Source organism: Lampetra planeri, chromosome 32 (assembly GCF_965212315.1).
Source record: "Lampetra planeri chromosome 32, kcLamPlan1.2.h2, whole genome shotgun sequence".
In the NCBI taxonomy this organism is placed as follows: domain Eukaryota; kingdom Metazoa; phylum Chordata; class Hyperoartia; order Petromyzontiformes; family Petromyzontidae; genus Lampetra; species Lampetra planeri.
Window position 1 is genome coordinate 3,767,849 of NC_136138.1, and position 456,600 is coordinate 4,224,448.

The 456,600-nt window shown below is 53.7% G+C and overlaps 12 protein-coding genes and 1 long non-coding RNA gene across 30 annotated transcripts in view; 5 read left to right on the forward strand and 8 right to left on the reverse strand.

Annotated features, from left to right (window-relative positions):
* CELSR2 (cadherin EGF LAG seven-pass G-type receptor 2) overlaps positions 1-4,004 on the reverse strand; it is a 126,388-nt gene extending 122,384 nt beyond the window's left edge. For both annotated transcript variants that reach the window (XM_078609477.1, XM_078609478.1), the window contains exon 1: positions 1,323-4,004. In XM_078609477.1, coding sequence (XP_078465603.1) covers positions 1,323-3,641 — 2,319 coding nt within the window. In that variant the 5' untranslated portion in view covers positions 3,642-4,004. The remainder of the gene's footprint in view (positions 1-1,322) is intronic.
* A 9,598-nt stretch (positions 4,005-13,602) lies between these two features.
* HDAC10 (histone deacetylase 10) lies at positions 13,603-28,372 on the forward strand. 2 transcript variants are annotated; one of them, XM_078609496.1, is made up of 20 exons: positions 13,603-13,694; positions 15,406-15,466; positions 16,189-16,323; positions 18,531-18,627; positions 19,393-19,490; positions 20,378-20,482; positions 20,899-20,967; positions 21,737-21,863; positions 22,601-22,666; positions 22,996-23,055; positions 23,233-23,322; positions 24,229-24,335; positions 24,903-24,973; positions 25,083-25,368; positions 25,815-25,893; positions 26,017-26,102; positions 26,501-26,554; positions 26,895-26,988; positions 27,095-27,286; positions 27,616-28,372. In XM_078609496.1, the coding sequence occupies exons 1-20, from the start codon at positions 13,658-13,660 to the stop codon at positions 27,829-27,831; spliced, it is 2,130 nt and encodes a 709-aa protein (XP_078465622.1). In that variant the 5' UTR covers positions 13,603-13,657; the 3' UTR covers positions 27,832-28,372. The 2 variants fall into 2 exon arrangements, with proteins under 2 accessions (XP_078465622.1, XP_078465621.1); XM_078609495.1 differs by lacking the exon at positions 27,616-28,372 and having other exon boundaries at positions 27,095-27,604.
* NCKIPSD (NCK interacting protein with SH3 domain) lies at positions 28,326-55,187 on the reverse strand. 2 transcript variants are annotated; one of them, XM_078609493.1, is made up of 15 exons: positions 54,833-55,187; positions 46,681-46,793; positions 44,859-45,069; positions 43,955-44,054; positions 41,857-42,708; positions 39,254-39,462; positions 38,203-38,241; positions 36,831-36,998; positions 36,017-36,103; positions 34,679-34,817; positions 33,653-33,733; positions 32,658-32,786; positions 31,845-31,937; positions 31,085-31,257; positions 28,326-30,428 (listed from the first exon to the last, which is right to left on the reverse strand). In XM_078609493.1, exons 1-15 carry the CDS (start codon positions 54,998-55,000, stop codon positions 30,222-30,224), a joined length of 2,769 nt encoding a protein of 922 aa, XP_078465619.1. In that variant the 5' UTR covers positions 55,001-55,187; the 3' UTR covers positions 28,326-30,221. The 2 variants fall into 2 exon arrangements, with proteins under 2 accessions (XP_078465619.1, XP_078465620.1); XM_078609494.1 differs by lacking the exon at positions 38,203-38,241.
* A 1,498-nt stretch (positions 55,188-56,685) lies between these two features.
* Positions 56,686-72,570, reverse strand: LOC144729323 (peregrin-like). 4 transcript variants are annotated; one of them, XR_013587693.1, is made up of 13 exons: positions 70,415-72,570; positions 67,499-67,655; positions 66,454-66,585; positions 65,683-65,811; positions 64,537-64,849; positions 62,750-63,097; positions 61,611-61,901; positions 61,250-61,325; positions 60,812-60,941; positions 60,394-60,533; positions 59,771-59,889; positions 58,632-58,786; positions 56,686-57,725 (listed from the first exon to the last, which is right to left on the reverse strand). XR_013587693.1 is itself a non-coding variant. In XM_078609497.1 (12 exons), the coding sequence occupies exons 1-12, from the start codon at positions 72,265-72,267 to the stop codon at positions 57,545-57,547; spliced, it is 3,948 nt and encodes a 1,315-aa protein (XP_078465623.1). In that variant the 5' UTR covers positions 72,268-72,562; the 3' UTR covers positions 56,686-57,544. The 4 variants fall into 4 exon arrangements, 1 of the variants encoding a protein (XP_078465623.1); XR_013587692.1 differs by lacking the exon at positions 61,250-61,325 and having other exon boundaries at positions 60,394-60,517; positions 70,415-72,568; XR_013587691.1 differs by lacking the exon at positions 61,250-61,325 and having other exon boundaries at positions 60,394-60,523; positions 70,415-72,568.
* Positions 72,571-91,113: 18,543 nt separating this feature from the next.
* On the forward strand, positions 91,114-203,614 carry LOC144729324 (plexin-B1-like). Of its 2 annotated transcripts, XM_078609500.1 has the most exons (37): positions 91,114-91,535; positions 124,695-124,881; positions 165,131-166,259; positions 169,058-169,237; positions 170,598-170,723; positions 171,379-171,479; positions 171,801-171,927; positions 172,548-172,698; positions 173,297-173,405; positions 174,698-174,806; positions 177,433-177,564; positions 178,074-178,190; positions 178,728-178,821; positions 179,177-179,337; positions 179,490-179,638; positions 180,143-180,251; positions 180,823-180,956; positions 181,181-181,360; positions 181,722-181,971; positions 183,354-183,584; positions 183,739-183,888; positions 184,143-184,291; positions 184,843-184,943; positions 185,374-185,588; positions 186,309-186,487; positions 186,745-186,811; positions 187,139-187,285; positions 188,264-188,423; positions 189,130-189,233; positions 189,717-189,804; positions 189,984-190,150; positions 190,612-190,772; positions 191,203-191,350; positions 192,384-192,448; positions 199,395-199,470; positions 199,853-199,927; positions 200,691-203,614. In XM_078609500.1, the coding sequence occupies exons 3-37, from the start codon at positions 165,141-165,143 to the stop codon at positions 200,793-200,795; spliced, it is 5,736 nt and encodes a 1,911-aa protein (XP_078465626.1). In that variant the 5' UTR covers positions 91,114-91,535; positions 124,695-124,881; positions 165,131-165,140; the 3' UTR covers positions 200,796-203,614. The 2 variants fall into 2 exon arrangements, with proteins under 2 accessions (XP_078465626.1, XP_078465624.1); XM_078609498.1 differs by lacking the exon at positions 124,695-124,881.
* A 7,390-nt stretch (positions 203,615-211,004) lies between these two features.
* Positions 211,005-291,386, forward strand: LOC144729325 (SRSF protein kinase 3-like). 4 transcript variants are annotated; one of them, XM_078609502.1, is made up of 17 exons: positions 211,005-211,332; positions 212,803-212,878; positions 220,884-220,919; positions 261,660-262,012; positions 262,899-263,007; positions 264,543-264,630; positions 266,305-266,392; positions 267,184-267,290; positions 271,699-271,864; positions 273,015-273,040; positions 273,967-274,849; positions 276,976-277,641; positions 280,704-280,804; positions 281,023-281,130; positions 281,735-281,804; positions 283,320-283,412; positions 285,260-291,386. In XM_078609502.1, the coding sequence occupies exons 1-17, from the start codon at positions 211,293-211,295 to the stop codon at positions 285,442-285,444; spliced, it is 3,195 nt and encodes a 1,064-aa protein (XP_078465628.1). In that variant the 5' UTR covers positions 211,005-211,292; the 3' UTR covers positions 285,445-291,386. The 4 variants fall into 4 exon arrangements, with proteins under 4 accessions (XP_078465628.1, XP_078465627.1, XP_078465630.1 ...); XM_078609501.1 differs by lacking the exon at positions 283,320-283,412 and adding an exon at positions 283,860-283,952 and having other exon boundaries at positions 211,007-211,332; XM_078609504.1 differs by lacking the exon at positions 283,320-283,412 and adding an exon at positions 283,860-283,952 and having other exon boundaries at positions 211,007-211,332; positions 273,967-274,120.
* Positions 291,387-295,048: 3,662 nt separating this feature from the next.
* Positions 295,049-299,516, reverse strand: LOC144729496 (LHFPL tetraspan subfamily member 5 protein-like). The gene is made up of 3 exons (XM_078609832.1): positions 298,751-299,516; positions 297,661-297,841; positions 295,049-295,341 (listed from the first exon to the last, which is right to left on the reverse strand). The coding sequence occupies exons 1-3, from the start codon at positions 298,970-298,972 to the stop codon at positions 295,049-295,051; spliced, it is 696 nt and encodes a 231-aa protein (XP_078465958.1). The 5' UTR covers positions 298,973-299,516.
* A 3,910-nt stretch (positions 299,517-303,426) lies between these two features.
* UPF2 (UPF2 regulator of nonsense mediated mRNA decay) lies at positions 303,427-333,835 on the forward strand. 2 transcript variants are annotated; one of them, XM_078609505.1, is made up of 22 exons: positions 303,427-303,959; positions 305,070-305,398; positions 306,635-307,417; positions 308,284-308,444; positions 309,937-310,122; positions 312,117-312,293; positions 312,960-313,063; positions 313,479-313,564; positions 315,910-316,018; positions 316,628-316,741; positions 319,931-320,047; positions 320,282-320,467; positions 321,213-321,416; positions 321,850-322,125; positions 322,423-322,606; positions 323,163-323,326; positions 323,440-323,538; positions 323,675-323,776; positions 324,891-325,076; positions 330,424-330,565; positions 331,130-331,250; positions 331,842-333,835. In XM_078609505.1, exons 2-22 carry the CDS (start codon positions 305,076-305,078, stop codon positions 331,849-331,851), a joined length of 3,834 nt encoding a protein of 1,277 aa, XP_078465631.1. In that variant the 5' UTR covers positions 303,427-303,959; positions 305,070-305,075; the 3' UTR covers positions 331,852-333,835. The 2 variants fall into 2 exon arrangements, with proteins under 2 accessions (XP_078465631.1, XP_078465632.1); XM_078609506.1 differs by having other exon boundaries at positions 323,678-323,776.
* A 4,672-nt stretch (positions 333,836-338,507) lies between these two features.
* Positions 338,508-343,817, reverse strand: PROSER2 (proline and serine rich 2). The gene is made up of 2 exons (XM_078609507.1): positions 343,727-343,817; positions 338,508-342,973 (listed from the first exon to the last, which is right to left on the reverse strand). Exon 2 carries the CDS (start codon positions 340,523-340,525, stop codon positions 339,497-339,499), a length of 1,029 nt encoding a protein of 342 aa, XP_078465633.1. The 5' UTR covers positions 340,526-342,973; positions 343,727-343,817; the 3' UTR covers positions 338,508-339,496.
* A 4,322-nt stretch (positions 343,818-348,139) lies between these two features.
* Positions 348,140-358,089, reverse strand: CDC123 (cell division cycle 123). Its single transcript, XM_078609516.1, has 13 exons — positions 357,954-358,089; positions 355,839-355,910; positions 354,857-354,902; positions 354,056-354,091; positions 353,218-353,313; positions 351,401-351,507; positions 350,919-350,967; positions 350,081-350,156; positions 349,834-349,956; positions 349,581-349,609; positions 349,323-349,436; positions 349,048-349,185; positions 348,140-348,944 (listed from the first exon to the last, which is right to left on the reverse strand). The coding sequence occupies exons 1-13, from the start codon at positions 358,025-358,027 to the stop codon at positions 348,891-348,893; spliced, it is 1,014 nt and encodes a 337-aa protein (XP_078465642.1). The 5' UTR covers positions 358,028-358,089; the 3' UTR covers positions 348,140-348,890.
* A 253-nt stretch (positions 358,090-358,342) lies between these two features.
* LOC144729331 (uncharacterized) lies at positions 358,343-360,870 on the forward strand. Its single transcript, XR_013587694.1, has 2 exons — positions 358,343-358,463; positions 359,136-360,870. It is a non-coding gene; the product is annotated as an uncharacterized LOC144729331 (long non-coding RNA).
* On the reverse strand, positions 359,600-377,973 carry LOC144729329 (nuclear receptor subfamily 2 group C member 2-like). Of its 7 annotated transcripts, none has more exons than XM_078609515.1 (15): positions 377,834-377,973; positions 374,492-374,597; positions 373,485-373,610; positions 372,783-373,037; positions 371,772-371,910; positions 371,017-371,196; positions 370,310-370,457; positions 369,184-369,259; positions 368,326-368,555; positions 367,374-367,563; positions 366,226-366,348; positions 365,400-365,547; positions 364,504-364,641; positions 363,603-363,708; positions 359,600-362,300 (listed from the first exon to the last, which is right to left on the reverse strand). In XM_078609515.1, the coding sequence occupies exons 1-15, from the start codon at positions 377,956-377,958 to the stop codon at positions 362,126-362,128; spliced, it is 2,265 nt and encodes a 754-aa protein (XP_078465641.1). In that variant the 5' UTR covers positions 377,959-377,973; the 3' UTR covers positions 359,600-362,125. The 7 variants fall into 7 exon arrangements, with proteins under 7 accessions (XP_078465641.1, XP_078465636.1, XP_078465637.1 ...); XM_078609510.1 differs by having other exon boundaries at positions 368,320-368,555; XM_078609511.1 differs by having other exon boundaries at positions 368,320-368,555; positions 369,229-369,259; positions 372,783-373,082.
* Positions 377,974-398,293: 20,320 nt separating this feature from the next.
* On the reverse strand, positions 398,294-409,314 carry LOC144729332 (ETS domain-containing protein Elk-3-like). Its single transcript, XM_078609517.1, has 4 exons — positions 409,067-409,314; positions 407,773-408,678; positions 406,592-406,711; positions 398,294-400,305 (listed from the first exon to the last, which is right to left on the reverse strand). Exons 1-4 carry the CDS (start codon positions 409,271-409,273, stop codon positions 400,204-400,206), a joined length of 1,335 nt encoding a protein of 444 aa, XP_078465643.1. The 5' UTR covers positions 409,274-409,314; the 3' UTR covers positions 398,294-400,203.
* Between the last annotated feature and the right edge of the window lie 47,286 nt (positions 409,315-456,600).

Here is a 456,600-nt window from a genome sequence, read left to right on the forward strand (position 1 = left end):
CGTCGTGAAATCATCTCACACTCGACACTACAATACTTACTACACTACAATACTTACTATACTACAATACTTACTATACTACAATACTTACTATACTACAATACTTACTATACTACAATACTTACTACACTACAATACTTACTATACTACAATACTTACTATACTACAATACTTACTATACTACAATACTTACTATACTACAATACTTACTATACTACAATACTTACTACACTACAATACTTACTACACTACAATACTTACTACACTACAATACTTACTATACTACAATACTTACTATACTACAATACTTACTACACTACAATACTTACTATACTACAATACTTACTATACTACAATACTTACTATACTACAATACTTGCTACACTACAATACTTACTATACTACAATACTTACTACACTACAATACTTACTATACTACAATACTTACTATACTACAATACTTACTATACTACAATACTTACTATACTACAATACTTACTATACTACAATACTTACTACACTACAATACTTACTACACTACAATACTTACTACACTACAATACTTACTACACTACAATACTTACTATACTACAATACTTACTATACTACAGTACTTTATTGTCTTGCTTTATTTGTCAGGTACAACTGTTCAACAGCCTCCTGCGAGGTGTGTTTCACCCTGGTCGCTATTTTCTCCTATTGCTAAACTCGGTGCTTATCTTATATTGCTGTTGTGGTTTGGACGACCCGGATGACTCGCAAACGAGACTCATCCCTCGCCGCTTGCCTTCTCACGCTGGTTACATGAATCGCACTCGAAACCTGCTGCATGAACGTGCTACTGCTAGTCGCCTATTGATTTGGGTGTTTTCAGAATTGCTTAATCTCCTGCCATCATAGCTGCTTGCGTTTTGACCTTTATCACCCCCGGTGGGAATGGGCCGTGGCAGGAAAGCGCTGTTGAAGACGAGCAGGTTGTGATGGGTGGGACACGTGTTCAGGGTGGAGGATAGGGTGAAGCAATTTTGAGGTTAGGAATCGGAGGATGAGGTCGTGATGACGGGACACGGTGCGCAAGGTGGAGGAGGGTAGGTGCCAGAGACGGACATTGGAGCGGCATCCAGAGGTCGATGATCCACAGGGGAAAAAAACCCTAAAGGTGGTGGTGGTGGTGATGACGATGAGACTGCAAGAAGAGCGGTCACTGAAAGCCTCGAGCGATGGCGCGCGGTGGCGTTGAACCTCGCGACCTCACGACCCCCAAACGACGAACGAAGCAACCGGCGCGTCCCACTGCTCGCTCGCTCGCTCGCTCCGCTCACCTGCGCCGTGTCGGCGAGCGTGCCGTCCGACGCGGTGATGGTGAGCACGTATCTCCGCTCCTGCTTGTAGTCGAGCGGCAGCGCCACGGTGACGAGGCCGCCTCCGCTCTGGCTCGTCATGGCGAACCGGCTGCGCGTATTGCCGCTCGAGATCTGGTATGAGATGACGCTGTTGCTGTCGCGGTCGGTGGCCGTGACGGTGAGCACGCTGGTGCTCACGGCCGCGTCCTCGTTGAGGCGCACGTGGTATGTCTTGTGCGTGAACTCGGGCTTGTTGTCGTTCACGTCAATTACCGTGATGCTCACGCTGGCCGAGGCGCTGAGGCTGGGCGAGCCGTGGTCGCGCGCCTCCACCGTGAACTCGTAGCGGTCCACGGCCTCGCGGTCCAGCTCCGAGGCGACGGTGATCCAGCCGGTGCCGTTGTTGATGGCGAAGGGGAAGGCGGCGGGCAGGTTCGAGAGGCTGTAGGTGAGGCGCGAGTTCTCGCCCGCGTCGGCGTCCACGGCCTGGATGTGCAGCACCGAGTGGCCGAGAGCCGCGTTCTCGAGCACCGACGTCTGGAATGGCGTGCTCAGGAAGATGGGCGCGTTGTCGTTCACGTCCACCACGTGCACGGTCACGATGCCCGAGTTGTTGGAGAGCGTGGGCCGCCCGCTGTCCTGGGCGCGCACCCACAGCGTGTACTCGCGCTCCACCTCGTAGTCGAGCGTCGAAATGACCTCCACCACGCCGCTGATGGCGTCCATGGAGAAGTGGCCGCGGCTGTTGCCGCTGATGATGCTGAACTGCACCTGCGCGTTGTTGTCCTTGTCCGCGTCCGTCGCCGCCACCGCGAGCACCGAGCTGTGCGGCCTCACGTCCTCGCGCACCTCCGCCGAGTAGCGCTTCTCGCCGAACTGCGGGTAGTTGTCGTTCTCGTCCAGCACGCCGATCACCACGGTGACCGTGGCGCTGCGCGGGCCCGGGTCCTTGCCCTGGTCGTTGGCCTCCACCACGAGCGTGTAGCGCTCCTCGCGCTCGCGGTCCACCACGCCCTTGGTCGTGAGCATGCCCGAGCGCGTGTCCATCTCGAACACGCTCTGGTCGCCGCGCACGATGCGGTAGAGGATGTTTGCGTTGTCCGCCGAGTCGCCGTCCGTGGCGCGCAGCTGCAGCACCGGGTAGCCCTCCTCCACGTTCTCGCGGATCGTGTCGCGGTAGACGCTCTGCTCGAACACGGGCGCGTGGTCGTTCATGTCGGCCACGCGCACCGTGAGCACGCACGTTGCCGTGCGTCGCGGCGAGCCCCAGTCGGCCGCCGTCACGCGGAACTGGTGCTGCGCCATGCTCTCGCGGTCCAGGGCGCGCGTCGTCACCACGGCGCCCGTGGCGTTGTCGATGGAGAAGAGGTCCCCCGACCGGCTGTCCACCAGCGCCGTCATCGAGTACTCCAAGCGGCCCGCGTCGCCCTCGTCCGGGTCCTTGGCCGCCAGCGTCACCACCGCGGTGCCCGGCGGCTGGTTCTCGGCCATCACCACGTCGTACGAACTCCGCGGGAAGCGCGGGTAGCTGTTGGCCGCCCGGGCGCGCCTCCTCCGCCGCCTCCTCCGCCGCGGAGGAGGCGGCGGCGCCGGCCGCTCCGGCTCGGCCTCGCCGTCCCCGCCGGCGCCGGGAGACGGCGCGGCCACGCGCAGGGAGAGCAGCACGGGGAGGCGGCGCAGCGCCCCGCCGCGGGAGCCGGGGCCCGACTCCGGGGAAGCCAGGGACCCCGGGACCGCGGGGGGCCCCGGGCAGAGCGCGTGAAGCAGGATCCGCGCGGTCCCGCGGCACAGGGCGCGGCGCGCGAACACGGCCCCCCTAGCCGCGTCCACGGCGAGGCGCGAGTCCCCGGACACGCGCCTCGCCTCGCAGGGGGGCCCCTCGGACGGCGAGCCAGGGGGGGGCTCCCCCTGCGGCGAGTAGGGGGCGGCCCTCAGGCTCAGCAAGCGGCGGCCCCGCGCCACGCAGGGCGGCGCGGACGCGCGCACGACCAAGGGGACCGTCCCGAGGGAGCCGGGGTGCGCGAGGGGGGTCCTCGCTTGCGCGCAGCCGCGGCCGTGCGGGCGCGCGGTGCGGTTGGCGGCGCCGGGGGGGGCAGTCCTCGGGGGCAGCAGGGCGCGCACGTAAACGAGCAGGGGGGCACCGTCGGGCGGCAGGGCGCAGCGCGGCGCCATCGCCTCCTTCCCGCTGGCCGCGTCGCGCCAGCCCGGCCCCGGGGAGGATGAGGAGGAGGAGGCTAACAAAGAGAGCGGAGCGCAGAGCGAGAGCGCCAGAGTCCAGGCGAGAACCAGAGCATCCATGTCTGCGGGGGCGAGGTGGCCGCTAGCGCCGCACGGATCCCTCCTGCACCTCCACGTCCGCCTCCATCGCTACCGCCCCCCGCTGCTCGCCATGGCAGCGAGCGCAGCAGCAGCAGCGCGGGGGGAGCGCGGTCACCCGGCGGCGTCTCCTCTCGTTCCTCTCTCTCCTCCTCGTTCCCTCCTCGTCCTTCTACTCGCGTCCTTCGTCGTTCTCTCTCGCGCCCTGTCCCTCGTATCGTCTCTCCCTCTCGCCTGCCTCTCTCCTCCCTCTCCCCTCCCCTCCTCTCTCTCTCTCCCTCTCTCTGTTGTCTCGCCGCGGATCTCTCCGCTCCGCTCCTGCCGCTCTTCTCCACGCAAAATGGCAAAGCGCGTGCGAGGCGGGGGGGAGCCCCTCCCCCCTCCTCCTCGCGCCCCTTCCCCCTCCTCCTGCTCGCGCCCCTCCCCCCTCCTTGCGCCCCTCCCCCTACTCGCCCCCCCCGCCCCCCGCAGTATTAGCATAAACAATGCGGAGAGGGTGTGGGGGTGTGAGATGGGGTGGGGGTGTACGGTGGGTGTGGGGGGTGTTGTAGGGTGGGTGGTGGTGTAGGGTGAGTGGTGGTGTAGGGTGAGGGTGGTGGTGTTGGGTTAGTGGTGGTGTAGGGTGAGTGGTGTATGGTGGGTGTGGGTGGATGGTGTAGGGTGGGCTGGGTGGTGGTGTAGGGTGGGTGTGGATGGTGGTGTAGGGTGGGTGTGGGTGGTGGTGTAGGGTGAGGGTGGTGGTGTAGGGTTAGTGGTGGTGTATGGTGGGTGTGGGTGGATGGTGTAGGGTGGGCTGGGTGGTGGTGTAGGGTGGGTGGTGGTGTAGGGTGGGTGTGGGTGGTGGTGTAGGGTGAGGGTGGTGGTGTAGGGTTAGTGGTGGTGTATGGTGGGTGTGGGTGGATGGTGTATGGTGGGCTGGGTGGTGGTGTAGGGTGGGTGTGGGTGGTGGTGTAGGGTGGGTGTGGGTGGTGGTGTAGGGTGGGCTGGGTGGTGGTGTAGGGTGGGTGTGGGTGGTGGTGTAGGGTGGGTGTGGGTGGTGGTGTAGGGTGGTGGGTGGTGGTGTAGGGTGTTGGTGGTGGTGGAGGGTGGGTGTGGGTGGTGTAACGTTGTGGGAGGTTTGGGTTGTGGGTGGTAGAGGTGTTGAGGGTGGGGGTTGTCATGGGTTGTGTGGTGATGGGGTGTGGGGGTGTGTGAGATTGTCCGCTGTGGGGTGGAGCGGTGGCATCGGCTGCGCTGCGAACCCGACGACCCGAATTCGATTCCCGCTCACGGCCCACACCGGCGACAATTGTCTGAACCGGTCCTGGGCCTCCCCTAGGTCGACTCAGCCTCAAACGAGTACCTGGTGCGGTGTGTGGTTAAACATCGCCACTCGGGAGACAAAGGCGGTCGGGCGTGGTGCTTGCCACCCATCCCCTCGTGCTAACAGCACTTGCCCCAAACAGTCTGCTGTGCCTGTCCGGGGGAGCTTTGTCTTTGTGGTGGAGTGGGTTGGGTTGCTATGGGGGTGGATTTGGGTGTCCGTGGGGGTGTTGGTTGCACGAGGGGCGTTTGTGTTGATAGGACAGTGGAAGAATATTTGAGCCGCTCCTGGACCTCCCGTAGGTCGCCTCAGCCTCAACACGGGCACCTGGGGCGTAGTGCACGCGCAGGGCTGTGTCTGGGTGCACGTAAGTGGTGGTGTGTATGGGGGGTGGTTGGCGGTGTGTGATCGTGGAGTCGTGCGGGTCGTCGCGTCTTTGTGTGCGTGTGGGGAGCGGTGGTGCAGTGGGCGGTCGGGCATGGTGTTGTTGGTAAGCTGTACCGTGCCGGCCTTCATAGGTGCTCGCTAACAGCACTTGCCCCAACAGTCGGTTAAGGCTCCACGGGGGAATCTTTGTCTTTGTGCGTGTGCCTGCGTGTAACGCACGTTATGTCGATCTCCTTGGTCGAGACGTCATATTAATGTTCTCTCCGTGCCACCGTTGAAGAAGCACAAGTTGAAGCCTGCTGCTTTATTAGACGCCTGCGAGTGGACGGGACGCGTGCGGGTCCATACGTGAGCGTGTCAATTCGTATGCGCAGATGTGAAGGGGGGAGCGGTGGTGCACCGATTCACGCTCACGGCCGGCATCAGTGGCACAGCGATAATTATCTGAACCGGTCCCGGCCCCTTCCTCTCGGGCGACTCAGCCTGAAATGAAGACCCGGTAAACGTGTGGGGTTGGTGGGGGAGACAAAGGCGGCCGGGCGTCGTTAACTGTCCACTTCACACCACCCCGTGGTGCGCCGTGCCGGCCTTCATCCGGCGCTCGCTTACAGCACTCAGCTGTGTGTGTCGCTGTGTGTGTCGCTGTGTGTGTGGCTGTGTGTGTCGCTGTGTGTGTGGCTGTGTGTGTCGCTGTGTGTCGCTGGGTCTGTGTCTATTGTTGTCATTTGTGGGGAGCGGTGGTGTAGTGGTTAGCGCGCTGCGCTACAAACCCGGTGACACGGGTTAGATTCCTGCTCACGGCCAACACCGGTGACGATTATCTTAACCGGTCCCGGGCCTCCCCCAGGTCAACTCAGCCTCAAATGAGTGCCTGGTGCGGTGTGTAAACATCGTCACTGGGGAGACAAAGGCGGTCGGGCGTGGCGCTGGCCACCCACCCCCTCGTGTGCCGGGCCGGCCTTCATAGGTGCTGCTCGCTAACAGCACTTGCCCCTACAGTCTGTTAAGGCTATACGGAGAGATCGTTGTCTTATCTCTATTGTTGTAATAATAATAATTAATTATTATTATATATACACCTTGCACGCACAGAAATACTTCCCAGCCCAGCTCTGGGACAACACTGACCCCTGCCGTCTGCATCTCGGGGCTCCCTGCGGTGTCTGCGTGAGTGGTCTGTGTGTCTGTGTCTGTGTATCTGTGTGTCTGTGTGTATGCGTGAGTGGTCTGTGTATCTGTGTGTCTGTGTATCTGTGTGTCTGTATATCTGTGTGTCTGTGTGTCCGTGTGTCTGTCTGTGTGTCTGTGTGTATGTGTGTCTGTGTATCTGTGTGTCTGTGTATCTGTGTGTCTGTGTATCTGTGTGTTTGTATATCTGTGTGTTTGTGTGTCTGTGTGTCTGTGTATCTGTGTGTCTGTGTATCTGTGTGTCTGTGTATCTGTGTGTCTGTGTGTCTGTGTGTGGGGGGGAGCGGTGGTGTAGTGGTTAGCGCGCTGCGCTACGCACCCGGCGACCCGAATTAGATTCCCGCTCACGCTCAACACCGGCGACGATTCTGGGACTCCCCTAGGTCGACTCGGCCTCAAACTAATACCCGGCGTGGTGTGTAAACATCGCCACTTGGGAGACAAAGGCGGTCGGGCGCGGTGTTGGCCACCCACCCCCTCGTGCGCCGTGCCGGCCTTCATAGGTGCTACTCGCTAACAGCACTTGCCCCAGCAGTCTGTGAAGCCTACGATGGGGGGATCTCTGTGTGTTAGGGGGGTCTCTGCTACATTGCTGCAGTGCATTTCATTTGCTTTCGTTGGTTGTCTGCTCTGATTTCTATTCGGTTGTTTATTTATTCTGGTCGCTTCGTTGCTGGTCTCTTGCCTCCTGACCTGGTTAGGGGCCGTCCATAAATGACGTCACGCGATTTTGGACGATTTTTGACCCCCCCCCCCCCTTCGTCACACGGCGCCACAAAAAGTCAGACCCCCCCTCAAATATGACGTCACAAAGCTCTACCCCCCTCCAAATAAAACATGCTTCAAATCGCTTTAAACTATTGTCATTGTAGTGCGTATTTAATGTGGCGCTGCACTCTGATGTTGTAGGAGAAAACATTTATTAAAAAGTAAATTTAATTAAGCAGAACGTGTTGTCTATATTTATTAAAAGTTGCGCATTTTGATGTGACGTCACATTTCTCAACCCCCCCCCCCCCCCCCCAAGGTGCGTGACGTCATTTATGGACGGCCCCTTAAACAAGATGCACGTGGAACTCCCACGTTGTCATCACTGAGACCGGGCGCGTTGCTGGCGACCTTGTTGCTGGCGACTTTGTTGCTGGTTGAGGGGCGCCACCTGGTGTGTTCATTAGGAATTGAAAGTCGCTGTCGTCTGATACCACCATAACATTTGAGTCGTCAACAACACATCACCCATTTGTGTCTCTGCTCTAAAAAATGGTCATTTCCCGAAACGTCGAATATTCTTTTAAGGCCACAGTTTTGTCATTTGTGGCCAGGTCGCTTCTGAAAAATAGTTAATACATCACTTAGGGGCCGTCCATAAATGACGTCACTCACCTAGGGGGGGGGGGGTCAGACATTTGTGACGATGTGTGACGAGGGGGGGGGGGGTGAGAAATGTGACGTCACATCAAAATGCGCAACCTTAAATAAATATAGACAACACGTTCCACTTAATTAAATAGACTTTTTAATAAATGTCTCCTCCTACAACATCAGAGTGCAGCGCCACATTAAATACGCACTGCAATGACAATAGTTTAAAGCGATTTGAAGCATGTTTTATTTGGGGGGGGGGGTGCAGAGCCTTGTGACGTCATATTTGAGGGGGGGGGGGGGTCTGACTTTTTGTGACGCCGTGTGACGCGAGGGGGGGGGTAAAAAAATCGTCCAAAATCGCGTGACGTCATTTATGGACGGCCCCTTAGTTTTGCCTGGCAGGACGGGGATGGTTAAGTTGTATTTGTATATTTTTGTGTGATTTGGCTGCCTTTCTTGTACTTTGCACTACAATAATGTATGTGTAATGTTTGTTGTTGTCACGTCCCTACCTGCCCCTACTGGGCATCTGTGAAAAAGAGTTTTATAGCTCATCGGATTCCTCCAGTGTAAGTCAATATTCTGATATTGACAAATGTGCTGAGTCTGGTTGTTGGTTGTCTCTGTGCACCGCACTGCCAACGCAGCAGGAGCAGCAGCATCGGACAATGTGAGTTGATCGTGTGGTACTGGACTGCGACCCCTTCACGTATTCATGAGCGCAATACTCGCTGGCAGCAGGGCGCTGTTGCTCCATCGGAGATGCGTGGATAAGGGGCCGTCCATAAATGACGATTTTGGACGATTTTTGACCCCCCCCCCCCCCCCATCGTTACACGGCGTCACAAAAAGTCAGACCCCCCCCTCAAATATGACGTCACAAAGCTCTGCCTCCCCTCCCCAAAAAATAAAACATGCTTCAAATCGCTTTAAACTATTGTCATTGTAGTGCGTATTTAATGTGGCGCTGCACTCTGATGTTGTAGGATAAAACATTTATTAAAAAGTCAATTCATCTTCTTGGTTCTTTCGGTAAAGTCACGTGACTTTACCGAAAGAACCAAGAAGATGAATCCCTGCAGTCACGAAAGCTTTAAATCGAAAGTCAATTTAATTAAGTAGAATGTGTTGTCTATATTTAAAGTTGCGCATTTTGATGTGACGTCACATTTCTCAACCCCCCCCCCTTCGTCACATATCGTCACAAATCTCTGACCCCCCCCCCCGCCTCTAGGTTGCGTGACGTCATTTATGGACGGCCCCTAAGGAGTTTGGATTCGTGTGGGAAGAATCAGGAACACGGCCACGGGGAAACACTGATAACTCCGCACAGATAGATTCAAAGGTCTGTTGAAGTCCTGTCTACTTTGCAGCCCAAGCCTACACCCGACTGCTATAACCGGATGGATTTCCATAATTAACCACCAGGCTCAAGACCCCCTGAGCTTCCGAGATCCCAAGATATCGAGCCATTGTGGTGCTGAGTGAAGGCGTGGCGCCATCTGGCGCGCCCAAGACGAATTGCCTCGGCCACCGTGGTTGGGCAGTACTTCTACGGTTCCCCGCTTTCACCAGCCCGCACGGGCCCCAGTGATGAAGTATGGGTCCCAGGATAACCCCCTTCCCTCCACCACTCGCACGGCGTCGGGAGGCCCTCATCCAGCAGCGGATTGTGTGTCCTAATTTTCAAGCTTGCGGTACGTACCACGTCGTCGTCCACTCATTGACATGCAAATTTTTTCTCTGCCCCCTCCCTCTCTCCGCCCCCGCCCCCTCTCTATATTTAAGGCCTCGTCACAGAGACGACCTCTCTCTTTGTGCCGATACGTGTTCTCTCTCTGTGTATCTTTGTGATGTCTGTCTGCTTATATGTCTGTCTATAGTTTTCTGGTTAGATTTTTGTTGCTATTTCTTTTATACCTGATGATGATTGCTTGTGTTGCAATCGAAACGTCGTAGTATACTATTATTAAATTTATTATTTTATCTTTATACGTGACTTTACCAAAAGAACCAAATCATAATTGAGACTGAGAGTTGTGCACCCGGGGCTAGGACCCCCGTCTCATCCCCTCCCTGGCCTCGCCCTCAGGTGTACGGGTTCTTGATGGAGGGGGCATCGACAATACCGCATAGGGGCCGTCCATAAATGACGTCACGCACCTAGGGGTGGGGGGGGTTCAGACATTTGTGACGATGTGTGACGAAGAGGGGGGGGGTTGAGAAATACGACGTCACGTAAAAATGCGCAACTTTAAATAAATATAGACAACACGTTCCACTTAATTAAATATAATTTTTAATAAATGTTTTCTCCTACAACATCAGAGTGCAGCGCCGCATTAAATACGCACTGCAATGACAATAGTTTAAATCGATTTGAAGCATGTTTTATTTGTGGGGGGGGCAGAGCTTTGTGACGTCATATTTGAGGGGGGGGTCTGACTTTTTATGACGCCGTGTGACGACGTGGGGGGTGGGGGGGGGGGGTCAAAAATCGTCCAATATCGCGTGACGTCATTTATGGACGGCCCCATAGTACAGGACAATGGGTTTTACTGCACTGCCACATTATTTTTTTGCTATCACGGTTGCTGCACACGGGCCCAAAGACCTCCACAAAACGCCGAGCGGCCAGCAACAATGAGCGCTACTAACGTTTAAAACTGACGCGACACAAGCCGTCCATTCATCCACCTCACGTGCAGTGGCGGACGGGGCCTAAAAATCGACCCAGGTATTTCACAGCGGCCCAAATTGGCGTGCGATCTCATTGGCCCATTTGGACTGGCCCACAAAAACACAAATGGGCCGATGAAGATGTATCTTTGGGGGCTGCCGAATATGGGGCCTACCATAAATGACGTCACGCACCTAAGGGGGGGAGGGGGGTCAAACATTTGTGACGATGTGTAACAACACTAATTTGGATTAATTTTCATTGTTAACTATTTCAATCTACTAAGGTCACTTGTATTTATTCCATGAAGGAGCATTTTGCTTCTCCATGGAAGAATGGAGAAGCATACATTTTGTAAACTTTTTGAATGATTGTTATTAAACATTTTGATTCTAATGATTCTCCCAGGGATTTTCATTCTGTGGAATTAATATATGATTATTCTAATTGTACTTCTTCTTGGTTCTTTCGGTAAAGTCACGTAGAAGGAAAATAATAAAATAATTAAAAATTATATATAATAAAATAATTCTCACGACGTTTCGGCCACAACGCAAGCAGCCGTCTTCAGGTGTAGAACAGGTCTGTCGAGAAGGCAGAGTCTGAATGGCACGCCCCAGGCTTGGAGCGACTATTTATGCTGGGATGGAGGGGCGAAGAGCGTCTTGACAAAATAATTTGCATATCAAGAGGAATTTAGCATATTTATGGGAAATGCAGATATGCGATTAGTACTACTTGTGAAATGCGTAGGAGGTTTGGCGAGGGGTTTAAAGTCATTATGCCCATGCATTTTGCAGGATTAGCAGTATCAAAGGGAGGGAGTAAGGTTAGAATTAATAAAGGGAAGGAATGTTAATAATATGGCGCCGCAGCAACTAATATGCTTATAGACTATACATTGTAATATTACACTATGTATTATTCTACCCAACCAACTGTATACCACACTGCTATATATTCACTATAAAATTACGATACTATATATTACCTTATACATTGTATTAAACATTACACTTTAATACTCTTTATTATTATACAATATGCTACACACTATACCATTGACCGTCGCGTGAAAGGTACTAAGAGGAAGCAACGAAATATGTCAATGGGAGAGTGGTGATAGGAAGCTTGCAGCGGAGCAAAGAATCCATTCCCTGCGGAGTGCATATCAAGAGGAATTTAGCATATTTATGGGAAATGCAGATATGCGATTAGTACTACTTGTGAAATGCGTAGGAGGTTTGGCGAGGGGTTTAAAGTCATTATGCCCATGCATTATGCAGGATTAGCAGTATCAAAGGGAGGGAGTAAGGTTAGAATTAATAAAGGGAAGGAATGTTAATAATATGGCGCCGCAGCAACTAATATGTTTATAGACTATACATTGTAATATTACACTATGTATTATTCTACCTACCCAACTGTATACCACACTGCTGTATATTCACTATACAATTACGATACTATATATTACCTTATACATTGTATTAACCATTACATTTTAATACTATTTATTATTATACAATATGCTACACACTATACCATTGACCGTCGCGTGAAAGGTACTAAGAGGAAGCAACGAAATATGTCAATGGGAGAGTGGTGGTAGGAAGCTTGCAGCGTAAATAGTCGCTCCAAGCCTGGGGCGTGCCATTCAGACTCTGCCTTCTCGACAGACCTGTTCTCCACCTGAAGACGGCTGCTTGCGTTGTGGCCGAAACGTCGTGAGAATTATTTTGTTTTATTTTTATTATTTTATTATTTTCCTTCTACGTGACTTTACCGAAAAAACCAAGAAGATGAATCCCTGCAGTCACGAAAGCTTTAAATCGATAATTGTACTTTCCATTTTTTAAAAGTTATTATTACTTTTAATATTTTATAATTATTATAAGAGATTTCCAATATCATATTCTGAACATCTGCAGTTTTAGTTAGACGTTGAATATTTTCAAGTGCATTTTATGCTAAATTTCAGCTTTCCAACGCCTCCTTTTTAATAAATGTTTTCTCCTACATCAGAGTGCAGCACCACATTAAATACGCACTACAGTGACAATAGTTTAAAGTGATTTGAAGCATTTTAAATTTTCTAAATGGAAATATGGTTTTGGAGAGGGGGGGGCAGAGCTTTGTGACGCCGTGTGACGAGGGGGGGTCAAAAATCGCGGACGTCATTTATGGACGGCCCCTATGGGGACTTAATGTCAACTGACCTGCGTACAAAAGCAAATTAAGCGTACACATTCGAGATTATAAAATATTTTTTGGTGAAAATAGATTTTTTTTTGAAACTCTGATCACATTTGCAATTTCTCCACACAGACCGGTCCACCTCGTAATGGCCTGGCCCACCCGGGCATTCGCCCTCTGGACTGCTTCCCCATGGCCAGTCCGGGGCCTGCCCACGTGGGAATCTCCACCGAGATTGCACACCGCGTTGTAACACGGTGGTGGTTTTTTCTGGAAGATTTGCTGGTTTATCCAGGATGTTTCTGCTGCGCGTCGTCGCTTTAAGGTGTTCTCTGTTCATATTTTGTTTGTTGCCGTTGCACCCGAATCAAGAGCCGAATGGCTCACATGGCGACACCCAATAAATGAAACTTGAACTCAGGTGGCCGACACGTGACGTCACCTTCCAAATAGTCTCCCGCGGAGTGACGTCACAAACCCGGAGGCTCGCGAATGACGCCATCGCTCGACAACACCCGCGAGCCGTGACGTCGCCCACGGGCGATTGACGCGAGGGGGGCGGGGTTCGATTTAAAGCTTTCGTGACTGCAGGGATTCATCTTCTTGGTTCTTTCGGTAAAGTCACGTAGAATGGAAATAATAAAATAAATCAAATAAAACTTACATTTTTTTTATTATTTTAAAAATAAAACAGAATTATTTTATTGTTTTATTTTTATTATTTTATTATTTCCATTCTACGTGACTTTACCGAAAGAACCAAGAAGAAGAAGGGGGGGTGTTTTTGACGGCGGGTTCTGAACGCTGTGACGTGACGTCATTGCGAAACTCCGCGAGTGACGTCACTCGCGGAGTTTCTTACGGCCGGGATCGCGCGCGATGGAGGTCGAGTTGGGGTCCCGGTCCCCGGGGTCAGGTGAGGGGACTGGGCGGGAACCCGCGGCCAGGGGGGAAGGGGACCCTGGCCCCTACTCGGAAGGGGGTGGGGGGCTGTGGAGGTGGGGGGGGCTGACCAACTACAGAGAGAGTGAGGGGGGGTGGCTGTGGCTAGCCCTGAGTTGTTTTACCAAAAGTGTCAAGGTCCGTGAGTTGACTGTCGTGTCGCCGTGTTGTTGTGTTGTGTTCCCGTGTTGTTGTTGTTGTGTTCTCGTGTTGTGTGCGTGGTACTCGCAACAACAACAACAACGCCCGCAGTCTGTCAACAACACTCGATGCGCGTGTGTTGTTGACCTGAAGCAACACAATGATGGGCGGCGTGTCGGGCAATGGCCCCTCGTGTGCGTCGCCTGTACATTGGACCCGGAACGCGTGGCGTTGTTGTTGTTGGTTGTTGTTGGATGTGCATTGCCGCCCGAGCAGCAGCAGCAGCAGCAGCAGCAGGGTTGTTGGAATGAGAGTGATCTTGTTTACACATCTCATCAGCCACGCGTGCCCTCTGACAGTGCATGCTGTCAACACAACAACAACTTTGGACCTCATTTAGACATTCGGGGTTTCCATAACACTGGTCAACAACAAAACATTCTGGCCTGGACTTTTGCAGCTGTTTTAGACTAATTTCAGGGTGCTGATTCCAAATCTGAGCTCAGATTTGCTCTATCACATCTCATTTTTATGCTATCGGCATACCCCATTTTCATTGATTTTACCCGAAATTAACTCTGTCACTTATGATTGCAAGTTGTTGCGAGTCAGTGACTGCTTTAGTGTTAAAATATGGTGCTGTATTTTTAGGATAGTGTTTTATAATATCATTTTATGTAGATATCCACATTTATTTAATATTTTTTTAGCAGTTTTTTCTGCAGTTTTTATTGAAAATGCAATATTCGATATCTCAAAAACCTGATGTGATAGACAAAAACTGATGCCAGATTTGTAATCAGCACCCCAAAATTACCTTAAAACCGTTGGAATACCTTATGCCAGAAAAAGTGTGTTGACCAGTGTAATAGAGGTTTCTTTTTTGGGGTTAGATCGCGTAAATACATAAATGTGTCGTTAAACCCGCCACCACCCGACACGACCAATTAGTAAGGGTTGTGTCACGTAAACGGAATGTGCCACCGGTTGTGTGTAGGATAACAAAGCCACAACATTTACCATCTTGAGTACGACGTTTCGCCAGTCATGGCAATGGGCATCATCATTAGGCGGCCACAAATTTTGCAGCCGCCAGATGCGGTGTGGGGAGCGTGTATAATGATGGCAAGCGTATGCGTGTAATGAAGGATGTTTGACAGAGCACGTGAGTTTGACATTGCCCTGCAGGTACTCACACCTGCGTGTGTCTGTGTCTGTGTGTGCCCAGGTGTGTGGGTCGCGGTGGTGTAGCGGTTAGCGCGCTACGCTACGAACCCAGCCACACGAGTTCGATTCCCGCTCACGGCCAACACCGGTGACGAGTATCTTTACCGGTGCTGGGCCTCCCCATGGTCCACTCAGCCTCAAATTAGTACCTAGCCCGATGTGTAAACATCGCCACGAGGGTGACGAAGGTGACCTGGCCTGTGGCTGGCCACCAACCCCTCGTGTGCCGTTCCAACTTTTATGGGTGCTCGCTAACAGCACTTGCCCCAAGAGACTTACGGATATACTGGGGGATCTTTGTCTTTATTTGTGCCCAGGTGGAGCCACGGCCCTGCTATACGATGCACGGATGATGCAGCATTGTCTGTTGTGGGACAAGTAAGGCTGCACCTTCCACACACCTAAACACACACACACCCTCAATCCACACACACCCTCAATCCACACACACACACTCCACGCACCTCAACATACACACCCCTCACCACGGTGCTTGTGCCAGGCTAGCTGCACTTTGAGGCCACGTGAAGCATCGAAGGCTCGCTGACAGGAGGTCACATGACAGACCCAGGTACCATGGGTTGACTGATGAGGTGACTGGCCTAAACATACACACACCCTCCCTCTCAATCCACACACACGCACACCCATCATTCCATACCTTGCATACAGTCTCACACGCACATTCCATCTGCACGCACTTGCATTTCACAGACTGTTGAGGCAATCGAGCGCATATACGAAGGTCAGGACAGCAGACGAGGGGAGTGGGTGGACAGCCCCACGCCCGGCCGTCTTTATCTCCCTAGTTGCCATGTTTACACATCGCACCAGGAACTCATTTGAAGCTGAGTCGACCACGTGGAGGCCTAGAACCGGCTCAGATAAACGTCGCACGCTCTCACACCTTTCACCGCCAACCCCCTAGACTGACATCCGATGGTAAATGAGATGCTATTGAGCCAATTAGGCTAAGTGGTGAGAACAAAACCGCACAGAGCTAGGACTGTGATAATCTAATCGCGGGGTGGGGTGGGGGGGTGTGAATCATTTGATGTGAACCACCCCCCCCTCCTTACCACCCCCCCCCCCCTCCTCAGCCCGGTGTGCGCCATCGAGGTCCCGGAGCGGCTGAGCGTGGTGGCGGAGCGGCTCGCCGAGCGGGGCCTCACGGAGCGCTGCCTGCTCATGCAGCCTCGCCACGCCACGCCCGAGGACATCCTGCTGGTGCACAGGTGTGAGTCCACACCCACCGGCACCACACCAGCACCACACCAGCACCACACCAGCACAACAGGTGTGAGTCCACCCCCACCAGCACCACACCAGCACCACACCAGCACCACACCAGCACAACAGGTGTATGTTCACCACACCAGCACCACAAGGGTGAGTACACCCCACCGGCACCACACCAGCACCAGTGTCATGACGACTTGACAGACTTCTCTTGAGATGGCACTTTATTGAAGACGCGTTCACTTGACATCAGGCGTAGATCCCACTGCAACAGCCCCGAGTCTCCCACGCATCTACCTTATATATCAACACATGATGAGTGAGTGGTGCAAGCCACCTCACACGAAACAACAGCACACAAAATCAACAACAGCACACAAAATCAACAACAGCACACAAAATCCACTTTGTGGTTTGGAGAGCCACTATCGCAGTCGTAAAGTTCTCGACCGGGTCCTTGATGCCGGTCCATCGCACGTGGCGGGGTCTTGTGGACCTCGGAGACTCAGAGGGTCGCATTCTGTCGGCGGCACAACGCACTTCCGGGGTCGCACAATTAATTTGGACGACTGCCCTGGCACATCGGACACGCCAGACCCCGGCCGCACAGGATATGAGTGGGGATGGACATATGGTTTGAGGCGCAATGGGTGGACAAACGCCCCGCCTGTACACGCACGCACTGCGGCCGTTTCACTTCCACAATCTCGACCGGTCCCTGCCACGGGCGGTGCAACTTAGGTGATGTCCGTAGCGGCACCTGCAGACAATGCAACCACGCTCTGTCACCGACAGCTCAAGGAAGCACACGCTCGCGCCGCCCTGCGTTCTTCTCATTACGCGGCTTGTGCACTGGCAGTATTTTCCCTCGCCGCAGCACGTGCCTCCGACACCCGGCCGAGCGTAACCTGCAGCGGCACGGGTACGTCCTGTATTTGTTTCTTTGAAGCCGTACCCAGTTGAGCCTTTATGGGGGGCTCATGCTCCTGCCCGTACATGAGAAAAAAAGGGTAAAACCCCGTAGAGGCACGTGGAGCCATCCTGTACGCTGCCAGAACCCCTGAGACATGCCAGCCCCAGTCCGTTTGTGCCTCATTCACTCCTTGACAGAGCATAGATGTTATCGTCCTATTCAAGCGTTCTACCATTTTATCCGTTTGAGGGTGGTATGGGGACGTTCTAATCTGTTTAGTACTCAATGCGTCACACACCTCGCGCAGCAGTTTAGATGAACATTTTTTACCCTGGTCAGTGAGAAGCTGCTCTGGGGCACCCTTGTCCAACACGTAGCCATGTAGGAATGCGTCCACAATGGATGCAGCTGTCTGGTCCGGTAACGGCCAATGCATTGGCCACCTGGTAAAATATTCCACCCCCACAAGGAGAAATGTGTTATCCTTTTGTGAACACGGAGAGGGACCCAGAATATCTAGCGCGACCAATTCGTTGATACGGGACACCGTGATGGACTGAATGGGGGTCTGAGATTTTTTAGCAATGGGGGCTTCCGGCGCGTGCACTCCGTGCAACCCGCGACCAGGTGCTGGACATCGATCAACATTCCAGGCCAGTAAAAATCTCACTGCAAGGTCAACTGCATCTTACGACGTCCAAGGTGCAGTAGCTTCGTGTCATGCACCGCACGCGTCAGCTTACCCCGTAGGGAAGTGGGGACCACCAGGTACTAATTTTGGGTGACCCCATCCCACCGTATCAAAAGTCTGTTGTGAATAACGAACCGCGAGATTCCCGCTGAGGCAGGGGTATCCGGCTTTGTTTCCGCGCGACGCCGCAAAGCCAATACCGAACCATCCTCCATCTGCAGCTGTCCCCATTCCGCATGCATCAGCCCCAGTGTGCTGTCTCTATGCGCTACGAACCCGGCAACCCGCAGTCGATTCCCGCTCACGGTCAACACCAGTGACGATTATCTGAACTGGTCGTGGGCTTCCCCGAGGTCGACTCAGCCTCAAATGAGTACCTGGTGCGGTGTGTAAACATCTCCACGAGGGAGACAAAGGCAGCCAGGCCTGGTGCTGACCACCCACACCCTCGTGCGCCATGCTGGCCTTCGTAGGACGTCACTAAGAGCACTGTTAAGGCTATTACGGGGGATCTTTGTTCTAGCGATGTTGATGATGGTGTTGAAGATCGATCTGACAATGACGACGATGATGATGGTGATGCTATTGTGGCCGTACAGTGGCGAGTACCTGGCATTGGTGGAGTCCACGGAGTCGATGTCGCTTGAGGAGCTGAAGGCCCTCTCCGACAAAACCACGGATGCATTCTTCCACCCGGTACGTTCCGCGTGCGTCCCTGGTGTCGCACGCGATCCCCGCGTACCCACCGCACGCGCGTGGAACTGTGCTTCGTTTCGTCTCGCCAAAGCAAGGCCGTAGCCATGGAGTCAACATTGGGGGGGACCAAATCTTCCAGGGGGTGTGGGATCCCCCCCCCCCCCCCAGAAAATAATATAAATTTGAAAACGAATTTCCTGCCTAAATGTTTTAAAAATCACTAACACATGGGATGGACTTTTTTTTTTACAATAATGTCTAATAGTGTATATTGTATTCCATTGCTCTGTTTTTTTTTATTTTTTACCTTTTCTTGTTTCATTGTATGTAATGGCAGAGATTAGGGATTAAGAAAGTACAACCGTAACCACAATCATATAAACAGAAATCTATTTTATAGCAATATATTTTGGGGGGGACATTTTGAGCATATTTGAATATTGTGGGGGGGGGGATGTGCCCCCCCCCCCCAATATTTATTATAATTACGGCCTTGCGCCAAAGTGCTGACAAACCGCTAAATTGTGGAGATTTTTTTTTGTGGAGGATGTTGTTTGTTGCGGTTGCACCCGATTCAAGAGCCGAATGGCTCACAGGGCTATACCTAATAAATTAACTTGAACTTGAGCCAAGTGGTGGTGGTGGTCATTGTGGTGATCATTGTGGTTGTGGATGCGGTGGTGGCATTGGCGGTGGTGGTTTACGGTGGTTGTGGCGGAGTCTGTGTGTGACCTCTGACGCGGGACCCTGCGTTGCTGTCCCCAGGACACGTACGCCTGCGCACGGCTAGCGCTGGGCGCCACCCTGCAGCTTATGGATGCCGTGGTCACAGGCGCGGTGAGGAACGGGGTCGCGCTGGCGAGGTCAGTCCGCACGCACACACACTTACCCATGCAAATGAAGACAACCCGCCCCCCCCTCACCCTTTTTCAACAGCCTTCCAACAGCCTTTTCCAGGCTATTGGAGCAAGTGCTGCTTCCGAGCACTTGTGAAAGCCGCCACGGCGCGCAAAGGAGTGGGTGGTCAACACCACGCCCGGCTGAGTTCGTCTCCAACAGTGCTGATGTTCACACACACACACACTGCACCAGGTACTCATTTCAGGCTGAGCCAACCTCAAAGAGGCCCATGACCGGGTCACACATTCGTGGCAGCCATTGGTCGTAGCAGTTGCCGAGTTTGTAGCGCAGTGCGCTTACCGCTGCGCTATGCACACGCTCCTCAAGCGCACAGACGCACATACGTACACACAGGTGTACACGCATGTGCTCACATGTCGGTACATGCACGTACACGCACGTGTGTAGACGCGCGCTAACGCGCATACGCACACGTGCGCTTACGTGCGCGCACACACGTACACGCATGTGCACGTACAAGCACCCGCCAAATGCAAACGCACGCACAAAAGCACTCATCTTCTATGAACGAGTTTTTGGCGACTTGCACAGTGCTTCTGGATTGAGGTCTTTATCATCATCATCATCTCCCCCTTATACCTGAGTGGTTGTGGGGGAGTCACCGATGCTGCGGCTGTCAACTTTCTCCACTCTTGCCGGTCCTGCTGTCTATGGCCAGCGGATCGCAGCTTGGGTCGTACAGCGTTGGACTGAACTGCTCTGAGCAGCGAAGAGGGCCGGGGACCGTACAATGATGAGGCGTTGAGATTGTCAGACCGCTGATCGCGATGGTTAACCGGTGAATAGAAAACGTTCACGCTCACGCCTCCCTACTCCCCCTGTCACCCAGACCCCCTGGCCACCACAGCCAGAGGAACGAGGCAAACGGATTCTGCATCTTCAACAACGTGGCCATCGCAGCGGAGCGCGCCAAACGCACACACGGGCTGCGACGGTGCGTGGCGAGAGCATGCGTGTGTTCGTGCGTGTGGGTGTGATAGTGTAGCGGTTAGCGCACTGCGCTATAATCCCGGCGACCCGGGTTCGATTCCCGCTCGCGGCCAACATCGGTGACGATTATCTGAACCGGTCCCGGGCCTCCCCTAGGTCGACTCAGCCTCAAATGTGTATCTGGTGCGGTGTGTAAACATCGCCACTAGGGAGACAAAGGCAATCAGGCGTGGTGCTGGCCACCCACCCCCTCGTGTAACGTTCTGGCCTTCATAGGTGCTCGCTAACAGCACTTGCCCCCACAGTCTATTGAGGCTATATGGGAGATCTTTGATCTTTGGGTGTGAGAACGTGCGAGTGAGCGAGTGCGGGCGAGTGTGGGCGAGCACGGCTAAGCCGCTCCCATGGCCGCGTGTGCAGGATCCTCATCGTGGACTGGGACATCCACCACGGCCAAGGAACCCAGTTCATCTTTGAGGACGACCCCAGGTACGCGCGAAGCGGCGCCCGCCGTCTGACTCGCAAATACGTTCGTGGTTAAACGTCGACGCACGCAGCCCCACTACCAAACCACTGCTGGGTGACGCCCTCTCCCCTCGTGGTACGGCCCACACGGATCATACGGCCGTGCTTTGCCATGCTGGTCCGCACGGGTTGGTGAACTTGGGGAGCATAGACGTGGGAGCGTAGCCCAGTACAACGGTGAACTTGTTGTGAGTAAACGTGGCCGTGCCTACCGTTTACTGCCGCGAGCAGCCGTGGCGCTCACGACGTTTCGCAGAGCTGGCGACGTCAGTCGTCCCCCCAGTTACTTGCGCGTCAGTCCGCGAGTCCACGTACGCCGATCTCGGCATCCACGATGAGTGCGTGGGGAGGTGAGAGGAAGGAGGGGGAACACGGACGTGGGAGCGCACAAGCACAGCACAACAGTAGGTTTTTTTTCTGTGCTGCCCTCTGCTGCCTACGATGTAGCCCCGCAGCAGCAGCTGTAGCAGCAGCAGCAGTCTGTATCGCGACCTGTATGGATGTTGAACTTTCGCATCGTACGTAGCCAACCGTGCTAATCAGAGGTGGGTCGTGAGTGGTTGTCGCCCATCCCGGAACTATGCAGACTCAACCCCCGCTTAGCTTCCGAGATCCGGGTGCAATCCCGGTCGATTTGGTCCCAGGGTTAACAGTTGCGCATCGTGGCGTGGGTGCTGGCGCCGTTCCCTAGCTTGGCGCTGTGCTCTCCCCTCTGTGTCGTTTGCGGTGGCAGCGTTCTCTACTTCTCGTGGCACCGCTACGAGCACGCCAAGTTCTGGCCGAACCTGCGCAAGTCCGAATTCGACTGTGTGGGGAATGGCCCCGGCGCCGGTTTCAACCTCAACCTGCCCTGGAACGAGGTGTGCGCGCGTGTGTGGTCCAGCACCGCTGTAATCCGGTTACTTCGTCAATACGCTCGCTCGACCGATGATCGGCTCCACTCATCTCTTCCGAGACGTCCTGCCAGCGCGGTGGAGTAGGCCAAGATACCCTCGTCATCCGAGAGCTCCCTCAGTTGGAGACACTTCCGCCAGCGGTGGCGAAAGCGAGCACTTGTAGGGATGCGCCTTTACATTCACCGATCGTTTTCATCACTCGACTAAATGCTGACAACACAAAAGTATTTTGTCCTTGCTATAAATTTGCACAATGGTAAGCCACTTCGTTGAGTTATCATTAGTGGCCAGGTCGCTTCTGAAATAGAGCTCAGTGGGCCTTGCCTGGTAAAATCAAAAATAGTTCATCATTTATTTGGGTGAAGAAAGTGTCGCCTTTGTTGTTCCCACATGTGCCGCGGGACGGGAGGTGATGGGCAGGGCTTGGCGACATCATCGGCACCGTCGGACGCAGGGCGTGGCTCGCGGGGGGGTTTCCTGCCTTCAGGGTGGCAGAGATGTGGGGGCGCGGCTGCCAACTTCCGAATGGGCCGAGTAAACGACAAATATAATCGGTGGCCACTCATTGACTTTCATCAACTCGTCGAGCCAGCTGGAGAGGTCAATGAGCCCCGAGCGGCTCCTGTTAGGCTCGCTAACGGTGGTGGTCGGGGTGTGTGTGCGCGTGTGTGTCCGTGCGTGTGTGTGCGTTCTGGCCGCAGGTGGGCATGGGCAACGGAGACTACCTCTACGCGTTCCTGCGCACGCTGCTGCCCGTCGCTTACGAGGTGCGCCCCGTCGCTCGCGGCCGATCGCTCCGTTGTCGCTCCGCCGGCCGCTCCGCCCACGGTGTCATTTCTCACCGAGTGTTTTCTGGGCTGTCCGCCGGTCGACTGAAGTGGGTGGCGCGTGACGAGTAGTCGCAGCCGCAGTTGTAGTCGAGAGGTATGGTGGATGCTGTGTGCCGGGTGTGGAAAAATGTTAGGGCTCGCCGACCCAGACAGAGCCGGCTGAATTTAATCCCCGGCTCTTACAGCATCGAGCGTTACTGCTGTTGCTGCCGCTGTATGATGATGCTCGCTGCGTTGTGTGTCCTGCGTGGTGCCGCGTGCCGTAGTTTGACCCCGAGCTGGTGATCGTCTCCGCGGGTTTCGACTCCGCTATCGGCGACCCGGAGGTGAGCGTCTGCACCGCGACACCCGCCACAATGCAGCCGCCACAATGCACCCGCCACAATGCACCCACCACAATGCACCCGCCACAATGCACCCGCGTCGTTGACTTCCGCCCCCAGTGTGTCGGTGCCGATATTTTGAGCCGAAACCTGCACGTGGGGGGGGGGGTGCCATTTCAGGGCAAGATGAGCGCGACCCCCGAGTGCTTCGCCCACCTGACGCAGCTGCTGGGGGGCCTGGCCGGGGGGCGCCTGTGCATCGTCCTCGAGGTGAGGGGGGTTTGGGAGCGTGACCCCCCACCGTCGCCATGGAGACCTCGAGGGGTGGCTAACGAGCGGCGTAGGCAAATTAACACCGGACGCTCTCGCCGCGATCCATCCCACAGTGGGGTAGCGCCATTTTCTACCCACTCAGTAACTCAATTCTATTCTTGCATGTGAGGGCAGCAGCAGCAGTATGGTTCAGGATCTAGAGGTCAAGGTCTGCTGCAGGCCACGACGAGAGGCCTTCAGCAGGGAGAGAGTTTGTGTCGTCGTTTTGCTGCTCTCCCTCCGTTGAAGGAGCGCAGACCACAGTGGTTTACCGTTTGGTCCATCACTCAATTGGGATCACACAGCTCCCATCAGCCACTACTGTGAGCACTGGGCAGGACCCTCCCGAAAGATTAACAAGGGTCGTGATAACAATAATATTAGTAATCTACCCCATCTGTCCCATTCGACAACACTCGTGCCTGTGACGACGACTCGTTGCTGTGCTGTGTGAACACCGCCATGTTGACGCGATCCGTGGCCCCGCGACTTTCACCTTTGTGGAAGATCCACTGTGTGGACGATTTGACCATACCTCACCGCGCCGGTCAGCGTGGGCTGGTGCAGGCGGGTAGCGTGCGAGCGGAGTACAATTTGGTACACTGCTCCCCCGACACCACTGTGTGGCACGCGCACGCGGGTATGACCCGATCGCCCGGACCAGCGCCGGATCTCGCCGGATCTCGGACGCTAAGCGGCAGGGTCGATAGTGGTCAGCACCTGGATGGGCAACCACGGGCTGCTGCAGGGGGCCACGTGACCCCCCCCGCACCCCCCCGCACCCCCCCCCTCACGCGCCCGCGCAGCCTCTCGTGTCGCGCCGATCACTCGCGCCGTGTGTCATCGCGCCGTGTCATCGCGCAGGGCGGCTACAACCTGTGCTCGCTGGCCGAGTCGGTGTGCTTCACAGTACAGACGCTGCTGGGAGACCCGGTGCCCCCACTCTCCGGCCGCATGGCCCCCCATGTCAGGTGATCGCACGGGCCCTGCACACCCACCCCCGCCGCCCTCAGCTGTGAAGTGCAGACGCAGGGAGATTTGGAATTTCGCGCTGCGTAGACGTCGCCCGGCGGTTGGGTGTTCGCCACTCGTTGCGAAGGTTCGCGGTTTCGAATGATGCGGCGGCGACCGCCCTGGTTAATCCTGCGATGTGCATCGACCGCAACGATACCACGCACCGTCTGCTTCACTCACAGCGGACGTCAAAGATCCTGTGACGTCAATCGCAAGAGTAGGAGGCCATTACACGCCGGCGTCAGGGTCCAAATATGAAAATGACATCGCACATAGCAATCATTGCCCCGATACGCACGCTACGCATGCACAGGATTGTCTTCTGTGGAATTGTGTTGAATGGGATTGTTGCATCCGGTCGCGTTCAACGGGATTGAGCTGCACAAGGTTGTGCATGCGGGATCATGCTGCGTAGTATGGTGTTTAATCTAGTTTCGTGCAATCGTGTTGCATGGGATTGTGTTGCGTGAGATTATTGCATATGTTCGCGTTGTCTGCTCTATCACACTATGGGTTGCGAGCAGCGCCATGGAGAGCGTGCACAACCTGGTGACCTCACACGCGCCGCACTGGGGCTGCTTCCGGCTCCACGCAGGTATTGCCTCGCTCGTCTGCATTTGGTCCGCATCTCGCGCAGAGGGCAGCGCTAACCCTGCCGCTGCCTTGACGACCTTCGCACCACCGATCCCTGTGCGCCTTCGTAGATCCGCCGGAGCTGACCGCCGCATTCGGAGCGGACTCTGGGGATCTGCCCTGGCACCACCAGCCCGACCTCGCTGATCCCTCCGTGGGCCTCACCGCTGCCATCGGGACGCCAAACTTCAATAGGCTGATGCGCGATCACGTGGCCGGCCTCCGTGTGGCCGTGACGCCAAACCGGACGGCCGTGTCGGGTTTCCCAGAAGGCAGCGATGGCGCGGCAGAGGTGGCTGGATGTGCGATGGTGCAGCCGAAACGTCTCTCGGCCGAGCAGTTGTCAGCTCTGTTGAGGTACGGGGCCCTTGTGCGTTCGTAGTTTTTGGTAGAGGTTCGCGGTTCGAATCCGGCAGGCCGCCCTGGTTAATCCTGCGTGGTGTATTAACTATATTACGCTACGCCGCACCATCTGGTTCACAGCGGACATTAATGGTCCAGTGGCGTCATTGGAAAGGAGTGGACCAACAACATTTGAAAAATTGCCACCGCAAGTTAGTTAGCGCAAAACACGTAGCAGGACCGAGAGGGGATGTGAGAGCTGGGCGGGGACCGTCACGAGGCAGGGACATTCTTACCCCCACCCCCCACTGCTGGTGCTGTGTGGCGCGGCTCGCAGCGCTTACGACTATTGGGTTTTTGCGCACGAGGTCTCGGGAAAGTTACCAGAGGGGGAGACCTGGGTCGTGGTGGCCACGCGTCGCCGTTTGATTTTGTTTGTTGCGGTGCGGACGCTCGCGCAGGGGAGCCTCCCCGGAGTCGGCGGGCGAGGGGGCGGCCGCACAAGTCTGCGGTCTCCTGGACCAGGTGCTGCGGGGACAGGTAGGGTAATCGCGACCCTCACTCGCGACCTCCCGCACACCGTTGACGGCGGAAGATCGCGACCTCAGTGAGCGCGTCCCATGCCGACGCCGATCCTGTTGCCCCCGCCGCTCGGCCGCGCAGGTCCGAAACGGGGCTGCCCGCGTGCCCACGAGCCAGGGCCTGCTCACCTGCGCCAGCAACTACGCCCGCCAGCTGGGAGCCAAGCGGTGAGCGGTGCCGCCTCACTGTCGAGGTCGCCAGGGAGCACACGATGGAGCCGTCATGGCTCGGCGAGCGGTTTGCTGGTGATGGAGACGGCGCGTGCGTGCCTGCGTGCGTGCCTGCGTGCGTGCCTGCGTGCGTGCCTGCGTGCGTGCCTGTGCGTGCCTGTGCGTGCCTGTGCGTGCCTGTGCGTGCCTGTGAGCGTGCCTGTGTGCGTGCTTGCCTGTGTGCGAGCCTGTGTGCGTGCCTGTGCGTGCCTGTGTGCGTGCCTGTGAGCGTGCCTGCGTGCGTCCCTGTGAGCGTGCCTGTGAGCGTGCCTGTGTGCGTGCCTGTGAGCGTGCCTGTGTGCGTGCCTGTGAGCGTGCCTGTGTGTGTGCCTGTGTGCGTGCCTGTGTGCGTGCAGGACCCTGTTGCTGTCCATTGGAGCGGACGTCCCAGCCAGCGTTTCGGATGACGGGTGAGAATAGGCAGCCGGCCGCTGACTGCAATGTTCAGCTGATATGGGTCTTGTGGTTAGGCATTGTCTATAAGTAGCCAATGTCTACTCGAGGTGGTCACCCATCCGAGCATTGTCCGAGCTCAACCCTGCTTAGCTTTTGAGAAGTGACGAGATAAGGCGCGATGTGGGGGACTTGCTCCGAGGAGCCGTTGGGCTGCTGCTGCTGCTGCTGCGGAGCTACGACGTGGGTAACAGAGGGCAGTGCATCAACGTCCATCGCGGCGCTACATCGTGAGGGGAGGCCTTCATCTAGCGGAGGACAAACCAGGGCGATGGTGACAATGCCGCTGTTGGGCAGGGACGTGCTGGTGCTGGACGTGCAGGGTGCCGCGGCAGAGCCGGGGGAACCGGCACGGAGCGGCGAGCGCCACCTCGTCATCAGCTGGCCCGAGGTGAGAGACGCCGGCTGCCGTCGACGTTAACCGCCAGTAACGGCCACGCGAGCGCGAACGTTCCCGCGTCTGAACAGCGTCCGACTCGCGCCTGTGCTGCCCGTAGCCCGGCGAGGGCGAGCTGCTGTGGACACTGCTGCACCTGGTCCTGCCCATGGCCTACGAGTTCCGCCCGGACCTACTGCTGCTCGTCTTGGGCGATGCCTCTGACCGTTGCCAAGCGACGGCTCGGATGATGGGTCATGTGACCCTCCTGCTGCAGGCCCTGGCTGCAGGGCGCGTGGTCGCGCTGGTGACGGTGAGTGGGTGCTTGGAGTTAAATTTACGGGGGAACCAAAACACGAGTGGTGTCGTGTGTGTGGTACGGCGTGGCTGCGTGTTGGGATTGTGCTGGAACATGGTAGTGTTAGGGTTTGGGGCACAGTGTGTGGCAGTGCGGGGCACTGTGTTGCATGGCGGAATGCGGTGGAGTGTGATGTGGTGTAGTGTGTGTTGGGTACGTTCCAAGGGTGTGGTGTGGCCGTGTGATGTGGTGTAGTTGGTTTGGTGGGGTGCAGCCCGTGGTGGCAGAGGGTAGCACGGTGTGGCGCGACGAGCCGTACTTTGCACCACATCTCCCGCGTGCAGGAGGCCGGTGACCCCTCGTGCGCCACGCTGGGCAGCGTCGTACGATCGCTGCAGGGTCGCCCACCCTCTCCGCCGACACCGGGCGTCCGGCTGTCGCCGCCGCCCACTCCCGCCAACCTGCGGCACCTGCGTGGCGCCGTGCGGGCGCACGGCGAGTGCTGGGCGATGCTGCGTGGCTCGGGCAGTGGCGGCGGCGCCAAAAAGCAGCTTCTCTGAGGTGGTGCCGTCGCCCACGCAGGAAAAAAGGGTTGGCGAGCCATGGGTGGCAGACGACCCTTGAACTCTTAACTGCAAAAAAAATGAAGTTCTCCAAACACAGCGTCCACACGTACACCCTCCAAATTGAAAAATTCACTTGGTGATGCGACTGAGCAGAAGGAATCTCGTAACTGTCGAAGTTGTACGTGTATGCATGCCAGTGCATACATCGGCGCAACCAGTGTGTGCACTGTGCACGCGAGCGCATGTGGTTGCATGTTTGCGAGGATGAGTGTTCAGACTGCACGAGTGCGCGTGGTTGCATGTACGTGTGAGAATGTGTGCGAGGCTGCAGGGGATGTTCTTTGGCCTCCTGCACTCGGCATCTTATTGGCAAAAGTGGGCTGTTGCCGCTGTGTGGGCGCGAATGTGAATGTGGACAATCGCCACACGTGAGCGAGTGCTGTGAACGACCGGTCTCCAATCCAAACATTCTCGCGTTGCGCTGGACATTCCATTAAAGCCAACTGTTTATTTTCATTACAGAACATATACACTCTTGCGATCGTCTTTGTATTTTTCAACAAAGCATCCCGAGAACATTTGGCACAACGGTGCTCGTGTGTAGTGGTACGGTTTTAAATGTTATCGCTCAGTTTTTTGCGCAAAACCGCTGTGCCAAGCAAGCGTTGCTGCGAAGTCGAGGGATGCATTTGGCCTCAATGTCTATCACGCCACGAGGGGGGAGGAGCAACGGACACTGCATGCAGCATGCAACGCGCTCTGTTTGGCACCGAGTCGTGCAGCGCTGGGACTCTATGTACATAAACAGGAAGTGAAAATACCGCATCCTCAGAGGAATCCCATTCCATCCCATTCCCCACGAGGCCCAGCTGGAGTTGTGGCGCTCATCACCGCCGCTCTGAAGCACAGTGCCGCAGCCAAACGGGAACCCTAACCCTCGGCAGCCTTTATTCCCCCATGCATGGCTACCGTCCCACCCAGTCGGCCCGAATACAACGTCCCGTAAACCCCAAACACATTTGGCCTGCGGCAGTGTTTTTCAAGACCGTTTTGGCACGGCCAACGCACTCCGCACGGTGGGCGAGCAGCTCCCTTCGCGTGCAGGTGCCAATCCTTCAGCACCACAAGGCGCACGGCGATGCCGCCCCCCGCGCGGGGTCGACGGCGCCCTCCGCTGCGATCGTTGTCGCCACGCCACGACCGAGGACTGGGCGACACCGCCTCCAACAATCAAATGTTCCCAAATAAAAATCGCTTTGCGCGGGGCGGCCCAGACGACACCTGCACAGGGGACGCGGCTGGGCGCCAGGGGGTCTCCGTGCGGGGGGGGGGGTAACAACAAACAGCGGCCGCCGTCGACACAGCTGCAGCTCAAAGGGTGGTGCGTCGGCCTGGCGGCGTGCCGTGTGGCGCGTTACACGCACGTGCGGGAACATGACGCAGCACGAGGGGGGCGGAGGGTGTAAGGATATATTTTTTTACAGAGGGTTTTGTTACCGGCCAAGGTCAATAGGTCTGAACACTGACCGGCCCGGTACGAAACAAAAGTGCACACAGCTCAAAATACTTTTAGGCGAACGTACCCCAACGGTACCGAGCGCAGGGGGTTGTTGGCACCGTCCGTCTGGCTCGATGCTGCCCGCTCACTCGCCAAGCAGCACGAGGAGCCGCGGCGCTCGCACCGCCTCACCGTCCCCACGAGCCTGGAGTAGATATGTCACTCGTCGGTACCACAGCTTTAGCGGTTCTCCATGCAGCCAATACTGGTGAATAATGCGCGAGCCGTTTGAAAAGAGTGGGAGTTATCAAGTTAATCACGCTATCTGGCCCACGTGAATAAAGCCGTCCGATTAAGGGTTCTGCTACCTTGGCCGGTACCTGGTTTCTGCTGTGGCCCATGGCCTACAACGAACTTTACACTGCCCCACAGCCAGAGGGGAGACCTGGCCCAGTGCCCCCGAGACGACTGCTAGGAATGCACGGTGGGAGGTTGGGGGGGGGGGTGTGGGCGGTCCCTACAGCCGTGAGAATCCCAGGATATGTTTTAATTAGTTTTTCTGCGGTGGAGGCTTCTGCTGAGTGGGAATGCAGTGGGGTGACTACACAGACGCTGCTAGGAAGGGTTTGGTTATTTCAAAGGGAGGTTCCTCGATGAGGAGCGATGGCACTGCCTTGCGATGTGAAGAAGCTGCGATTAGTGTGGATTGGAGCGGAGGGGGAGGTGTGCCAGACCCGGTTGACCTTGCACGAGCGCAATCTGGCAGCAACGCTCGTTGGGCTCGTGACGACGCATCGGCGCGCCTCACCGCACACCAAACCAAACCGCTTCCTCTGCCCTCCGGTTGCCACGCGCGGGGCCGCGTGCGTCACCGCTCCCGCGCGCGTCAGGCGCTCTCGCCGAAGGCGGGGAACTCGGTGCAGATCTGGCACACGATGTCGCGGTCCATGCGGCAGTGCTGGTCGCCCTCCCCGCCCTCCTCGGCGGCGATGCGGCGGAAGCAGGCGCGCAGGTCTCCGCCGCGGTGCGAGTGCTGCACGTAGTCGGTGCTGCGCATGATGGCCAGCATCAGCGACAGGTACTCCATGCGCATCTGCAGCCGGCACGCGCACAAGCAGCCGTTGACGCGCGGGTCAAGTACGGCCGACGCGCTCGAAAAGCACAGCAGTTGCGAAACGGTCGATGGGCGCGGTCGACGGTCATCCAGTAATCAACGAGCACTGCCTATGCACAGTCAACACGCGGTCAAGCCTGCAGTCGACGCAGTGGATGTCGTGGCAACAGCCACCTCATGCTCGGACAACACACTCAGACAAGTACAGCTGACTTGTTCAGCCAACCGCACATGATAAAACACGAACAGCCGACATGCATAGCGTACACACGATGCTCAGCTAACAACACATCCAGAAGGCGTGACTGATAACACACGACCGTCGCACAGCTGAACGTTGCCTTCAGGCATCGCACTGTTGAAACAGCACACGCAACATCGCTACGGTAACCCGAACGACTTCAACTCGCTCAGGCCGGAGTCTGCGGCCCAAGCTTTGCACTCTTGGAGCCGATGCGAATTGCTGCCAGGTAAACTTTGCTAAGTTTTTTCCGTGCTCAGGGCCCTGGGATAGAAATATAAACACCGGGGCGGTTTTGCATGAGCGACCTCTGCACTACGTTGTGCGTTGGCCCCGCGCGATCGCGACGCGGGCCACCACGTGCCACCCGCGATCGCGACGTGCACACGCGGACCTTGTCGCCAGCGGAGAGGTCGGAGAGCTGGCGCACGATGATGTCGATCATGACGAGCATGTCCGTGTGGTAGAAAATGGCGGCCGTCTCGCGCTCGCAGAACATGTCCTGCAGGAACTTGAGCACCGAGTGTGGCGGCCGCGGCGCGTGCTCAAACATGTCCACCGGGTCCTCTGCGTCAGCCGGAGGGGAGGGGGGGGGGGATGAGGGGGGAGGTGAGGAAGTAGAGGGAGGGAGGGTACAGAATTGTTAATTTGATATTAGTCAACTGGACCTGTGGAATTTGTCATCTCTTAGTCAAGTTAACCCTTTCATAGCCAACCCCGGCTATTCTCTGGACCAAGCGACCATGCCCCCCTCCTGTGGTATTATTTATTGCACGTGATTGAACGTGGGTTGTTTGCGGCCACACACACCCACCCTGAGTCGCTGCTGCCATCTAGTGGCAACAACAAATAAAAACACTGCGCGTATAGGAGGACCAGGGTTATGCCCCTCCTGCCCCCCATTCTGAAATTCTTTACCAGAAACCAAACTCGCCAAGTGTTACAGAATTAATTAAAACAACGGCTGCAGAGTGGCGTGCGGTTGGAAAACGGACGGCCGATGAAACGCACAGGCCTCGCGAGAACCTTCCAGGCCGCCGCCGCCGTGTGTGATGCTAAACACTGAAGGCGTAACGCTGACGACGCCGCCACCGCCTGGTGGCGCGTGGCCATGGCGGCCCGGTGGCACAGAGGTGCTGGCGGGCGAGCGTCACCTCCTCTGTTGAGCAGCAAAAGCAGCTTCTCGCTGAAGGTCTTGATGTTCAGCCTTCGCGCCAGGGTCTCCATGATGACGTTGCTGGACGGAACTGGGGAGGGAGTTGGAGGGAGGGGGCGGCAGGAAGGTGAAGCACGCCCAGGTTTTACTACGGCATCGCACTCGGATGCTCTGGTCGCGTGGAGATAAGTGAAAGGCCAGCAGCTGGTTGCATAAAACACCTTGATCGAGTTTTCTCCGATTAGCACGGATGACTACGTACGGTGCGAAAGAAGTTCAACATACATACTGTACATATGCACGCCCGACCACAGCGGACGGCCCGTCCAGATTGTTCACAAGTCACGCCCCCAGCGTCAGTCAGAGCCCAAGCGGCTCTCGGGGCCTCGATGTTTTGTCTTCAGCAAACCAAGCGCTTTACAAACAACGACGCAAGCAGGGTCCCAACGGCCCAACGTTTCGTGGTCAATCCCTTCTCCCAGCCGTCCACGCCGTTGACTCCCTGCACCCGTTCAAGTCCAGACCGGAGACCTTTTTCTCTTTTCAAAGACCGGCCGGCTGCCTTTATAAAACAAAAACACGCCCACCGCGTCTGCACGGCGCCTCGAGCCGCGGCCACGTTTAGAAGCCCCCTGATAAATTGGCATTAGTCCCCCCCCCCCCCCCCCCCCCAGCTAGGTCCTCGTGGACGGAGAACGTGAAAATGTAGCAGTGGCGACAATAACACAGCGATTCTGACGGGTGGGCCAAGGCGTGTCGCTTTAATCTGCACCGGCTTCACGTGGAAACGCGGTGGGCGTGAAGCCGTTACCCTGGAAGTGCAGGTTGAACGCCAGCAGCAGGTTGACCATGAGGTCGGGGAGCTGGTCGCTCGTGTCGGACGGCAGCCCGTTCTCCGTCACGTCCAGCACGAAGCCCATGAAGCTCTCGTTCAGGTGATCTGCATCCACGTGCACACGCACACACAGGCGCACGCACGCACGGATCCATTTTGCGTTTCAGAATGCGGTACATCTGCATGTTACAAGTGTCCTCTCGCATGCATGGGTTTTCTCAGGGTGCTCAGCATGCAAACACGAATTGGCCGATAACACCTTAATGTATAGAGGACGGCAGAGCTTGTGGGGAAATTGATGGCGGCTCACCGCGTGGCTGCCTTTCCCGCTCCTCTGTGGTTCGCCCCCACGCCCCCGAGTCGGTCTCTCTTCACGCCTCTGAGCGAGCGAGTCCCGTGCAGTGGCACGGTCCAAGCTGACGTGATCATTTATGCTAGGTCTGTCCCAGTCGGCGACCCGGAAAATTATTCACGACACCCAGTATACATGTCGCTATGTTTGTGGCTTACTACTCGTCACGTGCCACCTCCTGGGCCTGCACCGGTCAAGACAAGCAGCTGGGAAATTAGGGCCGCACGCATGGAATGGATAACATGCGCGCGTGGGGGGTCACGGTGGGTTCACGATGCCGCTGCCACCACCAGCCCCTCGCTGGGTTCGGGTGCCACACCGGACGAGCGCCATGAACCCGGGGGCCTCGTGTGTCCGGCGTTCCATCTTTCCGCGGTGTGGCGGTAGCGACGATTACAAACGCTCAATGCGTACCGTTGATTACGTGAACGCGTTTCGCTGTCGCTTCACCTTTCGCAATTAACAACTTTCTCTCGGTCTAATTCGCCTCGGGATGAGCGGAGAGGCGCGCTTGCAATGTTTGTTATCGGGATCTAAAGTTAGAAAAGGAAAATAACCATCGCTGGGAGGAGCAAAGAAACGGTGCGAAAATCACAGCTCCCACGCGGCACCCACGCACCGTAGTGATGGTACGGCAGCGGCTCCCCCATGCTGAACACCATGGTGAGCAGCAGCGTGGAGTAGCACAGCTTCTGGTGCTCTGCGGCACAACGGACACAACGCGCACACGACGGTCGCTCACAATTACGCACGCGGCCCCGGCACGCAAGGGGGCGTGCGGGGCGGAGGCTCTTCCGTCTCGCGGGAGCCGCTACCCCGGGGTGCGGCGGCACGTCGCCTTGGCAACGTCGCCATGGCAACCCCCTCGGGGGACGCTTTCGTCGCTAACGTTCGGGGATTGGGAAGGGGGGGGGGTTGTTTAACACGACTGCGTTTGAGTCACGGCGAGCGCCCGTGTCGGTTTGTGGTGGCTTCTTCGGTGAAAATTAGCGCTGCGATGCTGGGAATTGCCGCCCCACGCCACAAGCAGCTCGGGAGGGGAGGGTTATGAGCTAGCGCCGGCTCACGTGTGCGCAGCACGCCCCCGCCCCACCACGGGCCTGCGTCTGCCGCGGAAGAACTACGGCAACATGCATGCCGAGAGCAGCCAAACGGCAGGGCTAACCAGCAGAGCTGGGACTAGCGTCAGAGGCAAGGATAGTGATAGGGTCGGTCGGATGGTGTGGTGATGGGTGGGATAAGGCTCGTGGGTCTAGCGTGATAAGAGGTAAGACTCGGGTCCGGTTGGGTCGTTTGTAGAGGTTCGGAATCCGGCTAGGATCTGATCGGCGAGTGTAATTAATATGGGGGTAGTGTTAGGGTCAGGTTGGCTACGGTGGTAAGGGGTGAGAGTAAGGCTAGTGTCTTGCTGGGTAGTTTGATGAGAATTTAGAGAGAGGCTGGTACATTTTTGGGTTCACGAGTCAGGCTTGGTGGTCTGATTAGCTTGTGGTTGAGGATAGGAGTCGGGCTCGGGCCTGGCTGGTTTTATGTGCTCGGCCCCCCTTCCCAATCATCGTCAAATCTGGGTTTTTCTGCTCTTCGAACGCTTTTCACACGAGCCGTCCCCGGCGCGACGTGGCCACCCACGGCCATGGCCGCTGACCTTTGGTGTCGGTCTGCATGTCGCGCGCCAGCTCCATGGGCAGCACGGAGTTGAGCAGCGCCGAGATGATGTTGGCGTCGAGGCTGCACATGGCGCCAAACACCTTGAGCAGCAGCAGCCGCAGCGACACGCGGTGCTCCTGGTCACGGGGACACGGGGAATGGCTCAGCGGGGTCATGAAATGCACTCATCGCCTTCTGCAGCAGTAGTGGTGGTGGTGACGATAGCGACGGTGGTACGGTGACGCATGGGCACGCACGGCACAATTATGTTTTGACCACATGTACAGAGTATTTTCTGGGTTGCTGGCACACTGGGAGGTATACTGGATGTGGTGTGCCGGGTGAAGAAATATGTTTCAGGTCAACTGACCCTGATGTACAGAGTTGGCCAATGGTACTACCCTCCATGTTGTCGGACGTAACGTTTCCAGAAATTCAAATATAATTGCAGTGATTGTGGCGTTTTGTACCATGTTCAATGTCTGTTATATTGTGTACTGATATATTATAGTAGGGAGCGGTGGGACAGTGGTTCGCACGCTGATCTTCGAATCCGGCGACCCGAGTTTGATTCCCGCTCAAGACCAGTAAGTGGCAATTATTTGAACCATACTGGGCCTTCCCTAGGTCGACTCAGCCTGAAAAAGCACTTTGTTCGGTGTGCAAGCATCAGCACTGGGGAGACAAAGGCGGCTGGGCGGGTTTTAGGCCATGGATCCCCTCGTGTGCTGTCCCGGGCCTTAATAGGTACTCATCAATAGCACTGCTAATTAGTACTGCATGTTTATTTAATCACATCACTGGTCCAAGGTTAACAGGTTGCAGATGAAGACCTGCGTTGTGCATTGTGAATAACACGATGGTGGTGGTGATACTGTTGATGATAGTTATTGTATCACCGACATGCTATCACTAACATTGAAAATGTCACGGTGAGTCTCATTTATCTCTCATGTGGCTGAAATTAATATACACACAAATTGCATCTCTCACAATCGCCGAGGAGCCACGGATGAACAAGAAGGCAGAAGCCAGGCGGTGAACCGGTGCTACCAACAATTACCCAAGCTCTGTGATCCTCAATATATTCAGATGTTTTCAACCAATTAACTGAACATTAATGATGATATGGTTATCAGCATTCAATTAACATTTGTTTTTGTATTGCCGTGTTCGACTTGAGGCTCCCTTGAAAAGGAGACGACTCAACGGGCTCTCACCCAAACATTAAAGTACGTTAATGAATCCGTGACGACGCCAATGACGACGGTGACCAATACTCTGATCAGTGCAGCCCCACGACCACCCTTCCGCACCACCGCTCACCACCACGCACCATCTGGTAGTAGCTGACGAGCGACAGCACCGGCTCGCAGTCGTCCCTCTTGCACATGCGGCGGCTCACGTCTGGGTTGGCGTCCGTCTGCGGGGCGCACGGCAAAAACCGTGTGAGCGTAGCCACAACTTCCAGGGATAACCACGGCGTGGCCTCGACCCGACGCCGACGGCTCGCGACGGTTCACGGTAACTGGCAACGCTCTCTGAAGGGGACACTCTCAGAACCGTGAGGTCCAGAGCTGGGATATCCGCTCGTTCACGCAATCGATTAACTCCACAGTTTATCGGGTGCACTACTGCCCTCCTGTCGGTGCCCTTGGCCAACCCGGCGCTCGCCTGTAATGTGCACAGCGGGCACCAGGGCCGCACGGGTGGAGGGCAGGTAGACGGGCCTGGCATCGGAGTGGCACCCGGAGTTCGGAGGCTAAGACGCAGACCCAAAGCCAGGTGGCGGGGACGCTGTAAGGGTGGACTTTGAAAGCGGGCGCTGAATTTGCGACTACCGGATCTGGCAGAAGAAAAGGAGTGAGGGTTACGTATCGTGCCATCGCTGGCATTGCCCACTGACAAATTGCTTTGTTGCACACGGGGAGCCTTTCATCCGTTAATGAGGTCACATCCCGGGGTCAATTCTTGATTCTGCCAGGGGTTAAACCCAGGAGGCCACAAGGTTGGCAGCTCAGCAGCCCTTCACAGAGGCACCCAGATCCCTGGTCTGTGGGCCTGTGAGAGTGCTCGATCGATCGAGAGCGAGCGAGTAAGCGAGCGAGTGAGCGAGTAAGCGAGCGAGTAAGCGAGCGAGCGTGCGAGACCAGGATGGAGAGCAGCTCCTGCAGGTAGCTCGAGATCACGGCCTCGTCCTCGTGGAGAGCCCAGCTGCGCTGCTGCGCGTCGTCCTTGTGCCGCGCGAGGTCCGTGAAGATCACGTTGAGCCGAGTCACGTCCTGGCACTCCAGCCCCTCCGGCAGCTCCTGCAGGTCCTGGGTGGCCGGTGGGGGGGCGGGTGGGGGGCGGGGGGTGAAGGGAGTGTATCTAGCCGTGCTCACAGATGCCACCGCTGACGTGGATGCGGCCGCTATGCGGGTTTCATGACCGCTCGGGTCGCGTCTATCAACCTGAGCGTCTTGCACGTTGCGTGTAGACGCGCGCGGTACACGCTGTATGTGCCACGACGTGTTGGCTGCAGACGTGACACTTGATACCTTGCGAATGGGATGATACCTTTCGAGGGAGCTTCGACTGTTAATTGCCGAGACTGTGTCTGTGCATCAACCGCATTCCCCACGGCGCAGCCTAATGGGTAATCGCTGCGTATGCCCAGTCACAAATTCGAAGACATCCCACTTGCACAAACAAAACACTTACGGGTCCTTATTCCATTTCCCTGTATCCTAAATCCATTAAAATAAAATAATTATAGATAAATAAATATTTGTTCTGGTCTTCAGTGACATGTTTTTTTGGATTATAGAATCTCCGTATAGATAACTTATTTCCCATACTTATTACACTTGAATACACATCACTGATTGGAGCAAAGCATCAGAGCGGCAAAGTGGCAGCGGAGCGGTTACGAGAGGAGGAATCACGTCAAACGTCCAACCGTCTCAGGGAGCACACGCAGCGACAGGCTGTCATTAGTGGCAGGCAGAGTGTGGCATCTGAGACGCAGGGCGCGTAAGAAACGAGGCGGTGCCTCGACGGGGCGTGAGAAGAGAAGAGAGGCTGAACCTCGCCTCCATGCTAGGGATGCAAACAGCGCAGCCTCGCCAAGGCGCTCGGACAAGGCACGGCGTTAGAACGTGGCTTGGATTAGAATACGGCACTTATTGGGAAACTGCACGCGTTAGAACACTGCACGCGTTAGACCACTGCACGCTTTAGAACACTGCACGCGTTAAAACACTGCACGCGTTAGAACACTGCACGCGTTAAGGCACTACACGCGTGAGCACACTGAACGCGTTAGGGCACGACAGGTGCTGGGATATTGCACACATGAGCGCACCGCAATTGTTGGGACACTACACACGTTAGGACACCACAGGTGTTGGGATATTGCACACATGAGCACGCCGCACGGGTTAGGAGACTGCACGCGTTAGGACACCACAGGCATTGGGACACCGCACACATTAGTTGGGAGAGGGCAGGAACAGCAGAGATAACGGTTGAGGGGCTTACCGCCTCGCTGGGCGCCTTCTCCTCCTCTTCCTCCTCCGCCTACAAAACCAAAGCCGCGGTGTGGCAGCGCAGCGTGAACGACACGACACGACACTCATCCCATCGTCGGCCCTGACCTCACTCATCCCAGTCAGTCAGTTGGGTCAGTTTATTCCGTGGGAGGCCCACTGAGCTGAGGGGCCTGTTGTTCGATAGCGATCGGGCCAAAGTGGCCACCATCATCGTCAAGCCTCGTGCCGGCGTCGTTGGCGTACGCGGCTGTAGAGGGGGTCACCTTGGCTTTTCAATTTGTTATTATTAAACTGACATCACAGCGCGTATTTATAGGACTTCCGAAAATCCGCCGCGCTCGCGGCATTTAATATCTCACGGAAAAAGCTGAGAAATGGTCGCCGGGCATTACATAACGCGTCCTTAGAGATGTGCTCAGCATCCATCTCAAGGTGCGACCGACGATAGAAGCCCTCACCATGTTGCCATTCGGCGAGAATCTGTTTCCTCTACGAAGGGCGTGGGGCTCAGGGACAGATGGCTGCTAACCCCCAGCATCGAATTAATTGGCTTGAAGATGTGCGAGGTGTCAGGGCTCCAACCGGAATAAAAAGCAGGGTTTAAAGTCAGCTTCTGAGCCGCCAGGGCCGGCTATGCGAGCGTAATCTCGGTCAGGTTAAATTCCAACGTCGTCACGAACCCTGCACAACGTGACCCGGCTCAACTGCTGAATTGGCGAATAATCGAGCGTGTGATGGTCACACAGAAGTGGAACTGCACAGCGGTGGGGAAAGGTCTCAGCGTCTTGACATGCGACGTGTCAACGTCCAGATGTCGGGAAAAGGGCTTCCCCCCTACCGTGCTCCACACCCTCCACTCCTCATCCCTCAGCCTTCACTTCCAACTCCCTGACCTTTGACCCTTGGGGCCTCCATCCAATTGCACCTCTGTTCCTGCCACTACCCACTTCCTGTTCCCTCGTCCACCACCCCTCCTTCCTCAGCCCCTCATCTCGTGCCGCTCACCCCCAGCCTCCCGAGCCCCACCCTGACCCCCCCACCTGCTGTGTGAGCAGCGACAGGAGGATGTCCTCCATGATGTCGGCGGTGTCGGGCAGCGTGTCGCGGATGTGCCCGACCACGGTGCCGATGGCGACGCGCGACAGCTCGTAGCTCAGCCCCGTGTTGCGCCGCACCAGCTCCGTCAGCTCCACGCCCATGGTGCGGGGAACCGCGCCGGTGCCGCCTCCTCCTCCGCCGCCGTCCTCCGCTGCCGGCGAGGGGGGCGACACGGAGCTCAGCCGTGCCCGACCGCTATCCGACGGCGCCACGGAGGGCTCCGCCCGCTCCGGCGACCGCCGCCCTACCTGCGCTCGTGCTACCTCGTGCGATGGCGGGGAGGACGGGGGGGGGGATCCCAACGGCGGCTCGCTCGCGCCGTTGACCGACGTGTCACCGCGTACGGGCGGGGAGGCCGCGGGCGTCGTCTGACCGGGGGACTCTACGCTGCGGCGCAGCGGGGATCCGGCGCCGCTGGTGGCCTGTGCCGGGAAGGCGGGGCGCTGGGCCTGAGAGCCTCCGGGGCGGTGAGCGGGGGAACCGTGGCAGCGTGCGGGGGAGTCGGTGAAGCGCACGGGGGAGTCGGCGCAGCGCACGGGGGAGTCGGAGCAGCGCACGGGGGAACCGCACGACCGGACCGGCGAATCCAAGCGGTCAAACAGCGACTCTGAACGCTTGAGCGGCGAGTCGAGGCGCCGGAGCAGCGCGTCTCTCCGTCTCAACGGGGACTCGGCGCCGTTCGCCGCCGCCGCCACCTCCGGCGTTGCGCGCCGAGCGAGCGGCGAACCGGGGCCCAGCCGCTCCTCCGTGGCGTCGCCACCTCTGCCACCGCCCGCAGGGCCCACGGCCGCATCCATGTTTTCCGGCGTGGGCTCGGGAGCGGCGGCACCGGCGGCGCCACCACCGTCGTCGTCGTCGTCGTCGTCGCCACACGAGTTCTCGTCCGACCGGCTGTCGGCCGGCACCTTCTCGTTGCCATCGCGAGACGAGTTCGACCCGGTAGAGTGGCCGGACGCGTCGGAGCTGTCGCTCTCGGCCGCCTTGTAGCTCTGCACGTCCTTGGCGTGCACGCGCGGGAAGTCCCTGCCGGCTATTTCGCTGAACAGCGTGCCGTTGTGGCGCTGCGACGCCCGCTCCGGCTCCCGCCGCGGGGAGGCGGCGACGGTGGCAGCGGCGGCGGCGCCGTCGTCATCGTCGGAGGGGAGAGAGAAGGAGCGGTCACGAGAGCGAGCGCGAGAGGCGGGGGCACCGGCCGTGGAGGCGGCGAAGATCGAGGGGAAGAAGCCGGAGGCATTGCGTGTGGAGGGGGGGGCGATGGACGAACCCGCCAGGGAGTTGCCCTGTGTGTCGTCGCAGGCTGAAGGGCCGGGGGTTTAGTGGGCGGCGAGGAAGGCGAGGAGATTCGTGGGGGGCAGGATGGACAGGAAAGGGAGAGACAAGGGAGGCGGGATTGTCGGAGGGAGAAAAGAAGGGGCAGAGACAGGTCGGGGAGAGACAGGAAAACAGGAGTCAACGGAGGACTACGTCGGAAGTCATGGCAGGAGGGAGGGGGCAATCGGAGAGGATCGTCCATCCCAGGAGGAGCGGAGGAGCCTGGGGGAGGATTCGGGGAACACGCGGAACGTGGAGGCGGTGTTGGTGGGAAGGGTGCGGCCAGGGCAAGCGCTGGGGTCGTGGGCGCCTGCAGCTAGTGAGAGAGGGACTGGGCTGGGTTAGTGGCACTTCCACTGCAGACGCCGCACAGACCTAGCACACCACCAAGCTCACGCACACACATGCACCCCACACACAAAGGTGTACACAAAGACACACACACACATAAGCGGAGAGCCAAGGAGCATGAGGGTTCCAGTGAGGAGGCAGGCGCAGCAGGGATAAGCGGTTGCACAGTTGCACGAGGGAGTGGTGGGGAGTGGTCACACAAGGGAGTGTTTGTTAAGGACCACGTGCCAACAGACACGCCCAGAGGCCCAGCTTCACGTCACTCGGCTTTGGAGACATCTGGTAATGTTTAAAAATGAAGCAGCAAAGAGCCATGCTCACCCGCAACTGAGCTACAATCCAAGTCATTCATTCCATCCAAAGCTGCAATTAAAACGTCGGTCCGACGGAAGTGAGCCGTCTGGCTGTGCCGTGGCCCAGGAAAAGGGGTTTGGCGAGGAGGTGAGAGGGCGGGGTGAGTGGGTGAGTGGGTGAGAGGCGGGGGGGGGAGCTGAAGGTGGGAGTGGAGCCACGCGCATTCCAGGTGGCGACGTTAATTGCTTCCGTGCGGCCGAACCACCCCCATCCCCCCGCCCAGCCAGCGAGCCCCCCCACGACGAACCGCACGCCGAAGGCCGTAATGCGCTCCCTCGTCAGTTCTACATCCCTCGTACCAGCCCCCCACCGCCCCCCCCCACTCCTCTGTCTAATTCAACAACCGAACGATCTCGGTTGTTGGTGCTCGTTGCGATGCACCGCAGCCACGCGGGCTCGTGGTACCCAAACAAGCAAGCGCGGAGAATCGTGGCGCTCCGGCGTCAGCGTCGCGGTTATTGCTGTTACGGGGGAAGGCGCTCGCCCGGAGCAAAGCCTCGCCAGCCGTCAGCGGGAGCAGCGTCGTTACCTGCCCTTTTCCGGCGCTCGGGCGACAGCAGCTTCTGAACTAACTGCGTGAAGTTTGGCGGGTTCCAATGCGGCCGCCTCCCGGTGGAGCCCGAGACTCCCGCGCCGCCGGCGGCGGTCACCCGTGCCGGCAGCGGAGGCGGCGGGGCCTCGCGCATCTCCAGCCCCACCAGCAAACCCGCCGGCCCGCGGCGGGCGCCGTTTCCTGCGCTCGCCACGCCCGGGAAGAGCCGCGAGTTGTCACGCCGCGCCTCCGAAGGTGCCGGCGGCGGTCTGGGCGAGTCCCGCTGCGACGCCAGCGAGGGAGGCAGTCCGGAAGGAGGTACCGCACGGGTGGAGGAGGATGAGGGGGGGGAGGAGGAGGAGGAATCGCCGAAGGCCGAGAGCGTGGGCCAAACGTCCCCCGCCGGTGGCGAGGCCGCCGCGTTCCGCGCCGGGACCGGGCGCGGTTCCGTCGGCGCTTCCGGGATCGCCGGGCCGCCCTGGAGCGACTCGGAGTTTCTGAGCGGTGGCGACGGAAGGCGCCGCTCTACGGCCTCGCCGCCCACCGAGAATGAGACCGAGGCCACGGCGCTCACGCCTGCCGACGGCCGCTCGGGCCCGGTGCCGTCACCGCTGCTCCCCCCCGCGGTCCACCGAGAACCGTCGCTAAACGCGGGCGCCACCCGTTCTCCTCTGCCCCTAGCCACCTCGTCCGCAGCGTCCCTCGAGATGACGTCACTGCTCGAGCAAATGGATGCGGTGGCACAGGGAGATGGGGCGGGCGATGCGGATGAGGTCGCGGATGAGCGGGAGGGGCTGGGGGGAGGGGCGGGCGCGGGATGCGATTTCTGGGATTTTCGTGCCACTCCACCTGCCGGTGGAAAAACAAAACGGGGGGTCAATGGTGGCTGCAGCAGAGCCACAGGACAACAATGGTTATACGACCAACGCGAATCCAGAACCGCGGCTCCTCCACCATTCCATTGAGAACTCCACCTCCCACTTGACTCTCCCCTTCCACTGAGAGCTCCACCTCCTACTTCACTCTCCCCCGTGATTCAAACACCGATGCTGGAGCTGAACACATCCAAATCACGTGCAGAGACGACGTATGGATGGCTCAACTTAGAAGCTTTGCCCCGCCAGTGCACTGGAAGAATTCAATAAAATTCAATAATGAAAAAAACGGTGACAATGGAGGAAGAGAATCCTGAAGCTTGGGCATTCATCTGAGAATCTGTCACGCGGTCTCATCAACCAGCACTGCCTTACAACACACATCGACAAGCAATGTCAGTAATGACTTACCAATTAAATGTCAAAATAAATAATACTGATTTATCTCACACTAACGAGCATCTGGCTTTTATCGTGGTTGTGATGGTGCCTCGTTAAAATTCCTCCACTCGGCATGCGTGCGCGTTTCCACGAACTCTAAACACCCCAATTGTCACACCCCAGCGTGGAGCAGCTCCCTGGTGTGAGCGGGGGGCTGGATGGGGGGGGCGGGGGGAGCAGGGCAGCAGCGAGCACCTAATTCAAATTCAGCACCCTCTGTAGATAATAAGAAAAGCCATCAACACAATCGGACAACGCTGCAGACTGGGAACAAAAACAAAAGAGCTACACACAGAGGCAGCGCTGCTCGCAGGCACCAGGGACGCGGGCGCGACTCCTATCCACGCGCCCCTGAACGCACGCGGCAGGTGCCCCCCCCGACGGGTGAGCGATGCTCTCAGCCTTGGCCAGGCCACCAGTTTCAAAGAGAGAGCCGACAGGTGTGGCCGGACAGTTATTATTCATATTGACAGCACACCAACGCAATCGAGCTGAACACGCGGCCATCCGCTGCAGGAATCAGCGAAACGTAGAGACGACTGCTTCTGTCGTCATGATGGACTCATTAGTCCAGCAGAGGCACCACCACCATAGCGGCTGCTGTTGCCATCACTACCACTACTATCGCCGCTGCTCCTGCTGCATCTGCTGGAGTCGAAGGTAGCCACCCCCCCCCCCACTCCCACTCGGCCGATGGCGCTGCGGCGACAGTCATCGCGAGTTCTCCTTCCCATATGCCTGCCCGCGACGTGGCCGGCACCTGGCGGAGAAGGCCTCACCGTTCTGATTGGTGTCCGTGAGCTTATCGAGCGGGTAGCTGCGCGTCTTCTCGGGCTGGGCCGGGACGACCGGGGCCGCGCGGCGTGGCTGGGGTGGCACCTGCACGTGAGAATTCCGCGGGGAAGAGAGGAGGAAGAGAGAGGTGGCGCGCAGGGGTCAGTGAACGGCAGAGCAGGGGGGTGGTGACGCAGAGAGAGGCAGCAAGAGAGGGACAAGCGTTGATGGAGAGGTTATAATGGGACCATTTGAGCAAGCTTGGACGTGCCCTCGGTGCCCTCGGCGCCAGGGATGATGATTGCCGCGTGCAACGCAGTCGTGGCCACGTACATCGGAAAGGGATCGCAAGCATAACGTTGTGCATTCAACACTCGCCGAGAGTTCACTCCGCCCTAGGAATGTGAAATTTCCACCAATGGGTCAGGCTGCAAACAGGCGGCGATGAGCACTGCCCCATGGCTCATTTGAGAAGGAAGCCACTCAAGACTTGTTTTAACGAAGGTTCTCTACACGAGCCTCTGGAGTCATCTCGGGGCCAGGTTGCCAGCCCGCCACCTCTCCCTCCACCTCTGTCGCCCAAGTGACAGCACCACGCGGCACGACGCTGCGATGCACTGCACGGCTGCTGCCACGCGGCCGCACCGTTGCGTCGGCGGCGCAGATGAGACGGCGACCCGCGAATCCCCAATCAGCAACACGCGTCTACCAGACGGGCGTCCCTTCACTCTCACTCGCGTGACCTCCGCCCTCAGAGTTGCTTGAGCGACGACCAATTAAGGGGAGAGGCGCTCCGAGCCTCGTTCCGTACAGGGTCTTTAATCGCGGATTAAGAGGAGCGTGAACAGAAGCGCGACCCCCGCATGACCTCGTTACGCGGGGACCCCCCCCGCCGGGCCCCCTTCTCACCTGGTAGGGGCTGAGTTCGTCGTCCTCCAGGGACCCAGCGGCGGAGGGGGTCCCTGTGCCTGCCCCGCCGCCCCCACTGTCGGAGCCCCGTGCGCTCCCTCGCTCGGCCAGCTTGTGCTCGCTCGACGCCGGGGTCAGGATGGTCGGCCGCTGGGACGCGCGGGCCTGGCCCTGCTTGGCCAGCGTCTCCTTGCGGTGGTGGATCAGCTTCCTGCGGGGGGTGGGGGGAGGGCGACACGGCGCAGACAGAATCGCCAAGGGGGCTTCGTGTCAGCCACCGCGAGGGCCCTGATAGACAACGCAGTGTCGTGCGGAAGAAGCGTCAAGTCAGTGCAGCGTATCCACACGTACTCGTGCTTCTTCCAGGTCACACTCAATGGGTGAGGACAGCAAACCGCGCACTAGTGTAATCTGTGTCAAGCACACGCACGCAATAAACAATCCTCTCACATTCGGTGAACAAAGCACACCGAGAGGCTTAACTTCAGCCAGGTCGTGTCCAGGTCAGCAAAACAGAAAAATATTTGCGCACCCAGAAAATCACATCCACAAAAACCTCCATCTCTCTCTCTCTACGGCTGTGGCTGTAGTTGCTACTGGTCACGTGCCATCTACGCCAGACCAATTAGCGACTGAGAAAATAATGACCAAGAAAATAATGAGTGAGAAATTAAGCCCCAATTAACCTGCGCATTTTTCTTTAATGGCGTGCGTGTGTGTAGCGTGGTGCGATCACAAGCGCATGGCATGTGGCATGCATTCATGATCGACTGGATGCAAATGTATGCATGTGTGTGTGTTGGGGCGCTGTGTGCATGTGTGTACGAGCAAGCGGGTGTGCGTGTGTGCAGTGTTCGCTGCGTGTGTGCAGTGTTCGCTGAGTGTGTGCAGTGTTCGCTGTGTACGTGAGCGGGCAGCTATGTGTTAATGTGCACGAGCAAGCGTACGATGTGCGTGTGTGAGCGAGTGCATATTGCGTGCATCAGTGCAAGGGTGTGTATTCACGCGCACCAGTGAGCGGTGGGCTTGCTGCATGCGTGCGAGCGAGCAAGTGGCCAATCATGTTTGTGTGTCATTGACGAGTGGGCATGTAGACACACATGCATGAGTGTATGTGTGTGTGTGCGCGTACACACAATGCAGCACCTCTCACAACAACAAGCAGAGCGCTGGTCGGCTAAAATTTAGTAAAGTGGCACAATGAGAATCACAAGTGGTGCATATGTCGGTTATCTCAGTCAGCCAACCCATGGAACCTGGGTCTGTCCGGGGACCTCCTGCCAGCAGTGAGCCTTCCAAGCTTCACATGATGGCCTCAAAAGCGCACCTAGCCTGGCACAAACGCTGTGTTTATGTCACCATCACTTTGTGGAAAATGGTGGCTGTTGTTGTTGCTACATTTAAGTGTGGGTGGGTAAGCGTGTGTTTGAGCAAACGTAGAGGCACACACGCCATTCCGGGTGAGCGTTGGGAGCGATGGCGCACTGGTTAGCTCACTGTGATACGAACCCGGCGAACCGAGTTCCATTCCCGTTCACAGCCAACATGAGTGATATTTCAACTGGTCCTGGGCCTCCCCTAGGTCGACTTGGCCTTTAATGAGTACCTCGTGTGGTCTGTAAACATCCGCATTGGGGAGACAATGGAGGCTGGGCGTGGTGATGGCCACACACCCCGTCTCGGGCGTCATGTCGTCCTTCACAGGTGTTCGCTAACAGCACTTGGCCCAATAGTCCATTAACGGCTATACGGAGCACGTTTGTCCTTGTGTGTGTGTGTGTGCGAGTTGGTGCGTGAGAGCGAGTGAGTGCGCGGTACTCACTGCAGCACCTCCCTCTGCTCGAGCGTGTACTTCCCGCTGTGCTCCATGGCAATGTTGTGGATCGCCTCGATGGCGCGGTCAATGGACAGGATGACCGCATCCTTGTTCTCGGTCTGAAGGGGGAGGGGGCACACGGTGGGGCTGCTCACGTCAATCACGCATGCCGGGCTGGGCACAGTGCAGTATTAAACAGGTCGCCCTCTGGATTCGAACCGTGAACCCCTTGACAACAAGCGTCGAGTGCGTTACCGCTGGGCCGCGTCACCGCCCAGGGTAGAGCGTGGACAGAGCTTGGAAGGGCGACCACCGTGAGTGATAACAGATGTTACAGGCTACGGGGCTTCCCTGTTTGAAAGTGGAAGGCAGTGCAGAAACATTTTCCATCTTCCTGTACTTCTGCACTCCCACCTCTAACGCAACCTTCATCACACCGCACTGACCAGCATGGCGACGTCAAGGTCAGACCCCCCACATCCAGAAATCGATTGACAAAAAACATGACAGTCCGTGCACTCATAAGTTGACAGAAAAGCACCCAACCATAAGAACGTAGAATTTTGCCGCGATCCTCGTGTGAGCAGGGAGAGAATTTCCATCAGACACTCGACTCGGCGAGTGTCCCACTCTACGCACATTTTGACTCCTGTCACGGAAAACACATTTTAAAGGCGCCGTCGTGGCTGAACCGATGTGCGTTCACGACCACGTCGCGGTGTGCCTGGCTGGTCACGGTGGACACGGCGCACCCGTGTGCGGAACACCGCTAAATTAAGATGACCTATTGGAAAATCAAACAGAGCCGTCCTGGTTTTTTGTCGTGCGTCCGCATGGATTTTCATTCGCGTCGCAAAAAAAAAAACGCAAAGAGAATTGGAAAAGACAGAGAGGAACAATACAGCGATGCACTCCGATTGAATTTGGCAAAACAAGAATGCAATGCCTGCTCGAGCAAACGTTCGTACCGAGGGCACGCGTGTGCGCGTTGTGTGTCCATGTGTCTCAAGGTAGGAAAGGTAAGCCGGCGTTGGTGGCTCAGGTAGTGGAGCGAGCGGCTCCCAATCAGAAGGTTGCTCGTCCTAATCCTAGTTGGGGGTTGACTCAGCTCATCATCCCTCCACGGTCAATAAAATGGCGATCGCTTTGTAGGAAAGTCAACATTGTTTGTCCGATGGATAGGCTCGCCCACAACAAAGGAATGTGGAATTTCCACCACTGGCACTGCAGGGCCGTGAACAGGAGATGAGCACCGATGCCTCAACATTCATTTGAGCAGGAATTCACTTTATTTCAATAAGGTTCTCTACATGAAGTCCAAACGTTTTGTGGAGTCTTAATAATAATATCCCCCATTACCAGAGGGCCTTGCTGTACAACACTGTGATTTACTGCTCCGCCGCAGTGCAGCTGCACTTTGAGCAACACTCCACGCTGTACAGGAGATTAACGCAATGAGTCTCTGCAAGGAATCTGAATTTCTGTCTTCGGTTAGATGACCTGAAAAAAAATGAATTATAACTCTTTCCTGCTGAGCTCCCAAAATCAATTTAATGGCCTAAACCAGCACTGATCAAACTCCATTCCTCATGACGAGATCCACTCCATTCCACCTTTTCATTTTTGCAAATCCTTATCCACCATTGAAATGTAAATTAAATCGTCACAAACTGCACACGCATGAAAACTGGTAAACCAGGCCTGGGGTTAGTCTTGAGGAACGGAGTTCCAAAACTCCAGTCCTTCAACAATGTGTACAGCCCTTCGTCATTTCACTGTCGGATGAAGGTCTCCCAACGACCTATCAGCCATGCAGTTTGTTTGACCACTGGTTACTGCAGGTCGGTCAAGGAGAGAACCAGGATCAGTTCAGATATCACTCACCACTGATGTTAGCCGTGGCCAAGATTCGAACACAGGTAGCCGGGTTCAAAGCGCAATATGCTAACCACTGTGTCACTGTGCTCCCCTCTAACACTGTAACCGTCCTCTATATTTTCAGGAACGCCTCACCGAGTCAACTGTTGACAGTTATATATTGTATAGCTGTCACCGAAAATGGATTTTACTGGCCGAGTAATCACAAACAAATAGGTGCCAAGCTCAGCTCTTTGTCCTAATTGCCGAATGGACTGTTCTGTAAGGGAAGCCCCACACATCATTGCATTTCCTCAAGCCAGCTGTGTCATCTGCAGAACAGCCAAGATTTGGCAACCTATTTTCCAGTTAAAAATAGATGCAGCAGAAATCAACCGGTAAGATGATGCACAGGTCCCCGATTTGAGTCAAGGTTAAATCACAGCGATGGGAATTCATCACCGCTCGCTCCCTCGCTCGCACGATTCGCTGCCACGCGGCGGTTATGCGATCACGCAGCAGCGGCGGCAGTGGGTTTTGCGCACGAAGAACACCGCTCGCAATGAGCCAAACGGAGGGCGCAGATTGCAGCAACAATAAGGTGTCGGCTTGTTTTGACACAACCTCCCCCCCCCCTATTCCTGCACCCTCCCGCGGGCAATTCCATTACGCTGATGAAACCCGGGGAAGGGGGGTGGGGGGCTGCACGTGGAGTTATGTCACACGTTCTGCGAAGTTGTTTTTTTGTCCCGGGGTCAGATTACTGTGACAGTCCAAGCCCCCCGCCACCAACCACCACCACCCCGTGGCTCCCCCCACGCTGGCCCTGCAAATCGGCCAATCAATGACCGCCACAACCCTTCCGAACGTCGGCGAGAGCAGTGTTTATCGACGCCGCCAGCACGAACAAGAAAACCTCGCAGGTCGCGCTCACTCACGCGCAGGGACGGAGCGGGAGATTTAGGTTTCCCCGCTCCTATTTAACACCCAGATGTATTGTCCTTGGAAGTGGAATCTGGTGATTTTCCCACTTGTGCCGAAGAGCCCGCCGAGGAGTTGTTGTTTTGTATCTGCCCGGGTTCGAACAGGGAAAAATGTTTCTGCTGCGGCCATTCCTGGTGCTCTCGCACCCCCTGCCCCAACCACTGCAGAGGCGTGCAGCGTGCAGTAATAAAAGAGGCAGAGTCTTGGGCCACACGCAGAGCCAGAGACGCAGGGTGCCTGGGACATTCAGAGAGCCGTAAATCCTCACCGCTCGTTAAAGCGGAGGCCGCAGAGCCGGGGACTGACAGCAAATTCAATAAGAAGAGTCGCAGCACTTTACCAAAAATAACAGAAGAACAGCGCCAAGCCCGGGGCCCGGTGGAGCCGTGGCACGATGGAGGCACAGGAACGCAAAACCCAGGGTGGCCTCTCTGACACCAGATCCCCTCCCTCCATCCCTGCGGCTCTCTGTGGCCGGGTGAGCGTCAAGGCCAATTGAGATTCCACACTCCGTGAAGTCCGCCGTAAATACGCGCGGCACCGCAGCCCCGCTCGCGCGTTTGTTTTTACTCCTTAATATTCAATTCGCTCTGCGGAAAAAAAATATCACAGTGCTCACCATCTCGAGCGGCTTTCGTGCTCAATTAAGAAATTATGCTTTCTTTCAAATGCAAATTTTCCAGGGTTGGTACAGCAATGAATGCATTAGAGCAGCTGTGATGCATAACAGGATAACCTCAAAGCACTGGCTCCCCAGAGGCGCTAGGCCGCTTTGAATGAGCGGCGCCTGTATGTACATGTTTGGCACGAGCGAGCCGTGCAAGACCTGTTTACACGCCGTGCTAGATTGGTACGCTGCCGTATATTTAAAGAGGGTGACAGCCCGACGTGACGGGTGATGTCTTCTGCAATGGAGATCTGGGCGGACAGTGAGGACTCCACACGAACAGCCCTGTCTCCGTCGGATTGTCTGCCTCATTCATACCGTCCGTCCTGTCTGTACCAATCATCTCGCTCGGGCTTTGCGTCTTGTCTTTATGCTGTCCGCATTGCCCCTGGGGTCAATCACCATTATGATTGTTGTGTGGTTCGTAATGAATGTCAATCACAATGTAAATGTAATGGTAATTTCAGCCATCAATGCTTCCGTAATTGTAATTATAACCGACTTCTGGTCTGGCCCACACTCTCAACTGTACTCCCTGTACTGTCCACCTCACCCAGGCTGTCCTGTCCGAGCTCTCTGTCCTGTCTCATCTGTGCCGCGCATCGCACTCCTCCGGGAGCCACCCCTTGTTAAAGAGCGTCGCACGGAATCGTCGTGTCCCACGCACCCTCCCGGCTACCGACGCCGTAAATCTGCACCGACAGCGGCTGCGGCCCCACGAGCGCCGTGCGACGCAGCGGCCCTCGCCGCTCCGTGGACCGTGGCTCACTTCTCTACCCGAGCGCTCTGCCACGTGACGCCCTGCCCCCGATGATGCGCCGAGATTAGTTTATGCAAAACACATTAATTCTGACGTTTTTTAAAATTATTATTGAAGAGTTGTGGGTCTATTACTCAATACCTGGCTACCGTGAAATTGTTTACATGACCGACTGCGGCTAGAAATATTATGAAACGATATTTCTATCAGGCCCCCATGGTGCGATGGTGCCATCTCCAACCATTATTCACTCACGAAGAACGGTCATTGCCCAAGAAGCCACCTATTATATTTGTTTTCTTATGTACAGCAGTGGTATTGACAAAAGTGTGAAATGTACATTATGTGTGCTTGTGCACTACCGCCAACGCAGCATCACAAACGTTTGTTTAATTTCCCTCGAGAAGAGCCCTTCTGTTAGTCCAAACCCTGCCCATGCCCAACAGCATGCCCTTTCCGAGCTCTCGCCCACACCTCCTGTCCGGTTTAAAAAGCCACCATGGCAGGAACCTCCTGCCATGAGAGTCTTGAGACTCAACGAGGCTAGCAGATCCCAACTATAGGGAATTGCTGCCCACGGACACCGTCGGAGCAAGAGCGGCTGAGGTAGCGTGGGGCCTGCCTCTTCATGGCGCAGAGGATTACGTATCACGTCAAGCACCGGCCAAGCATCGATCGCCGGATTATTCACATCAAGCGCCGAACGCTTTTTCCAGTGGATATTTCAGGCGGAGAGTGGTGGCATCACCACCGTCTGTCATCTCAAAGCTTAATACGCTTGCAAGGCACGCAGCTGCGAGGCATTTAAACGCCTGGCATGTAAGCGCGACGGTTATAATTACAATGCACACAGGGCGCAGTTATTACCTTGCCATGGAGACTGTAAGCCGTGCCCTATCCTCTATCCCAGTCGTTAGGTACAGCTGGTGAAACGATAGTGCAGACTTAACAGACTCCCTGGGAGGAGGGGACCTCAGGACCCCTGAGGAATAAGGGTCCCCGCTGAGGACCCCTGTGACTTGTTTGAACGTGACCAGACCCAGTGGGTGGAGGGAGATGCCCCTTCAACCCCCCAATTCACTACTCCTGGACCACTTGCACACCCGGACCCTGGCCACATCCCCCCCCCTATGTGGCCCCCGCTGAGAGACCGGACCACCCCATTAATCCACTCTTGGGAGCTCAGATGCAGATGTGTCAAGGGCGGTTCGACTGCCGCATGTCACATGTCACATTGCATTGCCCGTGGTGGCTTCTTCGGCCCGACAGGAGGCAACAGCAAGAGTTCGGCAAAAGGGAAATGGTCTTGGGCAGGGTCTGGACTCTAGGTCTGGGCAAGGGCAGGGGCAAGGTCTGGGCAAGGGCAGGGGAAATGCATAGGCCGGGCAATGGAGGAAAAGGTGTCTGATGAGGTTGACGAGGTTGACGAGGTGGTGGAGTAGGTGGCCCAAAAGGTCGAGATGGTGAATAGTTGATTGTGGATGAAGTGGACAATGAGGTTGCAGACGAGGTGTACAAGGTGGTGGATGAACGCGGCAGAAGAGGCAGTGGATGATGATGTTGCAGGGGAGGACGTTGTCGAGGTGTCGGATGACGCGGACGAGGTTATCGAGATGGATGTGGTTGTAGAGGAGGTAGGTGACGTTGAACGGGGAGGGGATCAGGTTGTAGATGAGGCGGGCGAGGTTCTATTGGAAGGGGGATGATGTTGTGGAGGCGAATACGGCGGTGGAAGTGAATGTGGGAGAGGCGGCAAATGAGGTGGTAGAGGAGGTTGTAGAGCACCCCATCGCCCCGCTCGTCTCTCGGCCCGAGTGGCTTTGTAAACACGGCTCAGCGGGCATCAACATCACGCGGCCCGCCAGCTTCCTTCCTGCACCACCGCATTGCCCATTCATCCACCGCCTCCGCTCTGCCTCATTCACCGGCTCCTCCACCGGCTACTCATCCTCCTTCGCTATAACGACGCCCACCTCCTCGTCCACCTCATTCACCTCTTACTAATCCACCTCCGAATGCACCTCATCCCCACCAACCTCCGCAAACTCATCCTCTTCCACCTACTTTGCCATCCAAATTACCACATCATAATTATTATTGTTTATTTACAGCGTGTCTCCCATGCAGAACATCTCACCCACCTCGTCCTCCACCTCGTCACCTTGTTATCCCTCACCGAGTCCAGCACACCCCACCCCCACTCATCCACCCGTATCATTCCCTCACTTCACCATCCCTCACCGCGTTAACCGCCTCCGCATCCACCTTTACCCTCCGCATCCACCTTTACCCACCACCACCACCTTTACCCACCACCACCACCTTTACCCACCACCACCACCTTTACCCACAACCACCACCTTTACCCACCACCACCACCTTTACCCACCACCACCACCTTTACCCACCACCACCACCTTTACCCACCACCACCACCTTTACCCACCACCACCACCTTTACCCACCACCACCACCACGACCTTTACCCACCACCACCACCACCTTTACCCACCACCACCACCACCTTTACCCACCACCACCACCACCTTTACCCACCACCACCACCACCTTTACCCACCACCACCACCACCTTTACCCACCACCACCACCTTTACCCACCACCACCACCTTTACCCACCACCACCACCACCTTTACCCACCACCAGCACCTTTACCCACCACCACCACCACCTTTACCCACCACCACCACCACCTTTACCCACCACCACCTTTACCCACCACCACCACCAGCACCTTTACCCACCACCACCACCACCTTTACCCACCACCACCACCACCTTTACCCACCACCACCACCACCTTTACCCACCACCACCACCACCTTTACCCACCACCACCTTTACCCACCACCACCTTTACCCACCACCACCTTTACCCACCACCACCTTTACCCACCACCACCTTTACCCACCACCACCACCACCTTTACCCACCACCACCACCACCTTTACCCACCACCACCTTTACCCACCACCACCACCTTTACCCACCACCACCACCACCTTTACCCACCACCACCTTTACCCACCACCACCACCACCTATACCCACCACCACCACCTTTACCCACCACCACCACCACCACCTTTACCCACCACCACCACCTTTACCCACCACCACCACCTTTACCCACCACCTTTACCCACCACCACCTTTACCCACCACCACCACCACCTTTACCCACCACCACCACAACCTTTACCCACCACCACCACCTTTACCCACCACCACCACCACCACCTTTACCCACCACCACCACCACCACCACCTTTACCCACCACCACCACCACCACCACCTTTACCCACCACCACCACCACCTTTACCCACCACCACCACCTTTACCCACCACCTTTACCCACCACCACCACCACCACCACCTTTACCCACCACCACCACCACCACCTTTACCCACCACCACCACCACCACCTTTACCCACCACCACCACCACCTTTACCCACCACCACCACCACCTTTACCCACCACCACCACCACCTTTACCCACCACCACCTTTACCCACCACCACCTTTACCCACCACCACCACCACCTTTACCCACCACCACCACCATTACCCACCACCACCACCATTACCCACCACCACCACCACCATTACCCACCACCACCACCACCTTTACCCACCACCACCACCTTTACCCACCACCACCACCACCTTTACCCACCACCACCTTTACCCACCACCACCTTTACCCACCACCACCTTTACCCACCACCAACACCACCTTCACCCACCACCAACACCACCTTCGTCCACCACCACCACCACCTTCGTCCACCACCACCACCTTCACCCACCACCACCACCAACCTCGCCCTCGGCGTATCTCCCGTCCCGCTCGTCACCGCCTCACCTCGTCCCTGCGGATGTAGGTGACGGGCACGTATCCCACGTCGCCGCTGCTCTTGCTCGCCAGCCACCAGTACTGGTTGCTGCGCTCCAGGATCACGAACGCCTCGCCCGCCGCGAACGCGAGCGAGTTCGCCTCGGCCGAGCGAAAGTCGTACAGCGCGCGGTACATCCCGCCGCCGCCTCCCTCCTCCTCCTCCTCGTCGGCGGCGGAGTCTCCTCTCAGTCACTCCACCTCGTCTCTCTCTCTCCTCGTCGTCGTCCTCGTCTCTCCCGCGCCGCGTCTCACGGAGCTGCCGCTCAGCTCGATCCGCTCCTCACGCTGCTGCTACTGCTGCTGCCCCCCGCCCCTCAGTGGCCGGAAGCGAAACCTTTGACCCCGCCCAGCCCAACCCCCAGCCCCCACCGCGCGGTAGCGAGGGCGTGGCTCGCGCGGTGACGTCACGCGCGCGCGCGGGAGATTTGAGATTGAGAGCGGTGGCGCGGTGATTAGCGCAGCGCCGTCCGCCGCACATGTTACTCAGACAGACACCCACCCCACACCAACGATGCTTCTCACATTAAGGACTTCCAATAAAATGAAGCACAGCTCTCACACCAACACGACAGAGAGCACTTGTCACGCACGATAAGTCTACCCAGCTAGCCCATGAAACTACCCCCTAGCCATAACTCAACACCAAAATTACTCTTACCGGTAAAACTAACATGAAACTGAACGCAACAATATCCCTGTCAATAACACTCACAACTGCGCTAACACGATCTCTAACACCAACCTAAACCATAATATTAAACATCAATGGTAGGCCTCCCATCTAACCATACCCATATCACGGATTTTACAATACCTACACACCCGTAAACATTAACCACTATACCCTGAGCAATACAACTTATACTAATACCACCCTTAAAAGTAACTATCCACAACACGAATCCTGCAGACACCTCCATCCATAAAACACGACGCTCTAACACGAACCATAACTGTATGAAGAACACTAACCTTAACACTCGCACCTCCACTACCCCGACCTGAAACTGCTAGAGCACTCACAATACCATTGCTAAAACAATTTCTACAACTCATAACAATAACCAGATTCCAAATAACCAAACCCCGACACTTAATCCACGAGTTCGGAGGCTATTTCACTCATCGCTACATGCGGTGGCATAACTTGAGCGGTTCCAATTTCTTAATGTGGTTCAGAAGTTAATTGAGAGAACCCCACTAATTTCGGGTGGGTTATGAAATACATCACTTTTATTGGCCATATGAACACATCGGTATGGGTCAAGTTTTGTGACCGGTGGTGGTATTGGCTTTTGCTACGACCCATCGATTGACATCCCAGCTTAATCCCCATTCTTGTCGTATCCGATTACACTTTAAATATTTTGCCCTAAATTACGACTGCTTTGGATAAGACAACTAGGAGAAAATACCACAACGGGTGTTTTTTTAAATCGGCGAGCTCCTTTTAATGTATGGCACTTTATTATTACATAATCCTTAAAAGTTTAAACATGTTATTCTTAAAACGATACTTGACAACCATGATGATTTTTCTTTGCGTCAGCCTACCATCCTTGGAACACTGGGCAAAACTCTCAGGGCCCTCGGTCCAAAATACTTATTTTTAATATTTATATCTTATATATTTCATCTTCCCACAAAAAATGCAAACTGGAAACATCTCAGCTATGTTATTGCTTAATTTTATCGAACTGTCGTTCACTTATCTACACATAGAAAACTAATAGCACAGTAGTCACTTTATATTCATCTTACTGACAAAAGTGTAGATATCAGGAGACGAGCTGGAGAGCAAACCACACATCTGTACGAAATTAAACGATTTCATCACATTTATTGGTTTGAAACAAAACTGACAGTCTGCACTGTGATGAAATAAAACATGAAACAAATATAGAGATATTTCCATAAACCACTTTCCAACTAGTCAAGCACCTTATAAAAATTACTATCAATCAAAGCACTCGTTTCTACAATAAATATAAAGTACAGACTGCCAGAACAGTACATTTAACATTTCTACTTTAGGTCCCCAGTACTTCACAAAATAAAAGACCAGAACAGAGTACAGCCAGATGGTGACAGTAAAAAATAATGCAGGTATAAAAATACAGTTTACCAGATCATGCACATTTAACAAAAGTCACATCACTTTTCATTAGACAATGTGTCAAAAAACAGAGAGTTCAAGTGAATAGTTCGGATACCACAGATATAACGCGGGCGCCGCCTTCTGTTTAAGAGGGCTGTGAAGAATAATATACACACTCTGTAAAACCAAAGTCCATCCATAAGAAGGCATCTTTACAGCGTCGCCACTTGGAAAACAAAGAGCGCGTAAAAGCGAGAATTTAAAACACCTTTGTACAGCAACAAGTACAAGTGGCGTTGCCGTGACGGCACAACACATCTGCGCTCCCGCGGGCTTCACTGGCTGAAGTCCTTTAAAATCAGGCGAGGCGGGCAGACGGTGGCGGCAGTAGTCGGGAGATGCTGCCGCGTGGGACCCAGGGAGCGGTGTGGGCCCCGGCACAGTCAGGCCACCACACACCGAACAGCCTCCCCTACTACTGGAGCAGAAGTCTGTGGCGCCGCGGCCAGAGCTCACTTTCATCAGTGATTGAGGTAAGGCGGGGAAATACGCAGGGTCGGGGAGCGCAGGAAGGCGCTCGCTCACTCGACGTCGCTCGAGTCACTGTTCTCTCCCTGCACTCGGCTCCGGTGGGTCATGGCACGGTCGTAGGCGATCTGCACGGACTTGCGGATGTTGGACTTGCGGCCCTCCATCATCTTCAGCTTGTCCAGGCTCTCCTCGATGCCCAGCGGCATCAGCTTGGAGCGTGGGAGCCACTGCCTGCCAACGCCGACGCACACACGGGGCTGTTGAGTACGTGCGCTCCACGCGGCTCAACGCCGACACATCGTCGATGCACGTAAACATGCGTGGTCACACGCAATTGGGGCTTGCCACACAGCATTCGAATTCCCTGTCCTCGTAATGGACACATGCATAAATATTCCAGAGCAGGTGAGTCCACCCACGTGTCCGAGACAGACCTCTAGTTATATGACCAAGCAAGAACCCACGACCGGAGGGCGAACCAACATAATCCATTGATGCGTTGTACCTATACCCGTATGTATGTTGAACTTATTTTGCACCGTACATAGCCAACCATCCTAATTGGAGGTGCAGGGGGAAGGACAGCTGAACACAAAAAGCAGTTCTAAATAAATTAGTTTTCAATTTATATTTACAAGTGCATAGCTTCTAGTGTCTTCCTAATATGGAAAGGCAGAGCATTCCAGATAGCCACTCAAGTGCATCTCAAAGCGCACGAGGCCGTGACCGTCTTTGTTTGATGGTTCGTTTGCGCGATGGTTCGTGCTCCAGAAAGGCATTTTGGTTCATTTGTGGCAAGAACTTTGTGTCATGAGCACGACCTTAGAATGTGTTCGTTCAGCAACCGGAAGCCAATGCAGCTCGGTGAGCACTGGACACACATGGTCGGATCTTGCAGTACCCGTTATGACACGTGCCTAAGAATGTTGTATACGCTGCAGCTTGCTAATGTTTTTGTTTCTCATCACCAACCAGCACTAACCAGCGTGACAGAAGTGGTCAATTATATCTCACGACCCACACATTCCTCATCCACCATTCGGCTTACAAAGCGCTGTACATGCACAAGCTCTGAACTATCAGAGAAGTGGGCACATCGGCAATGGGACGAGCGCTCGTGCGATCACGGGAACTCACCAGGTGCGCTTGTTGTCAAAAAACAGCACCAGGAAGAGACTCTCCCCAGCCTCGGCCGCCATCGCCTCGCCCAGCGTCAGCACGTCCATCGGCGGCAGCGGGATCGGCACACTGTTGTGGTAGAAGCCTTCCCGAGGGATCTTTGGGTCAATTATCTACAACGAGCAAGTAAGTCGAGGGGCGGTTAACAAGGAATTTGAAAAGCAATAAATGTACGTATAACTGCTGTGTGTGTGTGTTGGGTGTCGACAAGCCATTCTATTGCGTCTGGTGTCAAGACAGATACTAATTGATCGGCGATGCGTGCGATTGATTACATTTCACGGCAGTCAAAATTAAGACTCGCAGAGAAATGTACGACTCGCAAAGATACCCAGACCTGCATATACAAAACGATGTGATGGGTTGCTCTTCACCGCAGTCATATTTAGGCTGAGACTCCTTCGTTCCCCATTTATGTAAAAGGTAGCTACACCTTCCATGTGTAGTTCTGACAGTTATGATTATGTGTTTACCCAGGAAATGTGAACTACCTCGCCTGGTATACAGGAGGTCGTGAATTCGATCCCGACCCAGAGACCTGTATGTTTAGAGTTTGCATGTATCTTCCCATGGATGTGTGGATTTTTCTCCAGGTCCTCGAGTTATTCCCTCCACATTTAGAAACATGCGTTTAGAGTATTTGGGTGCCGGTATATATTTCCACATGGTGATAAGCTACTTCGTTGAACTATCATTTGTGGCCAGGTCACTTCTGAAAACGAGCTCAGTGGGCCTTATCTGGTAAAATAAAAATAGTTTCTAGTTTCGTTTTAGAGTCAAGATTTTTGTTATGAGGGTTCTGTCAGGTTTTTCACAGCAGTAGGCAACGTTGATATGTACAATCCCAATTGTGTAATTTGCAGGTAACATCTTAGCATTGTGACGTCTGGATATGGCAGGAAACCAGGTGGAAATCTATGACGAACAAAGGGAGAACGTACAAACTCCACACAAAGGCATCCGAGTCGGAGCTCAGGCCTTGCATGCAGTGAGACACAAGTGTTACCACTGCACCACCCTGCTGACACTGCAATGAAGTGTCTTTTGAGATAGCCAGTGCTGGCGGTGTGTTGTATCGCCGTGAAGCTGTCCCTCACCAGTGCGGGGTAGGATGGGTAGCCCCGACACTTTGCCCAAACCAGGTCGAGCGGTTCCATTGGCGTGTCAACGTCTTCGGAGAACCAGATGTTCGGCCGGTTGGGTCCCTTCAGGTTAGCTGTGAGCGAGGGAGGTGCGAAGACGGGTGCAAAGATCAATTTTGAGGATTGTTTACGTTACTACAGAACCAAACAACCTACACCATTAATGCTTAAAGGGTCTACGAATGATGCGTGGCATTTTCACACGACTAAAATCACCAGTGGCAATCTGCAAAATATAATGCAATGTCTCCCAGCTCAAATGAGCAGAGGGTAGAATGTCCTCCTGTAAAATACTCCAAATCGTTTAAACATTCAAACTTTAAAGAGCGATTGATGGTGACCAAACTTGACAATGCATGACCACCTCTCATGATAAAAATGTCAGTTTTTCTATGAACCAATTAAAACAATCATTGTGCAATCTTGTATCCTAATGCAATGGCAATAACATATGGCAAACTATTCAACCAGAAGTGCATTATATTATCAGAGACAACCTATGCAATACTCACACGGAAACTCAAAAGAATCACATCATCCAAAGTTGCTCTGTTGCTCGATGCGCATGGCACACGTACCTGTGGATTTCCCCAGCCCTTTCTTGCCCCGTCCACACTGCGCCTCTGGGTCCGAGAACGCGGGCAGGTCTCCGTTTTCTATCGTGCCATCGTCCGGACCGTGTCCCCGCTTTCCTTGTCCGTTCTTTTTCTCGGAGCCGCTGTGCAGACACGCACACACACTTAGCGATGGCTCGAGTAACAGCGCGCGTGCACCTGCCTGCGCCTTGTGGATGCCACACAACAAGCAGTGCTATCCCGGAGCAACCTACAATGCTCAACCCGATCACCATTAACGCACGCGTCTACACACGTCACTCACAACTACAGAATATTTACATTGGTGCATGTACAATTAAGTTAAATGACTGCAGCCTGGAGAACAATGCACTGTACTGATAGCAGTGAACATGGCGATTGAAACCCTTTAAGCCCTCACCTGCTGTGGTCGCTGCTGTTGAAGCTTGAGCCAGAGTCGGAGTCGGAGCCGCAGGAGAGACGATGCATCTCACTGTGATTAGAGCGCGGCTCCTCGCCATCCGAGCCGTTCTCATAGCCATTGCTCAGCCCTGTGGACGGGACAACCCCAGTTGAGGCAACGTTACCACCTCCTCGGGTCTCCACATGCGGGTGGAGCTCCGTTCCAACAATAGCAACATCCAACCAGTAGGGATAAACAGGATAATACCACCACCACCACCACTACCACCAGGTTCAGCCCAGGTTGTGCAAGTGAGCGAGTGCCTTGATGAAAAGTCCCAGCATGCTTTCTCAATCCTTTCTCTAATGACACAGCTGTAACTAGAAACGGGTGTTGTGGGTATAGTATATATCGTTGCGCGTGAACGCTTGTACTGAAGACGAGTGCGCGATTTACCGTGGTGCACCTGGGCCTGCCTGCGCCTGTGCGAGAGTGTGGCATCATCTGGACGGCCGGCAACACTGCACGGTTCCTTAACCACGGGGTGGCAAGACACGGCACGACTAGTCAGCTCTCCTGCCGTGGCCTTCAAAAAAATAACAGTGGCGGCGGCTCCCCGCCTACAGAGCCATTAACACGCGACCCGCACGCCCAAGCACAACTGCATCCCTAGGCAACTCTGCAAGACTGCCCCCAAAAAAATCAGTAGCTCTGTACAGACGCTGACTTCAGTCTAACGATTGAGTACGCGGACACAGTGTGGTGATGGGTGCGGCGTGTGCTCGTTGGGATGTCGCCGCCACGCCCGGCCGCGTACCATTGTGCATGTGTGTGCTCGTGGCGCCGGCATCCGTGTCCGAGCATGCGCTGGAGCTGCGCGCGCGCTTCCTAGAGTTGGCGGCGGGGGAAACGTCATTGGAGGTGGCGTTGGCGGCAGCATCCCCCGCTCCCTGCCCGCCCTCGGCGCTGTCTGCGCACGTGTCGGGGTCCGCGTGCCGGCTTGCGCGGCCGGGGCCTCGTCGCGTGCCCCCTCGGCACTTGCGAGTGAAGAGCACTGAGGTGCGCCGGCCGACGTCCGACACGGGCGAGGACTGCGAAGTCGCCGAGTCTGCGGGGAAGGCGCGCGCCGCAAGCGAAGACGCACAGGGTCAAGCTTACAGTCGCGTACCCGCAGCTTAGTTTAAGTTTGTTGTCCTTCTCCCGCACCTCAGATTATCATGGTTGGTTACAAAGGGTGCAAAAGAAGTTCAGCATACATACATACACAGCTGCCTACACCAAGGCCAGACTAAACACTTTCAAAACACAAAATCTGTGGCACTCTAATCCACTCCACACGCTCTCCGTTTCATCAACCAAAGCTTTCTACCAAAGCACCGATCGACCTTTGCTCAGTGGGAGTTGGGAAATTCTATAATGCTGCCCCCCAACTCCCTTCCCCCTGCCATCAGTCTTGTTGACTTGTTATCCCTTTTTCAATTCCAAACTCAAGACCTTGTTTTCTCCACCTTTGACTGATTATTAATAGATGTACAATCGATTTCATTGGGCATTCACATTCTCAGCATAACTTACAGCAACCCGCTACTATTCATTAATGTTTACCACGTAGAATGTCCATCTGGATGTGTCGTCTGAGTTGCTATAAAGCACTGCATGCATACATTACAATGAACATATACTCAGGATCCATGCATCGAATGGTGAAAAAAATTTACATTTTTTTAGCGGGTTCATGTGACTCCTGCAATCCAAAGCAGGTTCCACATTCAACACAATACAAACACATCACCAACTCTAGAATTTAACCATGACCCCCAAACCAAAACTTGAATCAGAAGTTTATTTCCTGAGTAAAGCCCATTGAGCTAAGAAGCTCTTTTTCAAGGGCTGAACAGCTTCGCGAGGCAAATCGTTACATGCCCAGTTTCTGGTGCCCAGCACTTGTTGACCCACCTTTGTTGCCGTCAGCGCCAATGGCCGGCGGCGTGGTGGCGACAGCGGTGCTGGCCGCCTCCTCGCCAACGCCGTTTGCGCGTGTCCTCGTCACCGGGCTACACAGCTCCCCGTTGCTCCTTTGCTGGGCCCCACCGCTGCTACCGCTGCTGCCCCGCCTTGTGCCCTCGTGGTGTGTCGACATCTTTCGCCTCACCACGTTTATCTCCTTGCGCAGGAGTTTGGCGCGGCGCGAGCGCGCACCGCCCAGGCGCATGCTCGTCGTCAAGTCCAGCTTTTCGAGCAGCTCCCGCAGCTGCTCCTCCAGCGACATGTGCACCCGGTTCTCCGCCAGCAGCAGGTTGTCCACTGCACACGCGGTCACATGGGCGCACGCAACACGCTGTAGCGCACGCAACACGCTGTAGCACACGCAACACTCTGTGGTGCACGCACGCGTGGTCACACGCAGTAACGTACCCATGCAGTGGCGCCTACGCACGTTGCAACGCACGCGCACGCAGCGATGCTCGTGTATGCGGCCACACACTTTGTAACGCATTCGCACTTCCGTACACCAGTGCACAGTGGCACACAGAGCTGGGTAATCCATTTATGTGATTAATTACTCCACCGACTATCAGTCCCGTTGAATGAATTGGACAGCTTGAACACAGCTGGTAAATAAGCCTCACCTGTTCCGGCGTGTACCGCTGGACGGGAGGTGATGGGCGAGGCTTGGCCAAGTCACCAGCATTATCAGCCGCGTCACGCAGGGAGTGGCTCCTAGGGGGTTTCCCGCCTTAGGGAGGCAGGATATGGGGGCCGCCACCATTTTTAAAAGTAATCGATCACAAAAAAGTAGTCGATTACAACTTTTATTTTGGTGGTGAATTGACTTGACCGACAAATCGAGCCAGCTCTAGCGGCACACGAGTACGAGCGCGCGTCAAAACAAAGGCGCACCTTTGTGTGCCTCCACCCCTAACGGAAGCGACAACATCCACACTCCATTCACACCGCGGTCTTCACAAACCCGCACCAACCAGCGTGGTGAAGTATGGTCAAACAAGCCACTATAAACGGCACTGCATGGGAAGACCCTAATCCAGAAGTGGATTTGGAAAGAACTTAACGTGCACGAACTGTATCTGTGTGTACAGGGGCTACTTAATGGTTGAATAGTTCTGTAGCTTCATCTATAATTGTAATCTGATAAGTCTAAGCAAAATTCTGTCCGAGCCAACTTACACTTCAGGAAATTGATAATTTAAGCATGATTTACATTGATGCAACATTTGGTTCCGATTTATATTTGCATCATTGCCGTAGCTTATTTAATTCGTTTTTCTTATCATTTTGTTGATCCAGTCTAATTGCAAATGAGGATAGCTTCATTGCAAACAACACATCCTTTTCTCTTTTGAGTTCTCACCTGGTTAAAGAAAGGCAACTGTCGTGTGTAACCTGCAAGAGTGATCATATTACTCTCTGATCAAAGGGTGACCAGGTTTTGGGTAACTCTTTGATCAATACGACCATTATAGGGACACAATTTTATACAAAAATGAAATTTATATTGGATCACCTTTACAGGAGTTATCGCGACTCCCCCATATGTTGAACTTCTTTCGCACGGCACTTAACCAACCGTGCTATCGGAGGTGCGCGGGGGAAGGACAAACTAAACGCCAAAAGCTATTGTAAAGAAATGACTCCCCCGCTACAGAGCGACAGAGCTAATGCTTTCAAGGCTGTTAACCTTCATTGGAAAGTGTTCAAAACGACTGCTATGGCCGGAATCGCACCTTCCTCCCACTTGAGCACGGGCGGCTCGATGAACAGCGGTGCCGTGGGCAGGTGCATGCCAGTGGCGTAGTCGAAGCCAATCTTCTCGGCCTGCCGCCGGGCCTGCCGCAGGATGGCACCCCCCTGGTCGCGTAGCCGCACGGCCGCCTTGTAGAAGATGGTGTCCTTGCTGTTGTACTGCATGCAGTTTGCCACGATCAGGTCGAAGTCGTTCTCAAAATCGTCCAGCGTGCAGTAGCCGTGCGCCTCCATGCGCGCCCGCATGCCCGAGAAGTCCATGGGCTTCTTGATGTAGTCCAGGTAATCCGGGACCTCAAATAAAAACACAATGATGATGATAATTATTTGGTTTTTCCTGTGGGTTTTCTCCAGGTACTCCGGTTTCCTTCCACATTCATTAATCGAGTTGGCCAGACATCCCAATATGACACCACAGAGCTTGGAAAATTGTTTGGCGCCATTTCTGGCCGCCGCCCGTGCCTCCTTGTTGTCTCTCTCTGTTTGTGTCTGTGTGTCTCCGTGTCTGTGTTTTGTCTCTCTCTCAAATTTAGTTATACCTGATGACGACTGCTTGTGTTGCAATCGAAATTTCGTATTCTATTGTTTAATTTATTTTCTTTCAACATGACTTTACAGAAAGAACCAAAGAGAAAATTTACTTTCACAACAATATTTTAGCCTGCTGGTGGCGCACGCCTTTAATCCAGCACTACGGAGGCAAAGGTTGGTGGATCACACAAATGTTTGGAAACTTCCTTCCCATGGCCATAGAGGTGCCATACCCTGGCATGTTAGAAGGCAGTTACGCAAATGGACCAATCTCCATCTGTTTCCATCTGCACGGGGTAGTATTGTACCCTCACGTACGTTGGTTTTCTCTGTGTGCTCCGGTTTCCGCAAGTATAAACACTCAGAAAATGGCTGGAAACATCTCAAAATAAAATAAAAACCCAATGCAGGACCCTCCTGAAAGAGTCATTGGACTTCCATGTAGCTTTCCTGGATAAACAAGTAATTATTTTAACCAATCACGGTTAAATCTATTAAATGAAGACACCACTTAGTTCACGAGCTCCATTACGACAGTAATTTTGTACTAAAATGCAAAGCGTGGTGACGAGGCTCATACAAGAACTGAAGCTCACCTCCTCTATGGACACGGGCTCAGCAAAGATGTTGTTGGTGTCCCTCTCCTGCAGCTGTTCAAGTGACCTCCGCAGCAGGACCAGGAAGGGCGTCAGCTGCATCTCCAGCACCGCCTGCTGCACCTTGATCTGTGGCAGCAGCAAAAGCAATGCACCGAGGGCCCAGGTTAACACCTCTGCGTCGTACGAGAAGCATAAAACCGAGTACACTGCATCAATGCATGTGTGTTATGTGCAGCCAGGTCAATGGGCGAGGAGTGTAAACATATGGGCACTATGTCTAATGATGCACACAACATATAAATGCAATAAATAATTAACTCATAATTCGTAAACAAAGCAAGGACAGAGCTTAATTTCAGCCTGGTCCGTGTCCCTGAAAATATTTCCACACCAAGCATACCACATCCATTACACATTTGGCTTTGGCTACAAGTAACATGCCTATTCCAGTGTACAAGTGAGCCAGAAAATATTCAGAGGGAAGATAAGCCCTGGGCACACCATATCCAGTATAACTCTCATCACTATGGCTCTAGCAACAAGTTACTTGTCTACTCCAATGCACCAGTGACATGAACATTTTTTTTCAAGAAATGAATCCCAGAGCATGGCAAACATGCCACTCAGTCAACAAAATTTGAGCTTCCTAAACCCAACCAAGGGGGAGGGGGGGGTTAAAACACACATCCCCATCAGTCAAGCCAGCAGAAACCACTACTCGTGTAACCAAGTGCGTCTGCATGCACACGTCCCCGCTGAGAGCCGCACCTGTTCCCGCTTGAGTTTCTCTCGCTTGCGGATGAGCTCGATGAGCAGACGCGCGCGCTCCAGGTCTTGCCGCAGCCTCTGCCAGTACTTGAGCTGCTCCTTCAGGGCGCTGTTCTTCTCGTCGTTCTCTCGCTGCCAACAAAAAACAAGTTTATCGACATGTAAAGTAAGTCCTCGAAGGCCGCATCTTTCATTATTAACTGACATCTCTTTGCTTACTTTGAGTAATGTAACAATGCATTGATTTATTCTAGATTTGAAGCTTTCGTGACTGCAAGGATTCATACTCTTAGTTTTTTCGGTAAAGTCACGTAGGTAAAAAATTTAATTAATAAAAATAAAGTAATAAACATCACGACGTTTCGGAGGCAACACAAGTCTCCGTCATCAGGTGGGACCGTCACAGCCAGATTCGCTGTATCACTTGATATCACTTGATACAGCAAATCTGGCTGTGACGGTAACACCTGATGACAGAGACTTGTGTTGCCTCCGAAACGTCGTGATTTATTTTATTTTTATTAATTTAAATTTAATTTTTTACCTACGTGACTTTACCGAAAAACTAAGAGTATAATGCATTGATTTGTCAATTAAAATACATTCCCATGCCGAGGATCAATATATTTACTTGTGTAGGTGAAAACTGAATTATATTTGTTTTCAAATTAGAAGCAAACGCTTTGGTAAAACTACAAAGCAGACCAAAAAAATGTTCAAATATAAACTCTGACGCCAAGACAACTATTTGCTGGGCTGGGTAGATAGAATAATTTAATGCACGGTTACTTCAATGTGTATTTAGAAGCAGCTCTGCAAAGAAGCTTCTGGCACGTGCAGCGAAACGTTGGACATCACGCCCGAAAATGCGGTACAACCCGAGAATCACATCTGAGAGCTGCAGAGCACAGCGGCAGCAGCCCACGCAACCACAATTATAAACGTTCGGAACCTGTAATCAAAATTGCACAGCTCGTGCAGCCGACACAAACAAGACGTTCCCAGAGGAGCGCCCGCTGCGGGCAAACACGGCGCGAGCGCTCACCTGCTCGGCGCTCCGCTGGGACTGCAAGTGCGACTGCAGCCTCCTCAGCAGGGGCACGCCGTTCCTCGACTGCCTCTTCAGCGTCCAGTAGCTCTGCAACCTCGTCATGAACTCCTTTTTCCTCTGCATCGTTACCCGGCTCACTATCTTCTTCAGCCTGCGGTCACATGATAGAGGGTTAGGGTATTTGGCACGACCGTGTGTCTGGGCTGCCACCAAATCCGGTTAATGGTCAAGCGCACACGGCCATGCAAAACAACCTTATACGAGCACGCACACAGTCTAACTGCGTGTCAATAGGAGGCATTAAGTACATGAACAGAAGGTAAAGGTGCAGCCCTACAATTTCCGGAACGCACCACTGCTGGCAGAAAGGTGTCCACCAGAGAGAGCTCGAGAGAACCCATCTAGAGGGTCTCATGACCTACTCTTTCACGTGGTCCATACGTCTGTAGGTGAAGGTACAGTACTCACACTTCACCACACCATACACTACCCATTTCTACTGCTGGGTGACAGATGTCATAAACTTTCCCAATGTTTCAACTGTCAAGCTAGGAGATTGAACTGGTGACCAACAGTGCTAACAATTACTACACCACGGCCAACTTCAATCATTAACACATACATAAATACAGCAGTGACGCTCTGGCTGTCAAAGCAAAACAACATGGTCCATTTGAACATGTTCATTTTTTCCAATATTTACCTGGTTCGACAAGGCTGAATTAGTTACATGACGTCATAAAGTAAAGTCATAAAAAACAAATATTACAGGTACGGCTACATTTTGCCAGGCGGCTATCGTGAACATGGATAACGACAACCCATTAACAACCTCGACACCACTGTACAACATCTCAAAGGGCGAGTCCAGAGTAAGTTCGTTTGCGGTGCTGCCTGTGTAAACAGCCACCTTTACACCTGTGATGTTTGCCGTCCACTGGGGGGAACAATTGAATGCTTTCTCAACGAGAACCTGACGTGAAAAACAGCCTCAACAGCCACGCTTAATACTGTTCACCGAGTCTCTCCAAATAATGCTGTTAACGTTTCCTACTGTCGATATATTTTGGTTGCACGTTAGGGTTGGATACGGCCTCATATCGGAAAATGTGGTGCTACAATGCTCACTCCACCATATTTCCCAAACATGTTCTGTGGCAATAACTCTTCCCTCCCCAAGCCTGCCTAATCTCTCTGTGGAAATAGCATCAGCAGCCAACGAGGAATGCAACAACACTGATAATTACGACATCGAGCTAAGTATACAAAATGCAAGCACACCCGTTCCCTATAACTCGTCAACATTGCAACTGTCTAAAACAACAAAATCTTCAATCATTGATTGATTTCTCACTGAATATGTTTTGAGTCACCGCAAGAAAGTGGTACGTAAAGTGACTAGCAGCCAGTCATGGCAGGATGAATACTGGAAACTGGATGTGGTGTGCTGGGTGCGGGAACTATTTTTCTGGGTTGCTGACCCAGGCAGAACTGGCTGAATTTAAGCCATGGATGCAATAATGCCCACAACCAAAGGTGTTACCCTAAAACGCTACTACTATCGTTTGCAAAACAACTGTAATTCTCTGGGTTGCACCCAACTAAAGCCACAAGAGCTCACGTTTCTGTCTCGCATCAGATTCTTCCTATCAGCTCAACACAGCTGGCTTTCCTGTCGAACACTGCCGGATGTTCCAAAATGCTTAACGAAAAACCTCAATGTTGTCCTTACGTCTCTTCCACGGATGATTTATGCCGCAGCTGGGAGGGGAATGCTCCCAGTTGGTAGTGCGAGAGGACACGGGTCCGGGGTCGCCTCTGGGCCCACGGCCAAAGGCGCCACGCGTGCCATGTGCTTACATATTCTCCGCCTAGCTTTTTTAAACACACTGTTGGGCCAAGTGCTGTCTGCGACCACCTATTCAGGCCCACAAGGCACACGACGGGGGGGGTGAGTGAGTGGCCAGCAAGACGCCATGTGAGCGCACACACACACGCACGCCTTTTGGGGTCAATCCCACTGCGCGCCCCGGGGCTTGCTACGCTACTTCCGTGCCGAGGCCAAGGCGTTGTTGTGTGTCGCCACACACGAAACTCGTTCGCGCTCGCTCGCTCGCTGACAAGCCGCCCCTCCGCTAAACAACAGACAATGGCCACCGCCAGGCAGGCAGGCAGCCCCCCCCACACAAAGCCCAAGGAGGCAAACAGAGTTGCCGCTGCCGCCGCCGCCGCCACAACAGCTGCGGGGGGCCTCCTTGCTCGGGGCCACCCAACACCTGGCGTGGTGCGGGGGGTGCTGAGGCGCTCCGATAGCAGCTGCCTCTCTCGTTCGCCCGCGGGATCAGCTTACAACTTTACAGCGACAACAGTTGCGTGTCGCAGCAGCAGCACTTAACACACGAGACTTGCCCGGTAACTTTCCTCTCTCACGAAGTGAGGCACTTTGCAGGCGATATCACACCGACAATGCATTCGAGCGGAGCACGCCCACAGAACCCACTAAAACAGCAGCAGCAATAACCACTTGTGACTTCACTAAACACCCGAAATGCGCCATTGTTAAACGTGGCGGCGATTTCAGGGCGCTGTTGTCTGTCAAGACCGGCTGCACTTTAAAGCACCTCCGAGGTACCCGTTTAAAAAACATTGCACAAAAGTCACACGTGTTGTGTTCACGCACCGACCTCGTGTAGACCACTACACTACGACACATCAAGCGCTGCGGCCCTCCTCATCCTGCCGGGTGAATGAGCCCCCCCCCCACAACACGCGACCCCCGTCGCTCGGCCAAATTCGCTCCCTCGTCCCACCACCCCGACCCCGCAGCTATCCTGCGGAGCGCTCCCACCCACCACCGGCGCCAGGCACCCCACAAACCCCGGGAGAGGGGGGGGGGTTCTGGCCACGCACCTCTGCGGGGGGATGCAGGGCACCGACACCACGGGCACGGCGGCGCGCTTCTCCGCCAGGATCTTGCGCGCCTTCTTCATCTTCTGCCGCGACTTGGCTTTCGCCTTCTTGGCCTTCTCGCTGCTCGCCGCCGAGGCGCCCTTCTTCTCCTCCTCCTCCTCTTCCTCCTCCTCCTCCTCGGGCTCGCTCGACAGCAGCAGCGGCCGGCGCACCGAGCCCGGCGGCGTGTGCACGTCGCAGTAGGCGGTCTTGCGCACGCTGAACGACGCGGCCGCCGACGACGACGACGAACCCGCCACGCCGGAGGCGGCTGCCGCTGCCGCCGCTGCCGCGGCCGCCGCGGCAGCCGACGAGCTCGAACCCCCCGTGGCCCCCGCCGAAGCTGCCGCCGCCGTCGAGGCGGACGAGGAGGAGGATGCGGCGTTGCCCGTCTCGCGCACGGGCTCCATCTTCATGTAGAGTCCCGCCTGCTGGGCGCACGTCACGTGGAAGGCCGTGTAGCAGTTGGCCTTGTGGCACTGGATGCAGGCGCCAGAGCCGCGCTGCTTGCAGATGTAGCACGTGAGCTTCCAGCGCGCCGGCGGGATGTTGTCGATGCTGTCGATGGGCTCCAGGAAGACGGTGTTGGCGAAGCACACCTCGGGGATCCACAGTGCGCACACCACGTGCGCCCAGCGCCCGTCGTCCGTCTGCTTGAAGGCGCCGCCCTTGTTGGGGCACAGCGCGCAGTCCACGGCCCGCGAGGGCGACTGCAGGCAGCGGCGGCACAGCCACTGGCCCTCGGGGATGTAGGGCACCCCGTAGCACTCCTGGTGCACCGCCAGGTTGCACATGTCGCAGAAGAGGATCACGTTGCTGTTCTGGCACTCGCCGTCGTTGCAGATGCAGCAGACGGCGTCCTCGTCGATCAGGGCGTGCGGCCCGCCCTTGTTGCGGCTCTCGAAGTACGACTCCTTCTCGAAGCGGTCCATGAGCAGCTCGAACGCCTCCTGCGACACGGCGCTCGCGCCGCCCGCCTTGCGCTTATCGTTCATCATGTCCAGCCACGCGTAGTCCTCCTCGTCCATGTCGTACTCCACCTCCTCGTCCAGCTCGTCCGCCGACTTCTCGATGTAGCGGTAGTAGGCGGGCGTGCGCGGCGGCGCGTCCGGCGTCTCGTGGTCCAGCAGGCGGAACGACGCCTCGGGCAGCTTGCCCGACGGGCCGCCACCACCACCACCGCCTCCTCCTCCTCCACCCGTGGGACCACCGCCGCCTCCACCGCCTCCACCGCCGCCGTGGCCATGCTGGGCGCCGGCTCCGTCCTTGCGCTGCTTGTCCTTGTGGCGGCTCGGCTTGGCCGGGGTGGGTGGCGGGGCCTGCTGCTGCTGGTGCTGCTCGGTGTTCTCCTTGTTGCTGTTGCACTCGGACAGCTCCTGCGCCGTCAGGTCGTCCTCGGAGATGATCTCGAGCGGGTCGAAGATGTTGATGCGGTGTAGGCGCCCGTCGATGTCCACCTCGACGAGGCGCTGAGCCTGCGCGTAGGTCAGCGTCTCGCGGTTGGGCGAGCGGCTGAACTCGGGCGACGGGGAGCGGCGGCCGCCCACCGTGGAGCGGCTGTAGCGGCCCTTCTTGCGCGGCTTCTTCATGGGCGTGGGCTGTCCCGGGTTCTCGTGGTCGTAGTGGTACAGGTGGTACTCGATACCGCTGTAGCTCTTGTAGATCTTGCCGCAGCTCTCCACGGGGCACTCGTAGGGCGGCTTGGTGGCGCGAAGATTCGTGCAGAATGTCTTCACGTCGAAATCCAGACCCATCGCGCGCGGCGAGGGCAGAGTGAGGTTGGGGGCGCCGCGGCCGCCACCGCCACCGCGCATTCAGGCGCGGGGCCCGGCGCACGGAAAGCTCCCGGTGCCGCGCATCTGTGGCGTGTGTGGGGGGTGGTGGTGGTGGTGTGGTGGTGTGGGGTTGGGGGGGTGCCGAGGGCGAGGGTGCGGCGGGGTAAAGAGGGGTGGAGGGTTAGTGGTGGTGGGGGGGAGCAGTCGTGGGAGGGTTGGTGGTGGAGGGTTGGTGGTGGAGGGTTGGTGGTGGTGGGGGGGGAGCAGTCGTGGAAGGGTTGGTGGTGGAGGGTTGGTGGTGGTGGGGGGGGAGCAGTCGTGGGAGGGTTGGTGGTGGGGGGTTGGTGGTGGTGGGGGGGTTGGTGGTGGTGGGGGAGCAGTGGTGGGAGGGTTGGTGGTGGGGGGTTGGTGGTGGGTGGTTGGTGGTGGGGGGTTGGTGGTGGTGGTGGGGGGTTGGTGGTGGTGGGAGCAGTCGTGGGAGGGTTGGTGGTGGGGGGTTGGTGGTGGGGGGAGCGGTGGTGGGGGGAGCGGTGGTGGGGGGAGCGGTGGTGGGGGGTTGGTGGTGGGGGGTTGGTGGTGGGGGGTTGGTGGTGGGGGGTTGGTGGTGGGGGGTTGGTGGTGGGGGGTTGGTGGTGGGGGGTTGGTGGTGGGGGGTTGGTGGTGGGGAGCAGTCGTGGGAGGGTCCGCGTGCGTGCGCGCTGGGCAGGCTGGCGGCGTGCCGGGCGCGCAGGAGCCGTGGAAGGAGTCGACGGGGGCCGCTCCGCCTCTCCCGACTCTCTAGAGCGAGGCGGCCATGCCGGGCCGCCGCGTCACTCCCCAATCCTCCTCCGCGGCTGCCGCTGCTGCTGCTGTATCCGTGCGCCGCCGACCTACTTCTTCTTCTTCTTCTCCTCTCTCCCACCACTGTTTACGTCTGTGACGTCACTGCACCAAATAATAATTCCCGGGCCACCTCGTCAGAGGCAAAGTTTCGCAATCCAATGACTCCTCGTCACACGAACACCACCCCCACAACCCCAACACAACCTCGTCTTCTCGCGGCGATGGTGGAGAAAGCCGCCGCCCGCTTCTGCTTCTCTGCGAGGAGGACGCGGCCACGGCGGCTCGGCAGGGGGCGAGCGGTCGGTCGGTGTGAGAGACCCGGTCACTGTGCTTCTCCTCCCCTCTCTCTTCCTCCCGAGCCGGGTGGTGGCAGCGCAGAGACGACGACGACGATGAAGAAGAAGAAGACGAAGAAGAGGTGGAGGCGGTAACAGCAGTGGCCGCGGAGTCGCTTAATATGGCGGCTTGGCGCGGGCTCCTCTCCTCACGTTGAGCTCAAACTCCCCTCCCGCCCCGCGCTGAGAAGACGCCAGCGGCCACCAAAAACAACAACGGCGGCAGCAGCAGCAGGCGGCGACAAAAACGACAGCGTCCGATGATGGCGGCGACTGCGACCCTCTCCCTCCCCCCCAGAGCGCCGCGCCTCAGCCGTGAAGGGAGATTACGCGTCGTAGGGTCGCAGCAAAAGAAAAAAACACAATAAAATAACCACGAGTAAAACGAGGCGAGGACGGCGACGACGACGGAGGGTTTTGAGACGGAGAGCGGCGCGGGGACGAAGCGACGGGGCGGCGGGAGATCTTCTTCTCGTCCTCCTCAACGGAGCGAAGCACAGCGCCCGGCGGCCATTGTGGCGAGGCGAGGCGCGAGCCCCTGCGCGCGACCCCGGGAAACCCCGCCCCTTAGCCCAGCCCCTCCCCCCCCCTTAGCCCAGCCCCTCCCCCACCCTTAGCCCAGCCCCTCCCCCCCCCTTAGCCCAGCCCCTCCCCCCCCCTTAGCCCAGCCCCTCCCCCCCCCTTAGCCCAGCCCCTCCCCCCCCCTTAGCCCAACCCCTCCCTTCCTCTAGCCCAGCCCCCCCCCCCTTAGCCCAACCCCTCCCTTCCTCTAGCCCAGGGGTCGGCAACCAAAATAACAAGAAGAGCCATTTCTTTCCAATTCGGTACAAAATTCAGTATTTCAAGAGCCGCAATGCATCTGAGTACATACTGTACATACGTACATATCGTCAAGAAGCAGCCCGTAAAGAGCCGCATGCGGCTCCGGAGCCGTAGGTTGCCGACCCCTGCTCTAGCCCAACCCCTCCCCCCCCCCTTAGCCCAGCCCCTCCCCTCCTCTATCCCAGCCCCCACCCCCCCTTAGCCCAACCCCTCCCCCCCTTTAGCCCAACCCCTCCCTTCCTCTAGCCTAGCCCCTCCCCTCCTCTAGCCCAGCCCCTCTCCCCCTTCTCTAGCCCAGCCCCTCCCCCCCCTTAGCCCAACCCCTCCCCTCTATCCCAGTCCCTCCCCTCCTCTATCCCAGCCCCCACCCCCCACCCCCCCTTAACCCAGCCCCGCCCCTCCTCTAGCCCAGCCCCTTCCCTCTAGCCCAACCCCTCCCCTCCTCTAGCCCAGCCCCCACCCCCCGCATTTCCACCACGAACCCTGCCCCCGCTGTTTGCCCCGTTTCCTCCCCCATACAACCACAGAGTGCCCCCACCCCGACCCCCTCGCTTCACACGGCCCCGCCCCTCACAACCCACTTACACCCTCCCTCCCTCCCCCAGTTCACTGGCAAACGCAGCTATAGACCCCGCCCCTCGCCGCCCTCCTCCACTACCCCTCCCCCCGCCTCTTCAAGCCCACACACCACCACCACCCCCAACCCCCATTCATTCGCATGCTCACAAAATAGCGTCAACCGACATGCTCTATCCACTGCTTCCCCCCACGCCACGTGGTCGTCTCGCGCCTGCAAATGAGCGGAATGTCTCAGCGCTGCATCCCCCATCAGTAGTCGTCCTCTGGGTCGTGCTGCAGCCTTTCGCTGCTATTCCGTCACCAGCCTCGTCCATCATCCCTGCTTCTATCGGTGTGTCCCTCCCAAATCAAATCCATAAAAAAGTAACACATTCATATTCTTGGGTCTTTCGGTAAAGTCATCCACGTGACTTTGAATGTGTTCATATTAATTGCCTGCAGTCACGAAAGCTTTAAGTCAAGATTTAAGTAACACATTTGTCAATAACACTGTGTGGCCTTCAAGGTAAAACCTATATAGTAGGAGACGTTTCACGCATTGACACTTCCTCTGCCAAGACGTTTGGCAAGCGTGGAAGAGTAGACCAAATACCTTCCAGCAAGGCTCCCTAGAGCGCCCTCAAGGGAGAACCTTCTGCAGGCAGTGGCGTCAGGGAGACATTGCAGGGCTGCACATTTACTGTTTTAATTTTATTATCAGAGAAACGGGATTAACTGTTGTTTCAAAGGTTATTTACTAAATGTTTTCACGGAAATGAAATACTTCAGTTGTGGAATGATTCCTGATGGAACAAATTGTTATTTGGTGATGCTGCTGCTGCATTAACAGTGCTGCACAAGCACAATTAGCAACAAAACAACTCAACACATTCGTCAATAACATGTTGTGGCCTCTGAAGAAAACAATAAGCATGTATGTGCTATGAAGAAAGGCCATTGCTCGAAACATCGGCTCTTTAAGGCAAGTGCTGATGTAAACTTAATAAAACATTTACACACCCATGAGCCCCGCCCCTCGGTAATTAAATCCCCCCCCCGTTTACTCCGCCAAGAGCCCCGCCCCTCACAGCCCACAAACTCCCCCCCCCTCCACGACCATACAGTTACAGTACACCCCGCCCCTCACGACTCCAGATCCTCCCACACAGCCCCGCCCCTCCCCCTACAGCCCCGCCCCTCGTACCCAAAGCATCGAGCCGACCTCACCCCTACAGCCCCGCCCCTTGCCCCCACAGCCCCGCCCCTCGCCCCCACAGCCCCGCCCCTCGCACCCACAACCCCGCCCCTCGCCCCCCATAGCCCCGCCCCCCCGTGGCGGTTGAGGCGAGGCTGATGTCGGTTCCTCAACCTTTGTCGCCAAGCTCGCGATGTTGTGTCGCTCTGTGTTGCGTGGGCTCGTGTGGAGTGGACGTGCTTTGTGTTGTTCCGCTTTGTGTACCGCTCCTCTCCGCCGCCGCCGTCTTCTTTTGTTTGTGGCGCCCGTTTAAAAGTCGCGTAGACGCGCGCACTGTACGTACAGTTTACGCCGCGCGCACTGTACGTACAGTTTACGCCGCGCGCACTGTACGTACAGTTTACGCCGCGCGCACTGTACGTACAGTTTACGCCGCGCGCACTGTACGTACAGTTTACGCCGCGCGCACTGTACGTACAGTGCGCGCGAGGAGGGGGGTGGAGTTGAGTGGGAGGCGAGGAAGAAGGGAGGGGAGTGATGGAGGGAAGCGAGGAGAGTGAGACTGTAACAATGGACAGAGGAAATCGGGGAGAATGAAGACGGGGGGGGGGCGGAGAGAGGGAGGAAAGAGTGTAACGAAGAGGCGCTTCGTTACACGGAAACAAGATGCAGTACTGTATGGGAGGGGGGAACGGGGAGAGGCGGTGGAAAATGATGGAAGACGTGAGATGAGATCATTGAGTGGCGAGAGAGAGGAGGGGAGATTGGCAAGGGAGAGAGAATGGAGAAGCGGGGAGAGAGAGAGAGCGAGCGAGAGAGCAAATGAGAGAGATGGGTGCCCAGCAACACGCGCGGGCCACGTGGGGGCCACGTGGGGGTGGTGGTGGTGGAGGCGCCATTGGTGTTTGTCCCCTGTTACCGGGCAGGGCGGCTGTCGTTATGGAACGAGGAGGGTTGGGTGGCTGGCGTGGAGCTCTCGAGTCTTAGAGACCCCTCGCACACACACGACACACACAGTAGTGCATGACTCACGTGTGTTCACAAGCGTGCCCGCCTTGTACGACTTGGCTCACACGCACCCTCGTATCGCACACGGGTACCATGATTGTACAAGCACCTTGTCAAAATACGCAGCTAGTTTACTGTCTTCACTGTCATAAGATAGCCATGGCCTGGACCCTGGAGTCGAAGTCGGGTTTTTGTGGGTACTGTACGTAAATCTAGGCGCTAACTACTGCACCACCACCACGGAATAACATACATACAACTCGCCAGCCACATGAGTGGCAATCACAGGCTGGTTTCATTACAACACCCTCACCACACTTGCCCTACATGAAGTAGCGACATAAGGAGTAAGAAAAGGCCCCCTTCTCCCTCGGCCCTCGCCCTTACACAACAGCACTACCTCACTCATTTACTCTCTCACCCACCCAATCCTCGCTAAAACACCCAGCCGGCCACCCACTCACCCAGCCGGCTATTGACTCACTCATCCACTCACCAACCCTTGTACTCTTTGTAAAACGCTACGGTTTTTTTTCCGTGAGCCTTTGGAGTTTGGGCACTGGACAAATGTCTCGTTTGCCGGTCCCAACCCCCTCCAAAAAAAAATCTGGCCCTGCCGAGAGAATGCAAACGCCCGCGTACACACACACGCACGTGTCCCGGGGTGATGGGAACGGAGGAGGCTCCATCCGCGCCTCCCCCGTCCCTTATACCCCGCCAAGGGGACCTCAAGGCCCATCCTTCCTATCTGGGATCAGCACCAGAAGGCGCCTCCGTTGGCTGGGAGTGCAGCCCGCACTGTACGGACGTTGCTAAACGTGAGATGCCGTGGAATGTGGCGTGGAGGAGAGGGGTCAGAGTGGTCGAAACACACTGGACAGGTCGCCCAGTGTCACCAACCAAATCGTTTTATTACTCCTGGGGCTCTCCTATGTGTTGTTACCCGCGGCAGCAAGAAAAACGAGTTACTCTGGTTGGCCGGTTCAAGCGAGTCTCAGCGGAGACGCAGATATGGTGTAACTTTCAGATACAACAGTAACTTAAATATAGAAGCGGTACAACAACAACAAAACCCCAAGGAAGTGGAGCCAGGCGGGTGCACTCCAGGGGGCGCTCCCGCGGGTTTCTAAAATGCTCAAGTCCGCAGCGACCACGTGGGGCGCATGATCGCCCCACGTGGTCGCGTGTTGTCTCGTGGCTCTCGGCCATGTGAAGGTTTGGGTTTGGTGCTCAAAGGGTTCAGGAAGTTTGGCCAACCCCTGATATGTCGTCGTCGTCATCATCATAAGCCGTGGTGAAACCACCGCTGAATAAAGGCCTCTCCAAAATCTGAACAAACTAAACTGATTTTTGTGTTTACTTCGTCCGTCCCCCGCGCCTCCGATTTAGCACGGCTGACTAGGCACGGTGCGAAAGAAGTTCAACATACGTAAAACCTCCCGCTACGTCTCACGACCCTGTGCCGATGCATTCAACAGACCAGCACCGACACACGAGCTGATTTAATCGCGCCATCTCATATAGGTCCACGTCCTGTCGGATGCGTACCAGTCCTATATGCTGCATTGCAATGTCATTTAGGTTCATTGAGCGGTGGAATGTGTCCACATTTGCAGGCCGACGGGGGGAGTCGGGGTGCGTCGTGGGAGCCAGGGAAAGAGGGCGGGCGGGGATATTTTTAGTCACTTTTCATACTGGAGGAGAGGAGGGGGTAGGTAGTCAGAGTGAATACAGGGGGCGCATTCTAAATTCCTGGGTTACTGCCATCGAAGTACTATAGTCAAGCTATATCTGTTGAATGTTTCATGTGTATGTAGCTTAGCTGTATAACCTGTGCTGTGTTCAAAGTGAAGGGCATTAAATTCCCTGCGCCGCAGGGAATTTAATACGTAGCTTTGATTTAACATTGATTTATGTTCGTGCATTTTTTCGATTCCTCGTGCGGTCGTGTTTTTGTTCTAATTGCTGTCTGCTCCATTGCTTTACGGCTTGGTTTTGCTTTTGTCAATTTGGTGACCCAGGTCAACTTTTGCAAATGAGACTCATCCTGGTCTCGAGAGTTAGTTTCACAATATGAACTTAAAATCAACAGTAATGTTCTGCAGGTTACATTCACAAGAGTTGTCAGTTGAGAGATGCTGTAACCGAGCTGTTTGGGCACTACACACACGAAATATACGGTTCAGTCCATGGTTACTGGTTAGGGTTAAAATAACAATTGACAGCCCGCTGTGAATCCACTGCTAAATAAAGGACTCCCCATGCCGTCTCTGTCATGGAGGTTGTTTGACCACAATTCACTACGCCTATAGGGACGTCCATAAATGACGTCACTCGATTTTGGACGATTTTTGACCCCCTCCCCCCTTCGTCACACGACGTCACAAAAAGTCAGACCCCCCCCAAATATGACGTCACAAAGCTCTGCCCCCTCCCCAAAAAATAAAACATGCTTCAAATCGCTATAAACTATTGTCATTGTAGTGCGTATTTAATGTGGCGCTGCACTCTGATGTTGTAGGAGAAAACATTTATTAAAAAGTCTATTTAATTAAGTAGAACGTGTTGTCAATATTTATTTAAAGTTGCGCATTGTGATGTGACGTCAAATTCCTGACCCCCTCCCCCCTCGTCACACATCGTCACAAAATGTCTGACCCCCCCCAGGTGCGTGACGTAATTTATGGACGGCCCCTATTGAGCAATCAAGTGTCATGCCACGAGAAACATTTTCGGAAATATTGCAGAGCAGTGCAGTCCTCCGTGTTAGAGAACAGGAAGCATATAGCACAGAACTACTTCGGAGATGCCTTCAAGTGACAGTGACTTCTCTTCCACCCAAAGGGTGCAGCACTTTCTCGGCCGCTCGTCACGTGACAGTAACCCGAATATTTTTGGCTGGAATTTAATAGAATTCAGTGCGGAACCAAATTTGTTTTTTAAGGCGGCAACATAACCTGTTGGGTGGCATTCCAGGCTAGGTCCTGAAGCAGGGAGAGTGGCTTTTGGGAAGCCAGGGCGCGATGGGGGGGGGGGGGGGGTAAGGAGGCACGGGGGTGAGGGAAAATGAGATCTGGGGGGGCACGGGAGGGTGGGGGGCACCCAGATCTATCTAGCATCCCTGGGTAAAACTAGGGCCAGAGAGGGGGGGGTCTGGGGGGGCACGGGAGGGAGGAGGGCACACAGAGATATCTCGCATTCCTGGGCCCAACTCGGGCCAGAGAGGGGGGGGGGGGTCTGGGGGGGGGGGGCACGGAAGGAAGGAGGGGGGGCACGGGAGGGAGGAGGGCACACAGAGATATCTCGCATTCCTGGGCCCAACTAAAACCAGAGAGGGGGACGTCCTCCACCCCCTGCAGCCCCAGTGACAGACACCGGCGGCGGCAGCTGACCCAGTTTGGGAACGGCTGTAGGTCGAGACCTGCGCATGACAAGCGGACAACCAAGTTTTTGAAAGGAGCCTCCATTTTGTCTTGGAGAGGGGAGGGGGAAATATGACTCCCCCCCCTTCCTCCTCCCATTGAGCCGCACACAAAACGTGGAACCCGAAGGAGCCCAAAGGTGTCAGTCTGCCTGTCGCACAACCCTGACACGCATAATAAACCCCGCCCGATGAATGACTGCGCAGCTCAATCGTGAGAATACGAAGAATGTCAGTCTGAACATTGCGAGTTGTTTTCATATCACGGTTGCCGAGCAAAGGCACAGAATGCTAAACGTCCAGCAACAGACAGCACTAATAAAAGTGAAATAAAAAATGACGAGTGAATGTTTAGATACTGATTGAGGGTCAACTAAGCCAATAATCATTGTCCCATGGCTGATAAAATAAGTATTAATGTCTTAAATGAAAATAACTTTTATAAGTGTCTCACTGACTCAATTCTTTTTTGGGAGGGTACTGCACTTAGATGTTTGACCGATTACTATTCAACGGCTCGAGTTATACCTATGCATGTGAGAGGGATTAATCTAGCAGTGTATTTAACCATGGCTGCTGACGATGTTGATAGAAGAGAGAAATGCTGTAGAGGAAGTTGTAGAAAAGCCAGGGAACCGGTTTGACATTTGTCACTTCACACGCATGCCATATAGAGGTCGCTACAGCCACAGCAGTTTCCCCTACATTATTGTAAAACCCTTGTCTGGGCATCACTGCAGTCACCCACGCAGAGAAGTTGTTGACTAGAGCACTGCCAAATTCCCAGCCTGGGTGTGTCACCCAGCCCTTTGATTAAACACAGCAATAGTAGAAATAACGTGAAGTGTTTACGGATCTTCACTGTCCAATGCAGGGAAGCCCACCACAATACTCTAAATAAATCTAAATCCACTCAAGCCGCTCGTAAATTGCGTGACTCCTGTGTGCCCCCCCTCCACTCTCAATTCCTCCACTCTCAATTCCTCCCCTCTCTCATCCATATGCTGTAAACATCTCTCTCTCTTACATCAGCCGCACCTTAACAACTCTTAGAACCTCCCAGTTCAACCAGTCTACACAACAAAGACTCATTCCTGGCAGCGGTTTCAGCCTCACCACCTCTACATGACAAAAGGATCAGCCACATTTACACGCACCTTTACATCAGCCTCACCTTAACAACTCTTTTCAACTAGTCTACACAACAAAGGCTCATTCCTAACAGCGTGCTTCAGTCTCACAATAATAATATCCAGGGCCTACCTTGGCTCCTCCCACCCTCAACCAATATATATACAAAGACTGTTTTATTGGAATTTCTCTTACTTGATACAGCTATCGTGCTGTGACGGTTCCACCTGAAGACGGAAGCTTGTGTTGCCTTCGAAACGTCGTGATTTTTATTTTATTTTTATTTTACTTTTATTAATTTTAATTTTTTACCTACGTCACTTTACCGAAAAAAACTAAGAATATCTCTCTCTCTAAATTATCTCAAGACTCCCGCAAGTCACATGACTCTGATCCCCCCTCCCAACTCCCCTCCGTGCAGCAGCGTCGAGGCCGTGATGCAGTCCCTTCCCCCTGCCGTCCTCATCTCTGCTGACCCCATTGTTCCCGTTTCTCCGCTCATATTCCGTCCTCGGATCTCCCATTCCTTCTCTTCCCTCTGCCGTTCCCTTCTCTTTCCCCATCCATCACATCCTTGACTCCACTCCCCACCACGTGGCGGGTCTCCACGGGTGCAACAGTTGACGAGTAACAACACACGAACTAAGCAGACTATGCGCCTCCTTCACATCACCCCCCCCCCCCCCCCCCGTGAAATGAAGTTCATTAAATATTTACACATCCCATCAGCCGCATGGCCTTCTGTGAGCGATTATGTTTCTTTGCAGCAGCGTTGTTTTAATGTGAGTGTCGCCGGTATGGGCTTAATGTAATGAATGACACGTATTATTGTGAATGGAGATAATGATGACCATCATACCTGTCAACCCCTTATCAGTGGCTGCCTTATTACAGACCAATCCAGACTTTATTGATCACCCCGTGCCCTTATAAATCACAACGTTCATACTACAAAGTCACATCACAAGGGAGAAATACGAACAAATAGACAAAATAAAAATTCCCTTATTGAAACGGCTGTACGCCGTATGGACCTCAAAACTAAATTTCCTTGTACAAGAAGACGGGGTAAAGCGTATGGGTTGACAGCTATGGACCATGGATTGGACCCCACAGACTTACGTGACGGCACAGTCGGCCACGCGTCCACCATTGGAGTGATTAAGTCAGGGTAGAGGGCCCCTATTCAGATTTGGGTGGACGCTATCCAGGGATTGAGTAGTTGAGGTGTTCTGTCACGTGGGGGTCGATTGGTGTGCATCTGGTCACGATTGCAGATGCACGAATGCTCCTCAGAAGAACGCTTTGAGGTAAAGAGTTTGCCGTTCCACAACCCTCTGGCGTCGGCGGTGGAGTCACTAGATCATCAAGAGGAGGGCAGAACACAACGCAAGAGTGTCCACTCATCGCCTCCTCCGAACTCGTATATTATTGTTGTCTTTAGGGGCCGTCCATAAATGACATCACGCACCTAGGGGGGGGGGGCAGACATTTGTGACGATGTGTGACAAGGGGGGGGGGGATTGAGAAAGGTGACGTCACATCAAAATGCGCAACTTTAATTTAATATAGACAACACGTTCTACTTAATTAAATATACTTTTTAATAAATGTTTTCTCCTACAACATCAGAGTGCAGCGCCAGATTAAATACGCACTACAATGACAATAGTTTATGTGCCGTGCCAGTCTTCATAGGTGTTCGCTCATAGCATTTGCCCCAACATTCTGTTAAAGCTATACGCGGGATCATTGCCTGAGCTGTGTTAACTCATGCGCACGACTTCATAGCTAATGATTACAACTGAATGGAGGCAACGTAGTAACGAGCCTCTCCGTCATCTTGCTAAAATGTAACAAACCTCATGCATTCCACACAGTGATGTTCCTGCGCATGATGGCAGCAGTAGCAATGTGTTGTTCAAGTGCCAGGCGGCGATGTCGAGGTCTGCTGGCCACAACGAGCGGACTTCAGGAGTTAGTTTGTGTGATTTTGCTATCCATCTTCCGTTGGAGTGCAGACTATACGGTCCGTAGTTTGAATTGCATGGCCACAAGCTCACTGTGGTGGTGTCTACCGCAATGCATCTCTACGAGTCTCTGTGTATCTCTGTGGGTTTACTTAACGGTCCATACTATGAGACCTCCTTTACCAGTAGCAAAATATAGTAATAGGTTTATATCCTTTCATCCGGTACAAAAACTGACACCTTTATACAAGGGGTCATGTTTGCAATAACCACAACACAAGCAGTCAAAATGCAAACAAAAAGAAATAACTCTGATAATGATAATGATATGCGCTGTCCTTGAAGTTACTGGTAAAGGAGGTCTCATAGTGTAAATGCTTACCCCGAGCTCTCAATACTCTGATAGTGCGCTGTTTTTGAGTTGTACGCCTTTTGGCGTCATCTGGTCCAACACCAGTGGAGACTAGGCTCTAAGAAAAGCTGTATCGGGTGTGGACCAATCAACTTCAATAACAGTGCATATCATTATCAGACTTATTCTTAGGTTTTTTCGGTAAAGTCACGTAGGTAAAACATTAAAATTAATGAAAGTAAAATAAAACAAAATAAAAATAAAAATCACGACGTTTCGGAGGCAACACAAGTCTCCGTCATCAGGTGGGACCGTCACAGCCGAATTAGCTGCATCACGTCGTGATTTTTATTTTTATTTTGTTTTATTTTACTTTCATTAATTTTAATGTTTTACCTACGTGACTTTACCGAAAAAACCTAAGAATATGAATCATTGCAGTCACGAAAGCTTCAAATCTAGAATTATCAGACTTGTCTCTTTTTGTTAGCATTTTGACTGCTTGTGTTGTGGTTATTGCAAACATGACCCCTTGTATAAAGGTGTCAGTTTTTGTACCAGATGAAAGGGTAAAACCCTATTGCTAACGGTCCATAGTTGAGGTTGCATGGCCACACACATGTGCAACGACGCGAAAGGATGAGGAGGTGGATTTTTTTCATGTTAACCCGGTAGCAACAGCTGACTGTTGCCACTACTGAGTGGCATTAAACGGAGGGTTGTGCCCCACTGCCGAGATGCCCTGCACACAGGGCAACACGTGTGTGTCCTAGCGAGAGCAGTGGTTCTCAACACTTATTTTTTCTGGCTACTGTTACCCCTTGTTGAATTTTGTTTCAACCGAGTAACCCCCCGTTGCCTGATGCAACATGGTTCTGAGAAATGAATGTTTGAATAATGCGCATCAATATTTGAACAAATTCTCTATTTTGGGAGGTATCCTAACTAGGTGGTAACTGCAAGCGAATAAAAAAATCAACGCACGCTCTGCACGCGTGACGAAATGTGTTCGCGCTCGCTGCTTACTCTTGTAAACCACTTTGTTTACGACCAATGAGTTTAGAAAGGTCTTTTATATCGTCCTCGGTTACCATGTGGACCTAAGTTTTATCGTCGTTATTTTTTCTTGGCAGATTCATGCAAGATTATTCATGTATGCTATAACTTCACACATCTATAAATAACCTCACGTACCCCCTGGGACTTTGCCAACTGACGACTGCAGTTTATTGAGAGTAAGATCGTGTCGGTCGATATTTAGATTTTAATTTCCACGACGATTCCAGATGTCGTGGGCAGGTGGCGCTGTGAGCCCACGCGTGAGCTGAGTACGTCCACGTGTGTATGGCATGCAATTGCAGACGTATATGGTTTACACGTGTTAATTGATATGCTAATTATTTTGTCAAGGCGCTCTTCCCCCTCCAACCAAGCTTAAATATACGCTCCAAGCCTGGGGTGTTTCATTCAGACGCTGTCTTCCCGACAGACCTGTTCTTCACCTGAGGACGGCTGTTTGCGTTGTGGCCGAAACGTCGTGAGAATTATTTTATTGTTTTATTTTTATTATTTTATTATGTCCCTTCTACGTGACTTTTCCGAAAGAACCAAGAAGATGGTACACGTGTGTACATAGGAGCAGGGACTGCGGGTATGTGGCAGACGAAAGTACTGCTGACTCCATCAGATTCACGGTCTTTATTTATAACAACCACCTGTCATCATCATCATCACGATCCACGGGCAGATTGCCCGCGGGTGTCCGCTGCGCATTTCGTCATTTGTTTCCACTTTCCTACGTCTCGTGCCAATATTCTCAAGAAGTGCCGCATCTTTCAGGCACCAATCTCTTGTGATGTCGTCGTCAAGACGATCTCTGGTAGGTCTTCCTCTCTTTACGGTTCCTTCCATTTTTCCGAACAACAACACTTTTAATTTTCCTGTTGTTGTCCATCCTACAAATGTGTCCAATTAGTGCCAGTTCCCTTCTCATCACTGCCTGCATCACCAGGGCGTCTTCTTCTGCGTGCAACCGCCTGTACGGGCAGCAGCAACAACAATAATACTGTACAGCCCCGATATTCGTCGTGAATACAACTCGCCCGTAACTAACTCTGGGGACATGATGCGAAATACACACAGTGTCTCATCAGCTAAGTCAGGCTTGGCTACGTCAATATTTGTCAATAAGTTTCCCCTTCCCAGTGACCGTGTGTGTGTGTCTTTGGTTAATGGAGAGCGGTGCCCGAGATCGATTCCCGCTCAAGACCAGTATTCAGTGACGGATATTTAACTGGACCTGACCCCTCCACTCCCCCCAATAGCTCGACTCAGCCTTAAATGAGTACCTGGTGCGGTGTGTACAACATTAGCACTGGGGAGACAACGGCGACCAGGCGTGGTGCCAGCTACACAGCCATCTCTGGCGTGCTGTCGGCTTTCATAGGAGCTCGTTAACCCACGAGGCGCCGGGTGTGTGTGTGTGCTTCACTCGCCGTGTAAATGTCGTGAACTTATTCCGTGTGAGCCCCGTGCTCACAACAGTGCTGTGCAACCTGTGAGTGGGTGTGTGTTCTGTGTGTTGCGGTGACAAAAACGTTGATCGCGTCCAAGGGGTAAATCGCAGGAACTTTTTTTTGCGTATCTCAGAACGAACGCTCACATACGCAGAGAACGATTCTAGTTACGGCTGATGGCAAATAAAAAAAGCCGACATCATGGGATCTCTTTTGCCAGTACCAAAATATGATAATAGGGTTTGCCACTTTCTGGCAACAAAAACCATACTCTGATAATATTATCAGAGTATGTTTTTGTTTGTATATTATCAGAGTATGTTTGTTTGCATTCTGACCACAAGCAGTGTGGTTAATGCAGACATGATTCCTTGTAAAAGGTTTCAGTTTGGTGTTTTAACATCCTAACACCTGTTTTGTTGCCTAAAAAAAAAGGAGAAAAGCCTATTACCAAAAATACCCGACTTTCGAATTCGTACGTACAATAACATATAATAACAACTTGCTCCAATAGATGGTGCTCTAGTACTTTATGTCGATAGTTGCGGTGGCAAGGTTAAACCACTCCGGGTAAATGGTTGGCCGTGACTTTCTGGTTGGTGGTTGATCAATCGCGCAGGAGCCGCCGGTTTGATCTCCAACGCGATTGGATCATCTCGACGCTCGGTGGCAATCGCCACCGAGCGTTGTAAATGAATGCTGCTGAAAACACATTCCTGCTGCGGAGGGAGCTGGTAGGAACGTTGGGTTGCTCGGTCAATGGCCAGGGTCAACGGCGGCGTGGTGTATTCCGCAAATATGCCCGACTGTGAGGGCGGGCACAAGCCGGCGTGAGTAGGTTAAACGTTGAGTTTTATAAGGGCACCACGGGGTGACCAGCCCCTCCCCATTCAGCCCCACCCCTCCCACCCCCACCCTGCCCACCCAGCCCCCCCCCCACCCAGGCCCACCCCTCCCACCCAGCCCTACCCCTCCCACCCCCCACCCTCCCCACCCAGCCCCTCCCCACCCTCCCCTCTCCATCCAGCCCTACCCCTCCCATTTGTGGATGCACCACGGACGGACGGACACAATAATCTCCTGTGGACTGTTGTAACCAGGAGGTTCCTACCAGTATTATGGAACCCCCTGAAGGAGGTGGTGAGGTTGACGGGATGTGTGAACGGGCATCTGCTTATGTTTTATGTATAGAGACGGATCTGTAAAGGGGACGGTGATGATCTATTTTGTTATTCGTATTCTCCACATACGACGCGAGTGATTATGTTGAGTCGTATACTTATGAACGGGTTATGTTCCTGAGACCGGTTCGTAAGTCGATTTATTCGTATCTCGGAACTCAATATGTAATTGTACTGTACAGTGTCATACAATTTGACATAGTTAAACAAAAAAGGGGTGGGATTGTTAAACTCATAAATACAAAGTATTGTACATTCGCATGTAATACTGTAATACATACTGTATAGTGAATAAAACATAAAATCAAGTAACATGAAAAGAAAAAAAACATTTTATTTTCACTTGAGTCCTCATGCTGGCTTGCTTGTGCATCAAACAAAATAATTCCGCGATTCAGTTCGTAAATATAACCGAACGTTCAGAAGTCGGATGTTTAAAATTAACATTGTGGCGGTTCGTTCGTAAGTGCGGATGTTCGTAAGTCGGGTGTACGTATCTCGGAGACTGCATGGATTTTATGTCGAACTGGAACCCCATTAATTCTAGATTTGAAGCTTTCGTGACTGCAAGGATTCGTACTCATTGTTTTTTTCGGTAAAGTCACGTAGGTAAAAATCGAAAATAAATGAAAACAACTAAATTAAATCACGACGTTTCGGGCGCAACACAAGCGTCCGTCATCAGGTGGGAAAGCATGGCCTGCTGCTGATGCAGTCTGCAAAGAGTATGGAACCCCATTGTAAAAACTCGGCAGTTCACCACCACCGGTTCAAGCGAGCCTGACTGTTTCTGATGAGACAAGTGAATGTCGATATCGGTACAGACCTTTGCTTGTCTTGAATCAATGCCGCTGAAATTAAACATTCTTAGGTCGTGCGGCTGATAGGTTGCGAAATAAATATGGAGAGACAGATATGTGGAGATAGATCGTTTGCAAATGTCGAGTTATTGTGTATTGTGTGTGGTGTATGGTGTGAAAGTCCTATATTACGTAAAGTGTGCGAGAGTGTATATATTATGTATAAGCTGCATGTATAGGGCTAGTGTTTTACGTATCCAGGAGTATGAATGTATATCGCCCTGGGTGCTACGTAAAGTGTTTGTGTATTACGAGTCAACGATTTATTGTGTGAGACCTGGTATTGTGTTTCGTGTGTGAGAGTACATTGTCAGTACTCAATGTATTATGCAAAGCGTGTGTGTGCGTCATCATATGGTGTGAGTGTATATAATGTGTAGTAGTGTAGTGGTTAGCGCGCTGCGCCACGAACCCAGCGACCCTGGTTCGATTATTATCGCTCACGGCCAACACCAGTGACTATTATCTGAACCGGTCCTGGGCCTCCCCTAGGTCAACTCAGCCTCAAATGAGTACCTGGTGCGGTGTGTCAACATCGCCACTGGGGAGACAAATCCGGACGGGTGTGTCGAGGGGGCCTTAATAGGTGCTCGCTAAGAGGACTTTCCCCGACAGTCTGTTTAAGGCAACACATCTTTGTCGTTGTGTATACAATGTAAAGAGAGTATGATTGCATGATGTATAGTGTGAGTGTATATTGTGAGAGTGTTGTGTACGAGGCATAGTGCGTGAGTGTTACTATCACATTCATAGAGAGTGAGTAATTTTGTATGTGTGTGTATCGCGTGTAACAGAGTGAGTGAGGCTGCCACTCACTACGCATATGGGAGTGTGAAGGTTCGGTTTCCTGGGATTACTGGCTCCCATAAATGTGTTACGTTGGGTGTGTTAACGCCAACAGCTTACAATCCCATTCCGCTCCGTTCCTCTTCGCGGGGTACCCTCTTACACGCTGCATGTGTTGCCGACAATGTGCCTCCGTGTTGTTACTGATTGTGGCAGCAGTCAACCTCGACTCACGCTGAGCACCGCGAGACACATCGAGGGGTTGTCTCTGAACTCGCGGTGCCTTTAGTTGGACAGCAAACGAATGCAAGCAGGTTTGGCTTGGAGAAAACAAAACCTGAAATTTAGTGGCACCCACGTGGGTTGTACTATGCAAGGTGTGTGTGTTGTATAGGGAACACCTACTATAACCACTCAGGAATGTTTGTCCTTAGCGCTCGTGACGTCACGCAACATCGACCAGCCCCCCCCCTCATTAATATTGAGCGGGTGACGTCACGCAATATGGAGCACTCCCCCCCCCTCACTAATAATCATGAGCAAGTGACGTCACTCCACATCGAACACAGCCCTCCTCATTAATAATCATGAACATGTTACGTCCTTCACATGGACCCCCCCCCCCATTAATAATCACAAGCAGGTGACGTCACTCCACATCGAACAGCCCCCCTCATTAATAATCATAAGGTGACGTCCTCCAAATGAGTGACGTCACTCCACATGGGGGGCCGAGGTGCCTCCTTCCTCCCTCCTCGGCGTCAACTTAGGGGCCATCCATAAACGACGTCACGCGATTTCTGACGATTTTTGACCCCCCCCCCCCCTAGTCACACGGCGTCACAAAAAGTCAGACCCCCCCTCAAATATGACGTCACAAAGCTCTGCCCCCCCAAATAAAACATGCTTCAAATCGCTTTAAACTATTGACATTGTCATTGTAGTGCGTATTTAATGTGACGCTGCACTCTGATGTTGTAGGAGAAAACATTTATTAAAAAGTCTTTAATTAAGTAGAACGTGTTGTCTATATTTATTTAAAGTTGCGCATTTTGATGCGACGTCTCATTTCTCAAACCCCCCCTCGTCACACATCGTCACAAATGTCTGAGCCCCCCCCCTAAGTGCGTGACGTCATTTATGGACGGCCCCTTACAAACCTTACTACAAAGGCAGAACCCTCACGTCACGCGATCTCCGTAACGCTGTTGAGACATCGAAGTAAAAAGGACGTCGTGATGAACAAGGGATTATAACCTTGAAATGAACTAAGTCTGTGTCACCGCGCCCTTACAAATTGCACACGAATTGATGCAATGGATATCACGTGGCGGTCTGATTAAGATTTACTGCAATACACCCGTCCTTGGACGGGCTAAAGGCTAGTGGGCTATATTATGCAAATTGTATGGGTTTTATGTATAGAGTTAGCGAGTTGTATTATGTAAGGTGTGTATGTTGAACTTCTTTCGCACCGTACGTAGCCAACCATGCTAATCAGAGGTGTACGTGTTGAGTAGAGTGAGTTGTATTAGGGGCCGTCCATAAATGACGTCACGCACCTGGGGGGGGGGTCTGACTTTTTGTGACGCCGTGTGACGAAGGGGGAGGGGGATCAAAAATCGTCAAAAATCGCGTGACGTCATTTATGGACGTGCCCCTAATCGGATGTGTCCGTGTTGAGTAGAGTGAGCGAGTTGTTTCATGAAAGTTGTGTGCTGTGAGTAAGTTGTATTACATTATCCAAGGTGCATGTGAAGTATCGTGGAGAGAGAGAGAGAGACGGGGTGGGGGGGAGGGCCCTTCCCTTGGCCTGGCCAGCCGTCATCACGGCCTCACAAAGCGGGGCACGTCCTCGTCACCACCCCCCCCCACTCTGCTCCTCCCTCTCTCCTCCCTCTCCTCCCCCTCTCTCACTCACGCCTCCTCCTCCACCACCGCCACTCACTCCGGCACGCGCTCGCTCGCTCGCTCGCACGACGCCCGCGCCGCGTGCGACAGCAAGAGCCTCGGGAGTTTGTTGTTTTGTTGTTTAAACCAAGAACCGAAGGAGACTCCCGGAGCTGTCGGTCCCCACTAACCGCGGGGAGGAACAACAGGGACGCGGACCCCCACACCAACCCGCGTCTTCTCGTGGCCAGTGCCCGGCCAGGATCACCGAAGCCTCCCCTGGACCCCCCCCCCTCCACTCCACTCCCCAACTCGTACCCGCCGTGTCGCCCTGAAGTCCCCTTGGGGGTGGCCGAGGGAGAGGTACCGGCGGACGGCTCCGTCTCCCACACCCCCCCAGGGGCTTGAGGCGACTTCGGAGCAGGGAGGGACCCAGAGCGGGGGCCGTGTGCCCGAGCAGGTGAGCGTCGTGCCCCTTACCCCACACCCCCGGCCATGCCCTTGCTGTCACCTGGGCGTTGTTCCTGCCCTCACCTGGGCCACTGCCCTTTCCCTCCTCACCGAGGCCATGTGTAATCCCCCCCCTACCTGTTCTTCCTCGTCGGTCTTGTCCTCACCTGGGCATTCATTGCTCGTGTCCTTACCTGAGTCGTGACCCCCCCCCCGATCACCACCACTTCCTCACCGCACGTGGTTGGGACCTGGCCGCCTTCCGCATCACCTGAACCCGACTCGCACCTCGACTATGATCTGCTTGACCTCACACCTCACACCTGGGCGTTGGCCCTGGCCACAGGTTTACTCAGAACCGGGGGGGCCCCTGCCATTACCGGAGTTGTTAGTGGGTCAGGCCACCACCATCACGCATCTGTGAAAAGGAGCTTCATAGCTCATCAGATTCCTCCAGGAGTAATACATATTGTGATGTGGCTGGGACGGCTGCGGCGCGCCTTGGAGGCTGTGTTGCGTCGTTGAGCCGCGTTCGGTAGTTGAGCTGAATGGGCTGTCGTGGACGGAGTTGGCCGCGTGTTGTTGTTATTTACCCCCATTGTTAACCAACAGAGATGCCTGCCGCGTGTAAGCACCGACCTTGAGAAAGAGCACGTCGACGTGTGCTTATATCCGAAGTGTGCTTTTTTTTAAATCGGACGTCGCCTTTTGTCTACACCGCCCCCCTCCCCCCCAACAAATGAAAAACATAATCTCTGTTGCTTATATATTATAATTGTGCTTTGTGTTCTTATAACCGAACTGTGCTTTGTATGAGAAGACGGCCCATCGCCCATCCTCCACCGTGGTAGAACGTGATGGTGTGGGGTTGCTTATATCGAAAGAAAAAAAACCCCATGCCGCTTACGTGTGCTTATATCCAACTTGTACAGTGCCATTCTCTCCTCACCTAAACCCCACCCACCCCCACCACACCCCGTCCCGTGATGTGTGATGCACCTTTCCGAAGGCAGGTGACGTGACATCATCGTGAACTCTGGCATAGCTGACAACGTGAGATAAAAGCCCCCTGCTGCTGCCGCCGTTAACATTAACACCGTGCACCGCCTTCACTGCTGGTGGTGCGGATGGTGATGGCCTTAATGGAAACGTCGAGCCAACGTTGGGCTCAACGTTGGTCCGCGGGTTCCAACCACGTGCTCACGTTGGGCCCAACGTTATCTTGTTTACGAGTGCGTGTCTTATCACCCCAGTAAACGTGGAACGTCGAGCCAACCCTCGGCCAACGTTGGTTCGCGGCTTCCAACCACGTGCCAATGTTGGTCTAACGTTGCATACCACCCGGGTGTGTGTGTGTATGCCCTGTGCGTGCGGTTATTAGCGTGATGCTTTCTCTGCACCGCTGTAGCTTGTGGTTTGCACGCAGCTCGGCTGTCTGTAGATTTAATAAGGCTCGGCTGCCAGGCTATGAAGTATGACTTTGGAGTCGATAACTCAATAATGTTCTAAAGCCCCGCTGGCTGAACCCTCTTCCCTGGGGAAACCATGAATGTGTTTGATTATATTAAACCTGACGTGGGAGCTTGATGGCGTAAACATTTTATTATTATTAATAGTAATAGTAAAAAATTTAAATTGAAACGCCCGTGAGTCCAGGTCATTTATTTTGCTGCCGTCTTGAAGTTCAGTGAGAAGCAAAGCATTGATTTAATGGACGCGCCATCTCATTACTGCTGTCGCAGCAACGAATGTGGTGGGCAGGTGCAGAATTTGGCACCACCTTGCCTCAGAGTGTCTCCATTGCACTGGTGGTGGCTGCTAAGGCCGAACAGAGGCTGTTGGTGTGGCCTGAAAGATGAGATCGTAATCGCTGGTGCTGTCTGAATGGTGTGGCCTGGTTATGGATGCTCATTGTTAGTGTGGCCCAGTGGTGGCATGGTTGTGGCCTCCAGTGGCTGGTGGTAGCTGACTGGTGTGGTCTAGTAGTGTGGTGGAAGTTGCAAAGGTCTGGCAATGGCCATTGTGGCTTTGTTGTGGGCTGGGTATAGCTGGGGTGGTGAGGTTGTGGTCTGGGAGTGGCCTGTATTGTCGGCTTGTGACCTGGCATGGCCTGCAAGTGACAATGTTACTTAATGTCCTGGGGATGTTGAAAATGGACTTCCTCGTGAATGATAACTGACAAGCACGTAGTTTGGCGGTGAAAGATACCCATCTGAATGGCTTCCTGGGTGGCGGTTATTGGCCGCTAAATGGAAAGAGGCCCGCATGAATAATGCAGAGCGATGGCTGGAGTGGACCAGGCGCCCCTGGGAGCTCGGCCACGATTTAAGGACGTGGCGATCTTGGTGCTGCTACTGTACCCGCGATTGTGATCGGTGCGAGTGTTTACACAGACGGAGCAACGCTATCCGGAGGTCTCTAAATGCCTTTCCTTTGGGCCTGCGTTTCCTTTTAGCTTAATAATAATAAGATATATTTTTATTGCCATTGTTATTGTTTTTACTGCCGAGGATGTGATGGTTGGCGGACTTGTCGCCGATGCGGCTTGCAAGGCTTCCATGATAAGGCCACAGCAGAGCTGTCAACGGTCACGTCACCCAAGTGATAACAGATTAAATAAGAATGATCCCCAGCTAAATTACACAAGGAATGTTGAGATTAATCCTCGTCTTGTGTGTTGTCTGAGCTGGGGTGCCACCGTGCCAAGCTTGGAGGATTCACCCTTGGGCCAAACTTCCTCAAGGCAATGTAACTTGTATTTAGTAAGCGTCTAAATGCCAGGGCATCTCGAGACCACAGACAATGGTATGTCTATTTCTTTTATGGAGAGTAATGCCGTCAGTCATAGTTAGAGAAAAAGAAGGTCTTGAACCGGGGCAAGGAGTCAACAGCACAGACGGATGGGGTAAGGAAGTTCCTAACTATGGAACTCCAGTGAGCAGAGACGGCTGCAAGCGAGCCTACTCACACCGTGCTGCGGGCAGAGCTGACTGCCAGCCGGGTCTGTCCGGCTCGGTGACTCGGAAAACATTTCCACACCTGCCAACACCACATCAACCGTGTCTTCTCGCCATGGCTGTGGCAATATAGGCCAAATGCCACCTTACAGCAGTCGTCAAACTATCGGGAAATGAATCCCTGGCTGCAGCGGGGGACACCTGCAGAAACGGAAGTTGGGCGAGGAGAGCAGGGTGCGTGGTGTGTGCGCGTTTTGCCTGCAACCCAGGCGAGCACGTGTCGCGGTCAGCGATGCCGCTCGTCTCCCGCAATGAAACATGACATTCCTGCTCGCAGCCCGTGGCAGGGAACACACATTCCTCGGTCTCCGGCAAACGGAGCGCGGAATGCTGCTGCAGCAGTAGCAGCAGCAGCAAGGTGCATGAAACAGCACGGACAGGAATGCGTGGTGTGTCCGAGTTGTCCCCTGGCCTTAGAGCGCGGCAGTCGAGTTCACCTTGCAACGTGCAAAACAATTGGAGTATATTTACGATGGGGGCGAGGAGTAAGAAAAGAACAAGAGGCGGGTGTTTACCCTTACGCACTTATATCTGCGTTAGCACAACCACATTAACCCACGTTGTATTGCCATTAAGTCACATTTACAAGTGTCTCGCGGTGTGTCCACGTAGTCAAAAAACCTGTAAATTATGAGAAAATCCCCCGGCATAACAAGGAAGAGTCGCAGGCCGGAAAGACCATAAAACCCGTAACTCGATGTTGTCTTTGACGAGTTGTCGCCACGCGGTTCTCGGCACATCACGTGTCCTGTTGCAGCGTGGTGAGATGGGTATCGGGGAGGACTTGGTTCGCTTCACAAATGCCGAAGGGCAGTCGCTGTGTGGACACTGTACAGTGCGTTGCCGTACGTGCTCGGAGTGCTGGCGGGTTGTTCCGTTCGCATGGAGAGTTGTTTGTCAGCGGGCTTTCTCAACTCCACTGCAAGTCAAAATGTCACGGTGACATCCCCGCTCATGAACCCTTTTACCGGGCTTGTGTTCACTCTCCTCTTTTTAAGGCTCTGGGCCAGTGGTGGAAATTCCACATTCCTATGGCAGGGATGAGCATGTTCATAGGACGACTACCACTGCCTGGAAAATATGGAACGTTCGGCTAACGTTGGGCCCAATGTTCTCCAAAATCGTGTCAACATTGGCCCAAAGTTTGATATGTTTACTGGGCGTTGACCCTGCAAGTCCTGATGGGCTGTTGGCCCGAGTCAACTCCCCAAACAGGACGTGAACCTTGCAACCTTGCAGCCTGTTTAGCTGCTCACGCTACCGCTGCTGAGTCACCTCGCCATATCACGAGTCAATTACTTTACGCGTACCAAACTGTACGCATACCAAGGATTTTCAGCTGGCAGCCTGCACACTAGACTTGGCCCGCAAATTCTGTGCTGTAACCCGCTCGGAGACATTGCTTGCCAAGAGACACATAGGTACAGATGAGTGTGGTTATTTGTATGTGCGCACATTGAACTTCTTTCGCACCGTACGTAGCCAGCCGTGCTTGTCGAAGGTGCGGGGGAAGGACAACAAACTAAATGCCAATAATGAGTTTTAAAGAAATTTGTTTTCAATCTGGATTTAAAGTGCATAGATCCAGTGGATACCTAATACAATCTATTGTGCTTATTTAGCCATGAAGCCTGGCCAAGTCTCGTGACTCCCTTTCAGGAGGGTCCTGCCTAGTTTTCACAGTTGGGGGGGGGGGGTCGATGATTGCTGCTGTGTGTAACCCCTATTGGTAATCTGCGGTGTCATTTAGAAAATGTGAATTTTTACCTGGACGCCGGAACACAGCGGGCTACTCTTGGCGAGTTAAGTCACGGGGTCTTTAACGACCAATGTGAAGCAGATAGGCGCCTAGTATTCTTACCGTTCATACAGCCGCAGCATTATCCAGGGCAGCCGCTGGATTCGAATCCTGAACCTCTTGTCACAAACGACGAACATCCTACTACGTGGCCGCGTCACCACCGAAAGAGGTAAACGTGACGGTAGTAAGAGAGCCGTGTAGGAGAGATACAAAGTGTCGAGTTGGAAGTGACGCCAACAGGAGCGCCGGAGAGAGAGAGAGAGCTTGGAGACGAGATGTGCGGATTCGTGGTGACATGCGCAGACGTTGTGTGAAGTTGCGGCACCCTGTGGCATCGTGACATGGGAAATCACTCGAGCCGCCAGCGCGCGCTAATTCCATCATGTGGTGGCCTGTCCGAAAAACATCCCTTCAAGGGTTTCGTGACTGCAGGGATTCATCTTCTTGGTTCTTTCGATAAAGTCACGTAGAATGGAAATAATAAAATAATAAAAATAAAACATAAAATAATTCTCACGACGGCTGCTTGCGTTGTGACCGAAACGTCGTGAGAATTATTTTATGTTTTGTTTTTATTATTTTATTATTTCCATTCTATGTGACTTTACCGAAAGAACCAAGAAGATGAATCCCTTCAAGGGGCTTGATGTGGACGATTCGAAGAGAATCGATTCTCGCGCTCGCGGTTCGATGACGGGATCGATTTTTATTTGCGCTCTTCGCTCCGCGCCCGCTTCTCGCCCGGAGCAGCGGCGTTGGAGGCTGAATCGTGTGGGGTGGCTCGGCACGGCCAGCCAGTGGTGGAGACGAACGCTGCCCGTCGTCGGTTTGATCGCGGGAGACGCTGCATATGAACACGTGTATTTTTGGCTCGGGCTCACGGTGAATATTGCCGCCACGATGGAGCGCGAGGGGCCGCTTGCCGGAGACGGCCGTGCGGTCAGTTCTCGCGCTCGGGCCCCCGCCGCTCGGCGCACATTTGACGAGAAGCGGTCGCGATCTCAGGAAGGCGCTTGCACTCAACGCGTGGGAACGGCGCGGATCGTCGCTTCTTAGCCCGTGCCAGTGCACTCTTGCCACCCCCCCCAGCACCCCAGGATCCCCCCCCACCCACCCCAGTGCTACTTCACACCGGCACTAGCTCACCAGTGCAGTGGGAACTGGCCCTTCCTGGTCGATGAATTGTGAAGCTTTCACTGCCTGCCCCCTCCCAAGCCTTAAACCATAATCTACAATTATCCCATTCACTGTGGCCAAGACAAAACATTCTGTGCTTGGGCTGCATAGAAGTAATCGTACACTGAGCTCTTCTCCTTCCTCCACCCATGCCACCCCCTTTGAAGGGAGAGGCGATTGTTTCCCACAACTTTTAAATGCTACCGTTAAGTTAAAAAGGTCAGAGACGTCCTGCTCCACCAAATTGCCATTGATGCATCGGTGCTCATCTCCTGTTATTTACAGAACTTTCAGAGCCAGTGACTGGAAATTCTACATTCCCATGGCGGGTATCTCCGGAGGACTACCGCTGTTTGACTTGCCCCGCAAAGTGGTGCTCCTTTTAGCCACCTCAGAGGAACGATGATGGTTCAAGGCAACCGTCCGCCAAACAGGACTTGAACTCACAACATTCCGCTTCCGAGGCGCTCGCTCTGTCGCCCAGCCACCGGGCCCGGTAGTTAAGTAACGTGGTGTCACGTGACTTTGGGACGATTGGTTTTAAGTCATTGTCACATATTTGTCTTGGCCAGAGAACGTTGGGATTGAATGGCTCAGATTTAACCGGTAACTGGGTGGTTGCTACATTGGCCACTTTAGTCATTTAGTTGCTGGCGCTATATTTGACGCACAGTATCCGTTTCAGGATTACCACACAGTGGCCTGCGCTTGTGAACCGTTGTGAATGATGTCACATTTTCATTCACGTCACACTCTGCGATGCAAGGCGGCACGGTTTGGCGATACGTTATTACCGCCAAGAAATTATTCGGGTGGCTGGGCGAATCTAAAAGTGAACTGAATAAATAAATAAGCAGACAATCCTTCCCCTTCACGTACAATACATCTCTCTACGTAATTGAAAACAAATTCTCGTACAACCCATCAGGCCCACGGCCTTCTGGGAGTGCATAGTTTCAGCGGGATTGTTTCAAGACAAGCAAAACTCTGGGCTGGTTTTGACATAGTGTCTCATCAGCAGAGTCTGTTTCTCAAATCAATTTCCGCCGATGAGGACTCTTCTCTCTTCAACCGCCAACTGGCGCTCCGCGGATGGCTCGCATTGTCGCCATGTCATCAAGCGCGATGCCTTTGTTGGGTTGAAAGAGGAGGCGTCGGCGCGTGTCCGGCAGGTACGGCTGGCGTCACGGTGGCAGCCAGAGCCGTGCGGTGCTCTCACCTTGCCCCCCCCACCCCCACTTGCTCCGCATTATCTCCCGGTGCACTTGGCGGCTGGCAGATGTTACCGGAGATTGCGCCGTTTTCGGATTGCAACCCGACACTGTTTTGTGCTGCCGAGCGGTTGCTGTTGCATGGGCGCGATCCGATAAATGCCCTCTCGGACTGCTGCCCATCACGGCAGCCGTGATGAAAACTGCCGCTCCCTTCTCGCGTGGCTCGTTCCGCCGCTAATGCATTTTAGCGGAGCGAGCGGGCGCGCATTACCGGGTGACACCAGAGTGCAGGCAATTAAATTTAAACGTCCGTCGTAAATGGGGAAAACATCGTCACGTCTGTTCGTAACGGGCCTCGTTGGCCGCTTAATGTGGCCTGGTTCTCGAGTGTAATTAGGGGCCCGCCTCTCCGGGGACGTGCTAATCGGTGAGGCTGCCGCTGCGCGCCGGGCACCAGCGCACACCGGGCCAAGCGGCCACCGTGGCCACCGGTGACGCCGTTTCCTCGGCATCCCTCGTTTGGCCAAGGAACGCCGCGTGGGGAAGGACGACGCCGTCCTTGTGTTTGGGGAATTTCTCGCATATTTGCCTTCGCTGCTGCCGATCCGCGCTGTCAGCTGCTCGAGCGATCATCGCTGACCCCCCTCCCTCTCTCCCTCCCTCGCTTCCCTCTCCACGCCCTCCCCTTGTGGGAATTCGGCCCATCGCAGGCATGGCAGCATTCCCTTAATTACAGGAATGACACGTCCTATAGATCACCTCGATTTTTGTTGGCAGCGGAGTTTTAGTGAGCCCGGCACGGAAACAGAGGTTGTCAGCTGTTCCATCAAGCCTCGTGCCTCCTCTTTATTTAATGAGTAACTCTTTCTCTTGTGATTTGTTGTGGGGGGGGGGGGTCGGGGTTCTGATGGGGGCGGGGGGATGGGAATTGATGTTGGGTGGTTTCCCCGGCAGTGGTGGGGGAGGGGCTGAATGCGCGGGGCGCTGGGCCCTGCGTGAGACGGGTGGCCGGGCTGAGCTGGCACCCATGCCGTCACCCGGACAACTAATCGCCAAAAATAGGCTTTGTGGTGATTGCCTCGCCCTGCCACCGCCGCCGACGCCACCGTTCCACTGAGTCACCTTTCATGCAGAAGTGTATTTATTCCGTGGGATGACCTCATGCTTGTGGCTCGCCGGAGAGATGGTGGCGGGTGAGGTAGGTCGTTGTTGATCCCGGTGCTCCACGCGCCAGTCACGACCTTGCTTCTCGCCGCCCACCAATAATTCAATTGAAAAAATTCTATCGCGTTTTCTTGCGGAATTTGCAGAGAAATGTTGACTCCGCTCGGCGCGGCGCGTTGGCGGCGCGAATGAAGCCTGGCCCCGCTCGCTTGCGTGCTCGCCGGGGCGTCCCGCGCTCGTCGCACTCTCGTCCGGTCTCATCGATCGGCGGTTACCCTTGGAGGTCGCGGTGCAGCGGAGCAGCGGAGCAAGGCCGGGGAGGCCACGATCGCTTGTCACATCACTGTTGCGCGCGCGCGATCAGCTCTGTCTCTCCATAGATCGATGCATAAATCTCCCTCATTCTCTCATCCGTGACCCCTGCGCCTTCCTCCTGCTGCTGCTCCTGCAGCGGACGCGATAATGTGGATGTTGCTGACACGCATCCGGGCTGTAACGCGATCCCAGCCGGTGCTCCCGGGACGCTATGATTGGATTTTAATTGGAATCTTTTTTTGTCAATGGAAACCGTCGGGGCGTCTGCGTGCGTTTCTTTTTGCCGCTCAGAATTTTTTTTTGTACTTTGCACTGTAACTTGCCGAGGTGCCCGTCCACCCCCCGTCCCCCCAAGCCACTACACCCCCACCCACCCTCCCAGCACGGGACACAATCAACACTCTCCGCATTCCACAGACATCACCAGCCACCCAGCACCGGCACTCAGCAGCGGAGCGCGGTTGCTGCCGCTCCACGTTCATGACCCATTACCAAATGCGCAGCATCGGCAACAAACACAAAACTGGCAGATGCACAGTTGCATAACGCGACGCGAGTCATAACGGGAATGCCGAAAGCGACACCAACCACCCTGGCGGACTGTCCTGGCGAACATTCTACCACCAGAAATCCGCTGAGACGTACAAATCTGCAAGGGAGTTTGCACGTTCTCCTGCCAACGACAACCCACCCACCTGCCCATCATCAACGAAGACAACGGTGTTCCTCGCTGCCGATTACTCAAGTCCCCGATCCCCCTACTGGGATCGCGTTATCGCCATCCTCGAATCTTACCCAGACCCAGCAGAATGCTGGAGAACAGAGTGGAACCACGCAGACTTCCAGAATAGACACCTCATTTGACATTGATCCTCGACGGCGTGACTATCAACCGCTTCAGAACATCCCCAGGCCGATGCTGCATCACATCACCTTCATAAATGGAAGATTAAAGAGACGGCCAACATGGTGCGATTAAGGCCAATGCAAGCCAGACTGGACCACGTGGTAAACCACACTGTGGGCTGCGCTCCTACAATAGAGGAGGAAGAGGAACGGCAAAACCACACCAACTCTCTCCAGAAAGCCCTCGTCGTGGCGGGCAGCAGACCTCGACATTGGCAACGAGCTCTTGAACATCGAGCTGCCTTGCGAACGAACCGCACCCATCACTCCACACACAGTGCTCCCATCGCTCCACATCCAGCACTCAGCACTCGGATCACCCATCACACCGCACACAGCACCCATTACACTACAGCTGTCACTCCACACCCATCACACCACACACAGCACCCATTACACTACAGCTGTCACTCAGATCACCCATCACACCACACACAGCACCCATTACACTACAGCTGTCACTCCACACCCATCACACCACACACAGCACCCATTACACTACAGCTGTCACTCCACACCCATCACACCGCACACAGCACCCATTACACTACAGCTGTCACTCCACACCCATCACACCACGCACAGCACCCATTACACTACAGCTGTCACTCCACACCCATCACACCACACACAGCACCCATTACACTACAGCTGTCACTCCACACCCATCACACCGCACACAGCACCCATTACACTACAGCTGTCACTCTACACCCATCACACCACGCACAGCACCCATTACACTACAGCTGTCACTCTACACCCATCACACCGCACACAGCACCCATTACACTACAGCTGTCACTCCACACCCATCACACCGCACACAGCACCCATTACACTACAGCTGTCACTCCACACCCATCACACCACACACAGCACCCATTACACTACAGCTGTCACTCCACACCCATCACACCACGCACAGCACCCATTACACTACAGCTGTCACTCCACACCCATCACACCACGCACAGCACCCATTACACTACAGCTGTCACTCCACACCCATCACACCGCACACAGCACCCATTACACTACAGCTGTCACTCCACACCCATCACACCACACACAGCACCCATTACACTACAGCTGTCACTCCACACCCATCACACCACACACAGCACCCATTACACTACAGCTGTCACTCCACACCCATCACACCGCACACAGCACCCATTACACTACAGCTGTCACTCCACACCCATCACACCACACACAGCACCCATTACACTACAGCTGTCACTCCACACCCATCACACCGCACACAGCACCCATTACACTACAGCTGTCACTCCACACCCATCACACCACGCACAGCACCCATTACACTACAGCTGTCACTCCACACTCATCACACCACACACAGCACCCATTACACTACAGCTGTCACTCCACACCCATCACACCACACACAGCACCCATTACACTACAGCTGTCACTCCACACTCATCACACCACACACAGCACCCATTACACTACAGCTGTCACTCCACACTCATCACACCACACACAGCACCCATTACACTACAGCTGTCACTTCACACCCATCACACCGCACACAGCACCCATTACACTACAGCTGTCACTCCACACCCATCACACCACACACAGCACCCATTACACTACAGCTGTCACTCCACACTCATCACACCACACACAGCACCCATTACACTACAGCTGTCACTTCACACCCATCACACCACACACAGCACCCATTACACTACAGCTGTCACTCCACACCCATCACACCACACACAGCACCCATTACACTACAGCTGTCACTCCACACTCATCACACCACACACAGCACCCATTACACTACAGCTGTCACTCCACACTCATCACACCACACACAGCACCCATTACACTACAGCTGTCACTCCACACTCATCACACCGCACACAGCACCCATTACACTACAGCTGTCACTCCACACCCATCACACCGCACACAGCACCCATTACACTACAGCTGTCACTCCACACCCATCACACCACACACAGCACCCATTACACTACAGCTGTCACTCCACACCCATCACACCACGCACAGCACCCATTACACTACAGCTGTCACTCCACACTCATCACACCACACACAGCACCCATTACACTACAGCTGTCACTCCACACCCATCACACCGCACACAGCACCCATTACACTACAGCTGTCACTCCACACCCATCACACCACACACAGCACCCATTACACTACAGCTGTCACTCCACACCCATCACACCACACACAGCACCCATTACACTACAGCTGTCACTCCACATCCATCACACCGCACACAGCACCCATTACACTACAGCTGTCACTCCACACCCATCACACCACACACAGCACCCATTACACTACAGCTGTCACTCCACACCCATCACACCACGCACAGCACCCATTACACTACAGCTGTCACTCCACACCCATCACACCACGCACAGCACCCATTACACTACAGCTGTCACTCCACACCCATCACACCGCACACAGCACCCATTACACTACAGCTGTCACTCCACACCCATCACACCGCACACAGCACCCATTACACTACAGCTGTCACTCCACACCCATCACACCACGCACAGCACCCATTACACTACTGCTGTCACTCCACACCCATCACACCACGCACAGCACCCATTACACTACAGCTGTCACTCCACACCCATCACACCGCACACAGCACCCATTACACTACAGCTGTCACTCCACACCCATCACACCGCACACAGCACCCATTACACTACAGCTGTCACTCCACACCCATCACACCACACACAGCACCCATTACACTACAGCTGTCACTCCACACCCATCACACCACGCACAGCACCCATTACACTACAGCTGTCACTCCACACCCATCACACCACGCACAGCACCCATTACACTACAGCTGTCACTCCACACCCATCACACCACACACAGCACCCATTACACTACAGCTGTCACTCCACACCCATCACACCGCACACAGCACCCATTACACTACAGCTGTCACTCCACACCCATCACACCACACACAGCACCCATTACACTACAGCTGTCACTCCACACCCATCACACCACACACAGCACCCATTACACTACAGCTGTCACTCCACACCCATCACACCACGCACAGCACCCATTACACTACAGCTGTCACTCCACACCCATCACACCACGCACAGCACCCATTACACTACAGCTGTCACTCCACACCCATCACACCACGCACAGCACCCATTACACTACAGCTGTCACTCCACACTCATCACACCACGCACAGCACCCATTACACTACAGCTGTCACTCCACACTCATCACACCACACACAGCACCCATTACACTACAGCTGTCACTTCACACCCATCACACCACACACAGCACCCATTACACTACAGCTGTCACTCCACACTCATCACACCACACACAGCACCCATTACACTACAGCTGTCACTTCACACCCATCACACCACACACAGCACCCATTACACTACAGCTGTCACTTCACACCCATCACACCACACACAGCACCCATTACACTACAGCTGTCACTTCACACCCATCACACCACACACAGCACCCATTACACTACAGCTGTCACTTCACACCCATCACACCACACACAGCACCCATTACACTACAGCTGTCACTTCACACCCATCACACCACGCACAGCACCCATTACACTACAGCTGTCACTCAGATCACCCATCACACCACACACAGCACCCATTACACTACAGCTGTCACTCTACACCCATCACACCACGCACAGCACCCATTACACTACAGCTGTCACTCCACACCCATCACACCACACACAGCACCCATTACACTATCGCCATCCCTCCAACTCCCATCGCTCCACACACATCACTATTCACCAGGCACTCCCATCACGCATCTCGGCTGCACTACTCTGCGGTGGTTGTCTCACCCCTACCCTCCCTCCGATTGTGGCCTGGGTGGACCCCCCCCCCGCATGTGTTGTGTGCGTGGAGCGGCGTTCTTCTTCTTGGCTTGCGAGCGGCTGATGAAATGGACAGTGGCTGCGTGTGTTTGCCAGCTCCGTTATAAATTGTGGGGGCTGTCCATGTCCTGACGAGTGGGGCAGCGGGATGGGGTGGTGGAGGGGCGGTGTGTGTGGGACAGGAAGGAGCGGGCGGGGGGCTGTGTTTGTATTGTCGATGGAACTCGGCTGGCCCCAACGCGCGTGTTGACCGCGCGTGTTGACCGAGTTCACCCATTGTGCTGTGCCCGTGACTTACTGCTGCCGCTGTCGCCACCACTGTGCCAGCTCCCCAATGTTTCTCTCTTGGCGCTCTCTCCGCTCTTCTGTTCGCTCGCCGGCTCGGTCGGCGGCAGAGCGGCGAGCGGCTGGCTCCGTTCTGGACATTTGTGAAAAAGAGCTTCATAGCTCACCGGCTTTCTCCAGGATGAATGAATAATAATGTTTCTGATTCTGAAATCCTGGTTGGGGTCGGTGAACTCTTAGCCCATCATCCCATTCATCCCTCCCGGGTGGATGCACACGAGCATCTACCCCGGGTACAGAGCGGCGGTGGAGGTTTTGCTGTGCAGGACTGTGGTGCTGACATCCGCGACCCACCAGTTTACTCCGTCAATGCCAAGTCGACCTAGAGGAGGCCCAGGCCCGGTTCGGATAATCACCACTGTTGATCGTGAACGGGAATCGAACTCTGATCGCATAGCTCGGCTCCATAACCACGGCACTTCTGCTCCCGGACTAATCTTGCACACACGCACACACGGTGTGTGTGCACACCACCGTACCCGCTCACACGCACACACGCACACACGCGTACGCACCACCGCTGTGCTGTAAATCTCCTGGAGCCGTACCTGCTGCTGCTGCCTGGAATGTTTATTTTATTGCCTGCCGCTTTAATCGCGCGGGAGAGCAGCTTGGCGAGTCGCAGCACGCGCCTCGTGTTGGAGCCGGCGTCCTGCGACGGTTTGTAGAGAGAGAGAGACACCTCCGTCGTGGCTGCTTTCTGTCATCCGTCTCTTCTGCCCCCCCCCCTCCTCCTCCTCCACTGCCGTTGGGGACAAGCAGGGGGGGTGGGTAGGGGGCTCCACCACGGGCGAGGGCTCAAATGTTGACCCCCCCCTGGGGTGGCACAGCTGCAGTAGACGCTTAAGCTGCGGAGGGGGGGGGCGGGGGATACTCGTCTCTGATTGGACGGGAAGGGAGGGAGCCCCACAACCCAAAATTGATCACTTCCCCAGGACCCAGGGGGCCCGGGTGTCCGCACCCTCGACCCCACAGCCCACGGGCGGCTGAGTTGTTGTTTCAGAGCCGTCCGCTCTGTTTGTTTGAGAGCACCGTGTTTATTTTAATTGCCGTTTCTCGACAGGGACGCGAAACAGCCGAGGGGCATTCCCCCCCCCCCACTCGTTTTGACCGCGTGGCGGCGGCGGCGGAAGCGGCGATGGCCCTGACGGTCACCAAGGTGGCATGACGGTGGCATGACGATGGCATGACAGTGGCATGACGGTGGCACGGCTCGCGTGTGATGGAGCACGGCAGCGTGGCCCATGTCGGTCGGCTCCGGCCTTGGGTGTAGGGGTCACAACTCTGCGCCCCACAAACCAAACCCGGATGTATTTCTCAGTCAACCGAGCTGCTTCAGTTAGCCTAGCTAGGGCACCTGGTATGCAGGAGGTCGTGGGTACAATCCTGACCCTGAGGCCTGCTGTGTATTTGGAGTTTGTGTGGATTTTATCCGGATCCTCTGGTTTTTCCCTCCACATTTAGAAACAATCTTTTAGAGTATTTGGCTGCTATAAATTTCCACAGGATAAGCCAATTCGTTGAGCTATCAATTGTGGCCAGGTCGCTTCTGAAAAAGAGTTACATAGTTCAGTGGGCCTTACGTGGTTAAATAAGAAATAGTTTAGTTTTTATAGTATATTGGCTAAAAGAAGTTACCAGTGTAACTGGTCTTGGCCATACATCCCAATGTTAAAACATTTCCTGAAAATGACTAAATTTGGATCGTACACAGGAACATTACCGCCCCCCCCTCCTGCAAAAAACTTGGCAGAACTCTCCTGAAAAAGATCGTTAAGACTCGGTGAGGCTTTCCGAGTCTAATCGGTGCAGTAATATAAAAACTGTGCAATTTCCATTGATACGGTTCAACACAACGCAACGCCACCAGACCTCGGTACGAATTAATTCCTGCCTCCCGAATACAGACGCCAATTTGCTAGCAGGTGGCAACCCCAGCGAGTGATTGGGTGGGTGAGCTACCGATCTGGCAAATGAATGAATGAATGAGTGGGTGAGTGAGTGATTGAGTGGGGATGCCACCCGTTGCACAGAACAAACGCGTACATATTTCCCAGTCGACCTAGGTCAACACTGTACAGTATCCTGGAGTACAGTTCAACACTCGATCTCCAGAGCTAGAGTACAGTTCACTGCAAAGAGCATTCCACCAGACCTTGGTACTAAATTAATTCCTGCTACCAGAACGCAAGTGCCAGTTTCGAACAGGTGTCCAGGAACAACCCTAAACTAAAAACTACTCAAAACGAAAAAACTTAAATGAAACAATCTTTTTTTTTTTCCAGGTAAGGTCCGCTGAGCTATATTGTTATTTTTCAAAAACCATCTGGCCCTGAAGGATAGTTCAACAAAGTGGCTTATCACGTGAAAATGTACAGCAGCCAAAATGCTCTTAAACGCATGTTGATTATAATAAATGTGGAGGAAAAATCCAGAGGACCCGCAGAAAAATTCCACGCGACCACGGGGAGAACACGCAAACTCCAAAAATACAGGCGGTCAGGGTTGGGACCGACCCTGACGCCTGTTTATTTGGTTAACATCTTGCCACCCGGCCGGACGGCAACTGTACTTAGTCGTACGCTTGGACGGAAATCCCTCTGGGCCCGCGTCCCCTTCTCGCCTCCTGCGCTGCTCGCGAGAGCTCCACTCTGTCGCCACTTGACACCTCGCTGACATGGCGCGTCACCCCTCCTCCAGCTCGTGCTTGAGTTCCACTTGGGTTCTCCCTTCTCTCTGGCAGTCGAGAAATGTTTGAGGCGGTTGTCCTGCCTCCCATAAATCTTGCCCAACCCTGTTGGCCCCATTCATGGTTGGGCCTCCCTTCCCGTGTTTGCCCCCTATCTGTGACTCCATGTCCACGTTTCTCATATCTGTGTCTCCCTACCTCTGGCTCCGTGCCCGTGTTTTTCTCTGCCTGTCTCTCTCATGCCTTTATCTCTCTGTCCATGGATCTCTCTTTTTGTCTCCCCTGTGTCTCCCTGCCTGTATCTCCTTACACTTTTCTCTGTACTTGTCCCTCCCACTACCTGTATTTCCCCAACTATATTTGTCTCCCCCCCACCGTCGCGGCCGCCGCTTTCCGTAAGTGCGTGAATCGCGCTTTTTAAGAGAGAGTATTTAAGAGAGAACGTGTGCCTTTTTGCTGGCTTACGATGAGTTCACTGCGTTTCCTCGACCGCATTGAGCGGAGGGCGGTGGGAAGCGGGCGCTGCGGCTCTCGTGAGATGCGAGCCCTGGGTTGACGCGCAGCGGCGTGAGTCCGGTCGGGAGGGGAACATGGAACGCGAATCTCCGTGACGAACTTGATGATGGCAGCTGCGATGATGACGACGGTGGTGGTTGTGTCTTGTGGAGCAATAGCCACATTTGACTGTACGATGTTAAGTTTTGATATCAAGTCGAGAGCATCGGAGACTTTAGCAGATATAGATTCCCATCGAGACCCATAGAGGTGGAGACCTATATATTCACTGAGGACGGTGGTGATGTGGTGTGGAAGAACAGGAAGACTTTAAAGTTAGGGGCCCGGAATTTCCGTCGTGCCGCCACAGTGATGCCTCCGCCGCGGGAATCTTTAGGAGCTGAATTGACCGAGGACCTGAAAGAGGAACACGTCGGTCTCCAGGAATCGGTCGCCATGACTGGAGAGCGGAACGGGAAGGGCTTACTTCAGCCTCCGCCGCTTGCGGCGACCAACGGAAGAGAAGAGAAGGAGGAGGAGGAACAGAGGGAGCGGCAGTTCACGTGTAAATATTTTTCTTGACCGGCTAAGAGCCCAATCTCCGTGACCGTAAAGCATGGGGAGGCCTTCATCCAGCAGTTGATAGTCACGAGGCAGCAGTAAGTTGGGTTTTCACTGCAGGAGGCCCGAAGGGAGCAGGCGGGCACCTGGGTAATTAAATCAACGAACGTTTGACGGATAGTGCCGTGCGGTCTGACGTAGAAGTGATACGGTGGGGGTTCCGAGGGCCCGCGTGTGCTCGCGTGCGGGTGCTAGCGTGCATGCGAGGGCGAACGTGGAGGTGGTTTGTGTGGTTTTCCATGCCGTCGTTGAATGCGTAACTGCACAGCAGTGCGCCACTCGGCCACGCCTCCGCCGTTGTGGACTCTGATCACGGTCCGCTGTAAAACGTGTGCCGTCCTTTGTCCCGGGACGGTGAGGCCCCTGCAGTGGTGGGAGTACAGTTCGTGTCGCTTGAGGCCAACGCGACCGCCAATAACGCCAGGCTGGTGTGAAACTCCGCGTGGCCTGGCGGTTGAGCGAAATGGCTCCTTAGCAGTTAAAGGGTTGCGGGTTACAATACCTCCGGGGTCGATAAAATAAGTACCGCATTATGCGGAAGTTAGAATTGGTCATAGGAATGTAAAATTTTTACCACTGGCTCGACCAGGGCTGTTAAACAGGACACAAGCAGGAAGTCACTCTGACTCTTTTTGAAAAGGGAAAGTAAAATCATAAATATAATGGTCCGACGTTTAGGGCAGTAGGGCCCTTGTTGTACATGGCAGAGAGAGAGATGGTTGGTTTCGGACCGGACCCTCATCACAACTCACCGAGAGACGAGATCCGTGTGTGTGTGTGCGCCGAGTGCCGTCTGTGATGTGCCAGCAAGGCCGGCGATGCAAGAACAAATCGCTGCGCCCTCCGCGCTGGGGACACGGGCCCCGGGGAGCGCAGTGGAGTTTGCCTTGGGGACCCCTTGCATTCACTGTGGCTATTTTCCATTTCTCTTGAAGACAAATAACGTTTCCTCTAATTCGCCACAATCCCTTGTTCCGTTGCATGGGCATCGCAGATAGCATCGCCCCGCTCCGCTCCAAAGGTTTGTTGTTGTAGGTATGGAGGAGCGGAAGCATTGTGGTTAGCGCACTGCGCTACGCATCCCGGCGAACCCGAGTTTGATTTATGCTCCCAACTAATAATGGTAGCAAATATTTGAACCGGTCCTGGGCCCTCCCTTAGATCGACTCGGCCTCAAATGAGTACTTGGCGTGATGTGTAAACATCATCACTGGGGAGACCAAACCCGACACAATTGTTTCCCAAGGTTTGCTCTTGGGATTTAATTTTGGGGTGGGGGGTGGTGAGGTGGAGAGGCAAGGGGTCGCCTATTCCTGGGCTATTGTCTACGGTGGGACGAGGTCACAACCCCTGGGGTCAGGACACAACGTTGCGTTGCAGGCGTTGGAGCCATCGCTGTAACCCTCGATTGTGATGGAATCCCATCGGAATGCGGCCGCTCTCGCCACACCACGGAGCTCGGCAGGGTTGTGCCTGGGTGGTTCTTGTGTGTGTGTGAGCGCCACGTGCCGCAGGTGTTCTAGGCAATGGGGCTGCGTGGTGGGCATCGCGAGTGCTGGGCCAGCAATGCTCAGGTCCAGGGCTTGAATCCAGGCAATCGCCTGCTATTTAACCGGTCAGCAATGACTCGTACAGAAACCCATTAACTCACACGGAGACCCATAGACTCACATAGACTGGGTCGTGAGAAAATCGGGTTTCCATGTATAGTGGGTTGATGGTCTCAGCCCAGTCACGTGACATTATGGTCGTTTCTGTATTTACTTCGGGTATTTTCCAGATCTGTATTACTCTCGTTGGCTGGAGTGGTTTGGAAAGTACTACAGTTCGCTGCGTGGGCCAGAGGTCACGTGAAGGAATTTAAGGGGTAGCTCTGTGGTATCTCCTTCCGGAGGCCATTTTCTTATCGCAGGGGCTCGTACTGCCCAGCGAACAATCCGAATGGCGTCTCTGTCTGGGGACACGGATAGCGCAGCCGGTGGATGTTAAAATCAATGGGGCCGCCTCCCAAACTGAGCTCCCGTGACTGCAGGCTGCCCAGCCGGCCGCACTTTACACTTCATTGCTTAAGGACAATACTTATGAAGAAGAATAACAAAATAAATAATCAGCTACTCTCAATCCACTTTCGGATTAAGAAGGACTCGCCACGACATGTCGGTTGTGCGGTTTGTTTGACAGGACTTCACCCAAGCTGGTCACTTTGGGTCCGTGAAGAGTCGAGCATGGGGGCGGGGAGGACAGGAGATCGCATCGTCACGTCGCACGCTCCAGTGATGTTCGCCGTGGCCGGCAACCGAACTCAGGCCGCCGGGTCCATAGCGCAGTGCTAATGCTAACGCCTCTTACCGCCGCTCCAACTAACACGAACAACAACGAACGATGGTTATTGTATATTTATATAAAACCCACCCACGGACGTGACGGACGGCGAGAGCATGAAATGTTGCGAGATTGCGGTCCGAGCGTTGGTGGCTGCGATGACAGCATGCCGAGCAATGGAATGGCCCCGAGTGGGGACTGTGTGTGTCAGGGACGATGACCCTTGAGACGAACATCTGGCTCACGGGGAGGGGTGGGGGAGGGGGGGGGGCCTTGGCCAGACGCATCGCACGCAGTCTCCGAGGCTCTCGCCGCCCAGAAAAGGATGCTGCTGCTGCTGCCGCCGCCACCACCGCGGAGCGACGTACAGCAGCACCGTGGCTGGACTGGTGATCCAGAGGGTCGCCCCTTCAGACCGATCTTTTGGCGCGCGGCAGTTGAAACGATGGGGCCAGGTTTCTTAAATCTATAAACTTAAAAAAACTAAACAGTTTTTTTTATTTTACCGGTTAATGCCCACGGAGCTATGCAGCTCTTTTTTTTAGAAGCGACCTGGCCACAAATAATAGCCCAATGAAGTGGCTGGTCATGTAGAAATGTATAGGAACCAAATACTCTAAACGCATTTTGATTCTAAATGTGGAGGGAAAAACTGGAGGACCTAGAGGAAAATCCACGTGACCACGGAGAGCGAGAGACACGCAAACTCCAAATATACAGCAGGTGTCAGGGTCGGGATCAAACCCACGACCTCCTGCATACCAGGCGGCAGAGTGGAGACCGAACGGAGAAGCAGGAGGGAGACGGCGGAAGAGACGGCGGCGGTGAAGGGCGTCATCAGAGGGGGTCGGAGGCCACGGGCAAACAGGAGCAGCCAGGCGGCGAAATAGGGAGAGCGTGGGGGGGAGGAAGTTCCCGGACGACGACAGCAGCAGCAGCAACAACAACAACAGCCACTCCCTCCTCCTGGCGCCTTCACACAGTGGGCCCGTTGAGCGATAAACTCGCTCGGTAACAACGCAGAGATGGAGATCGCTTCCGCGAACTCCCAATCGGTTTTGGCGAGTGCTGTTAGCGCCGAGCGCCAATTGAGGCAAGGAGGCGGAAAGTGGGGGGGGGGGGGTCATTCCTGGACCAGGCAGCCACTGACTCGGGACATTTCATTTTTGAGACTGCGGGGGTGGGGCGTGGGGGAGCATTTTTTTGGGTTGAGTGGACCTAGAAGAGTCCTGTGTCAAACGCAGATGCCGCTGCTGCTGCGGCATTGCGAGCGTTGCAGCGTCGCCGTGCGGAGTTAAACCCCCGACGCTTCCCGTTAGCTGCCCCCACCCTAGTCTCCACTCGCAAACCGAGGTCTCCTGTCTCTCTCATCGCTGCCACCGGCCGTTACCGCGACCGCCGGCACCACAGCCAAGCACATCCTCTGTCCCGGTGTTCAGAACGATTGGGGGGGGGGGGCGACACACGAGGGCCGTCCCCTATGTCGGTGGGGTTCATCCCCCCCCCCATCCCGTGGGGAGAAGAGAAGCCACAGGGGTCTGCAGCTGAGCAGATGGGTCCGGCCGTGAACAGGGAGGAGGGGGGGGGGGGCTTTGTGGTGGGGGGGTTTTGAGACGGGCTGCGCTTGACGTTAATTGGCTGCGAATGGCGCGTGGGCCGATTGAGATGTAACGACACTCGGCCCGAAACCGCTGCCTTCACCTGCGCCCGATCACCCGTGGCCCGGCGGTGGTCGTGGTGGTCGTGGTGGTGGTCGTGGTGGTCGTGGTGGTGGTCGTGGTGGTGGTCGTGGTGGTCGTGGTGGTGGTCGTGGTGGTCGTGGTGGTGGTGGTGGTGGTCGTGGTGGTGGTGGTCGTGGTGGTGGTGGTCGTGGTGGTGGTGGTCGTGGTGGTGGTGGTCGTGGTGACCGTGCCCGCGCAGCCGGGGACAGCAACTGTGTCCGTCCCCCAAGCCGCTGTAATTGTCCCCACATGTGACACGGTGATGGGGGGGCGCCCCTTCTGGAGGAGGAGCAGCCCCTTGCCCCCTATTTGTGAGCTGCCCCCTCCCCCTGTCCCCAGGGCAGAGCTGGTGCCCTCGTTGAATAAATATCTAATTAGGCAGCGCGTTGTTCCACGCTGGGCGTCTGTGCCATTGTACACGGTGAGATCTCGCGCTCTGATAATTACAGCACACCTGCTCTTCGCACCGCGTGCTCATGCGTGCGTCGTGTGGCCGGACGTGGCGGTGCTGCTGCCCCCCCCTCCCCCCCTCGTGTGCCGTGGCGTCTTTTAATAGGTGCTCGCTTCCAGCACTTGCCCCAACAGTCTGTTGAAGGCTATACGGGAGCAGGGGGGATCTCTGTCTTTGTGTGCGGGGTGGTTTACGCCCCCCCCCCCCCCACCATTTTTCACCGAGTGGCGGTGACAAGGCCAGGTTGCTTGTGCCAGGCTAGGGACACTTGTGCCAGGCCGTCGCGTGAAGTGTCGGAGGCCTTGCTGACAGGAGGTCACGCGGCAGACCCAAGTGTTACGCGGTTGACCCGACCGGCCAATGCTCAGACACGAGCACTCTAACTCGCGAAAGACAAAGATCGCCCCGTGTAGCCTTCACAGACTGGAGGGGCAAGTGTTGTTATCGAGCACCTATGAAGGCCGGAGTGGAAAACGATGGGGTGGGTGGCCAGTACCACGCCCGACCGCTTTTGTCTCCCCAGTGCTAGCGATGTTTACACACCGCACCACTCATTTGAGGCTGAGTCGACCTAGGGGAGGCCCAGGACCGGTTCAGATAATCGTCACTGGTGTTGACCGTGAGCGGGAATCGAACCCGGGTCGCCGGGTTCGTAGCGCAGCGCGCTAACCGCTACACCACACCTCCCCACACTCTCACTCGCACACACACTCGCAGGCACTCGCATATTACGCACTCGCACTCGCTGACATTTCCCCTTTGCGGTAACATCGTGATATCTGGATAGGAACCGTTCTGAAAACTGCTGGTACACTCGTCTGATGTTCTGAGAAGAGCTGGTGTGCCGTGCCGACGTTATTCCGACACTGCGTGTAACATTTATTTCCCGCTCACCCACTGACTCACTCACCTGGTACATGTGTCAGGTGTTCTCAAGTGCTGGTATGACATTGCTGGGTTCATACCGGCACATTTCCTCCACTGTATAACACTGCTCGCCCACTCACTCACTCACTCACCCACTCACCCACTCACTCACCCACCCACTCACCCACCCACTCGCCCACTCGCCCACTCACTCACCCACTCGCCCACCCACTCGCCCACTCACTCACCTACTTGCCCACTCACCCGCTCACTCACCCACTCACTCACCCACTCACCCGGTTCACGTGTCTGGTGTTCTGAGAAGTGCTGGTGTGACGTACCGGCATTATATCGGCACACTTCCACCATTGCGTATGCACACACGCACATCCACACACACTGGTCGCGCACATAAACGCACTGGCACACAGACGCGTCCCCACAATAAACAAAGACCCCCATATAGCCTTAACAGACTGTTGGGGCAAGTGCTGTTAGCGACCACCTATGAAGGCCGCAATGGCACACGAGGGGGTGGGTGGCCAGCACCACGCCCGACCGCCTTTGTCTTCCCAGTGGCGATGTTTACACACCGCACCCGGTACTTATTTGAGGCTGAGTTGACCTAGGGGAGGCCCAAGACCGGTTCAGATAATCGTCACTGGTGTTGGCCGTGAGCGGGAATCGAACCCGGGTAGCCAGGTTCATAGCGCAGCGCGCTAACTGCTACACTACCGCATCCCCACACACACACACATTCACACACGAAGACACATTTGTGCGCGCGCACACATGCGCTCATCTGCACACACACGTGCATACGCACGCAGGCATTCAGGCGCACAAACTCACGTTGTAGTTTCACCCCCGCAACACCTGACCCCCACTGCCCCCCTCTTATTCTCGAAGAGCAGTTTCGTCTTGTCGCATACGTTGCTTTCATGTTAATAATTAAACAAACTGATTACAACACCCACACAGGCACGCTCGCCTACACGCTCGACCACACGCGCACTCGCGCTCGGCCGCACACGCACAGGCAGAAATACGCTCGGCCACGCACTTGCTCGGCCACGCACGCACGCACACACGCGCTCGGCCACGCACGCACGCACACACTCGCTCGGCCACGCACGCACACACAACGCAGGAAGCACATTGGGCGGGTATTCAGTGCCCTCTTCCCCATCGCCAGCTTCATGAACGCTCGCTCCAGCTGCTGACTCAGAGCGAGCGAGCGCCACCCTCCCGCCTCTCCCCCACATTTCTCCCCCCCCCCTCCAAGATGCGATGCACCCTAAACAGAACCCCCCACGCTCACAGGTTCCTTGGCTCCGTGCTCCCTCTTGCTCCCGCTCCTCATCGTCATCCTCTGTTGGCCTGCCCCGCAGACGCATGGAGTTCATATTTGACTCGGAAAACTGGAAAAAAAAATATCTTCCAACGGGGACTCCCCTTGGTGGTTGTGCCGGCTGGGTTTGTGGGGGGACTGAGAGGGGGGGGGGGCTGAGGGAGGGTGGGGTGCTGAGAGAGGAACGGTCGGAGCTGTGCCGCTACGAACCCCGCGTCGTCGCGTCCATCCGAAGCGTGCCACGAAACCGTCGCGCGGCCGCCCCCCCCCCCGACGTGGATGACTGCGCGTCGCACCTCCATCCCGCCGCCGCTCGCTGGGGGCCCGTGGTGGCGGCGGGTGCACGGCGGACAAGTGCGGTTGCACCCCACAGCAGGAATGTGGAATTTTCCATCGCCGATAGAGGAAGCTACGGCGGCGGCGGGGATGATCGCAGCGCCGTCGTCGTGCATCGTTGTCGAGTCCCCGCCCCCACCGCGCCAGCGACGCGACGTCACGGTTCAGGGTCGCGATCTGTTTCAAGAATGTATTTGTTTGATGTTTGTTTTTACCGTCTCATTTTGTATCGCGCCTCGTTTCCTTCTCTCGCTTGTACAGTTTCGCCTGCGCAATCGGCCCTGAACGACTCGTCGACGCGATGGTTCGCGGTGAGCCTCGGAGTGGCCGCGATAACCTCGCCCCAACGGGTTCCTGGACAGTGCCTCGAGATGCTGTCCCCTGTCGGGAGCTGGGAAAATACAAACGTCGCTCCGGCCGCGCTGCTAACGATATTGACCAGCGTCGCGTCACATTACCAATTCTGAGTTCGAGAGTTCAAAGCCGGGTTGAAAAGCTGATGTTGTGGATGTTATTGCTCGGCCCGCAGTTTGCTGCCAAGGGAGTTGCAAGCCTTGGGCCCAGTGTAGAAGGCGCCGCTCCCAACACTGTGGTCTGTGCACGCGGGGACGCCGTTGTCCGAGCTGTCTGCGGAGCGAAGACCGGCGCCGTGATCGGAGGTCTGCTATGGGATGTGAGGGCTTTGGACAAGTAGACTGGACCTTTGTTTATATAATAGGCTATGTGCGTTTATAGGCAGCAGAGTTGATGCACAATTCGGGGGTGGGTGAATTATTGGCTGAGTGTGCGTGCGTGCGTGGATGGATGGATGGGTGAGTAGTCGTGTGCATGAATAGGCAGCAGAGAGTTGATACACTATCCAAAAGTGCACTGGGAGCCGGGGCAACTCTGGAAGAGCAGAGGTGTGACACGCTCATGGAAGGCGAAAGTAGTCCCAGAGCTCGCCTGGCTGCCAACAACGTCACCTGTTGCAAGAGTGTTTCCCTATAAAGCCACGCACGCGTGGTTAGGCCTCGGAAAGGTAAGGTAAAAGTTAAAAGGTAAAAACAATGAGCCGACCTTTACCCTACCTTTTACCTTACCACAATACAATCACGCTACCCTACCTTTTACCCTTCAGCAGGTAAGGTAAAAGGTAAAAGGTGAAAAGCAACGAGCCTACCTTTTACCCTACCTTTTACCCTTACCCCATACAAATTACCCGATTACAGGGTAATTACTAGGGAACTACACATCAACAAGGTTTATAACGGTAAATATAGAATATTCTCGATTATTCCGATTTTACACGCTTTCTATTAACTCACTGTCTGTTGTTGTCATTGTTGTTGTCTTTGTCATCGTTGTTGTATCCTAAAATCTTGCAACTCAATTATTACCCACTTCCTAATGTGGTATCGACTGCAAACTTCGTATACTTATATCATACTGATGACAATACTATATTCTGTCAATAAACAAATATATATTTCTTAACATTGTTTTTTATATGTTATGTTTCGGCTTGGGTCTAATTGTCCACGCTCAACTGACGTTGGCTGTAAATCACCACGGCCCCTTACGTTGTGGCAAGCTTCGGGGCCACTTCCTGGAGTCGTGGAGTTCTGCCATTACGAGTACATTTAATAAAAGCGTGTTTTTTTTAAGTTTATTTTAAACATTACTTATTAAATGGAGGCCACGGACTGCGCCACGGAGCTTTTAGCGGTAAACAAGGCACCGTATTTACCGGGTAATACTTCACGCTACCTTTACCCTACCGGGTAACTCTTCCGAGCTACCTTTACCCTACCCTTTACCTTACCCCTTGGCATGTCGACACCTTTACCCTTTACCTTTACCCTTTTTCCCGGTAAAAAGGGTAAATTACCTCACCTTGCCGAGGCCTACGCGTGGTGTTACCGAGGAACGCGCGTTCAGTTGTTTTGCTGTGTTTGCGTCGTGGGGTTTTTGGTGGCTGTGACTGGTTGTGTGGTCAGAGGGATCGCACGCGCGCGCACGCACGCACGTACACGCTTGCGTGCTGCGCAGCTGTTGAGGTAGATTAATTCCCAATCGGTATCCAGGAACCACGCAAAGATCAATCAACACTTGTAAAATAAGCAGCAAAGTGATGTTTTGGTTCCAGAAATGGTAAAACCTATTGTTGTTTTTCATCATTTTGGATGCTGTCAAAAAGGTCCCGTAGAAGCGCCAAAATATACATTGTTGATATAATAAACCAATATCGTGCTTCACGATGGGTTTATTTTGGTTTAGGTCGTGTCGGTGTCGTGTAGGTGTCGTGTATATCGTTAATTAGAACTGCCTCCCCACCACTCGACGACAAAGACGAGCGGCATCGAGCTGTCACGAGGGCCGGTGCTACGTTGACGATGCCGGGCGGCGTCTCCCGCGACCCGTCGAACCGAATCGTGGACGGACTTCTGCAGCTCCACCGTTCCTTTGCTGGGCAACAAAGCCGCCGATTGGGCCCAGGTGTCCCACGTGGCGCCCAGTGCGGTTTGTCTGGCTGTGTCGGGTGGAGGGGGGAGGGTACACCGGGCAAGGCACACTCGTCGTCCCTCGCTTAACGCGGTGGTAGTTGTCGTAGGAGATGCCTTCCTGAAAAGCGTCGCGTTGAGCGAAATCTACTTTAAGCGAGGAACTAATGAGTTAACGAATCGCATTTGCATCGCGGTATAAAATCATCCGCCAGCCACCCCATGGCAAGACAAAGAACTGAGATGAGGGTACGCCACGCTCTATCATTCCGCGTACTGTGTTTCACCGTTTCGCCGCGCAGCTCAAGAAAGTAGTATGTCGTCGACCGCTCGGAGACCGCGTGGTCATAATGGCCGCGTTCCTCGTTATAACGGTGCGCGATCCGCGTTGCGAGAAAAGTTTTCCATCGTGTTGCAGTGAAAGCACGTTAAACGAGGACTTGCCATACGCACTGCACAATCCAACCTCAACAGAAACAAATGATGACTTAAAAAAATCAGTGGGGGTCACGATGATTTATTTTTTATTTTCCAGAGTCTGCACCGTGCGGTTGTGCTCAGAGACGTTGCAGTGGTGCACGAGCACAACTAAGCAAAACAAACTCGACGCGTTCCGTGTCAATAGCCGCACGCGCACGCAGCCACTTCAGCAGAGGCGGTCCATGGGCCCGGGCAGCAATTGGTGCCACCTAAGGTATCAAAACCTTCGTCCTACGTATTTATTTACACTGCCAATGCGAGCGGATTGCTCGATCAGCCACTCATTTCAAAGTGGTTATTGCACATTTCACCGTTTACTGCCCACATAAAGGAATTGGAACGCACTAAAGCAATGTCACCCCGGGTGGCACTGACGAGTGACGTTCGAGCGTTTATTATCGCGCCGTCTCGTGAGTCGAGGCCGTCGCGTGCGCGCCGCGCCGATCGCACATCGGAAGCTCTATGAAAAGACGGCACCTTTCTAAGTCTGTTGTGGAAACCGGCTCAGATGTTCGGCCGTCAAAACTAACCAACTCGCCCACGATGTGAGATGATGCGAGAGCCAGCTGTGTGTGTGTGCGCGCGTGTTCACTCGGCCTCAAATGAGCACCTGGTGCGGTGTGTAAACGTCGACACTTGGGAGACAAAGGCGGCCGGGCGTAGTGCTCACCATCCACACCCTCGTGTGCCGCGCTGACCTTTCATAGGTGCTCGGTAACAGCACTTGCCCCAACAGCCCATTTAGGCGTTGCGGGGGATCTTTGCCTTTGTTCACGCTTCAGGGTGCCCACCCCCACACCCTCTTATCGGGTCTGGGCTCGTGGGCTCTCTGGGAGATCACCCTCTGCAACATTGACTCCAGTTTCCGGCAGCGCTGGTATATCGAACACGGGGCTTCCCCCCCCTCCTCCCTCTCACCAGAGGTCGCAATCGGGTACCCGTACCCTACCCGGGTACGGGTACCCATTTGCGACCCTGGTGCGGCCGGGTACGGGTACGGGTAAGCCGTGAGTCACTGGTGAGTAACCGTTTGTCACTGATTTCCCAACGTCTTGTCTCTGCTCACAATTCAAGTTCCTAGAATCAACCCACCCGCGGCTGCAACATTGATTCATCCCAGAGGTCGCAATCGGGTACCCGTACCCTACCCGATACCCGGCCGGGTACGGGTAGCCGGGTATCGGGTAGGGTACGGGTATCAGGTAAGGAATCAAAACCCGTTTGCGACCTCTGCCTCTCACCCAACTGTTTTCGAATGACTCGGGTCTCTTGTTGAGTCGTCGTCGTTTATGAGGTTATTTATCCCCCCCGGGGTTATTTACGATTTGTGTCTCTTGAAAACATTCTTCGTGAAGGCCGTCAAGTTCTGCTTCGTCTTTGCATGGCTGACGCTGATGCGGAACAGCGGCTGTAATTTTACGCCGAGGTGGTTGTTGAGCCAGATGATGGCATCGGGACCAGCGGAGTGCAGCATCTCTGATGACGATGTCGCCTCCTCCTCTGTGTTTGTGACTCTGGCACCGAGCCCACGTCACGCGTCCCGTGGTTCCATTCTGGGTGGTGACCGCAGTCACCGCACACTGCCTGGAGATTTTGTAATCTCTCATTTGTGCATCATCATTATCAAGGATCCGCATCTGCCGTTGCCATGGTTACGGCGCCGATGCGGTTTAGAGTTTGGATCCAAAAGCCAATCAAATGGCTGCCCAGCAACATAGACTTCTACTGTCGTAAATAAAATGAGAGGTATTATCTTTGATGGTTTGACGTCAGATTTTTGGCGCATTCCGTCACGGTCCGAGCGTTGGTGCCAGCAGCGTGCGCCATGATGAACACCGCCGTTGTTCGTGCGCAGCGGCGTCTTGAGATGCCGGAAAGTTCCGTCGCAACGCGTGCACCGCGACTTTGCCCTGCTGTCGCATCATCACCACGCCTGCTAGCGGCGGCCAGTCTAGCGTGGTGAAATGCATCACCGAAACTCTTAAATCTTAAACAACTGCACTGACTCTGACCTCGGCTGTTACAAATGGTAGCCGCTGTTCGCGTCGTTATTATTGGTGCTCGTTAACGCGACGTGTCTTGGCTCGGAGCTGCGAGTGCTGCTGCTGCAGTGGGTTTGGGGAGAATCTCATCGGAATGCAGTTGTCGCCGTGGTGGTGGCGGTGAGGCCTGTAACGCGACACGGTTGTGGAGGCGGCAACGAGGGTTGGTGGATCACCGCGCAGATGTCGCGAAACTTCCCTCCTCCTCTGTGGGTGGGCGTCGAGGAGACGATGTCCGTACCCTGGCTTTCCCAGGAGCGGGGATAGCACGCACGTTGGGGGTGTTCTCCGGGTTGCCCTGGTTTCTTCCCACGTGCACAATAAACACTCAGAAAATTTGGTGAAAACATCTCCATGTAAAAACCCAATGCAGGCAGGACCCCCCCTCCCCCACCCTGTGAGAGAGAGAGAAGTCCTCGGACCCTTTGTGGCTTCCTGGGTAAAAATGGCCATTACCTCCTACGACTATTTACTATGCTGGCGGGAGACGTGAATCGAGTCATGGGTGCGGTCAGGGATGAGATCTGATCGTAGTCCAGCCTCGTCGTCCCCCCTTATTAAGGCTAATGAGGCAATTTAACCGTGTAATAGAATAAGGGATGGGGGAGAATCGTCAAGCCTCGTGGCCATCTGACGGGCCGTGGGTATGTGTGTGTGCGTGTGTTTGTGTGCGCGTGTGTACGTAGCGGTGGCGCAGTGGTTAGCGGGCTGCGTTACGAATCCGGCGATTCCCGCTCACAGCCTACACCGGTGCCGATTATCTGAACCCGTCTAGGGCCTCTCCTAGGTCGACTCAGCCTTAAGTTAGTACTTGGTACGGCCACTGGGGAGACAAAGGTGGCTGGGCGTGGAGCTGGCCACCGACCACCTCGTGTGCCGTTCTGGCCTTCAACGGCGCTCGCTAACAGCGCTTGCCCCAGCAGTCTGTTAAGGCTATACTGGGGGGGAGGGGATCTTTGTCTTTTATCTTTGATGTAAATAAACAAGGAATTTTCTCCACTGAGGTGAAACGTCGGACAATCCCCGTCGTGCCGTCCACCTCCTGGAGAAATGTGTTCCAGTTGCGCTCCCCTCACCGCGGGCTAGCAACGCGCCCGCGCGCCTCTGCTCGCCGTGCTTTGCGGAGGGCTGGGGCTGGTGGAGCACGCGGAGATTTGCGGAACTCCCAAATTGAGCTGCGCTCCGAGGCGGTCACGCTGGCGCAGCGAGGAGGTTCCGTGAATCCATCCGTGCATCCATCCGTGCCGACCTTGTGAGTGTTGTCTCCAGATTGTTACGCATGGTGGGTCCCCCTCCCCCCCCCCCCCCCTGTGTACTCTTTTTTTTTTTCCGCACTCGAGATAAACAAAAGAAGGATTTTGTCAAATATGCCAGCGCAAAGATTTCCTTCGGAAGACCATTGAGACTTTACCGAATGAACCAAAGAGTGGATCCTTGCAGTCACGAAAACTTCAAATCTAGAATGAAAGCAATGAGACTCTTGGAGGTTTTCCTTAGATATACACCACAGGCGAGGTTGTTAACATCTCACCACGGTGGCTAGGAGATGTTGACTACCTCGTCTGGTATACAGGAGGTCGTGGGTTTAATCCAGACCCTGACGCCCGTATATTTGGAGTTTGCACGTTCTCCCCCGTGGTCTTGTAGATTTTTTTTTCTGCGTCCTCCGGTTTTTCCCTGTACATTTAGAATCAACATCATGCGTTTCGAGTATTTGGCTGCTATAAATTTCCACATGACAAGCCCACGCCGTTGAGCTATAATTTGTGATAGCCAGACCGCTTCTGAAAAAGAGCTATACAGCTCAGCGGACCTCACCTGGTAGAAAAAAATGTTTTGTTAAGTTAAGTTTGAATTGTTAACGTCATCATCACAGGCCACGTAGCCCCACCAGAGAGCCCTTGGTGGGCTGCGCCGATGTGCGCGCACGCGGAATTCACATTCCTGTTGCCACTCGCCTCTTGTCACCTCTGGGGTGGGGAGGCACTCTGGTCCCCCCTTGTCTCAACGCTGCACCCGATACACTTCAGAGTGAAGCTGTAGCCAGGGGTGATGGACGATCCAGCACCCACGTCTTCGCTGGTTCACTCTCAGTCACCTCCGTTTCACTGTCTGGACATCTGTGGAGAAGGGCTTCATAGCTCTTCGGATTCCTCCAGACTAAATGAAGATTCTCATTCCATCTCTCCGATCACTACTACTACCACCATGGTTACTCACGCACTCACCCGTTCACTCACTGATCCACTCACCCACTCGCCCGCCCGCCCACTCACCCACCCACCCACCTCACCACAGGTCACGACACTGCTCTTCTGCCTCTTCCCTCTCACTGCTCCAACTTTGGAATTCTCTGCCTTCTTCTCGTATTTTCAGCTTCCTATAACGACTGTAACCTCACTCGGTTCAAGATGCGTCTCGACGCTTATCCGGTATTGCAGCATTCACTTGCTGTTTGTTGCCGGCCGCTCGTGTGCTTTGGCCCTTTGGGAATGTGTTCGGCATGGGGCTTGGAAGCCGCACGGATGGATTTGCGCGCAGGTGTTTTCTAAGCCCCGTGCTTTGAAGGCCTCAAGCTTTCTCATCTCGTTGCTGGCTCGGATATCGGCTGTGTTATTTCTGGGTGTTTGTCTTTATTAATATTGTAACAAAAATGTCGTTGTTGCAGAGGGCCACGTTTGGGCTGGGCGGGTGCGAGGGGCGGGGGTGGGGGTTGTGGGGGATGGGTGGAGGCGTCTATAAGAGGGCGCTCAGCTGGTGCCGCGTCTTTGGAGGAGGGGATGAGCGAGAGCGAGGAATCTGGGGAAGCAGCCCTCACCCCAACCGTAGCACCAGCCCTACACCCCCAACCATAGCACCAGCCCTACACTTTCCCTGTCTCTAATACTACTGGTCGCCATAACACTAAGACTAGCAACTAAAACTAACAATTGCCTTAACACTAACAGTACCCGAACCCTAATGGTAGCCCTAAATCGAGATGAAAAACTTCTTTAGACCTGCTTGTTGTGTTCAATTGATCTTTGCCCGCACCTCCGATGAGCACGGTTGGCTACGTACGGTGCGAAAGAAGTTCAATAAACGGACATACACAACCCTAACACTTAAAATAGGATCCCGAATGCTGTATCTTACGCGGATATTAACACTGAGGCTTAACCGTGTTCCTAACATAGTTGTGACTGTATTCGTAGTAATAATAATGACCGGAGTTCTAACCGTAGCCCTCTCGTTGACGCAGCACCCACTGAGGACATGGCGGGGGGGGGGGGGGTTTGGCGGTGGGATCGAGCGCTCCACACGCACCGCCGCACTCTCCCAGCATAGCCCCGTGAGCCCCGTGAGCCCCACTACAGCCACTGAGCCAACCCCCCACCACCCACCCCCCCTCACTGTCTCTCCCTAGGAGTCAGGGAGCCCGGAGCGACTGTCTGCTCTCTCGGTGGAGAGGGGGGGTGTGAAACGCCGTCCTGGGCACGGAGCTGAGCGCGGTCGCCAAAAACAACCGTGACAAAATTACGACTCGAAATTGGATTAAGAACACAGCTCTAGGCCGGGCCGACTCGCTGATCGACATTCAACATTTCGCGGCGGTGAGCGAATGCACGGCGGCGTTGGCAGTGGCGGCGTCGTGCCCCCTCTTCCCCTCACCCCCCACCCCCATCTCTTTCTACCCTCTGTGCCGCCCGCGCACGCCGGCCCTGCTGTCGACGTCGCCCTCGGCGCTGGGTTTGCGCTTTCTCGCGCGCGGTTCGAGCGCCGCGGGAGAGATGCGTTCGGAGCTTCCCGCAGGAGGAGGAGGAGGGGGAAGTGGAATGCCGTTTGGGCGACACGCCGCCCTGGATGTGGCCACGCAGTGAGGCACCGGGCCCACGATAATCCCTGGCCCCGTTCCACGCGGCGGCTCCAAGCTTTTGGGGTTTGCGTCTCCGCGAGGCTGGAGCCCGCTTATTCCCACTCACCATTTTTTTGGCCACGCTGTACCAACAACCAAAACCATGTCGCGCTGGCCTCACGGGACGTTCGAACGTGGCTTGGGGCCCAGCAGGCCCACGGGCGGTGCTAACGAGGACGCGTTCGTTGCGCGTGACGTCGGTCAGTCCACCGTGAGGACTCGGCGCAACCGTCGCCATCTTCGCGCGACTTCACTCGATGGTTGCCTGTGACGTCGGCGGGCGTGGCTCGGCTCGGCTTCTGCAGTGGAAAAAACGAGGTTCCTTTAATGCTCTGGGAAGACTGCAGATTTGCAGGGACGGAGTCTGATTGGTGTCCCGCTCAAATGCACATCGAGGCGGCGCTCATCTTCCGGATACAGCCCTGACCGAGCCAGTGGTGGAAATTACACATTACTATGACGGAGGCAAGCTTATCCATAGGACAGCCGTGGTTGAATCCTCCCACAAACACAAAACGCGTACTCATTTTGATCAACCCGCGAAGGGATGATTGGCCAAGTAAACTCCCACCCGGGATTTCAATTTGTTTGCGAGCCGCTCACACGCTGAGGAGGGGGGGGAGGAGATGCCCAGTAATTGTTACAAACAGTGCGGTCCCCTTTCTCAAAAACTCACTTTTTTGCCGGTCCAAGGACGGGTGTATATTTCAGTAAATCAGAAATATTCAATAGAAAAATTGTTCAGCTCATGATTTTCAATGAGGGGGGGGAAGATTGCCCCACGTGGAGTGGCGTCACCCGCTAATGGTTATTGGGGAGGGGTGCGACATGTGGAGTGACGTCACCCCCTCATTGTTGTTGTGGAGGGACGTCACCCCCTCATTGTTGTTGTGGAGGGGTGCGGCATGTGGACCGATGTGACCCGCTCATGATTATTAACGAGGGGAGGGGTGCAGCATGTGGAGTAGGCGACCTTCTTGTGCGTTAATGTAAATTTGCACGCGGGCATGAATATTAATGAAGGGGGGGGCTTTTTTGCAGTGACGTCACGCACGGATGTTGCATTGTGATGCGTAGATTAAAAAAATTACCGTCACTTTCTGTAAAGAAACGTCATATTTGAAGCGACTTTGCGTAATAAATTATTTAATTCAGCTCGACCTTCCTCTGCGTTAGTGTAAAAATCCACCCACTCATGAATATTAATGAGGGGGGTGGGCCTCGTGGAGTGACGTCACGCGCGGGACGGACAGACATTTATGGCTGATTATGTCCTATAAACCCAGCGACTGTAATTATTTCACAGACAAAGATCCCCCATATAACCTTAACAGACTGTTGGGGCAAGTGCTGTTAGCGAGCACCTATGAAGGCTGGCACGGTACAATAGGGGCTGGGTGGCCAGCATCATGCCCGACCGCCTTTGTCTCCCTGGTGGCGATGTTTACACACCACACCAGGTACTCGCTTGAGGCTGAGTCGACCGAGGGGAGGCCCAGGACCGGCTCAGATAATCGTCACCGGTGTTGGCTGTGAGCGATAATAACCCGGGTCACCGAGTTTGTAGTGCAGTGCACTCACCAGCCTGTAAAACAAACCCCACCCTCCCTACAGCAGTTCGCGTGAGAGATCCCGTCTGGCCGGTGTTTCACCTGGTCGTGTTTTACCTGGTCGTGTTTTACCTGGTCGTGTTTCAACTGGTCGTGTTTTACCTGGTCGTGTTTCACCTGGTCGTGTTTACCTGGTCGTGTTTTACTTGGTCGTGTTTTACCTGGTCGTGTTTTACCTGGCCGGTGTTTTACCTGGTCGTGTTTCACCTGGCCGGTGTTTTACCTGGTCGTGTTTTACCTGGCCGGTGTTTTACCTGGTCGTGTTTTACCTGGCCGCTGTTTTACCTGGTCGTGTTTCACCTGGCCGGTGTTTTACCTCGTCGTGTTTTACCTGGTCGTGTTTTACCTGGTCGGTGTTTTACCTGGTCGTGTTTTACCTGGCCGGTGTTTTACCTGGTCGTGTTTTACCTGGTCGGTGTTTTACCTGGTCGTGTGTTACCTGGTCGCAGGCTCTGGATTGCCCTGAGCACTTCGTCAGCAGGTGGCAGATCAGCCGGCCCACTCACGGGGAGTGGCAATTTCCTCCGCGATATTTGAGGCATGACGGGCCCCAAAACCTCCGAGCAATGATCAGCGAACTTGTTTCTGGGTATTGGAGATCTTTCCCCTTCAGAATGGTGATTGAGTGTGGTGCTGCAAGTTACTGTTTTGATGTAGTTAGAATGATTTGTGATCGCACGCTACTGAGGCGGTTTCCATCTCCTTTGCAACCCGCGACCAACACTCATCCTTGCAGCGCCCGCACGGCTCTCTAAATCCCCGAGCGGAGGCTGCGGTAAACCTCATTCTCCGACGTGGGCTGTTTGTAGACTGTGGTTCTATGACGGCTTGGTACTGAGTGGGATGAGAGGAGGGGTTTCCTCCTGGAGGGGAGGAGGGCAAGGGTGGGGGGTAGAGAAGTGCCTGAAGGCATCACTCGGCGCTCCACCGATAATGATGAACGCAGCGGATCGTGTGGCGTATACCGAGGCAAGCTCGACACTCAGCCCCGCCCATTAAGGGAGCCTCAAGGTTTTTTTAATTGGGCTACATAAATAAACCACGTGCACGGACACCTGCGAACGCGTGCAACAAACGGCTCTAGGTGACCACGCTTCGGGTCACTGTTGGGGCTCACGTTAGGGCTAGTGTCATTGTTAGAGAGAGTGTTCGTGTTATAGACAAGGGTTAGTGTTTGGGATAGTGTCAGTGTGACGACTCGTGTTAGTGTTAGGGTATATAGTGGCCAGGTCGCTTCTGAAAAAGAAGCTAATAGCTCGGTGGACTTTACCTGCTAAAATAAAAAAAAGTTTACCTTTTTGTGTGTGATTTGCTTACCTTTCCTATACATTTCGCTCCTATCGTGCTTTTGTACTGTTTGTTGTAACTTTCTGACCCGCCCCTACTGGACATCTGTGAAAAAGAGCTTTATAGCTCGTCGGATTCCTCCAGGATAAATAAATATTCTGATTAAGATATTTATTTATAGATTTTAACCTCTGGGCGCTGCCCACCTCCCACCTGCTGCGCCCACCACGTGATGCCCCCCCACGTGATGCCCCCCACGTGATGCCCCCCACGTGATGCCCCCCACGTGATGCCCCCCACCTGATGCCTGCCACGTGATGCCCCCCACGTGATGCCCCCCACGTGATGCCCCCCACGTGATGCCCCCCACGTGATGCCCCCCACCTGATGCCCGCCACCTGATGCCCCCCACGTGATGCCCCCCACGTGATTCCCCCCACGTGATGCCCCCTACGTGATGCCCCCCACCTGATGCCCCCCACGTGATGCCCCCCACCTGATGCCCCCCACTTGATGCCCCCCACGTGATGCCTGCCACCTGATGCCCCCCACGTGATGCCCCCCACGTGATGCTCCCCACGTGATGCCCCCCACCTGATGCCCCCCACGTGATGCCCCCCACGTGATGCCTGCCACCTGATGCCCCCCACCTGATGCCCCCCACGTGATGCCCCCCACCTGATGCCCCCCACGTGATGCCCCCCACCTGATGCCCCCCACTTGATGCCCCCCACGTGATGCCTGCCACCTGATGCCCCCCACGTGATGCCCCCCACGTGATGCTCCCCACGTGATGCCCCCCACCTGATGCCCCCCACGTGATGCCCCCCACGTGATGCCCCCCACGTGATGCCCCCCACGTGATGCCCCCCACGTGATGCCCCCCACGTGATGCCTGCCACCTGATGCCCCCCACGTGATGCCCCCCACGTGATGCCCCCCACGTGATGCCCCCCACGTGATGCCTGCCTCCTGATGCCCCCCACGTGATGCCCCCCACCTGATGCCCCCCACCTGATGCCCCCCACCTGATGCCCGCGTAAGCTTGGGGGCTCCAGCAGCGGGCCTCTCCCGTTGGGCTGGTGTGACATTTCTCTCGTGACGCGTGCTCAAATACATTTGTTTATCATTATTATTAACATCATCATCATCATCATCCTCGTTACGCTTGTTTTACCCAGGAGAGCCTTGCCGAGTCTCGTGACTTCACCAGGTAGGTCTCCTGCTATTTTTTTCGAAGTAGGGGGGCCGTAATCGCCGTATGTAATCCCAAACGATTAAATCTGCGGTGTGATTTTTTTTCGTGGACCGTGATGCCGACACACCATGAGCCATTCTTGCGAACGAGGTCGCGGGGTTTCCTAACGTCCCATGTGAAGCAGTGGAAGATTGCGGCGATCAGCAGGCTTTGCGCGGCCCACACCGCTCATGGAGAAATTGCGACCGACGCCATCAACCCAGTGACCGAACGTCGATCAGCGATATCCCGGAGTCTCCAGTGCAACGACTCGAACCTGTGAATCAGGCGGCGCGTCGTATCTCTACGTTGAGTGGATCCGCGGCAATAACCAGGACGGCCTGCCAGATTCCAACCACGAACCCTCAGTCAACGAGCGAGCGAATGTGCCGCCACTGGCCCGTTGCGTCACGCGCTCCACGCGCCGGTGGCAACGAACGACGCCGTGCCGTTTTGGCACGGTGTGGCCACGTTATCCGTTGACTTTTTTGGTAGCACCGTGACTTTGACCTTTGCCTTAGACTGGTGAGGTTGCGAGACACGTTTGCAAAGTGTACCCAACGGAGTCCATTTACAAAGTCTACCCAACAGACGCGAAAGTTGCGCCGATAAGCTGCACCCCAAAAATATGTACGCTTGCCATGAAGTCCCCATAGGGACAGCCTTTACTCCATCGCTATGTGAAGTGCCTTATCTCGCTCCGTGCACGGGGTAGCCTTGTGCCTGCATTGCCTAATGGCGGGCAGGCGCTGCGCGAACAGAAGCGAGGGGGGATTGGTGGGGGGCTTCTCTCCCATGCGTCTCCACCCATTAACGCTAAAGGCTTTGTTTTTATTCCGCTCCACTTCCTCGTTGCACTCGCTATGGCCTTGCACAACAGGAACGCTAACGGCGGCGGGCGGCGCGTTGTGGGGGGGTCCCCCCTGTAACGCTCCGTGTGAACGCGGCGCCCGTGCCCGCTCTATCGCCATCCGTCGTGTGAGCTCTTATCTCCGCGAACCGAAAGGGGGGGGGGGGGGAGTACGAGGCGTCGTGTTTCATTTGCGTCTTTGGGGCCTGGGTGCGCAGAGCCCGTTGCTGGTGAGCGTCGCTGTGTCCGCCTTGTCTGAACCGGCCTCCCCTAGGTCGACTCATCCTGAAATGGGTAACTGGTGCGACACGTGAACATCGCCACGAAGGAGACAATGGTGACTGGGTGTGGCAGTGCTGGGCACTGAGCCCGCTCGTGTGCCGTGCCCAACCTTTCATAGATGCTCGCAAACAGCACTTGCCCCAACAGTCTGTTGAGGCTATACGGGGTATCTTTGTCTTTGTGCCATTGCACTTGTGTCGTCATCCTCGGCAGCCGTGATCTATCCACTGCTTGGTGAAGGCCTCGATGAACGCATTTGCAGCTCTGCTTGTGCACTCCGGTGCTTACCAAGGCCGCACCTCAAAGCTTGGTGTCCGGTGACGCCATCTTGGTGCCCAGTGACTCCATCTTGATGTCCAGTGACTCCATCTTGGTGTCCGGTGACTCCATCTTGGTGCCCGGTGACTCCATCTTGGTGTCCAGTGACTCCATCTTGGTGCCCTGTGACGCCATCTTGGTGTCCAGTGACGCCATCTTGGTGTCCAGTGACACCATTTTGGTGTCCAGTGACTCCATCTTGGTGTCCAGTGACTCCATCTTGGTGCCCAGTGACGCCATCTTGGTGTCCAGTGACCCCATCTTGGTGCCCGGTGACTCCATCTTGGTGCCCAGTGACGCCATCTTGGTGTCCAGTGACGCCATCTTGGTGTGTCCAGTGACTCCATCTTGGTGTTCGGTGACTCCATCTTGGTGCCCAAGTGACTCCATCTTGGTGTTCGGTGACTCCATCTTGGTGCCCAGTGACTCCATCTTGGTGCCCGGTGACTTCATTTTGGTGCTTAGTGCTGCCTTCCTGGTTTCCACGGCCACCACGCTTGGTTCTTCCCGTCGTGTTGACGAGCGACCGACGGCCGCCATGGCAGCATGCTCCCGCAAACCGTCGCACCGCGGTTCAGGCAGGGGTGGCGCAGGGGCACACGCGGCGGCGCCGTGATAAATCCCAAGCGCGTGGTCTAATTGAAGGACCAAGAACAAGGTCCGTTGTTTGCGTCCGCTGGGTTTTGCCGGAGATTAATGGAGTGGTGCCGACCGCGGCGGGGCGGTGCGGGACGCCGCCGCTCCCGCCACCGTGGCGTGCGCACGACGAGCGAACGTTAATGTTTCCTAAAACAAACATTAACGCTTAATGAGGCCGCCCTCAGCTCGTGTCCCCATCAATTATGGAGCAGCTCACTCTGCCCGCCACTAAATGCCTAAATGATGTACAGTGCGTTCGGTGGAGTCGTTTTAATTAAGAGATTACCATGAGATGTGGTTGTGATGATTCCCGCACCACCCTCCCCACTTCGCCCTTGCGGGGAGACACTGCTCACTGACATGAGAATGTGGAATTTCCATCGCCAAATTAGGGTTGTTGAAGAGGAGCATTCAATCCCACGCCTGTAAATATGGGAAAGTTTGCTGTGATATAAATAATAATACTACAAAATAAAATTCAACCCTTTGTCAAACCACTTGCTGGATAAAGGCCTCCCTATATAATCCGATGCTTGACCATACTTCACCACACTGGTCAGTGCGAGTGTTTGTGAAAGCTGGAGGGGTGGGTATGACCGGTTAGGATGTCACTCGCCACCAATGTTAGCTCTGTCCAGGCATCGAACTCGGGTAACCCGGGTCCTTGGCGTCGTCCGTCAACATACTGTTTCCCAAAGGTACCGTATTGATGGCCGTTATTTTTCCAGGAAGGCCTCGGCGAGTCCCGAAAATTCTTGTTGAGGTTGTCCGTGCATTGGTGGTTGTTTGGCCGATCGCTTTTTAAAGGAGCACTTTGCGTTTTGGAGGAAACCCCAAAGTTTGTTGAAGAAACCCCACGCGCACCGTAATAAGCACGACGATATTTATTAACTTTCCTACGACGTGCCATTGGTCACGCAAATTTTGTCCCTCGCAAATCTCCGAGGAACCACAGACGAGTGGGAAGGCGGCAGAAGCAGCCGAGCGGTGATGAGGAGCCGGTGTTACCAACAATGACCCAACCTCCGCAGTCCTTTTTGCATCAAGATTTTTCATTGAGCTAATTAATGAGCGCGTCTTTATACACGCGTCAGGAAACCGGAGCGTCGGGAGAAAAATCCAGTTGCTGACTAATGAGAGCTCACCAGTCCCGCTTGCTGTACCGCCGTGTCATCTGCTTATCGGCAACATGGCGAGCGAAGGGGCAGGCTGGTGACGAGACATCTTGTGACTTCCGACAAAAGCTGCGACTCGACTTTGGCGTCCGGCATTCTCGGCCGCACCCCGAGTCGCCACCCCGAGTCGCCACCCCGAGACGCCACCCCGAGACGCCACCCCGAGACGCCACCCTCGCGCGCAATGTCTCCCTGAGGCAACGTCTCCAGCGGCAACCACCAGAAATAAACGACGTGGAGGGGGGGGCGGTGGCGAGGGACGCGTTTGACAACGACCAAAAGCGTGGGGGTGGGGGGGAGCTCAAGCACGGTGGGGCCGGGCCCAAGCACGGTGGGGCCGGGTGGTGGGGGGGGCCCAAATCTCCTGCAGCCGTCATTAACGGCGGCCTCTGTGGGCACTGGTTGTAAAGATCGGCCTGTGTGGTGACGCTGTGAGAGGAGAGCGAGCACGGCGGTGGAATGCGTGGTTGTGGTGTTGGCGGCGATTGCCGCCCCACAACAATTGTACGCTTCTATGTTGAACTTCTTTGGTACCGTGCGTAGCCAATCGGAGGTGCGGGTTGAGTGTGGCTCTCGCGATGGAACTCTTTGAGCAACGTCCACACGACGGACGAAGCGCTCGGCGTCACGAGCACCGCCTCGCCAGAGTGTGCGTGCGTGCGTCTGCTGCCTGTGTGGGGAGCGGTAGTGTAGGTCGACTCAGCCTTAAATCAGTACTTGGCACGATATGTAAACATTTCCACTGGGGAGACCAAGGTGGCAGGGCATGGTGCTGGCCACCCACCCCCTCGTGTGCCATCCCGGCCTTCATATATGCACGGTAACAGCACTTGCTCCAAAAGTTTGCTTAGGCTGTACGATGTATGATTGGGTTGGCTTGCTGCTCTACAAACCTGGCCACCCAAGTTGGATTCCCACTCACAGCCAACATATCAATGATGAATATCTGAACCGGTCGTGGTCCTCGCCGAGGTGGACTCTGCCTCAAATGAGTACTTGGTTGCGGTGTGTAAATGTCAGCGTTGGGGAGATAACGGCGGTTGGACACACGCGGTTTCTGGCCACTCTACCCCTTGGTGCGCCACGGCGGCGTTCATAAGTGCTGCTCACTCACAGTGCTCTCGCAGCAGCCTATGTAGGCCACCCTGGGGGGGATGGGAGGGTGTTTTTCTGTGTTTTGTTTTACCTCTCCTTAGTTTTTGCTCTCCACGTTTGTGGTAGGATTTTTAACGAGAGCTGCCGCGAGATTTACGGCGTCTCCACCGCCACGGGCTCCTCACCTGCTCGCGTGCGGCCATGGCGCTAGTGTCGTGCGAGAGTGGTCATCCGCTCGCTCGCCATGTCGGTTTGTCCTGGCCTCTCGTGTCTCTTTACACCGTGGCCTCGTGTGGCCACAGTGGCAAGTTGGTTGCCCCTTGTGGCTCCACGGGTCTCTCTAAAGTGGGCCTGTCTCCCATTACATCTGGGCTCTCCTCTTTGGGTGTTTCTCTAAAGTGTCCGAGTGTCTGTGGTGTTTCTCTCTGCTGGCATTGTGTAAATTGTCGTCCTTGTCTTCTTGGAGTCTGTCTACAATGTGTCTCCTGTTTCTCTTGCGTGTCTCTGGTTAGTACCTTCCGGGGTCTCTGGCGAGTCTGTCTACCACTCGTTGCTCGTGTCGCTCTGGCCCAGGCCGCTGCTGCTGCTGCTGTGCGTCCATGCGGCAGCCTGATCTTCCGGGCACTCGCATTCCTGGCAGCTTGTGGCCACGGTCCTAATCTCGTCCTAAATCCTTTGGGCAGCACCTCGGCTGTGGGTCAGGCGGGCGACGCTGCGCGGAGCTCACTCGAATCTCGCTCGGCGGAGCTTCTCCACCGCAAGCCGGCAGCTCGCAGGCAGGTCGAGCGATCCGGTGAGAGAGACGCCCAGAACGTGCATGGGAAGGCTGCAGCCCTGCTGCTGGCGGAGGGGCTTCCGCTGGAAGGAGCTCTCGAGAGAACCTATTGTGGGGGATGTATTTACACACTTTGTCTGCGAAAGCGACTGGCGTGTACCCACACTTTGCCCCACCACGCACGTGACCTGCCGATCGACCAAACGGGGATTCAGCCCTTCATGTGATTACACGTATAATTATTGTACAGCGTTGTGAGATGCAGTCCGCATGAATGACGTTCTTTAAAACTAAAATTGTTGCTATTAACTGTGGTGAACCCGTGTTTTGTACGGCTGGGGTGAATGAATGAACTTGCACCGTTGTTTACGTCGCGGCACCGGGAGATGACACCAGCGACCCGTGGATTGCGAGCGCGATGCGGTCACCATTCCACAGTGACGGCATCGTCTCGTCAACGCAGCCACATTCCCCGTATCCGCACTCCGCATGCCGATAAGCGCTACCGGCTTATCCACGAATAAGCCGGTCGAGCTTATTCGTGGATGAGAGAAGGAGGAGGAATCTGTGGAAATGGCTGAACGAATCCGGTTATCCGCGCTCCTTTGCGGATAAGCGGAGACACGGGGGAGGGGGGGGGGAGACCTCCGTCAGAGTTGCTGGGTCACGGCCAGAGTGGCTGCAGCGGTCACTTCAACCCAGCAGCGTGAAGTGACCCCCGGCTCGCAATCACTCTCCCCTCCCACTCCCCAGTGAAGTTTCTCGTGGCGAAGCTATCGAGTGTGCAGGCGGTGCCACTGCACCACGATTATTGAAGGGGGTCGGTGGTCTGGTCGGGGGGGGGGGGCCGAGGGAAGATTGAATAGTGGGGTGGTGTTGGAGAGGGTGGATAGGGAGAATTTTAATTCCTTGCGCCAGCGCCGATGCCGACCACGCTGCTAGGTCACTGGCAGCGTCGTTAACGAGAGAGGGGGGAATAACTTAGGAGAGCACGCTGCGCAATTTCGCACGTACACTCCAGACGCTCTGAGGATGTGGAGCCATCGTTAGTCTGATCACGCAGTGGCGCTCCGCTTGGGCACGGCACGTCAACCAATTAGGTCCGCGATTCAGATGCAGAAATAAATTTGTCGGCCTTTCTTGACGTGGGAAAGTCAGGCGCTTTGAAGGAGGGCCGATTTACTAAAACGTCACCCGTTGCGTGTATTTTCCTTTCGGGGCCGCACGAGCACACAAACGGCGTTGTCGTTGACGAATGCGTCCGAGTTGTTTTTCTTTAGCGCGTTTAACGGGAGGAGCGATCGTAAGATTTGCCGAGGTGGCGGACGTACCCCGCGCGCGCGCTCGCGCCTCCCGCCGGCGCCGAGACGATGGTGGCGGCGATGGCGCCGCTCCCTCTGGGTTGGTGCGCCCCGTCAAGCCAGAATCAGGATCAGAATATTTATTTATAACTGGAGGAGGAATCCGAATGAGCTCTGAAGCTATTTTTTATCACAGATATCCGGGTAGGTCAGAACGTTACAACAACAAACAATGCAAAGGCACGATAGGGAGTGCAACGTATAGTGAAATAAATCACAGAAAAAAATTAAACTAAACTATTTTTATCAGGTAAAGGCCACTAACCTATTTGCTTTTTTATTTCAGAAGTGACCTTGCCACAAATGATCGCTCAACAAAGAGGCTTATCATGTGGAAATTTCTAGCAGCAAATTAATCTAAATAATCTGAACACAAGTTTTTCTGAATGTGGAGGGAACAAACCGGAGGACCGAGAGAAAAAAATCCACGCGACCATGGGGAGAGAGACACGCAAACTCCAAATATGCAGCAGGCGTCAGGGTTGGGATTGAACTCCCGACCTCCTGCATACCAGGCGAGGAAGATCACATGACATCACCGTGGCGCCCCTTGAATAACTGAATAATAAATAAAGTTTTATAAGCCACCGACGCACCCCATGGGTAACGCCCGAGATTATTCCCAAACCAGAGGTGATTACCCTCATTACGACTCTTAACGGCGTTATTAGGATGACGTTGAGTTATTTGAGTGAGCTCATATCGTGAGTGGAGCTGCCCTAGAGGTTTGTGATATGGATTTGGCCCTGAAGGTGAGCGAGCGTTTGGGGCGAGCGTTTGGGGTGAGCGTTTGGGGTGAGCGTTCGGGTCGTGCGTTTGTGCTGGAGGATCTCATGACTGTCGTCTCCTCGCATCCTCGTATGCGGCTCTGAGCGAGTTCAAGTGACAACCCACGAGAGACCAGGATGAGTCTCGGTTGCGAGAGTTACACGGGGCATCTGTTCTGCCAGTAGAGGGCGATTGCTGCTGTGTGTAGAATCCCAATTGAGTAGGATTCTGTGTAAAATTTCGAATTTGCACAATTGGACCCTTTGATGCTGGCAGGCAATGGCCTAGTCCTGCAAACGGTGCGGGGAGGGAGGGGGAGGGGATCTGTAATGTCCACAGCGAGGGAAGCGGACGGTGCGTGGCATCGCTCACCGCGGTTATCAAAACACCGCAGCATTAACCGGGGCGGCCGCTCGATTTGAACGCGGCGAACTTTTCTGCGGCGAGCCGCGAACGCGCCACCGCTGGGCTGCGTCCGCCGCTCAAGGGGAGCGCGCGCGTGTGGCTTGCGCAGCAGGCGGCAACGTGCCGCATTTGCATATTGGGGGAGTTTCACTTGTACGCCCCCGCTCGGCTCACACTTACACTGCGGTGGACGCGCTCTGAATCTGCTTGCCGTCGTGGGGGTGCACAGCCGTGGAGATGGGGGTGGTGGGGGGGGCCGTGGTGGTGGGTGGGGAGCGCGTGGGGTGGCATGCGGTAGCGATTTAAGTAAACAAAGCGCTCGTTTCACAGAGCCACATTTTCTGGTTGACGGAGTTTCAAACGAACGCGTCGGAAGTTTTCAGAATTTATTCATTCATTTATTTTTTTTGGCCCGCGATCACCTTTCGTTCGGTTGGGGATGGGGGGGGGGGTTTGGGATTGGGTTAGGGGCGTGCCCCCCTCTTCCCGCTCGCCCCCACCCTGCTCCGCTGACCCCATGGTGGTGGCGGTTGTGGATTAAGGGGGGGGGGGGGTGCCGTGCATGTCTGTACTCACGTGGCGCGGCTGTCCCACGGCGGCCACGCCTCGCCGCCCGGGAACAAAGCGCGCACTCGCGCTAAATGAAGTTGAGAATAAAATGCTTGAAACTAAAAATAGCAGCGGACAGAAGAGAGAGGAGATGGAGGCTTTGAGCCCGGGCCATGCCGCCGCCACCGCCGTTGTACCCGGCGGCGGGCGTGGTTCTTCGGAGGATGTGGTACTCCTCCGCTCGCGGTGCCGTTTGTGCCAAGAGTGCGCGACGCGACTCGCTGACCGCACGCGCGCAAATGCACGCCCAGATGAGCGGCCTGGTGCACCGCCGAAGTCGCTGTCGCGGCCGGTTTCTCCCGACCGTGCCGTCGCGCGCCGGACTCCCCGCCGCTCCGATCGCGTCGTCGATTTGGCGAGGAGTCGCGACGTTTCGTTCGCGTTGCGCCGGGAGCTTCGTTAAGGAGGGAAGAGCGAAACGTCGGACATCGCGCCGAACGACGGCGCGTGGAATGGCATAACCCGAGAACGCGCCTGAGGGCCACGCAGCACAACGGCCGCGACAACCCAAGCAGTCGTACACGTGCGGTGATGCTGCATTGGCAGTGGTGCACAATTAACAAGAATTCAACACGTTCGTCAATAACAACACCGCGGCCTTAAAATAAACAATATGCAGTGGGTGACGTTTCAGGCAATGGCCCTTCTTCAGAGCATATATACAGAGTAGTATCGAATATGCTGAGGTTAACACCTCCCTCCCTTTTCCCCCCTACCATCCATGCTGTCGACTCCCTGCCCATGTTCAATTCCAGCATCATCGCCTCTCTCGTCCCCTGCCTGTGGACCGACTGTCCCCTCCTCTCAAGCACAAACACGGCATGGGGCGCCGCGGTCGTGGGTTCGTTTTCCGGACCCTGACGATGCCTGCTGCTGTATAGTTGCTCTCTCTCTCCCTGTGGTGGCCGTGTGGGTTGTTCTCCGGGTTCCTCCGGTTTTTGCCCTCCCTCCACATTTAGAATCATCACGTGGTTAGATAATTTGGCTGCAACTACGAATTCCTACGTGTGGTGATGATGATGATGATAAAAGCCACTCCGATGATGGGCTAGCATCACGCGTGTCCAGGTCGCTTTTGAACAAGGGGCTCATAGCTCGGTGAGCTTTACCTGGTAAAGCAGTCGTGGCGGTAGTGGCGGTAGTGGTGTAATAGAGACACCCTCCCTCCCCTTTGATGAACACGACCCATTGTGCGGTGCCGCCGTCCCGCGAGTTACGGGAACATCGAGGAGACATGGTGCCCGCGAGGCTCTCCGAGGTGTTGGGGGGGTCTTTGGGGGTTGTTGGGGGGCACGGGGAACCTGTCGCCCCCACCCCACGCGGTGGGACGTGCATTTCGAGCGTCGCTCGTGCAAACGCGCCGCTCCCGATACCACAGGCACGTGGCAGCCCCGCAGGCCCCCCGAGTCGGCCATTGTTGTGCCGCGCCGGGGCAGGTCGGGACGTGCAGCCGCCCCGCGGTTGCCGGGGCGTGGCGCGAGATACAGACGGGGGGGGGGGTGGTGGTGGGGGGGGGGGGTGATGTCGCTTGGCTATTTTGAAGTGGGGGGCCACGGACGTGAACGGACGTTCGACGACGACGTCGCGGCAGCGCCCTGCCCCCCCCCCGTCCTCCTCCCCCTCTTGAACTTGTTCTCGGTTGAGAGCGTGCGTAGATTGGCAGCGTAATCCCCGCAGGAATGCCTGCTTCGTGTAATTGGCTTAGTCTGGGTGCCGTGGTACGGCGCAGCACAGAGCCGCGTCCGTAAGCTCCCTTTGCGCGCGCCCTCGCCGCTTGCCGTGGCGGCGGTGGCACGAGAAGGCAAAGTGAACCGGGGAGTGGGCGGCAAGGTTCACCGGCTCCGCTCGCGCTGCCACCCTAGGCAACGCCGTGCCACCCAGGGCTGTTGTGCCACGTCAGGCCACCTCGTGCCACTCCGTGCCACCCCCAGCCCATTTTGGGCCACCCTGTGACTTCAGGTGCCTCCTTGTACCTCCCTGTGCCACACTGTTTCTCCCCACACGATCTGTTATCAGCCTGTGGTAACCTAGACCATCCTCTGCTTCCCCAGGCCAGGCTAGGCGACCCTAGACCAAACCCGGACCTTCACATGCCACTCTGTGCCACCCCGTAAATGTAGCTACCTGTGGCCACCCTGCGCCTCCTTGTTCGACGCCGCTCCTCCCTGTGCCGCCTAGGTATGTACGTTGAACTTCTTTTGCACGGCACGTAGCCAACCGAGCGAATCGGAGGTGCATCACCGGCTGTGCTGGCGATGTGGGGGGGGGCGGGGTTGTGGGAGGCAGGGAGGGGGGATGGCAGAGATCTTTATTTTCCTGCTGGCGTCTTCCCTCGGTGCGAGGAAGTGGTGAACAATGGCGGGAGGTGGTCTCCCTGCACGACGGTGAGCCTCTCTCGTGAGCGGGAGCCGCTTCCTCCCACAGGCATTGTTGTTATTCCGCTCGGACACCGCAGCGGCGGCGACGCCGAGCCCTGTGCCAACACCCCCCCCCTCGCTCCGAGCGCAGTGGCTGGCCGTGTGTCCTCATCTTGCGCTGGTGGGGTACGGGTCAGGTGCTGTTGCCTCTCATCCGCTATGTTGTACGGTACGTACGTTGAACTTCTGTCGCACCGTACGTGGCCGACCGTGCTAATCGGAGGTGCGGTATAATCCGAGCGAAGGTGGGGGGTGAGATGGTGACCTCCCTCTCCCCGATGGCACAGTCCAGGTGGCCAAAAAACTGGGATGTGTCAAAGCGGAATAAGAAGAATAGCTCACAGAGGGGAGCACTGCCGGCAGGCGCGTCTTCTTCTTGACAGCTGTACGATCGGGCGTTCGTGCATAGTTGATAACAGCCGGGAAGTTGCGTTGCCCTGCGACATCGAAGGGCTATAGATCTCCCCCAGGACGGCTACTCGGAGAAAAAGAGAGGACAATACTGGGAGCAGGTGGCAACCCCCCTACCCAAATCCCCTGCCGGTGTAACCTGTGTGCGGCGGTGGTGGCAGTAGTTGGGGGTCCGCAACAGGCGGCGGCTACTGCCGCTGCACCTGAGTCAGGTGCTCGGGGCTCGCCCGGCGCTCACCCCCGACGATCCGCGCTCCCCCAGGACGGCGTCCGCGCCACGCTCGCTCCTCTCCCAACTGTGCCCCCTTTGTTTTCTGCCGGTGCCTCCTAACACGCCCCCCCCCCTCCACCCCCTGACACCGTCCGCCCTCGCGTGGCCCGGAGAATGAGCGGTAGTTCCCAAGGCGGCGGCGGCGACGTCGTCATCGTAGGCGTCCTCGCCGGTCCCCGCGTTCACAAGGGGACGCTTTGTGGCGGCGGCCGCAGCTCAGTGTGAGCGTGTGTCTGTGTGCGTGTGGGCCTGGATGCGTGTGTGCATGAGTGTCTGTGTGCGTGTGGGCCTGGATGCGTGTGTGCATGAGTGTGTGTGTGCGTGTGGGCCTGGATGCGTGTGTGCATGAGTGTGTGTGTGCGTGTGGGCCTGGATGCGTGTGTGCATGAGTGTGTGTGTGCACATGCATGGGGAGTTGTACTGTTGCAGTTAGTGCACTGCGCTCCGAACCTGGCGGACCCGGGTTCGATTGCCGCTCACGGCCAACACCAGTGACGATTATTTGAACCGTTTCTGGGCCTCTCCTAGGTCCACTCAGCCTCAAACGAGTACCTGGTGAGATGTGTGCCATACCAGGGATCTTTGTCTTTGTGTGCGAGAGTGTTGAGTCTGCAGGTGTCCGGGTGTGCACGTTTGTTTGAGTGATTGTATGTGGGGAGCGGTTTTGCGGTGGTTTGCGCACTGCGCTGCGAAGCCAGGGACCCGAGTTTGATTCTATCGTTGACAGCAGCCAACATTTGAATATCTGAACCGGTCCTGGCTCAGCCTGGCTGCCTTTATCTTCCACACCCGGAAGATAAAGGCGGCCGGTTGTGGTGCTGGCCACCCCCCCACCCCCTTGTGTGTTTTATGTGTGCGTGCATCCATGTGTTTGTATCTGCATCCGTGTGTGCGTGCATCCATGTGTTTGTATCTGCATCCGTGTGTGCGTGCGTCTGTGTGTTTGTGCGCGTGTCCGTGTGTGCGTGCGTCTGTGTGTTTGTGCGCGTGTCCGTGCATGTATCCATGTGTGTGTGTAAATGTTGGAGCAAGACGAGGTAGAAATGATCAATCCGCTGCTGAATGAAGGCCTTTCCCCTGATGGTTCCGTAACGTGACGATCCATCCAGTACCTGCCCACGAGATCGATCTCATCTCGCTCCATCTTTTGGCTGCGGTCCCCTCCCTCCCTTGGCTGCTACCCAGTTGCTATTCTTGCCCGTCGGCCATCATCCCTTCCAATGACGTGTCCCGGCCAAGGTCTCTTGCTTTTTAAATTCACGCTGACATCCGTGCGTACGCGCTTGTTTGTGTGTGCGTGTGTGCTTGCTGAGAAATGTATAACGACAATTTTACTTCATGAGAAGGAACGGAATGTCATAATTGCTTGCACTCGGAAAATCTCTTCACTGGAAGGAAAAACACAACCGACTCTTTGGACCTCGCTCCTCTTCAGGGCCAGCGTTTACTTTTTACGTTGCCCGTTATGCAACACAGGCGCCGCGCGTGCCCTCTCGCCTCCGTGACCGTCGCAAAGTTCCGACTCGGACCCCGAGTCGTGCTCCCCTCGTGGACTCGTCGGGAGTGGCTCGCCCCCCCCTCCCCCCCCCGACCATGCCGGTGGAACGCGGCCGGTGCCCGAGCGCCGACCGCACGGCCTCGCGGTGCCGGCGTCCACGGCCCGCGAGGGCGATCAAAGAAGAGGTGACGGGAGGGGAGAGACACTTGATCCGCTCTCCCGAGGATTTGGGTGGAATTTTTTCGAAAGCATGCTTCACTTCCTGGCAAGCTTTCCCCCTCCGCTAAATCCCCCCCCCCTTCCCACACCATCCGTCACATTGTTGCGGGTAAATCGGGTTTGACGGCTCCCGGAGAGTGCGCCAAGCGGCTGCCCGCACCTCGCTACGCGGAGGCTCGTCCCCGCGGCTTTTACCAACACGGCGGTGCTGGGGGCCCTGTCCGTGGCCGCCAGCGCAACCCCACTCGTGGAGGCGTTCTTTGGATTTACGACGAAGTTCGCCAGGGCCGCGCGGTTCCGTGGTTCCGCGGTTCGCCGGGCAGTTTGTGGCGAGTGCCTGAGGTCTCGTGTTAGGGGGAGAAGGGAGAGATGGGGAGAGACGACGTCTTGGAGAGGGAGGGAGGGAGGGGAGGGGGAGGAGGGCAGGATGGAGATGTGGGTTGGGGGGGGTTTCTCAAAAGGGAGAGCGGTGACAAAAGTGACGAAGGAACCAGGCGATGGGGGTCGATGGCTGCTTGAGTCGGCTGGGGGGAGTGGGGGATAGCCCAGCCTGCCCTCTGGACATCTGTCACAAAGAGCTTCATGGCTCATCAGATTCCTCCAGTATAAAGAAATATTCTGATTCTGTGGGCCGCTTGGTGGGCAATGCAGCTCGGCTTTGCGGGGCTGTGAACTCCACTCCGCTCGATTTTACAAACCGAATGCATCCCCTGGTAAGGGGGTGCTCTCCATCACCGTTACGCAATTAACGGGATTTCCCGTTAATTCTCCCGTTAATTGCATAATGGTGATCGCGGCCGCGCTGCTGCGTCGGCTTTTCGGGGTCGTGCTGCCGCACGGCTCTCCCACGCGCTCTCCCACACGGCTCTCCCACGCGCCTCTCCCACACGCCTCTCCCACGCGTTACGGACTTCGACCGTCGCACGCGTTGCTCGGCACGACTTCGCGTTTGTGAATCGGGCACCGCACACCTTCCGGATGTGTTTTTAAATCTCCCATTTGTGCATCGTCTTCATCATCGCCATCAAGGATCCACATCTACTGTGGCTACTGCTGCTGTTGCCATGGTTACGGTGCCATTGCGATTGAGGGGTCGTGGCCCTTAAGCTTCGTGGAAGATGGAAGCCAGAGAGGTTCTGGGTCGGAGTCTTTCAGGAGGCATTCCTGACTTCTTCTTATAAACTCCATTTTGGCGTTCTAAGCTTCACCATCATCACGTTCGAGAAGGTTGAGCGCGTCGGTCCCAAAGGTTCATTGCGTGCCTTCAGATTTGTAGTGGTGGTGGCGAACGACGTCGCTGAGGGCCCTGGTGGAATGGGGAGGTGCGCGTTATCCACGGTCCGCCGGGACTACCTGCCGAGTGGCAGCCGCAGAAGGGAAGACGCGTGAGAGGACGTCCACGTTGGAGTAAGACGGCTCGTTGAATCCCTGGGAGACTGAGAGAGATGGCGTCCGCTTGGTTTGGGAGGCCTTCATCCAGCAGTGGATTACGCAAAGCTGCCGCTGCTGATGTGACTTTAGTGTGCGCCGTTTGCTTTGACCAGACGAGAACCCAAGATTCCGGGATAGTCTCTCGCTTGCGAGAGTGACCTCGGGTCACCAAAACGATGGACGCAACAACCAAGCAAGCGAGCACAGCGGCGAGGCGAACGGGCGACGGCGACGATGACGGTGCAGCCTGCCACAGGCCTCTGCCGGTGGCCGGAGCGACCGAAGCTTTGGCGGCCGCGTCGCCGTTGGAGATGCGAGGGGGGGATCCAGGCCCCACGCAGCGCGCCGCTAACACAGGCACGCGATTGTGCGACGCTGGCACGGCCTTGAGGACCGCACTCCGAGGTGGCCGAGGAGCGCGGATGCCCAGGGGGCGGGGTGGGGTGGGGTGGGGGGCAGCCGGGAGGACCCAGGAGGGGTGAGGCCGGTTTAGGCCGGCGTGAGAGTGCGAGTGTGTTAATGTGTGAGGGATTGTGTGTGTGTGGGTGAGAGCGAATATGAGGGTGTTTGAGAGTCGGAGGGGGTGGTGTGTTTTGAGTGTTTGTGTGTGGAGGAGGAGGCTCATAAAGGAGGCTACAGGGCAGTTCGAGGCAGTCGCCCTCCAACAACAGCGGAAGGCGGAGGAGTAACGCTCACAACGAGCTGAGCGCCGGGCGAATAATACGCAGTGAGTTGGCACAGTGGGGAGCACAGGCCGGGCATCTGCCGGTCATCTCGGTCTGTCAACCCATGGCACCTGGGTCTGTCCCGTGATCTCCTGTCGGCTATATACTTCACGTGGCCTCAAAGTGCACCTCGCCTGGCACAAGCGCTGTGGCGATGTCACCACCGCTAAAGTGGCTGTTGTGTGAGCGAGTGAAAGAAGTGGGAGAAGTGGGAGCGTGTGCACATGTACAGCCATGATGTCAATCCACTGCTGGATGAGGGCCCCTCCCCACGCCGTCCACGTGGTGGTTGTTATTTAACTGTGGCCTCACCATTGTTACCATCGTCATCACTGTCATCATCATCATCATCATTGCTGTAATCATCGTCATTCGTATGATCATTATGGTGGTCATTCTGATCATAATCATTAACTCATCAACGGTTGATGTACAATCTCATCTCGCCTCCCCCACCGTCCCAGCCACAGTGGCACCCGTGATGTGCGTGGGGGGTAGCAGCAGCAGCAGCGCATGAACTCAGCCCCACAGTCGCCAAACTCGATTTTTCTTTTCCTTTTTTTATTCCGCCCCACGCGCCCGCACGCCCACGCGGTTCTTTTTAAGCAATCTGCGTGTGTTGCTGTTTGCGTGCGTGTGCGTGCGTTGCTGTGTGTGTGCACGCGTGTGCGTTGCTGTGTGTGTCTGCGTGTGTGCGTGCGTTGCTGGCTGCGCCCGTGAGTCCGCGAGCCGTGCGAAGCGCCTCTTGGAAACCATCGCGCGTGTGTGGGAACGTGTGTGCGCGTTCATGTGCGTGCGTCTGTGTGTGTGTATATCTGCGTGTGTGTGTATATCTGCGTGTGCGTGCCACTGGGGTGACAAAGGCGCCCGAGCGTGGTGCTGGCCACCCATCCCCTCGTGTGCTTTGACGGCCTTCATAGGTGCTCGCTAACAACACTTGCCCCCACAGTCTGTTAAGGCTATAAGGGGGTCTTTGTCTTTGGGGCGGGGGGTGCAGTGGTGAGCGCACCGCGCTACGAACCCAGGAACCCGAGGTCGATTCCAGCTCACGGCCAACCCCAGTGACGATTTTAACCGGTCCTGGACTTCCCCGAGGTCGACTCAGCCTAAAATGAGTACCTTGTGCGGTGTGTAGTAAACATCACCACTCGGGAGACAATGGCGGCTGTGGTGCTGGCCACCCACCCCCTCGTGTGCCGGCCTTCATAGGTGCTCGCAGACAGCACTTGCCCCGAGAGTGTGTGAAGGCGATACGGGGGATCTTTGTCTTTGTATACAGGAAGCGGGAGTGTAGTGGTCGGCCTGCTGCTCTACAAACCTGGCCACACGAGTTCCATTCCCACCTCACGGTCAACACCGGTGGACGAATCTCAACCGGGTCCTTGGGCCTCTTCTAGGTCGACTTGGCCTCAAATGAGTAGATGCACCTGGTGCGATGTATAGACATCGTCACGAGGCAGCCGGGATTGGTGCCGGCCACTACACCACCCCCTCGTGTGCTACTCGCTAACAGCTCCTGGCCCAACAACTGCTAACCGGCTGTGTGTCGTCCGAAATGAACCCCGTCCCCCCACCGTACGTACCCAGCCAATGACGCTTCCACCATCGCACCTGATGCTGCTTGGCGTGCATGGGGGGGGGGGGAGCGGCCCCCTTGCCACAACCCCTGCCAGGAACCTCGTGAAGCGAGGCGCAGAGGCATTCTCTCAGAGGAGGCGACGGGCGAGAGAGCCTTAATGGACTCGCGGGGCTGGCTGACCTAAGCGAAGGCCGTCTGTTTGCGTTTGTGTCATTTGTGTGCACGTGTGAGTTTGTCTATGTTTTTCGCCGTGTTTGTACATCTCTGGTTGGTACGTCTGTGTGTGTGCGTCTGTGCGGGGGAGCATTAGCATAGCGGTTAGCGCGCTGCGCAACGAATCGGGTGACCCGAGTTGGATTCCCGCTCGCGGTCAACACCGGTGACGATTATCTGAATTGGTGCTGGGACTCCCATCGGTCGACTCGGTCTCAAACGGGTATCTGGTGTGCGGTGTGTACACATCGCCACTGGGGAGACAAAGGCGACTGGGCGTGGTGCTGGACACCCACCCCCTGGTGTGCCGTGCCGGCCTTCATAGGTGCTTGCTAGCAGCACTTGCCCCAACAGTCTGTTAAGTCTACACGAGGGATATTTGTCTTTATCGTGTATGTCTGTCAGAGCGACTGCGTCTCCGCGTGTCAGCACGTGTGAACGCATGCGCATCGGTGTTAATGCAGGGGGTGGCCCGTGTTTCGGCAGGACGTCGCTATTGATGCAGGCTGCTGGTGTTAATGCAGGGTGCCTGGGCCACCTGGCCGGGGTCGCCATTGGCAGGGGAGTGGCGTGGCGGGCACCAAGTTGCTACGGCTGCGTGCCTCCGTCGCCGCCTTCGGGGTCGCCCGCGCGCAACGCCGCTGCGCCGTCGGTCGTGCCGAGTTTGTGTTTTCGTCCTCGCTCGTGGGGCACCGGAACGGAAGCCGCTCGGAGGTGGTGTGGGGAGGGGCAACCGGACCTCCAGGGCCACTTGACCACATCAGCTGGACCGCCGATAGAGTCACGTGACTGCTGGGGGGGGTGGGGGGGGGTCGCTGTGCCTGCGGGGGGCGGCTCTCGAAGGGCATCTTTGACCGAGTCGCCCGTCACCGAACTCCACGGCACTCAGAAGCTCTGAGCAGGCTTTGAAATGGGACGGTGCCTGCATGGGTGACCCCGCCGTGCGCGCCAGGCCGTCGTCGTAGGCTGCTGCGGGGAGGCTACGTCGTGAACATACGTGGGAGGGCTGCGTGAGGGTGGGGGTGGGCCTTTGTGGCCTTTGGGGGCTTGAGGCCTGTTGAGAGATTCCACTGCTGTTGGGGTGTCCCACTGCTGTTGGGGTGTCCCACGGCTGTTGGGGGGCGGGGGGGGGGCTCTGGCTGTCGGGTGGCTTCACAGCTCTTGGGTCGCCCACGAGAGGTGCGGTGCCGTGGTCACCTGCCCAGCGTTCGTCGGTAGTCGGCTGGTTGTGTGTGACCCCGTGCCACAGCCAGTTGCCGTGTGTTGTTGGGTGCACTTTGAGCACGGGCCTGGCTTTTGGGTGCATGTTGTAAAAGAACACTCCTTACACACCCCCCCAATCCTATGGGTGGGGGGGGGGGGTCAGGGGGCGGCCCCGTGTCCTCAGATCACTGCTGCGGCGTTGGTCGGCCGGACGGCGGCCTCGTATGCGGGAGATGCGGCCGTCGTCCGTCTCGTTGGACCCCAACACGTGAGGGTTGCCACCTGTCCTGCTTTCTTTTTCTCCACTGGATCTCGTCCTCTTTGTTGAGGAGCTAGCAGCTGTCTTGGGACATCAGAAGTCTTCTCCAGGATATTAAGATGCCTATTTTTTTTTTGTCGTGCGCACGATGATAAACAACGATAATGTTCCTCCACTCGACGGTGCCGGGGCGGCTCGGTGGGGGAAATTGACTCGGCCCATCATCCTTCCAGGGGTGGATAAAATTGGTACCACTTTGTGGTGAGATTAACAGTGGATAGTCCCCTCCCCCTCCCATCCCGCCTCCTCCCCCCATCCTTCTTATTCGCGTGAAACTCTCCCCTCTGCCCGTAGTACACAGTACGACTTTTATTGTGAGATCCTCTTCCCACGCTGTGTCGTCCTGCAGGCACGCCGGGGCACGGCTCCGCGCCCTCCGCCGGCTTCCTCTGCTCTTGCGCGGCCGACCGGGCGCTGGATCGAGAACTTGATTTGTGGGTTTTGGCGTCTCTCTGGAAATTTGAGCGGCTGCGGTTCCGGTGACGTCCGGTTTGGGCGGGGGGGGGGGTGTAAAGGGGGGGGTCTAAAGAGGGGGGGGGTGGAGGTGCTTTTGCGCCAGTTGATGGAGGAGGGGCGGGCCGGCGGTACCTGTCCGGCGAGCGGCGCGCACCTGTGTGACGGAGCGAGCGAGCGGGTAGGGGGTGGGCAGCGCCGCGGAATTTTTGCCGGAGGGTGAAAAACTGGCAAGCGACGCGGTGTTCATTTCGCACACCTCTCCGCACCCCCCCCCGTCCGCCCGCCTCCTTTGGGGCTGTGCAGTGAGAAGGTGGCGCGCACGTCGTTGGAAAGCTGCCTTAGCGTTGGAAGCCGGTGGATTTTTGTGAATCGGAAAATGTAAATGAGACTTCAACCCCATTCGTTCATAAAGGAACTCCCTTCGACCTTGATAGCCTACGATAGGTGACGTTTTGGCCAATGGGCCTTCTTCACAGCACAGTGGGAGGCTGCCAGAGAGGTCGGGTTCAACTAATCTAACGCTTGTTTTCCGGTTGCTCGCTCGGCTTCGCGCAGACAAGAGACGGAGGATTTGCGTTTCGTCGCCAGCAGTAAGCAGTGCAATGCCTTGTGTGAGCTGCCTCTCGAGTCCTTAGGCAGGCCCCTCCGTGCACTCTGGGGCACCCTCGGTGTGCTCTGCTAAGAGTTTCTTTTCTACATTAAATGCGGGAATCTCCCGTGGGGAGGGAGAAGACGACCGCTCGCTAATGGATTGCGTGGGGGTGCCCACCACCACCAACTGGGAGAGGCGTCGCTTGCGGTGAGTGAGGCTCCGCGTGCCAGGCTGTGCGCGCTCCGGTCGTGCCGCAGTGTTTTGTTGTTGTTATCCTTGTTGTTCGGCCGTGACGACCGATGATTCTGCTCCACGTGCCGGCAGCCGCTTCCTTTAAGAAACGATTCGGTTACTGAAAAAGCTCCGGACGCGCGGAGCGAAATCGTCGGACGTCGCTGCGGAACGACGGACGACGATGCGTTTCGCCCACGACACAAAAAACAGCGCAGGGTAGAGCTTCGTGCCGTTCGCTGCTCGTTTCACCTGCCGCCTCTGGGCTTTTCCCGTACTGAGCAAGGTACAGGCCACGAAGGACCTCCTGCGTCTGTGGCTGGCGCTGGTGTGCGCGGGCGACTTGCAGGCGCGGGGGTGAGTTTCCCCCCTCGCCGCCGGCCCCCGCCCCCCAGGGCGAAGGGGGGCCAGGAGCCCCGCAGCCTCGTTAAGCCCCGGCTCGGGCGTGCGTGTGATCGTGTTTCAGCCGGGGCGGCACCTGTCACCGTCTCGTCCTGGGCAGCTGCCTCCGGAATGTCTGCCGCTTGTCCACGCGCGCGCGCGCCTCCCCTCCCGCCCGGCCGCCGCGGCTTGGCTGAGAAAATGTTTGCGTGCCTTGTCCGCAACCGTGTGCTTGGTCAACTGCCCGTTGGCACCAGCGCCACCACCACTGGCCACTATCAGCAGCAGCAGGTGGTCGTAATGGGTAGTCATGGGTTTCGTGTGGGTTGGCATATTGCAATCCAGATAGTTTGTGTTATCGTTATTATTCATTGCACACGTTTGCCCAGGAAGGCCTCGCCGAATCTCAAGACTCTCTTTTTTTCCCGGAGGGGCTTGCCAACTTTTTGCAGCAGATAATAAGCGCGGTTTATAAGGCGCGCATATTTCGAGAATGTTCAATCGAGAACTCGGGAGGCGCTGAGCCCGAGTCCTTAGTCCCTTGTATAGCAGCCTGGACGGATGAGAGCCTGCACGGGGTGATGTTGCCACGTGTTCATCACAATTGAGTAAATTTCAGGTAATTAGAGATGGGCTGTCCTCTATATAAGCCGGTTGAGAGGTAATTTATACCACTTGTCTCTTGCAGGGAAAGCGGGGATGGTGAGCGTTCGTTCCTAGAAAGACACGAAACACAGTGCTCAGCATACTTTACGTGTTTGCATACGTACACACAAAGACTAAGATCTCCCGTGTAGCCTTAACAGGCTGTTGGGGCAAGTGCTGTTAGTGGCTAGCACATGTGAAGGCCAGCACGGCACATGAGGGGATGGTGTGGCCAACAACACGCCCAGCCGACATTGTCTCCCCAGTGCTGATGTTTACACGCTACACCAGATACTCATTTAGGGCTCAGTGGACCTAAGGGAGGCCCAGGACCAGCTCACATATTCACCAGTGATGTTGGCCGTGAGCGAGAATCTAACTCGGGTCGCTGGGTTTGTAGCATTCAGATCGCAAGCCACTGTGCCACCACTCCGTGAACGTTTTCGTACACACACAGATGTGCACAGACCCACACACACACAGAGAACATACGCGCACACGTACGCACACACGCACGCACACACGTACGCACACGTGTCCCCCATAGTTGAGTGCTGACGGTGCACACCAGCTGCTGCGGTGCGGTGTGCGAGGCGGAGCCCCCCTGCATCATCTGCCAGCGGGGCCGCCAGGCACCTGTGCGTGTGTGTTGGCGTGTGACGTGTGTGCGTGTGCGTGTATCCCGGTTTGAAACATTTCGACCGGCCTGCCTGTACGATCCATGTAGCCCGCATGCCCAGCCACCACGTGGCCAAACAGCTTCTGTTTGGCTGGATGAAGGGGGCTTAAATGGGCACGGCAAGGGCTAGAGAAGAGATTGGCTGATGTCGTACGGGAGGACGTGGAGCTGAGTGGACTTGCCGATAACTGGTACCAGCGGTGTCAAGATTGGCCTCTGTGGAGGAGGCTCGTGAAGGACGCTGCTGCTACTGGGCAGTTGGAGGCAGTCGCTCTCCAACAACAGCGGAGGGCGGAGGAGCGACGCTCAACAATGGGTGCAGCACCGGGGCAGATAAAACCCAGCAACTTGGCACAGTGGGGGGCACAGGCGGTGCATCTGCAAGTCCTCTCAGTCAATCAACTTATAACACCTGGGTCTGTCCCATGACCTGTCAGCAAGGCTTTGACACTTATGTGGCCTCAACGTGCACCTAGCCTGGCACAAGCGCTGTGGGGACGTCACAGCCACTTAGTGGTGAATGGTGGCTGTTGTTGTAGTGGTTAAGGTACTGCGCTATGAACACTGCGACCCGAGTTCGACTCCTGCTCACGACGAAGAACAGGCCTCCGCAGCAGCCTCGGGCGGCGCGTAAACATCGGCACTGGGGAGACAAAGGCGACCGAGCGTGGTGCTGTCTTCATGGGTGCTACTCGCTAACAGCACTGGCCTCAACAGTCTGTTCACGCTATATGGGGGGGGGGGGTCTTTGTGTGTGTGTGCTTGTGCTGTGCTGCATGTCTGTGTGAGTCCCCTATTAAAAGCAGCAGCATTTATGGTACTTGGTGGCGATGATTGTAATGGCGATAATGGTGATGGGCAGTGGTGATGACAGTAGATGCGATAATGATGGTGGTGGTAATGGCGATGATAGGAATGATACTTGGTGATGGCGGTGGTGACGAAGAAGGGGCTTGGTAAGTGGTGATGATGGGTGGCAGTGCGATGGTGGCAGCCGAAGGCTATGGTTGGCGGGTGGTAGCGGTGGCGATACGGTGGCTTCTGCCGTTGGCGGTGGCGATGCGCCGGTGTTCACGGAGGCCACCGGCCCACAGCGTGACGCACCGACTGGGGGGCGTGGCGGCCGTCTGCCCCCCCCCCCCCCCCCCGGGACGTGCGGATTGCGTCGTGATGACTTCACCGTGGTGACACGCCAGGGCCTGCCCGCGCTGTCCTCGTTTCTGTCATTTGTGATGCTGCCACTCGGATATTTGTCCGTGCACCGGCCTGTCAGATGGCCCCCAGGCCTGCGAGTTCCATAAAGAGGTGGGGGTGGGGTTAAACCTGGCCATCCCATCATTCCTCTGCATTCGCGACAATCGCACCTCCGAGAATTGAGTCTATATACACATTGCACCGGTGTACACACAGAGTGAAGGCCCACAACGGGATCGTGAGATGATGTGGGTGCACGTGTGTGTGTGTGGGGGAGGTCAGTCAATCGATCTGTGGCACCTGGGTCTGCCCGCGTAACCCCCTGCCAGCGGGCGTTCGACACTTCACGTGGCCTCAAGGTGCACATGGCCTGGCACAAGCGTCGTGGTGACTCAACGCCACTTAGTGGCGAATAGCGCTTGTTGTTGTTGCTGTGGGGAGCGTGAGCACAGTGTGTAGCGCGCTGCGCGACAAACCTGCCAACCACAGTTCAATTCCCACTCGCGGTTCCACACCAGTGGCGATCATCTGAACCGTTCCTGTGGTCTCTTCCCCCAGGACGACTCAGCCTCAAATGAGTACCTGGTGCGGTGTGTAAACATCGCCGCTGGGGAGACAATAGGTGGGCGTGTGTGGTCCTGGCCACTCACCCCCATGTGTGCGTCATCCCACTCTTGACAGGTGGTCGTTAACAGCACTTGCCCCAACAATCTGCTAAGGCCACATAGGTGGCGGGGGGGGGGGGGATCTTTGTCTTTGGGACTGACGTGTTAGCCTGTGTGCTCACAGCCCTCTGCGTGTTTTGCCGCCAGCACCTGTAGTTCAACGGGGCGCCGTCGGCACCGCTTTGTGCGCAGCCGAGAGCGTTGCGAGCCAACGCTGTCGTCGCGTTCGAGCGATTTCGCAGATAGAGAGGGACGCCGGCGATAACCTTTCCACGTGAGAGATGAAGAGCCCTTTGAGACCAGGAGAGTGTCTCCGAAGGAGGGCCCCGGGTTTGAATTGCCGCCTCGGCAGCACCGGGGCGCGTGCCAGCGGTCGCGAAGCGTTCGTACTGCGCTCGCAGACTCAAAACCCAAAGTGACGGGGGGTTGAGATCACCGAACGCTTCGTCGTTTGAACGAGTGCAGTAAAAACGGCAGCGGAGTCGCATTTGTACGTGTGGCCATAAAACAAGCGATGGCCGAATATCCCGGGCGCCGCACGTTCGGCGGTCACGGCGACGCCTCTTTTACGGTTCTCCTTTGAAGGCCGCAGTTGTTTGCCGATGTATTTCTGCGTTGGTGCCGCAGTCCGCAGTGCGCGGGGGGGGGGGGTCTTTTAATTCTCAACATTCAGCAATATTCCCGTGTGCGGGCTCTACGGCACGTGCGCAGAGAATGGGGAGGGGGTTTTCCGTTTTGTCATTTCTGCCTTTTGGCCCATGGGCCGGGGCAGACGTCGGTGCCACCCGCATGGTGTGAAAACTCTTCCATCGCGCACCGGTTTACTGGCATGGCCAATGAGAGTCGACGACTCTGACCCCCCCCGACCCCGCTCATTTCAAAGTGGGTGTCCCGTGATCAACCGCTATTGGCCACATTGAGAAGCTGGACTCCCATCCCTCCCGCTGAAGTAATGCCACCTCAGGTGGCACCGACCAAGTATTCGTTAATTTTAGAACTGCTGTTTGTGTTGAGTTTGTCGTCCTTCCACCGTACCTCCGATTAGCATGGTTGGCTACGTACGGTGTGAAAGAAGTTCAACGTACAAGTACAGCATACCTGGCGTGGGCTCACGGCCCATGTGCGCACCCACTATTTCGTCCTTGCGCACGATGGCAGCGGCAATATGTTCAGGAGCTATATTCCATTGTCGAGATGTGCTAGCCACAAGAGAGGGCTTCATGAAAGAGTTTTGTGCAGTTTTGCTGACCCTCCTCCATTTGAAGGAGGAGTGCCATACTACAGTGGTTTGCTATAGGGTCCATCGTTTGGGCTGCATGGCTACAGTCACATTGTTTCCCGTCTTTAATATATCTCGATCGGTCTCTGTGTCTCTGTGGGTTTACTATACGCTTCATAGTTTGGGTTGCATGGCCACAGAATTGCACGACTGTGGCTGTGTCTTGAATGTGCTATTCGTGAAGGAGATGTGGTGCAGCGTCGGCCTGGCAATGATGTTCTGGTGCCGCTGATGGTTGCACCACCGCCCGTGTCAAAGCCAGGAGGTGTGCGATGTTTGGCTCTTGAGTGAGGTGGTGTGTATTCTGGTATGCACCATTGCCAATGCAGTATGAGCCAATCATTTGTTGAACCAAAACCCGGCGTTTTTATTACTTTCTGTCAAACACTTCGTTAATAATTACCGAACATTGACCACAGGGTTCGTGGGTACAGCTACCAACAGTGCGAGTGTACGAGTACATTACGTAACCTCTGCTTATCCAGGTTTCGTTCGCGAGAAGAGATGGGTTCTCACCCAGTTTGATGGTCATAACTACTGGGTAAATTCTATAAATGTGCGCTGAAAGTTATTAAAACAAAAGTCCACTGAGCACAGACAAGCTCCTGGCAGCTGTGTAGCGAGCGAATAGGTAAGTGAGCGAGTGAATGAATGAGTCTGAGTGAGCGAGTGGGTAAATGAAGGAGTGAGTTGGCCCAATGAGCTTGTGAAAGAATGAATGAGAGAGCGAGCAAGAAAGTGACGGTACAAGTGAACGAATGAGTAAACGGCTGAGTGAGTGCGTTAGTGAGCGGCGCGAGTGAACGAGCGAATGTTTGTGCGTGAGCGCGCCCACTGTGCCCCACGCTCGTGGTGCTTCGGTTCTCCGCGTTGGTTGGAAGCACGCGTCCAGGAGGCTGCTTGTGCAGCTCACAGTGAAGTTCCCACCCAGGTGGCATCGCGAGGAGAAGCACTGCTGGGGGGGGGGGGGGCAAATGTTCACGACGGAGCGATGACGACGCATGTACCGCGCACGATCCCTCTTGACTTCGGGTCACCCGTCTGGTCAAACGGCCAGACGGGACACCACCGGCGCTCGCTGGTGGCGTTAACGGCGCGGCGATCTCACCGACGCTCGGCTCCTCCACCGCGAACCGAAGGGGCGCGGGGTATGCCGCGATTAGCCCGTGCCGTGAACCCCCGCGGCTGGCCGGCGAGTCGTTAATTTTCATCAGAACGATAGCGCGTGGCGTGGGGGCTGTCCGGCGGTGGTTATTTTGGGCGGCCGGAGTCAGGCGTTCGACAGGGGGTGGGGGGGGTCTCTGTCCGCTACGACTCCCCTCCTCCAGCTCCTGGGTTCCCACGACCGCCCAAGAGGCCCGGGAGGGAGAGGGGGGGGGAGGGTAAGGTCACCCCCTCCAGCCCCTCCTCTCCCCCCTCCGGATGGCTACCACAACATAGCGGCTCTGTGTGGAGGCGACGATGTACACGAGCGTCGCGCGCCGCCGCCACTCGCTCGCGCGGAAGCACCAGGGGGCCGTCGTTCGCGCTCGCACACGTGGAGGCCGCTTGAACGGACCTCGATGAAAGTGAATGGAGGTCACGTTAATGAGCGGATCTCTGAGAAAGTGAGATGCGGGTGTCTGTGACGACTTTCTCTTCCTGCTGCTGCTGCTGTTGCTGCTGTTGCTGCTGGTGCTGTAACCAACCGCCCGGCTCTTGGCGCCACCCGAGGCAGGGCGCCCACCATGCTCGTATCCACCGGTGCGCCGGCTTGGCCTCGTTCAGCAGAATGCATCGCCGCTGTCGGCCGACACCTCTCGTCGCGGCGTCACGCGGCGCGCGAGGCGCCGTTCTGGTCCCATTAGGGCAATGACTTCTCCGGGGCGGAGCCGCGCGAGGGAACGGGAGACGATTGCCCAGCGCGACGCTCACCTCTCTCCCCCGGCGTGCCGTTCACGTGGGGACACGCTGGCGTGCGTGTGCGAGTGTGCGCGCGTGCACACGGAGGGAGCGGCGGCGCAGTGGGGTTAGCCCCCCCATGGCGACCCGAGTTCGATTCCTGCTCGCGACCAATAACTGTGGCGAATATCTGGACCACTCCTGGTCCTCCCCTAGGTCGCCTCGAATGAGCACCCGGTGCGGTGTGTCAAACATCGGCACTGGGGAGGCGAAGGCGGCCCGGCGTGGTGTTGGCAACCCCACCCCTCGTGTGCCGTGCCGGCCTTTGTAGGCGCTCGCTTGACAGCACTTGCCCCAGCAGTCTGTTCAGGCTGTGTGAGGGATGTTTGTCTTTACGTGCACCTAGCCTGGCGCAAGCGTTGTGGAGACTCCGCCATCGCTTCGCGGAGAGTGGAGGGGGGGCGGTGGCTGCCGTTTGCGAGTGTCGTTCCGACCGTAATCGAATAGAACCCAGGACCCAATGTCTTAAAGAGAGGGTCCTTGCCGATAATATCCGGGAGTTCACAGCATTGGTTTTGAGTGATCGAGTGTGTTAGCTTGGGAGTGTGTGTTTGACTCTGCATATGTATGTGTGTATGATAGTTGCGTGTCCTGTTGTACGTATGCCGTCCGTGGTGGCTGTGCGGCTGTTTGTGCGCTGCACTACTGATCCAGTGATCTGAGTTTAATTCCCGGCCATGGCGGACATCCATTGTGAGTGATGTCTGAACTGGTCATTAGGCCTTCTTCACGTCTACTCAGTCTTAAATTAATACCCGGTGCAGTGTGCAAACTTCAGCGTGGGAGATACAAAGGCACCTGGGCGTGGTCCCGACTACACAATCCCCTCGTGTGCATTTCTGGCAACCCTGTGTAGACCAACAGGGTATTTTTGTCTTTGAGTGGGTGAATGCGTTGGGAGTGAGTGTTATTGTCAGATTGAGTAAGTTTATATGTCTGAGTGTGTGTCTGTGTTGGCCACCCACCCCCTCGTGCGCTGTGCCGGCCTTCATCGGTGCTCGCTAACAGCACTTGCCCCAACATTCTGTTAAAGCTATATGGGGGATCTTTGACTTTGTATGTGTGGGTATTTGACAATAAGTGCACGTGAGTAAATGCTGGCTACACCACCCCCTAGTGCGCTGTGCCAGCCTAAGTAGGAGCTCGCTAACAGACTTTGAGGTTACATGGGAAGAATTTTTGACTTTTGCGGTTGGGCGGTGGTGGAGCAGTGGATCGCACACTGCACTATGGTCCTCCTGGACCTGGCTTTATGTCCTGCCCAGTAACCGTGCCCGACGTTGGCCCAACGTTCGCATGCGCTTTGAACCGTCGGACCAACGTGGCATCAACGTCGAGTGGCGACCTGGGTTCTGATTCCTGGCGACGAGTAACGCCTCTGGCGCGTGACTTGTATGCAATCTGTGGATTCCGTCGTGTGCTGTCGTGACCTCTCACTCGCTTAGGGCAGGGGAGACACTTTGACTTGACTCGGACAGAAAGTGTAAACGATAGGTTTTTTTTCTTTCTTCGTAAAGCCATTGCTGCTTGCGTCAGCTTCCACGTCTTGCAATCTCTCTGTCTCTGTCTCCCGGCCCGCCGCCCCATAGATCCGCGGGCCACAAAGATCCATAACCAGGTTGGTGGCTGCCTCCGTGTCACCTCCAATAACTCCCCGCGTGTCCGTTCATCAGGAAGCCAAGAGATGGCGGTGGCCAGCGCGGTGCAGCCAAATTAGATCTGCGGAAAAGTGGGTTAAGCGTCCCCCACGTCCCTCACATCCCCTCACATCCCCTCTGCCGCCGCTGCGAAATGACAATGAGATGAGGTTGAGGAAGGGGGTTGGGGGGGGTTGGGGGGTCGGGGCGGGGGATGAGCAGCTGTGTCCGGTGGCCGTCATTGCTCTGGGCATGATAATGGCGGTCGCGACCCCATTGTGATCCCCGCTAAGCCACATGCCGCCTGTGCAGGGATCTCATCACTGGGGTAAGCGAGAGGCCCCGTTGGCCCTGCCTGGTTTTTGGTTATTTTTGGCCGTCGTGAACACGAGGCTCGGCGAGGACCAATGACCGGGCAGGGTGGCGGCGGTTGTGTCTCTGCCGCCCGCTGTGTTTGTTTAGAAGCCTCCCAGCTCTGGGCCACAAAAAGCCAGGCTTACTTCCCCATCCCGACCCCCCCTCACGCCCCCCTCACCTCCCCACCCCCTCAATGCCCACTGCCTTCTTAAGGCTGCCAGCTGCTGGGATGGTCAGCGGTGACGAGTGACGCTTCCTCCGCTGCGCGCGTCACCGCTGCGTCTTCCCGTGTGTCCCTCGGCCCTCACGCCCCATTGGAGCTCTCTCTCTCTCTCTACGCTCCCCTCTCCATTCGCTTTCTCCCTGCTCTCCATGGCTAGCTTGGTTTTATCTCCCACCGCCCTCGCTTAGAACGTCGCTGCGACGAGACCCTTCAGCGCTCACTTTGTCAACACGCGCGCGCTCCTGCACGCACATCCATATCATTAGACGCGCTTGTGAGCATGCGAGACTCTGGCTAGGGCGGACAGGGATCGTTAAAAGCAGGGTCCGGTAATTGCGCCGCGTTTATCCGAGTGTCGCGTTTGGGCCACGACGGCCCGTGCACAACGGCGGTGCGGGGGGCGGGGGGGGGGCGGCTTGCGCGCAACGTCGCGATCTCTTGCAATGTTCTTTCCTGACGATCGCAAAAATCCTCGGGGGGGGGGGGGGGGGGGAGGACCGACTTGCAACGACTGCCGCTTCTCCCCGAGCCGCGAAAACGCTGCTGATGACTCCGAGCCGGTCTGATTGAAGTTGCCACGCTGCGCGTCGGCGCCCGCGCCCTTCGCCGGGCCCATTAGCGTCTCGCTCGCTATCGGGATCGCTCGGCCCTTTGGGCCACTGCCACCGCTTATCGATTCCCTGAACGAGCGACGTGCCCCGCAGCCAAAGTAACGACTTTGGTTGTGGTTGGTAATTTTCATAAATACTAAATGGCTTTTTAAATCAATTAGAAATCAAGGTTGTTGGATGCCGGCGCGGTTGCAATATTTGCCCGAAACTGTCTCGACGTGGAGCGGGGATCCTCCGGAAGAGGAACGGCGGCGCCTGCATTGATGGCCGATTTGCGAGGGTGCCCCAATTACGGAAGCTCTCTGACCTCGTCACTTGCACGCCGGGAGTCGGCGCACCTCGTAGGAGGCTCCTTAAAATCCCGTGATGCAGCGCAGCGCGGCTTGGACTCCAGAAGGAGGGCACTCTCGCGCCTGTGACGCCGTCCACGCGCACCTTGCAGTTGGGAGTTGATGGTAGCCATGCGATCACTAAACACAGTCACATTGGGTGATCTGTCACTGTTTGGGGGCCGCAATTAGATTTAAGGATTTTTTTTTTTTACCCTGTCGTTTGTATTACTTGTCAATTTTGTTCACACCATGTGACGTTGAAATATCTGTAAAGATGCGGTGCCACCACCGCCTCGCCACCAAAGCTTCCTTCAACCCCTCACGCCGGATCCCACAGCTGTCATGCAGTAAACACGCAGCCACCTCCTCCATCCCCTGCCCTCCGTCCGCTCTGGGGGTCTTCTCCCCTCAGTCGCCAGAGACCACTGCCATATCATTTGCATCACATTGCAAGTGATCGATTCTCACGTTGCACGCGGTTCAATGCGCGTATCGCGAACGGAGGAATTTGGCTCAAGCGACGAACCGGTACCTCGTCACACGCCGCGTTAGGTGGCCAGCAGACGGCAGTAGAGCGATCGGATCCGTGAACCCGTCTGTGCGGATCTTTGCGTGGTGTTATCCCCCCCACCCACCGCTTCATATGCACGGCACCCCGATATGGCAGCACCCTCCCGGAGAAGAGGTGAGGCTTGCCAGGGCAACACTAGCGACCGCTGTACACCGGGTGGTGCGGGCCGTGCGTTTGACCCCGCGGGGGCACCCCTCGCTGACGATGCACAGCGCCACCCTGTGTGACCGAACGGGCCCCCCTCGCTCGGAGAGACGGAGTGAGGTGACGTGTTGGTGGCGTGGTGCTACAGATCGGCATGATGGTACGGTACGGCGTGGCTCTACAGTGCGGCGTGCCGGCGTGGTACAGTTGGGGCCGGCAGTGGCTTTCGTCGTTGCTCAGGAATGCGTGTCCCACCCCGGCGGCCATTGTGGTGGGGGATGGGGGTGGGGGCTGGGGGGTGGTTAGCGCGTTGCACTACAAACCCGGCGATCCGAGATCGATTCCTGCTCACGGTCAACTCTAGGTGACTATTATCCTAACCAGTCCTGGGCCTCCCCTAGGTCGACTCGGCCTCAAACGAGTCCCTGGTGCGGTGTGTACATATCGTCACGAGGGAGACAAAGGCGGCTGGCCGGGGTGCAGCCCACCCACCCCCTCGTGTGCCCTGCCAGCCTTCATCTGGGCTACCCGCTAACAGCACTTGCTCCAGCAGTCTGTTGAAGGCTACACGGGGGATCTTTGTATTTGGTTGTGGCGGCACCCCCCCCCCCGCCGTCCACTGCCAGGCACAGGTTCCTCCCACGCCCCCACGCCGCCAGGGCTGGGTACGGCGCCGCCCCGACGATGGTGCCAGGTGCGGTGCAGGACCAGTTGGACTCGACGACACCGCCCCCGAAACTCAACAATCCTAAATCCTGGGTCGACCAGTTCCTGTGGTTCATGACGTCTGTTTGGAAAACACCGCAGGATTCACTCGTGAGCATCGTCATCGCGGCTGTCTCATTAGCAAGGTGCAGCCTCAACTTGAATAATATCTTAAACAACTTTTAAGAGTGCTGTTTGTCGCTGGCCGCTTGTCGTTTTGGACCAGCGGGGCCCATGCAGCTGCAATCGTGCAGTCGCGTGCCCCATCGCCTCCCCCCAGGGGTAGACACATTCCCACCTCCCACCGGTAAACCAGCAGGACTCCTCCACCCACCCACCCACGGAGTCCTTCACCAGCCCACACTGACCGCCGTGGTGAAGTACGGTCAAAAACAACCCCCTCCGCGAGCCGCACGGTAACCGGGAGGCCCTCGTGCAAGCGGTGGATTGACGAGGGAGTCGCAACTTCTCCCCACGCCTGCTGTCCCAGTGAGAAAACTACCGCCTAGCCGGGCTGGGCGGGAGAAGGCCGCGCCACTGCCGCCTCCCCCCGCGTGGCTGGGCTCTTCTGGGAAGCTGTCATAAACGCTTTGGCCGCTCTCAAGACTGCGCGCCGAGTAAACGTCCCCGTAATTTGCCGCGCGACCGCAGAGCGGACGAGCGGACTGGCGTCTGTGGGCGCGCGCCCCCATCCCTCCCTCGCTGCCGCCGCCACGAAGGAGTGAAACGGCCGGGTGTGCGGTGCTGCTGGCGCAGAGGAGTGGCGCTCGCTTGTGCCCCGGGGGTGCTGGTGGGAGGCCCGCCCGCCCCCCCGCCGTGCTCTTGCCGCGCCGCATTCCGGTGATGTGCTCTGACGGTCGTTGCCCGTGACCCGAAGAGGAGCATCTGTCTCGGGGCGCTCGCTTCCCGACTGACCGAACGACCAGTGGCAGCCGCGGAGGTGGGGGGGGGGGGCACGGCGGGCAACGGGCGACACTGGGAGCAGCGTCAGAAGCGGGACGTGTGGTGCCGTGAACAGAGAAACTGAAAAACGATGAATGTAGGGGATTTGGTGAACCGTTGAGAATGGTTCGGTTATCGGTAAGGGTACGGTTGATGAGATGGCCGGTGCTCCCTCGCCGGTGCTCGTTGCTGGTTGGTTGGGGTCGGTGCTCTGGATTAGGGGCAGAGTCAGGACTGGTAGCTGGTTTGATGGTTGGGGTTAGGGGTAGAGTCAGGACTGGTAGCTGGTTTGATGGTTGGGGTTAGGGGTAGAGTCAGAACTGGAAGCTGGTTTGATGGTTGGGGTTAGGGGTAGAGTCAGAACTGGAAGCTGGTTTTCTGGTTGGTTCGGGGTCCTGCTCGTGGCTGATTGGCGCGGGGGCGGTGTTGGGGTTGTGGGCGAGGATGGCCGCTGGTTGGCGGCGTGGTAAGGGTTCGCCTCAGGCTGGCCGTTCCGTTGCTTTTGTGTTCTCCGTGGCAAAACGATTGATACCCCCCCCCCCACAACTTCCCTTGACAACGCGCGAGACCCCGTCCCCTCCTCCCCGTTACGACGTGCGGCACAGTAGCGGGGTTTTGTCACTTTCTGTTTCGCGTTCACGACCGAGCGCCCGCGTGCCCACGTTGCCCCCCCATCTCGCGTTTTGCGCGCTGAGCTCGGGGTGTGCCTGCGTGTAGCTCTGCGCGTGGCGGGGAGTGGCGGCACGGTGGTTAGCGCGCTGCGCTACGAACACGGTGACCAGAGTTTGATTCCAGCTCGTTACCAAATAACGGCGACGGCGAATATTGGAACCGGTCCTGGGACCCCTCCCCCTAGTCTGACTCAATTTTAATGTCCCAATTTATTTGTTGGGGCTGCGTGTTGATTTGGTGTGGTCTGAGACTGTTTTTGTTGTCGTGTTGGTGCCTTGCCCAAGCTTGCAATTAATCGTAAAACAAATTGCGACTTGATAACCTCTCTCTTTCGCACTCCTATCGTATTTTTCTATGTTTGTTTGAAACTTGCTAACCCCCACCCCTACTGGACATCTGTGAAAAAGTGCTTCATGGCTCTTCGTGATTCCTCCAGTCTAAGTAAAGATTCTGATTCTGACTGGGCCTTAAATGAGTGCCTGTTGCGGTGTGTGAACCTCAGCACCGGCGTGGTGCTGGCCACACCACCCCCTCGTGTGCCGTGCCGGCCTTCACAGGTGCTCACTAACAGCACTTGCCCCAACAGTCTGATAAGGCTATACGGTGGGGGAGCTTTTGTTGTTGTTTGACTTTGCCGCTCTACGTTTGTATACGAGGTCAGGGTAAAGCCATGAAATGGATTCATGGGGGGTTCAATAGAGATCCCCGGAAGGGATTCCATCGGGAAACGGTTTGGTCACCGTCACCGCCGACTAAAGAGGGAGGGAGGGAGAGAGAGAGAGAGAGGTCATGAACGTGGGGGGAGGGGGTCCGTGTGCTCGCCCACGGTGGGCCGGCAGCGAGTGCTCGACAAGCCCTACTCACGTATGCACAAGGGGTGTGGGGGCACGCAGTGATGGGACGTCGGCGAAGAGGGGCGACCTGCGGGGTTCCGTTGAGGCTGACCAGGCGAGAAGTCCGGAGAGAGAGAGTTGGACCGGTCTCACTTGCAAGAACGACGTGCGTGCGTGCGTCCGTCCGTGTGTGCGAGTGAGCGGTGGCACAGTGGTTAGGGCGCCGAGCTACGAGCCCGGCAACGCGAGTTCGATTCCCGATCACGACCAACAGCAGTGACGAATATCTGAACCGGTATTGGGCCTCTCCTAGATCAACTCAGCTTTCAATGAGTACCTACTGGGGAGACAAAGGTGGCATGGCGGGGTGCTGGCCCACCCACCCCCTATTGTGGCGTGCCAGCTTTTCATAGGTGCTCGCTAACAGCATTTGCCCCAAAAATATGCTAAGGCGAAATGGAGAATCTTTGTCTCTGTCTTGTGTGCGTGTGCGAGTGGATGGACGCGCGCGCGCATGTTTGACCGTGAATGCGCGTGAGCTAATGCTAATTGGTGTGGATGGAAACAGCAGCGTGCGTGCCAGGTCCTGGGCTTTGTCAGTGCCACCGCCGTTGTCGGCGCCGTGATTGCGCTGACGACGCCGCTCGCGCTCCGTGGGGGGAAGCCGACATTTCGTTTGAGGCCAACGGCTGTCCACGTTTGAGCCAAACTGCCTCTGACGTGCGCTCGGCGTCCTAATTAAACGCAAACATTGTCCCCTTGAATAATTCGCCGACGCCGTCCACGAAATTAACTCTGTTACCGTGCATGCATCCGGCGACGGACGGCGCTGGATGCCGGCCACACCCAGCGGCGAGCGGCGGCGTGTGCGCCAAATTGGCCGCGCCAATTAATTATTCACTGTTAATTAAGCAGTGACCGCGTCGCCTGCGACCCGATCACTGCAAACACCGGGAGCGCTCGCAGACACCGCAGAAGAGTTTGCACGCCGCTAATTGGACCTAAATGTTATTGAAACGATGAAGGATGAACGCTCTCCCCACCCCCCGCACGACATCGCGCGGACGCAGCGACAGTAGCTCGCGCGGTGCGATAGTCGGGCATTTCGCGGAGCGCTCGCGCCCCGTCGGTTAATGCGGGTGGCGCACGACGCGTTATCGCGGTACGTTGCGGTGCATCGCAGCCTGGGGGGCGGGCGGCACCTTTCCACCCAACGAAGCGGGACATTCAAATCGTTATCGGGAACCAAAAGCGGCCGAGCCGCGCGCTTAAACGTGTCTGTGCCAGGTTGAAAATATCCGACCCTTTCGGCACCGGGGATGATCACGGCCGGGAAGCTCGCGCGGCGACGGATGAGAACATTGTCTGCCGGGGCGATTGCAAGGGGTGGGCCCTCGTGTGGCCGTGGGCCGCATGAAGCGGCGCCGTGGGCCGGATACAGATTGCGGGCCATCGTGTTCCCCACGGCCAGCCGAGATGGTCTCGTGCCGCCGTAGTTTGTGTCGTGCTCTCGCTGTGTGGATTTGGTTATCTGGTCCCCCCCCCCCCCCCCGCTGAACCCAGACCAGGAATGTCACTTGTCTGGTACCACCTCAGGTGGCCATTACTGTGGTGGTTCAAATCTTTGTTTGTGCGGTCAATAACAGTGAATTACATGGGAACCATTTTGTTATCAAGTGATTCCCTTTCTTTGGCCGTATAATTCAGGGCTAATAAAGTTTTTTCCTACGTCGGGGGTGGTACCGATTTATGCTGCGTTGGGTTGAGGGCGTGAGGATCGATGTGCGTGGATTGGGTTGGATGCGTCCCGTGGGGGTTCGCGTGACACCCACTGACCCCCTGGAAACACGGCTCCGCTCACTGCATGCAGCGTGAGGTATCGCGACCTGGGATCCACGCGCTCGCCGAAGGCGTGGATTTGCCTAAGTGCTAGTGAGGGGGAAAAAAACATTTAAAGTCAAGCGCCATGCTCTAGTGACATGCTTCAGTGGAGCATCATCACAGTGATGTCACTGGTAACTTTGAAGTCACGGTGGGGTTGGGGCCACCTCGTCCGGTAATCCTTGACTTGCGGTAAATCCCGATCATTAATGTTCTCATCGAGACCTCGTAATGGTGTCCTTACCCTAACACGAGGATCGTCTCCTCCCCGTGTCGCAGGCCGGCAGGGATGCGGACGCCACGGTGCTTGCTCACGCCGGCATCGGCTTGGCTGGCGCTGTTGTGCTACTGCGTCCCGGTCTGCCGGGGCGCCGACGCCGCGATCACCGTGAGCACCCCCACCGCCCTCAACCACCTGCTGGTGGACAACGAGACGGGGCGCGTGTACGTGGGCGCCGTCAACTTCGTGTACCAGTTCGACGCGTTCCTGACGAAGCAGAGCGAGCTCGGCACGGGCCCCGTCAACGACAGCAAGGAGTGCCTGCCGCCCCTGGAGCACTGCAAGGACACGCAGCTCACCAGCAACTCCAACATGCTGCTGGTGCTCGACCGCTCGGGCGGCTCGCTGGTGGTGTGCGGCAGCGTCCACCACGGCACGTGCGCCAAGCTGGCGCCGGACGACGTGTCGCAGAAGACCTTCTGGGTGGAGTCGCCCACCTACAGCCAGACGGTGGTGTCGAGCAACGCGAGCGTGCGGGTCGTGGGCTTCGTGGCGCCGGGCGTCGGCGGCGAGGACATGCTGTTCGTGGGCAGCGGCATGGCGCCCTACAAGCTGTGGCCCATGTGCACGCGGCACCTGCACCAGCTGCCGGCGGGCGACGCGTTCACTGTGGCGGACCGGGCGCACATCGTGGGCGAGCACTCGACGTACCACTTCACGTTCGCGGCGGCGTTCGCGCACGCCGGACACGCCTACTTCGTGTTCGCGCGCCACGAGTCGACGCTCTCCACCAGCCCCTTCACCAGCTACGTGGCGCGCGTCTGCCTCGGCGACGACACCTACCAGTCGTACGTGGAGGCGCCGCTGTCGTGCCGCGACGGCGCCTCTGTGTACCCGCTGGCGCAGGACGCGTACCTGGCGGAGGGCGTCGGCTCGGAGCTGGCGCGGAGCCTGGCCGGCGGCGGCGGGGACGGCGACGGGGACGGCACGGGACCGGTGCTGTTCGTGGCGTTCGCGGCCACGCAGGGCCACGGCGGCCTCCCGCTCAACGAGTCGGCGCTCTGCCTCTTCCCGCTCGGCCGGATCGCCGCCGTCATGAAGCGGGCGCGCGTCAGCTGCTACCAGGGCAGCGACAAGGACTCGCACGTGCAGTACATCTCGCTGCCGTGTCGCAAGGAGGGCGAGGATGTGAGAGCCGCCATGCCCACACACTGTTTATTCGCTTCGGCCTCGAATGTGTGTGCGCGTGTACACTGTGTGTCGTGTCGCGCTAGTGTAGCGGTTAGCGCGCTGCACTATGAACCCGTTGACCCGATATCGATTCCTGCTCATGGCCAACATCGGTGACGAGTATCTGAACCGATCCTGTGCCTTTCCTAGGGTCGACTACCTGTTGTGGTGTGTAAATATCACCACTGGGGTGGCCAAAAAGTCAAGACATAGAGGGTTATTGTATCTATATTTACAAATCACATTTAATTATTATCAAAACTTAAAAATTTACTCCCATTAACCTTACCGCATGCACGAATTTTCTTTAGAAATTAATTTAGGACTCATTTATTTTTTATAGATTACATGTTTAATCTTTGAACATACATCGATTGTATTGTGTTATCTCAATTCATCCAGGGATCTTGGTGGAGATTTGTAAACGACACATCTGAGGTAACCCCCTCAAAGGAAGAATATATAAATAGATGTTAATGATGACAATAATAGATGCAAAATTAATTTAAAGAATTAAGTGTTAACATAAAAGAATAACCTCTACGTGTCCTAACTTTTGGGGCCACCCTGTCTATCTATTTACTTTATACATCTCCCGCTTATTCTCTGTAAAACAGCCCCGGCACGTGGGTTAGCAGCAGGCACCGGGACGTCGATCGTTCCACTGCCATCGACGAGTCGAGACCGCGCGCGTGTGACGCCGCAATTCCCGCGGAGAGCCGCCGCCGGCTTACGCCACGCGCGGTGACCGTGCCGTGATCCCCCGCCGCGCCCCAGGCCATGCTCGGCCCCGAGTCGGATCGGGACGTTCTCTCTTCAGGCCGGCCAGCGTGTGTCGTGGTTTGGTTTCTGGCTCGGCAGGGAAAATAGCCGGCAGGTAACCGCCTGTACGGTGCGGGCCTCCGCACTGGCTCGGCTCGGATATAGCAGTGGAAAAAGGGGGGGAGGGAGGCTAACCAGGTTAGACTGGGCTCAATTATCTCTACCGACCCGAGTTACCCTCCCGTAGCTTCATTTTCAGACAGCTCTCCCATTGATGTCGCCGACTTGGAGAATATCACCGCCCCCGGCACACCCCACATTCAGTCAACCTCTCGCCGCCACGGGCTGTGGCTCCCGGGAGTCGCGTTACCACCGGCGGAGAAATTCGTCTCCGGAGCGGAGGTTACGGGAAACAACATCATTAATGGCCGTGTTTATGAGACCGGCTGCACAAGGCCCTGCCCGGGATTCTGTGCCCAGTTCAGTTTTCCCGTGATGGTGGGGGGGGGCCTTGGTGAATGAGGCCGCTATGAATAGAAGCAATCTCGTGGCTCATCTGAACATCTTTTGGTTGATTGTTGCGCTCAGTGAAGGCGGTGTTTATTTGTGCAGCGACGCGCCCTCTCTTGTTGACTTGTTAGGCGAGCACGTGCACACGCGCGCGCACACGTACGCACACTCGTACACAAAAAAAGACAAGGATCCTCCATATAGCCTTAACAGACTGTTGGGGCAAGTGTTGTTTGCAAGCACTTATTAAGTCCGGCACAGTACACGAGGGGTGGGTGGCCAACACCACTCCCGACCACCTTTGTCGTCCCGGTGGCGATGTTTAAACACCGCACCAGGTACTCATTTGAGGCTGAATCGACCTAGGGGAGGCCCAGGACCGGTTCAGATAATCGTCACTGGTGTTGGCCGTGAGCCGGAATCGAACCCGGGTCACCGGGTTTGTAGCGCAGCGCGCTAACCACTACACCACCGCTCCCACCCACACAGACACACGTGCGCACGCACACACCCGTAGGCACGCTCGCTGCGCCGTCGGAGCGCACACGCAGGGGCGGGCGAGTAAATGAACCCAGACGAGCGATAAATTACCGCGGGTTTGCGCTGGAGGAGGAGGCCCGAATCAGGCCTCTACGCAAACATCGGTGAGGCAGCTCTGGCGGAACAAACAGAATGGCCCCCGGAGACCGCACGAGGTGGGGGAGGGGGGGATGAACACAGTTGCTGAGCGTCGTTCAGCAAAACGTCCAGTGTCCAGCAACAAACAGCACTGTTATCCGAGTTGTAATGGTTAAGAGTTTGTCGCACGTTTCCTGCATTGAGCCACGTTGATTGTTGTAAGAGCTTGGGAGGGGCTTGAAGAGACGATGATGGTGATGATGATGGTGAGACGATGATGGTGATGGTGATGATGAGATGGTGATGGTGATGATGATGGTGATGATGATGGTGGTGATGATGATGATGATGATGGTGATGATGATGGTGAGATGGTGATGGTGATGATGATGGTGATGATGGTGATGATGGTGATGGTGATGATGATGGTGAGGCAGTGATGGTGATGATGATGGGAGGAGGGAATTCCAGCGTGGAGCAGTGCGAGGGAACGAGCCGAAAGGGGAAGCACTGTGACCTGCAGTGTGGCGGGTGAGTGGGCGAGCGAGTTGTTGTTAGCTGCGGCGTGCTGGTGCTTGAACGTGGTGTGGATGAGCCAAAACAGTCATTCTGGGAGACCCAATTCCTCAACCACGGGTGGAGGAATTAAGTGAAGTTCCCGGACAGAGTAACCATGATAGTAGCAAGAGAACAGTGATAAGGAGGCAACTGAACAGTGGGGAGCAAGGGACTCGAGTGAATTACTGAGTGCCGAGTCATCATTTGGCAGTGGTGCCGTGTCCGTGATGTGGGCCGTGTGTGGCCCTAACCCTTCCCTCCGTCGTTCCCTCCGTCGTTCCGTCCATCCCCTCCCCATCATGTCCCAGTCGGAAGCGCGTTACCCGTGCGGTTCGGAGCACCTGGCTACCCCCATCACCAGCAAGGTGCCCACCGACGGCACCTTCCTGGGCCGTAACAACGACGCCTGCATCACCGCCGTTGCCGTGACGACCGAGGAGGAGCGCACCTACGCGTTCCTTGGGACCAACAAGGGCCAGCTGAGCCGGGTAAGGTGGGGGGGGGGGGACTGATTCCTCACGGAAGACGCTCGTGCGGGGAGGTCGCACGACCGCCCTGGGCCTCTGCGGGGCTGTGAAGCGTCGATGGCCCCGTTAGAGCAGCGGGGACCTCGCTCTGTTCCGCGTTGTGATTGGCCAGATTGATCCGCTTGTTTGTCGAGGGCGAGCCGTAACCCTCCATCTGTTTCCATATGTACGGGGATAGAGCTTTGTCCCCCTTATTGCATTCACTGAATAAACGCTCATTAATTGGCTGAAAACATCTTAATGTAAAAACGTATGGTGCAGGACCCTCCTGAAAGAGAGTCCTTGGACTGAGTGTGGCTTCCTGGATTTTCGATAATAATTATTATTTTTGTTATTGTTTCAATCGCTCATTCTGAGATGATGTCCACAGTCTGTCTGGTCTGGGAGTGTTCCCATTTGTCCACAGCAATGTGAAAGTGCCCAGTGGTTCCTTCTTGACATTTGATATCACAAACATCTTCCTCCTCGTCGGATCGCTCCGTTTTCTCATGCGATGTGAACTTTAACGGCGGCGCCTTCGCCGCTCCTTGCAGAAGTCCGCAGTTCGATTCCAGCGGCCACTGTAGTTAATACTGCGGTGAACTGTATTAACCTTTACATATGCGTGTTTAATTCACTCACTGTGGGCGTTACAGATCCCCCTGACGTAATTCGTTTGAATCTGTGGGTCTCTGTGCGAGTTTGTGGGTCTCTGTGCCAATCTATGGGTCTCTCCGTGAGTGTATGGGTCTTTGTGCGAGTCTATGGGTCTCTGTGCGAGTCTATGGGTCTCTGTGCGAGTCTGTGGGTCTCTGTGCGAGTCTATGGGTCTCTGTGGGAGTCTATGGGTCTCTGTGCGAGTCTATGGGTCTCTGTGCGAGTCTATGGGTCTCTGTGCGAGTCTGTGGGTCTCTGTGCGAGTCTAAGGGTCTCTGTGGGAGTCTATGGGTCTCTGTGCGAGTCTATGGGTCTCTGTGCGAGTCTATGGGTCTCTGTGCGAGTCTATGGGTCTCTCCGTGAGTGTATGGGTCTCTGTGCGAGTCTATGGGTCTCTCCGTGAGTGTATGGGTTTCTGTGTGAGTCCACTGGTGACTGGGATTAGACCATCAATTCACTGCACTTCTTGAGAACCCGGTTTAGTTGCGGAGGTGGCTGCCTGGATTCGAACCTCGGGTCTCAGCGGTGCCAGCCTCGCTCTCCGACCTCCAAGCCCCCAGGCCTGCTTTCATTCTATTCTAAAACTGCATGCCGGGCGGCGGGCCTAGCATGTTGGGGCCTTTTGCTTATGTGGTCACGGTGTCTGTGCTGCTGCTTCTGCTGGTGCTGCTGCTTCGTGTGTCAGGCGTTCATTGCGGACAAGGACGGCTTCAAGGACAGCATCCCGCTGCTCTCCGTGCCGGGCGCCATCAAGCAGGACATGGAGCTGAGCAACGACAGCAAGTACATCTACGTCATGGCCGAGAACAACGTGAGGCCCTCCTGCATCCTCCCACACCTGCGAATACTCCCAACACCAAACTGCTACAATATTTTGAGTTGGTCCAGGTTTTAGTGAGACGAGTGACCACGTGTGTGAGAGTGTGTTTGGAGTACAGACGAGCTCCCGAGTTTTGGACTAAATCGCAAAACGCCAAAATCCAAGCCTAATTACGGACTTGGTGACAATCTGAATATTTAGTTTTAGGGATTGATCCAAAAAATCGGAAGTGACGATGGTAATATTGTGACATCAATTTCTTGATTTCCCTTCGAAAGTGGCATCGCTTGGTATTGGGTAAGGCTGGCGAAGCCACGGTGGTTATCACGAAGACATTCGCGCAAGATGTACGCAATCATAAAAAGGCCTGAGATAATCCTTGGATATTTGACCTCATCCTGAGCACGGCAGGAGTGCGGAGCAGTGGAAATGCTCGCGCCTCGTAGCATGAAATGCTGGTGGCTCGATTCCCGACTCAGGGGGTCAGGTGGGCTGTGCACAGGCACTCGTGACCGTTCTACCTCGTGGCAGGGTTGTGGTGTTTGCCCGCGCGACGTTGCCCGTGACTTCGTCGTTGAGCCCGGTTATCTCCCCGCGCCCTCCCCCCCCATTCCCCCCGTGCCTCACACGGTGGCGTGCGTCGCAGGTGAGCCGCGTGCCGGTGAGCAGCTGCCGGCAGCACGCAGACTGTGTGTCCTGCGTGGCCGCACGCGACCCCTACTGCGGGTGGTGTGTGCTGGAGGGGAGGTGAGCTGCCGCGCTCGGTAACCACGTTTTTGTACGAGCCTACTTCAGTTACTGGAAATGTATTTGGTTTAATATTGATTCATGCTCGAGTCACAGCGCGATTGTTTTTGCTCCGATTTCTACTTGGTTGTTTTCTGGATTGGCAAGGGCAATAATAGCAGTAATCATCTCGGTGTGAACGCACGAGAGGGTTAGGGTGTGAGCCAGGGTGAGTCGTCAGGGTGAAGACGTGACCCATGGGGTGGGAGGGCGAGCCAGGATGAGTCAGGGTGAGGGGGCGCAAGCGAGGGCGAGCGCCCAGCTCCGTGGTTCCGCCCGCAGGTGCTCCCGGCGTTCCGAGTGCCGCTCCTCCGACGAGCCCAACCGTTGGCGCTGGAGCTATGACAAGGAGTGCCTGAGGGTGGAGGAGGTGGCGCCCGCCAACATCAGCTGGGTTGTCCAACAGGAGGTGCGTGCTGCTTACCGCACAACCCCCCCCCCAACCCCCACACAGAGTGCCCACGTCCCCACGTGACCGCGTACACACACGTAAACACAGGGCCTGCGTCCACACGTGCCCACGTACACACGTGGTGCCATCCTGGCAACCCGAGTTAGATTCCCAGACACAGTGGACGGGTGCCTGTCGAGTGGGAATGCAGTGGAGGAGACAAAGGTGGTGGGGTGTGGTTCTGGCCACACTACCTCCTTTGAGTGTCACCATCGGTCCCTTCCTAGGTGCTTACTAACAGTACTTGCGCCAACAGTGATCGCTCCTTCTCTCCTGTTGCCCCCATAGCCTTGAACTCCCTTTCCCCAACCATCCCTGCCGTCAACTCCCTGACCCTGTGCCAGTCCAGGATCAAGACTTCCTCCTCTCCTCTGCCTATGACAGACCACTTAGACTCGCACGGAGACCCATAGACTCGCACAGAGACCCATAGACTCGCACAAAGACCCATAGACTCGCACAGAGGCCGCAACGTGTTGAAATACGGTCGCATTTACACACCGTGTGAATCCAAGTTGGGTTGTAAATATGGGTCACCTCCCTCATGCCCCCCATGTCTCCCCCTACCCCCCCACCAGATCACGCTGCAGGTGGACGGGCTGCCAGCGTTGGGAGACGGGGAGACCTACACCTGCTCGTTCCTCTATCACAACGTTCCGGCCACGCTGTCCGGCTCCAGCCTCACGTGCCACACGCCGGAGATCGGCGCCCTCACCTGGAACGGCACAGGTGAGCCCCGACACCCCCGCTGACATCCGCCTCGCGTCCGTCGATTCGTCAGGTCGTTGTAACGACCACAACGACGATGCGCAGGTCCTTGCCGACGTCGGTTGGACGTCGGATGACCACCTTGGCCACCGTTGTTCATTGTCTGTCCGTGGCAGGGGGGGTCAAAACTTGTGCTAGTGACCCGACAATCCGCAGAACGTGAGCGTCCAGTGCCGTGTCACTACTCGGGTCTCGCTCTGCAGACCACAGTGGCCAAATCCGATCGCGCGGTTTCCCAGAACTCGGTGGTGAACCCAGCGCTTAAGTGTCTGGTCTTTGTCTACCGAGGAGATGACGTGATCACGTGTGATGTCGTGAGATGCCGTTGCTATGCCGTGCGGCTTCACGTGGTCACGTGGCTCCGGATGTAACGCTCGTCGCTGATTCACTTAGGACGAGACCGTGACCACTGGATCCACGCGTACCTGGTTTTTCCTTCCTCATTTGCCTGGGCTCTTAGGTTTTGTTCGCTCGCGGAGTGCCTCGTTCCGTGTGGGCCGCGGCTGCTTTACCCTGGTTCTGAGTTCTCCATCTCTCCCCCTCCCCCCCTTCCCAACAGACCACATGGTGGTGCCGCTGGTCCTACGGTTCGAGGGAGTCGAGGTCGCCGCCTCCAGCTTCACTTACTTCAACTGCAACGCCGTCGCCCAGACGCGACGCAATGCACCGTACGCTTGCTCACACGCCCGTCCGCTCACTCGCACACTTACACGTTCATGCACTCGCACGCTCACTCGCACGCTCACTCGCATGCTCACTCGCACGCTCACTCGCACGCTCACTCGCACGCTCACTCGCATGCTCACTCGCAGACTAACTTAACTTAACAACAACCGCCCTTCACCTCTAAGTGGTGAGGCTTGTACTTACACACTCGCTCATGAAGACATTCACGCACTCACAACACACATGCTTGCACGCTTATTCACACGCTAACACGTTCGTGCACCATTGTGCATGCACACTCACTCGCATTCTTCCGCAACCACACTCGCTCACACTCTCACACCCTCATTCACTGAGATGAACACTCACTCGCGAACACCGTCACCCACGAACACGCTCATATACCTACGTGCACACTCACGCACATGCTTGCACGCTCACTCACTCGCACGCCCACCACACTAACTCGCGCTACCACACACATTAACACACTGGCGCGCTTAACATATGCGTGCGCAGACCCTTTGCTCGTACGCTCTCTCTTGCTCGCTCGCCGCCCAATGCTCGCACGGCAACACGTCTGGTCGTGCACGCTGGGACCTGCCCGACGTGCACTGCCGGTCATGTGACCTCGCCCAGTGCCGCCCCCCCATCACTAAAACAAGGCCGTGTGCATCGTACATACGGTGTGGTGATGTCACCTGTTATGCGAGGCATGTATGTTGGTATGTGCATGTACGTGGGCGGGTTAAGCTTGGAGTGTTGTGTTTTTATTCCTGGAAAACAGCACGTAAAAAGCCCTGATGCAAGAGAGTATTATTTGTTTCCAGCAGGCAAACGCACTCTTCCGCAACTTGAGTTTCTCATCGGTTGCGTAAAGCATTGTGATTCTTCCACTGTGTGGGCTCCTGTATAACGTGTGTGTCTGGTGTGTGTTGACTGACTTGTGTGGTCGCGTTTTGCATGTGTGCATATGTGTCTGTGTGTGTTGGCATGTTGGCCGACGTGGCCACGTGTGTGCGTGTGGGGAGCGGTAGTGTAGCAGTTAGCGCACCACACTACGAACCCCGGCGACCCGAGTTCAATTCCCGCTCATGGCCAATGCCAGTGAGGATTATCTGAACCCATCTTGAGCCTTTTCTAAGTCAACTCAGCCTCAAATGAGTATCCCCACCCCCTCCCACCACCATGCAACGTGTGCCGCCTTTAGTAGGTGTTCACTAACAGCACTTGCCCCAACAGCCTGCGTGCCGACCTAATAGGGGACCTTTGTTGTGGCTACGCGTGTGTGCAGGTGCGCGGCGTGCGTGGGCAGCCCCTGGAGCTGCCACTGGTGCGTGCACCGTCACGAATGCACCCACGAGCCCAGCTGTGAGGAGGGCCCCATCATCCACAATGCCCAGGTACACTCCCCGTCGCCCCTCTACTCGCGCCGCCGCCGCCGCCGTCACGGTTGTGGTCATCGCCTGTAGCGACTGCGAGCGTCGCGGCCGTTAGTGTCGCGGTGGCTGTGGGACCCGGCGAGAAGGGGCAGCACTGCCCCCCCCCCCCAACTCCCCTGCATCACCGCCAGCTCCCGCTCGACCTCTGGGTCAGGGTCACGGTTCGGGTCTCGGGGTCGGGGTTCGGATCGAGGGTGCGGTCCTCCCTGCTCCCTCGGGCTTTTGTCTTCAAGTTTGCTGAGCGATGATTCCTGCGACTGTCGCCTCCCTCTCCGATCGTCACCCTTGTTCACCCTCCAATGTTTTTTTTATATTTTACATTTCTCACTGCGGTCACCTTGTGGTTGCTGTCTCTCACTTTGGATGTGGCATGTGGATGGTAACTGTGTGCATGTGTTATCTTCCTCCCTCTCTCTGTCTCCTTCACCTCCTCCCTTCCCGGTCCGTTGCTGCGCTGTGGTTGCGGTTCGCGCGTGCGTGTGCGCGTGCGCGTGCTTGTGTGTGTGCGCGTGTGTGCGCCCGCGCGCGTAACCCCGGTAGTTCTCCCAGCCACTTGTACCCCCTTCCTCCCCCCTCCTGCCAGTAGAGCCCCCCACGCCCTCCACTGTAGCCGGTGTCCCTAGCCTGCCCCCTGCCGGCGTCCCCACGGCCCCCCCCCGCGCGCCCCCGGAGGCGCCCCCCACCCCGGTGCGTGCGGCGGTCGTCGCTCTCGCGACACCGCCGCCTGCCGCTGCTCCTCCCGCCGCCGCCCCAACTAACGGGCCCTCTAACCCGACAACCTCTGACCCTGCTCTCCCCGTAGCTTTGCTCACGCTCGGCCCTGCTCGCCCCCCCCCCTCGGCATGCCACCCCCGCGCCCCCCGCTGAAACCCCCCGCCCCGCCCAGCATGCGCCAACGCTCGCTAACCCCAGTGCCGCCCCTTTTCCCGACATTAACCTCTATCCTGACATTAACGCCGACCCTAACGCCGACCCTAACGCCGACCCTCACGCCGCTCCGACCCGCACCGCCGCTCGCTCAGCCGGCGGTGACCTCGGAGAGCCTCTCCTCACCTTTGACACCAGCCCGTTGACCCTTGGTGGGGGTCACGAGTCGGGGTCAGGGGGCGAGGGCGAGAAGTCTTCGCCGCTGCCCGGCTCCTCCGCCGCCGCTTCCGCAAACCCCACCGCTTCGCCCGCACGCTCCTCCTCCTCCTCACTGATGCTGCTCTCTGGTGACGGTGATGGTGACGACGACAACGATGATGGCGGTGACGACGACGACGGTGGTGATGATGATGCTGCTACACCGGGAGCTCCCACTGCCGCTTTAGTTGCTCTGCTGCAGCTGTCTGCCTCTGGCTCTCGCCCGCACTCTCTGCACCCGCGGTCTGCGCTGGCCGGGCACCCCCTCTCCCCACAGCTCCTCCCCCACACGGCGGCGGGGGGGGGGCCACCACACGCACGTGAGTACCGCCCCCCCCCACTCCCCCCCAGCGTCACAAACACCGTTCGTTCTGCCGACTGCAGAACGCGGTGTCTGGGAGGCGCTTGCGTCGCGTCGCTCGAGAAGATGACCGTGCCGCTCCCTCCCCACGGAGAAGCCCTCCCCCCTCCCCTGCTACCCCCTCCCCGCCCTCACCTTGCTCGTTTGCACCATCGCCAATCCCGCCCGGTAGCCGTAGCTCTGGGGCTGTCGGAGGCGAGCGTGCGCTTAGCGTGTGCCGAGTATATGCCGAGTGTGTGCTGAGCACGTGGTGATTGTGTTGGAGGGGAGCGTGCGGTGAGCGTGTGTCGGTGTGCAAACGAACTGCCCATGCTACGGCGAATGCGGAATTACTGTGGAATGGCACAATTGCCCTCCCAGCCTTACCTTCCCAGCCTCACCCCCTCACCCCGCATGTGCCTGCGTGTGTGCGTGCGTGCGTGCTTGCGTGCTCGTGCTTCTGGCTGTTGCCTGGGTGAGGTAAGGAGAAGCTTTGGGGGCCTTCTTCACTCGTGCTGAGGCTTCGATTCCCAAGGCTCCTCGCTCCCTCCCTCCCTCGCGTCTCTTCCTGCGTAGCTGCATGACCAGAGTGGGGAGCTTGCTGGCGTTCACGATGGTGAAGCCCGTGCAAGGCTCTTCTCGTTTTAGTAGCCCCCTGTGCTAAATAATTACTCGCCGAGGGATGTGATAGGATAAGGGCCGGTGTTCGTTGGCCAGGACCGGTATTTAAAGGGCCATGGGTTTGGGGAATTGGGGCACGGCTCTGGTTGAAAGCCATGACCAGAACATGGGAGGGGGGGGGGGGCGGGCACGTCCAGAGTTGGGGTGGCATATCTGCGGGTAACGTTCGTGCAGAATGTCGAGTGGATAGGGGCGTGGGTATAGAGGATGGCGAAGCGTCTCTGGGTCAGAGGGCATGGCTGGGATTCAGAGGACACATCTAACAGGGATAGTGTTGTGTATAGAATCTAGAGAATGGCGGCAGCAGCGTACCTAGAGGATGAGGGCATGGGTGGGAAATGAAGACACGTCTAGAGGATTGGGGTGCATTCAGGATCAATTAGGAATGTCTGTAGTCCTGCCCCTACCCGTGCCCGTGTGACGGTGTACTGTCACTTGCAGCACGAGCTGGCCGTACCCATGAAGGGCCCCGGCAGCTGCCCGTGCCTGGAGAGCTTCTCCAGCGCCAGCCTCGTGCCCGCGCGCTTCTCCACCGCCCTCGCCTTCGTCGCCCGCAACCTCAACCTGCTGGAGGTGACGGAGTGGGGGGGGGGGGGGCACGGCATGGGGGGGCACGGCATGGGTGGGCATGCGGAAACTTGGATTTATTTGGGCGAGGGCTATTTTTATCGTTAATAATTTTTGACGCGTTACGGCCGACGTTGAAAGCGCCGTTGCTCTCGGAAGAAACTGTCCGATTGCAATTCTGCGTAAAGTCGCGTTGCTGATAGGGACTAATCCCAAACAAATAAAACCGGCGAATTGGATGAGCCTATTTGGCCAAGGTGATGATCAAACTCTCATCCAATAAACCAATTGAACAGAGCGCACACTTTACCAATCACTCACTCACTCGAGCAATCGGCCAATCGGACGTTAATCAGAGCCAGCTGAGTGCTCACTGAGACAGACGCTGTCTTACTCAAGGAAGCCCTGGGCAGGTCTCCCACATCCTGACATCTGCCCCTTCACCCCCCCCACCCCCACTCTCCTCACCGCCACACGCACTGCCGTCATACCACCGGTGCTGGCACTAATCTCAGACGCAGGTGCCGGCGTTTGAGTGCCTGGTGACGGTGGACGGGAAGTCGCACGCTGTGGGGGCGCAGGCGAGCGACGTCACCAGCTCCGAAACGGTCATCACCTGCGACGTGGCCCAGGTGAGCGCCGACGTGCAAAGCCGACGGTGCCCATTCCAAGATGAACTACGCAATGTTCGCTTTGAGACCCGGCACGCGGTGAACGGCGGGTCTAAGCACCACCGCCAGGGGCAGCAGCAGCAGCAGCCTGCCGCTTAGATCGCTCGCGTTGGCAAGCGCGCGTCCCTTCCTGGGCGCCCCCCCCCCCCCCCCCCCGTGCCCTCAATACCAATACAACCGTCATTCGCCACTAAGCGACAGTGACGTCACCACGGTATCTGTGCCAGGTCAGGTGCACTTTGAGGCCACGTGAAGTGTAGAAGGCTCGCTGACAGGAGGTCTCGGGACAGACTCAGGTGCCATGGGTTGACGGACTGAGATGACTGGCCGATTTACCACTTGTACCCCCTACTGTACCACACAAGCACGCACACACACACACATGTCCTAGCCCTCCTTGCGGCCCATGTCTGTCTCTCCCTGGGCCCTACTCGGTGTGGCTATCGCGCCAACAGCGTTTCCGCGGTAACGCGGCGATGGTGCCGGTTGTGCTTGCAGTACGACTACGACGAGGCCGCCATGGAGGTCCCTGCAGACGTGACCGTGCGGTGGACGTCGCAGTTCAACATCGACAACCACAACGACCTCCAGGGTGCGCGAAGCGCGACCACACGCTCGTGAACACGCTCATTCCGACGCTCGCTCACGCGCTGTCTCACGAGCTAACAACGAGAGCGTCACCGCTCCTATTGATTAATGTATATTCTTAATTAAAAGCTATTTTTCACAATTGAGCAATGCTGCCATCAAAGTGAGTCGATTATTCTCGGATTGCTCGCACATATGTCTGTTCGGGTAACCCTGCAGCCACGTTCGGCAGTAGCATTAGCAGCAGCAGCAGCAGCAGATGATGATTTGCATCAAAACATTGATTGAGAGACGTATTGCCACTGCGCGCGGCGTACGCCGGTATTGACCGCCGTTCCCTGTTTTTGCCGGCGCCGCAGTGACGCTGTACAAGTGCGGGGAGGGCCGGCGCGACTGCAGCCAGTGCCTGGCCGCCAACGCCAGCTACGGCTGCCAGTGGTGCGGCATCAAGCCGACGTGCGTCTACAACAAGACCTGCGCCGCGCCGCTCGCCACCTGCCCGGCGCCCAACATCGTGCGGGTGAGAGTCGCTGGTCCGCACGAGGCCGTGAGCAGCCGCGTGCGTGCGACGCGGCGGTCGCACGGTGGCCCCCACCGGGTGGGGAGTCCGCGCCCCTCCCTGCCGATCGTGAGCGCGACCCTCCGCGGCGCGGCGCCCTCGTTTGTCCGCAGGTGGAGCCGACGACGGGGGCGCTGCAGGGCGGCACGCGGCTCACCGTGTGGGGTCACGACATGGGCCAGCGGGTGGACGACGTGGAGGCGGTGACGGTGGCCGGCGCGCCGTGTCCCCTCGTCGAGGAGCTCTACGAGATTTCGATACGGTAAGTGGCAAGGAGGGGGGGGGGGACGCGAGGAGGAGGTGGAATAGGTGGAGACGGGTGGAGGAGGGTGTCGCCGGAGATTACGAGGTGGCTCGCCCGCTCGATTCCGATCTGACTCGCTGCTTTGTTCACTTGTGAAACTTGCTGTTTGACTCGCCCGTGGACAAAATGATAAATAATTGGCACGTGGTTAACGTCTTGTGCGCCGCGTGGCAGTTAGGCAACAGGTTGATGCCACCTCGGGTCTTGCACAATCCCCTCCCCTTTAGCTTCACACCTGGCCTCTTGGTCATGTGATCAGGCAGCTGTGTGAGTGCCAGTGTCACGATGGTCACATTCGCTGTGTGTGCGCCCTGGGGAGACAAAAGGCGGCCGGGCTTTCATAGGTGCTCGCCAACAGCACTTGCCCCAACAGTCTGTTAAGGCTATACGGGGAATCTTTTTCTGTGAGTGTGTGCATGCGTGTGAATTTGTTTTTGTTGCCCCCCCCCCCCTCCCCCGCAGCGTGGTGTGCGAGCTGTCGAGCGTGAGCGCCGTCACGCAGGGCCCCGTGGTGCTCAAGCTGCGAGGCTTCGACTCGGCCGCGACGGCGCCGCAGCTCTTCGCCTACCAGGTGGCCGCCCTCGGCAGTGACTCGCATCAGCCCCCTCTCGCTCGGAGAGATTACAACCGGGGACCCCTTTGAGCTCGGGGCCCAAAGGGGGCCAAAAACGTCGAGCGGCCGGCAACAAACGGCTCCGACTGATTTTGGGTTAGGCCACGTGTAGTGATCTGGCCGAATTTGGCAATTTTATTTGTTTGGCCTTGCCCGGGCGGTGGAGGGTTTCGCGGCAAAAAAATCTGGCCGGATCGCTGCGTGGCCGAAGCCGAAAAATAATGCTGGGCTTGCCAGGCAACACGTTGCTTGGATTGAGCAAGGCTCTGTGTTTGGTTAGAACGTTGGGAAAGGAGACGATGGCACTTGTTCAGATTTCATTCATGGAGCAGGCATCGAACCCGGGTCACCGGATTCCGGTTGCCACGTGCCAATCCCCGCACCGCCACCGTACCGCCCGCGGATGAACCCGTATCGCGATCACACCCCCTAAACGCTGGTACGGTGCCACCTCTCTCCTCCCTTCCGAGCGCCGGCCGTTTTGTTATTCATTCGACGGTTGTTGCCGTGTCTCTTTGCCGGACGGCAGGACCCCCATCCTCAGGAGTTCCTCCCAGTGAAGGGGCCCCGCGCGGGTGGCACGATGCTGCGGGTGCTCGGGGACGACCTGTTCTCGGGCAGCGCTGCTGACGTCTCCGTCACGGTCGGCAACGTCATCTGCAGGTGCGTGCGCCTCTCCGCGCGCGTCGTGTGCGACCGTGCTTTCATCCGTGAGGCTGCACGTCTCTCTGCGCATTGGTCCACGTGACCGTGCGTTCTTCTCTGTGGCCGCGTTCGTCCATCGTTCTACGTGACCGTGCGTTGGTCCGTGCGAACATCCGCTTCGTCCGTCCGTGCGAGGGTTCGTTTGTTCGTACGTCCGACCGATCGGCATTTGTTCTCTTAAGCAGGAACGTGGAGGTGACGGAGAGCGAGGTGAGGTGCCGCACGAGCAGCTACCCGGAGCCCGGCGAGGCCGAGGTGGTGCTGCACTATGGGCCGCTGGCGCAGCGCAGGCTCTCGGGCCTCTACACCTACACCCTGGACCCCGAGGTTCACAACGTGGAGCCCAAGGAGAGCTTCATCAGGTGCTGTCACAGCGTAAAGCTTTACGGGAGTTCAGACAATTCAACGTTGTGGGATAACTTAAGGGAGGTCGGGATCACTCACTCACATGTCAGAGTAAAAAAAAAAATCCACCGTTAATTAATTTTTTTTGAGATCCTTTAATATGAAAGGCACTTTATAAAAAAGGCTGAGCCATCTGGCGGGATTCTGGAACTTCACGCGGTGCCGAAGTTGCCCTTAGCCAGACACAAGCGCCGTGGTGCCATCACCGCCGGTTTGTGGTAAACGGCGGCCGTCGTTGCCGTGCGTACACAAGCGCGTGCGTCGGGGCGCCGAACGTGACGGCGTTCTTTGTCGCTGTGCGTGCGTCACACCTCGCAGCGGAGGGCGCACCATCCTGGTCACCGGCACCAACCTGGACTCAGTGGAGCAGCCGCTGGTGCGGGTGGAGGTGGTCGCCGCGGCGTCCTCGTGGTCCGCGCCGGTCTCCTCCGACCCCGGCGACGATGCGGCTCGCCGCAGGAGGAGCCGCGGGTGGGCGCGCAGATCCCGGGCCGTGGCTGCATCCCCGACTCTGTGCCGACCCGGAACCGCGCAGCGTCACCGCAAGCCCCAGGGCACCGCCGTCCTGGTGGGTCCACTGGGGGCACGGCGCGGCCCCACGTTCAGTGTTTGCTCGCCCACTCGCTCGCTCGCCCGCTCGCGTAGACACAGAGCGACTCGGCAGGTGCGAGCAGCAGCGGCCAGGTGACGAGGAGTCGGCGCGACCAACAATTCCTCAAGCCCCAATGAATGAGTGCTTACATATAGGAGTAAACCGGAGCACCGAGAGAAAGTCCGTGTGCTCTATCCCCGAGCAGATGAAGTTCACATTTGCTGTACTGTCTTCCCCTGGCGAACCAGGGTATGATGCCTCCCCTACGGGGGAGGGAGTTGCGCGAAATTTGTGCGTGATCCACCAACCCTCGCTGCTGCCTCCACAGTGCGGGTTTTAGAGGCGTGCGTAGTTTGGACAAGCTGAGAGCTTTTGTCCGTGCACTGTGCTTGGGCCCAGCTGGTTACCGCGAGACCATTTTTCGTGATGTGATCTCCTTTGACTCGTAATTGAATGTTGGGTTCGGCCACTAAATTAATGATTCGGTAAAATTATTGCGGCGAGAGCCCTCCACCATCTGACGCGTATTATTGTTTCGGCTGACTTGCCATGGGTGAGTTAGAGAGTGACTCTCACAACCAGGTTTAGCGGTTAGATGGTTCAGGGGCCGCACCCCAATAGAACTCACGCATTTCAACAATGACTGCAGACACACCGACGTGCTATAAACTTCCTATTTCGGGTTATCCCCGCTGTGCCATACTAATCCGTTCTAGTGCCTCCTCCACCACTCCGGCGACCCATCTTTGGGGCAAGTGCTGTTAGCAAGCACCTATTAAGGCCGACACGGTACGCGAGGGGGTGGATGGCCAGCAACGCGCCCATGCTGATGTTTACACAGTGCATCGGGTACTCATTTACGGCTAAGTCAGCCAAGGGGAAGGCCCAGGATCGGTGCAGATAATAGTCATTGGTGTTGGCCGTGAGTGGGAATCGAACGTGGGTCGTCAGGTTTATGGCTCAGTGCAGCGCTTGCCCCTGCGCCGCATGCTGCGGCACCTTCCCCTCGCTCCCCTCTTGCTTGTGTTAGCTTCACGTTGTTGTTCGTAGCGTGTGCGGAGCGTACCACTTGTTCCGACGCTTGTCGTTGCGGTGGAGTGGCCATGGGTCTCCGGTTCCATCTCCTGGCGCAGTCCAACCCCGTGGTAGTAACGGGTTTGCGGTGGAAAAATTCCGGGCGCTCCCACCGACTCAAACGTCTGGCCAGCCGTTCAGAGGGTAGGCTACAATGCTCCCTAGAGAGGATCTCTAGAGCTCCCTCGAGCATGTGCCCTTCCACCAGCAAGTGGCAGGAGCATGCGATTGCAGGGCTGCACCTTTTCCTCTTGTGAACACGCGTGTGCGCGTGCTTGCGGCAGGCGGAGGACTGCTGCGAGGTGCTGAACGAGACGAGCATGAGCTGCTACTCGCCCAGCATGTCGGACGTCGTTCCGCCCGGTGCCTCCACGCGCCTCCTCTTCATCATGGACGACCTGCAACTGGACTACGGCCAATTCCGCTACGTGAGTGACCCCAAGATGCTGCCGCTCAACCACGAGGACCCGAGCAAGCCCTACAAGTTCAAGCCGGGCAGCCTCATTGTGGCCAAGGTGAGGGCAGGACCCTTTCCTTATTATTATTATTATAATAATGATGGTGTCAATAATAGTTGACATCAAGCGTATGGAGTAGCTTGACCCGCGACGTCGGCCTGTTGGAGCGAGACCGCCCCCACGACCTCTTGACCCCCCCCCGTGCCTCTAGGGTGAGAACCTGAAGCAGGCGATCAGCCAGGTGGAGGTGCGCGCGACACTCGGGGACCAGGAGTGCGAGATCCGCACGCTCACCGACAACGACCTCTACTGCAACCCGTCAGCCAGCGCCCCCGACCCCAAACGGACCGTCAACTTCACGGTGTGGACTCCCACCGCTGCTGCGTGCGGTGTGCTGCGAGGTTGCCCGTGCTGCTGGGCGTGGGGCCACGTAGGATTGCTGCGATGTGCCGTAGTATCGCCGCATCGCTGTGGTGCGTGGAGCGGTTTTGCATGGTGCGGCGTGGTCCACGCCGCGGACGGTTTGGTCCGGTAGCGCCGACGCGCGCTCGTTGCCGCGTGACCCGCGGCGCCGGTGCGCGAAGCGTCTGACGCAATGTCTCCCCCTCCCCACAGGTGCACATGGGTTACCTGGAGTACAACCTGGGCCCCGTGGAGTACGACATGGAGGTGACGAACAACTTCCCGCACGAGGCGCAGATCGGGGTTGGTGTGGCGGCCGCCGTCCTCACCCTGCTGGTGGTCGCCGTCATATTCATCTACAGGTGCGTACGTGTGGAGCAGGCTCGTGAAGGACTCTACCTGCGCAGTGCCAGGCTGGGTGCAAGGTGGAGAAGCGACGCTCGCAACGATGAGTGGGGCGCCGGGGTGGATAAAAACCTGTCGGCGGTGCCACTGCCACAGGACCGTCCTGGCGCGCCTGTTGGCTTTGCCAGATTGGCACGGGGCGTAACACCCTCGCAGCCACAATCCTTCTCTTTCACCCGTACTCCCACTTCCCCAGCGTGCGCACCACGCGCTGGGTTCACACCCACGATGGGAGCCAGCCACAAGCAGTTCCCGAGGGGGAGGGGGGGGCACCCTGGGAGTTCCCAACCGTTCCTGTCTGGGGAAGCGTGGCTAGCAAAGCAGGAGATGGACTTCGGAGGGAACCAATGAATGTGAGATGGACATGACCCCACACCTTCGATTAGCACAGAAAGAAGTTCAACACACACACACACGTACATCATCATAAATAACAACAACATCATCATCACGTTGCCCCGAGTGACCGCGTCGCGCTGAGTGACCGCGTCGTGCGGGACGTTCACAGGAGAAAGAGCAAGAAGGCGCTGCGGGACTACAAGAAGGTGCAGATACAGCTGGAGAGCCTGGAGACCAACGTGCGCGACCAGTGCAAGAAGCAGTTCACAGGTGAGGGGTGCAAGCAGGCGCAGCAGGCGGAGGCGGCTCGTGAAGGACGCTACTGGGCAGTTGAAGGCAGTCGCCCTCCAGCAACAACAGAGAGGAGAGGAGCGACGCTCGTAACAACGAGCGGAGCGCCGGGCAGCTAAAATGCAGCGTGTTGGAACAGTAGGGGGCACAGCTGTTGCATCTCAGTCAGTCAGCCTATGGCACCTGGGTCTGTCCCGTGACCTACTGCCAGCGGCCGTTCAACACTTCACGTGGCCTTAAAGCGCACATAACCTGGCACAAGCGCCGTGGTGACGTCACCGCTATTTAGTGGCGAATTATGTGGTTGTTGTTGGTGATTGGTGGTGGTCGTAGTGGTTGGTAACGGCAGTGAGTGGTGGTGGTGGCGTTGATGGCGTTTGCTGCTCGCTCCCTCTCCGTCCCCTCGTAGACCTGATGACGGAGATGAACGACGTGTCGAGCGACCTCCTCGGCATGGGCATCCCCTTCCGTGACTACAAGCTCTACACGGAGCGCATCTTCTTCCCCGGCAGCAGCTCCCCGCTGTCGCGCTCCCTCGACGTGTCGGAGGCGCGGCGGCAGACTGTGGAGCAGGGCCTCAGCCAGCTGTCGAACCTGCTCAACAGCAAGCCCTTCCTCACCAAGGTGCGCCAACCGGAGCGGCCTCCGTAACGCTTCTGCGTGTGCCCGCGTGTGCGCGCTTGCCCCGCGCGGTCTGTTACGCCTCCACGGGAACCTCTGTGTTTGTGTGCGCATGTGTGCGCGCGGCGACGTGGCGGTCGGCGCGCCGCGCCACGGAACCCGGCGACCCGAGTTCAATTCTCTGCTCGACGACCGATAAAGAAACTGGTCGTGGGCCTGCATCCCCCTTGGTCGACTCGACCTTAAATGATTACCACGAGTGGGGAGACAAATGCTGCCGCGCAGGCACGGTGTTGGCCACAACCCCCCGTATCGTGCGCTGTGCCGTGCTGGCCTTCACAGCTGCTCACTAACTGCACGTGCTCCAGCAGCATATTAAGTCCTCCAGGGCCCTTGTTTGTATGAACTACGCACTCCAGTAATAGCGTTTGATTTCACGTTGTGTCTAATCCGCACGCGGACAACGGAACCGGATAAACGAGCGCGGCGCGCCGACGTGGATTTTGGGCGCCGGCATCGGTACGCAATTGCCACCTCTTGCGAACGATGCCACGGGCTCAACAACGTTCATTCAGTGAAGACTCAGACCAGAAAAAGCAAACGCCTGCCCTTGCCGTTGTCACCACCCTTTGTCTCTCACCGCTGCGTCACTGCCCTTGTGTCGCTCCCCGTGTCGCTCACCCCTGCGTCACCGTTCCTCTCGCGCCGCCCCTTTCTCCGCAGTTCATCCACACGCTGGAGCGACAGCCGACCTTCTCGGCACGCGACCGCGGCTGCGTGGCGTCGCTGCTCACGGTGGCGCTGCACGGCAACCTGGAGTACTATACCGACATCCTCAAGACCCTGCTCAACGACCTCATGGAGCAGTACGTGGCCAAGAACCCCAAGCTCATGCTGCGACGGTAAGAACCGGCATGAGGGTACGCACCGCTGGCGACACGGCGGCGACACGGATCGCTCGGCCCACCCGCGCGCACGACACCCGGCACGCACACGACGCGCGCACTCTCACCGCAAGCCACTATGGCTCATTGTTCGGAGGCACAGGCGGTCACGGCCGCTCCCAGCAATTGCAATAAATCAGAACAAATGTACAATTAAATGCGCCCGTGTTGACAATCGCTGTAACTAAATGCATCTATCGTTTTTATTTGAAAAGGACTGAGACGGTGGTGGAGAAGATGCTCACAAACTGGATGTCCATCTGCCTCTACAAATTCCTGAAGGTGGGCAACTACGAGTTCACGGGGTCAAATGGGGTGGAGGGGGGTGGGTGGGGTGGGGGGTGCCCTGTTCGAAGGAGGAGGTTCCAATGGTGAGGAGGCACTGTTGCGTCTGACACGAATCTCGCCTCGGAGACCCCCTAACTATCGGCAGCTCTTCTAGGGGACCCGCTAACAACAGCTCGCCCCTACGCGGCGCGAGGTGACTCGATGCCAGCCTCGATCGGATGCCGCGTGGCCCGAGCCGACACGTACGACGAGCCCGTCGCCTCTTCCCCCCCCCCCCCGTGTCTCCTCCGTGGACAATGAGCGCTTTGTTTTGACCTGCAGGAGACGGCGGGGGAGTCGCTCTTCACGCTGTTCAAGGCCATCAAGCACCAGGTGGAGAAGGGCCCCGTGGACGTGGTGCTGGGCAAGGCCAAGTACTCGCTCAACGACAACCGTCTGCTCGGGGAGGACGTTGAGTACCAACAACTGGTATGACGACGACATCAGCAACTATTAAACTATTACAAAGTAAACTATGTTTTATTTTACCAGGTAAGGCCCACTGAGCTATATAGCTCTTTTTCAGAAGCGACATGGCCACAAATGATAGCGCAACGAAGTGGCTTATCACGTGGACATTTATAGCAGCCAAATAGTTTAAATTAATGTTTCTAAATGTGAGGGTAAAAACTGGAGGACCTGCAGAAAAAATTACCCGACCATACATACAACTCCAAATATACAGTAGGCATCAGGATCGGGATTGAACCCACGACCTCCTGTATACCAGGCAAGGTAGTAAACATCTCGCCCCTGTGGCACACCATCTCAACACAGGGGTGAGAGACAAGGCAACAACAACAACAATTGTAGTCTCCACCGACCGAGCAGGGGCCGAGCCAGCCTGGCGTGGCTCAGGAGGCTGCCGTGTCTCTCACATCGGCTTTGGCAGCGAGTCAAACGGTGTCTGGACGAGCGGTGGTGCAGTGGTTAGCGCGCCGAGCCACAAACCTGGCCACCAGAGTTTGGTTTCCGGCCACGGCCAACATCAGTGGCGAGTGATCACTGAACCAGCCCGGGGCCTCAAAGAGGTTGGCTCAGCCTTAAATTAACACCTGGTGCGACGTGAAAACATCAGCACTGGGGAGACAAAGGCGGCTGGGTGTGATTCTGGCCACCCACCCCCTCATGTGCTCTGCCGGACTTCATAGGTGCCCCAAAAGTCTGTCAAGGGTACACAGGGGAGCGCTTGTCTTGTGTGTGTACGTGTCTATATATATAATTACATATACTGTACTTGGGTCTATGTGTGTATGCGATGCTTGGCCGGCATAAAACCGGCCACACCGGCACCTCGTGCGCCGTACCAGACTTCCTAGATACTCGCTCGCAGCACTCGCCCCGACGGTGTTGTTAAGGCTACGCGGTGGTGCGCGTGCGTGCGTGCGTGCGTGCGTGCGGGGGCAGATGCTGAACGTGACGGTGCAGGGCAGCATTGAGGAGCAGCCCACGCCCGTGCGCCTGCTGGACTGCGACAGCGTACATCAGGCCAAGGAGAAGATCCTGGAGCAGGTCTACAAGAACTTGCCCTTCTCGCAGCGCCCCGCCATCTGCGACGTCGACCTTGGTGGGTGACCCTCGTCGGGGGCTCGTGATGCGGGGGGAGGAGGGGGGGGGGGGGTTGGTGGAGGGGCAGGGGTGAGGTGGGGTGCGGCCTTGCAACCACTTCCTGTTTGGGCTCGCGTGATATCGCTCTTGGTGGGAGCTACGGCCGTGTTATGTTTGCGTGCTATCTTGATGTTGTAATATTTGCCCCATCGTATCCCCGTTGCCCTGTCGGCATTGGTGTGCCATGACACGGGAGCACCCGCTCAGACAGCGGTGCCACCCTTCGTGTTATCAAGAAGGGCCCGCGGAAGTGGATATTACAGAGCTACCTCCTAGAGACCCTTGCAAGTGACCTCTTGTCCACATCGGAGAAGGAAGCGCATTCACATTTTAGAGTAATGTTCGTCGCGTGACGGTGAAACGGATATTGTTCAATCTCAGGGCTGAACTTCAGTCAAGTGAAGTGCAGAAATCAAATGTTTAAATTCATCGAGGTTTTTTGCGTCATCAGAACCCATACATTCACTACACATCATGAGAACCTAGTTTAATCACAACTTGGTTTATGTGAGTCGATGGGTCGTGTCTCTGTGCGAGTACTTCTTGAGAGCCCTGTTTAGTTCCACAGACGTTTGAAGCCCGGATCTGAACCCAGTACCTGAGCGGTGCCGGCCCGGCATTCTGACCCGTGTTTCCACGCGGCCGCGCGATTTGTGTTTGCGCAGAGTGGCGCAACGGCTATGCGGGGCACCTGGTCCTCTCCGACGAGGACGTCACGTCCGTCTCGCACGGCCGCTGGAAGAGAGTCAACACGCTGCAGCACTACAAGGTGCCAATGGTCCCCTGACCCCCGACCTTCTCAACCTCTCACCCCCAACCCTAACGCCATCCCGGCTTCATCGCTCTGCTCCTACCTAGCGACTTTGTGTTACTGCTGCTCAGTGATAAAGCTCGTAACTGGAAACTTGATGGCGACAAAGCATCACTTGACCGGACAAAACTAAAACGTGGTGATTTGCATTTAGTCAGAAATTAACGTCTGCGGCATGGTGAGGGGGAAGGGGGCAGGGGGGAGGATCGGCTATCTCGTGATCGCAGGTGGCCCTGACACGTCCACCCCGTGTCCTGCTGTTCATCACAAACGTGTCTTTACTTCTGCCGTTTGAGTGTTTTTTCCATGCGTGTTCGACCACAAACCGGCACCTGTCGCCGGTCGCGGTGGCTGTGGTGGCCAGGGTTGTCGCGTTGGCCGTGCGGTGCGGTTTGGCCGCGGCCTGCCTGCAACACAGCGCGGCTCTGTCCGTTGCCACAGGTCCCCGACGGAGCGACGGTGGCACTCGTACAGAGGTTCAAAAGCAGCCACGTTCAGGACCAGCACCGCGACCACTGCGTCGGCGAGCGTGAGTGGCGACGCACGCCAGCAACACAAGCATGCACCCAGCGAACCTGTGACGTCGCCCCAACATAGGCCCGGCGGTTCCCACTACGCGCCAACGTTTTGGGAACTCGTCGTAGTGCTGACGCCACCACCTTGGCGCCCGACGACGATGGCGATGGCTTGACGGCGTGATCTGTGCAGGAACCCCGATGCTGGAGGACGGTGAAGAGGGCGGCTTCCAGCGCTGGCACCTCGTCAAGTCCACGGACGACGTGGAGGTGCACCGCAGCAAGCGCAGCAGCATGCGCGAGCGCGACCGCACCAAGGTCATCCCCGAGATCTACCTCACGCGCCTGCTCTCCATGAAGGTACCGCTTGCTCCTCCGCTTCTTCCTCCTCCGCTTCCTCACCTTCCTCGTCCCCCTCTTCTCACTCTGGTGGAGAACGAGTCCGCTGACCTGCGACAACAGGGGTGACCGCGCGTCACCCGGTCTTTGCCCTACGCTCACACACGCCGAGGTGGCAGCTCCCCCGGCCTCGCAATCGCGCGAGGCCTGGCACAGGCTCCGCAGTTGATTCAACTTCGAATCCGATACCCGGAGTGGAGTTACTCTTTGTCGATTTGGAAAGTCACTCGGGAGCTGCCCGGTAAACATCAAGCAACCTTGGGCCAAAATTGGACCAACATTTGCATGTTGACGTGGTACATGAGGTGCAGCTGCATTCTCTAATCGAGTGTGACGCCTCCGTGGGGGTGTGCGGTCATGGCGTTGCCGCGTGCACGTTGCGTGAGTGTCGCGCCGGTGTGCGCGTGTCCGTCCCTCCGCAGGGCATCCTGCAGAAGTTCGTCGACGACTTCTTCCGGGTGGTGCTGAGCACGAGCCGCCCGGTGCCGCCCGCTGTAAAGTACTTCTTCGACTTTCTGGACGAGGCGGCTGAGCGACACGGCATCGAGGACCCGGAGACGATCCACATCTGGAAGACTAACAGGTGGCGGCGCCCGTGCACACTCGCCGCTCCACCGAAGGCCCCCTCCCCCCACACCTATTTTGTCCACGAGACAACCGAGCGAAGCTGTGCCACCCGACGTCGCATGCGACGCACGAGTTGAGGCGTGTGTAAGATGGCGTGGCGACGCCGCGTCTTTGCGACATACACTGACATAACGTTGCACGCAACAAATGCGTCATTCGCCCCGCCCCCTGGCCCTGCTTGGCCCCGAGCCAGATTCAGACGTCGTCTTGTGACGCAGCATGTCGCGGTTTGGTTCCGGCTTGGCTCGACAAATATCCAGTGGGAAAATCGCTTGTAACGTGCCGGACTGATGCTGGCTCCGCTCAGATGTGCCAGTGGAAATGGGGGTATGACTGACCTCGCTGCTCTGTACCCCCCCCCCGCCCCCTCTCCGCGCGTGTTCCAGCCTGCCGCTCAGGTTCTGGGTAAACATTCTGAAGAACCCGAACTTCGTGTTCGACGTGCAGGTGAGCGACATTGTGGACGCGTCGCTCTCCGTGATCGCGCAGACCTTCATGGACTCGTGCACCACCCAGGAGCAGAAGCTGGGCCGGGTGAGTGTCATTGCGAGCAGCATGAGCATCTAGATACACACGATCATCGAGACACGCATGAGTATCGAGACACACATGAACATCTAAAAACGAAACGGACTATTTTTATTTTACCAGGTAAGGCCCACTGAGCTGTATAGCTCTTTTCAGAAGCGACCTTGATGCAAATGATAGCTCAACGAAGCGGCTTATCACTTGGAAATTTCTAGCAGCCAAATACATCTAGACACACATGAGCACGCGGAGACATAGAACAAGAGCACACCGAGGACCCGACGCGCAAAGTCGAGTGCCTTTGAGATTCCACCTTTTAGAAAAATGTACACACGCACATCTCGGCCTGTTTGCTGTCTCTGCCCAGAAGGTCAAACCTCGGTGTTTGCATTGGTCGGCCGTTCTGAGGACACAACGAAGAGGGGAAGCCCAGCGAAACGAATCGTCGCTGAGCTTTCTCCCCTTGCCTGTTGCCGAGTCACAAATCACAAACCTCCAGTGCTGCCAGTGTCGCACGTGACTGAGTGCACGCCGGCTGCTCCTGCGGTTACATCGGTTCTCCTTTTGCGAGACTCGTTATGTTATTTCGTGGGACGGTACTAGACATTTGGATCGTCGCCACCACCCTGAAGGTGTTTATACATAAAACTGTTACTGGTAGGCAATTAATTTTTAAATGTAATCGCGATTCACTCAACGTTGGTAACTTTCTGCACACATGATGCCGCTGTGATGTGGCCGTGAATATTTTCACCCTGGCTCATGGACCACTCAGTCTTGACGCTGCTTTGTAAATACACACTGATTACTCTCTCCCCGTGCCCTCTCTCCCCATGCCTTTCTCTCCTTGTCTCTCTGTATTCTCTCTCCCTGTCTCTCCCGGTGTTTCTCTCTCCCCGTGTCTCTCTCTCCACGTGTTTCTCTCCTTCTGTGTTGCTCTCTGTCCCCGTGTCTCTCTCTGTCCCCACGTCTTTCTCTCCGTGTCTCTCTCTGTCCCCGTGTCTCTCTCCCGCGTGTCTCTTTCTATCTCTGTACGCAGGACTCCCCCATCAACAAGCTGCTCTACGCAAGGGAAATCTCCGGCTACAAGAAAATGGTGGAAAAGTACGGCCCTCGCCACTCACGGACATCGCCACAGCAGAGCCCATTGCTACGCACGGCAAACAACAACTTCCCTTGTTCATTTGGAAGTTACTCAGAGCCACCCAACAATTACACCAACAGTCTGTTAAAGGCTATATGGGGGTGACCTTGTCTTTTGCCTGTGCACGTTTGCGTTTAGTGATGCGTTTACTTAAATGTTGTATTTTTCAAGAAGGCGATGACAGCACTGTAGTTGTGGAAGGTATTTGTCATTTAAAATAATATTTGATTCGTCCTCGATATGACTTATTTTCTCTGCACAATGGCATATGGATATGATGTATTCGTTATACACAATGACAAATGCCAACCTTGTTCAGATTCTTAGATTTCTCGCACGTAACGGATGGATTTGACACGCTGTTCAACGAGACACACAGATACCGATTGTTTTAATACAAACAAGTATATTATTTCTAAAAGATCCGAGCACCAGTCATTGAATATGCAACTGACACTCAACCAAAGAATACTTGATACGGTTATACAAATGAAAACAAAAATAAACGAATCAATAGCTTCATGTTCAATTTAGTTTAATGCATCGCCCTATGCACAATATGATGTGTATGATTCTGCAAACGCAACAAAGGTGTCACTCAGATTTCGGTCTCTCAAGCTCGGGTTGAGAAGGGGGGCAAGCGTGTAGGAGTCTGTTTGCTGTGTGTGACTGTGAAGTCATCACACACGCGGTCGCTTGGAACAGCGCAGACAGCGGCTTGATCGGTCATGACAGCCGCAGCCAGGTGATTGATGCAGCCGTTAGCTTGCCAGTTGTAGTCGAGTCTTGACGATGTGTAGAATGATGATTCTAGATTTGAAGCTTTCGTGACTGCAAGTATTCATATTCTTAGGTTTTTTCGGTAAAGTCACGTAGGTAAAAAATAAAAATTAATAAAAGTAAATTAGAATAAAAATAAAATAAATAATAAAAGTGAAATAAAATAAAAATCTAATAAAAATCACGACGTTTCGGAGGCAACACAAGCTTCACTTGATACAGCTATCGTGCTGTGACGGTTCCACCTGAAACGTCGTGATTTTTATTTTATTTTTATTTTACTTTTATTAATTTAAATTTTTTACCTACGTGACTTTACCGAAAAAACCTAAGAAATAGAATGATGATGATGATGATGTTCCTGTTAATTCACCGTCCCGACGGTACAGACGAATGTTAACCGTGGTAATTATTCACGAGCTTTTGGTGGTTTACAGTAGTCTCGTGTTGTTCACCTCGTGTCATCCATGGCACGTGACCTTTGTAGCACAGTTGGATACAATGCCAACGTCTCTTTATAGTCACTTGCGATGTCTCGGCTCTATATTATTCAACAACCGAAAATCTAACCATTTTCTTTCATCACCTCCACTGCTTTTTACAACTGAACCTCTGAGAGGTTACTCGGCGTTTCGGCCGTTCTCGTGCAAATACACCGAGAGCAGCCTCACAAGCACGTGGGGTGCGGGGTCGGAGTGCACGCTAGTTGGCCAACGTGAACATCGGGCTTGGCCCTGGCTCTGCCTGTCTGAGCGCTCTCTGGCTCTGGTCCGCTGGGCGCCCTCTCACTCTCTGGGTGTTTGGACGCTCTCTCACTCCCTGGCTGTCTGGACGCTCTCTCACTCTCTGGGTGTTTGGACGCTCTCTCACTCTCTGGCTCTGGTCCGCTGGACGCTCTCTCACTCTCTGGGTGTTTGGACGCTCTCTCACTCTCTGGGTGTTTGGACGCTCTCTCACTCTCTGGCTGTGTGGACGCTCTCTCACTCTCTGGCTGTGTGGACGCTCTCTCACTCTCTGGGTGTTTGGACGCTCTCTCACTCTCTGGCTGTGTAGACGCTCTCTCACTCTCTGGCTGTCTGGACGCTCTCTCACTCTCTGGCTGTGTAGACGCTCTCTCACTCTCTGGCTGTCTGGACGCTCTCTCACTCTCTGGCTGTTTGGACGCTCTCTCACTCTCTGGGTGTTTGGACGCTCTCTCACTCTCTGGCTGTCTGGACGCTCTCTCACTCTCTGGGTGTTTGGACGCTCTCTCACTCTCTGGGTGTTTGGACGCTCTCTCACTCTCTGGCTGTGTAGACGCTCTCTCACTCTCTGGCTGTCTGGACGCTCTCTCACTCTCTGGCTGTCTGGACGCTCTCTCACTCTCTGGGTGTTTGGACGCTCTCTCACTCTCTGGCTGTTTGGACGCTCTCTCACTCTCTGGCTGTTTGGACGCTCTCTCACTCTCTGGCTGTTTGGACGCTCTCTCACACTCTGGCTGTCTGGACGCTCTCTCACTCTCTGGCTGTGTAGACGCTCTCTCACTCTCTGGCTGTGTAGACGCTCTCTCACTCTCTGGCTGTCTGGACGCTCTCTCATTCTCTGGCTGTCTGGACGCTCTCTCACTCTCTGGCTGTCTGGACGCTCTCTCACTCTCTGGCTGTGTGGACGCTCTCTCACTCTCTGGCTGTCTGGACGCTCTCTCACTCTCTGGCTGTGTGGACGCTCTCTCACTCTCTGGCTGTCTGGACGCTCTCTCACTCTCTGGCTGTTTGGACGCTCTCTCATTCTCTGGCTGTCTGGACGCTCTCTCACTCTCTGGCTGTCTGGACGCTCTCTCACTCTCTGGCTGTGTAGACGCTCTCTCACTCTCTGGCTGTCTGGACGCTCTCTCACTCTCTGGCTGTTTGGACGCTCTCTCACTCTCTGGCTGTGTAGACGCTCTCTCACTCTCTGGGTGTTTGGACGCTCTCTCACTCTCTGGCTGTTTGGACGCTCTCTCACTCTCTGGCTGTCTGGACGCTCTCTCACTCTCTGGCTGTCTGGACGCTCTCTCACTCTCTGGGTGTTTGGACGCTCTCTCACTCTCTGGCTGTGTAGACGCTCTCTCACTCTCTGGCTGTCTGGACGCTCTCTCACTCTCTGGCTGTGTGGACGCTCTCTCACTCTCTGGGTGTTTGGACGCTCTCTCACTCTCTGGCTGTGTAGACGCTCTCTCACTCTCTGGCTGTGTGGACGCTCTCTCTCTCTCTGGCTGTGTGGACGCTCTCTCACTCTCTGGGTGTCTGTGCGCTCTCTCACTCTCTGGGTGTCTGTGCGCTCTCTCACTCTCTGGCTGTGTGGACGCTCTCTCACTCTCTGGCTGTCTGGACGCTCTCTCACTCTCTGGCTGTCTGGACGCTCTCTCACTCTCTGGCTGTGTGGACGCTCTCTCACTCTCTGGCTGTCTGGACGCTCTCTCACTCTCTGGCTGTGTGGACGCTCTCTCACTCTCTGGCTGTCTGGACGCTCTCTCACTCTCTGGCTGTTTGGACGCTCTCTCATTCTCTGGCTGTCTGGACGCTCTCTCACTCTCTGGCTGTCTGGACGCTCTCTCACTCTCTGGCTGTGTAGACGCTCTCTCACTCTCTGGCTGTCTGGACGCTCTCTCACTCTCTGGCTGTTTGGACGCTCTCTCACTCTCTGGCTGTGTAGACGCTCTCTCACTCTCTGGGTGTTTGGACGCTCTCTCACTCTCTGGCTGTTTGGACGCTCTCTCACTCTCTGGCTGTCTGGACGCTCTCTCACTCTCTGGCTGTCTGGACGCTCTCTCACTCTCTGGGTGTTTGGACGCTCTCTCACTCTCTGGCTGTGTAGACGCTCTCTCACTCTCTGGCTGTCTGGACGCTCTCTCACTCTCTGGCTGTGTGGACGCTCTCTCACTCTCTGGGTGTTTGGACGCTCTCTCACTCTCTGGCTGTGTAGACGCTCTCTCACTCTCTGGCTGTGTGGACGCTCTCTCTCTCTCTGGCTGTGTGGACGCTCTCTCACTCTCTGGGTGTCTGTGCGCTCTCTCACTCTCTGGGTGTCTGTGCGCTCTCTCACTCTCTGGCTGTGTGGACGCTCTCTCACTCTCTGGGTGTTTGGACGCTCTCTCACTCTCTGGCTGTGTAGACGCTCTCTCACTCTCTGGGTGTCTGTGCGCTCTCTCACTCTCTGGCTGTGTAGACGCTCTCTCACTCTCTGGGTGTCTGTGCGCTCTCTCACTCTCTGGGTGTCTGGACGCTCTCTCTCTCTCTGGCTGTGTGGACGCTCTCTCACTCTCTGGCTGTGTGGACGCTCTCTCTCTCTCTGGGTGTCTGGACGCTCTCTCACTCTCTGGCTGTGTGGACGCTCTCTCATTCTCTGGGTGTCTGGACGCTCTCTCATTCTCTGGCTGTCTGGACGCTCTCTCATTCTCTGGCTGTGTGGACGCTCTCTCACTCTCTGGCTGTCTGGACGCTCTCTCACTCTCTGGCTGTCTGGACGCTCTCTCATTCTCTGGCTGTCTGGACGCTCTCTCACTCTCTGGCTGTCTGGACGCTCTCTCTCTCTCTGGCTGTGTGGACGCTCTCTCATTCTCTGGGTGTCTGGACGCTCTCTCACTCTCTGGGTGTCTGGACGCTCTCTCTCTCTCTGGCTGTGTGGACGCTCTCTCTCTCTCTGGCTGTCTGGACGCTCTCTCTCTCTCTGGCTGTGTGGACGCTCTCTCACTCTCTGGCTGTCTGGACGCTCTCTCTCTCTCTGGCTGTGTGGACGCTCTCTCACTCTCTGGGTGTCTGGACGCTCTCTCACTCTCTGGGTGTCTGGACGCTCTCTCACTCTCTGGCTGTCTGGACGCTCTCTCACTCTCTGGCTGTGTGGACGCTCTCTCATTCTCTGGGTGTCTGGACGCTCTCTCAATCTCTGGCTGTGTGGACGCTCTCTCACTCTCTGGCTGTGTGGACGCTCTCTCATTCTCTGGGTGTCTGGACGCTCTCTCACTCTCTGGGTGTCTGGACGCTCTCTCTCTCTCTGGCTGTGTGGACGCTCTCTCACTCTCTGGCTGTCTGGACGCTCTCTCTCTCTCTGGCTGTGTGGACGCTCTCTCACTCTCTGGGTATCTGGACGCTCTCTCACTCTCTGGGTGTCTGGACGCTCTCTCACTCTCTGGGTGTCTGGACGCTCTCTCACTCTCTGGCTGTCTGGACGCTCTCTTATTCTCTGGGTGTCTGGACGCTCTCTCATTCTCTGGGTGTCTGGACGCTCTCTCAATCTCTGGCTGTGTGGACGCTCTCTCACTCTCTGGCTGTGTGGACGCTCTCTCATTCTCTGGGTGTCTGGACGCTCTCTCACTCTCTGGGTGTCTGGACGCTCTCTCTCTCTCTGGCTGTGTGTGCGCTCTCTCACTCTCTGGCTGTGTGGACGCTCTCTCACTCTCTGGCTGTGTGGACGCTCTCTCACTCTCTGGCTGTGTGGACGCTCTCTCACTCTCTGGCTGTCTGTGCGCTCTCTCACTCTCTGGGTGTCTGGACGCTCTCTCACTCTCTGGCTGTGTGGACGCTCTCTCACTCTCTGGCTGTGTGGACGCTCTCTCACTCTCTGGCTGTCTGTGCGCTCTCTCTGGCTGTGTGGACGCTCTTTCACTCTCTGGCTGTGTGGACGCTCTCTCACTCTCTGGCTGTCTGTGCGCTCTCTCACTCTCTGGCTGTGTGGACGCTCTCTCACTCTCTGGCTGTGTGGACGCTCTCTCAATCTCTGGCTGTCTGGACGCTCTCTCACTCTCTGGCTGTGTGGACGTTCTCTCACTCTCTGGCTGTGTGGACGCTCTCTCATTCTCTGGCTGTCTGGACGCTCTCTCACTCTCTGGCTGTGTGGACGCTCTCTCATTCTCTGGCTGTCTGGACGCTCTCTCATTCTCTGGCTGTGTGGGCGCTCTCTCACTCTCTGGCTGTGTGGACGCTCTCTCATTCTCTGGCTGTCTGAACGCTCTCTCACTCTCTGGCTGTCTGGACGCTCTCTCATTCTCTGGCTGTGTGGACGCTCTCTCAATCTCTGGCTGTCTGGACGCTCTCTCACTCTCTGGCTGTGTGGACGCTCTCTCACTCTCTGGCTGTGTGGACGCTCTCTCACTCTCTGGCTGTGTGGACGCTCTCTCACTCTCTGGCTGTGTGGGCGCTCTCTCATTCTCTGGCTGTCTGGACGCTCTCTCACTCTCTGGCTGTGTGGACGCTCTCTCAATCTCTGGCTGTGTGGACGCTCTCTCATTCTCTGGCTGTCTGGACGCTTTCTCACTCTCTGGCTGTGTGGGCGCTCTCTCATTCTCTGGGTGTCTGGACGCTCTCTCACTCTCTGGCTGTGTGGACGCTCTCTCACTCTCTGGCTGTCTGTGCGCTCTCTCACTCTCTGGCTGTGTGGACGCTCTCTCACTCTCTGGCTGTGTGGACGCTCTCTCACTCTCTGGCTGTCTGTGCGCTCTCTCACTCTCTGGCTGTCTGTGCGCTCTCTCACTCTCTGGCTGTGTGGACGCTCTCTCACTCTCTGGCTGTCTGGACGCTCTCTCACTCTCTGGGTGCTCTCGAGTTTTGGACCTCCGTTGGTCTTCTTCTGGCCATTTCCAGTCGTTCTGGGCATTGATACTTTTAATGCTTCTCGTATCTTTCACATGCGGGAGCTGTTCTCTAAACATTCTTTGAGACGACATTTGTACGCATGTTGAACTTCTTTCACATCTTACGTCGCCAACCGTGCTAGTCGAAGGTGCGGGAGACCTTGCCAAGGGGGGCCTCGCAATTTGAATTAAACTTCCACAGCATGGTCATCAATCTACTTTTTTGATGGTTTGGGTGCATTTGGCCTCGGGTTCCACGCCTGGTGTAGCGCAACTTCACAGTTTAATGTCACGTAGCTCTCAAGTTAATTTAGACTCATGCCTGTAGTGCCAAGTTCCTTAACAAGAGAACATATATACTCAAACAACCTTGAACTATTTATTGATAAATTTTCCTCATCATTGTGTTTAGTTGGAAGAGGCATACTTTGATTGAGACAACCAGAAACGGAATCAGTAATTCACTTTTAAAGATACCCGTGTGTGCACACGCGTGCGTGCGTGCGTGCGTGCCTGTGTGTGTGTGCGTGTGTCTCCAGGTATTACGCAGACATCCGCCAGATGGTACCGGTCCGGGATGAGGACATGAGAACGGAGCTCTCCGAGGAGTCACGGGTGAGTGGAGCGGTAGTGCAGTGCTCACCGCGCTGCACCACAAACCTGGCAACCCGAGATCAATTCCCGCTCGCGCCCAACATCAGTGACGATTATCTGAAGTGGTTCTGGCCCTCCTCTAGGTCTACTCGGCCTCAAATCAGTACCTGGTGCGGTGTGTAAAACATCAGCACTGTTGGCAACCCATCCCCTCGTGTACTGTGCCGGCCTTCATAGCCGCTTGCTAACAGTACTTGCCCCAACAGTCTGTTAAGGCTATACAGGGGACATTTATATTTGTATGGACCACTTGCGTGTGTGTGTGCAGACCGCGTGTGTACGTTTGTGTGTGTGCATACGTACGTACGTGCGTGCGTAACGCGCGTATCTGCTGCATCCCCAGAACAACTCAAACGAGCTCAACTCGATGGTGGCGCTTCACGAGCTCTACACGTACGTCAACAAGTACTACGACCAGGCGAGTTCCCCCCCCCCCCCCACACCACCACACCACCACACTCCCGGGCTGGGATGCCAGCCAGCAGACGATCGTTTGACCCGCTCGATCGCCACGTAGCATCGAGTTGACTCGCTCGCTCCACCTTCTGACCGCCGCGATGGTTAGCCTTGCGCAACGTGGACGCCCGTCTGTCGGGCAGCTCCAACGGTCACGCTTCGTGGGCAGCGGTGGCACTCAAAACCAAAACGGCGACAAACTGACCGTGAACATGACGGCACGTGACATGAGTGAAGTGTGCACCGAATCTGAGGTGCAAGTAACGATCAACTTCTGGCTCCTGCCCCGACTGCAGCCTAGTTATTGTAACGCGCGAACTCCCCGATTAGCACGGTTGGCTATGTACGGTGCGAAAGAAGTTTAACATACATACATACATGGCCTCACGGCCATGTGAGGTCGACCTTCCTCTGCAAAATTGCCCGAAATTGACATTTATCCATCACTGCAAGCTTCTTAGCCACACCAATTGGGTGCTTGATGAGGGAGTGTGTTTAAACTGGCAACAACACTGTTGCTGATTTGAATGCAGACACTTGTAAATTTGAGCACTAATTTGAGTGGCATTATTGGACAGCCTCGACAGGTGTGCGTTAAATAGTTAAATCTGTGGCACTCCACCAAAGGCACTGGTAAGGAGGAGAAAAGAGTCCCCCCCCCCCACCCCACCCGTGCTGCTGGCGCTTGACCGCCAGGACGTGCGTCTGCATGCTCGCGTGCGCAGGTGATCACCGCGCTGGAGGACGACCCGCACACCCAGAAGATGCAGCTGGCGTACCGGCTGCAGCAGGTGGCGGCGGCGGTGGAGAACAAGGTCACCGACCTGTGACGGGGTGACGACCGCGTGTCGTCCGGCCCGTGCCCCTTGGCGCTGCCTGAGCATAGGGGGTAGGGGGGGCCCTACCTCTGCGCGGTGGACACGTTGGTGGAAGGTCCTGCCCGTGGGAGCGCCGGGCAAGATCGCCAAAGCCGCGAAGGCCGCTTGGGTAGCGTGCGCGTGCCGCAACAATTTTCTCGTTTGAAATCGGATGCCCCGAGTGAAATCGTTTTTCGTCAATTCGGCAAGCCGCTCAAGAGATGGATGAGGTGCAGCTGCCCTCTTTCCTCAGCGCCATTCTTTGTCGACCTCCGCCCCCCCACCCGGACCCACCGATGAAGTGCTTTCCACTCGTGCCGCCTCCTCGTCCCCCGTGGCGCGACGCAACATGGCGGTCTCTTCGCGGCGGTGCCCGCGAGATGACTCGGCGCGCTCGCTGACCCTTTTAACCTCCCCACCCAGCTGCACAAGGCCGCCGTGCGAGCGACCAAGTACATTTTAATAAAAAAAAAACCCATCACGAAGAGGTTGCAGGAGCCAGGTCTGCTGCGATTGGCTGGGTGGTTGGTGGCGGCGGCGCACGCCAGGAGCTGCGGCGAGGGACTATGCGCGTACGTGCGTCGCGCTGCCACGACCACGATAGCGATGACCACGACACCTTGCTCGGAGCTTCCGCCATTCTCCCCGCCCCCCCCCCCCCCGGCCTTGATGTTTTAACGGAAGAACGAACGAGTTTTTAAAACGGTTAATTTTTGTAAACTGCTGCAAAGAAAATAGGAAATGTTGTTGTGGTTTTGGGAGATGGTTGGCTCCGGGGGAGATCGCCTTACTTGCAACCTCTGTCGGAAAGTAGTCAACAAGGGCTCCACCTCTCAAAACCGTTTAAAGACGTAGAGACTTTTTTTTGTAAGTGGGGCTTCTCTCGCTCCTCGCCCGCCGGTTTGAGTGTTCTTTAATCACCACTAACTGAAGCCCCGCGTTGCTGAAGAAAAGCGTCGTCTACTGTAGAAGGAAGAGAGAACTTGCAAACCCGAGAGAAGGAGTCTTCAGGTCGATTGTGGCCGCACCAGGGTAAGGCACCGCCACCCCCTAACCTCGTAGTCTGCGCGCGGAAAAAAAATCACTTTAATCAAAACCGGGCGGCTGTATTCACAAACTAAGTGCTTTTCTCGTTTGGCAATAATAATGATAATAATCCATGATTTTAACATTATTTATTTTAAAGCTGTACGTGTTTTAAATCATCTACTGTAGAGAAGGGGGGAGTACCGTTGTGACGCGGCCTAAGTGGATGCGCGCATGTTGTGCTGTATGTATATAATGATCCTTTGTATGCACACTGGGATAAAAAAAGCCTGTTTTGCTGTAAGTTGTAACCCGGTCAAAGCTTAGCCATTCCTCCCCATACGTGTGACCCCTGACGCCGTGGCGTGGATCCGGGTCAGCTGGGCTTGGACTGTGTTGCCGTTGGAGGGGTCAGCGGTGCCAAAGCGCACTCAGCGGCGTGGTCCTGTGGCAATTCACGAGCATCGTTGGTCGTGCTCCAGTTCTCGTTTTGAAATATTCTGGGCTCATGTACGTGAAGCTGAAAATATGACCCCCCTTTACACGGCCGTTAAAAATAAAGTACGCGAAACCCACCTTCCTATTATGTGACAATAATACATCCCACCGCGCCCTCGTTATACGTATTGATTGAGGTCATATTCCACCCCTCCCCCCCCCATTTGCGTTTCTCTGACGGAAACCGGTTGAGCTTGTTCACGCGACTGTGCCTCCCGGAACAGAACGGCACGAAGGCCGCCGGCCCTGGGCCTCGCGGTTCGTATCTTGGCCGTGGTGGCGTTTGTGCTCGCGCCGCGTGATGATCGTATCCGGGGTTGCCCCGCGGCGTTTTGTTCGCGTCTCATTTGTTGCCGTCGAGGACAGAAACCCGTTAACAATCCCTGCTCATCGGGGGCACATTTATGCAGGTCAACGGCCCCGAGGCAGAACCCAAAGGCCTGAGGATATTATGCGGGGTTCGGAGTCAGGTTTCCACTTGTGAAATATAAAAAAAATGGGGCATATCTTGGGTAGAACAATATCTCAAAATGCTACAAGAGCGGGAGAACCCATTGTAAATTAATTGTCTTGCGTGGCATATTACTGCGCAAATGACACCACCGAGACTTTAAATGTCTCCAGGATGACTTACGGTTTTCCCAGGATGACTACCTCAACAGTATGGTCCTGGGAAGACCAGGGCAAGTGGCAACCCGAAGCTTAAGGGAGAATTTGAACGTGTGATGGACTCGAGGATCGGTAGGATTCCGTAGAAATCACTTGTGGGAGTCGATCGATCCCATCCGGAATTTGTCTGCCGAATCCTCAGGAATATCGGGAACGTGGCCAGCCAGGTGGGACACGGAGCTGGCGGCAAACTCTCCGCAGCCGACCGATCGCAAGGCCCTCGTTTGTAACCGTGCACATTTCCAAGCGGTGGCTGTGGGTTTTTTGTTGTTGCAAATTGACACACGACGATGTTATATTTTTGGGAGAAACGTGCGACGCTCACTGCGGCCGTTCCCGCGCCGCCTTGAGAGTGGAACAACGTGATCACGTCCCCTCCCGCGGAACCGGCGTGGCCAAGAGGCCTCGTCTCGGCGTGGGACCGGCACGACCCGTTGACCACGTTGACCTTCGCTTGCTCGTTTTCCCAAAAACCGATTTGTACCTTTTATTTTGTTAATTTTATTTTGTTAATTTTGTTAATTTTAAGTCTACATTTTACAGCGCGCAGGATGGTGGTTGTTGTTGTTTTGAGAGAGAATGAATGCCTTAAAACTAGACACCAGCTGTGATGTCGCTTGGATTATTCTGCCGTTGTGGAGTCGGTGTGTGTGCGAGTGCGCGTGCGGTGACCGTGTGAGTATCACGATTGTGGCTCTGCGTCCCACGTTGTGACCGGCTTATATCAACGTAGCGTACTTGGCCATCATCTGGTTGCACAACCGTGTTGTGTTTGTCCCACTAAAATGTTCTTGCTTTGGTGTCGTTGCACTGATATCAGACCCCCCTAGGCTTTATTATTGCAGCTGGTGAGACCACGTGGAATTAAGCAGCTCTGTTACAAAAACGACCACAGCCCAAGAAACATCGGCACTGGTGGCAGTTATATGATATTACAGTTACGTAAGATTTACATAGAGACCCATGGAGTTACACACAGACCCATAGAGTTACACAAAGACCTATGAAGTTACAGAGACCTATGGAGTTACACAAAGACCCATGGAGTTACAGAGACCCATGGAGTTACATAAAGACCCATGGAGTTACACAGAGACCCAGAGACCCATACTATTACATAGATACCCATATGGTTACACAGAGACCCATAGAGTTACAAAGGGATTCAAATAATTACCTAGAGACCCATCGAGGTACAGAGGCCACAGCCAAAGACCATCGGCAGTGGCGGCGGTTACCAGACGCTGCAGGGTGGAGGGAATGTGCAAACTATCCAGAGCAACAACACGTTATTTACACGACACGCATGATAGCACACCGAGACAAAGATCCCATGTGGCGTGTGCGTTCACACGGCCTCAGCGAGGCATTCAGGAAAGGTGAGAGAGCCCGTTGAGACTCCAGGCAAAATATTGTCGAAGATACACTAACACAATCTGAATACTAGAGCAAACTCAATTTCGGAAACTTTGATTTTGTTCCATTAAACGCTCATATGAGTGAATCTGTTTGTGGCTAAATGCACTGTGCAGCGTGTTTCTCTGCCACAAGCGGTCGAGTTGAGTGGCACGTCACCGCTCAATCCGATGCGAGGAGTGGAGTCGTGGCTGGTTTGCTGAATCCTGAATGCGTTCATTCACATGGTACCAGGGCTGGAGATGGAAAGAAATTACTGGGGAAACTCCTAAATGGTTCCCCCTCACCCGCCACTACATCTGGACCGTACATTATAGATCTCCTAAGTGGGAGGGGGGTGAGGAGTTTCGCTCGGTGTGTGGGTCTTTGTGCGTGTCTGTGGGTTTCTGTGGGTCTTATGGGTGTTGGTGAGTTTCTGAGCGTGTCTGTGGATTTCTGAGCGTGTTTGTGGGTATCTCTGTTGGTCTAGGGGTCTGTGAGTCAAATTTAAAAAACGCATTAATCCTTGATTCTTTTCGTAACGCAGTTGGGTTCAAAATGTCACTCCCACCACGGCATTCCGGGGTAATCCCCTGCCCATTTCCACCACTGTAATACGACGATACACGATGCTAGACGGGACCGCCTGAGCATCCCAAGTGTTACAGGGCTTGGGCCACAATGTGACCACAAGATGGTCGTATCGCCGTGTATTTATACAATCCTAGAACGATATAAAATACATTTCTAAACCTCCGTTGATTTGTTTTATTTACTTGCAGTTACCAGCTTGTTAGGATGCCTCAAAACATGGACAATTGGTTAAAATATTTATGTTCGTTATTCATAAATGTATTTCTCAAAACCGGTTTGGATCAGCCAAGGGGGTACTCTGTTAAAACAAAATTAAACGGAGGGGATAACATAGTCGCCAACAAAATGTTGAAAACCAACTGCTCTATTGTCACGAACGATATCTTTGTATTCTACCAAGTTGTGGGTCGCAACGACCTCTGGTGGCCGGGTTTGGTTAGGACAACCACTCCACTTTTCTCGCGCCCGCCTCTCGCATTTTGTCACCAGGATTTTCTCACACGTCAATCAATCTCTATTGTACGTGCCGAGATGGGTCCTCAAGTTGGCATCCGTGCGCATTACAACGGAACGGTGAGGCTTCTAGGTTACCACGAAGCAACAGGGATGGGAAAATAATATTCGTCACGACCTCAGCGGCTAACGCAAGTGCGTGAACAATAAAAGTGTGACCGTGCGCAACGAATCGGCATACGAAAGGTGATTAGTAAATAAAATAAGTTTTAGATTTTATGGGAAGGCACGTCTGAAAAGATGTCTGGCACAGACCATTGTGTTTGTTTAAAACCCTAGGCTTTCGCGACCAATATCCATAATATAGTTTTTTTGGGGGGTTCGATCGCGCAAAATATGAATGTGTCGTTAAACCCGCCACCACCGGACACAGCCAATTAGTAAGGTTTGTCACTATAACAGCACACCGGTGTATTTGAGAGCCAAGCCACAACATTTACAATCTGAGTACGATGTTTCGCCAGTAATTACAACTAGCTTAATCAGGCGGAGAGCCAGATTTGTGGAGAGATCCTGTTTCGTTGAGATTCTTTTTTTTAAACATTCGGATAGCTACAGGCTTAGTGCTGCTTGGAAGCAAATAATCAAATAATATATGGTTTAAATGCATGCCTCTACACGTTGCCATACGTCAATGGGGATTACCTGTGCGTAGACAATAGCAAGAACAATGTGCATGCATAAAGTACGCCGATTACCATATGAATAACCGAATGGATATCCGTTGTAATTTATGTGCATTAATTAACCCACCCTGCCCCTTCGCTCGTGAAGACCTCACAAGTGATGTCATCACATCTACCCCTCTGTTTAACGAACGAAACAGAAGGATGTCTCCACAAGTCTGGCTGCCGCCTGATGAAGATAGTTGTAGTTACCGGCAAAACGTCGTACTCAGATTGTAAATGCTCTCCAACACGCCGGCTAGTGCTGTACGAGTAACGAATTGGCACGTTCTGTTTACGTGACAAACCTTCACTAATTGGCAGTGTCGGGTGGTGGCGGGTTTACCGACACATTTATATTTACGCGATCTAACCCCCCCCCCCCCCCCAAAAAACCTATAACATTGTGTTAGTAGTTGTAACGTTATGATTCGCCCCCTACTGGACATCTGTTTTAAAAAAGCGCCTCATAGCTCATCGAATTCCTCCGGTATAAACAAATATTTTGATAATTGAGAGACAAGTATAACGGTTCTACCTGAAGTCGGAAGCTTGTGTTGCCTCCGAAGCGTCGTGATTTAATTTAGTTTTAATTTATTCTATTTTTTACCTACGTGACTTTACCGAAAAAAAAGAGTACGAATCCTTGCAGTCACGAAAGCTTCAAATCTAGAATTGAGAGACACGCTGCGCGTTTCGGATGTCCGGTGGCCAGGCCGGGTGGTGTTCCAAATTTTTTTAGGGGGGCTGTGTTCACGAAGACTTTGTCTCCCCAGTCAGATGAACAATCCTGGGCTGGGAAAGCCTTGCCGTGGAACGGAGTGAACAGAATGTGCCTGAGGATTGGAGGGAGTTGTCGTTTGGCAAGTACTGTAGATAGGGGGCCCAAGCCGTTGCAGTACTTTGCAGAGGCGTAGCTAGGGGGGGGGGCAGGGGGGTACATATGTCCCCGGGCGCCAAGGTAAAGGGGCGCCACAATGAGGCTTGCAACGTGACATTATAACTTATTGCGGCGGGCGCGGCAGCCTGAAACTACTGCACAAATCTACACCTCAACCTAAAAGTTTATATATCCCTCCACACACAGCCTACATGTCATGTAATTACATTTTAGTATGTGATTAAACGGGGTGGGGGGGGGGGCGCCAATTTTATAGTTCGTCCCCGGGCGCAAAATATCCTCGCTACGCCACTGGTACTTTGTAGGTGAGGAGAGCAACCTCGAATTGTATGCGGACCGGTATAGCCAATGCATGCTGCAGTGCGTGATGTGTTCACAACGGCGAACCCGCCGAGTCATCCGGGCAGCTGCATTCTGCACTCGCTGAACACGTGTTCAGCTCCTGCGTTCTGAGCATTCTTTCCATTCACACAATTCCCCCAGTAGCCCGAGCTGTCGTATCAAGCCCCTTGCTCAAGCCCCTTGCTCCAAGAACCTGCTCTCATCTTCGGCCTATGGCAGTCAAGAGTTGAATGTCTCACTGAACAGTGTGCGAGTCGCTGGTAGACTTCCTACAGTCGTAGGTGGCACACGACTCATAGCATCCGTAACTTAGAGGTATACGGGATGTGGTGTGCCGAGTGGCATGCATTTCCTGGGTCGCCGACCTTGACAGACCTGATTCCTCCAGTCTAAATAAAGATTCTGACTCTTAAGACCCTCCTGCTTCCTCCTCCCCCATAACAAAGACGCCTCCTCTTTCATTTCCCCCTGGATGCACACGTGCCATTGGTCTGTGCAGGGTCTTGAGATCTGCACCGCTGTGTGTGGCGACATTTAAATCGGAATTGCAGGGCCAGGCAGCGTATGGGTAGCCGTGGCCACGCCGCCACACTCTCACGCCATCCGGTGGCCAGGCTCACGCATGGCTCTCTCCCCACCCCGCCCACGTGTTGTCGGGTCGGACAACTAAGTAACGTGGTGTTGTGTGGTGCCGATGTCCGACGTTTTGCTCCACACACGGGGCGGGGGGGGGCTTCACGCACTGGATACAATAGTCACAGGTAAGTTAAACGCATGAGCCTCATTAGGTTAGGGTCTGATAAGTAGTGTCAGCTGAGTGGTGGGAGGTAGGTGCGTAGTGTCAGCTGAGTGGTGAGTGGTAGGTGAGTGGGTTGTGTTAGCTGAGTGGTGAGTGGTAGGTGAGTGGGTGGTGTCAGCTGAGTGGTGAGGGTCAGGGGAGTAATGTAAGCCGAGTAGTGAGAGGCAGGTGCGTGGGTAGTGTCAGCTGAGTGGTGAGAGGTAGGTGAGTAGTGTCAGCTGAGTGGTGAGAGGTAGGTGAGTGAGTGGTGTCAGCTGAGTGGTGAGAGGTAGGTGAGTGAGTGGTGTCAGCTGAGTGGTGAGTGGTAGGTGAGTGGGTGGTGTCAGCTGAGTGGTGAGGGTCAGGGGAGTAATGTGAGCCGAGTGGTGAGAGGCAGGTGCGTGGGTAGTGTCAGCTGAGTGGTGAGAGGTAGGTGAGTGGGTAGTGTCAGCTGAGCAGTGTTAGGTGAGTCGTGAGAGTCAGGTGAGTAGTGTCAGCTAAATGGTGAATCAGCTGAGTGGTGAGTTCAGAATCGGTATATATACTGGAGGAGAGCGATGAGCTATAAAGCTATTTTTTACGGATGTCCAGTAGGGGCGGGTCAGAAAGTTACAACAGCAAACAATACAAAAACACTACGATATTAGTGTAAAGAATATAAAAGGTAAGCCAATCACTAATGAAAATAAAAAAAGATTTGGGCTATTATTGGCTCATTTTTTCCTGCGTGGTTATCGGGAGAACGGTGGGGGGCCAATCGGGGGAGATGGAGTTCTGGTCGCAGTGGAAGATTCGCACCCTTCATTGGACGGGGAGAGAAGCAGACAAAGATCGAGGACCACCGCACGTGCATTTGTTTGGCAAGAGGATCGCCCACGAAGCCGTCAATCCACAGTAGCTCGGTTGTAACGATGAACAAGAAGCCTCGCCTCCTCTCTCTCTCCCTCTCCCACCACCATCATCTCGAAGTGGTGAAGCTATAAACGCAAGTCCCGGAGTGAACATCGCGCACGAGCTGACCGGTACCAAGCTGGGGTTGAGACGCGAATACCCTGCGAGCGGCATACCACGCGTGGCACTTGCATACTCTGGGGCTGAGTACCGCGTAAGGGACCGTCCATAAATGACGTCACGCGATTTTGGGCGATTTTTGACCCCCCCCCCCCTCTTCACATGGCGTCACAAAAAGTCAGACCCCCCCCCCCTCAAATATGACGTCACAAAGCTCTGCCTCCCCCCCAAAACCATATTTCCATTTTGAAAATAAAACATGCTTCAAATCGCTTTAAACTATTGTCATTGTAGTGCGTATTTAATGTGGCGCAGCACTCTGATGTTGTAGGAGTATTGTTATAACAGTTAGTGTTGTTATAACAATTTAAAGTTGCGAATTTTTATGTGACGTCATATTTCTCAACCCCCCCCCTCGTCACACATCGTCACAAAAATCTGCCCCCCCCCCCCTAGGTGCGTGACGACATTTATAGACGGCCCCATATATTGTCAGAGTACAGTATTTTTTTGTTTGCATTGTGACCACGCATCGTGGTTAATGTAGACATGATTCCTTATAAAATGTTTCAGTTTGATGTTTTAACATCTTAACACCTGTTTTGTTGCCAGAAAAAGGGGGAAAACCCTATTATCACGTAGGAGGAGGCGCCATCATCACCACAGAGATGCTGCACTCCGCTGCTCTTGATGCCATCATCTGGCTCAACAACCACCTCGGTGAAAAATGACACATCTGCTGCTCCACATCAACATTAGCCATTCAAAGAAGAAGACGCATCTATAGATTGACACAAATATCTAAATGGAGGCTACTCCTGGCTGAAACGCCTCAATGTAGAATCCCAGTTCTACGACTCAACATCAACATTAGCCATCGACAGATTACGTAATAGATCCACGCAACTCATTGTAACAAGCAGCACCCACGTGTGTTGAGCGACGTGATGACGCCACCACGCGTCCGGAGCGCGATGATGTCATCGCGTCCGCACAGCTTCACGCACGTGACGCAATCACAACACAAGGTTTATACGCTCGTGACGTCACTCAAACTCGCGCAGTCTCGTCGCGTGACGTCACTCCGCCAGGGTAGTGTGGCGGGGTGGGGGATATTGTGGGGCGGGGTGGGGGAGAATTGTGGGGGGGAGAATTGTGGGGGGGGGGGGAAGAATTGTGTAGGAGGTGGGGGAGAATTGTGGGGGGGGGGGAGTGTGTGGGGGGGAGAATTGTGTGGGGGGTGGGGGAAAATTGTGGGGGGGGAGAAGTGTGTGGGGGAAAATTGTGGGGGGGGGAGAATTGTGGGGGGGGGGGCGGAAAGTGTGTGGGGGGTGGGGGAAAATTGTGGGGGGGCAGAATTGTGTGGGGGGGGGAAGTGTGTGGGGGGGGGGATTGTGAGGGGGTGGGGGAGAATTGTGTGGGGGGGGAGAATTGTGTGGGGGGGGGGATAATTGTGGGGGGGGTGGGGGAGAATTGTGGCGGGGGGGGGAGAAATGTGTGTGGGGGGAAGTGTGTGGGGAGGGGAGAAGTGTGGGGGGGGAGAAGAAATGTGTGTGGGGGGGGAGAAGAAATGTGTGTGGGGGGGGGGAGAATTGTGTGGGGGGGGGAGAATTGTGGGGTGGGGGGGGAGAATTGTGGGGTGGGGGGGGAGAATTGTGGGGTGGGGGGGGTTTCCCGCCAGAAGCGCAGTCGCGCGCGCGCGCGCGTCCTCTCCCGGGCTCGCGCGTGACGTCACCACGTATAACTGGCGGGCCTGACGTCACCGCGTTTAACGCGTCTTCGTGACGTCACGCGGCTTCGCTTGGCAACGGCGGCAACGTTCGGTGGTGGTGGCGGCGGCGGCGACGGAGCCACGCCGAGGTCCCGCGTCTCCCTTGGGTGGTGGTAGCGGTGGTAGCGGTGGGGGGGTTGGGGTTGGTGGGGGAAGCCCGCCACGGCAGACGAGTGCGAGAAGCGAGAGGAAGAAGAAGAAGCAGCAGCAGGGGATGTGAAGCGGAGACGCCGAGGGCCACACGCACGGAGGTTGCCCGAGCCGGTCCGCGAGGCCGCCACCAACACCGCCGACGTCTGCACTGCGCATGCGCCCGGCGCCAACCGCCGAGATGAGTTCCAGAAAAGGTGCGGGGAGAGACGAAGAGGGCCCACGTTGTCATCATCACCACCACCATCATCATCACCATCACCACCACTCACCTCATCGCCACTTACTTCATCGCTACGACTACTACTGGCACGATCGTCACGGCTCTCAGCATCATCACTTCTCACATCGTCGTTATCACTCGTAGCATGCATCATCACCAATATTCGCATCATCACGAACATCACCACTGCTCACATCACGAATTATTATCTACCACTGACGTCTCTAACATCACAGTTATTAACGTTAACTGCATCGGCACTAATAGTACTGTACCAGCATCATCACGGACATCGTAAACGTCACCAACAATAACATCGCTAATTCCATCATTAACTCTCCAACTCATACGTCAACATCAATTACATGACCAACATCGGTAACATCATTAGCAATGTCAACCACATCATCATCAGAGGTAGCGGTGTTGTTGCTGCTGTTGTCACATTAAACTCCGTGGCTTGCTTGACAACACTGTTCCCCCGTCACCTTCATCGCTGGTGATCGTGGATGGTTGTTGTACAATACCGCGCCATAACCGTCGGCGCGTGTGGCGTGCCGCCCAGGGCCCCGTGGGCCACGTGCCAGTGCTCCGCCCAGACGGCGGAGCAGCACCATCAGCAGCAGCAGCACCATCAGCAGTAGCAGCAGCAGCAGCAATACCATCAGCAGTAGCAGCAATACCATCAGCAGGCAGCAGCAGCACCATCAGTAGCAGCAGCAGCAATACCAGCAATACCAGCAGCAGCAGAGCCATCAGCAGTAGCAGCAGCAATACCATCAGCAGTAGCAGCAGCAGAGCCATCAGCAGTAGCAGCAGCAGCGCCATCGGCAGTAGCAGCAGCAATACCCATCAGCAGGCAGCAGCAGAGCCATCAGCAGCAATACCATCAGCAGTAGCAGCAGCACAGCTATCAACAGGCAGCAGCAGCAAAGCAATCAGCAGTGGCAGCAGCACCATCAGCAGTAGCAATACCATCAGCAGTAGCAGCAGCAGAGCCGTCAGAAGTAGCAACAGCAATACCATCAGCAGGCAGCAGCAGAGCCATCAACAGGCAGCATCAGCAAAGCAATCAGCAGTGGCAGCAGCACCATCAGCAGTAGCAGCAGCAATACCATCAGCAGTAGCAATACCATCAGCAGGTAGCATCAGCAGTAGCAGCAGCAGAACTATCAACAGGCAGCAGCAAAGTAATCAGCAGTAGCAGCAGCAATACCATCAGCAGGCATCAGCAGCAGAGCCAACAACAGCAAAACCTTTGAGATGCAGCACAATCATCAGTGGCAGCAAACACCAGCAGCAGCACATTCATCACCAGCAGGACCATCAGCACAATTATCATCTACAGCATCATCATTAGCAGCAGAACACTGCCAACAGCAGCAGCACCATCATCACCGTAAGCCTCTTCATAACCACCGATGACGTTTCTCTCGTTTGGCAGTGTTGTCCATCCAGGCACGCAAGAAGCGCTCCAGGGGCAAGCGTGGAGCCAAGACCCAGCAGCAGCAGAACAAGAAGTACGTACGGGCACGGGTCCCCTCTCTACCCAGGGTCCCCTCTCGCTATGTCAGCTGTCTCCACTTGTCCCCCTCTCTCCTCAAGTCTCCTCTCAATTCAGGTCCCTGTGTTCCTAGGTACATTAAAACCGCATCCCCTAATCTCTCTTGTCTTCCATCTCCCCGGAGCTCCCCCCCCCCATACTCCCAGACTGACGTCTCCCCTGGCCTCCATCCCCGAGGGTCACCCTATAACACGCCTCGATCGGGAACCTCTCACTCCACTCCCCACCATCACCTTCGGCGGCCGGGAGAGCCCGTGGGGCACCGCAATCTCAGGGGGCCGCAGTCGGTCAATGAGTGTGTAAGTGTTTATTTATAACCTTGTGAGAACCCATTGAGGCTATATACAGCCCTTTGTCAATCCATTGCTGGGTGAATGCCTCACCAGCCCATTTTGCGCATGGTGGGTGGGGGGGGGGGGTCTGGGGGTGGGGGGGCTTGATCGTACTTCACCACCCTGGTCGTTACGTGTTGGCGAATGTGGAGCGCCCCAGGGCCGTCAGACGTGGCCTGGAATCGATTGCAGTTCGCCGGTTTGGTTCCGCACTACGTGAACCGTCGTGCCACGGCTGCACCCCCTCTTTGAGGCCTATGTCTCTCTCACAAGGGAGAACTGGTCGGGTGGATTGCTGTAGCTAGCAGAGTGGACACTTGTATCTCACGTGTACCTTGCCAAACCCTGCAGCCTTTGCTGTGCTGTGGCTGCCGCCGCTGCCACTGCCTCATCCCCAACCCCACCCTGCCCCAAACGCCTATGATGTGCCCGGGTATAATTAGCGCCTGTATGTATGTGTGAGAGAGTGTGTGTGTGAGCGTACAGCCAATTTTGTCCCTGGGACGAGCAGTTTAGTTTGAATGGGGTCCATAAGCCATGGTGGACCCCGGCACCCTGAACCCACCGCACACTGCCCTGTCATGGGAATCCTAGGATGAGGCGGTGCGGAGGACTGATCATGGGGATTGCACCAATGTGACACTGATCCAGAGAGACCGGTGTCAACTCTGCTTCCCTAGATGTCATGTATTTATTTTTGGTCTACGCTTTGTGTCCACTCTTTTCTCTGACCACTCTTGTCTCTGTGACCACTCTTGTCTCTGTGACCACTCTTGTCTCTCTGTCCATTCTTGTCTCTGTGTCTCCTCTTATGTCTGTGTGAACTCTGTCTCAGTGTGAACTGCAGTCCCTCTGTGTGTCCAGTCTTTTACTGTGTCAACTCTGATTCTGGTCAACTTTACTTTAGTTTTCCCTCTCTTGGTCCCAGTTTTGTCAGGTTCAGGTTCATCCTTTGACCCCCACCATTGTCAAAGCCTTGGCTGGGGCAACACGGCATTTGTAACTCTTAAGGCAATCGCCACTACCACGTCGGCTGTGCGTTTTATCTGCTCGTGTGAGCACCTAGCAACAAGACGGCAACAGGAACTCGATATTTTGGAGCGTTGCGAAGTCTGCCATTGCTTTGTGTCGCAAACACCTGTGCTGATCCGCCAAGAGTAAACATTTCTCAATGTGATGATTGATCAGTGGTGCGAGTCGCTTAGCTTTTGCTGGATAAGCTATCACTTTTTACTTCAAATGTGGTCTGGTGGCACGGCGGTGGAGCGCTTGTCTTTCAGAAGTTAGATTAAGTCCCGGCGAGTGTCGACTTGCTCATCCCGTTGGGGCTCAGTCAATCGTGCCCTTCAGATTGACTCACTTTCCCAGAGTAATGTGGGATTTCAACCACTGGCTCAGAGCTGTAGACATGACCTGGAATCTCCTGTGGGTGTTTTTAATTTGAAGCTATTGTCTAATTCATCATCAGCCATGATCAGTCCACTGCTTGATGAAGGACTCCCGCAAGCTGCTGGCATCTCTCATGGTACTGCATTGTAAAAATCCACCTACTGCTTGCAAACGAGAGCTGATTTAATTTCTACATTTCCACGGTGGATGTTTCGTTGGACACGGCTGCCATTCCATCATCATATCTCTTTATAGCATCAATCATTGACCGAGAAGAGCCTCACTGAGTCTCAAGACTCATATTTCTGAGAATCTTGCATTAAGATGTTTTACATCTCACAGTGGTTTTTTTTCGAACATCACCTGGGGATGCGATCGTTGAGTCAATCTCACATGGCACAGGAAGCCGTCACCTGGCATTGCTACAATGTAACGACGCTCGACGCTGTACCGCCTTGTCAATACCTGGCCTGTGGGACCGGCCACTGGTTCCAGTGCAGCGGCACTGGGAAGATGCGTTTTGGTGAAGTGCACTCTATATAAGGCACCCGCTGAGGCATGTGCTGAGCTGGGCGTTTGGCTTCTGCTGCAAGATGCCATGGACCTCCGTTAGCAACACATTCCAGTAGTGCCTTGCCTTGTATAAGTACCGACATGTGAATGCTTTTACATTAAAAAATCAAATGTCACACTGATTTTAAAGAGCATGGGTTCACTGATCACCTGCTGTTCACAGCCCAGAGCCTGTGGTATGACAGGTGTGAGTCTAGGTGTAGGACAGCTGCGATAAGTAATGCTCTTTTTATCAAGCTCGCAGTGCTCGGTTGTTCCACTGACTCGAATTAGAAATTACAAACTTCTGATTGTTGGGCCTCGCCGTCTGACCCCCACACCACCCAGCTGGATTATAATACAGTTATGACCATTCTGTACGAGGTGCCCTGTGCATTGTCACTCGACATATGAATAAGGGGAGCCACAGCTAGACACCCAGCATCGTGTGGGCTCTGCTTGAGACCGGTGGCGGTTGCGATGGCACCGCTATTAATGACGCCGGCTGCTTACGTATGTCGCCCGGTAGCTGGTGCGCCACTGCCGTGCAAGTGGCCCCCTTTGTGTTGTGCAGCGCCATCGAGGCGGCCGTACAGTGAGAGCCTGTGTTCGGCACGGCCCGGCGTGGGATGGGGTGGTGAGGGGCTTCGTGCTTTTGCGAACAAGGGGGCACACAGGCAGAAGAATTTCTCTGTCTTTGGCCTGTCCTGCCCCTTGATTCGCATCTCGTCTGGCCACAGTGAATGGCTGAATTGATGGAATCTTTAACGAGCCCTCTTGTGAAGGTTCGCCAGTGTCTTGCTTGCCTGCGATGGAGCTCGGGGAGAGCTGCAGCTATGGGAGAGATTGCCCCATTGCTTATTGCTGCATTTAGGTTGGGGGGTGGCTGTAAAAATACACTCCAAGAGACGAGTAATGTGCGAGCGTAGTGGTTGTATCTCTCTTCAATCCAACGGCCCTGCAACGAGCAGAGACCCCCCAGGGAGCCCCAACTGACACTTAACAGGCAGTAATTCTCACCGGGCTTGTAATAATTAATCTACGCGATTTGATGAATTGTCACGATTTTTGTTTCAAAATGGAATAAATGGATCATTACTGAATTGTATTTCTGTTTGATTCTCTGCTCCTTGCCATTAGTCTCAAGGTAACATTTGCATGTAAAAATGTGATTGGCAGAATTTTCAAATAGTCGATGCTCACGCCACAAAATTCAGCACGTGTGGTCGTGAGAAGAAGAATAAATGAGTATTTAATTATTTCTCGTACGATTTTCACCCGTGATGCCCACATCTGGAGGGAGAGAGATGGTTCCAAGGTCCCCTCACCCTGTGTCTCGTCCTCTACCATAGCCCTGTTTGTTTGTAAAGGCTCCGTTTAGCACATTCTTTTATAACAACCTCGGACACGGAGAGATGATATTCACATTAGATCCATTGACGTGATACGGGGCAGCATGCAGTGTTTACATTCATTAGGCTGTGTTTTTTTGCTCTGCCGAGTGCGTTACTGCAATTTGCCCTAGGTATCTGCGCCGCATAGCGTCTTTTCGGCTCACGTCTGCGTCACAATTGGGCACAGCTGCCCGACGTGCATTTTCCATATAAGGTTTGCCCGCAAAAACACGAAAATTCCCTCCCCCAAACCTTGGACGACGTTATTGACCAGTGCTGTAGAGCTCTCCCCTATGCTGTGCCCCGGTTCCCGGGCTGCCAGCGGTTACGGTTGATATTTCCTGCGGTCCATCATCTGTGTGTGACCGGGTCCGATTCTGCTTCTGTGGGGCGGACCAAACGGTCCACGAGCTGGGTTTTTCTGTGGTGCAGGGTGCCGTCGTTCTCTTGCGTAGAGCTCAAGGCGTTGACACAAACGAGGCAGATGCCTGCCAGTCCACGCCAGATTAAATATCTAAATTGATTTGCTTGAATGAAGCCCGAAGGACACAATAAAAGCGAAAATAAAAAGTCAGTTTTACAATATGGAACAAACAATCCATATTTGGCTTTCGTTGTGAAAATCAAGAAAATAGTCCCCATGTTTGTCATTAGCACCACCTCTGTTAATATCGAATGGCGAGCTTTTTTGTTGATTTGTGCTTGTGCACCACTAAAGATTGGTAGATAGCTACTCAGAGTGGAGTGATGCATCGGTTCAGAAAGAACGTTGATTCTTAAGCTCAGTATACATGTGTAGTGTCTTTTAAAATTACTCACACTGACACGTTGTAACAAGTCACCTGCTTACACTTTATTCACCTATTCTTGCACCAGTTGTAGGCATCTCTATAACTATCTATACGGTCACTTATGTTTAACCTCTCCCCACTCTTATCTACCTTCCACCTCCACTTATCCTGCACTCGGCAGCGCTGCTCTCAGCATCTCCGCACACAGCGTCTCCGCACACAACGTCTCCGCACACAGCCTCTCCGCACACAGCAACTGTACATCTCCACCGATGCCCTCACCTACGCTCCCTCAGACCCGCTCACCCGTCTGTCCCAGGCGGGGGGATCAGCCAACACCCGCCCGGCGACGGAGTGAGGGTTGAGGTCCTGTTGACGGCTGGAGCGGCAGCGGCGCTTCACTCTTCGACCCCGGCAACAACTCCCTCTCCGCGCACGCACACACCCTTATTTCCCTCTGCTAATTATCTGAGACCTCTCTTGCGTCTCTTTAAGCTTTTGCCAGGCCGGCGCCTGTTGGCCCATCAATCAATCCTTATCTCCCATCTCCCTGGCAACACCTCCGGTCTCAACATGCACAACCGGTTGACCCCGTTAGCACCTGCTTTGCCCCCTTAACAACTGGTGGTTGTCCGTGCAACCTCATGTTGCACACGCGCACCTGTTTGCCCTCAGTTGCCCTCGGTTAATTGCGCACCACGTATTTCACTCCTCTACACATGTGTAGTTACTGACTCAGAGACGCTACTGTTTATTAACAGCCTTAACGTTTCACACTTTAGCAACTATGGTACCAAGTCAGGACAGCTGGCAGACTGCCTGACTGGCGACGCCGAGATGGTGAAGATGGCGACGAAGACTCCAGCAGCACGACAGGATCCCACTCCAAACGACAGCCCCGAGGTCCCTTCCCGTGGCCCCTCTCATACTGTCAGTGTGGCCTGGTCCGGCCTGGCCACCCCCATCTTCTGGAACCTCCTAGCAGGTTCTCGATGTGCCCCTTCCATAACCTTTCCCCTACATCCCTCTCTCTGGTTTATCACGTGACCTGCTGTCAGTCAGGGCTGCTATAACTGCAGATCCCCTTCCCTGCCAGCAACAAGCGCTATGCTGCTAAGTGACCGATTCTATGTCACTACACATGCATCCAATTGCATGTGTAAAAAATTAACCCGTAAAAACAAAGTTTTTCACTATAAATCCTTTATATGCGTGGCGGCTAGAGTCCTCTCGTCCTCTGGCTTGAGATGGCTGCCACCTATGGGTCAGATGATTGTCTGCCAGCATTAAGCAATTGGTAATTAAATATTTAAAAAAAAATTCCATAAAGTGTAAAATTTTGGAAAAAAATGTTCACGAAAATTAATTGTCACGCACAACGAGTCTATGGATAATGTCAGCTCGATTGGATCACGGGAAGTGGGTTAAAAAACGACCGAAAGATTTGCACGGTCGTAAGCAAGCAAGCACGCAAGCAAGCAAGCAAGCGAACTTAATATAAAGGATTTAAAAATTAGTTTTATTCAATCATATATAATGGGCTCTCGTGACCCCTCCAGCCACTAGTAATATGAAAACAAGAATTGTGCCGAATTGTGACAGAATCGCGGGGGGATGAGGAGGAGGGGTTGGCCCTGCAATTGCTGGCTCACTGTACTGTTGGCAGACGGGCCTCCTCGAGATCAAACTCTCGCGTAGTATGTTCGCTACTCTTCCACATTGACCAGACATGTTGGAAGAGGTGGGCCTACCCACACTTTACCTCACCACCACACGTGACCCGCTAGTGTATGCATTTACACTGCTTGGGTGGATAAAGCTGGAAGAGAGGGGGAAAGAGTGGGGGTGGCATTTGAGAAACTTTTGCCCCATTGTTTCAATTGCAATACCAGTAAGTGGAATTGAACCGGAGACCTCTAGATTTCAAGCCCAGTGTGCTCATAATTACACCAGGGCAGCTCCTTATAACAATGGGAGCTGTGTGGATGAGCGTTACGCGAACATGAACACTGCCGTAGGTGAGTTGATTGGGCACACCTAATGCAGGGGCACCTGAATACCCAGGCAGACTCGTTTGGTCTCACAATGGACGATTTCACGTTGAACAAAGATTTGGACATCACCAAGCCCATTTCACAGCACAGTTATTTTCGTGACTTTTTAATTATTGTTTTTTCAACGTTTTTTTTTTAATGAGGATGAGATGAAACGCCACGCATTCACTGCGGCTCCCTGGGAAGCGCACAGCACTTGTTAAAGTTGCACGCGAGTGAAACAGCCCATGACAGATGCGTGGGTTCTTAAGTTGAAAGCGGGCACACATTGTCTGCAACCGATTGATCGGGCCTGTAAAAGCGCTCGAGCAGATTAAATCTTGTGAGTTGTAAATGTCAATGAGACTGTAGCTCGCGTCCAAAATTATGCCGCCTGTCGACGTTTTCAACCTTCTGCACAGAAGTCAATCCTTCACATTTGTTTTTGGGTTGTGCTGCATGCTGTTGGTGCCAGAAGAGGCTCCTGGCACGTGGAGCGAAACGTCAGACATCATGCCCAACAACACGCGGTACAACCCGAGAACACATGGGAGAGCCAGCACAAGTTAATGGAAGTTAACAGCTGAAGGAAATGCAGCGGAACGCTCGCTTGGAGAATCTTATTTTTTTCGCTGGGGATAAGGCCTTTATTGCTGGGGTAACGTGAGAGTGCGTGTCTGGCGGTCAGGCGCCATTGTCTGGTGGGGCGAGCAAGCCACTGTGTTCCCAGTCTCTGGGTTGCACCGCATTACAGTTATACAATTCATGCAACACTGGTCCTGGGTGTGCTCCGGCCAATAAAAGCAGCTTCCCAGCGAGGACAGACAACCCTGATCAAATTGGGAAATGGCACCGCGTGCTGGGTCTGAGCAGGGGTGTGGGGGAGCGATTGCGGCTGGTTTTTAAAATTCTTCATTCACGGCCTCTGTAGCCGATGGAAGAGTATCCGGTCAGATCGTTATGCTTGTGCATCGGAAACGTTCCTGCTGGCTTCATCTGGGGTGTCTTAACAACGTCTTAACACCATGCTGCTGATGACAGCCCAGGTGGACGTTGAGCTTGGGGAGTGGCTCTGTCGACTGCAATTGAGATTTCCGAGTTGCTCGATTGAAGAACAGCCTTCAATGTGGGCAGTGGAAACAGTTGTACTGTACGTGTCACCCGAGCACAGGGTCGTATCTTTATCTCTGAATTAGAGCTCGCTGGACCTCAAGGAGATTAAAACTTAATGCCGGCCATGGGGGTATGGTGACTGGTACATGTGTCATGTGGCGACGGCAGCGCTATCGCGAGGCGGCGATGCTATCGCAAGCCAGCGCGTGCACACGCGCGCGGCCCATGCCTGCCGCTGTGTGTACGCCTGTCTCTCTGAAAACTCTTCAGTTTTATTTTGCTGTGGTAAGTGCACGCATGCAGTGAAGGCTGAATGATCCGGCTGTGTGCTCACTGTCTGTTTCTCTTTCCTTTCAGAGTGGCTCCAGTATCGGATGAAGAATGCACTTCAAGGTATTTTCCCCGGTAACAATGAATAACGTTTCAGAGTACAGATCACGGTTACAAGGAGGAGTGTTTTGTTACACTGTGTTTGTTTACTGAACACCGCCACCATGGCGGCTGTGTTTGTGAGATGAGGCGAAGACTCTCTTCGTGGGGATTTAGGTTCTGCTTCTCGGGGGCTGTACGTGCGTGTTGCTCTTCAATGATGATTCGTTATACACATACAAACACGCGCACACATGCTTACACCAACACTCGTGCACATGCAAACGTACGCGACCGCCACTCACTGACACGTGAACACTCGCATGTGCAAACCTTCGCCCACAAAGACTAAGATTCCCCGTTTAGCCTGAACAGACTGTTGGGGCAAGTGCTGTTAGCGAGCACCTATGAAGACTGATACGGCACACGAGGGGGTAGGTGGCCAATATCACACCCGGCTGCTTTTGTCTGCCCAATACTGATGTTTACACACTGCACCAGGTACTTATTTAAGGCCAAGTCAACCTAAGTGAGTCCCAGGACCGATTCAAATATTCTCTGCCACTTATTGGTCGTGAGCGGGAATCAAACTTGGGTCGCTGGTGGAATCGAAGCACAGTACTTTTAAGAACTGCATCACCACGTACACACAACATATACATAATGCCCTCGCATGTACATGCACGCATAAATACACATGCGCGGAAACATATACTCACACATGCCAAAGACATGCTCATATACCCGCATATACAGAGTAGACCATAACATAAAAACATACTTGGTCTGTTATCATAGATCTTTTTGTACCCTTTATTCATTATTCTTAAAGAGCTCCAAAACCCATTTGTCATATAAAGTGTTTTTGTGCAGACCCTAAGTGAGGAAGGTAAACGCTGACGCATTGTGACGATCATCTTTGGCGGTCGTGCACCTGAAGTAAGGTTAAACTGTGACACAGCACAACTAAACTATTCACGACGTTTATCTCTGTAGAGAGCTGTAGTGCAACATTAAATCAATCTGGTAGCCTTAACCCTAATTCCAGCCAAATTTGCCCCTTTTCCCAATTTCATAGTTAACATTGATTGTTCCACTCATGACAGATGCAGCAAAATCAATTATTTTAGTTTTGTAATTGTTGTGTGTAATTGGGTTCACATGAATCCTGTAGCCACGGGAGGCACGACATTCACCACAATGGTTTAAAATAAAATCAATTCTTGAATCGAATGTTGACACTGAATTCCCACACTGATTCGCTGGTAGCATGAATCGATACGTGTCTAACGAACTCACCCATCACCTTGTGGGTCCCATTAACGATTCAGATTGGCTGTACTTGCTGTACTTTTATTTTTATGGGCAGCAGTGTTGTCACTTCAGCTCTAAACGGCACGGGGGGTGATGGGACCTTGGTTCAACACGCGGCCAAGGCCCACGGGCTTGTCATGAACTCCATGATCAATCCTCCCGTGTCTTTGGTCTGTTGCACGATTGAAAGCCTTTATCCGCATGCAGCATTAATACAGTGTCCGGTTAGAATCATCCGAGCTCCTGCAACGTTGTCCCCACTCCGGGGTCGAAGCTCCATTATCAACAAAGGCGGTGTCCATGCGGGTACGTTACGTTCGCCGTTGCCCGCTCACCTTTCACCGATGCGTTCACGTAACCAGCCTATGATAATAACGAGGGTGACTGAAAATTAACTGGGTTGCTCTTGCGTTTCTATTGAACCACCGCTGCACGACATCGGCCTGTGTTCCAGAAACAGTTTTGCAGCGGCTTACGTGGCGATTTCGGAGCGGGGCGGCAGTGCTATGTTGAGTTCGCCACCACTGCCTCTTGCATCGTTGTCACTTTTTTAAGTGATGCCACGTGTTACGCGGTGCAATTGAATAAGAAATTAGACATCTGAAAAGAAGTCGCGTGACTTTCCGCCTCTGCCACCGGTGGCCTGCGGGGTAGGAGGAGGTTCTTGTGTTGGTTTGGAATGGCACGGGACGGCACGGGCCGGAGGGGCCTTGCGGAGGGTCGGCGTGACGCGGCGAGCGACGAGTTGCACGTTGCGCCACGTTTGCCGTGTGGCGGCGGCAGAGCGGTGAGCTCACACATACTTGCTCGGCTCCGTGGTGCAGAAGCTAATTTCCGAGCAAGCAGCGCTTACGTCGGCGTGGCTTGGGCACGTGTCTGCACAGGCCCGGTCGGCGGGGCCCTCGCAGCTCCTGCGATGAAAGAATAGTGTTCCGCACGTTCAGCCCAACTCTTTAATTAAAGATGAGGACCCACACTGTGTGCAGCAGCACGGTTTAAACGAAGATGCGTTCCAAGAGACAGGCGGCTCTTATAGATACATCCCGTACCTCTGCTGTGTGTCTGGGCTTATCATGCACGAGTCTGAGACTTTGTTTTTGAAAAAAGATTTTGCTGTAATAGTTGTTTTTTTTAAATGTATGTCAGTGCCTTCAGTATAGTTCCATAATCACTTGGTTGACTAACTTTAAAGTTTCTTTTTTCTCATTAAGCTTCAAAACTCGTGTGGACAGTCTGAGATTCACAGCCTAGGTGTGTACCTACAACAGAAGAGCTTAAAATGTCGACCACTTGGAAGTATACATGCCAAAATTCTTGTCACTAACCCAACACCACCCGTTAACAGTGTCATGTTTACAAAGCTATTCACATTTTTTTTTATTCTGGCCAATAGAGCTCACCTAAAGACTTTTCATGACCAGATATAACATCAACGTACGACGACGTTTCGAGCAGTGAACTCGGAAATTTAGTGAGGCTGCTTCATCTGACTCTGGGCTTCAAGTACTCGCTGTGGCATTATCAAGCCATGGGTCATTCCCATTAATTTGTAATTTGGGCCATCGGCGAGAAGAGCAGTTTTAGTTTGTTTTTGCGTTGAAGCGTACTTTGTTTATTTCCAAACGTCACACTGTGTGAGTCTGTGAGCACCGAGACTGATCAGGAAACACATGGTCGGTCAGAAAGGGTGCCATGGCTACGTGCCGGAAGTGGGTCGAGGGATAGGATTTGGGCCAGTGGAAAGGGGAGTCCTCGTGGCTGATTGTCTGGCTGTTTAGCGATAGGGTGATGGCTCGCATTTGGCTGGTTCGTTTTATCCGCCTCAACCATTTGTCATGTCTTCCCATAGCAACGTGTGGCTTCCTCAGTTTTTGGTCGCAAATTATTTGTGGCGTTTACACCACCGCCATTCTGAGGGGTGGTGGATGCAGTGGATAATAATCGACGTGGCAAGGGCCGCTATTATCCACTAGATGGCAGCTTTGGCGCAGAAACCGGAGCTGAGTACATCACAGGGCGATGCAACGCCCACACGCCGGTCAATCGCTCCGTCACATGCCGGTTACCCGCCTTGCCTCCAATGTGGATGAATGGAACACCCCACAGCTTTGCGACCCTGGTGCACGGTTGGTGGGGTCCCCGTGGGTATGTGGCGGGCGCATGTTGGCATGGGTCATGTCGAGTTTGTGCACTGTCTGACTTGTCGGTGTCCCCTGTGCCGCAACACCGGAATAGTTGGCGTGCCTCTGTCTGTACCAACTGGCTGACCGGGCACTGCGCCAAGGCTCCAAATTGGCACGGCGGTGATTCAGGTGGAAGTTCGCAGCGCATGACAATTAACGCCCCATATATATATAAAAACCCGATCACACGTTTTCGTATCGATGTATTTTTTTGTATGATTTTCACAGAAGGTAACGTTCTCTGCGTTTGCAAAGTAGTCGTCGACGTCATCATTAAACACATCCATTTACTCCAATCGGATATCACACCCCTTATTTGTTAAATGAATGTAATGTCTAACCATCATATTCATTATTTTATGCCACCTAGCTTGCAACTGAGCATCCCACGTGCACTGGAAAACCACAAAGCAATTACACGAATACTAGGCAGTTGTTTGATACAATAAACACCGAGGCCTGTGTACTGTGAAGTTGTCTAGTACTGTCACCTAGCCGTTAATCTACAAGTCAGTTCATGCCTTGTTGCCTTCTATGTGGATGCTTTGGGTTCTCTCGTGGCTCGCCAAGTTCTTGGTGGCGTCCCAGCGTTTCACAACCTTTTGTCTGTTTAATTACTCTAAGGTCTGCTCAGGGAAAAATGCCGCCCAAAATTGTTGTGGTTAAACAGCAAAGCTTCGCGTGTCCAAGGCTGTCCAACACCAACTTTTTGATAAGAAAAATAATTTAGAGTCGTATCACTCTCATGACTTCACCAGACTGGGTTCACTGTGATTTAGAAGTGTTTTTTTGCTTGTTTCAGAAATGAACTTTCAAACCAGCCTGTATCAATGCATCAATTGAAAATCAAATATCGTCCGTACATGCACGATATACTCTTTGTAAAACTCAAGTCATTTACAGGTTAGTATTATGTACGCAAAACAACACGCCAATCCTAAGTTACTTCTAACATAGGGAACAAAGCTGCACGAACGAGACAAAAAAACCGAGACAATATGAACCAGACTCTTTGGTTCTTTCGGTAAAGTCGCGTAGGTATAAAATAAAATAAATCACGACGTTTCGGGCGCATCACACGCGTCCCAGACCGTAAACATGGGACGACAAACGGGTTTGAATGGAGCAGCCATTGATTCCTGTCAATTCATCAAAATACTGTGAGAGGAGGAGGAGGGGTAGCTAATAACATGTCTTGTGTTTACCAGTTAAGAGCAATTTGTTCTGTGTTGTGTCTACCTTGAAGACCACCTGTGACTCTGCACGACTCCTCGGGGTGTTTACAAGTCTCATGGGCCTGTCTAGATTGAAAACTCGTTTATTTTCAACTGATATTTGTGTTTAGTTTGTTGGCCTTCATATTCTTGGGTCTTTCGGTAAAGTCACGTAGATAGGTTCAAAGAAAATAACAAAAAAAGAACAAAAAACTACGACGTTTCGATCGCAGCACAAGCAATCGTCATCAGGAAAACAAATAGCTATTTTTTTCTCCTGGTGATGATTGCTTGTGTTGCGATCGAAACGTCGTAGTTTTTTGTTCTTTTTTTTTGCTATTTTCTTTGAACCTATCTACGTGACTTTACGGAAAGACCCAAGAATATGAATTCCTGCAGTCACGAAAGCTTTAAGTCAAGATTGTTGGCCTTCCTATGCACCTCCGATTAGCATAGTTGGCTACGTACGGTGCGAGAGAAGTACAACATACGCTATGGATTCTTACGGCTTTTGGGGCAGATTAAGGGGTTTTTGTGTGCATTAAATTTCTCTCTTGGTGTCGTTTTAATGTTTGTGTTTCGATTTAAAGCTTTCGTGACTGCAGGGATTCATCTTCTTGGTTCTTTCGGTAAAGTCACGTAGAAGGGAAGTAATAAAATAATAAAAATAAAACATAATAAAACAATTCTCACGACGTTTCGGCCACAACGCAAGCAGCCGTCCTCAGGCGAAGAATGAGAACATTATCAAGCTAGGAGCTTATATAGGTGTAGCGAGGAGGAGCGCCTTAACAAAAGAATGTGCATATGAAGAGGAATTTAGCATACCAATGGACAATGCGTAGGGGGTGGGCGGAGGGGTTTCAAAGTCCAATTATGCCCATGCATTATGCAGGATCAACAGCACCACGGGGGGGCGCAAGGAACAGCGTTAATAAAGGACAGGAATGTTAGTGATATGTAGCTGCATTTACCAAACAACCACGTAGAAAACCGAAGTGAAAACTACATAAAAAAAAAAACTAAAATATAAACTGATACTTACTATACTCTACAATAAGCTGAGTTACTAACAACAAATAATAAAATTACAATTCTACGTCGTAAGAAGTATATAATATACTTCCATCTAAAATTTTATTCTCTTAGCATATACAGTACTATATACTGCCATAGATAAACCCAACATTAAATTATATACTGTATTGCTGTAAACCACCCTATACTTTATACATTTTAATATAACACTATGTATTATTCAACTCACCCTAATGTGTATCGAAATGGTTTATTACGTCCTTCCAATGATTGCTAAGCCTGAATCCATCTTCTCGGTTAAAATTGTCTCTGTGTTTGTATATATGGATCGCCTCATGAACGAATCTCTCATGATAGCCAGATGGCTTGCAGAGAACCTCCGTCTTGGAGAAGTCAATGTCATGTGAGCCCACTGAGTTGTAACAGTGGTCTGCCACGGCTGAGGTGTTTGTCCTACCGTGTTTTAGATCAGCTTTATGTTCACGAATGCGGTCTGAGACGTGTCGTTTGGTTTCCCCAATGTAACTGCTACCACAGAGGCAACTTAGTTTGTAGACGCCAGGGTACTGTATGTCTGGAATCACATCTTTTACAGATGGTACCAGATCACGGATTTTATGTACTGTGTTGAATCGGACCTGGATCTTGTGTTTAATCAGGATTTTGGAGATCTTTTTTGTGACCCCAGCAATGTAGGGTAAGGTGATGGTCTTGAAAGGCTCCTCAACAGGATCTTTCTTGATGGTTGGAGTGATGGCTTTGCGGATTGTGTAGTCGGAGTAACCATTAGCCTTAAGAGCTTGGCGTACGTGTTTGAGTTCACTGGAAATGTGTTCATGGTCGGAGATGCATTGGGCTCTATGATATAGAGTCTTGATGAGGGAATTCTTCTGGGATGGATGGTGGTGGGAATCCGGTTTTAGATAAGCATCCGTGTGGGTGGCTTTCCTGTAGACAGAGTGGCTCATTGAACCATCAGGTCTCCTTTTGATTAGGACATCCAAAAAGGGTAGCTTGCCATCATTTTCGACTTCCATGGTGAATCTGATGGCTGGGTGTATGGAATTGATGTGGTCGAGAAATTGGTCTAGAGCAGGCCGGCCATGTGGCCAGATGACAAAAGTGTCGTCTACGTACCTCTTCCATAAGGTCGGGCGTAGAGTGGCAGTCTGGATGGCGTCCGTCTCAAATTTTTCCATGAAGATGTTGGCTACAACCGGAGATAGGGGGGAGCCCATTGGGGTGCCCTCAATTTGCTTGTAGAAGGTTCCATTCCAGGTGAAGTATGTATTGGTTAAGCAGTGTCTCACCAGGGGGGGTACCTCAGCATTTAATCCTTGATGAACCAAGTCTTCAATGATTGCGATGGTGTCAGGCACAGGCACCTTGGTGAACAAGGAAACCACATCAAAACTGACAAGCAGGTCCTCTGGGGACAGGGCAATCCCCTTGATTGTCGATACCAGGTCAGTAGAGTTTAGTACTGCAGAGGTGGTTTTTCCAGTGAAAGGCCGTAGGATTTCGGACAAAAAACGAGCCAGTTTGTAAGTGGGGGAGTTGATAGTAGAGACAATGGGACGAAGAGGTGTATCTTCTTTATGTATCTTTGGCAAGCCGTACAATCTTGGTGGCCTGGCTGCAGAAGGTTTCAACGAGAACTGTTTGGTCTGATCAATTAATGCGGTTGAAGCAGAAATGATGTTGTTGGTTTTGGAGACGAGGCTGTTGGTGGGGTCTCTTTTTATTTTTGTGTAGCTGCCATCGTTGAGTAGTTCTTGAATTTTGTTGTTGTATTCTATTTTGTCCATGATGACAGTGGCATTGCCTTTGTCGGCTGAGAGGATGACAATGTCATCCCTCTTTTTTAATTGAGCTAATTCAAAACGCTCATCTTTGCTGATGTTGCTAGCTGGCATCTTAGCGTTTTTGAGGGTTACAGAGATTTCAGATCTTGCTACGTCTGCAGCGATGTGACTCAAGCCCTTGAGAGCTACATCTACTCGAGCAATTATATCATTAACTGGTATGTGTCTAGGTGTGACTGCAAAGTTTAGTCCTTTAGCTAAGACGGATTTCAAACCTTCAGAAATAGGACTGTTACTGCGATTAATTACGACTTTGTTAACATCTAGCTTTTCAATGTGTGGGTCCGGTTTCTTGTTTGAGAGGCGGTTGAATTTGGAAATCAAGTTGTCCTTACATTTAGTCGACATAGCGGCAGCTGAAGAGGCAGTCATTTTTTCCACGTGTTCCCAATCCGATGTGGACATTGTTGCACTCAAAGATAAGTGTGATTTGTAGAGTGTCTTGTCTAACTGATCTAGTTCGGTGCGCGTAAGTCTGATTTTCTCTGAGATAAGAGCTAAGCTAGTTCTAGACAGAATTCGTTTCGCATTAGAAGAAGTTACAGCAGCAGATGTTAGTGTAAATGCGTTTGGTATTACCTTAGAGTCGCGGCATCTCTTCAGAAAGGTGAGAGACTCGATTAGCTGAGCCTTCTTATCCCGGAGCTTGTTGAAGGATCTCAAAGTTATGTGGAAACCCTCCCCGTAGAGGCGGTTAAATTTCGATTTAAAGCTTTCGTGACTGCAGGGATTCATCTTCTTGGTTCTTTCGGTAAAGTCACGTAGAAGGGAAGTAATAAAATAATAAAAATAAAACATAATAAAACAATTCTCACGACGTTTCGGCCACAACGCAAGCAGCCGTCCTCAGGCGAAGAATGAGAACATTATCAAGCTAGGAGCTTATATAGGTGTAGCGAGGAGGAGCGCCTTAACAAAAGAATGTGCATATGAAGAGGAATTTAGCATACCAATGGACAATGCGTAGGGGGTGGGCGGAGGGGTTTCAAAGTCCAATTATGCCCATGCATTATGCAGGATCAACAGCACCACGGGGGGGCGCAAGGAACAGCGTTAATAAAGGACAGGAATGTTAGTGATATGTAGCTGCATTTACCAAACAACCACGTAGAAAACCGAAGTGAAAACTACATAAAAAAAAAAACTAAAATATAAACTGATACTTACTATACTCTACAATAAGCTGAGTTACTAACAACAAATAATAAAATTACAATTCTACGTCGTAAGAAGTATATAATATACTTCCATCTAAAATTTTATTCTCTTAGCATATACAGTACTATATACTGCCATAGATAAACCCAACATTAAATTATATACTGTATTGCTGTAAACCACCCTATACTTTATACATTTTAATATAACACTATGTATTATTCAACTCACCCTAATGTGTATCGAAATGGTTTATTACGTCCTTCCAATGATTGCTAAGCCTGAATCCATCTTCTCGGTTAAAATTGTCTCTGTGTTTGTATATATGGATCGCCTCATGAACGAATCTCTCATGATAGCCAGATGGCTTGCAGAGAACCTCCGTCTTGGAGAAGTCAATGTCATGTGAGCCCACTGAGTTGTAACAGTGGTCTGCCACGGCTGAGGTGTTTGTCCTACCGTGTTTTAGATCAGCTTTATGTTCACGAATGCGGTCTGAGACGTGTCGTTTGGTTTCCCCAATGTAACTGCTACCACAGAGGCAACTTAGTTTGTAGACGCCAGGGTACTGTATGTCTGGAATCACATCTTTTACAGATGGTACCAGATCACGGATTTTATGTACTGTGTTGAATCGGACCTGGATCTTGTGTTTAATCAGGATTTTGGAGATCTTTTTTGTGACCCCAGCAATGTAGGGTAAGGTGATGGTCTTGAAAGGCTCCTCAACAGGATCTTTCTTGATGGTTGGAGTGATGGCTTTGCGGATTGTGTAGTCGGAGTAACCATTAGCCTTAAGAGCTTGGCGTACGTGTTTGAGTTCACTGGAAATGTGTTCATGGTCGGAGATGCATTGGGCTCTATGATATAGAGTCTTGATGAGGGAATTCTTCTGGGATGGATGGTGGTGGGAATCCGGTTTTAGATAAGCATCCGTGTGGGTGGCTTTCCTGTAGACAGAGTGGCTCATTGAACCATCAGGTCTCCTTTTGATTAGGACATCCAAAAAGGGTAGCTTGCCATCATTTTCGACTTCCATGGTGAATCTGATGGCTGGGTGTATGGAATTGATGTGGTCGAGAAATTGGTCTAGAGCAGGCCGGCCATGTGGCCAGATGACAAAAGTGTCGTCTACGTACCTCTTCCATAAGGTCGGGCGTAGAGTGGCAGTCTGGATGGCGTCCGTCTCAAATTTTTCCATGAAGATGTTGGCTACAACCGGAGATAGGGGGGAGCCCATTGGGGTGCCCTCAATTTGCTTGTAGAAGGTTCCATTCCAGGTGAAGTATGTATTGGTTAAGCAGTGTCTCACCAGGGGGGGTACCCCAGCATTTAATCCTTGATGAACCAAGTCTTCAATGATTGCGATGGTGTCAGGCACAGGCACCTTGGTGAACAAGGAAACCACATCAAAACTGACAAGCAGGTCCTCTGGGGACAGGGCAATCCCCTTGATTGTCGATACCAGGTCAGTAGAGTTTAGTACTGCAGAGGTGGTTTTTCCAGTGAAAGGCCGTAGGATTTCGGACAAAAAACGAGCCAGTTTGTAAGTGGGGGAGTTGATAGTAGAGACAATGGGACGAAGAGGTGTATCTTCTTTATGTATCTTTGGCAAGCCGTACAATCTTGGTGGCCTGGCTGCAGAAGGTTTCAACGAGAACTGTTTGGTCTGATCAATTAATGCGGTTGAAGCAGAAATGATGTTGTTGGTTTTGGAGACGAGGCTGTTGGTGGGGTCTCTTTTTATTTTTGTGTAGCTGCCATCGTTGAGTAGTTCTTGAATTTTGTTGTTGTATTCTATTTTGTCCATGATGACAGTGGCATTGCCTTTGTCGGCTGAGAGGATGACAATGTCATCCCTCTTTTTTAATTGAGCTAATTCAAAACGCTCATCTTTGCTGATGTTGCTAGCTGGCATCTTAGCGTTTTTGAGGGTTACAGAGATTTCAGATCTTGCTACGTCTGCAGCGATGTGACTCAAGCCCTTGAGAGCTACATCTACTCGAGCAATTATATCATTAACTGGTATGTGTCTAGGTGTGACTGCAAAGTTTAGTCCTTTAGCTAAGACGGATTTCAAACCTTCAGAAATAGGACTGTTACTGCGATTAATTACGACTTTGTTAACATCTAGCTTTTCAATGTGTGGGTCCGGTTTCTTGTTTGAGAGGCGGTTGAATTTGGAAATCAAGTTGTCCTTACATTTAGTCGACATAGCGGCAGCTGAAGAGGCAGTCATTTTTTCCACGTGTTCCCAATCCGATGTGGACATTGTTGCACTCAAAGATAAGTGTGATTTGTAGAGTGTCTTGTCTAACTGATCTAGTTCGGTGCGCGTAAGTCTGATTTTCTCTGAGATAAGAGCTAAGCTAGTTCTAGACAGAATTCGTTTCGCATTAGAAGAAGTTACAGCAGCAGATGTTAGTGTAAATGCGTTTGGTATTACCTTAGAGTCGCGGCATCTCTTCAGAAAGGTGAGAGACTCGATTAGCTGAGCCTTCTTATCCCGGAGCTTGTTGAAGGATCTCAAAGTTATGTGGAAACCCTCCCCGTAGAGGCGGTTAAATTTCGATTTAAAGCTTTCGTGACTGCAGGGATTCATCTTCTTGGTTCTTTCGGTAAAGTCACGTAGAAGGGAAGTAATAAAATAATAAAAATAAAACATAATAAAACAATTCTCACGACGTTTCGGCCACAACGCAAGCAGCCGTCCTCAGGCGAAGAATGAGAACATTATCAAGCTAGGAGCTTATATAGGTGTAGCGAGGAGGAGCGCCTTAACAAAAGAATGTGCATATGAAGAGATTCGTTCATGAGGCGATCCATATATACAAACACAGAGACAATTTTAACCGAGAAGATGGATTCAGGCTTAGCAATCATTGGAAGGACGTAATAAACCATTTCGATACACATTAGGGTGAGTTGAATAATACATAGTGTTATATTAAAATGTATAAAGTATAGGGTGGTTTACAGCAATACAGTATATAATTTAATGTTGGGTTTATCTATGGCAGTATATAGTACTGTATATGCTAAGAGAATAAAATTTTAGATGGAAGTATATTATATACTTCTTACGACGTAGAATTGTAATTTTATTATTTGTTGTTAGTAACTCAGCTTATTGTAGAGTATAGTAAGTATCAGTTTATATTTTAGTTTTTTTTTATGTAGTTTTCACTTCGGTTTTCTACGTGGTTGTTTGGTAAATGCAGCTACATATCACTAACATTCCTGTCCTTTATTAACGCTGTTCCTTGCGCCCCCCCGTGGTGCTGTTGATCCTGCATAATGCATGGGCATAATTGGACTTTGAAACCCCTCCGCCCACCCCCTACGCATTGTCCATTGGTATGCTAAATTCCTCTTCATATGCACATTCTTTTGTTAAGGCGCTCCTCCTCGCTACACCTATATAAGCTCCTAGCTTGATAATGTTCTCATTCTTCGCCTGAGGACGGCTGCTTGCGTTGTGGCCGAAACGTCGTGAGAATTGTTTTATTATGTTTTATTTTTATTATTTTATTACTTCCCTTCTACGTGACTTTACCGAAAGAACCAAGAAGATGAATCCCTGCAGTCACGAAAGCTTTAAATCGAAATTTAACCGCCTCTACGGGGAGGGTTTCCACATAACTTTGAGATCCTTCAACAAGCTCCGGGATAAGAAGGCTCAGCTAATCGAGTCTCTCACCTTTCTGAAGAGATGCCGCGACTCTAAGGTAATATCAAACGCATTTACACTAACATCTGCTGCTGTAACTTCTTCTAATGCGAAACGAATTCTGTCTAGAACTAGCTTAGCTCTTATCTCAGAGAAAATCAGACTTACGCGCACCGAACTAGATCAGTTAGACAAGACACTCTACAAATCACACTTATCTTTGAGTGCAACAATGTCCACATCGGATTGGGAACACGTGGAAAAAATGACTGCCTCTTCAGCTGCCGCTATGTCGACTAAATGTAAGGACAACTTGATTTCCAAATTCAACCGCCTCTCAAACAAGAAACCGGACCCACACATTGAAAAGCTAGATGTTATCAAAGTCGTAATTAATCGCAGTAACAGTTCTATTTCTGAAGGTTTGAAATCCGTCTTAGCTAAAGGACTAAACTTTGCAGTCACACCTAGACACATACCAGTTAATGATATAATTGCTCGAGTAGATGTAGCTCTCAAGGGCTTGAGTCACATCGCTGCAGACGTAGCAAGATCTGAAATCTCTGTAACCCTCAAAAACGCTAAGATGCCAGCTAGCAACATCAGCAAAGATGAGCGTTTTGAATTAGCTCAATTAAAAAAGAGGGATGACATTGTCATCCTCTCAGCCGACAAAGGCAATGCCACTGTCATCATGGACAAAATAGAATACAACAACAAAATTCAAGAACTACTCAACGATGGCAGCTACACAAAAATAAAAAGAGACCCCACCAACAGCCTCGTCTCCAAAACCAACAACATCATTTCTGCTTCAACCGCATTAATTGATCAGACCAAACAGTTCTCGTTGAAACCTTCTGCAGCCAGGCCACCAAGATTGTACGGCTTGCCAAAGATACATAAAGAAGATACACCTCTTCGTCCCATTGTCTCTACTATCAACTCCCCCACTTACAAACTGGCTCGTTTTTTGTCCGAAATCCTACGGCCTTTCACTGGAAAAACCACCTCTGCAGTACTAAACTCTACTGACCTGGTATCGACAATCAAGGGGATTGCCCTGTCCCCAGAGGACCTGCTTGTCAGTTTTGATGTGGTTTCCTTGTTCACCAAGGTGCCTGTGCCTGACACCATCGCAATCATTGAAGACTTGGTTCATCAAGGATTAAATGCTGGGGTACCCCCCCTGGTGAGACACTGCTTAACCAATACATACTTCACCTGGAATGGAACCTTCTACAAGCAAATTGAGGGCACCCCAATGGGCTCCCCCCTATCTCCGGTTGTAGCCAACATCTTCATGGAAAAATTTGAGACGGACGCCATCCAGACTGCCACTCTACGCCCGACCTTATGGAAGAGGTACGTAGACGACACTTTTGTCATCTTGCCACATGGCCGGCCTGCTCTAGACCAATTTCTCGACCACATCAATTCCATACACCCAGCCATCAGATTCACCATGGAAGTCGAAAATGATGGCAAGCTACCCTTTTTGGATGTCCTAATCAAAAGGAGACCTGATGGTTCAATGAGCCACTCTGTCTACAGGAAAGCCACCCACACGGATGCTTATCTAAAACCGGATTCCCACCACCATCCATCCCAGAAGAATTCCCTCATCAAGACTCTATATCATAGAGCCCAATGCATCTCCGACCATGAACACATTTCCAGTGAACTCAAACACGTACGCCAAGCTCTTAAGGCTAATGGTTACTCCGACTACACAATCCGCAAAGCCATCACTCCAACCATCAAGAAAGATCCTGTTGAGGAGCCTTTCAAGACCATCACCTTACCCTACATTGCTGGGGTCACAAAAAAGATCTCCAAAATCCTGATTAAACACAAGATCCAGGTCCGATTCAACACAGTACATAAAATCCGTGATCTGGTACCTTCTGTAAAAGATGTGATTCCAGACATACAGTACCCTGGCGTCTACAAACTAAGTTGCCTCTGTGGTAGCAGTTACATTGGGGAAACCAAACGACACGTCTCAGACCGCATTCGTGAACATAAAGCTGATCTAAAACACGGTAGGACAAACACCTCAGCCGTGGCAGACCACTGTTACAACTCAGTGGGCTCACATGACATTGACTTCTCCAAGACGGAGGTTCTCTGCAAGCCATCTGGCTATCATGAGAGATTCGTTCATGAGGCGATCCATATATACAAACACAGAGACAATTTTAACCGAGAAGATGGATTCAGGCTTAGCAATCATTGGAAGGACGTAATAAACCATTTCGATACACATTAGGGTGAGTTGAATAATACATAGTGTTATATTAAAATGTATAAAGTATAGGGTGGTTTACAGCAATACAGTATATAATTTAATGTTGGGTTTATCTATGGCAGTATATAGTACTGTATATGCTAAGAGAATAAAATTTTAGATGGAAGTATATTATATACTTCTTACGACGTAGAATTGTAATTTTATTATTTGTTGTTAGTAACTCAGCTTATTGTAGAGTATAGTAAGTATCAGTTTATATTTTAGTTTTTTTTTTATGTAGTTTTCACTTCGGTTTTCTACGTGGTTGTTTGGTAAATGCAGCTACATATCACTAACATTCCTGTCCTTTATTAACGCTGTTCCTTGCGCCCCCCCGTGGTGCTGTTGATCCTGCATAATGCATGGGCATAATTGGACTTTGAAACCCCTCCGCCCACCCCCTACGCATTGTCCATTGGTATGCTAAATTCCTCTTCATATGCACATTCTTTTGTTAAGGCGCTCCTCCTCGCTACACCTATATAAGCTCCTAGCTTGATAATGTTCTCATTCTTCGCCTGAGGACGGCTGCTTGCGTTGTGGCCGAAACGTCGTGAGAATTGTTTTATTATGTTTTATTTTTATTATTTTATTACTTCCCTTCTACGTGACTTTACCGAAAGAACCAAGAAGATGTTTGTGTTTATTTAGGCCTGCTCGGGACTACGATGACTTCACGGGGCATGGGTTAGTTGAAGCGAAACGCCCTTTGCGTCGTGTTTAGAAGCATTTAAGTACTACCCGTTGACGGGAAAAAGATAGCGTCGATGCACAGCTGCGTCGCGCTCGGGAGATGTTGATGCGGTTGTTGCACAGGAGCGGGCTGGAGGATGCGCTTGTGATTGTTGCGGTGAGTTTCAAGTACACCTGAGGTGTGATGGCCTATGCACATGTTCTGTGCACGAGCTTGGGTAGGATTACTGTGGATATCTGCTGGCCAGCGGCTCATAACCATATTTAACCATCGTGCTGCTGACAACCGTCCAGATCTTAAAATAGCCGCCTCGTTGATGAAGAACAGTTTTTACAGTTTAGGCCACGACTATTGATACGTTTCTGTACACTCCCATATTACGCGGCGATGCATTTTTTTTATAAAATGGCTGCACAGCGTTTAGGCTACAGTGGCTCCCACCTTTACACGTGTCCATTCACATGGTTACTACTAGTGTGCATTAACCATAAATTACTACTTTTGTGTATTAACCATGAATTACCACGCATCGCCTGCTTCACAGCGGACGTTAGCGTTTCTGTGTTGACATTTAAAGGGTAGGCCGTTGCGTGCTGGCGTCATGATCGAAATTTGAATGACACCACCAATTACTTAATTTGGAAACATAGACGTCGCCCCTTACTGCGAATACTTAGCAGGACCTTCCTGAAAATAGTCTTGAGGCTCAGTGAACCTTTCCTGGGTAAACAAGCGTAATCTTATTTCCCCATCCGTACACGTTGTTCTATGTGTAAACAACCGGTCACAGCACACACACGCACCCGCGCACGCATGCACACGTACAGGACGGTCGTCACATCACATTGACGGCTGACATGTGCAGCACTTTGGCGCACAGCTGCCAAGATGCATAGGGACGTCGTAACTGGAGTCGGGACGTCGAATGGTGCAAGCAAGGGCCCAGAGGTGGCGTGACACGTGCCGGCCTCGGGCAGGGCCGCGTGGTCCAGTTTTTCGCTGGTCGCTCGCCGCGTGCGCGAGCACTCTTGTTGCGCGTACGCAGGCGCTTATATGCGTGTGAGCGTACGTGCCCCCTCCTCTCGTACAGCTCGTCCCCCGCCCTCCGTCGCCAAACCCAACCCCCGACCCAGCCTCCGGCAGGTGTGATGAGATTGAGACTGACAGCTGGCAGATTGCACGCTGGTGCTGTGGCTTGCCGATTGGACGGCCCGTGCCATAAATAGCATCACCATTACTCTCTCTGCATTGTGCCGCGAGCGTGACCTGTGGCCGAACGCAAATCTGGTGCGATGCTCGCTCGTTTGTGCCAAAGCCGCCCATCGTCTCCAACGCGACTTAAACAGCCTTGTCAGTGCTGCCGTTAGGCAAACGGATTTGGTGCATCGTAGTAATTGTGTAAATAAACACGCGGTGTTTGTGGTCAGCAGTATGGAGCCGTGGGTGCAGCCACCATTTCCGTTAACGACTGGCAATGCTCGTCTGCACTCTGCCAATCGCAGTGGTGTTATTTTTGTCCGCTCCGCTTCGATTTCCCCCCACACGTCGCAGACAATGATCTAAGCATTTGCACATGGCGACCAACGCACGGTGTGCAACCAGTTTCTGGTGCGAGTCGAACTTCGGTGTGCAGGGTGCGATGCAACCATTCCCCCTCGTCAACGTCGTCACTCCGTGTCTTGAGGCCGCCAATGAATCACACAATCGTTTTATTTGACGTGCAGCCCAGGGGCCTCCTCCGGTGCCGGGTGACCTCGCACACAGCCGGTCTGGGAGCCGGTCAGATCGATGGAGGCAGATCAACTGGCATTGATGGCCTACTTTACGTGTCGCGCTAACCTTGCAGGTTGGAACCGCCCACCACACTTTTCGGCAGCCGATGGTGTGCATTGACGGGCAGTGTGCCACTATGATCGACGCCGAGCCAGATGGAATGAGACGGTTCACCCTCGTCGAGCCTCCGCGTGTTAATGAAAGGCAATCGGTGTCTCACTTCTGTGGTGCCAGGCCTTAATTTCTCATCAAATATTTGTACAGGTCACGTAGTCTGGAGGAGCTACCGCCATAGCAAGAGATTCTGGAAGTGGTGCGCCGAGTGGGGAAATATTTGCCAAAGTTACCGACCCTGGGCAAAAGCGGCTGAAATGAATCCCACTGCGTGGTGCTGAGGCAGCTGTCCCCTCAGCCACTTGGTGACAGCCACGGAGACCGCCGTCCAGGAAATCAGGCAGTACCTCTGAAGGAAAGCGTAGCGCTCCGTTCGTTTACTACCTGTGGACAGAAAGTTTATGGCTAGTTTAGGGTTATGGTCAAGGTTACGGGCTGGTGTATTTTGTGTTTGTGGATCGCGTGAAGCACGTCCACACTGGGAGATCGTGGTTTGTAATCGGTTTGCATGCAGTTTACTAAGTGAATGTATTAGTTGCTGAAAACCATAAATCGTGATGGTCCATGGAGGCCTCTATTCAGCAGTGGATTCATCATAGTTGGTGATAAAAATGTTAAGCCGATTTTTGGTGTTTCATCTCTCTCACGGGTAATTAAGTTGCTGTCTTCAAATGCTAAGCAACATGCTATGTTGTGCAATTGTTTGCAACACAATTGCACACTGCTGAGCCATTAAACTCAATCACGGCCCGTGGCTCTGTGATAAAGTGGGGGCCCTGGCCCCGACCCTTCCCTTTCGCCTGGAAGCTTATCCCAGGGAACCCGGCAGGGAATCTAGGCAAGGAAAGGTGCTTGCTTGGCCTATGATTAAAAACGTTCAGAAAATTTTACAGAAGGTAATAAGGTGGAAATAAGAACATGTGAGATAATAATGAATGCAAGTGTGTTATTTACATTAACAAATACAGATGTATTCAGTTTTCTCATACAAATTGTCCAAGCCATCACTTAAATACAAAATTCATCCAGGTTACCACGATGACTATATGACTCCATCCAGCCAAACAACACTTTCTGTTTGTGCAACTATAATGTAGAGAAATTACACCATTTAATTTGAGCTCCACATTTATGTTTAACTCATGTTGAGTTTGTGTTCATGTCTTGTGTGGAAAGGTAAGAGTGTGTGCTTGGTTATGGTAATTATGTGTAGAATTAGGGTCGGTGATTGTGTGCATGGTTATGGTCAGTATGAGTAGGGTTAGTGAGTGCTTGGTTAGAGTCTGAGTGTCAGGTAAAGATGTGCAGTGTTCGGGTCAGAGAGTGCAGGGTCAGGGTCTGTGTGTAGGTTGAGGATCAGTGTAGGTTTATTGTGTTGCAGTGTCTGGGTCAGTGGGTGTAGGGTTCAGGTCGGTGTGTGTATGATTTTCTGTGCAGAGTTAGGGACTGCGGGTGTCGGGTTTTTGTTTGCAGGGTCACTGTTAGTGTGTGTACGATTAGGGTCAGTATGAAGGGGGTTGGTGTGTGAAGAGTTTGGGTCAGCCTGTAGGGTTTTTGTGTGCAGAGTTAGTCTGTGTAGGGTTAGGGTCATTGGATGTATGATTTTCTGTGCAGGGATATGGTCGGTGTATGGAGGATTAGGGTCCGTGTGTGAAGGGTTAGGTTCAGTGTGTGTAGGGTTAGGTGTTAATGCATGTTGATTTGGACTCGTGGCTCGCGTAGAAGGCATGTCACAGGACTCGTGTCACATTTTGCACAGATGCCCCTTCGATTTTTACTCTGAACTCTATTAACACGGCACACACACGATGTTAATTAGACTGGCGGAGGGTTCTACATTTAATTCATTAGTGTAATTTTCATTCATTCCAATGTATTTAAATTCTCAGCTTCTGGAAACTAGTATCTTATGTCTTTTTTTGCGCCTGTTTTCAAATGCTTTACAGTCATAAACCTGCAGGGCCATGTGCATGTGATTGGAAGGACATGGTCTTAATGAAGAGCTCAAATATGGTTAGCGCTGTGAAGTCATTTATACAAATTACCGTTTGTCGGCCCAACATTTTTGCGAGCATTCAAATTAGCACCATAAAGGCTTTACTAATATCATGCATTTATTTATGAAGCCGTGCAAACCTAGCTAATGTGACGCATTGAAGATAAACACAACAATTGGACATGCAAATTACCTCCAACACAGACTCTGGCATTTAGTGGGGCATGAGCAGAGAAGATAGAGTTCCCAGAGGCACCATGTGTTTTCACTTTATGGGGTTTAAAAAAAAAATATCGACCATTATGTGCCATCGACGTGCGCCGCACTGTACGCAGACGTGACATGAGCCTTTGCTGGCTTGTCTCCCTCTTCGCCTGTCCCCTACCCCCTCCTCCCTCCACACCATTCCGCATCACTAGCCTATATTTATCTTTTTATTCATTGACATGTTTTTTTAATTGGGGAATTAAGTGATTTGCCAAAGGCAGATGCTACACCCCGGGCTATTTGCATCGCCAAGTTTTCTCGAAATGTAAACATGTTTTCCCACGTTGGGAAGGTGAGGTGTGTGTGCAGCGAGGTCCACGTGCAATTGTTGAGTTTGCCGAGACTGCCCTTGCCACCCCTGTGACTCAGTTTGTTGTGGGTGCTGGGCACCCAATGGCTTCGTCTCAGGCTGTGGCCCAGTACAGTCTGTTCTCTGATAACGGGTGTTTTCATAACGCAAATTGGTTATAACGCGATTCATGTATTGGGGAACACATTTTTATAACGCGAATGTGAATTGGATATAACGCAATCAAGTTAATGGATCTAAGTTGCGCGAGTAGGAATAAGAGGTTGTATGGCTGCCTCGGCGTAGCATCACACAAGGTGGGATGCTGCTGGATGCTTTTAGATGCTACCCACGCACCTCAGTCTTGGTTCGGCCTGCGTACGCATCTCACGTGTTATCGCGGACAGTGCTTTACCCGATATTATTTATTACAACGCATGATTCTCAGCCTTGACAGCCACCCCACATCTTCATTTTTTTCATCCAAACGTACGTTTCCATTATTGTAAAGCGTCTTGAAGACGCGATTGCGTTTAGACGCCATGATTGCTGTTAACGTGAAATTTACTCAGATTCCTCCACCCATGCTGGAGACTCCACAACCAGGCTGACTTTCGTCTCCTCCACACTGCTCATCCACCACACTGCAGGTCACAACACTTGTCTCCAAGCTTCTTCACTCGCACTGCTCCGCTTTGGAATTTCCTCCCCATCGTCTCTTTTTCCCAAGCCCTTATTATAACCTTGCTCATATTCAAAGAAACGTGTCAACTCTCACCTATCTGAGCTTTGTTAGTGCTATTAGTTTCTGGCCGCTTGGCGTTTAGAGCCTTTGGGCTTGTGCTCAGTAACCGTGATAGAAATATAAACGTATAAAAACTTTTAATGGTTGTTGTTGGTGGTGCGTGAAGAGCCTGAAAACACTGGCGGTTGTGTCTTCGCTGTGCCGGAGTACCACTAATGGCCACTGGCTTCTCTTCCCCGAGCCTTTCCTTTATTTGTAGCAGGCGTGCACTCCCGGGGCAACAGCCGGGGCTTTAATTGGTCCATTGTGGATCACGAGAATCCTATTTTACGCATTTAAATTTAAATTGTTTTGTTATTATTTTGCCACTCCGTCTCTCAACTCAAACAGTGATGCAAGCTGAAATAACAGCACACAATGATGGTAGTGCTCGCAAATAGCAGGAAGGTTTAACTGCCATATATGTGCCTTGCATGCATGGGCACGTGACCACGACATCGCATGTACAATGCTCTCAGCCTTGGCTAGATCACCAACTCGCCAGAGCTGAATGTGTGGCCGTGTTATTGTTGACGGCGACCAACTCAAAAAGGGTTGAAAACGTCGCCATACCATCAGGCAGTGGTGAACCAAAGGACCGCTTTAGACTGTTTATTTCCTCAATAGGTCGCATCAGTTACAAAAAAGAGAACTGTTCACTGATGCCTCGTGCCACCCTGAGTCCACTTATGGAAGGGACTTGTACCTTTACACTATGGGGACCCCCATTATTAGCACTTGCTGAGAGGCAACGGTCATTCAAAGCTAGCACTCTGTGAATGATCATAAGATGCATTGCGGGCTGTTGTGATGGATTGCCTCGTCATTTTTACAGAAAGTGTTGGATTTGATTCATGATTCATAATCAGTTTCTTTTTGAGTTAGATCGTGTAGGTAAATGTACGTTTTTTAAAATATAACCATCTAGCAGGCGACAGCCAATCAAATCAAGTTTGTCACATGGAAAACATGCCAATTTATTTCGTTTTCAGCAAACCTGAATGTTGAAACGCAAGCAAAACTTTGCCAATTGTGTACAACGTTTCGCTTGAGATGACAGCTAACATACTCAGGTGTTAACAAAGCTCAGCTCTCGCATGATTTTATTTGGTTGCGTGAGCTTGGCGCGGCAGGTGCAGTGTGTGCGTCTCCCCTTGCTAAATTCGTTCTCGGTGTCTTCTCGTGGCTCACTGGAGCAGCATGGTACTGAAGGCATCCTGCGATGAATGCGTGGGGCTATTTGGTTTGGGTAGCATGGTTCAGCCCCTCCCCCCATCTGTTGGTTTGGTAAATTGTTACTATCCAAAGTCGCAGTTTGATTGAAGAGTCCTGTGTTTTACTAAACATTGTGATGTTATACCACATTACAACATATAGCATTCACAATGTACAGCCCTTTGTCAAACCATCGATGGATGAAGACCCCTCCGTGGGTCACTCATAGGTGATTGTTTGACCATACTTCACCACGCTGGTCAGAGTGCGAGTTTGGGGGAGGCTGGGACTGGTTAAGTTATCTGTCGCTCCTGATGTAAAGCCATGGCTGGGAATGGAACTCCGGTTAAACAGATTGATGGTGTAATGCATTAACAACTGCAGCCACTCTCTACCACTCTATACATATGCGAGTGGAGAAGCAGTGATTCTTACATGCGTGATTTGACGCATATATCGTGAGCGGTAAGAATCAACTGAGTGTGTCCTGGAAAAGAAATTGGATAGCCCACACAGTCTCATTACCCAGAGAGTGGCTTCTCTTGAGAGTAGGTGAATCAAGTGGATGAAAAAAGTGAATTGTTAATTTCATTGTGACCATATGTGGGCAAGTGATACAATATAAACTGTCAACGGTGGCTTGTGAAGTGTTCCAATGAAGCGATCATCTTTAAAGCACACGTATGTGGTGCCGTGGTGCAGTGGACTAGCAATGTTGTTTGTCGTTTATTGTGAAATTTCGGACACAGTTCCTATGATCACTGTTGCATTGCTTCCGGCTTTATTTGGGTGATTTAAAAAAGTTTTTTGGTTTGGCCATGTTTGTTTGTTATAGCACGGAGGAGTTAGAATGATGGCTTTAATCTAAGTTGTCTTGTGGTTGTTGTTGTTGTTTGACTTGCATCCCACTAGGATTTTTGCACAGCGTTGGTGTACGGTGCTTTTTTCCTGGAAGACTTTGCAGTTTTTTCCTGGATTTTTCTGTTTGCGCATAGTCACTTTAAGATGTTTTTTGTTTGCTGCGGTTGCACCCGATTCAAGAGCTGAATGGCTCACAGGGCTATACCAAATAAATGAAACTGAAAAAAATGAAATGACATGAACCTGAAATTCAGAGGTCTCCATGACAGCGTAAACAATGGGAAAGTTTCGTAAATCCCCCTCACAACCTCGTCCACCCAGCGGTTATTAATGGGTACACCACAAGAAGTTGATTGGCAGGTCGTGTGTGGTGTGGGTCCATCGTGTAGGTTACTCCCACCCCTTTGAAGATGTCTGGCCAGTGTAGAGAAGTAGGCCAAAATACTCTCTACAGTGCCTCTCTGGATCTTACTCTAGTGGTCGGTCTTCCATCCACTAGCAGTGGCGTGAACAAGCAACTGCAGGGCTGCACCTTTACCTTGTATCATGCTTTTTATGGTCACCGCTCAACTGTAAGCAATGCATCGTTCCACCCTAAGTATTCGTGGTTGTGGTTAAAACATCGCTCTGGAGATCTAACCGTATCATTGCTCGTGCACGGGTGTGTGGAATTGTCACGGGTAGGCTTGTAAGACTTGGCCGTTTCGTGAAATGCTTGCGGAACTTGCCCAGGGCCCTGGCTCCGCAAAGTGAGGTCACCGGTGTGGGGCAATCTGGCAGCACCACACCTGTGTGCTGTGTCCATATGCCGTTGATACCCACGTGTGCGATGTGCACAGGGGCTTTATGCAGTGGCCCTCAACATGTGCTCTTTCTCCCACGTTGGGCTTCTTTGTCTCTCCTCGATTCTTTCTTTACGTAATTATTTCCTTGCTTCGTATCTCTCTCTCTGTCTGTCTCCACATTTCGTCGTGTTTCTCATTTTGCCTTTCTCCATGCCTCTTTCTACGTGTCTTTCTCTATGCCTCTGTATCTATATCACTCCACATCTCTTGTTGTTCTCTGTCTCAGGCTCTCCGTGTGTGATATCTCTGTGTCCGTCTCTATGTTGATCTTTATCGATGTGTCTCTATCTCTCTGTGTTTTTCTCCTGTCTCTCTGTGCATGTATTTCTTTGTCTCAGGTTCTATGCGTGTGTCTCTGTATCTCCCCCATCTGCAATGCTCCCCACTTAGCATTAGCACAGTTCTGGCCGTGTCCCTTGCCCAATGGTTGCCCGCAAGCCGAATGAACCTCCTCGTTTGTCTCTCGAGCACGTTAGCCTTCAACTGGGATTTACGTCCTTGTGAATTGTGGGATGCCCCTGCATCTAACACCACAGGGGCATCCCACAGCATTGTGGTCTTTAGTCTCTCTCCTCCCTATAGTCCGGTTTCCATTTTTTTGTTTCATTGTAGTTTGTCCAGAAGGCATGTGGAGCGTTGGGATGCACCGACGATTGCAGAGCAGTCGAATCCGTTCCGGCTTTTATCGGACAATCCTTTTTCGTTATCACCCTAATCCCTATCGTGCCAGCCTTGGTTGTTGGCTTCATGCAGGAATTTGCGTGAAGTCACTCAAAGCAGAAAATCACCACCTGTGGTTTTTGTAAATCTAAAAATGAAAATAACGTGTGTGGCTAAAAGAAAGAGAGCTTTGTGTTTATACACCATGGGGAGTGATGTTGAAACAAAACGAGGGTAAACGGTCATCGTGGTGAATTCAAATGCTCGACCCGAGCTTTATTTAATAAGCAAGTCTCATGAAACCCGTCTGTAAAATATAATCCAATTGCGGTGGTTTTATTTTACACTGCGTCAAAATTCAGGGGTTTCTCTTGATGATGAAAAATGTGCCTAAATGTTTCGGGTGCCATTGGGGCGAGCTAGCGAACGAGTCGTTCGCTGTCCGCCACGAACGAGTTGGTAAGGAGCAGGGTCTGCTGGACCCCCACGCTACTCGCTTCCACCTGTCGAATGCGCCAAACACGTGGCCCATCCGTCAGAGTGCCGGCTCTCCGGCCGCCTCCTCCTTGGCCAATGGGCTCGCCTGGCAAGGCAGGGCTGGACGGGAGGGGACATGGTGGGGTTTGCGTTGCTGTTGGCCCGAGTTCCCCCCCCCTCCCCTGCAGTCCCCAGTGGGTCGGGCCCCCCGCTGGTAGTCACCCTACCCCTCATCTCTCGGGAATGGGGCGGTCCACACTCTAGTGTGGCGCCTATCGTCGTTGGTGCCACGGTCTCGCCCGGTATAGCAGCGGCAGCAGCAGCTGCTGCCACAGCCACCATCCTGTCGTGCAGCTCTAGTCTTCGGTGCGTGTCGCTGTCCGTCGCCACCGAGTGTCGTCCAAGAGTGGCTGTCGTTAATGACTCTGGGCTCTGGACCGATGGTGCTGGTGTTTTATCGGCGGTGAGAGAGGTCTGCGTGCGTGCCCCTTTCGGTAACGCGACAAGCTCGGCGACATGAGTTGTCACCGTGTGTGTTTACCATGTGCCATGCACGGTGGTGCCATCGTCGGCCAGTGTTAGGCCAGGAACGATTCACCAATTAGCATTAGGATTTGCTTGTTCTTAGCGCTTAAATATAGTGTTTCCAGTTCATTAATTAATATTGATTATTAAGCGCACAATGCATTATGCATTGAATTATTTAAGTCTGAGTTGGTATATTTTTATTTCGTGTATACAGTACAGGCAGACTTCGCTTAGCGCTCAACATGCGGAGAAGTGAGCGCTCATCCGCACAGCGCTGAAATGGGTCATTGTACCATTGTATATTTGGGGATGCATTCCTGGCAGCGTTATTTCTTTCGTATGAGCAATATATGAGGGCTTCATTAGAGTATCGGTAATAGTGCTAATAACAGATGGTAAACATTATTTCTCACGAATAAAAATAATTTATTATAATGACAGTACTTATTATAATGACTGTACTTACAAATTAATTTTACCATACTCCTGCAAGGCAGCAGTGGGAGACGAGGTTGTTGGAGCTGCTGCGGAGAAGAGCTCCAGGACCTCTGTGATCTTAGTGATGCCTTCCGTCTAAATTTCTGTGGCGAAGTTGCTCTTAGGTGAGACTCTATCCCAGTCTCGTGAGTTCTCATCTGGCCACGAATCGTGGGGGGGGTGGGTGTCTGGTCGGTTCAGCATACTTCGCTCTCTTAGGCTGAGCGGATGATGTGGGCGGGTACATTTCCTTGGCCAGTTCTGAGCATTATTACTCGTAAGTGTTTGATATTTTTATTTTCTTCACTATGTTTTGTAAAAACTTTCTCCAGGACAAAGAGCGCGATAATGATTCGACGTTCTATGGGGTCGCACTAAGCGACGGTCTGCCTGTATGCAGGTGCATGTACATTTTTCACATAACCTTTTCAACCACTGGAGGAGCTGTCATACACTACAATTTTTTAAATAAAATAATTGCGGTGGCCAGGTGGCTCAGGTCAGAGGGCTGAGCTTACAACATAAAGATCCTGAGTTCGATTCCTGGTTTCAGCTGCCTGTGATTAAACAAGGTTCGCAGGTGTAGTGAGTAGTTGATGGTCTCAGCCAGGTCGTATACTCATTTCTTTTGCAGTTCATTTGGCTAAATGCCAGGTTTGAGAATTTTTTTCAATATAGGTTTGACTTGAAGTTTTCGTGACTGCTAGGATCCATACTCTTGGTTCTTTCGGTAAAGTCAGCTGTGGTTGTCCCACCCGATGACGATTGCTTGTGTTGCAATCGAAACGTCGTGATCTGTTATTTTTCTACCTACGTGACTTTATCGAAAGAACCAAGAGTATGGGTTTGACTGTCATGCAATATTTCTCTCTAAACGTTTCTCACTGTAGCAGGGCAGGTGGCAAAGAACTGCCTGATTGTGTGAATAAAATGTCACTTTCAGGGATCTCGGATGCAGTTCTTTGATATCTCATCCAAGAGCCTTTCTATAACATGAGGGAGGAGGCGGCCAATGCACAGTTCTGTGAGCGTTCTAAATAATGTATTCATCTGGCACAATGCCAATAGCACAATTTGGATAGTTTGACGAATTAGACAACCTTGTAAAAAATTTGTTTTATTGATTCTTAATTCGAAATCTGAACCCTACATCACAATAAATAGGAGGAGGGGCAGTGAGGGGTGGTGAATCATTTAATCTCTAGCCATCACCCTATAAGTAGGCCCTTATTTTCCTCATATCGCATTCAGCATATTTGTGTCGGGGCCTGAGGGAAGCCTACACAAATGTATTTTTGTTCTGTTTTTTTTTAAGGAGGCCAGTTGCTTGGAATGCGATTATGGCCATTCCGCCGAGGTGCGTTTGTTGGCTTAGGGATAATGCATGAAGGAACGAATTGTTTGTCAGGAACGCTCGAACGCCACCAACGGTGACACCGGACAGCGGGGATCTGATTGGAGCAAAGGTGTGGCCCGGAGGGGCCTGTCTTGAGTGAGGGGATGGTGAGGAGGCCCAGACTCGCCTGTTGCTGTGGGGCCAGGGAGGGAAGCGGGCCTCTTGTTGCCGTGCCGTGTATGCGGTGGCGGCTCGCTATTGTGTGACGGCCGGGGCCCTTGGGTATTCTTACCGCGAACGCAGCGGGAGCCACTGGGAACATTCCGTGGGGGTCCCTTACGAACGTCGCCGACAATCACAGCCTCGGCTGCCAACGTTGCTATTATACGGCCGGCACACACCGGCGTGCCTGTAGTAATATTATGAATAATTTCTAATATTTAATTTATTAAATATTCATTGGGTGTGCAGAACGCACGATGCGTGCGCACAGGCAGCCTTTGCACCCCAACACCACTGCCTCTTCCCCACCCGTCTCCCCCCATCCCCCTCCGACGTGAGCGCAATGGTTCGCCCCACCGGTGCAGGCAGGGCTGCTGCGAGGCTCGCTGTGCGGCGCACGGACAGACGTTTCCTGGATCTCCGTAGTAGCGCACTCGGCCTGGCCGATTCATTACGAGCCAGGCATTGAGTGGGGAGGGGGAGGGAGACAAAAAAAACCCCCACAAAACAAACAAAGGCAGAGGAATCAAGACAAAAGCCGAGGTGGGAGGACCGACGCCGCTCCCCGCCGCTTGCTGTTGCCGCGACGGTTTGCCATCGACGCCGAGCGCTACCGGTTTGCTCACCGACATCTCATGTCAGTGCATCCTGCCACCAGCTCTTCTCCACAAAGGTACTGTACACCGTGTGTCGCTGCTCGCCTCGGCGCTACGGCATTGTGGCGGCTGCACCCCCCCCCCCCCCCCGTTGGGGTGACCGTTAGGTTCACGTTTACCCTTTGCACGGGGGAGGCGGTGGGGGGGTAACGTGCTGGCCAGGCGGAAGGTGCGGTGTGACCACAGTGGTGCTGGCAGGTCCCTGGGCCATGGTTGCCGCAACTGTAATCGGTCAAGTGTCAACCGAATAATTGTGGCTTGACAAGAGGCTCTGCCTGTTTGCCCAGAGCAGCCTGCAAGGAGAGCGATTGACTCGCCGATGTTAGACCAGGGTTTGTTAATTCACTGAGGAGTTGGTTACGTGCATTAGGGGGAGTGTAATGATCTGGTGGTGGACACTGCTGGCCTGTGACCCCGTAACCCCATGCCCCCTGGGAGTGGTGAGCATTATCGAGTTTGAGTCACGGATCCGCCCTGCGCCACCTGTATCTCCCGTGCTCTGAATCTCACTCGCGAACGAGCAGAGAGGTGCAGCAATAGACCGTTAATGCATTTATGCAAATCTGACAATCTTGACTAATCTCAAGCTGTCATCGCTTAAGCTGCCACAAGTGCCTTTGCTCATCCATCAGCCTCGTGTCCATTGTGTGATAGAATCGCGCATCAGAGAAAGGTCTCTTTAACCGTTACGTAATACAACCTGCAGAAAAAAACATTCTTGCCGCCTGCCGCTGATGGTGGCCGTGTGAAGAGCCATCATAGCTCATCCCCGCACCGCCCCTCCCACCGCCGCCGCCGATTGTTTTTGCCGAGGCTGGAGTGGCCGTGCCCCGCGGTGCTCGCCCTGCCACTTGGTAACGGGAGGAATGCATCGCCATGGTGGCGATGGCGCCTGTCCTTGCGCCTCGGTCACAGAAGCGGCGAGCTCCCGGGGACGCCTGAGCGAAATGAATAATGGCTGCACCGGTAGTGTCTCACCCCGTCGGAAGGCCATGGTCCGCGTCCATGGCAGAGAGGAAGCTCATTTGAGACATTCCTGGCACAAGGACCAAGCGTGTGTCTCACTTAGACATGCATCACATTCACCTGACAAGTTGACGTGTACGTGTACAGCATAAGAAAGTCAAACCATTCAGTACCAGTCTCCTTTATTGAACCAGCATGTTAAAGCCACTGAGACGCATGGAACAGCATTCCATGAGAGACCTGGGTTTTTTAAAAGGCTAAGTCCTATTGTGATGGCCGCCACCACGCGCCATGTAGTTTAATCTGTTGTCATTAATGGGTTGGGGTCACAATTCAACGAAAGAATTATGTGGCTCTATTTCCTAGCATGTATAATGCAAAACTGAATTTATACAATTTGTGTACATCTACAGCCCTTTGTCAGTCCACTGCTGCATGATGGCCTCCCCCATGCCTCTGTCTCACAACGATGGCCAGAGTAGAGTTGGTGAAGACAGAGAATCGTACATGTGGAAGCATAGAAATACAATCAAGCAATATGTAGTGAGTCCAACTGAGTCGCAGACGTTGTCTTGGGAGCAACACTATTTATTCAAGAACTCAACACAATATAACACAACCTACACTTTGGTGTTGAATGCTGATCTAGCCTCGCTACGGCAGAACTAGACACGGTTCGCTATCCCGGCCCAGACCACAAGCTGGGTCCCGGTCCTCGTGGCTAGAGGCTTCTTTTACCCGACATGGATCATCATCACCAGCAACACGAAGAACCCCGAGCCTCTCACTGGGCACCGTTATATCGGCCTCGCCTGGAGCTGGCTCCGCCCCTCGCCCTGCCCACCTAGATCTCTCGAGCTCTTTCCCAAAGGCTCCCGAGAGTTCTTTTATACCACGTGACCGCCCAGCGGCCCCTGTCCACCGGTGGCCCCCCTCCAATATCATCCGGTCACGTGGCGGCAGGTCAACCAGCGTATCATGCCCCAACGTAACCTTGGCTGGCTGACTCCCTCTCGCTCCCTCACCGGGAGCCCGCACCGCACACTGTACGTGGTGCCTCCGCGCTGACCAGCGCTCACCCAAGCCCCGCTAGGGCTGGTACTCCGCCCAGTAAGCGGGCTGCACATAATGCCAACACACTATCTGCCGTGGCTTCGTAAGCCCGGCAGCACACAGTGACAATCACAGTCATGACAAATAGATTATTTTACATTGCTCATTACTATCCACATTGTAGTCCCGAAAGCCCTGTTTGTGTGTGGTGGTCACCCATCCAATTACTTTCCAGGCTCAAACCAGCTTAACTTCTAAGTTCTATATACTTACAGGTTCATATTTTCACGTTGTGAATTGGTGAGGCCGCCCCATACCTGCCCATGCGCACGGGCTGATGTTCTCGTTAATTTATCCTCACGTTGTTCAAGGCTCGTTAAGCCTTGTTAGTCTGCATGCAATTATTGTCGGCGCTGCCGCCATTGCCGTTCGGTTTGTCCTTGGGAGGTGGGTGCGGAGAACACCATGAGCCGTTAAGGTTTTCACTTGGTGCCGCAGCACCTGAAATCTGTGTGCAGGCAGATGATCGGAAGTGCCGTCACAGTCGTGCTGTGTCCTGCGCCATGATGTCATTAAGCATTCATAAGTAAATACACTTCTCAGCATGTCTCTATGAATAATTGATGGAGCGACCGAGAGTGTGCCGATAATTTCTGGCAAATTGGCGGTAATGGACTGGATTTATTTAGTGATTTTGCGGAGTGGGTGTGGGAGATGAAGAGGGCAACTCAGTATAAATGACAAAACTTTTACTCTCCGTCAAAAGCGCGATGCGGAGGGCAACCGGAGCAGATTTGTTTCCTTGGAAAGGGTGGTCAATAACATCCATAAGCCCGGTCCTCTCATTATGTGACCCTAGGGGTTATTATGGGTGAGTAGGGTTGCAAGGGAGGAGATGTGAGACTTCTGGGAGGTCAGCAACAGCTTGGTGCACAGGTGGTGTCGGTGTCGTGCACCTCGCACATTTAGAGAACATTTCCCGTGATCCGCAGCTTTGGTCGACTGTTAGCCTGCCTCTAATCGAGGCTTTGAGATTACAAACAGCCTCTTTAGCTGCATGGTGTAGCGGCTGCAGCCGGTGGTGTCGTCAGAGGCTGCGAAGAGGAGGACGACGATGTCTCGTGCGAGGCGCGTCAGAAGAATCGGCATTAAAACGCAGAGCGGAGGCCATGCCTCGTCCCCCGGGTGCTGCCCATTTGACACCGGTGGCACATTTGCGTGCGACGGCGGATGTGTCCGTGGGTACACGGAGAACCCAAAGGCGCGATAATGCCAGACAAGCTGATGGAATTTGAATGTTTGAACGTTGGGCACTGTGTTAATAAACGACGCTCGCCTTCTTTGCCCGTTACACGCACAATCGGCTGTAATTCCACGGTCACGTGTGCGTGCGGGAAATTATAATTATTATTTTCATAAACACAATTTGCAGTGCAGGCACGGACCGTGAGTTATGTTTATTGCACATCGAGCGCACTACGCACATTGCACCATGTTTATGTTCTAGTGACGCGCATGCCGTCGGAATGGGTTCTGCTGCTATATATATTGTCTCCGCTGCACGTACCGCGTTAAGGTCATATACGATGGTGCGTGTGATTTGTAATGCTGTGCTTATGCTCACTGTAAGGAGCACACCGGGCAGGCAGGAGGCAGGCATGCTGGCTCTTACCGACAATGACGGTGAAGGGCAGTACTACAGTAGTTAAAAAGCACACTTGCTGCAGTATAACAAAAGAAACGTGTTTGAATGTGTTTTATTATCGACCTGCGAGGCGTCCCGGAGATTGCAGTACAGCAATGTATTTATCCGGGCGGCCGGTGGTGCACGCAGAGGCAAGGGTTGGTGGATCGCACAGATGATGTGAAACTCCCTTCCCGTGGGCGTTTAGGTGCCATACCCTGGCTTGCCAGGAGAAGGCAGGACTGCAACAATTTGGACTCCACTTGTTCTGTATGGGTGAGAGTGTTGCCCCCTCGGACGCATTAGGTTTTCTTCAGGCGCTCCTGTTTCCTTCCACAACTCGTTAATTGGCCGATAACAGCTTCATTTTTAGGGGACCGCAGAGCTTGGAAAATTGTTGGCGCTGGCTCTCTCTCGCCTGCGAGTCGAGAGCGACGACTGTGCGGCGTGTTGCAAGTTTAAATTATTATGATTCTTGAACCTATCTGTGCCGAACGTTGCGTGTTACCCCCCCCCCGCCCCCACCCTTATCGTATGCGTGTGTTTTCTCGAGATAATCTGGTGGTCTCCCATGCGATGCCAACAAACATATTTTAAAGGAATTTGCCAAATTTCACAATGCGACAGGACCCTCCTGAAAAATAATCTCGAGACTCATTGAGGGTTTTCCTGGGTTATTGCAATAAATCCCAGGCTATCCGGACCCCACATTTATCCCGATGAATGCTGGCGAATACGGCGAATAAAAGCATAGTTTAAGTTAAATTAAATACCAAAACATAGTTGCAATTACTGTGCATTAAATGTACTCACCGCAATAGGTTAGTGGTAAGGGCAGGGGTGGTGGAAGATGACAGGGAGGGGTGGTAGGGGTGGAGCGGTACCGACCTACCTCAGACAAGCGGGAAAGACTACTGTGCTGAACACAGTACAATACACCGCACACACACAGGTATTTGTTTTTGCTTTTTTCTGTACAAAAACAAGAACAATAACAACCACCATTCACCACCAAGTGGCTGTGACGTCATCACAGTACCTGTGCCAGGCCAGGTGCCCTTTGAGGCCACGTGAACTGTCGAAGGCTCGCTGACAGGAGGTCACGGGAAAATACCCCGGGTGCCATGGATTGACTGACTCAAAGAACTGGTAGATGCACCAGCTGGTCTGTACACTAACACATGCACCTACACTTAACACGCAGGTCCCCCGTATAACTGTTACCAGACTTTTGGGGCAAGAACGTTTAACGAGCACTTATGAAGTACTGCATGCCACACAAGACAGTGAGTGGGTGGCCAACTTCACGTCCGACCGCCTTTTGCCTCAGTGGCGATTTTTACACCCCACACCAGGTACCCATGAAGGCTATGTCAACCTAGGGGAGGCCCAGTAACGGGTTCAGATACTCGCCATTGTTATTGGTCGTGAGTGGGACACGAACTCGGGTCGCCAGGTTGGTAGCACAGTGCTCAGCACAACACCACTGCTCCCCACAACACGGGCACACATACACCACAACAGGCGCCATGTACCACAGACACGTACATTAACACGCATGTTCTACACACTAATATATGCATCACACCCGTATAATACAAGGGGTTGCAGGTGGCTTTCTTTAACTGTGATTTAACTGAAACTGCCACTAGGCCGCAACCTACCAGCTCTCCCTACCAGGGCTCCCCTTGCTGGGATTTTGCTGTAGACTGCTGTTAGGATAGCTCCCATTCTGTTGCTCACCTCGACATGTAGTAACAATACTATGTATTCCAGGTGTAACTACTAGCTATGTAATGATTCGACCCTCCACAAGTCTGTGATGTAAGGGTTCACGGTCACAATTTAATGAAAGCCTCCAGTTTTTTGTTGCAGCACAGTGCACATGTGGAATGCAAAGCAGTGAGTCTCTAGGACACATGGGCATACACAGACAGCCCCTGTGTCAATCAACTGCTGGATGAGGACCTCCCCACGCCTGCGGGTAACGTGGGGGGTTATTTGACCCATATTTCACCAAGCTGGGCAGTGCGAGCTGATGAAGGCTGTGGAGTGTAAACATCCAGTATAGCAATGGGGATTTTGAGTGTTGCGCCCTCTGCTGCCCATCATGTAGCACCACAGCCTGTAACACCTGTGATTTTCTATCCAAGCATCTTTCCAGGCTGTTTTTCCTACTGGGCTTACACGATTTGACGATTTGGGCGCATTCTGAGTGGTTTGGTCACAGCCACGCTTTCAGCTCTTTAAGCTGGTGGTCTAGATAAGGCTGAGAGCATTGTATATGTGATCACATTACACGCGTGTAAGGCACATGGACGGGAGCCGTGCACCTTCCTGCTGTTTGTTGTGGGTTGTTCTTCCTGTACGTCTTTGAGTGGCGTCACGTTTTCACGTTTGTCGGGCGCTGCCATCTGGGTCGTTGCTTCTGCCACCGATCGGTGGGCGCCGGGCGAGCCACGTGAACAAGCGACGCTTCTGGAAGCAGCACGGCGAGGCTGCTCCCCCTCTCACTCACACACACGTGTGTGCACACACACACGCGCACATAGACACACAAACACGTGTGCGCGCACGTATTCAGACATTCGCACGCACGTGCACCGACCTCCCCCGTGCTACAAATACAGATGCTGAGCCCGCAAAGCTGGTGCTGGCAAAACACGACGTGATCTGTGAGATACATTCAGGCCGCTGTCACGTGCATACTTTCATTCGGCCCAAACGGGGCTGTTACGCTTTTGGTTTATCGTCTTGGCAGCTTGTGCAACATGGAACGTACTTTCCGACAGCAGTCTTGTTCACAAAGAGTGTCCCCGGTTTAAAGGGTGATGCGAGCAGATAATCAGACAGCTTTTGTCTTATTGCTGTGCATCGAAAATGGGTGTACCAGCCTGTACGTCATTAGTTTGACGCTTCACTGGTGAGAAAAAAAAACACGAGTTGTGGTCAAGTGCATCATTGTGGCACTTGTGTGGCATCACTCCCATACATTTCGCGATGCCGGTTGAGTTACGTCACGATTGCCCAGCTATGGTAGAGTACCTGATGGCAATTCTGTTGATACATTTATTGTCGTTTTCCACAATTGTATCGTGATGGTGCTGTAACGTGTGTCATGTTATGAGACGAAGAATCCAATCGGAGCTTACGCACGGCAGTACAACCCCCCCACCGTGTTAGAGAACAACCCACGGAAGTCGATATCAAAGAGTGACCTCCCGAGATCCCATTAAGTGTTGTCTTTTCCACAGAGTAGGAGGCAGCACTTTTCCACTTTCCCTGTTGCAGAGTAATGTTTTCTGCGTAACAGTCAACCAATGTAACTGAATTTCAAACCAAAGCTAATGTGATGGGTTTACGTTTTGTATGGCCATCTGTGACTGGACTGACGTCATCAACTCACCACACTTGAGAACGCAGTTTAGTCACAGGTGGCGGCTGCCAGGTTCTTAGCAGTGTCAGCTTTGCACTAACCTTTGCCACCTGACTACCTCCTCACTTTATGGGCGTTTTCAAGTCTTATTTTGTTATTCATGAAGCTTCAAACCCCTGTTGGGCAGCCCAGGACATGCAGCCCTACAAGGTCAGTGTTTTATTCATGTTTTTCTTGTTGCGTTTGCTTTTAAGCCATGAGCCGTGGCAACATAAACTGATGCTCCAGGGTATTTTCATAAACAAGTTTTTTTTTTAAATGGAGTTCGGACAAGGCTGAGGATGACACGTAGCGCTTGGTCAATCGATACGCGCTGCGAAGACCGCAAGACATGCGCGCATGCAAGCGGCAGACTCGACGACCTGTGCGGTCATCGCGTCCGAATTAATCCTTGTGCAGAACCACAAAGCTGTGGTCACCAACCCCCCCACACCCCTGAGCCCCCTGGCTCAGAGCTAGCAGATGGGCATCAGACGGCAAAGCCGACCCCATCATTGCCCAGGGCTGCCGGCCGGCGTCCGACCTTGAGGTGGGTGGATGCCCTCTCTCCCTACCAACCATCCCCATATCCACCCTCGCCCATCTGCCAGTAGCCTGGGTCTAGTTACTCCCCGTCCCCACTTCCGCACGTGCATGTCTGTGTTTTGCCTACACCGTTAGATCGAATGATCACACAAGATGTTGGCAGTGGAATCCTAAGGCCTGTGCATGAATGGAGTATTTGCATTAGCGCTTTGCCCTGAGCAGCTTTAAACAGTCCGTTATAATAAAAAAATATTTCTTGCTCAAATGAGCATTGAGGTGCTGCTCATCTCCTGTAGTGGAAACTCTACATTCCTTTGGTGAGAGGGCAAGTCCATCGATTGGATAACCACTATTATCTTCCCCATAATTTTATCGACCCCGGGGGGATGCTGGACTGAGTCAACCCAAACCAGGATTTGATCTCCCAACCTTGTGTTTGCATTCCACTCTATCGTTGAGGAACCAAAACCGTTCATGAATTGGAAGCATCCTGGCCTCGTACGGTTGTTGCCTGCAGTGTTTTTCATTTGCCAGCCACCCTCGTATGACGAGGGAGATAGATTTTATTAATATTCAGTGCCTAATACGTATGCGGGAGAGAGGCCAAAATAAGTTCATCCAGGCCCTAGGGAACATTCTTAAGTCTCACAAACCCCAGCCCTAACTCCAATCATAACAACCCCTTCCCACGTTTCTCACTCATGAGTTTAACCAAACCCGGTCAGGAGGGGCCAGGTGTCGTGTCCAACCAAAGTCGCTGTTTGACGAACAGAGAATGCGAACCCAACTTCAGAAGATCACCGAGTTGCAATTGGACGTTTACAAAGCAGGCAGTGCGTTTGTGTTGACGTGAGTACCAGAAATAATGTGGCCGTTTGGTCGAAGGGAACCTGCCGATGGCAAGAGTTCATCCGGTGAGCCGGCACTCAGAACCGCGTGCTGCGCAACACGTGCCCTACTCTGCATGGTGGGGCCATGTGGCAGCGTTCGCATATCCCCTCGGACCGCGAGCCCCAGTCCCGTGATCACTCACTTGATCGGTAGCGACGTGGGCGCGCGGCACTGCGCCGAAATATCGACGGAAAAAACAACCACGACCCTTGGATAAATTATGAAAGCGTGGGTCTAATTATCAGTCACTTCTGCGTTGCACATGCAAAATTATGAAATGCTGAAGCGTGGATGTTACGAGATTGATTTATTGGATGGATGGATGGGGTCAAAGTGTGCGGGTTTTTTTTCTCAATGTGAGCCGGCACCGTGGGGAGTCAGCGTCGGTGCGTTTTTCGAGTCGTCTGGTCTATCCTGTGGTGTCTCAGCTCCCGAAGCGAGCTGGGCGTTCTGACGATATTGGTGCCTGTCACCCTGTGCGGTCGATGGAACAGGTTTTATAATTGATGGGTTTTGTTAATTAAGTCACGCCTCGGCGAAGATGAGAGTGTTCTTGCAGCACCCATTGTGAATGCAGACTGCATTTATTGAATGAAAATTGTGGGATTTTATCAGGTTAAATGCTGGATTAAACTGGGTGCTCATGAGTACCTAAAAACACGTTAAACAAATTCACATTTGTAGGATGTAAAGACGCTGTTTCGAGCGGACGTTTTAGGGGTTAACATAGCCCAGCGGGAGTGCATGCCGCTTGTGGCAGAGGTTCACATTTAGAATCCTGCAACTACCCTGGTGAATACTGCAGGCGTATTAATCACGAGACGTTACGCGCTATCTGCTTCACGGCGGACGTTAAAAGTTCTGTCACATTAAAAATGAGTGACATTGTTGACTGACGTCATGCTCCAAATTTGCCGATTATTTTAATTCACCCGCAAACGACTAAATTGAGAAGATACATAGCAACATTGCCCCCTTCTGAGATAGTATTGCAGGCTGCGAAACATATCTCCTTTGCGATAGCTTTGCACGTTAAGATCAGCGTGAATACCAAATGCACTTAAAATTTTAGATTTTATCTCCTCCAGCTGCCGTGTTCACACCTTGGGGGTGAACAAGGCAGCTGGAGTTGAACCAGGAGTGTGAGTTTTGACGCTGCCAGGATAAACCAACTCCTTGTTAGGCGAGGGGGTGGGGGGGTAATATAATTTTTTTTATTTCCAGGTTCACCCAAGGCCCTGGCCAAATGTGACGATCATTGAAGAGGCAGCAGCACATGAAGCATTGCTGCCTTGCCTCCTTCCCAGGACCATTATTCTGAGTGCTTTTTCCATCTGACTCTCGCTCACAATGGGACGGTGCAAATGTGTCAATTTGTCACGTGTAAATCTGAAAGAGCGGCACAATGATCCTATGAGCGTTTCGGCGCTGACGCCGTGTAATAGTGCCGCTCCTGATGGACAACATCTCGGCGCAGATTTGCGCTCTAGTTGAAAGCGCCACGTTTTTACACGATCCATCCCGCGCGTTGTGCAGAAATCAAAGTCGTTCTGACGGTGTCCGCTTGGCGTGTCACGATGCATCGATGCGTCCAGTATGAAAGTAGATTCTCATGCATCGAATCGAGTATGTGTAGTAGGGTCGAATTAGGTGCACACACACGCAGCTTGGAGGCAACACTATTTATTAAACGGTAAGTAATATAACACTGTACATAAGGTGGTGACCACCTTCCTCAACTCACTAACACTCTGGAACACGACACAGACTGGACCAGGCAGGCAACGGCCTGCCTGGCCCAGGACGACGACTCGGGACTTGACGACCGATGATCTCTTCACTTTGGAGTACAGTACAACAGCCTCGCTCTGCGTTCACACCACGCTTATATCTGGTTTGGCGTGGCCGGCTCCGCCTCGGCGTGGCTGGCTCTGTTCAGGCCACGCCTCCCATCCCAGGACACGCCTCACTTCCCCCACCTCTGGGAAGGTCCGGATCCCTCCAGCACGTGACCCCCCAGGCACCCCCTTGGGGCCCCCAGCCCTCGTACAGGCCGACACAGTAGTGACCTTTCTATGTCACTACATCTGCAACAACCAACGTGTGTCACTTTGTGATGGGTGGATGTGACCCATTCGGCCACTAGAGGTGCTGTACTACCATGACTTCAAGTTTAAACCATATCATGTATTCTGGAATCTAATAATGAGCCTAATTATTTGTAAAAATTCTGAAAGGTGAATCGTCTCATCCCTAGTGTTTATGAATGAATGACTTGAAAGTCAGAGTTAAAGTGACTACCTGCTTAAATTAGCATAAAGGCAGTACTCAACTCCTGTTTACAGCCGACAGCGGTAAATGTTTCCAAAGGACAACCGCTGTTGATTTTCCTACAAAGTGACCCCTTGGTCAACAACCCAACCAAGATTTCTACTCGCAACCTTCCGATTTAGAGCCGATCGCCCTTCCGTTGTGCAACCTGGCCAGGTTAATTACTTACAATTCACGCAAATTATATGTGCAATGATGTACTGCAATAACATTTAGGCTCAAGAAGGAAACAGAAGGAAGAAAATCAGATGGCAATGCCCGTTGTGCGCACAGCATTTCACTTTGCGTTTCGCCTCTCATTTTTCCCGCTGGGTGAACCATGGAAGGGGTGTGGCCGTGGTTTTGCCGTCAAGTCGCCACGCGCTGGCATTCTTAATGAGCGGTGCCAGCGCCTGATGACCATTTTACATTGCGGTTACATTCACTCTTGAGCAGCGATGGCGGCCGCACCCCCTGACACACACACACACACATCATTACCGGTGTGTGTCATTGTCGAGGTGAGACTGCGATCCCGGGGTGCTTGGGAGAGGGATAGGGGGGGGCACCTGTTTGAGGCCCCTCCGTCTTTTAACTCACGTCCCAGCCATAAACGAGCGAGAGCGGTGCGCCAGTCACGCTGGTGCTGGACGATGCTGCCCAGGGGATGGGTGCCATGAGAGGTGAGGTTACGGCAGCTGGGACGAGCAGACGGGGGGAGGGGGGGGAGGTGGGAGGGTGGGCGCTCTGTGTAATCGCAACGTCGAATTGCTGGCGCCCTTGGAACGAGACAAAAACGACGACCACCTGGTGCTGAGCCTGAGGCCGCTGACCACCTCTGCTGGTGCGGCTCAGAGGCGCGTAGGGGTGGTAAGTGTGGAATGGGACGGGAAGTCGGGCGCCGCAATCAGGGAGGCGATTGCGCTCGGCAGATGTTGCCGGGATTAGTCTGGCGGTCTGCTTGAGGAACTGGCGGATGAAGCCGTCGTCACAGCGACTAGGGTGGTCACGTGGGCCCGTCGCCATGGTGCTGCCTGGCGTACGTTTTGCGGCTAGCAAGAGTCGCCATGGTTACCATTACCTCATCGGGGCACGCGGGGGGGGGGGGGTGGAAGGGGGGTGGTGACAGTGTGTTCTCGCCGAGGACGGATGAGAATGTTTTATAAAACGGAGAGTGGAGGCACACGATCGTGACCTTGAAAGGATGGGCAACGTAACAGCGGGGTAAAGGACCGGCGTTCGTTAGCGGCACGTGCGACGGCTCGAGCCGACGGAGCCATGTAAGTATCGGAAGGGGCCTCGCCGGCCGTGGCGCCTCCCAGACCTCGCCTCGTTTAATTTTCCTCCTCGCTCCCAAGTGGCATCGCGTTTGTGTGCTCCTGCACGGAATTCTCGAAACATGATGTTCTTAATTGAGAAGCTATCCACAGAGCCACGCGTTTGGCGGTTCTCCACTTGGCATTCGTAGATTGCAGCAATTTATATACATTTGGTTATATATATATAACTCTCATGCTTGAGTATATATAGAAGCAGCTGGGTACAGGAACTGTGATGAGTCAGACTTGGATGTTATCTCGACATGTGCTGTCTGCTGTGATCTCTGTGTTTGGTGTGTGTCACCGTGTGCGTCCATGTGCGTTTCATCTTGTGTGTTCGTGTGTTGTGAGGAGCAGAACTAGAGTGCTCCATTCACAGCACTAGGCTCTGGGAGACTTGAGTTTGATTCTAGGCTGCTATGCACATCGGTTGCATGTGGTGGTATCTAAACCGGTCTTGGACCTCCCCTCGGTCGAATTAAATACTCAATGCGTGAATATCGGAATTGACTAAACAACGCAGGCAGGCTTGGTACTGGCTCCACCACCCCCTCGTCCACCACATCCAGCCTAATATTCGCTCATGACAACGGCACTTGCTCCTACACGTTTGTGAGGCCGCCTCGGGGTTCTTTGTCTCTGTGTTTGCAGGCCTGAGGCTGGCAATAGGCATGCATCCCCTCCCCTGGAGGTTGCCCCACCGGCCGCCCCCACCTCCCGGCCGACCGACATTCCCCTGCTGCCCGAGGGCCCAGCCCCGGTCCACGTGGCGGCCCCCCTCCTCGAGGAGGCTCCTTCCCGCCCGGTGGCGGTCACGGCGGCAGCAGCTCCGACCCCTCCCCTCGTGGACACCCCCTCGTGTGGAACGGCCCCCGTCCACGGGCCTACCCCGTCACCCCCGGCGGTGACTCCGCCTCTGCCCATGGCCGCGCCACCCTCGCACCAGGAGGAGATCTTGGGCTCGGACGACGAGGAGCAGGAGGACCCCAATGACTACTGCAAAGGTTGGTCTCACCGGCGGCAAACTAGCCAGTCGCACTGCCGTGCACCCCCCTCCTCTTGTGCATGGCGAGCATTGCGGCGTCTCGTTTCTGGACTTTAATCAAAAATGCGTTTGATGCCCTGAGATGAAACCGTGTCGCTCGGGAGCCGGGAGTAGGGACGAGCGCTGCTGTTGCTGCTGCTCCACGGGGGGGTTTTGCGGAGATGTGAACGAGCAGCTCAGTGTCCCTGCTCTCGGCACTGCTGGTTTGATGGATGTCAAGAGGACGGTGTGCCCAGAGCCCTGAATGAAGTGTGTGCGTACATGTTCGTGCCGGCTTTCGTGGGGTGTGTGTGCGTCTGTCTCGTTGTGTGTTTGGAAGTGCATGTATGTATGTATGTTGAACTTATTTTGCATTGCACGTAGCCAACTGCGCTAACCAGAGGTGCGGGGCAAGGACAACATACTAAAGACACAAATCACTTGTAAATTAGTTTTAAACATATATTTTCAATCTAGGTGGGGAGTTTGTGTGTGTAAATGTGCATGTGTGCTTGATTCCCGCTCATGGCTAACATGGGTGACAAATATCTTAACCGGTTCTGGACTTCCCTTGGTCGATTCAGCCTCATGAGTACCTGGTTTGTGATGTAAACATTAGCATAGGGGAGACAAAGGCCACCATGCGTGGTGCTGGCCACCCATCCCCTCCCCGTCGTGTGCCCTGCCAGCGTTCATAGATGCTCACTAAGAGGACTTGCTCCAATAGTCTGTTAAAGGCTCCAAGGGGGATCTTTGCCTTTTTCTCTCTCTTTGTTTACGCATGTGTGTATGCGAATATTCGCACGTGTGTGCGCGAGTGTACGTGTACGCGTGTTTATACGTGTGTGTGTGCACTCATGGCGCAGGGGGCTACCACGCAGTGAAGATCGGAGATCTCTTCAATGGGCGCTACCACGTGGTGCGCAAGCTGGGCTGGGGCCACTTCTCCACGGTGTGGCTGTGCTGGGACATGATGTGAGTGGCTTCCACGCGAGAGTTCACATGGTCCCGTGTGTAAGTGAGCAGTGGTGCATTTCAGCACCAATTATGGCGAGCGGTCTCAAGGCCATGAAGAGCCCTCCGTATTACCGTTCTCCGCGTAGGGTGCTGGGCTGCCGGTGCGACGCCTTCATTTTTGGGATTGTTTGAAGTGGAATCCTAGGTGTTTAGTTTATTAACGGCCGGCATGTCAGCCTGGTCCCCACTTGTCAGCCTGCGCATGGGGCGACACCCTCTCATTAGCATTCAGGCTCGAGCTTTCCCTTAAAGGGCCCTACTGGAGATGATTCATTTCTCGGCACCGTCGGTGACACCGCTGTCGCGCATTACATGAGTTTAACATAATTTAATTTAAGCGGCACAATGACCGAGCGGAGCGAGAATGGAAGCAGAGTGGGAATTATATTTTCGGCAACTGTCACGTTTGTGAAAATGGATGTCTTGGTAATGGGCCATTTCTGAAGAAAGCAGCGGAGAGCTTGGAGACGGGACCATGTGCCCGGATCTTTAGCTGGCGGCAAAATGCGCCGCACGATACGGCGTCCAGACAAAGCAGTGCCTCCCACGCAGAGCGTGTGCACACACACGCTGGTGCATCGGAAGCACTCAGAGCAAGCTGCAGCCAACCGCACCTCCAATTAGCGCGGTTGGCTACGTATGGTGCGAAAGAAGTTCAACTTACAAGGAGATGCTGCTCTCTGTCTAGAGGGAGAGAAACGGGGGGGACAGGTGAAGTGGATAGTGTCCCTCTCCCCACCGGATTTGGGAGGCGATGGAGGGTGGTGACGTCGCCACCTGGGTAGTCCCCGGGGACTGGCTTCTATTTGTGTGCCATAGTAGCGGTTGTGCACTGCAGGCCGCTAATGGGAAGGGTACGCGTGCGACTTGCTAATCCGCGGCAAGACACGCAGCTCCGCGAAAAGTCGGTGTGAAGCCGCAGAGGTGGAATTTTAAAGGGATGATTTCTCTAAATTTAAAACTGGTGATTCTTCTGCTCCTGAGAGGTCCGAGCTGGGTTTGTGTGTATACAGGAGTGGGGGGGCGGGGGATGGGGGGGGGAGTTATATAACGAGAGCCATGGTTAATTTGCGGAGTCGCCGGTGGCGGAGGAGGTGGAACGGCGAGCAGTCAGACATCAACGCGATTGCAAACGGAATATTCCCGCTTGCCCACGCGCAGGGCGGAAGGGTGGGGGTGGTGGTGTGCAGCGCAATATTCCGATGGCGTGGGGGTGTGGCAGTGATCGTGTGAGCGGAGAGCGCCCCGCTAAGCTGTACCACACAGCGAGGCTGCAGGGGTGTGAAGCTGCGCAAGCCAAGCAGGGTCTGTGGTGGCCCCGGGGTGTACAGGAGGGGGGGGGCGGGGGGTGTTATTAGGGTAAAGCTTTAGAGAGAGAAAGATGCACATTTTCGCAGCAGTAATTGGCACAGGCGGGGGTGATTTGCTTATAAGTCGGAGGCCGCTCGACAGCTGGTGCCTCTGTAACGCTTGCTCTGCGCCGGCTTACGCAGGGGCAAGCGGTTCGTGGCCATGAAGGTGGTGAAGAGTGCGCAGCACTACACGGAGACGGCGCTCGACGAAATCAAGCTACTGAAATGCGTGAGTGATGGCAGCACCATCATCGACTCTAGCTCGTGCGCGTCACACTTGTGCGCACACGCCTACGCACGCACGCACAGATGGCAACGAGACACGGGTAGTGCACAGCGTTATCAGACGTGGAGAATATGAAAAGGAGAGCTGCGATCTCTCATTTCTGTTGTGGCATAGAGCAGTGTCACAGTGGTCAGCCCTTTGCACTATGCACCCAATGACCTGAGGTCAATTACTGGCCACGGTTAACATGTACGGCGCAGTATCTCTGAACCACCTCCCTCGCCCTTAACCAACTCATACGAACCAGCTAAATGAGGTATGCAACCTGCCTGACTGACGGTGCATTGACAAAAGGCGGTAAAGTATTTTTTTTTATACATATTATGCTCGTGTGGCTATCACTGTAGCAGTAGTGTGGGAGGCCATGGGACGAGCCGCCTGTCGGTATCCCGTGATCCTGATCGTATGGGTGCCACTTCCCCTGCCGCCGAGCAGGTGGTATACTCTGGCTTGCCAGGAGAAGGCGGTACAGCAAAGTGCAGACTAATTTCGTCTGTCCCTTCTGCATGGGCTCGAGTGTTGCCCCCCTCACATGTGCGGGCTTTGTCCGGGTGCTCCAGTTTGCTGCCAACATCGGTGCACTCATTAATTCGCTGAAGAAAACACCTTTATATATAAAGGACTGCAGAGCTTGGGCAGTTGTTGGTAGCGCCAGTTCACCGCCTGGCTGCTGCCTTCCAGCGTGTCTGTGGTTCCTCGGCGATTGTGAGATGCGATTTTTATGAACGATGACGCGGTATGTCAAACTAGACATTGTTATTATTCGGCTATATTGCTTCCTGCTGCATGCAGGAAGTAGCTTAGGTGCGGGATAACAAAAGCAGCACAATGGAGAAGGCACAGCTGCATGAGGCCATATGGTCGGTTACAACTTAAAAGCACCGCAGGGCGCAGCTCACTAATTGGGAAGCTCATTACTGAAAAGCTGTCCACAAAATGAGTGTGATTCGACAGGAATATGATTGTGTATCCACACTTGAGGCTCGTTTGAAGCCTATTTCTCCAATTTTATCCCGATTGTGCTTTCGGCCTTTTGTTATGAGACGAAGAATCGATGCGGAGCAGTGCAACAACCCTTAGTGTTAGAGAACAGCCCACCGAAGTGGATACTATGGAGTTACCTCTGACAATTCCTTCAAGTAAACTCTGGTCTCCACATATTAGCAGGAAATATTTTTTTTGTTAGCCCCTTCATCATTATCCCTGCTACTGTGAAACCGATATTATTACGTCTTAAAGCTGGAATGTATCCAATTTAAGTGCAGAACCAAATTTTACGTGATGGGTTTTTTTTGTGGAGTCGCTCGTGATCTGGCTACAGTTGAGAACCCGGTTTAACCACAGGCAGCTGCCTGGATGTGAACTCGGGGTCTCAGCAGTTCGGCTCAGCGTTCTGACCTCTTGCGGCCACGCAGTCAACTCAACCAGAAAAAATTTAATTGGAGGTAAAAAAAACGTAGCCTGGTTGCAAGAAGCAGCTTTAGGAGCCAGACAAACAGCAGCATGCGCACAAGGAGGGAAACGTGCTTCCAGAGTTCAATGAAGCCCATCGTTGTGAATCTGCGGGCGTGAGAGAATTGAGGGTCGGTCGCCGTGTGTCGCCGTCTCGCGACACAGGTGCGGGACAGTGACCCGTGCGACTCGAACCGTGACATGGTGGTCAACCTCCTGGACGACTTCAAGATCACGGGCGTCAACGGCACGCGTATCCTTCACACTACCGCCACGCGGGCGTTTCCAGCCAGGGCTTCACTTTTCACTCGGTATTTTCTGGGTCACCAACTCGGGCAGACCCAGGTGACGTTCAGCCCATGTCCCCGCCACCTTGCGGATAGGCATCGCTGAGGTACACGCGCGGGGTGTCATCAGAGAAATGTGCAGACGGCCTTTGCACGACGTCGACCATTTTATATTTTCAAGGAAGAAAAAATGTTAATAAAGAGTTCCCTATTAATTACCTAATGAATGTTGCATTTTTTTAAGTTATAATCTCTTATGTACAGTGTCCTATCTCAAAGACGTTGGTGATCATGGCCTTCGTTACATTTACCTCAGTCCATGATATTACTCAAGAATGTGGAATTTCAAACTCCCAGATGCATCCAATTTTACAAATTGCTTTTGTAACTTAATTCTCTATCTTTCCCGGCTTCTTGTACTTATATTTTTATCACTAAAGATACATTTAATACTTTCATTATTAAACACTTTCTTGTGGATATTCAATCAAATTTGTTTTCCTCATATGAGTGACTTTGAAAAACTACTTGACCCCTCTGAAATGTTAGCTGGCTGCGCCAGTAGCAACCGTATAAAGTAATTCTGTATGCAGCCATTTAGGCATCAGAGTGGTTTCTCTGTGACATTCGCTGGCTGAGGGGGCGGGCAGCCCAAGTGGCATTTTAAATATTGTAATTGGAAGTCGAGGCCCGGTGGTCCGACAGGCAAGCGAAGGTTGAACGCTGGAAGGTGGTGGAGCCTTGACAAGACCCGCAGACGTGTGCATGGTGTTTGAGGTTCTCGGTCACCACCTGCTCAAGTGGATCATCAAGTCGAGCTACCAGGGCCTACCCACGCCGTGCGTGAGGAGCATCATTCACCAGGTAGGGCAGCCCCTGTTCCCGTGTGTCTGCGCGTGCCCGCGCACTTTCACCACAAAGCTACCGCCAGAGTGATGTGATTTGGTCATGGTGTGAATTTGGCCCTAAATGTCCTGTGGTTAATGGAGGCACAGGTTTGCAATGAAGGTTGCATGGCATGCTCTGTGTAAAGTTATGAACGCCTTGGCGAAGAAGCTATCTATGCAGTGGTTGGTGCATCGCTGTCTGAACCCAGTGACCTGTGTTAGATTTTCGACAACGGTGTTTATTGATATCTGAACCGGTCCTGAAATCCTCCGACTTTCACCAACCCACATTGACCAGAGTGGTGACGTTTTTGCCAAACAACGCACACAACAGGGAGGCATTCATCCAGCAGTGGATTGACAAATAACTCTTTAAAACATGTAATATTTGATTGCGTATGCCTTGGAGACATGCCACTAAGGCTGCTGTGCGAAGTGTTAACGCGCGTGCAAATTATTTATCATCTGCATTCAAACTGCACTGTCTTTTCCGACTGTCGCATGCAGTTGATCGGAACGAAATAATTAAAACATTCCCAACTCCTGCAGGAGCGAATCCTCAGGAAGTGCTCATACTGGGTGATGGCATCAAGTGATGAGAGAGAATGCAGCCCATACCCACCCACCCACTTGGCGCTAAATAAAATGTGCCGCAGCAAATTACTTTATGACGGACGCAGAACATTCCTGGTTGTTATGGCAGCATTATCTGCAGGGACCGGCTTGTTAACCGTCACACGTGGACCAATCCGACCGTGTTTAATAGTATCCGTGCAAAATATTGCTCAGCTCACAGGGAGCTCTGTGGGGGGGGAGGGGGGAGATTGTCATCGTGTGATAGACAGGCTAAATGGATTTTTATGGGGGCTGTTGCACGGCGCTGGTCGTTTTTCTCCGTCAATGTCACCGTCCACTAGAGATTCGTTATCCACAACCACAGCAATAGCTGTGAGCGCCGCGGAATGTGGTGCACAAAGAGTTTTGAGATGGGTACTATGTGCCCGCCGCTCTCACTTCACTACCATTGTCCGTTATCCATATGCCTCACTGTTTTTTGTGCACCTGGGACAGGTGGAATTTGTTTTTACTTGGGCTGTTGTGCGGATTTGGCTGTTTCTACCCTGATAATAGCCAGCAATTTAATTTTGCTGGGAAGAATGTGTCGGCCAGGTCTCCTGAGCTTGGGGTCTGCCCGTGACCCGGAGTTGTGTGTGGACACGGAGTAACAGCATGTGATGGGCACAAGGACATAGAAATCCACGGAGCAGCCTTTCTGTTTTATCCTTTTCGGCTTTCCTATTCACAATGGAATAGAATATTTACAATTTTCACAAACAATATCGACAGCCACGTACCATTTAATATGATAACCCTATCCTGGCACCTCTTGTCAAAATAAGGATGCTCTTATTTAGGATAAATGGCTGGTGCTATTAATTAGGGAACACATGTTTTAGGTCAGAATTAGGATGCTTGTTGTGATGCGATGATCAGCACACTGAACTTGCAATCCAGAGATCATCAGTTCCATCTCCCGGCACAGCAGTTGAAACAATGGTGCACGTTTCCGAAATGCCCCCTCCGCTGTCCACTCGACGATACAACTGGGTATGCTGCATTAAAGTCGATCGACAGGTTGCGTGTGGTGGGGTAAAGTGTGAGTCCCCGCACGTCTTCTGCCAGTAATGGTGTGAGCAATTGTAGGGCTGCAACCTTGATCTTTTAGACGAATACAAAATCTTGTTAAACACCACTGTATAAAAGGGCCTTGTCTTTCCCTTACCGATAGATTGAAACGTCAGTGCTATTGTTGTATAAACGGTTGTGAAAACAGGTGGCACTTTGGAAGTATTTTCTAAATCTGCTGTCGTAAACGCTGCTGTTTCATGAGAATGGGCACAGTTAACGGCAGACGCCCGTGGAGGCCAGAAGGGGGCACCAGCGTGTCCTAGAACACTGGTCAACACACTTTTTTCTGCCATAAGGTATTCCAACGGTTTTAAGGTAATTTTGGGGTGCTGATTCCAAGTCTGGCATCAGTTTTTGTCTATCACATCATTTTCAATAAAAACTGCAGAAGAAAAATATTAAATAAATGTGGATATCTACATAAAATTATATTATAAACACACTATCCTAAAAATACAGCACCATATTTTAACACTAAAGCAGTCACTGACTCGCAACAACTTGCAATCATAAGTGACACAGTTAATTTCGGGTAAAATCAATTAAAATGGGGTATGCCGATAGCATAAAAATGAGATGTGATAGAGCAAATCTGAGATCAGATTTGGAATCAGCACCTCGAAATTAGTCTAAAACAACTGCAAAAGTCCAGGCCAGAAAAAAAAATTTTTGTTGTTGACCAGTGGAATCGTTCTGCCAGCGCCGCCCAGCCGCGGGGGACCGTTTCCATTAGCAGACTCGATTGATCGCTCCCTCTTAGCTCCAGTGCATCACTGCTGCACATTGTCGTCATTGTTGTCGTTATAACACCGGACCATTGTCCGTTCTTTCACGCCTCACCTGATTTCTCGCGTGCGTTGTCATTTGTGCTTTTCAGAGTCAAATTGAAGCCCTTGTTTAAATCTCGACTTTGTTAATAGACTGACTGCAGCTTGCCTGCATTGCCACTTTGTCAGCCGGTCCTGCATGGGAATTACAACCAGGGCTCAATCACAGCCGGGTCTGTCTGGGTTATCAACCCAGAAAATATTTCTGTGCACCCAGCACACAACATCCAGTACAGTAAAAACTTGGATTGCGAGCATAATTCGTTCTGGAAACGTGTTTGTAATCCAAAGCACTCGTATATCAAAGCACTCGTATATCAGTTGTGATCACGTGACACTCGGCAGACAAAGCATATACACGTACTACTCATATTGCAAGACCTCGCTGGTTTATCAAATTAATATTTATTTAAAAAATGTGCTCGTCTTGCAAAACACTCGCAGACCAAGTTACTCGCAATCCAAGGTTTTCCTGTATATCTTTCACTACGGTTGTGGCCACTAGTCACGTGCTACCGACTCCAGTCTAACAGCGACTCGGTAAGTATTTACTAGAGAAATTAGGCTCAGCCTGCGAAGTTCACGAAGCGTGGTGAGTTTGGCCCCCCGACAACAAATTGCAATAATGTCATGAAGCAGGGTGGGGCGTTTGGCCTAACATTCGCACAAGCGTGGATGGCTGTGCTACACGTTGGTATTGTGTTTGTCGATGGCGCTTGCAGTTTTATTTCGGGCAATGCTAGTGGGTGGAGGTGGGAGGATGGAGCCTGAACTGTTGGTCTCATGCTGCCCCCCCCCCTGTGGTCTGTGCCGGATTCAAGCATGGCATCGGTGTTTAGCTTTACATTAAAGGGCCCTTGGCTCCCTGCAGGCCAAGGGTGCTCGTCAATCACAATTAATTGTTTGTCTTTGCGCCCGTGCCGTTCTCTTCCGTGGTTCACTGTGCGCACACGTGGGAGGTGCGAGCTGTGTGAGTTTCATGCTGATTGACTTCCTTTATTGGAAATTAAATGAACCGGGTCGCCCACGTAAACTACAGAGGTGGGATCCATGCTGCGAGGTTTTGTTTGCACCTCTTAATTGAGCAGCCCGTGGTGGGGTTGTACTCAATTAAGACGGTAGTTTGTTATTAATCTCACTCGTGACCCTCGTTAACCTCCCGATCGCTCCTACAGTCTCGTCTCTGCTGATGCTATGATGGCATTTATCTCCAAGTGGCCTCGTCAGTGTCTTCTTACAGAATATTGTGTTGTTAGCCAGCTATTCTAGATGCACATGTGGCCACTGTGGCACTGCACCTTCAAATGCCGTTGCTTCGAGATTTTTCCATAATTCCGCTGTGGTATAAGTTTGTCCAGCCTCATCGTCAGCTGCCATGTGAAGATCGATGGTCATTGAACCGTTAGCCCCAAAACTGGCTTATTGGTACCAGCTAGGGTGGCAAATGCATTAGGGTTTGTGTTGTGTTAGAAAATTGTATCACAGATCACAAATACGCTTGACAGCATTGTTACCATGGTATCTTTTTATTAGAAAAATGCCATTAAATGGGTGCCGTAGTATGTTTGATAGAAAAATATGATTTTGGGAGGGGAAGAAAATAAATATATTAATATTTTGACAAGAAACACGCATGGAATAAGATGAATATAATGCCGGTCTACAAAACAGATAGCATAAAAAGTCTAAGCTTGACGCTCGTGGTGAATACTGGTAGCATCTGCCATCCCCGGGGGGGTGTACCGACCAACCCCCTTGACTCATGGTGGGGCTAAACGGAAGAAAAGAGAGACAGATTGCGCTTGTGACCGATACGTGGTCTCCCACACCCCCCCCACACACCCCTTGCACGTGTGACCATGTGCGCAGGTGCTGCAGGGCCTGGACTACTTGCACACCAAGTGCAAGATCATCCACACGGACATCAAACCCGAGAACATCCTGCTGTGCGTGGATGATGCGTACGTGCGGCGCATGGCCGCCGAAGCCACACAGTGGCAGCAGCAGGGGGCACCGCCCCCCTCTGGATCTGCGGGTGAGCAGCACACTCTGCTCGGCATCACTCATGCAGGCGGCGGGGAGGGGGGGGGGGTGCTCTGAAAAAACGTCCCGTGTGGTAGGAACTCAAGGGAAGTGGAGCTGCTTTAAACCGGTGGAAGATTTAGGGTTAGAACTTGAGTTCTGAATGGAATTGGCCACTTGGAGTCTTTTTTTATACTTTTGGCTGTGTTCAGCAACCACAAATAAATTCTAACAGTGGAAATTAAATGGAATGGAAGTAAAAATGGGCATGACCAGTAAATAAATGTGGGTGGGGGAGCGATACAGTCCTTGGGTATTGGTCGGCGCTTGTGGGAACGAGGTCCCTAAACACACCAGTCTTGTCATGGCCTTGTACGCTAATATGTAATCTGAAAAAAATCCAGGGCACCTGTGAAAATGACATGGTTCACCTAATATTGTTTCTCTTAGCTAAATATTATCAGGAAATATGATTCATTATTTGGTTTATTTTGGGTTAGGTCATGTAGGTATAATGTCATTTTTTTACTATAGACTCTCCACCACCAACAGAACCAAGCGGATTAAGTTGATTTGGTTTTTCAGCAAAACCAGTCATAATTTTGACATTTTTGTATAACGTTTCGATAGCGTTTACATCCAGCATCATTGGGTGCTCATATTAAAAAAAACAGTCTTTATTCCCTCTTTCTCTCTTGGATGTGTTCTTATCAGGTCATAGCACCGTGTGTTGTCCGGCACGAAGCCCGACGTTTCGCTCCTGTAGAGCAAAACGCCAAACATCGCGACGTACAACACGTGGCACAACCCAAAAACACATTGGAGAGCTATGCAGCAGCACGACCGCGACATGTACGGTGTTAATTGACGACCCTGGACACCCGTGCGAACGAGATGTTTTATCTCAGGGGATTTTCCAGGTGAAATATCTTAATTAGTGAATAGCACCCACTCTCTCTCTGCTCTGAAGAAATACCATTGTCAGAAACATCAGCCTGTACTGGTATAAGATAGCGTTTTATTATTTTCTCGTTTATATATAGTTTTAAGTTTTAATTATAGGGGGAGCATGTGTGGGATTTGGCTGCGTTGATGCAACCTGTCTGACAGCATTCGTTTCTGTGCTCTTGCTCCCCCGTCCCCCCCACCTCCACCCCCAATAGTGAGCACGGCTCCACAGGAGAAGCAGGTGGGTGCCTCTGTCACTCGTCGTCACGCCGGGATCGTTAATCGCACTTAGAGTTCCTTTTTCCCGGCCGTGTTGCCCGCTTTGCCGGAAGTGTGTGGGTGTGCGTGGGCGTGCGTGCGGCACGATTTGTTCCGCGGCGTTATTTATAGCTTTGTGTTGGCACCATTCATAGACGTGGTGACACGACACTCGGTTTTGAAGTGCCTCGATGGATTTCATGAAAATCCTTCTCGTCGCGGCGTTTGAAATTGAAATTTAATTGTGAGCCGGGCCCCCGGGCGCCGGGCGCGCGCCTGCCAATTGGCCGAGCGATTAATTCCATCTCGAGGCTGAGCAAGCGCGGCATTGTGGGGTTCTCTCCAAAGGGCGAGCGGGGATTGAATCCACGTTTATTACAAGAGTGAAGAAGTAATGGAGGCTGTGATTGGTATCTTCTCATGAGAAATCTTGAAAACGCCAGCCAGAAAAAAAAGAGAAATGAACGGTCGACCTCTGTCACGTACAAGACAATCGGAATTGGCCTGATTGATATTATTGTTCCTGCTCTGTTAATATAAAAGCAATGAAAAGAAAATGGAATAAAAAAACTGCCGCATAATTATATGCGTTAAAAATAGAATCCACTTTTCAAGAACATGAAGCTGATATTGCAGCATATTTGGCAAGGACATCAATTTAGTACTGAATTGATGGTGAGGTAATTAATCGGAAAGAAAACGGGGTTTGAGAATTTTTTTTTAAATCTCCACCTTTGTTTAGAGTCAAAATGAGGAATGTTAATCTGCGGGAAGGGGCCTGTGTAATTAACGTGCTGCTTGTTATTGCAATTGTGTGTGTGTGTGTGTGCATCGACCCGATCTGTGTGTGCACTGACACGCCCCGGCGCGACTCCGGTGGCTTCTGCTTCTCCCCCCCCCCCCTCCTAGATGGGGAAACTCTCGAAGAACAAGAAGAAGAAACTGAAGAAGAAGCAAAAGCGACAGGCGGAGCTTCTGACGCAGCGCATGCAGGAGATCGAGGAGATGGAGCGCGAGGCCGAGCGGCGCCGGCAACTCGACACGGGGCCACAGTCCCTCCAAAGTAAGCACGATCAGGACGGGCCGCCGGACGGCCGCGAGCCTCGCTGCGCTACACCGACGCCTCTACTCGAGCAGCAACAACAGATCGAGCCCCAGTGCAAGCAGGCGGCCTCCCAGGAAGGCCAGGGCCAGGTGGAGGACAGCCAGGCGATGTGCAGAGATGGCCAGGAAACACCTCTGCACGGCGCGTCCCAGAAGCAAGAAGGTCAGACCCCCCCGAACGAGGTTAGGAGCGTGGCGAGCGAGCCGCAGAGCCTCCTGCTGGACGGTCCGAAGCTTTGTGACGCCCAGCCGCCGCAGCAGCACGAGGCTAGGCCTCAGCGATCTCCCCACAATGCTTTGCAAGAAGAAGAGAAGGACTCCCAGAAGACGCAGCGGGAGGAGCAGTCGGGAGGGCGCGAGTCACGCAGCGCTCTCCCCAAAGATGGCACCGATACGCAGCGGAACGCACGCACCGATGACTCTCAGTCGCACGAGCCGCCGAGGCCCCTCGCTACGAGCGCTGTTCAGGACGCGCCGCTAGACTTGCGGGCCGAGGGCCATGGTGCAGCGCAGGGCGACTCGGCCACAACCCATACCGCCACCACCACCACCGTCATGTCCCTTGTTGCAAGGGAGTGCGAGCGGCCGTCGAAGGACGCAGTGCGGTGTGACGTGGACCCTCCCCAGCATGCCACCGTGCCGCAGCAGGAGTCTGTGGATGTTGCTGATGAGGATGATGGCGATGAATGTAAGACGCTTCTTCTAACCCGCATCTAACACGCCCGCTGTCCAGTGCGGTAGAACCTCCCACAGTTGCAGCTCCCTCCTGAAGCAGTAACTCCACACTGCTGCAGCTTTGATCAATAACGACTTCATACGGAATTTCTGATGTAAACTACTTCATGAGTAATGCTCGCCCCCATTACGACCGCATATCATCATTTGCGGTCGTTAAGGTTTAACGATGCCTCAGGGTTTGAACACCAGGTTGGGCAAACTTGGAAATTCTGGAGGTGAGGGTTCACATGATGCAACTCAGTGGCGAGTTTTAAATCTCCTCCAGTAATGTGAAGAACCACTCAGGTGTATCTCCATTTATTGGACCCTAGCAGCCATACATTAATCCCTGAGAAAGCCACCTCTGATGCTGGGATTTTGTTATAATTTGGCTGCTGCACTTACTAAAATTATAAAAAAGTAACGGAGGTTCCACCGCACTCTGTGTACTAATTTACGCCGCTTTAAATTATTTGCGATTGTCACATGGTACTATTAATCCTGGAATGGTTTTGTGGGCAACGCGTAATTAACTTTCCGCGTCGCTCGCAGCGCATTGATATGCCGGGTGCGTCGCGCCACCACTACACAGCCACGATCGTGGCCAAGCTCGTGTAATGGATGTTTGTAACGCTCTGGATGCATCCTTAACCCTCGTTATCCCCTACTGCCATGCCCGGGCGCGGCGCACGCGATAAATGGTGTTGCCGGCAGACTTGCCTGGCTGAGATTCCGGCTTTTGGAAATTACGGAATGGATCACAACAACACTGCTTACACCACTCTCCCTAATCCTGCTCGAACAACCTGCGCCGCCGTGTTCCTGCTGCTCAAATGAGCGTTGAGGCATTGGTGCTCATCTCCTCTCGAGAGCCTTGAGCCAGTGGTACAAATTCCACGTGAATATGGCAGGGGCATGTCTATCCTTGGACAACTTCCCCCGCAAAGTGACATTCATTTTATGGATCGCGGAGCGAGGGATGATTGGCTGCATCCAAACATCCAACATTAAACGTTATCAAACAACCCAATTGAAATGCGCGATCAGAGTCCGCGTTTGACGTGGGCGTGTTAATGAACGCGCGGTGGCGGGGATGTGTGTGAGCACGCCCTGTGCCCGGCAGCGATAATGAGGCTCCACTGCCGCACGTCGGCAAGATATTACTCATCACCACGTTGGCTCTTGGGAATCTCTCACCGCCGAACCCCCTGCCCTACCTGTGCTTGTACCGTGTCTACGCTTCGGGTATGGGTAGGGGAAGGCTATTCATACGCTGAACGGTTCACATATATTAACTGCTTATCTAACGTACCAGTGCATGGTGAGGTCACAACCCCACTCGCGTTCCTTCCACAAATTATTTTTTCTTTTTTCTTTCCGGCGGTAAGGCCACATTTCTCGCTTGCGGGGGAACTCGCCCCCTCCCGTACAGTTCACCGCTGGCGCGAGTGTGTGTGGGGCTCTCCTCCCCACTCGCCCCCCCCCCCCCATTTCGGTCGACGAGTGGCTCCTCGCGCCCTGCCACTGAGAGAAGCGCTCTGCAGCACACGCCCCCTGTGCCACACGCCACACTCGCCACTGTTTACAAAGACCAGCTGTTGTTTGTAATTTCACTTGTGTGTTTGGTCACCTGCGCAACGCTGCTGCCTGTGACTAAATGACCCGGAATACACCGGATAGCATTTCAATGAGCGACTGCTGTGCATAACAGGTGTTATAGGCTGCTGCGAGGGCTGCATGGTGGACCGCTGGTGCTGCAAAATCCTTGGGCTGTCCATGGCTGGTGTTGTACGTTCTGTTAGTCCAGTCCGCCAAAATGCAAATTGAATTACAATTAAAAGGCACTAAGCCATATGTATTGTCAACACTGCCCTATAGCGTTACAAACATCCAAACATTAGCCTCTCGCATTTTTCTGCTTGAAGTTAGTTACAAATGCGGTAAGTTTATTATTATGTATTTACCTGCGCACTGCACTGGCAACGGAGTCTTGTCTCTGTGCCGCGCCGTCGCCAGGCATTCGGCACGAGCGGTCGCGGCAGCGCTGCTGGCTGACGGGCAGCACATGCGGTTTCCTCCCCCGATGTGTACCCGCAGCTGAGTCGAGCGAGACGAACGTGGCCTACGAGTGCGGCCATGTCCCCGTGGACCCTCTGGACCGCAGCGGCAGCTGCTGCATGAATGGCGCCGGCTGCTCGCACGCGCCGGTGGCAACGGCGGCGGCGATAGCGGACGCAACGACAACGGTAATTGCAGCGACGCTCAAGAGGATCGTCATTGCCAACGGGAAGACGCCCGGGCAGCTGGTCCTCGCCGAGGAGAACGGCTGCCTTGGCGACGAGAGTAGCGGCGGTTGCTACGACGACGTGGTCACCAGCGGGAACGGCGGCGGCCTGTGCGACGTAAGGTGTCGCGCGCAGCCGGACGCGGGGCCCCACGCAGGGCCCAACTCCGCGCTCCCCGCCCTGGGCTCCGCCGGAGCCCCAGCGAGACAACAGCGGCGGTTCAGTTTCCCGGAGGGGTGCGTGCAGTGCAACGGACACCTGCCCAACGGCCGGCACAGCAGCCCCAGCTCGCAGCTCTCAGGCGCCAGCTCCCTCCTATCTGGTGGGCGCTCGGCCTCCATCCTGTCGGGCATGTCGAGCAGCTACTCGCTCTACTCGGAGTGCTCCACTGTGGTGGACAGGGACGAGTTTGGGGAGGACGAGCCGGAGCGCAGGAGCCGCACGGTGTCCACCTCCAGCGTCAGCGACTCGGCGCGCAGTGAGTTGACACTCGCACACTGACCGCTCCGTCCGAAACCCTGCCTCTCCATCTCACGCTCTCTCCTGTGCTATATTGTCCACTATAACTCCAACACTCTACTCCCCACATCCCATGCTGGCCCCTCTCCATCCCATACTCTTCCATCTCCCTCCCACGTTCTCCCTTCTCCCACGCTCTGCCTCCCATGCTGCCCCTATTATCTCCCATAATATCCGCTATAACTCCGATAGCTCATTCCCACATATTCCAGCACTCGTCCCTGCCACACTCTTCCCCTCGAACACCCAATACATTCATCCATCAACTTCCAGACTCTCCCTTCACCCTCTCGACAAACCTCACACCACCTGTCTCCAAGCTGTCCTCCTCTGCCTCCCGTGTGCCACCCCACACCCGGTTCGTGATCACAGAGTGAGCCCTCCGTCGTGTGTTGATGCTATGGGTGCCAACACTGGCATCATGACAACAGCCAGCCATTGTTTTGGCCGATGAAGTCTGCTGAACACCCCCCCCCCCCCAAGTCTCTGCCGGCAGAAACGTTGGCCTGACTTTCGCATTATAGCAGCAAACATAGTTCATGAACACGTGTCAGGGAAATTTACATTGGAATTTGACACGTTTTAAAATACCGTGACAACCAATGCCAAATTTATAAATAACAACACGTGATGTTGTTATAATCGTATACAGGGTGCTTCAAAACATGTTTAACACTTCCGAGAATTTGCAACAATACTACAAGAAATGTGCCTCCGGGCTCTGGAGAACACCTGGTGAAGATTCCAGGCAATCTGTTGACGATGATCGTGAACAAGTGGAGACTCTTTGACTTTTTTAAGCTATTAACATGACATTTTAACCTTATGGCGGGACCCCGGGGTCCCATAAGCCCCCGGCTCTCGCATAAACATGTTATAATATTCTTGGTTCTTTCGGTAAAGTCACGTAGAAGGGAAATAATAAAATAATAAAAATAAAACACTTATATTCTCACGACGGTTTCGATTGCAACACAAGCAATCATCATCAGGTGCTGTGGTTTTCACACCTGATGATGATTGCTTGTGTTGCAATTAAAACGTCGTGATAATTTAATTGTTTCATTTTTATTATTGCCCTTCTACGTGACTTTACCGAAAGAACCAAGAATATGAATCCCTGCAGTCCCGAAAGCTTTAAATCGAAAATTATATTATAATGTCAACGAAAACTTTGCTCTTTTTCACCAATGGGTTTGAAGGATGGTGGCAAGTGTTGTCTTGTTAAACTATGCCTTTTAAACAGAAAACTACTTACCTGCAGGACCTCTTTAAATACACTATCGAAAAAATAATTTACACCCCTCTGTCAATCATCGTGTTTTTCAGTGTGGATTTGTGAACACACTTTGTAAACAGTAGATAAAATAGTATGCGTTTTAAATGCGCTGTTCATATTGTAACAAGCGTTTATACCAATGTTACTCTACAAAGCAGTGGGTCGCCGCTCCTCTTATCCGCATTGATACGAGCGGTATGTGGGGACTGGCTTAACCGCAAAAAAAAACCTATCTGCACAGATGCATATGGACAAGAGAAGTATTATCAAACAGGAGGAATTAACGGTGCAACGCATGTCATCTGTTAAATATCTGCAGGTAATAGGATTGTCATCGATTGATCCTGGCTGCAGACATTCGTAGGTCACAAATAATAATGAAGATAAGAGAGCAGTTTCACTGTATTATGCATCCCCTTATGACAAATAAAGGACTTAAATTCTTAGTTTTTTTCGGTAAAGTCACGTAGGTAAAAAATTAAAATAACTTAAATCACAACGTTTCAGGCGCAACACAAGCGTCCTTCTTCAGGTGGGGACAATTTAGCGAAAGCACAAGACGCACCGCTTAAGTGTGTCTCAAAGGTGGCTGTGACGAGTAATTATATAGTCGCGACTATATAATTACTCGTCACACCCACCTCTAAGTTGTCCCCACCTGAAGAAGGACGCTTGTGTTGCGCCCGAAACGTCGTGATTTAATTTATTTTAATTTTTTACCTACGTGACTTTACCGAAAAAACCAAAGAGTATGGATCCTTGCAGTCACGAAAACTTCAAATCTAGAATAAAGGACTTAAGTCGTGTAGGCAGTTTGAGCAGCTTTGGGTAAGACTTATGATCCTGCCCATACCCGAGCATGGAGTGCATTCTCTTGTTCAGCTCTTGTGCGCATTCGTCCTCGCTGCGCTTGGACACGACATGACAACAGAATGATCCACACCAGGTGGGTCGAGGCGTTTATGTGCACGGTGGGACGGAGTCGGCAAAAATAAGTTAATTACGATTTTGACTTCCATTTATTCGGGACCCCCGGGGTCCTGCCATAAGGTTCACTTGTTATCGTGTTGCAGTGTACAATCCGTTCTTTTTCATTAAAAGCGATAGTCCCGTATACGCTTTAACTTTTTTTTAAGCACCCTGTATATTAATCATCATCGTCATCATTTATTATTCATACCCCACCTCCCATGCAATACATCTCCAGCTTGAGGCCTAAATAATGCTGTTGTATGTTGCCTGTGCACTGTGTGCATGTGTGCTGTGTGTGTCGTATAAGTGGGGAGCAATAGGGCAGTCCTTAGTGCGCTGCACTACCAACTTGGCAACCGGAGATCGATTTCCACTCACAGCCAACATCGGTGACGAATATCTGAACTGTTCCTGGGCCTCGCCTAGGTCAACTCATGCTCAATTGAGTACCTGGTGTGGTGTGTTAACATCAGCACTCGGGAGACAAAGGTGGCCGGGCGTGGTGCTGGCCTCCCACCCCCTCGTGTGCCTTACCGCTCTTCGTATATGTTTGCTTCCGGCACAATCTGTTCAGGCTATACGGAGGATCATTGTCTTTGTGTGTATTGTGCTGTGTATTGTGCTGTGCACTGTGTGCTTTCTGTGCTGTGTACACTGTGCCCTGTGTTGTGTATGTGCGCTGCATGCTGTGCGTGTACTCTGTGTGTGCGTGTACTCTGTGCACACTGAGTGTGTCCTATGTACATTTTGTGTGTGCGCGCACCCCGCAGTGCCCCTCTGCGCCGCCGACCTTCTCGTCAACCCCCTGGACCCGCGCAACGCCGACAAGATCAACGTGAAGATTGCCGACCTCGGCAACGCCTGCTGGGTTGTAAGTTTCCACTCTTTAGTCTACGCCGGAGCACGCACGCAATCGCTCGTTCCCTCTGCCAAAGGGAGGCTCAGTAACGTCGGCGCCACCGCAGTGCCGAGCCGTGCCGCCGACGCGAGAGAGGGGAGGCTGTGCCGGGCGTCCGCGGATTGTGCCGGGTGCTCACCGTGCTTCCCCCTTGTCGTCGCGTGTGTGCCCTGCCCGCCTCACCCTCCCAGCACAAGCACTTCACGGAGGACATCCAGACGCGGCAGTACCGCTCGCTTGAGGTGCTCATAGGGGCCGGCTATGGCACGCCCGCCGACATCTGGAGTACGGCGTGCATGGTGAGCGACGGTCCCCAACACGTGTCTTGCTAATTATATCAGATCTCCCACCCAACCAGCATGCAAAGCTCTTTACTCTGCCATAAGTTAGCCACTGCCCTCCCCACCCCCCTTTTTTTCCACCCCTCTTGTGTTAAAGGGACACGAGGGGAGGAGGGGCAACCCTGTACAATCCCAGCACCACGCTCTATAAATAACGACGCGTCAGGCAGTGTTTATTGTTGGTGTACCATGCGTCAGAAACGTGGAATAAAGAACAGCATTGCTCCGTTGCGCAGAGCCACACGCCGTCCTTGTTCTCTCGGCGCCACAGCCGGCGACCGAAACATCACATGACGCAACACCGATACGATCAAGTCTTCGGCAACCGGCGCTGACCAGCGTGGTAAACCGTGGTTCAGTGAAACCCCCATGACCCGCAGGACGATGTGGGGAGGCCTTGGTCCTTCCAGTAGTGGATTGACAAACGGCTGTACACGCGCACAAGTGCGATGCAGAGAAATGGCACCGCATAGCTTCGGGCCCCCTGTGTTGCACTCTTTTGTCTTCAGCTGCACATGGGCCCCTGCTCCCCCCCACCCCCTCCTGCCCCTGCCCTCTGTAGGCGTTCGAGCTAGCGACAGGAGACTACCTGTTTGAGCCTCACTCGGGAGAGGACTACTCGCGCGACGAAGGTGGGAGCACAGGCGGCGACGTCGCACGGGCTTCTGTGGTCGTGCATGGATTTATGCGTTCGCTTAACGTGGTGTTTCTCAGCTCCGATCCATGGGGCCCCTCCCACCCCACTAAGGTGCAGCTTTCATTGATATTATAATTATCAACCATCAGGCACATGCCGTGCAAAGCGGCCTAATTTGCATGGCTATAAAAGGTTGACAATCATAGTGGGAGATCGTGAGTACTGGAGTTGAGAAACACTGCTCTAACCTATCCTCTGTCAAATTAAGTAAACGTAATTAAGAGTTTATATTATTTATTGGCATCTCAGAGCGTTTATAAAATAAACTTGTGTTAAAAACAAGTTAAGCTTTTTAAAAATATTAACTTGCATCGTGTAAATTATGCCCTGTGTTTGCCATGCACTGTAGACAGGACTCTAACCCCAGTTACCCACATGCTTAACCTATCTTGTTAGCTTTCAAAAGCTAAGCAGGCTTTTTAGGCCTGGATCGTGCTTGGGTGTGCAACCTCCGTCCATACCAAGTGTTCTTAGGCAGCTGTGGAGCCGTACTACGTGACGTGGACAGCGAGACAGAGGGCAGTGCTGCAAAATCCATTGTTCCACTGTTCTTCTGTGCTCCCACGTCTACGTTTTCTGCCTTGGACAACCCGCACTGACCAGTATGGGGGAAGTATGTTGAAACAACCCCCCCCCCATGACCCACACAGCTTCGGGATACCCTCATGCAGCAGTGGATTGACAAAAATGGCTGCACGTATGATAGTAATAATGGCCACCCAATGTGGTGTCAGTAAAGGAATCATACAGCTCCTCTCTGAATGTGAGAGCCAAAAAGGGTCACAATGAAGAAAAATCCCACTGCTGGGAAAACCTTTGCTGCTGCCAATTGTTGCTTTTGGTGGCCCGTGGAATGCGGTAATGGCCGCATTAACGGCCGCGACATAAAGTGGTGGTGGAAACAAGGGACTGCAAAGGGTCGGGGTCATGGGGTTCGGGTTGATTAGGGCTCCTGATTGGCCGCTGCCATGTTATTCGGAGCACCTATGGCGAGGGGTTGTAGGCGCGCTCGTTTAACCGTGTGCCGCATGCCTCCGTTAACAATCGGCGCGTGTGCCCGACTGCAAGCTGTTTGCGCTCTCTTGATTTCCTCTCCCTGCCTGTGTGGATGTCGCTCACCTGGCTTGAGACAGGGCTGTGTGAGCTGATCTCACTTCCAACAAGTCTTCCGCTCGGGTTGCTGTGATTCCCACCTGCTGCATGCTGCGATGCGTTCCACTCCTTTCGTCGTTTTTGTGTCAAATGAACGTTTCCGACTGTTGGGGGTCTTGACTGATGGTGCTGCTCCATGTGTCTGTGTGTGTGTGTGGCTGCCTGTCCTGTCTCTGTGTGTGTCTCTCTTCTGTTCTCTCTTCCTGCTGCCTCCTGTTCTTTGTCCTCATCTCCCGTCCTCCCTATCTCTCTGTCTCTGTGCTTCTCTGTCCTTTGTTCCCCCCCTCTCTCCCCTTAGATCACATCGCTCACATCATTGAGCTCCTGGGGAATATCCCCAGGCACTTTGCACTGTCGGGAAAGTATTCGCGGGAATTCTTCAACCGCCGAGGTAGACCCGCCGTGCCGATTGCCTGGCGCCTGCGACCGCCACAAGCCCTTGCTTGGGAGGGCAGCCCCGACCACGAAGCTGCTAGTTCCCAAACACGTTACTTTCAAATGCACTTGTGTTTTTGGCAAGCTGGTAAAATATATAGCGAACATGCGTCACCTCGCTCAATTTATCTGGACGGTCGGAGGCTCTGGTAGCCGTGAGTCGATTAAACCGCTGATGGTCGAGAATGGGCTCGCTGTAATAACTTGGAATCTGACAACGAATAATTAATAATCAAAGCAGCCGGTGGTCGACGCCTCCTCCCAACCGGGCACGCGGTAGTCGCGTCAGAGACGCGTCTCACCTTCTCCACCTCCCCCTCCCACCCCCACCTCCACCCCCCTACCCCCCCGCCTCTCCCCTCACCCACCACCGTGGCCCCATCCACTCGCCCTGCCCACACAGACCACATTGCGCTGGTCACTGAGTTGCTGGGGAAGATCCCGCGGGATATAGCTCTCTCTGGGAAGTATTCGCGTGAGTTTTTCAACCGGAAAGGTAATCCCCTCTCCTGCCGCTCCTCCCTCCTCTTCCCCACCCACTCCCCCATCCCCCCTCCACCACATTTCCGCACCCACCCACTAGTCTATTCGAATCGATATAACTTAATTGTTTTGCATGGTGGTTGATGCTACCGTGGTGTCATGGTTACCTCACTGGACTTGCAATCCAGAGATCGTCGGTTTGACCTCCCAAAGGGAAAGTTTTTTTTAAATTCCCTCCTCACCGCCTCTATCCACCCAGCAGTAAACATGAGTATGCCACAGTCATAAGATGGGCAGGTGGCATGTGGTTGGATAAAGTGTGGGCACTCCCACCGGTTCCAATATATGCTGGCCAGTGTGGCTGGAGTAGCCAAATACCCTCCCGAGTCGTGTTTCTCAACATTTTTTGGCCCGCGAACCAGTCAGCCAATGCAAACATTTCTGCTGATCACCCAGCCCCCCGCCACGCTGACAGAACACATTCACTTCTCTCTCTAATACCAGTAATACTAAATTATTCATATTTCCGGAACATAAAACTATTTTTCTTAAACGCATCTAAAATGCTTTCTTTCAGGGGGTGGGGTGGGCATTTAGATCTTAGGCTTAGGGTAGTTTAATCAGTGTAGTTTACCTAACTGATGCTTTTTTATTATTATTATTAAATATCGTAAGTCAACTTAATTTCCAAAACAAAAGGTATAAAGGTTGTGATTATTTCCGGATCAATCTGCATTTGCATCACAGCCCCGTGGACCACCTGGGGGACGGTCGCGGACCTCTGGTGGTCCGGGGACCATACTCTAGAGGGGCTCTCTTTCTCTATAGCGCCCTCTAGTGGAGGCCCTTCTGCCAGCAGTGGCGTGAGCAAGCAATTTAAGGACTGCACCTTTACCAGCATTTACACGTTATAGCTGTGTATTTACTTAATGATGATGTAATGCATATTTTGTCTCAGTAATGGTGACAAGATTTCAACAACTCAGCAGAGTTTAAGTGTAGAGAATAAAATGCCTCGTCGTTATAAGCCGGATATCCTGTATGCTTGGTGGTCAGTATGTTTGCGATTCACCCCATCACCCTTGATTCGAGTTGTTGACCCTGATAATAGAACAAGCCGACAGAATATATAAAATAGACAATACAAACGAGATTTTAAAACTATCAATTGCTGAACCAATTCTTGACCTTGGCTTATGACAACTTGGTGAATTGCTGGGGACGTGGGGGGGGGTGAATCATTGCACATTTAGCGGCGAGTGCCCGGGAGAAGAGAAGGCAGCACGAGGGGGAAGTGGTGACACACTGTCTGCCCCACAGGCGAGCTGCGGCACATCACCAAGCTGAAACCGTGGGGGCTGTACGACGTCCTGGTGGAGAAGTACGAGTGGTCCCAACAGGATGCCGCCCAGTTCAGCGACTTCCTCATGCCCATGCTGGAGCTGATCCCCGAGAAGCGGGCCACCGCAGCCGAGTGCCTGCGGCACCCGTGGCTCACCATGTAGTCACGCGCGCGGCAGGCGAGCTGGCGCGGCGACCACACCGAAGCTCTTCACACCGCGCGCCCGTTCCCCCGCTACCTCCACTGCCCCACGCCCGGCACGGCGCACTCCTCCGTCTTGGGGATAGATCTTCCGTGGATGGCGGTGGAAGCCAGGATGAAGGACGGTGGACACACCGGCTGCGAGTTGGTTCGCTCTACCGTGCGTACGCCAAAACTGTGGGGGGGTGGGGGATTGCACCGTTTCCCTGGCAGGCTGTCTCCGCCCTCCCTGCGTCTGTCGGCTGACCGGCTGGAGTCGAGAGGTGGAGGACAAGGCACTCGCCAACAATAGGCGACGGCGCCGCCGCTGAACTCTTTTCATGTGTCACGCGCAACTCTATACCTTTCACCCTTCAGTACCGCTCGTCTTTGTTGGTGGATATGAGAATTTGAGTAATCGGTCATTGGTTGAAATGGAAGGCTGTTTCCATGGGCTCCAATTGGAGAGGAAGTAGTCGAGCTCTTGCGCGCGTGCATCTCCTGGTGGAGGCGTCTCTTGAACCGTGGCTTCTGTAGGCGCCGTTCGGGCGAGCGGTCGTCGTTGGTAGAGCGTGAATTTTTCTCTCTTCCCGCGAGCGATTTTAAAATCTTGTCTGCGCGTTCACTTCTTCCGCGAAGCTTCGAGCCCCACGCCGAGCGTCGCACCCCAGCAGCGCGTGTTTCACGTCACCCTGCACTGCCCTGCGCCACCGCCCTCCCCTGTGTGAATAAACGAGGCAGTAAGTGACTGGCACCGACGCGGCGGCATTTTCTCCATGGGGGGGGGGGGTCCCCAACGTGAGCGTCGCACTCGGAGAGTCTCTCTGGCACACGTGACTTGTCGATCGGGGGCCGGAGTGCCAGAGCACAGCACGAGGAGAAGGTGGCGGCGGAGGAAGATGATAATGATAGTAGAGCGGCCTTTCCTTGAGAAGGGGGGGCAATGACGACAGCGTGGCAAGACCAGAGTGTGGAGAGAGGGGACACGGAGGGAGAACAAGCGGCAATGTCTGTAGAGAAATTGTGGGTCCTGACCGTGGCACCAACCAGGACCCAGTCCTGACATTCAATTCAAGCTCTTTCCCCAATACCTAAACCTCACCCGTTATCACAGCTCTTTTAATAAGTTTGACCACAGTTTATCCCTCGCTCTTGCCCGAATATTCTCTTATGCACTGACCTTAGTCCTAAACCCCTTATATTTTGCAAGAATTTCCTTGCAAACAAATGAAGAACATTTGACAGAAGTCACTTTCAGGAGTCATCAAATGACTCCTGATCTCGTTCAAAAACGAGCCAGTGAGATGGTTCCTTGAAGAGTACCCCTTCTAAAATGTTCTCCCACGCCACTGGGGTCAGGATTCAAACTCGGCTGCTTGGTTGTCTACGTCCGTTAGCTGGCGGAGCCCCGTGTGCTGTATTGCGTGAACAGAATCGGTCCGGGCGCCACGGGCAGAGCGTAGCGTCCCTTACGCTCGTATCAGTTTGGCTCTGACCTGTTTGGGTCAGAGCGCCTCGACCTCGCAGGGTGCAGAGATTTATCGCGTTGATGCAGGCCAGCTCAACGACTCGTGCCGCCAGGACAGATTTCATCACGCGAATCCGCAAGGCGAAATCAGCAGAAGCGCCCTTGCCCTGATGAGGGTGGAGAGGAGTGCTTGGGTCGTCTTGTCGCTGTCGTGGATTTCCGCCGCCGTGGAGTGCGGCGTTGGCGAGACACGTGCACGCGTGGGTAAGTTCCGAGGCTTTATTATTATGATAATTTTGTTATTCATATTATTTAAAATAATTTAAGATCATCAACAACCAAATACGTCTCATCTCGCAGGTGTGACGCGCACAATTCCGTGTGTTTCTTTAGTGAGGTCGCGTAGCGGTGTTAATGGAGGCAGTAGCTGTTATATATTACAGTATACACAGTATATGTACAACTAGACGTCATCGTTCCCTGTGAATGCATATTATATACGCGATACAGGAGGGCCACTGTTTACAAACAACAGGAATGCGTGGAGCGCGCCATCCAAAATCTCATCGCCAGGGAAAAACGACTGCCGTGGGCTTCCAACTCAGACTGGTGTGAGACACGGACACGAACTCTCACCTGGACAATCGAATGGGCACACGCGCCTCATTGCGCTCTCACCTGTGCAATTAAATCAAAATAACCACGTCGTTGGGGAGAATATAAGTAGCAAAAATAAATAAGCAGACTGTCCTGCTGCACATATCCGTCTCCACGTAAACGAAAAAATATTTTACATCTCATCAGCCACACGGCCTTCTGGGAATACATCGATTCGCCACAAGCAAAACTGGACTGGTGTCGACAGTGATGAGAGACAGTGATTAGACACGAAGGCGAAACCAGCAACATTATTGCTTGGAAATAATGTTGCTGAAATGATGCACTTCCAGAAGGCCGTGTGGCTTATAGGTTGTGTAAGAAATACTTTTATTATTAATGTGGAGAAGACAAATATGTGAAATGAGACATTTCTTATTTTGTCACATTCAACTATCGTTGGTAAAACTAATGGGCTCTCACTTGCTTAAGTGGGTTCTCACCTCTCCAACCAAATGGGGCCACTACCTGATCTAATAGGTCCTCACCTGGTCAACCGGCATGTCTCCGAAAGCGTGCCACTATTGAGTTGGCAGTCCCACTGGTCGTGTTTGTGGCGAGCGAGTCCTTGTGCTGCAGCGCCCGTAAATCGGCAAGTCCGTCGGATGATCGCCGCCGTCACGAGCCCCTGCAACGTTTGGTCTCGGCGGGGCAACCGGTTTTGGGTAAATCGGTCGTTGAGGTTTCTTCCATTGGGTGAAAGTGGCCGTCAGAGATTTTTAGTATGGGACTTCTGCCTCCACCTTGGCGTTCGTTGTCGATGGGGTCGGTGGGGAGGGAAGGGGGCGTTCTCATCCCAGCTGCTCGCTTCCTCCAGAAGCCGCTTGGTGCCCGTGGGTCACCCAGTTGCCCCCACGAGTACCAGACGTCACCGCGCGATATGTGACGGGGGGGGGGTGTGAGATGCGATGGTCGTGTGCCATCGTTCCGCGGAGGTGGTTGTTGTGCGCGTGGTGAGGCTCTGCACATGACGTGCGAGTTGTGGGTTCGCAGTTTCTCGGTTGGCTTGCCCGCACGTCTGTAGTGGGTGGGTGCTATTATGGTGTTTGTGCCAACACGGTGCCCACACGGTAAATAAATATCTGCTTTTTATAGCAATTTGGTTGGCATCGCGGTTTACCAGTAGTACGTTCCACTGTAAGCAAACCAATAAAATATGCGCGGTGTTCCTGTGAGATCACTGGCATTTCACTGTGGTGGTGGCAGAATACCCACAGTAGTTTCCTGTTTCCAGTTTAAGAAGAATTGGTTCATGTTGCCATTTTGCAGCAATTGATCACTTCATTTGTAGGCCACGTCTGTAAAAAATTATTGAGGACTTCGACTGTCATAAGAATAATAATCAGGCGTCAGGGTGGCGCTCAGCAAGAAATGTCCAGGTTCGATTCCCTGCTCGTGCATCTTTCGCGTGTGGAGTGTGTTCTCCCCCCCTCCTCCTGTTCTGCCATAGTAAAAAACAACCCATGCAATGTAACTGGTCTATAAGAGGTTTTTGGGTTAGATCGCGTAAATATATAAATGTGTCGTTAAAACCCGCCACCACCCGACAAAGCCAACTAGTAAGGGTTGTCACGTAAACAGAACATGCCAATTCGTCACTAGTACAGCACACCGGTGTGTTGGAGAGCCGAACCACAACATTTACAATCTCAGATTGTAAATATAATGGATGATATTGGTCGCGAAAGCCTACGTGTTAAACCAATATAACCAGTATTGGCCAAAACATCTCAATGCTGAAATTGTACCCGCAAATTCCTCAATTGGGTCGACACATCCCGACTGCGAACACTTGGCGGCAGCCTCCTGGAAAACGAGTCTTTGAGACTCGGTGAGGCTTTCCTGAGTAAACAAGCGTGCTTGTGGAGCTCCATATCCGTGGAGCTCCATATCCGTGGAGCTCCATATCCGTGGTGCTCCAAGCCCATGGAATTCCATGCCTGTGGAGCACTGTGCATGGAGCTCAACGCCCATGGAGCTGTGTGCGAGTGGGGCAAGCATCCGTCCACATTCACTTAGTTTGCGGTTGGAAGTTTGAGGGACCGTTCAATTTACGCGGATAACATATATGTACGGTATCCTTCACAATCACCGCATCCCAAATTGATTTAGCTTAAGGATATGCGATTGTATTCGGATGGACGGACGTGGAGCGCTGACGCGACGGTTTTGTGCACCGTACCGTGAACCCGGCGGCCGGAGTTCAATTTCCGGCAGAGGTTCACGTCGACGGCGAGTAATGTCTGAACAGGTCCTGGGTCTCCTTCCTCTCCAATCTGCACTGGCAAGCGTGGTGAATTATAGTCCAACAAGTCTCCTTGAGACCAACACATTATAATTGTAATGATAAAATTGTTACACGTGTAGGTGTTGGCCTCATAAAACACTGGCTATTCCCCTGCACTGTTTTAAGTGATTAAGTCGATTTGAGTGTTTTATGAAACTTGCCACTGGCCTTGACTGGGGTACAATATTTAGAGGGACGTATACAAGATGGTGAACTTCTTGGTCTCCTCTTCCACGCTGGCCAACCACGTCTCGGAAGAGGTGGGATTATACCCAGACTTGACAACCACGCCGCGACTTGCCGATCGACTTGGCTCTGCCGTGCCCGTTTCTACTGCTGGGCAGACGGCACGCATGATAATTTGTTTAGCATCCGTTTAGATCAATAATCCCGAACACTTCCCATTTGAATAAACGGTACCTTTATTCGAGCAGCAAAGGGATCGCGAGACCCAGTGACCGTGGTTGGTGTGCCGCCCGCTCCTCCGGTTGAGGATGAAGTGGCGATGGGCACCAGAGCGGATGTCGCACTGAACGGCCCGCGGAGGGGCACCCGTTTATTTATTGATTGTCGTTTTCTCCTTTTTTTACGTTACCTTTCCCCTTGGTGATGACTTTTTAAGCGGAGATGATTGACGGGAGACGACGCACAGAGGTGGCAGATAACACTGGATGTTGCGCAGCGAGCGAGTTCGGGGTATTGGAGGCACAGGGATGGGATGGGGAAATCGCGTGTTCCCCGTAGCGTTAACTCTGACTGACGTTCACTGGCGGAGGTGACGTGATTGCCACCCGCCATGCGGAGAGCGCGCATGCGACGGGAAAGTGGCCTGTGTGCTTAGATTGCTTTGCAGTGACTTGGCTGGCGGGCGGGCGAGCCAGCCATGGTGTTGTGTGCCGTGTGACAGGGTCCAGCGCGCGTGTGTGTGTGTGTGCGCACGTGTGACATTGCCACACGCACCACACAACACCCTTTGCGTGCGCGCGCGTTCGTGTAAATACATAGCACAGCCATCCGTCCCACGCCGGACAGACAGCCGTGCTATTACTGAATCGCAGTGTCGGTGCTTGCTGTGTTGGGTAGGGGACATTTAAAGAGAGGAAGTAGTGGCCAACGTTCGCTCAACTCACTCACTACTCGTCCACACGGTGAGGCTCCACCACCCCCACGATGAACTCCACCACGTGTCCCGCGTAGCCCCCCGCACCGCCCCACGTACACTAGGTGATTCGAATTTAGATTGGATCGCATCCTGGGATTAATTGGTAGGGAAGGCACAAGTGTTGGGAGGGGGGGGCTCCGTCCTCCATGAGCGCAGGCGGCACCCGAACGAGATGAAGCGAATTCCGATGGCGGCGCGTTATTATAACAACAATAATAACAGTACAGTAATAATAATAACGATGATGTTAATACGTTTCTTCTTGTGACGCGATGCGAGTGAGTCGTCGTGAACCGATATTACAAACATGTCTTTGTGTCTGTTTGATCAAATAAAATATTGTTTTCTCTAGAGCTGCCGTGGGTGGGTTTTAGGCCAAACCACGCACACACAGCAACACACGTCAAAGACAAGGATCCCTTGTATAGCCTTCAACAGACTGTTCCACTAAGTGCTGTTAGCAAGCACCTAGGAAATCCGGGACAGCCGACCAAGCATCGCATAAATACACACAGACCAGCACACACAGACATTCACATGTAGACACACAACAACAGCTGCTGTTCGCCAGTAAGTGATGGTGTCGTCACCACAGCTCTTGTGCCAGGCTAGGTGCACTTTGAGGCTACATGGAGTGTCGAATGCTGGCTGACAAGACGTCAACGGGCCAGACTCGGGTGCTATGGGATGACTGACTTGGTATTACTTACTGGCAGATGCACCACCTGCGCTCCCCTGTGGGCCAATGTGGCACAGTTGGCAACACACAAAGACAAACAGCCCTCTGTGTAGCCTTTTCCAGACTTTTGGGGAAAGTGCTGTTAGCACCTATAAAGGCATACAAGGTGTATTAGAGAGTGGTGTAACCAGCACCACACCCGGCCGCCTTTCTCTCCCCAGTGCTGATGTTTTCACACCGCACCAGGTGCTCATTTAAGGATGAGCTAACCTCGTGAAGGCCCAAGGCTGGTTCAGTGGTCACTCGCCACTGATGTTAGCCGTGGCCAGTAATCAAACTCGGGTCACCGGATGTATAGCGCAGTGCTCTAACACACTGTGCTACCGTTCTCCACAACAACAACAACTGCCATTCGCCACTAAGTGGCGGTGACGTCACCACGACGCTTGTGCCAGGCCATGTGCACCTTGAGGCCATGTGCACCTTGAGGCCACGTGAAGTGTCGAAAGCCCGCTGGCAGGAGGTCACGGGGCAGACCCAGGTGCCACGAGTCGACTGACTGAGATGACCGAGATGACTGATTGATGCACCACCTGTGCCCCCTACTGTGCCAACTTGCTGTGCTTTAGCCACCCGGCGCTCCGCTCGTTGTTGTGAGCGTCGCTCCTCCGCCCTCCGTTGTTGGAGGGCAACTGCCTCCAACTGCCCAGTAGCATCCTTCACGAGCCTCCTCCACAGAGGCCGATCTTGACACCGCTGGTACCAGTCATCGGCAAGTCCACTCAGCTCCACGTCCTCCTGTACCACATCACTCCATCTCTTCTCTAGCCCGTGCCGCGCCCGTTTAGCCCCCTCGATCCGGCCGAACAAAAGCTGACCCCCACACACACAGATAGACAAACATTTATAGTCCACGAATCCCAGACAGGACATGAACAAGGGTTGTGAAGCACCGGGGTAGACTGTTGTGCAACTGGACCTGCTGGTTTATCGTGCGTGGAGTTCACGAGAAACCGCGGGGTGATGCTTGGTCATAGGCACATGCTTCACTTCACACGCGGCCTTCTCTCTCCTGCCCGGGACCCGGGCCACAGCTAGGGAGCCGCTCCCTCTGTTGCACAAGGGGTGGAGGACACGGAGATGTGGCTTTGAGACCCACGAGATCAACCCCGGGGGCACCTCCTCGACATGCATGGGAAGGGAGTTTCACAAAATGTGTGTGATCCACCAACCCTCGCTGCCTCGACAGTGGATGTATGTTTAACTGATTTCGTGCCGTACGTCACCAATTGTGCTAATCGCTGAATACAGGCCACGTGCGTAGCCACAAACACCACCGCCCAAGTCCACACTCTGCAGTGGGAAGGAAGGGCAAGCGGTATGGAAGTACAGCACAGTAGCCAACAAAGGCTAGGCCTATCTGATCGGTCACTAGCACTAGCCCTACCAGTGACTTTAACTAATCAACCAGTCACTAGCCCTACCAGTGACCGTAACTAGCTTATCAGCTTCTCAGCCATTAATACGATTCTTACCAGTGACCCTATCTGACCAATCACTAGCACGAGCCCTACTCGTGACCCTAACTAATCAACCAGCCACTAGCACTAGCCCTCTACCAGTGACTTTAACTAACTATGCAACCACGCACTAGCATTAACCCTTCCATGAACCCCCAACCATAACCAAGTAGCCAACCAGCCAGCCCTGAGTCGTATCACTCACAAATATCCTTATTCTTGGTTCTTTCAGTAAAGTCACGTAGAAGGGAAATTATCAAATAATAAAAATAAAACATAATAAAATAAAATTCTCACGACGTTTCAGCCACAACGCAAGCAGCCGTCCCCAGGTGAAGAACAAAGTTGTCGGAAAGACAGCGTCCATTAGGACGCTGTCCTTCCGACGAATTTAATTTTATTATGTTTTATTTTTATTATCTCCCTTCTACGTGACTTTACCGACAGAACCAAGAATATGAATCCCTGCAGTCACGAAAGCTTTAAATCGAAACCTTATCCTTAGCCCCATCTACCATCATGATCGATTCACGATCATCAATCATCAGTCCATTGCTCCAAGGTAATCACTGGGAGGGTCACTCTTGCCGTCACCTCTGCCCCAAGTCCTCCACTCATCGCCTATCCTTGGTGGCACTGCCTGCAGCCAGCTGGAAAGATCAACTGCTGGTGGAAGAAGGATGGGCGACCCGCCACTCTCCCTGTAAGCCAGCACTGTGGAGGCAGCAGCGAAGGTTGATGGATCTCACGAATGGCGTGATACTCCCTCCCCGATGGCGTCGAGGAGGTTGCCAGAAGAAGGCAATACAGCAAATGTGGACTCCACTTGTTTGCGTCTGTATGGAGTAGAGTGTTTCCCCTTTGCACATGTGGGGTTTCTCCGGGTGCTCTGGATTCCTCCCATCTGTAAAAACGCTCATTAATTGGCTGATGAGACCATCATATGTAGAGGAGTGCAGAGCTTGGGAAGGTGCTTCCTTTCCCGCTCGTCTGTGGTTCCGCCTCGCTCCTGAGTCGTCCTATCTCGAAAATAATAATTCGTGTCGTGGATAATATAAAAAAACAATTCACGTAGAAAGACGGAACTGTGAAGAATACCTTGGACCAATCAATTTCAAGGACAGTGCATACATTATCAGAGTTGTGTTTTTTGTTTGCATTTCGACTGCAGGTATTGTGGTCTATGCAAACATGACTCCTTGTAAAAAGGTGTCAGTTTTGTTGTCGGATAGAAGGGTAAAAAACCAATTATCATATTTTTACTGGCAAATGAGGTTCCCATGGAATAATTATCATATTTTGCTACTGGCAAAGGAGGTTCCAATGGTGAAGAATTTATCTTGTTATTTATATTCTACACATACAACGTGAGTGATTATGTTGAGTCGGATCTCACTCTTATCATTTTATGTGGAACTGGGATCCCATGGCGTAAGATCGGCAGTTCACCATCATTTATTTCAAACGAGCCTGGGCTCTGCTGATGCGACACCTGGGAGTGTTCTCTTAAAACCAATGCTGCTCAAATTAAGCACTCAGAGAGAAAGTCCGTGTGGCTGATGGGATGTATAAAAAGTACACGTATTTATAGATGCGGAGGGACATATATGTGTGGACCAGGCGTATTACTCTCCGCTTATAGATTTTTTGTGACATTGTCTAGCAATGACGCTGTCAATAGGAACGTTGTTGTGAAGTGTTGCTTGTGTTGCATCAACGCTGCTGAAACGACACACTCCCAGAAGGAAGGCCGTGCTAGTGTCGTTGATGGGGGTTGGGTAAGCAATATGTTGGAGACACGGATGTTATCGTCATCATTCCATCGCTCCGCTGGGTCGCCCGCCCGCTCGCCCGCTCGCCCGCTCACCTTTTTCCTCGTCCACCAGGAAGTCGTCCGGCAGGAGGTTGTCCTGGCGGTTGCCCAGCACGAAGGCGAGGAAGGCGAGGACGAAGGCGTCCAGGATGCCCACGATGGCCAGCACGTACGCGTAGCGCACCGTGCACGCGCCCAGCGTGTACTTGCCGGTGTTGTCCCCGCACAGGCGGCGCACCTCGTCGGCGTCCCACCCGTCCGGGTAGATCATGCAGCCCAGCACCAGCAGCGCGGCTGGTGGCACAAAGATGCCACCCCCCCCCCCCCATCATAGCCTTAGCAGACTCAAGAGGTTTTACTGGTTGGAACCTCCTGGTTACACCAGCCCACGGGATTATTGTGTCCGTCCGTCGTGCAGGGAGGGGCTGGGTGGGGAGGGAGGGGCTGGGTGGGGTGGGGAGGGGAGGGGCTGGGTGGAGAGGGTGGGGCTGGGTGTGGGGTGGGAGGGGAGGGGCTGGTCACCCCGTGGTGCCCTTATAAAACTCAACGTTTAACCTACTCACGCCGGCTTGTGCCCGCCCTCACAGTCGGGCATATTTGCGGAATACACCACGCCGCCGTTGACCCTGGCCATTGACCGAGCAACCCAACGTTCCTACCAGCTCCCTCCGCAGGAATGTGTTTTTTGCGTGTTAGATCGCGTAAATATATAATTGTGTCGATAACCTCGCCACCACCCGATACAGCCAACTATTAAGGGTTGTCACGTAAACAAAACATGCTAATTCGTCACTAGTACAGAACACCGGTGTGTTGGAGAGCCAAGCCACAACATTTACAATCTGAGTACGACGTTTCGCAAGTAATTAAACAAGCTTCATCAGGCGACAGCCAGATTTGTGGAGAAGTCCACCTGTTTCGTTCCTTATATAGAGGCGTAGCTGTGGTGACCACACTAATACGCTCTTGCGCAAAGTGTTGGGGCAAGTGCTGTTATTCGAGCACCTCTGAAGGCCGGCAACGGCACACGAGGGAGTGAGTGGCCAGCACCACGGCCGACTGCCTTTGTCTCCCCAGTGGCGATGTTTTTTTAAAACACCGCCCCAGGTACTCGTTTGATGCTGAGTCGACCTAGGGGAGGCCCAGGACCGATTCAGACGTTCGTGCGGGTGACACCGCACAGTAGACCATCTACCACACCCGTCCCCACCAGACCACAACCACTCTGTAAACATGCAACTTTGGGCCAATGTGGTTGGAACTGTTGGACGCTGCTCCAACGTTCCATGTTTACTGGGCAACGCCGGAAGAAACCCATTCATTCGGTCACGTGTCATTCACGAATATATCAACACACCATATTCCCTGGGTCTTTCGGTAAAGCGACGTATATAGAACACATTATTAAAAAAATGGCCACCCCCACAGCCTCGTTTGTCAAGATTTATCTGATCTTACATTGACATGCAAATTTCATCTCTAGCCCCGGCCCACTGACCCTTGAGCTACGCCCATCTCAAACCTTTATTACTCCATGCCTTAGCAGCGCTCCCACCATATATTATCAGCAGCTCACCCTCGATTTTTTTCACCTGATGACGATTGCTTGTGTTGCGATCGAAACGTCGTGATATTGTTATTATTTTTATTATTTGTTCTATCTGCGTGGCTTTACCGAAAGACCCACAGAATATTAATTCCTGCAATCACGAAAGCTTTAAGTCAAGATTTAATACACCATAGTCATAATTACAGTATTGTCAAATCATCATACCGATTCAAACATCCCCCGTATAGCAGAGGTCGCAAACGGGTTTTGATTCCTACCCGTACCCTACCCGAAATGAGTGACAAACGGTGACTCACCAGTGACTCACGGCCTACCCGTACCCGTACCCGGCCGCACCAGGGTCGCAAACGGCTAACCGTACCCGGCTGGGTACGGGTAGCCGGGTATCGGGTAGGGTACGGATATCGGGTACCCGGTTGCGACCTCTGCCGTATAGCCTTTAACAGACAGGTGGGCAAGTGCTATCAGCGAGCACCTATGACGGCCGGCATGCCGCACAAGAAGATGAGTGGCCAGCACCACGCCAGGCTCCTTTTGTCTCCCGAGTGCTGACGTTCACACACCGCACCCGATACTCATTTAAAGGTTGAGTAGATCTAGGGGAGGTCCAAGGACCGATTTATATATCCGTCAATCGTATTGGTGGTGAGCGGGAATCGAGCTCGGGTAACCGGGTTCGTAGCGTAGTGCGCTAACAAGTACGCCACCGTATCTTCACAGCTGACGTCTGCAGCAAGCGGCGAACGCGTTACCGATGGGCCGCATCACCGCTCACGTATCTCTGCGCGTGTACCCATCTATGTGTGGTGTACCCATGTGTGCAAGCTGTCAATCGAAAATATCTGTCCGTTTACCCACGTGCCCGCACTGTTAATTCTATGTGTGTGTACCTATCCATCAGTATATGTGTACCTATGTATCTGTCTGTGTACCCACGTGTCCACGCTGTCAATCCTATCAATGTGTGTGTGTACCTTATCTATCGATGTGTGCGCACCTGTGTGTGTGTGTACCCCCCACGTGTCCACGCTGTCGGTCCTCACCGGACGTGAGCTGCATCCAGGCGCACACCTTGTAGACGGTGGCCGAGGTGCAGAAGAAGAAGAGGCTGAAGCACACGAGGCACGCGATCACCAGCAGCATGGAGATGCCGATGAAGAAGCCCGCCGTCTTGAAGGCGCTCGACGGCACCGCGCTGAAGTCCATGAAGCTGCCACTGCAGACCTGGGGACGACGGGCGGCAGGGGAGAGGGCACCCCCGCGGAGAGGGCCGAGGAAGGTCTGGACCCTCGCTTTGGTCCCATGAACGAATGGGCTGTCAGCTGGGCAAATGAATCTGAGTCTGAATAAATTGGCCTCACTTCAGGAGCGTTTCGTGGCGTTATTTATTAACGGTCGTCTCGTATTCACCACGTGCATTGCGGTTCTTGAAATATTGAGTTTGTTACCGAATTCGAAAAAAAAAACTCTTCCTGTTATTTTGATTTCCGACCCCTGGGTTAAAGGAAGGGCCTCTCATCTGGCTGTGGGTGTGTGGATCAGGGCCGGTGGTGGGCCCAGACAATCCCCCTCTCCTACTCGTGGACGGCGAGTCGCTGTAACCGTGCACACCCCCCCACCCCTACCACACAACCGCTCGACTGCCCCCCACCCCAATCCAAGAGGAGCTGCTCAGTAAATGTGCAACGTTGCGCCAACGTTGACATGCGGTTGGCCCAAAGTTCAATGCCAGCTGAGCTGACATTGTCCACCCTGTGGGTGACGCGCGCGTGTGAATGGGTGAACGCGTGTCTGTTGGGTGCCGTGAGTGCAGTGGTTAGCGCGCTGCGCTACGAACCCGGCCACCCGAGTTCGATTCCCGCTCACGGCCAACACCGATGACGATTATCTGAACCTATTGTGGGCCTCCCGTAGGTCGACTCAGCCTCAAGTGAGTACCTGGTGTGGTGTGTAAACATTAGGACTGGGAAGAGAAAAGGCGGCCGGGCGTGGTGCTGGCCACCCACCCCCTCGTGTGCCGTGCCGGCCTTCGTAGGTGCTCCTCGCTAACAGCACTTGCCCCAACAGCCTGTCAAGGCTATACGGGGGATCTTTGTGTTGTTGTGTCTCTGGGCGCAGCGGAGCCCTCCTCACCATCTCACGCGTGAGGCTGTTGCCGATGCAGTAGCTGAAGAGGCCGAAGTATCCGGCCTGCGGCGTGTCCACGCTGTCTCCGATCCAGAAGGGCTGGATGAAGCTCACCACGTTGAGGATGGCGAAGCAGATGGTGAAGATGGCCCACAGGACGCCCACGGCACGCGCGTTTCTCACGTAGTTGGTGTGGTAGATCTTGGCGGCCTCGTGTGCAGGCAACATGGTGGTGGTGGTGGTGGATGATGCTGATGATGATGTGGTCTATGTGATAAAGGTGGTTGTGAAGATGTGGTGATGACGTTGATTAGGATGAGTGTGATTGTGATGCTGAAGGTGGTTTTGATCGTGATGGTGATGCTGATCTTGATAACGATGAAGATGGTTGCTGATGGTGATGATAGAGGTGGTTAAGTATTATGAGTGTGGTTGTGACGGTGACGACGTGATCATTATTTTGTTGATGACGATGATCATCGTGATTGTCATATTCAGCGTGATGAGTATCACATGACGGTGACGACGTTGATGATGATGATGGCTAAGATGGCCCTCACCTGCCGAACTAAAATGATCACCCGCTCGGCCAAAGAAATGATGTCTCACCTAACAAAATAAATGTACTCTCGACTGATCAAATTATTTGAACTCTCACCTCACCTGACAATACCTGAACATATTTTTTTGGCGTGAATTGTCCGCGGCTGCGGCCACCCCAGATGCCCGTTCGACACAAAATTTCAGCTGCGCACCGACAGAGGAGGAGGAGGAGGACGTTGTACCACGGGCGCAGTGAACTCTTCAACAGGAGGATGATGAGGAAGAGGAGAAGGTGGAGTGTGGTGGGTGGAGGGGGAGTTGAACTCGATAGGGGCTTCTGGAATTTGAGACTCAAATTGGAGCTGTAAAAGGCAGCTGCCTCCATCAACTATTCATGATGGAGCCCAACGGCCTCACGAAAAAGCACAACACTGATGTCCCTCTGCCATCGAGACCACCCTCTTGCTGCCGATATTAGGAAGCCGCTGGAGCTATGCACTGTCATTTCTTTAGAACTGTGTGTTGTGTTTCGTTGTCCTTTCCCCGCGCCTCCGATTAGCGAGGTTGGCTACGTACGGGGCGAAAAAAGAAGTTCAACATACGTACTGTACAGGGTGGTCCAGATGTCTTGTGACCTACAATTAACTGAACTCTAACATGTTTTTTTCTTTGCATGTTAATTTATGTTTGAAATCAACCTTTCTTTTGACATAAATATAAAGTTTTAGAGAGTTACATGACATCTGCACCACCCTGTACATACATCCACACGGAAGTAAACTCAACCCATCATCCCAGCTTCTGAGGCAATAAAATTGGTACAACTTTGTCAGAATTCAGAAGTCAACAGTTGTGGTTTTATGTGTGTGTGTAGTTGCTTGTACACAACACCAAAGGCCTCTCTCTGGTGGCAAAGCGACCAGAAACAGACAGTCCCTCTGATGGTACAGCAGATGAGGCAACGCGTTTGTTGAATTGAGGAAGGTGATAGGAATGTGGGGAAAAACGACGATGGAATTATTGACGAACGTGTTGCGATTGTGGAATAACACAGGCAGTCTCGTTGCATAACAACAACATGGCTAATCACGTAAAGGCTGGACCTGTTGACAACATTCACATCATGTTTTGCTCCGATTTCAACCAAAACGTGTACACTACCAGCTACACGGCGACAGAACGGGGCTGGTGACATTCCACGTGGCCGCCGTGGCACTTGGGCTGATTTATTCAAATGTCACAAATGTGAGGTGACAGTCGTGGAAATATCAAGTGAGGGAGACACAGACGCAGCTCACGGTGGACAACAGCACACCTGATGATGAATGCGGCCTCATCACATCACACACCGTCCTCCACAATGACAGTTGAACTTTATGGCGGTACCCCTGAGATACCATAGTACCCCGGCTCTCGCATAATGACCGTGATGCAGTCATTTGTCGTCTGTTGATGGTCGGCGATGCGGCAATCGACTCATCTCGACGAGCTGTACACGATGCACTATTCAAAGTAGAATTTTTCGATAACGTATTTGTTTTATGCTGATGTTTGACGTTTCGACATCGCGGAGTGTGGCACCGATTTTGGATTGATTGGTTACCCCAGCCGCGGAGTTAAGTACACCCCTGAGAAAAATAGTGTCCCAGAAATAAAATATTTAATTGCCTCGGCCCATTGTGTATTATTTGGTACCCCGGGGTACCGCCATAAAGGTCAGTTGGTCAGGCCGGGCCTGTCCACGCAACACAACCAATTTTCGGTTCCTCCTGGGTTAAGGATGTGCGATACATGGTTCAAAGCGGGGGGACAGGGTGAAGGACACGTCGATCACAGACCCGAGTCACATCTCACACCAGATTCAATATTGTTTCCAAATGGACAAATCTCAACTACTAAACTATTTAGTATTTTCCCAGGTAAGGCTCATTGAGCTGTTTCGCTCTTTTTCAGAAGCGACCTGGCCACAAATGAAAGCTTACCATGTGGAAATGTATCGCAGCCAAATACTGGAAATGCATGTTTCTAAATGTGAAGGGGAAAACCGGAGGACTCGGAGAAAAATGCACGTGACCACGAGAGAGAGACATGCAAACTCCAAATATACAGCAGGCGTCAGGGTCGGGATCAAGCCCACGACCTCCTGTACACCAGGCAAGGTAGTTAACATCTCACCACCGTGGCGTAAACTGTTTATAACTGCTGGGGAAAGGATTGCCTGTATCTGAAATATTCTCGAACCAGAAGATTTGTTTTGGTCATCAGACCGGTACTTGATGCAACAGTGAGGGAAATGTGGCCTCCAAAAACACGTTGAGAGAGGGGAGTTGATCACCATGGCAAATTGAATAAATGGTGTCAGATAAAGTTTAGAAAGTAAGGGATCGATGACAAGCAAGCTTAATATTTTTGTAGAAAGCTCATTAATCTTTAAAAAAATACATTCTGTAAACATGTTTGGTTTTTTACTAGAACTGACAAAAATGTTTTAATCCAAAATCCCATAATTTCTAAATATTGATTTAATACGTTTAAAATTCTCAACCTTTATCAATGGTAAATGTGATTTCGATAAATTAATCTTGCCTGTCGGTTTAGTTTTTGATAACTCGGGTGTTAAATTCTTATAACCGCTTTTAAAGATAAGAGTGTAGAACGATCATCAGATTAAGAAGCTTAGCCTCTAATTCATTGATCACCTGAGTCGGTACGAAAAGAGTACGAAAATGGTACAAAAAAATTCCGTACTTTCGTTCTGTCCTGATGAAAAAATATCGTACCATGATATGGTAGCTTACTTAAAGAACCAAATGTACCACGCGGTGCCGAATCAGTGCATTCTATATACAGGGTGCTTCAAACATGTTTTAACACTTATATGAGACGATCGTTTTGAATGGAAAAAGAACGGATAATACTACACTATAACATGATAACAAATGTAATGTTAAAAGCTTCAAAAAGTCAAAGTCTCCACTTGTTCGCCATCATTGTCAACACGTGCCTGGAATCTTCTCCAGGTGATCTCCAGGGCCAGGAATCACATTTCTTGTGGTATTGTTGCAAATTTTCAGAAGTGCTAACATTTTTTTGAAGCATCCTGTATAATAACTGGTTTTACCCTTTCTGGCAATATTTTGATGCTGGCAAGAAAGGTCCCATGCATCACTGCATTATGTTACGAAGAATTCCGCTGAAAACGATTGGCCGGTTTCTGCTTTTTATGGAAACCGGTAACCGATTGTGAAACCGGTTATAGAACCGATTTACCGGTTGCCGTTGAACAAACCTAGTTTTTTTTGTTTTTCACTGAGGACCGAGAGGGCTCGTCATCTGCAGAGAATCTAGATGTATTGCGGTACACGATGCGTTAAAGTGCACAACTTCGCCAGTGACACACAACAAAGATATCCCCCGTGTAGCCTTAACAGACTGTTGGGGCAAGTGCTGTTAGTGATCACCAGAGATGTGGACTCGAGTCATGTGACTTGGACTCGAGTCAGACTCGAGTCATGAATTTGATGACTTGCGACTCGACTTGGACTTGCATAACAATGACTTTGTCCCACCTCTGGTGATCACCTATGAAGGCCGGCACTGCACACGAGGGAAGGTGGGTGGATGGCCAGCACCACGCCTGACCGCCGTTGTCTCCCCAGTGGCGATGTTTACACACCGCACCAGGTACTTATTTGAGGCTGAGTCGACCTAGGGGAGGCCCAGGACCGGTTCAGATAATCGCCACTTGCGTTGGTCGTGAGCGGGAATCGAACTCGGGTTGCCGGGTTCATAGCGCAGCGCGATAACTGCGACACTACCGCTCCCCACAAAAACACCGCCAGTGACACAACAACAACACACACCACAACACGTGGAGTTTAGTCCACACACGGACACACAGGGGGGCAGGCAGACACACAGGGGGGAGCAGGCAGACACACGGACACACAGTGGGAGCAGGCAGACACACGGACACACACGGGGGAGCAGGCAGACACACAGGGGGGAGCAGGCAGACACACGGGGGGGGGGGGGGGCAGGCAGACACACGGACATACACGGGGGAGCAGGCAGACACACAGGGGGGAGCAGGCAGACACACGGACACACACGGGGGGGGGGGGCAGGCAGACACACGGACACACACGGGGGAGCAGGCAGACACACGGACACACAGGGTGGAGCAGACAGACACACAGACACACAGTGGAGTAGGCAGACACACGGACACACAGGGGGGAGCAGGCAGACACACGGACACACACTGGGGGAGCAGGCAGACACACGGACACACACGGGGTGGAGGCGGGCAGCTCCACGAGGCACGGAGCCGTTGTCGGCACAGGGGGCGCTGCTCACCCGGACTCAGTTTACCTTCAGACCCCGAAGCCCTTGGCGGGAGCGGGTCCAGGCTACGGCGAGACGAGGAGAACGGAGTCCGAGGAGGGGACACGGGGACAAGGACGAGGGGAGGAATAGCGGGGAGCGACGTCTGGGACACAGGCCCTGGTGGCCATCCGCGAGTCCCACCCCCCCCCCCCTGAATCGCGCCAGCCATTGCCCGAGACGCGTGCAGGGAAGGCGACACCGCCGCTAGGCAACGCGGGAGGGCCCGAGGCCGTGTGGCCAACTAGGCCCCAACCGACATGCGTTAAACATCTCACGCAGCCAGGTGAGGGTGGTGAGTGAGTGACTTGTTAATCAGAGGGGCGGTGTGGTTGTGGTTGTTGTTGTTTATTCCGTGTTTACTGCAGGGTTTGGTTGCCGTGGGTGAGGTGAATGGAAGAGAACACCGCCTTCGCTAACGCGGCAATGGGATGTGCGTAGCGGGTTCATGTTTGTTGTGTGTGTGTGTCTTGACTATGATTTATATCTCTGTTAAGTCTCTCTGTGTCTGTCTTAAGCTTTGTGGTTTGTGTGTGTTTATACTGCCTTTGGTATCTATATCTGGTTTATGTGTGCCCATGTGTATCTTGACTGATTTTGTGTCTATTTAGTGCCAATGTTTACACGTTGTGTGTTGTGGGTTTCTTCTGTTGGTATCTCTGTGTTTAGTATGCCATGTGTGTGTTTTATGTCGTGTATCTGCATAAAGACTGGTCTTGCGTCTGTGTGTATCTTGTGTTTTATGTCGGTGTATCTTGTGAATAATGCGTACGTTCCTTGTATCGGTGGAAGTCACAGTTTGCTGTTTCGGTAAAAATAAGTGTTGGGAAATCGATTACGATGATTGAATAGACATATCCCACTAATGATCAGGTCAAATATGTACACTCACTTCATTTGCCCAATCGATTTTCAATTTGGTGAATTAGGAGTCAGAAATATTTGTGTTTTCAAAAATGGAAATGAAGAAATGTGTTATACCTCTTAGAGAAAACAGCGATTGGCGGTTTATCTCCCAGCAAAAAGTAGCAAGGATGAGAGCTGTGACAGGTGGTGCAAGCTGCCTTAGAGTCAGAAGGGGATACGACGTGAGACAGAGATAGCAAGTCTGGAGCAGTGTAGCAAGGACAGGTGATGTAAGGCAGTAGTATATCTCCCAGCCTGACGAGTAAAGGACAGGAGATGAGGCAGACGATACATCCCCTGGGACACAAGCACAGAGTACATCTCCTGGCTTAGAAGGTGCACAGATGGAACATGCATTGTGTTATCTCCAGCCAGGGCTTTTGAGCACGGATACGGTGAGCTGGCGAGAGAGGTGGTTGTCTCGGGGTGTTGTGGGCCCAAGCTGCTGCCTGTGTTGTGGATGTGAGCTCCTTGCCCTGTGCTTTGACAGAGGACGATGCCTGGTGAACAGCAGCAGCAAAGCGCGGGGTCGGACGTGGAGAGCGTGAGGACCCCGGGCCGGCCCAAGGAGAAGGCGAGCGGTGGGGCCGGCACCGACAAGGCACGGGGAGCGCGCCCGCGCCTTACGGACGATGAAAAACGCAAGCGGCTTGACGAGGAGAAGCGGCGCAAGGAGGAGGAAGAGGAGAAGAAGAAGCTGGAAGAGGAGGAGCGGGTGAGGGCTGAGCAAGAGGAACTGCAGAAGGTGGAGGAGGAGCGGAAGATGGCGGAGTTGGAGAGCCAGCGGAAAGAAGAGGAGAAGGCGGCCGCTGCACAGAAGTGAGATGCTTGGACCTCCTGGGCCCAGCCCATTTGCATGAGAGATTATGCATTTGTTGCTTGTGATTAGCGGCTTTTGGCTAATCATCGAACAACGTCGGTCACTGGATTGCGTGCTGTCACTTGCGGTTCTGCGACCGTCTGGAACGCTCTTCCTTCCGATATTAGGAAGCCACTGGGAGATATGCATTTTAAATCTAAATTGAAAACTAATTTTGTAAGAACTGTTTAGTTTGTTGTCCCCCGCACCTCCGATTTGCACAATTGGCTACGTACGGTGAGAAAGAAGTTCAACAAACATAAAAGTCACCCAGAATGCTCTCATTCTTGTCAGAACTTGGGCTGAGCCTTGATAGTGGTTGGATGGGCGACCACGAATAACAGTGCTACATGGATGCAGCACAGTAGAGGACAGTGCATCAAAATCCATTGTTGGATTGAACTTGTATGCTCCTTTGTCTATGCTCCCCACCTTCGTCATCCCACCCCACGGCTAACATCAGTGGAGAGTAAGAAACGAACCAGGCCTGGGCATTCCCCTTCACCAACCCAGATTGTCCACCGTGGTGGAGTGTTGTCAATCAAAGCACATTAATTAAATACGTGGGAAGGCCTTCAGCCAGCAATGGATTGACAGAGCACTATGAATTATAAATTAGTACCACTTAACCCTATTGGCAGATCGTTGAGGTTGTTCAGGGTGATGAAATTAACGAGGACTTGTTCTTTTTTAACTCGACTGATGTTAGCTGTGCCGTGGGATGATAAAGGTGGGGAGCATCGACAAGGGGAGCACTGGTGCAGAGGTTTGCATGCTGCACTCCGAACCTAAACTAAACAAAAATTTGTTTATTTTATTCCGCGAAATTATTTTTATTTACCAGTGTAAGGCCCACTGAACTATACATCTCTTTTTCAGCAGTGACCTGGCCACAAATGATAGCTCAACAAAGTGGCTTATCATTTAAAATGTGTAGCAGCCAAATACTCTTAAACGCAAAGAAAATACAAACTCCAAATATACAGGCGTCAGGGTTGGGATTGAACACAACTTCCTGTATACCAAGCGAGGCAGTTCACATCTCCTGGCCACCTGAGTTTCAATAGCGATTATCCGAACTGGTCTTGTGCTTTCCCGAGCTGAACTCAGCCTCAAATGTTTGCCTGGTGTGATGTGTAAACATGTGCCCCAACAGTCTGTTAAAGGCTATACCGGGGGATCTTTGTCTTTGTCAGGGAAATTGAAGAAGCACGGCAGCTGCAGGCCGAGATGCAGGAGCGCTGCACGTGGAAGCAGGAGCAGCGGGTGCTGAACCAGGCGGCGCACGAGAACCGGCCCGAGGAGGGCTTCTTCGGCCGCCTCGACTCGAGCCTCAAGAAGAACACGGCGTTTGTGAAGAAACTGCGCACGCTCACGGAGCAGCAGCGCGACTCAGTCTCGTCCGACTTCAACTCGCTCAACCTCAGCAAGTACATCGGCGAGGCGGTGTCCGCCCTCGTCGAGGCCCGGCTCAAGACGTCGGACGTCGGCTGCGCTGTGCATGTGTGCTCGCTCTTCCACCGCCGCTACGCCGAGTTCGCGCCGCTGCTGCTGCAGGCGTGGCGCCGGCACCTGGAGGCGCGCAAGGACGACCGCGCGGCGGCGAGCATCGGCAAGCTGCGCACCGACCTGCGCTTCATCGCCGACCTGACGACCATCGCCATCTTCTCAGACCGCGAGGGCCTGTCGCTCCTTTACGAGCAGCTGAAGATGATCGTAGCGGCCGACCGTGAGACGCACGCGCACATCTCCGTGGTGATCAGCTTCTGTCGGCACTGCGGCGAGGACGTGGTGGGCTTGGTGCCTCGCAAGGCCCGGCTGCTGCTGGAGAGACACGGCACCTGCATGCCGCGCAGCGAGATCTTCGGGCCCGAGAAGCAGCAGCCGTTCGTGGTGCTGCTGCGCGACTACTTCAGCTCGCTCTCCCGCCAGCTCAAGAAGGACCACCGCGAGTTGCAGAACCTCGAAAGGCAGAACCGGTACTGTATAATATCGATTTTTATGCAGTTGCGGAGCTGGGACATTCTATTATTTACGTAATCGATTGCCGTTTGTCGGTTCGATTACTTGGTGAACCGGATAAGGCAAAAAATAGTGCTTTGCCCACGTATGCCGCTGTACGGACAGTGATGGGCTGGGCTCAGTGACATCTTCGGAATCGTCGGCCATTTAAATCTGAAAGACGAAGGTGGCTGAGCACGATGTTTGTCATACCACCTCCTTGTATGCGTCCTGGCTTTAATAGGTTCCAACAAACAGCAATAACACCGCCAGTTGATATAGTGAAGGCGATATGGTCTTTATTGTGTGTGTGTATCTTCTCGTGTGTGTGTGTGTACGTGTATCTAAGTATTTGCTCGTTTGTGTGTTTGTGAGAGAAGTTGGGAGCGGTAGTGTAGCAGTTTATGCTGCGCTACAAACCCGGTGACCCGACTTCGATTCCTGCTCACGGTCAACACCAGTGATGATTATCTGAACAGCTCAAGGGCCTCCCTAGGTCGACTCGGCCCCAAATCAGTACTGGGTGTAGTGTGTAAACATCACCACTGGGGAGACAAAGGCGGCCGAGCATGGTGTTGGCCACCCACCCCCTCATGTGCCGTGCCAGTCTTTATAGGTGCTTGTGAACAGCACTTGCTCCAACAGTCTGTTCAGACTATACGGGGAATCTTTGTTTGTGTGAGAGAAAGTTTGCTTATTTGTGTGTTCGGAAGTGCTTGCATTTGCTCGCACGTTTGCTTGTGCGTGTGTCTGCTCATGTGTCTGCTCATACGTCGTTACTTGCGCGTGCCTCGTGCGTGCGCACACCTCGTACGCGCCGCGTGTGCCGGCGTTGCTCTTGCAGGAGGATCCTGCACACCAAGGGGGAACTCAGCGAGGAGCGGCACAAGCAGCACGAGGAGTGCGCCGTCTCCTACCAGAAGCTGCTGGTCAGCACGCAGAGCCTGGCCGAGCTGCTCGACGAGACCATGCCTGACCTTCCCGAGGACAAGTCCGCTCAAGAGGGTGGGTGACCGCAGGCCCCCGCCGCCGCCCTCCACATTCTCGCATCACTTTTTCCACAACCGCTGAGCCAACTGGGCTCATCCCGTCGAGCCAACTGAGTTCGGCCCAACGAGCCGTGGTTCTCGCGGCAGTCCTCCCGGACTGACCCTCGGTGACAGGTGCCTTGTGATTATTAAAGTCGGTCTGACTGCGGAAACATTTACGATGTCACTGGATTAGCACTGAATCGGGAATGGGGGTTCATTACGTTTCTCATTTCAGTGTTATGGCGGTGTTTGTGGAAAAACCACACGGCGGAAAATGTACAGGAACAATGTATATTTAGCGAATTAATTCCTCTTAAGACCTATGGTGCAGTGGTTCAGGCACCGCGCTATTAAACCGGCGAACTAAATTCGATTCCTGGCCATGGCTATCATCAGTGGCGAGTGATATCTGAACTGGTCCTAGCCCCCCCAACACCCTCTTCCACTTCGTGATCCCACGTTGACCGGAGTGATGAAGTATGGTCAAACAACACGGCAGGCGGACGGATGCTTTCATTCAGCAATGAATTTATTTATTTTACATCTAAATGCAACCACAAAGGGGGCTTTCTTAATGTGTGAATTATTTTTTCAAGTAAATGAATCAGAGAGGAAAAGAGAGAGTCCTGAGACTGGACTTGAATCAGGGCAAGAAACCAATAGCACAGTTCCCAAACTAAAGTATTTTTAATTTACAAGGTAAGGCCTACTGGGCTATTTAGCAATTTTTCAGAAGTGATCAGGCCGCAAATGATAGCAGAACGACGTGGATTTTCACATGGGAATTTATAGCAGCTAAATAATCTAAACGCATGTTTATAAATGTGGAGGGAAAAACCGGAGCACCCGGAGAAAAATCCATGCGACCACGGGGAGAACGTGCAAACTCCAAATATACAGCATCAGGGTTGGGATCGAACCCACAACCTCCTGCCTACTAGATGAGGTAGTTAACATCTCGCCACCGTGTAACCCCAGTGGTCTGGAGTAAGGGAGATCCAGACCGCAGGGTCAACAGAGGCAAATGGGCGACCTCCCACTGAGCGAAGGTTGACTGGGGGCTTCGACAGAAAGCCTTGGTTGCTAGAGCAGAATGTTTATGGGGAGGGGGGGCGAGTTGAGTGAAATGGGAGGGGAGAGGTAGGCAGGGGTGAGTCTGTGGAGCATTTTAAAAGACAGTGAATGCGATCTTGAAATATATCCAGGATTGGATTGGGAGCCAGTTTGAGTGATTGGAATATCAAGGTGATGTCACCCGGTAGTGGCATTTTCAATATACCGGAGTTAGTAGGTGAGGGATTTGGTGAGGGATTTGGCAAGGCCATGGAGGAGAGAATTGTAGTAGTCGCGTCCGGATGTGATGAAGGTTTGCATGAGGTTTGGGAGTTTCACAAATCCCGCCAGGGTCCACCAAGCGTTGCCTCTAAAGCGCCAGATCACGGGTGTGCATCGCCTCTGTTCCTCAGACCAGGGCATGGGGATTGACCTCTTCACTCCGGGCCGGGCCGGCGAGCTGGAGCTGGAGGGTGGCCTGTGGGAGGACGAGGACTCGCGCTCCTTCTACGAGAGCCTCATCGACCTGAAGGCGTTCGTGCCGGCCATTCTGTTCAAGGACAGCGAGAAAACGGGCCCGCTGCAGGGCAAGGACGCCGGTGAGGGCGCGGAACGGGGAACCACGCGCCATGACGTTCACGCACACCCCGAGAAACACATAGAACTCAACGCATTCGTTAATAACACTGTGGCCATAAAATAATTGTATATAATTGGGGATGTTTGGGCAATGGCCATTCTTCATATATTTTAAGTAAATTGCTATTTACGTGGAATGAAGAAGGACCATTGCCTGGAAAGCCACCTAATCTATATTTTCTGTTAAGACAACATACAGTACTCTCGACGAATGTGTTGGGTTTTTTTGTTATTTGTGCTTGTATACGACTGTCAACGCAGCAGCATCACCAAATGATTTATCCGAAAACAACATCACTCTTAATCGTGAGTACGCTTGGTGTTCACGCTATTCTTATAGCACGAGGCCATCATGACGAAAGTGCAATGCTTTACAGGCCGGTATCTTCTGCCAGTAGGGGCCGATGTTGCTTTGTGGTTTTGCCCATTTGCAGACATTTTTTTCCGTATGTCAGCAAATTTTTATTGTGATGCCGGGACACACATTGCAGCACACTTTTTCCGACTGATGTCGCGAGCTCTTTCACATCCGCCGTGGAGCGTACCTGTTCTTCCGCTCCGGTGACCGTGTTAAGATTCCGGACACATTGTTTGAGAATAGTTATCGCACTTACGATACGCACGTTGAATTGTACAACACGATACGATTTGGATTTTTATATCGTGTTTGTGACTTCTTCTAGAGGTGCCGTGCAGAATTGGGGCGTGTGATTTTGATGCAAGGTTCATCGGTTGTCAAATTAACGTCGAAGTTACAGTCGGGCATGTCGTTATAATAATTTATAAAAAATTACATTTATATAGCGCTTTTCATAAAATATCTCAAAGCGCTGTACAGGACACAGCAGCAGCAGACACTCAGCATAAAAATAATATTATAAATACGTTTTAAGAATTATTTACTAAAGGAACTAAAAGTTTAATAAGCAGAAATGTATAAATAGGTTTTAAGGCACATTTTTTAAATGTCCACATACTCAAAGATTGCTGATGTCTCGTGGAAGAGCGTTCCATAGACCGAAACCCCGACCTGGGAATGCAGAGATCTGCATCATGCCCAGATTTTCAGGACCTTGGGACATGTGGGTGCAGCATGTCCACGATGTAGGCTGGGGCAGGATGGTTCACTGCTTTGTAAGTTAATATGATTTTAAACTGTGTTCTATCCATTGCAGGGAGGCCAAAACGGGTGTAATATGATGTGAAGAAGGTGTTCCGGTTAACACCCTCGCAGCCGCATTCTGAACATACTACAAATTGATCAGCACCTCCTTAGCCACGCCAGGGAGTAAGACATTACAATAGTCTACGTGAGATGAGATGAAGGCATGGACCAGCTTTTCTGCATCTGAGGCAGAGAGAAGGGATCGGATATGGGAGATATTCCGAAGATGGAAACCTGAAGTCTTTGATCTTTTTAATATGAACCTTGTAGTTTTTTATTGGGCGATGCAGTTCTCTCACTCAGCCACAGTACTAGAAAAATACCCGTTGCTAAAATTCAGTAACACTATTACAGGAGAAATCGAAAACAGTGCACAAACATAATCTTAATAAAGTAAATTTGTAATGTTGGCTTCTACAAATTACTTTTAAAACCATTTAAAGTACAACTATGTAACAGAAACAAACAGATTCAGCACGATTATTGCACGCAGTATGTCGAACTATTTTCGCACTGTACGTAGCTAATCATGCTAATCGGAGGTGCGGGGGAAGGACAACAAACTTAATACAAAAAGCAGTTCCAAAGAGTTTTCAAACAAATGTAAAAGTCCATTGCTCCAGTAGGTTCCTAATATCGGAAGGAAGAGCGTTCCAGACGGCTGCAGGAGGGCACATGAAAGCGCGCAATGCAGTCTTTGTTCGATGGTTAGCTAAAAGCCGCTGCTGCGAGGATGACCGCAGTTCGCGTGATGTAAACAGACGAGGGTGTTTGCCGTGGCGTGAGCAGAGCTGAGCGGGATGAGCGGCGCCGAGGAGCTGGAGCGAGAGCTCGAGACGCTGGAGATCCTGGCCGAGGAGGCCGAGGTGGCGGCAGTGACTACAGACGACGATGCCTCGACGATGGGAGCCGGGCCAGAGGATGAGGTGGAGGACCCCGTCGACAAGCTCCTCAAGGATGATCCCGGTGCGTACGGTACTGCTAAATGTAGATTGTAGTGGTTAGCATAATGGCCAACACCTGTGACGATTATTTGAACTGGTCCTGCTCCTCCCCTAGGTCGACTCGGCATCAAACGAGTAGCTGGTTCGGTGTGTAAACATCGCCGCTCAGGAAACAAAGGCGACCAGGCGTGGTGTTGGCCACCCACCCTCTCGTGTGCCGTGCCGTCCTTCATAGCTGCTCTCTAAGAGCACTTGTTTCTACAGTCTATCAAGGCTATACTGGGGATCTTTGTCTTTGGTGTACATGTGGGGAGCAATAACACAGTGGTTAGCGCACTGCTACGAACTCGGCGGCCCGAATTCGATTCCCACGCACAGCCGATATTGGTGACAAATATCGAAACCGGTCCTGAGCCTCCCCTACCTAGGTCGACTCAACGTTAAATGTGTACCTGGTGCGGTGTTTAAACATCAGTACTGGGGTGACAAAGGCAGCACGCTGTGATGTTGACCACACCTCCCGGCGCTGTATGGCCTTAACAGGTGCTCGCTTACAACACGAGCTCCAACAGTCTGTATATGGCTGTACGGGGATCTTTGTTGAGTTGGTACACGCGTGTGTTTGTTTGCGAGTGTGCGTGCACGTATGTACATGTGCTGAGAGCCCGTGCGTGTGGCAATTCTGCAGAGCCGGAGGACGAGGAGGCGAGTGTGGCGAGCCACCTTCGTATGATCGTGGAGGCCTTCCTCCAGCAGCTTCTCAACTGCGTCAATCGGGACCTCATAGACAAGGTACAACGTACTGCTGCGCATGCTGCGAGAGGACCGTGCGTCCGCGCCCAACGCACGCACGGTCCCCTCGGATCTCCGGGTTCGTGGCTCGATGTGTCAAAGACCCCCCCCCCCCACCACTATGCCTGAGGTCAACAACTTATGAGTGAAACATATTAACGGCAAATGACTTTGTTGAACCCAATGCAATAGATACGGATGGCACTCAAAAAGTGACTGAATATTGGTGTAGTGGTACAACACAACTGCAACACCTCATGGCCCAGGCAGAGAGAGAGGGGAGGGGCTGCCCCAGCGGAGAGAGAGGGGAGGGGCTGCCCCAGTGGAGTGATAGGGGAGGGGCTGCCCCATTACAGTGAGAGGCGAGGGACCGCCCCAGCATGCCGTGCAGCTGACTTGTGTTTGTTGTTTGCAGGCAGCGACCGATTTCTGCATGAACATGAACACCAAGGCAAACCGGCGCAAGCTGGTGCGGGCACTGTTCAGCGTGCCACGGCAGAGGTTAGTCGCACCAGCGCTGGGGTTCACCCGTCCACCCCACCATCCCCCGATCCACTGCTGCGACCATGCAGTCCACACGTAGCCACGCGGGAACATTTACCGAAGGCCACGACCTGTACCCTTAGAACGGGCTTTTGCAACTGGCCGCCCACAAGGCCATATGTGGCCCGTGAAGGACCTTTTGAGTTTCCCCCCAAACTATAGCCTGCTGGGAGCTATCTCTTGCTTAAACATAGATGTAGATTAGTGAGATGAAAGTGAGGTTAAGAGAGCTGGCGGCGAGAGATGCAGATTATCGCTCGCGTATGAACCTTGTGACTTGTTGCCACGTGACGTCGTGATATGTAGTCACATGGCTCGCCAGCAGTTTCTAATTGTATTATGTTGGCTGCTGGAAAATATAGCTGAAGGACCCTGCCCTGATTTTCGTTTTCAGTGGGCATATCATTACGGTGTTGGCTGTGGCGTGGCACAAACCCCCCCCCCTACGCCACGTGGTTACATTCCACGGGGAGTGGCGCTCCCTAGGGGCAGATCTGAACTAAATCTCATGAAACACGGGTGCGCGTGGGGAGGCTTAATTCTACTAGAGGAGGTCGGTGTGACCGGTGGCCACCAGGGGGCACCAGCTGCATTTGCTCAGTCGTTTGCGACGCGCGGTGGTGGCAGAAAAACTTCACAAACGCTGCTCTGACGCCTCCACTGGCTCCACACCCCAGAGCCGCCCTTCCCCGCCCCCCACCTCGTGTGGGGCAGGCGGTGTTCATGCCGGGCATTCGCTCTTCTTGGTGCCACGCGCGGTGTTTTGGAGAAGGCTGCAATGTTTGTTCATTTTGCGTGCAGCGTACCGGGGCGCGGAGCAGGGCGCGGTCATTAAATTGGTGCCAGAACTGCCTTGGCGATTTGCTTTCAAGTGAGGTTTATGAAGATTTCACAAGAGACCTGGCCGTGCGCGGCGGGCGTGGTTGCTTGCGAAAGGCGCGCGCGAATGTTCCTGACAGCACAGAAGAGAGGGAGCCTCTCTCTCTCTCACCGTGGTGGGGAGAGAGAGAGAGAGGAGGCATTGACATTGGACGTCTTCTCACACGTTTGCCCGAGAGTGGCTCGTGAGAGGTGGTGCACAGTTCATCGTTTACGTTTTTCCGTGTACGTTTCTCCGTGTCATCGTTCCAAAACTAACACGGAAGACATGCCGTGGTCATGGCGCCCACATTTGCAATAACAATATTTGCTTATCGCACAAACAGCGACTACGCAGTTTGTTTGAACGCCTCCAATAACGCTGATGTTTGTATTTTCGTGTTTGCATGTGGGTTCATTTTCTCTCTCTGTTTTACTTGTTGCACATTTTCCAGCGTCATGGGGCTCCTGTATTGTTGGACTAAAAATAAAAACCCCGACTCATCAGTGTGGTAATCTCACCCCCTGCTAATCCACCGCTCCTGAGCGACAGTCCACGCCACGTGCGTTAATCCACGAGCGTCCGTGATGTTTCCCAGCCAGCCCCGGGTGGCACGGTGGGTTCGCGAGGTCTTGTCAGGTGCGTTGTCGATGCTGCGTCAATGCCAGGTTCAGTGGCTTAGTCTGATTATCGTACTGTATGTCAAAAAAATTAATCCAGAAAATTTCCAGCTCTCAATTCGGCAAAAATTTTGGTTCGATTGCCTTGTGACAAATAGAGCAAAGTGCACTAGACGGTACGGTCACCAACGGGTGAGGGTATGAGCCATTAAAAAGGGATCTCAGAATGTCATCTGGCGGAGGCTGATTTCTCACGTGCGGGGCTGATGATACTTTGCTCTCAGTGACAGATACCCAAATTGTATTGTTATTCTGTCACGTGACATGCGGCCCATAATTCAATGGGCATTTGGAAATGTTTTGTTATATATGAATAGGCCAGGAGGGTTTTGTCACTGGGAAGTGGTACGCTCACACTCCAGCACCCCCCTCCCCCCCTCTGCCACCTTGTGATCCGACAGCATTGGGGCTTTCTCTGTACAAATCGCATCCCGTGCAAAATCGATGTAAGCCGAGAAAAGACACTCGGTAAATAAACAGATCCAGTGTTTGAGGAGAGGATTTTCCTACACAGAATGCCTGCTAATAGCCACTCCAACAACAACCATCTCGGCAAACTTAGCAGAGAGAGACGTTGCTTGCTAAACGTGTGTGTGTGTGTGTGTGGCCCGGTCGGTGATTGACCATGTTTGTGGATTGTGGTGGGTGACTGTGTATATGCATGCCTCCCGGTGTGTGCGGGTGTCCGTGTGTGTGTGTGACCCGGTGGGTAACTCCCAACGTGTCCGTGTGTGTGTGGCCGCCACGGTCTGGCCCCCCTCCAGGCTGGACCTGCTGCCGTTTTTCGGTCGCCTCGTGGCCACGCTGCACCCGTGCATGCCGGACGTGGCGGAGGACCTGACCTCGATGCTCAAGAGCGACTTCAAGTTCCACGTGCGTTGCTGCTGCTGCTCCTCGCGCCAGCGGCACAGCCGGGAGGGGCCGCGATGAGTAGCCCCACAGCTCTCCCAAAACAATTCGGGACACGACGCACAGTGGAGCCCCCATTGTGGGTCTACGTGCGTGCGTACGTACGTACGTACATGCGTGCGTACGTGCATGCAGGGCTTCGCACGTGCATGTGGAGTGGTGGTGCAGTGGTTAGTGCACCGCGCTGCTAACTCAGTGACCCAAGTTCGAATCCCTCTCACAGCCAACATTGGTGACGAGTATCTGAACTGGTTCTGGGTCTCCTGTAGGTAGATTCAGCCTTAAATGAGTACCTGGTGTGGTGTATTAACATCAGCACTGGAGAGACGTATGCTGCCAGGAATGGTGCTGGCCACCCACCCCTTAGTGTGCCAGGCTGGCCTTAATAGGTGATTGCTGACATACCTTGCCCTAACAGTCTATGAAAGGCCTTATGGGGGATCTTTGTCCCTGTATGCACACCACTCCCCACTCCCTCTTCTAACGTGCTGGCATCCGTCGGTGTTCTTTAACAGTGCTTACTCCAGCAGTCTTTCTAGGCTATATGGGGAATCTTTGTCTTTGTTGTGGCAGGTGCGGAAGAAGGACCAGATAAACATTGAGACGAAGAACAAGACAGTGCGCTTCATCGGGGAGCTCACTAAGTTCCGCATGTTTCCCAGCAACGAGACCCTCTATTGCCTCAAGGTGGGGACCAGAGCAGCTTGTACTGTACCACACGCACCACACGCACCGCACGCACACACACCACAAACCTGTACCACACACACCACACGCACACACACCACAAACCATGCACATACCCCAAACCTGTACCACACACACCACACCACACACACCACAAACCAGTACCACACAAACCGTGCACATACCCCAAACCTGTACTACACACACCACACACACACACACACCTCAAACCTGTACCACACACACCACACACACCACAAACCAGTACCACACACACCACATGCACACACACCACAAACCTGTACCACACAAACCATGCACATACCCCAAACCTGTACCACACACACCACACACACACACACCCCAAACCTGTACCACACACACCACACACACACCACACACACCGCAAACCAGTACCACACACACCACACACATACCCCAAACCTGTATCACACACACCACACACACACACCCAAACCTGTACCACACACACCACACACACCACAAACCAGTATCACACAAACCACACACATACCCCAAACCTGTACAACACACCCCCGTATAGCCTTTAACAGACTGTTGGGGCAAGTGCTGTTAGCGAGCACGGCACATGAGGTTGATGGGTGGGCAGCATCACGCCCAACCACACACACATAACCCAAACCTGTACACCACACTACAAACACATACCTCAAGCCAATACCACACATCACATGCCACTAACACATACCTCTAGCCAATACCACATCCCACACACACTTACCCCGATCCTGTCTCACATCCCCACATCAACAAGTCTGCATCACATGTCACAGACGCATGCCGCACACCCCACAGCCCACATCCCAAACCTTTGCTAAATCTCACACCTCTAGCCCATTCGATCCCCCACATCCCACATTCCACATTCAAACTCGTCCTCCAGCTTACAACCCACACCCGAAGCCTGTTCCACACCGCATCTACGCCACACCGCACGCGTGATGTACCACCCCGTACGCATGTATGTAGATTGCGTGCGCGCGTGTGGTACCAGTTGCCTGAGCATCATAACTATCGTGTGGGGCCTATGTCGGGCTCCATCAGGGTGCGCGGTCTAGGCCCGGTAAGGGTTACACAAAGCACACGGCGAGCGCGTGCGGGAGGAATGCGCCGTGCTGGCGGACGGCCATGGCGCGGCCAGCGTGCGTGCGGCAGTGATTAAGTGCACCGGCTGAGAAAACGCGGTGCAGGTGTTCAAACACTGTTTGACCGACACGGGCAAAAGCGGGGGGAGCTTTGGTGGTTTGGTAGAGGTGGGGGGCGCGGGGGGCGCGGTGGCTCGGCCATTGGACAGGAAGACCACAGTCGTCATCTTGAGCGCCATAGCTGACATGAGCACCGAGCGTTCTCGACGCGTCTGGGTTCCTGCCGCTTTCCGGGCAGTGCAGCGCTCGCGTGTCTGCGCGCGCACGTGCGGCGAGTGAGTGGACTGTCCGTGAGTGGGGGCCATGCCGCAGCTGCGCCGATGTCCGATCGCAGAAGTCGGGGAGAATTAGCAATGTTGGCTACGTGCATTGCGAAAGAAGTTCAGCATACATACAGCCAAACCCCGTAGAGTTTCCAGAGCAGGTTGAACTCTCCCTCAACTACGTTGTGTATATACATCTACCGCTTTTTTGTCAGTCCTCTTCCAGATGAGGGCCTCCCCCACCCCCCACCACAGCTTGCGGGTCATGGGGTTTGTTTGACCATACTTCGCCGTGCAGGCCAGTGCGAGTTGGTGAACGCGGGAAGCTTAGAGGTCGGAGCAATTAATTACAGAACAGCAGTGCTGCAGTGCGGGTTCCCACGTAGCCCCGCAAGCCCTATGATGACCTGTTTGTGCGTGTAGTCAAACACGCTCCGGGCTCAATCCCCATCCGTCTTAGCGTTCGAGGTCTGACGAAATCGGCACGTTTTTGGTGAATTGGTCACAGGTCCAGCATATTATTTGTAATTAATTCATCCAGGAAAGCCGTACTGACTCACCAGACAGTTTTTTTTCCTGCTATTACTTTGGAATGTTTAGCCAATTCCTTTTTAAATAAAGGAGTATTTTGCTGCATGTGGTAGGAATCTGGAATGTCTGTAAAGAGGATAACAATTAAATATCCCCACAGCAGCTCTTCTCTGCAGCTGCTCAACGCTGACGTAACCAGGTCTCCCGCGACTAAAGATACGTTGCCTCTCAATAGACCCTTTACCAGGATGTGAACCCAGGGGTCTCAACAGTTGATGGCTCAGAGCTTTGACCTCTGAAAGGTTCACTTTGCAACCCCTTACCTGGTTTATAAATAACAGACACATTAAACAAAAAGGACACGCACGAATGTTTACTGAAATGCAGCAGCAGCAGCCATGCGTGGCTGTCAGGGGCACTCGGTAAAAAAACAAAGTTGGAGAACCCACTGCCTTGGGGGGAATGGAAAATGAAGCCCTGTTTGTAAAAACGTGACGGTTAAACATTACACCAGCAGCGCGTTAGCGTGTGGAATTTAAATTGGAGCGTTTTTGTCCAATGTGACTCAAGTCAGTGAAGCGGAGATCTCCGTGGCTCGTGGAAGGGGGCGCTTGCCCTTGCTGGCAGTACGCCGAGGGGCACTGCGGGCGCTGATAACGAAAGCCCGTCGCACTGCCGAAAGTGTCGGCTGACGAGTGACCGCTACAGGCGGCGGGGTCGGGGGAAGGGTGCACGGACGCACCCCAGATGCGTTCGGTGTAAATTGGAAAACTTTATCCTCTTTCGGCAGAGAGATTCTGCGCCCATACAAGCCGAAGTGTCTAGATGCCCCGTGTGGGCACGGATACATTCGGACCGTCATTTTGAGTTCCTCCGGGTGTCATGGTCCATCGTCCTTAGCCAGACCTGCTAGATAAGCCTCATGTTTGCATCGTCGAGTGCGATGAACCGTGAGCAGAAGGTTGAGCGTGAGCGTCCCCTTGGGCGAGTTTGGTCGCAGGTTTTGGTGCAAATGGGAATTAATTTGAATGAACTTTGTGGTTAAAAAAACATCCACTTGTCCTGGTGTGAAACGCCACATTTTGTTCAAATGATGTAACTTGGTTTCCTGGTGTTGCGTGAATAGCCCATGCTCGGGCTATAGTAATGTCCGGGCATGCCTGTGCATGCGTGCGTGCTTGCGTGTGTCTGTGCATGCATGCGTGCAGATGCTGCTGTCGGACTTTTCGCACCACCACATCGAGATGGCGTGCACGCTGCTGGAGACGTGCGGCCGCTTCCTCTTCCGCTCGCCCGACACGCACCTGCGCACCAACGTGCTGCTGGTGGGTATTGCCCCCTTGCCCCACCACCCGATCACTCCCTTGCAAGCTCCCTCGCCCGCTCGCTCGCCCACTCGCTCTCCCGTTTCCTCGCCCGCTCCCTCTCCCGCCTCGTTGTCCGCTGGCTTGTTCTCACACGCCAGCTCACTCCCTCGCTCGTTCGTCTGCCCACTCACCCACTTGCTCCACCACCGCCAACCGCTTCTCGCGCTCCACGTTCCCCCCCCCCCCCCATAGGAGCAAATGATGCGCAAGAAGCAGGCCATGCCGCTGGACGAGCGCTACATCACGACGGTGGAAAACGCGTACTACCACTGCAACCCGCCCGTGGTGGAGCGCACCGTGCAGCAGGCCCGCCCACCTGTGCATGAGTACGTGCGCCGCCTGCTCTACAAGGACCTGTCCAAGGTCACCACCGAGCGGGTGAGCGGTTCGCCCCGTTCGTCCGTGTGTCCTTCAGTCCACGTGTCAGTCTATCCGCCCATTCCTTCATCTGTCTAACTGTCAGTCCGTCCGTCCATCGACTCCACCTTGAGCTGCTGTGGTGTCTGGGTTTTAACGACAACCACACCGCAAAACAATCCGAACAATACTCTCTGGTTCTTTCGGTAAAGTCACGTAGATATAAAAAATAATAAAAGAAACACGACGTTTCGGTCGCAACACAAGCGTCCGTCATCACCTGAAGTTGGGACCGAAACGTCGTGTTTCTTTTATTATTTTTTATATCTACGTGACTTTACCGAAAGAATATGGATTCCTGCAGTCACGAAAACTTCAAATCAAAATCTAACAATCTCTATAAATCATCATAAACCTGTTAAGTGCGTGCAAGCTGGATTTTTTTTTAAACAGTTATACACGCAGAATGTGTGATGTCTAAACAGCAATATGCATGATTGTAACCCATAGGATCGTTCTTCCCACCATGCCTCGCATGTCCCATGGCATCGCCGCTCAACCGTGTATAATCCACAACAGCCTTGTGTTATAGACCATTGGGATTAGGAATTGTGTCTGTATTATTTTAGGCGGCCGTAGGACAACGCAAAGCGTTGCATGGGGAGGTGAGTATGGCGGGCGCGTACAGATTACGGGCGCCACCTCACCTCATGGCGCTCACCTGTGCCCGCGTGGCCCCCCGTGCCCCGCGTGCCGGTAAGAGCAGGTGCTGCGTCAGATGCGCAAGCTGGCATGGGGGGACCCCGAGGTGAAGCGGTACGCCACCAAGTGCCTGGTGAGCGTGTGGAACGTCAAGTACAACAACATCCACTGCGTGGCCAACCTGCTGGCGGGCCTGGTGCCCTTCCAGGAGGACTTGGGCGTGCACACGGTGGACGCGGTGCTGGAGGACATCCGCCTTGGAATGGAGGTGCGTTTGTTCATTCAGCGGCCGCGCTGGCGGCAAAGGCGGCGCGAGAATAAAGCCTGGGCGAGTCACGAGCGATCGTTGGGAGGGTCGTCCATCGGGATGTTTTGCCGGTTCCTGTTTAACGCGTGACTTTGTGAGGCTCGTTCTCCTGCAGCGGGGGTGGGGGGGGGGGGTGTCACATTAACGCTCGTAAAGATGACTCAAAATTTATCAAAAGGTTTCCCAAAACTTGGTGATTCATTGGCAAAGCCATGGAGCAACATCGCCCCCCTACTGGTAGACTAATGCCCATATGCCAGCCAGTGTAGGGTTCACCTCACGCCACACAGGGACAGCTGCCACCAGGGGGTTCCCTACCGCGCCGCGTGGGAGGCCCAGTGTCGGTATTCAAGCACCGAGCGACACTTTGCTGCCGCTCTTCTTCCCCGGCCAGATCAACCATCCCAAGTTCAACCAACGCCGCATCAGCAGCGCCAAGTTCCTGGGCGAGCTCTACAACTACCGCATGGTGGAGTCGGCCGTGGTGTTCCGCACGCTCTACTCGTTCCTCACGTTTGGCGTGGGCCCCGACGGCGTGCCGGGGGCCCTCGACCCGCCCGACAGCCTCTTCCGCATCCGCCTCGTGTGCACGCTGCTCGACACGTGTGGCCAGTACTTCAACCGCGGCTCCAGCAAGCGCAAGCTCGACTGCTTCCTCCTCTACTTCCAGGTCCGTGCGGGGGGTGGTGGTGAGGCGCTGTTGGGGATGCGTGGGGTGCTGAGTGTGTGTGTGAGTTGCAGGGAATGTGTGCTTGTGTCTTGTTGGGGCATGTGGTTGTAGCCGGGGATGTGTGCGTGTTTGGGTGTGTGGTTGTAGTGTTCGCGCTTGGTGAGCGGGTATAGTGAGGGTGTGCGGTGTTCTGAAACACAAGTGTGGTTGTGGCGTACGTGAGCGCGATTTGGATTTGCGGCCTGCGAAACGATCAGTAAAATATACGCTCGTTTCCACTCACCTACACGCACGCAGCGCTACGTGTGGTGGAAAAAGACCCAGGAGATCTGGACCGCGACCAGCCCATTCCCCATCGACGTCGACTACCTAATCTCCGACACGCTGGAGTTGCTGCGGCCCAAGTTCCGGCTGTGCGCATCGCTCGAGGAGGCCATGGGGCAGCTGGCAGAGCTGGAGAGGGAGTACCGCTCCAAGCTCGGTGGGTTCCCCTGCTCCACCGTGGCCCTTGCGAGGAGGCCCCCTTGCGGTGGGCCCTGGCGAGGGCCCGGCACGGAACGTCTGTTGCTCACTCCGGGCTTCTTGCGACTGCTTACACACTGATGGGAGAAACTTCTTCATCAGCAGCAGCAACGATGATCAATCCACTGCTGGATGAAGGTCTCAACCATCTGTCACCATCATCGCTCATGGTCTTGCGTTATATATCATTCTATCCAACGCCTGTAAGTGAGTTGCTTTCATCACGTGTTCCCTCCTGTGGCTGAAAATTCAACGTTCGCCTTGACTACGGAACATTAACCATTCGAGCGACGCATCTTAACGCAAGCCCACTTACTTTTCTTAACAGTCAATGAAATGCCTCTAACTTTGCATATGTTCTGTAAGCCATCTGTCCCTCTCTCCGTCTCGCTGGGTGCTCGAGTTCCCAGCATGCAGCTGGAGTCGTCGTTGAGCTCGACGGGCGCGTCGTCCGTTCCGTTCACGTTTTACAACCAACCGCGCCTCGTGCTCTCGCGCGCTCTCGCTGTCTCAAGGGCTGGACGGCGGCGGCGGCAAGACTAGTGGCTCGGACGTGCTGGGGGGATCGTCATCTGGGGTGGCCGACGAAGAGGACGACGACGATGATGAGGAGGAGGAAGGAGCGGAGACGGAGGAGCAGTCGGCTAACGAGAGCGACGCTAACGACCAAGACGATGAGGTAAGGGAGGAGGGGCGATGTTGCTCACGGTGAAGGTGGAGTGTTACTGGGTGGCGGCACTTTGTGTGCCCCGCACCTACAGGGGATCCACACGAGCTGATGTTGTGTTGCAGGACGGGACGGATGAGGAGGAGGACGAGGATGACGAGGAGGAGAACACGGATTACATGACGGATTCCAACAAGGAGAACGACACCGACGAGGATGGAGGGGTAAGGCCTGAGTGTGGTCCCTCGCACAACGCTTACACACGTGGCATGCGCACCTCTCATACAGCCACTCACACGCATTGCGAACCCATCTGACCCCACGACCCCCCCGACCCCCCCCCCCCTACCGCGTGGGCAGCAGGTGACAATGAAGGACGGTGGGGGGCTGAAGCGCGTCGCGTGCGCCGAGGATGATGAATTTATCTCGGCCTTCGACAAGATGATGGTGGAGAATATGCAGGTGAGGACGCCCGGCCGGTTCGCCTGCCCACCCGCCCGCTCGCCTGCCACCTGAAATCAATCCCCGAGCCCACGCCAGGTTTTTCACTTGCCTGGCACCGCCCGAGGTGGCAGAACTCGGGTGATAGAAACGGTCGTTATCAATCAGTGCGGATGTTGCCACACCACATCAGGTACTTGTTTAGGGCTGAGTCGACCTACAGGAGGCTAGTTCTAATATCACACTCGTCACTGATGTTAGCCAACAACTGCGCCACATCTGCACCCACTCTTTATACACATGCCACCAGCTCGTCTACCAACATGAAGGTCTCTTGCAAGGGAGACCTGGGATGCAAATAGTGAGGCCGCTGGACAACATACGAATATCCCAGTGCATGAAAACAAAACTGCACAGTCTTAAAAATCACGAGAAGAAAAATCCAGGATTAAAAATAAATACGAATGAATGATCTGCGCACGAGCTGCAAACGAGTGAACAGACTTGGCCTTGAGATAGAGACCACGCGCGTGAGTGTGCGGCATGGGCGAGAGACGCCGCCCGGTGATCGGCGATGCGGGAGCCACAGGCTGCCGTGCCAAGCGCTGCATAGCACCAAAGGAACCGTAGAAAAAGTGGCCGCAGCCTCGCACAGAGGGGGGGCGGCCTTTGTGCCAAGGCCAGGTGTGCGTGTGCCCAGGGCCCTCGTCGTGAACGTGGGGGCCGTGCGTGCTGTCTCACTGGCCGCCGCACCAGCTCGGTGTCGAAAGCCGCCACTTGCTAACAGATGGGCAATTGTGCAGCGGTGCCGCGACTGGGCTCATTTAATACACGCCTTTTAACGAGTCCCTAACCTCGACGTATTTGTAAAAACCGTGAGTGTTTGTGTGTCGTGGAGAATTGGCAGCGTGTACGTTAGAGGCTTGCGCTCTGTCTCAATAGCGGTAAGGCGACACGTTCAATTCCCGGTTAAAGATCGTGTAGCTGGCGCCCAGTCAGCCGTGTTTGGCGTGGGCCTTGGCCAGTACCGCTTGTGCGCGTGCGTACGCACGACCGCCGGCACATTGGTGCCGTCGGGCCTTGCCGGCGCGCCTGACCGTGGCAACGCCGTGTGTGTGTGTGTGCGTGAGAGCAGCAGCGGAGCAGCGAAGCGGTGAAAGTGCACCAGCTGGACGTGGCCATCCCACTCGGCCTGCGCGGGCAGGTCAAGCCTGGCCAGGCGGCGCCCGGAGAACCGGCGCTCGAGGGCGACACCACGAGCTGTCAGGACATTGGCACCATGCAGTTCGTCATGCTCACCCGGCGCGGCAACAAGCAGCAGGTGCGGTCGAGCGAGCAGGGCCATGTCCACACGCGTACAAACGGCAACCGCCAGGCTAGGTGCAAGGTCCATACATGTGTGCGCTCACATACACACACACACACACGGGAATTCCAGCAGGCATCTGGCATACGTGCATTCATCCACACGCATGCGTGCGCTCACAGCTAAACGCACGCACCTGCACACGCAGACACACATACGCGCGCAGACATTGGTGCAACTGTGTATATGGACACACACACACAGACCCCCAATAAGCCTTATCGACTATTGACACACAAGTAGGCAGCCTGGCCACCATCTCCCTGGTGTTTACACACCGTAACCAAGTACTCTTTTAAGATTGAGTTGACCTAGAGGAAACCCAGTAATCAAACCCAGGTGGCTGGAATTATAGTGCAGTACATACCGCACTGTGCCATCGCTCCACAAATATTGCTTGCATGCACCCACCCTCACCCACACTCTCTCACAAATATATAGCCTTAGCAGACTCTTATGGAAAATGCTGTTAGCGAGCACCTATGAAGGCCTGCACGGCACACGGGTGGCCAACACCACACCCCGCTGCCTTTGTCTCCCCAGTGGTGATGTTCACACACCACCCCAGGTACTCATTTTAGGCTGAGTCGACCTAGGAGAGGCCCCGGACCGGTTCACATGATCGTCACTGGTGTTGGCCATGAGCGGGAATCGAACTCGGGTCGACGGGTTCGTGGTGCGGCCGCGCCAACCGCTACGCTGCAGCTCCCCACATTCTCACACACACACGCGCACAAACGAATGTCCGCGTAGTGAACCAGTGGCTCAGTGACTGTGCGGGATGGTGCCGGGCGGTTGACGTCGACCGTGCCAGCAGCCAAGTGGGGAAAACAAAAACGTGCGCTTTTCTGCGTCGTCGGTGACGTGCGTCGCCCAGATGGCAGTGACGCGATACGCGGCGTTACACAACACTTGGGACACACGCGGGGCGTTGTGCTCGGCACTTGGAGGGGGGCGCTGGGATTTGGAGGATGGAGAGTCGTTCGGCCAAAATTACTCGGCTGAATTTCTAGCGTGCGGGAGGGGACTCGATCACCCATTCTGACCCACACGGTGTGCCGAGTTGCGCTGCTGCTGCTTACCAACGCCACAGCACCTGCTGCATGCCCTCTCTGGCTAGCACTTGCGTGCTCTAGCGGGCACTAGCGGTGCGGTCACTCGCGGGCATAAGTTGGTGCATCTAAGGAGGAAGAGACCTCCCATAGAAACCGAGCCGCGTTGATGGCTGCTGTGAGTTTGTGTCGGTGTCGTTTTTAAGCCTCTTGCCGCCGCGCTGCCAAGCGCTGACAAACGCCACTGTGGCAACTGGAGACCCTCCTACCATGGTGTGGTTAGGAAATCTGCGGGTGCGGTGGCAGGTTCAGAGTAACATGTGCGAGTCTCTATGACTGCTCTCCAATCCATAAACACACAAATACACATACTCGTACATACAGACAAAACAAAGCCAAAGATCCCCCGTATAGCCTTGACAGACTGTAGGAGCAAGTGCTGTTAACAAGCACCTATGAAGGCCGGCACGACACACGAGGGGGTTGGTGGCCAACACCACCTCCGCCCACCTTTGTCTTCCCAGTGGTGATGTTTACCCACTGCACTCAGTACTCATTTGAGGCCGAGTCGACCTAGGGGAGGCCCTTGACCGGTTGAGATAATCGTCACTGGTGTTGGCCATGAGCGGGAATCGAACTCGCGTCGCCGGGTTCGTAGCGCAACGCGCTAACCGCTACACTACATCCATACACACACGCGCTAATAAATACACATGTGAGATGTATAATGGTGAGAGACCATACTTCACCATGCTGGTCACTGCGAGTTATGGCCCAGGACAGCGCACGGGGTCATTGTGGCCAGCGCCTCTCCTTTGCCCCCTTTGTCTTTCCAGTGCTGATGTTTGTGTACCACACCGGATTGTTCATTTACGGCCAAGTCACGTGAAGGGAGGCCCAGGACCAGTTTAGATACTCACTCGCTGATAATGCTAGCCGTGGACGGGAATCAAACTCAGGTGGCCAGCCGCTGCACACCGAGCCGTATCAAAAAGAAATATGAAAGTAAAGCTGCTCCTTGGCCAGACACAGGGCGCCCCCCCCTCCCCATCCGAGCCCGCTCCTCCTTCCCCCGTCGGCACGCCGCTCGAATGTCGTAATCCTTGGGCGCGCACGGCCACGCTGACCGAGCCCTGGGGCGCGGTTGGGGGGTGGTGGACGTGTCTGCCAGAGGAGCTTCGCTAGCGGCGCCGGCGGAGGCGCCGTGCGGTGAATGGGAAGCTTGGATGCTACCATCGAGGTTTTCCCCAACGGGGCGGCCCGCAGTGTGGGCCGGGCGCCGTTACGGGACGGCCGATGAGTGAACCGCGTCGATAAGCGCGTGTGTACGTGTGCATGCGTATACTGTACAGGTGTACGTGTATATGTGCTTGTGTGTGTGTGTGGGTGAATGAATGTAGGGGTGGGTGTGTGTACTTGTGTGTGGGCATATACATTTTTGTCTGGCCTGCCCATGTGTGGTGTGCACCATACACGGGCAGCTGTCTGCTTGCGTGCGTGGGTGTGCATTCTTATGTGTGCGTTCTTGTGTGTATATTTGTCTGCGTGTGTGGGTGTAATATTTGCATGAGTGTACGCATCTGCGTGGCACAGGCATTATGTTGGTCACACCACCCCATCGTGTGTCGTGCCAGCCTTCATAGGTGCTCTCTAACAGCACTTGCCCCACAAGTATGTTAAGGCTACATGGGGGATCTTTATCTTTGTTGATGTGCATACCTCGGTGTGTCTGTATGTGAATGTACAAGCCTCTGTGTGGAGGTGTTTTAGCCTGTGCGAGAGCTTCTGTGGTTGTGTGTGGGCACACGCATGATTTTGTTCATTTTATTTTAATCGTCGTTGCTGGGCACAGGCCCAAAAGCCTAAAATGGCAAGCGACCAGAAACAAAACAACACGATTGAAGGTGTAAGAGATAAGGGTGTAACATATAAGAGATAGTGTGTGCGCGTGTGTAGTTGTGCAGCATGCGTATTTGTGTGTGTGTGTATATGTCTGCGCGTACACCTTGAGGTCCGCTTGCCTGTGCGCATGTGTGTATACATGCGTGTACATCTCTGGTGGGTGCATGTGTATATACCTACATGTATGTCTGTAGGTGCACATGCCTGTGCTTGTGTGTGTCTATACCTGCGGTAGTGTAGCGGTTAGCGTGCTGCACTACGAACCCGATGACCCGAGTTCGATACCCACTCGTGGCGATCACCGGTGACGATTATCTGAACCGGTCCTGGGCCTCCCCTAGGTCGACTCAGCCTCAAATGAGTACCTGGTGCAGTGTGTAAACATCGCCACAAGGGAGACAAAGGCGGCAAGGCATGGTGCTGGCCACCATCCCCCTCGTGTGCCGTGCTGTCTTTCATAAGTGCTCGCTAACAGCACTTGCTGCTACAGTCTGTTAAGGCTACATGGAGGGTCTTTGTCGCATGCCTCTACGCATGTGTATATACCTGCGTGTATGTCTTTATGTGCGCATGCCTGTGTGTGTGTAAATGCCTGTGTGTGTGTATATACCTGCGTGTAAGTCTGTAGGTGCGCATGCCTGTGTGTGTGTAAATGCCCGTGTGTGTGTGGGTATATCTGCGTGTAATGTATATAGGTGCGTGTGTGTGTGCGTATGAGCTGCAATTCCTCATGGATGTTTACGTTAACCCCCCCCCCACCCTCTTGCCGGCCTAGCGGAGAGCCCACGCAGGCATGCCTTCACTCACCAAGGGCGCGAGCCAAAAAAATTGCCCTGGCGTACGTTCACGCGTATTTTAATTAATTTATTTACTTTGTCCTTAAACATTCTCTGCGGGGTTTGTTTCTTTTTTGCCTGCCGCCGCCTGCCCACGGCAATACAATAATGAAACCGTTCTCCGTCGTCGAATAGAAACAAAACTCGGCAAATGTTGAAATGTGCGGCCCGTTTGTTTGTGTTTGTATTTTGCCGATGAGGCTGCGCCCCGTCGTTGTTTTACCAGCTGCGCGTCCCTGCGTGCGCCGAGTTTAGCCGGGTTCGGGTTCACATTCCGCACGGCGCCACCACTCCACCTCCTCCTCCTCCTTTACTTGCTGCTGTACCTCCCAGTCCTCTCCACGTACTCATCTCCTGTCTCCTCTGCTGTCTCCACTATCTCCTTCTGCACCTCCTCCCCCGCTACTCCCTCGACCTGCAAATCCTCGACCTCTTCCTCGACCACCTGCTTCTCCACTTCCTAAACATCATCTTTCTGCTCCTCATCTTTCTCCTCTGCCTCCACCTCCTGATCTTCTACCTCCTCGTCAACTTCTAACTCCACCTCCTCCCCCCTCCTCATGAACCTTTTCCCCCACTACCACCTCCCACTCTACCTTTACCTCCCGCCGCCCCTCCTCCTCCATCCACTTCCCCTCAGTGGGGTTTGGCGGCACGGCGTCGGCGCGAGGGGAAGTGCCTTTGACCCGCGGCACGGCGCCCGCCCCCGCATTTCGCCAGAAACCAATTAGCACGCCCTGGTGGCTGCCTCCTCTCGTCAGGGTCTTTTAAGGAGACCCTGTTGCTGCTGCTGCTGCTACCGCGGCGGAAAGAGGGGGGAACGTTCATTTGGAAAGCCTTGCCGATTCTCAGGACTGTTGTTTTTTTTTAGGAGGCTTATCCGGTTCGAATGTTGACCCATTCCCTCGACGAAACGTAATTATTCCTGCAATGAAAAAGGCCGCACCGAGTCCTCGGACTCATTTTACAGGAGGTGTCCTGCATCGTAATTAGAACCTGGAGGAACCCCCCCCCCCCTTCTAGCTTACGAGTGGATAACGCTTCATTGTCCCCAGTGGATGGGTTCACAAACCAACTTGCTGTGCTGCCATCTCCTGGTCAACCTCGCAGCCCTGTCGGGGCTAGGGGATTTTTTACGTATAAATAAAAATGTCACGAATTATTTGGTGGTGCTGCTGCTGCTGCGTTTGCCAGTGGTGCTTCAGCACACCCAGCAACAAAACTCCACACATCAATAGCAACGCCGTTGCCTTAACATTAAAAACATGGAGTAGGCTGTTAAGAATGGATGTGCTATGAAGAAGGGCCATTTCCAAAATGTCGCCTATCATGTTAAGGCCACAGTCATTTACGAATGTGTTGAGTTTTTTAGTCCATCAGCCTCGCGGTTCTCCAGACCATCATCCCCTTACTTGCTGTGCCACCGCGTATGGGCACCACCTCACCAGGACGCGGCGCTAACAACAATCGCACTAACTACATCTCACCCCCCCCCCTCGCCCTCTTGCGAAGTTGCGCCCGGTGAGCGTGCCGATTACGTCGCAGCTGGCGGCGTCACGGAAGACGCAGCAGCAGGCAGAGCGCGAGGAGCGCCAGCGCGTCAAGAAGCTCACGCTCGACATCAATGAGCGGCAGGAGCAGGAGGACTACCAGGGTAAGGCCACCAGCGCCGGCCCACACCCTCGCTCCCCCCCCTTGCCCCCCACATCACCCTCTTTTCACTCTAGGCGGTCGTCGGACCGATGTCAATATTTTGACTACTATAGATATCCCTACACGGGGTCAGAATGCTCTAAATCATTTAGACCGTCGTAGTTTAACTCCCTCACATCATTTTGACCAGGAGAGGTCAGAAGTGTCACCCTTACCTTTGAGAAGATACCTTGACCATGACCATACCTCTGACCCCAGCGGCTGGGGGTGGGGGAGGAATATTATTACAAGAGTACTTGTATCCGATCTATCCAAAAATTCGACCGTGTCACCTCGTTATGACGGCCCCACTTGTAGACCTTGATGCCCCCCCTCCCAGAGGAGTACATTTTCCATCGGAGGGAGGAATATACAGTTGCAGATTTTTCACTCCCAGTTCAAATAAAGTACAATGTTCTGACCCCGGCGGTCAATATTCTCTGGGGTCATTGCACGGGGTCGCGTCCCAGCGTGGGTTTGATCCCGGTGTGTTTTTCTTTCCCGTGGCCGCCTCTGCTCCTGGCAGAGATGCTGCAGTCCCTGGCCGCGCGGCCTGCGCAGGCCAACACGAACCGCGAGCGCCGGCCGCGCTACGTCCACCCCAAGGGCGCCCCCAACGCCGACCTCATCTTCAAAACCGGGGGCCGGTGAGTGACCACCCCCACAGCCCCCCCCCCCCGGTCCCTTGTGTCCCACGGGCGACTGAGGCAGGGTTTGCGGCATGGAGTGTGTGAGTACGTGTGAGACGTGAGTGTGAGGTTGCGTGAGTCGGGTGGTGTTAGTGTGTGCGAGTTGTGCGAGTGTGTGTGTGGAGGGGTATTTGTGTGACCGACAGCTGTGACGAATATTTGACCCGATTCTGGGCTCCCCCTAGGTCGATTCAGCCTTAAATGGGTACCTGGTGCAGTGTGTAAACATCACCACTGGAGAGACATTCAGCTTGGTGTAGTTTTGGCCACCCACCCCCTCATGCACTGTGCCGGCTCTAATAGGTTCTCAGTAACAACACTTCCCCCAAAGTCTGAGTAGGCTTTGCAGGAAATATTTGTTTTTGTATGAGAGTGTGAGCGTGTATGTGTGAGTGTACATGTGTGAGTGTGCAAGTGTGTATGGGAAGAGGTTGGCACATTATTGGAAGTGGTTGCAACATTACACTCCAAACCCAGCAACCTGCGTTGGATTCCTGGCCACAGCTAACATGTGTACACATGTGTTGGTGTGTGCGCGCGCTTTTGCAGACGGCGCTGAGGAGCAGAGGAGGTTCCTGCCACGTGCGCAGGGAAAAATCAGTCAAGCGGCGCTTTGTGCCGGCTTGCCCAGGGTGCTCTGCCCATCCGCGCACACGTGTGCGTGCCTGCGTGTGCGTGGGAGAGCGGATGAGGAGATACGGGAGGGTCGGTTGGTCGTGGATGTTTTATTAAAAACAAAAAAGTTCACATTAAAGAGACGCGAGCGGAGCGAGGGCAAAGACGCAGGCGGACGAACGAGAGCGGGGGGCGTTAGACACGGCCGCGTCTACCGCGCGGTGACCCTGGGGCGGCCGCCCCCTTCCGGGACCAGCGTGGGAGGGCTCACGGAGCAGAGCGGAGAGAGAGAAAATGTATTATGAGACGGTGAGCGTGGACAACACAGCTGATCGGCTGCGTGATGCGGGTGACGTGGCACAGTGTGAATTGGTGTGACGTAGGCGTGGCGCTGCGGAAGGCACGTGTCCAGGGAGGGCGGTCGTGTCGGGCGCGCTCTGTAGACTCGCCGGTCTGAGCCTGAGAAACATTCGTGAGGTGAACAACGTAAGAGTGTACGTGGTGTTCCAGGAGTGACAGTGACGTCACCCGAACGTTTGTCAAATTCCAACAACCAGAAAGAGCCGCTGCGTTGTGTTCAGTGGTTAGGTGTGATCTTGCAGAAAGTGTTTGTGAGGGATGTCTTTAATTGGGGTTCATAGCTTTGGGACTTTTTGCCGAAATGTTAACATGAAAACCGGGGCTCTGAACAGCTGTTGGTGGCTCGTACGAGGAGACCGAATGCTTTGCCGGAGCATTACTCTGCGAGGATGTTGGAAGCGGACGGATAAATGGTGGCGTAAGACCTAGATAATCCGGCGAGCCGTTTCGTGGATTCACGCGTGATCTCGGCGCGCGGTCGTCTCGTCCGGAATGCGACACCGTTGCTGAGTTGGCCCCTTCAGTTTGCTTTGGGCGGCTCCCGGCTAAAATGACATCACACTTTGTTAGGTTCATGTTTTGTGTTTTTTCACAGCCAGCCTGTGGGAGCTGGCCGATCACAGCCAGTAAGTCACAGCCGGCCTTAATCTTGGGATCACCTTTGTTTTTATTTTTAGTGTATCACAATCATCCATGTCACGTCATGCTCGGTGAGGTCCGGTTGGTGATGGCGATTCAAAGGGGAGCTGCACCTTTGCTCCACGTTCCACGTGACTTGTTTCCCATTGGAGGCGTGGGTACGTGACGAGCACGTGGCGAGCGCTTGGCTAGGTTCGTGGACGCTGGGGGGGGGAACTGTTCCTGTCTCGTGGGCGTGCCCCTCCCCACCGCACCCCCCCCCCCCCGTCGGGCTCCGTCTCGGACGTCGTACATTACAACATCGTGAACTGTGTCCGTTTTGGCTTCGGCCTTTGCGGCGGGGATGGCGTGGAGCGAGCGATGGAAACCCGAGCTGGAGGGAGCGGAGAGATGGGGGCGGCTCTCCGAGAGGACGTCTGCGCAGATGCGCGCTCGGGGGCTTGCACACGAGCCCGTGTGTGTGTGGTCGCAGCCAGAGCCAAGTGTATGAACCGCTGAGCTTGTGTTATCGAGATGGGATCGTGGCCACGGTGGTTTGGAGTGGGTTTGTCTCGTGGGTCAGGGCGTCTCCGTTTGGCCTAGCAGGTGTCTCGGATCACACGTGCATGGTGCTGATGTGGTGATGATGGATGGCGGGGAAAGTTGGGTTGTGGTGGTGGTGTACGGGACCATGCCTGTTCGACCCGGACTCACGCGTGGGAGACCATAGTCTCCCCATGTGGTGATCGGAACGACCTCCCGCACTCGGGGACTCAACCGGGGCGTGAAGGAGGATGTGGGGGAAGGATTTCTGGCTATCCTTAATCTCGTGAGGAGGAAGATCTCAACAACCAGCCCTTTACGGCCTCACCGTGACGGGTTCAGTGTGGCATTGACAGCTCACCAGTTTGTGGAGGTTTCACGGTGTCAATAAAACGCAAAATAAGCAACTCCCCGAGCTGGTATCTTTTTGTTTTGACCCCAAACCCGTACAGAGGTCACCGTTGGCAAGCCTGGGCTCTTGGGGTGGGCGATGATCAGAGTGGCCGAGCCGGCACGCGAAGCTGCAAGGGTGCACAAACAAAACAAACTCTAGAGTTTCTGTCCAATTTCACAGATGCGTCATGAAGTGTGCGTACAATAGGCAACACAAAGACACGTTTGATCGTGTGACTGGTAACCAAGGCTTCATTTCAATCGGGTCTGCCCGTCTTGGCGACTCATATGTCCGTGCGCCGGCACACCACGTCGAGTGTACACCTCTCGAGATGGTCGTTGGCTGCTAGTTGTGTACTACTTAATCGAGACTACTTGGCGATCCAAAAACAATATTGCGTGAGAAATTAAGCCCTGGCTTTCACGACTGAGAGGGAGGGACGGGCAGGGGTTATTTGGCGGATGATTACGTACTGTACTCTCAAAGTGGCGCTAAATTCTTAATTTTTCTGGGGGCACTGGTTGCTGCCTGGGCTGGGGCTGCCTCGTGGGTCCGAGTGGTCCTCCTCTGGGTGGGCACGGTGGCGAGATGTTAACTACCTCGCCTGGTATACAGGAGGTCGTGGGTTCGATTCCGACCCTGGTCTCTCCGTGGTCGTGTGGATTTTCCTCTGGGTCCAGTTTTTCCCTCCACATTTAGAAACATGCGTTTAGAGGATTTGGCTGCTGTACATTTCCACACGATAAGCCACTTCGTTGAGCTATTATTTGTGGCCAGGTCGCTTCTGAAAAATATCTCAGTGAGCCTTGGTACAATAAATAAATGTTTGTTGAATTTGCTGAGCGACGCGCGCAATGTGTTCGCGAAACTCTCACTGGACTTCGAAGTTGCCAAAGAGATGGCAGAGCAAGTGGATTTATGAATCCATTGTGTTTGGTTTCATAACCCCCCCTCCCTCCCCCTGGTTTCACGCCGCACGAATGAAATTGCTAATTTTAACAAAATGAGTAGCAATTGGAAGCATATCTCAACGCGGCAGGGACCCTCCCTAGAAGAGTCTTGAGACTCGGGCTTTGCTGGATGAATGTAAAAACGATATCGTTAATATAGATGCTGCCTGATCGCCCCGCGTGTACGTGCGTGTGCACGTCTGTACTGTGCGTACGTCTGTGTGGAAGTCTGCTTTGTACATCTGTAGACGCGTGTGTGTGCACGTCTGTAGTCTGTGTACCTGAGTGGACGTAGATTGCGTGTGTCCACGTGGTTGCGTTGTGTGTACACGTATGTGTGTACGCGCGCGTGTGTGTGTGGCTCCAGCTGTTTTAGTTTCAGGAATTTCCGTTGATGTCGAGAAACCCAAGCAAGTCCCCCCACCGCCCCCTTTGCAACTCTCATCCCTCTGCGATGTAAATGTGTCCAGTTGGGGCGGTGGTGGGGGCTTTCCTTTGGTATAGATGGGAGGGGGGGGGGAGTGGGGGTCATATTTACGGTACTGGGACAGGGCCAATGATGATCTGGGCTGACTCCACGTGTTGTACACGCGTGTGTGAGGGGGGGAGCGGTGGCGCAGTGGTTAGCCCACTGCACTTCGCATCCTAAGACCGAGTTTCAATTCACACTAGCAACCAACGTCAGCGGTTCTGGGCCTCCTCTAGGTCGACCCAGCCTTAAATAAGTACCTGGTGCAATGTGTTTACATCAGCATTGGGAAGCGAAAGGCGACCGGGCATGGTGCTGACCGCCCATCCCGTCCCCAGCAGACCGCGTGGGTATAGGCCTTGTCGACTCAATGACAGCGTGTTAGGCAGAGGGGGGTAGTCTACACATGCCAGCGTTTGCACGTGGAATCATTAAGGACAACGTTGGTCCTACGTGTCCCATATTTCCTGACACGTGAAGTTCACGTGCCAGGTCGCTCTCGCTGTCTTGTCATTTCTCGCGAATGACGCGTGAACAGCACACGCGTGTGAATTAAATGACTGACATTCACAAGAGCCCTTGGCTCGGCGTGTGGACATCTGAACGACGTGAACATCCTCACGTGTCTCCATGACCATCGCGCGGGCTCGTCCCCTCCCTCTCCTCCTCCTCCGGCCTCTCTCAACGCGGCCGCTGAATGCGGCGTCTGATCCGCGGGGGTGAAATCCGAGCCCAGGGCGGTGTCTCCGGAAAGCGGCGCACGTGGGAGAGGGAGCTTGACAAGGGACGGGGGATGAGCAGAGGGAGCAGGGGTGGACAGGGGGAGCAGGGACGGGGGATGGACAGGGGGAGCAGGGGTGGACAGGGGGAGCAGGGATGGGGGGATGGGAAGGGGGAGCAGGGGCTGACACCTGGGAGGAGCCATTCTCCGGAGTTTCCATCTGGGGATTTAGTTTATTTTGGAGGCGACGGTCCTTAATGCTCACAAAGCTCTGAACCCTACCCCTGACTATCCCCATGCTCATGGAAACTTCCAGTGAGACTGGGAGGGGAGGCTTCCCACGGTGGACAGCTGCTGCCCCTTGCCCTCTGGCCCCTGACCAGGCGAAATCGGGATGGATCTATGGACGGGAGGAAAACGTGGAGCGGAGTCCATCGTGAGTGGAACAGCTCGGCTCCAGGCAACAACAGCAGCCTAATAACAGGCATCACATCACCCCTGTTAGAGGCGTTATTTCACAGATTGTTCAGGCATCGCATTTCCAATACAACCGCCATTCACCACTAAGTGACGGTGACGCCACCACGGCGCCTATGCAAGGCCAGGTGCACTTTGAGGCCACGTGAAGTGTCGAAGGCTCGCTGACAGGAGGTCACGGGACAGACTCAGGTGCCATTGGTTGGCTGAGATTACCGGTAGATGCACCAGCTGTACCCCCCACAGTGCCAACTTGCTCTATTTTATACACCCGGCGCTCCACTCGTTGTTGTGAGCGTAGCTCATCTGCCCTCCGTTGTTGCTGGAGGGTGACTGCCTCCAACTATTCAGTAGCGTCTTTCACGAGCCTCCTCCATAGAGGCTGATTTTGACACCGCTGGTACCGGTCTTCGGCAAGTCCACTCAACTCCACACCCTTCTGTGCTGTATTGGTCGATCTCTTCTCCAGCCCATGTCGTACCCGTTTAGCCCCTTCTATGCGGCCAAACAGAAGCTGCTTGGGCATGCGGTGGCTGGGCATGCGGGCTACATGACCCGGCCAACGCAGCATTGCCTGCCGGAGAAGCTCACTGATGGGAATAGGTCCAGATCTTTCAAGGATTTGTGAGCTCACAATGCAGCCTGGTTAAATCCAGAATGGATCGTAGGCATGCCAACCTGAATGTTTCTAACCGGCGCAGATGTTCCATTAGAGGAGTCCACGTTTCACAAGCATAGATAAGGGAGGAGCATGACTGTGGCAGAGAAGACCCAAAGCTTCGTGTGTAGCGACAGACCAGGTAGCTTCCACACAGCATTGTGCAGCCGATGAAAATATAATGCCGCCCAACTGATTCGGAGTGAGACCTCTGCTGTCAAACCGGACCTGGTCATAAGCACACTGCCCAGGTATGGGAAACTCTCCACTCCACAACTGCTCCATTAGCAATGGGTAGCTGAGGGGTGGAGTGTTTGGTAGCACAAGATACTCAGGCAGGTGCTTAGTTTAGGTGTGGCTGATGGTAAGACCCCACCTCTTCGTGGCACACTCCAGGTTCAGCAGCAGCGCCTCCAACTCCTCTGAGTGAGCAGCAATCACCAGATCATCAGCAGACTCACATTATCCCGACTCCGACAGGCATCACATCACCCGTCCGTCTACAGGGATCACATCCCTCTCCCTACATCATACCTCATCTCACAGGCATCACATCGCCCCCCATATTTTTACAGGCATCACCCCAGACAGTTTCGCCACCAGTGGCGTCGTGACGACATTATCAGCTCAGGGGGCAATTGCGGCAATTGGTCAGGTAGAGGCCCCAATATTTTATTTTAATTAAATTGAAATAAAACATGGAACGTAAACGAACGCTTTTCCATAAAAATACATTTAAAACGCGTTTTCAGTAAGTGTTTGGTTCTTTTACGCTGTGGTTGAAAACATATCGTGGTGGTTGTCAAGGGGGCCCCAACTCATCGCTTTCGCCACCAAGGGGGGGGGGGGGGGGGTCGTTCTGCTGCTGTTCACCACCCTGCCTCCCTCCCTTCGTCACCTCCCGCACACCTGTGCCCTACCCCCATCCCCGCGCCTGGCAGCTCATTAATTATCTCGTTCATTATTCATTTCTCCGCCGTCGCCGTCACCACCACCATCGCTACCGCCGCCGCCGCTGCAGCTGCCCCGGGGGCTCAGGTATCGGTCGCTGAGTGGAACGCGACACGGACCGGGTCGGGTGTCGAGCTCTCAGACCGCGAGGTCGGGTGCGCTAACCCAGCGTGTCGGGGAGATGGAAGTTTGGGGTCGCTGCGGGGGCGTGTAAAGGGGTCCTGGATTGTGGGGGTAAGGTCAGGGTAACTTGGGTCAGGGGTCAAGCTCCTTGCATGCCCGGGTGATTACGAATTGACCCGATTCACATTTCCGGCCGAAGCCTCGATCTCAAACCGCCAAATGATTTCGCTGGGGGGCCCAGGTGAGAAGACCCCCACTTTCCAGGGCCATGAGCGAGGCCCCCCACGGATGGGGAGAGACCATGAGAGCCAAAGGAGATCACACGGAGCCGATGTCTCCAGTTCACATTTTAATTCGTACAGAAGCGGGCGCGTCAGTGTGTGTGGTGGCTTTGTATATAGGGAGCGGTGGCGCAGCGGTTAGCGCGGTGCGCGATGAACCCAGCGACCCGAGTGCGATTCCTGCTCACGGTTAGCACAAGTGACGATTATCTGAACCGGTCCTGGGCCGCCTCCAGGTCGACTCAGCCTCAAATGAGTATCTGGTGCCGTGCGTAATCGTCGTGACTAGGAAGACAAAGGTGGCCGGGCGTGGTGCTGGCCACCCACCCCCTCGTGGCCGCCTTCATAGGCGCTCGATAACAGCACTTGCCCCAACAGTCTGTTCAGGCTAGACGGGGGATCTTTTCCTGTGTCATTGTATGCGTGTATGTCAATGTGTATGCATATGCGTACCTGTGTGTGAATTGTCTTTGTGCACGTGTGTGGCATCTGTGTAAGTAACTGCGTGTCTGTGTGTGTCGGTGCGCCCTTGTGTCTGTGCGAGTGAGAGCGCATCTTCCCGTCTTAGTCTCTCTCTCTATGGTACACTATATGCATGTACTGTGCCGTATATATGAGCGACTATACCGTAATCCCAGAACGCCTCTGCAGGTATAAATATTCTCGCGACGCCGTCAGCTCAACATCATCATCACCGTCGTCGTCGACATCATCCACACCATAATCCTCATCATCAACGATCATCCTCTCCTTCAACATCATCCCCATCATCGAGCGCCGTGAAGGTTGCGTGGTGTTGAGGAGGTGGGGAGTTTGTCGGGGCCGGGCATGGTTAAGCGACTGTTCAGGAACGTCGTCACCACAGACCTCACACCGCCTGGTGTGTGCGTGTCATCTCGGGTTAACCCCCCTCTGGGGGAATCCCCTTGCTCCCCCCTCTCGTGTTCCCCTGCCTGACTTCCTCCACCCAAGTTAAACGCGTGAAGAGGGACCCCCCCCCCACCACCACCACCACCCTCCCAGACTGGGGGTCACCTCGATCGCTCAGGCCTTGAGCAGCCCCAGTTTCCTCAGCGCCTCCCTGTGCTCCTCCTCTGCGGCGCGTCCGCGCGGTGAGAAGTGAACCGTGATGCCAGAGGGCCTCAAGCCCGGCCGCTGCCCCTGCTGCCCGTGAGGAGGGGACCTGCCTGCCCGCCCAGGGCCCCTGCTACCGTCCCCGGCGTGGCCCAAGGGCCCCGTGGGGCCGGTGGGGCTGGTGGGGCTCGCGGAACCCGTGGGACTGGAGGGCCCCGGAGAGAGGGGGGCACCCGGTGACGGGGCGCGAGCGGGCCCCCTGGGGCCGCACTGCGGGGAGCGTGGGCCCCGTGGGTCCCCCTTGCCCACGGAGTCCTTCTTGAGGAGCCCCAGCCTGGCGAGGGCCTCCTGCCGGGCGTGGTCCTGCCCGGGTCCCGCAGGGAACTTTACGGAGCAGCGCCGCACGACGCCCGTGCCCCGGCATCTCTCGGCTTCGACTCCAGGTCCCTGGTTCTCCAGCATCTGTGCTCCACCTCCTCCGTTAGGCCTTCCGTCTCCACAACCACCTCGTCCACCATCACCACGCTCTCCATCTGCCCTCGCGACATCTGCCCTCGCTACATCAGCACGCATTCCATCACCACCTCCTCCACAGCCGCCACCGCCTCCTCCAACTCGTCCGCAGCCTGCACCGCTGCCACCACCTCCACCTCCTCGTCCAAGCCCACGCGTTCCATCTCCACCTTCCTCGTCCACTCCTCTCGTCCCCGTCGTTCGGAGTTGCGCGCGGACGCGGTGGGGCCCGGTAGACACGTCGGTCACCTCGTCAACCTCCTCCGCCTTGTCCTCCTCGTTCCCCTCATCATCCCTCCTCTCATCATCCTCATTCCGCTCGTCGCCCTCGCTCCTCCCCCGTCCTCTCGACGCCGTCTCGGCGCCACTTGGCCTCCCGTCGGGCAGACGCACGCTGGGCCGCGGGAAGAGGTATGGCCTCCGACTCCTGGGGTCCGCGTCCCCACCGGAGCCCTCGGGAAGCCCGGCCCGAGCTTCGGGCGCCATCTCCGCGGGGTCGGGGAAGTCGCGCACAGCTTGACGAGGTGGAGGAAGGGAAGAGGAAGACACGGCGACTAGCCTAATCAGCGCGTGAACATCGCAACGAATCTTACCATAACAAAAAGAAACAGCCGTGCTCAATCCACTGCTGGACTTCACGCTGGTTTACTGTGTGGGTTGGTGAAGGTGGTTGGAGATCACGTGGGAGCATAGCTCTCCAACACTGCCAGGATCGTGCTGCTGAAGGAGAAATAAATCGTCCACGTTTGTTGAAGACTTTGTTAAGTGTCTGTGTCAGGTGGAGGAGGGACTACGACAGACATTGTGCTCAAGCGGTGATCTGACCCAAAAGTCTATTATTATTAATCAAGTACAGTAACAACAATGGATGTTGCGCCTCCTACCCTCTGCTGCTCACAACATCGTTCAGCAACATCTCACTTTGTAATATAATACTATTTATAAAGATCACTATTTATATCTTACTATTTATATTACTGGGCGTTTAGTTTAAGGCCACGTGTGATGAATTCGTGTTGATTGCGTTACGCTTCCGTAGCCCCGTAACCAGATATGAGAGACATCACCAAGGCGCCACAACACCACGTGCCAACATACAACATCACAACACCACGTGCCAACACAACACCACGTGCCAACACAACACCAACAACACCACGTGACATCACAACACCACGTGCCAACACAACACCAACAACACCATGTGACATCACAACACCATGTGCCAACACAACACCTACAACACCACGTGACATCACAACACCACGTGCCAACACAACACCAACAACACCATGTGACATCACAACACCATGTGCCAACACAACACCAACAACACCACGTGACATCACAACACCACGTGCCAACACAACACCAACAACACCACGTGACATCACAACACCACGTGCCAACACAACACCAACAACACCACGTGCCAACACAACACCATGTGCCAACACAACACCAACAACACCACGTGACATCACAACACCACGTGCCAACACAACATCAACAACACCACGTGACATCACAACACCTACAACACCACGTGACATCACAACACCACGTGCCAACACAACACCAACAACAACACGTGACATCACAATACCACGTGCCAACACAACACCAACAACACCATGTGACATCACAACACCACTTGACATCACAACATCAACAACACCACTTGACATCACAACACCACGTGCCAACACAACACCAACAACGCGTGCCAACATACAACATCACAACACCACGTGACAACACAACACCAACAACACCACGTGACATCACAACACCACGTGCCAACACAACACATTACAAAACCACGGTGCCAACACAACATCAACAACACGTGTCATCATTATAACACCACGTGGCAACACATTACACAACCACGGTGCCAACACATTACACAACCACGGTGCCAACACAGCATCACAACATCACAGCGGCACGGTGCCAACACAACGCCATGTGCCAACGCATCTCAACACCACCGTGCCAAAATATAATCACCACGTGCCACATACAGCATCAACAACAACAACACAACAGGATGAGGCGCGCTGTGATTGTGATGCCGGTCATGGGGGATGAATGATGGTTGTAGTGGTGGTGGTGGTGGTGATAACGATGCTGGTGGTCCTGGTGGTGATTATGGTTGTGATATGACCATCGTGGTTGGTGTTGATGATGGTGGCGGTCGTGGTAATGATGTAATGATGTTACGGATGGTGGTGTTGATGCTGCTGCTGCTAGTGACGGTGATTCTGCTGATGGTGATGTGGTTAATGATGGTGATGTGGTTAATGATGGTGATGTGGTTAATGATGGTGATGATGACTCCATCATGGTGATGATAGTGGTGGTGATTATGCTAATGCTGGTAGTGGTGGAGACCTCCGATGTTCAGTCTGAAGCTGCTGGTGATGATGACAACGTCATTGGAGCAGATGATGGCTGTTGGGCGAACTCACATTCCTGCTCTCCGTGCCGGATGCTCGCGTCCAGGTAGCGCAGCGCCGCCATCTCCTCAGCGCCCAGCTCCGCGTCCCCCTCTCCCAGGGACCCCGGGGTCGCGGGGGTCCCTGGGGGGGTCCCGGGGGGGGTCCCCTGTCTCCCCGCGTGCCCGCCGCTCTCCCTCGGAGACCTCATCACAGCCGCCTCATCTCCCAGCCCGTTCTCGTGGTGCTTTTGGTTGGGGTGGTGGTTGTGGTTGTGGTGGTGGACGCTCCTCCTCGCCTCCCGGGGTCTTCGGGGGTCCCCTTGCGGGTCCCCTCGCGGGTCCCCTTCGCCCGGAGGTTCCGGTGCAGCCGCGGACTCGACCGTGGCGTCAAAGTAACGGAGACATTCGCGCTCCTCTTCTGAGAGGAGGCTCCACTCATCCTCCTCGTCCTCCTCCTGACCACCATCACCACCACCACCACCATTCTCCTTCTGTAGGTGCGGGGTGGGGGGCGGGAGGAACGAGGTGAGGTGAGTAGGGCGTCACAGGTGAGTAGGCGCCACAGGTGAGGTGAGGAGGGCATCACAGGTGAGGAGGGTGTCACAGGTGAGGTGAGTGGGGCGTCACAGGTGAGTAGGCGCCACAGGTGAGGTGAGGAGGGCATCACAGGTGAGTAGGTGCCACAGGTGAGGTGAGGAGGGCATCACAGGTGAGTAGGTGCCACAGGTGAGGTGAGGAGGGCATCACAGGTGAGTAGGTGCCACAGGTGAGGTGAGGAGGGCATCACAGGTGAGTAGGTGCCACAGGTGAGGTGAGGAGGGCATCACAGGTGAGGAGGGTGTCACAGGTGAGATGAGGAGGGTGTCACAGGTGAGGTGAGGGATGAGAGGGCGAGTGATGAAGATGAGAGACTAAGAACGAGGATATGGAAACGTGAGGGGGGGGGGCAGGCGTGGAAGGTGAGGCATGAGGTGAGGAGATGCAGGTGACGGGTGAGAACAGAGGCGATGAATAAGGTGAGGGGGGGGAGAGGCGATTATTGTCTGCGAGTTGAACTTCTATCGCACCGCACGTAGCCAGCCGCGCTAATCGGAGCTGCGGGGTTGAGGGTGGATCGCGAGGTCGCAGATGAGGTGGGAGAGCGAGGGGGGAGGGGGGTACGGCGAAGGGATGACGGCAGTGACGGGATGAGAAGTTGATGAGGTGAGACGGCGTGAAGATGATGCTGCAGTGGAGTTACTCACCACGTCGCTGTCGCCGAGCGAGCCACCTCCTCTCCTCGCTCTGCCGCTCCATCCCGCGGGAGACCCGTTGTGGGTGGACATGATCCCCCCCCCCCCCGTGTCCTCTCGTCTCACCTCGTCCTCCCCACGTGTCTCCCCTCGTCCTCCCCACGTGTCTCCCCTCGTCCTCCCCACGTGTCTCCCAGTGCCCCCCTCGTCCTCCCCGTGTCTCCCCTCGTCCTCCCCACGTGTCTCCCCTCGTCCTCCCCACGTGTCTCCCAGTGCCCCCCTCGTCCTCCCCGTGTCTCCCCTCGTCCTCCCCACGTCTCCCCGTGTCTCGCCGCGTGTCTCCGCACGTCTCCCCGTGTCTCCCCTCGTCCTCCCCACGTCTCCCCGTGTCTCGCCGCGTCCTCCCCACGTTTCCCCGTGTCTCGCCGCGTGTCTCCGCACGTCTCCCCGTGTCTCCCCTCGTCCTCCCCACGTCTCCCCGTGTCTCGCCGCGTCCTCCCCACGTTTCCCCGTGTCTCGCCGCGTGTCTCCGCACGTCTCCCCGTGTCTCGCCGCGTCGCCTGCACGGGTCTCTCTGTGCGTTGGGGTTTGGGCGAGGGCGGTGGGGACGAGGGTAGAAGTGGTGGGGGGGAGGAGGAGGAGTTGTGTAGGGGGAGGGTGAGGCTGGTGGGGGGGGTGGTGAGGCTGGTGGGGGGTTGGTGAGGCTGGTGGGGGGGGTGGTGAGGCTGGTGGGGGGGGGTGAGGCTGGTGGGGGGGGGGGGTGAGGCTGGTGGGGGGGGGGGTGAGGCTGGTGGGGGGGGGGGGGGCTGGTGGGGGGGGGGTGAGGCTGGTGGGGGGGGGGGGTGAGGCTGGTGGGGGCTGGTGGGGGGGGGCTGGTGGGGGGGTGTGAGGCTGGTGGGGGGGGGTGGTGAGGCTGGTGGGGGGGGGGGCTGGTGGGGGGGTGTGAGGCTGGTGGGGGGGGGCTGGTGGGGGGGTGAGGCTGGTGGGGTTGTGGTGAGGCTGGTGGGGGGGGGCTGGTGGGGGGGGGGGTGGTGAGGCTGGGGGGTGGCTGGGTGATCCATGGGAGGGGAGGGTGTGAGACTGGAGTGTCACTCTGTGTGTGTGTTGGGGAGTGGACTTGCCCCGACACACTGTGAAGGCTATATGGGGGATCTTTATCTTTGTTGGGGAGCGGTGGGGTAGCGGTTAGCACGCTGCCCTACCCGCCTTAAACGCGTGCCTGCCACGGCGCGTGTAAACATGGGGCACTGGGGAGACGAAGACGGCCACCTACCCAGTCGCGTGCCGTCCCCGGCCTTAATCGGTGTCCGCCAAAAGCGCTTGCCGCTGAGAGTCTATTCCAGGCTATGTGGGGGGGGGGGGTCTTTGTCTTGCTTGGTTACAGTGGGGCTGTGGGTGTGGGGGGGGAGGTAAAGAACGTGATGAGGGGGGGGGTCTCGTGTGCGCATTCCACAGTGGCGACGTCATTGGCTGTGGAGTCGGGGTCCGTGATCAGGCGCAGCCCCCCCCCCACGTCTCCTACAGCAGCGCCCCCCCCCCACGCCTCCCCCCCACGCCTCCCCCCCCCACGTCTCCCCCCCCCCCCCACGTCTCCTACAGCAGCGCCCCCCCTCCACGCCCCCCCCCCCACGCCTCCCCCCCCCCACGTCTCCCCCCCCCCCCCACGTCTCCTACAGCAGCGCCCCCCTCCACGCCCCCCCCCCACGCCTCCCCCCCCCACGTCTCCCCCCCCCCCCCACGTCTCCTACAGCAGCGCCCCCCTCCACGCCCCCCCTCCACGCCCCCCCCCCCCCACGTCTCCTACAACAGCGCCCCCCCCACGTCTCCTATAGCAGCGCCCCCACACCTCCTACAGCAGCGCCCCCCCCACACCTCCTACAGCAGCAGCAGCGCTGTATCTCGCCACAAGCAACGCTCCGTGCGGGACCCCCCCCCCAACTCATGCAGACGCAGCGGTGGCACGGCCAGGCCGGCTGATCCCCGTGCCCACCTTTGTACTCCGCCGTGCCGATGTTTGCCCAACGGGCTCGGCTTAATATTGTCAACCGCCGGGAGGTTCCCTGCACGGGTTTAGACTCACAAAGTGCCACCACCGATGTACAACACGCATCGCGCACACACAGCTCGGTGTGTGTGTGAGGGCGGTGTGTGTGTGATGGAGCAGACGCCGCGGAGTCTGGAGAAGTCGCCTGGTGTGTAGAGAGAAGTTCCAGGGGAGGGAGGGAGGGATGGAGGTGGTGGCGGAGAAGGCTGAGGTTATGAGGTGGCGCCCTCTGGTGGGAGAGCCGTCACTCTATTCTTAGGTTTTTTCGGTAAAGTCACGTAGGTTAAAAATTAAAATTAATAAAAGAAAAATAAAAGAAAAATCACGACGTTTCGGAGGCAACACAAGCTTCCGTCTTCAGGTGGAACCGCCACAGCACGATAGCTGTATCAAGTAAATGAGAGATTCCAAGAGATACTACCCCGTATATATACCGTCACTGCTTGTTGCGAGTTCTCACAAACGGAGTGGCTCATCCATGTGGAGCATGCCGACTCCAAATATACAGCAGCAGCAGCAGGCGTCAGGGTGGGGATCCAACCCACGACCTCCTGCACACCAGGCGAGGTGGTTAACATCTCATAGTCACCGCGGGGCCCCGACACTTTCAGGGTCAGCGTCGGATGAATCTCGAGAGGAGCCTCGTGGTTTGTCATAGTTCCCCCCCTTTGTGGATTTACAGTAATTCCTCACCTCGGCTCTTTGGCCACCACCACCATGACCAATGCCCGACGACGCTAAATGTTCGGGGAATTCCAGGCCTGGTTTATAACCGTAACACACTGTTGAGACTAAATCACAGTTAACGTCAACGAAACCCAGTTTAATTTCCACCACCAGCTGGTAACGGTACAAAGAGCGGGGCTATGCGTCGTGATTTTCCATGCTAACCGTGCTCATCGCACCTCCGATGAGCACGGTGCGAAAGAAGTTCAACTTAAATACATGTATTCTTGGTTCTTTCGGTAAAGTCACGTAGAAGGGAAATAATAAAATAATATTGGTTTATATTAATATTATTTTATTATTTCCCTTCTACGTGACTTTACCGAAAGAACCAAGAATATGAATCCCTGCAGTCACGGAAGCTTTAAATCAAAATAAATACATGTATGTTGAACTTATTTCTCACCGTACGTAGCCAACCGTGATAATCGGAGGTGCGGGGGAAGGACAACAAACTAAACACAAACATCTGTTTTAAAGAAACCAGTTTTCAATCTAGTCTTAAAAGTGCATATCTCCAGTGGCTTCCTGATATCGAAAGAGCGTTCCAGACGGCCGCCAGAAGCGCAATCCGAAAGCGCGCGATGCAGTGACCGTCTTTGTTCGATGGCTCGCACAAAAGCCGCTGCGACGATGACCGGTGGACCCCCACGGTGTTAAACAAGCAGCTCTTATCGTCCACGCCGTCTCTCGCATGCCCTCCCACCCTCTCGGCCTGTGCTGAGGAAGGCCTGTTGCCTGTGCGGCGATTGCACCGATTGGCACTGCGCGCCAACGTACAAAACGGCACAACACGGCGACTTAAGTCACCGCGTGGTGACATTTGCCCTCGTTTATTGGTCATGCTGTTGTCGTCATGGCCACGAGCGAGTCTATGTTGTTGCACAAACACAACACTGTGGACTTACAAGAATAATAAACCGTATGGTGACGTTTCAGGCAATAACCCTTCTTTATGGCACATAAATAAAAAATAAGGGCCATTCCCCAAAACGTCGTCCACATTTTTTTTTAAAGGCCAGACACGGTGATGAGGTCGTTACAGTGATGCCATGGCTTTAATTTACAAATGACACTCGAGGATTCATCAGAAGTGCGATAGGATCATTTTAATTCTTTAACGATAACTCTCCACCACCCAGCAAAGCCAATCGTATCAAGTTGTCACGTGGGCAAATATGCCAACTGCATGCAAAGTGTTGACAATTTTTACGGAGAATTCCCAACGTTTTGCTCACTATTCATCTCCTCCTCCACTGATTAAAAAAAAACTAACAAATTGAGACATCATTGACCCACAAGGTGATAACTCCATTTGATTGGCTGTGCCGCTGGGTGGTGGAGGGCTGTAGTTTAAATATTCTTTACGCCATACACTACGCGACAATCTGACCCCAAAACAAACCACTTGTGGCTCGTAATCATTGGCCGTGTGGGAGCCCCACGTATGGGACGAGTGCTGCAGCAGTGTTCCACTCGGGTCGTCGTAAGCCGACGTGTGCGTCATTACCAACTCCGGGGGCAGCCATCTGCATCACGTCCGTCAGACGCCTAACGTTTCCCTCAGGTTCTTGTTTAAAGATGATCTTACGCGATGTGCGTTGATAATGGATAATGCGATATAACCAATACCGATATGAAAACAATGACGGTCGTTTTTGGTCCCAAAAAAAGACGAGATTGGTTTATTCGTCAACAACAATCGTGTTTCTCTCGTGCATTAACGGGGCGTACGTTACATAACGAAGACGAATCTATAACGATGAGAAAATGTTTCAATCCCCAAAACACCAGAGAAGCAGAATGAGGCAGCCACAAGTTTAATTAATCTTCACAAAGCAGAAGCCTCCACGCGCAAAACGCAAAACCCACCGCACAGTCCCCACGCACGTGTGACATTCACTCCTTTATCTACAGCGAGACGCGGGGGGGGGGGGAGAGTTTACGGGAGGAAACAGACAAGTGGAGGAAAGAGGGACACGAGGAATAGACAAAAATGAGGTGAAAAAGAGGAGACAGGGATGAGAGCGACTTTGGGAAGAGAGAGACATGGGGGGAGGAGACAGAGGTGCAATGCAGGAACGTGAAGCGAGGAAGCGAGAAACGCGGGGAGGAGCAAGAGAGACACAGGGTGGAGAGGAGAGAGACGTGCGGTAAATCTGGGGAGCAGAGCACAACGCGGGGAATTGGTTGTTGTTCCGTGGAGGAATCTCTCACGCTCGGTTCACTCGCGTCCCCCTCGACTCACGGAGGCCACGGTAAGGTGGGACAAGCAGTGACGGTGGGGGTGATGAGAGGCGACGGTGGGGGTGATGGCAAGGTCATGATAATGGGGGTGACGATGTGGGTGAAGGGAGGGGGATTGACGATGTGGGCGATGACGCAGGTCCCCCAAGCACCCGGCCCTCACGGCGCAGCCTCATCGTCGGAGCTGTGATCTCCGTGCCGCCTGTATGTCGACTAACAACAACACACACACGCGCAAGTACAGGTGTGTTATACAAGTGTGTGTACCGTACACAGGGGTGTCGCTTTGCACGGGTGCGTTGTGCTGTGCACTCACTATCTTGAGCAGGTCCATGAGCTTGTGAGGGTCCTGCCCCGTGCTCAGGTCCACAAAGTCTCGTGGGAGCCGGTAGCCGAGGTGTGCGCTGGGCTGCAGGTACGACTCGCTCGTGGCACACCGCAACGCCGGCAAGTCCTGCTCACACGGCAGCACACCACGACACGCGGTAGAACACGACGCTCAAGTGGGACCTGCGCAGGCGCGGTTTTTCCCACTGCAAGTGCCAAGGTATGGTTGTTCAATTGCGGTTGCGCAGGTGTGGTGGCCCATGCCTGTTCCTCCGCCTCCGGCTCCGTGAGTCGCCCCGTCCGGAGCTCGTCCCACGAGAAGAGGAGGGCGTCCGTCACCTCCCCAAACGGGTTGAAGTCGATAAGCCACACTCGGCCCTGCCAACGGCACGTGGGTGGTTAGTACGCGCAGTAGGTGGGCACGCGCGGCGGACTGGTGGCTCTGAAGCCAGAGCCACCACTGAGCCGGGACCACTGAGATCATGGGAATCGAATCTGGGTTTCAGCCACCAAGGGGCTCACCTGGCTGTCCCTGTAGACGTCAAATACATCTGCGGAGAGAGAGAGTGAAGCAGCGCTGGGTTAGTACAGTCGCGACAAACCCACAGTGCACAGGCATGGTTGGGGGGTGGGGAACGAGGGCGACATGGGGAGTGAGGGTGGCTCTGTGTGGCACAGTGGCAGTGTTGGCTGCGGTGGTGCGGTGTGGGCTGCGGTGATGCGGTGTGGGCTGCGGTGATGCGGTGTGGGCTGCGATGATGCGGTGTGCGCTCACAGTCCTCGCTGGGGAAGCGCGTGCGCACGCGCGCGGTGTAGAAGTCCTGGATCGCCGCGCGGATCTCGTCTCGCTGGCGCTCCAGGTGGGGGTAGTACTGCGAGTGGTCCCTCTGCGCTATTGCTGCACCACCAGGCACAATGCCGCACACCACCACCACCACACAACGCACATCAAACACCACCGCACGCAATATGCGGTGAACTGCCCGTCGCACTGCACTGCTCCCTCCGGCGGCGTCACTCACCGAGCAACTTGTTCTCCTTGACGAAGCAGCGGAACTCCCCGCCCGGGATCAGCTCGCACCACTTTCTGAGCACGAGCTGCGGCGCAGCGAGGACGGACGCACAACCACAGCGTCACGCACGCACGGGGACGCCGCGCGGGATGGCACTGGCGCCAGCAGGCGACGACGAGGTTAACGATTGTGTGTGTGAGACGAGGATGGGTGTACCGGTGTGTGTGTGGCAAGGGTGTGTGTCTTTGTTTGTGTGACAAGGACACACGTATCAATCAGTGTGCGAGCGGTAGTGTAGCGGCTAGCGGTCTGCGGAACGAATCCGGCGACCCGAGTTCAATTCCCGCTCATGGCCAACGCCAGTGATGATTATCCGAACCTGGTCCTGGGCCACCCCTAGGTCGACTCAGTCTCAAATGAGTATTTAGTGTGGTGTGTAAACATTTCCGCTAGGGAGACAATGGTGGTCGGACGTGGTGTTGGCCACCCATCCCCTTGTGTGTCCTGCTGGCCTTCATGAGGTGCTCGCTCACAACTAACAGCACTTTCCCCAAGTCTGTTTAGGCTACACTGGGGGTCTTTGTCTTTGTGTGTAAGGAGGCAGCGTGTATCAGTGTGTGTGTGTGATGAGGGCGGATATACCGATGTGTGTGTGTGATTGTGACGAGGGTGCGTAGTAGGGATGTGTTTTGACGACATTGTTGGGGTGTGTGCGAGGCAGGTGTCACATGGGTAGAGGTGTGGCACGTGTCTGTGTGTGGTGTCGGCTCTCTCTCTGAGACTTTTATCCTGAGCGGCGCTACATAAATGTAGAGATATATAACCACAATGCTGTTTGTCGTCTCACCTCGTACTTTATCTCGGGGTTGGGGGAGTCGTCCGTGCAGTGCAGGAACCTGACGTTTAAAACAAAGACAAAGCGACTTTGAGCGAGGAGTCCTGCCCACCCACCGACATCCTCCGCATGATTTGACTCGCTCGGAGTTGTGTCACTTGCGTGCAGCAACGAACGGTGTCAAAATTACACACCACATCAACCCGTACCGTCAACCTATTTGTTTGTTGGTAACTAAATCACTCGCACAATTAACTTGGGAAATTGTATCTGAATTACACACGACAGGGATAAATAGTAATTTGTAACTGCATCACTCTGGTGGATTGTAATTGAATTAATTTTCCTTAGGTGTGGGGTACCAGGGGTCAGAGGGCATAGGAGGTTTATACACGAATTATTAATGTCAGCTTTCGCTAAAAAAATCGTTGGTTGCGGCTGTGGTCAAAGGTCACGGCGGTGAGGCATCGTGGGTAGTTTTCCCCAATACGCACGGCTGTGCGAGGTCGTGCGTGATGAAGTCAGAGCTCTTGAAGAGGAGGAAGATGTCGCTCATGGAGAAGCACTTTAGTGAGCTGTTAAGCGCGATCCACTGGGCATCCTACAGAGAGGAGAACACGTTACGCGGGCTCTCAGCTCGCAGACCGAGGCTCGTATTCTGAGTCGCGGCTCTGGCTCTATCTCAAATGCTCAGGCGCAGCTCAGGCTTGAGCCTATCAGGTGCTTCTATAGATGCGCAAGTGAGCGGCGCAGCCGTGGCTTGGCTCAGGATCGGCTCACGGGAATCCCGAGTATGGCTGCGACTGTACTCAGAGCCGGCTCAAGTTAAGAAGCATCGCTTTGAGCCGGTTCAACTTTGAACCAAAGCCAAGGCTGAGCTGAGCATAGGCCTGAACCACTTTAGTTTGATTGATATGAGATGAACACTGCGCAGGACATACGGGAGCTGCGTGCCCTGCGAGCGGACAGAGAGAGAGAGAGTCCTAACGGAGAGACTGACTTCAGCAGTCATTCTGTGATGTCATTATCCAGGGCGCTGCACCGCGAGCTTTGAGAGTTTCCAAACGGAGACTCGTCGGGCGACGGCAAACCCCATCATTGTGTAGTGACTGACTTGGAGACCTAAGTTTTTGGAGGGAATTCTTTAATTAAACACCGAACAGACTTTGTACACTTTATACATTACACACCCTACACTGTTACACACTCTGTCTTTCGCTTATACGCAACTCTACACTGGTTGCTGGCCTACACACAACGCTAGCCGTCTGACACCAATGGCGCTGAACTAAAAGAGCCAACTACGTCTAGTAGCGCAATTATCAAGTGGAGACGACAGCGGCGATGGCGACGATCTTCAACAGCAACTATGACGACAGGGATCCCACTCCTAACGACAGCCCCGAGCACCTGCTCGGGGTCCCCTTTTATCCTCCCAGCGTGGCCTCGCTCCGCCCTGGCTACGCCCCCTTTCTAGAACCTACTAGCAGGTTCCCAACGTGTCCCTTTCATAACCTTTCCCATAGATCCCTCTCAGGTCTATCACGTGGGCTGCTGTCAGTCAGGGCTGCTTCAAGCTGCAGATTCCCTTCCCTGCCAGCAGCCAGTGCTATGCTGCGTAGTGACCAATTCTTTGTCACTACAATTGTACTGTACCTTAACTCTCTCTGCCCCTCCCCCCCATCTATTTCCCCCTCCGCTTGCACCAAACCACGATGGCCAGCGTGACGAAGCGCCGTCAAATAACCAATTACACAAACGTGCTGTAACGGAGACGTGCAATATTTTTTTCTTAAAATTTTAATTATTAAATCTAAAACATTCCATGAGATGGAGCATCTCGTGAGCAAGGGTGTCCAGGGTGTCGATTGACACGCGCATAGAAATCGCGCAGTGATGCACGTACACACAGTCACAAACTCCTGCGTGTAATGCATCTCGTCTGACCGGTCAGGGTCAGGGTTCATCACCGGCAGGGCCCAGAGTTGAACGCGAGGTTTGGGGAGTGTGGGACGAGGGTGCGTTCCACCTCTGATCTCCCGCGTGGACTTCAACATACTGTCAGGGCAAGCGCTGTTAGCAAGGAGCACTTAAGGCCAGAATGGCACACGAGGGGGTTGTGTGGCCATCGCCACACCTGGCCGCCTCTGTCTCTCCTGCGCTATTTTATACACCGCATTAGGTCCTCATTTATGATTGAGTTAACCTCGCAGTGACCCATGACCGATTTGGATATTCGTCACCCATATTTGCCATGAGCGGGAATCGAACTCGGGACTGTGGGTTCGTGGCGCAGCGCTGTCGTTCCCACCTTGGGGGAGCTCCAGTTGAGCTTGGGGAAGACGCTGCCTCCCAGCGTCTCGATGGCATCACGGACCTCCACCTCGAACTCCGGGAACTCGGGGGCCTGCCGCGGCACCAGAAAGGAGGAGACGGAATCGAGTGTCACGTAACAAAAAATAAATTTGTTCCGGTAATACTAAGAAAAAAAAAAAACTGCAGCTGGGAATGTGAATGAATGAGATGAGATGAGATGCACGGCGCTTTGGGATTCTGGGCACATGCAAATCCTCCTCTCCACATACGGATGAGACTGGAGCCAAGTGGTGAGGATGACTATGATGACGCAACCACAACCACACACGGCTTCCCATCAGCCGATTGTCTCACAAGGTGACGTTACCGGGACATTGGACTTTACCAGCCGTGTTATTCTTTGGTGCATCGATTCACCGATAAAATAAAATCCCCTCTTGTGCTCATGATACACGGGCCAAAGCACACATGTAAAAATTGATAAATCATATGCTATTGCCCCCCTGCGTGCGAAATTCAAAACAAAACTGTACTAATAAACTATAAATACAAACGAGATTGTAAAAATAATCCATTCGTGAACGGATTCGTAAACCCAAATTGTGACATTTGAATTGTAACAGGCGTTACGTTGAACGCTGTGCTTCTCCCACGTGAGATCGCACCGTCACGTGACCCGGGAGATTCTCCACTCACAGGACCCCTGAGCCTGACCGTGACTCCCACTTCCCGGCCGACCAGCCAGGCAACGGGTGACGCTATGCGCAAGCTCGGGCCCAGCTGAGCGAGAGAAACCACAGCTGCTGCGGCCGCGGTGCAAACCGTGCGCCTACCGTGAGCACGCTCGTGTCTTCATCCTCGTCAGACCACTGCACACACAGAGACAAAGATCCACCTTATAGCCTTTAACAGACTGTTGGGGAAAGTGTTGTTGACGAGCACCTATTCAGGCTGGCATCGCACATAAAGGGATGGGAGGCCAGGACTATGCCCGGCCGCCCTCATCTCCCTTGTGGCAATGTTTACGCATCGCACCAGGTACTGATTTGAGGCTGAATTGACCTAGGGGAGGCCAAGGACCGGTTTAGATAATCGTCACTGGTGTTGGCCATGACCGAAATAAAAATCGGGTAGCCGGGTTCGTAGCGCAGCGCAGTAACCACTGCACGCACGACACAGAGGGATGGACGCACAGACGCTACCCACATCACACACATGCCAGCAACAGCAACAACCAAAGCTGCAGCTGAGGAGTCGGCGACCCAATCCAAAGTGTGGTCTTCCGAGTGAGGCCGTGTTTTTTTTTTCTCAAGATTTCACCACAAACTACTTCGGGCATCTTCCCGAGTAGACGCAGGGAATTGCAGCCATTGTCTTATGCGGCGTCGGCGTAAACAGCCGTTCGTAGAAAACCGGGAGAGAATTCTCACTTCAGCTCCAGATGGCGCCCGCAAGTGGCACGTGGTTCCGGAACCTTGAGAGAAAAAAAGTTAACACGTGCGGCCTGGCCCGGCAGGCTGGGGGAGCACCGCTGGGATCTCGAGCATCCGTCAAGTGCGACGTGCGTGAGGGAGCGGGCGAGGGAGCGGGCGATGCCGTGAGGCCGTGGGGGTATAGGCGGGTTCTTCACAAACCTGGACGTCGTCACCCTCCTCCGCTTCTGCTCGGGCCGGCTCTAGCCTGCGGGGTCACATGGGGACATGAGCTGTCAAATCCTCAACGTCTTAACCTGCACGGGTGAAGCTGCACTCCTGAAGCTGTACAGGTGAAACTAAAAAGGTGAGGTTGTAAAGGTGAAGCTAGACAGATGAGGCTGCACTCGTGAAGCTGGACAGGTGACACTGTACAGGTGACACTGTACAGGTAAGCAGTACGAGGCAGGTGTACAGGTGCGGGGAGCCGAGCCTCGTGTTTTCTTTGTAACTCTTTATTCAGGTGTTTCTCGGATTACACCCCGATTGTACTACTCGTGTCATGTTATTGCAGAAGCTTTCACAGTGTGTGGCGTATCACCACGTTTTAAAGTGTGATCCCAAGAGGCGATGTCACAGAATGACTAATTCCCCTCGATTGCACTCTTTATGGACGCTAGAGGCACGCCTATATGCTCTGAAAATGCAGCATCCATTGACCATCCACCTTCAAGCAGAAGCTAAAAGCTCACTTGTCCAGGCCCTCACCTGTCCAGGTTGTCATCTATCCAGGCTCTCAGCTGTCCGGGCTGGCATACGAGGAACTTTGAACTCTGCCTCCATGCCTTCGAGTTCTTGATTGCATGTTACGTTCGATTATCAAAATATCTGCACATTATAAATTGTTTATTATTATGAATGAGTTTTCATCTAATGCCAACCACATTAAGTTTTCCTTTTAAGTGTCAGAGCTACAATCTAGCCAAATTAAGTGCAGAACCAAATGTAACATGATGGGATTTTTTGTGCGGTTATCAGTGACCAGGATGAAACCATTAACTCGCTGTGCTTGAAAATGCAGGTTAATTCACGGCAGCTAAAGCTCCGATCCAGACCCAGGGATTTGGCAATGTTGGCTCAAGAGTCTCTAACACGGCCATTATGATCCTCGTGAGCCAACCGGCCATGTTTGAGCGAGCCTCACCTTCCCGGGATGACGACGGTGCCGTCGTCGAGGAGGTACGAGATCACGTCCTGGGGCAGTGGAATCACAATGCTGCAACACATGGAGACGGCGGCACTCAACAACAATTAATACTACCACCGACGATGACGAATATCACCACCACACTCTTCACACATCACCAACACGAGCATCACCCATCACCACCACTCATCACACGTCACCAACACAAACATCACCCATCACCACCACTCTTCACACATCACCAACACGAACATCACCCATCACCACCACTCTTCACACATCACCAACACGAACATCACCCATCACCACCACTCTTCATATCACCAACACAAACATCACCCATCACACATCGCCACCATGACGAACATCACTTATCAACGCCACCACGAACACTGCTCATCACACATCACCACTACAAACATCACCAATCACACATCACCCATCGCTACCACGACGAACATCACCCATCACCACCATGAACATCGCTCATTACACGTGACCACCACCACGAATATATCGTTATATAATAAACGTCATCCATCACCACGACATCATTATGGTTGGGCATAATGTCATGCTGGGGTAACGGGTTTAGAGGCTTGGTTGTATAGGTTATGGTTTAGGCCAGGGGTCGGCAACCTACGGCTCCGGAGCCGCATGCGGCTCTTTACGGGCTGCTTCTTGACGATATGTACGTATGTACAGTATGTACTCAGATGCATTGCGGCTCTTGAAATACTGAATTTTGTACCGAATTGGAAAGAAATGGCTCTTCTTGTTATTTTGGTTGCCGACCCCTGGTTTAGGCGTTTGGGTTCAGGGTTGGAGGTAAAGGATGAAGGGGTTAGTGTTTAGGTGTTTTGATTTAAGGCGGTTATGGGTTAGAGTTAGGGTCAGTAGTGCCCAGCCCACACCAACAGCAGGTTACAACCAACACCGCGTGAGGGTCGGGCTATCGTGGCTGCACCTGACCCTGGGAGACACCACAGCCTGAACCTGAATCCAACTAGCGCCTCAATCCTACATGTGATCCAAACCCTCTCCAACACAAGCCGAGCTCGTGATGGGCCAGAGCTGAAGCTGGGTGTAGCCCGAGACCATACTCTAACCCGAACACAACAATGGCAAAACCCTAACCAATACTCTTCACCAATAACCATCATAACCGGCCGTGGTCAATCCACTGCTAAGCCTTCGCCATCTCTCACGATCCTGCGATGTAACACAACAAAACAATTCCATCCAGCCGCCTGCACAGGAGCCGATCTCCTCATATCGATCCATCTCCCTCTGTGGTCGACCTTTCGAACGCGTCATTTATTGGTGACCACCGGCCCACCCATCCCCTTCTAGCCGTGACGTGAAACGCGCAAGGCCGCTATACTTTCATTAGCGGCCAATAAATATTATGACTTGCGGACGCTCAATGCAATGCCAACGCACGCGTTTCTATGAATAGGGCCCCCCACACCTGAGCCCTCAGTTGCGCAATCCAAAGTCGCCCCGCAGAGTCATCCGCGCGACCAGTTGCAGGCAACCCACAGCAGTGCGCAACGGGCCGCTCAGATCGTGGTGCAGCCGGGTTTAACCCAGGCCACAGAGACTCTAAACTAAACTTTTTATGTAACCAGGTAAGGTCCACAGAGCTATATCGCTCTTGTTCAGAAGCGACTTGGTCACGAATAATAACTCAACCAAGTGGCTTATCACGTGGAAAGGTATCGCAGCCAAACACTCTGAACGCAGGTTTCTGAATGTGGAGGCTGAAAAACCGGAGGACCCGGAGGAAAAAAATCGACGCAACCACGGGAAGTGAGAGAGACACGCAAACTCCAAATATACAGCAGCAGGCGTCAGGGTCGGCATCGAACCCACGACCTCCTGCACACCAGGCGAGGTAGTTAACATCTCCGAGCCACCGTGATGATGAGAGACGCAAACTCCAAATATACAACAGCAGGCGTCAGGGTCGGCATCGAACCCACGACCCCCTGCACACCAGGCGAGGTAGTTAACAGCCTCGAGCCACCGCAGCACCCTCAACCCGTCTCGCGGACCGCGTCCGCCGCCGCCGCCGCCACGGGGCCGCCGCCAACGGGGCCCGCCGCTGACCTCTTGATGGTGTGGGCCCTGAAGGTTGCGTACCACGCCGAAAACTGACAGCGCGCGACATGACACTTCTTCATGCCGCTCGCCACTCAGCCCACCCGACCCCTGACCCCGCCGCGCGTGGGCGGGTTTAGAGCATGGTGGGTGTGGATTAGTGCGGCGATGGGCGGGGCTTAAACCAAAAGTAGGCGGAGCTTGTTATTGGTGGGCTGAGCTTGTTATAACTTGGGCGGGGCTTGTGCGTAAAGAAGGCGGTGCTAAGAGTGGCGGGTCCCGCGCGCTGATTGGTCAGTTTATGCAGTTGGTGGGTGTGGCTGTGGTGGGGGCCGGTTTCTGAACGCTGGGCACGTGGGAGACACGGTGGGGGTGGGGGGCATATCGGGGCACTGGAGATGAAGTGGAGTTCCGTATTTGGTTTGGGTGCAGCGAACAATGGAGGTAATTTGGTTGCATGGATTACTGGACGGTGACGGGGGGGAAGCACGGTGCACGTGGGGTCACGGGGCAAGAACAGTAAGTTGCACCCGCATGTCCCAAATAATTCCAGGTAAAGCCACGTTGTCATGCACCTGAGACGCATGCCCTCGATGAGTTCTTGGACTGGCACGACTCGAAAGACGGGTCACCGCATCGCGTGGCCGTCTGGAACGCTCTTCAGATATTAGGAAGCCACTGGAGCTATGCACTTTTAAATCTAGATTTAACACTCATTTATGTATAACTGCTTTTGTGTTTGCCTTTACTCCGCACCTCCGATTGGCACGGTTGGCTACGTACGGTGCAAAAGAAGTTCAACATAAATACGTACTCACCTAGATTATTGAGCACACGTACAATTTTGCAAGCAGGCAATGGTTTAATTTAATCAAGATTATTGAGTGATGTTACTTGGATGAGAACGCTAGATTCGCAATGATAGTTTCAAGTTCAATTTCAGGCTGGGCGATTGACTCGGAAGCCTTATTCCTCCGGGGTCTATAAAATAAGTACAACTTTGTGGGGGGTTAACAATGGTTATCTCATAGGTATACTCACCCCCGGCTATTGCAATATGGAATTAACATCATTGGCCCAGGGCCACCAACAGAGCTCCGTACAAGCAAAGTTCACTCGGACACCCCTAATGTCCCCAAATGTCTCCGTGGTCTCTTGCTTGGTTATAGAGACGTTTCTTTGTTCGTCCAGGAAATGTTCTCGGACTTTGAACACTCGGAAGGATCCTGCTCAGGATGTTTGTCCCAAAACATACTGGGTGCGATGCCCGTGTGGGAGGAATGAAACCGCCACATTTGAGATGCAATCTCAAGGTAGACCTGCTGTACTGCCTGCCACAAGAACCACCTCGTGGTCCTGCCCATTATCCGAGGCCACAAGCTTATAAATGTCATGGTGACAAGACCAAAGGTGGGTTACATTATTTTATATCAGCATCTCGGTAAATTGCATCTCCAGACACCAAACCTCTGGAAATTGAGAGTCAGGAAATCGGGAACCCAAGACTCTATAGACTCGGAAAATTTAGACTCGGGGATGAGACTCTGATACCAGATTCTCCGGATCTCATTGATATATACGATACTAGAATCTGAGACTTGGAATTTTGGAACCAGAGACTTGAATGTAGAATTTAAGACTCGAGACTCGAGGACTGAGTTCGCAGGGGGTGTTTTTTTATTCCATGGTAGGGCCTGAGCTCCGAGTCTCGGTCGGAGGCTGTGACAACAGAAGAGACGAGAGAGAGGTACAAAACGGCGACTTTAAAGCAGCTACACGCGGAGCAATAGCACACAGCCAGCGCCTCGTGTTGCTCCAGCGCAAACCTAAATATTCCAAGTATCCAGTCAATTAAAAACGCTTCCAACTCTCGTATTATAATATAACGATCATGAAGATGTACACATACACGACACGCTAAAGAGTGTGACGAATGGCAGACGTAATAGCCTCCAGCCTAGACCAATCGCAGCCTGCTGATGCCAGCCAAGAGGAAGAACGCGGGGCTGACATGTAAAATATGATCTCAAACAGGGATAACATTCCGAGTATATTTCCGGTCGCTTGTAGATTGGAGTAGGTGGCGCGTGACCAGTAGCTGTCACAACCATAGCTGTGGCTGTTATTGGATGCGAGCTGCTAGAGGTTCATGTTTAGGTTTCCGACACAGACCTCGGCTGAAATTAACCTCTGGTCTCACCCCAGGTGGAACACAGACCTGTGAAACTGAGTGACACATGGCTTAGATAGGGGACTCCTTGGGTGCAAATGCTGGTTTAGGTCAAACCTGGTGTCAATTACAATGGTACGCCTAATCGTTTGCGTGGGTGATCCTACTGCAATATGCACGCTTTGATAAAGAGTTGTCACCACCTACTAAAAGAGGCAATTAGTGTTGGCAGCTCTTAATGGCTCCAGATTCAATCGGTAACGAATGTTGGGGCACCCCCCCTGACTGCTCTGGGCCGTGCCCTTGGCACCAGCCAGGACGCCTACACCAGCTTCCGCTGGGAGTGCCGCCGCCTGGTTTGTGGGAGTGCTGGACTCTGGCGCAGCCCCAAAACACTCCTCTCCGCTGGCGTCTCCAGTGCTACAAAAACTACCACGATCGTTCCAGCAGTAAGTAGCAGGGTTTTTTTTTATATGTAAAAACAAATTATACAGATCATAAAAAGAAAAACATTTTTGTACAGCACGACTCCAGCTAAAACAAGCACGTGGTGGTGGCGGTGGGGAGTACAGCTCATGGTCTGCCTGCCATGTTACGGTGAAGTGCAAGGATTCGGGTTCGATCCGGGACCGCTGGGCAGTCGACTTTAACGTGGACGCCTCCAGGGAGAAACCGGCGGCCACGTGGCAATTTGTGGTGGTGTTGGTAGCTCCTGTCCCAGTAGACTGGCTAGTCGCCAACACAGCGGTGCCCAGCCCGAGCACCAACTTTTGTGGCATCTCCACAGTCTCACTTAGCAGCGGAGAACGTGGCCCCGCGGACGCGTGTCGCTTACAGGAGAGGCCAAGCCGGCGGTCGTTTAAACTGAGCTGATGTTGGACGGCACACATACGCAATTAAAATGGATGAGGCTGACCAACAACCAGGGGGGCAGGGGGCAGTTCCGGTGGAACATATTTGTCGACTCAGATGCCTAAAAAAATCTCAAATAAACAAAATGAGGGCAATACGCTGAGTGAACCAAGTAGCAGAGTGAATGTACAAAATGCGCTGCTCGTCCAGGGCGCTTGCTGTTGATTCAAAAGCCAGAATCGTATCGGCGCGTTAGTCGCTCTATAAAATAAAAAATACTGAGCAATTTTTAAATAAATCTACACCATGCTGTAATGGAGGAAACGTACACGACAGATTAGGAAAACTCCATGATTGTCCTGACAAAGTTGAGTAAAATACACGGGAGCAAAGCACACACTCCCACTGTGGTTGTGCGAGCCGGGGGTTGTGGCAGGAAACACTCCCGTGATGACCTGGGCAAGGTGAAACGCTCCGCAACGGACAACACCCCGAGGGAGAAACCAAACTCTGTAGCCTTCGAACCTCAGGCCTGGGGACGGGGGTATTTCCCTTCACCTCCCCTCTGAACCCCTCTACAGTGTCACAGCAATGTTCGCAGCTTGGCAAGCCTGGCCCGTCCGCACCACATTTCATTTGTAACACTGTGCGGCGTGTGCGAGTGTGTGCAGCTTGGTCTTTGCGCACGCTGCACACAAGACGCCTCCTGTTTCGTGCTCAAGGGTTCTTCCAAGCTCTTACGTCGACAAAGTTCCACCTGGCCACATGGCGGTGGCGACGCCAGCACCATGACCGCGGTAAATGGCAGCAGTGGCGGTGGTCGTGCCAGCCACGCAAGTCCGAACGAGTCCACGCTCAAGCCAGAGTTGAAAAGTCAACACGGCACATGGAAGCCCCGCCCCCACCATAAACCGGGGCCACCGGTGGGGCCACCGGTGCGGCCACGCAGTCTGGTAGTGGTGGCGGCAACGGTGGCCCAAGGAAGACGTCGGTCAGCCGTACAGTGGCGCGACCCACGTCGCGGCGAAGGTGCGGTTACGACGAGGACACGGTCCTGGAAACGGATTCGTGCAGCCACATTGCTGGACTTCTCCAGCGACCGCAGGCATCCACCGGGAGAGTCGGTCCAAGCCGGTACACCGGCGACGAGCACGTGCGTTCAGGCACTGGTGCCCGTGATCTGGCTGTTGTACTCGGCCGTCTCCATGCGCAGAATGTAGGGGATGATGCTGTCGATCTGCACGTTGCCGATAAGCCCCGCGAAGAACAGCTCCTCCGTGATGTTAGAGCTCATGAGACGCAGCGCCGGCAGCCGCAGGAGTAGCCGCGCTAGCCTACATTCCCCACACACAGAGACAAAGATCCCCGTATAGCCTTAACACAGACTGTTGTTGTTAGCGAGCACCTATGAAGGTCGGCACGGCACACGAGGGGGTGGGTTGTCAGCAACATGCCCAACCGCCTTCGTCTCCTAAGTGGCGATGTTTACACAGCGCACTAGGTACTCATTTGAGGCTGAGTAGACCTAAAGGAGGCCCAGGACAGGTTCAGATAATTGTCACCAGTGTTGACTGAGCGGGAATCGAACCCGCGTCGCCGGGTTCGTAGCGCAACACACTAATAATTGCACAACAACAACCGCCATTAAGTGGCGGTGACGTCACCACGACGCTTGTGCCAGGCCATGTGCACCTTGAGGCCACGTGAAGTGTCGAAACGCCCGCTGGCAGGAGGTCACGGGGCAGACCCAGGTGCCACGGGTCGACTGACCGAGATGACCCTACTGTGCCAACTTGCTGTGCTTTAGCACTACCACTCCCCCACATGCGTACACACGCGTCAGTCACGTGCATTCGCCAGTGTTTTCTCTAAATGGGAAAGTGACGAGGAGGTTGCTGAGAACAGGTCCAAAAGCCCAAAGTGTCAAGTTCCCAGCAACAAACAGCACTGTTAAAGTTGTAACAGATAAGGTTTGAGCACGGTCATGGGGGAACTTGGGGTGATATTTCCAGTGCGAGGGAAGAAGTAGAATGGGAAGTGTTGTGATGCAGTGTGGAGCTGGTGGTTGACCACAGTGTGGATGAGACGATACATTCATTCTGGTCGAGAGTCCTCAACAAGGGTGGAGGAATCAATGAGTGACATTCACGGGAACAACAACGATTCTCGTCGTGCGGAGAGAGAAATTAAGCCCCGATTGTATGGCATCGTTTTGTAATTTCACCGATTCGTACAAATAATTTGGCAACGCGGATGTGAATGTGTCCTTTGCAATAAACGACACATTCGTCAATAACACTGCGGCAACGGCCCTTCTTCATAGCACACAGACAATTTGAACACGATCACGTCCAAGGTGTCTGTCAGTCTCCTTTATTTAACCGTAAGATGAAATAAATCCATTAAGATGCACTATACAGCCTCTTTGCAAAGGCAACTTTTCTTACATTGAGATGTACTGGGCATCTATGAAAAATAACTTTATAGCTCATCGTACTCTGATGTTTTAAATCGCACCGAATATCTTAAAACATTTTGGTCCAGCTGGCCGTGCTTTTACCACACCGCGAGCGATCCACCGAACGACGACGCGTCGTTGGTTGGTTCCGCCCCGTGCGGGCGACCACGGCGCTAACCTGTGGGGGTCGTCGGGGTAACTCTTGCTCATGTACTCGTGCAGCTCCACGTGCGCCTTCTCCTGGAAGCGGTCGATCTGCGCCGTGTTGACGAGCCCCGGGTGGTCTACGGAAGAACGGCGGAGAGGGCGCAGTGGGGGGGGGGGGGGGGTGTGACGAGGGGTGTTCGCTCAAGACGGCGAGCTCAGATCGCTGCCGGCCGGGGTGATCAAAGGTCAATCAGTTTTTCATCGAATAAATCCCTGATAGTAACATGACATTCTACTACAGGTTTTTTTTAACTGTATCGTTTACAAGGGAGTTACCATGCCTCCCTCCACCACACCCCCGTTACAGACACATGGATGCATGTATGTTGAACTTCTTTCGCACCGTGCGTAGCCAACTGTGCTAATCAGAGGTGCAGATGGACAGAGCTCACGCATTAACACTTTCAACCTTAGTCAGAAAGCGTTCAAACGAAAACTTTAAGAAGCACCACCGTAAAATGGTCCCGTAACATCACTGGTACTACTGGAGCATACACTGCCTTACAACACGAGTCGCATCACTAGAGGGTGCTATGTAGCACTCATAAAGTCAAAAGTATGTTATTTATTCTCGTGAACGAACCCTCAAAACAAAAAATGCAAAACGCATTCCCACCCTGCCTCACTGCATTATTACAGTGCAGCTGTTGCCATCTGGGCTACAGCCGCACACCCGCGGCGTACCTGATGGTCGGACAGCACTGGGGATCGTCAAGGGGGGGGGCGGTGCAGATCAACTTCCCCTCGCCGGCGCATATGTGAGAGCGGGAGATTGAGAGGGGGCTCTTGATGCAGTGAGAGCTGTGGACGGGGAGGAAGTTGGGGCAGTGGGGTGCTGGGGGGGGTGGTGATGACAGGACCCGTTCACACACCGGGGCTGAAGAGGATGATGGCCTTGAGGTAGGCGTACTCGTAAGGGTCCACGTTGAGCTTGCTCATGCTGTTGCAGAACTCCTGTAGCTTCCAGATGTGCTCCATCACCACCTTGACCCGCTCTGTCGTCAGCTTGTCTGCAGAGCAGATGCAACCGGGAGTTGAATGTGATGCAGAGGGGCCACCTGCCCATCTCGGGGAGCATCAAAGCCCTCGGTACGCGATGACAAACTCGCCAGATAGCTAAGTGCGTGCAGGCTGCCCACAAATAACTTTTAACTTTACTACCTTAACCACGCGTGAACTCGGCATGTAACGAGTCAAGATTTGGATTAAGAGTTTGGGGCAATGACCGTGAAGAAGAATCTTGCTCCTTCTGTTTGCCTACAGCAGTGGTGGCCCCAATACGTGGACCGCAAAAAAAAATTGTGCGAGTAATTTTAGTCTGGTATATTTCAGGGTTGAATCAATTCAAGAATTATTGGTCATAACTTTCTGGTGGATTGCGGAGCCCATTGAGATCCACCAGAATGGATCATCACCATTGCTTGGAGCATTGGCCACCATATTTTTAGCATATGATGTAAATATAGTTCTCATTATTCACGGAGCACCGAGTGTCTCACACGCACAACTTGATGCAGCTACCTTGACCGTGACAATCGATTTTAATCCATCGATCGTCACACATGGAACAATGACGTCACGTCTCGCTAAGACCGTCATCTTCGAGCTGCCCCAAAGCCTCTCATGGCCCAATGAACCCTCAATTTTACACGTCCACTCCACCCCCAACCCACCACCACTGCTCTCCCTTCGTATCCCTGCTCCCCTACACTCCCATGCTGCCCCTATGACCCTGTACGACCGTGACATCCCCCAAGCCCCCCCACACCTTGCTGCAGGCTGGCTTGGAGGTGGTTGACGATGGCGGTGAGGATGGTGGAAAGGTTCATAACCTGGGCGCACTGCGCCAGGCCCAGCGTGAAGAGCTCGTTCCAGCAGGCCCGCACCAGCCCCGTGTTGCCCTCCTGGCTGCACAGCATGTTGGGGGAAATAAAGAGGTCTCACCCATCCTCGGGCACCGCAGACGGAGCGAGAGATTGATGGCTCGGGCGCTCCGGGTTTTCACGTGACACCGTGCCAAGTGTGACGAGTGTGTGCGGGCGTAAACCACGCCTTGTCCTCTCTTTGAATACGACACACAGTGCCGGGCATTAGAAATGAAGAAATTAAGAAATTAAGAAAAAGGCAAGAGCGGGTCCCCCCCCCCCTCTGCGTAGGGCTGAAGGAAAGTCCAATGGAAGGAGCACCCAGGGTGGAGAGCAAAAGGCAGGCTTAGAAAAGAGGTGTTCCAAGTGGTGAACGAGGATGCGAAGGACTGTGGGGTGGACGTGGAGATGAAGGCAAAGGCTAGGATTTAGTGGAGAAGAGCAGTAAGCCAGATCCCAAATGTATGCCAGGTGAGTGTGTTTGTGCAGGGTGTGTGTGCAGGGTGTGTGTGCAGGGTATGTATTTGTGCAGGGTGTGTGTGCAGGGTGTGTGTGCAGGGTATGTGTTTGTGCAGGGTGTGTGTGCAGGGTATGTGTTTGTGCAGGGTGTGTGCAGAGTATGTGCTTGTGCAGGGTGTGTGTGCAGGGTATGTGTTTGTGCAAGGTGTGTACAGTGTGTGTGTGTGTGTACAAGGTGTGTGCAGGGCGTTTGTCGGATGTGTCAAGGTACCCCAGGGCCTGGAACGCGGGGATGGAGCGTGCCCAGTGCATGGAGAGGAAGAGGAGGCGCGACGCCGACTCGCAGATGTAGTGAACGTTCAGGTACTCGGGCATGGGCGACGGCATCGTCAGCTGCTCGCACAGGCAGACACACACACACGGGGACGCACACGTACACAGACATGTAAAAAATACGTACACGCATTTGAACACACGTGCGCACACATACATATACACGCATGTACACACACACACAACACATGCACCAGAGCAGACAAGCACATACATATGGCCACGTACGGATGGTTATGCATGAGCACACCCGGCACACATTTACTCAGAGCGAGCGCAACCAAACCTCACTGCCACCCACAGGAGCCCCCCACTGTTGCTGGTCTCAACAGCTGAGGTTAGCCGTCTCCAACTGCTCAGTCTTTTTGTTTGGTTCTCTCTCCAAACAGCCGCCCTTCAGAACTGCCCCACATTTACTATCCCCAACATCTACAACAGCTCATAAAAACAACAGGTTTCTTATGGCCATCCTCTATGGCCACCTCCAACGTATCTGCACCAAAAATCCACCAGCAACAGCTGCACTTTGCAAAACCATCTCGCCTGCGTCATCCTCGGCTAGATTCCCTCACCTCCCTCCACCATCGCCAGCAGGGTCGGCAACATGGATCGCCTGCTGCCCCTATCACCCACCGCCCCTCTACTCTCGGTCGTCTCCCTTCGCTGCAGTCTCCCTGCACTACAGCTCACGGTAGAACTCTCCTCCACAGCAGCGCCACTCACAATCTCCTCCTCTCTACACCAAGGACCCGGACCATGGCCACTGCCGGGCATCGTTTCTCTGTGGCAGCCCTGGCCATCTGGAGCACGACCATCATCCCCGCTGCACATTCACAACAGCAGCATCGACCTTTTAAGAAACGCATGAAGCCTCAACTCTGTCGCCTGGCTTTCGAGCGACACTGAGCTTGGTTCCTTTGAGGCCACCCACCATCAGCTGCCCTGTGTAACTGATTCAAAACAGCTGAATTTCAAAGCCATTTCTACAAGCCGCCACCATCACCCCTGACGGTCGAAGGCCAGAGCAGACAAAAGGCCAGAGCAGGGTGAAGGCCGTAGCAGGGTAAAGGCCGAGCGGCGGGCACCTTGAAGGAGACGTGCGTGTCGGTGAGGAGCGGGCCGTCGATCTCGATCACCGGGAGGTTCTGGTCGTTGGCGCCCATGAGCTGCAGGCTCGTGGAGTTAGTACCGGTCATGGAGGCCGCACCATCGGGCCCTTCCCCGCCACCGCCGCCCTCGCTCGCATTGAGGGCCTTGGCCAGAGTGTCGAATGCCCTGTGGGGGGGCGGTAGGGGAAGGGGTGGGAGGCACCGTCACTCTCTTTGACCGCCAACATCACTATTGTAAAAAAAAATGTTTATATATTTAGGTTTCACATCCAAAAGTCACTCTATGCACCTCTAGTGTGGATGAAAAGACCTCCTGAAGCGACCTCAGGATTAGTTCTGTAAACTAATTTCTGGGGCTGTTCTCACAAAGTTTGTTCGCTGCCCGCTGTAAGAGTTCCGAATGGAGTTGTCTCCACCGAATAATAACACCTATGGGTTTAAACTGCAGGGAAAGAGGGATTCAACTAAAAAAATCCCTCCGCCCAACGGTGTGCGGTGCATGATCATGTCACCATCACACGACACGGTTCACTTTTACTCAGTCCTCTGCATGCAGAGCATCCCAGGGCGCTCCACAATAGAATACAATGTTCAAGTACAAAAACGACAATGACACCTGATGTAAATGGGCGACATGTGCGATGTGCTCGTGCATGCTAGCGTGCATGATTTGTGTGCGTGTGACTTGTGAGCGTGTGCATGATCAGCGGGTGCGTGTGATCTGCGTGTGTGCATGTGCGTGCAAGGGGCTTCGAGCGTGCATATGTGCATGATCAGGGTGCGCGTGACTTGCGTGCATGATCTGTGTGTGTGCGTGCATGCACGATCAGCGTGTGGGATCCGCGTGCATGATCTGCGTGTGTGGATGTGCGTGATCTGCACGTGATCTTCATGCGTGCGCGTGAGATCTGCTCGCACGCACGCTGACCGCGTGATCTCGCTGGCCGACTGGTTGTCGGGGGCGATCTCTGTCAGCGAGGTTTCCCCGTTGCTCAGCGTGTCCAGGCCGGGCAGCTCCCCAGAGGAGCTGGCAGAACTGGCGCTGGTGTTGGCGGCGGTCGTGTTGGCTCCCGGCGAGTCCTCCTTGCCCTTGCCGAAGTTGGCGAGTGATGTCACGACATTGGCCAGGGTGCTCAGGTCTCCCTGGCTCGTCTCCATCTGTGGGGCAATGCACGCATCGACGTAGCTGAACCGGCGGCTAGAGCTCGATGATGTAATCATCGCTGACCCCAGTAGTGAATGTGAACCAACTACCACACTACCCTAACCACTACAGCCTTAACTAGAAATGTACAATCATACTGCAGTAAACACCACCCACTAACACTACAGCCTCAACCATGAACGTAGAATTGTCATTATTATCATCAGGCACGGTCGGTCTATGTACTTCCGGATGGAAGTTTTCACGCTTCATCGCCATCCATCATGGTCCTGCAATGCCACGATTAATCTCACTTCTACACATGGGCTGATCTCATTACTCTCTGTATGTGGCCGTCCTTACTACCACAATAACCAGCCCTCGACAACTACAGCCTTAACTATGAACCATAAAACCACACCCCCTCAGCTGTGATCGTGGTAAAACCGCACCACTACCAAAGGCATGCATTTACCACCCCAGAACTCTACAGTGACCATCCAACTGAAGCTGAACGTTTCAGAGTCAAACCCTGAACTCAATAACGATGGAAAGCACTCAACCCCCTTGTTTCGATTTTGTGTTCTAGAGGCCGGGGGCATGTGAAAGTGGGTGCGGGAACCCCCCCCCCCCAATGCTTACCAGCAGAGCGCTCTCATTCTTTAAGAGCGGCTGCTGAACACTCACCAGTATCCCCGAGTCAAAGAGCCCAGCCGTCCTGCGGAACACCGCGCACCAGCATTACACCCCGCACGGCAATACACGCTGGCAAATATCCACCTTGCGCTATTGGCGCGTTACAACTGTGCTCCCAGATTTACACTGGTGAACCGTATCCCGCCTTTGTGAATTTAAAGTTTTACATTTTTTTACCAGGTGAGAGCACAAAAAACCACGATGAGTCTCCCTTGCACAGGGGGGGGGGGGGGGGGCAATGATGGTTGCAGTTTATAATCCCAATTCAGTAATTTGCGGTGTCATTTTCAAAGTTTTGCCAATTTGAACCCTGATGCTGGCACACAACGGGCAATTCTTGCAAACGACGTCATATGATCTTTAACAAGCACTGCTAAGCATACGACGTGTAATATTATTTTGGCTAATACACACCACAATAAGAACCAGTTTGGCCGCTGGATTCAAAACACGAACCTCTAACAAACGACGAACGCACTACTGGGCAATATCACCGTCCCTTTTAGGGCTATCACAGTAGGTATTTTCTGGTTATCACATTCAAGTTCTACGCAACAAGGTACTGTGGTATATGTCTAGGCTGTTACAACCGTAAGACCATGCGCGCACTCGTAGGTGCTCTGAGATGCAATGACGTGAAAAGTGTTAAAAATACCACACGACGGTTTAAATCGATTATCGAGTTCAAGAAACGTGGACTGAGAATCATGCACGTAGGTATTACTCGCAAAGTACGGGAATTACACGCTCACGTTTCATATCAGATAACAGAACAAACATAATTTGAGAAAAACAATGAAAAGGAGGGCGTAAATAACAAACGGCAAAAAAAGGATTGATCCTAAAACTTTCATCGTGACCCCACCCACCCCGCGACTATTCATCGTGTTTGTGGTATGCAGGGAGATTCCATTCTCAACTACGTGAACACACACGCAGGGACCGCGTCAAAAACGGCCCGTTCAGAAACGGTGTCAAACACCATACAGTGCGCACAGGCAGCCACCACAAGGCCTCGACGACTGGCACGGTGGGGGGGGGGGGGGACGCGGCGCACCCTCGCGCCGCTTACCGTGACGTGTCCTTGTCCGTGACGAAGGTGGGCGTGGCGGCCATGGGGCTGCGCAGGTCCTTGCGGATGTAGATCTTGTCGGACGACACGGCGCAGTTGGCCGGCTTCTCGCGCATCGTCTCGATCGGCTTGCGCTCGCACTGCACGGCTGACGCACGCAGTCGCACCGTCAACACGGCTGCCCCCAATGCCAACGCCGCCCACCCCGCACCCATCCAACAACCCACCCCCCACAGTTCTAACCCTCTTTTTTTTTTTTTTTAAATATGATCACTAATCTGAAAATATTTTTCACCGCCAAATTGTTAAAGGCTGCTGCGGCGTTACGTTGTTGGCAGAAATAAATGCGGCAATATCATTTGTTGTGCTATTTTTCTATGTTCCCACAACTATGCTTCTTGTTTTCACCAACCAGGAATGACAAATGTCAGTGCCACTAGCCGCACGGCGTGCGGAGGTTCTCATCCAACGGTGGATTGAGAATGGCTGCAATTCATTTATTTACTCGAATAAACACCACATGCAGAAGATGAACCCAAGAACCTGAGTTCAATTCCCGGCAACGGCTAAGGTTTCGTGGCAAGTGACAACCGAAGCGGTCGTGGGCGGCCGTCGCACCACCAACCCCCCTCATCTCCCCCCCACCCGCAACCAAAGCCGCACTGGCGAGCTTGGTGAAGCCCAGTCAAACGACGACCGTGACTCACACTCAGTCTTCATGCCCACGTTGAAGCACTTCTGCAGGCGGCAGTACTGGCAGCGGTTGCGGTGGTGCTTGTTGATCACGCAGTCCTGGCTGCCACGGCACGTGTATTTAAGGTTCTTGCGCACGCTGCGCTTGAAGAATCCTTTGCAGCCCTCGCAGCTCACGGCGCCGTAGTGCCGCCCTGTACCGCCAACGCCGACGCACAGCCACACAACCGCCGGGTGAACAGGGCAACTGGTTCTCACCCTTACTCCAGGACCAGCACAGATTGCGCCAGCTCAGAAATTAATTAGCGTCGCGTAAATTTTAGTAAAGTCGCCCACAAATGATAACACTGGCATTGAATACGCCCGATCTTGCCAAATCTCAGAAGCTAAGTAGAGCATTGAGTCTGGATAGCGAGTGGATGGGCGGTCACAATGTGTATAACAGGAGTTGTAGATGAAAGGTTTATGGCTTGTGCTGCTTAGCCACAATTCCCAACACCATCTCACACAGAGTGATCCCAACCACAGCCTACCAACTACACAGCCTCCACTATCACCACCAACAACAACATCACCAACATCATCCACACAACAGCCACCATTACCTTCGCCACCACCACCATCGCCAATCCCACTACCACCACCGCGAGTACCTCTGCCGCAGGCTCAGAGAGAGAGGCTCACATGAAAACACCATCGTCATTCTGAGGGATGTTAAAGGTCAGGGCCAGGGGTTGAGGGTCGAGATCCAATCAGGGTCAAGGCTCACCTGAGGCGCGGTCGCCGCACACGACGCAAAACTCGACGGGCAGCTTGAGGAGGCCACTCGCAGGGTCCACCACCCTCTGCTGCCCGTCGTCCTTGCGCAGCACGGCCATGTGCTCTCCGGACGCCTGCTCCGTGATGATCTGCATCACAGCGAGGGTGAGGTCATCATCATCATCATAAGCCCATGATCAATCCACTGCTGGATGAGATGAAGGGCTCCTTCGCGAAGCTGTTGCATCCCAAACAACGGGACTCCGATGCAATAATCCTGCTGGCGCCTACATTTGAATTGCCCCGTCTCGGGCGATTTCCCTCCTTTAACTGCCACTCCGTCAGGAGTCTCAACAACCTAAAAAATTTACTATTTTTAAACTAAAAACTAAACTGGTTTTATTTGACCAGGTAAGCCCCACTGAGCTAAATAGCTATTTTTCAGAAGCGACTGGCCACAAATGATAACTCAATGAAGTGGCTTATCATGTGGAAATGTATAACGGCCAAATACTCTAAACGCATATTTCTAAATGTGGAGGGGAGAATTTGCAAACTCCAAATATACAGCAGGCGTCAGGGTCAGGATCAAACCCACGACCTCCTGTATACCAGACGAGGTAATATCTTGCCACCGCAGCGCCACAACCAATCATCCCCTCCATGCACGGGTCCTGCACCAAAGCCAAATAATTTCTGTTATCAAAAGGTACGTCCGTAACCGGTGAACATTCTCCAATCCGTGTGTTCACCTTTTTGTCTCAGGGTAATCTCAAGCATGCGTCGTCTCTCCCACGCCTCTTTGCACGCACTTTGGATTTCTTGTTCCATTTTCTTTATAACTTTCCCACATTTCTTATCGAACCAGCATGATAGGGAGGGAGAGCGTGCGGACAAGCGCTGACAACACTACGTGTCACAATGACCACGCCTGTCAGTGGCCATACTCCCCCACGGTGCTACAAAAGTTCTAGCTCGCCGGCACGAAGCTCCGCCGCACTAGACAAGATGTCATCGGCACCTGCAGACGCTGCGGCGTGCCGCCGCTGCCATCGTGGGTGGTAAGGATGAGCTGGCGGCTTCCGAGGCCGTCGGGCGTGGCGAGGATGATCTTGCCGCCCTGGGCGCCATGCTCGGGCGTGCCCGCCAGGATCAACTTGCCCCCGCCGTGCCCGTCGTCCGCCGTGGCCCACACAAACTGTTTGGGTGGCGTGCCGCCGGTCTCCATCGCCGTTACAATCTGGATCTTTTGGCCCGTCTGCTGGTCCGTCACGATCTGCCAGGCCGCACCACCGCACGTTGATCCTCTGACTGCCGCGACCTACCCTCAATGCCAACCACCCGACCCCATCCCGCCGCACGCCAAAAATCCAGAATTGTTTACTCGCCAAGCAATTCCACACGAGAAATTATGCGTCAAAAAACGGTACGGTAACGAATTGACGAGGTTATTTTCACACTTACGCATAAATCACTGGGTACCGCGGAGTAGGTGTGCTGGCTAATCACGCGCCAGCAAGGGCGACAACATGGTTCCCCTTTTTGGACTCAACGATTGTTCTGACTAACCCACAACAGAATACAACGTCACATCCTATTGGCTTGGGCAGCTCGTGAGAGAGGAAACAAGCTCGCAAGCGATTGGTTGCCCACGCACTGTTCCCCCCGCAGGAACCCAATGACTTAAACTCCCACGAAGAACGGACCGCGGTAACGCCGGCACCTGGATGCGGTGAGGATTGCCGAGTGAGGGGTCGGTGGAGACGATCTGGATTTTCTGCGGCGGGCTGTTGAACAGAGGGCTTCCCACGAGTGTGGTCTGCGCCCCCATCAGCGTCATCTGGGATGCCTGAACCATTTCGCAGACCGCCAGTTATGAGACGAGCATGCCACAGAGACCGTGTCATAAACCCACGCGACACGGCGCAGCCAAACCGCTACACACTGGCACGGCGTTTAACCGTCAAATAATAATGTTGTCAATTACAATTAATTATTATAATTATACGTGCAAAAATCAATGAATGCATGTGTTTATGCGACTAGATGTCGCAGATTCACGCTACTACAGATTCACATCACGGTAGATTCTATAGAAAGATAGATAGTTCAGTTTATTCTGATTAATCAGGTAAGAACTCAATTCGCAAGCGTGACCTGGGATTACTGTAAATTCTACAGATTAACACCAACAGTATATTTCACAGATTCACATCACTGTTCAATCTACAGATTCATAAATCACTATAGAATCGACATGTATCACAAGAACAATACAGAACTGATTCTTGAATAAAACTGTTACCCCCTGAATTAGAGCGACCTGAGAATTGACCATGTGGACTGCAAGCAGGAAGAACCCGATACTTAGCTGAAGCAAACAGCATGTCTGGCTTATGGTTTGACAAGATGTGGTGTCTATTTTAGGAAAGTGTTGGGTTTAGAATATGGGAGAATGTAAGTCTGGTTTAATAAGGGGTTTTAGTAGAGTGTTATGCGAGTTTCGCGAGTGGTTTATGCGAGTTTGGGGTCTGGTTCAGTGGAGTCGTTTAGTAGTGTGATTTCATTGAATGTAAAACGTAGGGTCTGGTTGAATAGAATATTGTCATAGACTGGTTTTTGTAGGTGTGTGGTCTGGTTTACTGCAGTGGTTTATTGGAGTGCTTCACTGGAATGATTCAGTGGAGTGGTTGAGTAGCGCGTGTGCGATGCGCCCGGCGCCAGAGCCACCTCGGCGACGTGCTGCTCCACAATCTGGTGGGCGAGGTCCTCCATGGTACCGGCAGCCGAGCCGGGACTGGTGAGGCCTCTGCTTGGCACAGCAGGGCCGGCAAGCCTGGCGAAAGCACACATACACACGAGACACAAGCATACGATAAGCATACATGATGCACACACGACACGCAAGCGACAAACATACAAAACAAAGAACCTCCTTATAGCCTATAAAATATTGTCGGGGCAAGTGCTGTTAGCGAGCGCCTATGAAGGCCAGCACAGTGCACGAGGCTGTGGGTGGCCCAGAGAGTGTTTACACACCGCACCAGGTATTAAACAATACAGCAGCAGAAATCACTGTGTGGTACATTTTCTTCCAATTCATCGTTAAAAATAAACAAATGTTATGTTTATTTATAGACATTTTCTATGTACAGCAAAGTAACTGGTCGTTTTCATGCCACTATTGGTAATGCAAAAAAAATAATTTAATATGATATGATATAGACGTACATAACACTTGATATACATATGCACAAGATACACTTACAAACATATACACGTGGTATACACAATAAACACGCACACTTGATACTCATACATACCATAAACACACATTATATACAAATAATGGGTCCCAGAGGGCTGGCGCAGTTGTTCCCGCACTGCGCTATGAACCCACCAACCTGAGTTTAATTCCCGGCCGTGGCTAACATGAATGGCAAATGATCTCAACTTGGCCTGGTACCCCCTCTTCACTGAACTGGCACCGGATTGACCAAAAAACCCCATAATCGTTAACGTATGGGCAGTCCCTCGCCCAGCAGTGGATTGTTCTTGTATACCAAAAGCACGTGCATGCAAAGCCCCTAAACATAAACAGTCAAATAATGTGTGCCCTTCGATAAGAGTCTGTTGTGATTCAACATGTCGTAAACACGTGCGTGTTGTCCTCGTTAAAATCTATGGGGAGAAAAACATTCGGACTCAATGCTAAGGGCTGGGTTTCCCCAACTCCCTCTGGCAACATCTGTACTTTGTACGTGTGGAACTGGTATACTTGCCATAAGTTGACAGTTTCGGCTGTTGTCTGGCACAATAATAAAATTACTGACATTGCAGTCCAGCTGTTAATGGAGCTGTGGTTGGGGTTAAGCTGTAGCTGACGTCCACATGCACTGCCGCAGGACGGGAGTCTCACCACAATCACCACCAAGGCGGTCGACTTCTGCCCCGAACCTCTACTGCGAGTAACATGTGCACACTCTGGGGGTTCGAGTTGTCAGCGTTCCAATTGGAGCCCAATTAACGCCGTGTGCATGGCACAAAGCGTGGACACAAAAGACGGGAAAAGGACAATGAGAGCGGCAAACAGTGTTACGGTGGAGCGCACTCGCCAAGAAAACGCTAGCGTTAACCAACTATCCAACCAGCTCCTAGTACTCGCCAGCCTTTCCAAATAGCCAGCCTGCCCTGAGTGCTATCCCTAACCAACTATTCCACCAGCCACTTGTACCAGCCTTTCCACCGATACGAACCGTATCCCAGTTGCTACCTCTGGCGCTTCGCTAGAACCATGTTTTGGTGTTGATGATCAGAACCGGCATCGAGTACCCCACGTCCGCATGCAATAATCGTGACAGCGCAATACATTTTCCCGCATCATCATCACACGCGCGCGTTCGCACTGCGGTTGAGAACGCGGTCATGCATGGCAGCGCCTGCAAATCTCCTTCTACAAGAGCCAGGGGGCATTTCGCTGGGACCTGCTATCATTAAAAATAATTAAGTTAATTAGGTATGAAATAGAAGCGGTCAACCAATTTGTTTTAAAACAATAACGGCTTAAAACAAACAATAAACACGTGGGCCGTGAAATCCCATTTAATTGCAAAACACTAACGTTACCACACACTTGAAGCTACGTACAATTCGGATTTAAACAGCCTCTAAATAGAACTCCATCTCAAGAATGCAACATGGAATTTAACAAAAACCTAACGAGCTTGCAGCACCTATATATTTTTTAAATTTACGTAGCACTTATAACAATTATTCTATCACTAAACACTACGCAATCATTTAACCATGTAATCATAATTTACATCCTTTTATTTTATTAAAAAATCCACTTCACCACGCAGAATCGTTTCAGACACCACTCGCCACTGACGTTAGCCGTGCCCGGAAGTCAAACTCAGGGCGCTGGGTTCATATCGCAGTGCGCTAATTAACCCAGCCATCGCTCTGCACTCTGATACACATGCATGTAAAACACAGACACGGTTTCGCACACATTACACGACTGTAACGGGCCGTGTACGAATAAACCCCGCACAGTTGGGTGCTTGGGTCGGCCAGGTCCGTGCACGGAGTCCAGGGGCTGCGGGGACCGCGCGGAGCCTGGGGTCGGGTCGCGCCGAGCCGAGCACGGGACCCCGAATTGACGCCTTCATCGTCCGCAGAGCCAAAGGAGCGATGACCACAGCGCCTCGAGCTCTCTTACTCCTCCTCCGAACCAAACACGCTACCGCACGTTCCCCGCTTGTGAGTGGCGGGCGGAGAATCGGTCACCGCTCTACTCTAAGGACGGCGCCGTGGCGGAGGAGACGGGGTCTGGGTGCCAGGCCGCGCCGACCCGGGGCGAGGGGCGGGTCAGCACAAACCATCGCCCACAGCGCAACGAGTCTCCTTCACTTCCTAATCTCCCTGATCATAACCCCGCCCTGTTCGGATGCCTCCTGAGCTGCGAGAGCTATCGCTTAACCCAATCCGCTTTTCTTTTTATGAATGCATCCATTCAAGAGCATATACAACATGCACAGCGAGCGAACGAGAGCGGACAGGCGCGATGAGGGGGGGAGGGCGGGCGGGCGACGTCAGGCGCGATGCACGGCGCGGGGTGATGATGGCGATGGCAAAGGTAAAAGGGTCGAGTTGAAACCACGCCGGGGTCGCGCGGCCCTCGCCCAGCGCCCCGCCCACGCCTCGTTCTGCGCTGCGGGGAGAAAACCCCATTCGAAGCAACCGGAGACGGGCAGGGAGAACGAAGTGGAACGCATGGGTGAAGAGAATAGCCAAGACCCCAGCTCGGGAGGACCCCTATCCGCCTCCCCCCCCCTCCCATCCGCCTCCCCCCCCTCCCATCCTGATCGCGGCCACTCTGCCTAGGCGAGAGGGCAGGGTCCGCGGCCCGTACTAGGCCTCGCCCAGGCGGCAGCGCCATTTCCCGCACGCCCCGCCCGCGGTGGGGCCCAGAGAGACGCGAGGCGCTCCCTGCTGCCCGCGCGATCCTCGGGCCCCGGTGGAGCCCCTCGCGGACCCCGCGGACCCCTCCCCGAGGGCCACCGGTACCTGCAGCGCACGGGGTCCTGGACCGAGCGGGAGCCTTGAGTCAGAGGTCGGAGGTCGCGACCCGTTGCGCGCGACGACCCCGGGTTTGGAATTCGCAGCGCGGATGGGCGGGGCTCGCGGATCATGTGCGCAGGATCGGCCAATAGCGTCGCTGTGGTCGAAAGGGCGGGAACCGACGAGGGCGCAGCTTTTCGGCACTGGGAAATGTGAAGAGCCGCTGATTGGCTGGTTGGGTCCGCGGCGGCAGTAACGTGGCTTGTGATTGGTTCCCACGAGGCCCGCGCGATTCTTAGGGGTCACGGGAAATGGCGGCAACGAGAGCCGGCGGGCTGGGCTAACGATTCGCCCTCGATCCGATTCCCCTAAGCGATTTAAATTAACGAATCGATTCCGTATTCGATTATTGTTTTATTCTCTTGATGCACGGTTTGAATATGTTGAGTGCGTAGTTGGTGTTTAATACAACATTTAATTTACCAACTCTCTGAATTGAAAATGCTAAATATGTTCACGATTATCGTTTTAACCGCGAGATAAGTATTGGATGTGGCCGTGAATGGATGAATCGCTCTTTGCTGTGGACTTCACAAAATACATTAAAATATTTCCCGTCACTAAATAAACTTTGTTTTTTTACTTTATTGCCCAATTCTCTTGTTTTAAGAGGCACCCCCCCCTAAGCACGTGCCCGTGCTAAGGGGCCGTCCATAAATGACGTCACGCACCTGAGGGGGGGGGGTGAGAAATGTGACGTCACATCCAAATGCGCAACTTTAAATAAATATAGACAACACGTTCTACTTAATTAAATATACTTTTTAATAAATGTTGTCTCCTACAACATCAGAGTGCAGCGCCACATTAAATACGCACTACAATAACAATAGTTTGAAGCATTTTTTATTGGGGGAGGGGGGGGGGCAGAGCTTTGTGACGTCATATTTGAGGGGGGGGGGTGTTACTTTTTGTGACGCCGTGTGACGAAGGGGGGGGGGTCAAAAATCGTCCAAAATCGCGTGACGTCATTTATGGACGGCCCCTAATACAATGTTTTTCCTTTCATATCTGGTCTCGTACTGGATTATAAGACGCACCTGTTGCTTTCAATAGCAGAGGGGGATTTGCGATTCTTACAATCCGGGGACTTGCATGCAAACAATTGCCCGTCAACCCCTTATAATTATCAGTGCCTACCTTATTACAGATCAATTCAGATCGTATTGGTAACCCTGTGCCCTTATACAGCTCGATGCTCATCCTACAAAGTCACATCACAAGGGAGAAACGCAATCAAATAGACAATCACCACTACTACACTCACCACTACATACCTGTCAACCCATTATCAGTGCCTCTACCTTATTAGAGACCAAATAAGACCTTATTGGTCACCCCATGCCAGTGGCGGCTCCTGCAAAATCTCTCAGGGGGGGCAAATGTCTGGATGATTGATAAGGATAAGGTCCACCCATGCAATGGATAAATTAACAGCTTAAGCATTGTAAAGGCAACTTCACTTCTTTAATATTAATGAAAAATAAAGTGACTCTTACAATACATCTTGTTTGTTTCTATACTCACTATTAAAACAAACCACTCAAGTTTCTTTTATTAAAGATTCCACTAGGTGGCGACAAATTATATTGTTGGATGAAACGTGCTTACGTATGATGACGTAAGCACGTATGATGACGTAAGCACGTTAGGGCGAGCCCTCCCGGAAGCCATAGAGAATGCATTGCAGCGCCCCCGTTCGAAAAAAAACATCTTTGAATGTAAGTCTATGGGGCCACTCTGGGCGATTCTCAGCTGGAGGGAAATCGCCCAAAAAGAGGCGGTACTCCACAGAACGTAGCATGACGCTGATTGGACTATATCCAGAGGCACAGTGACGGCTAGCGTGACTCTGTGGTTGAATGACATTGGTGGTGCGTCGCCCAATCGCCCTAATGAAGAAACCGCCCCTGCCCCATGCCCTTATACATCTCAACGTTCATCCTACAAAGTCACATCACAAGGGAGAAACGTAAACAGACAAACCAAAATTGAAACGGCTGTGCGTCGTATGGACCTGAAACACTAAAATTCCCTGTACAATAATACGGGGTAAACTGTATGGTTTGACAGGCATTCAAACAAGTCGTGTGTTGTTAATTGCATAATCCAAGAGAGAAAACACAAATTAAAAATGCACAAGATAACACATGTTTACATCCGAAGAGTCTATGGAAAAAATGAGGTTTTACCCTTTCTGGAACTAAACCAGGAGTTGCGTTTAAGATGTTCAAACACCAAATAGAAACATTTTACAAAGAATCAAGTGCTGCATTGGCCACATACAGTGAACATGCAAACAAACATGCTCTGATATAATACATTCAGTTTGAGTTTTTCAGTTTTATGTATTAGGTATAGCCCTGTGAGCCATTCGGCTCTTGAATCGGGTGCAATCGCAACAAAAAAATATGAAACATCTTAAAGTGACTATGTAACTATGTGCCAACAGAAAATCCAGGAAAAGACAGCAAAATATTCCAGAAAAAGCGCCGTACACCAACGCTGTGTTCAAAAATTCCAGTGGGATGCAAGTCAAACAACAACAACAACCACAAGACGACTTAGATTAAGGCCATCAGTCTAACTCCGTACTCCAACAAACAAACATGGCCAAACCAAAAAACGTGGCATTGTTTTTGAAACTGATTGGCCTACACCAGAGACAGCCTTATTTAGTCTTATGAATTGACGGTACAACCACTCCCTCGGGTGGATCGTGATGGCCTCATCTTCGTCAGAGTTTCAAAAACCAAGCAGGTCCGAGCCTGGACACAACTTTGGGATGAGTGACACCCCCCCCCCCCACATGAAAACCGTGGAGATAAATAGCTGCTTCTATCGGTTACGTGGTAATTCGCTTGTGGGCAGCAGCGGGCAGTGGAGATTAATCCATTGTAACTACTTTTTGTAGATGGGTCCCCGCCGTCAACAACGATGCAGTGACGAGTAAGGTGAAATGTGGTAAACTAACTCACATACATGACCGCTAATGGATGCTGTAAGACCGTCATCCAGAAGTGGATTGGCAGTCCCAATTATGCGATCGTAGCAATGGTGGTGATTGGTGACGATGATGGAGAAGGTGGTGGTTATTCCTGTCAATAACAGGTCCCTGCGGGGTGGGCTGGTAAGAACGAACATATGAATGGCTATAATAAAATGAAATGGCGAGGGTACGATACGAAGGGAGAGTTTGAGGCCTAGTTATAGGCTTTAGGCCTAGCTTTAGGCCGCTGTGAGTTATTTTTTTATTTAAATGTTTTAATTAATAATTAAAAACTATCTCAGGGAATTATAAGGGAATGTTAAACTTGTTTAGCCAGGAAAGCCTCACTGAGTCTAAAGGTGTTTGTAGGGTCCTGCCAAGTGTTTGCAGTAGGGGGCGATGTTGCTACACCTAATCGGACATCGGACGGACGGACGGACGATATAATCTATTGTAGGCTGGTTCACTTCGTTCCTACCAGTATAATTGTTATGTACCCAGGAAAGGCACACTGAGTCCAAGGACTATTTTTCAAGAGAGACCTGTGTGTATGTTGAACTTCTTTCACACCGTACGTATTCAACCGCGCTAATCGGATGTGCGGAGGAAAGACAACAAACTAAACAGAAAAAATTGTTCTAAAGAAATTAGGTTTCGATCTGGATGATTTTAAAGTGCATCGCTCCTGTTGCTTCCTAATATCGAAAGGAAGAGCATTGCAGACGGCCGCAGAAGCGCATCTCAAAGTGCCAACGTTGCCCCAACGTTCCATGTTTAACGTTCCATGGGGTACATGTTCGAACAAAGGCTCTACAATATATTGGAAGCCAACAGTATTGGTAACCCAATGCTGCGGTTCACAAAGTGTCAGCGTTGGTGCGGTTTTTGCTCTCCAGATGGTCGAGAGGCATTTAGCATCGGCGATTATTGTTCAGATGCTGCGTGGACCTTTGGCGGGACGAGGCAATTGCCCCCGTGGCGACCACACAAAGACGCGTAGTACCTATTTTATCGACCCCCTTATTGGGTGTAGGGGGATTTTTACATTTGAAATCATCGCCCCTGGGATTGAAGGTTATGCACAGTTCTAGGAGCTACCACAAGGTGGCGGAATAACACTCCCTCACTGCGAAACCTCTGCAAACACCACTTGAAAGCCAATTCAGAATTAAGTAACATTTGTTTCCATAGGTAACTCTCTAGCTGCACTTGAGTCAACCGGATTCCTCACAGACGCAATGAGCACCCCCGTCTCGCACGCACGCGCTGGGGAAATGGCTCGCCGTGATACTGGGCGAGAGACATTGGCATTATTATTGCTCTTTGGTTCTTTCGGTAAAGTCACGTATAAAGATAAAATAATAAATTAAATACCGGTATTTAATTTGAAAAAATACCAGTATTTAATTTATTATTAAAGTCGCGTATAAAGATAAAATAATAAATTAAAGACCAGTATTTAATTTATAAAAAATACCATTATTTAATTTATTATTAAAGTCACGTATAAAGATAAAATAATAAATAAAATACCAGTATTTCATGAAAAAAATACCAGTATTTAATTTATTATTAAAGTCACGTATAAAGATAAAATAATAAATTAAATACCAGTATTTAATTTAGAAAAAATACCATTATTTAATTTATTATTAAAGTCACGTATAAAGATAAAATAATAAATTAAATACCAGTATTTCATGAAAAAAATACCAGTATTTAATTTATTATTAAAGTCACGTATAAAGATAAAATAATAAATTAAATACTGGTATTTTATTTATTACTTTATCTTTATACGTGACTTTACCGAAAGAACCAAAGAGTAATTCCTGCAGTCACGAAAGCTCCAAATGAAATTATTATTACTCTATGGTCATTATTACGACTCAAATATTGCTACTGCCATGGTTACTTTTGAGGACTCGGTATAACATACTGACTGTTTCGCAGAGGTGGGACAAAGTCATTGTTATGCAAGTCCAAGTCGAGTCGCAAGTCATCAAATTCATGACTCGAGTCTGACTCGAGTCCAAGTCACATGACTCGAGTCCACATCTCATAGGTGGGACAAAGTCATTGTTATGCAAGTCCAAGTCGAGTCGCAAGTCATCAAATTCATGACTCGAGTCTGACTCGAGTCCAAGTCACATGACTCGAGTCCACACCTCTGCTGTTTCGTCTAATCCACCACACGTTGTTCAACCACCACACTACAGGTCACAACATCATAATCAACCACTCAATCACTCTAACCCACTCAATCACACACACACTCAATTATTCACACACACACCCACCCATACTCTCTCTCTCTCTCTTAGCCACTCAATCACTCATCCATTCAATTACTCAGACACTCACCGACCCAACCACTCAACTACCACACTGCAGGTCAGAGCTATGCACTTTTACATATCTAAATTGAACACTCACATATTTTGAACTTCTTTTTGTCTTTAGTTTGTTGACCTTCCCCCACACCTGCGATGAGCACGGTTGGCTACGTACGGTGTGAAAGAAGTTCAACATACACACACTTCTCTTTCTGCTTTTTCGTTAGCACTGCTCCACGTTTGAATTCCTTCCCATCGTCTCTCCCTCCATCCACCCTCAAGCTCTTAATAATAATATTATCCTTGGTCATTCAAGAAACGTTATCAACTCTTATCTGTTACGAGAATAGGGTTTCCCCTTTTTTTCTGGCAACAAAACAGGTGTTAAGATGTTAAAACACCAAACTGAAACCTTTTACAAGGAATCATGTCTGCATTAACCACGATACTTGTGGTCAGAATGCAAACAAAAAAGGTACTCTTTGAAACGGATTGGTCCACACTAGAGACAGCTTTCTTTTGAGCCTAGTCTCACAACGGTGTTAGACCAGCGGACGCCAAAAGGCGTTGCACCTTCCAATTGTGCAGTTTGTTACCAGCTGTTTGGCAGTTTTTTTGTGGGGGGTATCTTTGGCCCTCAGTTCAGCAACTGTGAGAAAGAAAAAGCAACTCGAGTTGATTTCGTTTGTAAATATAAAAAGTGGAGTTTCCATGATATTTCCGAGTTACTCGACTTATCGTGTGAGCCCTGGCGGAACTTTCCCATACGTCTGCATTTTACTCTCGTCCATAATTCCAACGTTGATCATTCAAACCGGACTAAGATTGCACCGTGATACATACCTACGTGTGGGTGCCAGGTTCAAAACTACACAACCCAGGAGCGTGACCCAAATTGTTTTGTTAAAATGCCATTCCCATCAGACCCCGTGGTGTATAAAGTGCAGTGTCTAACTCTTATCCACTTTACCACCTTTTTGGGCTCTCTATTGATTTGTTATGAAGAAGGCCCATTGCCTGAAACGTCGCCTGTCTTCTTTCCTTTAAAGGCCACACGGTGTTATAGCTCCGAATGTGTTGATACAACAACATGGGAGGCACGACGCATTCAATGTTAAACAAACTCTGCCCAACCCCTTGACTTTACTATGATAAGTTAGAAGGGGGTGCTGAAATGTCACGGGGGGGGGAGGGGGCTCAACATCCTGACGCCCCCCGATGCTACGGTGCAGGAACAGCACCATACAGGTGTGAGGTATTTAGCAATACGGAAACACTCAGTAGCTTATTGCTAAGACCGAGGTTTCCTTATCTACGAGTGCCCTATAAACATGATCGTTTACATGAACGAATTATTCGGTGATGCTGCTGCTACGTTGGGAGCGGTGCAGATGCACAAATAATACTAATAAAAACCTCAACGCTTCGTCAGTAACACGGTGTGGCCTTGAAAGGAAAAGTATAAAATAGGCGACGTTTCGGGCAATGGCCCTTCTTCACAGCACTAGAGAGGCTCGACAAGAAGAGAGTACCGTAGTAAGCCTGGCCTGTGTCCGCTAGAGGACGGTACAGTCCAAGACGTTCACGTTCTGAAACGTTACCCATAGAATTATAGCGGGCATCATCCATTACTTTAACGCGTTAAATGATCCCTCCTTCACGAAGCTTGAGTCAGTCTAAGGATCTTCAGAATTGGTCGCAGTGGTTAGGCGCACTGCACCACCAACCCGGCGACCTGAGTTTGATTCCTCGGCAACGGGCCAACTGTTGTTGAGAGTGATCATCGGAACAGATAATTTTAATTATCCGACCTCACGCCAAAAGGAAGGGGTCAACTTCACACGAATTGTTCACAACGTCTTCTCGCTAACCACACACACACACCAGCCCTGCCCTTCTCTAACCACACACACACCAGCCCTGCCCTTCTCTCTAACCACACACACAGCAGACCTGCCCTTCTCTCTAACCACACATACACACCAGACCTGCCCTTCTCTCTAACCACACACACACCAGACCTGTCCTTCTCTAACCACACACACAGCAGACCTGCCCTTCTCTCTAACCACACACACACACCAGCCCTGCCCTTCTCTAACCACACACACACCAGCCCTGCCCTTCTCTAACCACACACACACCAGACCTGCCCTTCTCTCTAACCACACACACACACCAGACCTGTCCTTCTCTAACCACACACACACCAGACCTGCCCTTCTCTAACCACACACACAGCAGACCTGCCCTTCTCTCTAACCACACACACACACCAGACCTGCCCTTCTCTCTAACCACACACACAGCAGACCTGCCCTTCTCTAACCACACACACACCAGACCTGCCCTTCTCTCTAACCACACACACACACCAGACCTGTCCTTCTCTAACCACACACACACCAGACCTGCCCTTCTCTAACCACACGCACACCAGACCTGCCCTTCTCTAACCACACACACACCAGACCTGCCATTCTCTCTAACCACACGCACACCAGACCTGCCCTTCTCTAACCACACACACAGCAGACCTGCCCTTCTCTCTAACCACACGCACACCAGCCCCGCCCTTCTCTAACCACACACACACCAGCCCTGCCCTTCTCTCTAACCACACACACACCAGACATGTCCTTCTCTCTAACCACACGCACAGCAGACCTGCCCTTCTCTAACCACACACACACCAGACCTGCCCTTCTCTAACCACACACACACCAGACCTGCCCTTCTCTAACCACACACACACAGCAGACCTGCCCTTCTCTCTAACCACACGCACACCAGCCCTGCCCTTCTCTCTAACCACACGCACACCAGCCCTGCCCTTCTCTAACCACACACACACCAGCCCTGCCCTTCTCTCTAACCACACACACACCAGACATGTCCTTCTCTCTAACCACACGCACAGCAGACCTGCCCTTCTCTAACCACACACACACCAGACCTGCCCTTCTCTAACCACACACACACCAGACCTGCCCTTCTCTAACCACACACACACAGCAGACCTGCCCTTCTCTCTAACCACACGCACACCAGCCCTGCCCTTCTCTCTAACCACACGCACACCAGCCCTGCCCTTCTCTAACCACACACACACCAGCCCTGCCCTTCTCTCTAACCACACACACACCAGACATGTCCTTCTCTCTAACCACACACACAGCAGACCTGCCCTTCTCTAACCACACGCACAGCAGACCTGCCCTTCTCTCTAACCACACGCACACCAGCCCTGCAATTCTCTCTAACCACACACACACCAGCCCTGCCCTTCTCTCTAACCACACACACACCAGCCCTGCCCTTCTCTCTAACCACACGCACACCAGACCTGCCCTTCTCTAACCACACACACACCAGCCCTGCCCTTCTCTCTAACCACACACACACCAGACATGCCCTTCTCTCTAACCACACACACAGCAGACCTGCCCTTCTCTAACCACACACACACCAGACCTGCCCTTCTCTAACCACACACACACACAGCAGCCCTGCCCTTCTCTAACCACACGCACACCAGACCTGCCCTTCTCTCTAACCACACACACACCAGACCTGCCCTTCTCTCTAACCACACACACACCAGACCTGCCCTTCTCTCTAACCACACACAGACCAGCCCTGCCCTTCTCTCTAACCACACACACACCAGACATGCCCTTCTCTCTAACCACACATACAGCAGACCTGCCCTTCTCTAACCACACACACACCAGCCCTGCCCTTCTCTCTAACCACACACACACCAGACATGCCCTTCTCTCTAACCACACACACACCAGACCTGCCCTTCTCTAACCACACACACACCAGCCCTGCCCTTCTCTAACCACACACACACAGCAGACCTGCCCTTCTCTCTAACCACACACACACCAGACATGCCCTTCTCTCTAACCACACACACAGCAGACCTGCCCTTCTCTAACCGCACACACACAGCAGACCTGCCCTTCTCTAACCACACACACAGCAGACCTGCCCTTCTCTAACCACACACACAGCAGGGCTGCCCTTCTCTAACCACACACAGAGCAGGGCTGCCCTCTACACGGACCCGCACCACACCAGATCCTTCCGTCGCTCCTTCCTGGAGCCGCGTGTGGACCCCTCCCCGGGGAAGCGTGGCGCCGACAGTTATCGGCTTGTGCAGCCACAAAGACAAAGACGCCCCCCCCCAGAGCCCCCCAGAGCCCCCCGACGTCGTCTGCTGGGGCCAGTGCTGTTTGCGGGCACCTATTAAAGGGCCGCTCGCGAGCGGGTGCCACGGTCAGTCCCAACGCCCGGGCCGCCTTTGTCTCCCCTAGTGCTGATATGTACCCACCGACACTCGGTTTTAGGTGCTGTACTCGTTTTAAGGTCGAGTCGATATCTCTCCAACGATGTTGGCCGTGAGCGGGAATTGAACTCTGGTTGCGTTTAGCCTTAGCACACTGCAGGGACAAGTGCTGTGAGCGATAACCTATGAAGGCCGGGACCATACACGAGTGGGTGGGTTGGCCAGTACCACGCCCAGCCGTCTTTGTCTCCCCGGTGGCGATGTTTGCACACTGCAGGTACTCATTCGAGGCTGAGTCGGTTGAGATATTCGCCACCGATGATGGCCGTGAGCGGGAATCGAACTCGGGTCGTCGGGTTCGTAGCGCAGCGCGCAAACTGCTACAACAACGCTCCCCACACACACACGCACACACACACACACGCACACACACATACACACGCACACACACGCGTACACACACGCACACACACATACACACGCACACACACATACACACGCACACACACACATACACACGCACACACACGCGTACACACACGCGCGTACACACACGCACGTACACACACGCGTACACACGCTCGCGTACACACACGCACACACACGCACACACACATACACACGCACACACTCACACACACACGCGTACACACACACACACGCACACACACACGCACACACACATACACACGCACACACACGCGTACACACACGCGCGTACACACACGCACGTACACACACGCGTACACACGCTCGCGTACACACACGCACACACACGCGTACACACACACACGCACACACACGCACACACACACGCGTACACACACGCACACACGCACGCACACACACGCACACACACACGTACACACACACACGTACACACACGGGCGTACACACTCACACACACACGCGTACACACACACGCGTACACATGCACGCCAAACTTTTTATCCTGAGTACTCGCAGATCCACCCACATTGCGCACTCATACACACGCACGGCAAAACACACACACGCATGGCACATACACACACACGGCCAAATACACACATACACACACGGCAAAACAAACACACACACACGCATGGCACACACACACGACCAAACACACAGAAAAACATACCCATACATACGGCCAAACCCACACACTGCTTTAATTTCGATGGTTGTCGAAATCGTAACTTGTTTTTACACAACCGCATGAAAATTGGTTAAAACCGATTAACGTTCCGCACACATATTGATGTGTCTATTGCAATGAACATACAAAAAATATATGAATCGTAGTAAACACCGACAAAACAACAAAGGGAGCAATTCGCAGAGCCGTCCCTAGGGTAAGGCGTATCCGGGCGTTCGCCCTGGGCCCCATGCTTTGGGGGGGGGGGCGCACTTCGACCCCACGGTTTAGTTTGAAAACGTGGGGGGGCCACAGTGGAATTTGCACGGTCCCTGCATCCCCCCTCTACGGACGGCCCTGGCAATCGGTGTAGGTTTTAATCTCTGTACTGTTCATTAATTACTTAAATGCATGCTGTAATTGGTTACCGATTTATGACTTTTGGGCACCGATAAATCGAGTTTGAAAGCGGTCGTTGTATGCCGTGTGTTTGTAATTAGGAATGCATTATTCCGCTCGTTTACCCTGCAGGAGTCTCAATATTCTTTTTCAAGAGGGTCCTGACAAATTATCGCAATCGGAGGTCGACGTATTTGCAATGTTTCACAAATTGAGCAATTTGCGTGACGTGTAAAAAAAAATCTAACATGGCAAATATCGACCATGAGGCAGGCACACAATGGCCTGCTCTTCCGCAGGACGTCACGGAATGAGCGTTAACGTCCACTGTGAGTGAAGCAAGACGGCGCGCAGTTTTCTAGAGATAATGAACCACGCAGTGTTAACCAGGGCGGCCAGACGGATTCAAACCGCGAACCTCTGCAACAAGCGGCAAACGCCTGAATGGGTAGCTGGGACGACATCTGGTGTGGCCCATAAGTCTGTGCGCGCGTGTGTGTCCGGCCGTCATAGGGTAGTCGCTGACAACACTTGCCACAAAAGCCCGAAAAGGCTATATGGAGGTGATGCTTTGTCTTTATTCCAGTGTGCGTGTCTCTCTCTCTCTCTGTGGCTCGTAGCGGTGACACGCGGCGCAGAGATAAGCGAACTGGAGATTAGAACCGCCGTGAGCTGAGCCCGAGGGGCGCCCCCCACACCCCGCTCGGCTTCTTACGGGAATCGCCCGCGCCGGGGGGGGGGGAGCCCCCCACCCCCGCTGCCCCCCGCCCCCACCCCCTCCCCTTCCCGTCATTGTTGGGACGGAGAAGGGCGCGGGCTGACGGCGCTTCCGTACACAGAGGCACATCTCCTCGCTTGCGTGGCTCCCTCCCTCCCTCGTCCCCCTCTCCCTGCACCCCCCTGGCACCAACTCCATCCCCACGGCAGCCAGGACTCAACCGAGCACGCACCCAGCACGCTGGCCAGCCACTCACACCTGGTAAGCCAACTACAGTCGACTGGTACCTATTTTCCACGGCTGTCTCGTTGAATCGAGGTCTTAGACATCCAGCCACCCAGCCAGCCAGGCACCCAGCCAGCCACTCACGCAGCCATTCACCCAGCCACTCAGCTACCAATCCATCTACCCAGGCATCGAGCCACCCAATTACCCATCCAACCAGCCATCCAGCCAGCCACCCAGCCATCCATCTATCCACCAGCGCCAGGCAACCACCCAGCCACTCACTCACCCAGCCAACCAACCAGCCACCCACGCAGCCAGCCATCCACCCAGCCACCCAGCTACCCATCCATCTATATACCTAGGCATCTAGCCACCCAACCACCCATCCAACCATTTAGCCAACCACTATTACAACCAGACAGACACCCACCACGGCAGCCAGCCACAGCGGATGGAGAAATCACCGGGCCAGACAGTTCCCCCCAACAACCCTCCCCAGTCGCCTCCCCCCCCTCCCCAGTCGCCCCCCCCCCCCCTCGTGTTCCGAGGACTCCGCTTCCTGCGGCTGCCATTGTGCCGCTTTCCGTGTTCCGGGCCAGATCCGCTCCGCCTGAATTCAGGAGACTTCCAGCTCTTCCTGCCACACGGGCAGGACCCCAAACACCCCCCCCTCCCACACAAACAAACAAAGACAAAGATCCCCCGTATAGCCTTCAACAGACTGAGGGCAACTGCTGTTAGCGAGCACCTCAAGGCCGGCACGACCAGCACGACATAAGAAAACTGAAATTCATGTTCAGTTTGTTGTCCTTCCCTCGCACCTCCGATTAGCACGGTTGGCTACGTACGGTGCGAAAGAAGTTCAACATACATACGAGGGGGATGGTGTGACCAACTCCACGCCCTCCCGGCCTTTTCTCCCGAGTGGCGATGTTTACACACCGCACCAGGTACTCGTTTGAGGCTGAGTCGACCTAGAGGAGGCCCAGGACCGGTGTTGGCCGTGAGCGGGAATCGAACTCGGACAGCCGGGTTTGTTTCGCAGTGCGCTAACCACGACATTACACAGAGCCAGCCACCGTGAATCGCAGGCGAGAGTACGAACCTGGGGACGATTCATCTTCGCTGGTCCCTCCACTCGCTCCCGTCTACCTCCCAGCCAGCGCACCCGGACACAACTCAAATGCTAGGGCTCAGGGCTCCTGGTAAGGGTGTGCTCCCATACGGAGCACTCCCTTACCAACCCCCAGCAGATCACCCGGGGATTGCGACAGGGATAACAAACTTTTTTCCGGAGATCAGCCCCAGACAGCTCCAGCTGTAAATGTTCCAGAATTCTTGATTTGAAGCTTTCGTGACTGCAGGAATCCACACTCTTTGGTTCTTTCGGTAAAGTCATGTAGATATAAAAATAAAATAAATCACGACGTTTCGGGCGCAACACAAGCGTCCGTCATCAGGTGGGAAAGCATGGCCTGCTGCTGATGCAGACTGTTACAGCATTACGCGCTGTTTGGGGATATCACGGTACATATATATTCGCGTAATTCAATTCGACACCAAACTCGCGCTGTCAGCAGCCACTGCATATCGTGCACCTGGGTCTGGTCGAACGGCGTGTCTACAGCAATCGCGGGTTGTGCATGCGGGGGGCTCGTACGGGTACCAGTGGCCCGGCTGCGAATGGGGGGGGGGGGTGTAAAATAGGGTGGGTGAGACGGTGAGGGGGGCGTTTCATTTTTTGCGCCAGGGTCCATGTTAAGCGCAACCACTAACGTGGCCTTAACCCTGATTCAGTGCCGCACAACCCGAACCCCGGGGTCGGCAACCTGCGGCTCTTTAAGGACTGCAGTGCGGCTCTTTAAGGACTGCAGTTTCGAAAAAAATTCGAAAAAAAGGCAGTTCCTGTTATTTTGGTTGTAAACCCCTGACCATATATGTCCAGGTCACCATTTAAATGCCAGTTCATCATGGAAGTCCAGTTCACCATGGAAGTCCAGTTCACCGTGGAGGTCCAGTTTACCATGAAAGACCAGTTCACCATGGAAGTCCAGTTTACCATGAAAGTCCAGTTAACCATGAAAGTCCAGTTTACCATGGAAGTCCAGTTCACCATGGAAGTCCAGTTCACCATGAAAGTCCAGTTCACCATAGATGTCCAGTTCACCGTGGAGGTCCAGTTCACCATAGATGTCCAGTTCACCGTGAAGGTCCAGTTTTACCATGGAAGTCCAATTTACCATGGAAGTCCAGTTCACCATGGAAGTCCATTTTACTATGGGCGGATAATTAAGGACTGTTTCGTGACGTTATTTATTAAGGACCACTTGCATTGCGCCTCTTAAAATATTGTTTTTTTTACCGACTTCGAAAAAAAATCTCTTGTTGTTTTGGTCGTCGACCCCTACCCGGCCCTGCCTAACCCGTTCCACGCTGCACGCGCCGGATGATTGTTAAACACGTCCCACGTGACAAGTCAAGAAATTAACGCTGTCCGCTATATTCTAGCATATTCATATTACGATCGAGATCTCAGTGTGCGCGCGTTTGTGTACACCTGTTCTACGTGATGCAGACAGCGTGAATCGCGTAGCGCGCCACGTGGGACGTGGTTAACAATCATAGGGCGCGTACGGCGTGGGACGAGTTAATTGTTATTGTCTTTGAATGGGGATGAGCAAATTAGTGAGTGCGGAAGGAGATCGTCTGATGTGCTAGGGGGGTGAGTCGTGAGGGGTGGAGTTTGGGACATCCTGGCCCAGACCTCCTCCTCCTCGTCCGTGGACGAGCGCTCTTCCCCAGAACATCAGGGGACACAGTCGGCTGAGTCTCGCAGGTCTCGCCTTAAAACAGATCTGATTTCACTCGGCGTCCCGCCCGTCTGTGTAGGTAACGTGCCTTTTACATTGTTTATCCTTTTTCGTTTGTACGAGAGTTTTAATTTTTAAGGGGTTTTATGGAACCTATCCTTGCGCATGGCAGGAGGTCGATGCTAGCCACGACGAGGGTGTGCTGCAGGGGAGAGGGTTCGAGTCACTTTGCTGTTCCTCCTCCTCTCGTTGAAGGAGCGCAGGCCACGGTGTTTTACCAAGTGGCCGATAGCTGTGGTTAAGGGGCCGTCCATAAATGACGTCACGCGATTTTTGACGATTTTTGACCCCCCCCCCCACTCGTCACACGGCGTCACAAAAAGTTAGACACCCCCTCAAATATGACGTCACAAAGCTCTGCCCCCCCCAAAAATAAAACGTGCTTCAAATCGCTTTCAACTATTGTCATTGTAGTGCGTATTAAATGTGTCGCTGCACTCTGATGTTGTAGGAGAAAACATTTATTAAAAAGTATATTCAATTAAGTAGAACGTGTTGTTTATATTTATTTAAAGTTGCGCATTTTGATGTGACGTCACATTTCTCAAACCCCCCCCCCCTCGTCACATCGTCACAAATGTCTGACCCCCCCCCCCCCCCAAGGTGCGTGACGTCATTTATGGACGGCCCCTAAGGCTTTTATTCAGTGTTACTTGTTTAGGGGTTAGGCTAGGGCGGTGTTGTTCATCATTGCGAGGCCCGCGGGCTACGTGCGGCCCCCGACAATAACCCAAATGTGAAGACGACCCATCATGCCGTCAACCCCCCCCCACCCTCTGAAAAATGAGCGAGTAAGACTGAGCTAAGGGATCTGGTTACTACTTTCTGTAAAGCTCTGCGAGGCTTTGTGTGAATGGCGCTGCGGTGACCCGCGTCAAGCGAGAGCATTGCCTCCGAGTAGCGAGTGAGCGAGACGGAGATGCGGGCGGGAGCTCCTTGGGGCAAACGAGTTGAACAGGTAGGAGGCGTCGATGATGATGATGCAAAGTGGGGACTCTGGGGATCTCGTTGCCCCCACCCCACCCCCCACACTGGGGGTCGCCTCTCTTCGAAAACAACCACCACGTGGTGGCCAGAGGAGAGGTCTGGCGAATAGGGGTTCGGGGTGTACAGCTGAAAATAAACCCTGGGTTTCGCCAGGAAACCTCAACAACAGCTCCCGGTGCCGTGGCGTGACGCGCTCTCAAAGGGCGCACGTGGGCGCGGAGACTTTCCTATCGGAATAGGATTCGTCATCTTCACCAGTGCCGTCACCACCACCACCACCATCATCGTCATCGTCACGAAAAATACCTGGAATAATAATAACACGAGCGTGAACCCGCGGATGGCGAATGTGTACGTTTGTATCACCACTCCGTCTCCTACACCTCACCAATGTCGCGTGACGTCAACCAGCCACCTCTCCTCACCACCCCCGCGTCTCTTGACGTCATCACCCCCTGTCGTTCACCTGACCCATGTCGCGTGACGTCATCATCCCACTCCTTCACCACCCCCAATGGCTCGGGACGTCACCCCCTCCCCCCATCCTCACCAACGCGTCTCAATCTAGCGTGACGTCATCACCCCTCTGCTCCAACTTACCAGTGTCGCGTGACGCAATCACCCCCTCCCCCTATCTCCTCACTGCTGACAATGTCCCGTGAGGTCATCAATCCGCCCTCCTCTCAACATCACTCCAATCTTGTGAAAATATCACAATAGGCTGTACCCTTTTCTGGCAATACAACAGTGTTTAAGATGTTCAAACACCAAATAGAAACCTTTTGCAATAACCCACGCGCAGTACCTGTGGTGAACATACTAACAAACATGATCTGATCATATACTCGCATTGGCTTGTAAATGGATTGGCCTCTGTACCAGAGACAGCCTTCAGTGTGGCCAAGTCTCACCAATGCAGCCAGACCAGAGAACGCCAAAAGGCGAGCAGGACAATGCAATCTTGCGGGATTTCGGCTCTCCTCTTCCCAATAGCCCAGTGTCTCTGGAAAATGAAAGCCAAGTCGCAGAAGTCCGATTGTGACCATGTAACCCTAACTCTGGACCACATCGTAAACCACGCTCCTTCGACTGAGAAAATATCATTCATTCATTCATCACGCAGAGTCAACGAAGGACCGCTGCGCCAAACGGGTGACCTCTTGCGACGACATTCGCATGAACCGCTCTCTCGCCACCGTACACCGATGGCGTCTCCAGTGATTTGTTTGATCCAATTGTCACGGGGGGTGGGGACGTCGACCGCCAACTGAAGTGCAGCAATTTTGTGCAGCAGTTTGCACACCGAGACGGGCGACGTGTCAACAAAGTGTAGCGAAGTTACATGAACTCTCTCTCTCCTGAAGCCCTCTCGTGGCGAGCAGACCTCCACATTGGTTGGCATTTACCTCCTGAACATATTGCCTTGCGCGGGAAATACAAAAGTGGCTGGATGGATGGTTGAGCGAGTGAGCGAGTTCAAGTTGATTTTATTTAACCAGGCGAAAATTCAAGCGACCTGGGTCACCTAGACTATAAAAGAAAACACCATAAAACCTAATTCAAGTATAATAATGAAGCAAATAGAAATGAGAGAAAACGATCATCACCGAGAGCGTCATCACCACTATCATCATCACTATAACACCATCATCTTAAATTTCATCATCACCGCCAGTTCCTGTGACACGTGTGATGGTAAACAAATGACGAATGAAGGAATCGGAGTTTGAGGGTTTTTTTAATAATCAAATTCATGATTTATTCCATCATTGATTCATCATTCCGTCTTCTGCAAAGACGAGGACAGGTTTCGCACCTTCACGATGCGACGTTAATTACAACACACGTAGCAAGAACGAGAACACAGCAATGAACACGATACCACGTGTGCGAGAAATACTGTAAGGTTAACATACACACACACTGACACGCACAATGACAAAGATCGCCCATAATAGCCTACACATGCTGTTGGGGCAAGTGTTGTTAGCGAGCACCAATTAAAGCCGGCACGGCACACGAGGGGGTGGGTGGCCAGCACCACGCCCGGCCGCCTTTGTCTCCCCAGTGGCGATCTTTACACACTGCACCAGGTGATTATTTGAGGCTGAGTAGACCTAAGGGATACGCAAGACCAGTTCAGATAATCGTCACTGCTGTTGGCCATGAGCGGGAATCGAATTCGGGTCACCGGGTTCGTAGCACAGCGCGCTAACCGCTACACTACTGCTTCCCACACTCCTGCACACACTTGCACACACTCACACACTTGCACACACTCACACACTTGCACACACTTGCACACACTTGCACACACTCACACACTTGCACACACTCACACACTTGCACACACTTGCACACACTTGCACACACTTGCACACACTTGCACACACTCACACACTTGCACACACTCACACACTTGCACACACTTGCACACACTCGCACACTTGCACACACTCACACACTTGCACACACTCACACACTTGCACACACTTGCACACACTCACACACTTGCACACACTCACACACTTGCACACACTCGCACACACTTGCACACACTTGGACACACTCACACATTCGCACACACTTGCACACACTCGCGCACCTGCACCAACTCACGCACCTGAATATACACCCTGCACAAAGACAAAGTTATCCCGTATAGCCTTAACAAACTGTCGGGACAAGTACTTTTAGCAAGCACTTATGAAGGCCGAGGGGGTTGGTGGCCAGCACCACGCCAGACCGTCTTTGTCTCCCTAGTGGCGATGTTTACACACTGCACCAGGTACTCAGTTGAGCCGATCTAGGGGAGGCCGGGGACCGGTTTAGATAATCGTCACTGGCGTTGCCGGGTTCGGGGCCACATGAAGTGTCGAAGGCTCGCAGACAGGTCACGGGACAGACCCAAGTGTCATCGGTTGATTGAGATGACTGTGCCCCCTACTGTGCCAACTTGCTGTATTTTATCCACACGGCGTTCCGCTCGTTGTAGGGGTCGCTCCTCTGCCCTCCGTTATTGTTGGAGGGCGACTGCCTCCATCCAACTACCCAGTAGCATCCTTCACTCGGTTCCCTCATCCCCCCGTACCGCATCAGTCTATTTCTTCTCTAGCCCGTGTCGTGCCTCTTCAGCCACCTCTTATCTGGCCAAACAGAAGCTGCTTGGGTATGAGTGGCTGGGCATGTGGGCTACATGACTCAGCCAACGCAGCCTTGACCGTCTGAGAAACTCACTGATGGGAATGTGTCCAGATCTTTTAAAGATTTGTGAGCTCCTCACATAATGCAGCCTGGTTAAACCCACGATGGATCGCAGGCAGGTCAGCCTCAAAGTTTCAAACCGGCGCAGATGTTTCCATTAGAGGGGTTCCATGTTCCAGAAGCAAAGAGAAGGGAGGGCATGGCTGTGGCCGAGAAAGCCCGGAGCTTCGTGTGGAGCGACAGACCACGTAGCTTCCAAACAGCATTCGGAGTGAGACCTCTGCTGCCAAACCGGAGTTGATCATTACCCAGGTCGGAAAACGTCTCCAGTCTTTCCACAACTGCCCCAATCACTCATTGGGTGTTGAGGGGGCTGAGTATCCTATTGGATGATACAAAATATCCAGGCAGGTGCTTGATTTTAGTGTGGCTGATGGTAGACCCCCACCTCTCACTACTACTACTACGTCCACGTTTACAAACACACTCACACATAAACACACCCGCGCGCACGCGCACACCCGTGCAGGGTCTGCCCAGCAGCCCTCGCCCTCCCGCCCCTCTCCCCCTCCACCCCCCCCCGCACGCACCGTCAAAGTTCGACTCCAAACCCAGGTGAAGAGAGGGAGCGACGACCTCCCCCCGCCCGCGTCACCCCGCGCTGCCCGTGGTGGCGGTGGGAGCGCGAGGATTTTCCACCGATTTTAGTCGTAAAGCGACGCATTTGGTGGGGATTTTTTTTGTTGAACGGAAACATTTTCTTTTTTCTCCCGCCGATTTTCGGGCGCAAAGCGGCGACGGTTTTGTTTCCCCAACGGGTGTGCGGATTCTTCCGAGATTTTGACATTAACACAAAAATCTATTCGATTTATTTTGTTCTCCTCCGGTGGATAAACAGTTTCCCCCCCCCCTCCCCATGGCTTTAGATATTCGGCACGATTCGTGATTGACAAATTGATTTGATTGTGAAGTGAGCGACTGACTTCCACGTGGCCGCTGTAGACGAGGTGGGGGAGGGGGGAGGAGTGGGTGGCAGCTCGAGTTTGAGTTGTGGGGGGGGGGGTTCCTCATTGTATCCAACAACTACTACGGAACCTGGTCATCTCCGACTCGCAACAACATCAACAACAACGGGAGTGACGACGTCATCAACGCTGCCGAGCAACTCCCCTGTTAACAACACACGCACAATCAACTTTAAATTCAGAGATATTCCTGTACAAAAATATTCGTATAAACATTGTCGAATACAAAAGAGTCGAGATTGTATATATTTACATTGTAAAAAAAACAAGTTTTAGTACTGCATATAAAATATTCACTTGTATATAACAATAACATTGCTGCTGCTGTTGTTGATGATGATGCTAATGATGATAAAGGTCTCATTGTATTTTTCGTGGTACAGCTGGGCCCTACAGCTGCCTAGATACCTCTACTCTGCCTCAATATATTAATACCAGAGGTGGGACAAAGTCATTGTTATGCAAGTCCAAGTCGAGTCGCAAGTCATCAAATTCATGACTCGAGTCTGACTCGAGTCCAAGTCACATGACTCGAGTCCACATCTCATAGGTGGGACAAAGTCATTGTTATGCAAGTCCAAGTCGAGTCGCAAGTCATCAAATTCATGACTCGAGTCTGACTCGAGTCCAAGTCACATGACTCGAGTCCACACCTCTGATTAATACCCCACGTGGTATACAGGAGGTCGTGGGTTCGATCCCGACCCTGATGCCTGTATATTTGGAGTTTGCTTGTTCTCCCTGTGGTCGTGTGGATTTTTCTCCAGGGCCTCCGGATTTTGGCTGCTATAAATATCCACGCGATAAACCACTTCGTATAGCTATCATTTGATGCCAAGTCGCTTCTGAAAAAGGAGATATGTAACTCAGTGGGCCTTACCTGGTTAAATTTAAAAATTGTTTTTTAATATATATAGTTTAATATACATAAAAATTCTACGATTCCACTTGGTTAACCCAAGAAAGCCTCTCTGACTCTCACGGAGGGTCTTGCCAGATATTCGCTGTAGGCAACGATGATTGGCGACGTAGATTCAAATTGAGTAACTCGGCGGTGTCATTTGTTTAAAATTTTAACCGCGACACCGTCACACAATGGCCTACTCTTGTGAATGACGTCACGGAATCTTTAGTGTCCACTGTGAAGCAGACGGCGCGTGGTATTGTCATGGTTAATACATCCTTAGTATTAGTCAGGGTGGCCTGCCGGATTCAAACCGCAAACCTCTGCAACAAGTGGCTGGGCCATGTGTCTGTGTGTGTGTGCTGACAGAACTTGCCACGAGACAGCCAAATATGGAACATTTGGGCCATGACTGCTCTGGAGCTGCCCTTAGCTGCCCCCCAACTACACCCCCCCCTCAAATGCCCCCAAATGCAGTAGTGGGGTCATTGGTCTAATCACAGGGAAGTAATACAATTCACCACTGTCCCCCACCCCAGCGATGCGATTGATTGCCACGTATTCAAATTCGATTTCGGTTCGTGATTCGATTCCAAAATCCATCATTATTATGATTCTTCTTTTCGTTTCATAAGAATGTTGTTCTGAGCTGCATTTGCGCAAGTCACATGAGCGTAAGACGAAGACTCCGAGAATGATGAGACGAGAGAGCGAGTCCCACTTAGCACCGAGCAACGTCGTCGGCCAAATCATCATCAGCATCATCACAAGCAGCACCATCAGCACCACCACCATCATCATTCTCCGACCCACATTTAGACAGTTGTTCGTGCGTAGAGGGAAACTACAGTCCGGGCCAATTTGGGGGTTGGGGGTGGGGAAATCGAGCACCCCATTGTCACCTCCCCCTCCTCACCACCCGCCCCCCCTTTCTTATTGAGGTGGCAAAGACCAATGAGGTGGTGGTGTGGGGGGTAGAATGTGCGTGTCTGGGGTGGGACGAGGCAGTGGGGTGCTGACGGGAGACAGCGAGGGGGAGTGCAATTCACCCAAAATCAAGCGCCGTTGGGGGGAGGGGGGTCTCCTCCCCCCCACCCTGTCCCTCCAAACAAACGGGGTGGTGAGGAAGGGGGCTGATGTCGTGCCCCCCTCAATTCCTTGCCCTCCGCGGAGCCCCCCTCCCTCGTTCCCCATTCCCCTCCTCCACGCCCTGTCCAGGTGTGGCCAGGTGCGGCTCAGTCACACTTTTTGGGAGCCGTGAGCCAGCTGCAGGGAGCCCGGGCCCCCGTCGACTCCTGGCATGGGGAGGCCGAGCAGGGAGGCAGCGCCCGGGAGAGGGAACTGCGGGTGGGGGCGAGGTGGGGAGGAATTGGGGGGAGGGGGGGCAGGAGGAGGGAGGGAGGGAGGGAGGGGGAGGAGAGAGACGCATAGCGTAACGTTACCACAGGACTGCGAGTAAACGATACTCAGCACGTAACTGTGATGATAGATTCACTGGGCCTACCAGTTGCAATGGTGAACGATGTGAGAGCAGGTTTTCAAGTGGGGTTTTGCTTAACCCAGTGAGCACTCAGGACATCAGGATGGAGTCTCGTTTGGGATGGAGTCTCATTCACCACAAGTGTCAAAAGCAAATAAAGCAAATACAATAAAGTATAGACGATGGTGGTACAGATGACGATGGTGGTGGAGATGACCATGGTGGTAGAGATGGCGATGGTGATGGAGATGGCGATGGTGGTGGAGATGGCGATGGTGGTGGAGATGGCGATGGTGGTGGAGATGGCGATGGTGGTGGAGATGGCGATGGTGGTGGAGATGACCCTGGTGGTGGAGATGGCGATGGTGGTGGAGATGGCGATGGTGGTGGAGATGGCGATGGTGGTGGAGATGGCGATGGTGATGGAGATGGCGATGGTGGTGGAGATGGCGATGGTGGTGGAGATGGCGATGGTGGTGGAGATGGCGATGGTGATGGAGATGACCATGGTGGTGGAGATGGCGATGGTGGTGGAGATGGCGATGGTGGTGGAGATGGCCATGGTGATGGAGATGGCGATGGTGGTGGAGATGGCAATGGTGATGGAGATGGCGATGGTGGTGGAGATGGCGATGGTGATGGAGATGACCATGGTGGTGGAGATGGCGATGGTGGTGGAGATGGCCATGGTGATGGAGATGGCCATGGTGATGGAGATGGCGATGGTGGTGGAGATGGCGATGGTGGTGGAGATGGCGATGGTGGTGGAGATGGCGATGGTGGTGGAGATGGCCATGGTGATGGAGATGGCGATGGTGGTGGAGATGGCGATGGTGGTGGAGATGACCATGGTGGTGGAGATGGCCATGGTGGTGGAGATGACCATGGTGCTGGAGATGACCATGGCGGTGGAGATGACCTGGTGGTGGAGATGACCTGGTGGTAGAGATGACCATGGTGGTGGAGATGACCATGGTGGTGGAGATGACCATGGCGGTGGAGATGGCGATGGTGGTGGAGATGACCTGGTGGTAGAGATGGCCATGGTGGTGGAGATGGCCATGGCGGTGGAGATGGCGATGGTGGTGGAGATGACCTGGTGGTAGAGATGGCCATGGTGGTGGAGATGGCGATGGTGGTGGAGATGACCTGGTGGTAGAGATGGCCTGGTGGTAGAGATGGCGATGGTGGTGGAGATGGCCATGGTGATGGAGATGACCATGGCGGTGGAGATGGCGATGGTGGTGGAGATGACCTGGTGGTAGAGATGGCCATGGTGGTGGAGATGGCCATGGCGGTGGTGATGGCGATGGTGGTAGAGATGGCCATGGTGGTGGAGATGGCGATGGTGGTGGAGATGACCTGGTGGTAGAGATGGCCTGGTGGTAGAGATGGCCATGGTGGTGGAGATGGCCATGGTGATGGAGATGGCGATGGTGGTGGAGATGGCGATGGTGGTGGAGATGACCTGGTGGTAGAGATGGCGATGGTGGTGGAGATGACCATGGTGGTGGAGATGGCCATGGTGGTGGAGATGACCATGGTGGTGGAGATGACCATGGTGGTGGAGATGACCTGGTGGTGGAGATGACCTGGTGGTAGAGATGACCATGGTGGTGGAGATGACCATGGTGGTGGAGATGACCATGGCGGTGGAGATGGCGATGGTGGTGGAGATGGCGATGGTGGTGGAGATGACCATGGTGGTGGAGATGACCATGGTGGTGGAGATGACCATGGCGGTGGAGATGGCGATGGTGGTGGAGATGACCATGGTGGTGGAGATGGCCATGGTGGTGGAGATGACCATGGTGGTGGAGATGACCATGGTGGTGGAGATGACCTGGTGGTGGAGATGACCTGGTGGTAGAGATGGCCATGGTGGTGGAGATGACCATGGTGGTGGAGATGACCTGGTGGTAGAGATGGCCATGGTGGTGGAGATGGCGATGGTGGTGGAGATGACCTGGTGGTAGAGATGGCCATGGTGGTGGAGATGGCCATGGTGGTGGAGATGACCATGGTGGTGGAGATGACCATGGTGATGGAGATGGCGATGGTGGTGGAGATGGCGATGGTGGTGGAGATGGCGATGGTGGTGGAGATGGCGATGGTGGTGGAGATGGCGATGGTGGTGGAGATGGCGATGGTGGTGGAGATGGCGATGGTGGTGGAGATGACGATGGTGGTGGAGATGGCGATGGTGATGGAGATGACGATGGTGGTGGAGATGGCGATGGTGGTGGAGATGGCGAAGGTGGTGGAGATGGCGATGGTGGTGGAGATGGCGATGGTGATGGAGATGACGATGGTGGTGGAGATGGCGATGGTGATGGAGATGGCGATGGTGATGGAGATGACGATGGTGGTGAAGATGGCGATGGTGATGGAGATGGCGATGGTGGTGGAGATGGCGATGGTGGTGGAGATGGCGATGGTGGTGGAGATGGCGATGGTGGTGGAGATGGCGATGGTGGTGGAGATGGCGATGGTGGTGGAGATGGCGATGGTGGTGGAGATGGCGATGGTGGTGGAGATGGCGATGGTGGTGGAGATGGCGATGGTGGTGGAGATGGCGATGGTGGTGGAGATGGCGATGGTGGTAGAGATGGCGATGGTGGTGGAGATGGCGATGGTGGTGGAGATGGCGATGGTGGTGGAGATGGCGATGGTGGTGGAGATGACGATGGTGGTGGAGATGGTGGTGGAGATGGCGATGGTGGTGGAGATGGCGATGGTGGTGGAGATGGCGATGGTGGTGGAGATGGCGATGGTGATGGAGATGACGATGGTGGTGGAGATGGCGATGGTGATGGAGATGACGATGGTGGTGGAGATGGCGATGGTGGTGGAGATGGCGATGGTGGTGGAGATGGCGATGGTGGTGGAGATGGCGATGGTGATGGAGATGACGATGGTGGTGGAGATGGCGATGGTGATGGAGATGACGATGGTGGTGAAGATGGCGATGGTGATGGAGATGGCGATGGTGATGGAGATGGCGATGGTGGTGGAGATGGCCATGGTGGTGGAGATGGCGATGGTGGTGGAGATGGCGATGGTGGTGGAGATGGCGATGGTGGTGGAGATGGCGATGGTGGTGGAGATGGCGATGGTGGTGGAGATGGTGGTGGAGATGGCGATGGTGGTAGAGATGGCCATGGTGGTGGAGATGGCGATGGTGGTGGAGATGGCCATGGTGGTGGAGATGGCGATGGTGGTGGAGATGGCGATGGTGGTGGAGATGGCGATGGTGGTGGAGATGGCCATGGTGGTGGAGATGGCCATGGTGGTGGAGATGGCGATGGTGGTGGAGATGGCCATGGTGGTGGAGATGGCGATGGTGGTGGAGATGGCGATGGTGGTGGAGATGGCGATGGTGGTGGAGATGGCCATGGTGGTGGAGATGGCGATGGTGGTGGAGATGGCCATGGTGGTGGAGATGGCCATGGTGGTGGAGATGGCGATGGTGGTGGAGATGGCGATGGTGGTAGAGATGGCCATGGTGGTGGAGATGGCGATGGTGGTGGAGATGGCCATGGTGGTGGAGATGGCGATGGTGGTGGAGATGGCGATGGTGATGGAGATGGCGATGGTGGTGGAGATGGCGATGGTGGTGGAGATGACCATGGTGGTGGAGATGGCCATGGTGGTGGAGATGACCATGGTGGTGGAGATGGCGATGGTGGTGGAGATGACCATGGTGGTGGAGATGGCGATGGTGGTGGAAATGGCGATGGTGGTGGAGATGACCATGGTGGTGGAGATGGACATGGTGGTGGAGATGACCATGGTGGTGGAGATGGCGATCGTGGTGGAGATGGCGATGGTGGTGGAGATGACCATGGTGGTGGAGATGACCATGGTGGTGGAGATGGCCATGGTGGTGGAGATGACCATGGTGGTGGAGATGGTGGTGGAGATGGCGATGGTGGTGGAGATGGCGATGGTGGTGGAGATGGCGATGGTGGTGGAGATGGCGATGGTGGTGGAGATGGCGATGGTGGTGGAGATGACCATGGTGGTGGAGATGGCGATGGTGGTGGAGATGACCATGGTGGTGGAGATGACCATGGTGGTGGAGATGGCCATGGTGGTGGAGATGGCCATGGTGGTGGAGATGACCATGGTGGTGGAGATGGCGATGGTGGTGGAGATGGCGATGGTGGTGGAGATGGCGATGGTGGTGAAGATGGCCATGGTGGTGGAGATGGCGATGGTGGTGGAGATGGCGATGGTGGTGGAGATGGCGATGGTGGTGGAGATGGCGATGGTGGTGGAGATGGCGATGGTGGTGGAGATGGCGATGGTGGTGGAGATGGCGATGGTGGTGGAGATGGCGATGGTGGTGGAGATGGCCCTGGTGGTGGAGATGGCGATGGTGGTGGAGATGGCGATGGTGGTGGAGATGGCGATGGTGGTGGAGATGACCATGGTGGTGGAGATGGCCCTGGTGGTGGAGATGGCGATGGTGGTGGAGATGGCGATGGTGGTGGAGATGGCCATGGTGGTGGAGATGGCGATGGTGGTGGAGATGGCCATGGGGTTGGAGATGGCGATGGTGGTGGAGATGGCGATGGTGGTGGAGATGGCCATGGTGGTGGAGATGGCGATGGTGGTGGAGATGGCCATGGTAGTGGAGATGGCGATGGTGGTGGAGATGGCGATGGTGGTGGAGATGGCCATGGTGGTGGAGATGGCGATGGTGGTGGAGATGGCCATGGTGGTGGAGATGGCCATGGTGGTGGAGATGGCGATGGTGGTGGAGATGGCGATGGTGGTAGAGATGGCCATGGTGGTGGAGATGGCGATGGTGGTGGAGATGGCCATGGTGGTGGAGATGGCGATGGTGGTGGAGATGGCGATGGTGATGGAGATGGCGATGGTGGTGGAGATGGCGATGGTGGTGGAGATGACCATGGTGGTGGAGATGGCCATGGTGGTGGAGATGACCATGGTGGTGGAGATGGCGATGGTGGTGGAGATGACCATGGTGGTGGAGATGGCGATGGTGGTGGAGATGGCGATGGTGGTGGAGATGACCATGGTGGTGGAGATGGACATGGTGGTGGAGATGACCATGGTGGTGGAGATGGCGATCGTGGTGGAGATGGCGATGGTGGTGGAGATGACCATGGTGGTGGAGATGACCATGGTGGTGGAGATGGCCATGGTGGTGGAGATGACCATGGTGGTGGAGATGGTGGTGGAGATGGCGATGGTGGTGGAGATGGCGATGGTGGTGGAGATGGCGATGGTGGTGGAGATGGCGATGGTGGTGGAGATGGCGATGGTGGTGGAGATGACCATGGTGGTGGAGATGGCGATGGTGGTGGAGATGACCATGGTGGTGGAGATGACCATGGTGGTGGAGATGGCCATGGTGGTGGAGATGGCCATGGTGGTGGAGATGACCATGGTGGTGGAGATGGCGATGGTGGTGGAGATGGCGATGGTGGTGGAGATGGCGATGGTGGTGGAGATGGCCATGGTGGTGGAGATGGCGATGGTGGTGGAGATGGCGATGGTGGTGGAGATGGCGATGGTGGTGGAGATGGCGATGGTGGTGGAGATGGCGATGGTGGTGGAGATGGCGATGGTGGTGGAGATGGCGATGGTGGTGGAGATGGCGATGGTGGTGGAGATGGCCCTGGTGGTGGAGATGGCGATGGTGGTGGAGATGGCGATGGTGGTGGAGATGGCGATGGTGGTGGAGATGACCATGGTGGTGGAGATGGCCCTGGTGGTGGAGATGGCGATGGTGGTGGAGATGGCGATGGTGGTGGAGATGGCCATGGTGGTGGAGATGGCGATGGTGGTGGAGATGGCCATGGGGTTGTAGATGGCGATGGTGGTGGAGATGGCGATGGTGGTGGAGATGGCCATGGTGGTGGAGATGGCGATGGTGGTGGAGATGGCCATGGTAGTGGAGATGGCGATGGTGGTGGAGATGGCGATGGTGGTGGAGATGGCCATGGTGGTGGAGATGGCAATGGTGGTGGAGATGGCCATGGTGGTGGAGATGGCGATGGTGGTGGAGATGGCGATGGTGGTGGAGATGGCGATGGTGGTGGAGATGGCGATGGTGATGGAGATGGCGATGGTGGTGGAGACGACGATGTTGGCGGAGATGGTGACGTGACCCACCTGGAAGGCGAGGTGTGAGCCCGTGAGCCGCCCCCCGGGGCTGCGTGGGGGCAGGGGGCTCAGCGTGCTCCAGAAGTGCAGCGAGGGCAGCAGCGGACTTGGCGTGAGCAGCACCGGGGTCTGAGGGACACGCATCCACAAAACCATCATCCCTCCGCCGCCGCTAAAACCACTACCACTTTGTTGGATCCGAACAGAGGTCGCCGTCATACGTACGGACGGACACTAAACGCCCCCCCCCTCCGCCGTCATGAAAACGTGGAATTTCCACAGGCAGGGTTAAGGTGCATCAGTCTATTTTAGCTGAGGGTCACCAATAAAGATTAAAGCCTCCCCCTCTCCACCAGGGTTATTTGACTTGACCATACTTCACGCTGGTCAGTGTAGGTTAGGGAAGGTGGGGAGCACAGCAGTGCAGTACAACAGGCACTTTTGCTGCATTGCCCTCTGATGCTCACTTGCATGCAACGTTTTGGGCCGTTGTTTGACGTTGGGCTAAAGTTGAGCAACGTTGGTTAAATGTGGGCCAACGTTGGTTGAACGTTGGTGGGACGTTGGATCATCGTAGGTTGGACGTTGTTTGACGTTGGGCTAACGTTGGTCCAATGTCAACTGACGTTGGCCCAACGTTTGTATGTTTACTGGGCATCTCATAGCTTTGTGTATTTCACAGATATCTTTGTGATCCACAACCCTTGCTTCTGAGACGTGCGCTAGCACGCGCGGGCCCCACGCCAGCAAGCGATTTATGCTGGATCAGGAGAGGGGGGTCGAGAAAGATTAAGCGGGGATCAGCAGGGACCATGAGGGGTCAAGTGGGGTCAGAGGGAAATGGACGGGGCCAGAAAGGGGATAAAGAGAGGGTCAAGGAAGCCACCGGCATTGGGATCGTCAAATGAGGCGCCGTAGGGTCAGGTGAGATCAGAAGTCAGAGGGGGTCAAGAGGGCTCAGGAGAAGTCAGGTGGGGTCACGAGCAGACAGAGAACAGCAGGAGTCAGAAAGTGTCAGCAGGGTTCAAGGGGGGTCAGCAGGGACTAGGAGGGGTAGGACGAGACGACGTGGGGTCGAGATGCATCGGTGCATTTTATGTAACGAGCAGAGATCAGGAGAGGTCACGCGGGTCGGGCGAGGTCAGGCGAGGTTAGGAGGGTGTATTGGGGCCCAGGGCCCCTCCACTCACGTTGGGGCCGTAGAAGCCCTGCGCAAGGGCCCCGCACAGCAGGGGCTGCAGCGAGGGGCTGTGTGGGGGGCCCGCGTCCCCGCCCTGCGCATGCAGCAGCAGCTGAGCGTGCAGCCCAAGCTCGAGGCCTAGCGGTCGGGCCTTGGCGCGGCCCCCGGATGCCGCTGGCGACACGATGACCCCCGCGGAGGCGGCGCCACCGCTGCCACCGCCATGCGGCGGCACGGGACCCCTCTCCACCTTCAGGTTTAGCGGTTGCTCATCGTCATCGGGAGCTTCCGGCCGTCGCTGCTGCTGCTGCCGCTGCTGGTGCCACTGCTGCTGGTGGTGGTGGTGGTGCTGGTGGTCGTGGTGGTGCTGCTGCTGGGAGACCACCGTCCTGCAGGGGCCGTCGAACCCCTCGCTCTTGACCGCGCGCAGGGTCCCCCCGGATCTCTTGAGAGCGTAGAGCGCCAGCGCCGGGTGGAGGCCTCCGGCCAGGGCCCGGCCCAGCGGGCCCACGCGGTACGCCATTGCCGACGACAGCAAAGACATCTCCTCCTCCTCATCGTCGTCGTCCTCCTCCTCATCGCGGTCCACGTCTTCATCATCGTCCTCGTCCTCTGCACCCATCTCCTCCTCTTCACCGTCGTCGTCATCGTCTTCGTCGAGCAGCTGCCGTTGCTGGGCGGGCGTGGGGCTGCGCGGCTCGGCCTTGATGAATGGTGCAGGCGGCAGCGTGCAGTAGTCGCCGGAAGCTGGCTCGGGGCCCTGGCTCCCGTAAGGCCTCGGTGATAGGTCACCGCCGCCGCCGCTGACCCCGCCGTTGACCCCGCCGGCACGGCCCTGCAGGCCGTCGGCCTTCATGTCAGGGAATGACACGAACTTGTAGACGAACTTCTGTCCATTCACCTTTTTGATGATGTTCTGCGGAGCATGGGGGAGGGGGGAGGGGGAGCACACGTGGGGAGTTAGGGAGCAACTCACGACCAAATGGCCAAATGGCTCTGAATCTGGGGAAGCTAAGCGGGGGTTGAGCCTGGTCGGGACGATGCCATGTGGCCCGAGTTAGTGCATTCGCTGTTTGTGGCCGACGTTCGTGGTTCTAGCCCGACGGCTGCCCCAGTTGTCATTACACCACGGCGCCGGCACACGATGGTCTACTCTTGTAAACGACGACACAGGGATCTTTAACGTTCGCTGTGAGTGAAGCAGACGGCACGCAGTGTGTTTACAGTTGTCACCGTGTCCCCATGTCACCGTGTCCCCCTGTCACCGTGTCCCCCTGTCACCGTGTCCCCGTATCCCCCCCCACCTTGTCGTAGTAGTATCTGAGCGCCCTGCTCAGCTTGTCGTAGTTCATGTTGGTCTTGTTCTTGCGCAGCCCCCACAGGCGCGCCACCTCCTCCGCCTGCAGCAGCTTGAACTCCCCGTCCGCCGAGATCCAGCGGATGAGCTGCTCGTGCCTCGGGTCCAGCAGCAGCTGCAGCAGGAACTGCCACAGCGTGATGGCGCTCTCCATGATGGGCCCCGGGCAGGGGGGGTGGGGGGGGGGGAGCTTGCACGGGGGGGGGAGACGAGAGATGTGTGCCGACCTGTCAGACGGGGCGGGGCGGGGGGGGTCAGAGCGACCACCTAATGTGACCTTACTTCGTACAGATGCTGAAGACCAGAGATCAGTCCACTCACGTGACTGCGGTGATGGTGACCAAACGGCGGAACGCATCATCGGCAACTCGTCAAGGAGCATAAACCATCACGCAAACTCTGGTCGGCCTCACAGCGTGTGGCTTTTGGCTGGCCATTGACACAAAGATGGCCACCGCATCGCGCTCTTTCAGATGCGCTTCTGCGGCCGTTTGGAACGCACTTCCATTATTAGGAAGCCACTGGAGCGATGTACTTTTACATCATCTAGATTAAAAACGAATTTGTTTACAACTGCTTTTTGTTTTTAGTTTGTTGTCCTGCCGCTGCACTTCCGATTATCACGGTTGGCTACGTACGGCGTGAAAGAAGTTCAACATACGTAGTACAACTCTCGTGCGGAGCAACGCTGCACAGGAAGCTTCGATGAGACCGTCGAGAGCATCGCCACCCAAAGCCACCACGTGCCTCACGACGCCGGGGACATTCAAGTCCGGGTGCTCACACAGAATCGAGGCACTGACCCCTGTGTTTGACCTGACGCCACCATCAGAGCGGGGGTCCAACCAGGAGCCCTATCTCGTCGTCGTAAACTCCCGTCAGCGTAAACCTTCTCTGTCGACGTCCTGTAGGAGACGTCGCTCAAAGCTGAAGCTATCTTTTCCCCCTTTTGAGTCCACAAAGCGTCGTTATTGACGGAGGCGTCGAGTCGTTTTGTGCTGTTATTTGCGCCTGTGCGCCGCTGCCGACGCAGCAGCATCGCCAAATAATGTGCGTACCGAACGGTAAAGTCCGGGTCAATACAATGGTCGCGATCCCTTGCAATGTCAACATCTGGTCAGGGCCAAAATCTGCTGATGAGACACTGAATATCCAAACCGTTTTGAGAGTTAAATTCTGCTTGTGTTGAACCAATGCTCCCGAAATTATGCACTCCCACACATGCGGCTGATGAGATGCTTAAAACATATGCGCTTATTAAATTATTCATTCATACGACGGGACAGATGGGTGAAAGGGGCGAATTTTTGCTGCGTATTTATTCTGATTTAACGAGACCCCCGTCTGCAGTCCCGAAGTGTGAGGGTTTTTGTGGTGGGTGGGGTGAAGCTTCAGGGGGCTCACCCCCCCCTCCCCTCTCCTGTCGAAGGCTCAGCCACCCCCCAGCGACCCGTTCTATATCGCCCATTTGTCTACACGAGTTGGAGGGACGGGGAGTGATTGAGGGGGGGGGGGGTCGCAGCCTCTCTGGGTCAGGCTGTGAGACACGAGCAGGACCGCAGTGCTCGCTACTCGTTCTGTTCAGCGTTTAGGGTTTGTTGTTTAAAGTGTATTTGACGTGCACTGCACTGTGTCGTCGTGCCCCCCCCCCCCCCGGAGTTTATGTATCCCCCCCCACCACTCCCCGCCACACGCCACGCGGTCACGCTCCAGGCGTTCCGGTCACAGGGGCAGAGTCGACCTGAGTTGACGTGACCCTCGGTGGCCCGGACACGAGGCAATCGTTTATATCTATACCGTATGTAATGCCCCTCCATGTAAAACAATTAAAGTGTTTTGTACACATCACATCAGCCACACGGCGCTCTAGGAGTGTGAACTCATTGTAATAGGTGAAGAGCGGCTCAAATCGCCCCTTGTGGAAACTTAAACAGATTAAGCAGACTACGTCTTCTTCGCATATCTGTGCTTTCACGTTAAAATATAAATGTCAAGTAGATTTCTTTACACATCCCATCAGCTGCACGCCTTTCTGGGAGTGCATAATAGCACACGAATGAAGGGACGTTAAAGACGGCTGGAGGGGTGGATTGGTTGGTGGCGAGGAAGGGTTCTAATTGAACACCCGAGCGAATGTCTGGGCCAGTCACGAGTGTCTGCGCTCGGATCCCAGAACCCCGTATGTCGGGGGCTCAGCGAGGACCCGCGGCGATGGTTGGGGGTGGGGGGCGTGGGGTGGAGGGGGGCCCGAGGGTGGACGAGGAACGAGGGGGAGGGGAGGGGAGAGGAGGGAGCGGTGGGGGTGGTCGCATTGTCAGAGCGGGAGCGGGGAGGGTGCGGAAACGGAGCCTGCCCCCCTAGGGGCGACAACAAAGCACGCGGCTCCTCCAGGGCACATGTGCGGCGGTGGTGAGGTGTATGTGGGGGTGGTGGTTGGTGGTCGTGGTGTGTGCGGTGGTGAGATGTGTAGTGATGTAGTGGAGGGAGTTTTAGAGGTGTGTGGTTGTGTTGGTGGTGGTGAGGTGTATGTGGGGGTGGTGGTTGGTGGTCGTGGTGTGTGCGGTGGTGAGATGTGTAGTGATATAGTGGAGGGAGTTTTAGAGGTGTGTGGTTGTGTTGGTGGTGGTGCGGTGGTAGTGGTGAGGATGGGAGAGGGTTGTGGTGTGGTGTTGGTGATGGTGGTTGTAGTAGTAGTGGAGATGGTGTGATGGTGGTGAGGTGTGATGTGTAATAATGGTGTGCGGTCCCGTGTCAGGGAAACCAGGAGTTTGTGTCATGTGTGTAGGTTTTGTGTTTATGGTTAGGATTGTGTTTGGAGATAGGGTTATGTTTGTGGTTAGGATTGTGGTTGGGCTTAGAGTTGTGGTTGGGGTTGTGTTTGTGGTTAGGGTTCTGGGGAGTGGTAGTGTAGCTGCTATCACGCGGCGCTACGAACCTGGTGGTCCCAGTTAAATTCCCGCTCACGGTCCAATGCTACTGACAATAATTTTAACCGGTCCTGGGCTTCCCCTAGGTCGACTCAGCCTCAAATGAGTACCTGACGCACTGTGCAAACATCGCCACTAGAGAGACAAATGCGTAACGGTGGTCACCCACCCCATCGTGTGCCATTCCGCTCTTAATAGGTGCTCGCTAACAGCACCAACAGTCTGAAGACGGAAGCTTGTGTTGCCTCCGAAACGTCGTGATTTTTATCTAATTTTTATTTAATTTTACTTTTATTAATTTAAATTTTTTACCTACGTGACTTTACCGAAAAAAACATAAGAATAGTCTGTTACGGCTACACAGGGGCGATCTTTGTTAACGTGAAGTTGCCCGTCAAAGGTATTTCAAGTGCAGGTTTGTTTAGTTCAACCGGGTGAGAACGCGTGAGACACTGACGATGTCTCGTCTGCAACTGGGGCATTGGTCAGAACATCCGCGAGGTGACGACTCACGCCGACCACCTGCCTCGTGAGGATGGGGCCGTACGACAGCCAAGCTGGAAGGCCGCCAGACAGCACCAGCACCACCACCACCAACAACAATTGCCCCAACCTCGAGGATACTCGCCAGAGGTCGCCACCGGGTACCCGATACCCGTACCCTACCCGATACCCGGCTACCCGTACCCAGTCGGGTACCCGGTCGGGTACGGGTACCCGTTTGCGACGCTGGTGCAGCCGGGTACGGGTACGGGTAGGCCGTGAGTCACCGGTGAGTCACCGTTTGTCACTCATTTCGGGTAGGGAACGGGAACCCGTACCTGGCCGGGTACGGGTACCCATTTGCGACCCTGGTGCGGCCGGGTACGGGTAAGGAATCAAAACCCGTTTGTGACCTCTGATACTCGCTTTGTGGTTTAGCCTATGGCACCCCCCCCCCCCTCCAGTGGCAGCTGTACCTGTGCATTAGTCTGCCAGTTGTGGGGTGGGGGGAGACGATGCAATTGATACTGTTAACCCAGGGGTCGGCGACCTGCGGCTCCAGAGCCGCATGCGGCTCTTTAAAGGCTGCTTCGTGACGTTATTTATGGAGGACCACGTCTCGTATTCACCACAAAGTGCATTGCGGCTCTTTAAATACAGAGTTTTTTTTACCGAATTCGTTTTTTTATCTTATAGTTAGTTTGGTTGCCGACCCCAGTGTTAACGCAACTGAGTAGGTATCATTTGCAGGTGTTTTTTTTTTCTTTCTTTCAAATTTGCCAAATTTGGATCGTTGACCTCAGCACACAATGGCCTACTCTTGCGAAAGACGTCGCAGGACCTTTAACGTCCGCTATGAATACGGCAAGTCGTAAGTATTTTTAGTTTTTATTCTAAATAATACACCGGCAGTATTCGTCAGGGCCGCCTGCCTGGCGCGAACCGCGAACCTCTGCAATCAGGCGGCGACCGCGGCACCGCGAGGCCGAGCGCGTCACCGCCACTCGTAATTGTAGGGGGAGAAGTTGACGTCTGAGATGGCAGTTGACCAACACTGGTGGAAGCAAGCCGCACTGCTGATGAAACCACGGTGTGTCGAAACCGGTCCAGACTTTTGGTGATGGGATGTGTACAAGAACAACAACAACAACAACAAGAAAAAGTAAGATTTTTTTTTCTTCACGTGGATATGTGGAGAAGGAGACGTTAGTTTCCACACGGGGCTCTTTTTCCGCCAAAAACTTGGCGGGAAGGAATGACTTTGATGAAACGCCGGAGAGGTTTCTGCCATTTGGCAGAAACTTCTCCGGCGGTCACGTTTAACTACTCAACTATTTTTTTTATTTTACCAGGTAAGGCCCACTGAGCTATACAGCTATTTTTCAGAGGCGGCCTGACCACAAATGATAGCTCAACGAAGTGACTTATCACGGAGAAATGCAAAGCAGCCAAAATACCACAAACGCATCTTTCTCAATGTGGAGGGAAAAACCGGAGGACGCGTAGAAAAATCCAAGCCACCATGGGGAGAGCACGCAAACTCCAAATATACAGCAGCAGGCGTCATGGTCGGGATCGAACCCACGACCTCCTGCATACCAGGCGAGGGAGTTAACACCTCCTAGCCACCGTGGCATCTGTATACGGCGTAAGACGCGTGCTCGCTCACAATCACGCAAACATTGACAGGACAGAGATCACCCCGTGGAGCATGCACAGACTGTTGGGGCAAGTGGGTGACCACCACCGCGCCTGGCCGCCTTTGCTTGCCCAGCGGCGATGTTTACACATTACACCGGGTGCTCATGTCAGGACCAGGTTTCGATAATTATCACTCGTGGTGGTGGTCGCGAGCGGGAATCAAACTCGGTTCGCCGGTGTCGTAGCGCAGCACGCTAACCGCAACACTACCGCTACCCAAAGGCAAAGGTCTCCCGTATAGCCTTAACAGACTGTTGGGGCAAGTGCGATTAGCGAGCACCTAAGAAGGGCGGCACGGTACACGGAGGGGGTGGGTGGCCAGCACCACGCCCGACCGCCGTACACACACACGTACACACACACACGTACACACACACACGTACACACACGTACACACACACACGTACACACACACACACGTACACACACACACGTACACACACACACACGTACACACATGTACACACACACACCTACACACACACACTCACACGTACACACACGTACACACACATACACACGCACACACGCGTACACACACACACGTACACACACACACGTACACACACACACACACGTACACACACACGTACACACATACGTACACACACACACGTACACACGCACACACACGTACACACACACACGTACACACACACACGTACACACACACACGTACACACACACACGTACACACACGTACACACACACACGTACACACACACACACGTACACACACACACACGTACACACATGTACACACACACACCTACACACACACACTTACACGTACACACACGTACACACACATACACACGCACACACGCGTACACACACACACGTACACACACACACGTACACACACACACACACGTACACACACACGTACACACACACGTACACACACACACACACGTACACACACACGTACACACACACGTACACACACACACACACGTACACACACACGTACACACACACGTACACACACACACACACGTACACACACACACGTACACACACACACGTACACACGTACACACACGCACACACACGTACACACACACGTACACACGTACACACACTCGTCCCCGCCAACATCTGGCTCGTTGCCGCCCATTACTGCACGCAGAGAGAAAAAACCTCGCCCCCCCCCCCCGCGGAGTTTCTCTACAAAGCGGCTATTTACCCCCCAACCCCACACCCCCCCGCGCCCCCCCCCCCCGCGCCCCCCTCCCCCAGCTCCTCCCTGTCTACGTTGCGAGCCCCCCCCCCACCCCGCCCGTTGCCCTAAACTCGTCAATGTGGGGGGCAGAGACCCCCCCCCACCACCACCACACTCTACACTCACTCAGTCTCACACTGTTACTGACACACACTCACTCACCATCCCCCACGGAATCTCACTCGCAAACCCACGCTCCCCCCACACTCAACTCACTCACAGGCTCATATCCAATCACAATCTCACAATCTCGCAATCACCCACGCTCTCACACTCTCCCGCACTCTCCCCACCGCTCTCGTACCCCCAAAGACCCCTTCCGTACGACCTAGGGCGCGACGATTGGAGCACGTGCTGCTAGCGAGCACCTATGAAGGCCGGGCCGTCAAACGAAGGCGACGTTTCCACACCGCACCAGGTGCTCATTTAAGGCTGAGTTGAGCTAGTGGAGGCCCAGAAACCGGTTCGGATATTCGTCACCGGTGATGTTGTCCGTGAGCGGGAATCGAACTCGAGTAGCCGGGTTCGTCGGGCAAATCGCAGCGCTAACCTCTGCGCCACCACTCCCCACACGGAGTCGCACACAGGCACATTCCCCCATCTCACGAACTGAGGAACGCACTCGCTCTCACGTTCATGCACACCACAGGTTCACACTCATGCAGGGACGCGTAGTCACCTCCATCCACACACACACATCCAGACACACTCAGAAGCACACTCAGACACACTCAATCACTCAAAGATGAAGATCCCCCGTATAGCCTCAGCAGACTGTTGGGGCAAGTGCTGTTAGCGAGCACCTTTGAAGGCCGGCACGGCACACGAGTGCGTGGCCAGAACCACGCCCGGACGCCTTTGTCTCTCCAGTGGCAATATTACACGCCGCTCCAAGTACTCATTTTAGGCTCAGTCGACCTAGGGGAGGCCCAGGACCGGTTTAGATCATCGTCACTGGTGATGGCCGTAGCGCAGCGCGCTCACCTCGACACTACCGCTCAATGACGCACACACCCCAACACGCGTTCACAAAACACACACATTCAGACACAGACACTCATACAAATACACTCACGGACACTCAGACACACGACCAGACACATACCCACAGTCACGCACACACTCAATATAAACGCTCATATACAAACTCAGGCACACACACAAACTGAAGAGAAACTCTCAGACACACACTCAGACACACTCTCAAACTCTCCGTGTCTCACCACCCCCACCGGAAATCCCTGCCCATGGCAGGAGAACCGCACTGGGTTAGGGGGAGAGGAGGTGGGGGGGGGCAGTGATGGGGATGATGATGGGGGGGGGGGGGTGATGGGGGTGATGGGGGGGGTGATGGGGGTGTTTTCCAGGAAGACAGGTCGAGTGTCAGTCATGAGGTGGGTGCACACCCCTCCCCTCGCCCCTCCTCCCCTCGCCCCCAAAGTCACCCACCATAGCCCCCTACTCACACAGAGTTCCCTGCTCCAGGTTTGAGACCGAAACGTTGTTTACCCAGATGAGAGCTAAGAGCGAGGCGTGACCCTCAGTTCTGCGGAGCTCCGGGGGAGGGGGGGGAGTTCGTTGATTGCAGAAATCAACTTTCATCAACTTCACGACCGCCAAACAGCGCAGAGTGACGCCGAATCGATTCATCCAGAAACACTCTCGTCCGATGTGTGTACCGTGCGTGTAACGTCGTCAGCCACGAGTGGCCGCTACATTCACAATGCGAGTACAAAAAGAGAATGGATCGTCCTACTCTCATCGTGATCATCCTACTCGTCGCCGTCATCAGTTGACTAAGGATCATCGTTATCGCCGCAAACCGCATCCACAAACATGTCCACGACGTTCCGGGTGACTCGCCTCCACCAGTTTCCGGCGAAATCGACAAATATTCGCCCGTTGCATCGTAGGATGGTGAAACCAGCTGCGATTTCCATTCTATTGCACAGACGCCTGGTGGAGCGGTGGGTGGTTAGCGCACCATGATATGAACTCGGAGTGAGTCGTTTACTCGGGCACGGCTGACATCAGTGGCGAGTTGATATCTGAACCGATCCTGAGACCGTGTCTCTACCCCACCCCCCGCAGTGAAGAATGGCCAGACAACCTACAAGCAAGAGCAGACACTACATGGGTACTCTATCATCCAGCAGTGGATTAATAGAGGTGTGCGTGCGTGTAGCTGTTGTGGCTGGAGGTTTGAGAACATTGCCTGTCAGTGTCCTCACCACGCCAAGTGGAAAATAACAAGGAAATACACCAGGGGCAACAAAGACGGGTGGGATGAGGAACCAGAATTCAATTGTTGCGCATGGGTTGTGTGTTTCTGTTTACTGGTGTCGGTGGACGTGAGCAACATGCGACGGCCTGCGCCACTCCACCACGCTGGGCTACTACTTGAGGTCACACCACACCACACCACGCCACGCCAGTTTTTTTTCTGGCCACACCACGCTAGGCCACTCGCAGGCCAGGCCAAGCAGTGCCACCCCGGGCTTGGCCACGTCATTCAAGGCCACCCCACGTGACCCCAGGCTTGACCACACCACGCCGATGAGGCCACACACCACGCGAAGCCAGGCCTGGCCAGACCACACCGTGCCACTGCCATCCCGTGTACCACAAACTCCATGGTCGGGCCAAACCATACGCTTTAGAACCCCATGAGCACACACTACGAGGCGTGATGCCACGAAAGTTCATGGTGACGCCAGAGCACGTCATGCCATGCCAGGCCACACCATGTAAAATCACACCACACCGTGTAAGCAGGGCCATTCCACAAGGCAATTCCACACAACGTGATGCCAAACCACTGCGTACTGTGCAACGGAATTCACACCACATGATGTTGGCACACCATAACACAAATTGGTAGGTGACACCGCACTGCATCACACCACACCATGCCCATCCGCACCACGTCACGCAGAAGCTCACACTATGCATAGGCCACACCGCGCCACGTAAAATGTAGCACCACATCACATATTACGACACCAAACACCATATGTTATGTCATACCACGCCAGACTACAGGTCACACCGCATCACAGGTCAGTCCACACCTCACGGTATGTCACACCACACCACATGTTATGGCCAAGCCGCACCACACCGCGCCACACAGAGGAGCGCCAGGGTTGTTCAGCTCTGAAATTAGCACCGCTTCCGCCTGAGTCTGTCCGGAAACCGGCGCCTCCTCCCCCCCTCGGGGGGCCCGGGGGGGGGAGGGGGCCACGGGGAAGGGGCCGAGTGGGTAAATTTTGGGTTGGAGCGAACAGAGGGGGGGATGTGGGTGGGGGTAACCTCCCCGTGTTCCAACCGCGGCGCTCGTGACTACCCCCCCCCCCCGTTCATCCCCAGCCCCCCTCCCTCCTTCCCCCCTACTTATTCCCCCCTGGAAAAATAAAATAATTACCCCCCCCCCTTGCCCACCCCCCCTCCCCAGGGGCTGACCCCTCCCCCCTCCCATGCATCAGAGTTCTTACACGTGGGGCTAGCCCCCCCACACGCACACACAGCTAATACATAACATCAGCCCCCCGCAACCATGCCACCCAATCACAGTGGCAATCACCCCTCGCCCCCCCTCCCCCCCGCGGCCCAGAACACATTCAGTTGCTCGAGGTCATGGGGATTCGTGGGTTTAGAGGGTGACTATTATCTAAATTTGACCCACGGCGTCATGGTGACATGGTTCGAGTCAATATTAATTACGACTCATGTGACACTGCGTCAGCAGGGTGGCATGAACACACGACGACGACGACAAGGACATCAACAGCTCATCCTGTCAACAACAGAAGCCGCGGTGGCCGCTTCCGATGATCCAGGGTCAGGAGTTTTGAACCCAGTGTCACGGTGGCCGAGTTAAAAACCAGAAACCATGGTCAAAGTGTTTTGACCCAGGTGTCACTGGCTGGTTAGGACCACGGATGACCCAGTTTAATCCAGAAGTCACGTTGACCGATGTCTAACCTAGGGGTCACAGGTTTTGACCAAGGGTCACGGTTACCCCATATCACGCATCCCTGCCAACACAGTCTTTCAAAACATTTTTTGGATCAAACAGCTAAATAAAGAATGCTTTTAAAACACACGCACACACAATGTAGTTTGGCATTGGCCAAATATCCAACGCTCAAAAATGTATCCGCAAATCACTCAATTAGGATCACACACAGCGGCAACCTCGCCCCCTACTGCGAAAAAAAAACACTTGGCAGGACCCTCCTGGAAACAATCCTTGGGACTCAATGAAGCTTCCTTGGCCATGCATGCCGAGTAATAATAATAAATAATCCAAAGCAGACGATGACCCTGGCGTTTCAGGTTTTGACCTCGTGTAACGGTGACCTAGTTTGACCCCGTGGTCACGGTGACCTGGTCTCCATGGGGGGAGGGTGATGTGGGGCTCCACGTGGATAACGTCTGGTTTTTATGAAGGCATAGCAGCCACAATGCGCGTGTGTGTGTGTAATATACACGACACGCGAGGGGGCAGGTGGCCAACACCACGCCCGGCCGCCTTTGTTTCCCCAACGCTGATACTTGCGCATCGCAGCATTCAAGGCTGAGTCGACCTAGGGAAGGCCCATGACCGGTTAAAATTTTCACCGTCACTTTGAGCGGGAATCGAACTCGAGGGCACCGGGTTCACGGTGCAGCGCTAACCACTGCACTACCGCTCCCCGCATGCACAGACACACATATAGTACCCACAGCACACACATACATAACAGGCGTATCGTGTATAGTGTACTTTACACACACACCAAAGCCAAAGATCCCCCATGTAGCCTCCACAGACTGTTGGGGGTAAGTGCTTTTTCGCGAGCATGGATAAAGGCCAGGGAACGACGCCCAAGTGGATGATGTGGCCAGAAACTAAACCCGGCCGCCTTCATCTCCTCCCCGTAATGATGTCGAAGACCAGCACCGGTTCACAACTGGCGGCCGGGTTCATAAGCGCATTGCGCTAATCGCTGCGCCACCGCTCCCCAATGACACATATACGCAGACGCCACACAAACAAACATACAAAGATAGAGATCCCCTGAATAGACTTTTGGGGCAAGTGCTGCTAGCGAGCACGGCCAGTACCACGCTCGGCCGATGTTTACACATCGTACCAGGTACTCATTTGAGGTCCAGGATTGGTTCAGATAATCGCCACCAATGTTGGTCGTGAGCGGGAATCGAACTCGTGCAGTTGGGTTCGTAGCGCAGTGCGCTAACTACTACAGTACCGCTCCCCATCCCACACAGACACCAACGCACTTACTCATCTGTTTACAAAGAGCTCCAAGCCACGTGAATGTAAATTGTGAAATAATCCGTTGGCACAGCAAAGTCGATTCCCATGCGTCAAGATATCCACATTGAAACACACACACACACTGACAAAGACAAATATCCCCCGTATAGCCGTGAGCAGGATGTTGGGTCAAGTTGTTGGTGTGGCCGGAACCACGCCCGGCGGCCTTTGTCTCCCCGGTGCTGGTGTTTACTTAGGGAAGTCCTAGGACCGCTTCAGATGGGACTGAATCTCAGGTAAGCTGAGTTCGTGGCGCAGTGCGCTTAACCACTGAGCCGCCGCTCTCCACACTCAACCACCGCTCGACAGAATCGGAAAGTCACGAGTTCACATGCAAATCGGTGTTTGCGACCTAGCCCATCATCTTCCGTGGTCGATAAAATTGCAACCACGCTGGTGGGAAGTCCTGCGGATAACTGGCGCCCATAAAATTGGAGTGTTTTTTGTTCCATACCAAATGGTGGTGACGTCACCGCGGCGTTGGTGCCAGGCTAGGTGTATTTTGTAGCGCACATTTTACACACACACAGACGCGTGTCTGAATGCATTGGAGTCGGCTACCCCCCCCCCACGCGCCCGTCGCCCCTCCCCCAATCCCCCCCCCTACACCGGCCGGGGTCGTGGTTCCAGCCGCGTGCGGCGGGAGCCACCAACCCCTCCCCCCCTCCCCCGACCCCCCCCACCGCCGCGCTTCCGGTGCCCCCCGGGGCACGAGTTGGGTAAGCGGAGGGGGGAGGGGGGGAGGCAGGGAAGAGATTGGACCCCTTCTTAAACCCTACACCGAGATCCTCCTGCTAACTCTACCCTAACCCTACTCTGAACCCTAACTCTACCCTTAACCCAACCCCTAACTATACCCTAACCCTACTCTGAGCCCTAACTCTACCCTTAACCCAACCCCTAACTCTACCCTTAACCCAACCCCTAACTCTACCCTTAACCTTACCCCTAACTCTACCCTTAACCCAACCCCTAACTCTACCCTTAACCCAACCCCTAACTCTACCCTTAACCTTACCCCTAACTCTACCCTAACCCCGAACTCTGAACCCTAACCCCTAACTATATTCATATCCTTACCTCGAACTCTACTCTCACCCCTAACTTTATTCATATCCTTAACCCAACTCAAGTACTGACTCCGACCCCGAACTCTAAACCTAACTGTGTTAACAACCACTAACCGTAACCACTAAACTTAACCGTAACCATTCGCCCTTACCTGGTATATTTGTACATCTACCCATAACCCGAACCTTACCCCATCCCTCCCTCTCTCTACTCCTCACCTAACACTATCCAGCCGTACCCTAGACCCTCTCGCCCTATCAATACCCTAAACCCTAACTCGTACCCCTACACCCTAACCCCTGCACGCGTAACGGGGTGCGAAGCCGAACTCATCCCTCCAGAACTAAAGTGACTTCGCGAATTTCACTCGGGAAATTTTTTGTGTGCGTGGGGGTGGCGTGAGTGGTCGGGAGCGGAATCACGCAACAATGCGTGTGGGTGGGGGGGGTGAAGACAAAGGCGGTAGGGAGGAGAGAGTGAAGGGAGGGTCAGGATGGATGGTAGCGGGGGGCGGAGAGAGATGCATGGGTGCGTCCCACCTTTAGGTTGTTTTCGCCCGACCCCAAACAAACGCCGCCGGCGGGCTGAAGCTATTGTTTTTTAGCGTTTGTCTGAGAGCCCCCCACCTCACCCCGTGCCCCCCACCCAAGCTCACCGCCCTCCCACCCGCCTCCCCCTAGCTCACCCCCCCCCCCGGGCGAGCTGGCCAGATGCCCGACCACGTGCGGGAGGCGCAGGAAACGGAACCTGCCTCTCGCCAAAAGCGGAATTTGGGGCGAACGGGCGGAGAGCAAAGCTCGTGGGGACACCCTGCACCCTGCTGCTGCTGCACGCTCCTGCTGCACTTTCCTGCGCCCTCCTGATGCACCCCCTTACACATTCCTACTGGGTAATGCACCCTCCTCCACTACTCCTGCTGCACGATGCACTCTCCAGCTTCTGCGCACTCTCTTGCTGCACCCTCCTGTTGCACGCTCATGCTGCACAATGCACCCTCCTGCTGCATCCTGCTGCTGCTGCACGATTCCGCTGCACCCTCCTGCTGCATACTGCAGCCTACGGCAGCCTTCCTGCTGCTGCACCCTGCGATCGCCACGCGCACTGCCCCACCTCGCGCGCCCTGCACCGTGCCCCCCCCCACCTCAACCTCTCTTGCACTTGCATGGCTGCGCTGGTCTACATCCCATACATTGCTGCGCTCCTTACACAGACCGTCGGGCGCGCCCCTGCACGTGTTCTCTCTACCCCCCCCCCGTCCCAAGATGCCCCCCCCCTTCACTGCAGGGTTTCCACCCCCGCCCCCCCCCCGCGAAGCGATGCAGACGTTGCGACATCGCGAAGTGGTGGGTGGGTGGCCGGAGGGGATCCCACGTGGAAGGATCGCTGACACTTACACACGGACACGTGTACATACATATGCACACGGACGCACACGTGCACGTACAACAGACGCCGTTCGCCGCTAAGTTGCGGCGACGTCGCCACGGCGATTGTGCCAGGCTAGGTGCACTTCGAGGCTTGAAGGCTCTCGCTGGCAGGAAGTCACGGAGCAGACCCAGGTGTTTTGGGTTGACTGACTGAGATGACTGGCAGATGCACCACCTGTGCTCCACACTGTGCCAACGCATTCCCGTGCACATAGATTCCTCCGTGTAGCTTAGTTTAGACTATGGGGGCAAGTGCTGTTAGCGAGCACCTATTAAAGCTGCAACGGCGCACGAGGTGGTCGCGTATCCATGGTTGCACACCCCCGCACCAGGTACTCATTCAAGGCTGAGTCGACCTAGGGGTAGGCCAAAGTCCGGTTCACATCACTCGCCAGTGATGTTCGCCGTGTCTGAGAATCGAAGTCGATTGAACACACTGGTCAATACCATCGTGCGTGTGCTTTTAAAATGAAAAATAATAGGCGACGTTTCGGACAAAGGCCCTTCTTCGTAGCACAAAACAAATCGTGTATTGTTTCCACGTGATTTTTACCCGTGATTTGTCTATGTCTCACGAAGAAGGACCATTGCCCGAAACGTCACTTATTATATATTTCCTATGAAGGCCACGGTGTTGTTATTGGCACGGAGCGTGTTGGGTTTGTTTTATTGACTGTGCTTGTGCACCACTGCCGACCCAGCAGCAGCAGCAGCGTCACTAACTGGATTGAAGTCATCTTTGGGGCGACGGGAAGGAGCGAGCTCGAGACGACTCTCTGTCATCGATTCACGAATTGATTCGTGACCGGATTCGTGACTCTCCAATGGGTTACACATCTCACGCTCCGTCAACAAGACTCGGGGTAGCGGGTAACACGCCTCCTTCACATAGCTGTCCCTCCACACACACACGAACATAAATAAACACGTATATGTTTTACGCATCACATCAGCCACACGCGAGTTCTGGGGAGTACATCATTTCAGAAGCATTGGTTCAATACAAGCAAAACTCTGGAACGGTTTCGACACGTAGTGTCTTATCAGCAGAGTCAGGCTTGCCGGAACCAATGCTGGTGACCTGCCATGTGTTTATCAAATAGGCTGGGACCCACTCTATTGCGTTTACTCCGATTAGCACGGCTGGCTACGTACGGTGAGAAAAAAGTTCAACCGTACAGCCGCACAAACTCAGACTGAGTGGCGATGCCTTGTCCGCAACTGTAATGGCTCACAAGACGTTGACGGAGGAACAGAGACGGAAGTTTACGATAAAGAGTTCGGTTCGGGCGGAAGGGTTTTTTTTTTTAAGGTGAAATGTCTTCGACGGGGAAACCGCGTTAACGGGCGCAGTGACTCCACAACTCCGCACGGATGGATTTCACATCCCCAAGTCTTAACCCGATCGCCTGAACGTGAGACGAGCAATAGGTGATGGGGGAGGTGATGATGAAGGAGGTGATGGTGGTGATGGAGGTGGTGATGGTGGTGATGGAGGTGGTAGTGGTGATGATTGATTGGGTTTGAGATGGTGATGGTGGTGGAGCGGTTGATGATGGAGGTGATGGTAGCGGTGTAGACGGAAGGAGATGGTCTTGGTGGAGGTGTACGAGTGGTGGGAGGTAGTGACGATGTAGACGAACATTGAGGTAGATGGTGGCGATGTTCCTGACGATGTGTCGGTGTTGGAAGTGCTCGGTACCTGGCGAGCGGGCGCCCTGCGCAGTCAGCTCCAGGGGGGGTGGGGAGCCGGGGGCAGCCGGGGGAGCCGGGGGGAGCCAGGTGGAGCCAGGGGGAGCCAGGGGGAGCCAGGGGCAGCCGGGACGCCGCGGTCTCCGCCGCTCCTTCTCGCTGGAGTTTTGCTCCTTTGCCGGCAGCGCGCGACGGCAGGGGGCAGGCGGCAGGGGGAGGGAGCTGTGGGTTTCCGGTGCGGGGCCTCGATGTGCGAGACTCTCCCAGATCCTCCCAGGTCCCCTCCCTCTCTCCCTCCACCTCCGTAAACAATGCGGCGTCAACCCCCTCCTTTCTCCCCCCCCACACCTCTCCACCCCGGCTCCTCCAAAACCGCATCCCTCCTCATCGCTCGCTCCCCGTGCGCGCTCTGCGTTGCGCTCCGGGCACGAATTCACGTCGATGTAGACGCACACACAAAGGCAAATGTCCCCCCTGTAGCCTTTAACAAACGGTTGGGGCAAGTGTTGGTTGTGTGCACCTATTGATGCCGGTACGGCGTGGCCAACACCACGCTCGACCGCCTTTGTATCCCCGGTGCTGATATTTACACACCGCACCAGGTGCTCATTTGAGGCTGAGTCAACCTAGGAGAGGCTCGGGACCGGTTCGAATAATCGTCACTGGTATTGGCCGTGAGCGGGAGTCAAACTCGGATCGCCGGTGAGTTCGTAGCGCTGCACTACAGCTCCCCATATGCGCGTAGACATACACACAGACACACTCTACACTCATATACACGAGCATCTACAAAGACAAAGATCCCCCGCATAGCCTGTAACAGGGGCAAGTGCTGTTAGCGAGCATCTATGAAGGCCGTCACAGCCCACGAAGGGTGGGTAGCGAACACCACGCCCGACAGCCCTTGTCTCCCCAGTGGCGATGTTTACAAAACGCGCCAGGTACTCATTTGAGGCTGAGTCGACCTAAGGGAAGCTCAGGACCGGTTCAGATAATCGTCACTGGTAATGACCGTGAGCGGGAATAGAACCCACGTCGCCAGGTTCATAGCGCAGCGCGTTGACCGCTAAACTACCGCACATATATACAACAATAACAACCGCTATTCGCCACTAAGTGGCGGTGACATCACCACGGCGCTTGTGCCAGGCTATGTGCACGTTAAGGCCACGTGAAGTGTCGAACGCCAACTGACAGGAGGTCACGGGGCAGACCCAGGTGGTGCCATGGGTCGTATGCCTGAGATGACTGGCCGACGCCACCGCCTGTGCCCTCTATAATGTGCCAACTTGCTGTGTTTTAGCCGCCCGGCGCTCCGCTCGTTGTTGCATTTAACGATTTCAACTCGCACTCGATGAGAGACAGAGGACGGCGCAGAGGCGCGAGGAGGAATCACAGACAAGCAGCCACAGGCGAGTGGTCGGCAAATCCAAATAACAAGAAGAGCCATTTATTTTCGAATTCGGTAATGAAGAGAAAACCACTCAATATTTCGCGAGCCGCAATGCAGGTAAATACGAGACGCTCCTTGACAAATAACGGTCACGAAGCAGTCCTTTAAAGAGCCGCATACGGCTCCAGAGCCACAGGTTGCCGACCCCTGAGCCAGGCGGTGTACCGACAATTGCCCAAGCTCTGAGGTCCTGTATTTATTAAAAATGTTTTCAGCCAGTTAATGAGTGTGCACACGTGTGGGCTACTAACACGCTCCCATACGCGTGCTCATTCACACACTCACGCACGATTACTCTCACGTCGGGGACACGTGTCAATGGGTCACCACGTGACTCATCTATTCACCAGGCGGCGGTGGTGGTGGCTACGCTTCGGCGAGGGTTGGTGGATCACGCACAGATATTGCGAAACTCCCTTCCCGTGGGTATCGAGGGGGTGTCATGCCCGGGCTCACCGCGAAAAGGCTGCATAGGAAAATGTGGACTAATTGCCATTTGTTTCCATCTGTACGGGGATAGCGTGTTGCCCCCTCGCACACATGGGGTTTCTCCGGGTGCTCCAGTTTCCTCACCCACCCAGACATGTACAGAAACATGTATTAATGGCTCGAATTGTTTTATTTAAATAAAAAACCAAATGTAGCGGCAGGACCCTTCTGACAAAGAGTCATCCAATTCAGCGAGGCTCTCCTGGACAAATAAGTGACGGAAATAAATACATAACTAGATAAACAAGGCCTCGCTATCGCCACGTGGAACACGCGAACCCGCTCGTCATCATCAATTAACGCACCGGGCAAGTCACGTGGCACGCGACTGGAGCTATGCTCACGATGCCAATCATCACGAATTGACCATTAAGTTGGTTCTTTCGGTAAAGTCACGTAGATAGAAAGATAAAAATATAAAATTCGAATAAAAAATAATACGAATAATAAAAAAGAAAAACTTTTAAATAACAATGAAATGTTAAAATAATAAAAGCAAAAAACCACAATAAAAATTGTAAAACATTTTTTTTTAATACTGTGCATTGAAAATAATAAAAGCAAAAACCCCACGACGTTTCGATCGCAACACAAGCGGTCTTGTTTTAAAAATGTTTGTGTTCTATCAACGTGACTTTGCCGAAAGAACCAAGACTATGAAATATGAATTCCTGCAGTCACGAAAGTTTTAATTCAAAATTTAAATTTACCGTTAAGGCCACGATTCACTCGGGAAACTTCAGGGAAAACCGTGGCCGGCAATGGGTTACCGCAGGACTTCCCCCCCCCCCCACCATTGTAAACATCTCACTGCCCCTAATCTGAACGCGTCTGCTTCCAGCTGCCCCTGACACCGTGACACGAGCAAACACCGCGAGATCGCCCCTCATCCTCCAACCGCTGCCGCCGTGGTCTGCAACTCCCATCTCAAGCGAAGATTTGTTTTGGCATTCGCATGACTTACGGACAAGTGTGGTTGAAAGTGGGAACTCTACGTCTACTACGGTTCCCAGAGGCACACTTTGTAGCAGTGAGCATTGGTGACTCTACTGTGCTCATGAGTCATGTGCTGACGGTGGCGAGATGTTAACTACGTCGCCTGGTCGACAGGATGTCGTGGAGATCGATCCCAGCTCTGACGCTTGTATATTTCGAGTTTGAATGTTCTCCACGTGGTTGCGTGGATTTTTCTCTGGGTCCTCCAATCGTTTAACCTCCACAATTAGAAACATGCGTTGAAGAGTATTTGGCTACTATAAATTTCCACAAAAGCCACTTCGTTGAGCTATCATTTGTGGCCAGGTAACTTTTTTAAACGAGCTGGATATCTCTTTAATAGTTTATTAATTCGGACGAAACCCGGTCCACCGCAATAAGACCACAATGCATTTCTTCCGGAACTGCTGCTCATGTTGTTGTTGCACTATTGCAGTGTCTGTGTGTGCTGTTTTCACGTGCGTGCGTGCGTGTGCGTCTTGTTTGAGACACCCGCCCCCCCAGCAGTCTACGCTGTCGCCTCCCTGCACCCGTTCAAGTCCAGGCTCAATATTTTCCTTTCCTGTCCATGTCCAGCGTCTTTTAACCTCACCGTGCTCGTCTACCCAGGGGAGCCTCACGGAGTGTCGTAACTCTTGTTATTTTACACGCTTTTGTTTAACTCACTCTGTCTGTTGTTGTTGTCGATGTTGTCGTTGTTGTTGTACCTCAAATCTTTTAACTCAATTTTAACCCACTTCCCAATGTGGTATCGACTGCAAACTTGGTATACTCATGTCATACTGATGACAATACTATATTCTATCATAAAAATAAATATTTGTTTCTAAACATTCTTTTTTATATGTTATGTTTCGGCTTGGGTCTAATTGTCCACAGTCAACTGACTTTGGCTGTAATTGGCCACGGTCGCTTACGTTATGGCAAGCTTCGGGGTCACTTCCTGGAGTTCTTCCATTTCTAGTACATTTCATAAAAGCATGTTTAAAAAAATATATATATTTTTTTACTTATTTTCAGGAGGGTCCCCTGCAAAGTTTTGGCAGTAGCAGGGGACGATGTTGCCACGTGGGAATCGCAATTGAGTCATTTGCAGGTACATTTTACAGCAGTTGGAATGTTTACGTCCGATACCGGTTACGTTGTGTATTAGGTATGATATTTTTTTTGTTGTGCAAGGAAACCGCAGAAGCCGAAGGAAACCCATGCAGATCAGGGGGGGGGAAGGACGGAACAAAATCTTCCAAAAAAAAAACATCTCCCCGTATAGCCTTAACAGGCTGTTGTGGAAAGTGCTGTTTGCGAGTAGCACCGATGAAGACCGGCACGGTACACGAGGGAGGTGGCCAGCACCGCTCCTGACCGCCTTTGTCTCCCCAGCGGCGATGTTCACACACCGCGCCAGATACAAATTTCAGGCCGAATCAACCTAGGGGAGACACAGGACCGGTTCAGATCATCGTCACTGGTGCTGACCGTGAGCAAGGAATCGAACCCGGGTCATACTTGTCCGTAGCGCAGCGCGCTATCCGCTCCACTATCGCTCCAGACACGCGGCTGCGTTCACGCAGACGGCATTATATGAAAACCCGTTATTTGCCTATGTCTATGTAAACCCCGTTTGCAAATCCACTGCTGGATGACAGCCTCTCCCACGCGATGTGGGCCCGTGTTTGGGGTTATTTAACATGGCGATCGCGGGCTGCGTTAACCGCAGAGTGGACACTCCTCCGTGCCGTCTGCTTCTCAGCCGTGGCCGTGATGAAAACGAGATCCCGTGACGTCATTCGCATTAGTTAAGCCGTGTTCTGTGCCCGATGTCAAGAGGTCAAATTTGCCAATTACGAAAATGTCACCGCAAATTCACTCAACATCAGCCATCGTCACCTATTGGCAGGCTAATGTCCGCTTGCAGGCCAGGTTCTGAATCACCTTGTTTCGCAGAGCCCTCCGAGATGCTCCGGCGTATCGGAGGACGGCTCTATCAAAAAGCAAATGGGTCTAATTCAGGGGCGGTATCTTCATTAGGGCGATTGGGCGACGCACCACCAATGTCATTCAACCACAGAGTCACGCTAGCCGTCACTGTGCCTCTGGATATAGTCCAATCAGCGTCATGTCACGTTCTGTGGAGTACCGCCTCTTTTTGGGCGATTTCACTCCGGCTGAGAATCGCCCCGAGTGGCCTCATAGACTTACATTCAAAGATGTTTTTTTTCTAACGGGGGGCGCTGCAATGCATTCTCTATGGCTTCCGGGAGGGCTCGCACTAACGTGCTTACGTCATCATACGTAAGCACGTTTCATCCAACAATATAATTTGTCGCCACCTAGTGGAATCTTTAATCAAAGAAACTTGAGTGGATTGTATTAATAGTGAGTATAGAAACAAACAAGATGTATTGTAAGAGTCACTTTATTTTTCATTAATATTAAAGAATTGAAGTTGCCTTTACATGCTTAAGCTGTTAATTTATCCATTGCATGGGTGGACCTTATCCTTATCAATCATCCAGACATTTGCCCCCCCTGAGAGATTTTGCAGGAGCCGCCACTGGTCTAATTACAACTCTATAGAGTACTTCTAAATCAGCTCAAGCCCCCGGTAAATCACGTGGCTTCTGTGTGGCCACCCCCACTCTGAACCCCTCCCCGCTCCTCAACGCCCGCTGTAAAAACAGATGCTGCTTGCTGTTTCCTTCTCCCTTCTCCCTCACTGTCATCCCCTCTCATCATCATCCCCGATATGTTTGCCAAGTCATTCCTTCCCCCCTTCCTCCTTGCTGGTCACCTTCAGCCGTGCCCTCTGCTTTGTCCGTCTTGGGGACTTCCGTCCCGGGATCGCTTCCCACTTTCCTGCTCACCTTGTCCTGGCTCTTCCTTGTCTTCTCTTCTCTTCCCTTTCCCAACTTAAAAAAAAACAATCCATGAATTATATCCTTGACTGTACTCCACCTTGCCGTGGTGTGCAACGGGTACAAAGTGTTTATATTTTACAGGAAAACCTTGCCCAACGCGGCTTTATCGAACACGGGTTTTCGGTTCTACACTGGTTACCTAACGAAGTCTGTTTTGCGGAACACGGGGGTGATGTCTCGGCTGTACGCGGTTCAAAGATTCTCATTGTCCACGTCAAAAAAACAAGTAGTGCCGTGAAGAGGGCTGCATCCTTTCGAAGGTGTTCATGAATCTCGACTGTGAGAACCATTTATTTACCACGTACATTTCTGGGTCGTGTTTTTTTTAGTTCATGTTTCGTGTGATAATGTAACACACTCACCATGCGCAACGGACCCTCAGATGGTGAATCCTTGACGTTCAAGTGACAGCGTTCGGGGCGAGTGTCGGGCTGGGAATTCAGCAGAGGTGGGACAAAGTCATTGTTATGCAAGTCCAAGTCGAGTCGCAAGTCATCAAATTCATGACTCGAGTCTGACTCGAGTCCAAGTCACATGACTCGAGTCCACATCTCATAGGTGGGACAAAGTCATTGTTATGCAAGTCCAAGTCGAGTCGCAAGTCATCAAATTCATGACTCGAGTCTGACTCGAGTCCAAGTCACATGACTCGAGTCCACACCTCTGGAATTCAGTGCCAGGTGCGAGCGTTGTGCGTGCGCGCCGCGGTGCGGGAAGGAGTCACGGAGACGGGGGATTTGTGTTGAGGTGAAATATAAAATAATGAGTGCACACACACACACACAAAAAATGGAGAGCGACTCAGTATCATTTGGTACAATAACAAGGATGGAAATTCTATAGAATTAAGTTAAACAAAGAGGGAGGGGGTGATCATTTTGGACCCAGAAACGCAACCCTATTTTCCCATAGGATCAATTACTTATCGAAGGCGGATTTGCCAAACACGGCATTTTACAGGAACGTAACCCCCGCATTCGGCGAGGTCTGCCTCTATTCGTAAAAAGACAAACCTACATGCAGCAAGAGTAATAATGAGCATGCACATTTGCATGCGCCGTACGTAAAGAGGCATACGAGTGTAGGAGGGAGGCCTTGTGAGATTTGATCGTGAAAAGGAGGCATACGAATCTGCCCGGAGTAACGTTTCCAATCAGTGCACGTGACGCGAGCCGTGACACACGGATGAGAAACATGGAAATTGGCGACAACAACAAAAAAGTGGAACCAAAACTGAAAAGTGCGCAAGGAAGCGAAGGAGAGACGCATGCCGGGAACTACACCGAGAGACAGAAAGAGGAAGAAGAGCGCACGGATTACTGAACATAAACAAGACAGACACAACATCGCAATGACCGTTGAGATGGGTGACAGAGGTTTGGGGCCAGGCCACGTCATGGGCGAGGAGGAGGGATCGTGTCCGACGGACGGCGAGACTGGCGACGGAATGTCACCCAAAACGAGCGACGAAATCACGTTGAGCGCAGGGCGAACGAGATGGGTCGCTGTGGTGGCGGCATCGTGGGACCGTGCAATATGGGGACGACGTGGGAACTCATTTGTCCAGCAGTGGATAGACCATGGCTGCTGGTGATGATGATGACCTACTCACCCACAAAGCTTCGGCGGGGCTGTTGCCGTCTGTTTGCCACAATAAACAGAATCAGAATATGTATTTATATTGAAGGAATCCGATGAGCTATGAAGCTATTTTCACACAAAGAGACTGGCGTGCAATCCTGACTCTCTTTTCGCCTTCTCCGCTCATTCAACCGTTACGCACTCTTCCGATATTTGTTCGATATCAATTGCTTGGCGGCTTGCAGATGTCAGTGAGGCGGTGTATTTAAATGGTGGACAGCATTGTAATTGCCTATATCACTTACACGTAGAGTTAACATATTGAGGAATTCTTGGTTTTATGCATTTGTCGTGTCGTCTGTGCGTGCGGGTGGCGTGCATCGGCACACAGTCAGCCGGAGACGAGGTGGTCGCAGGAGGCACCGCTCTGCCCTCTTTATTCGTTGCTGTTGTTGCCGAGCTCACGCCACCACTCGGGACCCCCCTCTCTCTCTCTCACACACGACCCCGCTGCCGCGCACCCTGTCCCAGACACGATCCCGTCCGCGTTGCACCGACAGCGTCGACCGGGACAGCCAACTACTGTCCAGCCGCGCAATGATCGGGCGAAGGCGGCAGCGACGAGGGCGACGACGACGACAGCGACGACGAGTCCAATCCCAGAACCAGCAGCCAAGAGCTCGCGCTCTCCATTGCTTATATTCCCCTCGGCGCGGCTTGGCTCCGCCCTTCTCGAACCCTCCAGAGGGTTCCTGGGGCTTCCACACGAGGTCTATGATGACCCTTGCCCCAGTTCCTCCGCCCTGCCGGCACACCCGCGTATATGCTCAGCGGCGTGTGCGCTAAGTGCCCACCTGCAGTTGCAGCTGCTGTCCAACAGCCAGCGCTATGGCACTACACATTGACCGGTTAAAGAAGCGTGGAAAATATTATCTATTTCAATTTAATTAAACACACCCCAGTGAGAGCCAACAGCCGTTTCACAAGGGGCATTAACGAGGACAAGCCACAAGCGACCAACCTCCACGAGTGACAACTTACAAGAGCCACAATTACATACAACGGCAAAATCTGTGGAATTTATATTTGCTTGATGATACTGCTGCTGCTGCTGTCACAGTGGGACACGAATACAGTAATATGGGGAGCGGTAACTGCGCTACGAACCCGGCGAACCCGAGTTCGATTCCACCGCTCACGGCCAAGATCGGTGATGATTTATCTGAACCGGTCCTGGGTCTCCCCCTAGGTCGACTCAGCCTCAAATTAGTTTATAAACATTACCACTGGAGAGACAAAGTCGGCCGGGCTTGGTGTTGGCCATCCACCCCCTTGTGTGCCGTGCCAGCCTTCATAGGTGCCGACAGCACTTGCCCCAAGTCTGTTCAGACTTTGTACAAATAACGAAAGCACATAACACATTCCGTGTCAATAACAGTGGTATTTAAAGGATATAATTGCCGACGTTTCGGGAAAATGACCGTTTTTAGTACATATGGGCCCGATCCTTTTATTACCTGGCTCCCACTGTGGAATTCCAACCTCAAGACGTTACCTGTTTAAGCCTGGTCATTCACGATTACTAAATGAGCGTTAAAACGTATGGTATAGCCTATTACAGTACAGTGTGCATTAATTGCACAGTATGATAATTACGTACAAAGGGACCTTGGTTGTAAAGCAGCCTTTATTTAAAGTGTTTTGGTTGCAGAAGGACCACCTCTGTAACGCTGTGAGCGTGGCTGTTAAGATGCCACCGACTCAACACGTGGCCACCTCGTGGCGCACGGTAAGTCCCGGGTCTCCAATCCACTGCTGGATTAGACGGGGCCTCTTCCCCCTCACCCCAAGCCCGTGCGGACCGCGATGGTTAATTGACCACGTTTCCAACCACAACGGTCGGTGCGGGTTTTTGCGAAGTTGAACAAAGAGTATGGATCCCTGCAGTCACGAAAACTTCAAATCTAAGTTGGACATCTTCTTGGTTCTTTCGGTAAAGTCACGTAGAAATAATTTAATAAAATAATAAAAATAAAACATAATAAAATAATTTTCACGACGTTTCTGAATGATTCTGTCTCCTTGACAGACCTGTTCTTCGCCTGAAGACGGCTACTTGCGTTGTGGCCGAAACGTCGTGAGAATTATTTTATGTTTTATTTTTATTATTTTATTAAATTCTTTCTACGTGACTTTACCGAAAGAACCAAGAAGATGAATGAATCCCTGCAGTCACGAAAGCTTTAAATCGAAATCTAAGTTGGACAATTTTGGATTTTGCTGCACAAGCCCTCTCGACCGAGAGAGAGCCGGACCGTGGGCGTGAAACGCTGCCGTGAGATGACGTCGCGGCTGATGTTGTTGCCGCCGTCCCGGCGTGAGAAATCCGTGAGACTGAGAAAGTTGCAGCGCGCGGAGCACGTGGAGTTGGGGGGGGGGATTCGATTCCTCTTCCCGTCGTCTCTCCACCGGAAACGCGTCACGTCGGCACGTGCAAGCAATTAGCGCTGCGGATCCCCTCCCCCCACACATCGGACGCTCACCCCTCCCCTTTGGGCCCCCACCCTCTCCCCCTCCCTCTCCAACCATAGACCCCCCCCCCACCTTCAGCAGGCGCCCACTTTCTCCCTTGAGCCCCCCCCCCTCTCCATTCGGACCCCACCCCCTCCAATTTGGTCCCCAACCCCTTCGCGTAGAAACCCCTCCCTACCTTTTGAGCCCCTATTCCCTTTTCCTTTGGGCCCCTACCCTCTTCCCCGAGGCCCCCACTCCGCTGACCTCCATCTCCTCCCCTTTGGGCCCCCCTCCCCTCGGCCCCCCACGCCTCGGGCCCCCCTCACCTGTCTCACCTGTGGAGCGCCGCTCGGTGGAGTCGCTGCGCCTCCTCGTGGCTGGAGCCGGGAACGCGGCCTCGAGCCCACGACCGACACCTGGGGGGGGGGGGGACTGTGGCTTTAAATGTCACCATGGTGAGAGCCGTGGCCCGCACCTAAATCCCATCCACTGCACACGCCGTGGCAACAGATGCGGATCACCTGATGCGCAAATGAAAAAATGTTAAAAGCGTTCCAGCAGCGCGCGACTGTGGTCATCCAGAGCAGAGACCACACAACGTATAACGACGCAACGCCCCCTATCCACAGATCACGGCGAAACCACTCGGCGCTACTCCTGACCTGAATGCGAAATCGTAGTTGATGCTAGGCCTCGGCAAGGTAAGGTAATTTACCCTGTAATCGGGTAATTTGTATGGGGTAAGGGTCAAAGGTAGGGTAAAGGTAAGCTCGTTGCTTTTTACCTTTAACCTTACCTGCTAAAGGGTAAAAGGTAAGGTAGAGTGATTGTATTGTGGTAAGGTAAAAGGTAGGGTAAAGGTAGGCTCGTTATTTTTACCTTTTAACTTTTACCTTACCTTGCCGAGGCCTAGTTGATGCTCAGCGTCTACAGAACAAGATCATTAGCCGCGATCAATCAACTGCTTGGACGAAAGCCAACAAAAGCCGCCGCTGCCGGCATATCTCACGCTTCTGGGATATGAATCAATAATCCACATAGCACCTGGACACGCTCCGTCTCCACGCCGGACGACCTCTCCCACGCGTTACTTTCCTTGGCTGCCACTCCGTTATTCATCTTGACCATCGGCAATCGTCCCGTCTCGCTGATAATGTAGTTAAGCCACTGCATCCAAAGTGATTTCGTTATCCCGTGTACGTTCTCCGATCCACGTGTTCTTCTGCCGCGTCTCTCAGTGGCATTCCAAGCGCGTCTCTCCACGTGTCTTTGTGCATTTCTAAGCTTTATACTTCCACATTCCGCGTCATTGACTGCGTTTCTGAGCCCTACAGCAGATTGCACCGTACGCACTTCTTACGCACGGCTGACGTAAATTCAGAGCAACAACTGCAATTTGACATGCAGGTGCTCAAGCCAGATAACCGTGCCAGGGGCAGCGAAGTGTATCGCTGTGATGTCTCCCTGGTATTTGTGGATCGGTCATTACGGCGTTGTATATTGTACGGTCTGTTCTGCATGACCACAGTCGCGCACTGGAGATGTTTCGATTTGTGCATCAGGTATCCGCATCTGCCATGGCTTGTGCGGATGCGATTTAAGGTGGACCACGAGCTTCGTGGAAGATCAAACCCAGGGATTTTCTGAGTTGGGTCTTGCACGAGCTGTATGTTTGTGAGTTCTTGTGAACTCCATTCAGCTCTCCAGGCTGATTATATACCAATCACGAATTGTCTCCTGCCACACGACGCCAGTATCACGAGTGTCTGGTGGCGTGCGGCCGAACCCGCCAATCATACAGAGGGATCACACCAAAGAGTTCCGCACAGACGGGCTCACGAACCCTCTTGCTGCACTTCCATCTCCTGTAGTACCACCTCGCAAGGCCAGCGCGGGGTTTACAAATCACTCTGTGATCCACCAACGTTTCCCTCCAAAGCACCGGATCACATTTGTGGGCCACCGTCATTGCCAATACCAGCTCACTACAGCTTGTGTAAGCACCTACCTCGCTACAGGTATTACAAATACCAGCTCACTACAGCTAGTGTAAGCACCTGCCTCGCTACAGGTATTACAAATACCAGCTCACTACAGCTTGTGTAAGCACCTGCCTCGCTACAGGTATTACAAATACCAGCTCACTACAGCTCGTGTAAGCACCTACCTCGCTACAGGTATTACAAATACCAGCTCACTACAGCTAGTGTAAGCACCTACCTCGCTACAGGTATTACAAATACCAGCTCACTACAGCTTGTGTAAGTACCTGCCTCGCTACAAGTATTACAAATACCAGCTCACTACAGCGTTCAGGAGGACTTGGACGCCGGGGTTGGAGGCACACTTATTTATTCCGTACAAGGTACAATACAGACCGGGACGTACAGCACTGGAAGGGGTGTCGGCCCCTTCACCCGTCTAACTGGGGAGTCACGCTCTAGGCTACACCTAGCCTACCTCTAGGTCCTCCACTATCGGGCTAGGGGAGGCTAGCTAACCCAGCCCTGGTTAAGCTGGGATTACGGCGCCCGGAGTCCCCAGACCAGCTCTGACAAGAGCACTGGCTCTGGCTCTCGGGGCCACGCCACTGGCTCGGTCCTGGTCGGCCCTGACAAGGGCAGCGATCCAGGGGAGTCCAGGGCTCTATCTAGCAGATCTTCCTTCTTCACTGGTTAAGCTTCATACATTCTGCCTCGAGCCCTCCGGCTCACCCCATTATATACCAACTCCCCCGCTGAGGGGTGGGGCCGCGGGGGATCCCAGCTCCGTGTCAGCCCCCCAGGCTGACCGGTGCGGACGTCGCTGTGAGCACCTCCCCGCGCACAGACATAGCCACGCCCAGTGTGTTTGTTTACCGTCCGACACAACTGTATAACACCCCCTCCGTAACACCCCTACAGTATTACAAATACCAGCTCACTACAGCTAGTGTAAGCACCTACCTCGCTACAGGTATTACAAATACCAGCTCACTACAGCTTCTGTAAGTACCTACCTCGCTACAGGTATTACAAATACCAGCTCACTACAGCTTGTGTAAGTACCTGCCTCGTTACAGGTATTACAAATACCAGCTCACTACAGCTAGTGTAAGCACCTACCTTGCTACGGGTATTACAAATACCAGCTCACTACAGCTAGTGTAAGCACCTACCTTGCTACAGGTATTACAAATACCAGCTCACTACAGCTAATGTAAGCACCTACCTCGCTACAGGTATTACAAATACCAGCTCACTACAGCTAGTGTAAGCACCTACCTCGCTACAGGTATTACAAATACCAGCTCACTACAGCTAGTGTAAGCACCTACCTCGCTACAGGTATTACAAATACCAGCTCACTACAGCTAGTGTAAGCACCTACCTCGCTACAGGTATTACAAATACCAGCTCACTACAACTCGTGTAAGCACCTACCTCGCTACAGGTATTACAAATGCCAACTCACTACAGCTAGTGTAAGTACCTACCTCGCTACAGGTATTACAAATACCAGCTCACTACAGCTCGTGTAAGCACCTACCTCGCTACAGGTATTATAAATACCAGCTCACTACAGCTAGTGTAAGCACCTGCCTCGCTACAGGTATTACAAATGCCAGCTCACTACAGCTAGTGTAAGTACCTGCCTCGCTACAGGTATTACAAATACCAGCTCACTACAGCTAGTGTAAGCACCTACCTCGCTACAGGTATTACAAATACCAGCTCACTACAGCTAGTGTAAGCACCTACCTCGCTACAGGTATTACAAATACCAGCTCACTACAGCTCGTGTAAGCACCTACCTCGCTACAGGTATTACAAATGCCAGCTCACTACAGCTAGTGTAAGCACCTACCTCGCTACAGGTATTACAAATACCAGCTCACTACAGCTCGTGTAAGCACCTACCTCGCTACAGGTATTACAAATGCCAGCTCACTACAGCTAGTGTAAGCACCTACCTCGCTACAGGTATTACAAATACCAGCTCACTACAGCTCGTGTAAGTACCTGCCTCGCTACAGGTATTAAAAATGCCAGCTCACTACAGCTAGTGTAAGCACCTACCTCGCTACAGGTATTACAAATGCCAACTCACTACAGCTTGTGCAAGCACCTACATCACTACAGGTATTACAAATACCAGCTCACTACAGCTAGTGTAAGCACCTACCTCGCTACAGGTATTACAAATACCAGCTCACTACAGCTTGTGCAAGCACCTACCTCGCTACAGGTATTACAAATACCAGCTCACTACAGCTAGTGTAAGCACCTACCTCGCTACAGGTATTACAAATACCAGCTCACTACAGCTTGTGCAAGCACCTACCTCGCTACAGGTATTACAAATACCAGCTCACTACAGCTAGTGTAAGCACCTACCTCGCTACAGGTATTACAAATACCAGCTCACTACAACTTGTGCAAGCACCTACCTCGCTACAGGTATTACAAATACCAGCTCACTACAGCTCATGTAAGCACCTACCTCGCTACAGGTATTACAAATACCAGCTCACTACAGCTCGTGTAAGCACCTACCTCGCTACAGGTATTACAAATACCAGCTCACTACAGCTGGTGTAAGCACGTACCTCGTTACAGGTATTACAAATACCAGCTCACTACAGCTTGTGTAAGCACCATCTTCACCACGATGATTGTCAATGCCACGGTCGTGTGAGTGACCGCTAGAGGCCGCTAGAGGGCGTTGGTGTCAAGGTGAACCCACGAGGTACGGAGACCACGAGATCGAGACGACTTCAGCTGACTCCGGTCGCAGTTCGCGTTGTGTTTATTGCTGAACTTCTTTCGCACCGTACGCATAGTTGTCAACCCAATTAATCGGTGCCCTACCTTATTACAGACACAATTCAGACCTTATTGGTCACCCCGTGCGCTTATATAAATCTCAACTTTTATCCTACAAAGTCCCATCACAAGGGAGAAACACAAACAAATAGATAAAAAAAACATGTTTATTTTAGCCGTATTCAAACCTGAACACTCAATTTCCCTGTACAAGAATACGGGCAAAGCTTTCCTATACTCACTATGTTGTTGTTGTGTGTGTTGTGTTATTGTTGTACGTCAAATGTTGAATACTCGAGTGTCGGCGTGTATTTTGTGTTAAATGTGTTGCTGTGCGTTGTGTGTGTATCTTCTGTGTGTTTGTCTGTATATTGTGCGTTATGTAAATACTTTTGTGTGTATTTGCGGCGATGTTGCCTATACATTATTGTGTTAATATGCATGTGTGTGTACGTGTTTATGAACGTGTTGTGTTAGTGCGTGTTGTGTTACATGGACCTGTGTTAATGCGTGTATGTATATTGTATTAGTGTGCGTATGTTGTGATCGTGTATGTTGTGTTAGTATGTCTGTGTATGGCTATGTTATTGTGTGTACGTTGTGTTTGTGTGCGTATGGTGAATGCACTACCACGTGAGTCACTACTGTACTGGGCGTGTGTGTGTGTGACTGGGTGTTTGTGTCATTGAGAGTTCACACACACACACACGTGTGTGTGTGTTGATGCGTGGCATAGAGTTACCCGTGCGTGTGTATGTACTTTGTGTTTATTCACGTGGGGAGCGGTGGAACAGTGGTTAGGGCACTGCACTACCAGTACGATTCCTGCTCACGGTCAATACCGATCCCGTGCCTCCCCTAGGTCGACTCAGCCTCAAATGAGTATCTGGAGCGGTGTATAAACATCAGCACTGGGGAGACAAAGGCGGCCGGGCGTGGTGCTGGTCACCCACCTCCTCGTGTGCCGTGTCGGCTTTAATAGGTGCTCGCTAAAAGCACTTGCCCCAGTAGCCTGTGAAAGGCTATACGGGGAGTCTTTGTGTGTGTGTGCTTGAAGTCCCCATCACACACACACTGCTGCTGCTGCCCGTGTTTACGTTTTGACGTCTTTTTTTCTGTCCCATAACCCAAGGTCACGGCCAAGGGAACGTTCAGATCCAGAACACCAACAGCCCCCCCCCACCCTCACCCCCCACACCCTCCACACCCCCACCCTCACCCCCCACACCCCCCACCCTCACCCCCCACACCCCCCACTCTCACCCCAACCTCCACCATCCCAACGTCGCTCAACGTTCAACCGGCCCAGGAGCACGCGGTATCCAAGTGGGAAGGGGAGAGTGTGTAGTGGTGGTGTGGTGGTGGTGGTGTGGTGGTGGTGTGGTGGTGGTGTGGTGGTGGTGTGGTGGTGGTGGTGGTGTGGTGGTGGTGTTGTGGTGGTGGTGTGGTGGTGGTGTGTTGTGGTGTGGTGGTGGTGTGGTGGTGGTGGACTGGTGGTGGTGATGTGATGGTGTTGTGGTGGTGGTGGTGTGGTGGTGGTGGTTTTGGTGTGGTGGTGGTGTGGTGGTGTGGGGGGCCCAGCACCTGGGTTCGATTCCCGCTCACGGTCAACACCAGTGGCTTATCAAAACCGGTCCTGATCCTCCCCTAAGTCGACTCAGCCTCAAACGAGTGCCCGGTGCGGGGTGTAAACATCGCCACTGGGGAGACAAAGGCGGCCGGGCGTGGTGCCGACCACCCAACCCCCTGTTGCGCCGTGCCGGCCTTCGTAGTTGCTACTTGCCCCAGAAGCCTGTTGCAGGCTATACGTGTGTGTGTGGGTTGGGGGCTGTGTGTGTGTGTGTGGGTTTGGGGCTGTGTGTGTGTGTGGGTTGGGGGCTGTGTGTGTGGGTTGGGGGCTGTGTGTGTGTGTGGGTTGGGGGCTGTGTGTGTGGGTTGGGGGCTGTGTGTGTGTGGGTTGGGGGCTGTGTGTGTGGGTTTGGGGCTGTGTGTGTGTGTGGGTTGGGGGCTGTGTGTGTGGGTTGGGGGCTGTGTGTGTGGGTTTGGGGCTGTGTGTGTGTGTGGGTTGGGGGCTGTGTGTGTGGGTTGGGGGCTGTGTGTGTGTGTGGGTTGGGGCCTGTGTGTGTGGGTTGGGGGCTGTGTGTGTGTGTGGGTTGGGGGCTGTGTGTGTGTGGGTTGGGAAGGGCGTGTGTGTGTGGGTTGGGGGCTGTGTGTGTGTGGGTTGGGGGCTGTGTGTGTGTGTGGGTTTGGGGCTGCCTGTGTGTGGGTTGGGGGCTGTGTGTGTGGGTTGGGGGCTGTGTGTGTGTGTGGGTTGGGGGCTGTGTGTGTGGGTTGGGGGCTGTGTGTGTGTGGGGGGCCCTGGGAAAGGGTTTGATTCGCGTTGCCGGGAAACTGAGCGGCGGTGTTTGTGAAGCCCAGTGGCCCGAGTCCGGCTCCAGGCGGAATCGCTCGGGGGAGGAAGGAGATGGAGCGAGGAGACGCCGCGGGAAATCATCATCATCACCATCACCATCTATAACTCACTCTAGATAACAGTTAGTCATAAGCATTGTCATCCCATACTCAACCTTGATGACAGTTATAATTACGGTCATCTTCATAATCACATCATCATCATCCATGCTTGTCCTCTATGACAGCGTCATAATCATCATGACGGGCGTTATTATCACAACATTATAATCATCGAAGTTATCATCGAAAGTGATAATCGTCATTCATCATGACAATAATTAACGTGTTGATTAAAAAAACAACCCAACACATTCGTCGATACGTGTCCTTAATTTGAACAAATATATTGTAGGTGACGTTTCGGACAATGGCCCTTCTTCATAGCACATCAACATGATCATCTTTAACATGAACGCAATCATCCTAAGTGATAGCGGTCTCCATCTTTATCATCAAGACGGCCATGATGAGTTCATCAATAATTCACGATCGTCGTCAACATCGCTCGTAGTCGCTACAATAATCAATATAAAGTTTATAATTATATATAATCAACACGGTCATAATGCACTGATCAATAATGCATTGCTTGATTCATCTAAGAATGCACTGTAATTAGGATTTTTCATGTAAAATTGTCATTGTTATTCGTGGTTGTGGAATGTTACGTCGTTTGGATTACAGAAATGCTGGGAAACTCCCTTCCCGTGGGCATCGAGATACCGTAACCCAGTGCAGCAAAACACGTGGACTTTACGGGATTGAACATTTATGTGTGCGTGTTTGCTGAACTTCTTTCGCACCGTACGCATACCTGTCAACCCCCTTATCGATGCCCCTACCTTATTACAGACACAATTCAGACCTTATTGGACACCCCGTGCCCCTTATATAAATCTCGGACAATTCTCAACGTTCATCCTACGCGTGAGTTTTTTTCTCCTCCGGGTGCTCCGTTTTCCTCCCACATGTCCACTCTCGAGAATTGTCAGATTCACGCCCCGTAAGATAATAGAGGACCGCAGAGCTTGGGTAATTGTTGCCGCGAGTTCTCGTGGCTGCTGCTGCTGCTCCTCCTCCTCCTCGCCTGTGGTTCCTCCTCGCTCCGAGAGTGAGCGAAGACTCTGTGGCAGTGGCGGCGCGCTCTGCGTTTCGATCGACTCGTTGTACTTGTTGACGCTGGTTGCGACACGCTCTGTCTTAAACGAATGACCCGCGGACGACCTTGGTGGGGTGGGGGGAACAAACGAAAAAGTTACGGCATTTAATTAATAACATTGCAGACGCCGAGAAACAAAACACACATTCGAAGAAAACAACATTCAAGTCCATGCACCACAGGGTGAGATCATTATTATTCTCATACTGTATTACTGCTCCGACTGACAAGGCGGGGCATATCGCGTGAACTGTTCCTCGACAGCTGGGGGGGGGGGAGAAGGGGGACGACGTGCACAGAATTCGCCACGGGGGACACGCGGACATTCCGACACGTGCACCCTCCCTCCATTGATCCCCCACACACCACCACCCGCACACCCTCACACCCCACCCCGACCGTAGGGAATGGGCAGTGGCGGTAGAGGAGTCTAAGGCGTAAACAGGAGTGAAAGGAGTAGCAGGAATCAGGAGGTCGTGAGGAGTAGGAGGAGAGAAGAGAAGGCGGTATAGGAGTAAGGGGTGGTAGAGGAGGACAAGGAAGAGGAGGGGGTGCGGAGGATTATAGGAAGAGGACGAAGAAATGAGAAATAATGGAGGGAGAGGCGGAGGAAAAGTTAAGCAAGGAGGAATAATAGGTGCAGGAGGAAGTGGAATAGAAGAACAAGGAAAAGGGGGGAGGAGTAAGGGGAGTAGAATGGAACACGAGGAGGAAATGTGGTGTAGGAGAAAGAGGTGATGGAGGAAGAAAATGAAAATGTAGATGACAAGTAGGAAGAAGAGCAGCAGGGGGGGCAGGGGTGGGGACAGGGGGGGGGGGAGGAACAGGGGGGGAAGGGTGTAAGCGGAGGTGGGTGGGGACAGGAGGTGAAAGATGAGAAGTTCACGTCCGGACTCATCCTTTGAGTCGCCTTTGGGTCAGAACATTTATAAAGTTCTTCCACGAAAAAAGACACGTGGGTAATTCTCTATTTTACAGAGTGTACCCAGAAGCCATAACCATTTGCTTTACAACGTGAACTCCAAAATCCACGGTCGCTTTTACATTACCCAAAGTGCACTCACGCAGCTGTCATTTCATTTTTCATTCCTCAAAATTGCACCCCAAAAGCCGTAGTATCAACATTCTCCAAACAGCATCCAACGAGTGAACAGGAATGCACGCCCCAAAAAGCTGCACCGATGAGTCTGTCATCAATTCTCCACGTGTCAATGTGCATCCAAAAATGTATGCCATGTGTACGCTTTTCTAGCTTTTCGGCGGCACCACAGAGTCTCTGTCTCCCCAGTGCCATCAGCATTCGCACAATAGAGTGGATACATTTGGGTGGACTCAACGGGGTGGATTCATGAGCATGGACACATCAAGGTGAACACATCAAGGTGGACACGCAACATCATTGGCGGGCGGAGCGGTGGCGCCGCCCGTATACTGGGCATCAGTGAATAGCTCATCGGATTCCTCCAGTCTAAATAAAGCTGATGATTCTGAAGCAAGTTGCGCTAGGAATCCGGCGACCTGAGTTCGATTCCCAGCTAACGTAAGTGGCGAGCGCTTATCTTGAAGCGATGCAGGTCACGCTTGCCCGGCGTGAGAGCGGCTATGTGACTGGAGGTCACGGCGAGTCAAGGGAGTCACGGATCCCGACAGAAATAACCACGGCCGGACGTGCGGTCCCAGTAAACATGGAACGTTGGGTCAACGATGGGGCCAGTGGTGACAACCATATGCCTACGATAATCACCCAGGAATGTCTGTCTTTAACGCTCGTGACGTCACTCCACATCGACCAGCCCCCCTAATTAATAATCATGAGCAGGTGACGTCACTCCACATGGAGGGGCGAGGCGCCTCCTCCCCCTTACAGCCTTCACTACAAAGGCAGAATCCTCACGTCACGTTGATCTCTGCAACGCTGTTGAGACATCAAAGTAAAAAGGACGTCGTGAAGGTCAAGGGATTATAACATTTATAAATGAAATAGGTCTGTGTCACCGCGTCCTTACAAATTGCACACGAATTGATGCAATGAATATCACGTGGCGGTCTGATTTTCGCTTGCAAGTTTCAGATTTACCGCAATACACCCATCGTCTTTGGCCGGCCAAAAGGCTAGTGCAGCAAGGTTGGCCCAACGTTGCATATTTACTGGAGTGTGTTGGTGGGGGGTGTGGTTGTGTGATGCTATGGCAATGGATGGTGTGGTAGGTGAGGTGATTGAGGGTTGGTGAGGTAGCTGAGGGGTGGTGTGGTTGGTGAGGTGATTGAGGCGTGGTGAGGTGATTGAGGGATGGTGTGGTTGGTGAGGTGATTGAGGGGTGGTGTGGTTGGTGAGGTGATTGAGGGATGGTGTGGTTAGTGAGGTGATTGAGGGGTGGTGTGGTTAGTGAGGTGATTGAGGGGTGGTGTGGTTAGTGAGGTGATTGAGGGTTGGTGAGGTGGCTGAGGGGTGGTGTGGTTGGTGAGGTGGCTGAGGGGTGGTGTGGTTGGTGAGGTGATTGAGGGGTGGTGTGGTTGGTGAGGTGATTGAGGGATGGTGTGGTTGGTGAGGTGGCTGAGGGATGGTGTGGTTGGTGAGGTGATTGAGGGATGGTGTGGTTGGTGAGGTGATTGAGGGGTGGTGTGGTTGGTGAGGTGATTGAGGGATGGTGTGATTGGTGAGGTGATTGAGGGGTGGTGTGGTTGGTGAGGTGGCTGAGGGGTGGTGTGGTTGGTGAGGTGATTGAGGGATGGTGTGGTTGGTGAGGTGATTGAGGGGTGGTGTGGTTGGTGAGGTGATTGAGGGGTGGTGTGGTTGGTGAGGTGATTGAGGGGTGGTGTGGTTGGTGAGGTGATTGAGGGGTGGTGTGGTTGGTGAGGTGGCTGAGGGGTGGTGTGGTTGGTGAGGTGATTGAGGGATGGTGTGGTTAGTGAGGTGATTGAGGGGTGGTGTGGTTGTTGAGGTGGCTGAGGGGTGGTGTGGTAGGTGAGGTGATTGAGGGATGGTGTGGTAGGTGAGGTGATTGAGGGGTGGTGTGGTTGGTGAGGTGATTGAGGGTGGTGTGGTTGGTGAGGTGATTGAGGGATGGTATGGTTGGTGAGGTGATTGAGGGTTGGTGTGGTTGGTGAGGTAGCTGAGGGGTGGTGTGGTTGTTGAGGTGATTGAGGGGTGGTGTGGTAGGTGAGGTGATTGAGGGATGGTGTGGTTGGTGAGGTGATTGAGGGTTGGTGTGGTGGCTGAGGGGTGGTGTGGTTGGTGAGGTGATTGAGGGATGGTGTGGTTGGTGAGGTGGCTGAGGGGTGGTGTGGTTGGTGAGGTGATTGAGGGATGGTGTGGTTGGTGAGGTGATTGAGGGGTGGTGTGGTTGGTGAGGTGATTGAGGGTGGTGTGGTTGGTGAGGTGATTGAGGGATGGTATGGTTGGTGAGGTGATTGAGGGATGGTGTGGTTGGTGAGGTGGCTGAGGGGTGGTGTGGTTGGTGAGGTGATTGAGGGATGGTGTGGTTGGTGAGGTGATTGAGGGGTGGTGTGGTTGGTGAGGTGATTGAGGGTGGTGTGGTTGGTGAGGTGATTGAGGGATGGTATGGTTGGTGAGGTGATTGAGGGTTGGTGTGGTTGGTGAGGTAGCTGAGGGGTGGTGTGGTTGTTGAGGTGATTGAGGGGTGGTGTGGTAGGTGAGGTGATTGAGGGATGGTGTGGTTGGTGAGGTGATTGAGGGTTGGTGTGGTGGCTGAGGGGTGGTGTGGTTGGTGAGGTGATTGAGGGATGGTGTGGTTGGTGAGGTGGCTGAGGGGTGGTGTGGTTGGTGAGGTGATTGAGGGATGGTGTGGTTGGTGAGGTGATTGAGGGGTGGTGTGGTTGGTGAGGTGATTGAGGGTGGTGTGGTTGGTGAGGTGATTGAGGGATGGTATGGTTGGTGAGGTGATTGAGGGATGGTGTGGTAGGTGAGGTGATTGAGGGGTGGTGTGGTTGGTGAGGTGATTGAGGGTGGTGTGGTTGGTGAGGTGATTGAGGGATGGTATGGTTGGTGAGGTGATTGAGGGTTGGTGTGGTTGGTGAGGTGGCTGAGGGGTGGTGTAGTTGGTGAGGTGATTGAGGGGTGGTGTGGTTGGTAGCTGAGGGGTGGTGTGGTTGGTGAGGTGATTGAGGGGTGGTGTGGTTGGTAGCTGAGGGGTGGTGTGGTTGGTGAGTTAAAACCCTCCCACTGTTGACCCCGGGGCTGGGGCTCCCTCACTCGCCACGTGCGACCGCCCCCCGCGAGTGGCGGGACGCGCGAACCGGTTCTGGGCGGATTCCCGCCAAGGGCGCGCGCGAGCCCCTCGGCGCGTTACCCTGGCAACCGTCACTCAACCAACTCTCACTCACTCACCAACTCTCACTCAGGCAACACTCACCAACACTCACCAACACTCACTCAACCAACACTCACCAACACTCACCAACTCTCACTCAGCCAACACTCACCAACACTCAGGCAACACTCACCAACACTTACCAACACTCTCTCACCAAACACTCAATCAACCAACACTCACCCAACACTCACTCACCCAACTCCCACTCAACCAACTCTCACTCACCCAACACTCACCAACTCTCACTCACCAACACTCACTCGCCAACACTCAACCAACACTCACCAACACTCCCTCACCAAACACTCACTCACCCAACTCTCACTCACTCAACTCTCACCAACACTCACCAACACTCACTCACCCAACACTCACCAACACTCACCAACACTCACCCAACTCTCACTAAGCCAACACTCACTCACCCAACACTCACCAACACTCACCAACACTCCCTCACCCAACTCTCACTCAACCAACACTCACCAACACTCCCTCACCCAACTCTCACTTAACCAACTCTCACTCACCCAACTCTCACTCAGCCAACTCTCACTCACCCAACACTCACCAACACTCACTCACTCACTCACCAACACTCACTCACCCAACTCTCACCAACACTCACTCACTCACCAACACTCCCTCACCAACACTCACTCACCCAACTCTCACCAACACTCACTCACTCACTCACCAACACTCCCTCACCAGACTCTCACTCAACCAACACTCACCAACACTCCCTCAACCAACTCTCACTCAACCAACACTCACCAACACTCCCTCACCCAACTCTCACTCAACCCACACTCACCAACACTCCCTCAACCAACTCTCACTCAACCAACACTCACCAACACTCCCTCACCCAACTCTCACTCAACCAACACTCCCTCACCCGACTCTTACTCACCAACACTCACCAACACTCCCTCACCCGACTCTTACTCACCAACACTCCCTCACCCGACTCTCACTCAACCAACACTCACCAATACTCCCTCAACCAACTCTCACTCAACCAACACTTACCAACACTCACTCAACAGAATTTCACTCAACTCACTCGCTCAACTTGACTCTCACTCAACTAACATTCAACCAATACTCCCTCAACTGACTCTCACTCAACCAATACTCAACCGACACTCACTCAACCAATACTCACTCAACTGGCTCACTCAACCGACTCACTCAACTGGCTCACTCAACCAATATTCACTCAACCAATACTCACTCAACTGGCTCACTCAACCAATACTCCCTCAACTGACTCTCACTCAGCCGACATTCACTCAACTGGGTCACTCAACCAATACTCACTCAACCAACTCTCACTCAACTGGCTCACTCAACCAATACTCACTCAACTGACATACTCAACTGGCTCACTCAACCAATACTCACCCAACCAATACTCACTCAACCGACACTCACTCAACTGGCTCACTCAGCCGACTCTCACTCACTTAACCAACTTATGCACGCAACGGACTCTTACTCAACCGCATCGCCTTGACAATTGTCACTCACTCAACCGTCAAACGTCACTCAACCGTGACTCCCTCAACTGGTTACACGCGCAACTATCAGTCAACCTTTGCCCAGGCAACCACCCACTCATCCATCACTCAACAATCACCGGACAACCGGCTGCAGTGAGGGCAGTATTTATCAAAATACGGTGGGGTCACCAAAACGAAACATGTAATCTCGTGTCGCATGTTTATTTAGCCACTGCGCTCTCGTGACCAAAACAATCCAAGCCCTTCACAAGCAGTCGTCCCCCTCTGCCTCCGTTCTCTGTTCTAAGATTGTGCCACAGAACTCTCCGATGCCTCTTTCACCGTCGAGAATTCCCCATCTTCTTCATATACAAACCTTGTCAAGGCACCCCGCTGCTCAAGAAGCCGGGCCTCACTTCTGACGACCCGGCAAACTATCGACCCATAACTAATCTCTCGTGTTTTTTGTATTGTTATGTGTGTTGTCACGTTCCGACCTGCCCCTACTGGACATCTTTAAATAATAGCTTTATAGTTCATCGGATTCCTCCAGCATAAATAAACATTCTCTCCACCTTCTCCAAGCGCCTGGAACGCCTTGTCCACCTCAAAGCCACATCATCTCCTCTCCAGACTTCTCCTGCTGGTTCCCCTTCCCTTAGACCTGAGACGGCACAGACAAGGGCCCTCCTCCATTCTGCCAAATTTAATCGCTGGCTCCACTACCCATTGCTCAAACCACGCTAAGTCCCTCTGCGTCACTCTCGACTCCCACCTTATCCTTCGATAGCGACACCAACTACATCAGGTCTTGCATCTACACCACCTCTGAGGCTTCTGTCATCGACTTTTGCAGCTCTGCCCTTGCTCGACCTTCATCAAGCGACCTCAAGAAATTCCCCAACAGTTGCAAAACCATCTCGGCCGCGCCATCCTGGGCGGATGTCATCATCCCATACCTATACTCTTTGGTTCTTTCGGTAAAGTCACGTAAGTATAAAATAAAATGAATCACGACGTTTCGGGCGCAACACAAGCGTCCGTCATGATTTATTGTATCTTATACCTACGTGACTTTACCGAAAGAACCAAAGAGTATGGATTCCTGCAGTCACGAAAGCTTCAAATCAACATCCCATACCTGTCAACCCCCCTTATCAGTGCCCTACCTTATTACAGACCAATTCAGACCTTATTGGTCACCACGTGCCCTTATAAATCGCAACGTTCATCCTATAAAGTCCAATCACAAGGGAGAAACACAAACAAATAGACAATTGTATTTTTTACCCGTATTGAAACGGCTGTACGCCGTATGGATCTGAAAAGTAAATGTCCCTGTACAAGAACACGGGGTAAACCGTACGGGTTGACACGGTATGTAATCCTCGGCTAGATTCCCTCAACCTCCCTCCACCGGCTTCTCCACCGTCACCAGCAGGGTCGACCTACATGGATCGCCCTGCTGCCCGTGCCACCCACCGCCCCTCGGTCGTCTCCCTTCGCCGCCGTCACCATGCACTTGTTACGGGATGAAAACGGACGGGTACACATGGGTGTCCACATCCACGTCCGCAAACGGTTACCACCACCCTGGGGGGCTGTGGGGGGATGCTGTGATCCCACACAGCCCCGCCCCTCGGTGGCAAGTTGGTATAAAAGGCGGAGAGCCAGAAAGCTCGAGGCAGACGTTGGAACGGGTCAAGATGAAGAACCAGTGAAGATCGAAGACCAGCTAGCTCGTCCCTGGAACTCCCTCTGGTCGCTGTTCTTCTAAGGGCCGGCCAGAGCAAGCCAGCGGTGCGACTCCAGAGCCGCGAAGGTCGACGTCCTTCTGAGGGCCGACTTCGTGTGGCTGGTGGCCTAGCCAGGGCCAGATCAGGTCGTCTCCTTGAGAGGAGGGGTGTGAGAATAAGTGGGGAGCTAGCCTGGGATTACTTACCCTTAATAAACGAGTGAACGGGCCGCTACCTCTTCTGCCTCAAGCTCGACCGTCCCTGTCGTCACTACACTTGTAACAAGCTCTGGGCAGAGCCCTCTCGCACGGCAGCGCCACTCACAACCTCCTCCTCTCTACACCAAGGGACCCGGACCATGGCCACTGCTGGGCGTCGTTTCTCCGCTGGCAGCCCCGGCCGTCTCGCAGTGTGTGGCCATCATCCCCCGCTGCGCATTCACAGAAGCAGCAGCAGCCGGCGATCAATCTGTCGATCTCTAAGAGACGCAAAAAGCCACCACCTCTTTGTTAAAGGCATCACCTTTTTATTAAAGCCTCACCTCTTTCTCAAAAGCCTCACCTCTTTAAGGCCTCACCTCTTTAAGGCCTCACCTCTTTAAGGCCTCACCTCTTTAAGGCCTCACCTCTTTAAGGCCTCACCTCTTTAAGGCCTCACCTCTTTAAGGCCTCACCTCTTTAAGGCCTCACCTCTTTAAGGCCTCACCTCTTTAAGGCCTCACCTCTTTAAGGCCTCACCTCTTTAAGGCCTCACCTCTTTAAGGCCTCACCTCTTTAAGGCCTCACCTCTTCACGGCCTCACCTCGCACGGCCTCACCTCTTTCTTAAAGGCCTCATCACCTCTTTCGTCCGGCTGTCGGGTGACACTGAGCTCGTCTCCGCGCCTGAAGGGTCACGGGGTCGCTCGTGTCCGTGAGATATTCTGCGCCTTTACACAACGCATGGCGGCATTGTGTTAAAATTCACTTCATGAGTTTATTGTTGTTATTTTGATTGGAGACAGCGGCGGCCGGGGTGAGGGGGGGCTACGCGGTGGGTCACACAGAGGGCAATGCAGCAACATTGTTGGTTGTACTGCGCTTGTATGCTCCCAATGTTTGTGCTCCGCACCGTCACCAGCCCCCTCTGATCGGCGTGGGGAGGCCCTCCCTCATCCAGCAGTGCAGTGACAAGAGGGGCTGTATATGGTGCATGTGTATTGTTGTTGCGTGTGACGGGTTTGTCACGGCGATGCGGTTGAGTGAGTCGGGTTGCATGTTAGCATTACGGCTGTATTATTATGTCACCAAATAAGTAATGAGATGTCCTGTGATGATAACGCTATGATTTCTAGTGAGTATCTGTTTACACGCAGGATTACTGCTGGTGAATGGGTGGGGTGGGGCGATTCTGGGAAAGCTGTTCGGAAAAAGCTCCACACCCGCACGCTTTACACAACATTATGTAATGCCGTCACTTACCCCCCTTATACACCCTTCTCTCCCCTGGTGGGGGGGGAGGGTAGTCACATAAACACCCCAATTCATTCCAGCAGCAAGCAGTTTGGTGCGGAATATGGAGAGGAAGTGGAGGGGGGATGGGGAGAATAGTGGGGGGGGGGGTCGGGGAATGGGAGAGTAGGGACGGGGTGAGACAGGGAATGGTGGGGAATGAGTGGAGGGGGGGAATGAGTGGAGGGGGGGAGAATGAGTGGAGGGGGGGGGAATGAGTGGAGGGGGGGGTAACTGGTTGTGGGAGGCGAGGGGAATTGAGGAGAGTGGTGGGGAATACCGTATGGAGATGGAATAGGAGGAGGGAAAGAAGGGGAAAATGGGGGGGGGGGGGATGGGAGAAGGAGTTGGTGAAGAATAGAAGATGGAGTGGGGTGAATGGGGAAGGGAGTGGGGGGGCGAATTGGGAAGGAGGGGGGGGAAGTAAGAAGGAGTTGAGAGGAAGGAATGAAGGAGAGGTGGGATGAAGTGTGGGCACAGGAGGGCCGCGGGTGTGAGAGAGAGAGAGAGGGATTGGTGCGAGGGAGAGTGGATGTCGTGATCAAAGGGGAGACGGGGAAGCAGTGGGGGATTGAAGGGGAGGGAGTGAGCCCCAGGGATGCCTAGAAAGCAGCAGGGTCCCCAGGATCCCATCCCTGATTCGTGGGTCCTAGCTGGGAGACCCGATGGGTCCGACTCTTCCACTGGAATCTTTGAGCAGCGTGGATGTGTCCCCCATTTGTCGGTAAAATCATCACTATTCTTAAGTTGTTTCGGTAAAGTCACGTAGATAAAAAATTAAAATTAATAAAAGTAAAATAAAAATAAAATAAAAATCACGACGTTTCGGAGGCAACACAAGCTTCCGTCTTCAGGTGGAACAGTCACAGCACGACTGCTGCATCAAGTAAGAGAAATTCCAAGAAAACAGTCCTTGTGTATATACTGGTTGAGGGTGGGAGGAGCCAAGGTGGGCCCTGAATATTATTTTTGTGAGGTTCGGTGCGGCTAAAGCACGCTGTTAGGAATGAGCCTTTGTTGTTCTATACAACATGATGTGCCTGGTGAGTGTAGGTCGTGTGTTATGGAGCGAGGTGTGTGTGACGTGTGTGGCCAAGTCGACCCGAGTCCGGTTCAGATATTCGCCACTGATATCAGCTGTGAGCGGAAATCGGACTCGGGACACCGGGTTCGTAGTGCAATGCAATAACCATTTAGACTTAAAGCTTTCGTGACTGCACGAATTCATATTCTTTGGGTCTTCGGTAAAGCCACGGAGATAGAAAAAATAATAAAAATATCACGTTTCAATCGCAACACAAGCAATCGTCATCAGGTGAAAAAAATTAACCCGTAAAAACAAAGTTTTTCACTATTAATCCTTTATATGCGTGGCAGCGAACTTAATATAAAGGATTTAAAAATATATTCGCCTGTGGAGGACGCAGGGATCGATCCCGCGACCTTTGGCATGGGAAGCGAGGGCGCTACCAACTGCGCTACTCCGCCACGGCCTGTGGAGGGGTTACGCTCTGGGCTCTTACACTGTGACGTTCAGCCAAAGCCATGAATGAGTTCTATTTGAATATATGTGTAATAAAAGACTTGACCACGTTCTCTGGCTCAGTGTCCTTTATTCGGTCCGTACTGCGTTCCCACACGGCTGTCTCTCTTATTCTCTCTGTGCTGGTTCCGATGTCACTCCAGTCCACATCAGCAGCCCCGCTGCTGTTCTTGTCGCTCTTGCAGCCCCACAGCAGCTCCGCTGCTGTACTCTCACACAGCTTCCTTGGCTGTTCCTGCTGCAGCTCTGACAGCCTCGTGCTGTCTCGCCTTCTCGTCGCTCCTGCGACCCTTGGCAGCCACCCCGCTGCCCCTCACACACAGCCTTACTGCCTATCTCTATCTGCAGCTTTACACCTCCCAGTAGCTCCCTACTGTTCCCAGGGTTGGCTCCCGCTTCTGACGGTGCCCCCTCGGCTCGTACGCCCGCGTGGCCCCACACCTTTCCATTCACACCCCGACTGACTTCCCCTTCCGGTTTACGCGCTTAAGGACCCCCTACCTTTCACCCACGTCACCTGGCTCCGCCTCCTCGTGACGTCACATCCGGGAGGTCGCTTTCGCCCGCATTACACCACCCTCCCCCATAGAAAAAACCCAGCCGACCTCGGCTGAACAACACCAAAGCGTAATGCGGTGAACCGACCTTCCCCCTTAAAGGACACTAAGCATGCAATATAACAACAAGAACAACACACAAGTAACATCGACGAACGTACGAAAGCATGCGATAAATACGACGGCAAGAACAAGAACAATAACAACAGACAATCAACGAAACGTAAGCGATTTGGAACGAGTGCGGGTCGCCGGCCCGTCCCGGACGGTCGGCGGCCCACTTGTAGAACGGGGACGCGATGGAACACGAGAAATGACAGGGGGTAATTCCCCTGCTGCGATTGGAAGTCCACCGACATCTCGTGTCCCTGACGAATCAGTTTTGGTCATATTCGGCGAATGCGCCTGCAGCGGGGTCGGAAGGGTCGCCGGGCTTGAAGGTCCCGCAGCCTTGGCAGGCGCCCTCCGAGCAGGCCCACTCCTCCCCCGCGGTGTCACGGTCGGCCTGTCTGGAACAGGTACGACAGGCGCTCTAGCAAGATCAATGGACGCAGGCGGGGAAGAGTCAGAGTCAGCAGCAACAGACCCCGGCAAGGCAACATTGGGAGATGACGCATCACGTAGGGGAGCAACATATGGTTTCAACCGCGACGTATGAACAAACCAACGGCGAGAACCAAACTGAACGCGCGCCGACTGTGGATTAGGAACCTCAATGAGGCGCACAGGACCATGCCAAGGTTTGTGCAATTTAGGAGAGGTCCCCGGCCGCACCTGCGGGCAATGGAGCCAGGCCAGGTCTCCCACCTTCCAGGGGCACTCCCCCTCAGACCGCCGAGCATACCGCTCGTTCCGGGCCTGGGCTTTGGCCGTAGCCACGCGGGCGTTTTCCCGCGCCTCCGTAACCCGGCGAACCGTGTCCTGAATGTATTCAGGGAGTGGTTTACGAGGTCCCTTCACCCCACTTCTGACACCAGTGTAATAAAAGACTTGACCACGTTCTCTGGCTCAGTGTCCTTTATTCGGTCCGTACTGCGTTCCCACACGGCTGTCTCTCTTATTCTCTCTGTGCTGGTTCCGATGTCACTCCAGTCCACATCAGCAGCCCCGCTGCTGTTCTTGTCGCTCTTGCAGCCCCACAGCAGCTCCGCTGCTGTACTCTCACACAGCTCCCTTGGCTGTTCCTGCTGCAGCTCTGACAGCCTCGTGCTGTCTCGCCTTCTCGTCGCTCCTGCGACCCTTGGCAGCCACCCCGCTGCCCCTCACACACAGCCTTACTGCCTATCTCTATCTGCAGCTTTACACCTCCCAGTAGCTCCCTACTGTTCCCAGGGTTGGCTCCCGCTTCTGACGGTGCCCCCTCGGCTCGTACGCCCGCGTGGCCCCACACCTTTCCATTCACACCCCGACTGACTTCCCCTTCCGGTTTACGCGCTTAAGGACCCCCTACCTTTCACCCACGTCACCTGGCTCCGCCTCCTCGTGACGTCACATCCGGGAGGTCGCTTTCGCCCGCATTACATATGTAAAATATTTTTTTTTGCCTAAAAAGTGTAAAATTTTGGAAATATTTTTTTCACGAACATTAATTGTCTCGCACAACGAGTCTGTGTGGAAAATGTCAGCTCGATTGGATCACGGGAAGTGGGTTAAAAAACGACCGAAAGATTTGCACGGTCGTAAGCAAGCAAGCAAGCACGCAAGCAAGCAAGCACGCAAGCAAGCAAGCGAACTTAATATAAAGGATTTAAAAAATTAACCCGTAAAAACAAAGTTTTTCACTATAAATCCTTTATATGTGTGGCGGCTAGAGTCCTCTCGTCCTCTTGCTTGAGATGGCTGCCACCTATGGGTCAGATGATTACCTGCCACCATTAAGCAATTGGTAATTAAATATAATTTATTTTTTACAAAAAAGTGTAAAATTTTGGAAATATTTTTTTCACGAAAATAAATTGTCACGCACAACGAGTCTGTGTGCAAAATGTCAGCTCGATTGGATCACAGGAAGTGGGTTAAAAAACGACCGAAAGATTTGCACAGTCGTAAGCGCGCAAGCAAGCAAGCAAGAAAGGCCGTGTCGGGTGGTGGAGGGT

Coding starts and splice junctions, on each gene's coding strand:
- LOC144729496 (XM_078609832.1), bottom strand. CDS start 298,972: ATGTTGCCTGCACACGAGGCCGCCAAGATCTACCACACCAACTACGTG. Junction 297,842..298,750: donor ACAGCCTCACGCGTGAGATG/GTGAGGAGGGCT, acceptor CGTCGTCCCCAG/GTCTGCAGTGGCAGCTTCAT. Junction 295,342..297,660: donor CTGGATGCAGCTCACGTCCG/GTGAGGACCGAC, acceptor TTGTGCCACCAG/CCGCGCTGCTGGTGCTGGGC.
- LOC144729324 (XM_078609500.1), top strand. CDS start 165,141: ATGCGGACGCCACGGTGCTTGCTCACGCCGGCATCGGCTTGGCTGGCG. Junction 171,928..172,547: donor GCTGGGTTGTCCAACAGGAG/GTGCGTGCTGCT, acceptor CCCCCCCACCAG/ATCACGCTGCAGGTGGACGG. Junction 180,957..181,180: donor GTCGGCAACGTCATCTGCAG/GTGCGTGCGCCT, acceptor TGTTCTCTTAAG/CAGGAACGTGGAGGTGACGG.
- LOC144729329 (XM_078609508.1), bottom strand. CDS start 377,958: ATGATCCGCGAGCCCCGCCCATCCGCGCTGCGAATTCCAAACCCGGGG. Junction 370,458..371,016: donor CGTGGGCATGAAGACTGAGT/GTGAGTCACGGT, acceptor TGCGTGCGTCAG/CCGTGCAGTGCGAGCGCAAG. Junction 369,260..370,309: donor ACGGACAAGGACACGTCACG/GTAAGCGGCGCG, acceptor GGTGTTCCGCAG/GACGGCTGGGCTCTTTGACT.
- UPF2 (XM_078609505.1), top strand. CDS start 305,076: ATGCCTGGTGAACAGCAGCAGCAAAGCGCGGGGTCGGACGTGGAGAGC. Junction 313,565..315,909: donor TTCAGCGTGCCACGGCAGAG/GTTAGTCGCACC, acceptor GCCCCCCTCCAG/GCTGGACCTGCTGCCGTTTT. Junction 323,539..323,674: donor ACACCGACGAGGATGGAGGG/GTAAGGCCTGAG, acceptor CCGCGTGGGCAG/CAGGTGACAATGAAGGACGG.
- LOC144729332 (XM_078609517.1), bottom strand. CDS start 409,273: ATGGAGAGCGCCATCACGCTGTGGCAGTTCCTGCTGCAGCTGCTGCTG. Junction 406,712..407,772: donor AGGGCTTCTACGGCCCCAAC/GTGAGTGGAGGG, acceptor CGTGTCCCTCAG/ACCCCGGTGCTGCTCACGCC. Junction 400,306..406,591: donor GCTCACACCTCGCCTTCCAG/GTGGGTCACGTC, acceptor CCCCACCCGCAG/TTCCCTCTCCCGGGCGCTGC.
- LOC144729325 (XM_078609502.1), top strand. CDS start 211,293: ATGCGCCCGGCGCCAACCGCCGAGATGAGTTCCAGAAAAG. Junction 267,291..271,698: donor TGAGGAGCATCATTCACCAG/GTAGGGCAGCCC, acceptor CCATGTGCGCAG/GTGCTGCAGGGCCTGGACTA. Junction 271,865..273,014: donor GCCCCCCTCTGGATCTGCGG/GTGAGCAGCACA, acceptor CACCCCCAATAG/TGAGCACGGCTCCACAGGAG.
- NCKIPSD (XM_078609493.1), bottom strand. CDS start 55,000: ATGTACCGCGCGCTGTACGACTTTCGCTCGGCCGAGGCGAACTCGCTC. Junction 33,734..34,678: donor CATGCAGACCGACACCAAAG/GTCAGCGGCCAT, acceptor GTTGTGCCGCAG/AGCACCAGAAGCTGTGCTAC. Junction 31,938..32,657: donor GTTCAACCTGCACTTCCAGG/GTAACGGCTTCA, acceptor CTCCCTCCCCAG/TTCCGTCCAGCAACGTCATC.
- CDC123 (XM_078609516.1), bottom strand. CDS start 358,027: ATGAAGAAGTGTCATGTCGCGCGCTGTCAGTTTTCGGCGTGGTACGCA. Junction 349,437..349,580: donor ACGTCTACAGGGACAGCCAG/GTGAGCCCCTTG, acceptor TGCCGTTGGCAG/GGCCGAGTGTGGCTTATCGA. Junction 348,945..349,047: donor TCATGGACCTGCTCAAGATA/GTGAGTGCACAG, acceptor TGTTGTTGTTAG/TCGACATACAGGCGGCACGG.
- LOC144729323 (XM_078609497.1), bottom strand. CDS start 72,267: ATGCGCGGTGGCGGTGGCGGCCGCGGCGCCCCCAACCTCACTCTGCCC. Junction 60,534..60,811: donor AACAGCAGCGACCACAGCAG/GTGAGGGCTTAA, acceptor GTGTCTGCACAG/CGGCTCCGAGAAAAAGAACG. Junction 57,726..58,631: donor TTTGACAACAAGCGCACCTG/GTGAGTTCCCGT, acceptor CGGCGTTGGCAG/GCAGTGGCTCCCACGCTCCA.
- HDAC10 (XM_078609495.1), top strand. CDS start 13,658: ATGGAGGTCGAGTTGGGGTCCCGGTCCCCGGGGTCAG. Junction 24,336..24,902: donor CGCATGGCCCCCCATGTCAG/GTGATCGCACGG, acceptor GGTTGCGAGCAG/CGCCATGGAGAGCGTGCACA. Junction 26,989..27,094: donor TCGTCATCAGCTGGCCCGAG/GTGAGAGACGCC, acceptor TGCTGCCCGTAG/CCCGGCGAGGGCGAGCTGCT.
- PROSER2 (XM_078609507.1), bottom strand. CDS start 340,525: ATGGCGCCCGAAGCTCGGGCCGGGCTTCCCGAGGGCTCCGGTGGGGAC.